The sequence below is a fragment of the Zonotrichia leucophrys genome, chromosome 22 (assembly GCF_028769735.1).
Source record: "Zonotrichia leucophrys gambelii isolate GWCS_2022_RI chromosome 22, RI_Zleu_2.0, whole genome shotgun sequence".
NCBI classification, from domain to species: domain Eukaryota; kingdom Metazoa; phylum Chordata; class Aves; order Passeriformes; family Passerellidae; genus Zonotrichia; species Zonotrichia leucophrys.
This window is the reverse complement of record NC_088191.1, coordinates 14,322-547,116: the sequence shown is the minus strand read 5'-3', so window position 1 is coordinate 547,116 and position 532,795 is coordinate 14,322. Positions and strand designations below refer to the sequence as shown.

Genomic DNA, 532,795 nt, shown 5'->3' with positions numbered 1-532,795 from the left:
GACCAAACAAGAGGATCACCTTTGTCACCAATGGATTGGTCAGCAACCTCAACTCCTATGGAATAGACATCACGGCTATGTGCAGCGGAGTCACCACCTACATGGCTTACGAAGTTACCAGTGAGTGCAAGCATGGCAATTCTGAGTGTCACTCACCTGGCCCTATTTTCCCTTGGGGTGTGACTCAGGCACAGATGCTGCTCGTCCACCTCAAAACGCAAAGAACCCCTTGTGTAGAACGTCAGCCAAGGTTTTCAGCCAAGCATCAGCTCATGGGGCTTTGTCTTTTCTTTTCCAGCTTTCCAAGGCCCCCAGGTGACTCTGGGATCATGCATTACCCTGGATGTCCTGAGTGCTGTTGAGCTGAAGTACTGCAATAGCAATGGCAGTGTCAATTTCCCGGTGAGCAAACCTTAGCCCTTAGCTTTCTTGAACCAAATGGGGGAAACCTCATCAGCTGCCCAAAGCCAGACCTGATGCCCTTCTTGCCTGGCATCTCCTGATTGAGAGCTTCCTGCCTGAAGGCTCAGATGCCTTTAAAGGGCAGTGGGTGAGCAGGAGTTTCCAAGCAAGCCCTTGAGCGGGGATTTCCTCTGGCCAGTGCTCTAGCATGCATCAACCTCTAAAGGCAGCAGATGGCAGCTCTCAGATGCAGCAATGATTCACTGAACCCATGAACAGAATTCTTACGGTCTCTGCCCACTGCCACAGCCTTGATTCTGGGTCAGTTGGATAAACCTGAGTGCAGGGCTGGCACTCCCAAGGGAGGCACCACTTCTCCCATTCAAGCAGGGATTTTTCAGAAAATGTGGGTACATTACTGTCTTCCTTCAAAGGCAAAACCTCTGCTTCCTCTTGGCTTTTCAGACTCAGCAGATTCCCAGTGGCATCTTCAATCACACTCAGGTCATCATTGGTGGCCACTCCCAAATTGTGACCATCAACAGGCAATGGCGTGTGGCCGTCATCGAGCAAAGGAACATCAGCGGGTCCTGGAAAACCATCTGGAACTACAACACGGTGAGTGGCAGGGAGGGGGCTCCTTCAAAAGCATCTAAGGAGTCTGGCTGCTGGTGCAGCTGGCCCAGAGATGGCGATTGTCCCTTCCTTCTGAGTGTTAGGAGTCCACATTTTGGGACACTAACACTCAGAATTCATTATGATTTCCATGATGAATTTATCCCAACCTTAACAGTCAGAAAAACCAGAATTGTGGGTGCTGAATACTTTTCTTTTACAGGGTGTCATTGCAACCAAAGTCAGGCAACAGAACGCCTGCTTCATTTCCATCATGAACAGAAGCGAGATGCCCCGCTTTGATAACCTGGCCCGCCTGGCACAAGAGAGCAGGGTAAGGTTCAGGAGGAGTAGCAGGTTCCTGGCCCCAGAGATCACTCACCCATTTCTTCCTGTGCTTCTTCTTTCTCGAGAAGATCAAGTAGTGGCAGACTCTCCTTTCACTGAACAGTAATGCTGGTTAGGAATTTGTTGTAGGAATGGTTTGCCAAACGAAAGGGTTGGCATTATTCTCTCCCCCACTTACCTGGAGAATTATGAGCTGTGCAATTTGCTGGGGACACCGGTTCTCTGTAGAGGCCTTCAGTGCTTTTGCTGTGCTGCCCCTTCCCCTCAAGTTCCCTAGACCTTGACTCCTGTAGAACAAGCTGTGCCTTTGAAGCTATCTTCAAGGCTGCTAGTGGTCCCTCAGGCCCCCCAGGGGATTAAAAGCTGTCCCAGTTGGCAATCAAACAGTTGGGAATCAAACACAAGCCCAGAGTCCTCTTCCCAAGCTACGAATAGGCCTAGCAGGAACCAGGTCCCAGCAATGAGCTTGCTGACTGCTGTTTTTCGATGTATAGAAACTGATTGGCATTTTTGGAAGACACACCAAGAAGATCACCTTTGTCACCAATGGACTGGTCAACAACCTCTACTCCTATGGAACTGAGATTGCGGCTATGTGCAGCGGAGTCACCACCTACATGGCTACCGAAGTTCACAGTGAGTGCAAGCATGGCAATTCTGAGTGTTACTCACCTGGCCTTATTTTCCCTTGGGGTGTGACTCAGGCACAGATGCTGCTCTTCCACCTCAAAACCCAAAGAAACCGTCCTGCAGAATGTCAGCCAAGGTCTGAGGCATCAGCTGATGGGGTTTTGCCTCTTCTTTTCCAGCTTTCCAAGGCCCCCAGGTGAATCTGGGATCATGCATTACCCTGGATGTCCTGAGAGTTGTAGAGCTGCAGTACTGCAGTAGCAATGGCAACTGGAACAACCAGTGGAACAACCAGTGGAATGGCAACTGGAACAACAACTGGAACAACCAGTGGAACAACCAGTGGAACCACCATTGGAACAACCAGTGGAATGGCAACTGGAACAACCACTGGAACAACCAGTGGAACAACCAGTGGAATGGCAACTGGAACCACCATTGGAACAACAACACGAACAACCAGTGGAACGGCAACTGGACCAACCAGTGGAACAACCAGTGGAACAACAACTGGAACAACCAGTGGGACAACCAGTGGAATGGCAACTGGAACAACAACTGGAACAACAACTGGAATGGCAACTGGAACAACCAATGGAGCAACCAGTGGAACAACCAGTGGAACAACAACTGGAACAACCAGTGGAATGGCAATGGCCAGTGGAACGGCAATTGGAATGGCATTGGCAACAACAACTGGAACAACAATTGGAATGGCAATGGCAATTGGAATGGCAACTGGAATGGCAACTGGAACGGCAATTTCCCGGTGAGAAAACCTTAACCCTTAGATTTCTTGAAACAAATGGGGGGATCCTGAGCTTCTGCCCAAAGCCAAACATGATGCCCTTCTTGCCAGGTGCCTCCGCTTTTGAGTGGGTGCTGACGCTGAAAGAGAGCAGTGAGAGAGCAGAGCTTTCCATCTAGGCCCTTGAGCATTGATTTCCTCAGGCCACTGCTCTAGTAGGAATCAAAGTGTAAGGGCAGCAGATGACAGCTGCGGATGCAGCAATGATTCACTGAATCCATGAAAAGAATTCTTAATGGCCTCTGCCCACAGCCACTGCTTTGATTCTGGGTCCTTTATGAAAAGAGTGGGGGAACCAATGGGAATGACCTCAGGGCCAGCATTTCTTCCATTTTAGCAAGGATTTTTTGGAAGCTTCGGTGACATCACTGTCTTCCTTTAAAGACAAAATATCTTTTTTTCACTTTGGTTTTTAGTCTCAGCAGATTCCCAGTGGCATCTTCAATCACACTCAGGTCATCATTGGTGGCCACTCCCAAATTGTGACCATCAACAGGCAATGGCGTGTGGCTGTCATTGAGCAAAGGAGCTTCAGCGGGTCCTGGAAAACCATCTGGAACTACAACACGGTGAGTGGCACAGAGCAAAAAGCATCCATGGAGTCTGCCTGCTGGTACAGCTGGCCCAGAGATGGCAATTGTTCCTTTATTCTCAATGTTTGGAGTCCACATTTTGGGGCAGGGGAACTCAGCATTAATTATGGTTTCCACCCCGACATTAGGCCAACATGAATACTTGGAAGAAACTGAATTTTGAGTGCTGAATCCTTTCTTTACAGGGTGTCATTGCAACCAAAGTCATGCAACAGAACGCCTGCTACATTTCCATCATGAACAGAAATGAGATGCCCCGCTTTGATAACCTGGCCCACCTGGCACAAGAGAGCAGGGTAAGGTTCCAAAGGAGCAGCAGGTTCCTGGCCCTGGAAATCATTGTGCCATTTCTTCATGTGCTGCTTCTTTGTGGGCAGGATCAGGTTGTGTCTTGTGGCAGAGTTTCCTATGTCTCAAAAGTAATGCTGATTAGGAGTTTGTTGTAGGAATGCTTTTCCAAATGAAAGGGGCTGCATTATCCCCTCACCCACTTTCCCGGAGGATGTTGAGCTGTGCAGGTTGCTGGGCATACCTGTTCTTTGTGGAGCCCTTAAAGGCATTCTTTGCGCTGCCATTTCCCCTCAAGTTCCATTCACCTTGACGCCCTTAGAAATACCTCTGCCCTTGGAGCTGCCTTCAAGGCTTGCTGGTGGTCCCAGAGGCCCCCCAGGGTATTTAAAGGCCTCCTGAAATGCAGTTGGGAATCAAAGACCCAGCCCTGAGTCATCATTGCAGAGGAACAGGCCTAGCAGGAGCCACCTCTCTGCCCTGAGCTTGCTGAATGCTGGTTTTTGATGTTTAGAACCTGATTGGTGGTTTTGGAAGACCAAACAAGAGGATCACCTTTGTCACCAATGGATTGGTCAGCAACCTCAACTCCTATGGAATAGACATCACGGCTATGTGCAGCGGAGTCACCACCTACATGGCTTACGAAGTTACCAGTGAGTGCAAGCATGGCAATTCTGAGTGTCACTCACCTGGCCGTATTTTCCCTTGGGGTGTGACTCAGGCACAGATGCTGCTCGTCCACCTCAAAACGCAAAGAACCCCTTGTGTAGAACGTCAGCCAAGGTTTTCAGCCAAGCATCAGCTCATGGGGCTTTGTCTTTTCTTTTCCAGCTTTCCAAGGCCCCCAGGTGACTCTGGGATCATGCATTACCCTGGATGTCCTGAGTGCTGTTGAGCTGAAGTACTGCAATAGCAATGGCAGTGTCAATTTCCCGGTGAGCAAACCTTAGCCCTTAGCTTTCTTGAACCAAATGGGGGAAACCTCATCAGCTGCCCAAAGCCAGACCTGATGCCCTTCTTGCCTGGCATCTCCTGATTGAGAGCTTCCTGCCCGAAGGCTCAGATGCCTTTAAAGGGCAGTGGGTGAGCAGGAGTTTCCAAGCAAGCCCTTGAGCGGGATTTCCTCTGGCCAGTGCTCTAGCATGCATCAACCTCTAAAGGCAGCAGATGGCAGCTCTCAGATGCAGCAATGATTCACTGAACCCATGAACAGAATTCTTACGGTCTCTGCCCACTGCCACAGCCTTGATTCTGGGTCAGTTGGATAAACCTGAGTGCAGGGCTGGCACTTCCCAAGGGAGGCACCACTTCTCCCATTCTAGCAGGGATTTTTCAGAAAATGTGGGTACGTTACTGTCTTCCTTCAAAGGCAAAACCTCTGCTTCCTCTTGGCTTTTCAGACTCAGCAGATTCCCAGTGGCATCTTCAATCACACTCAGGTCATCATTGGTGGCCACTCCCAAATTGTGACCATCAACAGGCAATGGCGTGTGGCCGTCATCGAGCAAAGGAACATCAGCGGGTCCTGGAAAACCATCTGGAACTACAACACGGTGAGTGGCAGGGAGGGGGCTCCTTCAAAAGCATCTAAGGAGTCTGGCTGCTGGTACAGCTGGCCCAGGGATGGCGATTGTCCCTTCCTTCTGAGTGTTAGGAGTCCACATTTTGGGACACTAACACTCAGAATTCATTATGATTTCCATGATGAATTTATCCCAGCCTTAACAGTCAGAAAAACCAGAATTGTGGGTGCTGAATACTTTTCTTTTACAGGGTGTCATTGCAACCAAAGTCAGGCAACAGAACGCCTGCTTCATTTCCATCATGAACAGAAGCGAGATGCCCCGCTTTGATAACCTGGCCCGCCTGGCACAAGAGAGCAGGGTAAGGTTCAGGAGGAGTAGCAGGTTCCTGGCCCCAGAGATCACTCACCCATTTCTTCCTGTGCTTCTTCTTTCTGGAGAAGATCAAGTAGTGGCAGACTCTCCTTTCACTGAACAGTAATGCTGGTTAGGAATTTGTTGTAGGAATGGTTTGCCAAAAGAAAGGGTTGGCATTATTCTCTCCCCCACTTACCTGGAGAGCGATGAGCTCTGCAATTTGCTGGGGACACTGGTTCTCGGTAGAGCCCTTCAGTGCTTTTGCTGTGCTGCCCCTTCCCCTCAAGTTCCCTAGACCTTGACTCCTGTAGAACAAGCTGTGCCTTTGAAGCTATCTTCAAGGCTGCTAGTGGTCCCTCAGGCCCCCCAGGGGATTAAAAGCTGTCCCAGTTGGCAATCAAACAGTTGGGAATCAAACACAAGCCCAGAGTCCTCTTCCCAAGCTACGAATAGGCCTAGCAGGAACCAGGTCCCAGCAATGAGCTTGCTGACTGCTGTTTTTCGATGTATAGAAACTGATTGGCATTTTTGGAAGACACACCAAGAAGATCACCTTTGTCACCAATGGACTGGTCAACAACCTCTACTCCTATGGAACTGAGATTGCGGCTATGTGCAGCGGAGTCACCACCTACATGGCTACCGAAGTTCACAGTGAGTGCAAGCATGGCAATTCTGAGTGTTACTCACCTGGCCTTATTTTCCCTTGGGGTGTGACTCAGGCACAGATGCTGCTCTTCCACCTCAAAACCCAAAGAAATCCCCCTGCAGAATGTCAGCCAAGGCATGAGGCATCAGCTCATGGGGCTTTGTCTTTTCTTTTCCAGCTTTCCAAGGCCCCCAGGTGAATCTGGGATCATGCATTACCCTGGATGTCCTGAGAGTTGTAGAGCTGCAGTACTGCAGTAGCAATGGCAACTGGAACAACCAGTGGAATGGCAACTGGAACAACCAGTGGAACAACCAGTGGAACAACCAGTGGAATGGCAACTGGAACAACAACTGGAACAACAACTGGAACAACCAGTGGAATGGCAACTGGAACAACCAGTGGAACAACCAGTGGAACGGCAACTGGAACAACCAGTGGAACAACCAGTGGAATGGCAACTGGAACAACAACTGGAACAACAACTGGAACAACAACTGGAACAACAATTGGAATGGCAACTGGAACAACCAGTGGAACAACCAGTGGAATGGCAACTGGAACAACCAGTGGAATGGCAATTGGAACGGCAACTGGAACAACAACTGGAATGGCAATGGCATCTGGAATGACAGTTGGAATGGCATCGGCAACAACAACTGGAACAACATTTGGAATGGCAATGGCATCTGGAACAACAGTTGGAATGGCATCGGCAACAACAACTGGAACAACAATTGGAATGGCAATGGCATCTGGAACAACAGTTGGAATGGCATCGGCAACAACAACTGGAACAACCAGTGGAACAACCAGTGGAACGGCAATGGCAGCTGGAATGGCATTTGGAATGGCAACGGCAACTGGAACGGCAATTGGAACGGCAATTTCCCGGTGAGAAAACCTTAACCCTTAGATTTCTTGAACCAAATGGGGGAATCCTGAGCTTCTGCCCAAAGCCAAACATGATGCCCTTCTTGTCAGGCATCTCCTCTTTTGAGAGGGCGCAGATTCTGAAAGAGATCAGTGAGAGAGCAGAGCTTTCCATCCAAGCCCTTGAGTGTAAATTTCCTCTGGCCTGTGCTCTAGCATGCATTAAACTCTAAAGGCAGCAGATGACAGCTGTCAGATGTAGCAATGCTCCACTGAATCCATGAAACGAATTCTTTTGGCCTCTGCCAAATGCCACAGCCTTGGTTTTTGTTTTTTTTTTTTTTTTTAAATATCTCTTCCTCATATTAAAATACATCTCTACTGCCATCCCTCCCTATACCAGAGCGCTTATTCTTTTCTTGCACGGATTTTTTGTAAATATATGTTGTGAGACCTAGCTACTCGCACAGTCTTAAAATATTTTGTGTGGTTTTCTTATCTCCACAGTCAGATAACAACCAACAAATCATCACTGATGGAGGTTCCCACATCTCCATCTCTGGTGGGGGCTCCCATATCTCCATCTCTGGTGTCTCACAAAGCATAAGCATCAATAGCCAAACACAGAAGGCAATTATGGAGCAAAAGAGCAACCATTTGTCCTGGAAAACCATCTGGAACTACAACACGGTGAGTGGCACAGAGGGGGCTTGTTCAAAAAGTGGACAGTGAGACTGGCTGCTCATACAGCTGGCCCAGTGACTGGGACTGTCACCTTTATGCTACAGTTCTGAGTCCATGATATTGCGTAGAAACTCTCGGCATTTCCTATTGTTTCCATACAAACTTAATTCAAATGTTAAACAGTTGGAAAAAACTGAATTGCGAGTGCTGAACAATTTTATTTTACAGGGTATCATTGTAACAAAAGTGATGCCAGAGAGAACATGCTACATTTCCACCATGAACAGGAGTGAGATGCCTACCTTTGCTGCACTTGTCAGAGTGGCTGCAGAGAGGAGGGTAAGAATTTAATGGAGGAGTCACTTGGAATGTTGCTCAGTATTTGAAAGTGAACAGATGTGGAAGCCTACTATTTTTGAAGCCTTTTAAACCATTAGGTGTTTAGAAGTGATTTCTATCACACTGTAATTATGTAGTTTAATTTATTTTGAATTACATTTTATTTTAAAAGGTTCAACAATAAGAATAAGCTCTTTAAGGTGAAGATTTCTCATTTTTAATTAATGTTGTAGATATCCTGGGTAATTTTCACATAGTTTGCATTGAGTGTTTATACTGACCTCTTTTTAATACTCTCTTATGACCCAAGAATGTAGATGTGTGGTAAGTTACCCTTTATAATCTTCCACTCCTTGCATGGTAAAAAACTTAATTTCTTTGGTTTACGTGTAGTTGATTAAGAACAAATATCCCAATAAGCTGGAAAATTTAAATAATTTCTCAAAATGTTTGCAAATAACTACCATGTTAGCATGAGCTCCACCCACTAAATTAACAGGCATTTTAAAAATGGTATCAGCATTTAGCATACTCACCTTTGGTAGGCACTGGCTTCCACTGAAGATTCAGAACTGAGTCCTTAAAAAAATCAAGGCTTTAAAGAACAAGAACAATTAGGGTGCAGAAGAAAACCAGCAGAGTGTTATCAGTAAAGGCAAGCTAAAAGATTCAGCTTTAGCTATAGATCATGGCTTGTCTCAAGGCTTGACTCCCTTAGAACAAGCTCTGCTTTTGCAGCTGCCTTCAAGGCTTGCCAGTGGTCCCACAGGTCCCCAGGGGATTAAAAGGTGTTCCTAAAGGCAGCTTGGACTCAAACACCGAGCCCTGAGTCATCACTGCAGTGCTAGGCCTAGAAGGGACCCAGCTCCTGAGAGCTTGCTGAATGCTGGTGTTTGATGTTTAGAACATGATTGGCGGTTTTGGAAGACCTACCGAGGAGATCACCTTTGTCACCAATGGATTGGTCAGCAACCTCAGTTCTTACGGAGCAGACGTCTTTGCTATGTGCAGTGGACTCACCACCTACATGACTTATGAAGTTCACGGTGAGTGCAAACAAAGGAATTCTGTCTCTAAGTGACGTGGCATTTGTTTCCCTTGGGGAATGAACAATGCACAATTGCTGCTCTTCCACTTTGAGCTGCACAGAAACCAAGGGCTTCAGCACTTGTACAAAGGGTTTGATATCTCCAAAGCTCAGGACTGAAACAAGGGCAGAGTCTCAGCCTCCTTAAATGACCTGATCTATACCGCTACTACCCCTTTCTGTGAAGTTTAAGGTGGCTTCAGTTATTGTGTAGGATTTTACACACTGATATCCTCTGCAATGCCTACACTAAGAGAAAGGGTAGCTCTAAGCACCATTGTTCTCTCATTTCTGTATTACAGACCCAGTGTTGTTTCATGACTTCAAAGAGATTCTCTGTCTATTCAATGATTTCTTATACAGCAGCTATGGACAACCTAGTTCCCTTCAAGCCACAAAAATAAGCTCTTATTGATTACCTAAGAATATCTTCCCCCTGAACTAATTGTAATATTTTTTTTGTTTTTTTAAAGTACCCCAATACAATCAACCGTCATGCACGGCACTCAATGTCTTGAGACTTGTGGAGCTGAAGTACTGCCGTGGCAATGGACAGCTCGGAAAAGCTTACATTTCTTGAACCAAGATCCAGCCTTCAGAGCTGCTGCCCAAAGCCAACCCTGATACCGTTCTTCCCTGACATCTCTTCTTTCAAGAGTTTTGTTATTCATGGTTCAGAAGCTGAAACAGATAATTTGTTGACTAGAGCTTTCAATTAAAAACCTTTTGCATAGATGACCTCTGGCTTGTTTCTCATTACTCTACCCTTCAATCATCTTTGAAACTTCCATGGAAATATTTTTATTGTCTCCCTTCTGCCCCATTTGAGCCCTTCAAATGCTCTTTTCATTGCCAGTTCTCAACACAGGACACAGACAAAGAGCTGGGCAAGCCCCAGGGTGTGGATGGTACAAACAAGGCATTCACAGTTAGGACCTTCCTTCCCTGTTCAGAGAAAGATGCCTCCCATTAAGAATCTTGATTCAGGTGGCACAAAAGGCAGAAAGAAAGAAGGGCAAAACATTGAATTTGCCTTTTTTAGGGGAAAGGGAGTCTCTGTGGAACTTACCACGTTGTTCTTATAGAGCCCTCCATTTTCCAGTGCACAGCAAAGGCTGGCTCCAGGGCATTGCCTTGAACACTGACATGGATGAAAATGTGCTCCAAAGATTCATACACAGTATAAACACAACTGTTGATCCCTTGGGACAGTGTTAAGATTCCCACTCATCTCCTCCCAAATACCTTCAGTTCAGACATGGACATGCAAAAAAAAAAAAAAAAAAAAAAAAGAAAAAAGAAAAAAGTTTTCTTCCTTAATGCAGTAATGGTACCTTCAAAATGAAAGACTTCTTCCATTTTTGCTGCCAGGAACATGTCTCTTTCCTGATAGCAAATTCCAGATTCTCTATGAGATCCTCCCAGTGTTCAGTAGTATGAAGAGGACACAAATCAAGCTAGGAATAGAGTCATGTTTCTGCTGAGCTGACAAGAGCACTTGACAAAATGCCAATCCCCATCTACTTCTATATTATAAAGCTACAGAATTCCTCTTAACTTATAAAAATGTGAGAAAAACCCAACCCATTATTTGACAGTAAAAACCACTAGTCATCCACTAAAAAACAGGTAAACAGGAGAACCCTGAGCATCAAGTGAAAAGTAAAATTGCAGCATTTCAGTTCAAGTCTGATTAACAAACAGAAATTTAAACATGTAAAAGGACAATTCAATCAAGTTACACTGAGGTTATATGATCACAATGAACTCTCATGGGTGACACACGGGGCTTTTCTCCAGGTACTTTTCATAAATATTTACTTTATCAGGGAATCAGCAGGTAGTGGGAGAAAATGTAAAGAGTGAAGCAACACCTCTAAAAACCCACATAATTCTGCACGCTTCCATTTGCACTCAGGTGGGCAGGCCATGCTCTAGATAAAGGCAGCATGACATAGCCTAGAAAACTGTGGCTCAAGGACAGAATTAATCACTTTCCATAGTTAAAAGAAAACCCTCAAGCTCCAGCTTCAAGGATGAAACCAGAAATAATTTCATCAGTTTTAGTCTTGCTAGACAGCAAGGAGCAGACAAAACACATGAAAATGTGTGGACACAGAATGAAACTAGAATTTGAGGAAAGGGTGAAATCTGGAATTTTCTTACCCTTGGGAGGTTTCTGCACAGTGGGACAAGAATTTACCATAGAAACAGAATGCCTTGAGCAGAGCTTTGAAAAGGACACAGAGACAAACCTGTACTGAAAGAAAACAGGGGCTTTTATGCAAAGCCCCCTAGAGTACCTGCCCTTTTCCCTGGTACTGCTGTCACTAGTTACATAAGCTGTGCTTAACGGCAAGTGCCTGAGCTGTGCATTTGCTATACAAACTGCTCCAGCATTCAGAAGCTGATGGAAGATGTGGAGGGTCAGGGTTCCAAGGGTGATGCATTTCTGTAATGGCCAAATTGGCTTGGATTGGTGGAAGCTGGGGACAAAACTGCTTTCCAACTCATGGCTAATGACACTGGAGGGAGGAGGATTGTACAGCTCGGTTTGTCTTGCCTTTCTTGAGGAGGGTTCAATTTATGGAATTTCCAGAGGCTAAAAGAGCACTTTCTTACAAAACATACATAACAAAGGAAATAAGACTTTGATGTGTATTTGGTATATTGGAAGCTAAGGACATAACCTGTCTCCAGTCGGCATCCACAAATCAGTCTGATTAGAAGACCTATAAATCTTCCCCCTTGGTAGTTTATCACTTTCATTCACTGTGTTTGACACCTGGAGTGAAGTATGAGGTGGATGTGAAACATGAAAAGCCGAGCGCTCTGCTCACAGTGCTGGCAGACTGCTGCACCTCCTCGGCACTCACAGAGCTCCAGCCAGGCACTGGGCAGGAGCACAAGGACAGAGCATGGCCCAGAGCAGCACAAGTGACAGCTGGGCCTCCCCTTCCCAAACCAAGTAAGATCCCCTGGCTTTTCCAGGAACAGCTGCAATAATGATCCTTGGCAATGGATGGCAGAGGAGAAGAGTGTTCAGAGATATCAGATCAGAGAGATGTTGAGTCCCCGTCAGGCCAGTCTGGCACTGCAGAGGAAGCTTTAGTGTGCAAACCCACCTGAACTGCAGCCAAGGGCACAATCAGCACAGGGGAACTGGCAGAACTGCTGTCAAATATAAACAACTGGGGAGTTGGGAAGTGAGCTCTGCTGGGAGTGCTGCTTCCAGAACCTGGAACAGGCACAGCAAAAAAGCAAATCCAAATTACCACAGGCTCCTGGGCCATGGCTCTCTATATCAAATTCAGAAAAAAATTAAAATCTCCTTCCTCAATAACAGGGGATATAAAATGCCCCATGTCACTGCTCCTCCCTCGCACATGTTTTGCTACCTCTAGTTTCAGGTCCCTTTCTCAAATCAGCCCTTAGTCCATGATCAGGTGCTACTCTTCTGAAGAGGCTCTGTGAAGATTAAAGCCATGTCTGACAAGAAGAAATCAGATCCTGAATGAGCTCAGAAAGGAAGGGCAGCCAAACATTTCCTATGATTTAGAACCAACCCTGTGATCTCTAAGGAATCACGTAACATTTTTGACGCAGCAAGATCACCACCCCTTGGTTTGAATGGTGCTATTGGTCAGAGGCACAACTCCAGGCTGAGTCCTTTGCCACATTAGCACAAAGCATCACTGCAAGTTTACTGGGAATCTCTGCTCTGCTTCTGATGATCATTGTTGTTCCTTTACAAGTGGCTGCTCAATACACTGAGCTTACCATGAGCACTTTTCTCTCACCTCCCTGTATGCCATGAATTCAATCAGGCAGGTATCAAAGCCTCCTCTTATCAGAGCACTTCCCCAGGAAACTCGTCATGCTTCTGTGAACACAGGGCACCTGCCAATAAGGCAAACCCATTTTCAGATTTAACTTTGGGATATTATGTATAAAAAGCAAGAGTACACATCAATTAGCAGCAGAGCTGGCCGGGCCTGCCATCCAAATGAAGTTCCCTGTAAGTACACCTATCATTTCCCATAAAAGGGAAGAAAGTTGAGATGCTGGAGTGTGTCCAGAGAGCGGCAACAGGGCTGACAGAGGGGCTGGAACACAAGCCCTGTGTGGAGGGACCTGGGGGTGTTTAGCCTGGAAAAGAGGAGGCTCAGGGGAGATCTTACCACCCCCTACAACTCCCTGAAAGAATGCAGCCAGGTGGGGTTGATCTCTACTCCCAGGTAACTTGCAATAGGACAAGAGGCCTCAGCACCAGGGGAAATGTAGGCTGGACATTAGGAGGAATTTTCTCACAAAAAGCATGAGGGGCATAGGAATGGGTGCCCAGGTAGGTGGTGGAGTCAATGTCCCTGGAAGGGTTTAAGAAAAGACCAGATGTGGCACTCAGTGCCACGGTCTGGTTGACAAGGAGGTGTTAGGTCATTGGTTGGATTCGATGGCCTCAAAGGTCTTTTCCAACCTGGTTGATTCTTTGATTCTGTAAAACTTCAACAGATTTCAGAGGAGATGCTTTAAAACATGCTCCTTCAGCCTTGGGGTTGTTTCTGCTGGCCACTGTGTGCTGCATTAGCTTTTCAGCAACAAATTCCTTCACCTGCTCTCAGCAGCAGAACACATCATACACGTGGCATTACTGGAGGAGGCAATTTACCTTTTACCAAAGTCTCTTGTCGGCCTCCATGACACATTTGCCTAAACAATATAATTGAAAGGACCAATATTTTTCTTTCCCCATGACTATTTGCACTGTAGGAAGCCTTTCTTCTAACCAGTGCCTCTCTCTAGCAACGCACTTCTCTTTCCCCATATATTGTTTGCAACAAAAAGGGGTTTTTGTTTAACAGGGCTATGTTGCAACCAAGGTGTTTTCAAAGAACACTTGCATCATTGCTACAACCAGCAAGAGGCTTTGGCTTGGCAAACCCTTTCCTACACCACCTCCAGGAGACAAGGTAGGATGGTTGAAAGTGGGGCAAAAGATAGTCAGTGAAACACACTTGTTCCTACACACAGGAGCAGGAGAAAAGGCTCCAAGAACTGAAGAAACTTGCTCAGCAGGGCTGAGTTGCTCTAAAAGTTCCTTCAAAAGCTGCATTCCCAGGAATAACCCCTTCCCCCATAATAAAGAAGTGTGTACAGGTTCTGAATTCCTGTGCTGGTTTTCCAAAATGCTGTTTTCTGGCTTTGTTTCTTTGATGCTCAGGGACCTGGGCCTACCAATTGTCACCCAGAGAGAATCACTTCATTGTCTCCAGGAACAGACTCCAAAGCTTGAGCCCATGGAAAATGCAAGCCCAGCTCCTGGTGAGTCTGCTCCTGACAGCCCTGGAGTTCCAAAATAAACAAGTGCTCGCTGTATACGTTTAGAATGATGCAGTTCTGTTCTTAAGTGACTTTACCTAGTAAATTTCCAACATAAAGTTGGAAAAATTTCCACTACAATGTTCTCTTATTTTCTCAGTCTAATCAGCTTTTCCTTTTCTTTCAGGATCAAAGTTCTTATCAGGCTCAAACTTCTTAGAGCAAGATAATTCACACTTGAAAGTTAAGATAAATTAACTGCCTATTACTTTGCTATATCTTCTACATTAACCATTTAAAATCAGGTGAACTAAAGTCTGTTTTTATAGGGATCAGCATAACTAAGGTGTTTTTATTTTAACATCTTACCAACATAACAACAAATTGCAATAGCTTATTTTAGAAATAAGCATTGTCACGTCATTAAGTAGAGAATTTAAATTGATTCAGATTTTAACTGATCAAGAAAACAAGACTGAAAAAGAGTTTTCTAAATAAAGACATGAGAGCAAAGACTCCAATGAGGCTCAGGAGACATCAACACTGCAACTCAGAAAATGTCTATTTAACTACACAGGTCTAGAAACATTTGTAGCGTAGAAGATTGGAGTCGCTTACTCGAGCCAGAAAAGATCTCTCTCAACAAGGTGTGAGGCCTGAGCTTCATTTGAATTTAAATTGTGAGCACAACCCTTAAGCATTCCACTCAGTGTAACAAAGTGTCAGGATTTTATCCAATCTTAAGTCTATTTTTCTGCTCGTCCTACAGCAGACAGAATATAAAGCTAACACCTGAAAAACTGTGAACAAAAAATGCTCAAGAGTGACTTGAGTATAATTAAAATGCCACCACACAATCTAATAAATGTGTTTTAATTCCCTCATGTATTTTAAGACAAATTGGAGATTTTGAAAGAACCTGACTTCTGAGGGATTTTTTTAACACAAAATAGACATTCTGATTGGACACACCACCAGCAGGACTAATACCCATCTTGTGAGTAAAATTTACCTCAAGAATTGTAAAATAACCAAGCTGCAAGGACATAAACATGCCAGCAACGCTCTGCTGGGTCCGCTGAGGCGCTGTCGCCTCTGAGGGCCTTTCCCGCCTTTTTTCTTCCCACCCGTGCTCCTCTCCTCCCCGCCTAATTACCTCAAGAACAGTAAATTAACCAAGCTACAACAACATAAACGTGCCAGTGCCACTCTTGTGAGTAAAATTTATCCTAAGAATTGTAAAAGCTGCAAGGACATAAACGTGCCAGCGACACCCTGCCAGGTCCGCTGAGGCGTCGCTGCCTCTGAGAGGCTTTCCCGCCTTTTTTCCGCTCCCCTCACGGCCCGAGGCCGCCTCAGCCCCGCTCCCTCAGGCCGTCCCACACTGCAGCAAAAGCACGAAGGTTTGTTCCTTGAGCAAAGGGTGAATTCCGTGCGGGCAGCATAGGGGTTTTCTCAGTGTTTCTCATCAGGCAGCAGCGAGGGAGGGAAAGCATGGCCCACCCCACACAAACGCTCACTGGTGCTGCTGCTAGTAAAGCCGCCTGTTGAATGCAATGCCCATTTGGTGTAGCTGTACATGCAAAAATACCGCTTCAGGCTAGCTGATTCACAAAGTGAAACTGAGACAAGCATTCAAGTTCATACTGCATGTGCAACAGTGCTTAGACCTCATTTTTACGCATAAACCCCCACACCTAGCCATACTGCCTTTTAAAACAAGCTGCTGGGTTGCAGCTGAGTAGTTTCTGTGCCATAGAGCCAGGCTGCTCACAGAATGAAACTGAAAACTTGGTGTTGGGCTATGAGGATGGCTTCAAGGAAAAGCCATGGCAGGAACAACTGAGGGTATCTGGTGGAGGAGGCTGAGGGGAGATGGAGCTCTTTAGCATCTTCCAAGGAGCTATGGAGAAGGAGCTCTCCCATCTCTCCTGCCTATAATGAGTGACATGACCCAAGGGAATGGCTGGAGCTGGGTCAGGGGAGGTTTAGGTTGGATATTAGAAAAATGTTCTTTGCCCAGAGGGTGCTTGGGAGCTGGAACAGGCTCCCAGAAAAGCTGTCACAGGACCAAGCCAGATGGAGCTCAAGGAGTATTGTCATTGTATTGCAAAAGTCCCATACCTCCTCAGTGATTTCTCATGGACAGCTCCTCACAGCACTGACTCTTTCTTCTGCACAGCCAACAAACTACAGCTCTCTTCACAACACAAGCAACAATCCCAAACTCCCTCCTTACCCAGCTAACCCCCTCTTTTATAGCACTCATCCTCATTTTACACAGTGTGGCCTGTTAAGGGCAGGCCTGCTCCTAATCTCTGGTAATTAGTACAGCTGCAACTCCTCAGCAGTGAGATTACCTTCTGCACTATCTTTATTTTCTCACATTCTACCCCTCCACAAAGGAGTGTTTGAACAGTATTCCCAGGTGGGGCTCCTGGGGACTGTTCTTGTGCAGGCCCAGGAGCTGCACCTGATGATTCTTGTGGGTCCTCTGTGATTCTGGTAAAAACAGTTTTCAGTGGCCATGTTGTACTTGGGGCACGTGTTTTTGTGGGTTCTATGGTTACAAAGAACATAAAGTGCAATTTGGAAAGTGCAAAGGCTTTTATTTATTCAGACTAAGTGAAAGCGGGTTTTTTTGTTTGCTTAAAGCCAAGGCTATCTCTGATTGTAAGTTTGATGTAAAGTTTCAGAAGTAATTAGTACATGTCAGAAAGTTACTGCAAAGCATATTTAATATTTTACTAGAAATGGAGGTTTATCTGATAATTATCAGGTCGAAATTTGCAGAAGTATAATCCCCATGTTTATCAAGTAGTTACAGCAGGAAATCATTTTCAGTGAAATGCAGCAGGGATACAAATCACAAAATAATTTTATTGCAACATTCACTCCTTCCACACCTAATTCAGAAAACATATAAAAGGTGGAGGGTTCACATTGTTCTTCCTACTTGCAGCAGCATCAGCTCTGCAGTCAGGATGCATCTCTCTGTAAGTATGCATGCTTTTCTTCCTTATGAACTGAAACTTTGATTCAAACCCATTCCTTTATCTCTCAGAAGGGCTTATTGTGAATGCTTTTGCACCACTGGAGCACTGCACTAGGACATCAAGCCCTTCCCTGTAATGCCAGAGCAGAAGAAATGGAAAAGCTTTCTCCTCACTCTTGTGAAATACCTGTGTGTGCCTGCACAGCTCTGAGAAACAACTTGAGGTTCAGCTCTTGAAAGAGCAAGTGTTGAATGTGTCTACTTTGAGCAGCCTGGGGTAAAGCAAGGGTGCCTCCCTTTGGGGGCACTGATGCAATCCCAGGTTGAAAGCAAAAAAAGGATCCAAGGAGGACCCTTGAACATCAGATTAGGAAAAGGCAAGGAGGACTCCCATGACCAGATTTGTCAGGCAGAGCTGCAGTTACACTTTTGTATTTGTTTTTCATTTCAGATTTGGACTGCAGTCCTTCTAGGACTCGTCCTGACTCCAGCCCTTGCTGATTATGTGAGTACAAATGAACAATTCCACAATGCTGCTCTTTCTATGTTCCCTGCTTCATGAGATATCCTTTTTCTTTCACCACCCCTTTGGAGGAAACAAATTGAAATCTTCTCTGACAGATGAAACTGGCACTCTCTATGTGGTAGAACTTATTCTAGTCTAGCAAAGACTTTTGTTAAAATTTTAGGAGATCACTGACTATCTTGAAAATCTAAAAATGTCTCATTTTTTAATTGAGTCTCAGCAAATAATTGAAAATCATGAACTCATCCTTGGGGTAGAAACTGAGGTCCCCATCACTAGTGGCCAATCACAGATTGTGATGGCACTTAGCAGAGAGCAGTCCTTCCAATGTAGCAGGGATTTTTCTAACACTGTGGGGACATCACTGCCTCCCTTCAGACTAAACATCTTCTTCCCCTTGGCTTTTCAGTCTCAGCAGTCGGGCAACAACTGCCAGGTCTCTGTTGGTGGTGTTTTCCAAAATCTGACTCTCAGTAGTCTGACACGTGTGGTGGTTATTGAACAAAGGAGCGACCAGTTCTCATGGAAAACCGTCTGGAACTACAACACGGTGAGTGGCAGGGAGGAGGCTTGTTCACAAAGCATGTGAGGACACTGGCTCCTGGTAGAGCTGGCCCAGGAATGGGGATTGTTTCTTCATTCTGTACATCTGGAGCCCATGATCTGGGGCAGCAACCCTTGGCATTTGTTCCTGTTTTAACAAAGGGTTTTCTCCAGTCCCAAGACTTGAAAAACTGAATTGCAAGTGATTAATATTTTTTTCTTACAGGGCATCATTGCAACCAAATTGGTGCAACAGAACACCTGCTACATTTCTGTCATGAACAGAAATGAGATGCCCAGCTTTGAGAGTCTGGCCCACATGGCTTCACAGAATGGGGTAAGATTCAAACTGTCTTACTGTAGTTGATATTTATTTTTTTTGTCTAAGACTATTTTAAAAGTCCTCTTAACCAATGGGTAAATAATAAGGCATTTTATTGCTGAGACTTTTAGTAATATTATGCAGTTACATTATTCTGTATTATCTTGCTGAATGTTGGTATTTGTTGTTTAGAACCAGATGGGTCTTGGAAGACCTAGCAAGAAGATCACCTTTGTCACCAATGGACTGGTCAACAACGTCAGCTCCTATGGAATAGAAATCTCAGCTATGTGCAGTGGACTCACCACCTACATGGCTACTGAAGTTCACAGTGAGTGCAAGCATGGCAATTCTGAGTGTTACTGACCTGGCCTTTTTGTCTCCTGGGGCATGACAAAGGCACAGATGCTGCTCTTCCACTTTGGGCCAGACAGAAACCAAGGGCTTCAGCAGTTGTACAAAGGGTTTGGCACCTTGGCAGATCAAGACTGGAACACGGTGGGGTTACAACCCCCATAAATGATCCAAACTAAACCCTTACAGCTCCTCTCTAGCAAGCTTAATGGGGTATAAATTTGGGCCCGGTGTTTTGGCTCACTCTGCACTGCCCTGAAATACCCAGACGAGAAAAAGGGTTGTCCTAAGAACTACTGTCCTTCAGATCAAAACTTGCTGAGTTGATCCAGGCAGGCACCAAAGCCTTGTGCTAAACAAAGTGGTTTCCTCCCCTGTAAGTTTTCCCCTGGGGCAATGATCCCATTCCCCAGGGTTAATGAACAACACATGGTAGGATTCTTCCAGAATGTCACAGCCCATGTGACAGGGCCCATGGATTGGCAGCAGCCTCACCTTGTAATGCCCAGCCATTGGGATTCTCAGGACAAAGTGCAATAGAACCCCAATTTCTGCACAGGAAATCCCTAAGGGTGTTCAAGAGCAGGTCTTGGTGAGCATCCCTGGCTCAGCAACAGAGCCAGTGCTATTTAGGCACTCCAAGACAATCTGTCCCTCATGTAACTCAAGCATTCCCAGAACAGCAATTCTTCAGAACCTGGCTGGCTCTGAGCAACACCACCATCCTCCTGTAGAAGGTCAGTCTTAGGCATCAGCTCATGCGGTTTTTTCTTTTCTTTTCCAGATTTGCAAGGACCCCAGGTGAATCTGGGATCATGCATTACCCTGGATGTTCTGAGAATTGTGGAACTGGATTACTGTGGTGGCAATGGCAACTGGAATGGCAATATCCCGGTGAGAAAACCTTAGCCCTTTCCTTTTCATGTATTAAATGCTGGAGTTTCCAGAGCTGCTGCCCAAAGACAGCCCTGTTGTCCTTCTTGCCTGGAATCTCCTCTTTTGAGAGGTTCCTTTTTGAGGGTGCAGATGGTGAAAGAGAGAAATGGGCCAGCAGAGATTTTCATCCAAGACCTTTGAGAAAGGATTTCCTCTGGCCAGTGCTCTTGCACGCATCAACATTTAAAGCCGCCTGATGACAGCTGTCAGACGCAGCAATGAATCAATGAATCCATGAAAAGAATTTTTAGGGCCTCTGCCCACTGTCAAAGCTTGATTCTGGGTCCTTTGGAAAAAATTGAGGCTTCCTGCGGGTTGAACTTGTTCCATAGAAGCAGGGATTTTTCAGAAGCTTTGGGGCCATCAGTGTCTCTGTTCAAAGATGAAATGTCTTCTTTCCCTTGGCTTTTCAGTCTCAGCAGATTCCAGGTGGCATCTTCAACAACACACAGGGCAGCCAAACACATGTCGTCATCATTGGAGGCAACTCCCAAATTGTGACCATCAACAGGCAATGGCGTGTGGCAATCATTGAACAAACGAGCATCAGTGGGTCCTGGAAAACCATCTGGAACTACAACACGGTGAGTGGCATGGGTGCCTTGTTCACAACACACTGGCTGCAGGTAGAGCTGGCCCATGGCACAGGGCTTGTTTCCTTATTCGAACCACTTTGAGTGCAAAATTTTGGGTAGGAAATCCCAGCAATCATTCCTCTTTTAACAAAGGGGGGTTTTTCAATCCCAAGGCTTGAAAGAAGGAAATGAGAGTGCTCAATAATTTTATTTTACAGGGCGTCATCGCAACCAAAGTCACTCAGCAGAACGCCTGCTACATTTCCGTCATGAACAGAAATGAGATGCTCAGCTTCAATAATCTGGTGCACCTGGCAGAAGAGAGCAAGGTAAGGTTCCCAAGGAGTAGCAGAGTCCTGCCCCTGGAGTTCATTGATCCATTTCTTCATGTGCTTTTACCTTCTGGACAGGATGAGTTGCTCACAAGTGGCTGGATTTTCTTTCTCTGAAGACTAATGGTGCTTGGGATTTTTTCAGAGGAATGCTTTTCTGAAAGAGGAAAAGGGTTGCACATTACCTTACCGAGTTCTAAATTCCCTGAGAACATTGAGCTGTGGAGCTTGCTGAAAACACTTTCTCTGAGTAGCTCTATGAGGTCCTTAATTCTTTTGGCATGCCAGGATCTTAAAGTCCCTCACAGGCTTTTCAATACCAAACTGTACTGGTCAGCTGAGAACTTTGCATGGCTGCTGTTCTGGGCCAGACTCCCTTTCCATTTGGGATGCAAGAGAGCATCTCCCTATTGCTCAGCCTTTCCCCTGGGGAATGTGCCCAGCCACAGCCACATCCCAGCGCTAATATTGCTGAATGTTGTTTTTTGTTTAGAACCAGTTTGGTCTTGGAGGACCTACCAAGAAGATCACCTTTGTCACCAATGGATTGGTCAGCAACCTCAGGTCCTATGGATCAGATGTCTTCTCTATGTGCAGCGGACTCACCACCTACACGACTTATGAAGTTCACGGTGAGTGCAAGCCAAGGAATTGTAACAGACCTGGCATTTGTTTCCCTTAGGGAATGACCAATGGATAATTGGTGTTCTCCCACCTTGATTCAGGCAGAAACCAGGGGCTTCAGCAATTGTAGAAAAGGTTCAGCATCTTGGAAAATCAGGACTGGAACAGAGTGGAATCACAATTCCCATAAATGACCCAAAGCAAAACCTTTCAGCTCCTTCCCAGGAAGCTTAAGGAGGCTGAATTTTGGGGCATAGATTGTTTCAGGTGACACTGAGCTCCCCTGTAATACCCAGTCAATAAAAATGTCTCCCTAAGAACTGTTGTACTTCAGGTCAGAGCTGACTGATGATTTCAATGGCAGCCCAGGTCTCAGGCATCAGCTCATGGGGTTTTGTTTCTTCCTTTCTTGCTTCCCAAGGAGTCCAAGCCAATCTGGGATCCTGCATTACCCTCGATGTCCTGGGAGTTGTGGATCTCAAGTACTGCACAGGCAATGGCAATGGACAGGTGAGAAAACCTGAGCCTTACATTTCTTCAACCAAATGGGAGGGGGGTTTCAGATGCTCTGAGGACATCACTGCCTTTCTTCAAAGGCTAAATATCTGCTTTCCCTTGGCTCTTCAGTCTCAGCAGATTCCTGGTGGCATCTTCAACAACACACAGGGCAGCCAAACACATGTCGTCATCATTGGTGGCAACTCCCAAATCGTGACCATCAACAGGCAATGGCGTGTGGCAATCATTGAACAAACGAGCATCAGTGGGTCCTGGAAAACCATCTGGAACTACAACACGGTGAGTGGCATGGGTGCCTTGTTCAAAAAACAAATGAGGAGTCTGGCAGCAGGTAGAGCTGTCCCAGTGATGGGGCGTGTTTCCTTCTGACCTTGTTGAATGCATGATTTGAGGTAGGAACTCTTGGCGTGCTCTTCAGTTTTAACAAAGGGTTTTCTCCAATATCAGGACATGAAAAAATGAAATCCAAGTACTCAATGATTTCATTTCACAGGGCGTCATTGCAACCAAAGTCACTCAGCAGAACGCCTGCTACATTTCCATCATGAACAGAAATGAGATGCTCAGCTTCAATAATCTGGTGCACCTGGCAGAAGGGAGCAAGGTAAGGTTCCCAAGGAGGAGCAGTGCCTTGACTTGGGAGTCCATTGATAAATTCCTTCATGTGCTTTTACCTTCTGGACAGGATGAGTTGGTCAATCCAGTCACAAGTGGCTGGATTTTCTTTCTCTGAACAGTATGTGGGTTTGGGAATTTTCCATAGGAATGCTTTGCTGAAAGAAGAAAAGGGTTACACATTCCTTTTCTGATTTCGGATTTCTCTGAGAACATTGAGCTGTGGAGCTTGCTGAAAACACTTTCTCTGAGTAGCTCTATGAGGTCCTTAATTCTTTTGGCATGCCAGGATCTTAAAGTCCCTCACAGGCTTTTCAATACCAAACTGTACTGGTCAGCTGAGAACTTTGCATGGCTGCTGCTCTTGGCCAGACTCCCTTTCCATTTAGGATGCAAGAGAGCATCTCCCTATTCCTCAGGCTTTCCCTTGGGGAATGTGCCCAGCCACAACCACATCCCAGCACTGATCCTGCTGAATTCTGTTTTTTGTTTAGAACCAGTTTGGTCTTGAAAGAGCTACCAAGAAGATCACCTTTGTCACCAATGGATTGGTCAGCAACCTCAGGTCCTATGGATCAGATGTCTTCTCTATGTGCAGCGGACTCACCACCTACACGACTTATGAAGTTCACAGTGAGTGCAAGCCAAGGAATTGTAACAGACCTGGCATTTGTTTCCCTTAGGGAATGACCAATGGATAATTGGTGTTCTCCCACCTTGATTCAGGCAGAAACCAGGGGTCTTAGCAATTCTTCACAGGGTACAGGATCTTTGCAGATCAGGACTGGAACAGGGTGGAGTCAAAATGTCCATAAATGGCCCAAAGCAAACCCTTTCAGCTCCTTCCCAGGAAGCTTAAGGAGGCTGAATTTTGGGGTGTAGATTGTTTCAGGTGACACTGAGCTCCCCTGTAATGCCCAGTCAATAAATTGTCTCCCTAAGTGTCACAAGCTGTACTTCAGGTCAGAGCTGACTGATGATTTCAATGGCAGCCCAGGTCTCAGGCATCAGCTCATGGGGTTTTGTTTCTTCCTTTCTTGCTTCCCAAGGAGTCCAAGCCAATCTGGGATCATGTTTTACCCTCTATGTCCTGGGAGTTGTGGATCTCAAGTACTGCACTGGCAACGGCAATGGACAGGTAAGAAAACCTGAGCCTTACATTTCTTCAACCAAATGGGAGGGGGGTTTCAGATGCTTTGGGGACATCACTGCCTTTCTTCAAAGGCTAAATATCTGCTTTCTCTTGGCTTTTCAGTCTCAGCAGATTCCAGGTGGCATCTTCAACAACACACAGGGCAGCCAAACACATGTCGTCATCATTGGTGGCAACTCCCAAATCGTGACCATCAACAGGCAATGGCGTGTGGCAATCATTGAGCAAACGAGCATCAGTGGGTCCTGGAAAACCATCTGGAACTACAACACGGTGAGTGGCATGGGTGCCTTGTTCAAAAAACAAATGAGGAGACTGGCAGCAGGTAGAGCTGTCCCAGTGATGGGGCGTGTTTCCTTCTGACCTTGTTGAATGCATGATTTGAGGTAGGAACTCTTGGCGTGCTCTTCAGTTTTAACAAAGGGTTTTCTCCAATATCAGGACATGAAAAAATGAAATCCAAGTACTCAATGATTTCATTTCACAGGGCGTCATTGCAACCAAAGTCACTCAGCAGAACGCCTGCTACATTTCCATCATGAACAGAAATGAGATGCTCAGCTTCAATAATCTGGTGCACTGGCAGAAGGGAGCAAGGTAAGGTTCCCAAGGAGGAGCAGTGCCTTGACTTGGGAGTCCATTGATAAATTCCTTCATGTGCTTTTACCTTCTGGACAGGATGAGTTGGTCAATCCAGTCACAAGTGGCTGGATTTTCTTTCTCTGAACAGTATGTGGGTTTGGGAATTTTCCATAGGAATGCTTTGCTGAAAGAAGAAAAGGGTTACACATTCCTTTTCTGATTTCGGATTTCTCTGAGAACATTGAGCTGTGGAGCTTGCTGAAAACACTTTCTCTGAGTAGCTCTATGAGGTCCTTAATTCTTTTGGCATGCCAGGATCTTAAAGTCCCTCACAGGCTTTTCAATACCAAACTGTACTGGTCAGCTGAGAACTTTGCATGGCTGCTGCTCTTGGCCAGACTCCCTTTCCATTTAGGATGCAAGAGAGCATCTCCCTGTTCCTCAGGCTTTCCCTTGGGGAATGTGCCCAGCCACAACCACATCCCAGCACTGATCCTGCTGAATTCTGTTTTTTGTTTAGAACCAGTTTGGTGTTGAAAGAGCTACCAAGAAGATCACCTTTGTCACCAATGGATTGGTCAGCAACCTCAGGTCCTATGGATCAGATGTCTTCTCTATGTGCAGCGGACTCACCACCTACACGACTTATGAAGTTCACAGTGAGTGCAAGCCAAGGAATTGTAACAGACCTGGCATTTGTTTCCCTTAGGGAATGACCAATGGATAATTGGTGTTCTCCCACCTTGATTCAGGCAGAAACCAGGGGTCTTAGCAATTCTTCACAGGGTACAGGATCTTTGCAGATCAGGACTGGAACAGGGTGGAGTCAAAATGTCCATAAATGGCCCAAAGCAAACCCTTTCAGCTCCTTCCCAGGAAGCTTAAGGAGGCTGAATTTTGGGGTGTAGATTGTTTCAGGTGACACTGAGCTCCCCTGTAATGCCCAGTCAATAAAAATGTCTCCCTAAGTGTCACAAGCTGTACTTCAGGTCAGAGCTGACTGATGATTTCAATGGCAGCCCAGGTCTCAGGCATCAGCTCATGGGGTTTTGTTTCTTCCTTTCTTGCTTCCCAAGGAGTCCAAGCCAATCTGGGATCATGTTTTACCCTCTATGTCCTGGGAGCTGTGGATCTCAAGTACTGCACTGGCAATGGCAATGGACAGGTGAGAAAACCTGAGCCTTACATTTCTTCAACCAAATGGGAGGGGGGTTTCAGATGCTTTGGGGACATCACTGCCTTTCTTCAAAGGCTAAATATCTGCTTTCTCTTGGCTTTTCAGTCTCAGCAGATTCCAGGTGGCATCTTCAACAACACACAGGGCAGCCAAACACATGTCGTCATCATTGGTGGCAACTCCCAAATCGTGACCATCAACAGGCAATGGCGTGTGGCAATCATTGAGCAAACGAGCATCAGTGGGTCCTGGAAAACCATCTGGAACTACAACACGGTGAGTGGCATGGGTGCCTTGTTCAAAAAACAAATGAGGAGTCTGGCAGCAGGTAGAGCTGTCCCAGTGATGGGGCTTGATTCCTTCTCACCGTGTTGAATGTGTGATTTGAGGTAGGAACTCTTGGCGTGCTCTTCAGTTTTAACAAAGGGTTTTCTCCAATATCAGGACATGAAAAAATGAAATCCAAGTACTCAATGATTTCATTTCACAGGGCGTCATTGCAACCAAAGTCACTCAGCAGAACGCCTGCTACATTTCCGTCATGAACAGAAATGAGATGCTCAGCTTCAATAATCTGGTGCACCTGGCAGAAGGGAGCAAGGTAAGGTTCCCAAGGAGGAGCAGTGCCTTGACTTGGGAGTCCATTGATAAATTTCTTCATGTGCTTTTACCTTCTGGACAGGATGAGTTGCTCACAAGTGGCTGGATTTTCTTTCTCTGAACAGTATGTGGGTTTGGGAATTTTCCATAGGAATGCTTTGCTGAAAGAAGAAAAGGGTTACACATTCCTTTTCTGATTTTGGATTTCTCTGAGAACATTGAGCTGTGGAGCTTGCTGAAAACACTTTCTCTGAGCAGTTCTCTGAGGTCTTTAATTCTTTTGGCATGTCAGGACCTTAAAGACCTTTGCAGGCCTTTCAATACAAAATGTATTGGTCAGCTGAGAACTTTGCATGGCTGCTGTTCTGGGCCAGACTCCCTTTCCATTTAGGATGCAAGAGAGCATCTCCCTATTGCTCAGCCTTTCCCCTGGGGAATGTGCCCAGCCACAACCACATCCCAGCACTGATCCTGCTGAATTCTGTTTTTTGTTTAGAACCAGTTTGGTCTTGAAAGAGCTACCAAGAAGATCACCTTTGTCACCAATGGATTGGTCAGCAACCTCAGGTCCTATGGATCAGATGTCTTCTCTATGTGCAGCGGACTCACCACCTACACGACTTATGAAGTTCACAGTGAGTGCAAGCCAAGGAATTGTAACAGACCTGGCATTTGTTTCCCTTAGGGAATGACCAATGGATAATTGGTGTTCTCCCACCTTGATTCAGACAGAAACCAGGGGTTTCAGCTGTTGTAGAAATGGTTCAGGATCTTTGCGGATCTGGACTGGAACAGGGTGGGGTGACAGGCCCCATATATGGTTCTCAGAGCTCCTTTCCAGGAAGCTTTAGGAGATTTAATTTTGGGCCCAGAGCATTTCAGCTGACACTGAGCTCCCCTGTAATTCCCAGTCAGTAAAAGTGTCACTCTAAGTGTCTCCAGCTGTCCTTCAGGTCAGAGCTGACTGATGATTTCAATGGCAGCCCCGGTCTCAGGCATTCGCTCATGGGGTTTTGTTTCTTCCTTTCTTGCTTTGTAAGGACACCAAGTCAATCTCGGATCATGCATTACCCTCGATGTCCTTGGAGTCGTGGATCTGAAATACTGCACAGGCAATGGCAATGGACAGGTGAGAAAACCTGACCCTTACATTTCTTGAACCAAATGGGAGGAGGAACCTGAGCTGCTGCCCAAAACCAATCCTGATGCCCTTCTTGCCTGGCATCTCCTCTTTTGAGATGTTCCTGCTCAAGGGTGCAGATGCTGAAACAAAAAAGTCAGTCAGGACAGGATTCCATCTGCGAGTTTGAGCATGGATGAACTGTGGCCCGTCCTCCTTAGACCCTCTGCCCAACACCACAGCCTTGATTCTGGGTCCTTTAGAAAAGACTGAGTGCAGGGAGGGCCCTTCCCAGGGGGCAGCACTTCTTCTATTGTAGCAGGGATTTTTCAGAAGCTTTGGGGATATCAGTGTCTCCGTTCAAAGGCAGAACATCTTCTCTCCCTTGGCTTTTTAGTCTCAGCAGATTCCCGGTGGCAAGGGCAACTCACACCTCGTCATCATTGGTGGCCAGTCCCAGATTGTGACCATCAACAGGCAATGGCGTGTGGCCATCATTGAGAAAAAGGCTGGCATTGGGTCCTGGAAAACCATCTGGAACTACAACACGGTGAGTGGCACGGAGGGGACTTGTTCACAAAGCATATGAGGAGACTGGCTCCTGACAGAGCTGGCAGAGGCATGGGGATTGTTTCCTTTTTCTGGCTGAGTTGAGTGCACATTTTGGGGTAGGAACGCTTGGAGATTGTTTCTGTTTTAACAGAGGGTTTTCCAGTTCCAATGAGTGAAAGACTGAAGTGTGATTTCTTAATATTTTCATTTCCCAGGGCACCATTGTAACCAAAGTCACTCAGCAGAACGCCTGCTACATTTCCACCATGAACAGAAATGAGATGCCCCTCTTTGATAACCTGGCTCGACTGGCACAAGAGAGTAAGGTAAGGTTCCCAAGGGGTAACAAAGTCCTGACACTGGATTTAACTGGGAAATATCTCCATGTGATGGTATCTGCAGGAGAGGACAAGATTTTCAGATGTGGCAGTATTTTCTTCCTCTCAACAGTAGTAGGGCTTGGGAATTTTTCATAAGAATGTTTTGCTGAAAAAATAAAGGGGCTGCAATATTCCGTCCCCAAGTTCATCTTTGTCTGAGAATCTTGAGCTCTGCAGCTTCCTGGGCAAAGCCTTTCACTGAGAAGCCCTTCAAGGGCCTTCCTTCCATTTTCATGCCAAGATCTCAAAGTTCTTCACAGACATTTCAGTACCAAACTGCATTGGTCAGCTCAGAACTTGCTGTTGCAGCTGCTCTTGGCCATACTCCCTTTCCTCTGGGGTGCAAGAGAGCACCTCTGTATTTCACAGCTTTCCCCTAGGGAATATGCCCTAGCAGGAATCAGATCCCAGCTCTGACGTTGCTGAATGCTGGTATTTGATGTTTAGAACCAGTTTGGTCTTGGAAGGCCTACCAAGAAGATCACCTTTGTCACCAATGGATTGGTCAGCAACCTCAGGTCCTATGGATCAGATGTCTTCTCTATGTGCAGTGGACTCACCACCTACATGACTTACGAAGTTCACGGTGAGTGCAAACAAAGGAATTCTGTCTCTAAGTGACATGGCATTTGTTACCCTTGGGGAATGACCAATGGATAGTTGCTGCTCTTTCACCTCAAGACCCACAGAAACCAGGGGCTTCAGCAGCTGCACAAAGGGTTCAACAACTTTGCAGATCAGGATTGGAACAGGATGGGGCGACAGCCCCTGATTAATGAACCCAACCATAGCCTTACAGCTCCTTTCCAGGAATTGTAACAAGGCTTAAATTTGGGCCCAGAGTATTTCAGGTGACACTGAGCTCCCCTGTAATGCCCAGTCATGGAAAAGCATTGCCCTAAGAACTGCTATCCTTCAGGTCAGAGCTGACTGATGATTTCAATGGCAGCCCAGGTCTCAGGCATCAGCTCATGGGGTTTTGTTTCTTCCTTTCTTGCTTTCCAAGGAGTCCAAGTCAATCTGGGATCATGTTTTACCCTCGATGTCCTGGGAGTCGTGGATCTCAAGTACTGCACTGGCAATGGCAATGGACAGGTAAGAAAACCTGAGCCTTACATTTCTTAAACCAAATGGGAGGGGGGTTTCAGATGCTTTGGGGACATCACTGCCTTTCTTCAAAGGCTAAATATCTGCTTTCTCTTGGCTTTTCAGTCTCAGCAGATTCCAGGTGGCATCTTCAACAACACACAGGGCAGCCAAACACATGTCGTCATCATTGGTGGCAACTCCCAAATCGTGACCATCAACAGGCAATGGCGTGTGGCAATCATTGAGCAAACGAGCATCAGTGGGTCCTGGAAAACCATCTGGAACTACAACACGGTGAGTGGCAGGGAGGGGGCTCCTTCAGAAGCATCCAAGGAGTCTGGCTGCTGGTACAGCTGGCCCAGGGATGGCCATTGTTCCCTTATTTTGACCATTTTGAGTGCGCAATTTCAAGTAGAAACTTCCTGAACACGTTCCAGTTTTAAGAAATGTTTTTTACAATCCTAAGGCTTGAAAGACTAAATTGCGTGTTCTCAATAACCTTATTTCACAGGGTGTCATTGTAACCAAAGCCACTCAACAGAACGCCTGTTACATTTCCACCATGAACAGAAATGAGATGCCCAGCTTCAATAATCTGGTGCACCTGGCAGAAGAGAGCAAGGTAAGGTTCCCAAGGTGTAGCAGATGCCTGACCCTGGTGTTCACTGCCCCATTTTTCATTTGCTTTTTCCTTCTGGACAGGAAAATGTTGTCACAAGTGGCAGGATTTTCTTTCTCTCAACACTAGTGGGATTTTTTCAGAGGAATGCTTTGCTGAAACTTGAAAGTTTCTGCACCATTCCCTTCCTCATCTCCACTTTTTCTGAGGATGAGGTTGAGCTCTGCAGCTTGCTGGGCCAAGGCTATCCATGAGGAGCCCTTCAAGGGCCTTAATTCCCTTTGCATTCCAATATCTCAAAGTCCTTCAAAGACATTTCAGTACCAAACTGCATTGGTCAGCTCAGAGCTTGGTGTTGCAGCTGCTCTTGGCCAGACTCCCTTTTCCTTTGGGGTGTGAGAGAGCATCTCCCTATTCCACAGCCTTTCCCCTGGGGAATATGCCTAGCAGGAAACAGCTCTGACACTTATCTGGCTAATTGCTGTAATTTCATGTTTAGAACCATATTGGTTTTGGAGGACCTACCAAGAAGATCACCTTTGTTGCCAGTGCATTGGTGAACAACCTGAGGTCTTATGGATCAGATGTCTTCTCTATGTGCAGTGGACTTACCACCTACATGGCTTATGAATTTCATGGTGAGTGCAAGCAAAGGAATTTTGTCTCTGAGTGACCTGGAATTTTCTCTCCTGAGGAATCACCAATTCACAATTGCTACATTTCCACCTCAAGTCAGACAGAAACCAGGGGCTTCAGCAGTTGCACAAAGGGTTCAACATCTTTGCAGATCAGGATTGGAACAGGGTGGTGTCACAGCCCCCATAAATTACCCAAACCAAACCCTACAGCTCCTTTCCAGTAGTCTTAATGAGTCTGGGCCCAGGAACTGGCAGCAGCCTCACCATGTAACACCCAGCCATTGGGACTCTCAGAACAAAGTGCAGTAGAGCCCCAATTTCTGCACAGGAAATCCCTAAGGGTGTTCAAGAGCAGGTCTTGGTGAGCATCCCTGGCTCAGCCACAGAGCCAGTGCTATTTAGGGACTCCAAGAGAATCTGTCCCTCATACAGATCAAACATTCTCAGAACAGCAATTCTTCAGAACCTGGCTGGCTCTGAGCAACACCACCATCCTCCTGTAGAAGGTCAGTCAATGTCTTTGGCACCACCTCACGGTGTTTTTTCTTTTCTTTTCCAGGTTTGCAAGGACCCCAGGTGAATCCAGGATCATGCATTACCCTGGATGTCCTGCAAGTTGTGGACCTGCAGTACTGCAGTGGTAATTTCCATGGCAATGGACAGGTGAGAAAACCTTAGCCCTTCCCTTTCTTGAACCAATTTGGTTCTCAATGCTGCTCAGAGCCAACCCTGATGCCCTTCTTGCCTGACATCTCCTCTTTGAGAAGTTCCTGCTGAGGGGCCGATGCTGAATCAGAGCAATGGGTCAGCAGTGGTTTCTGTTCAGGACCTTAAGTGTGGACACCCTCTGGCCAGTGCTCTGGCATGCATCAACCTCTAAAGGCAGCAGATGGCAGCTGTCAGATGCAGCAATGATTCACAGAATGCTTCAAAAGGAATGCTTGCACCCTTGGTTCTGGGTCCTTTGGAAAACACTGAGGGCAGTGCCAGCCCTTCCAGGGGGCAGCACTTCTTCCATTGCAGCAGGGATTTTCCAGGAGCTTTTGGGACATCACTGTCTCCCTTCAAAGGTGAAACATCTGCTTTCTCTTGGCTTTTCAGTCTCAGCAGAGTCCAGGTCACAACTGCCATTTCTCTGGTACCTGTGTTTTCCAAAACATGACCCTCAGCAGTCAAACCCATGAGGTGATTTTCCAGCAAAGGAGCGAGCAGTTCTCCTGGAAAACCATCTGGAACTACAACACGGTGAGTGGCAGGGAGGGGGCTCCTTCAAAAGCTCTGCTGGGAGCCTGGCTCTTGGCACAGCTGGCCCAGGGACAGGGCATGTTTCTGTATTGTCACCATCCTGAGTCCAGGATTAGGGCTAGAACCTCTCAGCATTTGTGACTCTTGTTAGTCAGAGTCTATCCCCTCTTTTTGGGTGGAAAACCAAACTGCAAGTGCTCAGTAAGTTTTATTTTTACAGGGCATCATTGCAACCAAACTGGTGCAAGAGAGAACGTGCTACATTTCCACCATGAACAGGAGTGAGATGCCCACCTTTGATGCTCTCGCCAGGTTTGCTGCAGACAACAAGGTAAGATTCAAAGTCAGCAGTTGCTTGGAATATTGTGCTGTATTTGAAATTCCTTCTTTTTGCCTGAAGCACTGCTGTTTTCAAAACCCTCTCAAGCAAATGGCAAATTAAAAGCCATTTCACTGGTTATTTTCAGTGATATTTTTCAGATACATCATTTGAAGGCTTTCAGAAATTACAATATTCTCATTTGGATGCCTTTAGTGCAGGTTAATTTTGAGTCCAAGTCTCAGATTAGTTAGGTTATTTTTACAATTATTTAAATCATTATTTCAATTGACATTTTATACTACCTTAGTAACCCAGACTTTAAATTCTTTGCTAAGTATGTTTCAGGAAGTTTCATTCTCAAAGACCAGAAAAATATTTTTTCTTCAGAAGATCTAATTGAGGAAGAAAACATATTTCAATTTAATAGAAAAAATATTTTAGTAAGCTTTCAAACTTTTTGAAGTGGACTATACACCATGTTTAAGTTCAGCCATTCGCATTAGCACAGACATTATACAAATTATCTCAGCATTCAGCAGATTCACCTTTGCTAAAAGCTGAAGCTTCCCTTGAAATCTGAGAACTGAGTATGTAAAATAACAAATCTCCAATAGCAGGAAGGCCTGTAGGGCAGAAGGGAATTAGGAGGAGACTTCTGCCAGCCAACCTGAGGGGCGAGGGCAGGGACTGAGCAAATGCCTTGGAAGGAGCTCTGGCTCCACAGAGTGGCCACACTCCTCCTCATGAGCGCTGTCCTTGTGCTGCCACTGCCCCTCAGGCTCCCTGCACCTTGGCTCCCTCAGAACCATCCACCTTTGGAGCTGCCAATGGTGCCACAGTCTCCCAGGGACTGAAAGGTGTCTCTAAAATCAGTTGGGACTGAAATACCCAGCCCTGAGTCATCCTCCCAGAGCGAGGAGCAGCCCTTGCAGGAACCACACCCTGGCACTGATCCTGCTGAATGCTGGTTTTTGTTTAGAACCAGGTTGGCCTGGGAAGACCTACCAGGAAGATCACCTTTGTCACCAATGGATTCGTCAGCAACCTCAACTCCTATGGAGCAGAGGTCTTTGCTATGTGCAGTGGATTCACCACCTACATGGCTTATGAAGTTCACGGTGAGTGCAAACAAAGGAATTCTAACAGACCTGGCATTTGTTTCCCTTGGGGAATGACCAATGCACAGTTGCTGCTTTTCCACCTTGACATTGACTCGAAGTAAGCAACGAACATGCATCCTTGCAGAAGAGCAGCTCTTGTTATGGAGATGTGCATGAATCTACTGAATCTGTGTCACTTTCTTAATCACAGAGGTTCTTCTACTGAGGTCAAAGCCAATATTCTTTTGAAATATATTCAAGTAATTCTTTTACTCGGAGCAGTTAATCCTCAGGCACCATCCAAGTATTCTGAGCCTCTCTCCAAGCTGATGGTCTCCAACCCTCCTTTGGAAAACACTCCACAGCTCAGGCTCCAGCTGCTGCATTCTGGCTTAGCAGTAGTTCCACGTCCTCAGTGCTTGCTTTGCTTTAAGGTTGCTTTGGCAGCTGAAAGGGCTCAGTGGGACTGAAAAGGCAAGTGCAATGTGCCAGGTTTAAGGGCTGTCAGTGAATGCACAGAGCACTTAAAATCATCTTAGCCAGAGCCTCTTTTTTTTAAATATTTTTGATGTTGTTTGTTTAGGACCTCAACTGAATCAAGGATCATGTATCTCTCTTGATGTCCTCAAACTTGTGGATCTGAATTATTGTGGTGGAAATATCAAGGCCTGAAAACCTTATCTTTCTTCAATCAAGAACAGAAGATCTGAGCTGCTGCCCAAGGCAAAGCCTGATGCAATTCTTCCCTCACATCTCCTTTTAGAGATGGCCTGGGGGATTTAGATGCTGACACACATCAAAGATGACTGCAACTTTCAAATAAAGTCCTTCATTATGTATTCACTCCAGCTTGTTTCTCATTACTCTACCCTTTTTCATCTAAGAACCCCTCCACAAACATATTTTTATTGTCTCCCTTCTGCCCCATTTGATGCTCTTTTCATTGCCAGTTCTCAACACAGGACACAGACAAAGAGCTGGGCAAGCCCCAGGGTGTGGATGGTACAAACAAGGCATTCACAGTTAGGACCTTCCTTCCCTGTTCAGAGAAAGATGCCTCCCATTAAGAATCTTGATTCAGGTGGCACAAAAGGCAGAAAGAAAGCAGGGCAAAGCATTGAATTTGCCTTTTTTAGGGGAAGGGGAGTCTCCTTTGTGGGATTTGCAGAGTGGTTCTACTCCTAGAATGAGGCAAGGTTGGGACTCCTGTTGCTCAAATCTTTACAATCACTATTTTTATTTACTTCCTTTTCTCTAACAAAATGGCAGGATGCCCCAGGTTATCCAGGCGAATACAAATCTGTCTTTAGTGGCAGCACCAGCCATGCCACATCCCTCAGGTTCTGGCAGACTCAGATCAGCCCTTAGTCCATAATCTGGTGCACACTGGCACAAAGCATCACTGCAAGTTTACTGAGAATCTCTGCTCTGCTTCTGACGATCGTTGTTGTTCCTTTACAAGTGGCTGCTCAATACACTGAGCTTACCATGAGCACTTTTCTCTCACCTCCCTGTATGCCATGAATTCAATCAGGCAGGTATCAAAGCCTCCTCTTATCAGAGCACTTCCCCAGGAAACTCGTCATGCTTCTGTGAACACAGGGCACCTGCCAATAAGGCAAACCCATTTTCAGATTTAACTTTGGGATATTATGTATAAAAAGCAAGAGTGCACATCAAGTAGCAGCAGGTTTCAACATCAGTTTGTGGAAGTTAACAGAATTCAATGGCAAGGGTTGTTCTATTGCTTACTGCATAGATGAGACCTGCAAAGGAAAATCAAATTAAAATCCCTTCAGAATGGCACACACAGAGCCCAGGGCTGCAAAGGGTGAGGGTGCAAAGGGTTTAAGAGCATTTAAACACTGACTCATTTACAAGGTGATTCAATGGTGTTTACTACAGTTATAACAAAGACTGAAATATAGATTCTAGATAGCAACATTCATACCCTAATCACTGCTCATGCACCCACACAGGCCCAGAGCTGTTTGCATCTCTATCTGTGTGTGCAAAGGGACCTGTTAAAAATTCCCCTGAGTTCACTGGAAGGGGTCAAATGCCTTTGCATGTCTCAGTGGGTGAGAGTTGAGTCTCCAGGAGTGGGGGACTCCAGCCCAGCCTTCAGGAAATCAGATTTTGAGTTCTGCACACCTGAGGCTTTGTGAGCTGCAGGACACATCCCAGTCCCCAGGAGAGGCTTGAGGAGCCCTCTGCAGTGCAGGGCAGCTCAAAGGGCCCCTTGGCTCTGCTGTTGATGGGGTCGGGAGGTGGCTGTCCCTCATTGCCAGGAGATTCCCGCCCTGGCCTGTCCCATTGGGTAACAATGGCCCCGTTGCGCCCAGGCTGTGATCCAGGTAGATCATGTTCCCAGGCTGTCAGGGCTGAGCGATTGTCCCTTGTTCCCTGCCTGGGTCAGGCAGCCAATACTCCTGACAGAAGCAGTGTCACTCCCACGTTGGCCTCTCAGAGCTCCCAGAGCAGTCGTGAAAACCAGGCTGGGGCAAAGCCTGGATGTGCAGCCTGGCACAAAAGCACTGACGGCTCTTTGGGGTTCCCAGATGGGTTTCCCAGCCCCCCCTCTGAGGCCACAAACCATCTCCCCTTTAATCTGATTTCCAAGGGCAATAATCCCCCAAAACCTGGCCGCTGCAGCCAGTGCTTTATTGAGAGAAACACTGCTGGGAATCCACAAAGCTAATCCTTACCTTCTTTAATCTATCCCAGAATTTGGAACATCAAGAAAAGCTCCCAGGAGCACCACAATGGAAGTTCACACCACTCTGGCACTGGGGTTATGCCTGAGCAGGAGAAACATCATACACGTGGCATTGCTGCAGGAGGCAATAAAACCAATTTATTCTTTTTTCCTACCAACAGATTCCTACCTCATAATCATCAGACTCCAACAGATCAAAATTTCTAACAGTACAATCCCTATATTGATCAAGTGGTTACACCAGGAAATAATTATCAAGGACATGCAGCAGGGAAACAAACGACAAAATAATTTTATTGCAGCATTCAGCCCTTCCACACCTAATTCTGAAAACAAATAAAAGGTGGGAGGCTCACATCACTTATTCTGCATTCAGCAGCATCAGCTCTGCAGTCAGGATGCATCTCTCTGTAAGTATGCATGCTTTTCTTCCTTATGAACTGAAACTTTGATTCAAACCCATTCCTTTCTCTCTCAGAAGGGCTCCTGCCTCTCTGGAGCACCGAGGCTTTCTCTGGGGGCATCGTGCTCCTCCACAAGGAGCAGCTCAGCCCCTGGGGTAAAGCAAGGGTGCTTCCCTTTGGGGCACTGATGCAATCCCAGGTTGAAAGCAAAAAAAGGATCCAAGGAGGACCCTTGAACATCAGATTAGGAAAAGGCAAGGAGGACTCCCATGACCAGATTTGTCAGGCAGAGCTGCAGTTACATTTTGTATTTGGTTTTCATTTCAGATTTGGACTGCAGTCCTTCTAGGACTCGTCCTGACTCCAGCCCTTGCTGATAATGTGAGTACAAATGAATGATTCCACAATGCTGCTCTTTCTCTGTTCCCTGCTTCAGAGATCTCCTTGAACCTTTCATTTTTCTAAAGCCTTGGGGAGATAATCACTTGAAAGCCTAAGTGCTCTTTCATTTGTTTTTCTAGCACCAACAGACTGAAATAAGCAAGAAAATCTCCATTAGTGGAGGCTACCAAATTATGACCATCAATAGGAAATGGCTGGTGGCAAGTATTGAGCAGAAGACCAACCATGAGTACTGGAAAACCATCTGGAACTATGACACAGTGAGTGCAGGGAGGGGCTTGTTCAGAGCAGCTCAAACACTCATTAAAAATTGGATTTTTACTTTTTTTAATAGGTATGAAATTCCATTATTGATGATTGAATTCCATGTGGTCAATAACTTTATTTTACAGGGTTTTATGGCCACCAAAGTGCTGCCAGAGAGAGCTTGCTACATTTCCATAATGAACAGAACAGAGATGCCCAGCTTTGATGGACTTCCCCAGCTGGCTGCAGACCTCAGGGTGAGATTGAAAGGGAACAGTTATTAGAAAGTTGTACTTAATGCAAAGTGAAACCTCGCTATTTTCAAAACCAACAGGTACTTTAATGACCAGGTTTGTTACACCATTAATTAGATAGTTTTATCAATTTCAATGAGATTTTACAACAATGTAACTTTCAGCTTTTGAAAATTGGAATATCCTTGCTCAGATGCTTCCAAGTGGAGGGTTTACATGTTTGGCCAATGTTGTAGCTCAGTTAGATTATTCTTATCGCATTGATTAGATTATATATTAAATAATATTATATTATATTATATTATATTATATTATATTATATTATATTATTATAATTTATATTATAATTACAACTAAAACTGGGAGTATGCCTGGAGTTAAGCAGAGCAGGGCACTGATCTTGCTGAGTGCTGGTGTTTGCTGTTTAGAACCAGAGGCACCCAAGACCCCCTAGCAAGGAGATCACCTTCACCCTCATCAGGAGAGCCATCCGTGACCTGCAATCTTATGGACCAGACATCTTCTCCACGTGCACAGGGCTCTCAACTTATGTGGCCTATGAAGTTCATGGTGAGTGCAAGCAGAGGAATTCTGCCTCTGAACATTTGTTCAATGCACAATTTTTGCTCTTCCACCTCAGAACCCACAGCACCCAGGGCCTTCAGCAGTTGTACAAAGGGTTTGACATCTCTGCAATCAGGACTGGGCCAGGGTGGGGTCACAGCCCCCAGAAATGACCCAGACCAAACCCTTACAGCTTAATGGGGCTTAATTTTGGGCTCAGAGTGTTTTGGCCCCCCTGAAATGCCCAGTCAATAAAAGGGTGGTTCTAAGCACCTCTGTCTGGGCTTCACACAGAGCCCCTAACAGCATCTTTTTCTCATGGTGATTGTTTTCTCTCCTTGTGTTTGAAGGACCCCAATTCAATCTTGGATCGTGCCTCAAGCTCGATGTCCTCCAGTATTTGGCCCTCACCTACTGCCACAACGATAACTTTGTGTAAATCCTGCCTTTCCTGAGCTGCCGCCCGAATCCAGCCCTGCTGGAATCATTCCCTGGCATCTCTTCTTCCAAGAGATTCCTTCCTGAGGACTGGGTGCTGGAACAGATCAGTTGGTGAGCAGAGCTAGCAATTAAATTCCTTCATCATGGAATAACTCCTGCCTGTTTGTCGTTACTCCACCCTTTTTTCATCTAAGAGCACCTCCACGAAAATATTTTGCCCCATTTTTTTTGCCCTTTCACTGCTCTTTTCAACCCAGCAGAGCCAGAGAGCAGGGTGTGTGTGGTACAAACAGGGAATTCACAGTTTGGACATTCCTTCCCTGCCTGGGGAAAGATGCTGCTCATTAAAAACCTAGGGGACACAAAAGGCAGATAGGAAGAAGTGAAAAACAACGAATTTATCATTTTTAGGGGAAGAGGAGTCTCCTTTGTGGGATTTACAGAGTTGCTCTGTCCCTGACACAAAGCAAGGCTGGGATTCCTGTTGCTCAAATCTCTGAACAATTACAGCAGCCCAGGGAAGAAAGAAATCCTCTTGGCCACTGAGTGTCAGCCTCGAGTTGCACAGCTGGAAATCCAGGCACAGAGCATTGCATCCCTGACAGCCCCTCTGAGCTCACCAGGTGCTGGCATTTAGGGGATTGGGGCTGTTGGTGTGCCCCGAGGGGAATTTGGGATCCCTGCAGCAATAAAAGCTCAGCTGGAGGCACCAGGGGCTCCATCAGCGGGGTTGGTGCTCCCTGTGAGCTGCCCTGCCTGCTCTGGAGCCCTGTTTGTGGAAGGAGAGGTGAGTGTAAATGGATTTATATTCTCCATGAGTTTCCCTGGAACAGGGGGAGGGCAGGCTTTGGAGTTTGGGGATTTGGGGCAGGCTTTGGTGAGCACAGGAGCTGCTGGGCACCGCTCAGCAGTGAGAAAAGGCAGGGCAGGAAGCCTGGCCTGGCTTCCTGAGAAGCTGCCCCAAGGTTTTAAAGGTCTTTAAATCCAGATTTTGCCTGTGTGGAGAGCAAAGATGTCCCTGCACAAATAAAGCTGTCCCTGCACATTTCTTCTCTCTGTACGGAATAAAGATGTCCCTGCACATCTCTTCTGCCTGTGTGGGGAACAAAGATTTCTCTGCACATCTCTTCTGTCTATGGAAATAAAAATGTCCCTGCATATCTCTTCAGTCTCTGTGGAAATAAAGGTGTCCCTGCACATCTCTTCTGCCTGTGTGGGGAGCAAAGATGTCCTTGTACATCTATTCTCTCTGTGTGGAAATAAAGATGTAGTGACAGGATGGGGAGAATGGCCTTGAGGGCAGGGTTAGGTGGAGTTTTGGGAAGGAATTCCTCCCTGTGAGGGTGGGATGGAATTCCCAGAGCAGCTGAAATCCCTGGCAGTGCCCAAGGCCAGGTTGGAGCCGCCTGGGACACGGGGAGGTGTGGGACCCATGGTGGGGCTGGATGGGCTTTGAGGTCTCCTCCAACCCAAACCATTCCAGGATTCCCTGGGATTTTGGGGAGAAATATTGGGAGAGGGGCTGGGATGGGATTCCCAGAGCAGCTGTGGCTGCCCTGGCAGTGCCAAGGCCAGGCTGGACGGGGTTTGGAGCATCCTGGGGCAGTGAAAATGTCCCTGACATGGCAGGGATGGGCTTTAGGGCTTTAGGTCCGTCCTAACCCAGCCCGGGCTGGGATCCCATTCCGTGCTGCAGTTTTTGTGGCCACGAGATGGCATTCTCCGAGCTTCTCTCACCAAGGAAAAGCAGAGCTTGCCGTTTTCAATAATAACAATAATAATTAAAGGGAAGGGGGGAAGCCACAAGCCCTCCCTGCGTTTGCTGAGGCCCGTGACAAAGCGAGAGGAAGAGGAGGAGGAGGAGGAGGCTGCTCCTGGCAAACAATGGTGCTGCTCCCGCAGAGCTGCCGGGGACGCTGAGGGTCGAGCCCCTTTAAAAAGAAAAAAAGTGGAATACAGTATTGTGCATCTTGAAATCCGAAACCGAGAAACAGCGGCGCGAGGGAAACAAGGGGGAAGGAAAGCCCCGCAATTCCTGCGGACAGCTGTTGCGAGCGGAGTTTTCAGGAATACAATTCACACCGAAACCTTCCGGGGGTCGCTGGATGGCTTTTGTGGAGAAACCTGGGAAATAAAGCAGCCTCGGAAGAAGAAGAGATTTTTCCTTTTTCTCCTCCTCTCTGGATATAATGGCCACTGCAAGGCAGAGCATCTGGAGGTTTGGTTTGCGGTGCGCCTTGCTCGCCGTTTGCACCCTCACCTGCGACGGGCACGGCGGGCGGAGAGAGCACGGAGGTCCTGCCTGCTATGGGGGCTTTGATCTGTATTTCATCCTGGACAAGTGAGTCCCGCCTGCTTTGTTCGTTCCGCCGGGCTCCGGGCTGGGATGAGGAGATTTCCTCTGGGTTTGGGGTTTGCGGGAGTCCCCGTGTCCCCAGGGCACCTCGCGGCTCCCGCTGCTCGCTGTGTTACCCTGTGGTGGCTCCGGTGCTAAATCCCTTTGTGCTCCGTGATGGCATCGTTATGGGCTTTGCAGGGCGGGAGCTCTGTGTGTGCTGAGCTTGAGTGTGTTGGTTAAAGCAGTGCCTAAAGAGTGCAGAATTGGCCCTGGAGAGACCAATTCCAGGCTGGGATGTGCAGGGAGTGCAGAATTGTTCCTGCAGGGAGTGCAGAATTGTTCCTTCAGACACCGATTCCAGGGCTGGGAACATGCAGGGAGTGCAGAATTGTTCCTTCAGACACAAATTCCAGGGCTGGGATATTGCAGGGAGTGCAGAATTGTTCCTTCAGACACCAATTCCAGGGCTGGGGTGTGAAGGGAGTGCAGAATTGTTCCTGCAAGGAGTGCAGAATTGTTCCTGCAGGCACAAATTCCAGGGCTGGGAACATCCAGGGAGTGCAGAATTGGCCCTGGAGAGACCAATTCCAGGGCTAGGAACATGCAGGGAATGCAGATTTGTTCCTGCAGGGAATTCAGAATTGTTCCTTCAGACACCAATTCCACGGCTGGGAACATGCAGGCAGTGCAGAATTGGCCCTGGAGAGACCAATTCCAGGGCTGGGATATCACAGGGAGTGCAGAATTGTTCCTGCAGGGAGTGCAGAATTGTTCCTGCAGCACCAATTCCAGTCTGGGACATCACAGGGAGTTCTGCCCTTGCCCACAGCTCCCAGAGAGGGGCTGCTCCCCTCAGAGAGGGCTGAATTCAGCTGCTGGGATGGAGAGCAGCTCGTTTAAAGAGCTTCATTTGCCCGAGCTGAGTCACACTTTCTTTGTTTCTTCTGTTAATCAAAGGCATATTTTGCCTGTTTAGCTGTTTGTGCTGCAGATAACTTCCTGCCTCGCTTTTTCATCACTAACTGTGGCAGTGTCACCTCCTTGGCGCCGCACCAGCGCTGCTTTTCGCAGATGGGGATGGAGCAATGTGGAATCGTTTTGTGCTGAGCTTTGGAAAGCTCCTTACTAAAGCAATACAGCAATTAACAAAAGAAAGGAAAAAAACCTTAAAAAAAAATCCTAGCTGAAATGGTTGTCCTGATTTTCTCCATCAAGAGCAGTTCTTTTGAAGCAAAGGCTTGGAAATGGTGGAGGTGCTGCCTGCCAGAGCCATGGCACTGACATTAATAACCATAAATTGCAGAGGCAGGAAAGTGTTTGCACGTTGCCAGAAGCGCTCCCAGACGAAGTTTCTGCCTGATCCTCTGGAGTGTTTTGCAGTAGCTCCCACATTCCATCAGCAGAAATGACTTGGAATTACATAACCCTTTATTACAAAATCCTGGGCAAAACCCAGCGCTGAGACACTGCCTGCTGCAGAGTGCCAGTGCTCCTGATGCTCCACCTTTTAATTGCAAGGACTATAAATCTCATAACAGTGATGTCCAGCTTCCCTTGGCTGAAACCATAAATCCTTGAGGTGATGTTCACCTTCCTTTCTCAAGCTGTTTTTCTCTGCTTTATTGAGGTGTGAGATAAGTGTGTTTCCTTTATATATATTCCAAAGCTATAGTTTCAAGGATACAAGCAATATTCTAAAATTATAATTAGAAAGGTTATTATTGCAGAACTCTTTAAGGATTAACTACAAGCAAAAAGCAACATCCTTAACACTTTAATTCCAATGCTCCTAAATCAACAAGGGTTAATTGCAAACAAAAGATAGGTTCATAGGCTTTTTCCATGGTTTATTTTCCTCAGTTATTGTTAGAATTGGCAGCTGTAGGTCCCACTGTAGGTCTCCACACATATCACAATCACAAATACACACATTGACACGAAACACAGCTTTGCATTTCTCAGATGAGCATTCCTGGTGGAAGGAATGGGCAGGAGCTCCCTGGCAGCTGGGACCCAGTGAGTGCCTGCAGCACTCTGTGCTTTATCTGCTGATTAATGGAAATTAAGGCACGGCTGCTTATCTGCTGATTAATGGAAATTCAGCCATGGCTGCTTGTTTGTCAGTTGTTTTCCTGCACAACCCCTGCCAGCCAGGAGGAGAGGAATGTCCTGAGGGGTTTGTCCTGCTCTGACCTGAGCCCCGTGGATGCGTGCTGGCAGCGAGCTGTGTGCTGTGGCACGAGATATCAGCATTTCCTCCAAGGATTGCATCACCCCTCAGAGCCTCCGTGCTCTGGAGGCCTTTCACAATTGCTCCTGCAGGGTTTGGGAGGGCAGAGGATGCTTTTGGGCTCGTTGGTGTTGGTTTTGAGGAGCTCAATAAAGGGATGCTGCACAACTTAGGTAAAAGGCATCTCTGAGACTTATAGCCCAAACCCAGCAAGTTTGAGGAGATTTTTGGCTCAACACCAGCCTCCATGCTCTGGAGGGCTTTCACAATTGCTCCTGAATGATTTGGGAAGGCAGAGGATAATTTGGGGCTCATTTATGTTGCTTTTGAGGGGCTCAGTAAAGAGATGCTGCACAGCTTCTTAGGTAAAATGGCATCTCTGAGACTTCTGGGAGTTAGCCCAAACCCAGGCAAGCTTAAGGAGATTTTTGGATCCACACCAGCCCCTGAACCAAGTGTCTCCATGTCCTCCTGCCAGCTGCAGAGCCCTTCACTCACATGAGACGTTGGTGTCAGAGTCTGGGCTGGATTCTGTGCAATCCCTCCTGGATTGTGACTGGATAAAGCCACAGGTGCAGAAATGGAAAAGTGGAGTCTAAAAAGTGCAAGAAGGACCAAGTCTAGGGAGGCTTGAGCAGCTTCAGGTGCAGCTTTGGGTGCTGGAGCACCCTGTCCCAGCGAGGAGGAGGAGGCACTGCTGAAGGAGCCACTGCAGGGTCTCTCTCCACACCTGACAGGTACAAAAGGCCAGAGCAGGTGGCCACAGAAGGTCTCACTCTCCTGTTAAAGAGAATGGTTTACGTGGGTTTTGTAGCCATGATTTTTTCTGAAAAATCCTTTCCTTGGGATTTTTCCTCCTGAGAAGCTGAGAGGCCTCAGGAACAAAATGTAAGCATTGGTTATCTGCTGCTGTGGAATGCAACAGGTGCATCTGTGATTGGTCTCATGTGGTTGTTTCTAATTAATGGCCAATCACTGTCTGGCTGTCTCAGACTCTCTGGTCAGTCTCAAGCCTTTACTATCATTCTTGTTTTTCTATTCTTAGCTAGCCTTCTGGTGAAATCCTTTCTTCTTTTAGTATAGTTTTAATATAATATATAGAATGAAATAATAAATCAAGCCTTCTGAAACACGGAGTCAGATCCTCATCTCTTCCCCATCCTCAGACCCCTGTGAACACGGTCACAGGGTTTAATTTCCATCTATTGGGCCCTCCTCCAGAAGAGCTTTTGGCATCCTCAGGACGAGCCTTTTCTTCAATTGCAAGTTCACAGCATCAGCCATTCAGCTGCAAATCCTTGGCTCGCTGCTCATCTCGGCTCTTTGGGGAATATGAGGAGAGAACTATTTGAAAATTGGCTTTTCTTATCTTACAGTTGGACTCTAGAAGCGCTCATCCTGCTCAGAGCTCTTGGCCTGGCTCCCTGTGCAAAGGGAGTGTCATTTACAGTGTGGCTGCTGAATGACACAGCTCAGGGAGGTGGGCACTGCGAGCTGATGCTGCTTTTGTGAGCTTTGCTCTGGCTGCAGAAATCCTGGCTGTGTTGGGTTGGTCCATTTTTATTGGTTGTGTTTGGTTGGTCCATCTTGTTGCTTTTATTTGGTTTGCCCATTTTTGTTGTTTTTATTGGGTTTGCCCATTTTTGTTGCTTGTCTTGGGTTTGTCCATTTTTGTTGGTTGTCTTGGGTTTGTCCATTTTTGACGGTTCTGTTGGGTTTGCCCATTTTTGTTGCTTGTCTTGGGTTTGTCCATTTTTGTTGGTTGTGTTGGGTTTGTCCATTTTACGCCGAGTGAAGAACATGAGAAGTCTCAAGTGCGATTCAGAAATTGCATTTGGGCAGGGGCTGCTGCTCCCAGCTCCTCGTGCCTGCCACCAGATGGGTCAGGAAATGTGGGAATCTCCCCTGAGGTGCTTTTGGGAGGGGAATTTTTGGTCTAAAGCAACTGAAACAAGCATTAATTGGTTTCTGATTAACCAACCTTGCCTCTCCAAGCCTTCTGGAGACTGATGTGACCCTTGCTATAAATTCAGGTGGTTTTTATGCCTCACCACCTAAAGACAATAAAAACTTCTTTTCCAGGCCAGTTGTAGGAAATGATCTGGGCCTGGAGTGCCTGTGGAATTCAAGCTCTCTGAGTTATCCCATCCATCCAGGGGGAATTTGCACCTGGGGCTGAGCCCTGTGTGTCTCTGTTCTATCAATTTGGGGGTTGAGTTTCCTGTCTGAGAGCAAGTCCTGATGTTGTCACCCCTCACCTCTTATGATTCCAATTTTCCCTCTGCCTGTGGTTTAATTGGTTTATCGAGAGCTTGGCTATTGGTGTTCCTTTGTTCCTTTTTAATAAACATTTGTGTGGGGAAGGAGCCCTTGTGCCATGTCCTGAGGAAAGAAAGAAATGAAGAATTCATTACTAAAAGCATTTGCTGAGGGTCCTGCCTGCTCTGCCTCTCCCCTAGCATGAAATAAATAATAATAAATAGCAATAAACCACAGCTTTACATCCTGTGGTTTATTCCTGAGCAGCCAGGCTGGGGACCTGCTCTGCTTCTCCCCTGGCATTAAATAAATAATAATAAACAGCAGTAAACCATAGCTTTACGTCCTGTGGTTTATTCTCTGAGCAGCCAGGGTGGGGACAGCTCTGCCTCTCCCCCAGCATGAAATAAATAATAATAAATAGCAATAAACCACAGCTTTACATCCTATGGTTTATTCCCTGAGCAGCCTGGGGACCTGCTCTGCCTGTCCCCTGGCATTAAATAAATAATAATAAATAGCAATAAACCATGGCTTTACATTCTGGGTTTATTTCTGAACAGCCTGAGGACCTGCTCTCCCTTTCCCCTGGCACTCCCAGGGCTGAGCCAGGACAGCTCCTTTGCCTTTTCTTCCTGGGAAGTGAAAAACCATCTCAAACCTTCACCTTTAAGCTGCAGACCAATGAATTTCTGTTGGAGCTGGAATGGTTATTTCCCCTGTAAATATTTCTAATTGTACTCAAGGAATTGAATAAGTGATGACACATTTATTTTCCAACTCCAGGAAAGAAATTTTTTTCCCCAATATTAATATTCCAGTGTTCACAGAAGTGTTTATGCCAGAAGGGGCATTTTGTGCTGAAAGATTCTGATTAACCTAATTTTTTCCTCGTTCTTACAACATAAAGAAGAATAATCCAACCCCATTACATCCTGTGGTTTATTCTCCTGAGGAGCAGAATGAGTTTGTTTTGTCTTTAGCTGAGGTGTGGAAGGATTAACCAGAGCAGCTGAGATGTGGACTGAGGTGTTTTACTCCTCATGGGCTCTGGCACAGTGGAAACTCTGGAGGAGTTCAACAATCTGTTCCTCCAAGTGCATGTAATTCTCAGAACACACTTGAGCTGCAAGCTCTGTGTAATGGTTTGGAGGTGAGTGGGTGGAATTAATCTGCAACATTGCGCAGAGGCAGCTCCTCTCTCTCACGGGGTTTATTTGTGTGGTTCAGGCTGTGTTAAAGCCCAGCCTAAGGGCCAAGGGCAGCCCCAAACCCTCGATGGAGTGTGCAGCCTTGATGTTTTCTGAAAAATCCTTTCCTTGGAGTTTTTCTCCTGAGAAGCTGAGAAGCCTCAGGAACAAAATGCAAACAATGGTTATCTGCTGCTGTGGAATGCAACAGGTGCATCTGTGATTGGCCCATTTTGGTTGTTTTTAATTAACGGCCAATCACAGCCCAGCTGGCTCAGGCTCTCTGTCCGAGCCACAAACCTTTGTTATCATTCTTTTTCTATTCTTTGCCTTCTGATGAAATCTTTTCTTCTATTCTTTTAGTATAGTTTTAATATATATTATATATTAATTAAATACTAAATAAATTATATAACATATATTTATAAACAATAATTATAATATGTATAATAATTATATATTAAAATAAATTACATATTATTATAAAATATTAACAATATTCTATAAAATTTTATTAATAGCATAATGCCATAATAGTATAAAATTCTTATACTTTATAATTGTTTGTAATATTTATAAAATATTATAAATATTATAATATTATAGAATTATAAAATTATAATAAATTATTAATAATAATTATAGGTTAAGATAATACATCAAGTCTTCTGAAACATTGAATCAACATTCTCATCTCTTCCCTCATCCTGGGACCCCTGTGAGCACCGCCACAGGAGTGGGAATTATTTTGCTTTTTAGTTGAGCAGGAAATGTCAGTCCCAGTTTGATGTCTCTGGATGAAGAGCAGCGAGTGCTGAGCAGAGGAGGGGCCTCCCTGAGCAGTGACCCTGACGTGTCTGTCTGTCTGTCTGTCACCCCTGTGTCCCCAGGTCAGGCAGTGTCCTGCACCACTGGAACGAGATCTATCACTTTGTGGAGCACCTGGCCAGGAAGTTCATCAGGTAAGGAAAGTTCTGCAGCCCCTAGGGAAATCTGGGGGTGCCAGCCCAGCCCCTCCTGTGCTGCTCCGTGGGGAAATGTGGTGCACAAAGGGCTCACCCTCCATTCACTGCTGCTCCCCACGCTCCTGTTCTGTGGGCCAGGAGGAGATAAAATAATTCCATTTATTCCTGCCTGCCTTCCCTGGCTCAGATCTGTGGGAGATAAAATAATTCCCTTTATCCCTGGATCAGATCCGTGGGGCAGGAATCCTCCTGTCCCTGAGGTGCACAAGTTTGGGGCTGCAGGGAGATAAAATTAATTCCAGGTATTCCTGCCTGCCTTCCCTGGATCAGATCTGTGGGAGATCAATAATTCCATGTATTCCTGCATGCCTTCCCGGGCTCCAAGCCTCCAGCCTGTGGCTCTCAGGCCCTGGGTGAGGAATCCAACGTGACCCACGTTGAGCCCTCCCTTGTCCCAGGGTGCATTTAAGCCTTTCTGGCTTTAGCAATCCCAGGTTTGTGACACAAATGTTCTCTACATCCTTCACAAGGATTCCCCGAGGTTTCCCTGGACTAGCAAAGCCCAGGGCTGAACACATTTCCATCCTGCAGGGCTGGGTGTGATTGAGTCACATTAATTCCCTTTTTTCTCTCCCCCAGCCCTCAGCTGAGGATGTCCTTCATTGTCTTTTCAACCAGAGGGACGATTCTGATGAGGTTAACAGAAGACAGGTAAGGAGAGGTTTAAAATCAACAGCAGCTTCTGTGTCCTTCTGTCAGAGGGGCAGAGGCTCAGTGCCCGTGGAACATCCTCAGGGATGAAAATGCCTTCCCACAAAAGCAGCTTGGAAGGCAGAGGTGCCACCCACACCCCTGGCTGGGGAAAAATGAGATTTCCTCAGGGCCTGAAGGTGTGGCACAGCCAAAGAGAGTTTGGGGTGGGTTTTGTGGCAATACCAGATTGCCTTGCTTGTGAAGAGTGTCCCTGCCACCCCCTTAGAGAGCTGCGTGTTAATCCCAGAAAAATCTATGGGATGGATTATTTTATTTTATTTTTTCATTTATTTTATTTTTAGTTATTTTTCTTTTTAAATATTTTGTTTTATTTTTTAAATGTTTTTTTAAATTATTCTGCGTTTTATTTTTATTTTATTTTAATTATTCCGCCTTGCAAGGAGAGCTGGACAAGGTCCCTAAATCTCTCTCGCTTCCTCTGTTCACTCCATTGCCACGTGGAGCAGGAATATATGTTCCACATGTGTGGGGTGTGTAAGCCAGCATGTGTTTTACATCTCGGATGGCTGGATCACATTGCAGAGGGGAGGGAGCTGGCTGCCTTCCTGCAGAGCCGTGCACCCTCACTGCAGCCTGGAAATGTCCCTGGACCGGGCTGGGCATCTCCTGCAGGACAGGGCTGGGAGGATGGACAGCCTGGGGAGGCACTGGGTGACTCTGGTTCCAAATCTCTGTGCCCTGCATGCCAGGACAGCCTGGGGGCATCACCCACCTGTGCTGGGCGCCAGGACACCCTGGTGGCTTTCTCCTGGCCCTAACAATGCCAGCCAGGACATGCTGGTGGCTTTTATCAGCCCAGGACACTTTGGTGGCTTTGTTCCTGGGTGTCACAGTGCCACCAGGACACCTGGTCCTTTGCTCCTGGGTGTCACAGTGCCAAGGACACCCTGGTGGCATTCTGCTGGGTGTCACAGTGCCACCAGGACACCCTGCTCCTTTGCTTCTGGGTGTCACACAATGCCAGCCAGGACACCCTGGGTCCATCACGCATCCCTGTTGGGTGCCAGGACACGCTGTTCCTTTTCTGCTGGGTGTCACAGTGCCAAGGACACCCTGGTCCTTTCCCCCTGAGTGTCACAGTGCCACCAGGACACCTTGGTGGCATTCTGCTGGGTGTCACAGTGCCACCAGGACACCTTGGTGGCATTCTTGGTGGCATTCTGCTGGGTGTCTCTCACACCCTGCCTTCCTCGCAGGGAGCAGATCCGGCAGGGCCTGGAGGAGCTGCAGAAGGTGCTGCCAGGAGGGGACACGTACATGCACGAAGGATTTGAGAGGGTAACGGGGCCAGGGGCTGTCTCTGCTCCCCAGGGGCTGCACAGCCCTTGGGAATTCCTGCTGGGGGAGAGGGACCCTGTCCCTCTGCAGGGCTGGGGCTGCAAACTCTGCTCATTCCTTTATTTCTGCCTGGGGAAGGCAGTGGCATTGAGTCTCTGTGCCCAGCAGGGTGGGAAGGGCTCAGTCCCACCTGGGCTGGGTGGGCTGCGGCCACAGCTCACACCTGGGGTGCCCAAAGAACTGCAGACCTTATTGCCTTCTCCTCCTGGGCATGGTTCTGACATATTTACATATTTTTACAGGCTCAGGAGTTTCTCTAAAGCTGAGCTCCTGCACTGCCTCCCACGTGGGGATTTGGGAAGGGTTTGAATTGTTCAAGTGCTGCCCCATCCCTGAAATGGGAGCGCACAGACTGAGCTGTTGGTTTATTCGCAGCTGGAATAGCTGATCTGGGGCTGCTGAGGAATATTTAGCATTGATGTTTAGGGATATTTATTTAGGGATATTTAGGAATATTTGTTTATGAATATTTAGGAATATTAGCCTGGGATGTTTCTCAGTGGTGAAAGGGGATGGGGTTTTCAGAGAGGAGAGCAGTGGGACACAGCTCTGGGGCTGCTTTGGCTGATGGATGAACAAACCAATTATTGATTTATTACTGACAATCTTCCGATCTGATTTCAGGCCAGTGAGCAGATTTACCATGAGAATGTTCACGGTGAGAGCCCCTTCTTGATCCATTGAATGGGTTTTTTTCTTTTTGATTGATAACTTTAACAGATCTAAAAAAAATAAAATGCAGCTTTGCTGTGGGAAGGGTGGGGGTGGCTCCTGTTCTTGCAGGGACTGGTGCAGACAACTGGGAAAATGTCCTTTCCTTCCCTGTAATGGATGTAAAAACTTTCTGGTTTGGAAGGGAAGGCTGCAAAGGTTTTATGATGTTCCTGAAATGTTGCTCAGGAATCTTGAAGATTTTAGGCCCTTTCCCCACCATATTTGTTTAAATCCCAATCGAGCTTTTTGTCACCAGCTGGAAAAGCCCCTCTGGGTTTCTGGAACTGAAAGCAGGAATAAATGAGGAGCAAATGGGGATTTTGGTGGCTGCAGCCTCATTCCCTGGCCTGGAATGCCATCAGGATGTTCTTGGGATGGTTTAGCAAACCAAAGAATATTTTCTGGGGTGGTTTAGCAAACCAAAAGGTGCTTTCTGAGATGGTTTAGCAAACCCAAGGATGCTTCCTGAGGTGGTTTAGTAAAGCCAGCACTAAGGAGGTTTGTGTGTTCAGGTTACAGGACTGCCAGTGTCATCATTGCACTGACAGATGGGGAGCTCCACGAGGATCTGTTTTTCTACTCTGAGAGGGAGGTAAGTGACTTTATTTCATGGCCAGGGAGGCAGGGGAGTGCCTGGGCTCGCTGCTGGGAATGCAGAGGATGAGGAAAAGCTTTTCCCCAGTGGGAAATCTCCACTTTGGAGCTCTGCAGACAGGAACCCAAAGGACAACCACTGACAGCAGCAGCCACCCCAGCTGAGACTGCTCAGGGGGAAGGAGAGGGGTTAAAACCTCCAGTTCAAAATAAACACAGGAGGAGCAATTGTTCACAGCTGAAAACTCTCAGTGTTTACTGGATTGCTCTGGGAAATGCTGAATATTCTCACTTTCACTTTGCTTTCCCCCCCTCACACAAAGTCAGGACTGCAGAGGGAGGGTGGTGGCTTCTGCCCCATCAGAAGCTACAGATCAGCCAGCCTGGCATTGCCACAAACATCCCTGGGGCTCAAGCACACATTCTCAGCATCCCCAATGTTCCTTTGGATATTCTCCCTGCAGAGATGAGCAATTGGCCTTTGCCGGTCAAACCAGGGTGATCTAAACTTGGCAGAGGGAATTTCTGCATGGCTTTGCTATGGACAGAGTTTTCCCTCTCAGTCTGCCCAAAGTGCAGCATTAAATCCAACAACAACGAGAAGAATTGGGTTTGTAGAGTAAAACCAACATTTGCCCTTACTTCCTACATCTCACAGAAGTTTTCTGCTGACCAATCTCACGGCTCCTGCTTAGCTCTAGCTGCAGTTCTGCTGTCTCTGAGGCCTGGCTTTGCAGCTTTTCTGTGATTTTAAGGGTTCCCCCCATGGGTGACCCTGCTGTGCCCCTGTCCCCTGCAGGCCAACCGCTCCAGGGACCTGGGGGCCACCGTGTACTGCGTGGGGGTGAAGGACTTCAACGAGACCCAGGTGAGAACCCAGCCTTGGAGCCCACAGGAGGCTCCTCCTCATCACCACAGAGGTTCCCAATGCTCCTCTGAGCCCCTCCAACCTCCCCAAAGCATCCCCTGGCGTCTGCCTGGCTCCTCTCTGAGCACAGGCCCAGCAGCAAATCCCTGTCCGGACAGGAGACCTGAATCAGGCCAATTTCAAAGAATTTTGGAAGAGTTAAGGTTGGAAAACGCCTCCATGATTATGGAGTCCAACCTGCTTTCGGTTTGCCCTAAAGATCATTAGCCCCTGGGTACCAGTGAAAACCACGTTCTGTCTCGTCTCCAAATCCTTTCTGATCCCTGATGTGAAAAATCCCTGATTTATAAACCAACCAGGCTAACAGGACAAACATTTTCCTGCCCAATAAACCACCTGTGGTTTATTCCCTGTGTTGCCTCACAGGGGCACCCCAGAGAGGGCAGCTGAGCATTGGAGGGTTTTGTTTTTAATCTGGGGAAGTGCTAATTACCTGCCTGCAGGCTAATTGATGTCCCCCTCTGCATTTCTGTTCCGTTTGTCCCCCTGTGGCAGCTGGCCCGGATTGCTGACAGCAGAGACCATGTGTTCCCTGTCAACGATGGCTTTGAGGCCCTGCAGGGCATCATCGACTCTGTGAGTATTGTCACCCCCTGGTTGCACTCCTGGGCTTGGGTTTGCCTGCTGGAAAATAATTCACTGGATCACTCAGGCCAAGGGCAGCAGCCTTGGTCTGCGCTCAAACGCTGATTTGGGGTGGAATTTGTCAATAGGGCCCAGTTTCCCCATTCCTGTGGTGCCCTGGGGAGGCTGGGCTTGAACAGAGTTACAGAATAAAGCAGGGATTGATTCAAAGATCTCCTCCATGGATCCACCTTGGGCAGCCCAAGATGGACCAAAATGGGCACAAAATGACCCCAAGATGAACCAAAATGGGCAACAGGTCACAAGGTCTGTCACTTTTACAAGTTCTGCTCTATTTACATATTGGAGTTAATTTCCTAATTACAGATTTAGGTTATGAAGTCTCATCCTGCTTGTTTTCTCTCTTCATTCCACATTGTTTGTGCTCTTGGGCCTGAGATTTGGGTGGTTGTCCTTGGTCCCCAGCTAGAGCAGGAATTGCTTTGTCTTCCTACCCTGTGAAGAGAGTTTCCCCCCCATATTTTCCCCCCCAATTTTTCCCTCAATTTCCCCCCCCAGTTTTCCCAGTGCTCTCACATGCACATGGACCCCAGCCCTGCTTTGTTGCTTTTCCTGGCACTGCCTGAGCTCTCTGGGACAATCAGGTGCTGCATTTCATTTATTTCATTTATTTCAGAGAGCAGCACAACAACACCACCACCAGAGCAATGCTTGGCTCCCCAGCCCTGCATTCCCTCCGCAGCTGTTTTTAATGAATCCCAGCTCTGCCTCCCCTTCCAGTTGTGATTTTTCAACCTCCAGGAGCTGCTCCAGCTGAGAGGGGAGGGAAAATTCCCATTTTGGGAAGGAGGGAAGGGCACAGGGATGGATCCCTGCAGCAGCCTGGGAGAAGGGAAGAGGGTTTGTGGGTGAAAGGAATGGCAAGGAGGGCACTGATCACCCAGAGAACAACAAACAATGTCTGCATTCCTGGAAAATCAGCTCCCTCTTCCCTTGCCAAAAGGAGCCCTGGGCTGCAATTGTAATTTTTGTCCTTTTGCACTAATTCTGCGCTTTGAGTCAGGGTGTGTGCTTGGAAACTTAATCTAAATCAAAATAAATATTGCAGTTGGCACCGTGGAAGCGTTCAGGGGCAGATTTTATGGTCATGTAAAGGGGTTAGACTGGACTGGGAGATCTGCATCATCCACCTGCAGTTTCCCCCTCTGAGCCAGCAGGAATGGTTGTAAATGGCTGGGCAGAGGTCGTTCGTCTCAGATTTAACCATGGGGGGCTTTACTTCATTTTGAAAAGTGCTGATTGTGTTTTACAGTCTCTGTGGTTTTCCTTATTCTATTTTAAATTCTCATATTTTAAAATTCTTCTATTTTAAATTCTTCTATTTTCAATTCTCATATTTTAAAATTCTTCTACTTTAAATTCTCCTGTTTTGGATCCTCCAGTTCTGTTCTCAGCTGCTGACTTTCTCTTTTTCCCCACTCGACAGTTCCTGTACAGCCTTGTTGCTGCCAATCTCCTCTCTCCTCGCCTGTCAGGCTGCACCAGCTCAGAGCATCCTCCAGCCCCTGGGTACTTTCAGCTCTGCTTTCTCAGTAAAACTTCTGTCTCAGTGTTTGAAACCTTCAAACTTCTGTCTGAATGTTTCTAGGAGCAGCTTTTGCAATTAGGTATAAACAAAACCCAAAAATTCTCTTTTCCTTGCAGGGTTTGTTGCATTGGTTGCTGTTCTTCCCTCGCAGATGTTTCAGTTTAAAGTTGGGAAAATAGTTTTCGTGCTGGGTTTGAGTCACCCAAGGATGCTTGGCTGGCGTTTGCTGGGCTCTGGGAGCTGAGCTTGGCTGAGCCCCCCAGCAATAATAATAATAATAATAATAATAATAATAATAATAATAATACATAATAATACATAATAATAATACATAATAATAATACATTATAATACGTTATAATACATTATAAATAAAACTCAATAAAAATAAACAATAAATAGTAAATATAAATAATAACATAGATAATAAATAATAATAATAGATAATAAAAATAAATAATAGAATAAATAAATAATAGAATAATAAAATAAATAACTAAAAACTAAATAATAAAAATAATAAATAATACAAATAATTAATAACATAGATAATAATAAATGAATAATAAATAAAAAGTAAATAATAACATGATAAAATAAAAATAACTAAAAGCTAAATAATAAAATAAATAATATAAATAAATAACATTGATGAGAAATAATAAATAAAACTTAAAAATGAATAATAAATGGTAAGTATAAATAATAACATAGAAAATAAATAATAGTTAATAATAATAGATCATAAAAATAAATAAATAATGAATAATAAATAAAAATGAATAAATAATGAATAATGCCTCTGCCCTGAGAGCCAAGCCTGAGCCAAGCGAATCACTGCAATAAAGTGCTTAAAGGCAGGGCCAGCCCTCCCAAGGACTCTCTGGCCGAACAGTTCAGCTTAAACTGGAGATGTTTGAGTCCAAACTCGAGTGATGCCCGCACAGCCCTGGGAGCTGCAGACAATCAGCAATAATTTCAGAGTTATTGCAGAAAATGGGGCACAAAGGGGCAGGGGAGAGCCTGGCACCCTCAGCCTGGCACCCTCAGCCTGGCACAGCCCAGGGGGCACTGGGGCCTGTTTGGGGGTTCAGGGTGGGGAGCCCAGGGCTGGGGTTGTGCCCCAGTGCAGATTGCTCTGCTGGGTTCAGGGGCTGTTTCCCCATCTCTGTCTCCATCTCTGTCTCCGTGGGAACCGGGCTGAGGAATTCACTTTTTGTCTCCCTCAGATTCTGAAGAAATCCTGCATAGAGATCCTGGCAGCAGAGCCCTCCAGCATCTGTGCAGGGGGTGAGTCTGAACCAGCCCACGTTCTCCTTGTTGCCCAAAATGCAATGTTCAGTCCATCTCTAACTGCTGGAGAGCGCCACATTCACCAATTACCAAATCTCACCTTTATTTGGGGTGGATTTCTCTTTCAGGGCAGTTTGCACTGCCCCACTTCTGCCAAGTGGTGTCAAATGGGATTTTCTTACAGAAAAGGCCTGAATTCCTGCCTGAGAGGAATGAGGGGTTTGTCTTTACAAACTGTGGTGGATAAAACCAGCATTGAGAAATGAAAGGAATAATGGGAAGGATTCCACTGATTGGTGAATGGAAAAGGATGTTTGCTTTTACAAATAAACTTTGGGTTTGCTGATAAATGAAATTGGACCTTAAAGATGGAAGGAGCAATGGGGAATAAAAACCCCTAAATTCTGTAAGAATTAAAAATTAAAAGGGAGGGTTGTACATTAGAGGGCAGTCTTTGGGATCAGGAAGTCTGAACCTCAAGTACCTCAGAAATGGGGAAAAACCCCTAAATTCTGTAAGAATTAAAAATTAAAAGGGAGGGTTATGCATTAGAGGGAAATCTTTGGGATCAGGAAGTCTGAACCTCTCAAGTACCCCAGAAATGGGGAAAAACCCCTAAATTCAGTAAGAATTAAAAATTAAAAGGGAGGGTTGTGCATTAGAGGGCAGTCTTTGGGATCAGGAAGTCTGAACCTCAAGTACCTCAGAAATGAGGAAAGAGAGAAGGGAAATGTGGCTGGAAATTGGGATAAAAAGAGCAGCTGCGTTCTCCAAAAATCGGAGATCCCAGGGCAATGCCCCATGGCCTCTCCCTTTATTGGAATAAATCAAAGAGCTCCTCTGTCTCCTTTTTGGACACAAACCCCTGGTGTTTGTGGGTTAATTTTCCTAACGAAAATTAAAAATTAAAAGAAGGGTTTCACAGTAGAGGGAAATCTTCAGTATCAGGCATATCAGAAGGTCTGAACCTCTCAAGTACATCAGAAATGGGGGAAGAGAGAAGGGAAGTTGGGATAAAAAGGGAGGCTGCATCCTCCAAAAATCGGAGACACCAGGGGATGCCCCATGGGCTCTCCCTTTATTGGAATAAATCAGAGGGCTCCTGTGTCTCCTTTTGGGACACAAACCCTGGTGTTTGTGGCTGGTTTTGCTGACGCTGGCTGTTTTGGCAGAGTCCTTCCAGGTGGTGGTCAGGGGGAACGGGTTCCGGCACGCCCGCAACGTGGACAGGGTGCTGTGCAGCTTCAGGATCAACGACACCCTCACCCTCAGTAAGGAGCTCTGAAATTCTCCTGATTGATTAAAAAAATATGGATATTGGCATGGATGTCTAGTGCTGATACCCAGCTGTGACGGGCAAGAACTCTCTGACAGCTTAAAGTTAGAAAGTGGATGTTTATTGTGGGCTAACTCCCAAATACACACCCAATTTACAGGTGATTACAGAGCCCTTTTATCTATACAAGTATTGAATACCCAAAATACAAATACATATTGATAACTTTGGTACATCCCATCCCCTGCTCCATATGGTAATTAGTTCAAAAGTCATTAAGCATGTGTGGTTTGTCCCTTGAAATGGGTCCCTTTCATGGGGAGGGGGTCCCAAAATGAGGAAGTAAATGAAGTCTTCCTCCTTCTGACCTTTCCACCTTTTCAATGCAAATATGACAAATGAACCCTTGGTAGAGCTCCCATTCCCCGTTTTCAGTTGGTTTCAGAACAGAGGAGGCCACAATTGTCTTATGTTCCTAAAAACAACTGTCTCACGTTCCTAAAAAACAATTGCCTTATGTTCCTAGAAGCCATTTATCAATTCCTATATTCTTCTATAAGAATATATTCTTATAATTCTGTATTATAAACCCAGCTAGCCAAACATTGTGTTGACAAGCAATCAATTATTAGTTAACTACTAACTCTTAACTTCATCAAGGCCTACCCATTTATTTTAATTAACTCCAATAAAGCTTATCTCTAGCTAAAACCTTAGCTCCTCTAAAATTCCTAAATTCCCTAAAGTTTATGTCTCACTTTGATAGAATTTTTAATAGGCTTATAATAATAATTTAATAGCTTTTTAAAATAGATGTATAATTTTTCCTTTCATTTAGCAGCTCCCTGGTGGGTGGGGCAGGGAATGAGGGAGGGGTTTTGGCTCATCTGAGGGGACACAACCCAAACCCTCTCCCTGAGAGAGCTGAACCAGGATTTTATGGAAACCTCCTGGAGGCTGGAAAGCTCAGCTGCCTTTGTTTGCCTCTGACTGCATCAGGGAGGGAGGTATTTATAAAGATAACACTAAGCCAACAGTTCCTGAAACCTTAAATTATCCCAGATGAGGCGCAGCGAGCAGGGCCGGGACGTGCGGAGGTTAAAGCATGAGCTAACGGGGTTTTATTGGGATTATTGGCAGGGAAAGGGGGCAGGTGAGGGAGCAGAGACTCAGAATGTGCAGGATAAAGTAAAAGGAACATCTGCAGAAAGCAAGAGGGGTATTTGGCTGAGCAGAGCAGTGATCAGAGCAATGTTCAGCAGCAGGGTGTCCCCTTTTTCCTTTTCCCCCCTTTTTCCTTTTCCCCCTTTTTCCTTTTCCCCCTTTTTCCCCTTTTTCCTTTTCCCCCTTTTTCCTTTTCCCCCTTTTTCTTTTCCCCTTCCCTTCCCTTCCCTTTCCTTTTCCCCCTTTCCTTTTCCCCCCTTTTTCCCCTTCCCTTTCCTTTCCTTTTCCCCCCTTTTTCCCCTTCCCTTCCCTTTCATTTTCCCCCTTTTTTACCCTTCCCTTTCCTTTCCCCCTTTCCCCCCCTTTTGCTTTGTTTTTGCTGTTGTTTTGGGGAGGTTTTTTTGAAGCTTGCTCTCTTATTTGAGGCTTGCTCCCAAAGCATCCTGCATACATCGAAGCTTTATTTTTTATGATGATGGTCAGGAAATATTGCAGGTCCTGCCTTGCCAGAAGGTCCCACCCCTGCTGACGGCACAAGGAATGATTTTCTCTTGCTGGGAGTGATGGGTTTTCCAGGCTGCCCTGAGCTGCTCAGGTGCAGGAGCACTGGGATAGGATTGCAGGGTCTGAGCAGGGCCAGGAGCCTGCTTGGAGGGGCACCCACAGAGCCCAGAATTGGCTTTTTTGGGGAGGTTTGACCCTCCTGCGCTCTGCTCAGAGCCAGTTTGGGTCGTTTTGGGGGGGTTTTACAGGCAGCCCCTCTCTGGGGTGCAGGAATCTGCCCTGCAGCCGAGCAGGGATGAGAGTCCTGCTTTGTTTGCTGTCCCTGGGTGAGCTTTCAGGCCGAGTTATGCAATCCAAATGGATGCTCCTTTGTTTGGAGCACAGCTCGTTTTTGCGGCCGAGCACAAAACAGCCTCCACACACACTGATCTGTGCCTGGAGCTCGATAAAGCTCCCAGAGGGGCTGATGGCAGCGGGCAGGGGCAGGAACAGAAACAGAAACCTGAGAGAGCCGAGTGCAAGGCCTGGCAGCACGGAGCAGCTTTTGCTGTGTGGGTGCTGGCACGGAGCAGGTTTGGCCTCGCCTCCTCAGCAAAGGGAAAACAAGACACTGATCTCCGTTTTCTTGGCTTGTGTGCCGAGACAACGTGATAAATTCATGATATGCTCATAAATCAGGGTGAGGAGAGCCCAGCTCGCCCAGAGGGCTGGGACAGGGGTGGGCAGCCCCAGTGTCCCCATTGTCCCCAGGGGCACAGAGCTCTGGCTCCAGGCTGCAGAGCAGGAGCATCACCCAGGGCTCCTCAGGCTCTGGGGACTTTCTCCCATCACTTTTACAGCAGTGAGATTCAGGCTGGAAGGTTTAGCTGAGGGTCAGAGGCTTCTGCCTTAAAATGCAGCATTTTCCATAATGTACAGATAGAGATGTACATACAGATAGAGATTTCCATAATTACAATATCCTAATACCCCTATATCCTAACTTCTGTAATGTACCTATATCCTAATATCCCTAATATCCTAATACCCCTATATCCTAACTTCTGTAATGTACAGATATCCTAATATATAGATATCCTAATGTACAGATATCCTAATTTCTGTAATGTACAGATATCCTAATGTACCTATATCCTAATGTATCTATATACTAATTTCTGTAATGTACAGATATCCTAATGTATCTATATCCTAATTTCTGTAATGTACAGATATCCTAATTTACCTATATGCTAATGTTCCTATATCCTAATTTCTGTAAGGTACAGATATTCTAATGTAGAGATATCCTAATTTGTGTAATGTACAGATATCCTAATGTACCTATATCTTGATTTCTGTAATGTACAGATATCCTGATTTACCTAATCCTGATTCACCTATTTCCTAATTTCTGTAATGTACAGACATCCCAATGTCCTCACCTCCCATCTCGTTTATGCACCAATGGCAAGGAAAGCCCTCATTTAATTTTCTCCTTGAGGCCTGTGTGGGTGATGTGGCACTAACCCCTGCTGTTCCCCTCTGCAGATGAGAAGCCTTTCGTGGTGGAGGACACCTACCTGCTGTGCCCAGCACCTGTGCTCAGGGAAGTTGGCATGTAGGTTTTGCTGCCCCAAAATTCACGTGGCCATGGGGAGATGGGGCTGGGTCTCATCCCTGAAATCTGTTTTTCTCTTATTTGACCCCAAGCTGCCATCCTGTGATGTTCTGTACCAGCTGAACACCCTGCCCATGGGAAGATGGGGCTGGGTCTCCTCTCTTAATTCTGTTTCTCTCTTATTTGACCCCAAGCTGCCATACCCTGGTGCTCAGTGCCAGCTGTGCCCTGCAGCAGTGGGAATTGCCTGTCCAAGAGGATTTCTGAGCACCCAGGGCACCAGACAGAGGGCTGGGCAGGAGCTGCCCTGACCTGTTTCTGCTTTTTCCAGGGAAGCAGCTCTGCAAGTGAGCATGAACGATGGGCTGAGCTTCATCTCCAGCTCCGTCATCATCTCCAGCACGCACTGTGTGAGTTGGGGTCCCTGAAATGCTCCTGGGGTTTAACTCAAAGGGGGCTTGGAACGTGTGGCATTGTGACATTTTGGGTGTCTTGTGTGCCACGAGGTGGCCAAGCCTTCAGGCTCCAGGTCTGGGCTGGGACAGGCTTGGGGAGGCTGGGCTAGAGCACAGTTTAGGAATAAAGCAGGAATTTATTAAAATTTATTATCTGTGGATCCACCTTGGGCAACACAACAGCCCAGCCAGGGCTGCACCCAAGATGACCCAAAATGGGCACAAAATGAACCCAAGATGAACCAAAATGGGCACAAAATGGACCCAAGATGGCACAAAATGGACCAAGACGGCACAAAATGGGCACAAAATGGACCCAAGATAGCACAAAATGAACCCAAGATAGCACAAAATGGACCCAAGATAGCACAAAATGGACCCAAGATGAACCAAAATGGGCACAAAATGGACCCAAGATGACCCAAAATGGTCCCACATTCCCAACAGGTCACATGGTCTGTCACTTTTATAATTCTGCTCCATTTACATCTTGGAGTTCATTGCCCAATTCCAGCTTTAGGTTATTATCAAGCCCCATCCTCGTTTTTCCCTCTTCATTCCACATTGTTTGTGCTCCTGGGCAAAGATGAGGTTGTCTTGGTCCAGGTTCTCCAGAAATTCCTTCTGCAGATGCCAGGCGTGTCACAGGTGTGTCAGGGGTGTCACAGGTGTCACAGGTATCAGGGTTTCACAGGTCACAGGTGTCTCAGGGGTGTCACAGGTGTGTCAGGGGTGTCTCAGGGGTGTCACAGGTGTGTCAGGGGTGTCGCAGATGTCACAGGTATCAGGGTTTCACAGGTCTCAGGTGTGTCAGGGGTGTCACAGGTGTGTCAGGGGTGTCGCAGATGTCACAGGTATCAGGGTTTCACAGGTCACAGGTGTCTCAGGTGTCTCAGGGGTGTCACAGGTGTCACACTCTGTGCTCTCTGTGCTCTCCCCAGTCTGATGGCACCATCCTGGCCATTGCCTTGCTGATCCTGTTCCTGCTGCTGGCCCTGGCTCTGCTCTGGTGGTTCTGGCCCCTCTGCTGCACCGTGGTAAGTGGCACCAATCACCAGCACCCCTTCAGCAAATGCAATCACGGGGAGGAGGCAGAGCTTTCTCTCCTTTCTTTCACCTCTCTGGTGGGGCATCCTGAGGATCAGCAGCCGGGGTGGCTCCCTGTGCTCTGCTGACCCCAAAATTCTGTAAAATCAGAGCTAAAGGGTGATGAGGATGGAACGGGGGGCAATCAGGGCTCTCAGGAGTGAGCTGAGGGCACGGGAGCTGCCTTGCACAACAGCCCAGAGCTGCAACCTCGAGTCACCAAACCACAGACATGGCCCTGGATCCCAGCCCGGGGACGGCTCCGGGATAATCGGGGATGTGTCAGGGGAAAAAAGGGAAAAAAACACACCAGCCTCTTCCTCGCCGAGGATAAATGTGTTTCTGAGCGACAAGCACATTTCTAAGGGCTGAAATTGCTCTTGGCACGCTCTGTGATTGGAGAGGAGTCATCGGTGTGCAGCAGTTCTCCAGGAAAGAGCCCGAGCCAGCTCCATCCCTGGAGTGGAGGGGCTGCATCAACAATATAATAAACCCTCACCCTGGGGTTTATCTGGAGCCCAGCATCCCCTGGCTCCTGGCCATGGAGGAATGCTCTTTCCAAATGCATCCAGCTTTATTGGCCTCACAGGGGCTCTGGGGTGAGGCTGGAATCCAGAACTGCAGTTTACAGTAGAGGCAATTGTTGCTTAGCAGGTCAGAACAACAACAGCTCTTGGCTGTGCCTGGTGCAGTGCACAGGCACAATTCCCCTGGATACCTGTGCAGGATGGTACAAAAATATGGGGAGGATTCCCCTGGATACCTGTGTAGGATGTTATAAAAATATGGGAGAATTCCCCTGAAACCTGTGCAGGATCTTACAGAAAATGGGAGAATTCCCCTGGATACCTGTGCAGGATGGTACAAAATACGGGAGAATTCCCCTGGATACCTGTGTAGGATCTTATAAAAATATGGGAGAATTCCCCTGAAACCTGTGCAGAATCTTACAGAAAATGGGAAAATTCCCCTGGATACCTGTGTAGGATGTTATAAAAATATGGGAGAATTCCCCTGAAACCTGTGCAGGATGTTATAAAAATATGGGAGAATTCCCCTGGATACCTGTGCAGGATGGTATAAAAATATGGGAGAATTCCCCTGAAACCTGTGCAGGATCTTACAGAAAATGGGAGAATTCCCCTGAAACCTGTGCAGGATGGTACAAAAATATGGGAGAATTCCCCTGAAACCTGTGCAGGGTGGTACAAAAATATGAGAGAATTCCCCTGAAACCTGTACAGAATCTTACAGAAAATGAGAAGATTCCCTGGATACCTGTGCAGGATGTTACAAAAATATGGGAGGATTCCCTGCATACCTGTGCAGGATATTGAAAAAGCATGGGAGGATTCCCCTGGGTACCTGTGCAGGATGTTACAAAAATATGGGAGGATTCCCCTGAAACCTGTGCAGGATGGTACAAAAATATGGGAGGATTCCCTGGATACCTGTGCAGGATGGTCTCTCCCTTTACTGGGATGGGAATTTCTCCAAAATTCCATTTCTCCAAATTTTCCTTCCTCTAAAATTTCATTTCTGTCTCTAAGGAGAAGATTGTGCTTTGTTGCAGCTGAAGAAATTGGGACAGGCTTGCTTTAGCTTTGAAGTGCGGAGCAGCAGATCTCCGAGGAGAAGGCACAGCAGATAGGACAGAAATAAAAAGGAAATGTTCCTTTCCCCAGCTCATACCTCAAATATGAAGCAGTCACAGGACTGAGAGGTCAAAACTATAAATATGCAAGGGGGAAAAAAATAAGGAAATTAGTCAGATGGATCATGGTTAATGCCATTAAAAATCCTTGTTTATTGAGACAGCAAGAATATATATTCGGTGTTTTCCAGAGGAGTGAAGGGAATTAAGGACAAAAATAATCTGCCCAGTTAACAGCACGCTTCCAAGCTCCAGTCCTAATTAGAGGCAAAGTCCTTTATTCCTTATTTTGTGCTGTTTGCTTGGATTTAAATGATGATCTGTCCCATCCTGGAGCCGACATCTCTGCTGACAAGAACCACATTGCCCCATTCATCATGTGAAACCCCAGGGACGCTCAGAGAGCACAGAAAACACCCCAGACACATTCCTGGGATCTGCAAATTCTGGGCTCAGCCTCTGCTTTCCTGAACGGCCGCAGAAATCCCAGGGCAGCAGGAAATTCATCATTCCCAGGGTTTGAAACCTGCCTGGAGCTGGGTGGTGGCATTGCTGTGCCCTGCCATGGGGTTATCCATCTCAGTGGGAGCCCAAAATGAGGGTCTCAATGTCCTAAAATTAGGGTCTGAATGCCCCAAAATGAGGGTCTTGGTATAGCTCCAAAATAAGGGTCTCAATGTCCTAAAATTGAGGGTTTCAGTGTCCCAAACTGAGGGTCTCAAGTTCCCCAAAATGAGGGGTTTCAATGTCCCAAAATTAGGATCTCAGTGCCCCAAAATGAGGGTCTCAATGTCCCAAAATGAGGGTTTCTGAGCCCCAAAACAAGGAGCTCAGTGCGAGCCCCGAAATGAGGGTGTCAGTGCCCCTAAATGAAGATTTCAGAGCCCCAAAATGAGGATCTTGGTACCCCAAAAATGAGAGTCTCAGTGCCCCAAAATGAAGATTTCAGTGCCCCAAAATGAAGATTTCAGAGCCCCAAAATGAAGATTTCAGTGCCCCAAAATGAAGATTTCATGCCCCTGGAGCTGGAGCTGTCAGAACCCAAGGGGGAGAAGGAAAAGCTTTGTGCTGTTTGAAGGCCTGGGCAGCGAGTCAGAAATGAGATTTTTCTTGGTAAGAGTTGAACTTCAGCGAGTCAGAAATGAGAATTTTTTTTTTGTAAAATTTGAACTTTGAAAGGTCACACAGCTCAAAGGCACAGAGACTGAACTCCCTTATCTCCAGCCTTGTCCAAATTCACCAACCCCTGCTGCCAACTCACTCTGAGAAGTGCAAAGCACCCAAAAATGGCAGGAATGTCCTTTTTTCCCCGCTTTTGGCCTGTGACAGAAAACACTTGATCTGTGTGCAGAAATCAGCCAGTTTGTGTGTACGTGTGTGCCCATGGGAGGAATGCAAATGTATGGAAATGAGCCACGGCCTCAATTCCAAGCGTGCAATCTGCACTGGTGCTGGCTCAGGAATTGTGCTTGGATGCTCTGCTGGACCAAAACTGGATGGGTTATTCTGATTTTTAACTCCGTATCATTCTGAGTAATTTTCAAAGTTTTGATTGGTTTGGGACATTTTCGTAGCTTTTGTCGTTTTTGGTCATTGTCATGGTCTTTGTCATTTTTGGTCATTGAGACGGTTTTGATCATTTTGGGTCATTTTCACAGGGTTTTTTGGTAGTTTCAATAGTTTTCATGATTGTCCCTGCCCTCCCCTTGGAAAGTCTCTGTTGCTCTTGGAGGCTCCATTGGCTGCAGCTGCTGCCAAGCCCTGCATGCGAAGTTTCTGCATGAAATAATGGGCTCACACCCTCAGCCCTGGGCTGGTTCCTATGGAGAAATCCTGGAGCCTCTCCCTGCTCCATTGGAAACCTCAGTCAGCCATAGATCCATGTCTGCATTTTTATTTTTATTTTTATTTTTATTTTTGTGTTTATTTTATTTTTATTTTTAATATTTATTCTTCTATTTATATATTTATACTATATTTATATTTTTATATTCATAAATATGTGAATATATGAATATATATTTATGAAAATAAAATATAAATATACATTTATACACATACATAAATATATATAAATATATAATATAACAATATTATATATTTATATATAATATAATGTAATAAAATACAATATAAATATAAATATTTATTCATCTGTTTATAAAAATATATCTTTATATATTTATATTCTATCTATCTGTTTTGGTTTATTTTATTTTATTATCCATATAAATATTTATATCTTTAATATTTTGTATTTCTATATTTATATTTATAGTTTTATGTTTTTTTAAATTTTATATTTATATAGATAAAGAAAGGATTTTTGTTTTAGAAAATATCATAGCTACAGGCTGTCACTGGGGATGTAAATAGATGTATATATGTAAATATATGTATAATGTATTAGGTAAATAGATATATATGTAAATTGATATATATGTAAATAGATATACATATATATATTTACATATATATAAAATATTTATATTTCTATTATATATTTATATATTTATATTATATCTCTATGGTTAGGTTTATTGTAATTTTTTATATTTATATAAATATATATTTAATATTTTGTATTTCTATATTTATAGTTTTAGGTTTATTTTAATTTTATATTTATATAACTAAAGAAAGGATTTTTCAGAAAAATGTCATAGCCACTGGGGATGTCCCCGTGGCTTTGGGACACCCCTGAGTGACAGAGGGCTGGAGCAGCGTTTGAGGGACAAAACTCCAATTTATGATTTTCTATTTCTCTTTAATTTTCCAGATCATCAAGGAGCCTCCCCCTCCTCCTGCAGAGGACAGCGAGGTGAGTGACCCTTAGGGGACCAGGTTTTGGTCAGTGTCCTCAGAAAAAAGTGATCAAATCACCCAGAAAAGTGACAAATAACCCTCAGAAAAGGTGAATAACATCAACCTCCAGAAAATGTGATTAAATCACCCCAGAAAAGGTGATTACATCACCCCAGAAAAGGTGATTACATCACCCCAGAAAAGGCGATTAAATCCAGGTAGCAAAGGAGAGCTCAGACCATCCTTCTCACCTGGCCGGAGCGCTCAGGTGTGATTCACACACGCAGCCCCTGAGCCTGTGTTTAACTCTGACTTTGCCAAAATCTTGGCTCAGGATTTTCTGTTTCGCTCCAAACAAATAGGAGATGGGGTTGATTTCCTACAATCCATTTTTCAGCTCGCAGACATCCCCCTTCCCCTGCAGCAGCAGGGTTACACTTGGATTACAGTTGGATTCTTTCCTTCTCACGAAATCCTTGGCCATAAAAGACGAAAAAAACCACACAAAAAAAGAAAATAAAACCAAAAAAGGAATTCTTGCATCAGCAGGTTTGGGAGCTGAAGGCCACAGGAGGAAGGAGAATGCATTGCACTCTGACAGGGAGGGGAGGCAGCTCTGCTCTCAGAGGTTTCACTGAACTCTGCTTCATGGCCAAATTTCAGTTTCACAGCCAAATTTCAGTTTCATAGCAAATTTCAGTTTCATGGCCAAATTTCAGTTTCACAGCAAATTTCAGTTTCACAGCCAAATGAATTTCAAATGAATTTCAGTGTCACGGCCAAATTTCAGTTTCACAGCCAAATTTCAGCTTCACAGCCAAATTTCAGTTTCATAACAAATTTTCAGTTTTATAACCAAATTTCAGCTTCATGGCCAAATTTCAGCTTCACAGCAAATTTCAGTTTCACAGCAAATTTCAGTTTCATGGCCAAATTTCAGTTTCACAGCCAATTTTCAGTGTCATGGCCAATTTTCTATTTCATAGCCAAATTTCAGCTTCAGAGCCAAATGAATTTGAAATGAATTTCAGTGTCTTGGCCAATTTTCAGTGTCCTGGCCAAATTTCAGCTTCACAGCCAAATTTCAGTTTCATAACCAAATTTCAGTTTCATGTTTGTGTCTCGAGGGTGAGCTCGGATGAAGCTGGAGGTGTCCAGGCCGCAGAGGAGAAGGTTCTGGGATCCTTCAAAGGCACCAAAGCCTTCCCCAGCTCCCTGGGCACGCCAGGGTGTCCCCAAAGTGTCCCCAAGGGGCGGCCATGGGGTTTGGGATGGCTCCAGGGGTGGCAGGAAGGAGTCCTGAACTAAAATCCCACACCGAAATTCAATGAGGAATCTCCCACACAGAGCGGCGATTGCCGTGCCGTGGCTCAGCCCTCGGTGCAAGCAGAGCTCTCCATAAATGCTGAATTCTGACAAAATTCAGGCGCTGCAGGGACAACTGGGAAAATAATTATAAGGGTGGGGAGAGGGGTAAGTTGTCCAATTTTTTTTTTTTTAATTTTTTTTTTAATATCTGGCCAAATTTGAGTTCTTACCCTGAGTGGTTCAGCTGTCCCTTTGGAGCCCGAATTATCCTCGTGTTACCCACAGACGAGGTTCCCTCAGGTCAGGGTCACAGCATCCAGAGCCTGGCCCCCGAGATAAACACACATCTTTGTTTTGTGCAACCCAGCGCTTCCCTGACTGTGCAACGCAGCTCTGAAAAGAAGCTCTGGCTCCATCTAAAGCAGATTGTGGCGCTGGGAGGGCGCCAGGCCCTGCTCAGCCCGTTCCCAGCATCCTCAAACGCCCCTGGGGCTGCTTGTGGGGCTGGGGCTCCTCAGGTGGAGCAGAGCGCGGCTGGGGCGGGCAGGGGGCGAGGGTCAGCCCAAATTGGGGGCTGGAGGTGAAATTGCGGTGTTTTCCTGCTCCTGCCTCTCGCAGCCGTTCCCCGCTCCCCCAGTGCGGTGGGCGCGGAGCCGGGGGGGGCCAGGCCGGGGCTCTGGGGGCGTTTTTGGGGCTGCAGACCCTGCCCTGCCCTGCCCTGGCAGAGATGCCAACGGCCCCGGCTGCACCAGCCCGGGCTCCTTTGTTTGTGGCTGCGCTCCGCGCCCCGGGCCCGCAGGGCCTGTGGGGAAAATCTCCTAAACCTTGGAATTTCCTGTTGTGAGCAGTCCAGACTGTGCTGGGCTGAAGGGAGAGAAAAGAGAATTGCTGAAGGAAAATATTTCCATGGCTTCGCTTCCACTTTTTCTCTCTCTTTTTTTTTTCTTTCTTTTTTTTTTTCCTTTTTTTCCTTTTTTCTTTTTTCCTTTTTCTTTTTTTTTTCCATTTTTTTTCTTTTCTCCTTTTTTCTTTTTTCTTTTTTCTTTTTTCTTTTTTCTTTTTTCTTTTTTCCTTTTTCCTTTTTCTTTTTCCTTTTTCTTTTTTCCTTTTTTCTTTTTTCCTTTTTTCTTTTTTTTTTTTTTCTTTTTTTCTTTTTTTCTTTTCTTCTTTTCTTTTTTCTTTTTTTTTCTTTTTTTCCTTTTTCTTTTTCCTTTTTTCTTTATTTTTTTCTTTATTTTCTTTTTCTTTCTTTTTTCCTTTTTTCTCTTTTTCTTTATTTTCTTCTTTTTCCTTTGTTTTTCCTTTGTTTTTCTTTTTTTCCTTTTTTTTTCTTTGTTTTTCTTTTTGTTTTCTTTTTTTCCTTTTTTTTCTTTTTTTTTTTTACTTTTTTCCTTTTCCCCCCCTTTTTTTCTTTTTTTTTCCTTTTCTTTTTCTTTTTTTTTTTCTTTAAACAAGAAAAATCCTCCTGGCAAGCTTCACGCAGCGATATCGAGTTTTTGGATTGCAGCAAAGAGCCTGAGCAGCCCTGAGGAGAAGAGCCTGGTGCTTGTGACCAGTTGTTCACCCTTGCCTTGGCTCAGGCCACGTTTTGCAGCCCGGTTTCTGTGTTTTGATAAACTGAAATGCTTTTGGTTGCCCTGAAAACCGGAGTTTTTCTTGGATTTTTTTTCTTCCCCCCCCCCTCCCACCACCACCCAGTTTTTCAGTTTTCCTGATGGGGAGTTTCAATTTCAAAGTATTTTTGGCTTTTCCAGTTTTGGAAAGCTCCTGAGTTTTGGAGTTTGGCCAAATCCCTGTGAAAAATTAAAGAAAGGAGAAGCAAAAAGAGAGAGGAACCATTTTTCTTTTCTCTCCACGTTTTTCACAGGAAATACTTCACGTTTTTGATGAACTCTGCTTTTCTGCTTTGCCAGTTCACAGCCTGAGCTGTAGGAATTAAAGGGAAAGGCACTGTAAGTGCACACTCTGACCTGGCAGGGAATTTAAAACACCTTGAATTTCACTGGGGCTTTGGCAGGCTCATTTCTAACAATTATAATAATCTATCATTAGGCAAGGACAAGGCAGCCTGGGACTGCTCATCCCTTCCATTCCTTCCCATCCCTGCTTGTTTCTTCCCATCCTTCCTCATCCATTCCCATCCCTGCTTGTTCCTCTCTATCCCTGTCCATTCCTTCCATTCCTGCTCATCCATTTCCATCCCTGTCCATTCCTTCCCATTCCTTTCTACCCCTGCTCATCCCATTCCCGTCCCTGCTCATTCCTTCCCATCCCAAAATCTCATTCCTTTCAAAGCCTGTTCATCCCTTCCCATCCCTTCCCATTCCTGTCCATCCCTTCCCATCCCTTTCTATCCCTTTCCACCCCTGCTCATCCATTCCCATCCCTGGTCATCCCTTTCCATCCCTGCTCATTCCTTCCCATCCCAAATCTCATTCCTTTCAAAGCCTGTTCATCCTTTCCCATCCTTTTCCATCCCTTCCCATCCCTGCTTGTTCCTTCCCATCCTTTTCCATCCCTCCCATCCCTCCCAGCCCTGCGCACTCCCCTGGCAGCTGCAGCCTGCTGTGTTTTGCAGGATGAGGATGATGATGGGCTGCCCAAGAAGAAGTGGCCGACAGTGGACGCCTCCTACTACGGAGGGCGAGGAGTGGGCGGCATCAAGCGGATGGAGGTGAGGAGACCCCAGGCAGGGCTCAGGGCCGGGCACAACCTTCCTGAGGTTTTCAGGAGTCCAGATCATTCTTGTGTGGGAATACTGGGGAGGAAAACACAGATTTATGGAGTTTAGTAACGTCCTGGTCCGTGCCTGGGACACTGCCACACAGATTACCAGGAGATGGTTTCAGTTCTCCTGAAAAGCTCCCCCGCTGCCACATTTCTCATAAACCACCACGAAGGACGGGCTGAAAGTTTGGGCTGCAGTCTGGAGCCAAACCTGCCGGGCTGTGCATTGCTGTTCATTCAGCTGGGGACACCCAGGGGCAGGGCTGTTCATGGAGCAGGGGTGGTACAGCCTGACCCTGAACCTGATCCTGGTTCCGACCCTGACCCTGACACTGATCTGACCATGATCTTGATCCTGACACTGATCTGACCATAATCCTGAACCTGATCCTGACTCTGACCCTGGTTCTAACCCTGATCCTGACTCTAACCCTCATCCCGATCCTGACCCTGACCTTGGTTCTGATCCTGACCCTGATCCTGACACTGAACTGACCCTGATCCTGATCCTGATCCTGGCCCTGACCCTGATCCTGCCCCTAATCCTAACCCTGACCCTAATCCTGACCTGATCTTGACCCTGAACCTGATCCTCATCCTGGTTCTGATCCTGACCCTGACCCTGATCCCAATTCCAATCCTGACCCTGATCCTGACCTTGATCCTGATCCCGACGCTGACCCTGCCCCTAATCCTAACCCTGATCCTGACCCTGGTTCTGGTTCTGACCCTGACCCTGATCCCAATCCCAATCCTTACCCTGACCCTGATCCTGCCCCTAATCCTGACCCTGCATCTGGTTCTGATCCTGACCCTGACCCCAATCCCAATCCTTACCCTGACCCTGATCCTGCCCCTAATCCTGATCCTGACCCTGACCCTGTCCCTGATCCTGTCCCACCCCATCCCTGCCCCGCTGGCCGTTCCAGGTGCGCTGGGGCGAGAAGGGCTCCACGGAGGAAGGCGCCAAGCTGGAGAAGGCCAAGAACGCGCGGGTGAAGATGCCGGAGCAGGAGTTCGAGTTCCCCGAGCCCCGGAGCCTGGGCAGCAGCACCCGCCGCGCCTCGGCCCCACACAGGTGGTACTCGCCCATCAAGGTGAGCCCGGGGCGCCAGGTGCTTCTGCCGTGGGGTGTGCTCACTGCCAGGTGTTGTGCTCTGTGCTCACATCCAGGGTGGCACCAGCAGCAGCAGAAAATCCTTCTGCCGTGGGTGTGCTCACTGCAGGTGTTGTGCTCTGTGCTCACTGCCAGGTGTTGTGCTCTGTGCTCACATCCAGGGTGGCACCAGCAGATCCTTTTGTTGGAATGACATTTAAAATGTCATTTCCCAGCCACCCCAGCACTGTCAGGTGGATCCCAGGTGGATCCCAGCACTATCAGGTGTATCCCAGGTGGATCCCAGCACTGCCAGGGAAAGCTCAGGTAGATTCCAGGTGGATCCCAGGTGGTTCCCAGCATTGCCAGGTAGATCCCAGGTTATTGGACAACACCAGGTGGATCCCAGGTGGATCCCAGCACTGCCAGGGAAAGCTCAGGTAGATCCCAGGTGGATCCCAGCCACCCCAGCACTGCCAGGTGGATCCCAGGTGGATCCCAGGTGGATCCCAGGTGGATCCCAGCCCCTCAGCACTGCCTGGCCGTGTGTCCCTGTCCCTTCTCCAGCCCTTGTCCCCCCTGTCTCAGCTCCCAAAGCTGCCGTGGCCACCTGGGCTCGCAGACAGCTCCAAGGTGCCTGTGCCTGACCCCAGCAGGGCCCAGGAGCACTGGGGTAACTCAGGGTCAGTGCAGGGCTGAGTTCACCACGAATCCAGAGGAAATTCCAGGGCTGGAGCCGTGCACTCCTTCATTTGTCATCTGCCCCGAGTGTTTCTTCTCTCTGGGCTCCAGATCCAGCAGGACTCGAGGCTTTGTTTGCCTTCAGACCTTGCATATTTTTATTTTTTATTCCTCCAAGTGACCTCGTGCTGGAGCTGTGGAGGAGCCCCAGCCCATGCACGGAGAGCACAGGAGGCTTTCTGCTGCCAGGAGCGAGCTTTGCCATCCCCCGTCTCCAGCCATCATCCTTTCCATGATGCACGCTCCCTCCCTTCCACCCAGATGTCTCACAGGCTCCCAGAGATGGAGCTCTTGGCTTTCCCCAAAAACCATGGCAGAAACTGGGACTGCAGAGTAAAAAAGGAATTTTTTTTTTTTTTTTTTTAAATGTGTTCCATGGAAAGTCGTCGCTTTGCCTCTGGTTTCCTGAAGGAGAAATGGAAGGGGAAGGTGCTCATTTCTGCTCATTTCTGGAGCTGTCAGGGTGGACAGGAGATCAAGGGCTCGCAGCAGCTCTGCTGCACAGGGGAGAGGGCTTGGAGCTGAAGGGTTGGAGCAGAAGGGGTTGGAGGAGAAGGATTTGGAGCAGAAGGGGTTGGAGGAGAAGGATTTGGAGCAGAAGGGGTTGGACGAGAAGGATTTGGAGCACAAGGGGTGGTTTCCCTCAGCTCTGGGCAGCTCTGGGCCCAAACACAGGAGAATCTGACACAGAGGTTTCTTGCCTCTCCCTCTGAGCATCCCAGACTTTCCTGGCTCTCGCCTCGGGAAGTTTTCCCCCCACATCCTTTGAAACGAGTTCCATGCAGTCATTTCTCGTGTCTGCTCCACCCCTGCAGCACCAGGGAGACCCCAGAGGGGATTTGGGATCCCTGGAACGGGAACAGAAGGGCTCTGCCCCATGAAAGGGAGTCAGGGTCCCACCCCAGGGGCCTGGGGTCCCCCCCAATCCCCCAAACGTGAGCTGTGCCCGTCCCAGGCCTGGGGCAGAGTCAGCTCAGGGTGGGGACACTGAGCCCTTCCCCAGCTCACACTGCCACCCTCAGCCCTGTGCCAGGCACTCACACAGGCTTTGCTGCCCTCGATGGGGTTTGTCATCCCCATTGCCAGGGAGGAGTGCTGTTACCTGCCACACCTGGCAGATCTAACACACCTGAGTGCTGTTACCTGACAGATCTAACACACCTGAGTGCTGTTATCTCACACCTGAGTGCTGTTACCTGTCACACACTGCAATCTGACACACCCGATCTGTCATCACACCTGGCAGATCTAGTCTCACCTGACGATCTACACTGAGTGCTGTTATCTCACACCTGAGTGCTCTGTACACACCTGCAGTGTGTCTCACACCTGAGTGCTGACATGCTGCACCCACCTGACAGATGTGTCTCACACCTGAGTTCTGGGCAGGACAAACCCCCCGTTTGTGTCCCCCCAGGGCAAGCTGGACGCGCTCTGGGTGCTGCTGAGGAAAGGCTACGACCGCGTGTCCGTGATGCGCCCGCAGCCCGGGGACAAGGTATGGACCTGCAGAGCCTGGCAGCAATGGCTGTCACCCCTGTCACCTCCTCTGTCACCCCTGTCACCTCCTCTGCCACCTCTGATCACCTCTGCCAATTATATATTATATATTATATATTATATATTATATATTATATATTATATATTATATATTATATATTATGTATTATGTACTATATATTATACATTATTGTATATTATGTGTTATATGTTATATATTATTCCTGACCAAAAGCTGTAGGAATTATTCCTCACGAAACCTTGCAGGAATTATTCCTGACCAAACACTGTGGGAATCATTCTGATTTTGGGCTATTCAAGGCTCTGAAATCTCTGATTTTGGGCTGTTAAAGGCTCTGGGAAATCTCTGATTTTGGGCTGTTCAAGGCACTGTGAAATCTCTGATTTTGGGCTTTTTGGAGCCCTTTCCCCTCCCAGGCAGATGTTTCCCCCATGCACAGCTGGCACAGCTGTCTGGGGCTCTCTGTGTCCCCTCCACAGCAGCTCCTCTGAACCCTTCATCCTCCTCATCCTCCTCCCTGTGCCCAGCCTGGGCACTGCAGGGAGGGCATTCAAAACCTGCAGAAATACCCCAAAAATCTGCTCCATTTGGGCTTTTTTTATTCCACCAGGAAAAACATTTTCTTTGGGAGAGGAAAGAGTAAAACAGAAAATGCTCAGCAGGCCAAAAGCAAAGAAAGGCTCCAGAAATGCTCTGGTGCCTTTTGGGATGATTTCATATCCAAAGGAATGAGCCCACGATACAGTAATGCTGATCCTGACATCCGAGCATTTACAGTGGGATCTCTTGCAGGTGGAACTCGTGAGGGAAAAAAGGAGAAAATGACAGCTCAGAGGGCAAAGGTTTTGTTTAGAGCCGTACAACAAACTGTAGCTTAGCACCGAGGAGCAGGAGAAGGAGTTTGTTGGCTCCCGAGGAGCGCTGGGGTTTGGGGACACCCCGATGGGGAGGGGACGCATTTCAGGAACTGCTCTGAGCAGGAAAATGGCCCAGCTGAGCTGAAGCTCCCTCTGGGCTGGTGAAGGAGAGGGGTGGGAGGGTCTGAGAGCTCCATCCATGCCAGGGTGCTGGGACAGGGTAGGACAGGAGGGTCTGAGAGGTGCCAGCTGTGCCTTGGGGGTACCAGGGGTAGGACAGGGGGGTCTGCGGGGGTCCATCCCATGCCATGGTGGTGGGACAGGGTGGTCTGTGAGCTCCATGGTGGTACCAGGGGTGGCATGGGAAGGTCTATGGGGTCCCAGCCATACCAGGGTGGTGGGACAGGGTGGTCTGTGAGCTCCATGGTGATGGTCAGGGCTGGAACAGGGTGGTCTCTGAGCTCCATCCCATGCCAGCGTGGTGGGACAGAGGGGTCTGTGGGGTCCCAGCCATGCCATGATGGTACCAAGAATGGGACAGGGTGGTCTGTGAGCTCCATGGGGGTGGGACAGGGTGGTCTGTTGGGTCCATCCCACGCCATGGTGGTACCAGGGCTGGGATGAGAAGGTCTGAGAGGTCCATCCCATGCCAGGATGATGGCCAGGGGTGGGACAGGTGGTCTGTGATCTCCATGGTGGTGGTCAGGGCTGGGACAGGGTGGTCTCTGATCTCCATGGTGGTGGTCGGGGGTGGTCTCTGAGCTCCCTGGCGATGTCAGCTCCCCCCAGAGTGACTCCCCGCTCTCCCCTCCGTTCCAGGGCCGCTGCATCACCTTCACGCGGGTGAAGAACGCGGGGGCGCCCCCCAAGTACCCCCTGAACAACGCCTACCCCTGCGCCCCGCCCCCCGCGCCCGTGTACACGCCCCCCGGCCCCGCCCCCACCTACACCGCCACGCCCCCCCACGCCCCCTCCCCCTCCTCCACGCTGCCCCCGCTGCCCCCCCCGCCCCAGGCCCCGCCCCCCGCCCGGGCCCCGCCCCCGTCCCGGCCCCCGCCCCGCCCCACGGCCTGAGGGGGCCTGGGGGGTCCCCCCGCCCCCCCCGGGGCTCTCTCCGTACTGTACCCCCCCCCCCGGGACAGCACAGCAGCCACGCCCCCTTCTGGAACCTTCTGGAACCTTCTCCCCTCTGCACCCCCCCCCCCCAGCCCTGCAATGGGGGCAGCACAGCAGCCACGCCCCCCTGCCCCCTTCTGGAACCTTCTCCCTCTGGGTCCCCTGTGCCACCGCGAGACCCTCTGCAGGAAGGCACACCTGGGGACACCTGGGCACACCTGGGTGCATCTGGACACACCTGGCTCACCTGCTTACCTGGGCACACCTGGGCACACCTGGCAGACCTGGCTCACCTGCTCACCTGGACATCTCGCACACCTGGCACACCTGGAAACCTGGGACACCTGGGCACCTGGACACACCTGCCATATCTGGGCTCACCTGTGCTCACCTGAGCATACCTGGACACTTGGGTTTTTGGGTATTTTTGCTTTATTTTCCTTTCCTGTACAAGTAGCAGCTGCGTGCCCAGCTCTGGGTGAGGAGGAGCCGCGTGTCCCTCACCCTGCTCGGCCCTCATCATCCTCACTCCCACCTGAGAGTGGCCCTGGCCCAGCCCAGGTGGGAGCCAGGCTGCCAAGAAATGCACTGGCTGCATTTCTGCTGCATTTCTGCTGCCCCTGCTCTGCCCAGACCATCCCCTGTGTCCTGCAGCCCCCTGAGCCCCTCCAAACCCACAAAACTCCCTCTGGAAATCTCCCAGGACAGAAATCACCTCTGTAGCCGCAGTTCTGTCAATAGCAAAGGTTCTCATCTCGTTGGTTTTTTACCAGAAATGCTTTGCTAAGCGCTGCTGTTGGAAATACCAGTTCCAGCTTTTCTAGCAAAACAAGGAGGGGGAAAAAGGAAAAAAAACCTCTCAAGGAGGAAAGGGAATGGAGGAAAGGGACTCAGTGGGGACCCGGCCTGGCCCTTTGGGCAAGGAGGGCAGGGAACCCCTGGCAGAGGCTCTGGTGCCTCCGTCCCTCTGCCCGGTGAGGTGGGACAGACCTGGGAGTGCTGAGGAGCTGGGGCTGCAGCCGCCAAGGCTGGGCTCCCTTTGGGCCCTGTTCTGTCTGTCCTCCCCTGATCCCCCGTTCTGTCTGTGCCCCCCGAGCCCCTGCTCTGTGTGCAGGCAGCACGGAGCAGCCCCCAGCCCCCTGTGCTGCTCGCCCACCCCTCTGTCCCAGTTCCTGCCCCCCCAGGGCACTGCCAGGGGCAGGGGAAGCTCGGAGCCCCCGCTGCAGCTGGGGTGGGACCCCTCGGATGGACAGGATTGGGTCAGGCAAAGAGCTCCTGGATGGCTTGGCTTGGTTTGGTTTGGTTGGTTTGGGTTTGGTTTGGTATGGTTGGTTTGGTTTAGATTGGTTTTGTTTGGTTGGGTTTTGTTGGATTGGATATGGTTTGGTTGGATTTTGTTTGGATTGGATTGGTTGGTTTGGTATGGTATGGTCTGGTTTGGTTGGTTGGGTTTAGTTTGGCTGGTTGGGTTTGGTTGGCTTGGTTGGATTTGGTTTGGATTGGATTGGATTGGTTTGGTTGGGTTTGGTTTAGATTGGATTGTTTTGGATTGGATTGGATTGGTTAGGTTGGTTTGGATTGGATTGGATTGGATGTGATTGGTGTGGTTGGTCTGGTCTGGTTTGGTTGGTTTGTTTTCGTTGTTTTGCTTTGGTTTGGTCTGGTTTGGTTTGGTTTGGATCGGTCTGGTTTGGTCTGGTTTGCTGTGATTTGCTCTGGTTTGTTCTGGTTTGTTCTGGCTTCCTCTGGTTTGTTCTGGATTGTTCTGGTTTGTTCTGGTTTGGTCTGGTTTGGTCTGGTTTGCTCTGGATTGGTCTGGTTTGTCTGGTTTGGTCTGGATTGCTCTGGTTTGGTCTGGTTTGTCTGGTTTGTTCTGGTTTGCTCTGGTTTGCTCTGGTTTGCTCTGGATTGCTCTGGTTTGTTCTGGTTTGTTCTGGATTGCTCTGGATTGCTCTGGTTTGCTGTGATTTGTTCTGGTTTGCTCTGGTTTGTTCTGGATTGTTCTGGTTTGGTCTGATTTGCTCTGGTTTGTTCTGGTTTGTTCTGGCTTCCTCTGGTTTGTTCTGGATTGTTCTGGTTTGTTCTGGTTTGGTCTGGATTGGTCTGGTTTGCTCTGGATTGGTCTGGATTGGTCTGGATTGGTCTGGTTTGATCTGGTTTGCTGTGATTTGGTCTGGTTTGCTCTGGTTTGTTCTGGATTGTTCTGGTTTGTTCTGGTTTGTTCTGGTTTGTTCTGGTTTGCTCTGGTTTGCTCTGGTTTGTCTGGTTTGCTGTGATTTGCTCTGGTTTGCTCTGGTTTGTCTGGTTTGCTCTGGTTTGCTGTGGTTTGCTCTGGTTTGCTCTGGTTTGTTCTGGTTTGCTCTGGATTGGTCTGGTTTGTCTGGTTTGCTCTGGTTTGCTCTGGTTTGCTGTGATTTGTCCCCACCACGGACGGTGAGAACTCTGGGACAGAGAACACAGATCCCTGTCCCCCACAGATCCTCAGCATTTCACAAATGTCTGGGGAGGAAATTGATTTCCCACAAGACAGCGTCGAGAATTTTATTTTTATAGTGCTGGTTAGCCAATGAGGTGGTTAATTAATTGGTTAATTAACCAATAAACCTCCTGCTGGGGGAAAATGTAAAAGCTGTGTATTCTCCATGGCATTTTGCAGATGTACATAGAAATTCTCATTCTCCCCAAACTAAGGAAAAAAAAACCCAACCCTGCAGATTTAAAGAAGCAAAATAAAGCCTAGATCAGGCTAGGAAAAAAAAAAATCAGAATTTTCAAATGCTCCCTTTGTAATCACCCATTTAAAAGAATAAAAAACAAGCTCCAAATTTTTGTTGTACATATTGTTGCTGCATGCTTACCATATGTTAGATGGAAGCATTTCCTATCCCTTGTGGATAAAAGAACATTTTTCAAGTTGTAGTAAATTATTATAAAGCCAATGACATTTCATGGCATGTTATCGTATCAAGCTGTGCTTGTTGTATTTTTTTTTTCTTTATGGTTGTATTGCTTTTTTATATATATATATATAAATGTACAAATATTTCCTGTAGTGACGAGCACCTGTTTTACATGGCATTAACTGGGGCAGCTCCAGGCTGCACACCCCATTTCTGCACCAAATCTGGGTGGAAAAAACCTAAAATTCTGCAGAGGATGGGCTTTGGTGACCCACAAAAATCAGAGCCCATTTCTGCACCAAATCTGGGTGGAAAAAAACCCCAAAATTCTGCAGAGGATGGGCTGCTAATGAATGCAAATTAATGCCAATTAATGCCCATTTATGCCAATTAATGCCATGTAGATGAGGTCGAAGAGCTGGGGCACCCCCGTGGTGCCCTCTGTACCCTGGGTGACTTTTCCCTGCCCAGCCTTTGAATAAGGCTCAGCCTCTGCTTTATTGTGGTTTATTCTGGTTTATTTTGGTTTATTTTGGTTTATTTTATTTCATTTTCCTTGCCCACATGAGCTCTGTGGGTGCTCCCTCTGCTCCCCTGGTTTTGGAGAGGGGCTCTGACAGGTTTGAGGTGACTTTTGGGACAGTTTTGGGTGATTTTTGAGAAGCTTTTTGGTGATTTTTGGGACAGGTTTTGGGTGATTTTTGGGACGGTTTTGGGGTGATTTTTAAGAAGCTTTTTGGTGATTTTTGGGATGGTTTTGGGGTGATTTTTAAGAAGCTTTTTGGTGATTTTTGGGACAGGTTTTGGGTGATTTTTGGGACAGTTTTGGGGTGATTTTTAAGAAGCTTTTTGGTGATTTTTGGGACAGGTTTTGGGTGATTTTTGGGACGGTTTTGGGTGGTTTTGGGGTGCAGATAGGGGCTGGTTTGTGTTGGTTGGTGTCAGCCCAGGGCTGTGCAGGGATGTTTCACCCCTCTGTGTGCTGCATGTTCAACGTGTCCTTTGTTAAACCCCGTCATTACTCTTGATTGCTGGCCTTGATGTTATTATAATTATTATTAAAGAATACACAAACCACCCGTGGGCTCTGAGCCATTCCTTGCGATTTTCTGAAAATCTCTGGGAAAAAAAAAAGGAAATTTTCCCTGATTTTCACAGACCGGTTTTTCATTGTGCTGGGAACTCACACTTGGAGGTTTTCCTCCCAAAACACAGAGCTTTTTGGGTAAAACACTCCCCTTTTTGGGCAAAACACGCCCCTTTGGGCAAAACACTCCCCTTTTTGGATAAACCACTCCCCTTTTTGGGTTAAACACTCCCCTTTTTGGGTTAAACACTCCCTTTTTTGGGTAAACCACTCCCTTTTTGGGTAAAACACTCCCCTTTTTGGGTAAACCACTCCCCTTTTTGGATAAACCACTCCCCTTTTTGGGTAAACCACTCCCTTTTTTTGTTAAACCACTCCCCTTTTTTTTTGTTAAACCACTCCCCTTTTTGGGCAAAACACTCCCCTTTTTGGATAAACCACTCCCCTTTTTTGGGTAAACCACTCCCCTTTTTGGGTAAACCACTCCCTTTTTGGGTAAACCACTCCCCTTTTTGGGTAAAACACTCCCTTTTTGGGTAAAACACTCCCTTTTTGGGTAAACCACTCCCCTTTTTGGGTAAAACACTCCCTTTTTGGGTAAAACACTCCCCTTTTTGGGTAAACCACTCCCCTTTTTGGGTAAAACACTCCCCTTTTTGGGTAAACCACTCCCTTTTTGGGTAAAACACTCCCCTTTTTGGGTAAACCACTCCCTTTTTGGGTAAAACACTCCCCTTTTTGGGCAAAACACTCCCCTTTTTGGGTAAAACACTCCCCTTTTTGGGTAAAACACTCCCTTTTTGGGAAAACACTCCCCTTTTTGGGCAAAACACTCCCTTTTTGGGTAAACCACTCCCTTTTTGGGTTAAACCACTCCCCTTTTTGGGTTAAACACTCCCTTTTTGGGTAAAACACTCCCTTTTTGGGTAAACCACTCCCCTTTTTGGGTGAAACACTCCCCTTTTTGGGTAAACACTCCCCTTTTGGGTAAACACTCCCTTTTTGGGCAAAATCTCCCCTTTTTGGTAAACACTCCCCTTTTGGGCAAAACACTCCCCTTTTTGGGTAACCACTCCCTTTGGCAAACATCCTTTTTGGGTAAACCACTCCCCTTTTTGGGTAAACCACTCCCCTTTTTGGGTAAAACACTCCCCTTTGGGCTCTGCAAACCAAGGGAATCCCTGCAGGCTTTTATTGCTTAAGAACTACAGACAGGAGGAGAACTCCAGTGCAAACACAGCAGCGAGCAGTGACCTCTGGGGGTGCCACCTCCCCATTTGTGTCACCTCCCCATTTGTGCCACCTCCCCAGGGTGGCTCTGGGCTTTGTTCAGTGCTCAGCTCTCACATTTAGGGGGCTGGGGGGGCCTGGGCTGGTGTCACCCTTGGGGTTGTGCCACCATTTGGGGTGGCATCGCCTCGGTGGCAATGTCACCATTGGGATGGTGTCACCTTTGGGATAGTGCCACCATTTGGGGTGGCATCGCCTTGGTGCCAATGTCACCATTGGGATGGTGTCACTACAGGGCTGGTGTCACTCTGGGGATGATGTCACCCTTGGGATGGCATCAGTGCCAATGTCACCCCAGGACTGGTGTCACCCCAGGGCCAGTGTCACCCTGGGGATGGTGCCACCCTTGGGATGGTATCACCTCAGTGCCGGTGCCACGAAGGCAGGTGTCACATCAGGGCAGATGTCACCCTGGGGATGGCGTCACTCTGGCAATGGTGCCACCCCAGGGCTGGTGCCACCCCAGGGACGGTGCCACCCCCAGCCAGTGTCACATCAGAGCAGAGCCCGCTCACCCCCGGCTCTGCTCTCTCTCCTCAGCAGCTCCGGGCTCAGTCTCGGGAGGCAGCGATGCGATCCACCTGCAAAAGGGACCGTGAAACACCAACTGCACCCACAAAGGGACCTTGAAACACGAAATCCACCCGCTAAAGGGACCGTGAAACACCAGATCCACCTGCAAAAGGGACAGGCAGCCCTAAAAACAACAGCTCCACCTGCAAAAGGGACCCTGAAACACCAACTGCACCCACAAAGGGACCTTAAAAACTGCACCTGCAAAAGGGACCATGAAACAACAGCTCCACCTTCCAGAGCTGGAATTCCAGGGGTGGAAATCCAGGGCTGGAATTCCAGAGATGAAATTCCAAGGGTGGAAATCCAGGGCTGGAATTCCACGGTTCTGTCACCCATGAGGAAATGAACCCATGAGGAAAGGGGATGGAATTCCAAGGGTGGAAATCCAGAGATGGAAATCCAGAGGTGGAAATCCAGGGCTGGAGCTCCTCGGCTCTGTCACCCTGGCGTTCCCTGGCCAAGGCACCCGGGTGTGTTTCAGCCCTGAGCCCCTGCCCAGCCTCACCCAGCCATGGGATGTGGGATGGGGGTGACCCTCACTGGGCACAGCCAGGGACGGGCTCTGCTGTCCCAGGGATCATTAAATAATAACTCAGTGAGAATTCCGGTACAGGAGCTGCCCCAGGGGGATCTCACGGGCTCTCCTGTAGGTGAAACTCCAGAAATGAAATGCTGACCCTGAGCCAGAACAGCCCCACTGTTCAGCCCTGAGCTTTCCTGCTCTGTCCCCCCAGCCCTGAACCCCCCCAGGGTCACCTCAGTGCACTCAAGACCAGCAGCTCCATTTGGTTAATGTAGGGCACTTGATTTTATTCAAAGGGTGAGATACAAAAACAGTAAGCAAAGAGACAAAACCCAAATGATAATAAACACTACAGACAGAATCAAAGACATCTCCTAGAGCACACGACAAACACAGTCTGGTCCCACAGCCCCAGCCAGCTGGATATGTACAGCACAGAATCTACAAGGGACAAACGTGGGTTTGCCACTCAAATCTCTATTTACAGAAACTGAATTGAAGGCAAATAAAGTTTTCTTTCCTTTGTTTTTTTTCCTTTTTTTTTTTTTTTTTTTTTTTGCCAACCCAAATACTTCTGTTTCTTCTTCTTCCTGTCCTGGTGAAGAGGAGGGACTCCATGCTTTGAGGCAATTTGGTACATTCAGGCAGGATCTAAAATCAGCCACAGCCAAACACTGACCTGCAACTTGAGCTATTTAATTTCATCTTCTCCCTCCATCCACCCAACTGTGGATCCCTGGCAGTGCCAGCAGTGTAATGAGCAGAGCAGAGCTCCCAAATCAGTTTTAGTGATTTTTACTTCACTAAAACTCCCTGCCCTTTGTCTTGTTGCTTAAATAAAATTATAATCTTCACTTGCACGAGACCTTGGTGGCTTGGAAACTGAATGTTTGGAATCCAAAAGCAGGATCAAACTGGCTGTTCAAGTGCAGAGAAACTGGATTTTTATTCCCTTCCTAGAGAGGCAGGAGTGACTGCAGAGGGCAGATTTCATTTAAAAGGGAGGCTGGGGAGAAGCCTTCCTCCCCAGAGTCTGCATTTCTGTCATTGCTCTGCTGTTCTGGCTCTCTCAGCAGCTCTGGGGGCAGCAGGAGATGCCCTGCCCAGCCCCAGGCACTGATGGGCTCTGCACAGAAAATCTGGGGAAGAAAAACCTGCCCAGAGCCCTTCTGCATCACAGCCAGGGGGGAAAAACCCAAAAACCCTTCTGGCTGCAGCAAATTCCATGTGCAGCTTAATTGGAGTGTGGAATCGGGGTGAGAACTGCTGGGCAGAAAGGTGGGCTGAGCTCTGGGGAATCTGCTGAGCTCTGGGGAATCTGCTGAGCTCTGGGGAATTAAAACCTCCTCACACCAGAATAATCTGCGACAGCAAAGGGCTCTGGAGGTTTGTGTTTACCTGTGGCTCAATTTTAGAGACAGGACTACTGAATGTTTCAAGCCCTCAGCGAGGAAGGAGAGGATTTCACTGGCTCAGTAAGCAAAACATTCATTTGGGAGAGCAGAAGGCTGACTGGCTGTCAATAAATACCACGAGACATCCTACAAGTCTTTTCCTAAGGGGAAGAGGAGCATCATCCCTTCAGAGATGCAACGGGGGGGCAGAATGAGGTAAGGAAAGGCAGAGAGAGTCCTGTGTGCATTCCCACTGCCCCAGCACCAACAGCAACAGGGAAATCCCTCAGAGAGCTCAGCACAACCACGCTGGGCACTCCTAACTCGATCTTTGGTCCCCTTGGCTCTCCCCAAGGTGCCACAGCCTGCGCTGAAACTCCTGCGCTGAAACTCCTGCGCTCAAACTCCTGCGCTCAAACTCCTGCGCTCAAACTCCTGCGCTCAAACTCCTGCGCTCAAACTCCTGCACTCAAACTCCTGCACTCAAACTCCTGCGCTCAAACTCCTGCGCTCAAACTCCTGCGCTCAAACTCCTGCGCTCAAACTCCTGCGCTCAAACTCCTGCGCTCAAACTCCTGCGCTCAAACTCCTGCCCTCAAACTCCTGCACTCAAACTCCTGCGCTCAAACTCCTGCCCTCAAACTCCTGCGCTCAAACTCCCAGGGCTGGCTGCCCATGCTCTGTGCCAGGAGGACACAAAAGGGCCCCCCATCATCCCCTCGTGGGGGTTTTAATGAGTGTTTATTAATTAATATTAACATGTAATTAATATTAATTAACAGGCGCTGTTCTGAGAGCAAAGGATGGGGCACTGCACATCCCTGGGCCGGGGGGAACCCAGCCTGGACCCAGCCCTGCAGGGCTTTGGGAGGAGGAAGAGGAGGAGGAAGAGGAGGAGGAAGAGGAGGAAGAGGAGGAAGAGGAGGAAGAGGAGGAAGAGGAGGAAGAGGAGGAAGAGGAGGAAGAGGAGGAAGAGGAGGAGGAGAGGAGGGAAGAGGAGGAAGAGGAGGAAGAGGAGGAGGAAGAGGAGGAGGAAGAGGAGGAGGAAGAGGAGGAGGAAGAGGAGGAGAGGAGGAGGAGGAGGAAGAGGAGGAGGAAGAGGGGGAAGAGGAGGAGGAAGAGAAGGAGGAAGAGGAGGAAGAGGAGGAAGAGGGGGAGCTCTCTGCCACTGTGAGCACTGGCCAATCTGTTTTCCCTGCGCTGAAGGGCACGGCTGTGGCAGGGCCTCACACGCGGAGCCTTCACTGACCCAAAACGCAGCAATTTCCACTCTTTGCTCTCGAGCAGACGCTGGCGGCACCGTGTGCTCACAAACCAACAGTGGGACAGGTCAATAAACACAGGCTCTGCCTCTGAGGGGCTTCTCCAGGCACTCAGCATTTCATTTCATCAATTTAAATGCATCTGGGCACTGAACTGAGCTGAAGAGTTTATAAAACACAGAATTCCAGAGAATCTTTGGGAACATCCCCTGTGCCAGGGGAACTGGGCACTGCCCATTTGCTAAAGCCATTTCTCAGGGCAGTAAATCACCTGGAACATCCCCCAGCACTGTTCTACACCTTGTGGCACGGTCTGTGGAGAGCCAATTCAAATCCCAGCAAAGGGGGAGGAAATTCACCTTTGCACATGAGGAAACACACAATAACTGCCCTTTGGTGACTCTGGAAAGTCAGGTTTTCAGTCCTGAAGGGGTATTTGCTGTGCCATTTTGAGTATTATTTTCTGTGCCATTTTGGCTATTATTTTCTGTGTCATTTTGAGTATTTTCTGTGTCATTTTGGGTATTTTTTTCTGTGGCATTTTGGGTATTATTTTCTGTGGCATTGTTGATTCCCTTCAAGCTTGTCACAGGTATATTACCAAGGTAATTTCTTTAGGTAATTCCTTAATTACCAAGGCAATTTTCAAAGGTTATTTCTGTTGGGTTTATGGAGCCTTTTTATGCCCTTCAGGTGTGTTGAAGTCGCAGAGCTGGGTCACTCAGGTGTGTCACATCCAGATGTGTTATATCCAGGTGTGTCACACAGCTGGGACACTCAGATCTGTCACATCCAGGTGTGTCACACTCAGGTGTGTCACATCCAGGTGTGTCACATCCAGGTGTGTCACATCCAGGTGTGTCACACAGCTGGGACACTCAGATCTGTCACACTCAGGTGTGTCACACTCAGGTCTGTCACCCCAGGTGTGTCACATCCAGGTGTGTCACACTCAGATCTGTCACCCCAGGTGTGTCACACTCAGGTGTGTCACATCCAGGTGTGTCACATCCAGGTGTGTCACACAGCTGGGTCACACAGATCTGTCACATCCAGGTGTCACATCCAGGGGGAACCCTCAGCACAGCACAGGCTCCCTTGCTGTAACAGCCCCAAGCAGCAGCAGCAGCAGCAGCAGCAGCTCAGAGCCAGCCCTGCCAGCCCTGTGCCCCAGCCCTGGCCCTGCTGGCTCCCCCTGGCCACAGGATTGTCCCCTGCCCTGGCTCTGGCACGGATTAAACCCCTCTGGAGCAGCAGGGCCCTGCCCAGGCTGAGCTGAATCCCCTCCTGCTCCTGGGGCACAGCTCAGCCCAAGGTCTGCCTGCAGTTCCCTCCACTGGCGCAATTGCTGTTCCAGCTGTGTGTCCTGCTGTCCTGCTGTCCTGCTGTCCCCACAGGGCTCTGAGGATCCCTGCAGAGCTCTCCCAGCAGCGCCTGGGCTGAGCCAGAGCAACCCCTCACCTACAGCACTCAGCAATCTTTAGGAAAACCATTGAACACCTTTCATGGAAGCCTATTGATCAAAATAAAAAAACAACCCCAGAGCTATTGATGGAGCACGTGGAATCAACTGGACAATCACTAATGCAATGGAATTGTGGTGATCTTGTACACAAACAGCGATTTACCAAAATAAGATTTACCTAGGGGGCTTTAAAATCGAGTTATTTTGGTACCAAAAAAAGTCTTTTCATTTAATTCCCCTTTGCCCCTATGAGTCAGATGATCTTTCACTCTACAGTTACGGACTTGGCCAGATTTCTTGGAAAATCAACCTGCAGAGAGGGAGGAGAAAGAACAGGCTGGTGAGAATTTACACACTTGCTTGGTTTGTTTGTGCAGAGCTCTGTAACCTGTGGAACGCTCTGCCTTCCAACTGAAAGCAATCCAACACATTTTCACCTTCATTTCCTACCAATCAGCGCAGGGAATAAAACTCCACAGCCCTGACTTTTGCAGCCCCTGGGCCAGAACTGAACATGGTCACACCCAGCCCTGCAGCAGCCCCAGCTGTCACAGACATTTTATGGAAAATCCTTTCCTTAGGATTTTTCCTCCTGAGAAGCTGAGAGGCCTCAGGAACAAAATGTAAACAATGTTATCTGCTGCTGTGGAATGCAACAAGTGCATCTGTGATTGGTCTCATGTGGTTGTTTCTAATTAATGGCCAATCACAGCCCAGCTGGCTTGGACAGAGTCTGAGCCACAAACCTTTGTTATCATTCTTTCTTTCTTTTTCTATTCTTAGCTAGCCTTGTGATGAAATCCTTTGTTTTATTCTTTTAGTATAATTTTAATATAATATATATCATAAAATATATATTATATAATAAAATATATATTATATATATTATAATAAATGTATCATAAAATACATAATAAAATATAATATATTATTAATAGAATATAATATATAGTAATATATAATATATATTATTAATATAATATATTATATAATATATATTATAATAAAATATATACTATTTTGTGATATATATTATATATCATAATTATGATATATATTGTATTATTATACATACTATTTATATTTTAATGATAATATATATCACTTCTGAAACATGGAGTCAACATTCTCATCCTGGGACTCCTGTGAACGTGGTCACACCCAGCCCTGCAGCAGCCGTGCAGCATCAGCAGCCTTGCAGCACCCCCAGCCCTGCAGCATCCCCAGCCCCGCAGCAGCCTTGCAGCCCCCCTGCAGCCCCTGCAGCCCCGGGAGGGCGCAGCACTCACGTCGTAGCCGCGCAGCACGGCCAGGTGGAAGGCCAGCAGCTGCAGGGGGATGACGCTCAGGATGCCCTGCAGGCAATCCACCGAGTGGGGCACTTTGATCGTCCTCTTGTTGTTCTTGATGGTCTCGATGTCCTCCTTGTCGCAGATCACCACGGGCCGGCCCTGCAACACAGGGCAGGGGCTGAGGGGGAGCACATCTGGGGGGTTCTACCCCAAAGGGAAGCACATCTGGGGGGTTCCACCCCGAAGGGAAGCACATCTGGAGGGTTCCACCCCGAAGGGAAGCACATCTGGGGGGTTCTACCCCGAAGGGAAGCACATCTGGGGGGTTCCACCCCGAAGGGAAGCACATCTGGAGGGTTCTTCCCTGCCAGTGGCAAAATCTGCTGCTTAATTGAGAACCAAACAGCTTCACATTGAACCAAATTTAGAACCAATCTGACTTAATTTAGAACCAAACAGCTCCACGTGCCCTGGGGGGTATCAAAGGGTTAAACAGACCATGCCAGGCTTCTGCAATTGCTGCAAGGGCTGCTGTGAGATGCCCAGAGTATTCCCTGAGCTCACAGGTGGGCAGGGACACCCAGGTGAGCAGTTTCTGTTAAAAGCAGCCCCTCTGAGCCCTGCAGACCCCTCCCAGCCCTCACCTGCCGTGCAATGACCTGCTGCAGGGCGTTCTGGCACTTGGCATAGGTGTGGTCTCTCATGATGATCATGATCACAGGCATCAGCTTGTCCACCAGGGCCAGGGGCCCGTGCTTCAGCTCCCCAGCCAGGATCCCCTCCGAGTGGGGGCATGGGGTGAATTCTTACACTTGGCAGGGACATGGGTTTTACACTTGTGGATTCTGTTTATAAACCTACAGCTCCTGTGTGAGTTCTTTCTCCACCAGAACCTTACCAAGGCTCCCTCCAGACACGTGGCATAGTGGTAGCCCCGTCCCATGATGAGCACAGACTTCTGGTGGTACAGCTCCGTGGCCAGCTTCTGGATCTCATCATCCATGCTCAGCACCTCCTTGATCAGGTCTGCAGGGGAGGGAAAGCCCAGCCTGAGTGTGCTCACACCCCAGGGACCCCCAGAGCCAGCAGGGACTGTAAAACCCCGGGCTCAGAGCTTGGCTGGACAGCTGGGGACACCTGAGAGGAGGCGGCCACGAGGAATTGTGACAGCTCTGCCACCCTCCCTGTCCAGATCCAGCCTTGCTGGGCTCCCCCTGCCCAAACCCAGCCCAGTTGGGCTCCCCCTGCCCAAACCCAGCCCAGAATGGGCTCCCCCTGCCCCAGACCCAGCCCAGTTGGGCTCCCCCTGCCCAGACCCAGCCCAGTTGGGCTCCCCTGCCCCAGACCCAGCCCAGTTGGGCTCCCCCTGCCCAGACCCAGCCCAGAATGGGCTCCCCCTGCCCAAACCCAGCCCAGTTGGGCTCCCCCTGCCCAAACCCAGCCCAGAATGGGCTCCCCCTGCCCAAACCCAGCCCAGTTGGGCTCCCCCTGCCCCAAACCCAGCCTTGCTGGGCTCCCCCTGCCCAAACCCAGCCCAGTTGGGCTCCCCCTGCCCCAGACCCAGCCCAGTTGGGTTCCCCCTGCCCAGACCCAGCCCAGTTGGGCTCTCCCTGCCCAGACCCAGCCCAGTTGGGCTCCCCCTGCCCAGACCCAGCCCAGTTGGGTTCCCCTGCCCCAGACCCAGCCCAGTTGGGCTCCCCCTGCCACAGACCCAGCCCAGTTGGGTTCCCCCTGCGCCAGACCCAGCCAGTTGGCTCCCCCCTGCCCGACCCAGCCAGTGGGTTACCCCTGCCCAGACCCAGCCAGTTGGGGCTTCACCTGCCAGACCCAGCCACAGTTGGGCTCCCCCTCCCTGCCCAGCCCCAGTTGGGTTCCCCTGCCCAGACCCAGCCCCAGTTGGGCTCCCCCTGCCCAAACCCAGCCCAGTTGGGCTCCCCCTGCCCAAACCCAGCCCAGTTGGGTCCCCCTGCCCCAGGCCCTACCTGGCAGCCCCTTGAGCCCCCTCATGATCTCCTTGCGCCGCTCCTGCATGGAGATCCTGTCGTCACACATCATCAGGGCAAACATCACCAGGGACACGAACTGGCTGGTGTAGGCCTGCAGGGGACACGGGAGGTCACTGCTGCCCCACACACGGCAGATCTCAGCCCAGATTCTGCTCTCCAAGGGGCACCTTTGGCTCCCAGAAACGGACCTGGGCTCACCAGGCAGGGCTCACCAGTGATCCCCTCACACCCCAGGGGATTCGGACACAACAAACAAGGTTTTCTATTCCATATCCCCTGATTTTATACTCCACGTCCCCTGATTTTATATCCCACATCCCCCGCTGACTGCCAAGCCCTGCTTTGTGACCAGCTCCGGAGGCTGGGATGGCTCTGGTGGAACCCAGAGAAGCTCTGGAGGCTCTGAAGGAGCCCAGAAAATCTGCATTTGTTCTGCCTGCTGGGGACTGGAGCTCTCTGCTGGCACAGCACCCAGCGTGCCTGGGCTGCCCAGAATATTCTCCAAGGGAAGTTCTGGGCCCCCTCAGGGCAGAAACTTCTCAGGTTGTGATTTCCTCTGTGCACAGCTCTGGTGCCTCCCCACATGGCCAGAGCAAAAATGAAAAATGCCATTTCTGTCCAAGCTGAAAACAACAGGACAAACAGCTCCTTCAAGAGTTTCTTGTAAGAGACTCATGAATTTTCCATTATCAAATTCCCCCATGAACTGTTAAACTCAAATGTGGTTTTTGGCTGAATTTATGTAACAGATTGACATCATCTCGCCTCTAAATTTAACTGAGCCAAAGCAGATTTCAGCATGCAGAAGCACTTCACCCAAATGAAAGGCAGCAAAGTGAGTTCTCTCATGCTGCCTCTCCCCCAGCCAGAACAGTCCTGTTAGCTGGACACAAACACTGGGGTTCTGTAAAAAACATTTCCCCATTTGTTAAAGGGATAGTTTTAATATCCCATTTTCTTTGGAAAAGCACAGCCAGTGAGGGAGTTACATGCTGACAAAGTTTCCTTTATCTTATCTAAGAAAATAAAAATAAATAAAAATTTTAAAAAAAGGAAAATGAAATAAATTAAAATAAAATAAAATATTTTAAAAATTAAAAGTAAAACAAAAACAAAGAAAAATAAAATAAAACAACCAAAAATAAAAAATTAAAAATAAAATCATTTTAAAAAATAAAAAATATTAAAACAAAATAAAAATAAAAATTAAATTAAAAATTAAATTAAAAATAGAATGAAATAAAACTAATTAAAATAAAATCAAATAAAAATATAAATAAAACAAAAATAAAATATAAAATAAAATATTAAAATAAAAAATAAAAATAGAATTAAATAAAACAAATTAAAATCAAATCAAATAAAAATAAAAATAAGAGCAAAAAAAACTAAAATAAAATCAAATAAAAATAAAAATAATAAAATAAATTTTAAATAAAATATTCAGATAAAACAAAATTAACATTAAAATAAAATAAAAATAGAATTTCAAAAATTACAAATAAATAAAATATTAAAATAAAATACGATAAAAATAGAAAATAAAATACAATAAAAATAGAAAATAAAATACAATAAAAAATAAAATAAAATAAAATAAAATAAAATAAAATAAAATAAAATAAAATAAAATAAAATAAAATAAAATAAAATAAAATAAAATAAAATAAAATAAAATAAACAAGCCAAGCGCAGCCCAGGCCGCGGGCTCCCCACCTTGGTGCTGGCCACGCCGATCTCGGGGCCCGCGTTGATGTGCACCCCGCAGTCGGTCTCGCGGGAGATGGAGCTGCCCACGGTGTTGGTGATGCCCACGGTCAGGGCTCCCCTCTCCTTGCAGTACCTCAGGCACATCAGCGTGTCCGCAGTCTCCCCTGGGACACGGGGACACAGGGGGGACATGGATGCCTTTCAGTAAATCCCTCCTTTGCTCCGGAACTCAGCTCTGGGTCCCCTTGCCAAGGCACCAAGAGCACCCGCCCAGTGCCCAGGGAGGCACCAAAGGGTGCCCGGTGCCTCGCCCCAGCCCGGGCAGGGCAGGGCAGGGCAGGGGTACCTGACTGGCTGAGGAAGAAGCAGACGTCGTCCCTGAACACGGGCGTGTTCCTGTCCAGGAAGTCGCTGGCCAGCTCCACCATGACGGGCAGCTCCGTCAGCTCCTCCAGCACCTGCCGGGTCTGCTCGGGAGGGGCAGAAGGCAGGGGTCATTACATCATGGTTATAAAAGCACTAAAAAGCCTTCTAGCTGCCACACACGCTGGAAAATATTACTGGTAAACTCCATGTGACAATTAGTGCTGGTCTAGACTTTAATTACTCATATTGCCCACACTGCAGTCACCACCTTGCCTTGGCACCACCACCAGCTTTATATTTAATAAAACTTCACCTGGGCAGGGAGGTATGGGGGGAAAACACATTGGCCTGTGGGTCCAACTCCTCCCTCAAATGGAGATTTCTCTAAGTCAGTCTCACTGGTTACACAACCCTGAACATAAATTATGCAATGCTGGGTGTCCTGAGCGTGTCCCAGCCTGAAGAACCCAAACCCCACCTACAGCCAGGCCCTGCTGGACCCCACCTGGCCCCTGCAGCCCCGCACTCACTGCCACTCCTGCGTGGTAGCTGGTGCCACAGGCGATGAGGATCAGGCGCCGACACCTCTGGATCTCCTTGATGTGATCCTTGAGCCCGCCCAGGTTCACTGTGGGCAAGAGCAGAGAGCCCAGTCAGGGTGAGCAGGGAGGGGAGGCTCCCAAAACCACTGGTGCTAACAGAGTGTCACCATCTCCACCACCAAATGGGCAAAAACCATCAGAAATGGGATCCTGCCAGCAGCACATGCAATTCTGGAGGGCCTGTGCCACACATTTCATTCCACATGGGATTCTGGAGGCACTGTGCCACAGATTTCAATTCACATGGGATTCTGGAGGCACTGGACACAGATTTCATTTCACATGGAATTCTGCAGGCACTGGACACAGATTTCATTTCACATGGAATTCTGGAGGCACTGTGACACACATTTCATTTCACATGGAATTCTGGAGGCACTGTGACACACATTTCAATTCACATGGAATTCTGCAGGCACTGTGACACAGATTTCAATTCACATGGAATTCTGGAGGCACTGGACACAGATTTCAATTCACATGGGATTCTGGAGGCACTGGACACAGATTTCATTTCACATGGAATTCTGGAGGCACTATGACACAGATTCCTTTCACATGGAATTCTGGAGGCACTGTGACACAGATTTCAATTCACATGGAATTCTGGAGGCACTGGACACAGATTTCAATTCACATGGAATTCTGGAGGCACTGGACACAGATTTCATTTCACATGGAATTCTGGAGGCACTGTGACACAGATTTCAATTCACATGGAATTCTGGAGGCACTGGACACAGATTTCAATTCACATGGGATTCTGGAGGCACTGGACACAGATTTCATCCCACCCCAGCAAGGTTTCCACCCCTCCCTCCCCTGCACCCACCGTGCACACTCGGTGAGGGAGGCTCCAGCTCAATTACCTGTGTAGTCATCAAAGTTGACCCTTCCTCTCATGGTATTAACAACAGATTCTGGCTGCTCAAATATTTCTTTCTGCATGAACGAGCTGAAGTTACCTATGAAGAAAGATAGAAAACAAATTAGAACACTTTACCTCCTGGTAACTCGAATTTTAAATTACTTCCTGCTAGTTGCCATTTTTCCTGTGTATGTAGAGAAAAGCTTGGACTAGCCAAAGATTATTAAACTGATTTTCTGCCAAAACACCAGCTCATGGTGAGAGCTCGATTCAAGCTTCTGGGAGGTGTCAGTGAAGGGTAGATCCAAACTGGCAACTTGGTGAGGGATCAGTCTGGGTTAAAAACCAGAAGGCTCCAAGCAGGAAGCAAAACCCTCATTCCCACAGCTCTAGACTAGGGGGGAAGTCCCATGACATGTGAGGATTTTTTCCCCAGCACCAGACCAGGCTGTGGCACCTCAGTCCTTGGAGGTGCTCCAGGATTCTGTCCCCGCTCGGGGCAGGGGTGGCACAGCGTGACTGCAGCCCCAAGCTGAGGGTTTTGCCTCCATAAAGGTCTGCAGCCCCAAGCTGAGGATTTTTAGAGGGGAAATCCCATAACATGTGAGGACTTTTTTCCCCATGAGGATGCTCCAGGCACCACACCAGGCTGTGGCACCTCCAGAGATGCTGCAGGCTCCCGTCCCCACTCGGGGCAGGGGTGGCACAGGGTGACTGCAGCCCCAAGCTGAGGATTTTACCTTCAAGCTGGAGGCAAAACCCTCATCCCCACAGCTCTAGACTAGAGGGGAAGTCCCATGACAAGTGAGGATTTTTTCCCCAGCACCACACCAGGCTGTGGCACCTCCAGAGATGCCCCAGAGCGGAGCAGAGCCTGTCCCCGCTCGGGGCAGGGGTGGCACAGGGTGACAGCAGCCCCAATCAGGCAGGCAGGCAGGGAGCAGCGCTCACCCTTCATGATCTGCTGCAGCTCCATCTGCAGGGTCTGCACGGCCCGGCCCGGGTGGTCGCCGGCCGTGCGCTTGACGCGGTGGATGGACAGACGGCCGTCCACCACGGCCGCCACGTCGTCGTCCTCCAGGAAGATGACGCGGTTGGTGTGCTCGATGACAGCGCTGTGGGGACACGGGGACGCCACAGCCGGGCTCAGCACATCCCTCTGGGGCTGCCCAAACCCCGCCAGCGGCTCAGAGAGCCTGGCACACAGCCCAGGACACCTCTGGCTTTGATTTTAACCCATGGTAAAAATTACCACCCTTACGTGAAGAATTACAACCATGACAGCTTAAGTAGAATGACAGTGAATTTATCACAGGGTGAAAAACAGAATTTGGGGGGTTTTTAGAATGGGGGTTCAGGGGGCAAGATGGAGGAATCTGGGCATGTCCAGCCTTTCTCCTTCTTGTTCTTGGCCTCCATCTCCTGCTGTGATGTTGGTACTTTTAGATTGGTTTGGAGTAGAAGCTCACTGTCTGACACAGGTGATGGGTATTGGCAAGTAATTGTAAATATTGTACATGTAGTTTTTAGTATAAAAAGATAACACTGCCCCAGGGGCAGGCAGAGTGCCTCTGTTTGTCCTGCTGAATGGACCTTGGCTGGACAGGAGAAGGAATTTTATAGATAAATTATACTATACTATTCAGATATATATCTATATATATACTAATATATATATATATTAGTACTATACTATACTAATATATAATATACTATATTATATAGTATACAATATATACTCTATTATATTATACTATTAAGATATTATACTATATTACATAGTATATATAATATGCTATATTATGCTATACTATTAAGATACCTATTATACTATATTGTATATATACTCTATTGTACTATACTATTAAGATATCTACTATACTCTATTATATAGTATATAATATATACTCTATTATACTATACTATTAAGATATATTTTATACTATATTATAATAGTATATTGATGATGGTGCAGAGATCCCTGGAGAATCAACGCAATTCTCCTCATAATTAGCACCTGGCCTGCTAATTTAGGTCAGGACTCCCTCAGGTTTCCTATCACTGGGAAATCTTAATCACAAATGAGCCTCAAGAATGGTAACACTCTATTCCAAGGCCAGCGCTCATTATTTTAACAGCAGCTCTGTTTTGGTTAGTATTTGTAAAGTAATTTGTAAAGTAATTCACACAGAAAACCCCATCCCTTGCTCCTTTAAACAGGACATTCCCACCCACGCCAGGGGTGCAGGAAAACCCTACCTGGCATCAGAAGCAAAGTAATACTCCACAGCTTTCTCCTCCACGGGGAAGAGGCAGGTGGTGCTGTCCACTCGGGACAGGTTGCAGCTCCCCTTCTTGTCCTTCCCTAGGAGACAGCAGGCTCAGGGGCTGCCCAGGTGACAGCCCCGGGCACAGGTGGCACCAGCAGAGCCCCCGAAGCACGGTACCAACATGAAGCACCATTTTCATGCCTGCACAGCAAAAGGGGCCGCAGCACTTGTGCCCATCCTCAGCTGGCTTGCAAGAGTTTGATTGCTTTTTAATAAGTCTGCAAGTGTGTTACTAGTGTGTCTGAAATGTAGAGGAAAGTATCAGGAGAAAATCCAAATTAATGTTTTGTGTGGCTCCGCGGGCAGAGAATTCAAGGTGCTTTATGAGCAGCCACATTTCCCCATTAAACCTGCCCTGTTATCATTTTAAGTTTCCTCCCTGGAATGGAGCAGCACTGCTCCTTCTCTCTCTGTTACCCTCAGCACTGGGGGAACTCTTTGTGTGCCCACCCTGAGCACCACAGGTGGAACCCAAACCTATTTCTGCCTGCCTGAGCTCAGTGTCAGACCCAGCTCAGGAAATGCAGGATGAGGAGCTCGGCCTTGCTCGTGCACCAGCAAACACAGGCACCTCAGCTGCTCAGGAAAGCAGCCCTGTGCTCCTCAGGGCACACAGGACTGAGAGCCACCGTGTGTGTGCTCAAAGTTCAGCCTTTCACCAGGGATCCTTCCTGGAGAACTCTGGAAATTCCCAACGCTGTCTCCTCCTCCTCCTCCTCACTGCTGCTCGGTGCTGAAGCTCATCAGGGATGCAGATGAGGCACCCAACACCTACTGCTCAGCACCAGCCTCCAGCAGAATTATTTGCCAGTCATCGTGCAGGGTATGGGAGGGAGGGGGTGGATTAATCAGCTTATCTCCCAAAATGGGACCATTGCTGAGAGCAGCACCACTGGAGTTCCTCCATTCTATATTTATTGCACAACCCTGGTGCTGTTTCACCTACCAGACACTGATCTGATTCAGTGACGCAAGCAGAGCTCGTGGTGCTCTGGTTTCCACTTCTGCAGGTGAAAATGTGAGGGGAAAATACTGCTTTCATGTTGCTACTCAGTGAGGAAGAACCATTCAGAGCCTCCCAGCTCAGTTATCAAGTCAGTAAACGAGGAGAAGAGCGCCTTTGCTGCTGAGCTGAGGCAGGACAGGCTGATTTGGTGCTGAGAAGGGACAGAGCAGAGCTGCCAGTGGCCACTCCCCACCAGAAACACCCAGAGCTGATCAGAACATGCAAATTTGGGTTCTCAAAATAGAGCATTTCCTGCATTGCCTTCCTTATGTGGCACTGCTTTCCTGCATGAGGGATTCTGCAGGTGCAGGCACAGAAAAGGCTCTCCTGCCTCAGATGTGAGCTGGGCTGGCCCTAAAGCCCCTCAGGACAGTGACACATGGTTCCCCTGATGGATAAATGCACAGGGGAAGGCAGGCCCAGCTCAGACTCTCCCCATGCCCAGGGGCAGGACAGGGCTCTGACCACCCAAACCCCACCAGGAATTTTGGGCAGTGCTTGCAGCAGCCTCCTGCTCCAGTGGGGTTTGCTTTTAAGGTAATTCACTGTTTCCTTCTGCAGCCAGAGCTGCAGGAACACTCAGGACAAGCTGCCCTGTCGTCAGTTTTTGCACATATGCTGAGCATTATGTCCCAGTGCTGGAAGTGGGATGGGTGGATTTTCCTGCGTGCTGCTCGCGGTGTTTCTGATCAAGAAGGAATTTTGATTTTCCCACATGTTTCACTGCATGGAAAGCAACAGCCACATATTAAAAAGACAATGCATATTTATGATTCCTTTCCTAAGGAGCTGGAGGATTTGTCTGAAATTTCAAGTGTAAGCTTTTTTTATCTGGTGGGCACCTTCCTCCATTTTTATGGATATTCCATCAAAAGAATGATCCATAGATTGTACAGCTGGAAGTGCAATTGGAAAAAAGAAAAAACAACAAACAAACCAAATTTGAGCTATTCAATAAAAAAACCACAGTGTTACACAAATACATGAATGTTACTGCTAATCAGCCAAAAGGCAGAGCTGCTGGCACTGGCTCTTGCAGCAGGACAGGAGCAGGTCCTGGGGATGTGCTCTGTGGATTGGGGTTAGGGTTGGGGTTCAGGGTTAGGGTTGGGGTTTAGGGTTAGGGTTGGGGTTTAGGGTTCAGCTTTCCCTGCTCACCTGAACTGTACAGGATGGGATGTGCTCTGTGGATTGGGGATAGGGTTGGGGTTTAGGGTCAGGTTTGGGGCTGTCCCCACTCACCTGTCCTGTAGAGGATGGGGATGTGGTCTGTGGACAGCTTGTGCTCGCTGCGCACGCCGATGAGCAGGGGGCTGCCTCTCCTGCAGGGACACAGGGACAGCTCAGCCCTGGGTGCCCCCTCAGCTGCAGGGGGGCACAGCCAGAGCCCCCAGAGCAGCTGCTGCAAACACTGAACCCATCCCGGGATGAAGAACACGAGGATGGGAGGAACCGGGATCAGGGATGGAGAAACTCCCCAGAGTCAGTGCAGCCCTGAGCAGGGACTGCCCTCACTGCACCCCCAAACAGGGACTGCCCTCACTGCACCCCTGAGCAGGGACTGCCCTCACTGCACCCCTAAACAGGGACCACCCCTCACTGCACCCTGAGTAGGGACTGCCCTCACTGCACCCCTGAGCAGGGACTGCCCTCACTGCACCCTGAGCAGGGACTGCCCTCACTGCACCCCTAAACAGGGACTGCCCTCACTGCACCCCCAAACAGGGACTGCCCTCACTGCACCCCTGAGCAGGGACTGCCCTCACTGCACCCCTAAACTGAGCAGGGACTGCCCTCACTGCACCCCTAAACAGGGACCACCCCTCACTGCACCCCAAAACAGGGACTGCCCTCACTGCACCCCTGAGCAGGGACTGCCCTCACTGCACCCCTAAACAGGGACCACCCCTCACTGCACCCCTAAACAGGGACCACCCCTCACTGCACCCCTAAACAGGGACTGCCCTCACTGCACCCCTAAACAGGGACTGCCCTCACTGCACCCCCAAACAGGGACCGCCCCTCACTGCACCCCCAAACAGGGACCGCCCTCACTGCACCCCCAAGCAGGGACTGCCCTCACTGCACCCCTAAACAGGGACTGCCCTCACTGCACACACCACACACAGCTTTTGGCACTGCTGTTGACAAGTGGGACAGAACCCCTGGCCCACGTTCCAGGCCAAGAGGAGGAATTGTCCAAGTGCTGCCACAGGGGCAAGCACGAAGGAAAAGGTAAAACCATCTCCTTTCAGATCATCCCCAGAGGATACCTGCTCCAGAGCAGGTGTGCTACAGCTGGTCACTAAGACATTTCCAAAACATTTCTGGGAGCTTTCTGTTATGACAGATGGAAAACAAGAGAAAGGAAATGAAAAACAACAACCACCCTCTCCCAGCACATACAGTGTGATGAGAATGATCTCCACTCTAACTTGGGGGCACAGAAACAAGCACCAGGCAGGGGGCAAGCATGCTCCTTCCCATGGCACACTCACCTGGTACCAACTGCCTGCCCAGGGTAATGAACACTCTTGAACACAAGGGCAAAAGCCCCTTCCTGCAACAAGAAAAACAAATTTCAGCTGAGGTTTCAGTGTTCCCAGCACAGAAACTGCTCCTGTGTCTCTGTGGACACAGCCAAGAGGTTTCAGAGATGTTTCCAGCACTGCCTGCAGCTCCAGCCCTCCCATCCTGGAAGGATTTCCCTCCCCGGAGCCTGGCAGTGCATCCTCAGCCACTGAAGGAGCCTCAGACTGCCCTGGCTGCCCCAGGGGCTCCTGCTCTAGCTCAGGGTGCAGTCAGGGGACCTGCAGAGGCAAAGATCTGCCAGAAGCAGCACCAGAACTGAGGTGCCACAGCCCCCCAGCAACAGCAGTTCCTGGCAGGTAACCCAGGGGGTTAAATGTGCTGGGTCCTGCTCCTGCACACAGGCAGGGAGGGAGGCAGGGCAGCTCCCAGCAGGGGTCAGCAGCAACCCTGGGCTGATGGAGCTTGGGAAGGACTGGGAGCAGCTCTGGGAAGGACTGGGAGCAGCACAGACTGTCCCAGGTTGGGGTTTTGGGAAGGACTGGGAGCAGCACAGACTCTCCCAGGATTTCTGGAGCTCTGGGAAGGACGGGGAGCAGCTCTGGGAAGGAGCAGCACAGACTGTCCCAGGTTGGGGTTTTGGGAAGGACTGGGAGCAGCACAGACTCTCCCAGGATTTCTGGAGCTCTGGGAAGGACTGGGAGCAGCACAGACTGTCCCAGGATTTCTGGAGCTCTGGGAAGGACGGGGAGCAGCACAGACTCTCCCTCCCCAGTCCCACCAGCCCAGCCGTGCTGCAGCAGCAGTGCCCGGGGTGCAGGGGGTGTTTCTGGGCTGTTTCTGGGCTGTGTGCCCCCCCGGGTGCCCCCAGTGTGAGTTACCAGCTGCTGGATGACCCTCTCCACCAGCGTGGAGAAGCTGATGTCGTCGCTGTCGCGGTTGTCGTACATGTACTTGACCAGCTTGACGATGCTCTCCGTGTCCGTCTCCGACTCGAACTCGTAGCCCTTGCTCTCCTGCAGGGACAGCTCCTGTGGCTCTGCAGCCCCTGCCTCCCTCCCCTCCTTCCCTTGCTTTGCTCTTACTATTCCCTGCCCTTCACCTTGCCTTCAACTTCTTCTTCCTTTTTTCTCATGCTTTTCCATTTCTCTGCTCCTGCCTTCCTCCCTCACCTTTCCTTTTCCTTTCCTTCTCCCTTTCCTTTCCTTCCTTTCTCCCTTCCCTTCTCCCTTCCCTTTCCTTCCCTTCCCTTCCCTTTCCCCAGGGGTCACTCACCAGGAACTTCTGCAGGTCCTTGTAGTTGGTGATGATGCCGTTGTGGATGACAATGAACTCTGGGGACACAGGAAAGGCCCTGCTCAGCCCCAGCCTGCCAGCAGCTCTGCTGGGACACCCAGGGCCAGCAGCGACCCCAGGAGGAGCTGCAGAGGATCCCAGGACCCCAGAACCCCCAGGAGCCCCCCAGAACAGCCCCCCAGGAGCCCCCCAGACCGTTGTTCCTGTCGGAGCGCTGCGGGTGGCTGTTCACCGGTTTGGGCTCCCCGTGCGTGGCCCAGCGCGTGTGGGCGATGCCCAGGTGCACGTCAAACTCGATGTCCAGGTCCATGTCCTGCTGCTCTGCACAACAAAGGTTCATCCTGAGGGGCTGTCCGTGCCCTGGGAGCCTCAGCAGGGCCCGGGGGGTGCAGGACAGCAACGCTGGCAGGGCCAGCAAAGCCCACAGGACACAAATCAGGATGGAAAAGGCCTTTGGGATCATCAAACACCAGCCAAAACCTCAGGGGGTTTGAGGGACACACACAGAAAATCAGGGCTGGAAAAGGCCTTTGGGATCATCAACCAAAACCTTGAGGGGTTTGAGGGACACACACAGAAAATCAGGGCTGGAAAAGGCCTTTGGGATCATCAACCAAAACCTTGAGGGGTTTGAGGGACACACACAGAAAACATTCCTTGCACTCCTCGCTGTGCCAGAACAAAAAGCAGCCCCAAAGGGAGAAGCCCAGCCTGGGCTGCTCCTTGCCCTCCTGTCACCTGCACACCCCCATGGTGATTCAGGCATCCCTGAATGACCCCTGTCTCTCCAAAGCTACCATGAGCATCAATGTTTCTTTGGGAAAAATTATTTCTTGGGGAAAAGTACTCCTCTTACTCCACGAGTGTTTCCACAATCTCTTTTAAACTGTGTATCCTGATGTTTTCTTTCATGCTTTCTTTTCAAACCTCCCTGCAGGAATGCTCTGTCCATCCCCTGTTTCTGTACCACACACCAAAACATTTGGGCTTTCTGGCTCCTGGCTTACACTGAGATTACACTGATTTTACACTGAGATTACACCGATTTTACACTGACCCACCTCCCCCTGGGACACTCAGCACTCTGTGCTCCAGGTAAGCACAGGAATGGGTTAAAAAGACTCCAATTTCACCAACACAGCAGCTTCTGAATGTGAAGCTGAGAAGAAAAGATCTCCCCACCCTCAGACAGCCTCTATTCCCCTCCCAACACCTTCGTGCATCTTTGCACTGAGCTCAGATTTAATGAATTAAGGTTTAAATAAAGGGCAGAAAGAGATTCCTACAGGGAACAGGGGGAGGTTGCTACAGGTTTCTCCTTCTGCCCAAGCTCTAGGTGTGGATAATTATGTCCTGCTAATTCCTCTATCCCCAGCTCAAGGAGCTTTGTGGTTGTTTTGGAGTTTTTCCTGTTTCCCACCATGTATTTCAGGTCTGTTTTACTTTAGTAGGCTGCAAATCATTTGCTTTGGAAAAACCAGGATTTCTCTGTGACTTCACACCAACAGCCAGAGGATCACCAGGCTCTTCACAGCTCAGCCCTGAGCACTGACACCTCAAACACCTCTGGAAATTCGTGTTTGTGGCTAAAACAGGGGATATTCAAACCAGAAACAAGGGAAAGGAGGAAAGGGAGACACTTACTGTGAACCTCTTCATCCAGAGCCTTCACCTTCCCCGTCTGCTTGATAATGTGGATTTTGCCAGCATTGGCCTCCCAGTCTTTGTCATTTCCTCCATCCAGTCCCACACCTGGACCCCGTGGGACATGGAGAAAGAGTTAGCACGGTATTAATAACACTGTCATATGATTACTGTAATAATATTACAATATTAATAACACTGTAATCACTTCTGCACACGGAGAAAGAGTGCAGAGGTTTTTGTATTTTCAGGTTTTTCAGTATTTTCTGTCAAAAAAAATCTGCCCTTTTTGATTCTTCCTGAGCCCTTCTTTCAAGAGCTGGCCTGCCACATAAAGGCAAGAACTAGAACTTAGATTAGAACTAAGATTAGATTAGAACTAAGCTTTCGCTTTGCATCGTGTCAGTATTTTTAAAACCCTTGGGAAACAAAAGAAAAAAAAACAACCCAAAAAAACCCCAAACAGACAAAAAAAACCCAACCAAACAAACATCAAGAATGCTTATAGAAATCTGTATATTGAGGTTAATCCAAACCTCTGACCACGGGCACATCCAGTTTGTGTCCCAGCTTTCCTCAGCAGCAGAGGGTGGCAGGAAGCACCCCCAGCACCCCAGGAAGAGCCCCCATAGCCCCCCAGAGCCCGGGGTACCTGCAGAGTCGTAGCCCCGGTACTCGAGGCGCTGCAGCCCCTTGATGAGCGTCTCCAGGATCTCCCTCCTGGTCCGGGGCACATGGTAGTTCAGGTAAGCAAAGATGCCTGGGCGGGAGAGGAGGGTCAGTGCCACCAGAACCAGCTCAGGCGGGCACCAGTGCCACCCCATGGGCTCTGTGTGGGCACCAGTGCCACCCCATGGGCACCAGTCCCACCCCATGGGCACCAGTGCCACCCCAGCAGCTCAGGTGGGCACCAGTCCCATCCCTGGGACACCTCTGGAATAGGGAAAGGAGCACTGGGACAGCTCTGGAACTGGGAAAGGAGCAGTGGGACAGCTCTGGAACACCTTTGGAATAGGGAAAGGAGCACTGGGACAGCTCTGGAATAGGGAAAGGAGCACTGGGACAGCTCTGGAATAGGGAAAGGAGCACTAGGACACCTCTGGAATAGGGAAAGGGGCACTGGGACAGCTCTGGAATAGGGAAAGGGGCACTGGGACAGCTCTGGAGCTGGGCATGGAGCACACAGGACTTTGCATGTGTGGACTGGCAAGAGCAGCTCAAAGCTTATCAGCTCATCAGGCAGCTCCTGAATCACACTGAGATGCACAGAAATAAGTTCTCTCCAGCGAAATCCCTTGAACAATATAATTTAGTATATAAAGCATTTCCTTCCTTGCGGGTTTGCCTTAAACACCTCACCTGGGGAACCACCAGAACAGGCATTCAGCTCTTCTGACACTCAGCTCTCTCACTGATTTTTAACACTCAGGTACAAATCCTATGTAAAGAATTCCCTATAAAGAGTAGGTCATTTTAACAGAATAACATTCCCAACAAATGGGCATTATTGATTTCTATAGCTGACAGCCACAATACTTCTGCTGAGAACTTTATTTTCCTCATGAACTTTTTTGGAGCTCAGTTTCCTTAATTTCACATTCCCAGGCAAACGAAATGCCTTTACCCCTTGCAGGTAAATGACTGAGATACTCGAAGGAATTGCTTCTTGCAATCCTTTCCCTACAAAAGCAGAAAAGCCCTCAGGCTGGCTTTACTCCCAAATTCCTTTTCCTATTACTGTTCGCTCATTTCCATAGACCTTGTTATCAGTACATCCACCAGGCAATTCCAAGGGATCCTTCATCCCAAAACTGCTGCTCAGCCCTGCTGGAGGAGCTCCTGGAGTCCCAGAACACCCCTTTTTCTGCCCTTTTTCTGCCACTCCTGACCCGAATTCTGCTGTCCCAGACCCAGACCTGAACTCTGCCATCCCCTTTTGCTCGTTAAATCCAGCCGTGGCAGATGACAGGTTTACTGATTTACAGAACAGCCCTGGAAAAACCAGTTTCCTGAAGTGTCTCAGAGATGCCATTGAACTCTCAGAGCAAAGCACACCCAGCTCACACCTGGCCAGGTGCTCACACTGCAGGTGTGTGACACACAGCCAAGGACAAAGCCTGGTTTTCCCTGTTAGAAACAAACCCCAGCACACCCAAACAGTGCTCACAGCAGGCACCAGGGCACTTGGAGGCTCCTTTCCTTCCCCTGTCCAGCAGCACCAGCCCATCGGGTTTTTAAGGTCACAAACCTGAACGTGAGGCTGAAAACGCTGTGTTGATAATTCCAGTCTGGAGGCTGGAATCCCTTCAGTGTCACAGACTGAGAAATCTGAGAACTCGGGTAACAACAGCACCATTGTCCCATTTATCTCTTTTAAAACCCATCTTAACCTTTCTGCGTGAATGGGATAAAACTCTGAAGGCAGGATAAAGCCAGGTTTGTCCATTCCCAGCCACAATTCCATGACAGAAATGTTGTGTTTGAGCCCTGCAGCTGCCTGGGAAATCAGGATCCAGGATACAACCCAGAGCAACCCTCAGAGACAATAACCCCCGGTGCTTTTCTCACTCTTCCCATAAAATGGGTCAATATCCAGGAACAACTTCACTTGTATCCGAAAGTGGGGAAACGCCCCAAATCCTGAGGAACTGCCCGGCGTTTCACGGCAGAAAAGACAAAGAGCAGAATGTAAATATTGCACATTTCAAAGGCCAAACCCCAAATACAGCAAGCACGAGGCACCAAAACCACCTCTATTCTTGCAGCAGACTATTTATAATAATAATTATCCTTTCTATTCTTAGCTTTGCTCCGCTTTGTACTTTCAAACACGAATTAACACGGTGTTAAATGTGAGCTGAGGTATGAGCCTCTGACTGATTCTCCTCAGCTTGACAGCTTGAAGGCAACGCCGGTTCCATCCCACAAAAACAATGAGAGAAATGGCAACTTGCACATTAAGTGTAAAACGCACAGTCCCGCTGAGAGCGTAATTTTGCACACAAAAATACAGGGAAGGGAAAAAAGAAAAAAGAAGGTAGAGTGGAAAGAAAATAGGGAAAATCCAAGGGATTGCTGTTGCATAAATTTCCATGGAAAACCAGGAAGAGATAGGAGAAGGATAAATGACATTCCTGTGCGTGAAGGATGGGCAGGGTGGCTGCACTGCCATGGGGAGCGGAGTGGAAGGAGAGGAGAACCAGGACCAGGACCAGGACCAGGACCAGACCGGCCCCGGCTCGGGCCGAGCTCGGGCACGGTCCGGCACAGCCGGGCCAGGCCGGACCCCTCCGTGCCACACCGGCCCGGCCCGGCCCGGCCTGCGGAGCACAAATTACCGGAGCAGCAACGCCTAAAACCACCCCCGGCACCGGGTGGGAGCGGCGCCCCCGAGAGCAGCGGAGCCGCGGCTGGAGCGGCCCCGGAGCGCCCCTTCCCCCGGCCCTGCCCTGCCTGCCGGGATCCCCCCGGTGTCCCCGGGCACAGCGGCCCTTTGTCCCCACGCTCCGCCGGCAATCGGCCCTTTAAACCCCCGGCACGGAGCGAGCCGCCCGCCGCACTCGGGATAACGGGGCCGGGCCGCCCTCCCCTCAGCCGGGCCGGCCGTGCCCGCGTCCCCGCCCGGCCGCGGCCTCACCGCGCCCGCCCCGGCGGCTCCTCCCGCCGCGCCGGGGCCGGGCCGGGCCCCGCGGCGCCCCCGGGCCGGTGCTCACCGCACATGGTGCGTCCCGGTCCGCAGCCGCGCTGTCTGTGCCGCCGGGGCCGCGCCCCTCGCGCCAGGCCCGGCGCAGGCCCCGGCCCGCCCCGCCCCGGCCGCGCCCGCCATTGGCCGCGCCGCCCGCCCGCCCCGGGACGTGGCAGCCGCTGCCGGGGCCGCGTCCGCCGCGGGGGCCGGGCGGGCCCGGGGGTGGAAACAGCGCCGGCACACGGGGTGGGCCCGCGCCCCGAGAGACACGGTGACCCCCAGCCCCCTGGCCGGGGGGAGAGCGCTCCCGGAGCCTTCCCGGTGATTCCCAGCCCCACACCGGGGATGCCCGTTCCCAATTCATTCCCGGTAATTTCCAGCCCCACACCGGGGATGCTCGTTCCCTGACCCCTATCCGAAATTCCCAGCCCCACACCGGGGATGCTCGTTCCCAGACCCTTCCCGGTGATTCCTAGCCCCACACCAGGGATGCCCGTTCCCAATTCATTCCCGGTGATTCCCAGCCCCACACCGGGGATGCTCGTTCCCTGACCCCTATCCGAAATTCCCAGCCCCACACCGGGGATGCCCGTTCCCAATTCATTCCCGGTAATTCCCAGCCCCACACCGGGGATGCTCGTTCCCGGATCCTTCCCGGTAATTTCCAGCCCCACACCGGGGATGCTCGTTCCCAGATCCTTCCCTGGAATTTCCAGCCCCCAGACCAGGGTATTCCCGTTCCCAGACCCTTCCCGCTAATTCCCAGCCCCAGACCAGTATGTCCCCGTTCCCAGACCCTTCCCGGTGTTTCCCAGCCCCCCAGACCGGGGTACCCCATTTTCCCAGACCCTTCCCGGTAATTGGCAGCCGTTCCCCCGGTTACTCCCACTGGCGCCGGGCAGGAGCGGCACCCACGGGTGACCCCGGGCGCTCCCGCTGCACTCGGTGTCTGGATCACGGGATGCAGCCGAGGCTGGGCAGGGAAGGAGCGGCCCCGCAGGCGCCCCGAGCCCGTCACACGGGCGGCATCCATCCATCCTTCCTTCCATCCTTCCTTCGCCAGCCCTGCTCCACAACAGCTCCCATTCACAGGCCACAGAAAGAAACCATTAAGACGAATCTGCAAAGCCAACTGGGACAGGCGTAGCTGACCAAGGCGTGACATCCGTGCAGATGGAGAGATCGGTCTGTCTGTCTGTCTGTCTGCAGCCACCCCCACCAAACCCTGCCTGGAAACTTATTAAAAGCCTGAGGTTACAAAAGAGAGCAATGCCTTAAGAGAAATGCCATTCATTCTGCTTTATATTACACTAGAATTTCAATAAAGAACTATTTCCTTCAAAAGCACAGAAAACAACCCACACCATCAGGACACAGAAAATAACTGTATTTTGAGCTTGCTGCCAGAACCTGGCTGGGCACAGAGCAGAGGAGAAGGTCTCAGGAACACGAGAAGCCTGGAGCTTCAAAGCAGGACACCTTCCCTGCCCTGCAGCAGGGAATTCTGTCACCAACACCCCGAGCAGCTCACCAGAGACTCAAAGACAACATGGTCATTTCACACCGATTGCCAGAGTCAAACAACTGTGGGTGATTACTGAAAGCTGAGGAAATATTTGGCTTATTTAGCTAAAATATTTATTTTCAAATCTCTCCCAAGTAATAGGCAGTTTACAGTTACCACATGCTGATGTGGTGCTCTAGAGGAGATTCTCCAGCAGCTGAACTGATCCTGTTTAGGGATTTATCAGTGGAATAATTACCCTGGGAAGGGAGGAAAGAGGGGAACACACCAGAGGCTCTCAAGGCAATCCTAAACCAAACGAGGAGCACAACCTCAGCTGAGGTGGCAGCACAAGGAGGACCAGAATTCCTGGTCATTCAGCACAACCTCAGCTGAGGTGGCAGCACAAGGAGGACCAGAATTCCTGGTCATTCAGCACAACCTCAGCTGAGGTGGCAGCACAGAGGAGGACCAGAATTCCTGTCACAGAGCCAGGCACCAGGAACAAACCATTCCCCCACACACAGAGCAAACAGAGCTCCTTGCAGAGCCCCATTGATGCGTTCCAGCGTCAGAGCAGCAAACACTGCCCTGCCATGTGTGCAGGGCAAACAGGATGTGGCAGCAGCAGCACAAACACGGGCCCTCCTTCCCCGTGCTGGGCAATCAGCTGCTGCACGCCGGCTGAACGGTTTTACTGCTAAATGAGCCCATTAGTCTTCCTGCTGAAGCTGATAAGGATCATTCTTCTCTAACATTTGCTTTAGAAGGTATGATTTTTATAACAAACCTGTTTTGTTTCTGTTGCTATGGTTTGCACAGTGGTAACTTCACAAAGCCATGGCAGTGTTACAGCCCCCAAAATGAACAGCTGATATTATAGGTTATCTTTCACACAAAAAAAATTTGATAGGAATCAGCAGCTTTTTAACAAGACTTGATAAAATTAACATTCCTGAAGCTCCCATTTACAGAGTAAGGGCAGCCAGTCCTGTCAGTCCCACATTTAAAATTGCTATTGCACACAAAAGCCAAGGAACTTCTGCCTTCTCTTTCTTTCAGTACTGAACTTTCTGTGTGAAAAAACAAACAAGAAACACATCACTGTTTTCTGAGCCCACCATTTCTTTCTAGAGACATAGCAGAAGAATCTTTTTGTAATCCAGGGCATTTAATAAATTAGTGGGTGAACTGCTTGAACTGATGGTGCACGCTCACAGTAGCTACAACTGTTTTTCTGACAAGGCAGATCTGGTTGTTCCTCAGCACAAAGATGCTTTACGTACAGCAGGAGGTAAATGTTTATTTGGCCACAGGTGACGAAGCTCAAGTAGAATTTGCTTCTTTCTCCACGTCATCATCGTCGTCAACAACCTGAAATCAAACCCAGAAGTGGTTTAGATAAACAGGTTAAGCTCTCAGTCCTGCAGGATTTATTACATTAAATCCCTGCTGGGCCCAAGGAGAACAGCAGTTATTCCACACCACTGAACATCAGGCTCAGGAGGAAGGTAAGAAAAACTGGCAATCCAAAATGCCAGGAGGAAATGAGCTTTAATTACAGGAGCTGGTCAAGCTACCACAAAGGCCACGAAACAATGGCTCCAGAGATCAGATATTTCATGAGAAACCCAAAAATGTGAATTTCAGGGGACAAAGCTCCTTGCTTTTTATCGCATCAAGTCACCAAAGCACAAAGGTATCAGCAAGTGTGTCCAGCTCTGGGCTCTCCAGCTGGCTTGGAAAACCTGCATCCCCACACCCCTGGTTTGCCCTAAAAGGAGCTCTTTGCCCCTGCTGGAAAGGGACAAGGAGCTCATTTTTCACTGAAAATAAAACCTCAGAGATGTCTCCCAACCCACCTGCTCAACGCCTTCCACCTCAGGGATGTAGAACTGCAGCATGTTCTGTATCCCGCTCTTGAGGGTGATGATGGAGCTGGGGCAGCTGGTGCAGGAGCCCTGCAGCTTCAGCTGCACAATGCCGTCCTCAAAGCCCTTGTAAATGACATCCCCACCATCCTCCTGCACCGTGGGCCTGAGGGAACACAGCACTGCCCTTAACCTCAGAGCTGCAACAGGGATCCTGCCAGAACCCCTCGGGAAAGCAATATTTAATATTCACAGTAACTGCGGAGACAGAGGGGTTTAGTCACTATTTCTCTACAACCACCTGGTTCACAATTCCAACAACTCCTGCTGTGCTGGACTATCTAACACAGAAACCTTTTCTGTAGGCACTGGGATTTTAGGGTGGAGGAACAGCCTGGGGCAGAGCTCAGCCTTGCCTGGAGATTTTAGGGTAAAGGAACACCCTGGGGCAGAGCTCAGCCTTGCCTGGAGATTTTAGGGTAAAGGAACACCCTGGGGCAGAGCTCAGCCTGGAGATTTTAGGGTAAAGGAACAGCCTGGGGCAAAGCTCAGCCTTGCCTGGAGATTTTAGGGTAGAACACCCTGGGGCAGAGCTCAGCCTTGCCTGGAGATTTTAGGGTAAAAAAACACCCTGGGGCAGAGCTCAGCCTTGCCTGGAGATTTTAGGGTAAAGGAACACCCTGGGGCAGAGCTCAGCCTTGCCTGGAGATTTTAGGGTAGAACAGCTTGGGGCAGAGCTCAGCCTGCCCTGCCTGGAGATTTTAGGGTAAAAAAACACCCTGGGGCAGAGCTCAGCCTTGCCTGGAGCTTTTAGGGTAAAGGAACAGCCTGGGGCAGAGCTCAGCCTTGCCTGGAGATTTTAGGGTAAAGGAACACCCTGGGGCAGAGCTCAGCCCTGCCTGGAGATTCTAGGGTAGAACAACCTGGGGCAGAGCTCAGCCTGCCCTGCCTGGAGATTTTAGGGTGGAGGAACAGCCTGGGGCAGAGCTCAGCCTTGCCTGGAGATTTTAGGGTAAAACAGCCTGGGGCAGAGCTCAGCCTGCCCTGCCTGGAGATTTTAGGGTAGAACAGCCTGGGGCAGAGCTCAGCCTGGAGATTTTAGGGTAAAGAACAGCCTGAGGCAGAGCTCAGCCTGCCCTGCCTGGAGATTTTAGGGTAGAACAGCCTGGGGCAGAGCTCAGCCTTGCCTGGAGATTCTAGGGTAAAGGAACACCCTGGGGCAGAGCTCAGCCCTGCCTGGAGATTCTAGGGTAGAACAACCTGGGGCAGAGCTCAGCCTGCCCTGCCTGGAGATTTTAGGGTGGAGGAACACCTGGAGGCAATGGCTGCCCCAGGTGCTGCCAGTAAACACCTCAGGGCGTGTCCCCCCGGGGTGCAGCACAGCTGTCACCTGCGATAAGAAGCCCTGCTTCCATAAGTAAACACGCAGTTCTCCACAATTTCTGCAGGACAGAAAACAGCCCCAGCTCTAAAAGGTTAATCCTGCCCAGGGTGAAGGAAGCAGCTCCTGATAAGCTCACCCCAGAGCCACGAGCATTTCTGCAGCCCTGCTCGCCCTCTGCCAGCCACAAATGCCCAGCATTGTAGCTCTGTCCCCATGGCAACACTTCTCCAGACCAAGTTAAAACCATCAAGTTACTCTAACAGAAGCTCTTTATACTGATTTCCAAAATAACTCTCTGAGAGCTACAGTCCTCACAGAAAAATCTGTGAACCTGACACATTTATAAACTCACCACAGCAAATTGTCTCCATTCCAGAAAGCCAAAGATCATGATGTAAAATTCCATTTTTCTTACTTGAATTAACTTTTTGACACACTACAGGACCTTTCAGATGTACATTCCCCCCATCCTGCACCTTCTGACAGCTCCTCTGCATTTAGTTTTGATCTGCTGGACAATAAATGCTCTATGTGTAGCCTGGTTGATGGATAATTTCTGAGAATATCCTGCTAGAAAGCTTCTGGTTTCAACACTTAGTGCAAATGTTTGGGAAAGATGTTCCAGCTTATTTCTACTTTTCTTGCTTTGTCAGGAATATTTACCAGCACCGTGTGTCTGCTCTGAGATAAACAATTTTTTTAAATTCTGTGATATCAGTTTATGCAGCTGCTAAAAAAAAAAAATTGAAAATAAATAAAAAAAAAAAAAAAGTAAAGTTTCTGGTTGCTGCAGTTTGTGAGCCAGGGAAGATGTCACCATCAGATATCACAGACACATAGACATCTTCCCCTGCACCTCAAATGTCAAGTTGCTTTTGCTTTCAGTTTGCTGTGGAAGGCAATTAATGAGCACCAAATTACTCCTCAGGTAAACAACAGGATCCACAGCCACTCTTGAGACTTCATTAGCCAGCACCAGCTTCTAAATTCAAGCTGTGTTAAAGCACCAATGAAATCACAGCAGAGTGCAAGGCCAAAATGCATTGGGGGCCAGGATTTTCCAGGAAATCTTCGTTTGGAGTACAAACTACCTGATTCTTGTATCCAGCAGCTCCTTAATCATCAGCACAACTTCATCATCTTCTTCTGAAGCAGCTTGGGAAAAGAAAAATGTGCAAGTCAGAACACTGAGAGGATTCCAGGCTGCAAATTCCTGCCTGCAGTCACTTTAACAGGTTTTAAATTTAAATTCTCCTGCTTGCTTTCCTCAGGGAGAAGTGGAGGCTCTCCTGGATGTCACAACAGCTGAACCCAAAGGCAGACTCGGCCTCCCCTGAAGATTTGATTTACCTGTGTCTGTCCTGGGTGCCTCATCAGTAACTACAGGCAGGCCAGAGGCAAAGAAATCCATTATGGTTGCATAAATATCTGGTTTCAGTAAGTTCCAATCCAGGTCTTCACTCTCCTGTGAGAACCAGAAAAAGAATGAAGAAGAGAACGTGCCTGCTGCTGCATTCCCAGAGATTCTCACACTAAAAATGCCACCATGGACTCTCCCAGCTGATGCACACACTGGGTTTATGTTCTCTCATAACCCAGCTTTGCCACAGACGTTCAGTCAGACTCAGACTGTGACAGCCACAGAAGGCTCTCCTTGTTTGCAAGCCAAGCAAGTGCTTTTAAAGTATTAGCCAAAAAGGTGTGAAAGTCTCCAAAATGTGTTATTATTTGACAGATATTTTTATCAACTCTTTCAGAGACTCAAGATTGTCAATTTACCAATTTATCATTCCCTGAACTTATTTTGGTTTATATTAAAGGCACTCATGGACACTTCTCTGGAGCTCCACTGAGCCTGTCTGGATCTGCTCTGTGGCCACTCCACACAGCTCATCTCAGCTGAACCCCTGCTCTGCTCACCTTGGTGATTGTGATGAAGTCTGGCCCAAAGAAAACACTTTTCACTCCTTCAATCCGGAATAACTGTCTGTTAAGGACACAAGGGGGAAAAATGGGCAAAAATGCACTCAATCTGACTAATTAAGTTTTAATATTAACAGTATGGTTAACCCAACAATTTCACCTACAGAAAAAAAAAATTCTGGTGAACTTGGAGTAGATACAGTGTAAGGCTAGAAAAGTGGTTTTTGTAATTATAGGGGAAGAAAACATATTCTCTTGGAAGACTGGAAAACATCAAAAATGCAGTGAATGAAAGAATCAGAAATCCTACCCCAAAAGTATGTGTAATGGAAAATGAGAAAAGTGATTTCACAATACCCACTCGAAAGAATTTCTACACGTGGAACAGGTGTACGTGCACTGAGCATTGGCATCACTAAATCAAGTGGATTTTGACAAAACTTAAACCATGGAATGACGTAAGTGCACCAAACCATCTGAAATAATTAAATATTTCTCTTCCCTCCCTCTCCTCCAGGGAGCTTCTGTTTATTCTTTGGAAATTTTTATTCCGAACCCTATTTAAAAGGGAATAATAATACCTTGCTAAAGGTGAGCAATAAGCTGCAGCTGGTGTGGAAAACTCCATAGTCCTCGACCCCAGCACTTCCCTTCCTGGAATAAACTTCAAGCTGTTTGGATTTGGTGTGTCCTGGGTTTGAATAAACATGCCTCTCACTGCAAAGACAAAAACAAATAAGAAAAGTAACATAATGAAACCTAAGGAGCTTAAATAGAAGTCAAGTCCTGATTACTCAGCAAGCCCAGGGTGATCCCAGCCCACGGGAACATCATCTCACAGGAGACAGCAGGAATAAAGGAACCTTGGCTCAGCTTCTTTTGCTAACGTTTATTTACTAAAAAGCAAACTTTCAGCATTACCACGGGACATAAAACCACACAATGTGCTCATCTGTTCATATTTAACTGGTATTTACCTGCACGATGCCATGCTGCAGATGGAAGAGATGGTTTCTTCTGCAGGAGTTGGTGGAAAGGCTGGCGAGTTGTCAGATTATGACCTTTTAACAGCATGTGACAGAACCTAGAGAAAAATAACTTTAGTAACAATTTCCAAATTCTACATTTCCACTGTCCCAAAGAAGCTCTGTCTCATGAAATGAACATCCCTACTGTGAGTGCAGGACACAGGAATAGAGAAAAGGTCTAAATTGCGTTATTTGCTTACTTTTGTGGGCTTGGGAGCAGGTAGAAACCACAACAGGATGTGCAAGGAAGGTGTCCTTTAGCTAATGATGATTATATCCCATTTTACAGTGCCCAGCACTACAGGGTCCTCTAACTCCTCCTTCATTGCCTAATCTTGAGCCAGCTGTGGGGGAGAAACTTTCTCTTATTCCACAACCCTGAACATGCAGGAGTGGGAAGGGTGTAACAGCTCCTCATTGCCTGATCCTGTGCACACGTGGGGTGCAGAATCACTGCTCATTGCAGCATCCTGAGCACTTGTGAGGGGAATTACAGCCGGCTGCAGCGTCCTGGGTGTGAGGGGAATTACCCCACGGTGCAGGATCCTGGGTGTGAGGGGATTTACCCCTCGGAGCAGGATCCTGGGTGTGAGGGGAATTACCCCACGGCACAGGGTGTGAGGGGATTTACCCCTCGGAGCAGGATGTGAGTGTGGAATTACCCCTCAGAGCAGGATCCTGAGCCGGTGCGAGGGGAATTTCCCCTCACGGCTCTCCCCAGGTGTACAGGCTGAGCACCCAGGAGCTACAGAACTACCAGCTCGCGGCTGGGAAAAGCTGAGAACGAAAAACAGCCTCTCGCTGCCTGCCAGGAAGAAGCGTCACTCCCGTCCGCGGTGGAGAAAGGAAGGGGAAGAGCAAGGAGCACCCGGGGCGGCCCTGGAGGTCGCAGTGCGACTAAACGCGACGCGGCCCCTTTTCAGTCGCGTGGGGAAGGGGCGAGAGGGGTCCCCTCCGGGAATAAACCGAGCTCCCTCCGGGAAAGAGCCGCGCCGGGGCAGCGGCAGCCGCGGGCCCCGCGGTCACCTACCGCCCGCCCAGCCCCGCCGCCGCGCAGAGCCGCCGCGCCGCCGCCATCTTGGCCCTCCCCGCGGCCGCGCGGGCACCGCGGCGCCCCCTGGCGGCTGCGCCTGAGGGGGACAGCGGCCATGGCGGCGGCGAGCGTGAGGGAACGGGCTCCGACCGGGGCTGCCGGGGCCACCGGGACCACCGAGCGCCGCTCCGGCACGGCCGGGGCTGCCACGGACGCTGTGCCCGAATGCCACACAAACATAGGGCTCTTAAAGCCCCCCAGGTGGGGCATGGCGACTGCTGCACTGCGCGGGGCAGCCTGTGCCAGGGTGGGCAGTCCTTTCCAGGAAGGAATTTTCCTGATTTCCAGGAAGGAATTTTGCCAGTTTCCAGAAAGGAAAATTTTAACACCAATTTTCCCGATTTCCAGGAAGGAATTTTCCCAGTTTCCAGCCTGAGCCTCTCTGGCCCAGCCTGAGCCCGTTCCCTCTCCTGTCCCCTCCTGCCAGGAGCTGTGCAGAGCCAGAACACAGCACAAAATCTCTCTCGATGGACATTCACATCAAGAGAGAAATTAAATTAACGAGTGCAGCAAAGCCCAATTAATATTTTGCACTTAAGAGAGTCTTGGCAGCTGAATGATACCGAAAAACGCGTTTAACCAGCACACTGTGAGGGCTCAGGGCTCTGTCCTGCCCCGCATAGGAAGCGTTCTCTCTGGAATATAAACTGAAATATCCTCTGCTTTAAGCAGCAGGATCAGCTTGACTTCACAGCTGCCAGATTAAACATCCAAACCCAGTTCAGCACTTAGGTAGGAAGAACTCATTAAAACCCAGATTCCCTGTGTCCAGCAGAAATATTTTCCACGGGGAGGGGAGAAGGAAGGCACAATGGAGACAGTGCTTGTCATCAGATATAGTTTTAATGAAATGTACATAAGTTTACAAGTGGAACATTTCTTCATGATTACCAGGAACAGACGATCCCAACCGGAGTGCAAAATTTGAGCCCGGGGATCTGCCAGGCATGGGGGGAACAGAGGGGACTGGGGACACGAGTGTCTCATTGTGGGTCACCGGGGACCACGGACACCCCCAGCTCCTCCTGGACGCAAAGGAGTTTTCCCAAAGCCAGACTCGGTGTTTGGGATGCTCCACCAGCTGCATCCCACACCAGAGCGAGCCCCCTGCCCTCCCAGCCCGTCCCTTTGGAGGCGAGGGATCAGGGACGCTGATCAGCCTTATCCCTCTGACTGCCAGGGGGATCTCTGGGTGTGTGTGAGGGTATTCACCCACCCACAGCAGAAACCACAGCCTGGGGTTATTTCTAGGAACGCTAATGCAGCTGATCAGGTTTCAGGAATGTGTTTCAGAACTGGAGCAGGGTTTCAGTGTCATGGTACTACTGTAAAAGTGCTTTGGGGTCTGTCAGTGTGCTCCAAGGCATTGATTTAACACTGTGAGGAAAGAAACAAAAACCCACAAAAATTCAACTCCCCAACACAAGAGTCTTTGGTGGAAGCTGAGTTAAAGTAACCGATTAGCACTTTGGAGTGATTGAGTTCAGCAATCAAGGAGATCTCACCCGGTTTTGCTGCAGTGTGCTGTGTCACACGGGGTGACAGCAGGAGAGGGGACACAGGGACAGCCCCCACAGTCCTGCAGCAGTCAGGGCAGTGAGCACAGAGCCAGCTGCTCGCTTTACTCACACAGAAACAATGATTATTCACTTTGAACAGAGACTTTAGTGCATTCGGTGGGTGAGAACCAGGAGCCAGTCCCTCTCCCAGCAGGAATGCGGGATTGTCACAGGGGTGTGATAACCAGAGGACCCAGGGCAGTGAACACCTTTTACTACAGTGTTACATACAGAAACCAGTGGTTCTTTTCATAAAACTGATTCAAAACACCCCATTGAGTCTGTATAAGTCTCACTTCATTAAGATCACTGATTGTGTGGCAAATAATTAGCATGATTCTTCCACATTCATTAAAACAGTGAGCTTCAGATGCTATGGAAATTAAATTTCCACTTACAACTCATCACGCTGAGGCTGCAGCAGTGGTAGTGCAGGATTAGGAGGAACACAGGCTGGAAATGAGAACGGTATTAGAGTAAGAGGCATTGAAACTGAGTTTTCTGGCCATAACCAGAAGCCCCATTACCTTATGAGTCACATGCAGAGATACAAACGAGCTGCCTGCACCCCCAGAAGAGATTTCAAACCGTTTAAGCCCTGGATGTGTCTGGCAGGATGGTGAGCTCCGGGGCACAGCCACAGCCTGCTCTTCGTGTAAAGTGCCTGCAGGAGCGAGGAGCTGCCAAAATGCCAGCTGGAAACGGAGCCTGCCCTGGCCCAGCCAGCCCGGTGCACCTTCCCTTTCCCAGCATGAAGGGACAGGCTGAGGCTCCCCAGCATCAGCTCGTGGCGCTGGCAGAAGCTGCACTGAATTATTCAGAGGCAATTTTTCAAGTAAAAATGAAGAGAAGGAAGGAGAAGCTCCAGCGAGCAGAGGGAACACCCTGAACCCCCGTGGCTCCCACAGCACCAAGGCCTGGCCCCCCTTCAGCAGCTCCTGAGCACAGCCCAGAGCCCAAGGGCAGCCCCTGGCTCAGTGTGCCCGTGACCCTCACACGCACTGCCCTTGAATTCACAGTTTGCTGTCACAGTCGTTCTCTGTCTCTCACTGACTCCAGCAACAACCGGCCTGGGGGAACACGTAATTAAAACTAAAACCACCTTTCGGGTGTATATTTAAACAGAAAACTAAACAACAAAACAGAGTAAAAGTGTCAGCTTTGCTGAAGAAACATGTCAAGGGAAACCCAGAAAGTTCTCTACAGTACTTCTGTTTTCAGGAGGTGGGGATGGAGGGCAGAGAGCCCCCAACCACCACTATGCACCAACACCACGACAGCCATCCAGTCCTTTGACAGCTGATTTGGTCTGACAGAAGTGGCAATGTGTGTCACAGTGAGAGTTACCATCTAAGGAAATACTGTATCTCGTGGAAGGGTATAAAAAGAGTTTGCCTTTCCCAACAAACGCCTCAGTTTCTGTGCCAGGCTGAGTCCATGCCTCAGTCACCACAGCCCTGCTCTTGGGAACGGGATAGAAAACAACCCTTAACAACCCTTCAGAAGGAGAGCAAATGGATTCTGTTGAGGTTCATCCTTAACCAACAGGAAGCAATAGGCAGAAGTGACTTTGAGCAGAGCTCTCTGCCAGTATAAACCAGTCTGAGGGGGCTGTGGCCTCTGCTGAGTCACACCACATGAGGTACATCAGGACAGTTATGGAGCTGTTTACATCACAAATGTCCCGTAAGGTCTACTTTTAATACTGTAAATACACATTTCTCCTTCACCATAAGCAGATTTCCAGGTCCTACACTTTGGTATACACCAGACAGGAAATACAAGTGTAAAAGTGAAAGCTCTGCCTGACTGTTTGCACGACCCTTTGATTTTCCAGCAACAGTAAGAGCCTGATTGCTTCACTGGCTTCAGGACACCTTCCCTGCCCGGTGTTCCCATGGTGGGGGAGCGAAGCTGTGCCCTGCCCTGGCTCTGCCCCATCTGCACTGCCACACTGGCACCAGACACCCCAGCACGGCTCTGGCTCTGCGGGCACAGCGCCCACCTGCACACCCAGAGCTGGGCACCAGGAATGTCTCTGAGAGCAAAAGTCACAAAAACCCTTTCACCTGTGAAATCATGTCCTTTCCAGAGCATTAGCAAGTCCTGCTTGACTCGCTCTGTCATTAATAAACCTTTTAATTCATCTTGTAGTGCATTTCTCCACCCAGGACCAGAAAATACGGAATACTGGTAGTTTGAGAAAAGCATCTAAAAAAAAGAAATAAATGGAGGGAAGACAGTGAGAGGAGGAAGGTGAGAAGCAACTGGAAAGGATACGAGGATCCTGAGAGCCAGGCATTCTGACAAACATAACTTAAATGCTTCAACTATATATCACTGCAAATAGAGTTCTGACCAAAAATAATAATTACTTTATATATATATATGTATATATTGCTATGCCATTCAGTCCAGCTAAGAGGTGGGAGGCCCTCGCGAGGCGCTCCTGAGGCAGCACAGCCCCCAGCACGTCAAGGCTTCTGCTTGGCTGCTCTGGAAGGGAAGGGCGCCGAGGCGAAGGGATCGGCGCCGGGCAGCTCCGTAGTCCTGGCAGACAGAGGGAGCAGGGGCACAGAGCCCGCGATGGCCTGCCTGTTGGTCTGGGACACCACCTTGTAGGCAGCTATGGGCTGCGCCTCCAGCCCCGGCCCGTCCTCGGGGCCGTAGTGCCGCGAGTACTTGGCCAGGGACTGCGGACGGAAGGGCTTGCTGGCCACGGGGCCCAGGGCATCGCCCTGCTCCGGCAGCGCTGCCTTGGCCGGGCTGCCCTCCTGGGCCTCGCCGGCTCTGCCGGGGCAGGGCTGCGCGCTGCCGGGCTGAGCGAAGGCAGCAGGAGCCTGGGCAGCTCTCGGCGAGCCCGCGGGGCCGTGCGCTGCCGGCTCCAGGCCTGGGAACGCGGGCTGGGCTCGGCCGTCGCCCCCGGGGCTCAGGAACAGGGGCGCTGAGAACGGCTCCTTGTGGGCAGCCAGCTCTTCCACGCTCTTCTTCTTGGTGAAAGGGGCCCGCAGAAACACGTCTGCCTCCTCCGGGTGCCGCGGAGCTGCGCTGCCCTTACAGACAAAAGGAGCTTTGGTAAAGACATCCACCTCATCGGGGACCTTCCTGGAGCTGCGGAAGGGAGCCGTGGCAAACACGTCGGGTTCGTTGAAAACCTCCCCGCTGAGCGACTGGAAGGCCGGGAACAGCGGCTCCCCTGCCCTGGCCTGGGGCTGGGCATCCTCTTTGGAGGCCTCGTGCCTGGGCACGGGCTGCAGGAACCCTGGGCACGGCTTGCCCGTCTCCTCCTCCTCCTCCGAGTCCATCAGCAAAGGCCTGGAGCCGCTGCAGTCCAGGATGTCTCCCTCGTGGTCTGTCCCCTCTCCCTCGCTGCTGTAGAAGGAGCTGTTGCTTGAAGGACCATCTCTGGCCAGGTACTCTGACTCTGAGTTGTGCTGTTTCACCTGCAGCATCTCGGGCTGGCCCTTGTACAAGGTGAGTCCGTCAGTGCCAGGATCTCCTTTGCAGAGCTGTGGGAACCGGCCCGGATCCCTCTGCACACCTACAAACACAAGAGAAGGGAGTTACTGAGCCAGCTCAGCCGTCACAGCAAGGCACACTGCACAGGAATGTCACGCTGCTCAGATGGAAACCACCACCATGCATGGAGAATGGGCAGGAGAGGGAGGGCAAATCAATGAAAACACAATGCCAGGGAAGCGTTGGCAACACGGGTACCACTGCTGAGAGGATGGGAGATGTCTGACACACGCATGGGCACACACAGCACCATCCCACCAGGTTCCTCTCCCTCCCACCCCGACAACACCACCAGCACAGAGAGTTTCCCTTCCCAACGCTGCTGCCCGAGGGAAGCTCCAGCAGACAGACAGGTTCTGTCCTTCCATCCTGCACTGCTGCTCTCCAAGCACATCTACTGCTTGGCCTGGCCTCTCTTCCTGTGGGGCAGCCCACAGATATGTGGAATTGCTTGTGGGGATGCCCCAAAACCTGCTAAATAACAGGCCCATTTCAGAGACTGAAGGTCAGCTTACAGCTTTCAGTGAATCCTAAGTAGCAGCTGTTTTGGTAGCAGCTATTCCTTTTAACCACTGCCAGACAACTGGTTTTTAACCACTCCATAGCCTGCCTTCAGCTCAAGGCTCAGAGCTCCAAAGACCTGGCTGGTTTCTGCATTGGCACAACCAGGCAGTGCAGGGAGAGGCTGTCCTGCCCTTCTCCAGCTCCAGGAGCCACCAGCAGGCCGGGTTTGCCTTAGGACTCACACAGACAAAACAGAAGATCTCTTACCTTCACAGAACTACGGGCAGCTTAGAAGTGTCATTGGACTCGTTAGCAAGAGCATAGGAGAAAATCACAAGAAAACCAAAACAGCAGGAATTGCAGGAAGAACAAGGAGGGTGAGGAGGCTGGGTGGTACCCAGGGTCAGCAAGGCACCAACCAACACACCCTGCAGTGCCAGAACCTCACCCAGGGAAAACTGCCCGGTTAACTGTTCATGTTTACACACCCATGACAGCCCTGGGGCACCAGAGACACAGAACACCCCCTCCTCCATCACTGCTCACAAGGAAAGACACAGACCCATTCGTGAGGCATCAGAACCAGCATTTATTGGTACAGCACACGGCTAACAAAGCAGGTATGAGCACACTGGAGCAGCCACTCCCCAAAATCCCCTCTGTCTGTCCTGCAGCCCTGCTCTCCACACTGGTTTTCCCTCAGGGGCCACTCAGATGCCAGGAGCAGCACAGGTGCCAGGAGGCTGTGCCACCCTGGCCAGGGGACACTGGGACACTCTGAGCCACAGCTGAGCCACAGCAGGACCAGCTGCCCCTGGCCCGGGGGAAAAGGCATTCAGCATGGAGAGCAGGGGCACCAAGGGCCCGCCCTGCACCACAACAGCACAGCTGCCTGCAATCTTCTGCCCAACTCGTGCCCAACAAGCCGTTTGGGACAGGGTAAGAGAGGGAGGACAGCATCTGAACCCATCTGCTGAGCAGCACACAGCCCTCAATGTGGGGACACTGCACAAGAAGCAGAATGCCCTGTTCTGGGAAAAACTCCTTTTTCTGATCTCTCTGCCCATTCATGTGAAAAGGGCACCAAATGCTCAGCAGCAGTTTTCTGCTGCACAACACCAGTGTGTGTAATATTTGATTCCAGGGTCAGCTATACACACTAGGGAAGATTCCAAACTACACCCAGGCTCTTTTTCAAGAGGGAGAACCTTTAAACGCCTCTGATCACTCAGCACCCCAGGAACACACTCTGCAGGTATTCAGAGCTTTGCCCCAGGTGACAGCCCTGGCACCTGCAGTTTCCCCAGCTTCCAAGGAAAACAGTGCCCTGAAGTGGCAGAGCACTGGAATGACCAAGAGGAAGACTAGAAAAGATTTACTCCCTGTTAGCAAGAGGCAGAGCAGTCACCACAATGGTGAGGATCTCAAAAGAAAGGTCAGGGGAGACAGAGAAACTCCTGGAGCCTAAAGCTCCCCTTCCACCAGGAAACTCTCCTGATTTCATCAAGCCAGGGTCAGGCAGGACTCAACACCCAGGAACAGGCAGCTAAACACCAGCACAGTGAGCAGCATTACTAGTTTGGAACTGTAAAGGGGTCAAAGACTTATCACTCCTTCATTCCTGCACTGTGCAGGTTTTCCTTGAACTCCAATTCCTCTGTTCCAGTTTCTAGAAGCAATTCCATGATTGCTTCTGAACAAGAGTCCAGAACTACCCCCACCCAGCCCTGCCAGCAAGGAGGAACAGCACGGCCCCAGAGTCAGGGACACCTGTGGCACTGCACAGCCTGCAGGATTAAGTGTTTGCTCAAAGCCATCACAGTGGGACACCTGGAGGCACATCCAGAGCCTTCAGCTCCAGAGGATGAGGAATTCAATGCTGCAGTTCTGGCACACCAACCCACACAGCACATCCCAGCAGGGATGAACTCCTGAGCCCTGCACGCCAGGAGCAGCCTCATTCTGGAAGATGTCCCCAGAGCAGGGCTGTCCCCAGAGCAGGGCTGTCCCCAGAGCAGGGCTGTCCCCAAAGCAGGGATGTCCCCAGCACAGGGCTGTCCCCAGAACAAGCCCAGCCCCAGAGCAGGGCTGTCCCCACAGCAGGGCTGTCCCCAGCACAGGGATGTCCCCAGAACAGGGCTGTCCCCAGAGCAGGGATGTCCCCAAAGCAGGGCTGTCCCCAAAGCAGGATGTCCCCAGAGCAGGGCTGTCCCCAAAGCAGGGCTGTCCCCAGAGCAGGGCTGTCCCCAGAACAGGGCTGTCCCCAGAGCAGGGATGTCCCCAAAGCAGGGCTGTCCCCAGCACAGGGATGTCCCCAGCACAGGGCTGTCCCCAGAACAAGCCCAGCCCCAGAGCAGGGCTGTCCCCAGGGCAGGGCTGTCCCCAGAGCAGGGATGTCCCCAGAGCAGGGCTGTCCCCAGAGCAGGGCTGTCCCCAGAGCAGGGATGTCCCCAGAGCAGGGCTGTCCCCAGCACAAGCCCATCCAGCAGCCCCTCCTGGCTCCCCAGGGCCAGCACAGCGAGTGGATTTTTAAACGAGGTGCTTTTGCACAGCTTTTAGGCCAAAGAACACCATTATGGCTCCTTTACAAGAAGCTCCCTCTAGAAATGACTTTGCTCCACACAGCCTGGCTCAAGCTGCCCTGGGCTGTGAGGAGGAGGCTGGAGGAGGAGGAAGATCTCTCACAAAGCCAGGGTTCTCCCCCCACTGTCCCAGCAGGCTGCACAGCACCTGAAGCCCTGGCCAAGGAGGTCCCAGAGGGTCCTGAGAGGACCTGGACAGTCCAGAGCCAGGGAGGGGCAGCTCCTGTTCTGGGACAGATGCTCCCGACACAGTGGCTGTGTCAGAAATGGGGAGGCTGACTGAGCTCATCTGGTTAAGGATGAACAGCAGGGTTCCAAGGGCCCCTCAGAGTAACCAACACCAAATTCCAACCATTCCCTGGAACCTCTGCCACCCAGAGCCAGAGCAGAGCCGGGGGTGAAGGGGAATTGCTCCAGGTGCCGTGGCTGTGCCTGGCCCTGACAGGAGATCCCCAGAACCGTCACCCCAGCGCCAGCCCCGAGGGCAGAGCAGAACAGCCCTGCTGAGCCCAGAGCCCTCCAGAGGGGCCAGCACAGCCCCCCTGGCTCCGGCCCAGCCCCAGCACTGACCCTGCCCCCAGGGACACCAAACGTGGCCCACGGGACACAGGGTGGGTGAGGCTCTCACACGAACCCCTCGGCTCTGAGCAGCACCAGCCCAGCCCAGAGCCGTGGCACACTCGCAGCTTCTGGAGTTTAAAATGAATCCCCAATCTCCACTCATCTCTCAATCCCATTCGCTCTGCAAGCACATGGTGAGTATTTTCTGATGAAGGAGGTCTAAGAACAGTCTCCAGAATATCACATTTCCACCCACACCCAGGAACAGCTACTTGAAAAAGCAATAAAATAAACATTCACATCTGCTTATTTAATAGCATTATTAACAACCCAGTGCATTTGTCATTTTTTCCAGAACCCTTGAACAAGCGCCATTAGATTTAAAATCTTAAACATTCTTTAAAAGTACTTTAATTCACAGAAATCTTTGTTTCTAATATACAGTAGATGGTTACTTTTTAAAATCCATTCTCTTTTCATATAATCTCAGTATCTGACTATACAATAACTTTCTATCTATAGCATCTTCGTGTTTTCCAGTCCAGCTCGCCTGTGCTTTAGGAATATAAAACAAAAAAATAATAAAGTTCTATCCACAATTTTACTAAGGTCATTTCCATAGTTCTCATGTAAAGCTTCTCTTGGAAAGTGCAGTATACACATGTAATGATACAACACACGTAAGCAATACTTTTATTAGTAAGTGTAGGTTTTAAAAGAAGAGTAATGTAGAGACACAACCGATGGGAGCTCTATGTACAGAATTTGTTAAACTAAGTGTGGGGCTGGGAGGAGATGGAGAGAGGAGAGGGGAGGAGAGGAGAGGAGGAGTCACAAACGTGGGGTTCTTCCCTTCCCAGCGAGGTCAGCACAGACACATTCAGTCGCTCGCACTTTCGCACGGGGGAACTGCACCGCCACTAATACAGCTACAAACACAAACACGGGGAGCAGGAAGCTGGGGGGTTCCACTACAGAGGAAGAGTCCTTCTGCTCAGAGAGGGCTTTCAAACACGAGAGAGAGATTCCAGACTCGGTGGGAAGCCAAGGAGAACGAGCTGAGCGGATCCAGCTACGGACAAACCAAGCGAGGGGCGAGGAAAAGGGAGAACCCATCGAGTTGTAGCAGCACTGATTTCAAACCACCTGAACCCAGGGCATGCGTGGTCACAGAGACTGGGGTGGAGAGAGGCCCACAGGAATCTTTGTCTACTGAAACAATGGCTCCATACTGAACTGGGGTGCACTATAGCAGTTACAAGAGAAAATGGAGAACCCAGAACAGATACCAGATGCTCGACTAAAACCAGGATTAAAAATAGACAAACAGCCGGAGGACAATTTGTTTCATACACCATTTACAGTAGGTTGAGGGGAGTTTCTTTTTTTCCAGTCAAACACAGAAAAGAAGTCACAGAAAATACATCTGCTGCTGCCACAGCGCCCTTTTCACCCCAAAAAAGGTCAGTGAAACACTGGTCACAGCCATACTCACATGGATTTGGTTCAAAACCTTGTCACGCTTCACTTAGGGTCATTTCTGCAGCTTTAACAATCTGGTTTTTTTCCTTTTTCCTTTTCTCTGTTTTCCCTCCCCCAGGAAGAGCAGTTAGTTCCCAGCAGGATTGTCAAACAGCAAACCAAGAGCTGGGGGCAGCTGGAAAACTCTTCATGTGCACCAAGCCCAGGGTATGGCCGGGAGGAACCCGGGGCTGCCCCTGCTCTGCAGCAATTCAGAGCCCCAGCTCTGCTGCCCCTGTCCTGCACTCAGGGGTGTCCCTGCCGCTGTCCCCCGGCCCTGCCCAGCGTGGGGAACAGAGACAGAGCCCAAAGCACAAAGCCCAGCTGGGGCTGCACTGCTCACGCCCTGCTGGGCACAGCAGGCTGGGGCAGGGTCCCAGAGCAGCCCCAGCCCCCTGAGCAGGGCCAGGGAACCCAGCCTGACACACACCAGGCTACTGCAGAGCTGAGCCAAACCCTCCCCAGGCCACGGGGGACAGCCAGAGAGCTGGGGGACTGTCTCCTGTTGGCAGGTTTTTCTCTTAATTAAAGGAGAAAAAAGAAAAGAAAAAAACAAAAAAAAGCCCCAAAGAAGCACAAGGAAGGAAACTCTTCTGGCAAGGAAACCGGAGGTGTGGGTAGGTACACAAACTGCTACTGTGTCACTGCTACAGGTCTATGAGCTGATCCACCAGCAGCAGAGACCTGGCTATGTTGGGAAGACTGGACTCAGAGCTTCCACTGTTGTTTCTAGAATGCCCACCTGAAAGTGTGAGAGATAGGAATTCAGTATTGAGCAGGACACACGCACACACGACAGTTTCAGAAGTTCAAGATCAAGAAAGAAAGAAAAAAGTCAAAGCAAAACAGAGAATTTGCTCAAGCTCTTCTCGTTATTTGCATCAGCACAGCAATGAATCCCCTGCCTGCTGTTCACCCTCTGCCCCCAAACCAAACCAGCACAGCAAATCCCTACAAACCCATTCCTTCCACAAAGCTTATCCAGAACCCTGTCCTTGCTAAGGGATCTCTAACACAAATTCAACACTCCCAGAGCCCACAGAAAGGACAGGCCAGAATTTTAAATATTGAAATCTATTTTAGGAGCACCTTTGGGTGCTTTGAGCTGCGTCCAGGAGAACTGGGCTATCGTGGGACTGGGGCTTGGGTACTAAAGGAGAGAGCCAGGGAATGGTTTGGGTTGGAAGGGACCTCAGAGTCCATCTGCTTCCAACCCTGTCTTGGCCCAGCCTTGGGAGAAATCCCTCACTTCCAGAGGAGTGTGTAATGTCTGAACTGTTCCTAACCAGTGTCAGCCTCTGAAAGCCAAGACTGGTGCAGAGCAAGGTTCAGCACATTCCTGCTGAGACCAAGAATGGGAGTTAGGGAAGCCAAAAGGTTTTGTGACCTAACTGAAAAAAAAAAAAAAAAGGCAAAAAAAGCCTTTAAAAACCCCCCAAAACACACAAAAAAGTTCTGGATTTGTCTTTACACCTCCCCAGGTAATCACAAAACCCTTGCAGAGGGGAGCCTGCATGGAGGGGACCCAGCTCAGTGAACTCAGCACAGCTCTCTGGTACCCAGCAGGGCTCTCCAGGGCACCGGGGCCAGCACGCTGCAATCAGCAGCTGCCACAGGCTCTGCTGCCCAGAGCCCCTCAGGGAGCTGGGACAGGGACCACACTCCCATCTCACACACTGGAACCCCGTGCTGCAGCACCACTGCCCCAAAACTCATTTACAGATCCACTGCTTGCCTTTCTTCCTTCCCTTTTTCGCTCCCACATCCTGGCTTACCTTGTGAATTTTTGGATATCAACACTGGAATTGGGTCAAACTCATCTTCTGTCACTTTTTCAGAGCCCTCAGGAGCATCAAAGCCTGATATCAGGTTAGTATCTTCTGCAGCATAGAGAGAAATAAGGGCAAAGAAGCAAAGACAGCAGAGAGGCTGGTTAGAATTGCAGGAGTGTTAGAACAGGTTTCTGTTTAATGTTTTCAGAGACAGGGTTTAGAAGCAGGAGTTCAATTTAAAAGGTGAAATGAAGTTGGTAAGTGTGGGCAGGAAAGAAGAGAGGCAATGAAACACAGGAGTGGAGGGGATCAAACCAAAGCAAGCAGGACCCAGAACAGAGCCTGAGCACTCCGAGGGCTCGGCTGCAAGGTGAGCAGAGCCCGGGGGAGCTCCTGGTGCGAGGGCTCAGGCTGGCTCTCATGCACAGGGACAGGAAAAGGGCTGGGGAACAAAACAAACCACAGAGGAGACTCCAGTCATCCACCTGAGACAAACCCCGAGCAATGAAACCGCATGAAGGCAGATGTGCAAGGAGTTCACCTGCCTGGAGAGTGCCCAGATGCTGTGAGAGGCTCTCCAGAGGCCCCCAGGGCAGCTCTGGGAGATAATTCCATCACTTCAAAGCACATCAGCTGCAGCTCAACACGTGGGAGAGGCACTGCCAACCATCTCCAGAGAGGAGATAACTGATCCACCTCATCAGGCAATTCTGTGTTTTCAGAGCCTCTCACACTCCCTGGGCATCACTCCTTGTTCCTTCAGACACCTCAAATACCCTCCCAAACCTCCTGCATGAAATGTTCCCGAAAGCCCAGCAAGGACACATCAACCCAACAGTTTCCATGAACACAACATTCCTGTCTGACTCCTGCTGGGAATAAAAGATTTCCACCCAAAGCTGACCAAGACTGCACAGGTTTGGGGAGAGGTGAGGCAAGAAAGCAGCTGTGGAGCTGCTCTGTGCTCGGGGGGATCAGACCCAGGCAAAACAACCCTGAGGAACCCCCTGGCCTTGCCCCTGGCTCCCATTCAGTTTGCTGTGACACCACAGCTGGGCTCAGGAACTTCTCCTGATAAGGACAACATTCCCCAGGGCTGCAAGAGCTCATCTGCCTGGGATGCTACTCCAAAAACCACAAAAAATTCCTTTTGTTCCAAAGCCTTATGGCAGATGATTATCAGGCTCCCTTCTGGAACGAATAATGCAGAAAAACCCACCAGTCTCAAATGCCACGTGCAAAAAGCAAACCCAGAGTGCATTCAGTGAGGAAGGGCTGCACACAGAGCCCACCCCCATGGAAAACAACTCCACTTTGCACAAACTCTGTCCTTACAGTCAAGCTGAATAATTGACTTTCCCCCTCCCTCAGTACATCAGGGCACATTCCAAGTCTGAGCAGCTTGGGAAGAAAACAGAGCAGTGGCTTGGGGGCAGTGAAGCTCCAGAAGAGGCCAGAGCAGCTGTGCCTGTGAAGCACGAGGGCCAGTTTACCTTTGTGAGGCTGAGCTGAGAAAGCTACAGGAGCAAACTCATCCAGGAGGTCAGCAGCAGGGTTAGAGAGCAGAGAACAGTCAAGCAGAGAGTCTTCCCCAGTGAGAGAGTCTGGATCCAGGTGAGCATCCCGGGGTGGCATTGCACAGGACACAAACAGCGTTAACCTCCCCTTGTGGCCACATCCCCTCGCCCACAGGCAGGGAGGGAGCCCAGCTTTGCTGCAGAGCCAGCACAGAACCCGCCCTGCTGCCCACAGTGAGGGACAGAGCCCCAGCACCCCAGCAGGGCTCTGTCCCTTGGGGCTGAGCAGGGGCACCAAACAGGGCCAGGTAAGGGCAGAGAGAGGAGCTGCAGCCCAGGGAGAAGGGCAGAGAGAGGAGCTGCGAGGGTGGCTCAGGGAACTCCAGCACACAATCTCCTCAGTGGGAAGGGACCCACAGGGACCAGAGCCCAGCCCTGGCCCTGCACAGACACCCCAAATCCCCACCCTGGGCACCCCCGGGAGCTCGGGCAGCCCCTGGGCCACTCGCTGGGAGCCTGGGCAGGGCCAGCACCCGCGGGGGAAGAAACTTCTCCATTCCCACAAGGAGAGGGGGAAGCGCAGAGCAGTTCCTGGGCAGCCCCCGTGGCAGAGCAGCCCCTGAGGGAGCACCCCCAGCCCCTGAGGGGCACCCCCAGCCCCAGGCCTGACCAACCTGTCCTGTTGGAGGCCACGGAGTCGCTGTGGGACACGAGGCGCTGGGCCAGGGGCGCCTCCAGCCCCGGGATCAGGCTCTCCACAGCCACGGCAGCTTGGCCTTCCCACGGGCACAGCACACACAGGTTTAGTTTGCAAGGAAAAGCACAAGGAGGAAACTGAGGCAGGAGTTGTCTGAATCCTTCACTGACCTGCACTGTCAGCTCGAGGGTTTGGTTGGCTTTGAAGCCTGGTTTCAGCTTTTGTTTGATTTGTACAAGCCCAATTTGAAATACCCAGAGGGTGCAACAGCAGGTTGCTAACACCTGCCCTGCAGCTGAACAGGAAGGAAATATCCACAAGATCCTTGTCCAGCAAAAGGAAAGCAGTGACCACTGGAGTCCCCTTGCATTCAGATCATTACAATTCAGACAACTGCCAGAAACTGCCAAAGCAGAAGAAGTTTTACTGTCACAGGAGTCCTGTCCTTCCTTCCTGCCAGAGCCACAGGTCACAGCCAGCCACAGCAGCAGCTGATGGCACAGCCTGCACTCCCTGTCTGCATAACCTGGCAAGCAAACCCCAATTCTGCAGCCCCCAGAGCCCTGACCTGCCTGCCCCCCTTCATCCCCAGCACTCCCAGCCCAGGAACCCTCCCCTCCTCCTCCTCCTGCTGGGAACCATGGGCACGCTCAGACACCAACTGCTGACACAAATAAAGGCATTTCTGCCACCCTCAACCAGCAGCTGAGGGAACTCCCAAGAGAACCCCCAAGGATCAGCAGAGCAGCCACGAGTGCCCCTGCTCAGTGCCCACCCCGGAGGGAGAGGGCAGCTCAGGCTCAGCAGCACCCAGGGCTGCTCTGGGAGCTGGGGGAGCATGCAGGGGGCACAGAGGGGGGCACAGAGGGGGGCACAGAGAGGGGCACAGGGGGGCAGTTACCATTGGCAGGCTCTGCCGTGCTGCCGAAGGGGTCAGCCAGGGGCAGCAGCTCGGGCAGCAGCAGCGCAGGCTCGGGAGATTTGAGGCCCTCAATCAGTTTTTCTGGGGTAAGCAGGAAAAAGGAGGAAAGGAGGCAACAGTGAGAAAAGCAGAAGAAAGAAGAAGACACCGTTAATGAGGGCTGGCTGTGCTGTGTGTGAGCCCCAGAGCAGCACCTGCACCACGGGTGGGAAATGGCTGCAGAATCAGCTCTGAGTGCCCTGGGCTGCAGAATCAGAGCTCTGAGTGCCCTGGGCTGCAGAATCAGCTCTGAGTGCCCTGGGCTGCAGAATCAGCTCTGAACAGAGCCCTGGGCTGCAGAATCAGCTCTGAGTGCCCTGGGCTGCAGAATCAGCTCTGAACAGAGCCCTGGGCTGCAGAATCAGAGCTGAACAGAGCCCTGGGCTGCAGAGGAGCTGTGAGAGCTCTGAACAGAGCCCTGGGCTGCAGAATCAGCTCTGAACAGAGCCCTGGGCTGCACAGTCAGAGCTCTCAGAGCTCAGCCACCCCTGCCCTGGCAGGGACACCTCCCTCGAGCCACAAGCCCAGCCTGGCCTTGGGCACTGCCAGGGATCAGGGGCAGCCCCAGCTCTCTGTGCCAGGCCCTCAGCTGGTTCGCTGCAAAGCTCTCTTTATCCCAAACCCCACCTCCTTCAGCTCAGCTTTTCCCTCAGCACCCTGCACACACCTGATGGGTTTACAGTCAGTTTGCTCACACTTGGCACCTGCAGCCTCCACTGCCATGCTGCTTTCACTGCTGCCCACACAGCCCTCCAGCCACAAACACTCAGAAAGCAGTTTAGGGAACACCAGAGTTAGGAGAAAACACCAATCAAGGTAATATCAATAATGTCAATATCAAAAATACCAACCAAGAGGCGAGAGAGGCAAAGGGGCTTGGGGTTAGAGCAGGCTATTAGAAAGAGCTCCTGAAACGCTGCGAGTTAAAAGGGAGCGGAGGGCAGAGCTGTGTGCCAGGGCGAGGACACGGTGCCCGGCAGGCACAGGGGCACACACAGGGCTGGTACTCACTGCAGGGCTGGCACCCACTGCAGGGCTGCCCTGGGCAGCACACCCAGCTCAGCAGAGCACACAGCAGAGTCCTTTCCTCTGGGGGGCAGCTGGGGGAGAGAACACGGCCGTGAAAACCCTGCCAGGGCAGGGGCGGGCACTGCCCGGGGCTCTGCCAGGGCCGGTGGAGCCTGAGCAGGCACAGCAGCCCTGCCGGCTGCCCAGCCCCTGCGCCAGCCCAGGGAAATGCCCTGCACCCCTCTGCCTGGGCAAACGGGGCTGGCTCTCACACAGCACGGCAGGGAGAGGAGGGGAACGCAGGGAAAGGGAACTGGGGCTCTGCAAACACCACAATAAAGGGAAAGGGAACTGGGGCTCTGCAAACACCACAGAGCCAACAGGACAGCACCCAGCAGCTCTGCATGTGGGACCCTGCTCAGAGAGAGAAAGCTGAAAAAGCTCTCCCACAACGGGCCTGGGAGACTTCAGGGGGCTGGAGGTAAACTATGATAGCCAGTTATAATAAACAGCCTGCAAGTGTTGTTTTCCTGATATCTGTTTTCTTGTTATTCTCCAAGATTGTTTACAAATGGGCATCTTGTTAATTCTTCAATCAGGTGAAATGCATTGAGTAAATGACCAATCATATTGATAATTATTCTTTCAGGTGCAATGCATTGAGTAAATGAACAATCATATTGATAATTATTCTTTCAGGTGCAATGCACTGAGTAAATGAACAATCATATTGATAATTATTCTTTCAGGTGCAATGCATTGAGTAAATGACCACTCAGGCCCACCTGCATCAGGCCAGTGTACAAAAGGAGCAGCTCAGTGCACACTGAGGCCCTTGGGCCACTCAGCCTCTCATAACTCTGTGTCATTTCTTTTTAAACAGTGACAAACAGTGGCTCCTTAAGAGAGCAAAACCAAGCAATTTCAGGCTCACGTTCAAGACCTCAAATATTTGTAAAGCAGTAAGCTCAAACTGAAAGCCCAGGAGGAGAACACTGGATGCTCTTTACACTCATCTAGCTGGATTCTCGTGGTCTGCTGGCTTTGCTGCTTTAAATCATCACACCCCCACCTTGTCCTCCCAGTAAATACAGCCATAAATCCATCAGTTCCCACATGAGCAGTTGCCCTTTTGCATCTCCCCAACTCAAGATGCAAGCTCAGATCATTAGTGCACACCCACAGCTGCTGTGCATGCCTAATTGAGCATGTGCAATTACTTTATCTCAATGTGTCATCTTGGTGCAAATAAATCCTCAGCAGCAATACAGTTGTTTATTGCAGCTGTTCTCAACACCCAGGCAGAGCTGGGCACCCAGTTACCTCCTCAGAATTTATGGGCTGGAGTAGAGTTATGGTGATTAAAAACATCTCATCCAGTGTTCTGCTCCCAGAAAAATGAAATACCCTCCGTGCATCAGCCAGTGACCCACAGAGAGCTGCCCTGACCAACAGCCCAGATCAGGCAGTGCTGAAGCCTGAAATAAGCTCATTAAGAACAACTTGGCTCATTTTCCTGCCCATACACAAGGAAATATGTTTTCAGCATGAATATTTAATTCTCCCTTGTTTTAACAGATGTTTTGCCATATTTTTACATCCCTCTTGCCAGCTCCTCTTCCTCATTACAATTCCATTAAGAACTGCAGCCATTACACAGGGAGGAAGAGGAGGGACACAGCGACAGCAGCCCTGCAAGGTGTGGCGGGCACTCAGGTGATGCCACCTGCACCTCCAGGTGCCAAGGGGAGGTGGTTTGGCCTGAGCTGAGCTTTAGCCAGGTGAGAACCTGAGCTCCAATCCAGGAGTTTGATCCTTTCTGCTGAATTTACACACAGACCCTCTCAGCTTCCAAGCCAAGGAAACTCTGCAGCCCCAGGCCTTGGAAATATTCAAGAACAAACACATGAAATTGTCTTTTTTGGGTGCTCCAAAGCAGCAGCGGCCCAGAGCTGGGCTGAGGATGAGGATGGGAGCTGCAGTTGTGCTCTGGGGCTCACACTGGGACCTGCTCACACCTTCACAGAGAGAGGCTGCAGGATAAAAACATCCCCACATTCCAAATCCCACCGATTTGCAAATGAGCTCCTAAGCCCTTACATAATCTGTGCTAAAAAGTGTTGGCTGCTGCAGTCAGAAATGTGCACAGAAAAGGCTCAGAAGCAGCACTGCAAAGTAAATGAAATAGCACCAACTGCACTGCAAAACCTTGCCAAATCAGAAAAGGTCACATGGAACTTGTGCTTCTCAAGATGCTCACATTTGCAACAGACTTTGGAAGCCAAAGAAACACTGACTCTTAGAGGAAAGAAAGATTAACAGTAATAAAACCTACAATTTCATGGTTGGGAGCCATTTGAAAACAGCTTAAGCCAGAAGCAGGTAATTAATCACCTGGGGATTATTTCTCACAGGATCCTGGAATGGTTTGTGTTGGGAGGGACCTCAAAGCCATCCCACCATCACTGCATCCCACCCTGCCTTGGCAGGGACACCTCCCACTGTCCCAGCTGCTCCAGCCCCCGCGCCCAGCCTGGCCTTGGGCACTGCTGGGATCCAGGGTGGGCACCCTCAGGGCACAATTCCCAATTCCCAACATCCCATCCATCCCTGCCCTCTGCACTGGGAGCCGTTCCCTGGGTCCTGCCCCTCCATCCCTTGTCCCCAGCTCTCCTGGAGCCCTTTTGGGCTCTGGAATGTGCTGGAAGCTCCCCTGGAGCGTTCCTTTCTCCCTTGGGCACTGCTGGGATCCAGGGTGGGCACCCTCAGGGCACAGTTCCCAATTCCCAATCTCCCACCCATCCCTGCCCTCTGCACTGGGAGCCGTTCCCTGGGTCCTGCCCCTCCATCCCTTGTCCCCAGCTCTCCTGGACCCTTTTGGGCTCTGAGGGGTCCCTGGAGCCCCCCCTGCTCCAGACTGAACAACTCCAGCTCCCAGCTTTCCTCCAGGACATTGCTCCAGCCCTGCCATCCCTTTGGGGATGCTGAGCCCTAAGGACACCCAGCCCTGCCATGGAAACCACCCCCAGTGCAGAGAGCCTGGCAGAGCCTGGCAGAGCCAGCAGTGCCAGCAGAGCCAGCAGTGCCCGGCAGAGCCAGCAGAGCCTGGCAGAGCCTGGCAGTGCCCAGCAGTGCCCAGCAGAGCCCGGCAGTGCCAGCAGAGCCTGGCAGAGCCCAGCAGTGCCTGGCAGAGCCAGCAGTGCCAGCAGAGCCTGGCAGAGCCAGCAGAGCCCGGCAGTGCCAGCAGAGCCCGGCAGTGCCCAGCAGAGCCCGGCAGAGCCTGGCAGTGCCAGCAGTGCCTGGCAGTGCCAGCAGTGCCCAGCAGAGCCCGGCAGTGCCAGCAGTGCCCAGCAGTGCCCAGCAGTGCCAGCAGTGCCCAGCAGAGCCTGGCAGTGCCAGCAGTGCCCGGCATTTCAGGCGTGCCTGCACAGAGGCAGGAGATCCAGAGGCCAGAACAAAGGGCAGGAGTGTCCCCTCCTCCCCCAGCTCGGGTTACCTGGGGTGTCAGATAACGGGAGAGGAGTGAAAGGATCAGGCACAGTCAGCAGAGCAGGGCTAGAGTCCAAGCTCAGAATGTCTTTCGTTTTTTCAGCTGGTAGAGAAGAGGAAAGGAAAGGAAAAGAAAAGAAAAGGCAGAGTGAACAGAGAAAAGGAGAAAGCACAGAACAAACCCCAGCACAGGCACAGCCACACTCTGACCAAGTGTGCCACTGAAAACAATAAAAACCCAAACAAAACCACTGTTGCCATGCAGCTCTCCAACACAGTTTGACCCACAGATCTCAGAACGTTTCCTGGCGGGGAAGAACTGTTATCTGCCTCCACAGCAGCACAAAAGGTGAAAGGTTTCACAAAGGACGCACAGTGTGCAATAAAATCTGTCCCAGCAGCCAGGCTGGGACAGGCTCCTGTCTCTGGGCAAAGACAGAAGGGCTCAAGTGCCCAGCCCAGATTCCCAAGGCTCCTTCCCATGCCAAGCCCAGCACTGGGAAGCCAAGGGGCACATTTTGAACACAGACACTGCAGAACTGACCGTGGTACAGCACCACAGAGCACACAGATGCTCCTCAGGCTTTGCAGAAGGTATTTCACAGCCCAATGTGGAGCTGCTGCTGCTCAGCATCACCCACACAGGCTGATGGAACAGCAGAAACTGCTCACAGAGAAAGCAACTCCCCAGGAGCACTCCTGTGTCAGGGACTCCAACTCCTTAACTCTCTGGTAAGAACCAACACACCAGGCTCAGTTATAAGCTCCCCTAAATCTCCTTTTATAAATAGAAATAAGCACAAATGGATTTGTCCCTCCTTGCCCCACAAAGGATTCTTCATCCCAGACTCCTCTCACCAAGGGCTGCTCTGTTCCAGAAGGAGCATTGTCACCAGGGCAGGATCCCTGGCCCCTGGAGCTCTGGAAGCAGCTTCCCACCTGTGCCTGGGGGTCTGAGCTGCCCCCAGGGAGAGCGGATGCTCCAGGAGTGGGAATGAGCAGCAGCGCTCACCAGGGCTGTCTGGCATAGCAGGGCTGCTCACAGCAAACCCTGGGACACAAGGGCCAAAGGAGAGCCAGACAAGGCCCACAGGCACAGAAACTCCTCAGAGCAGCCAAGGTGGAGCCACACAGCCCAGGCAGGGCAGAAATCACTGCCTCCATCGCTGCCCATGTCAGTTATGGGGCTGTGCTCTCCTCACCCTGCAGCAGAGGAGTGACCCTTGTGTCTCTGCTCCTCCACACAGAGCAGCAGCTCCCAGCCAGCTCCCTCACTGCACAGGGCAGGCTCTGCTCCTTGTTAGGAGCCCCATGGAACCTCCACACACTAAGGAGCTTCCTTGGCAACTCAGGGCTCAGTTTCTTCCCTCACCACAAGCCCCACCTCTGCCTCCACACAGTCTCTGCCACCCAGCTGTGGCATTCCCCCCTCTCCTCGAGTGCCAGCCCCGTTCCCTGCAGCTCTCAGTGCCCCTACACTCTGTTTGCAGCATTTTCCTTCCCCTTCAAGGAGGTTCTGGCCAGGAGCTGCCCTCCCAGGCTGCCCATGCTCCCAGACTCACCTGGCCCAGCAGGGAAGGAGGAGCCACCGAAGGCGTCCGTGGGGGCTGCGGGCTGGAACCCTGGCAGCAGGTTCTCTGTGGAGCTGCCTGCCTTTTCTGGAGCCTTCCCTGCAAAGCACACCCAGAGTTAGGGGGAAACCTCGATTCTGAAACTCCTGTTCTATTCTGACAGCAGGCTGCTCATCTGTATTTCCAGGACACTGTTCCACTCAAGGCCCTTGCTGCAAATCCCAACTTGCAGATGAAGCAGAGTTTAAACTGCAGCTTCCAAGGCACCTGAGTACCAGTCAAAGCAGCTGGTACCTCTGCCTTGGAGGCACCACAGAGCTGCAAACACAAAGCACCTGGAAGGATTTAGCCAGAGGGTTGTAACAATATGGGGCACCCGAGCAGTGCCTGCCCAAAACCATCCCCAATCCCTGAGCATTCCCTGCCCAAACCATCCCCAATCCCTGAGCATTCCCTGCCCAAACCATCCCCAATCCCTGAGCATTCCCTGCCCAAAACCATCCCCAATCCCTGAGCATTCCCTGCCCAAATCATCCCCAATCCCTGAGCATTCCCTGCCCAAAACCATCCCCAATCCCTGAGCATTCCCTGCCCAAAACCATCCCCAATCCCTGAGCATTCCCTGCCCAAACCATCCCCAATCCCTGAGCATTCCCTGCCCAAAACCATCCCCAATCCCTGAGCATTCCCTGCCCAAATCATCCCCAATCCCTGAGCATTCCCTGCCCAAATCATCCCCAATCCCTGAGCATTCCCTGCCCAAATCATCCCCAATCCCTGAGCATTCCCTGCCCAAAACCATCTCCAATCCCCTGCCCAAACCATCCCCAATCCCTGAGCATTCCCTGACCAAAACCATCCCCAATCCCTGAGCATTCCCTGCCCAAACCATCCCCAGTCCCTGAGCATTCCCTGCCCAAAGCATCCCCACCCCATGGCACCCTCCCTTCCAGAGCAGGCAGGTGTCACAGCACCCCGGGCACCCACCATCCCCCAGCTTGGCAAAGTCCTTGTTCAGCAGCTCCTCAGCTGTCAGCTTGGAGAAGTTGTCATCATCAAAGGGGTTCCACGTGGACACGTCAGGGGGGTTGTAGACGTTCTGCTGCGAGGTCCTTGGCGAGCCCGAGGGCGTGGTGGAAGCAGATCTGGATGGGGTCACCCCAAACAAGAGCCATTAACCCATCTGCAACCAAGAGCTGAGCCCCAAAAGCCCTGGCACCTACTCAGAGCTGCTGAGGCTGAGCCCCAAAAGCCCTGGCACCTACTCAGAGCTGCTGAGGCTGCCCCCCCGGCCCTGGCACGTACTTGGACTTGTTGAGGCTGGCCTCAGCGGCCGCGGCCTGCAGCAGCTGGGTGGATTTGCTGGCGGGCACGCCGAACACGGCGCTGTGGGTGACGTCGCTGAGGATGCGGCGGTGCCCCGCGCGCTGCGCCTTGGGCGACGAGGGCGGCGTCAGGGAGCCCAGCTTCTGCCCCTGCCCCTGGGCCTGGGCCTGCTGCTGCTGCTGCTGCTGCCTCTGAGCCTGCACCTGCGCCTGCCGCGGGAGGAAAGCACAGCGACCGCGCTCAGAACGGCAGCCAGGGGAGAAAACAGCTCCTGGGGGAGCACACGGTGTGCCAGGCAGGGACTGGGGAGAAACAGCACCCAGCGTCCCAATCATGGACTGGGGAGAAAACAGCACCCAGTGTCCAGGTCATGGACTGGGGAGAAAACAGCACCCAGCCATGGACTGGGGAGAAAACAGCACCCAGCATCCCAGCCATGGACTGGGGAGAAAACAGCACCCAGCATCCCAGTCATGGACTGGGGAGAAACAGCACCCAGCGTCCAGGTCATGGACTGGGGAGAAAACAGCACCCAGCTCCTAGCCATGGACTGGGGAGAAAACAGCACCCAGTGTCCCAATCATGGACTGGGGAGAAAACAGCACCCAGCATGCCAGCCATGGACTGGGGATGGTCTGGAGAGCAAAAACCAGACAAACAAAGGGATTTGCTGCTCTGCAGTGTTGCAGGATTACTGCACAGGCAGAGTCTCTCCCCTTCCTGTGGTGCAGCTCTGGAGGTAAAACCTCCATTAGGGCTTGGCAAAGGCTGGCTGGGCTCAAACCTGCTCAGGGTAGAGAGGCTGAGACCCAGAGCAGAGGTGGAAAGGCTCAGAGCAGCCCTCAGGAGCTGGCAGGGGAGCAGCTGCACCCAAGTCCCAGGGCCCCAAGGTCTCACCCCCTGCTCCTGTGGCTGTGCTGGGGGTGCTGAGCCAGGCTGGGCCTGGGGCTGCTGCTTCTGCTGAGCTGCTGCTGCTGCTGCTGCTGTGCTCTTCTGCTGCATAGCTGCCTGCTGGGCCAGCAGCTGCTGCTGCTGCTGCTGCTGGTAGTAGTTCTGCATCAGCTGCTGCTGCTGCGCGGGCGCTCCTTGCTGCATCACTGGGAACTGGGAAACAATTGCTGCTTGAGAGGCTGCAGGTGTGAAGGACCTAGAGCAAATCCTGCCAGAGGACTGGGGAAATGCCCAAAGGCTGCACCCAGTCCCCCCAAAGGAGCAGGAAACACAGAGCTACAGCCCTGCAGACACAGATGTGACAAACCTGCTGCACCACCCACCTGCTGAGCCTGCATCATCTGCGGCTGCTGCTGCTGCTGCTGGAAGAAGGCAGCCTGCTGCTGCTGCTGCTGCTGCTGCAGGAGCTGCTGCTTCAGGAAAAGCTGCTGCTGCTGATGCTGAGGGGTGGCCTGGGGCTGTGTGGAGGGCACCTGGGGCTGTGCCTGGGGCGCTGCTGCTGCTGCTGGCTTGGCCTGGGGCTGGGCCGGAGGCTGCTGGGGCGCTGCTTTAGCCTGGGGCGTGCTGGAGGGCTGGGCAGTGCCCAGGGCAGCCGGGCCTGCAGCTGGCACAAGCACCAAAGGCAGGGTTAGGGCAGTGCCCGAGGCACGCGGGGCAGGGAGCACACAGACACAGCGCTCACCCTGGGGCTGAAGGGCTGCCTGGGCTGTGGCTCTCTTCCTGGGCGTCAGGGCTGGCTGGATGGGCAGAATGCCAGCGTTGGGCTGGGTCTGTCCTGCTTTAGGTCTCTGCCGGGGCGCTATGGACGTTTCTGTCGTGGGGATGGGGTCTGTGAGCCTGCACAGGGAGGAGCAGAGGGAAGGGCAGTGAGCACAGAGACACAGAACACACAGCAGGGGCGAACACGCACCCACACCTCAGCTGGGTGGGAGTGACAAAGGTGAAACACTCGCGGGCACCCAGGCACAGCGAAAGCTCCTGCCTGCATTCACCACAATTAATCCAACACTGTCCTTCTGACTTCTCTGCCACTCGTGGCATCCTCTGCTGGTGGACAGCTGGGACTTGTCAAAACCACTCAGCTTATATCCAACTATTTCCTACAACATACTGCTTGAAACCACCCAGACTTCTGAATGAGCACACGAAGGACACAGATCAGCTCATGAGCAGTGGTACCTTTGGGCAGAGCTGTCTGAACTGCCATCTTTGGCTGCACTTTAACTTTGGTGCATCCAGCCCAGAACCACTGAACTCTCCTGATCTCTGCTCAGGGTTCACTGAGCTCCAAAAATGCACAGCAAGAGAGAGGAGCAGCCATGCCCCCAGCCCTCTGTGGTCTGGAAATACCAAATTGATAACCAATGAACCTGATATCAGATTGTTTCTGAGTCAGGGAGAGTAACGGGGCAACTGAAGTCCCCAAGGAAGCTGAATCCACCTTTGCTAATAAACAGCAGAGACAACAGGCAACAAAAGAGGGAGTAAAGAGCAGGTGGGGTTACCTGGCCTTTGGTTGACTCTTCTTTGCAGCAGCTTCACTTGCTTTAACTGGGTCTGGGAGTTTAGCAGGGATTGGAGAGTTCTGCAGAACCCAAAAATGCCCAATTTGGTATTTTGAGGGCAGAAAACAGAGTCAGAAATAATGTGCAAAAACATCACAATAAAACAGAGAGAACTGGGGATTCCCAAAGCAATTACTCCTCATGTGGACACACAACAAACAACACCACAAAGGGTTCATGTCATGGGGAGACAGGAGTTTGGGGGAGTCTTTGCAAGGGAACAAAAGAGGGCTCAGCTTTTTGACCACTGAACATGGAATATGAACATAAAGCTCCACAGCACAAATTTTTAAAAGACATGTCATTTTTAAGACATTTCTAAAAGACTGTCAGACAACAGCAGTGACAAAATTTATTAATGATGCTATAAAACCACAGGCATAATAGAACCCAAACTACCTCTTATTCATAAAGACCATAAATAAGCACCTGAGCATAGGGGGAAAACCCTAATTTCTATTCATGAAAAAACAACAAAATAAAATGTCTGTCACAGTGTCCATAACAGTGTAAGAAAATAATTATCCACTCCACTTTCCAGCTGAAGCCTCTGAAGACACACCAAGAAGGGCAATGGAGTTCCAATGCCAAGTCCCAGAACTGCTGCTCAAACCCAAGTGCAGGCCAAATTACACAGGCTATGATGAGAGTGCCTGGAAATCAAATTGCTTTCCCAAGCATGGCCTAATTTTCCATGTTCACATGCACAAGATCTCTTGGTTGGCCTCACACTGGTGACTGGGTGAGGAGGTAAATCAGGGACAAACAGAATGAGAAACCCTGATTTCTGACCCAAAGAATCCAACCCAAACCGTGCTGTTACAAACAGGACCCTCCTGATGACAGCACAGAGGCAAATGCTCAGTGTCCTCCCCCTGCCCACCTGGACATTCTGCACTGGGCACTCCTTCTTGGCCAGCTTGAATGCAAAGTAGGAGACCTGATAAATGTCAGGTCTCTTGTCAGGGTCTGGCTCGAGCATGTACCCTGGAGGAGATGGAGAAGCAGAGATCAGAGCAGCAGCACACACACAGGAACTGATACACCACAGGAATCTTCTGTGCTCAGGGTGGGCAGCCCTGGCAGAGGTGCCCAGAGCAGCCCTGGCAGTGCCCAAGGCCAGGCTGGAATAACCTGGGACAGACAGGTGTCCCTGCCATGACACTGGGTGGGCTTTGAGCTCCCTCCAACCCACCCAACTCCACGTTTGGTACAACCAGGAGCTAACAGAGTCCTGCCTCCTTCAGAACAGGGCAGCACACCCAGCACGGGCCAGGACACATCTCCCCCCAGAGCTGGGACCCCCAAAGCTCTGGGGCAGGGAGGGGAAATGCTGCCTGCCCAGGGAACAGGAGCAGCTCTGGGTGGGACTGGGCACTTCCAGGTGAAGCACAGGAAAAGGGATGAGCCTGGAGTGCCAGCAGGGCAGGGAGACAGGGCAGCCACTGCAGGCAGCCCACAGCAGCAGGGAAAATGCCAGCCTGCTCTGCAAACACATCCAGCTCTGTGTGAGTCAAGGCTGTGGCTAGGGAAAGGGAAAAAATCAAAAGCTGTGCTGCAAACAAGAGAGCTGCCCCAGCTTTGCCAAGAGTAGTGCATTGTACACTTAATTACACATTCACTCCAGTCAGTGGGATATTTATAAATCATTTCAGTTCTGTTTCCCAGTTCACAGGAGATGAATTCTTATCACTAGCCTAAGCCACTGTGGTCTTTTCAGTTCCTTATCCAAACAGATTTATTACAGCAGCAATTCGTTTCTGCATAAATGGGCTGATTGTGCAGGGCTCACAGCAAACAGCTGTGTGTGCTCCTGCCCTTCCAGTGGCTCCCTCCAGCCTGGCCAGACTGAAATCTATGTCATGACCAGTCCAAGAGTGATCTCCTAAACCAGCCCAAGGTCCCTTTGACCCCGCAGTGTGCAGGGCAGCCCTGCCAGGGACAGAGCTCCTGGCTGGGCAGAGCCCTGGGGCACTCACGGATGAGGCAGTGCATGTCCTGCGAGTGCCTCGAGTTGTCTGGGATGGTGAAGGTGCCGTCACAAATGGCCACCTGGCTCTCCCCAAAGGGCAGGGTGAAGTAGCACAGCTTGTACAGCAAGCAGCCCAGGGCCTGCAGAGAGAGAACAGGGCAGGGATCACACGTCATGTTCATCACCACACGGCCCTGAGTGCCACCCAACAGGCAAAGCCTTTCTGCCACACTCTGGGAGGAAAGAGCAAAGCCAACAGCACAAATAAATGGCAACCATCATCATTAATGCACCCATTGTGACAAAGAGAAACCCAAACTGCTTCCAAGATTAAGTCCAAACAACCTTTCAGCTGCTATAAATAAATGCCAGGGAAGTACAGCTCATTCTGCAGGCTGCCAGGTTCTGCCACCCTTCCCTCCACTGCCACGCTGCTTTTGGCACCAAGAGCCACCACCCATTGCAAAAGCAACCCGTTTTTGCACAAAGGGCTAATTATGAAACACTCCCCCACCTCAGAGCGGGGAGCAGGAAACATTTCCTAATCCTGAGAAACTCCTCATCAGCTCATCTCTCTTGTCACAGGATTTCACAATGAAATTGCAGCTGGCTTAAACAACCTGGACAGGATTTCAGGGGAAGGGAGGCTCCCAGCAGGACAAGCACTGGAACAGGCCTGGAAGCTGAGGCCCCACCACCAAACACTGCTCTGGACATGCTCCAAGTGCCACTGGAACCCAGCTCCTGCCATGCCAGGAACAGCAGAGCCTTTGGATCTCCCCTTTCCACCCTGCCCCAGGAGGGAGTGCAGATCCTGTCCCTTCCCCTGGCACAGCTGTGACCCTGCCCAGGGCTCTCACACACCCCTGGCTCCAGCTGCTCACTGAGGGGAATTCAGCAATTCTCCCTCTTGTAGATGCAGAACTACTGAACACAGATCAAAACTCTGTTTTTCTGCTTCTACCATGTTACCTCCTAGCTCAGGGCTCCAAAAAATACAAAAATGCGAATAGTTGGTACTTTAAACACCTTTAAACACGTGCTGAACTGCCACTGCAAACAGCACAGACTGTGTCCCACCAAAGGAGAGCAGGTGAGCCAGGAATGGATCCCACCACAGCTGGATCCTGTTCCCACCATGAAGAAGGAGCATGGCAGGACTGCCCTGATCACCAGCAGTGCAGAGCTTGGCCTTTGGCCAGCCCTGAGTTACACAGATCAGCAACTGCTGCTGCTGGGGCAGGGCCATTTTCTCAGGTTCCCACTCAATTCTGAGCAGAACTTTGATTCCACACACCAACAACCTGGTGCCACAACACCCTGAGTTGTCTGATTTATGATACAAAATCAGGTTTGCCCCATTGAGCCCTGGAGTTTGATCCATCTCTCAACTCAAAGCACACAGGAGGAGCACACACATCTGCTGCATGCAGCAGGAGCTCATCACACATCACCAGAGGAATTCTGCATTCAGGAACTGCCCAGAAAAGCAGGCCAGCCCTGTTTCCCTGCCCTGGCAGTGCAAGGATGCCCAGGGCTTCCATACTCACCCAAATGTCTGCTTTTGTAGTGATGAGTTTGCCACTGTACAGGTTCACCATCTCTGGGGCTCTGTAGGACAACGTCGTGTACCTGCAGGGGAAGGTGGGTCGGGGGGTCAAAGGGGATAGCAGGTTTGTCACATTCCCAAGCAACCCAAAATTCACTTTTCCCCTATTCATTACAAAGAAAGGGATGCTAAAGATTATCTATTGGAAAAATGTTCTAAGAGCATCACCTGCTACACACCTCAAACAGTGAAACACCCCTCACAGTGCCCTGGGCAGCCAGAACAGTAACCACAGTCCTCTCTAAAGCACAGAATTAAATAACAACCACAGTCCTCTCTAAAGCACAGAATTCACCACAAAATGTGCAGTCATTTCAAGAACAGAACCATTCAAGGATTCAAAGCATTAACAAGGCCAGTAACCAAATGTCCTCTGCAATGCCCTCACTGCAGGGCTGTGCCCAGCTGTATCACAGAGATTGTCACTGGATATGTGGCTCCCAAAAATGAGATTTCCAACCAGGAGTCCTGCTCAGAGCCGCTGTGGAAGGGATGGGTCACTGTGCCTCAAACCACAGTGAGAGTCTGCCTCATCTTAAGAGATCACAGCAAACAGAGAAGCTGCAAACTGCTCCAGAGATGATGAGGCTCCTCTCTCTGATGAGATTTCCTGCCAGCAGGTCTGTCATTGCTCCTGCTGCTCACCTGAGCACAGGAAAGCATTGCCAAAGGCAAAGGTTTTGTAGGCTTAGGTGTACAAGTAGGGCACTCCAGGGGACTGCAATGCTGGATTAGGAGCACTCTCAGAACTCCACTCAAACAAACCCAGGAGATCCAGGAGGTGTAGCTGAATCCCAGCAAAGAAGAGACATCTGTACCCATTTTTAACTGCATCAGCAGCAGGGATGTCAGAACTGCAGCAGGGCCAAGGAGCTGCAGTGTGCTCACCCCTGGCCAGGGCTCCTGAGCTGCAGGTGAGCCCCTTTCACAAAGGGGCACCAGAGATGCTGCCAGGCCAGCTGGCAGGGCTGGGGCAGGAGGAGGAGCTGGGCTGAGCCCCTGCAGGAGCTGGCACTGCCCAGATGAGCCCAGATCCGTGGGGAGGGCAGCTGAGGCAGGAGGGACTGTGCCAGCCCAGCCTGGGGCTCAGGGAAGCCAAGGAGATGAAGGACAGACAGCCTGGCCCTGCCCAGGACAGAGCAGGCTGCTGCTCTGCATTAATCTCAGCTCCAAAGCAATCACATTTATTGTTTCACCTTCCCCCCGGCACTCACTCACCTGCAGCACACACTGCCATGCAGCACAGCCAATCTGCTGCACCAGGCTGAGCAAAACCAGCCCAGCACGAGGGAAATCACCCTGAAAACACAAATACTGGGCTGGACAGGCACAGCACACTTACTTCTTGATCTCCTCCTCCACTGCGTTCACCCCCTCTGTCTGAGGGTTCTGGAATTTGTTGGTAGCACTCCCAAAGTCACACAGGACGTAGTGGCCACGGTCATGCAGCAGGATGTTTTCAACCTGGAGCATCACAGACAGACACAGAATCACTCAGACAAAAGAATATTCAGGGTTTGGCTTTTTTTTTCAGATGAGTCAAGGTTTTAAGTGCCTGAAGACATATCAGACATCTCTGACACTGAAGTCTAAAAGTGACAGCAAAGAAAACAGGCATCAAAACTGTCACATCTCCTAAAATAGACATCAAATCATGGAGGCACAGCTGTAACACTGCCTTCCATGCTGCCACCCCTCCCTTCTCCTCCTGCAAACCCATCTCCCTGCCTCTGTAAGGCTTCAGTGTCCCAGTGCCTTTGGAGCTGAAGGTTCCTGAGCTACTGTGGCCCTGGTCTGGCACCTGAACTGGGGACAGGAAATCCAAACTGCCCCAGATTTACAAAGGCTCTAACTCCTCACAGTCCATGGGGCAGGCAAACAACACACACTTCCATATTCATGAAATTAAAACACATCTCCAGGTCTTTGCCTGCACCTCACCTGTCCCTGAGGGTCCCATTCAAAACAAACCTCAGCTCATGCTCACATTTATTTGCTTGTTCTCGGAGTCTGCTGGGTGCCCACAGCCCCTGAACAGGGGCTGAGACCCCTTTCTTTCAAACATTATTTGGTACCTTCAATCAGGCAACAGAGACCAATAAAATCAGCAGAAACCTCCTGTGCATTAACAAAACTCTACCTTGCACCCACCTAAGGAAACTGCCTGTTCCAACACTGACTGTAAATGTGTGAAACCCTGTGCTCAGATCTTGGCTTTGGCAGAGCATCCCTGTGTTCCAGCTCCTCATCTGTGCAGCAGCACTAACAGCATGCTCTCTGGAGGAAACACACCATTTTTCATGTCTTTATCTTCAATCAGTGTCAAATGCTCAGATACAACAACGAGATAAAACATGCTGCTCATAGAGCTCAAAATAAATAAAAAATCACCACATAAGCGTTTGCTAACAAAACCCTTTGGAAGCAGAGCTCCCCATCAAGGATGGTCTTTACAAGAAGGAAAGAAAAAGAAGGAGTCAGCGTTTCAAGCATCAGAAAATGCAGCCAAATTAGAGCAGCTGGGGGGGAGAAGGCTGGCTTGAACCCAAGGGTTAAACACGCCCCTTCCCCCTGTGCCATCCATCTGCTCTGAATGAAGCCTGCACACAGATGTTCTCCCCAGCACAGCAACACTGGCCCTGTTATTCCCTGTTATTCCCTGCAAGCACTCCTCCAACACTCCCCCTGTATCTGCCTGAGCAGGCTGATTCCTCACTCAGGTTTGTCACACATCAGCACGGGACCATCCAGCAACCAGGTGTGATCAAACGCCAGGAGAAGGAAAAAAAAAATAAACAGAGCAAAAGGAATCACTGCTGCCACTGCCAGGCCAGAGAAAAGTGGCTTTGAAAGGAGTATGAAGGTGTCTTGTTCTGCTGAAACACTCAGGAAGCTGCAGCCCTGAGCGCACCCAGGGGTGACACAGCATCCTCACTCCCAGTGCCATGTCCCCTCTGCCCACAGAAATGCTGGGTGAAGGTTGCTGTCCCCAGCTGTTGGTCACCTCCACCAGCTGGGGACGGTGCCAACAGGAGGCTGCTCTGCTCTGGGTTAATTCACAATCAGAGCCAGGGGCAGTGAAACTGCTCCAGCTGCACTTGTGTGAATGGCTGGGAGCTCATTCACAGCCTCCCTGCTGCTGGCAGCAACCTCCAGCTCCAGGGCAGCATCAAAGAGCTGGAAGGCAAAGAAGGGCTCCAGGGCCCAGCTGCCTGCAACCAACATCTGCCCCTCTTCAGCAGGGTGACACTCACCCCAAGAAAACATCTACGTGTCCCTCCTTACACCCAGAACTTCTCTGGCCCTTCATCTCTCCTGGCTTTGCAACTGCCCCTTGACAGTGTTCCATTTTAACACAAATAAAGTCAAAATATATATAAATATTAATTCTGTGTTAGTGCTTAGATCCCCAGAGGTCACCATGACACAAACAATACACTGCTCAAGCAGAAACACGTCTCCAAGCAGAGAAGAGCCAGCCCTGACTCTGGGCACAGCTTACCCAGATCAGGCCTTGCAAAACCTGGTGGGCTGGACAGCAAGAGCCCATTGCAGCTGCAGCTCAGGCAAAAGTACCACAGATCAACTCCCTAATGCAGCACAGATGTCCCAGATTTACTCCCGTATATCACACTGAGTTTGTTCTCCATTAACCCCCAGGGGCTCACCAGAAAGGTACGGGCAGGGTTAATGTCAGCTGGGGAGGCTCCTGGTCCTCACCCTGCTTTCCTGACCTACACAAACTTTACAGCCTTAAATCCAGGACTGATGGCAAGAAATCACCCCTGGGAACAGACACAGAGCTGCTCCTGTACCCAAAGTGACTCAGAGTGGCATCACTGTCATTTCAGACATGCCACAGACACCAAACCCCGGGGATGTTTTCCCCTGCTCTACCTGGCTCTCCTTGCTACACGTGGCATGAAAAACAATGGCCAGTGGCACAAACAAACATCTGTGAGGGCTCTGAAAATAGAACCTGCCCCCCAGAGCACATCTGAATTTCAAATGCACGCAGCAGCCTCCTTCCTGGCTGAGTGTTTCATCCCAGCTCCCTGAGAGCAAAGGGAACATCCTTCTGTTTGTGGGTTACAGGTGGGGGATTTTCCCCAAGCTGGCCCAGCTCTGCTCCCAGCTAAGCACACAGAGCTTTACAACACACTTTCATGGTCAGAGCTCCAGAGGCCACTTTCAAAAGCTCCTAAGGATTCCTGCCCCAAGGCCAACATTTCTGAAGGCTCCTTTTAATCTGGAAACAATTCTGTGAGCTACCTTAAATAAAGCAGCGTTTCAGGCCACCGTGAATAATTCATCAGGTACATCCTGGCACGTGTGCAAGCCACAATTATTCACAACCATTTGTGTTTAAGCAGATCTATAGAAGGCAAACATATGGTAGGCAGCAGCGAGAGGCTCATTTCTGTTTTTATCTCCCAGCAGAGAGGTGTGCTTGTGCCCACTTCCCCTCATTACCAGCAGCACAAGCACGGCGTGGGCAGCTGGCAGACAGGCAGGAGGGTGCCAGCAGCTCCGTGCTGCAGCCCTGGGGCAGAGCTCACCTTCAGGTCCCTGTGGATGATGGGGGTCTTGCACTGGTGCAGCCTGGCCACGGCCTCGCAGGTGTCGCAGAAGATCTGCAGCACCTCGCTCTCGGTGAAGCCGCTCTGCAGGCGCTGGTTCATCAGGTTCACCACCTGCCCCCCTGCGGGACACACGGGCAGGGTGGGGCGGGGTGAGAAACCACAGAGGGACAGTGAGGTGTGGGGTCCCAAACCACAGCAGGGACACAGCTCTGACCATCCCCAACCACAGCAGGGACACAGCTCTGATCATCCCAAACCACAGCAGGGACAGTGAGATGTGGGGTCCCCAGTCAAAACAGCAGGGACAGTGAGCTCTGATCACCCCAAACTACAGGAGGGACACAGCTCTGATCATCCCCAATGACAGCAGGGACAGTGAGCTCTGACCATCCCAAACCACAGAGGGACAGTGAGGTGTGGGGTCCCAAACCACAGCAGGGACAGTGAGCTCTGACCATCCCCAACCACAGCAGGGCACAGTGTGACATCCCCAACCACAGAGGGACAGTGAGCTCTGACCATCCCCAACCACAGAGGGACAGTGAGGTCCGGGCACACACCCCAACCACAGAGGGACAGTGAGTATGGGGTCCCCAATCACAGCAGGGACACGTGAATCATCCGCGGGACCACTCTGATCATCCCACAGCAGGGACAGTGAGATTGGGGTCCCAATGACAGCAGGGACACAGCTCTGACCATCCCAAACCACAGAGGGACAGTGAGGTGTGGGGTCCCAAATCACAGCAGGGACAGTGAGCTCTGACCATCCCCAACCACAGCAGGGACACAGCTCTGATCACCCCAAACCACAGCAGGGACACAGCTCTGACCATCCCCAACCACAGCAGGGACACAGCTCTGATCATCCCAAACCACAGCAGGGACAGTGAGATGTGGGGTCCCCAGTCACAGCAGGGACACTGAGCTCTGATCACCCCAAACCAGCAGGGACAGAGCTATGGGGCCCCAATACAGCAGGGACAGTGAGTTGGGGTCCCCAACCACAGCAGGGACAGTGAGCTCTGACCATCCCAAACCACAGCAGGGACACAGCTCTGACCATCCCCAACCACAGCAGGGACACAGCTCTGACCATCCCCAATCACAGCAGGGACACAGCTCTGACCATCCCCAACCACAGCAGGGACACAGCTCTGATCATCCCAAACCACAGCAGGGACAGTGAACTCTGGGGTCCCCAACCACAGCAGCAACACCAAGCTCGGGACTCATTTTCTTATTTTTCTTCCAAATAGGACTTCTTTTGTCTGACTAGAGGAACAAAAGGCTGGATTTGGGGCACCCACAGTCCACGGATTAGTCTGCCTCACGTAAGCAAGAGGAGGGAGCAAGGGAGACACTCAGAAAACACACACGTTAAGTGGCTTGGCTGAAGCTGTTGACTGCAAAGAATTAAAAATCCATCTGTAACAAGGGAAACTGAACAAACAAAAGCAAGTTTTCAGGAACGAGTCCTGGATTTGTCTCAGCTTTGGGGTTTTGTTGCTGTCAAGGCCTTTCCAAAACAATCCTGAGGGTTTTTTCTCCTCTAAACGCCCTAGACAGACAGAAAAAATCTCCTTTCTGAGGCTCTGGTGAAGCAGGACTGCATCATTCCACATCACAAGGCTGGAAAACTTTCGTGGTAGGAAAGAAAAGCTCAGTTTAATGAATACTACAGCTGTGAACATTTTACACCCAAAATGAATGCAGTTCTGCACACAAAGGCACTGATTTGGTTTGGAAACTGCCGGCCACAAAAGGAAAGTAACAAGGGAAAATCAGAGAGTAACAAGCATTGCAGGGGGAGGGCTGCAGGCAGAGCATCTGGCAAGGGCCACGTGAGGAAAACCATCTCCCTGCAGAGGGGAGGAAACTCCTCACAAAGATGGGTTTAATTCATCAGCCCAAAACGTGGGTGCTGCACTGGGGGGTCTGTGGAGAGCTCAGGTTTGGAGCTCCCTCTCAGTGGGCTCTGCACATGGGGCTGAGCAGGGATGTGCCAGCACTGCCAGGCCTGTGCTAACAACAGCCTGAAGCTTAAAGGGATATTGTGGGTGATTCCTTCCGCAAAACTGCCCCAAAAGTTCCTCCTCTCACCAGCAAACAAAGCAGCAAAGAGGACGTGGCAGAACAGCAGCCTGCACTGGGCCTGCTCACACACACCTACATGTGTGACAATGCTACCATGCTCTTGAGTTCAAAGCCAGACAGGCCCAAAAATGCCCATTTCCATCAGCTGCCACCATCCAAACCAGGCACAGGCTCCTGAAGTCACCTGGCCAAAACATTATTTTTGTTGAACGCTCTTCTGTGAGAAGACAGAATTTGAGCCCAGCACATGCATCATGTCCAAACACCACATCCAGCCACAAAGATCAAAGCTTTGGGACAGATGGAACAGCCTGTCTGGCTACAGACAGCCAAGCAAAAAGGTCAGAGGTAACAGGAATGCTTTTTGGCTTCCCATTATCCATGTCCTGCTTCTTCCAGAACAATCCTAAGCCAGGCTGATGAGGAACAAAGCTTGCAATGAGATTAAAGTGAAGAAAAATTACATTCCTGGCTGCTTTAAGAGGAGCCACTTCTTGTGTGGAGCATCCTAAAGACAACAGCAAGATGCATTTGAGGGCTCTCCTTCACAACAGAGGGGCACAGGAGCACCCTGGGCAGCAGCAAAGATGGCACCAATCCACTGGCAGAGCCAACACAGCCCTGGCCCTGGTTTGCTCAGCTCAGAACAGCTCAGGGACAGCTCTGCTCCAAAGGAAGATGTGCAAGGTCCCTGCAGACGGACAGGGGGCAAACCCCACCCGTGCCCAGCCCCACTCACCCCGGCAGAAGTCCATGAGGATCAGCACCTCCCACACGTCCCCACTGCTGACTGAGCTGATGCTGGAGTCGATGTAGCCCACAATGTTCTTGTGGCCAGACAGATCCCGCTGCAAGACAGACAAATCCACAAATCTACACAGGGAACAGCCAAATTCACACGTGGAACAGCCACACTCACACGTGGAACAGCCACACTCACACGTGGAACAGCCACACTCACACGTGGAACAGCCACACTCACACATGGAACAGCCACACTCACACATGGAACAGCCACACTCACACGTGGAACAGCCACACTCACACGTGGAACAGCCAAAATCACACGTGGAACAGCCAAAATCACACGTGGAACAGCCACATTCACACGTGGAACAGCCACACTCACACGTGGAACAGCCACACTCACACGTGGAACAGCCACACTCACACGTGGAACAGCCACACTCACACGTGGAACAGCCAAATTCACACGTGGAACAGCCAAATTCACACGTGGAACAGCCAAAATCACACGTGGAACAGCCAAAATCACACGTGGAACAGCCAAAATCACACGTGGAACAGCCACACTCACACGTGGAACAGCCACACTCACACGTGGAACAGCCACACTCACACGTGGAACAGCCACATTCAGGACCAGCCCCATCCACACCATGGACTAACCAAAACCCCACTATGGACCAGCCACAATCAGGACCAGCCCCATCCACACCACGGTCCCTCCTCATCCTCACTTTCCACCAGCCACCATTCCAAAGGCACCAAAGAGAAAGCAGCAGCAATGAAACCCCAGTAAACAAGCTTTGATGTGAGATCTAATCTCACATTTCTCCACACAGCCCAAAGCTTCCCTGCACTATCACAAACTACAGCAGCTCACTTAAAAGGTATTAACCTCATTTAAAGCTACTGCAGGAATCACACACAGAATTGCTACAGGTAGGAGTTTCTGACATCCACCCCAAACCTGTGCCTCGTGTGGTGAATTCACAAAATGAGGATTTTATATTTCCTTCCCCACCTGGCAGCTGCTCTAAATGCTCATCAGAACTTTGAATACAACTTCAAAAGTGGCACTTCCACGTTTACCACGCTGCAAACAAGATTAGGCAAATCTATTTGGATCATCTCCATTTTGTCTTTGTTTAGGGAAGCCAAGTTTGAAACAGCTATTAAAAATAGCTATCCCATCATCTAAATCCTTGTGTCCAATAATCTGGAGAAACATCCCAGAGCTTATTACAAATACTTTACATTTCAAAAGCCCTGGCAGCAGCTACCCCACAAATACAGTTTTAATCTACCAACCTCAGTGATGCAGAGATAACCTTCATCCCAAGCCAGGATTAGAAGATGCTGTGATACAGATTTATCTCAGGATGGAGGTCTGCCATTCATGCACTGATTGCAGTTCAGAGATATCAGAATCATCAGCCTTTTCTCATCAGGTTTAAAAGGCTGAAGTCTTGAGATCCCAACAAGATTGTGAGACCAAATTCCAACATCCCCAGCCATGCTCACATCTTCTGCCCTTCCTTTTCCCATTAAGCCATGCAGTTCTCCCCTCCTTTTCCTGGAATTCCCTGGTTTTTTTCAGGTGTTTCTTGTCCCCTGAGCAGGAACTTTAGAAATAGTTCAGTACCAGATTTCCACACACTCCAGAGGCCAGGATTTCCACACAAAAGCCATTTTTGCTAGGAAAAGGCAGGGTTTGTGGCCTGATGGCACAGAGCTCACGAGCAGCAGGTGCCCAGGCCAGAGCAGGCACTCACCATGATCTGGATCTCCCTCTTGCAGACCTGCAGGTCGTACTCATTATTGACATACATCCTCTTCAGGGCACACTTCACCCCATTGCTCGTCCTCACCAGGAACACGATTGCAAAGCCACCTGTGGAGGACACAAAACCACCTGCTCATTAACCAAAAGCCGCTTTGTTCCCAGCCCTGTCCCTGCCAGGGGACAGGGACAGGGACACTGAGCAGCCCCTGCTGGGGAAATGCTCCTTCCCTGCCCCTCTCCCAGCTCTGCCTGCATATTTTCTCCAGGAACTCACAGGGATCCAAGGGGGCAATCTTCAATTAATGGCCACCAAGTTAACACCTAACATCTCCATAAAAACAAGCAATTACACCGGTTCCTGGTCCTGCCAGACAGCCCTTCATTGCTCCATTAATTCCCATTACGAAGAAGAAAGCAGAAGGACAGCAATGCTGCCTTGGACAGAAATCAGAGCTACAGATCACCCGCTGAACCACCAAAGGCCTAAACTTAAAAGGCTCTGCAACTTTGAAGCATCTAAGTTACATTACAAAGCTGATTTGTGCAAGAAGCAAAAGAAACATCTCCCACATGCAGTTTGATGCTAATGCTTTTACATCAGGACAGAAGAACAAGGGAAAAACCCACAATTCATTCTGTGGTCACTGCTATTAGTGAAGTCAGGATTCCCAGGATAAATGGACTTGTTTCAGATGAAGGCCCTTCACACAGTTCCACGGATGTGCTTGTGCTCGTGGTTATTCAGCACTTCCATGGGCTGCCCCATCCCACCATGCCACACTTGGGTGAAATTTACTGACCAGGAAAGAATGAGAATGAGCAAATAACCAGACAACACTGCTGTGTGTAATGTACAACCCTCCCTGGTTGTTTTCAATGGTTTCTATGACATTACACCTTGTCATAAAAGGTGTTGCACACACAGGTAGCTCACTGCCAGCACGGGGCTCAGCAGCAATCTCCCCTGGCAGCCCAAGCCCAGTTTTACACAGCACAGCCACAGCACCAGGGCAGGCTTTCCCAGGAAACCCCACTGACCTCCAGCAGCAGCCCCAGAAAGACGGGACACAAAGAAGAAACAAAACAAAAAGCACTTCTCCTCCCTTCCCTCCCACAAAAAAAAATATAAGCATCATCAAGACTTCAATTAAATGTCTGAAAACTGCAGCCAGGCTGCAAAATGGGCACTCCAAGTGAGAGAAGCGGGCCATGGCCCTGGGATGCAGCAGCCACAGCTGCTCCAGCCCCCTCCAGCTCCGGAGGGGCCTCTGTGCACAGCGCTCGATTCAGACCCAAAAATAACCCTGACTCTCCCTGAAGCTGCTGCAAGTTGAGGATCTCAAATTACAACTCATTTTTAAGGGCTCCTGAACCCACAGCAGCAGCCCCATTGTTCTCCCCAGCCACGTTTGTCTCGTTTCTGGAGAGCAAACCTGCACATCCCGCTGTGAATCTTCAGCCCAAAGGGTGCCTGTGGAAAAGAGGAACACAGCACTGCACTGACTTTTCTTCCCCCCATTATACCCCACAATGGAGCCAGGAAGAAATAAAGGACCATAACCAACACCATTTCCCCAAACCCTACTTTGCTAACAGCCTGTATTTTTCAGAATCATTGGAGAGATCAGGTTTGGAATCCTTTTTTTAAAATTTCTGTACAGTATCTCCATGGATCTCAGAAAAATACTAGAGGGAAAAAAAAAAAAAACCAAAAAATCCCCCAAAAATACCACAAAAACCCAAAGAATTGTTTTTTCAAAGTTCATTACAGTTCCAATTTTGGTTTTGGTAATAACAACACCTTTGGGTTTCCCTACCCCCAAAGTGAGCAGCTCCACCCCAGGGCTCAGTTCCCTTTTCCCAGCTCTGGCCAGCAGGACAGGGCATCTCCATTTACAGTGCTGTGCTCAGCAGAAAGAAACACGAGCTGAGCAGCAAAAATACATCAAAAATACATTTACCTTATCTTTTAACTGCTGACAGCTGCCTAACCCTTCCTCCTCGCCCACTGCACATGTACAGCACCACCAGCACCTCCTCAGCCTCCAGAGCTCCAGACCACAACCAATTTCTCCCTCATTATCCCAGTCCAACCCCCAACTTGGCTAAATCCTGGTTAAGTTGAAAGGAAACGGATCAAAGACAAATTTACAAGCAATTATGATGGAGCCCTGCCAGATGCACATTACAGGACCATTTTCTCCTCTTCTCAGAGAGCAGCAAGACAGCGGCGGGCACACAGAGACGATGATCCTGGGATGGGAGAGCCAAGGTCGGCTCGGGAGCCTGTGCCACCCTCAGGCACAGCTCAGAGTGCTCGGGCACCAGGAACATGCCCATCTCTCTGCTGGCAAAGCCTCCTTCCCAGGGCACGTGGGGAAAGCAAAGGCACGGGACCAGCGCGGGCTTCGGCTGCAACAGAGGAAATAAATCCAGGAGCAAGAGCTGAGCCTGAGCGTCACCCCAGAGGACAGCTCTCCCCTGCACATGTGCCTCTGATTTAAGGTTCTGAGGGAAATTCAACTCTCTTCCCCCAGCAGCCAGCAAAAGCTAAAATACCCATTCTAAAATGTGAGAAGTCATTTCTGTGTTCATATGAATACTGTTGAGCAGGCAGCACACAGGCAGCACTGGGATCACCATCAGCTCAGAGCCACCACCAGCTACAGGGCTCTCTCTGGGGGAATATTTTTTGTGTCTCTTTGGTGCTTTAGGCCTGCCTGAACTGCATGGGAACATGGTTATCAAGCCACACACTGCTGCCTGACTGCTGTTCTTGCTAAAGGGTTTCAGGATAAGCTGAAAAAATACTGGGAAGTTCCAATTATCTCCAGTCAATACAGATGCCAGAGCAATTTTCCATGCAGGTTTGTGTCAGGGCACTGGCCAGCTGCCAGCTCTGCTGGTTGTGTTTTCAGCCCTTCTGTAATTTCAGCAGGATGCACGGCTCCTCACAGCCAGGCAAGCACTGCTGAGCCAGGTGAGAGCAGCTGCAGGTGAGGAGAGAGCTGTGCTGAGCTCCAGGTGAGGAGAGAGCTGTGCTGAGCTCCAGGTGAGGAGAGAGCTGTGCTGAGCTCCAGGTGAGGAGAGAGCTGTGCTGAGCTCCAGGTGAGGAGAGAGCTGTGCTGAGCTCCAGGTGAGGAGAGAGCTGTGCTGAGCTCCAGGGATTCGTGGTGGGTTGGAGATGGAATGTTCCTGCAGCCAGCAATGCCAGGCAGGCACAGCACTGCTGCTGCAGGGCACCAGTGCAGCCCCTGATCCCCTCTCAATGCTCTGCATGCACACAGCCCAGCACTGCTGCTGCAGGGCACCAGTGCAGCCCCTGATCCCCCCCAATGCTCTGCATGCACACAGCCCAGCACTGCTGCTGCAGGGCACCAGTGCAGCCCCTGATCCCCTCTCAGTGCTCTGCATGCACACAGCCCAGCACTGCTGCTGCAGGGCACCAGTGCAGCCCCTGATCCCCTTTCAATGCTCTGCATGCACACAGCCCAGCACTGCTGCTGCAGGGCACCAGTGCAGCCCCTGATCCCCCCCAATGCTCTGCATGCACACAGCCCAGCACTGCTGCTGCAGGGCACCAGTGCAGCCCCTGCACTGCTCAGATCTCCCCAGCCCTGCCCCAGGAACACTCAGCCTCCAGGGACAGCCAGCCAGGCATTTTAAGCTCCAGCTGTACCAGCAGGCACTTAATTTTAAGTGCTCTGCTGAACCAGGCACAAAGCCACTCCATTTGCACAATTCCAATACTCGCTGATCCTTATCCATCAAGAATTATGTCATAGTTTGCCTTATCTCACCAGCCACAAGAACTTCCTCAGCTCTTACCTTCCTAAGCACAAGGGCAGGCTCACTCAGGGTTTGTTTTCCCCCAGTCAGGATGCTGTGATCCAGCTGCAGGAAAACCACAGTGACTGCCCTGCACGGGGTGTTTCCAGCTCACCATTCCCAAAGCCTTACTAAAACACTCAGTAATGTGGTTTTGCCCAGCCACAGCCCCAAGCAGCTGTCACACAGACACTGCACATCACCCATCACTGGACAGCAGCACCTGCTCTCTCTGCTCTCTCTGCTTTTCTCTCTGCTGCTGTGCTGGGAAGCCATCCTGCACCTCTGGCTGCTCTAACTGGAGCAACATACAGTCATTCAAAAAAAAGAAAAGAAAAAAGTTTTCCCCCAAGTTTTGTACATACAATAGTCACTCCTTTCAACCCAACCCATTCTGTGATGTGATTCTTGATCCTAAAGCACCAATGGTTTTGGGCACCTTTTCTAGAGGCCCAGGTGCCCTGGGATCCTCGGAGCAGCTGAGCTGCCAGAGACCCCAAAAACCCTCCCGTGACTGCTGGAAGTGGCACTGGGACCCCAGCAGCCCCCAAAGCATCACCACAGCCCCAGCAAGGCAGCAGGGCCAGGGAGCAGAGCCAAGGGAAACAGCCCCACTGCTCCTGCCTCGTGCCACGCTCTGCTCTGACCCTACAACAAGTAAATATTTGCTGCTGTATTTTAATATGGGCTTTTTATTTCAATAATAGCTCCCCATGATTTGCATTAGGATTACAGTGCTATTTTTGTGGCTATTAATCTGCACCAATGTATTCTTTCTGCTGCCTTTATTCCACCCTTCCATTGCCCAGCAGGAGGGTATTGCTGCACATACCTGCTGCAAACACACCATTTCAAATCCCATTTTCCCCGTTTTTGTGCCACTTCTGAGCTCTTTGTTTCCAGGACAGGATATTTCACTCCAAATTAAGCTTTCTGTTCCAGCATTATTCGTTGTTATTACTAGATGTGCCCACAAACCAGAGGCAGCACTGTGAAGTGTGATACATAACGAGGGGCTGGAATGAACAGGATCACTGCACATTGCTTTTTCTGCTTTGTGAAGCATCTGCAACACCCTCAAAGTCACAGTGTGTCAGCACTAACATCTTTACAGACAAATACAACTGCCTCATTTTGTTTTGAAAGTCATTTGAGGCACAGTTCAGAAGGCACAGTAAGGAGGCAGACTTTGCATTAGGGCTGTAATATCCAAGATCATGAAAATACCAAATACCATGAAAATCTCCTCTGGATTCCAACCCCAAGCTCCTCCCCTACATCCCAGTGCAGCTGTAACCCATCTTTCCTCCTGGAAGGATGCTCTCCAGTCCTTCCCAGATGATCCAGCACCACAAGGCTGGAGGCACTCACAGCAGTGTGGTTGTACTGATGCTCTCCTTTGTGTCTGCATTTTGTTGTTTTAGTACTACATGTTGGAGAGACACGACACTTGGGGTTTGGGATTTAATTAGTGCCTGTGACTCACTCTCCCACCCAACTCCATAATCCTCTGCCTACAGTGGGGTATTTCCATGCCATTTTATAGCCATGTAAGTGAGGATTATTCACCCTCAAGCTGCAGGCACACAAACCACACGGTCTGTCCCAAGGCACAGGCTTGCATCACCTCTCAGGAGCATACACAGATAAAATAAAGATAAAATACAGATAAAACCAGTGTTTGTTCCCCATAACCCAGGCTAAAAACCAGATTTTCTGCACCTGGGGTCAACAGGCACTGACAGGGTGTGTCAGCCACAGGGGTCAGGTACATGCACAAGTGTCTGGAGGCGGCAGTGGGGACAGAGGGGACACTCAGGACACACCACACACACAAATAACAGCAGCAGGCCCTGCTCCAGGAGGGCCTGGATGGGGATCTCTTACTACACCCAAATGTCTGTAAACAGTGCATGTGTTTGTGTACATGTGTTACAAACCAGGGTCCAGTTCTGAACGAGAACAAAACAAACCCTCGTGTCCTGCCCAGCTGAGAAGAGCAGATAATAACTCTAAATTAAACACTAAATTAAACAGGGCCTCCCTCAGCCCAGACTTTTACCTCAAAGGAAATAACAAGCTTTACTTAGCAGGTTTTTGTTGTATTAAGTCCCTTGACTTATCTAAGCATAGCAGTGCCAAGGTGAAGGGGCTGCTCCAGGGCTGTCCCAGCATCTCCCAGGGCAGATTTTCAGGGGGCTCTCAGTGCCTGACCCCCCACACTCACCTGAGCAGGGAGTTAAACACACCAAAACCAAACAAAAACCTGGGTTCTTCACTGAGCTTTCAGCTGTGGCTCCATCTGCTCCTCTGGGCTGCTTCCATGCCCCTAAACAGCACTTTAAAAGGTTTCACCCTGGAGTGGAGATAGAACTGCTCTGGGAAACTTATCACATCACATCTTGAAACATCAACCGCCAATTAAATAGTCTGAACATTTAAGTTTTATCTTGAGGGCAAAAAAGAAAGGGCACACCACTAACTCCAGCTGAAAGGAGCAATGGTCACAGTAACTCAAATTTCAGCCCTGTTCTGACCATTTTAATTGGCTGTAGGAGGCAATCAGAGCCCCAGAACTGCCGGGAAAGTAGATGGCACCCAGATAAAGCAGAGAGGACATCTAGTATTTCATGACAGGAAACCTGAAACGTGCACAGTATCAGGAGAATCAGCTGAATCCTGCATCTCCCCAGATGGAAAATTAGAGCTAAAAAGGTATTTTTGCAACAAGATCAGGAATTTAATGGTGAACATACTCTAAAGAAGACTGCAACAGTTACAACTGCAAAAAGTCAGGAGAGCTCAGAGCTAGTGAACAGACAGGACATGCAGCTATTTTCTGAGTGTTTCTAGTGATACTTTAGTGGAAGAAACACAAGGGACAGATACAGGTTGTGTGTCAAGCCAGCCAAGGGCAGAATCCTCCTGGCACAGGACAAACTCTTGAAGAATATTCAAGCTTTGCTGGGCAAATCCCCAGCTCCCCTTCCCTGCCTGCAGAGCAATGTGCTCAGCTTGTTTCCTCCTAGCAAATGCTGGGGCTTCCCAGCCTTCATCCTGCTGCCAGAGCACAGGAAACTGAGAAACTGGGAAACTGAGGTGGATTCTGTGCTCACCCAGCCCATACCCACAAGAGCAGCAGCTCTGACAGGGCAGGTTACAACTCCCTGCTTCAGAGTGCATGGAGAGAATACCTGTCAGCCCCACAGCTCCCAGAGCTGGGCACTGTCCCGCCAATAATCACCACTGCAGGCAGCCAGAGATTCCCCACACAGCTCCCACTCGAGCTGGGGAGCATCTGACCTGCACAGAGCAGCAAGCAGAGGAGGCTCAGGCTGGCCGGCAGAAACCCCCGAGCCAGCCGCAGGCTGCGTGAGCTCCCCAGGCACGGAAAGCCCAGCACCTGCCCACACAAAATGCAACTGGGACTCAGGGGGAGGCGGGAAGAAAAAGGGAAAAAACCAAAGAACCAGCTTCAAAGATACCTCCAGAGTCCATCAGACAGCACTCATCTCCAGGGCAAAGGTCTGATGCCACGAGAGCAGAACAGCCCAGGCAAAGCCTGCTGATTGCAAACCCTGCAGCTCTTCCAGCTCCAGCACTGCTTGGGCTTTGGGCTTGAAATACCACCAGGAAAACCTGAACAGAACACCCAGCACCTCAGAGCAAAGGACTTGTCCCCAGGTAAAACAAAGGCCTCAGCTCACACAGAGCTCATGGCTCAGACTCTCAGCCAGGGGAAAGCAGGGCCACACTCAGCCCTACACAGCTTTACCATAGCTGAGAACCCTAATGTGATTATCCAATATTACCAACACAATTACAGGGCCCTTGCTTAATGTCACTGCTGCAATATCTAGGCCATGACAGGCCAGATTTAGATTTACAAGCTCCACCCTCTCCTGTTAAACAGGCAGGACGTCACCATGGCTAACGCTGGTGTGGCAGCCCCAGCCAGGAGTGCCTGAACTGTGCAGAATGATGCAGCCAGGAACCCCACACAGCACCAGCACAGCCTCTGCCTCTCCTGATTTCACAGAGCAAGACTGGCTGTCTAGGGATGGTGGCAGTTTTGGGAGTGAGCACTCAGTCTATCAGCTGTGATGCTCACAACAACACACAGACACAAAATAATTATACAGTCAGAGGCATTCTCACTGCATGGACAGCATGGGGAAAGCACCACTGCCTCTTAGTTATGCCTCCTACTTCTCTGGGGCTGCTTTAAAGCCATCCAGCTTCATTTCTTTGCATGTTTCAGGACCCCAACTCATGACAGACCTCACTCCCCACACAATCCTCCTGCAGCTCCCAGGCAGGCCCATGGACAAGGACAAACAGGAAGCTGTACATCACAACACAGCAGAGAAAGGAGGGGAAGGAAATTAATCTCTGCCATGCAGCAGCATTTCAGAAGCCCAAAATAATCACTGGGCCAGGTCCAGGCTGTGCATTAAAGGCACTCCCTTGTCAGAAGCTGCAGCCCAAGGGCAGCAGGAGCCGGGAGCAGCCCAGGCACCCCAAGCCAGGGGCACTAGAGCCTCGCAGCATTTGCAGCATTTGTGACAGCAATTTCATAACCAACAGAGCTCACTGGAGGCTCTGGCTGCCACAGCAGGAAGCACGCTGAGGTGTTCACGTGGGGGGATTTGCTGGGCATGTGCTCTGCTGCACAGCCCTGTGCATCCACTCCATTTCTCCCTGACAGGCACACTTGCAGAACCAAAGCTGATGGAACGGTGTTTTATTGCTGTGCAGCAAGACACGCTGCCTCCAAACACATTACTTGGCAAGGCAGGCTCAGTCCCTCTCTATTGTAACAATTTTAGTCCCTGAACTTCCACTGTAAGCCCGAAAAAAAAATAAAAATTAATGGGTCATGAATAACTCAGGGCTTAAAAAAAAAAATTAAAAGAATCATTTGTTTAGTTATCAGTCAGCCCTTTAAAAAGCACATTTCAGCTGCTATTATTCCCAGCAGCTGCTAATAGCATCTGAGCCCTTGTTCATCTCCAAGTGAAATTAGCACTGGCATCAACATGCTGTGGAGCATGACGGGCTGAGTGAACACGGCTGGAAATGCAAAGCCAGCAAGAAGCTGCAGCAACTGCAGGCAGCTCCAGAGCTTCCCTGGAAAGGCCAGGAAGCCGTGAATCACACCAGAAAAAAGCAGAACCAGTCGAGCAGAGAGCAGGCTGTGGCTGGAGGTGAAGAGGAGGGAGAAGGCAGGATGAAGGCCAGGCTGGGACTAGCGGGGCTGGCTTGCAAGGGCCAGGCAGAGCAGGCTGTGGAGAAATGTCATGGAAACAGCACACTCCTTTGGGGAAGCAATCATGCAAGGATCCTAGGACAGCTCACAGCTACAGACAAGTCAGGCATGCAGGAATTCTGGTTCCAGCATCTGGGAATTCTGGTTCCAGCATTCGGGAACTCTCATTCCAGCATTCAGGAATTCTCATTCCAGTATTTGGGAATTCTGGTTCCAGCATCTGGGAATTCTGGTTCCTAGGGCAGCACCCAGACATGCTCCTGAGCACGGCAGCAGAAGCAGAACTCCACATGTTCCATTCAGCATTTAACAGGAAAACATACCAGCTCTACATGAAACAGGGCTTTGAGCTTTCCACACATGCACAGGTGAAGAGGGAGAGGTATGAACTATTTGTCTTTTCATTTGTCAGATGTCTAGGAACAGGAAAAGTTGCAGGGGTCCAGAACCTGCAGTCTTGTGGCTGTTACTCACCAAGCCTGCAACCACTGGGGATTGAATTCATCAGTTCAAATGAACTTAAGCAATTGCTTTACTTATTTATATCCCAACTTAAATAATAAATATATCACTAAATGCATCAGTTGCAGAAAAACTTTCAAAGGTCTTCTTATGTTAAGTTTAAAACAAAAGCAAAAGGTAGGAAACAACCACCTGTCCCCCTTCAAAACTAGCATCATTTTAATTTTTTAAAAGTCCAGTAAATTTACTCCTGTCACATGTGAGACAGCTGTGAGAGCTGGGTGAGCAAGGCTGAGTCTGTGTGTTCCTGTGGTCTCTGAGGAACAGCAGATCCTGTGTGTCAGCTCTCACACATGGTGAGCTGTACCACCATCACTGCCTGTTCCTCACAGCCTCTCACAACAGGCAGAGAGGCAGCAGCACACCAGCGTGCTCTGGCACCAAGGGAAGGGCCAGCAATCCCCAAGGAGCAGGGCCAGGCTTTGTTCTGTGGTTGCATTGTGTGACACAGGGCCCTGGTCCATGATAAAAGTTCCTGGGTGCTATGGTGACATGAATATTAATGACTCTGTGATTAAAACACCAGGCAAGGAGTCATATTTGCATTTAATACAAGACTGCCCCTGCTCTGCTGCACAGCCCTTATCAAACGGCTTCATCTTCGTGGGCTTCAGCTTCTTGTTTGTGAAATAATTTGATAAACCTTCCCTGGCACCATCTCTGTGTGTCTGCTCTGCAGAGAGGGGACGGGCACAGGTTGGGGCACTGAGGCACAGGCTGTGTGGGGCACAGAGGCACAGGCTGGGGCACAGGTTGGGGCACAGAGGCACAGGTTGGGGCACAGAGGCACAGGCTGGTGGCACGAGAAGCTGTGCACTAGGCAGCAGGCTGTGTGCACTGAGATGCAGCAGGCTGTGTCACTGAGGCACAGGCTGTGTGTGGCACAGAGGCACAGGTTGGGGCACACCTCACACCCAGAGCCTTTGTGTTCTGCACAACAGCTCAGCCCTTCAAACTGCAGCTGGAAATGCAGCACACGAACAGCAGGGTAACTCATGTTCACATATCCAAGTACATCTGCTGACTCAGAAGCAACAGGTAGAGGCTGAAAGAAAGGCTCTGACATTCAGCAGGTTTGTTCTCGCCAGAAATGTCCCCAAGGATGGCAGGACAGTGTGACCTGCCCGTCCTGCCCTCTCTCCCACACTGTCCCTCCTGCAGCCCTTGCCACCCCACACATCAGGGCTCTGTGATGCATTTCTTCATTTCCTTACAAGCACAACCATAGGAACCAGCAGGATCTCACCACTGGGTGAAAAGGCAAGTGTGCAGCACCCGAGTCCCTGCACACACACAGGTGCTGTCACACATCCTTCCAACCCCAGAGGGTTTTCTTCCACAATCTCAGGGTATTGCTCATGCCACAGCCATCTGCACGCCCCTGGTGTTACACACCCCTTGCCAAAGGTCCTGAAGAGCCATTAGAGCAGAGCCCTGGGCCAGCAGCAGCCACAAATAACCCTCCTGTGGCCATCAGGGAGCATTTCCCATCGATCCAGCTCCCTCTCACAAGCAGCAGCTCAGTGCCAGAGAGGTCTTTATGGCCCAGGTCAGAAGCCATTAATCCTTCAGAGGGTCACAACAGGTAACTCAGCTAACACTGAATTAGCAGGGAGGTCATGCAGAGAAGGCACAGAAGGCAAAAGGTTTCCATTTCTGTGCTTCTCACATCAGCACTGATTTCTTGTGTCCCTTTTCAGAATTTCAAACCACTGTGAAAGTCCATATCACTCTCATGAACCCCTATAGAACCTGGGCTAGGGAAGTCACAAAAACATGTAGAGCACACCAAACGTGGTGCCTTGGAGAGAGCCTGATGCTCAGCGACAGCACAGGAACCAGGCACATCATGTCCTCATGGAGCACTCTGCACATCTTTGAGACAAGCCTGGGTTTATTCCACTGCTGCCATTTGTGCAGCAAAAGCACACATCAGCCCTGCAAGCATCACTCTGCTAAGATGATATCTGAGCAACAGCTGTGCAATTAGGCAGCCTCAGATCCTGCATTTTGCTCTCACACCCTGGAGAACAGCTTGTCAGATTGCTCTAAGCTCACACAGGCACATTTTGGGGCCCCCTACCACAGGCCTTTGGGAAGGGAAACTGCTGTGTGCCTGACAGTGAATGGAGATCAGCTCTACCTGCCCTCAGCACAGCACAGGCAGCTTCCAGCTCAGCTGTGAGGGGATGCACACGCAAATCCCTGCTCAGGGAACTCAGCTGCTGATGGCTTTTTTTATTTTTAATCTATGAGATCACCCGTCACTGGTACGTAATTTCTTTCTGCAAAATCATGAAGCAAAGCAGATGCTATGAGCATCTTGTTCCAAAAATGTCTTTAATGCAATCCTGCAACACATGGCCCAGGGTCCTGGTGTCAGCAGGGCTTCTGCCACAGGGCAAGTGTGAATTTACACCCAAAGCACACGAGTGCCAAGAGCCTCACTGAAATCACAGCGAGGCAGCACTCGAGAGGAAACACAGACTGCAATTAGAGCACCCAGTCTGGAAGGGCAGAGATCAATTCCTGACTTGGCCACACGTGCTCTGCATTGCTTCACCTCCTATCCGAGTTCCCAGCAGCCCTAAAAGGGGTGGAAGGGCACATCCACAGGCTGTGCCAGGGCTCAGGTACTCTGGGGAGTGAGAGCTGCTGGCATCAGAGGAGCTGCAGCAGCTCCCCTCTGCTTCACTCTGCTGCATCACCCTGAGGCCAGCTAACAATAACCTTCATTTCATTTAGTGGCAATTCCTGGACCTCCTACAAAAGGAGAAAGTTTCCATAATGACAAAAAGCCACAAATGAGAATTACCTTGCAGTGCCTCACTTAAGCCTTTCCAAATCTTCTCCTTGTGCTTGTAAATCACTGTCAGTATTGTTCCTGCTCTCCAGAAGCACAGCAGCCAGTAACTGATCCAAGGAGGTTTGTTTCCAGCATGACACCACCACAAGGACATCCTGTGCTGTCCCCATCCAAGGAAGGCAGCACCCCTTCCTGGGAAACTTACTCAGTTACCTCTTGTTATCAAAGATAACTCCTCCATAAACCAATTCTGCTTGTGGCATGTTCTCCTCAGAGACTCCCTGTCTCCTTCCACATGCAGAACACAAGTAAACACTTAGCACAAGAGCAGGCAAATTGGTTGTGACTTTCCAGAGAAGCAGCACCAGCCCTGCAGCTGGCACGCTGCCTTCCCCACGGGCACAGCCTCAGCCTGCCCAGAACATCCACCCTGCATAAAGTCACCTTCAAGGGAAGCACTCCCAGCCCCTGCCCAAGTGTGCAGCACCCAGCCAGGGCTGACCCCTCATTAGCCATGATTAATGCAGGTGGGTCAGCCTGGAAGGCAAGAAGTGCTAAATCCAGAGTGGATTCCAGCTTGTCTTCAGCACATTTGTAACTTCCCACCTGCTCTCCTCGAGCTGCTGACAAGCACAAAGGGGAGAAGGCCCGTGCCACAATAAAAACACTATGCATATGCAACCAGAGGTTAGCAGCCTTTAAAACTACCAGAACACTTCTGCAAGGCTCCAGGTGGAGTTAAACCATGTACCACCCCCCGGCAGAATCCCAAAACTAGGCTTTCTTACACTGACAGCTTCATAGCAGGAGTGCTGGAACAGAAACTCTGCTGGTTTCACAGGGAAGCTCCTTCCCGGGACGGTGACTGGCTGGGGTAGCACTGCCTTGGGATGGTGACTGGCTGGGGTAGCACTGCCTTTAAAGCAGCTTTAGCTGCCACAGCTGCTCCATAAGGAACCAGCCCCACAGGCACAACCCAGACCCCTTCTGTGACAGCCTGCACAAAGCTCATGGGCCGGGCCAGGCCAGTCTGACACACTTAAATCCACTAACACCTGCTTTTCCTCCCTGATTACATCTCAGGACACGGCACACATTGTCCCAGCAAAAGCTGTGCTGCTAAAAGCACCAAAACACTTGGGATACCTCAGCATTTAGCAAAGAACTCCCCTGGGATCCTTCACAAGTTCCCCTGGTTCTACTCTTAGAAAAACAGACTGCTGGAACACAGAATCAAACATCCTACCTGGCAGAGCAGAGTGCAGAGTACATGTTCTGCCCCACAAGAAACAGGGAAAAAATTAAAAATAAGAATCACGTGTCCCATTCCGAGAGGAGAAACAGTTTAATTCCTAATCCAAATGTCCCTGGTCAGCTGATTAGCAGCTGGCCCTTGGCTGAAGCTGGAAAGCAGTAACTCACAAAATACACTTCAAAGCAATGTCCCGAACCCAGCCACACTGGAACTGGGTTGAGGATCACATAAATCTGCAAAACGTTCCTCAGACGGGGTTTGCTTTAAAGTGAAATCATTTCAGAGGAAGCTCACGTGTGTCTTCAGTGGCTCCAGGTTATGGTGCTGCAGGGAAGGAGGTGCCAAGGGAGGGCAGGGGCCAGCAGAAAGGGCACAGGCTGGGCACTCACGGCTCTGCCAGCTGCTGCCCACCTGCACTGCCCTGCAGCTCTGAGCAAAGGCAGGATGGATCCACAACATCCCTCTTTTCAAAACACAGGAAAAACACAGCTGGCAAACGCAGGATGGTTCTGTGACTCTGGACTGGTTTGTAATACCAACCATTAAATGCTTTCAGATCAACACTAGCTACAGCACACAGGCACCTACCTGAAAAACTCCAGTGAGATATCCAACAATTATTAAACCCAAATCACTTACTTAGACTTCAACTTACTTGAAGGGGAAAAGACCTTCAAAAAAGTACAATTTTAAAAGCAACTTTTCACAGAGCTGCAGAAACTCAGCCTGCACTTTTTGCTAGAAGCAGAGCAAGACAAACAAAACCCTGCTCAAACACGTGCCCCATGGATGTTTACACACCTCGGGTCAGCTCAGCACTCTCACAACACTGAGCAGAGTCACACAAACCACAGAGGCCCCCAAAAATGGGACACTGGGGCAATCCCCGACCTGGTTTAGCTCACCCGTGCCTCGTGGGACTTTGCCACACACACAGCTCTCCCAAACTCCTCATTTATGGCAACATCCTTCTCAGTGTTCCTGCTGCTTGGATCCCCATCAGCGGGACACCAACCTCCCCAGAGCTCCAGCATGGGGCTCTGTTGTTTGGGGTTTTCCCCTACACACAGGCAGAAACAAAGAGCAGTATCTGATTTGGTCCAACGCTGTTTTGGTTTATTTTCAGAAAGAAAACAGCAAGACAGCAGCCTGACTCAGCCCCACACTGCAAGAGCCCCTGGGTGTTCGTTTCAGCTCTGTGAAACACCACTCACCCCAAAACCAGTCACAACAGCCCTGAGCCCATACTGGGGCACTGTGTAACTAAACCTGGCCCTGCAGACCCCCAGCACTGCCCTCCCACCACAGATAATCCCTGTGCAAACTCTGGGGGCAATTGTCCAAGAGCTTATTTGTGCTTTTATGTGGATTAGAGCAGGAGAGTTACAAGGACCCAACCAGGAACCGCCTATTGCAACACCCTGTTTGTAAAACCCCACTGATTCACCGTGTCCCAACACCACAACCAACCCCTCAAATTCCTTCTGCATTATTCCCATCTCCTTCCTCCCAAAAGGAGGGGATGCTCCTCCCTGCCAGGCAGGCAAGTATCCAGACAGAACTCTTTTTCAGGGGAGTTAAACCATGCAGGTTTAGCAGCAGCAGGTATTTTGGGGATCTACACAAGAGCCCGGAGGCACGTGGAGCCATTTGGCACCTGGCACAGGCAGTGCTGCAGCCAGGGCACGCTCCCCACCAGCAGGGTTGCTCAGCAGAATTCAGGGTGACCAGGCACAGCTCTGACAGGCACAGCCAAATCCCAGCACTTCCATTCCAAAACTTCTGCTTCAACACCATTCATCACTTCATTGCTTCTCTCTTTTAAGGCACTTTTACATCTCGTTTTTTTCATGTTTCACAGGCTGCACCTAAACTCAGCCCTCCCCACTCCCTCCTAAAGCCATTGGGATGAGAGGTCCTTCCTCCCCAGACAGGATACTCCTCCTACAGAGTGCTTCCCAGGGGACTTTTCCTTTCAGCACAAACAGCCGGGAGCTGCCTCCTCAGCACTGCTGAAGCACCACTGCAGCTACAGAGAGGTTTTCCAGCCCAGTTCCAGGCGTCAGGAGTGCAGGGACTGGGCTGCCCACGAGCTCCCCAGGTCCCCAGCTGAGTCAGGGAGAAAAGGCTGCTCACCAGCACACCCAGAGCTGCAGCACTCCCCAGCACAAAAACCAGCAGGACAACCTGCAAACCAGCACACGGCCTTGCTCGTGCCCCTTGGAGGCTCTGCTCTGCACACACAAGGATTTCACACCGTCCCACCGGGAGGGAGGCACCTGGGCAGCACCTTCCAGCAGAGCTCCCTCTGCCTCACTGTGCCACAGTGCTCAGCCCGCACGCACGAACCCAGGGCTGCATCCCACAGACAGGAACCAGGAGATGCAGGGACAGCCCCCCGAAGCAGCAGCTCCCCCAGGACAGGGAGGCAGGGAAGGGAGGCTCTTCCCCCCCAGGCAATCTGTGCTCCCACCTCCACCTCTGCAGCAGCAGCAGGAGAGCCCGGTGACACACGGCTCCTCTTCCCGGGGCAGAACCTGCCAGCACATTACTCATCAGCAAAAAAAGCCTCTGCCTTCCCGTGCTACCAGGATGAGGCCATCCTGCATTAAAGGGAGACTGACAGCTTCTCAAGTTGAGCTCATGTAGGTCCTCAGCTCCCAGGGCCAAAAGGGCCTTGGAAATACCAGCCCAGGCAAACCTACAGTGCAAATTTCAAAGGAAAAAAAAAAATCACTATAGTTGCTAGGTAAAAGCCTGGCTTCAGTGCTCCTCTCAGCAGAACACATCAGAACCCAAGTCTGAAAAACAGCCACAGACCTATTTTCTTGCACACCGCGGTGAATTCTTACAAATCTGAACACAGGCAGCGTACACAGAGTCCCTTTTCCATTTTAGGGCTCTTTCTGTAAAAGCCAACACAGGTCCTCCCACTCAGCTCTCTCCCAGCAGCTCTGCTCTCCCTCGCCATCAAAACAAAACACTGCTTGGACTAAATCTGCCCAGGATGCTGCGCAGGAGGCACCAGGAGCAGGTCTAAAGAGGCCAACACCTCCCTGAAGGTCGAGGCTAAGGTTACCAGGCAGAGCCGTTCAGGAGGCTCCCTGCAGCCCCAACAAATGAAATGTAAAATGATAGTTGGAGCAGCAGAGCTGGTTACAATTAAACAAATGCCACCAGCAGCTTGCTGCACTGCAAGGCCTGCACACGTCATGAGTTCTGTAACCCCCAGGATTCATTTTTAGGTCTCTAACTGTTTTATTTGGGGGGGAAAAAAAAAAGAAAAAAGGCAATTGGGATCACCGCTTCGCCTTGCAGACATCCCACACACAGAGAAATCCCTCATCCCAGGTCACAGCCAGTCCTGCTCAGCCTACCTATGTGCATAACAAGGAATTTACTCCAGTGTTTTAATCCTCTCTGCTTGAGGTGGGAAACGAGGTAACAGCTGAAGAAAGTTTAAGAGCGAAGGACACTGCTTTCTTTATTTACAGCACCTTGTTCTGCACCAAAATATAGGACAAATTTGGTTTGGGTGTTTCTTTTGGTTTTTTTAACTCCCACTATAGAAGTAAGAAACAATTAACTTCTGAATATCCCCAAATTCCTAAAGCATTAAAAAAAAAAAACCTAACTCTGCCAAATCCACACTGGATTTACAGATGGGAACACCAGACACATCAGCCTGCAGACACCACAGGACTGCAATTCTGCCAAGGACAATGAAATATTCAGCAATCTGGGGGTCAAGGAGCAGGCTGGGTGCCCGGGACAGCCCAAGGCCTCCCTTCCAGCCTGGGGAGGGAAAAGCCGCATCCACGGAGCGCTCGGAACGGCACCGGGACCTCACCTTCCGCCAGCACCTCGTCCACGGTGACCTGGTGCCGGCCGATGCTGAAGACCCGGCCGATGTAGCCGCTGCCGGGGCCGCTGCTGCCGCCGCCGCCGCCGCTGCTGCCCGCCCCGGGCCCGGAGCCGCCCTGCTCGCGGCGAGAGTCGAAGAACTTCTTCATGTCTCAGGAGGCGGCGGTGGGGCCGCGGGGCGATGCCGGTGTCGGTGCCGAGCCCTGCGGCTCCTGCCGCGGCCGAGGGGGGCCGGCCTGGCGGGGCCGAGCCGCGCTGTCCCCCGGGGATCACACCTGCAAAAGCAGCGGGGATAACGGGCCTGCGGCGTTACCCCCGCGGGCCCCGCCGCGAGCCCGGCCCGCAGCGACCCTGCCCGGTACCTCGCAGAGGGCGGCGGGAGCCTCCATGCGCCCCGCGGGGCCGGCCTGCGCAGCCCCGGCGGGTCACGGCGGGGGCCGCCTGCCGGCAGGGCCCGGGGCCCGCATCGCTGCCTGGCGGCGTCACCGGCGACCACCGAGCGCGTCAGGGACACGGACAGGGACCGACCCCGCCGCCGCCGCCCCCCGCCGGCCCCATCCGACCAGGAAATGGGCCGTCACAGGAAGTCCCGGCTGCCGTCGGGAGCGCCGCCCCCGCGCCTCCGCCAGCGGCAGGGCCCGGCCCCGCCGCCCCGGGCTGTCCCGTCCGGTCCCGTCCCGCAGTGCCCTGTCCCGGGATGTCGCGTCCCGGGATGTCCCGTCCCGCAGCCCCCGGAGCGCCCCACGGTGCGGCACAAGGGGGAGCGGGGGCTCGGCCGATGGCGGCGCCGCGCGCGGCACGCTGGGGGCGGTAGTTCCCCGTGGCCGGCGGAAGGGGGGCCATGCGGCGGTGGGGACTACAAGTCCCGGCATGCCGCGCGGCTCCGGCCGGCAGGGGGCGCTGTGCCGCGGGGCCCGGGCCGGGGTCGCCCCTCGGACCGGCCGGGACCGGAGGCTGCCCCGGGACAGCGGACGGGGCCCGGGGGCTCCGTGTCCTCCTCGCCCTGAGGGATGAGTGCAGAAATCCTGTCCGTGGGGAACCACGGCCCACATTAGGGTGTGCATGGTGACGGGTATTTATGTTTATCTTTGAAGTAATGCGCTAAAGTCGATGTTTTTGTGATATAACAATAAAAGGCCACTGCTGTGATATCTTGGGATTAACCTGAAGCACCAGGCTTATCTTCACACAAGCTCTGCTAGCGCCTGCATTCAGAGCTCAGAAAAAATCCTTAAAGCAGAGATATCCCAAGCCCTTAAAACATCTTTAGTGTTTTACACCTGGTAGCTGGTTTTGTACAACCTGTGCCTTGGATTTGCTGTGGAATTACAGCTTCCTCCTCCTTCCTGCCTGGCACGATGCTCCTCAGGGGCACTGCAGCTCCTCCAGAGCCCAAAGCCATGGGGTCAGGCTTTGGAAAGGTTTAGTTGAGCTCAGATCTTGGGAAGCTCAGTTTAAATGCACTTTGGGTTCTTCTCAGCACTTTTTCCTTAGAAATCAGGAGATTCTCCCTGCCTTTGGCATCCAGAGCAGCCAACTCCTCACGCACTATTGAAGGCTGGATTTCAGACAGCAGAGGGAAATGTTAAAATGGCAAAATTTGGTTTTTCCAGAATGAAGAAGCACCAGAATACAAAACCCAAGCAGCACTTGGCTGCCAAATGAATACCTCCATGACAGCACCACTCTTCTTCCTCCCCTCTGACTGGGATGGAAGAGGAAACCAAAGCATGGTCCCATTTCCCCAATGACCATTATTTCCTGTATTATGGTAATAACTACAGCCATCCTTCTCCAGCCCCTGTCCCCAGGGTAGGCCAGGCCTGGCTGCTTTGGGGTGACAAAAATAAACATTATCCTTCACACAGCCCTTGGCCTGGCTTTGGTCATGGGCTTCCAGCAATGCCAGCGAGATTGGATCAGCCTGTTGTAAATGGCTCTAATTGGGTTTTTCCTCTCAGTGTTTGAAGGCTTTTAAGATGCATATGACTCTGAGAACAGGCAGGTAAAATTGCTGGTGGCAACATTTAGCAATACACAGATGCACAGATCTGACAGCACGTCACTACAGTTGTTTTTCTGCTGAGCCACTGTGCCTCTTCACTGTGGATAATGCTGCGTATCTTCCACCATCCTCATCCTCAGCAGGTCTTAAAGGTATGGGCCCAAAAGTCCTCTTCTGACCACCTTCAGCCACCCATAATTTGTAGGGTGGCTGCTGGCTGCCCCTCATTTCCAAGTACAGCCCCAGTGCACGCAGCTGGAGCTGCAGTGATTGCAGCCAGCACACGTGTGCAAACAGCCCTTTTTCATTTGCAGCCTTCAATCTGCATGAAACATGCTTGGCTGTGCTTTGGGGCTCTGTGATGAATTAACTGCCAGAGCTCAGTACAGAAGGTTCACGTGCCCTTTGGAATAAATACGAGCTGAGTAAAGTCTCAGTTGCTTCTGTCCATTATTTTAAATTATTTTTTAAATTTCTCTAACCTGTGAAAATCCCCAGGCATCTCTCAAGCCAGGTAAAACACCCAGGGCAAAAACTGGGCCCCGTCACTGGGGATTTCTGGGGACTCTGCAGAACTGAACCATTTCCAAGGAAATTGGGCATCTCCGTAGAGTACAGGGAAATGAGTCATTTCCAAGTAAAGAAGATAAAAGCCACTGCATGCAGAGAGCTGCAGATGCACTGCTGAGCCTCCTCCCTGGCTCTGAGGGCTTTTTTTAAGCGTACCTGCAGTGCAGTGCAGGCAGTGTCAGACCCACGCGGGCCGGGGGCTCTGATGCTCAGCCCACGCACACAAACCCCACCATGGCCATTCTGGGGAGCAAAAGCACAAAAAGCAGGAGCCGTGCCCGGCTGCAGACGCTGAGCATAAATAAATATTCCTTATTCCAGGCTGCTGCAATCCCAGTGACCTTCACAGGGATCAGGGGAACTGAGCCCCAAAGGGAAAAAGGGGACACAGCACACGCAGGGCCTGGTGCCTCTCCCGTGCCACAGCCGCTCCAGGCCTGCCGTGCTGCAGAGAGGAGCCTCTGACTAATGCACTCAATCCCAAACGCTGCATTTTAAGCTGCTGAAATCCCATGACGCGAGGTTTAAAATATCCCAGCGCGGTCGGCGGAGCTGCTTCCCTGCGCCTTGCCTGCCCCATCCCCGCTCCTCCTGCGCCGCTCAGAAAATGCACTCAAATCCCCAGGAAGAAGCACATTCCTACAGCTGCATCCCTCTCCATCAAACTTTCCGGACAGCTCAGCGTTTTCTAAATAAGAGCGCAGGCCTGGGCAGGGATCCTGCGGCCCCAAAGGCGAGGCCGCACTGGCCCCTTCTGGAGAGCTCGGGAGCGGCAGCGATGGAGAGCGGAGCTGGCACGGCTTCTCCTGAATCCACCGTAATAACGAGGTTTAATCAGGCCCCAGTGCTTGTCTTGATAAGGATGCTGCGAGAGCCCTTTTTACGCAGTGATGGGGGTTACTGTTTCAAAGTACGGGAGGGGATATTCAGGTTAGATATAAGAAAGGGATTGTGCCCTGTGAGGGGGATGAGGGCCTGGCACAGGGTGCCCAGAGCAGCTGGGGCTGCCCCTGGATCCCTGGAAATGCCCAAACCCAGGCTGGACAGGGCTTGGAGCAGCCTGGGACAGTGGAAGTTGTTCCTGCCCATGGAGATTTGAACTTTAAGGTCCTTCCCGACCCAATGCATTCCACAGTCCTATGTCTCTTTAAATATACATTCACTGCAAAAAATTCTGTTAAGCTTCTCACCAGCAAGGAATAGAGCCACTGTTCTATCCTCTCTCTGCCTGTGATTTTCTGGATTTCAAGGATTTCTTCCCAAGGGCGCAGTAGTGGCCCCCAAACACCATTAGTATGACCAGAAAAACCATCACTGGTCTCCATCACCCCCAGGAAAAGGTCAGTTCTCAAGCACACTATCATGGAGCTGGGCTTTACTGGGTAAAGCCCAAAACTCAGACCTATATTTCACATGTTAGGAACTGGAAGCTTCCAGTTCCTTGGTGCTCCTGTTTGCCCCTGCAGGACAGACATCCTCAGTGGCTCCGGCAATGGCTCTGCTCCCTGTGGCTGGAATCCTCCATCCCCAGCAGTGGCACTCCCACAGATAATGGGGCCGGTTGAGCTCTGCAGGCTGCCACCCGTGGGATGCAGCGGCCTGGACTGACCCTGTGTGCACTGGTGGGACACAGCCCTGTGCCCCTCCAGGAGCAGGATTTGCACCCCAGCTCCGCTCTGTCCCTTAAGGCAGCTGCTGCCACACGGAGGGAGGTTTGCGGGCTGGGTTCTCCCTGAGAAGGGATTTATTAATGGTGTTTCCAGTGTCAGGATCCTGTTGGGACTGACCCTGTGTGCACTGGTGGGACACAGCCCTGTGCCCCTCCAGGAGCAGGATTTGCACCCCAGCTCCGCTCTGTCCCTTAAGGCAGCTGCTGCCACACGGAGGGAGGTTTGCGGGCTGGGTTCTCCCTGAGAAGGGATTTATCCGCTGTGTTAGGGTCCTGTTGGGGCTCCTCCTGCCCCGAGGTTCCTCACCCGGCTCTGCCCACACCCTTCGCTCACTTCTGTTTAAATGCAGGGTCAGGAAAAGTCATCCTGAGCTGGGCAGTCATGGCTCTGCTTCCATCCCCTAGAGCTGGGTCATGGCCAAATTACAGAGCAGCTAAGTGAGATTAAACTACGTGGAGGCAGATATTAATTAAGAAGAAAAAGTGAAAGCTACTCATTTCCCCTTCAGAACGATATGTATGCTAATTAAAGCAAACATTCGTTAAGCCCCCTCCCTCTCTGGAGGGTTTTGCTGACTCCTGCTCCCCTTTGGGCCGCAGGGAGCCAGCGAAGGCCTCAGAGCGCCGATGGCCTGCACTGCTTGCATTCCCTGCTGTTTATAGCTTCGGTGGTGAAAAGCAAACAGCAGCCTGGGCCCGTGGCCAAGCGCAGCCTCCAGTTTCTCCGTGGGAGAAAGGCAGAGTGGGTGGGCACCTCCGAGGCAGTGTCAGCACAGCATATGCTGGGGGACAGCACTGTGCAGAGCCCCCGGCACTGAGATGCTGCTGGAGCTGTCAGTGAGAGCTGGGAGAGAGCTGGGATCCCCTGGTGTGCCTGCAGAACAGAGCATCCCCACCCTGAGAACCTGCTGATGGAAGCACGCTTGAGAGGGAATTGGACTCCTGGCTGTCTCATCCCTGTATCGCTGTCTCCCCTTACAGCTCATTGTCTCAGCCTTGTCCAAGTGGTCTCTTGTTTTAAAGGCATCTTGGCTTACAGTTCTCTCAAATCAGTTCTGCCCCCCAGCTCCTTCTTGGCCGTGTGTGACATTTATGTTTATGTAATCCACCCAGAGAGCCTTTGCCTCGCATAGCAGTGCTGGTATGCTATGCTCAGAGTTCTAAATCCTGCCTGGATTGCTAAAAGGGAGAGGGCTGCGCATTCCCCTGATAATGCTGAGTGCACAAGCCGCGTTTCTAGTGGTTATGGAGAGTTAAGAACACTCCAGTTTCTTGTGTGGGTTGGAATAGTTCAGTTTTCCCACTCAAATAAGCACTGCTCACCTAGGCCTGGGAGAGTTTCATCTTCCTTCCTCTCTTTGTGTTAAAAGGGCTCTGCTGCAATCATGGATCAACAGCTCCAGGCTGCCTCTTCCTGAGGCCTTCCCCAAAACACCTCTTCCCAAAACACCTCAGGTTTGTGGCTGCTTCACCTTCCATGAGTGGGTAAGGACACCCTTAAGGCTCTAAGGGTCAGAAGTGCCCCTGGATGTCTGTAGTTCCCTTTGGGACTATTGTGATATTAACACATGGGATGGGAATTCACCCTCTTACAAGCACACAGGACTCGGTGCTTTGGAAAAGCAAGGGCTGGTTTTCAGCCTCCACCCTGCCTTCGGGCACTGCTGCTATGGAGACAGCACTCGCTGAGCCACAGCATCCAACACACTCCCACAGCGCTTGTGCAACCCTTCCACAACCCCGTTTTCAGGGGCTGCTTGCACGCTGCCAGTGCTCAGGTATGAAAATGAGCATTTCCCTTGCGAACCTCCCAAAAACACCAGTTTATTCCCAAAGGGCCAAGTTCTGACCCTCCCTTGGTGAATGACTTCATTGGTGTCAGAATTTGGAGCTCAGTGAGTGAGGTGAGGCTGCTCCTCTAGAGCCAGTGCAGGTACCTGCTGATGAAAGGGCACACTGAAATCTCTCCTCCTAGCACAAGGCTCCTTTGCTCTCTGAGATGCAAATTTAAAAGGTCAGGTCCTTCAGGCAAAAACAAACGCTGCCATTTTCTGGAGGTTCAGCTCTGTTCTCATTGTGGGACTGAGGAAATACCCCTACCTAAAGGGCTGCTGCTTGAGCCCAAGTTATTTACTTCATGCACACTGCCCTCCCTGCTTTTCTGTGACCTTTAATTTTCATTATTAGGTCTTTTGTAGATGGAAGAACAGCAGGATGGAATGGGAATGGAAAGCATGTGTGTAACTGAGTAAAGTCTGGGGGGTCGAGAGCTTTAAACCAAGGCTGGTTAAAATAATTGGCAGGACAAATGAAGCATCTGTGAGCAGAAGAGCAACGTGCTCTGTCACTGCACTGAGGGGGACTGCGGGCTTGTCCCCTGCTGCCCCTCTTTTGATGCAAGCACAGCCAGTGATATCCTTCAGCTGGAGGTACTGGAGAATAACCATAGCCTTTCCACCCTTTCAGAGATAAGACAAAGCTGAAAGCTGAGCAGACCCTGCACAAAGGACCCCTGGAGAGACAAAGCTTTGTCACCTGAACCTGGTCTAGGAAAATACAGCAACAGCCCTTCGCCTTCCTGGAGGGAGCAGCTCCTGGAGCAAGGTACAACAGGGTTCCTTAAACCCCCTGTGTGTTCCATCCACCCTCCAGAGAAGCTCAGACACTCTCAGCGTGCTCAGAAGCTTCTGTGCCTCTTTGTTTTCCTTTCTGGTCCAAATATTCGTGACTGAATCAGGTGGCTCAGGAGCCAGCACCCATAACCAGCCATGATTCCGGGGAACTCGGCTGTGTGATGTGTCAGGATCTGGCTGCTGAATGGAATTCGCTTACACGACTAACTCCAGGTGGCCAAAAACGTCCACACAAACACTTTGTACCTTCAAATATTCCTCCTACTTGGCGCCTCTCCCAGGGGGAAAGAAAAGGTTAAACTGTGAAAATAATGAATGGGAGGATTGCTGCAATATTTAGCTAATTTGTAAAGAAAATTAATAACTCGTGGTATTGAATAATTACTATTGCATAGACCAGTGATTGCAGTGACAGAGCCTCCCAGTCCTGGGGGCTGAAGAGACTGGGAAGCAAACAGAAGGATGAAAATACACAGGCTAAAAAAATCCCTGGCAATGCAAGATGGAGAAACGCAGCAATTCTGCTGGGGGATTAAAACGGGCCCAAAGCAGGGACTGCTGACGTGAGAGAAAGGGCTGAGAATGGAAACTTTCACAGATGTAGGAAAGAGAAAAGTTTCTCCTTAGCAACAGTTTATGTGTGCTGGTCCACGCTGGATCCCGGTCAGGGTCAGGCGCCAGGTTCTGCAAGGAAAGAGGCTCTGCAGTGCAAAAGGAGAGGCCTTGAGGCTTGAGCCTGGCTTTTCTGCTCCCCTGGTCCATCCCCGTGCATCAGCAGTAGGTGCTGGGCTCCCTGGAGCTGTTTTGGGAGCAGGAGCTGCAATAAATAACCCACACAGACATGCTCACTGAGGCACAGCCTGCCCACATCCAGGCTGCTAAATTTAGGTTCCTTCCAGCAGAGGAGCATGGGCAGAGAGGCACAGGGATGAGACAGGGCTGTCCTGTGAGCTGGAAAAAACCCGTGATAATAACAGCCCGTTGGGCATCACAGGGGACCAAAGGTGCTGAGGATAAACACTTGAAAACAAATGTCTTCTATTGCAAGGCTGATTTCCCTGTGCCAGCCCTGTGATCGTGTCCATGGCTGACCCTGGAAGGTAAAACTGAAGTCCCTTTGCCTGCGGGGTTTTGGCTTGAGGGCACTGCCATTTGTGGGGCAAAATGAACAATCGCTATGCAAAGAACCATCCTAACTGAAATCGCGGCTGTTTGCAGTGCAGAGTTCCTAGACAAGGGGTGAGGATGCTGAAGAGCCAGAGAGGTGCTGTGTGAGCACGATACAGATCAGGAATCCCCGCAAACAACACCGGGGGAGGAACAGGACTTGTTGATGGAGGGTTTTGCTGCCCGTGTGCCCCATGCTGGAGCTCCCTCCGTGTAACCCCTAAATGCAGTTTGGGGTTACATCCCAAATGTGTAATGTGAATGAGGCTTCCCGGGAGCTTCTCCCTGCTCTGGATCACAGCCCGGCGCTCAGGGATGGGCAGGGCAGGGCTGGAACTCCCTCCGTGTAACCCCAAAAGTGCATTTTGGGGGTTTACATCCCAAATGTGTAATGTGAATGAGGCTCCCCGGGAGCTTCTCCCTGCTCTGGATCACAACCACAGCTCAGGGATGGCAGGGAGGGCTGGAGCTCCCTCCGTGTAACCCCAAAAGTGCATTTTGGGGGTTTACATCCCAAATGTGTAATGTGAATGAGGCTCCCCGGGAGCTTCTCCCTGCTCTGGATCACAGCCCAGCGCTCAGGGATGGGCAGTTTGGGGTTACATCCCAAAGGCGCAGTGTGAATGAGGCTCCCCGGGAGTTTCTCCGTGCCCTGGATCACAGCCCAGCGCTCAGGGATGGGCAGGGCAGGGCTGGAGCTCCCTCGCGTCACCGCCGCGTGTCGCCAGGGCGGGGACTCCGCCACCCGGGACAGCCACCAGAGCTCTGCCCGTGTGTGCCAGGGAGCCGCAGGGACAGCAGGTGAGTGCCAGGCGTCCCCCTTGGCACGGCGGTGCCCGGGAAGGTGCCAATGCCCCTTCGCAGCGGGCACTGACGGCGCTGCGATGCCAGCGGTGCCAGCGGGGCTGGGGCAGCCCGGGCGGGGCTGGGCAAGGACAGGGGGCAGTTCGGGATGGAGGAAGGTGCCAATGCCCCTTCGCAGCGGGCACTGACGGCATCGCACCGGGCAGGGCGATGCCAGCGGGGCCAGGGCAGCCCGGACCGGGCTGGGCAAGGGCAGTTTGGGATGGAGGAGGCGCTGACCTTCCCCGGGCACAGCGGGTGCGGGTTTGGTTCCTGTTTGGTGCCAGGGCTGGCCCGTCCTGGCCGCTGCAGTGCCGAGGGCATGGCAGGGGCGCACAGGCTGAATGGGGCTCACCAAGCTGTAAGAATCGTGCTTTATTCCTCCTGAGGGCCGTGGCCAGATAAAGGTCACTGTGTGGGAGGCTCTGGGGTGCCTCAGCTGTCTCGGGTTCGGGGCAGATCCTTTCCTGGGGTCAGAGCCTGCGGCGAGCCCAGCCCAGCCCGGGCACAGCCTGGGCACAGCCCGGGCACAGCCGGGAGCGCAGCCCGTGCCCATCCCGCACGCAGTCCCAGCACGCAGCCGTGCCCATCCCGCACACCGAACAGCACGCAGCTTTCCCGAGCTCTGGAAACGCTGACCCGGCCCTGGGTGTGGGTTGTGCTCGGGTAAACGTGCACCCAATACAGGAACTCGTCTGGCAGGTCCGGGGTTTGCCCGGCAAGGAGAAGGGTCGCAGAGCGGTGGGTTTCCATGCAGAGCCGAGGTGGAGGATTGGCAATGCTGAGAGCTCAGACTGGGAGGGGAAAAGCTCTGTGTTTATATCCTGTTAAGCTGTTGGAACTTTCCTTGGTGGTTCCTGCGTGTGTGCTCCAAACATAGCCAGGAAAACCTGACTGTGTGCAAGCCTAAACTTGAACTGGCCAGCACATGTAATAGTGTCGGCACTTACCTGATAAATCAGGTTTATTCAGCTTTTAGAGGATGTTTGATATGGACCTAAAACTGGCTGTTTAGCTGATAAAGCCTGCCAGGAAAAGACCATCCATGGAAAAAAACAAATCGGGTAATGGGAGGGATGCCTCCTACGCTTGCACTCTGTCACCTGGGCACAGTGTTTGGAGCTTGTTCTCTGCCAGCTTTATTGAACCAGGCCTTTATTCTGGGGTGAAGCAAATAACATCAGGACCACAGCACAGGCTGGCTGGCGCTTGCATGCACAGTTTAATTCTCCAAAGCACAGAGTGAATATTGTTCCTGTCCTGGAGCTGTTTTTCCCCGACTGAGCTGCACACCAGGAATTGTGTTAAGCTGCTGAGAAAATCTGCTGAGCAATTCCCTCTCTCTGCTTGCCAAAGGGTGGCTTAGGGGAGTTTCATTCATCTAAAGCCCCAGCATGAGGGGTTACAGCCTGGCTGGGCTCTCGCACCTGTAACCTCAGTGCTCATCTCGCACAGAAATGCACCAGGAGCAAACCAGCGCTCTCAGACTGAGCACTGCTTTGCTCTGCTGCCTTCCCAGTGCCTGCTCTTTCAATTCCCGGGATGAAGAAATCAGGCTTGCAGTCAATATTCAGTGTGGTGTTTCTGCTGCTAATGGATGTTGTGAGGGGATTCTCCCTGAGTGCAGTGCATGCAGCCTCTCCTCATGGTTTGGTTTCCTTCTGCCAGCTCAGAATTTCCCTGCTTTTCCCTTTCCCTTCCCACTGACCTTTATTTTGCCCTCTAATTGTCTTCCTCAACCAGCCTGCCTGATATTCCTGCTTCTGTGTGCAGACCAGCTCCATCACAAAAACAGCAGTGAAATTTGGAGCCTATCTGACAAATTGGCTTTTTACTTCTGTAGAAAGATTAGAGAAGAGCAAAGATGACTTTTCTGAGGTCTAGGTCATACCGTGATGACTGGGATTTATGATCAGATGAAAGGAGGCAAACTCAGCACTAATAATTGCTTGTATGTGGGTATCTCTTTGAGTCTGCCTTTCCCAACTCCTCTGCTGGGATGCTGGGATGAGCTTGGCTTGTGGGGAAGTGAACCTTGGGCATGACCTGTGGGGAAGTGAACCTTGTCCTGGTACGTGGCACCCTGTCAGGGGATCAGGGACTCAGGAAAATTTGGGTGTGTTCATGCAAAGGCTCTCTGACTGCCAACAGAATTGTGAACTAATAACCCTGGGCAGATGGCAAGGAAGCTTTGGGGGTTTTGGAGGGTTTTGTCAGTTAAAACTACAGCCTTTGCCCAGCCCAAAGCAGGGCTGGACACTCAGGGAAGCTGCCCTGGGTGTTCACTTGTGCTGCTCAATCCTGCTTTATTCCTCAAAGAATTGGATGGTTATTTAACCAGCCCCATTAACCTTCGAGGGAAGGTGTACTCTATTAATAATTTGCTAGAAAACTAACACTCCCTGTGTTTTATTATTGCAGCTGTCAGTGCCCTGGACACAGACAACAACAGATTGAGCAGATCTGGGCAGGATGGTGAGTGAGAGTGTTTGCTGTGCCAGGCTGTGCCAAGCCTTTGCCCTGGCCTGATAAACGTGGGGAGTGGAGCTCAGATAAGGACACAGCAGGAAGAACCTGTCACTGTCTGTCCCTTCATGGGGCTGGATTTATCACTTCTTTCTGCTTCCTCATTGCAGAGGAGAATGGCCCACACATACAGGCTTTTTGCCTTTGGGGAGTTAATGGGAAACCAGATCAGATATTCAAATAATTCAAAGAACATTAATTTCTCCAGATAAAGTTCCTAGGCCAAGCCCCATGCAGACAGACCTGGAACACTTCCAGGGACAGGGAAACACTTTTCTGCCCATTGAATGTTAAATGGTACTTTTACCACTGATGATTTTCTTGGGAACATAAAGAGCTTAGCAAGAAAAGTGTATTTCCCCAGAAATTGCAATAGACCAGGGGCAGGAGAAACCTGTTTGTGAAGCACCATTTGGGGTGAAACACTGCACTTCCTGGTGTGTTGTTTAACAGAATGATGGCCCTTGACTGCTCTTAGAGAAGTCAGGAATGGGGCTTTGCTGGGAACAGCTTCTTCTGTGATTTACATGGAAAACTGCTGGGAAGAAGCTGGACTGAACAGAGATGTCTGCAGTGTGCCCTTATTTAGCTGGAAAACAGATACTGCATGGGCAGCACATTAAGACATTTTCTCCTTTCAGCTGGGTCCCTGTAGCTTATTTCTTATGTGCCTGGGAATCCTTCTGGAACAAACCATTTCATTTTTGGAATGGATGGAACCTGGTATAAAATCACTTATGTTTGGAGGGCAGACTTTACTTGCTGTCACTTTCCAAAAGAGATGATTGCATCTTTTGAATTGTCTTTTTTTTTAAATTCAGCTCTATTCTGTGAATGTCTCCCTTTGTGACCGCTTTTCATAACTCCTCTCCTTTGGCTTTAGGCAACAGTCAAGGGTGTCTCATCTTTCAGTGCTGAGCAAGAAGCACAGGCTCTAAGGAAGGCCATGAAGGGCCTTGGTAAGTTGTCTCCCTCCACTGTTAAACCTTCTTTTTTAGCTCTGCTGGTTGAGAAGATTTTTACTGGTGTTAAACCTTCTTTTTTACTTCTGCTGGTTGGGAAGGTTTTTACTGGTGTTAAACCTTTTTTAGCTCTGCTGGTTGGGAAGGTTTTTACTGGTGGTTTTTTGGAGGGGAAGTTCAGCCATTTGCATCACCTCACTGCCTTGTGAGGGAATTGGGCAGCTTGAACCCCACTGGAAATCCAAACCTTGGCCATAAAACATCTTTGGTCAAGGTTTTGTTTTCTGTGTCTGGTGTGGCGCTGCTGGGCTGAGATCACACACTCGCGCACACATCAGAGCCAGGTTGTGCAGGGTTGTGTGTAAGGTTGTGTGCCCATTGCACACCCAGTGGCACACACAGGCCTCTGGTCCTGCTGCGAGCAGCCTGACTGGTTTGCTGTGGTTCCTTCCAGGCACGGATGAAGATGCCATCATTGAGACCTTGACCAAGCTGAACGTTTCCCAGCGCCAGCAAGTTCTGATCACCTATAAAAGCACTATTGGCAGGGTAGGTGCTCTTCAGAGAGCAGTGCTGTGCCTCTCACTGGGAGATGGGGACTTCTTGGGTTGTACCACCTGGGTGAAATGTGAAGAACATCCCAGTCTCCACAAAAGTATGATTGGCACTGAGCACAAGCTTTCCTTGGCCAAGATTTTTTTGTTCTTGTTCACTTCAGAGTAACTGTTCATCCCAAAAAAAGTATTGAACGAGTTCTTCCTCTTCTCAAAGGCTGCGTCTTTTTCTCCTTTCTTCTCTTTCTGATTTCTAGGATTTGATTGATGACTTGAAGTCTGAGCTGAGTGGGAATTTTGAAAGGGTGATCATTGGTTTGATGACTCCTACCACCATGTATGACGTGCATGAACTGAGGAGGGCTCTAAAGGTTTGGAAATCCCTTTTTGTGTTGCATGACTTATGGTCAATTCAGTATGCAATGGCATAATTGTATATTAATTATTAATTTCTTATTAAACAAGAGTCCTGGCTGTGACAGTGTTGTCTCTGTGATTCCCTAGGGAGCAGGGACAGATGAAGGCTGCCTGATTGAAATCCTGGCGTCTCGCACCAACGCCGAGATCCGGCACATCAATGAGAACTACAAAATCCGTACGTAGCCCGCTCTGCAATTCCTCACTGGCTCCAAAGCCACCCCTGTGTGTGCAGGGGGGTGGGGAGAGGCAGGAGAAGGGTCTGTCAGCACCAGGGACTACAATGACACCCAGAAATTGAGTTGGTGTAATGGGGTGGGGTGGTTATGTCTGTCAGATGGAGGTCTATCCATGGTGGATCTTTTACCAATTTTATCCTGGCTGTGCTTCTGAATTTTGCCCTGCACCACTCCATGTGATTGATGCCTGGATTGCTGTGATGAAAGCCAGGAAGGGCCAGGGCATCCTGGCTTGTCCTAGTCACAGTGTGGCCAGCAGGACATGCCTGTCCCCCTCCCAGTGCTGCACTGCTGAGGCAATTCAAATCCTGGGACGGTTTAGGATATTAGAAAATGTTAGGATATTTGAAAAGGTTAGGATAGTTGGGATATCAGAGAAAGGTTCTACACCCAGAGGGTGGCTGGGCACTGGAACAGGCTCCCTGGAACAGTGGTCACAGCAGCAATCCTGATGGAGCTCAGGGGGTGTTTGGACAATGTTCTTGGGCGCGTGGTGGATGGTTCTGTGCAGGCCCAGGAGCTGGACCTGGTGATGCTGGTGGGTGCCTTCCCAGGCAGCGAATCCTGCATTCTGTGTATTCTGTGGGCTGTCAGTGACAGCTGTGCCCTGTGTGTGTGCTCTGCAGAGTATGGGTCCACCCTGGAGGACGACATCGTCTCTGACACCTCGTCCCTGTTCCGCAGGGTGCTCGTGTCCCTGGCCACGGTGAGTCCAGGCAGGGCAGCAGCGGGGTGAGCACCTGCTGCACATCCCTCACTCGTTTCTTATCTCAAAGTTTGCATACTCACAAAGCCTTTTATCAGGCTTTGAGAATTTTCTGTAAATCCATTTCCCGCAGAGGTGCTTCAGCTGGCTGCTTTTCACTTCCCTTGCATTTCACCTTGCCAGCTTCTGCAGGGAGAGCGGCCTCGCTCTGCCATGCCTTAATGTGGAGAAATGGCTGCATGACAGAGGTCACGTAGACATTCGCTTGTCAGTTGATTAGGAGCTGAGAAAGTATTGAATATAGTTAGTTTGAGTTTTTGCACTTGTAAGATAGTGTGTCTTTGAGTTTAGTTGAGTTTGATAACAAGTAGACAGAGAGACGTGAGAAATAAAGAATGTAAGCTTAAAAGAATGAAGAAGAGTTGATAGTGTAGTTTAACCAATAGATCGCTTAGTTTACAGAATATTCATGTTTATTACTTGCTGTATGTGTCTGATGCTCTCTTCAATAAACAGAACTTGCTTATCACTCATATTGAGTGTCCGAGTCTCCCCTCACCGACAAATGGCTCATCCCCGACAAAGGCCTCATTCTGCAACACCTTAATGCCATTTGCTCTTTTTAATAAAGTGGATGGCTGCTAGTTTCAAAAGAAAGAACAAGCACATCTGAATCATGTTTTGCTGTATTTGTGACCCATTACTCAATGTTAAGAATCCCATTATGCATCTCCAATAACTGGGTTTGAACGGACAATTTGCAGGACTTACTTCCATTAGCTGCTCTGTTGAAATGAGTTTTTCATCCTTGTATTACTGCAGGGTAACAGAGATGAGGGAACATTCGTGGATGAGGCCCTTGCTCAACAAGATGCTCAGGTGTGTAGCAATTTGCTTCCTGGCAAGAGCTGTCTGGGTTTGTGTGTGTGATGTGTGGTGAGTCCCTGCTGTTTGCAGACCTCTTTTTCTCAAGGCCGATGAGTAAACCTGGAGTTGTGCTGGTCAGCAGTGCCCCAGGTGAAGGCTTGATTGGGAATTAGGAAATGTTTTTCCCCCATAGGAGTTGTCCAGCTCTGGCACAGGCTGTCCAGGCAGGGGTGGTGTCCCCATCCCTGAGGGGACTCAACAGCCACGTGAATGTGGCACTTGGGGACATGAGTCAGTGTGAACTCAATGACCTCAGAGGGCTTTTCCAGCCCAAATGGTTCTGTGAAGCAAAAATCTCGTTATACACACCTGGTGTTCTCAGTTATCCCCACTTGGTTCCTGTCTTGCAGGTGCTGTATGAAGCTGGGGAGAAGAAATGGGGAACAGATGAGGTGAAGTTCTTGTCCATCCTCTGCACAAGGAACAGGTGCCACCTGCTCAGAGGTAGGGCCTCTCTGGTGTCCTGGGCTTTTTCCCTGCTTTGAGGACAGTACTTTTATAGGAGAATCCAGCTTCTTCATTAACTGGTTGTGATCCCTTCCTGACACAAGAGATATTCTCAGGGCCGGTTGATTCAAAATGGGAGTTCAGTAAAACACCCATCCAACTTCCTCCAGCCTGTGAATTGGAGATAATGAAGTGTGACTCCCATGGGACAGAGCTAAACATGGAAAATGTCTGCATTAAAAAGCAGTTCTGGAAAATCCTTGCAGCAGTGGTAGGCTAATTATCAAGACAGCTGATAATTAAAATGAATTGTTTCTGGGGGGCAGCCCTGATTTAGCACAGTGTCGTGGTAATGGTGCAGTGTTTGTACAGGCTGTGAGGAGCTTGATCTTGCAAAGTGATCCTCGGGGGGCACACACTGCAGCGGCTCACTGGGCTCTGTTATCCAACTCTTCCTCCAGTTTTTGATGTGTACAGAGTGATTGCTAATAAGGACATCACAGACAGCATTAAATCCGAGATGTCAGGAGACCTTGAGGATGCTTTGTTAGCTGTGGGTGAGTTCCCTGCTTCTGATCTTTGTCTACAAACTAATTAAATAATTAACGACACTGTCTCTTGCCCTGGCTGTTTGCACAGCTTCAGGAGGCACGTTCTTTCTCACTGTTTTACGAGGCACAGTGTTTTAATCTTTGCAGATGCAAAGACCTGGTTAGAAGGCTCTGTGCTTTATATTTCTCTGCCAAGGGATGCTTTGGCAGATGGCATTTGCTGTGTGGAAGCCTTAAAGCCTTAAAAATATTTTATTGCTGTGCACTGGGCATGGAGACATCAATTGACAGCAGGTCACTGACTCTGGATGTCTGCACTGTGCTTGTTGAGTTGCACTTTTACAGAATAATGTCTGCACTGAGAAAGTGCTGGAAGGGAAGAATTTATCCTTCAGTGTTTATTGGTTTTAATTATCTTGTTCTTGTCTCCCTTACAGTAAAGTGCATGAGGAACAAACCTGCTTATTTTGCTGAAAGATTGTACAAATCCATGAAGGTAAAGAGATTTTGCTGTTTTCCCCCCCTGCCTCTCCATGCTTAAGCCAATAGCATGACAGCAATTAGAGAAAAAGAAACTGCGTTAATTGAGGGGGGAAAAGGAAAGAAATCTGAGGTTTTCTGTGGAGTTATTTCCTTCAGGAAGCTCATAGGCTTTTAGTGGAGCTCTTTTCCTTCAGGAAGCTCCGAGGTTTTCTGTGGAGCTCTTTTCCTTCAGGAAGCTCAGAGGTTTTTAGTGGAGCTCTTTTCCTTCAGGATGCTCAGAGGTTTTTAGCGGAGCTCTTTTCCTTCAGGAAGCTCATAGGCTTTTAGTGAAGCTCTTTTCCTTCAGGAAGCTCTGAGGTTTTTAGCAGAGCTCTTTTCCCTAAGGAAACTCAGAGATTTTCTGTGGAGCTCTTTTCCTTCAGGAAGCTCAGAGATTTTCTGTGGAGCTCTTTTCCTTCAGGAAGCTCCGAGGTTTTTAGCGGAGCTCTTTTCCTTCAGGATGCTCAGAGGTTTTTAGTGGAGCTCTTTTCCTTCAGGATGCTCAGAGGTTTTTAGTGGAGCTCTTTTCCTTCAGGATGCTCAGAGGTTTTCTATGGAGCTCTTTTCCTTCAGGATGCTCAGAGGTTTTCTGTGGAGCTCTTTTCCTTCAGGAAGCTCAGAGGTTTTTAGCGGAGCTCTTTTCCCTAAGGAAACTCAGAGATTTTCTGTGGAGCTCTTTTCCTTCAGGAAGCTCCGAGGTTTTTAGCGGAGCTCTTTTCCTTCAGGATGCTCAGAGGTTTTCTATGGAGCTCTTTTCCTTCAGGATGGTCAGAGGTTTTCTGTGGAGCTCTTTTCCTTCAGGATGCTCAGAGGTTTTTAGTGGAGCTCTTTTCCTTCAGGAGGCTCAGAGGTTTTTAGCAGAGCTCTTTTCCTTCAGGATGCTCAGAGGTTTTCTGTGGAGCTCTTTTCCTTCAGGAGGCTCAGAGGTTTTTAGTGGAGCTCTTTTCCCTTGGGAAGCTCCGAGCTGGTGATGGATGCCTGCATTAATGTCAGGAGGGGATTGCAGGGAAGGCCAAGGCTCAGTGCCTGTCCCTGTGTGTCCCTGCGTGTCCCCAGCTGCTGCTGTGTCCCCGCAGGGCCTGGGCACTGATGACAGCACGCTGATCCGGGTGATGGTGTCCCGTGCTGAGATAGACATGCTCTACATCAGGAGGGAGTTCCTGGCCATGTATGGAAAATCACTCCACTCCTTCATCAAGGTGAGCTCGGAGGCTTGCACGCACCTGGGTTTGCTGAGCAGCACCAAGGAGACCCTCAAAACAGCATTTGGATATTTTAGAGGAGGTGGAATTGAGGAGACTTTACATTAATGTACTGAAAACCTCCCTGAATGTTCTTGGTTGCTGTCAAAGAGGACACAAACACGGCAATAAGCCATTGATGCTGAAGGGAATCCTGCCTTCCACGGAGCTGCAAAACTAACGGTGTTCCTTTTTCTGCTCTCTCTAGGGAGACTGCTCAGGGGACTACAGGAAGGTCCTGCTCAGGCTGTGTGGTGGGGAGGACTAAGGCGGCCTGGGGAACCTGCTGGGTCATGGCAAGCAGCTGATCATAGAATGGTTTAGGTTCTTAAAAGACCTTTAAGATCATCGAGCCCAATCATGATAAAGATTTCTTTCTTTTTTTTTTTTTTTCCTTTTTTCTCCCAAATGCCTTATTAATTACTGTGATTATTGACTTAGGTTAGTTCATGTTGTGGTTAGGTAGTGGCCATTCTGGCTGACCCTTTTGATACACTTTTATGCTTGGAACACCCATTTGCCTCCTAACTGGGCTGGCGAAGCCCAGCTTACACAGAATGCTGTAACCAAAGGTATAAAAGCTGTGTCCTGAGCAGCTGCCCCTCTGCTGTTGTGCTCACCAGCAAAATGCACCAACTAAAGCAAACCTGAGAGTGAGAGGCTGCACAGGGAAAAGCCAGCCTCAATGGAGACTGCAGAACATGGGTCTGCTCCAGTTGTTCAGTAGAATTAAAACACAAAGAAACCAAATATCTAAAATACAAACGCGTTTACATATTAACCTGCCTCTGTTAGTGTGGAGCATTAACAGCCTGGCTGTGCTGTGTGTATATGTTGCCTGTAAGTGGGGAATTGTCACTGGTGACATGAGGAAAACCTTGTTCTGCCCTGGAGAGAGCAGTCCTGTGTTTTTTGGTCTGTCTGCTGGATCATGGGAGTATAAATAATTATACTGCAGAGGTGCTGCCTGGGGTGGGTTTCAGTGCCTTGGGTCTGGCTGGGTTTCAGAGCATTGGAAAATGAATAAAGAATTTGTTTCTGTATTTCCCATTGCGATGGTGTGTTCTGGGGGGGGACACAGCAAGAACTCGTTTTGTCCAGAGATCCTGGATGGGGAGTGGCTGCAGCGCTGCTTTTTGTGCTAATTCATCCACATTCTCTTAGTCTTTGTATCCTTTTCCTCCTGTAAGGACTATACAACACATAAACTCAATCTTTGTCTCTTCTTTATCTTCTGGTTTCTGGAAATTGTCCTTTCATTCATGCATTCTACACTCCAGATGTCCAACCTCAACAATTAAGTTTCTTTCCCAGGCTTTGCTCATTGAACTACATCAGTAAGTTTCAGTAAGTTTCCCAAGCTTTCTACTAAAGCAGCTTATGGGAACTTTGCTAAACTTTGCTGGCTGGGAGTAATTTAAGAATAAAGCTAGATATAGATATAGATATAGATATAGATATAGATATAGATATAGATATAGATATAGATGTAGATATAGAAATAGATATAGATATATATAATGTAGTGCTTTATTCTCAAATATATAGATACTACATATACTATAAAATATATAATATAATAAATTCTATATATATTGCATATTATATATTATATATTATATATTATATATTATATATTATATATTATATATTATATATTATATATTATATATTATATATTATATATTATAGAAATAAACCCATATAAGAAATAGATATATTTCCTAATATATTTCTTAAATATATATATATTTATATTTCTTAATCATTACCTATATATCGATAGATATATATTTAGGTTATGTTTATAAAAATTAAATAAATAAATAAATAAATTTTTAAGAATAACAAATAAATAAATAAAATTAAAAATAAATGAGTAAGTAAGTAAATAAACAAATCCCTAGGGGCGGTCTCGCTCGCACGGCAGGCGGCGCAGGAACAGCGCCCGCCCGCGCAGGCGCGGAGCTGCGGGCCCGCGGAGCTGCGGGGCCGCGGCCGCCGCTCCGGCCGGGGCTGCTGAGGCGCCGCCGCCGCCGCTCCGGCCCCGCTGCGCCGCGGCCCCATGAGGCGGCGGAGCGGCCATGGGCTCGCTGGGCAGCCGCGTGCTGCGGCGGAAGGCCGGGCTGCCGCGGGGCGAGGCGGCGGCCGCGGGCAAGGGCGGCAAGAGGAAGCGCGGCGGCGCCGAGGGAACCGGCGACAGCGACAGCGACGGCGAGGCCGAGCGGGAGGAGCGGCTGCTGCACCTCCGGGGCCGCAGGTCTGAGGGACGGCGCCGGGCTGAGGGGCTCCGGGGGGGATGCGGGGCCGGGCTGAGCGGCTGGGGGCACCCAGGCCGGGGCCGGGCTGAGGGCATGCAGGGCCGGGCCGGGAGGATGCAGGGCCGGGCCAGGAGGATGCAGGGCCGGGCCAGGAGGATGCAGGGCCGGGCCGAGGGGATGCGGGGTCGGCCCGGAGGATGCAGGGCCGGCCCAGGAGGATGCAGGGCCGGCCCAGGAGGATGCAGGGCCGGCCCGGGGGTGCCGCTCTCGGGGAACACCGCAGGCACCGGCTCGGCCTCCCCTCAGAGCCCGCCGGGGAGAGGTACCGGGGTGGGTGAGGCCTCAAGGGGCTCCCCGGGTCGGGGAAGGCCCCGGCGGGCTCGGGGAACGCGGCAGCCGCGCCGGGCCGGGCAGCGCCAGCCCCGGAGCGCGTGGGAGCGGCTGTTGCCGCTGTAACGGGACAGTCTCGAGGGCTGTGTCTCACTGTCCGCGGTCTGCTGTTTTGTTTTTGCTAGGAAAAAGTTGAAAAGCACGTCGAAGTATATATATCAGACTCTGTTTTTGAATGGGGAGAACAGTGATATCAAAATTTGTGCTCTGGGAGAGGAGTGGAACTTGCACAAGATTTATTTGTGTCAGGTAAGTGGCTCCTTTCTAGCTCCCAGTAGGAACTGTGTTTTTAATAAAAGGGTGTCTGAGAACTCTGAGGTATGACTGATGATCCTGCTTTTTTTTATCCACTTTACATTTAGGAGTTTAGCTCTTTTTGTAGATGTTAACAGTTAACCAGCTCCTGTTAGCAACAGGAGTTCCTTTTGGGAGGCAGAGCTGTAGGTTCATATTTCAAAAAATTTTTGCTTCTCATACCGCTTAATTATGTTGTTTAATTTTTTTTATTCCTAATCTTGGTGCGTTGTCCCTGGTGCATGGCCCAGAAAGGACGCTGCTTCCACACACATTTCCTGTTGGGCTGGTGTTGAGGTGGAGTCCTTTGTGTCTGTGTTGTGGGAGCTCAGAGGTGCTGGTGGCTTCGCTGTCTGTGCTGTGCCCTCAAACACCAAATTCCCTTGTGCCCGTGTCTTTCAGGGGTTGGTGTGAAGCCCTCAGGTGCTGGACCTGGACAGGAGCTGCAGTGGCAGCCAGAGCAGGGCTGGGACACTGTGGCACAGGGAGGTGCTCCACACCTGGCTGCACTTTCTCTGCTGCCACAAGTGACAGGAAAAGCCAATTCTGAGGTTTTTTTGGTGGCTGTTGCTGTGTCAGTGCCCGACTTCTAGAGCAGCTTCAGCAAATGCTTGTGTGGTCCCAGCAAGGGGATTGGATTGGTCAGGGAATGCGGTGCTGTACAAATAGACTTTATTTTTTTGATCTCTCAGGTAAACTTCATTGATAGCATCTCATAATGGGCACATCTGCTGCTGGGAAGGAAAATCAGGAACCCTAGTAGAGCATTATCTTTCCCTTCCTTTGGATGGAAACCTCAAATTCTAGTTTTATGTGCTTTTCACTTAATAATAAAAGGTATATTGCCGTAAATGGTGTGTGTGTCTGTGTCCTTGGTATGAGGCTGCAGCCTTGTACAGTAATTTGTATGTCTTGCATGCCTTTTTTTTTTTCCACCCCTAACTGGCATTCCCTAATGCCTGCAGGATTTGTTGTTTGCCAGTAACCTTAAGGACTTCGTTTTTGGACTAATTCTGTCCCCACTGGTGATGTGATTTGTGGGAAAAAGAGCTTGTGTAGCTTTTCTGGCCTTTTCAAACTCCCTCCTTACTCTGGTTGCACACACGTAGCCCAAACTTTCCTGTAGGCATTTTGAGTGTCAGAAACAGCAGCTACAGTCAGCCCCTCGAGTCTGTCACAATGTTTTAGCTTGTGAAAGCTCCCTTCATCTATTTTGTTCTGCATAAAGGGAAATATTAACCGTGTTGGTGCTGCTTTTGGCAGTTTGGATGAAATCTCTTAGTTGAGTTCTTTTTCTCTCTTCCTTCATACAGTCAGGCTACTTTTCCAGTATGTTCAGTGGCTCTTGGAAAGAATCCAGCATGAATGTCATAGAGCTGGAGATTCCTGATCAAAATATTGATGTAGAAGGTAAGTGGGAGCCTTTTATTTTAACAGAACCCTGAAGGGAGAGCTTAAGTTAACCCTGGTGATGTTCAGAGAAGGCTCTTGAGGTTCAGCTTCTCTTTGTGCAGTTTTTCAGCTCTCAGGGGTGCTGGAGAGTTTGTTTAAATCCTGGGAGCTCAGTAATGTGATGGTGTTCACAGGGGTCTGAGGAGAGGGAGGAGATGAGGATCTGACTCTGTGTTTCAGAAGGCTGATTTATTATTTCATGATATATATTACATTAAAACTATACTAAAAGAATAGAAGGAAGGGTTTCATCAGAAGGCTGGCTAAGAATAGAATAGGAAAGAATGATAACAAAGGTTTGTGGCTGGGCTCTCTGTCCGAGCCAGCTGACTGTGATTGGCCATTAATTATAAACAACTCTGTGAGACCAATCACAGATGCACCTGTTGCATTCCACAGCAGCAGATAACCATTGTTCACATTTTGAGGCCTCTCAGCTTCTCAGGAGGAACAATCCTAAGGAAAGGATTTTCCATAAAAGATGTGTGTGCCAGTTACCCCGTGTTGTGTTTTCAGTCTGGTCAGCTGCTCTAGATAAAGAACCAGCGCTGAGACACAGAGAAGGTGTGCAGCAAGGGGTTTGGTTGTGTTGAGGGACTTTAGGGTCGTGTTTAGGTTGTGTTCAGTGCAGCGAGGGGTTTGGTTGTTTGAGGGACTTTGGGGTCGTGTTTAGGTTGTGTTGAGGGACTTTGGGGTCGTGTTTCGGTTGTGTTCAGTGCAGTGAGGGGTTTGGTGGTGTTGAGGGACTTCAGGGTCGTGTTTTGGTCATGTTTAGTGCAGTGAGGGGTTTGGTTGTGTTGAGGGACTTTAGGGTCGTGTTTAGCTTGTGTTCAGTTCAGCGAGGGGTTTGGTTGTGTTTAGGTTGTGTTCAGTGCAGCGAGGGGTTTGGTGGTGTTGAGGGACTTTGGGGTTGTGTTTAGGTTGTGTTCAGTGCAGCGAGGGGTTTGGTGGTGTTGAGGGACTTTGGGGTTGTGTTTAGGTTGTGTTCAGTGCAGCGAGGGGTTTGGTTGTGTTGAGGGACTTTAGGGTCGTGTTTAGGTTGTGTTCAGTGCAGCGAGGGGTTTGGTGGTGTTGAGGGACTTTGGGGTTGTGTTTAGGTTGTGTTTAGTTCAGCGAAGGGTTTGGTTGTGTTGGGGACTTCAGGGTCGTGTTTAGGTCGTGTTTAGTGCAGTGAGGGGTTTGGTGGTGTTGAGGGACTTCAGGGTCGCATTTAGATTGTGTTTAGGGACTTTAGGGTCGTGTTTCGGTTGTGTTCAGTGAAGCGAGGGGTTTGGTGGTTTGAGGGACTTTGGGGTCGTGTTTAGGTCGTGTTCAGTGCAGTGAGGGGTTTGGTTGTGTTGAGGGACTTTGGGGTTGTGTTTAGGTTGTGTTTAGTGCAGCGAGGGGTTTGGTGGTGTTGAGGGACTTTGGTGTTGTGTTTAGGTTGTGTTTAGTGCAGTGGGAGGTTTGGTGGTGTTTAGGGACTTTAGGGTCGTGTTTAGGTTGTGTTCAGTGCGGCGAGGGGTTTGGTTGTGTTGAGGGACTTCAGGGTCATGTTTAGGTTGTGTTTAGTGCAGTGAGGGGTTTGATGTTGTTGAGGGACTTTAGGGTTGTGTTTAGTTCAGCGAGGGGTTTGGTTGTGTTTAGGGACTTTGGGGTCGCGTTTAGGTTGTGTTCAGTGCAGTGAGGGGTTTGGTGGTGTTGAGGGACTTCAGGGTCGTGTTTAGGTTGTGTTTAGTGCAGTGAGGGGTTTGGTTGTGTTTAGGGACTTTAGGGTCGTGTTTAGGTTGTGTTCAGTGCCTCCCTGTGACTGTGTTCCCTCTGCAGCCCTGCAGGTGGCCTTTGGCTCGCTCTACAGGGACGATGTGCTGATCAACCCCAGCCGCGTGGTGGCGCTGCTGGCCGCAGCCTGCATGCTGCAGCTGGTGAGTCAGAAATAATGCCATTCCTTCTGTCCTTACCCGAAAGGAACGCAGCAGTTCAGGGCATCCTCGCCCACGTGGCCGTTTGCACCCAGAGGAATGAATCAGCTTTTCAGGCTAACTGGGGAAAAAGCCAAACACAAAGCAGTGGGTTTATTGGAAAATGCTGTGACTAAGGTTGAGGTGTGAGATTAAGTGATTTGTGAGTGATATCTACAAGTAGATTAAATAGGTTTTGGAGCTCGCTTGCTCTACCCTGAGGGCACTCAGTACCCTTTTCTTTCAAGGGAAATGTTCTTTAGGAACGTCTGTGTTTCTGAGGAATGATGTTTAAATGGTTTGAGCAGCATAGCACCAGTCACTGTGGGACTTGGGGGATGGCTCAGGCATGAAAATCTGTGTGAACAGCACAGAGCCTGACATTTCCTGTTGGGAAGTGAACACTCAGAATGTCTGTGTGCTTTTTCCTCCCTGCAGGATGGCTTAATCCAGCAATGTGGTGAAACAATGAAGGAAACCATCACTGCCCAAACTGTGTGTGGTTATTACAATTCTGCAGGGACATATGGACTGGACTCCGTGAAGAAAAAGTAAGAATTGCTGTCTCCAAACTGCTTTGGACATTGCTACTTAACACTGAATTTACACACAGTAGCATAATGACCAGGTTAATTGTTTCAATATTTTTTTGGAATAGAATCTTAGAACATCAAAGTTGGAAGAGATCCATGAGATCATCCAGTCCAACCACCCACCCAGCACTTCCACTGAAACCACTAAACCACATAATCCAGAGCCAGACTCACACCTCCAGGGTGGAGGTGGGACTCTATTCCAATGCCTGACCACCCAAACAGGGAAAAAACATCAAGTGCCCAATCTGAATCGATTGAATCTGTCCAGCTCCTTCTGCAGAACCCTTGTGCCCTCCTGCAGACCCACAATCCCACCCAGCTCAGTGTTGTCGGCAAATTTGCTGAGGGAGCAGCTGCTGCAGCAGTGTTGACACAGAGAAGGAACAAGCAGAGGTCCTAACTCCTTGCTTTCCTTGCAGGTGCCTTGAGTGGCTCTTGAACAATCTGATGACTCACCAGAGTGTTGGACTCTTCAAGGAGCTCAGGTACTGGGGCTGCACTTCCCTTAGTGGGGCTGCAGGGATGGAGGACAGTCCCTGCCCAAGGCTGCAGCCCGCTGCAGATCGCTTTCTGGCCATTGCTCGTTGCTTGTTCCCTGCCTCCCCTTCTCCTTTTTCTGTTTTGTGTCTCACTGACCTGTTACAATTGATTTTTTCCAGCATAAACCTCATGAAGCAGCTGATCAGCTCCTCCAACCTGTTTGTGCTGCAGGTGGAGATGGATGTGTACACTGCTCTCAAAAAGGTGCTTGCCTGGGGCTCAGTGCAGTGAACCTTTGTGGGGTTGACTGGAAGTATTTAATGGAATAGCAGAACTTTTGTAGAAATGAGTGCACTGTGGAAATGTCTCTTATTAGCATGCAGATTTCTTACTGAAACGTCAGCCGACTCACTAGAATTTCTTTGTTTTGCCCAGTGGATGTTCCTTCAGCTCGTGCCTTCTTGGAATGGCTCTTTCAAGCAGGTGCTGACTGAAGCTGATGCCTGGTTTGCTGAGCGCAGGAGAGGTAGGAGCTGCCAGCCCTTGGCTCGGGCTTTGAACACCAATAATTCTCCATTTTAATGCCAGAGGCCACTCAATAACCCTAATAAAATCAAAGCCGTTAAACGCCAATAATAACTTTTTCTAACCCATAAGTAAAACCTGCAGTATAAACAGGTGTGGGAAGGATTTGGGGGCCAAACCACGGTGTGGGTGCTGTGTTGCAGAGTTTGGGGGCGACGTTGCCTTCCTGGAGTCGGCGCAGGGCAGCGCCTTCGTGCCCGTGTTCGCTCACCTGAGGCTGCAGTACATCATCAGTGACCTGGCCTCGGCCAGGATCGTGGAGAGGGACGCCCTGCTGCCCTCAGGTGAGGCGGGGAGGGAGGGCTGGCACGGCTGGGCCTCCCTCCACTCCTGCCTTGGGTTCCTTCAGCCCAGGGCAGACACGGAGGGGCTGGGCCTGTGCCAGCAGGGACAGAGCTGGGGAGGGGGCTGGAGCTGGTGGGTGGCACTGTGGGGACAGGGAGAGGGGACACAGGGTGGTACTGCAGTGACAGGGAGAGGGGACACAGGGTGGTACTGCAGTGACAGGGAGAGGGGACACAGGGTGGCACTGTGGTGACAGGCAGAGGGGACACAGGGTGGTACTGCAGTGACAGGGAGAGGGGACACAGGGTGACACTGTGGTGACAGGGAAAAGGGACACAGGCAGCTGGGTGGCACTGTGGTGACAGGGAGAGGGGACACAGGGTGGCACTGTGGTGACAGGGAAAAGGGACACAGGCAGCTGGGTGGCACTGTGGTGACAGAGAGAGGGCATACAGGGTGGCACTGTGGTGACAGAGAAGGGACACAGGCAGCTGGGTGGCACTGTGGTGCAGGAAAGGGGACACAGGGCTGTGATGTAAGGAAAGGGGACACAGGGTGGCACTGTGGTGACACAGAGAGGGGGCACAGGGTCTGTGATGTAAGGAAAGGGGGCACAGGGCACGTGCTGCCTGCAGGAGGATCTCTGTGCTGGGAAGTGCTGTCTCAGTTTGGTGCTTGCCTGCCCCTGTAATCTGTCCATGCCAGGGTGCAGCTGTGTTGAGATCAGAACTTTGGCTCTCCTTTAAGAGGAGGCTGAGATAACTCCTGGGCTGCACTTTGGAGCAGGCTGGTGCCTGCCAGCATTCACTGTGTGAGGGGATGCTTTGTACCTGAGAGGCTGCAGGCAGGGCCTGTGCTGGGTAGTTTGTGCTCTGCTGGAAGGTTATTCCACATGAAATTGTTCTCAAGGAGGTAGAGAAGCAAATGACACTGAGTAGTTGAAAGTAGTACTGTGATTGTTTATTTATTTTTATACTCTGGTGTGTAGGTCCTGGAGGGGAGAACTGAAATTCTGTGTTAGGAGTTCACAGCAGTGTGATGTTTGTGCAGAAAAGGTGCAAGAGACAGGAATACATAATGTGTCTGTGTGAGCAGTGTTTGTTGTTCTGTTTTATTGGTGGCTTGTGAACATTTCCTCAGCTGTGCTTTCCCTCTTCATAAATCAGCAGATGAAATGCGAGGTAGGAAATAGATACCTGCAATGCACAAACACAGAAGATGCTCTCCCTCCTGATATTTCTTCCTTCCCTTGTAGCACATCCATTCTCTGCTCCTTGCCTGTGTAGGTTTCCTTAATTCATTTTTTATTTGCAGTTGTACTTTGGTTGATGCCCAGTTTGCTCCTATCACGGTCTGTACTTTCACTCTAGAGTCAGTGGGACAAAGGCTGGTTTGAAGTTTCCATCCATGATCTGGCCTCTCCTCCCTTCTGTCCCATTCAGCAGCTTCCTGGGTTGGTTGGGTCACGTTGGCTCTCCCTGTTCTCTCACCCAGCCCATTTCCCAGAGGTGGCTCTCATTTCTGACCTTGCCCCTTGCCCCATTTGTTATCTTGACTAAGAACTTCTTACACCCTGTGATGCTGGGATCCCTTTTGTGTAACCGCCTGGCAAACCACTGAGTTTTGTTCTGTTTTATCTCTTGGTTGCAACATTAAATTAACACAGCCAGTAAAATCTTTGTGTGTTCTCCAAGGAAGACATGATTTATGTTTATTCTTAGCAGGGTACAACTTGTGTTTGTTTTACCATATTTGTGTTAAGTCACTGTTTTCTTTTATCCCTTGATTGTGTTTTCTTCTTCTTTAGCTTGCGTAGAGTTCCCCTGGGGGTTCAGAGCACAGCACCTTCTCCCCAGAGCTTGCTGACAAGCTCCTTGGCTGAGCAGGGCGGTGTGTGCTGAGAAAAGGTGGAGTTGCATCACTTGTGGCAGCAGTGGGTGTTGGAGGGATGAGCACAGTGTGGAGTGGCTGCTGCTGGCTGTGCATGTTTATCCTTTCCCTGTGCTGGGGCTGGAGAGCACAGGGAGTTACAGGGGGTGGGGTGCACACACTTGTCCAGTTCATAAGTGTAACTTCATTATTTCTATCTAATTGTATTTCTCTATTTCTAATGTACATGACCATCCCCATTCCCAGCTCCAAAGACAACACCAAGCCTTTTTCTTTCTTTTTTTTTTTAATTTTAGAATGGCTGTCCTCTGTTTACAAACAGCAGTGGTTTGCCATGCTCAGAGCAGAACAAGACAATGATATTGGGTAGGTATATTACAGGCTTTATTTCTCTCTTAAATTAGAAACCTTCCTCTCATAGAAATTCTGACATGAATTATTTGGAGTTTACATTAAAAGGAGGGGGAAGCATTCTTCAGTGCTTTTGAACTGTTGATCTCTGTGGAGCTCTCAGTTCCCCTGGGCTGGCTGGTCCCTCAACCAGCAGAACTCTGCAACACTGATCTGATGGGACCAGAGGGAAATGCTGGGTGGGGGACACGAGTTCTGTGCTTTCCTTCTTGTGGGTTAATGCTTCTCACTGGCACTTCACCTGGGAATCTGTGCTGAGGCTGTGAGAGGGGATGTCTGAGCCTTCCATTTTAAGGGTGTTTTGGCCATTAGACTGTTCCTCTTCCTTCTGCTTGCTCTTGGCCGTGCTGCAGTGAGCCAGGTCCTGGATTTAACACCAAAACTATGGCAAAATGTAGCTGGGGGAGTTGGTGCTGCCTTTGTCTGCTCTGCTGGCTCCTAGAGTGCTTTGAGGAGAAAAAATGCCAAGTCAGGGAGCTGCAGAATGCCTGTTACCTCCCCAGACCCAGCAGGCTGACTTGCTCCTTTGTCCTGTCACCCAGCAGGTGACACTGTGGGCAGGGACGTGTTGGGCTGTAACAGGAGCTTCAAAAAGCCCCAAAGTCTGGTCTGAACAACAGCCAGGATCTTTAGAAAGCTGTTCTCTGAGGCAGCAGTGCTTAGGGAGGTGGTGGAGGCAAGGTGCAGCATTGTGGCTCTCACATCCAGGTGCTGCAGGTGAATTTTGGGTGGCTGTGCCCTGGTTCTGGTGCTGCTCTGGTGGGAAGGGTTTGCAGTGCTGCTGTGGCTGTGTCTGAGCAGTGTCCCCTCGTGGCTCGTGGGGAAGCAGGGTTCACAGGGAAGTGAGTCAGCAGATGCAGTGTTTGCTAATTTTGATGTGTTTTGGTAGTTGAGTGCAGTGGGAGCATTGGAATTGCCAGCCACTGGATGGATGCACATGCTTCTGGGAAAGGGAGTTCCCACAGAGTGAGGATGATGGGGGTCATCCAGCTTGGAAAACAGCAGTTTCAAAATTCAGCTACAGCTGAGGATTTCAATGGCTTTTGGAATGGGCAGAGTACTTCTCCACATTTTTCTAGCTTGTTTAGTCTTCTCTTTTGTAGTATGGGTTGCTTATTTCTTTTAAGGCAGTGAAAAGCAAAGGTCTCAGCCTCAGAAGGGCAGACATGCAGCTGTTCCTTTGTGTTAGTGCAAATGTTTTGGCCATTTGACCAACGTGTAGCTGCAGGAAAAGAATTCAGGTTTTATAAGCCCATGGTTTATCCAGCTCTGCTGCTCTTCCTCTCACACCTCCTGCCCGTGTCAGCATCAAACACACGTTTTCCCTCAGGGGTAAGGAGGCAGACTTAGGAATCAGAGCAGGACGTGACTCTGACTCCTCTGAGCTGAAGTAAGGCTCTATTTCCATATCCCACCTGGTGCAGGCCATAATTGCACCTGCTTCTTGCAGCATGGAAATGGCCCTGCCTGGAAACTGTGATGTGGCTTTAGGGAGAGGAGAAGAAAGTGTTTCCTTTCTGCTTTGAGTTTGCATTTAAAAGGATTAAACATCTTATTCACTCTTCAGAATTGGAGAATTTTTTAGTGTTAGCAGTTAGTTTGTGGCTTTGAACTGTAGCTGCTCAGGGTTTACTTGTGTTAAAGTGGATCGCTTTTTTTTTAAATCAAACATGTGTTTTGTGGCAGAAGCCAGACAGATCTTTCAAGTCTGGGGCTGGAATCAGTTCTGCTGTTAGCAGTGTCTTTGGCAGCGTGTGAGAGGGAGGCAGAATGGCTCCACTGTTCCTGTGTGGCAGCTGGTGGAAGTGGTTCAAGCTGGAGTTCTGCATTGTCTGAGGCTGCTCGAGGGATGGAGAGGGGAATGTTAATGTCAGTCTGAGCATTACGGACTAATGTTTGTGAAATTTGTCACTAATTAAACAGAAATAAATCCTTTATCACCATTACTGCATTTAGGTCAGCCACAGAACCAGTTCAGCTGGAAGATGTGGAAAAGCACACGGGAGGTTCCTGGGTGAATTTGTTGAAGTGTGATGAGTTGTATGCATAACCTGTTCTTTGAGCACTTCACCTCCCAGGACTGGGTTTTACAGACACGAGAAGAGAGCTTACGAAAGATTTATCTGTGAGTTGCTGTGGAGTGAGAGCAGCAGGAGGAGAGCAGAGGCTGCATCTCCTCTGCCTTGAAGGGCACTGCTGGGTCCTGTGGGTTTGCACTTGGGCTGTGGGGATTGATGTCACTGGGATTAGTAAAGTTCACTGCCAGCCCTCAGCCTGCTGTGACTTGGACACTTCCTGGCAGTGGGTGTTGGGTTAACGCTGTCATGGTGAGAGAAGCAGAGTGAGTAACACCACTGTGGAAAATCAGGGCTGATCTCACTCGCGCTGGCTCTGCAAGGCTGTTCTGCGTGCTGGACATGGGCAGTGTTGGGTGAGAGGAGCTGATCCTGGTGTGGGATGACACAGCCCAGGGCTCTGCATCTCAGGAGCTCTCATTTCTTGACACTGAGGGGAAGTGGGGGTTTTTTATGAGCACTGAGGGGAAGTGTTTTTTTTTAGTCAAGTTGCATAACCAGCCCCTTGAGAAACCTCTCCCAGTGTCTCGTGGCTGCTGCTTCATAGCACTGCTGTGGTGCAGAGCCCTGCAGCTGTGCCCCAGCACTTGTCTCTGGTTGTGTCTGAGAAGTCAGCCTGCTGTGTTTAAAAAACACTTGGGTTTTTACAAGGCTGGGAGAATGCATTGCATTGCAAGGGCTATTGTTTTATCTGGAAAAGTTCTTTTGTAGAAGTCCTGCCCTAACTGAGGTGTCACAGCCTGGTTTATATTGCAGTTTTGTAGTTTATGGGACAGTTTGGGATGGAAGAGGCTCTGGGAGCTCATCCAGTCATGCCTCTGCTCAGAGGGTCAGTTGTGAGTCCCTTCCAGCTCAGGGTATTCCATCATTGTGTGGTCAGACAAGCTTACCCCAGTCTGTTCATCTTCCCCACATTAAGGTATCACACAAAGCTGTTGAAGTGTCCTTAAAGATGCTGGTTTGGGTTTTTTTCAGGCCTCAAGAAATCAATAAGGAGGAACTGGAGGGAAACAGCATGAGGTGTGGCCGCAAGCTGGCCAAGGATGGTGATGTAAGTGTGGCACGTGGCAAGCTGCAGGGCTGGCATGGCTGAGACAAGTCAGGCATTTCCAAATCATCTGAGTCCTCGTTGGCAAACTGTATCAAAAGGTGTCATGGAGAAAGACACCATTCTTTTCTCCCCAGAGAGATGGAAGCCCTGTCTCTGCAAGGAGCAAGGAACTGGAGTTTCATTGTGCTCTTGTGCTGCAAGGCTGGGAAAGCTGTTAGTGCAGGCAGTTAAACAGAGTTCTGATCACTTATCAGCTGGAGAAGGAAGTTCTGTAGATAAAATGTGTAACATTCAGAGCCAGGGCCCCTCGGTGTCTTTAGGTAACAGGTCTTGTGAAATGAGCTGAGAACATTCATTTTTCCCATTGAGGTCACATAACCCAAGGGTGCTCCGGGCATGGCTGGGGCTCACAGATCAGCCCCATTACCCAGTGCTGGTATGCGATACCCACTGCTGTGACGTGTGTCCTGCCTCTCTGCGAGGCAGCTGACCCTCAGCTGCTGTCACACAGTCCCCTGCAGTGTCCAGTTGTCCCCACCGGGTTGTGTGTCCCAGGCAGGTGCTGGCAGGGATCCCTGAGCCCCCCAGAGTGACCGCTGGGAGCTGGGGTGGCCCTGCTGCTGCTGCGTCACAGCGCATCCTCAGGCTGTGTGTGTGTCCCCCCTGTGTGTGTCCCCCCTGTGTGTCCTCTTGTGCCCCCTCGTGTGTGCCCCTGTGTGGTGTCCCCTGTGTGTCCCCTGTGTGTCCCCTGTGTGTCCCCCTGTGTGTGTGTGTCCCCCTGTGTGTCGTCCCTGTGTGTCCCCCTGTGTGTCCCCTTGTGTGTGTCCCCTGTGTCCCCTGTGTGTCCCCTGTGTGTGTGTGTGTCCCCTCTGTGTGTCCCCTCTGTGTGTGTGTTGTCCCCTCTGTCTGTGTCCCTGTGTGTCCCCTGTGTGTGTCCCCTGTGTGTGTGTGTGTGTGTGTGTGTGTCCCCTGTGTGTGTGTGTGTGTCCCCTGTGTGTCCCCTGTGTGTGTGTGTGTGTCCCTGTGTGTCCCCTGTGTGTGTGTCCCCCCTGTGTGTGTGTCCCCTCTGTGTGTGTCCCCTCTGTGTGTCCCCTGTGTGTGTGTGTCCCCTGTGTGTGTCCCCTGTGTGTCCCCTGTGTGTGTGTGTGTCCCCTGTGTGTGTGTGCCCCCTGTGTGTCCCCCCTGTGTGTCCCCTCTGTCCTGCAGTACTGCTGGCGCTGGACTGGCTTTAACTTCGGCCTGGACCTGCTGGTGACCTACACCAACCGCTACATCATCTTCAAGCGCAACACGCTGAACCAGCCGTGCAGCGGCTCCGTCAGCCTGCAGCCGCGCCGCAGCATCGCCTTCAGGTGCAGCCCTGCCTGCAGCCAGCCCTGCTGGCTCTGTCACAGCCCGCTCCCCACCCTGCCTCCTCCTCAGGAGTGCCCCAAATGGGGGAGGCTGAGGCGGTGTCCCCCCTGTGCTGCCCCCAGGTTGCGCCTGGCCTCGTTCGACTGCAGCGGGAAGATGATCTGCAGCAGGACCACGGGCTATCAGATCCTCACCCTGGAGAAGGACCAGGTGTGTCTGTGGGCCGGGGTGCTGCAGCTCAAGGCATGAAAAAAATGCTCACAAGTCACCGGTGCTTTTGAAGGGGAGTTGCTGCTCCTGTTGGCGTGGCTGATGTGGAATCTCAGGCATTCCTGTTAGAGGCACTGGGTAATTAAGCTAATTTGTGAAGTGGATCTAGAGTAGGGTAGTGTGAGTGTGGATAATATGAAATTAGTTCCCATATTAGTGAAATGAGTGCCTGTGGTGCTGCTGTCTGCTGCTCTTCAGCACTGCTGGCATCACCCTCTGCATAATCTGGCCATCAGACTGCTCATTTAGAGGCAAATCCAGAATGTGAAGACTCTCATAAACTGAGGAGTTAAAAGAATGTCTGCATGTTGTTTAAGGGTTGGATTTATTACTCTGTTAAATGAATTGAAGAAAGCCCCAGAGAGGAGTGGAGTTTTCTTAGAGCAAGTGCCCTTTTCCACCCATTGCTGACAGCAGGATTTAGTGGGGCCTGTGTGGGACTTGCTAATCAAGTTTCTCAAATCTCAGCCAGCAGTGATACAAAGGTGGTGAGAACACAGAAAACCTTTCCTTGTCAGTGCCATCCTCACTGGAGGGTGAAGTTTCAGTTTTGAAGTTTCAGTTGTTTTGCATCCTCACAAGGTTGAAGTTTTGATTTTGCTTCCCCAAAACCAGTTCCTAGAGTGGAACCAAAAGAATTCCTACCCACAAACTGAAGTTTGCTTTCTGTTGTGGAATGCCTGGCTGGTGAAATCTCCCAAGTCTGAGAACTGTCCCTTCCTCCCCAGCATGTTGGAGGGGAAATGTGCTCCCGCATTTCCTGTGGCTGTTCCCTGTGCTGCACAGGGTGGGAGCTGTGGGCAGGCTGAGAATGTGCCAGTGTTATAAACCCGAGGTGAAGGGGAGCTGTCTTTGCTTTGCTCATATTCTGCTTTCAGTCTGTAGCCATTGGGTGTGCAGAGCGGGTGCTGTGTCAGTGTTGTGCTCTCTGGTCCCCTCACCACACAAACACCCCGTGTGTGCTGCAGGAGCAGATCGTGATGAATTTGGACAGCAGGCTCCTGACCTTCCCCCTGTACATCTGCTGCAACTTCCTGTACACGTCCCCGGAGAAGAGGGCGGGCAGCGAGGCGCAGCTGGATCACCTGGAGTGCTGAGCCCTGCCTGGATGGGCCTTACACTGTGGCACAGCCCTGGCCTTAGTGCTCTCCTATGCAGCTCTGACTTTAGGTAGGCCAAAACCAGTCATCTTTTTAATTTTTTATAATTTTATTTCTGTTCTGCATCGTCAGGCAGGAGCCATTCCGTGTTTGAGAAGTGTTGTCACACTCGGGCTTTTCTGGGTGAAAACTGAGCCAAATTGGAAATAGGGAATTTGTGTGGATTCACAACTTAGGAAATGACCTGTTGGACTCTGAGCACACATTGTAGGTTGTGTGGGTTTTGTTAGTGTGGGGTTTGGTTGTATTATTTGTTGGGTTTTTAAATAACTGATCTGTAAATACCAGATCCATCGTTTGCTTTTTTTCCTGGTCCTTTTCTCTTAGGGCCAAATAATCTCTGTAAATGTGGCATCTCAACTTTGGTTATTTAACTGCACAGCCTTTCCCACCTGGTGGGTTTAAACCTTTTTTGCAGCTCACACAAACACACATTTCATTCTTGGTCTTGCTCTAACACTGCAGCCAATAATTCTCCGTCTTTTAGCAGGTTAATTTACGAATAAGGATGTTCATAAATGAATTATTTTTTCCATGTACAGCGAGTTCTCCAATGTCCTCACCATTACTTGAGTCCTGTCAGCAGCAGCTCTCAGCTGGAGTTGTGCTGAGTGCTGACTCTACTCACACAAACCAAATACCAGTTTTTAAACATTTCCTGTGGCTTGTTTTAGCTGTTACCTTGGGAATACATCCCATGTTAGCTCAGGAACTTGTGACTTTCCAGTGCCTTTTGAGTTGTATGTGTAACACCAACTTCACATCAGTTCAGCAAGGTCACAGGATCCAAAGGCAGAGCTGGGAACAAGAGATTCCTCTCCACTTGGTGTGATGGATGAGTCGTGTCATGGTACACTCTGTTCAGTCTTTGTTGGGTTTTATGTTTGTCTCTTACAATTTTCAATTCTTACAGCAGGATTTTTTGATTCAAACTGGGAATTTTTGCCTCGTTAATGCCTATTTTTTTAATGTCAGAAAAATATAAAACCATTTGTACTTTATAACAAGGGTAAAAATATGCTGAGCAAGATAGAAAAACATGGCAACGTGTCAGTAAATGATTTCAAGTGGAATATTTGTCCATGTGTGTCCTTTCCTGCTGGGAATAGCTTTTTGTGCTGGGTTCAGCACCTCAGTGTGATCTTGTGTTGTGTCACAGCTTTGGCAGCAGAGAGCAGAAGCATTTTCAGCTGTTCAGCTGCTGCAGCATCGGATTTATTTATAGAATTAACTGTATTTAGATCCTTAACCCTGCTTTTAATTAGAAGTACCCACTCCTTAAGGTTGATTCCATGGAAAGCAACAGGGGCAGCTGGTTAAGGGCAGAGGGAGCAGCTCCCTCAAAGCCAGGCGGGTTTTTCTGCAGCACATCAAAGCCTGAGCTGTGCAGGGTTTGCAGCCCTGCCAGGGCCTGGTCCTGCTGTGCCCTCTGGACCCAGTGGGACCCACCCAGTGCCCCCAGGATGTGGGAACCCATCTGGTGGGATGAGGAGCAGGGAATGTGGGATGTGGAGCAGGGAACCCATCTGGTATTGATTTGCCAGGCACCAACCCCTTCCCTTGGCCCCTGGGTGTCCCTGTGCCCTCCTGGCCATGGGCACTGCCAGTGCCAGGGGCAGCCCAGGGCCCCACACACACGACACTGAGCCCAGCAGTGGCTGGTGGTTGTTTTTCTCTGGTTTATTGTCTCTGAGGAGCAGCAGTGGTGGCCGAGGGGAGCTGAGCAGTACAACACCACACTCAGGTATGAAAAGTACAAAAATAAGGAAGCCTATATATAATATCGTTGCAGTCAATTGCTAAAATAAATATTGTAAACACAATAGAGAGAACAACATCAGGTGAATCTACAGCACTCGTTTCTGCCAGCAGCCACACAGTCTTTGGCTTTAGGACTCCCCTGCCCACATCCAGGTGCATTTTCTTTGCTTCAGGCCAGAAAGATGTTGGGCTGGTCAGGGATGTCAAAGGCAAAGAATTTCCTCTCTCCAATTCACTTTGAGAACCAGAATTGCCTCTTTTTGCCTTCAGTGCCCATTTTGGTGCCAGAGCAGGGACTGCTGTGCCCAAAGCAGGCACTTTCCTTGTCTGGAGGGGAATGGGGTGAGGGCTCCCCACGTTCCAGGTTATTCTGTTGTCACCTTGCTCCTCGCAGCCCCTGCACGGTGCACTTGGCGCCGTTCTGCACCTCTCCCCTCTGTGCACTTGGACCTTTCACCCCCTTATCTCTGTGGCAGCCCGATGGGTTTGGATTGCCTGATAAGGGAGGAGAGGAGGCAGCGAGTTATCTCGGGTCAAACTGCACCTGAGCTGCTGCCAGGCCAGGGATCTGTGCCCCACTGATAGCACCGAGCTTTCCCTGCCAGCCCTGGGCGCCAGCTGCAAATTGTGCTTGCAGCTCTCAGCCATTTGCTGACTGTGTTTATAGAGATGTACATTTATGTTAAAAGCCCAATAAAATCCTGTCCAAAGTACCAAGGAGGGGAGAGTTGCCAGGCAGGGCAGGGCAGAGACTCTGCTCCCTGCTGCCTGCGTGGCCAGAGAACATTCCAGCACCCCAGGAAAGCAGAGAAAATGCACCCAGATGGGAACAGCCAAGCACAACAAAACCATCCTAAACCCACAAAGCAGCACTTGTTGCTGCAGGGAAGACAAACCAGGCTGAGCAGTCTGTCCGTCTGTCCCCACAGATAATCATTTGATCTTCCCTTCATATCAATAACTAGGATTTAATCTTCCCTTCTTCATTTTGAACACATTCACAGAACATCCCATGGCGACGTTTTTGGCGTGAGGTTCTGGGCTGGACATCCAACACCTGCAGGGCTGGGGATCGCAGGGATCCTAAACCCCTCCAGGGATCCCAAACCCCTCCAGGGGCTCCCCAAACCCCTCCAGGGGCTCCCCAAACCCCTCCTGCAGCCCCAGGGAGCGTGGGCTGCACCCACAGCTGTTCTGTAATGATTTGAACTGGGAACATTGCAGACCCTGCTTATTCTGAGCCCAAGCAAAAGCTTCCCAGCATTAGGGGAGCCTTGGAGAGCCAGGGGATGTCCCTGTGACCAAGCCCAGCCAAAAATCCACCACCAGCACCCCACAAGGGTGATGTCCTCACCCCTGAGAGCTGCAGCAGGTGAGGGGGTTGTGGTGACCCTGCTCCCCAATTTCCCCCTGCTCAGATCCCCATCCTTCCCACTCTGCCCCCAAAACTACACAATTTCACTCACTAACAGATGAAAACACTATGGAGCTCAGCAGGGGCACAGCTGGCTAAGAGTAAAAACAGCCACTAATGCAACTCTGCACAGTGCAGCAGCTAAAATGATTTCTGTTTTGATTTTTCAGTAGGCAAAATGCTGGTTTTCTGAGGAAAAAAAAAAAATCACACAAAACTGCTTGGTACCAGATTAGAGGATATCTGTATCATCCTTCAAAGATTTATTTGACAGCTTCTAAAACTTCCACTAAACTTGGTTTCTTACATCATTTCTATACACAGGTTTTATTTGTTATAATTGTCTTGAGGCTTATAAAAAAATAAGCATTTAAAATGCCCAAAAGAGTAATTTTCCTTTAAAATTGTGCTACTGAACTTGACCCCCAACACAGAAGAGAGACTTTTGGTAATGAGGTTACCCCAAGCAGTATAAAAATATACATAAAAATAGACAAAACTCTATCCTCCAATCTGAAGGGCTGTTTGTGGGGTTTATTAGTTATATATTTTTTTTTTTTGTACATCACTGAAATTTCATTAACTTCTGCTAAATATTTACAGAAAACCCCCCACCCTCTGCCTGCCTCCTCTCGCCGAGGCAGAACCTGCAGCTTTCAGCTCACCCAGAGTTTTCTGCTGGCAATCACGGATCCCTGCCCTGGGCCAGGGCACACGGGTGCTGCTGCTGCTGCAGGGCCCTGCGGGTGTCACCTCCCCAGGGACGTGACATAAAAATTCCAGGGCACAAAACAAAACCTCTGCTAAGGTTAAAGCCAGCCTGAAGCCCACAGCATCCTGCACGCCCCGGCTTTCTGCTTTCCCTTTTGTCCTGCTGGTAAAGTCAGAATGCCCAAACCTCTTCTTGTACAACAGTTCCTCAGGTATTTGGGTCTCTTTCTCCAGTCTACCCCAAGAAAATTTTAAATTAAAAAAAAAAATAAAATTACATGACAGGATCAAAAAAAAAAAAAAAGAAAATAATTACTCTGTACTCTTCTTCGACAACATGAAAAGGTGACGTTAAAACTAAGTGATACAACCCCCCCCAAGACTATGTACATAAAAAGACATCAGATCTCTTAAAACATAAATATACAGTGTATAAATCAGGTGCCACCTAAAGGCTGCGGCCGCAGAACTATTTCACAGACACAAAGCAAACCAGACTCTCCACGCCGAGGGCAGACACGGGCTCGGGGCCGGCCAGGGGAGACCCTGACCCGCGGCTCCTGGGGCCCACCGTGCACGGGAGGGGCTGGGGGAACACGACCTACACACGCCACGTTCTGCACTACTCAGGGCTGGGGAGAGGGCAGCAAACGGGATCAGACCCTGAGTCCCCCATTATTTCCAGGCACGTGCTCTGCTGGGGTGGCTGAGGGGCCTGCTGGCCCCAGAACCTCTCTGGGATTGCTCAGCAAGGCTGAGGGACCCCAGAACCTCTCTGGGACTGCTCACCAAGGCTGAGGGACCCCAGAACCTCTCTGGGACTGCTCACCAAGGCTGAGGAGCCCAGAACCTCTCTGGGACTGCTCACCAAGGCCGAGGGACCCCAGAACCTCTCTGGGACTGCTCACCAAGGCTGAGGAGCCCAGAACCTCTCTGGGATCGCTCACCAAGGCCGAGGGACCCCAGAACCTCTCTGGGATCGCTCACCAAGGCTGAGGGACCCCAGAACCTCTCTGGGATCGCTCACCAAGGCTGAGGGACCCCAGAACCTCTCTGGGATCGCTCACCAAGGCTGAGGGACCCCAGAACCTCTCTGGGACTGCTCACCAAGGCTGAGCAGCCCCAGAACCTCTCTGGGATCGCTCACCAAGGCTGAGGGACCCCAGAACCTCTCTGGGACTGCTCACCAAGGCTGAGGGACCCCAGAACCTCTCTGGGATCGCTCACCAAGGCTGAGGGACCCCAGAACCTCTCTGGGATCGCTCACCAAGGCCGAGGGACCTCCAGCCTGGCCCCAGAACTTTCTGGGGTCGCTCACCAAGGGAGGTACGCGGTACCTCCAGTGCAGCCACAGCCACGCCCGTGGAACTCTGCACCCTGTGCTTTAAGAGTTACCATGACTTTCATGGAAATAATACAGCCTTGATCAGGGTAAAAGACTAGTGGAGGTCTTTAGCCCAATCTTAGAGGTTTGCTTCTACAGCACGGACAGCTACGGCTCCGACACACATAAATAGGTTCTGTTAAAGTGACAATGCAGTGTCTGAATCATCCGAGTGTTATCCCTACTGCTGCTAGGGGAGGGCCGGTGGTGGGAGGAGAGCTGGGGTGTGACGGAGGTGGGACAGCTCCAGCTCCACCTGGAAATGCAGGGAGAAGCCAAAAGGCGCTGTGAGCTTTACTCGACAGCAGGTTTTATGGCATGCAAGGAAACTCCTACGACAACACTTGGTACGGAGCCCACGGCGTCTCCATCGCGCCGCGGTGCCCCGAGAACGAGTAAAGCTACGAGTCTGCTTGGAGGGGAGGGGGTGTGCGAGTGTGTGCAGGGGGACGAGGGAGGGGCCGGGAGAGGAAACGCGTCCTGTTCTGCTGAAACCAAGCTCTGGGGCAAACCTGCTTCCCTCTACCGCTGGCCGGCCTCGCGGATGCGGCAGGCCACGGCCGTGATCAGCGCGGCGCCCTTGCCGCTGCCGTCCTCCGACTGCAGGAAGGTCACTTCACACTTGGGGGACAGCTCCTTCACTGTCTCCTGCAGCACCGTGGAGAAGCTGCGGGGCAAGGAGAGGGAGAGGCTCTGAGCTGAGCGGCCATGGGGTGAAGGTGTCAGTCCCAGCCCCTAATGCGGCCTCACAGGGCCTCGAGGAGAAACACAGACCCCAGGGGGAGGGATGGGTGGGTGGGTGATGGATGGAGGGATGGATGGATGGATGGATGGTCATGGATGAAGCTTAGAAAGCCCAAGTCTCCACACTTCAGCCCGAGCCCATGGTTACAACATGACCATGCTGTGCCTTCACTCAGGCCTAAACCCAGCCCCTTCTCGAGGCCCACCAAGCCCTGGGAGCTCTGCTGAGCCTCAATAGCCCTGACCAGCCCCATGTGGGGGGAGTTTTCAGTGCCTCCCTTTGCCCATGGGCTCCTGAGCCCTATTTAAGCTCAGCTCAGTGCCTTAGATCCTGTCTGAGCTCCAGTGCCCAGCAGCACCAGCCAGCCAGCTCTGGCATGGGCAATTTGTGTGGCCATGAACCTCCATGACCCATCCCCATGACTTGGAGCCCTGGCTGAAGCTGGTCACCACATCTGGGTCAGGCCCAGTGGCACTGGAGGAGCCCCTGTCCTTGAGGGAGCAGCTGACTCCTGTTAGGCCTCAAGTTTGGGTCAGCGAGCTCCTGTTAGGCCTCAAGGCCCCAAAACACCTCCAATCCTCCCCCGTTCCCCCCCGAGCCCCCAGCTCCCCAGGCAGCACATCCAGGGGCACTCACTGCGGGTGCAGCTTGTAGAGCGTCCCGTCCACGCCCACGGTGACCTTGAGGAAGTCCAGGCCGCGGTTCTCGCGGATCTTGTCCACCACGGCGGCCATGCCGGCGCCGCAGAGCTGGGCCGCGCGCCGCGCCACCACCGTGCACACCTCCTTGACGATGATGCTGTCGTCGCACGTGGACTCCAGGCCCAGGTGCTGCAGGATGGAGCGCACCTGCAGCAGGGCCAGGCAGTCGCTGCGGGGACACGGCGGGGGCAGAGTCAGGGATGGGCAGCCTCCCCTTGCTCCTCCTCATCCTCACCCTGCACTCGGGCTCGTGGCAGGGCCTGGGGTGGTCCTGCAGCCCCCCAAACCTCAGCTTTCAGGCCTGGATGTGGCCTGGTGCCACATCCTGATCAGGGAGGCTGTTTCAGGACAAGGCCAGCGGAGTGTGACGCCCCTGCCACCCTGCCCAGGGCAGAGCATGAAGAGCCATCTGTGCCGCCAGCCCCAGGCAGCCTCTCCTTGTCCCTGCACACAACCAACCAACCATGTGGGCTCTGCAGATTCACCCGTGGGGCACCATCCTGCACCGCCCTGGCTCCACACCAGAGCTTCTCCCACCAGAACTCCCCCACATTCCATCCCTGCTCTGGAGCTGGTGGAGCTCACCTCTCTATCTGGGACAGGAACTTGGTCTCAAAGATCCCTCTGGTCTTCAGCCTCTCCGAGATACGTCCCCGGAAGAGCAGCCCTTTCTTGGTGAAGTCCATCAGGATGTTGCGGACTATTTCCCCCAGGTACATCCCACTGATCATCTTCTCATACCTGGGCAGGAGAGGATGAGGCTGGACGTCAGCACAGGAAGGGACACTGGGGCTGGCTGGGGATTCCAGCTCTGCCAGGTGCCCTCTGGACATTCCCCTCAGCAGCATGGGCAGGGGACAAGGGACATGTCAGCGTCCTGCCCATCATCCCCTGGACCCACCAAGGGGCTGCTGGGGCAGCCTCCCAAAGTCCCTTCCAGCCCCCCAGAGCTGCCCCCCAAAGCCACCACCCACCTCTGCTTGCCAGGGTTGAGGGAATGCTCATCCACGGCCACGTCGAACTCCGTCCGGATGTCATCCAGGCAGCCGCTGTCCCCAAAGGCGCCCCACTCCATGTTCACACACATCCTGCCCTCGTCCCCTTCCACCAGCTCCACGTTCCTCATCTCCTCCATGTAGCAGGCGTTGCTGCCCGTGCCTGTGGGGAGGGGCAGGGTCAGAGGGACGCCAGGACACCCCCTGTGCCCCCAGGGCAGGGGTGGCAGCACGGGGCAGGAGCTGCACAAGGAACGTTCAGTGCTCACCGACAATCAGCCCAACTTCACAGTAGGGATCCTCGTAGCCACAGGTCATCATGGTGCCCACAGTGTCATTGACCACTGCCACCACGTCCAGGTCGAATTCCTGCAGAGGGATGGATTGCAGGAGTTATTGCTGGAGGGCCTGGAATTCCTGCTGAGTCTGCTCACACCTGGCCTTCCCCAGCCCCAGCTGCCTGCAGGCAGAGCTCAGACAGCTCCAGCTGGGGCAGCCCTGCCAGGAGCAGCCCCTGGCAGGGGCTGGGGTGGTCTGTGCTGAGGAAACGAGCCGCTCTCTCCTGAGCTCAGGGCCAGACAAGTCTGCTCCAGCCCTGGCCAGGAGCCAGCCCGTAGCCCCAGGGTCTGAAAATCCAACCTCAAGTGATGAGTAAGGGCGGCTGCGAGAATTCCGACACTCATTACGCTGAGCTCAGCCCAGTAATTTGTTTTACAGGCCAATTAATGATGCCAAAGAGAGCCAGGATGTGGGAGCAGCCCAGCTTCTCCCAGCCCTGTGGCTGCTCACCTCCCTCCTGTGAATGGCCTCCTTCAGCAGCCCCACCACGTCCTCTCCCTCGCAGCCCGTCGCCTTGAAGCCTTTTGTCCACTTCAGGAGGATTCCCTGTTGTGGGAAAAGCGCCCAGTGAGTGCCCCTGGAGGGCCAGGCACAGGCAGGGATGCTGCCAGGAGGGCTGGGGTTACCTCTTACCTCGTCCAGGTTGTTCTGCTGGCAAGGGAAGGAGAAGGTGAAGCCCAGCGGCAGCGACACGCCCTTCATCCCCATGTACTCCAGGAAGTCAGAGATGCAGTGCACAATGTGGTCAAAGAGCTGCATGAGCAAAGGAGGGAGAACAGCTACCACCACAGCCAGGGCCCAGCTGGAAGCCTGATTTCTGGGGGTTCTGACCCATTCCCAGGCCTGCTGGAGTGTTCAGATCACTCCCAGGACTTTGAACGGAGCAGGACGTGGCTCAGGTGCACTGTGGGAGGTGAGCAGCCCCAACAAGCTCAGCTCACCCTCTTCCCCCTCCAGTGTGGCCAAATCCCTGCATTATCTCCACCCACAGGTCCCTGGAGGGCTGGGGGCCAGCAGGGACCCAGTTCCTCTGCAAGGCATCCCCTCCAGCCCAGTCCCCAAGCACTGCCTGGAGCACCTTGTAAACCCTTTCCAAACGTGTCTCACTGCTTGTCTTGTGGTTTCCCTATCTGGGAAACGGGGATGATGCTAATCTGCCCTCGTGGGGTGTGTGGGATTCAGGGAGGCTCACTCACGGCTGGGAATAACACCATTTCCAACCCAAAAACCAGACCCCAGCTTCCCAAACCCCAGAGCCCTGGGCACAGCTGGCTGCTCCAAAGCCAGGAGAGCACCAGCGCTCCCCACTCGTGGTTTCACCCTCTGGAAAGGCAAAACCAGCAAAGGGGCCCCTTCCCCTGTGTGCCTGCCCACACTGACCTCCTCTCCCGTGCCCTGCATGATCTCCACGGGGATGGAGTAGATCTTGTTGTGCATCTCCACCCCGCGCCGCATCCCGTTCCTGACGCGCACCAGCAGCACGCGGAAGTTGGTTCCTCCCAGGTCCAGGGCCAGGAAATCTCCCTTTTCTGCAAGGCAAGAGAGGATCTTCAGAGAGATCCCAGCACGGGGCATCCAGGATGGGGCACAGAGCAGACAGGACCTGCTCTCCTCCCAGGAGAGGGATGGAAATGGAAATATGGCTGAGGATAGGTGGGAACAGGGGCTGCAGGTAGGAGGAGGATGGAGAGGTTTGCTCCACACTCAGGGTGATGGTGAGGCTTCAAATCATAAACCTGAGCTGGAAGGGACCCACAGGGATCACTGAAGTCCAGCTCCTGGCCCTCAGGACCTGCACAAGCTTCAAGCCAAGGTCAGGCACTCGCCCAAACCAGGAGCAGAACCCAGGATGAGGGTGGAGGGAATCCTGTGGCAGGATTTGTGGCCAGGCTTTGTGTTAAATCAGGTGCAGAACGTCCCAGAGGCTCAGGGCTCTGCCCAGTACCAAACTGGAGCTTAGTGCCACTCCCACCACAAAGAGGAACCGGCCACAGCAAAGGATCCAGCCCCTCCCGAGGATGCAGGACGCGCAGGGCTCACACCCAGGGGTTTCACACAGGACACATCACCTGTTCCATCAGGAGTGGAGCACACGTAGGTGGGCAGCATCTTCACCGTCGCCTCCTCGTGCGTCTCCTTGCCCAGCCCTTTCTCCATCTCTATCCTCATCCTCTCCTTCACCTCCAGCAGCTGCTCGTGGCTCAGCTTGAGGGGCTCCAGGATCTTCTGGCGGGCCTGGTGCTGAGCAGCCAGCCTGTAGGCCACGGCCGTCACCATGGCCGCGCCTTTGCCGCTGCCGTCCTCGGAGCGGATGAAGCGGATCTCGCAGTCGGGCAGCAGCTTCCGCACGGTCTTGTGCAGGCGGCGGGCAAAGCTGGCCGGGAGGAGCAGAGGGGACCTCAGTGGGACCCTCTGGGCACCCCCTGGCATCCAAACGAGGGGCCCGAGGGGGTCTTTGGAGGCGCTTCTCTGGTGCCGAGCTGTGCGCACTGCTGGCAGCAGCAGATCGTCTCTGTCCCTGTCCCCAGCACCCCAGAATCCATGTCCCTGTCCCCAAATCCCTGTCCCTACCCCTAGCACACCCAGATCCCTGTCCTCAGACCCCTGTCCCACACTCACTGAGGGTGTTTCTTGTACACGGAGCCATCCACGCCCACGGTGGAGCGCAGCCTGTCCTGTCCCAGACCTCAGACCCATCCCAGCCTGTCCCACACTCACTGAGGGTGTTTCTTGTACACGGAGCCATCCACGCCCACGGTGGAGCGCAGCCTGTCCCTGTCCCTGTTCCCAGACCCCTGTCCCTGTCCCCATCCCACACTCACTGAGGGTGTTTCTTGTACACAGAGCCATCCACACCCACGGTGGAGCGCAGCCTGTCCTGTCCCATCCCTGTCCCCTGTCCCTGTCCCCATCCACACCACTGAGGGTGTTTCTTGTACACGGAGCCATCCACGCCCACGGTGGAGCGCAGCCTGTCCCTGTCCCCAGACCCCTGCTGTCACTGTCCCTGTCCCCATCCCACACTCACTGAGGGTGTTTCTTGTACACGGAGCCATCCACGCCCACGGTGGAGCGCAGCCTGTCCCTGTCCCTGTCCCCAGGACCCCCAGACCCCATTCCCAGCCTGTCCCACACTCACTGAGGGTGTTTCTTGTACACGGAGCCGTCCACGCCCACGGTGGAGCGCAGCCGGTCGCCGCCCTTGTTGTCGCGGATGCGGCGCAGCACGGCGGCCAGCGTGGCCCCGCAGAGCGCGGCCGAGCGCGTGGACACGATCTGGCAGATGCGCAGCGTGGCCACGCAGTCCTCGTGCGACGGCTCCAGCCCCAGCTTGCTCAGGATCTCGTGGGCTTTCTGCAGCCCCTCCTTCTCCCTGGAACCACAAAATGGGGTTCGTGCCCGGCAGCGCAGCTTCTGCTCGGCGCTGCTCCATCCACGGGCTGGGTGGGACACAGGAAAGCCCCGGATCCTACTTACTTCTCAATGGCAGACACGAATCTGGTCTCAAAGTGGCCCGTGGTGAGCAGGTCTGGCGTGAGCCTTCCCCCGAAGAGCAGCCCGTCCTTGGCCATCTTCACCAGGATGAGCCTGACCAGCTCGCCCATGTACATCCCGCTGATCATCTTCTCAAACCTGCCCGTGGGGGTGCAATCAGGGAATGGTTTGAAAGGCTGGAAAAGCCCTCCAAGGTGAGCAAGTCCAGCCATTCCCCAGCTCTGCCGAGCCCACCACTATCCCCAAGTGCCACAGAGCTGTTAAATCCCTCTGAGACGGTGGCACCACCACTGCCCTGGGCAGCCTGTGCCACACCTGACGCCCTTTCAGAGCAGAAATCTTCCCAAATATCCAACCTAAACCTCTCCTCTCTCTCCGTTATCTCCCCCTGAGCCCCCTTTTCTCCAGGCCAAACAATGCGTGTGTTTGGCTGTGTGTGCCACGAGGTGGCCACAGGCTGACCTGAAAACCCCTTGGCAGCCTCCCATCCCAAACAGAATCTGGGTAATCTCTTCCCAGAGCAGTTTATCCCATCACTGAGCATATCAGGCCCTGTGGACACAACCACCACCTTGCAAAGAGACCTCGTGGCCACCTGAAGGGGCTCAGTCAGTTTGCAGGGACCCCCAGGTCACCCCCAGGCCACAGCAGCCCTGTGGGGAATGGGAGATGTGCAGGATTGGGATGTGGATGTTCTGCCTGGGCTGGTGGGGACTTTGCTGGGCAGGAAGGGAACAGGAATCATTCACATGAGGGGGTCACGAGGGCAGCAGGTGGGGCAGAGAGCCCTGCTTTGGGACAGAGCCCTGCTTTGGGACACAGCCCCTCTCCTCTCTGCACCAGTGACAGAGGACACGCTGACCCAGTTAGCTGGGCTGACCTCCCCAGCCCCAGTGACTGTGGGAGGATGGACAATGCTGAGCAAACCACGAGCCCGAGCCAAGAATGTGCTCACAATTGTTTGCCAGGGTTGAGCGAGCCCATGTCGATCTCGCGGTCGAACTCGGTGCGGATGTCGTTGAGCACCCCGTCGTCACCGAAGGCTCCCCACTCCATGTTGATGCACATCCTGCCCTCGTCCCCCTCCACCAGGTCGATGTGCCTCATCTCCTCCATGTAGCAGGCGTTGGTTCCAGTTCCTGGGCCAAGCAGGGGCACGGGGTGAGTGGGGACACTGCCTTTCCTCATCCCCATTGTTCCTTATTCACGTTATTCCTTATTCACATTATCCTCCATTCCCATTATTCCTCATCCCCCTTATCCCCCATTCCCATTATTGCTCATTCCCCTTATCCCTCATTCCCATTGCCCCCCAATCCCATTATTCCCCATTTGCCTTTGGCCACAGCCCAACGCACCAAAGAAAGCCAAGAACCAAGCACACAAACTCTGCACAATGCTGGTTTTCCAGCACTGGTATCCCCCTCTCTTTTTTCCCCCAGAGACCCCCAGGCCTGCAAGAAGCAGGATCTCGCTCTGGCCCTGCTGGAGCCCAGGAGACACCCTCAGAACATCTTTCTTCTCCCTGCAGCTCACCAACAATGAGGCCAACTTCACAGTTCTGGTCATCGTAGCCACAGGTCATCATGGTGCCCACGGTGTCGTTCACCACGGCCACGATGTCGATGTCAAAGTCCTGGCGTGGTGGAAAGGGGAGAGGCTGACCCAACAGAGGCAAAACTGACCACAGCACCTGCCCGGAGCCCAGGCGTGCTGGCCAGGAGCCGCGTGCCCCCAGCCCAGCCCCTTACCCCTCTTTTCTTGATGGACTTGCGCAGCAGGGACACCACGTCCCTGCCCTCCACGCTGCTGCACTTGAACCCCTTGGTCCACGTCACGAGGATGCTCTGCAGGGGAACAGCAAGAGGAGGCTTGGGGGTGACCCCTGGCTCCCCGTTATCAGCTCACCTGCTGCGCCATCAGCCGCAGCTTCCGTGGCAGATAAAGTTTATGGCCGCCAAACAACACGTGAGCTGCCCGTTGCTGCCCCGGCAGCAGGAGCGTGCTTCCCATGACCAGCTTTGATTGAGCCCTGCAGCAAAACTTGCTCATGAGCCCAAGGAATGCTCCTTGACCCATCCCTGAGGGGTGGATGGCTGGCTGTGCCTATGGAATGCTCCTTGACCCAGCCCTGCGGGGTGAGGGGCTCATTGTGCCTTTGGAATGATCCCTGTGGGGCAGGGGGCTCACTGTACCTATGGGATGATCCCTGTGGGGCAGGGGGCTCACTGTGCCTATGGAAAGATGAGATCCCTGTGGGGCAGGGGGCTCACTGTACCTATGGAATGATCCCTGTGGGGCAGGGGGCTCACTGTACCTATGGGATGATCCCTGTGGGGCAGGGGGCTCACTGTGCCTATGGAACAATCCCTGTGGGGCAGGGGGCTCACTGTGCCTATGGGATGATCCCTGTGGGGCAGGGGGCTCACTCTGCCTATGGGATGATCCCTGTGGGGCAGGGGGCTCACTGTACCTATGGGATGATCCCTGTGGGGCAGGGGGCTCACTGTGCCTATGGGATGATCCCTGTGGGGCAGGGGGCTCACTGTACCTATGGGATGATCCCTGTGGGGCAGGGGGCTCACTGTGCCTATGGGATGGTCCCTGACCCATCCCTGTGGGGTGGGGGGCTCACAGTCCCCTGCAACCAGGGGCACCTGGCAAGAGGCTGAGCTGAGCCCTGGGTGGAAGAAAAGAACTCAATTCCAAATTTCAAGATTTGAAATCTCCAGCCCTATGGCCACAGCCCCTTAGGGAGGCAGACACCCGCCCTGCCTTAGAGCTGGGGAAACTGAGGCACTGAGGGACCTGCCCTGGGCGAGCTGAAATTGGTGTGGGACCCACAGGGAGGGCTCAGCCCCTCACCCACCTCGTCCAGCTTGGTCTGGTGACACGGGAAGGAGAAGGTGAAGCCCAGGGGCAGCTTCTTGTCCTTGATCTGCAGCTTGTCCAGGAAGTTGGCCAAACACTCAGCGATGTGGTCAAAAAGCTGGAAAAAAGGGAAAGAGTGACAAAAAGCCCCACTGCGAGGGGATGGCGCATCCCCTGTGCCCAGCGCTGCATTGCCAGCAGGATCCCCTGGGCTGGAGCCCCCCGGGAGCCCACCTGGACCCCGCTGCCCCTCATCAGCTCCTCGGGGATGGCGTAGATCTGGTTCTCCATCTCCACCTTGCGCAGCCCGTTGTCCGACACCTTCACGCGCAGCACGCGGAAATTGGTGCCGCCCAGGTCCAGGGCCAGGAAATCGCCGTCCTCTGTGGGTCAGCACAAGCACAGCCCCTTCATTCCCCTGTGCACGGAGCCCCGAGCTCACCACCCCCTCCCAGGCACCAGGAAAAGCCCAGATTTTTGTTATTTTTCATCATTTTGTCCGCTATTCTATTTTTCGGTATTTTATTGGAGCAGTCACTGCATTCCCTGCCCCTCCTCTGCCCCCACAGAGGATCAATATTTTGACCGTCACGGATGGTTTGGGGCATGAATCCCACCCAGAAAAGCCCAGACCAGCAGGGATCTGAGCTGCAGCCTCAGGCTCCATCAGGAAGGAGGCAGCAGAGCCATTCCTGACCCCACTGATGCTCCTGGAGGCTCCCAAACCTCCATCCCAAAGGGTTAAACCCTGATGGCAGCTGTGGGAACTCCTCAGCCTGGTTTGTGCTGCACTCAAACCCCCCAGCCCAGCCCAGGAATGCCACACGCTCCTGGAACGTGGCTGCAGGAAACCAGGGAGGGAGAAAATCCCAAAGTTTTGGGGCCCTCACTGCTGCCTCTCCAGGGAGAGCTGCTGTGGAATCTCTGCTGCTTTTTATTTGCCATTATTAAACGTGCAGGACAGAATTTCTTGCTGGGACTCAGATGTTTATTGGCTCTTATCTCTGTTGTACTCTCACAAACCCTGAGCTCTGCAGCACTCCAACAAACTAAAACTGGAGCCCTGCCTCTCTCTCTCTCTCCAAGGCCTTTTAAGGATAAACTGTCCCATTAAGAAATGGCACTGAAATTATCTTTACTTTTAACCCAATAACCAACCACCCATGGGCGGCAATGGGGACTTTTTATCCAATTACACAAAACCACCCAAACCCAGGGAGGAGAAGGGGAAGGGGAAGGGGAAGGGAGAAGGAGAAGGACCAGCCTCCACCCTAAAACCTCCCTCTTGCTCTATAAGTTTTCCTATACTCTAAAACCTTAAACTCAAAGGTTTCTTTCTGTGGTATCACACTCTTCTATCCAAACTCCACACCCACAATCCCAGCGCTATCACTCAATTTTGGAAGTTTTCTCCACAGCCTGAGCTCAACGCAGAGCTCTCCTGCACTCAGCACAGAAAATCTGAAATTCCCAGCACGCAGGGCTCCAGCAAGGCTCCTCCAAGGGCAGCCCCAGGGCTGTTTGGGGCAGGGAAAAGTGCCCAGCTGGCTGTTTGGGGCAGGGGAAAGCCTCTCTCAGCACTCAGAGCCCCGAATGTGCTGTGCTGGCTGCTGGGGCTGCTTTGTGAGGCACAAAGGGAACAAAACCCGCGGGCCATCGGGGCCATTGGCGTGCACAGAGCAGCAGCACCTGCAGGGAGTGAGGCTGGAAACAGCCCCAGCCCCAGCCCAGCTCCAGAATGGGCATCCCCAGTGGTTCCAGCTGGAAACAGCCCCAGAATGGGCATCTCCAGTGGTTCCAGCTGGAAACAGCCCCAGAATGGGCATCCCCAGTGGTTCCAGCTGGAAACAGCCCCAGAATGGGCATCTCCAGTGGTTGATCAATACCTGCAGGGCACAGAGAACACCTCAGGAGGGTGATCAATACCAGCAGGGCACACAGAGGCTGATAAATCCACCAGGGACAAGAGGAGCCAAGAGGGACAGAGGTTGCTCAGCTCCTTGGGGGTAACCCAGGAGGATCCCAAAAAAAAGAGCAGTTTGGGGGAAATTCCTGTGAATTCCTGGGTGGATTTCTGGGAATTCCTGTGAATTCCTGGGTGGATTTCTGGGAATTCCTGTGAATTCCTGGGTGGATCAGCTTTGCAGGAGGAGCAGGGCAGGGAAGGCTCCCTTGGAACATTCCCAGCCATGCCTGGAGCACGTGGCGGGTGCCAGGTGTGGGCACTGCCCCCAGTTTGGGCTCCCGGGTCTGTGATAAGGTATCAGCCCCTGGTGCTGAGCCCATAAAGCCAAACAGGCAGGGCAAACACAGGCAAGGGAAAGGTGCTGCCAAGAGCCACCCTTTGGATACCCCACAAATCCTGCAGCACCTTTTTAGAGAAGAGCTCCTGCTTTCAAAGCACAATTCCCCCCTCTTATCACCCCACAGAGGGATGGCAAAGCCCCTGAGAGCCAGGGCTGGGCTTTGGCTTAACCTGCAGGTGTGACCTTGCATTTCCATAAGCCCCTCTCATCCCCCTGGAGCTGGGCATTAAACGGGGTCTAATCCCACCCAGGGACACGGGGCAGGGCAGGGACATCCCACAGAGCCCTGTGGCACCACAGAGGGGACAGGGACATCCCTCAGAGCTCTGTGGCACCAGAGGGAGGACAGGGACATCCCTCAGAGCCCTGTGGCACCAGAGGGGGGACAGGGACATCCCACAGAGCCCTGTGGCACCACAGGGAGGACAGGGACATCCCTCAGAGCCCTGTGGCACCAGCCCCAGCTCAGAGCAGGGCTGCAGCACAGCAATAATCCAGCCTTGGCCTGGGAGCAGCTGCTGGCACCTGGCACGGGGGCCCAGCCCAGGTCAGACTTTGCCCAGGAGCTTTAAAAAGAGGGAAGGAGGAAGGACACGGCCCTGGGCACTGAGATCCTCCCCAGGGATCAGGCCCCAAGCCCCCAGCCCTGGTTTTCCCCCTCCCCAAAACCCAAGGGGTGCCGCCCAGAGGCCGGGTGCAGCTCCAGCTGGACAGGGAATCCCAGCTCTCATTTCCCTGGGATTTGCTCTAAACCCCCTCATTTTCCAGCGCCCTGGGCAGCTGCAGGGCCGTGCCTGCCCCAGCATCCCTCTCGTGTGACATTTTCCATGCTGGTGCTCCTCTCTCCCCCTGCCCCGGGTGAGAAATGCCAGCTGGGGCACTGGAGAGGCTGGAAACAGGGCAGGGAGCCAAGGATCCGTCCTGTGAGGGCAGGGGAGAGGCTGCAAGTGCTGACACACGCTCCACCTGCACCCAGCACCTTGGGCTGCACCGGTTCCCGTGCCCAGGGGCGGCTCCTGGCCCTGCCTGTAATTAAAAATATCCTCCAACATTTAAATAGATGGGAATCTCAGTGCCAGGGCAGGCAGCCAGGCCCAGCTGTGGGTGTAGGTGCAGCTGGGGGGCTCTGAGGGTTCCAGGGGCTCAGGGGGAAGGGGAGACACTTTCAGCAGGGCTGCAGTGACAGACAGGGCAATGGTTTCACACTGCAAGTTTGAATGACAAACAGCATTTAAATTGTTGGGGAAATTCCTTCATGGAAAGGGCAGCCCAGGCCTGGCACAGCCGGGTGGCCGAGGGTGCAGCCATGATTTTTCTGAAAAATCCATTCCTTGGGATTTTTCCCCCTGAGAAGCTGAGAGGCCTCAGGAACAAAATGCAAACATTGATTATCTGCTGCTGTGGAATGCAACAGGTGCACCTGTGATTGGCCTCATGTGGTTGTTTCTAATTAATGGCCATTCACAGCCCAGCTGTCCAGATTGTCTCAGTCAGTCACAAGCCTTTGTTATCATTCTTCTATTCTATTCTTAGCTTAGCTAGCCTTCTGATGAAATCCTTTCTTCTATTCTTTTAGTATAGCTTCAATATATATTATATATAAATTTCATATTAAAATGATAAATTATATATTATATATAATTATATATTAGAATAAAATACATATTGTAAAATATTAATATTTTATAAAACATTATTAATATCATATAATTATTTCTTTTATAACTTATACTTATTTAGAATAATATTTAAGACATTATTATCATTTATAATTATTATGTTATTATATAATTTATAATATATATTATTATATATTTTATATCATTCTATATTTTATATTATGTTATATTATTTATATTATATATTATTATAGAATATATAATATATATTATATTTTTATCTATAAATATATAAAATAAATATTATATAAAAATATATACAAATAAATATTATATATAAATATTTTAGATAATTTTATATATTAATATATTATTATGTATATTACATTATATTACATTATATTACATTATATTACATTATATTATATAATTTATAATTGTTTATAGTAATATTTATGGAATATTATTGCAATTATAATATTATAAAATTATATATTAAAATAATAAATCGGCCTTCTGAAACATGGAGCCAACATTCTCATCTCAGAGCCCTGTGAGCCCCATCCCAGGAGGGAGCTGAGAGGAGGATGTGCCCGGCTGGAGCGGGGCCTGGGCAGCTCGGGGAGAGGCAGAAAGGCCACATTGTGAGGGCCCTGCAGTGCCCGGGGCCCTGTGGCACTCAGACAGCGCTGGCACTGCTGCCCGTGAAATCTGATGAGCCGGACCCGTGACTGTCTCTGTCCTGCCAGCAAGGGCACGCGAGGGCGGCTTCCCTCCCTCCTCCTCCTCCTCTCTGCTCCCCCTGCCAGCAGGAACTGGGATCCCCTCCAGCCCCAGCACGGAGCAGGGAGCCAGGCCTGTGCCCACGCTCAGCACGGAGCAGGGAAGGTGGCTCTGGTGGCAGTGCCACCCCTGCTGCTATGGCAGTGCCACCACCCCTGCTATGGCAGTGCCACCCCCCCTGCTATGGCAGTGCCACCACCCCTGCTGTGGCAGTGCCACCATCCCTGCTGTGGCAGTGCCATCCCTGCTATGGCAGTGCCCCCAGCCCTCCCTCAGCCCCACAGTACCTGTCCCGTCCGGGGTGGACCTCACGAAGGTGGGCAGCATCTTCACGGAGGCCGTGGGGTTGGTGTCTGCCCCCAGCCCCTTCTCCATCTCCTTCTCAAAGCGCTGGGACACCTCCAGCAGGGTCTCGTCCGAGAGCCGCATGTGGTACAGGTACTTGTCCACCTGCAGGGGACACAGGGACATGGGGTCAGACACAGAACAGGGGCACAGGACAGCTCAGGACAGTGCCCAGCCCCTCCTGAGCGCACACAGGCAGCTGGAGCAGGCTCTGGGCCATCCCAAAGTGCAGGGCACAGCAGCTTGGCTGGGATTGCTCATGGCAGGCATCACCCAGCCCTGCTCTGCCCCTTCCCAAGGCCACCCTGGTCCCTGTGCCAGCTGGGAGTGCTGAGCCACAGGCTGCCGAGCCAGCCAGACACCCAAACAGGGGCACCCAAACAGGAACCCCGCTCGGGGCTGACTCAGGAGGCTCTCCAGGTGCAAAGCCCTTCCCAGCACACCTTGACCTTGACCCCCAGGGCCTCTCCTGGGCAGGAATGCAGTGCCCTGTCATTCCTGCACCGCTGAGGTCACGCCAGGAGCCCAGAGCCCGGAGCAATGCCCGCTGCAGTGACACAGGTGGCAGCTGCAGTGACACAGGCCAGGCTGGGGTGACACCAGCGCGTGGCCGGAGAGGGAAGGAACCCATCCCACCTTCCCATTCCTGCAAACTGCTGCACCCTCCAGCTGCTGGTGCAGGGAATGCTCCCAAAAACGGCATCAAAGCCTGCTGTCCTGCTGGGCAAGGTGTGGAAATGCTCCTCCCCAGGCACAGCGGCCTGGCCGGAGCAGGGAGCAGGACAGACGGACACTGCCCGCTCCCAAACCGTGCCCTGCTCCAATTAGCTCCACTCAGCGCTAATTAAAGGGCAGCTGCAAGCCCTGAGAATCGAGGAGGAAAGCTCCACCCCGTGTGCTCACCTGTGTGCAGGCACGTAAGGCCGGGTCACCGGGACCAGGCCCTGGCTGTGCTTTATGGGGCTGAGCTGCAGGAAATGGGCATTTTGTGGGCAAATAATTGCACCAGGGCCAGGGTGACCTGGCTCCATCCCACCCTGGCATTCCAGGAGTGATGCTGCATCCCCTGAGGAGCAGCAAAACCTCCTGCCCCTTCTCCTGGTGCTTCCAGCTCCTTCCCAGAACCGGGAGCTGAACAGGAGGGAAAGGCCAAGGAGAAGGAAACCTGGAGATTTCCTGGCGCCAGGTGTTTGCCAGCCTCTCCTTATCCAGCAGGAAGTCAAACACTCTCCTCCCTGCCCTCCTGTTTGCTTTCACCTGCTGGAAATCCCCTCCCGTGTGCCCAGGCTCTGCTCACTGGCACCAGCAAGCTCCAGTTACTGGTCAGGAGGTGGCTCTGGGGCTGGAGCTCAGCCCCAGGGTGGGAAAGCTCCCCTGGAGCTGTGCCCAGGGTTATCAGCCCATGCCATCAGCCCAGAGCATCTGCTCATCCCAGAGGAGCTGGCTTGAACAGCAGTGAAGCCCCCCTACCCAAAAATCCCAGCGCAGGGAAACCCGGGGCAGGCCCTGCCCAGCACGTCCCCCATGTCCTCCACACCAGAATAACCCAGCCTGAGCAGCAGGGTGACCTCCCCTAATCCCCAAAGCCCTTAAAACCTGGATCATCTTCTGCCAAGGTGGATCTCACCCCACTTGGCAGCTAAAGCAGGTCAGGGCCTACAGCAGGACATCTCCTTCCCCGCTGAATCCATCTTTCCCCACCAAGGAAGAGCCACTGGACTCCCCAAAACTCCTCCAAAAGCCCCAAAACTCCCTGTGGCATGGTTGGTTACCCCAAGCACCCCTAAAATTGTAACAAAGATGGGGTAAAATGAGGAATTCAGCCTGCAGTGCCAGAGCCTGAGCATCTCTCAGCACAAAACACCTTCCCAGCTGCTTGAGGCTTCTGAAGAGCACGGAATGGTTTGGGCCAGGTCGCCAATTCCAAACAAACAAAGGATGCTGAAGGGGGCAATTGAGTTCCTGGAAAGCTTCCAGCCTAAACAGCGGCATTTCCTCGAGGAAATCCAAACAAACTGAGGGAGGGGAGGGAAAGGAAAAGGAGGCTGGGGAGCGCCGGGCATGCCCCAGCCCAGGGCAGCGCGTTAGAGCTGCGGATCACGGAGCAGCTGTGGGTGTAATGAGCTCAGTGCCACGTTTTTGAAGCAAACCCCAGCAAATCCCCATCCCCTGGCCCAAGGCTGTCTCCAAGGTTCACTCGCTGCCACGCCGGATGCTGGAGCAGAGCCCAGGGTCGCCTGTGCCGGCGGCACCGCTGGGAAACCTCAGCCTGCCCAAACGCTGCTGCTGGGGGGGCCAAGCTTAAAGCCCAGTCTAAAGCACCCCAAAAAACAGCTTCGGTTCCCAGCCTCACCTGCTGGGCACTTGGGGCTGCTGAGGGGCACAGCCCTTCTGGCGCCGCAGCAGGAACGGGAAGGGAAGGGAAGGGAAGGAAGGAAGGGAAGGGAAGGGGAAGGGAAGGGAAGGGAAGGGAAGGGAAGGGAAGGGAGCTTTGTTCCTGCGGGTCCCAGAACATCTTTCCCATTAATGACCCTGCTTATGGGAAGAGGAAGCTGTGTGCCTTTTGTTTTCATTTTGATCTGAACCCTGTCCCAGAGCCACGTGGCTGCCAGGAAGCAGGGCAGGAGCACGTGCTCCCCATCCTCAGCACCTCATTTTCAGCTGGGTATGACTGATTCCCACAGATTTGGGAGCAAATCTGAGCACTGGGAGAGGTGGAGTGACTGATTCCTGCAGATTTGGGGGCAAATCTGAGCACTGGCAGAGGGTGGCTGCTTCCTGGGACAGATTCTTCACCTTTTTGGCAACCAAGCCAAACACGTGCTGACTGCAAGGTGACGGAGCAGCGTTCAAATCTGGGGAAAGTTGCAACACCCCAAACCCACAGCATGCGCTGTCACCCCTCTCTCCAGGGACATTTGTGCTGGGAATTATATTTTCTTCAAACTACCTCCCTCCCCATGCCAGTTTTTAACAGTTTTTAACTTGGAGCATGCTGTTCTGTGGGAATCCCTGCAGTTTGAGGGGATGCTGGCTCCCTGGGAGGGGGAACTGTGCCAGCACCACCCACCCAAATCCCTGGTGGGACAATTGGGGATGATTTGGGATGATGAATTTGGGGAAAGCCAAGCAGGGGGAGGCCTGGGGGATGCATTCCCTGCCCCACATGCCCAGTCCCTGCTGCGCTGCCCATTCCTGCCCCCATTTCCCACCCCAGTGACTCAGGGCACGGAACCGGCTCGTCCCCTTGCCCCGGTGACACAGGGGTGATGCTGGGCTGCCCCCACCCTGCTGCTGGCACCCACGTCCTTGTCCTTCCACCCTTCCAGGACAGCTCCGGGCCCACGTGGGTGCCTTCCTCCCTCCCTCCCTCGCTGCTGCCCGGGGTGACACACGCCCGGAGTCATCCTCACTGGGTGAGTCACACTGGGGTTCCTGCTCGGCCGGTTCCTCCTCATCCTCAGCCCCGGGCCAGCAGCTGGATCCACGCCGGAGGAGGAGCTGATGGTGAGGAAGTGACAGCGGGGAGCAGCCAGCAGCCCATCCTCGGGTGACCCCGCTGCCCCAGAGCCCCAGAAAAACCCAGTTCAGCCAGGAAAGGCTCTGCCCTCTGTTCTGTCACTGAGACATCCAGCTACCCCAGTAAAACCCAATTCAGCCAGGAAAGGCTCTGCCCTCTGTTCTGCAGCTGGAGACATCCGACTGCCCCAGTAAAACATCCAACTGCCCCAGTAAAACCCAGTTCAGTCAGGAAAGGCTCTGCCCTCTGTTCTGCAGCTAGAACTACCCCAGTAAAACCCAGCTGAGCTGGGAAATGGCTCTGCCCTCTGTTCTGCAGCTGGAGACATCCGACTGCCCCAGTAAAACATCCAACTACCCCAGTAAAACCCTGTTGAGCTGGGAAAAGGCTCTGCCCTCTGTTCTGCAGCTGGAGACATCCGACTGCCCCAGTAAAACATCCAACTGCCCCAGTAAAACCCAGTTCAGCCAGAAAACGCTCTGCCCTCTGTTCTGCAGCTGGAAACATCCAGCTGCTGCTGTCTGTTTGTCCTTGTCAAACCCACAGGGGCTCGGGGATGCCTCTGTGCCCCCAGGACCCCCCTGGGATGGCAGGAGCATCCCCTGTGCAGGGGAAACTGAGGCAGGGTGGGGAAGGAGGCCCAGGAAGGAGACCCAGGGTGGCTCCCCAAGGTGGGACGAGCTGTGCTGGCCCTGACCCGGGGCAGCCTCAGGGGAAGATGTGAGCTTGGTTTTCCAGGGATTTGCCAAAGCCGCCCCTGCCACACCTGCAGAGGCAGCCAGCAGGGAGGAATCAGCTGGGTGAAGCTAATCCCTGGGCAGAGGAAAAATAAATTAAAAAAAAAAAAAAACAACCTAAAAAAAAAACCCTAAAAAAAACCCTAAAAGACTAAAAAAAACCCTAAAAAACTAAAAAAAAAACCCCTAAAAACTAAAAAAAAAAACCCTAAAAAACTAACTAAAAGCCTGCCCCTGCTTTCCAAACGCAGGAGAATCAATCCCACCCCCATTTTTCCCCCTTTTGAAGGAGGGATGGGGCAGAGGAGAGGCTCAGCCCCCCCTCCCAGTGACGAGGATGAGGATGAGGAAGGCCGGGGTGAGCTGGCACATCCCAGGGCAGCGGCACACTTTCAAGCCGGGATCTCCAAGGACGCCGCCGAGGTTAATTAAAGTTTGCACAATCCCTTGGGGGTTAGATAAGTGTGGACAACCCACTCTGCAGGCAGGAGCAGGGCAGGGGCTGGGCAGGGAGGGAATGTGCCCCCAGACAGGTGGCAGAGCAGGTAAAGCTGCTCCATGGCAAGAATGGACGGAAAAATCCCATTTTTGAGGCTATTTTCAAAGCCTTGAGGCGGACACAAACCACAGCTATTGGAAAAAGCACTTTTTAACCCAAACTGAGCTCCTTTTCTCCTTGACCCAAAGGGAAAACACATCCCAGGCTACCACCTACAATCTTTTCTCCCAAACACAGGGGTTGATAAGAAGACCCAACCAAACAAATCGCAGCTTTCCAAGAATTCCACCCCGTATGCTGGCCTCTCCCTTTGCCTGGGGAGCTCCATAAGGCAGCAATGACTTTTCCAGCCCCGGTGGGAGCAGCCAGAGCACACAGCTGGCATCTCCCCCCTCTCCCCTCACGGGAGGATTCACGGGAATTTGTTTAAAAATATCCCAGAAAATCCAGTTGTGGAGGCGGCCGGGAGGGCAGCGCCGCGTCCCGCAGCATCCCCAGCTCACGGATATTTATCTTCCTTTTTTCAATTTGCGTTTGGGAGGCTGGAGCCGGTTCCTGAGGCTCCTCACAGGGGACAGGGAAGGAGAATGGCCCCTGCCAGCTTTGCCCCTGCATCATTCCCAGCCATCCCCGATAAGGAAGGCGTGAGCTGTGCCGCTGGCCTATTTCTGCCGGGGTTACACAACGCGGCCCCGTCCCTACCCTGGATGTGGCTGTTGCACAACCCCGGGGCCAGCGGCGAGGAGCCGAGCCCGTGTTTCCTTGCGGATCGCTTGGCCTCGGCAACTCGGCAACTTTTCCCTGCACTTTGTTTAGGCTGGGGTTTTTTTTTTCTTTTTTTGGTTTTTTTTTTTTTTGTTTTTGTTTTTTTTTTTTTTTTTTTTTTTTTTTGTTATTGTTTTTATTTTTATTTTGGGGTTTTTTTGGTGGTTTTTTTTTGTGTGTGTTTTTTTTTTTTTTTGTGTGTGTGTTTTTTTAATTCTTTTTTTTTTTTTTGCTTTTTGGGTTTTTTTTTTGGTTTGTGGGGTTTTTTACCTTTTTTTTTTTTTTTTTTTTTCTTTTTAAATGTCCTGCCCCGGTTTCCTTCCTATCTCACCCCGCTGAAAGGCCAACGTGGCAAGTTTCACTTCCCCGCGAGCATCTCCAGGGTTATCCCGGGTCTCTCCAAGCACTTCCATTTCCCTCAGGTTTTTTTGTTATTCCCGGGTCTCTCCATGCATTTCCCTCAGTTTTTTTTTTAATTCCCGGGTCTCTCCAAGCATTTCTCTCATTTTTTTTAATGGCGATTTTTGCAAATCCCGGCCGCCCAGGATTTCCAAAAATCAGACCAGCAAATCCCGGAGTGGGGAATCACAGACAATTCCTCTCCGCCTTATTCCCAGATGCCAGCAGAGCAGTGCAGGAGCAGCCTGAGCCTCCCACCCGGCATTTCTCCTCCAGGAATAATTTATTGAGCCCAGCCTAAGCGCTGTCCTGGCCAGACAAAGGCCGGAGCCACGGGCAGCAGGAACACCCGAGCTTTTCCTGAGCTCCGGGACAGGGGGGTGACCGATATCCCAAAGGGGCTGCCACGCTGGGAAAGGCTCGGGGAGCTGCGGACCCCAAATCCAGGGTCAGAACCCCAAATCCAGGATTCATAACCCCCAAATCCAGGATTCAGAACCCCCAAATCCAGGATCCAGAACCCCAAATCCAGGATCCAGGACCCCAAAACTAAACGAACGGGTCACGCAAAGACGTTTTCCACCCCTGTCAGTGCGGGGACCGGGGGCACACGTGCGCCTTGGGGACACCGCGTGGGGAAGGGGACGCGAGGGACAAGCGCCACCTCCCTCCGGTGGCACTTGTGCGGGGCTCGGTGCCCCAGCTGGGTGTCCCGGCTCGGTGCCCCGGCTCGGTGCCCCGGCCCGGTGCCCCGGTTGGGTGTCCCGGCTCTGCCCGGCTCGGGCCCCGGCCGGTGCCCCGTGGTGTCCGCTCGGTGCCCCGGCTCGGTGTCCCGGCTCGGTGCCCCGGTTGGGTGTCCCGGCTCGGTGCCCCGGCTCGGTGCGTGCCCCGGCTCGGTGCGTGCCCCGGCTCCCGGAGCAGCCGCAGCCGGGGATGGATGCTCGGCGCCGGCGGGAAGGGCGGCGGACACGTGGAGCGCGGGGTCCCGGCTGCGGCGGGCAGACACAGGCGCGGAGATCCCTCCGATCCCCCCCTTCCTCCCCTTCCTCCTCCTCCTCCTCCCCCTCGCCGCCCGGCCACGCGGGGTCCCGCGGCACGTACCGCACGCGGCCGCGGCCGGGCAGCGCCGGGGCCTCCGCCCGCCCGGCCCCGCTTCCCCTCCGCTGCCCGCTCGGCTCGCCTGCTCTTCCCTCTTAAAAAGTTTTTTGGGTTTTCTTCTCCTTTATTTTGTTTTTGGGTTTTGGGGATTTTTTGGTCCATTTCCCCTTCCTTTTTTTTTACGCTTTCCCCCTTTCTTTTTGCTCTTTTTACTCCTTCCCTCTCCTTCATTCCTCTCCTGTTTTTTTTCTTTTTTCCTCCTTCCTTTTACTTTATTTTTTCAACTTTTTTTCGTCATCCTTCTTCCTTCCCCACTTATTCCCCTTTTCACTTTCTTTCTCTCTTCTTTCTCCCTCTTCACTCTCCCCTTCTTTTCCCTCCTTTTCTTTTTGTTTTTACTTTTACCCTTCCTTTTTTTTTTTGTTTTTGCTTTTACCCCTCCTTTCTTTTTCTTCCCTTTTCCTCTCCCCCCATTTTCTCTTCTTCCCCGCCGCTTTTTTTTTCCCCCCCTTTTCCTCTTCACTTTCCCCTTTTCACCTCTCTCCCCTCTCCACTCTTCCGCTCCCCGCGGGACCCCCCTCACCTTCTGCGCCTGGTCATGATTGAGCTCGGTGAAGAAGTAAGCGAGGAGGTGCGATGCGATCATGGCGGGAGCGGCTCGGCTCGGCTCGGCTCGGCTCGGCTCGGCTCGAAGCGGTCGGAGCGGAGCGGCCCCGGCAGCGCCGCGCGCTCCCCGCGCCAATCGCGCTCATTGAGGAGCTTCCCCCGCGCCCGTGACGTGGCCGCGCCGCCGCGCCCCCATTGGCCCAAAGGCGAGGGTGTGTGCCCGGCGCGCGCGGGGGGGCGGGGCCTGGCACCGGCAGCGGGGGTGAGGGGGCACCGGGGGGACAACGGCGGGACAATGGGGGGTCAGTGAAGAGATAATGGGGGGACACGGGGGGACATTGGGGTGATGCTGGAGGGGGCACCGGGGGGGTGTTTTGGGGTGATATTGGGGGGACACTGGGGGGGACATTGGGGTCATACTGGGAGGAGACACCGGGGCAACAATGGGGGTGCATTGGAGTGATACTGGGGGTGCATTGGGAGTGCATTGGGTGGGCACCAGGGGCACACGGGGAGGGCATTGGGGGGGACACTGGAGGGGACACTGGTGTAATACTGGGGGGGACATTGGGGTGATGCTGGGGGGACACTGGGGGTGCTCTGGAGGGGTTCATTGGGGTGGGTACAGAAGGGGCAGGGAATGCACTGGGAATGCACTGGGAATGCACTGGGAAGGGAAATGGAGTGCACTGGAGACGGATGCACTGGGATGCACTGGGCGTGCACTGGGAATAATGGAAGGCTGGAATGGATGGATGCACTGGAATGGACTGGAAATGCACTGGGCGTGCACTGGGCGGTGCATTGGGCGGTGCATTGGGGTGCGGGTGCAGTGGAAGGGTGAACTGGGGGGGCACTGGGGGGCACTGGTTTGTACTGGGGAGCTGCACGGGGCGGGGGGGGCGGTGCCCTGGGGGTTACACTGGGGGATGCTGGAGGTTGGGGCTGTGCTGGGGAGGATGGGGGAGCACTGGGGGAGTGCAGGGAGCGTGTCCCGTGGGGGGCTGGATTTGGGGTCTGTCACGCGTGTGCCACAGCCCGTGTGTGTGTCTGTGTGTCCGTGTGTCTGTCCATCCCTGCAGCCCGTGCGTGTCCATGGCTGTGTCCATGTGTCCCTGTCTGTGTCTGTGTGTCCGTGACTGTGTCCGTGTGTCCCTGTCTGTGTCCGTGTGTCCATGTCTGTCCCCGCAGTCTGTGCCCGCAGTCTGTGTGTGTGTCCGTGGCTGTGTCCGTGGGTCCCTGTCCGTCCCCACAGCCCGTGTGTGTGTCTGTGGCTGTGTCTATGTGTCCATGGCTCTGTCCGTGTGTCCCTGTCCGTGTCCGTGTGTCCGTGTCTGTCCCTGCAGTCCATGTGCGTGTCCGTGTGTCCCTGTCCGTGTCCGTGTGTCCGTGTGTCCATGCCGGTGTCCCCGCAGCCCGTGCCCTCCCCGCCCGGTGTGCCCGGCGCTGTCGCTGTCCCTGTCACATGCGTGTGAACGTGCTGGGCCCTGTGCACCCGTCAGGTCGCATCCATCAGCCCGCGGCCCGTGGCGCTGCCGCTCCGCCCGCGTGTCCCGCTCCCCGTGCGCGGCCACGGACGGCGGGGGTGCCCCTGCACCCCAAAACCTCGGGAAACACCGCTCGGGAGGGTCCCCGCGGCTGGGCTCTGCCTGCTCCATCCCGCCTTCCTCCTCGCCTGCATCCCGGCTCCATCCCTGCTCAGTCCTGGCCTCTTCCTTTGCCTCCTTCTCTGCTCCATCCCTGCCCCATCTCTGCTCCATCCCTGCCCCATCCCTGCCCCATCTCTGCTCAATCCCGGCCCCATCCCTGCTCCATCTCTGCTCCATGTCTGCTTGTTCTCTGTTCCATCTCTGCTCCATCCCTGCTCAATCCCGGCCTCTTCCTTTGCCTCCTTCTCTGCTCCATCCCTGCTCCATCCCTGCTCCATCCCTGCTCCATCCATGCTCCATCCCAGCTCCATCCCTGCTCCATCCCTGCCCATCCCTGCTCCATCCCTGCTCCATCCCTGCTCCATCTCTGCTTCATCTCTGCTCGTTCTCTGCTCCATCCCTGCTCCATCCCAGCCCTATCCCGCCTTTCTCCTCACCTCCACCCGAGCTCCATCCCTGTTCTGTCCCTGCTCCATCCCTGGCTCTGTCCCCGCTCGATCCCGGCCCCATCCCGGATTCCCCGGCCCGCCGGTGGCCCCGAGCCGTACGAGGGCCGCGGCACGTCCTGGCCCTCCGGAGCGGCTCCGCTGGCCGCTGCCGGCAGAGCCGGTCGCAGCAGCCCCGGGGCAGCGTTACCCAACCCGTCTGCCCGCTCCCGCCGCTTTCCCAACCCGGCCCGAGCAGCTCCGGCGCTTCCCCCTCTCCGCAGCCCTCTCCGCTGCCATTTACATCGTTTTGGTGTTTCTGCTCAGGGAATTGCTGCTCCTTTTTTCAAAGGAAACAGGGGGAGAGGCAGCCCGAGCCAGAGGCGAGGCAATGCTGCTGCCAGACACCTTTTCCTGCAGGATCCGGTCCTGCCAGAGCCACCACGCATCCGTCAGTCCAACCCCCAGACCGCGACCTGGTGCGTTTCAGCATTTGCACTCAATGATCCTTGTGGATCTCTTCCAACCCAGGATATTTCATTAATCTCTGTCGCTGGCCCTACATTTCAATTCACCCTCTGAGCCAGCTTTTTTTTTTTTTTTTTTTACCCCTGAAAAGGCAAATTCTCCGTGGTCATGTTGAAATTAAAGCAGCGTTTGAGCCTAAAAATAGCTGGACACATCTGTCCGCCTTCCCCATCTGCTGCCAGCCTGGCTGGATGAAGGGAGGGACTGTCTGTGCAAAATGAGGGACCTGTCTCATCCTTCTGTCCCGTAAAATCAGTTTATTCAGGGAAAATAATCCCCAACACCCCGTTGATTCCCCAGATAACGCCCTAGTCATGGAAAGACAGGAGGTGCTGGGCTCTGCTCAACCAGCTCCTCTAAATAAAGTATTTTTTTTTTTTAATTTGAGGTTGGTTTTGGAGTTCTTTTCTTGGAATAAAGCTCCCAATGGGAACCCTTTCGAGGCACCCCAGCTCCACGTGGGCCTGTAATAATCCATCGGCATTTAACGCCGCGTTCCTGGGGTAAAGGAAGCGGCTGATTGCAGGGATTGGAGCTAGAACCGGCTCTAATTTCTCAAATGTGATTCCTCAAGGACGAGTGGCGCAGTAATGACAGCGTGGAGCGGGAGGAAGAGCCGTGCCCAGCGGCCAGAGCAGGGCCAGAGCAGCCTGGAGCCCTGGCACCAGCCAAGCCCCCGTCCCACGGCGTGCTGCCGCTCCTGGGGACCCCCGGGACACCCCCAGGAACCCGTAACCCACTCCCATGCCGGGGAAACTGAGGCACGGGTGGCTCCAGGGGAACGGGGAACCATCACGGGGCGGCTGGGCTGGGCCTGGAGCTGCTCCAGGAGAGGCGTGAGCTCATCGGGCATCACCTGCCTCGTGATTCACCGGGGCTGCAGCGCTGCTCCACATACCTGCCAACGAGGTTCCATTGGCTGCAGGGGCGCCCACGGCCCCACAAACCCGCTGTGACACCGGTGACCAGCCCGTGACTTGGCCCCCGTCACCCAACGCACCGGAAACCTCACCGGGAGCCGGGCTGGCCCCAGCCCCGCACGGGGCCGGCAGCGCAAAACCAAAACCGGTCGGAGAACTTTCCTGCCTTCCTCGGGCGGCCGCAGGACGGGCGGGCGAGCGCGTGACCCCGGGCTGAGCCGGGCGGAACAGCCTCTCCCGGCCTCTCCCGGCCTCTCCCGGCCTCTCCCAGCCTTTCCCCAGCCCCAGCTGCCCGTGAAGGGACAGGGAGGGGAGGGTTGTGCCCTGCCTGCCCTGGAGTTGATGGGATCCATCCTTCCATCCATCCCTCTGCAGATCCCATGGTGCTGCTGGTGTTTCCAGCCCATCTCCAACCCCTGTCACCCACACAGCCTCTCCCAGCCTCTCCCAGCCTTTCCAAGCCTTTCCAAGCCTTTCCAAGCCTTTCCCCAGCCCCAACTGCCCCGTGAAGGGACAGGGAGGGGAGGGTTGTGCTGGGGATCCATCCTTTGGTCCATCCCTCTGCAGATCTCATGGTGCTGGTGCCATTCCCAGCCCATCCCTAACCCCTGTCCGCTGCCCATGAAGGGACAGGGAGGGGAGGGTTGTGCCCTTCCCGCCCTGGAGGTGCTGGGGATCCATCCTTCCATCCATCCCTCTGCAGATCCCATGGTGCTGGTGCCATTTCAGCCCATCCCAGTCCCCATCACCCACACGGACACCTCACCCCAAAAGAGCCTGGGGGATCCCCGGGGGTCAGGCTGGGCTGCCCCCCGGCCCGGCTGCCCCCCAGCCCGGCTGCCCCCCGGCCCGGCCTGGGCTAATCCCCAGCAGCGGGCGGAAAAGGGGAGATTAAATTAGATTAGCTGGAGCCGCCTAATTTTAGCGTCCTCACGTGTCGCTGACACACTGCTCCAGCTCTTCCCCTGCTCCCCCAGCCCTGCGTGACCCCCAAAGCCACCGGGGCCACCAGTCAGGACAGGAGGCACCAAAGGGGCTTTGGCTGGGCGGTGGCACCCAGGGTGGGTGGGCATGGGGGTCTCTAGACCTGCGCCAGGAGGGGCTGGGGGTGATGGTCACCTTCTGTGGCCATGGCCACCCTCCATTAGTGACAGTCACTGTCTATCAGTGACAGCCATCTGCCTCCAGGGATGGTCACCATTCCTGGCTTGTGGTCACCTTCCCCTTGTGGTGGCCGCTGCCCACTGGTGATGCTGACCCCCAGCCTTGGGGACCCTCCGCTCTGGCCCGTCCCCTTTCCCCCCTCCACTCCCAGCTCCTGCCCTGCACGTCCTGCTCGCCACACTGTGAGGGTGACCTTGGCCTGACCAGACCTCCCTCGGGGCAGCGCCAGCTCACCCAGCTGCGCAGGAGCCCTCCAGCCCCATCCAGCATCTCCTGATCCATCGGGCGCTCCACGGGATCGGCCTCGTGACACCGCAGCGGGAGCAGACGGCTGGCCCCGTCCATTGCCGGGAGCCACACTGTCCCCAGCACCCCAGGACGGCCCCAAAAATCCCTGAAAGATCCCAAAATTCCCAGCAAGGTCCCAAAATTCCCAGCAAGGTCCCAAAAATCCCATCGTCCCAAAAGTCCCAGTCCAGCAGCCCAAGCCTGGACGCTGGAGCTGGCAGGAGCGGTGGCAGGAGAAAAGGCGTCCCCAAAAGCCACCAGGGCCAAAGGCAGGGAGGGCTGAGGAGCATCCTGCACCCCCTCCAGGTGCCACCAGCCCTGGCACAGCTCCGAGGTCAAAAGTGCCGGTCAGGACACGGGACCCTGAGTCACCCTGCCCTGGCATGAGCAACTCCCGGAGCGTGCGGCACTTTCCCAATCCCAGCGGAAAGGGGAGGTTTCTCCTGCCTCCCTGGGGCCCTTTCCGTGGGCACTGCCACGTCCCTGGTGCCACCAAACTGGGGCAGGGACACGGGCAGGGTGCCAGGGGCCTCTCCCCACCCCTGCCCAGGGCAGCCTCATCCTTTCTCCCAGCGCTGTGGGTGTGAGCAAGCTGCATCCCGGGGGTCTCATGGGGTGCCACAGCCACCCTGATGGTCCCGTGCCACAGCCACCTCTGAGTCCATGAAATCCTTCTCAGCCCATGGCAGGAAATCACCCAAAACTCAGATTTGGGGAAGGTACAGCCGTGACAGAATCCCACCCTCACCCTGTGCCAGGCTGGCAGTGCCCAGTGCCTGGGCTCTCCCAGGACCCCTGCCCATCACAGGCAGCACCAGCAGACTCCTGGAGGGTTGTCTGGGATGGGAAAGGCAGGAAATGCTGGCAGGGAGGAGGAGGATGGAGCTGCAGCCCCAGGTTTGCCCATCACAGAAAGACATGGGCTGGAGAGAAGGGCTAAATCCCAAATTCAGGAGCAGCAGCTCCAGCTGGATTTAGGAACTGCCTGGATGGGCTAAAGGCTAAGATCAGACCTAAAGGATGGAAACCCCACAGTGCCCCATGTCCAGAACGGTTCCTGAGCCCAGCCCAGAGCTCTCCTGGGCTCTCCTGGGCTCTCCTGGGCTCTCCTGGGCTCTCCTGGGCTCCCTGCCCATCGCAGGCTCATCCCTCGCTCCCTGGCAGGATGATCACGGCTCAGAGACCCCAGCCACGTGCATTTCCACCAATTCGCTCTGCCAGGCACAAACCCACCCCAAATATTCCATCCCACCTCGCGCCAGCATCACCTCGCCCGATCAAGGCCGGGGATTTGAGGGGCTCCCTCCACCCTGCCATCAGTCACTCCCCTGCTCCCCTGCCACCCCTTTGCGCTTCACCCACCAGGCACAGAGGGCACGAGTTCCCCCCAGTCCCAGCCCAGGTGCAATCCCTTACCTGGGCGAAGCCCTCCTGGTCCGCGCCGCTCTCGGGGAGCGCCATCCCGGTGCTTGGCTGAGGCAGAGCCGCGCCGAGCGGGGTCTGCGAGGGCTTTATCACCTCCGATCCCCGCGGAGGGAGGAAGGCCCTGCGTGCCAGCGCCGAGGTCATTGGCTGGGCACGGCGCGGATGGAGACGGGATTTGAGCAGCAGCGCTGTAATCCCGCAGCCCTGGGATGGCACTGGCGGCGCTGGGATGCTCTGCACAGGGGCTGGGCTGCTGCCGCCCCACCCTGGCAGCCCCACGGGGCTCCCCTCAGCTTGGCACCCCTCTGCTTGGCACCCCTGTGCTCCAGAGCCCTCTGCTTGGCACCCCTGGGCACGGCCAGGAGCAGCAGCCAGATCATGGGCTGGGCATCGCTCTGCCCTGCAGCGTGACCTCGGCTGCCCCCAGCCCCAATTCCAGCGCAGAGCTGGACTGGGGAGCCCTATCTCAAATGAGGAACCCTCTCTGACTGAGGAACCCTCTCTGCTCCCTCGCAGAGAGCGGCAATAAATGCAGGAGCCCCCACGAACAGGGGTGGGATGGACGTGGAGGGGCCGGGAGCCCCGGGGCGGAACGAGGCCGCGGCCGAGCCGCGCTGCAGCCTCCTCATGCGTGTGCAAATGTGTGCTGCGTGTGAGGGCACACGTGGGACGGGCACACGTGGCCTCCCCCGAGGCTCTGAGCCGGCAAAGGGCTTAATTGGGATCCGCAGCATCTGCCACGGCGGCTCCGGCGCTCAGGGGGAGATTGAGAGTCTCGAGAATCCCAAAAACCCGGATGGGGGAAAACAGAGGGGGAAAGAGGGGGAAAGAGGGGGAAAGAGGGGAAAGAGCTGCCTGGCTCCTCCTCCAGCGCTGGCTCCGTGGGTCCATCCCTACGTGACAGTGGGCACGCAGAGCCCCCGTCACTGCTGCTGGAGAGGAGCTGCAGGGGAAAGCAGGGTTAAGGCCGAGTCGTTTATTCATTCTGACGGAGATTATCCAGCCCAGAGGGCCCAGCAGCACCAGCAGACTCCTGGAGGGCTGTCTGGGATGGGAGAGGCAGGAACTGCTGGCAGGGAGGAGGAGGAGGATGGAGCTGCAGCCCCTGGTTTGCCCATCACAGAGAGGGACGGGGTAAAGCTCGGATTTGGGAGCAGCGGGATCCAGCTGGATTTAGGAACGGCCTGGATGGGCTAAAGGTTAAGATCAGACCTAAATCCATGTCCAGGTGCTGAGATGAGCCCCAGGCCTTGGTTGGGTGCCGTGTGAGCTGGTGAGGCAGGGCAGAGCTGAGCTCCAGCCTTGGTCCCATCCCTCTCTCATCCCTGCCCCAGCCCCAATTCCACGTCCATCCTCATCTCTGCCCTGTCCCCATCTCCATCTTCACTTCCACCTCATTTCAAACCTGCTCCCTCCTCATTCCTGCCCCAGTCCCTGTCCTAGCCCCATGCCCATCCTCATCCCTGCCATCCCATCTCTGTCTTGGTTCCTGTTCACACTTGGACCCATCCTGATCCCTGTCCCATCCCCTCCCATCCCATGCAACCCTCCTCCTATTGACCCATCCCATCCTATCCTATTGATCCCTTCCATTCCATTGATCCCATCCCATCCCTCCATCCATCCTATGATCCTATCCCATCCCCTCCCATCCCATCCTATTGATCCCATCCCATCCCATCCCATCCTATTGATCCCATCCCATCCCATCCCATCCTATCCTATTGATCCCATCCCATGCCATCCCATTGATCCCATCCCATTCCATTGATCCCATCCCATTGATCCCATCCCATCCCATGGATCCCATCCCATGCCCACCGGTGGCAGCCCAGGCTCCCCCAGACCCCGGCACAGGGACCCCCACCCCGAGCTGTCCCCCCACCCACCTGCCTCGCTCCGCGGCTCTGGCAGCGCCTCCATCCCACGGAAACTCCTTTTATCTCCCCAAATTCCCCTCCTGGTCGGGGAGCTGGGGCTGCTCGGGGCCGGGATCCTCCCCGCGCCGCCCCGGCTCGCACAAAGGCTCCTTCACCCGCTCGGACAGAGGCACCTTTGTTCCCCCGCATCCCCTTCCCTCGGGAGCTGCAATAGTGAGAAACCAGCGATCCGCGCTGGAGAGGAGCGCCGGGCATCGCTGCTCGCCCGGATTCACCCAAACCCGGCGGGATTTTAGCGATTATTTGGATTTACCCAAGCCTGGGCTGTTTGATATCCCCTGGGATGAGCGGTGGGGTGGAGGGGACCAAGCGATGCCCGAACCCTCGGTGCCGATAAATCGCTTTATTGTTCTGAGGGATAACCGGGGCATGGCAGAAAGGGGGGGATCAATAATCCCTGCACAAGGGGGGGATCAATAATCCCTGTACAAGGGGAGATCAATAATCCCTGTACAAGGGGAGGATCAATAATCCCTGCCCAAAAGGGCTGGAGGAGCCAGAGCCTGGGATGCAGCAGGGTGGTGATGTCCCCCAGGATGTCCCCAAGGTGTCCCTTGGACCCCCGATGTGGCCCCTGAAATGTCCCCCAGGATGTCCCCAGGGTGTCCCCAAGGTGTTGCCACATGTCCATAAACCCCCTTTGGAATATTTCACTCCCCATAAAATATTTTATCATTTCATCCGGGCACCACGAGGCTGGCAGGGACAAAACTCTCCGAACATTTGGGACCCTTGGAATATTTTATTCTCCATAAAATATCTTATTATTTTATCTGGGCACCACGATGCTGGCACCAAATCCTCCAGAGACATTTGTGACCCTTGGAATATTTTATTACCCACTAAATATTTTATTATTTTATCTGGGCACCACGAGGCTGGCACCAAACCCTCCCAGGACATTTGGAACCCTTGGAATATTCTATTCTCCATGAAATATTTTATTACTTTATCTGGTCACCACGAGGCTGGCACCAAACCCTCCCAGGACGTTTGTGACCCTTGGAATGTTCTACTCCCCATTAAATATTTTATTATTTTATCTGGGCACCACGAGGCCGGCAGCCCTGGCAGGCACCGAACCCTTTCCAGGACATTTGCGACCCTTGGAATATTCTACTCCCCATAAAATATTTTTATTATTTTATCTGGGCACCACGAGGCTGGCACGAGGCTGGCAGCCCTGGCAGGCACCGAACTCTCCTGGGACGTTTGGGACCGAGCCAGGAAAATTGGGTTTAATGCCGTGCCAACAGCTGCCCCGGGCCCAGATTAGCCCTGGCACCTTCCCTGGCACCTTCCCTGCCCTTCCCAGCATGGAACTGGAAACCCTTCCCAGTCCCGGTGCCCGATGCCAGAGGGGTCCCTGGGGTGGGGGGCTGAGACCCCCGGATTTGGGGAGCACCCAGGGGTGGAGGGGGGGAGCTGCTCCCCAATATCCAATATCCAGGACCCCAAATATCCCAAAATATCCCAAATATCCCCAAATATCACCATCACAAATACTCCTCAGTGAGCTTTTGGGGGTCTTTTTTGGGCTCAGGGCTTTGTGGGTACCAGGTTGGGATGGGGAGAGGGGAAACTGAGGCACAGGCAGGGATCAGGATTTGGGGGTACCCAACCTCAGGGAGGGAAAATTGATAAATGGGAGGGAAATTGGGTTTGGAGGGGTGGGAGCAGCATTCCCAAAACAGCGCCCGGGTTCTGGGCTGGTGTTTCACTGGGGTTCAGCCTTTCCCCAGCTCCTTTCCCTAACCGGGACCCCTCATCACCGTGTCCCCTCGAGATTGTCACCCTAAAACACAGAACCCCTGAAAATGAGTGTGTTATTATCCCTGATAACAGCGACCCCGAAAAATAGTGACCCACATAAAATGTGGGCCCTAACAACTGTGACCCCTTAAAACCACGATCCCTAATAACCCCAAATGCTAATTATTGTAACCCCTAAAACTGTAACCCCAATTGTAATCCCTCTTGTAACCCCTAAAACTGTAACCTCTGTTGGAACCCTTATTGTAACCCCTAAAACCCCTAATAATCCCCAACCCTATTGAGAGTGACCCCTAATAAATGTGTCCCCAAATAACCCCAAATCCCAATAACTGTAACCCCTTAAAACCATGACCCCAAATAGCCCCAAATTCTGATTATTCTAACCCCAAAACGGCGATCCCTGCAAACCCCATTTCCACCCCCATTCCTCATTTTCCCTCAATATTTAATCCCCCTCTGTTGAACCTGGAGCTTTTCCCCAACCCCAGAAGCTCCCAGGGGTGATCCAGGTGGGCTCGGGCCCATTTTTGGGGTGACTTTTGGGCCTCCCTGCCCTCAGATTAATTTGTCAGCACCAGAATGGTGCCCAGATCGGGGCAGGAATAATGGGATTATCCCGAGCCTGCTGCGGGACGGGGAAGCTCATTAAGGGGCATTAAAGAGAAGGAAATTGGGTTTTTCTGAGTTCTTAGGGAAAACCTCCATGAACTTCCATGTGCCTCTCATTTTAGGGCCATTTTGGGTTTTTCTTTTTTGGAATTTTCTCTGCGCTGTCACTCTCCTTATGGGCACAGAAGGAAGCTCAGGGTCCCGGAGCAGGATCCGGGGGTTCCAGGTGTGGGGAAACTGAGGCACGGCAGCCCCAGAGCCCCCAAATCCCCCGGGAGCAGCGGGATGAGCCCCCGGAGGGCTCAGGGATGGGATGAGGATGAGGATCCCCCCACGGCCGATAACAAGAAGCGACTTGAGGTTTTTTGAAGGAAAAAGGGCGATTTTCCCATTTTTATTTTACTTTTTACCATTTTTATTCCAGCCTCCCCGAGTTTTGCGGCATGCCAGGGACTGACACTGCCACCTACCGAGCTGTCACTAAACCTCTTTTTTCTGCTTTCCCACCCAAAAGTGGCTTCAGGAGCACAGCAAATCTCTCAAACCCACCCATCCAGGTGGCCCTCAGTGCCAGGACCCCAAATATCCCAAAATATCCCAAATATCCCCAAATATCACCATCCCAAATACTCCTCAGCGCGCTTTTGGGGGTCATTTTTGGGCTCAGGGCTTTGTGAGTACCAGGTTGGGATGGGGAGAGGGGAAACTGAGGAACAGGCAGGGATCAGGATTTGGGGGTACCAGAGATCAGGATTTTGGGGGTACAGGCCGGGACAGTGTGTGAGGGAACCCAGGCACGGCCCGCGCTCGTCAGGCCCAGATGGGTCCCACCTGTGCCTCGTTAGCCCCGGCTATTTAAGGGCCCTGTTTTTCCCCAAATTTCACCCTTTTTGAGAGTCAGCTCAGGGGGTCCTGCTTTGGTCCTTTTGTGGGATGGGGGAGCCCGGCAGAGCTGGGGGGTGGCCGGGGGTCCTGGAACCCTCAGGGGGTCTGGAGCCCTCGGGGGTCCCGGGGCCCTCAAGGGACTTGGAGCCCTCAGGGGTCTTGAAGCCCTTGGAACCCTCGGGGGTCCCAAAGCCATTGGAGCCCCTGGGCGTCTCAGAGCCCTCAGGGGTCCCGGGGCCCTCAAGGGACCCAGATCCTCCAGGGGTCTCAGAGCCCTCGGGGGTCTCAAAGTGCTTGGAACCATTGGGGGTCCCAAAGCCACCACAGCCCTCGGGGGCCTCGAAGCCCTTGGAACCATCGGGGGTCCCGGACCCCTCAGGGGTCCCGCAGCCCCTGGAGCCCTCGGGGGTCTCGGAGCCCCCGGGGGTCCCGGAGCCCCTGGAGCCCCCGGGGGTCCCGGAGCCCCCGGAGCCCACGCCGCCCGCCGAGCTGCTGGAGCAGGTCCTGCAGCAGCGCTTGGGGCCCCTGCCCCGGCCCGCGCCCATCGTCCGCCTGCGCCGCGGCCCCGACGGCGCCTACGAACCCACCGGGGACCCGGCCGAGGTGCTGGAGCGGCGGCAGGCGGCCAACGCCAAGGAGAGGGAGAGGGTGAGCCACCCCAACAAACCCCAAACCCTGCTGAACCCCCAAAGCACAGCCCAGACCAGGGGGACACCGGTGGTGCCAAGGGGGAACTTTGATTTGAGGGGTGGGTTTAATCCTGGGGGGCCCAGGTGAGTTTCAGGAGGGCCTGGTTTGATTCTTGTGTGGGTTGGTTTAATTCTGAGGTCTCAGTTTAATTATGGGGGAATCATGTTTAGCCCTGGTGAGCCCAGTTTAATCCCGGTTTAAAGGTCCCAGTTTGATTCTGTGAGGGACCTGCTTTAATCCTTTGGGGCAGTTCAGTCCTGGGGTGGGATTTAATTGGAGGGGACCCCAGTTTTGGTTATGGGCGGGTCTGGTTTGATCCTGGGGGTGGTCCCAGTTTAATCTTGAGAGAGCCCAGCTTGGGCCTGGGGGGGATCCTGGTGTAACTTGGGGCTCTCTGGGTCCCTTTTGGGGTGTCTAATGGGGGTCTCTGGGGTTCCTTTGGGGTCTGTAACAGGAGCCTTTGGGGTCTCTGACTGGGGTTCCTTTGGAGCCCTTTTGGGGTCTCTAACAGGGTCTCTAGGGTCTCTGACTGGGGTCCCTTTGGAGCCCTTTTGGGGTCTCTAACAGGGTCTCTTTGGGGTCTCTGATTTGGTTCCCTTTGGCATCTCTAATGGGGGTCTCTGGGGTCCCTTTTGGGGTCTCTAGTGGGGGTCTCTGACCGGGTCCCTTTGCAGCCCTTTTGGGGTCTCAGGGGGTCCCCCCGGCTCTCTGACCGGTCCCTTTGTGCCCCGCAGATCCGGAACCTCAACAGAGGCTTCTCGCAGCTGCGCTCGCTGGTGCCGCTGGTGCCGCGGGACCGCCGGCCCAGCAAGGCGGACACGCTGCGGGCGGCGGCGGAGTACATCCGGCTGCTCCGGGGGGTGCTGCAGGTGAGACCCCAAACTGACCCTAAACCCCCAAAACATCGGGGTGCTGCAGGTGAGACCCCAAAACTGCCCCTAAACTGACCCTAAACCCCCCAAAACATCCGGCTGCTCCGGGGGGTGCTGCAGGTGAGACCCCAAACTGACCCTAAACTGACCCTAAACCCCCCAAAACATCCGGCTGCTCCGGGGGGTGCTGCAGGTGAGACCCCAAAACTGACCCTAAACCCCCCAAAACATCGGGGTGCTGCAGGTGAGACCCCAAAACTGACCCTAAACCCCCCAAAACATCCGGCTGCTCAGGGGGGTGCTGCAGGTGAGACCCCAAACTGACCCCAAACTCCCCAAAACATCGGGGTGCTGCAGGTGAGACCCCGAAACTGCCCCTAAACTGACCCTAAACCCCCCAAAACATCCGGCTGCTCCGGGGGGTGCTGCAGGTGAGACCCCAAAACTGCCCCTAAACCCCCCAAAACATCCGGCTGCTCAGGGGGGTGCTGCAGGTGAGACCCCAAACTGACCCCAAACTCCCCAAAACATCGGGGTGCTGCAGGTCAGACCCCAAAACTGACCCTAAACCCCTCTATAATTGGGGAGCCTGGTGGGGACTTCCCTGCATGAGTTATTTGAGGTTGGGATAAATTTAATAATTGAATTTATTTCTTTTGGGGGAGTTATTATTAATGGGGGGCACCCCCCCGTTTCTGATATATTATTTTTTAATTCTCGATTTCCCAGGATCTCGGTGCTGAGCAGGAGTTGGGGGGCACAGCCGGGGGGGCCCCCGAGCCTGGCCTGGCCGAGCCCCCCCGTGCCCCTGGGGACCCCCCAGACCTGGGGCACGGTGAGTGGGGGGGACAGAACCTTGGGGGGTTTGGGGACACCTGGGGAGGGGGCACAGAAACCTGGGGGGGTCACAATGGGCTCCGGGTTTGGGGGAGCATCTGGGTAAATAAGCGAGGTTCGAAATTACCTTTCCCCCAAAATATTCCAAATATTCTAAAATATTCAATATTCCTTTTATTTCCTCTTTTTTTTTATTTATTTCCTCCTTTTTTTTTATTTATTTCCTCCTTTTTTTTTATTTATTTCCTCCTTTTTTTTATTTCCTCCTTTTTTTTATTTCCTCCTTTTTTTATTTCCTCCTTTTTTTATTTCCTCCTTTTTTTTATTTCCTTTTTTTGTTTCCTCCTTATTTTATTTCCTCCTTTTTTAAATTTCCTTTATTTCCTCCTCTTTTTATTTCCTCCTCTTTTTATTTCCTCCTTTTTTTATTTCCTCCTTTTTTTATTTCCTCCTTTTTTTTTTTCCTCCTTTTTTTTATTTCCTCCTTTTTTTTATTTCCTTCTTTTTTTGTTTATTTCCTCTTTTTTTTATTTCCTCCTTTTTTTTATTTCCTCCTTTTTTTATTTATTTCCTCCTTTTTTTATTTCCTCCTTTTTTTTATTTCCTCCTTTTTTTTATTTCCTCGTTTTTTTTATTTCCTCGTTTTTTTTATTTCCTCGTTTTTTTTATTTCCTCCTTTTTTTTTTTTCCTCTTTTTTTTTATTTCCTCCTTTTTTTTTATTTCCTCCTTTTTTTTTATTTCCTCCTTTTTTTTTATTTCCTCCTTTTTTTTTATTTCCTCCTTTTTTTTATTTCCTCCTTTTTTTTTATTTCCTCCTTTTTTTTTATTTCCTCCTTTTTTTTTATTTCCTCCTTTTTTTTTATTTCCTCCTTTTTTTTTTTTTTTTTCTCTTTTTTTTTTTTTTCCTCTTTTTTTTCCAGGTGTTTCCTGACGCTCCTAAAAGGGTCTCCCCTGAAGGCCAAACTCAAAGCTCCAGCCCCCATTTCCCATTTTTGGGGTCTTGCTCCTTTCCTGGCGCCCTGCACCCCATAAAACCCACACCCCAAAATAAGGGGGGACAGGGGATCTGTCCCCCTTAAAACGCAGAGCTTGGGGGAGGGGGATGCAGAACTGTGATTAATTTCTCTATGAAATTGTCATTAGCAATTAGCTCCTCCCCCCCAGGTAATGGCTCATTATTGATCGTTGATATGACCCCAATTAATAAAGGTGGATTGCGGGAGCGGCAGCGAAGGGTTCGGGGGTCCCCCCGTTGTTCATGGCGGGGTTCGGGGGTCCCCCCGCTGTTCATTGGCGGGGTTGGGGCGGGGCGGGGCGGGGGGAGGCGCGGGACACGCGTGGTGCGGGGGGGGGCGGCCCTTTGTCAGGATGCTCTGAGGAGGAGGAGGAGGAGGAAGGTGGGTGATGGCAGCAGCCCCGGCCGCGGCGCCCTCGGGGCGGGGGGGACTGGGGGGAGCCTGGGTGACCCCCCCCCTTCTCTCAGCCCCCTCCCCAAATTGGCCGCATGCAGGTGTGGGGGGGGGGCGGCTGCATCCCTCCCCTCCCCCCGTGCTGGGCCTTCATCCCCGGGTGGTGCCGAGCTCATCCTCACCCTCCCCCCCCTCCCCGGGGCGTGGGCGATGCTGCGGCCCCCCCGCTCCATCCCGGTTCTATCCCGGGTTTATCCCGGTTCCATCCCGGTTCTCGCTCCCCCCCCGCCCTGCGGCTGCCGCAGCGGCGCTGGGCGCGGCGCGGGCGGAGGCGGCGATGGATGGATGGGAGGGGGAACCCGGGGTGGGGAGGGGGGGGGGTCCTGGCCCAGCCCCCCTGTACCCCCGGATTTACCGCGGCCCCCCCCGGATTTACCCCGGCCCGGTGAGACAGGTGCGCTCCGAGCCGCGAGATCGGGGGGTGCCCCCCTGTTCTGAGCATGGGGGGGACTGGGGGGCACCCCCGGGGACTGGGGGGGAGCGGCCCCGCCCTATTTTGGGGGGGGCCTTGGGGGCAGCATCCCCGCAGTGATCTGGGATGGTGACCTGGAGGGGAGGGTCCTTGGGGTCTTATTGGGGCCGGTTTGGGGTCGGTGGGCCAGAAACCACTGCCCGTGTGACAGCAGAGTGGGGCCGAGCCCCCCATAGTCGGTGACCCCAATTTGGGGGAGCATCCTTAGATGCACCGAGCTGTGCCCGTTCTCAGCCCCATCCCCGCCCGTTCGCAGCCCTCTCCGCGCTGTCCCCTCCCGGTGTCCCCACGCTGTCCCCTCGCCCCGGGCAGGGCGGTTCCCCTCCGCCCTTATCAGCGGGCCGCAGCCGCTCCGTGTTTTCGGTGCTTTCTGCCCAATCTGTACCGGGGCTGTGACGCCGCGCGTGTCCCCAGGATGAGCACGGCCGCCAGCCCCGAGCCCCTGCCCGAGCCCCCCGCCCCGGGGCCGCGCTGTGCCCCCCAGGAGGACCCCGAGTTCCTGCGGGCGCGGGGCGGGGCCGGGGACCTGCGCCAGGACTTCAACCTGATGGAGCAGAAGAAGCGGGTGACGATGATCCTGCAGAGCCCGGTGAGCCCCGGCCCCGTGCCGTGTGTCCCCAACCCCATCCGTGTGTCCCCAACCCCATCCGTGTGTCCCCAGCCCCGTGCCGTGTGTCCCCAACCCCATCCGTGTGTCCCCAGCCCATCCCTGTTCCTCTTTTCCTCAGTCCCATTCCGCCTGTCCCCAAACCCCATCCCGCCTGTCCCCAGCCCCATTCCTTCTGTCCCAACCCCATCCACCAGTCCCCAACCCTGTCCCACTTTTCTCCAACCTCTTCCTTTACATCTCCCAACCCTTATCTCCTGTCCCCAGACCCCTTCTTCGTGTCCCCAACCTCTTCTCTTCTGTTCCCCACCCAGCCCAAATCCCATCCCTCCTGTGGCCAACCCCGTCCTCTGTTGTCCCCAAGCTCATGGATGTCACCACACGGTGTCCCCACCTGGCAGTGCCACTGAGCTGCCAGTGCCACCGTGCCAGCAAGGCAGTGGTGACACCGACGCCAGGATGGCGATGCCACCGTCACAGTGCCACCAATCCGGTGGTGCCACCATCACCTCTGTGGCACACAGCTGGCAGTGTTGCTGCCACCAAGCTGGTGATGCTGGCACCACCGGTGAGCCACCAAGTCAGCGGTGCCACCCTCACCGTGTCACCAATCTGGTGGTGTCATCATCCCCATGTCACCAAGCTGGCAGTGCCACCAGGGCAATGGTGTCCCTGACACCAAACTGCCAGTGCCACCAATGTGATGGTGCCAGTTGTTGTCACCCTGTCCCTGTGCCACAGTCCTTCCGGGAGGAGCTGGAGAGCCTGATCCAGGAGCAGATGAAGAAGGGGAACAACTCGTCACACGTGTGGGCGCTGCGGCAGATCGCAGACTTCATGGCCACCACGTCCCCTGCCACCCTGCCCACCTCGCCCATGGGTGCGTGGGGCCCTCTGGGGACGAGGGCGGGCTGGGAAAAACCCCAAAACCTGCGGGGACACCAAATCTGGGCAACCTTGGAGCTCCAAATCTCACCAAAACCCTTGGGACCTTCAGGAGCTTTGGGATCACCAAGCTTTTGTGACCTTGTGGACGCCAAAAATATTTAGGGTCATCAAACCTTTGAGACCACCAAAATTTGGGGAACCCTAAACTTTTGAGATCCTGGGGACTCCCAAACCTTTATAATCATCGACTCTTTGGGATCTTGGGGTGCCACCAAACCCCAGGATCCTCCAAAACCATGGAGGCCCACCAAACCTGGGGGACCACCAAGCCTTTAATGCCTCAGGGACCCCAAAATCTTCTGTGGCCACCAAACCTTGATGTCCAGCAAACCTTTGGGTCCGCCAAACCCTGCCAGCCACCAAACCCATCCCACAACTCTCCCATTGAACCCCCGGTGATTTGGGGGTCCTATGGCTGATTGGGGGGTCCCCAATCCCCAGGGCTGGCGTCGGTCACCCCCATCAATGACCTGCACGGGACAGAGGGGCCGGCCCTGGCCAAGGGCGAGCGGCTGATGCGCTGCAAGGTGGGCAGCATCCACCGGCTGCTGGACCTGTACGGCTGGGCACAGCTGGGACACGCTGCTGTCACCGTGAGCACCCAAAAAAAACAAAAAATAGGGGGATTTGGGGTTGTTTTGGGGGGATTTGGGGTTGCCTTGAGGGTTTGTGGGTTGTTATTTTTGGGGTCCAAGAGGTTCTGGAAATTTCAAGTGGGTTGGGATTTTGAGGGTTTGTGGGTTGTTATTTTGGGGGGTCTAAGGGGTTCTGGATATTTGAGGTGGGTTGGGACTCTGAGGGTTGATGGATCGTTATTTTGGGGGGTTTTGGGGTTGTTATTGGGTTCCTTCGGGGTGTTGATTTTGGGGGGAGTTTCGGAGCCTTTCTCACGGTTTAGGGGCCATCAGAGCGGTGTGGGGCTTTCGGGGAATGCCCATTTTGGGAATTTTCCGAGCTGATTCTCACCCCACCCCGTCCCCCGTGGCAGCTGCGGGTCAGCAAGGAGCAGGAGCACTTCTTGGTGGCCCCGCAGGGGCTGGCGTGCAGCGAGGTGACGGCGGCCAGCCTGGTGAGCCCCCCAAAATTAAAAACACCCCACAAACGCGGGGCTGCCGGGTGTGAGCAGCCCCCTGAGCCCCCCGCGCCCCCCAGGTGAAGGTGAACGTGCTGGGGGCCGTGGTGGAGCAGGGCAGCACCGGCTTCGCCCCCGACGCCCGCAGCTTCAGCCTCCACGCCGCCATCTACGCGGCGCGCCCCGACATCCGCTGCATCGTGCGGCTGCACACCCCGGCCGCGGCCGCCGTACGAGGGGAACGGGGCGGGAGAGGGGGACTGGGGGCTTGGGAGGCAGGGGAGCTTGGGGGAGATGGGTTTGGGGGGATTCAGAGGCTTGGGAGAGAGGGGAATGTGGGGGCATTTGGGGGAGGCTGGGTTTGGGGGGATTTGGGGGGCTATGGTGTTATGGAAATATGGGGGGATTTGGGGGAGGTTGGGTTTGGGGGAGATTTGAGAGGGTGGAAAGCTGCTTTGGAGGGGTTGGGGTATTTGGGATCTGGAGGGCTGGGGGAGTTCAGGGAAGTTGGGTTTGGGGGGATTTGAGGGCTTGGAATGTAAGGGGACATGGGATTTGGAAGGGTGCAAGTGTGTTTTGAAAGGGTTGTTGTTGGATTTTGGGGCTGGGGGTATTTTTGGGGGCTGTTTGGTGTTCCTCGGCCCCCTGCCCTGTCCCTCCCCGTGCCCAGGTCTCGGCCATGAGGGCTGTTGGTGGATTTTTGGGGCTGTGGATGGGGGTTTTTTGGGTTGGTGGTGGTTTTTTGGGTTGGTGGTGGTTTTGGGGGGCTGTGGGTGTTTTTTGGGGGGGGCTGTTTGGTGCTCCTCGGCCCCCTGCCCTGTCCCTCCCCGTGCCCAGGTCTCGGCCATGCGCTGCGGGCTCCTGCCCATCTCCCGCGCCGCCCTTCTCCTGGGGGACGTCGCCTACTTCGATTTCCGCGGGGAGGTGGAGGACGAGGCGGATCGCGTGGAGCTCCAGAAGTGCCTCGGGCCCACCTGCAAGGTGAGCGCGCACCTGGGGGGGCGCGGGGGCGGCCCCGCCCTGCCCCGCCCCGGCCGCCCCGCTGACATCCCGCGGCAGATCCTGGTGCTGCGGAACCACGGCGTGCTGGCGCTGGGGGACACGGCCGAGGAGGCTTTCTACAGCATCTTCCACCTGCAGGCGGCCTGCGAGGTGCAGGTGAGCGCGGGGCCGGGCTGGGCTGGGCAGGGCACGGAGGGGAACGCACAGGGAGCTGGGGCAGGCTCGGGTCAGCCAGAGTGCCCAGGAGCATGGCATGAGCTGTGCCAGGTGTCTGCCCCTCATTGCCATCCCCATGCCCCAGCCTGTGCTCTCTGCCCCTCATTGCCATCCCTATTCCCTGAGCTGTGCCAGGTGTCTGCCCCCCATTTCCATCCTTATACACTGAGCTGGGCCAGGTCTGAGTCCCCTCATTTCCCCCTCCATGCCCCGATCTGTGCCATCTCCCAGCCCCATTTCCCCCCCCATGTCCCCTCTCCCAGCCCCATTTCCACCCCCATGTCCCCATTCTCCCAGCCCCATGTCCCCTCTCCCAGCCCCATTTCCACCCCCATGTCCCCTCCCAGCCCCATTTCCACCCCCATGTCCCTCTCCAGCCCCATTTCCCCCCATGTCCCCTCTCCCAGCCCCATTCCCCCCCATGTCCCCTCTCCCAGCCCCATTTCCACCCCCATGTCCCCTCTCCCAGCCCCATTCCCCTCATGTCCCCTCTCCCAGCCCCATGTCCCCCCATGTCCCCTCTCTCAGCCCCATTTCCCCCCATGTCCCCTCTCTCAGCCCCATTCCCCCCATGTCCCCTCTCCCAGCCCCATTCCACCCCCATGTCCCCTCTCCAGCCCCATTCCACCCCCATGTCCCCTCTCTCAGCCCCATTTCCCCCCATGTCCCCTCTCCCAGCCCCATTTCCACCACCCATCTCCCCTCTCCACCCCCATGTCCCCTCTCCCAGCCCCATTCCCCCCATGTCCCATCTCCCAGCCCCATTTCCACCCCCATGTCCCATCTCCCACCCCCATGTCCCCTCTCCCAGCCCCATTTCCACCCCCATGTCCCCTCTCCAGCCCCATTTCACCCCCATGTCCCCTCTCCCAGCCCCATTTTCCACCCCCATGTCCCCTCTCCCAGCCCCATTTGCCCCCCATGTCCCCTCTCCCAGCCCCATTTCCACCCCATGTCCCCTCTCCCAGCCCCCCCATTTCCCCCCATGTCCCCTCTCCCAGCCCCATTTCCACCCCATGTCCCCTCTCCCAGCCCCATTTCCCCCCATGTGCCACCCCCGGGGGTGCCCGCGGCCCCCGCCCAGCCGTGCCCGGTGCCCGCAGGTGTCGGCGCTGGCGAGCGCGGGCGGCGCGCAGAACCTGATCGTGCTGGAGCGGGCGCAGCAGCAGCAGCGCGGCCCGCAGGGGCTGAGCGCCGTGCGCCGCGCCGGGGCCACCTTCGGGCCGCTGCACAAGAGCCGCCTGGGCGAGCACGAGTTCGAGGCGCTCATGAGGATGCTGGACAACCTGGTGAGCGCCGAAACGGGCAGGGATAAAGCGGAGTTTATCAGGGGCTCGGTTTCTTCGTGCAGGAAAGGCGCCTGCTCTATTCAGAGTATATACATATTTTTATATATTTATATATAAACATATTAAAGATCTCTTTATATTTATATATTTATATATAATTTTTATGTTTTATATATTTATATATTTGTTTTTGTATATTATATATTTAAGTACAATAGATAATTTTATTTATAAATATATAAATAAATATTTTATATATTACATTTTTATATATTATATTTATTTCTAGAAATATATTAAATGTATATTTGTATTTGCATAGAAATATATTTTTAAATTTATATATAAATATATAAATTATTTCTTTGTATTTATATATTTTATATATTTATTTATAAATATATATATATTTTTATATTTGCATAGAAATATATATATTATTTATTTATATCTTATATTTATTTATATAAGTATATTAAAGATAGATATATTTGTACTTTTATAATTATATATAACTGTATATTAATATATTTATCTATTTATATTTATATGAAATATATTTATAATTATATAAAAATATATGTTTGTATATAAATATCAGAGTGCCCTGGGTTAAACCTAAGTGGTCAGCAGTGCAGTGAAACCCAGTTCAGTGCTTGGTAAGGGCTAGCAAATATAATAATATTTTCTCTTTTTAGACATGTTTACATATCTTGTCCACTGACCTATAGTTCATGCAGGTGCAAAAGGTTCTTTCACTAAAATAGGTTACTGTGCTGTTTCCTCATTCCTCTAACTCTTTTCTATGGGAACTAACAAATCATTTTCTCTATAACATCTCTACCTGTCTGTGACAAACACGAGCTCAGGCACTCAGTTCATCCCTCTGTGTCTGTGCCTCCCCAGGGCTACCGCACGGGCTACACGTACCGCTACCCGTTCGTGCAGGAGAAGAGCAAGCCCAAGAGCGACGTGCTGATCCCCGCCACCGTCACGGCCTTCGTGTTCGAGGAGGAGCCGGCCGGGACCCCCGCCCTGCGCCAGCACGCCCACAAGCAGCAGAAGGAGAAGACGCGGTGGCTCAACACGCCCAACACCTACACGCGGGTCAGCCTGGCCGAGGAGCAGGGCAGCGCCGGCGCCCAGAGGACAAAGACCACGGTGAGGGGCACAGGGGGCCTGGGGATGGACGGACGGCGAGGTGGAGGGGGTCCTGGGATGGACCCCGCGAAAATCTGGGGTGTAGGGAGGCCTGGGCACCACCTGCGTCCTGTAATAATGATTAGTTTGAAATATCGCCGCCCCATTCTTGTGGGGCCGAGTGCTATTGGCTTTATCAGGGTCTTCCCTCTGTGCAAGATGCATTTATTGTGGTCTCCTCATTTACTGAGGCCTTCCTTCTATGCAAGATGCATTTATTGGGGTCTCCCTCTATTATTGGGGAACTTGTTTTGGAGTCTTCCTCCTTCTATGCATGATGCATGTAGTCAGGTCTTCCTTCTGTGCTGTTTATTGGGGTCTCCCTGCATTTATGGTGCTTCCCCTCTACATTTGGGGTCTCCCCTCTATACCAGTTGCATTTGTTGGGGTGTCCCTTCCATCCTGAGGGTCTCCTTGCCCCCAAACCTGTCCCTGGGTTTGCAGTGGCTGCGGGCAGACGAGGTGGAGAAGGGCAGCAGCGGGACCCCGATCCGCATCGAGAACCCCAACCAGTTCGTGCCGCTCTACACGGACCCGCAGGAGGTGCTGGAGATGCGCAACAAGGTGGGCAGGGCAGGGGGACAGCGGGGTCTCGGGGGGCTCAGCCCTGTCCTCAGAGGGGATTCAGCTCTGTCCCTCCCCACAGATCCGCGAGCAAAACCGCCAGGACGTGAAATCAGCCGGGCCCCAGTCGCAGCTGCTGGCCAGCGTCATCGCCGAGACCAGCCGCAGCCCCGTATGGCACCTGTGTCACCTTTTGCCACCTGTGTCACCCTGTGCCCCTGGCCCTATGTCATCCTGTGTCACCCGTGTCCCCAGTCGCAGCTGCTGGCCAGCGTCATCGCCGAGACCAGCCGCAGCCCCGTATGGCACCTGTGTCACCCCCTGTCCCTGTGTCCTCAGCCTTGTGTCACCCCATGTCCCCAGTCACAGCTGCTGGCCAGTGTCATCACCAAGACCAGCCACAGCCCAGCATGGCATCTGTGTCACCTGGTGTCCCCAGCCCCATGACACCCCATGTCCCCAGCCCCTGTCACCCTGTGTCACCCCATGTCCCCATCTCTCCGGGGGGAGGTGACACTGCCCCAGGGAGGTGACCCCGCTCTGTGGCTCTGTTTCAGTCCACCGAGAGCCACCTGGGGGACGCAGAGGCCAAGGAGGGTGGGCAGGAGGCTCCCCCCGAGCCAGAGCCCCCCAACCCCTTCAGCCAGCTGACGGACCAGGAGCTGGAGGAGTACAAGCAGGAGGTGGAGAGGAAGAAGCGCCTGCAGGGTAGGAGGGACCCCCAGAGCCCCCCAGGGCCGCCCGCGGGTGGCACCGAGGGGACCGAGGCCAGCGTGTGTCTCTGTGACAGGCGAGAAGGACGCGGCCGCAGAGGACAGCGGGGCTCCCCCGCCAGAGCCACCCCCGCCGGAGCCCCCGGCGCCCACGGAGGGTGAGTGGGGTGACGAGCACCCCAAAACGAGGAAAATGCGGGCTGGGGTCCCAGTGAGCAGCAGGAGCGGGGGCACAAGGGCGGCTGTGGCTGAGATGCAGCTGGCTGTCACCTCGTGTCACCCCGTGCTGTCACCCCGCTCCGGAGGGGCCGAGGGGAGCGTGGCAGGAGGACGGGAGTGGTGGCTTTGCGGTGGCTCTGAGGGGCGCAGGGGACAGCCCCGTCCCCACCGTTCCCACCCACAGCGGGTGCCGGGGCGCGGCTCGGGGCTGCTGGCTCTGCCATGGTGTCTCGTGGTGTCCGTCTGTCTGTCTGTGTGTCTCCACAACGTCTCCTTTCTCTTTCCTCCCCGTGTGCCTGTCACCCAAGGAGTTACCCCTGAATCCCTGGCGCCGTAGTAAGTACGGAGAGGCCACCCTGGATGGACGGATGAGGGACAGGGGCTCGGGGGGCTCTTTGGTCCATGGAAATCCCTTAGGAACCCCTGGGGAACCCTCCCTCCCTCCCTGGTGTCGCTTCCTGCTTCTCCTGCTGCCTCGTCCCGGCTCTCCATCCCACATCGCTTGTCCCGCAGGGAGGGGGCGGCTCGGGGGGCTCGGGGAGCGGTGCCTGCGGCAGGACAGGATCAAATCCCAACCTTCTCCTCTCGGGGAGCCCAAATCCTGCTCCTGCCCAGGCCCCACGGCACATCTGGGGGGACAAACCCCCCAGAACAGCGGTGCTGCCGCCCCAATGCGCTGTTCCCTCTCCCCAAGGTGAAAAGAAGGTTGATGGTGGCCAAGCCCCCCCTGATTCCACTGCCAAGAAGGAGCCACCGGCGGTGGTGAACGGGAAGGACGAGGAGCAAAGCACCGAGGAAAACCTTGGCAAAGGGGGCACAGACCGGACAACCACCAACGCCGACCAGGACGCCCCCAAGGAGAAGGAGACAGTGACCAGCAACCCCGTGTCCCCCGACGGTTCACCCTCCAAATCACCCTCCAAAAAGAAGAAGAAATTCCGGACCCCGTCCTTCCTGAAAAAAGGCAAAAAGAAGGAAAAGATCGAATCCTGAGTGTCCCTGGGGACCGCCGAGACCCCGGAACCCGGCTGCCTCCCGGGCACGAGGCACTCGTCCCCCTTGTCACCCCCTCTGGGGGCTGCCACCGAGCTCAGAGAGACCGTGCTCCCGCTGCACCCCCCTGCCCCTGCCCCGCCTGGGCTCCGGCCCTTCCCACCACCGAGGGCTGCATTGTCTCACCAGGGCCCAGAGCTGCTTGGTTTGAGGAAGAAAAGGGTGTTTCGTGGTTATTTTCTTCACCTTCTGTTTCACCTCTGCTGGAATGGCGCTGGCTTCATCCCCAGGGAAAACTGTCCATCGCTTCGCCAGGAGAACGGGATTGCTCTTCCTGAAGGAGGAGCGGAGGTTTTTCCTCCCTGGATTGTAAACCTTCCTCTCCGTGGGCTCGTGAACCACTTCCATCCCCTTCTCCTGGTACCCCCAGCCCGTGTTTTGCCCACCCAAGGAAGAGCAGCAGGATTTCCCACCGATGGAAAAGCCCCCACCTCACTGCACGACCCGCACCTGGGAAAATAGGGAAAAAGCACCCACACCCCTCCGGGAATTGTCTGTGTTATTTAAAAACTGAGCAAAGCTCACTCACTAAGTGCTACTTCGGGATGAACACACGCTGCCAGCTCACAGCGACCCCGGCCACGCCGGCCCCCTGCTTTTCCCAGCTCTGGAATTCCCAGCACAAAGTTCCGTCCTTCCTGGCGTTCCCTTCCCTCCCAGCGTTACAGCCTCCCGCCCGTGCTCCCCACAGCCCTTCCAGCGCTGGGATTTGGGGATAAACCACCGCGATCAGCCCCAAATCCTCCCCCTGGCCTGGGGCGCTCGCCCTGAGCCTTGCTGCGTCCATGGAGGTTTGGAACAGCCCTGAACCCCCCGTTTGGGGCTCCCCCAGCCCAGCAGGGTTTCCCCATGTGCCATCACTGTGGTTTCAAACCCTTTCTCTGCTGTGAGACAGCTCCTGGGGGTTGGGTCCCCTCTGGAAGGGCAGGAACCCCATGGAATAGGGGGTGGAAGCAGCAGGGAGAACCCAGGCAGGGATATTGGGTTCCTGGATTTTGGGAAGAGCCTTTGCCCTGCCCAGTGTCCCCCCAGAAGACCCCACCCCACCCCTGCAGGATGGGGGGCACTGGGGGGACACTCTGAGCCCCCAAACCCTGTCACTGGGGGGGCTGCTCCTCACTGCCACTCATTCTGAGGCTCTTTGAGGCCGTTTTTGTCACCTGGGTGACCCAGGGCAGCAGAGCCTGCAGGGACAGCCGTGTCACCTCCCTGGGGTAGCACTGTCACACTGGGGGCAATTCCTGAATGACAGCACTGCCACACCCCCAGCCCAACCCGGGGGCTCCCCCAGGGGTTTTGTCCCCGCTTTGTCCCTGAAGGTGTGTCCCCACGGCCTTGGTCACCCCTTTTCTCCCCAGGGTTCTCTCCCCAGGCCTTGGTCACCCCTTTTCTCCCCAGGGTTCTCTCCCCAGGCCTTGGTCACCCCTTTTCTCCCCAAGGCTCTGTCCCCGGGGCCTTCGTCACCCCTTTTCCCAAGGGCCACTGGCTTTGCAGGGGGACTCCAGGGTTGACCTCCCCACCCATGAAATTCCAGGTAGAAAGGGACGAAGGCTCCAGTGCCACCACCATCACCATGATGGAGGTAAACAGAGCTAATATCACATCCCAGGACCACCCCTCAGCCCACCTCCCTCCCCTCGCTCCAGCAAGGCTCAGGGCAAAGCAAATCCCCGATCCGGGCTCTCCACACCCGCACCTCCGCTGGAAAACAGAGGCTGATCCCACCGAGGCAGCGGGGACGGGCGAGTCCCTCTGGGCTCAGCACCTCGCTGCCCACCGGGGCACAAGGGCGGCTGCTGGAGCCCCGGCACGGCACCGGGAGGGGGCCGGGGGGGTGGCACGTCCATGTCCCTGTCCCCCCGCGTGTGACAATCGCGGCCGGGAGCGCGTGGAACGCCGGTGTAAATAAATAAATAAATAAACCCCGTGTTTGGCACCCGGCAGCGCTCCGAGCCCCAGGGGTGGAAGTGGGAATGGGATGAGGCTGGGGATGGAGGTGGGAATGGGAATGAAACGGGGATTGGGACTGGGATGGGACAAAGGTGATGGAGATGGGAGAGGGTGGAGGTGGGAATGGGTGTGCTGACACCGCGAAGGTTCCAGCAGCTTCTGACAGAAGCCCCTCGTGAACTCCCCACCACCGAAGCCGGCACGCTCGGGACAGGCACCGGGAAGGGCCGGGGCGAGCAGCGGCCTGCGGAGGGCGACGGTAACGGCCCCGCCTTCCTCCCCTCCCCTTCCTGCCCTCTCCTCCTTCCAGCCCTCCTCTTCCTCCCGGCTGTCCCCTCTCGTTCCGGCCTGGGCGGGCTCTCGGGGCGAGCGGCGGGACCGGCCCGGTGCGGCCCGATGCGGTGCTGACCGGCCCCGCCGGCCGGCTCCCCTCAGGGCCGGGCCCCTCAGGCTCGGTCCCTTCAGCCGGGTCCCCTCAGCCCGGGCCCCTCAGGCTCGGTCCCCTCACCGGCTCCCCTCAGGCCGGGTCCCTCGGGCCGGCGGCGCCGTGGGAGCAGCAGCGCGGGCCTGAGGGGCGGCCATGGGCCGCAGCCGCTCCCGGTCACCGCCGCGGCGGGGTGAGCAGGCACCGGGGCACCGGGAGGAGCCGGGGAGGGACGGGAATGGCCGGGGAGGTCAGGGGGAACCCGGGGCGTGGGGAGATCGGGGTGGAAGGGCCGGGGGTAGGGGGGACTGAGACCCTCAGGGCGGGGAGGCCCCGGTTCCTCGCTCTGGGGGAGAGCAGAGACTGCCTCCCTCATCCTCCTCTTCCTTCTCATCCTTCTCTATTCCTTCTCTTCTCCTCCTCTTTCTCTTCCTCTTCTTTACCCCTTCTCCCCCTCCCCATCCTTCTCTATTCCTCTTCTTCTTCTTCTCTGCTTCCTTCTCCTCCTCTTCTCCTCTTCCTCCTCTGTTTTTCCTCCTTCTCCCCCTCCCCATCTTTATCTCCTCCTCCTCTCCTTCTCTTCCGTTCCTCACACCCCTCTCCACCTGGCTCAGATTTTGGGGACCATCACTCCCTCTCCGCCTTGCTCAGGTATTTGGGGACCATCCTCCCCTCCTGGCTGATCCCCCCGGGGGATCATTCCCCCCCTCCATCTGGAGATTTGTCCTGCTGCTCCCTCCCTCCTGGGGTGCCCAAGGGGTCCGTGAGCGGGGTGGGAAGGGCAGTCCCGGGTCGGTGCCGGGGTTTCTGTGGGATTCCCTTTGGGAAGCAGGCAGGGAGCAGCAGCTGAGCCTTCCTTCCCCGGGCAGAGCGGCGGCGCTCGCGCTCCACGTCCCGGGACAGGGACCGGCGGCGGCGGGAGCGATCGCGGTCCCGGGACAGGGACAGGAGGAGGAGCCGCTCCCGCTCCCCGCACCGGAGGCGATCCAGGTGAGGGTGGGGACATCCAGGGGATGGCAGGGACCATCCAAGTGATGGCAGGGACATCCAGGTGATATCAGGGATGATCCAGGTGAGGGGCAGGGGCATCCAGGTGATGTCAGGGATGATCCAGGTGAGGGCAGGGGCACCAGCGTGGGGTGGGCACAGCTAGGTGAAGGCACTCTGGGTGGCCTGGGGACAGCAGGAGCTCCAGGTGGGGATTGCAGCCCCAGCTCTGTGCCCCAGCAGGTCCCCGCGCCGGCACCGCTCCAGCTCCTCGTCACCAGCACGGCCCAAGGAGCGCCGGGACGAGGAGAAGAAGGAGCTCAAGGACTCCAAGAAGGAGCGGCAGATCACAGGTGAGGGGGGATCTCCCTCTTGGAGCACCCCTGGGTGTCCCCCTGGGCCAGGACCAGCCCAGGGACACCTGGATTTTTGGGCATCCCAACATCCGTGTTTGCTCAATCCCCGATTTTCTCCCCACAGAGGAGGACTTGCAGGGCAAGACAGAGGAGGAGATCGAGATGATGAAGATGATGGGGTTTGCCTCCTTTGATACCACCAAGGTGAGCGCCACTCCAGGGGCTCTGCGGTGTCAGCTGCCCTTTTTGGGGGTAATCCATGGGATTTTGGGGCGTTTCTCCTTAGGGCAAGAAGGTGGATGGTGCTGCCAATGCCTACGCCATCAACGTGTCCCAGAAGAGGAAGTACAGGTGTGTGTCCTGCTTTGGGATGGAGAGAGGAGTTTGTTTGGTGAGGTAGCTGTGGCCACAGTCTCGCCCTGATCCAGCTTCCAGGGAAAATGGAAATTTGGTGAGGTTTAGACTCAGAAACAGAGGTGAGAGCTCTCCAGATCCCCCTGGGAATGGGGAAATCAGGAGAATAAGGAGTGAGGAGCACGTTAGGAACCGTTGGGATGTTCCCAGCAAGGATCAGAGCAGAGGGAAGTGACACTGCTCGCCTGCTTTGTCCCCAAAAACCACCCAGATTGTCAATTCTGCTCCCTTTCTGCTGGAACCTGGGCTCCTCTGCAGCAGCTCCTCGCTGGGAGCCTTCCTGCCCTGCTTTTGCTCAAATCCCTGGGGAATTGGGTTCCCATGTGGGTTCCTCTGGGTGTTTTTGTCCCGATTTCCCCAGATTTGGGGCTGACTCTGGCTCCATCCTCGCCCAGGCAATACATGAACAGGAAAGGAGGATTCAACAGGCCCCTGGATTTCATCGCCTGACGCTGGCACAGGCTCCCACCATGGAAGGATTTCTCTTCCCTGCACTCTCCTGGGTGGCTCCCGTGCTGGATTCCAGAGGAATTTGGGTTATTCCCAACAAATCCTACGCCCAGACCCGCCACGAGTTCCCAGATATTTGTTTGTTGTTTTTTTTTTTACAACAAAGGTCAGTTTCTGGCTGGGATTTTTGCTGTGTTCTCCCCGGTTTTGGTTTGTTTCCCTGTTAATAAAACCCCGGATGTATTTTTTCCTTCAATTTTTATCATTCAGAGATAAAGCAGGGCCTGCATTCCCCCCTTCCCACAAATCCTTGGGGTTGACACGGATTTTGGGGAGCCCACATGGGGGCAGTGGGATTGGGGTGCTCTGGGTTTTGGGAGGGAATTTGGGTGCTCTGAGCCCTGCCTGGGGTTGGGGGTGGTTCTTGATTTGGGGGTCACTACACAGGGGGACCCTGCCCAGGGGGTGTCTGTCCCCATGCCGGGGTCCCTGTCCCTGGGTTCTCTGTCCCTGTCCCCATTCCGAGGGTCCGTATCCGGTGTTCCCTGTCCCCATCCCGGGGGTCTCTGTCCCTGTCCCCGTCCGTGCTTACGTTGCCCGACGTACCCGAGGCCCCGCCCCCTCCCCGTCCGGCCTCGCCATTGGCTGAGCGGCAGGAAGTGAGTCAGGGCAGAGCGTGCGGCCAGCGGGGCGGGGCCGGTCGTGTGGGCGGGGCGCCGCCGGGGAGGGTCGGGCCAATGGCAGGAGGGCGTGGCGCTCTCGTCCAATAGCAGCGAGCGGGGGGCGTGTCCTCAGGCGCGGCCACGCTCCCTCTCCGCCGCTCGTGGAGGCGCGGGGCGGGGCCTTCCCCTCATCCTCCAATCAGCGGCGGGGCCGGGCGGGGCCTGTCCCAGCCTCCGCCAATGAGCGGCGCTGGGGGCGTGGCGCGCGCGGGGTCTGGCGGAGCGGCGCTCGGGGCGGGCAGAGGCCGCCGCTCCCCCCCCGCCGCCGGTCGCGGCCCGTCCCGGCCCCGCCATGGCCGCCCCCCCCCGCCTCGGCATCCAGATGCTGCTGGAGGCCGCCGAGTTCCTGGAGCGGCGGGAGCGAGGTACCCCCCGCGCCGCCCCCGCGGTGCCCCCGGCGGCGCCCCCGGCCGGGCCCCGCCGTGACCCGCGCCCGCCGTTGTGTCTCCGCAGAAGCCGAGCACGGTTACGCCTCGCTGTGGCCCGGCGGGAAGGACGGCGAGGCCCCGCGGCGCCGCGCCAAGGCCCGGAGGAGCGGCGGCGGCGGCAGGTGACGGCGGCACCGGGCGGGGCGGGGGGACCGGCCCGGAGGGGCCCGGCCGTTGTGGGGCCCGGCCGGGGCAGCTCCGGCCCCGCGCGGCCCCGCCCGGCCCGGGGTGTCCCCGCTGGCACCGGGCGAGGGACAGGCCCGCGGGGCTCCGTGTCCGGTCAGGCCGCTGCTCCCGGGCCGGCCCGCGGTCACTACCCCGCTGCCGCTGTCACCGGGGGGGCGGCAGGCCCGGGGCACCCTCCTGGCACGGTGTCTGCCGGTCCCCCTGTGCCCAGGTGTGCCCCGGGCCCGGGGCTCCTGTCCCCGCTGTCCCGGCTCGGGGAGGCCCCGCTGGCACCGGGCCGGGCCGGTTCCCCGGTAACCCGGCCCTGGTGGGGCCGTCCCGGAGGTGTCACCGTGCCGGGGGCACCCTCCTGTCCCCGGTGTGTGTGACAGACCCCGCTGCCATGGGCTGACCCGGCTCGGGCAGGTCCTGTTGTCGCTGGGTGTGTGACAGCGCTGGGTGCGGCTCTGCTGTCACCAAAGTCCACCTGTCAGCGGGTGTGACACCGTGGGTGGCACCTTCCTGTCCCGGGGTGACCGGCCCGGAGAGCTGCTGCTGTCACCGGGCCGGGCAGGGCTGGCGGGGACCCTCCTGTCACCTCCTGAGTCACCCCAGACCCTCCCCTGCTCCCTCTGTGCTTGCTCCCCGCTGGTTTAAATCCTTTTCTCCAAGCTGCAGAACCCACACTGAATTCAGGAGCAAACCCCACACCCGGAGCCTTCATTGCCCCCCTGCAATCCCCGACCCTGAGCTGCTCGTGGCTCCGGGCCGTGTCCCCAGGTGCCAGGGAGGAGCGGTGTTGGTGGCAGCGCACCTGTCACCTTTTCCTGCTCGGGAGCGCTCCCGCCTGCGCGGCGCCGCCGCCCCGACCTTTGGCAGCTCGCGGTTCCCCGGTGCCCCGGGGCCGGGCCGGGCTCGGGAGCCCCTCGGGGGGCGGAATCCCACGGGCTCGGGGGTTTGTCCCGCCTGGATTCACTGCGGGTTTCCTTTGGGTCAGCCTGGTGGGGTTTTCGGCAATAAAACAACACATTCCGAAGGGAAAGCTGGTGATCAGCTGAGGTTCAGAGTGCTGGGAACCCAAACCAGTGGCTCTGTGGGGAGAGGATGTGGGAGCTCCACCTGCCCCGGGGTGAGGCTGCCGGCTCCTCTGTCCCTGTTTGTTCTGTCCAGAGTTTAAATCCATCAGTCCGTTCATTTTTTCCCCCTCTAAATATTGGTGATGGTGAATGCAAGTCCTGAAGAGAAAGGAGCCATTCCAGGAAGGATTCGGGCAGAAAAGAGGATGGATTTGTAATTAGTGGTTGTGGAGGGGATGGGAGCTTCACCCCTGTCTGTACCTGTGCTCGGGAAGTGTTTGGATAATTTAGAATGAAGGAAAAAACTCATAAAGCTGCAGCCCATGGCAGCCCCTTGGTAAAGGGCTGGGTGTGAAACATTTATCCAGGGAGAGATGGAAAGGAGGCCCTGCCCAGGAGCTGAGCCCTTCCAGCGTGCCAGGAGAATCCCCCTGGGGTGGGAAATGTCTCTGCTGGCATGGGACAATTCTGGGGACGTGGGAGATGGGCCCAAAAGCCACTGGAGCAGGGGGATCCAGCAGGAAAAGCTGGAGAAGGGAAGGAGACCTTGGAGAGCATCTCCCACTGCTGTGGTGGTGACATCCCTGGTTTTCCCTTGGGTGACAGCCTTCATTTCCTTTGGTGACATCCCTGGCTTCCCTTTGGTGACATCCCTCATTTTCCTTTTGGTGACATCCTTAATTTCCCTTTGGTGATATCCCTGCTTTTACCTTGGGTGACATCTCTGCTTTCCCTTTGGTGACATCCCTGCCTTTCCCTTGCTGACATCCCTCATTTCCTTTGGTGACATCCCTGCCTTTCCCTTTGGGACATCCATTATTTCCCTTTGGTGACATTCTTGATTTTCTCTTTGGTGCCATCCCTGGTTTTCCCTTTGGTGACATCCTTGATTTCCCTTTGGTGACATCCCTGCCTTTCCCTTTGGTGACATCCCTCATTTTCCCTTTGGTGACATCCTTTATTTCCCTTTGGTGACATCCCTGCCTTTCTTTTGGTGACATCCCCTTGCCTTTCCCTTTGGTGACATCCTTGTTTTTCCAGCACTCCCAGACCCCCCCAAGCCATCCCAGTAGAAATCCCCATCCCAACAGCCCCTGGGTTATTCCCAATTTATATTTTCAGGCACATCACAACATTTTCCCCAAACTGGAGTGGAGTTTCTGGAGGTGTTGGGAAGTCAGGGCAGGGAAGCAGCTCCTCCCTGGGATTGTGGCTTCCTCCTGGATTTCAGTGGAGAAAAAGCCAGCCTGGATTGTTTTCCACCTTTTCCCAGCTCTGTGGAATTTGGGAGCTTCAGGGGGGTTTGTTGTGGGTTTCCTGTGTTTGGAAAGCAGCTCCAGAGCTGCTCTGTGCTTTTTTTGAGGGAAGGCTTTTCCCAATTTATATTCCTGGTTTGAGGGGCAGGGATGAGCTGTTGATCCCAACCCCAGCTCTCAAACTCAGGAGTCGCAGGTTTAAAATCCCATTTCATGGTTTTCCTGACCCTTTTGCTGGCACTCACCACGCTTGGGTGTGGAGCTCTGGGAGCCCCCTGGGTGTGCAGCTTTTGCAGGGAGCCTTTGCTAATTCCCACACGTTAATCCCAAGTGCTAATCCCCAATCAGCCAGAGGAGTTAATAACTCCTTCCTTCTCTTCCAGGTCGACACACAATGAGATGGAGAAGAACAGGTGAGTGCCAGGGGGTGTCAGGAGCTGGGCTGGGGGCAATTATTGCATTTCCAGGGCTGTTCCACCAGCCTGAGATGGCTTGGGAGGGAAGGAAGGGGATAAAGGACACCAAGGATGAAAGCATTCCCGTCCTTGGTTGTTGGGAACCACCTCCATCTCCACAGCCCTGCTTATCCAGGAAAATTATCTTGTCACAGGCTCATCTTTGAGCCAGCTGCAGTTTGGGATTTACCCCGAGTAAATCCCACTTTTTTGGGCTGTGTTTCCATCCCGAGGCCCTTTGGGTGAGGAAATCCCTGTTCCCTCCCAGCATATCCCAAACAAGACCAGCAGGTCCTTGCAAAATCCCTTTGGAGCTGCCCGGGATCAGGCGGTTCAGGGATGGGTGTTACACCCCCTTGCCAAGGACCTGACCTACATCCCGGGGTTGGGAATGGGCACAGGGAGGCTGGGGCCTGCTGGGAGCACAGGGAAACTGGGAAAATAGGAAATCCCTTTTTTCCAGCAGAAAAAGGGATTTCCTCCAGGAGCTGGAGCTTCCCTCCTGCCCTAACCTGGTAAAGCAGAGAAAACCCAGATGTTGCAGGAAGAGGGAGGATTCCTGGAGAACAGCCAGTGCTCCTGCAGGGATCTGGGGCTTTTGTGTCCAAAACCACCCTGTTCCTGCTAAAAATAGGGAAAGGAAGCACTCCCAAGGGATGTGCAGCTGGGTGTTAGCCTGGGCAGCCTCAGCTCTCACACAGCCCTCCTGAGATGGAGGAGAATGACCAAAAGTGGGCATTCTCACCCAGAATCACGAGGCCGTTGGCGTTTTGCTGCCTGGGATCGCCCCCAGCAGCCAGCAGGGTTTATCCAGGAGCTTTTCCTTTTGCCTGGCTGCGTTCTCTCCCAGTTTGTGGCACCCGCGGGCGCTGGGGAGGCTCCTGGTGGGGTTCAGCCCCCGTTTGCCGCCAGCAGTGGGGTGGGAACGGCCCCTGGGGATGCCGAGGCAGCCCAAGTGTGCTCCATTGCAGGCGTGCCCAGCTCCGGCTGTGCCTGGAGAGGCTGAAGGGGCTGGTGCCCCTGGGGGCGGCGGCCGGGCGGCACACCACGCTCAGCCTGCTCACCAGGGCCAGGCTCCACATCCAGGTGAGCCCGAAATGGGACCCCAGCAGCACCGGGGGTGGGCTGGGAGCAGCATTCCAGGAGGGGCGTGGGCTGGGAGAGGGCTGGGGTGGGCTGGGAGGGCACTGGGATGGGGCTGGGGTGATGGGGGAACTCTGGAGTGGGGCTGGGATAACTGGGAGAGCACTGGGATCATGATGGGGGGACTGCTGGGATGGGGCTGGGGTTACTGGGAGAGCACTGGGATGGGGCTGGGGGTAACTGGGGGAGTTCTGAATTGAGCTGGGATGACGGGGAGAGAGCCACCATTGGGCTGGGATAACTGGGAGAGCACTGGGATGGGGCTGGGGTGATGTGGGGAGCACTGGGATAGTGATGGGATGATGGGGGCAGCACTGGGATGGGGCTGGGGGTGACTGGGGGAGTTCTGAATTGAGCTGGGATGACGGGGAGAGCCCTGACACCAGGTGGGAATAACTGTGAGAGAGCCAGCATTGGGCTGGGATAACTGGGAGGGTTGGAATCCTTACGGCTCCATCCACATCCCAAGCGTGCTGAAGATGGGAGCCCCTTGGGAGCCGGGGTGAATTGGGCCAGGAATGCCGGGTGGTTCTGAGGGAATCCCGGGCTCAGGGTGCCCTGTCCCGAGGGAATCCCGGGCTCAGGGTGCCCTGTCCCCAGTGGCTCTAAGGGAATCCCGGGCTCAGGGTGCCCTGTCCCGAGGGAATCCCGGCTCAGGGTGCCCTGTCCCCAGTGGCTCTAAGGGAATCCCGGCTCAGGGTGCCGTGTTCCCCGCAGAAGCTGGAGGACCAGGAGCGCCGAGCCCTGCACCAGATCGAGCAGCTGCAGCGGGAGCAGCGGCACCTGCAGCGGCAGCTGGAGAAGCTGGGCATGGAGCGGGTGCGCATCGACAGCATCGGCTCCAGCCTCTCCTCCGAGCGCTCCGACTCGGAGCAAGGTGAGAGCCCGGCGCGGGGCGCGGCCGCGGGGAGCCCTGGCCCCGCCGGAGCCCCAACGCCGCCCGTGTCCCCGGCAGAAGAGATGGACGTGGACGTGGAGAGCACGGACGACCTCCCGGCCGAGCTGGACTGGAGCAGCAGCAGCCCCAGCGACTCGGACGAGCGCGGCAGCCTGCAGAGCCTGGGCAGCGACGAGGGCTACGCCAGCTCCGGCGGGGCGCGGGCCAGGCTGGCGGGCGGCAGGAAGCTTCCCGCGGGCGTGTAGGGAGCGCTTCCCTCGGCCTGGCATCGGCCAGCACAGCCACAGCGACAGCGACAGCGACAGCGACCCCGCCAGCATTCCCTGCACGGAAACCCCCGCCGGCCCGCCCGCTCCCGGGGCTCCGTTTGCTCCCGGGGCTCCGTTTGCTCCCGGGGCTCCGTTTGCACCGCCTGCTCTGCTCCCGGATCTCCGTTTGCTCCCGGGGCTCCTCTCTGCCCACCCCGGAGCCCCCGGGACTGTCCCGGCAATAGCAGCGGCCTCAGGATCCTGCGCTGGATCCTCCCCAGGCCGTCACTGCCCGGTGTTCCCCGGTTCCCTCCATGCTCAGGACAAGCTGAGGGTTTTCGGGAGCAGAGCCAGGGCGCAGCCGGTGCTTTGTGATTCCCGTCCCGGAACCGGGAGCGGCGTTTGGGATCAGCCTCAGTCGGGGCCGCCTTGCCCGACTCTAAACCTTCAGGGACCCCTCGCCAGCCCTGGAGCGCTGTGGCCGGGGCAGGCTCGGAGCCCTGGGCTCCTGTGCCACTCGCGGAGCGTGGCACGGCCTCGCAGACCCTGGGATCCCCTCCCCATCCTCTCGGGGACAGCTTCTCTACCTCGGAGGGAGCCGGGGCCTCTCTCCACCCCTTCAGCACAAAGATGATGCCTCTGCTCAGCAATAACCCCCGGCATCGGTCCGGGCTCCTGGAAGGTTCCAGAAGCCGCCGGGGGAGGGCAGTTCCCGGCCGCGGTGTGGGTTCGTGTCCCAGCGCACCGCAGGGAGCTTGCCCGCCCCTTCTGGCTCGTGGAGATGCGGGGAGCTCTGCCCGCAGCACCTTCCCCTTGCCCCGGGGCCGGGCTGGGGTCCGGGAGCCCCGCAGGGCCGGGATGGAGCGCTGGGCCTGTGCCGGTGCCTCTCAGGAAACGCCGGGGCTGCGGGGCCCGGGATGGCCGAGGAGTGCTGGGGATGGACGGGCAGCAGAGCCCCAGTGCTTCTCCTTTCCCGGCTCCTTTCCCCTTTTGTTCCTTTTCCTTTCCTCCTTATCCCTTTCCTCTTTTCTTGTTTCCTTTTTATCCTACTCTTCCTCCTTTTCCTTCCCCTTTTCTCCTTTTCTGTTTCCTTTGTCCTTTCCCCTTTCACTTCCTTTTCCCCCCTTTTTTTCCTTTTGTCCTTATCCCTTTCCTCTTTTCCTTTTCTTGTTTCCCTTTTCTCCTTCTCCTTATTTCTCTTCCCTTCCCTTCCCTTCCCTTCCCTTCCCTTCCCTTCCCTTCCCTTCCCTTCCCTTCCCTTCCCTTCCCTTCCCTTCCCTTCCCTTCCCTTTCCCTTTCCCTTTCCCTTTCCCTTTCCCTTTCCCTTTCCCTTTCCCTTTCCCTTTCCCTTTCCCTTTCCCTTTCCCTTTCCCTTTCCCTTCCCTTCCCCAATCCCATTCCTGTCTCACATGGGAACCCACAGGCCTCACAAGTTGCCCAAATCCCCCAGGTTTTGCCTCTTTTTTTCCATGTGCTGGCTCATAAGAGAGAAAAAAAAAAAAAAAACCAAACCACAAGGAATTTTCCTTCAAAGCTGCTGGAATTTTCCACCCTCTGGCATTGTCACAGACCCTGGGCACCTGAGCTCAACCCCTGCACCGCCAAAAAGAGGGGGAAAAAGGCAAAAAGGTGGAAAAGACAGAGAAAAAGAGGAACAGCAGCTGCTGGGGTGGCTTTGCCTTCAGCTGGGGAATCCCAGCTCTGGGCAGGCCCTTCCAGAGGTACCAAACGTTGATTTTTGGTCGGTTTTGGGCATTCTGAAGGTTCGGCCTCGGCACAGATGAGGGCGTTTGGCAGCTTTGTGCCTTCCTGGGTTCCCAATGCCTTTTTTGCCCCTTTTTCCCCTCGTAGCCCTTTGCACTGTGGGGCTGAGCTCCAGGACCCCCAGAACTCTGCACTAACCCGGAGTCCCCCCGGTGCCCGTGGTGGTGCCAGCCTTCTCTGGAATTCACTGATCCACCAGCATTCCTATCAAATAAGCTGCAGGAAGGACTTTTTTATAGGTTGTGACAAAAAAAATTAAAAATAATCCAGGGAGTGGGGGGAGTCGGATCGGGGCACGGACGGGTGGGAACCAAACCCCCCCATTTTTGGGGCTGGTTTTCCTTTATTTTTCCTCTTGGAATGCAGATCCCAAACCACCAGCTCCCAGGAAGCACCAAAATGTCCTTTTCTTTTCATCCTTGATTTGTCCAGCGGAGCCACCGCCCGTCTCCACTCGAGCTTTGTTATTCTTTGGGACACTTCTGATTATTTGTGCTTTTCCCCTCCTTTTTTCTGTTCTTTCTGCTCTCCCCAAGCAGTGGCTCCAGCCCAGCTGGGACGGGCTCAGCTCCCGTTTCCTGCTGTAAATGTAAATATCCCAATATTGTCCCACTGCAGGGCTGAACCCCCGTGGCAAGCCAATAGAATGGTGCTTTTTTCCCTTTTTTTTTTTTTTCCTCCTTTTTCTTTTTTTTTTCCGTTTTTTTGTTTTTTTTTTTTTTTTTTTTTTTGTTTTTTTGTTGGTTTTTTTTGTTGGGTTTTTTTTTTGGGTTTTTTTTGGTTTTGTTTTTTGTTTTTTTTTTTTTTTCTTAGGAATTCCGTGTTTTAGGAGATCTTTTTGCCGTGTCCATGGATATTTCTGTCTTGTTTGATTGTTAGGAAATAAATTATTTGGTTACGAAGGAGCCGGGATTGCTGCAGGAGGGGAGGGGAGGGGACAGCAAGGGTGGCACAAGGACAGGGTGGCACAAGGACCGGGGGTGGCACAGGGGGACAGAGGGACACGGGGGGGACAGAGGGCACCTGGAGCCACCCCAGAGCCTCACCTGGGCCAGGTGCCCCACCCCTGGGGCCACACCTGCCCTGAGGGCTCTCGAGGGACAAGTGGGGTCAAGGGGGGACCGGGGAGGGACCTGCCGGGAAGGGACAGGGAGGGGCCGGGGGCACAGGGAGGGGGTGGCACAGGGGGGGACATGGGGGTGTGGGCACAGGGGGAGCCCAATGTGCGCCCCAACAGGAGCTCGGGGACAGCCCTGGGGACGCACTGGGGACATGGGGACATTACAGGGGGTCCCTGCCGGGGACACGGGGCCCTTGAGAGGGGCCCCGGGCTCGGGGCCAGCGCAGAGCGGCCGGGCGGGGGCGGCGGCCCCGCCGTGTCCCCGTGGGTGGGTGACACACCTGTCCCCGTGAGCTGGCGCCGTCCCAGCGCCACATCCCGCCCGCCCCGCGGGGCTTTAAGAGGCCGCGGGCCCGGCCCTGCCAGCGCTGTCCCCGCGCTGTCCCCAGCCATGGCCCTGGCACTGCCGCTGCTCCTCGCCCTGCTCGGGACCACCCCAGGTAGGGCCCGTGCCCCCCAGCCTGGGGCGCCCCCAGAGCCGGGCACCGCTCTCAAGGACGGGGGCACAGACCCTGGCAAGGGGGCAGGGGGCCCTTGGGTGCGGGTCTGGAGCCCTCTCGGGGTGTGGGATGGGTATGGGGGTGTCACTGGGGGGTCCCTTCCACCCGGCTCCCCCAGGAGGGCAGGGGTGGGTCTGGGGGTGCTCTGTGGTCAGAGGTGGGCTCGCGGTGCCAGGGCCCCCCGGGATGGGGAGGGTTCACTGAGGGGTCCCCCACACCCGGGTCCCCCCATAAGCGCTGGGGTGGGCTGGGGTGGCTTTGGGGGGTGTCCGGGGGGGCCCTGGGCTGCCAGGACCCCTGGCCGGGCGCTGACCGTGGCCGCAGGTTTGGGGGCGCCGGGGGGGGGCTGCGGGGTGCCCCCCTCTGCCTGGTGCCAGGACTGGGTGACGGCGCTGCGCTGCGGGGCCCTGGGGCGCTGCCCCCGCCTGGGCCAGGGACCCCCCGAGGCGCTGGGAGACCCCCTCGAGGCGCTGGGAGACCCCCTCGAGCCGCTGAGAGACTCCCCCGATCTGGTGAGAGACCCCCGAGTCCCTCCAGCCTTCCCTCCGTCCCTGCGCCCCCTCCCCGTGTGTCCCCAGAGGGGTCCCAGTCCTCCCACCGTGCTCCCACAGCCACCCCCCCACGTCCCCACGTCCCCGTGTCCCCACGCCCACCCCCCCACGTCCCCACGTCCCCGTGTCCCACCTCCCAACACCCCTGTGCCACCGCACCTCCATGTCCTCATGTTCCCCATGTCCCTGTCCTCCTCTGTGGCCGTTCCCCAATGTCCCAGACCCCCGTGTCCCCGTGTCTCTGTGTCTCTGTGTCCCAATGTCCCCCTGTCCTCTCCTGCAGGACGCCTGTGCCGTGTGCCAGCAGCTCTTGGACTCACTGCGCCAAATCTCCAGCGTATCGGCCGTGGAGGTGCCACTGGGGTGGGGACAAGTGCCACTGGGGGTGTCCCCATGGGGGCCACAGGCACAGGTGCCACCGGGTGTCACAGTGGGTGCCAGCAAGTGCCACTGGGCACAGGGAGGTGCCACTGTGGCCGATGAGGTGGTGGCTGCCACCGAGAGTGCCACGGTCCCAGATGCCGCCATGCGTGTCCCTGTGGGTGCTGGGATTGTGGGTGAAGCGGTGGCAGGTGTCACTGGGTGCCACGGAGCTGAGGTGACAGGGTTGGTGCCATCGTGTGTGCCATGGCCACAGGTGGCACCCATGGGCAGCAGCGGTGACGGGTGTGGCTGGGGTGTCGGGTCAGATGGAGTGGTGGTGGTGGTAAGCACGGCAATGGTGGCTGTCACTGTGGGTGTCACTGTGGCTGTCACTGTGGGTGTCACTGTGGGTGTCACTGTGGGTGTCACTGTAGCTTTCACTGTGCCTGTCCCTGTCGGTGCCCTGGTGCAGGCGGTGCTGGATCACTTGGTGGGGTTGGCGTGCCCCCATATGCCTCTGGTGGAGAGCCTGTGCAGGGAGGTGGTTAATGAGCTTGTCCATCACTTCCTCCAGAACATGCAGCACATCGTGAGTGCCACCGGGGCACACGGGAGGGGCTCTGGGGACGCTGTGGCCCCCAAGGACACGCGGGGGCAGCGGGCACAGCGTGGCACTCAGGGCCACCCGGGGGATTGGGGACAGCCGTGTCACACTGTGTGCCCCGCAGGACTCCCGGAAGATCTGTGCCAAGCTGACCCTGTGTCGGGGAGAGCCCGGGGTTGTGCCCGTCCTTGAGGGGCCTGGCAGCCGCCTGCAGGTACGGGGACACGGGGACAGCGGGGCCGAGTGCCAGGGGGGCACAGACAGAGTGCCCACAGTGGGTGCAGTGCCCCTCTCCCCTGCAGTGTCCCCTGCAGTGTCCCCTCAGTGTCCCCTGTCCCCGGCAGTGTCCCCTCAGTGTCCCCTGTCCCGCAGGGCCCGGCGCTGTCCCCGCTGTCGCTGCCGCTGCCGCGCTGCTGGCTGTGCCGCTCGCTGGTGGCGCGGGCCGAGGCGGCGGTGCCGGTGCGCTCGGTGGCGGCGGCCGTGGCCGGGCTGTGCCGGGCGCTGCCGCTGCCCGTGGCCGGGGCGTGCCAGTGCCTGGCCGAGCGCTACGCGGCGCTGGCCCTCGAGGGGCTGCTGGGCCGCCTGGGGCCGCGCCTGCTCTGCCGCCTCTTCCTGGCCTGCAGCGGCGCCGGCGACGGCGGGGACGGCGAGCGCGAGGGGCCGCTGCCACCGCCCCGGGCGCTGGAGGCCATCGTGGTGCGGCTGGCAGACTGTGTCGGGGAGCAGGTGAGGGGGGACACGGGGGGCGGTCCCCAGGAGGGGACAGGGCAGCCCGGGGTGGCACAGCACTGAGGGGACACGTCCGGGAGTGTCACAGCCCTTGGGGACACAGCCTGGCTTGTCCTGTCCCCCCTGGGGACACAGCGAGCTCCGCAGGCAGTGCCAGAGCGCACAGGGCACAGCCTGGGGAGGGCTCCTGGGGGTGCCCCCACCCTCGGGCAGCCCCTCATGGCTGTGTCCCCCACAGGACCCCAGAAACGCCACTGTCCCCGCGCTGTCCCTGTCCCTGGGCCCCTGTGCCCTGGGCCCCATCTTCTGGTGCTCGGGCCCGGAGGCGGCGCGGCGCTGCCAGGTGAGTGGGGACAGGGGGGGACACGGGGGGACACGGGGGGCTGCCACCCCCTGCACCCCCCACTGACCCCCGGGCCCCCCGCAGGCCGTGCAGCACTGCAAGGACCACGTCTGGCTCTAGGGGGGCACCGGGACCCCCCAGCTTTCCCCAATAAAGCTTGGATGCAGCTCTGCCTCAGTGTTCGGGGGTTTTGGGGGCTCATGGGGTGCTGGGGAAGAAGCAGAAACCACAAACCCCCCCAAACCCAAAGAAGAGAAGAGGTGAAAATGAGTTACAAAAATAATGGGTGGCATTTACTGGATGCACACACCTGCAGGGACACTGGGGGTGTCCCCAGGGGGGTGTTGGGGTCCCTACGAGTCTCTGGGTGTCTATGGGGGAGCTTGGGGGGCTCCTAAAGGGGTCTCAGGGAACCCCTGGGGGGCTGGGGATGGCCCTGAGGGGGAGCTGGGGGTGTCCCCAGGGGTTTTGGGTGTCCCCAAAGGGTTTTGGGTGTCCCCAAAGGGTTTCTGGGTGTCCTCAATGGGGTTTTTGGGTGTCCCCAACGGGTTTTGGGTGTCCCAATGGGGTTTTGGGTGTCCCAAAGGGGGTCTGGGTGTCCCCAAGGGGGTCTGGGTGTCCCCAAGGCTCTCAGGCTCCTTGTTGTTGGTTCGTCTCGTCCTCCTCGCGTCGCTTCCAGATCTGCAGAGAGCAGGAGGGGGTTGGCGGGTTCAGGAGATGTTTGGGGGTGTCACAGGACATTCTGGGGGTACCCCGGGTCCCCCTCACCTGGATGTAGGCCTCGGACAGGGTGATCATCTGGGGCAGGATGTCGGTCACCTGCAGGTCCTGCAGCTCGTACCACTTCCCTGTGCCCTGCCAGGACCCGGGAGGGGTCGGGGTGACTCGGGGGGTCCCCACGGCCCCCCCAGCCCCCCGGGGAGGGGACACTCACGTGGTGCAGGACGTGGATGCGGTAGGAGCCCTCCGAGGGCTTCCCATCGTGCACGATGTTGGCGATGAGGTCGTAGGTGGTGTGCGAGTGGGCGGCCTGCACCTCCTCGGACAGGTACTCGCGCAGGTCCACGTTCCTGGGCACCCACAGCGCCCTCAGCACCCGCGGGTGTGCGGTCCCTGCTGGGCTGCTGCAGCCCCCAGATCCCCCCCAGATCCCCACCACAGCCCTCAACATCCACATCCCCCTCCCAAACTGCCCGACACCCCCAGGTGTGCAGAAACGCCCCCAGGTGCCTTCAAACCCTTTCTGATGCCTAAAAACCACTGGAAGCCCACAAAGCCCCCCCAGATGCCCCCATACCACCCTGGACACCTCCAAATCCCTGCACACTTCTGCTCCCCTGGCCCAGGTGCTCCCAAAGCCCCTCCAGATGTTTCCAGCACCTCACAGGCATTTAAAACCCCCTCCAGACACCTTCAACCCCGCCAGATACCCCCAGTCTCCTGTTGGACCCTTTTAACCCTCCCCAGCAGCCCCCTGCCCCGGGCTCACGTGATGGGGAAGTTGACGATGGTGGGGTTCTTCTCCACGAAGAAGTTGTTCTTGGTGAAGCGCTTGATGCAGAAGATGAGGTAGGGCGGCAGGCGCGTCAGCTGGAAGCGCTTCAGGAAGTTCTCCTTGTAGGTCTTGTACTCCTTCTCGGTGCTGCCGTTGAACTTGGCCAGGATGCTGAACAGGGGCACCTGGGGGATGATCAGCTGCTCCTTCTCGTCCTTGTAGAGCGGCGCCGTGGGCAGGTCCAGGGTCAGGTACAGGAACGTGGACTCCACCATGCGCTCCTGGTACTCGCTGTTCTGCAGCAGCTGCGCCTTCTCCTCGGCGGGCTGGGGGCACAGGGCAGCCCAGAGGGGCACATCAGCCCCATGGACCCCACATCCCCGCTGGACCCATCAGCCCTGCTGGATCCAGCACACCCCAACCGGATCCATCACCCCTCACTGGACCCAAAACCGCCCCTGGATCCATCAGCCCCACTTGGAGCCATCACCCCACTGGACTTTCCCACCACTCATTTGTATTTTCGACCCCCACTGGACCCTAAAACCCCTCTGTTGTACCCAAAGACCCCCACCATACCCCAACACGCCCCTGCCCCATCCCTCATTTAACCCCATCACACTCCTCATTTGACCCAGACCCGTGTTAGAACCCCACCACTCCCACACTGCCCCCATCACCCCCCATCTGACCCTGACACCCCATCTTCTGACCCTGACACCCCATTTTCTGACCCTGCCATTCCCACTGCACCCCCAGACCCCCCATTCCCCCCAGGTCCCACCAGGTCAGGGTGCGGCAGCTTCTTGGTGAAGATGCGCATGGAGCCCTGGAACACGTCGGTGACGATGGCTGTGGGGACAAGGGGGGCTCAGAGGGGGCTCAGAGGGGGCACAGCAGCCCCCAGGGCCCCCCTGAACTCCCCCCACTCACTCTTCTTCTTCCTCTTGGTGCCGCCCAGCGCAGCGTGCAGCGCGTTCAGGAACCAGGACAGGAACTCCACCCCATCCCCTGCAACAGCACGGCCGGAGCTGGGCCTGGAGCCTGCTGGGTCTGCCCTGAGCCCAGAGCCCCCAGAGCCAGCCCTGCACCCTGAACCGAGACCCCAGACCCAGCCCTGTACCCTGAACCGAGACCCCAGAGCCAGCCCTGCACCCCCAACCCAGCCCTGAACCCTGAGCCCAGAGCCCCCAGACCCAAATCAGACCCAGCCTTGCACCGCCAAGACCAGAGCCCCTACACCCAGCCTGTACCCCCAAATCCACAGCCTTCAGGCCCAGCCCTGCACCCCAAATACAAAGCCCCCAAACCCAGCCCTGCAACCCTAAATCCAGAACCCCCCAGGCCCAGCTCTTCCCCTCAAACCCAGCACTGCACTCCCAAATCCAGAGGCCCAGACCCAGCCTGCACCCCAAATTCAAAGGCCCCAAGATCCAGCTCCTCCCCTCAGACCCAGCACTGCCCCCCAGCCCTGCACACCCCCAGGAGCCCACCCTCACCCTGCTTGGTGATCTGGAAGTTCTTCTTGCTGCAGAGCACCACGGCCTGCAGCATCTCGTGGGGGGACACGTGGGCCTTGAAGTTGCGCGGGTTCCAGAGCTTCCTCATGAGCTCCCCGAAGCGCTGCACCAGCAGGAACATGATGTCCCCGGGCGGGCGCTGGATGCGCCGGTAGTTCTCCTCCTCCAGGAAGTAATTCCTCAGGGGAGGCACGTTGGACAGGGCCTGGGGGCGGAGCAGGGGGGCTTCAGCCCTGGGACCCCCATGGGAGGGGAGCTGGGGGGGTTTGGGGCAGACCCTGAGCTGCTGTGAGCGGGGAATCTCAAATACTCTGGCGATGGAAAGGAGCCAGCCCCACAGAGGGGTTTGGGGAGCCTGTCTGTAACCCTGCTGGCCGTCACCTGGAGCACGGCGTTGGCGTAGTCGTTGGCCTTGATGTTGTTGAGCCCCACGATGCCAGGCAGGTACGTGGTGCCATCGTAGGCCCGCGACAGCTTGGCCTGCTTGTCCAGGTGGGCGATGTGCTGGGCTGTGAACGTGGGCTTCAGCACGTACTGTGGGGGGACAGAGCCCTCAGAAATGGGAACCCCAACCCAAAGCCCCCACCTCGGGGTGCCCCCCGTGCCCGCACCGTGATGTCCTCGAGGGAGGAGTCGATGATCTCGTAGTTGTCGGGCAGGCAGTAGAACTTGAGCGTGTGCAGGTTGAGGAACACGTGGTGGCTCAGCTGCACGCTGTGGATGTAGGCGTGCGACTTCAGCCCGCGGCCTGCGGGGACACGGGCACTGCCATGGCACCGGGCACCAGGGAGGGCACCGGGGTGTCCCCAGTGGTGTCCCCACTGTCCCTGCTGTCCCCAGGCTGTCCCCAGCAGCCCCAGAGGGGACTCTCACCCTGGAAGTACTTCCCGCAGACGAGGCAGGCGTAGACGTTGATGTGGGACAGGGAGATGGAGCAGAGCTTCTCAAAGTCGAAGTCCAGCACGCTCCTGGGGGGACAGCGCTGTCAGGGGGCTGGGGGGCTGCTGGGGACACCCCAAAGCAGCCCCGGCACCCACTTGTTGATGGTGTCCAGGTAGGGGCAGTGCCGGCTGCGCTGGTCCTCGGGGTCGAAGCGCCCGTAACGCACTGGGGAGGGCGGGAGGGCGTGAAAAGGGGGGCACAGGACCCCGAAAACACGAGGATGATCCCCCCAAACACCCTCTGTGACACCTCCCTGGGGCTGAGCTCCAGTTTCCCCCGGTGCCCTCAAACCGTGCCCAGAGCTGAGCTCGGGACCAGTGACCCTGGTGAGCCCCGGTACCAGACACCGCAGTGTCCCCCTGAGACACCCCAGACCCCCCCTCACACCCCGTGTCCCCTCAGCCCTCCGGTCCCACCCGTTCCCCCCGGCGCTCACCGGCGGGCTCGGGCTCAGGGTCGGAGTCTCCATCCGGCTCCCGCTCCCTCTTCACCCGCACGGGCGCGGCGGGCCCGGCAGTAGCGGAGCCCCCCCAGACGCTGCTCCCGGTGCCGGTGCCCGGTTCTCGCTTGACGCGCGCGAGATCCACCGGCAGCGCCTCCGCCGCCTCCCGCCGCGCGCGCTCCCGCTCCGAGTCCCGCCGGCCCCGCGGGCGCTCTCCGTCGGCGTCGCGGCGGCTGCGGGAGGAGGCGCGGGCGGTGCTGGCCCCGCGTTGCTCCCGGGGCTCCCGGGACTCCCGGTCCCGCCGCCCGCGGCTCGACATGGCGGCGACGCTGTACGCTGTACGCATGCGCGGCGCGGGGTAAAAACGTCACTGTGCGCCGAGCATGCGCGGCGGCCTCTCCGGGAAGAGGCGGTACCGCGCCTGCGCGCTGCGGCGCCCCCTGGCGGCTGCGGCCGGGCCCGCGGGGCTCTTAAAGGCGCCGCGCCCCGGTACCGAGCCCGCCGCCGGTACCGTGATGGAGGCGGCGCCCGCCACAGCGGCGGCCCCGGGCTGGCGCTGCCGGCCGGGGGGACGGCTGGATATGAGCCACGGCTTCGTGCGGCACATCCGCCGCAACCAGCTCGCCAGGTACCGGCAGCGGCGCGGCCCTCCCGGGACCCCCATCCCCGGTGCTCCCGGTTCCCCTCACCCGCTAACCCCGTTGTCCCGCCGGTGCCAGGGACGCGTACGACCGTGCGGTGCGGCAGGCGCGGGGCCGAGCGCGGACGAGGCTGACACCGGGCCCGGCGCGGCCCCGGCGGCCCGACCAGCAGGTGTACCGGCCGCACCGGGGCGGTGAGCGGGGAACGGGGATACCGGGCGGAACGGGGGGCGATGGGTGTCCGACCAGCAGGTGTACCGGCCGCACCGGGGCGGTGAGCGGGGATACCGGGAACCGGGGGGACCGAGGGTGGGGATGGGGGCACCGGGGGATTGGGGGGTTCCCGGGGTTTGGAGCCCCCGGTGGTGCCGGTGTCCCCGCTGAGGCGGTGCCGGTACCGCAGGCGGGCCCGGGGGCGATGCCAGCGCGGGTTCCCCCGCCGAGGGCAGCGGGGCCGCCCCGGAACCGGCGCGGGGGCCGCGGCTCTTCTGCCTCGAGTACGAGGGGGACGACGGGCGGGTGACGGCCGTGATCGTGCACCAGGTGCGGCAGCGGCAGCGGCAACGGGAACGGGAACGGGAACGGGAACGGGGGGTGCCCGGGATGGGGGGTGCCGCAGGTACCAACTGCCGTGGGGGGCTGCTGGGGGGATCCCATGGGACAGGGGAGGTGACCTGGGGGGGTCCCTGGGGACAGTGAGGGTACCCCGGGGACAGTGGGGGTACCCCATGGGGGTCCCTGGGGGCAGTGGGGTCACCCTGGGGGTCCATGGGGACAGTGGGGGTGACCTGGGGGGTCTGTGGGGCAGTGGGAGTACCCCGGGGGCAATGAGGGTGCCCTGGGGGTTCCCCGGGGACAGTGGGGTCACCCCATGAGCTCCCCCGGGTGTGGGGCCACGGCAGGCTCCTTCACCGGGTGACACGGGTGACACGGGTGACACGGGTGACGCGGTGCCGCCCGCAGGGGGACAGCGCGGAGGAGGTGACGCGGCGCGTGTGTGCCCACAGCCCCCTGGAGCCCCCCCTGCGCAGGGCCCTGTGCCAGCGCGTGCAGGACGAGCTCAGCAAGCGCCGGGGCACGGGGTGACGCTGCTGGCACAGCCCCGGGCGCTGCCACCCTCCCCGGGCACTGCCACCCTGCCCCCGGGACCGCTGCTGTCCCCCCGGTGTCTATTAATAAAGGTGCTGCGAGGCTCCGTGTCCTTCACTGCTCGGGGAAACTGAGGCACGGGGTTGGGGGGGGTGTGACGCGGCCCCTGGGTCCCCAAGTGTCACCTTGCCACCTGTCCCCCGCAGCAGCGCAGGTGGGGTGGCCCCTGCAGTGACACCGGCTGCCAGGCCCCTCCCAGGTGCCACCATGTCCCATCCTCAGGTGCCATCGTGTCCCCAGGGCCCCCTCTGCGTCCCCTCCTGTCCCCAGCCCAGGTTGGTGGCACTGGGGCCATGCCAGGTGTGCCCAGGGTGTGCCCAGGGTGGGTCCTGTGGGTTGTGGGGTGTCCCCAGGGTGCGTTGTGGGGTTTATTTGTTATTTCAGGGCCTTTTGTTGTTGTGGGGTCAGCCTGGGGATCCTCCCACTGCTCTGTTCTTGAGGGGTCTTCCCAAAGAGCTCTTGGTGTTTATTTGTTGTAGGATCTCCTCAAAACAGATCCTGGTGTTTGTTTATTGTAGGGTTTCCTCAAGATTCCATCCTCCTGGTTTGTTATTGTGGGGTATCTCTGTATCACATTCTGGATTCTTGACTTTTGTAGGGTCATCCCAAAAGGATCCTGGTATTTATTTATTGCAGGGCCATCCCAAAGCAGATCCTGGTGTTTATTTATTGCAGGGTGATCTCAAACCAGACCCTGGTTTTTATTTATTGAAGGGCCATCCCAAAGCAGATCCTGGAGTTTATTCATTGTAGGATGGTCCCAAAGCAGATGCTGGTGTTTATTCATTGCAGGGCCATCCCAAACCAGATCCTGGTGTTTATTCATTGCAGCGCCATCCCAAAGCAGACCCCGGTGTTTATTTGTTGCAGGGCCATCCCAAAGCAGACCCCGGTGTTTATTTGTTGCAGGGTCTCCCCGAGGTCCACGCTGCAGGTTTGGGATCTCAGGTGTCCCCACAGAGCTCCTGTGCTCGCTGTGCTGTTTCCCTCGCCTGGGGCTGGCTGGGTTTTCCGTGTGGGGTCTCTTCAGAGCAGATTTTGCAGTTCGTTGGCTGTGGGGTGCCCTGGAGGATGTCCCGCTGGTTTGTTAGTGTCCTTGCAGGGTGACAGTGTTGTCACTGCAGGTGTCCCCAGAGCCCGGGTGTTTCTCTGCCATTTGTTCATTGTCCCCTGCGGTCCCTCTGTGCTCAGAGGGTGCCCGCGGTGCTGGGGGGGTGCTGGGTGCCGCCCTGCGGGGTGGGGACAGTGCTGGTGCCAGCCCCGGGCGATGCCCGCGCCAGGGCCAGCGCCAGGGCCAGCGCCAGGATGAAGAGGAGGAGGAGGCCGAGGCCGAGGGCCACCAGGTGCCACCGGCGGTGTCTCCTGCGCTGGCGCCGCGTCACCGTGCGCGTGGTGCGGGTGAAGGCCTCGCTCTGGGGGGACAGGGACAGTGCCAGGGGCTGCTCTGGGGACAGAGGCACACATGGGGACAAACAGACTGCTCCCAGCCCCCAGAGTCTCTCCTCCCCAGGCTGGGTGTCCCCACAGTGTCCCCAAGCTTTGTGTGTCCCCACAGTGTCCCCAGCCCTGTGCACCCACAGTGTCCCCAAGCCCTGGGTGTCCCCAGCCCTGTGTGTCCCCTCCCCGTGTCCCACCGCCTGTCGCAGGTGCTGTGCCCGCCTCTGCCCAGCTCCAGGTGTCCCCGCAGTGCCACCCCCCTGTCCCCGGCTGTCCCCACAGTGTCCCACCGCCTGTCGCAGGTCCTGGGCCCGGCTCTGCAGCTGCTCCAGGTGTCCCTCCCGCTCCAGCGCCTTGGCCACGTTCTGTCGCATCAGCTCCGCCACCTCCTCGGCCTCGCGCTGGCACCGCTCCAGCCCCGCCTGGGGACACGGGGACACCGTGGGGACACGGGGGGACACGGGGAGAGCACCGGGGACGTGGGCGCCAAGGGGACACGGGGACAGCAGGGACAATGGCACCGCGAGGGGGACACGCACGGAGCTCGGGGACAGGAAACCGTGGGGACGGGGACACCGGAGCACGGGGACTGCGGAGGGACACGGGGACACCGGGACCGCGGGGGACACGGAATGTCCCGCGCGGGCCGCCTCCCACCGCCCCGGGGACCGCGTCCCTCCCTTCGGCAGGGGGAGCCCGGGACAGGCACCGGCACCGGCACCGGCACCGGGGGATCCCGAGCCCGGCGGCTCCCGGGCCCCGAGCCCGCCCTGCCCCGAGCAAAGCGAAAGCGAAAGCGGCGGCCGGGACTCACCATGGTCCCGGTTCCGCGGGCCGGGCTCGGTGCCGGTACCGGTGCGCCCGTTCCTGTACCCGTCCGGCCTCGGGCCACAGCGGCCGCCCCCGCCGGGAGGGACCGGGACCGCCCCCCCGGCACCCTCGAGTGGCCGCGGAGCGGGACAGCGGGGCCACAACACGGGGACAGACCGGCCACAACACGGGGACAGCGCGGCCACAACACGGGGACAGCCCGGCCACAACACGGGACAGCGGGGCCACAGTGCGGGACAGACCGGCCACAGTGCGGGACAGACCGGCTGCGCCACGGACGGAGATCCTCGGGACCCCCACTCCCCCCTACCCATGTCCCCAATGTCCCCCCTGTCCCTGCAGCCCCCCTGTCCCCATGTCCCCCCTGTCCCCAGGACCCCCCAACACCTGTCCTTGGCACTGCCCTGTCCCCAGGAAAGGGACCCCACCCGCGTCAGTGTCCCCAGTCCCTGCACATGTGGGGCCACACCAGGACCCTGTATCCGAGCCCCTGGGGACCCCCCCGTGTCCCTGTCCCCGTCCCTCCCCTCCTCCCTCTCTCCGCAGCCTCCGAGGGTGGCAGTGCCACCACAGTGTCCTTTGTCCCTCGGTGCCTGGCACGGCCCCCGGCGCCCTGGCACGGCACAACCCCCCCCACACACACATCCCTTCATGCCAGTGTCCCCACACGTGTCCCCTCCCTCGTGACCCCACGGCAGTGTCCCCCCATCCCTGGGGCCTGTGTCCCCCCATGTCCTCATGCCTGTGTCCCCCCATGTCCTCATGCCCATCTCACCATGTCCCCATGTGTCCCTGCATGTCCCCATGTGTCCCCCCCATGTACTCCATGTCCCCCTGTGTCCCCCCATGTCCCTCCGTGTCCCCAACCCCACACACACACACACAAGTCCCTCTGGCTCTCCCCCATCTGTATTTGTGCCCTGTGGCGGCCGTGTCCCCGTGGGGACGGTGGCTCTAGGTGGGGATGGTGCCGGTGGCCAGGAGGATGATGAGGATGAGGACGATGACGCCCACGAGGCCGAGGATGATGAGCAGCTTCACGTTCTTCCACCAGTAGCGCCGGGCCATCTTCTGCGACGTGGTGCGGAAATGCTCCGACTGCGGGGACAGGGCTCAGGGGCCTGGGGACAGCCCTGGGGACACCCCGGGGACAGCCCTGACACCCCGGGGACAGCTCTGATGCCCCGGGGACACCTCTGAGACCGTGGAGAACCCAAATGGCATGCAAGGGACAGCCCTTAGCCCCTGGGGACACCTCTGTCACCTGGGCACCCCAATTGCCACCCCAGGGACATGGGCTGAGGTCCTGAGGACAATCCTGCCCACCCTGGTGGCCCCGTGCCCCCCTCACGCCCCCCGTGCCCCCTCACCGTGGCCTCCAGGTCCTGGCTCTTGCTGTGCAGCTGCTCCAGGTTCTCGCCGCGGGCCAGGATCCTCTCCAGGTTCTGGCTCATGATGGTGGTGACCCCCTGCACCTCCTGCTGCAGCGCCCGCACGCGCCCCGAGCCCCCCGCGCCGTCTGCCAGGGGGGCATCCCCCGGGACCCCCGCCTGCGGAACGGGACAGGGCTCAGGGGGCACCCGGGACCCCCGGGACCCCCGGCAGTGACATGGGGCAGGGCTCAGGGACACCCCCCGGGACCCCCGACTGCAGCACGGAGCAGGGCTCAGGGACACCCCGGGACCCCCGGGACCCCCGGCAGTGACATGGGGCAGGGCTCAGGGACACCCACCGGGACCCCCGCCTGCGGAACGGGGCAGCGCTCAGGGACACCGCGGGACCCCCAGGACCCCCGGCAGTGACATGGGGCAGGGCTCAGGGACACCCACCGGGACCCCCGGGACCCCCGACTGCAGCACGGAGCAGGGCTCAGGGACATCCTCGGGACCCCCCACGACACCCCATGAACACCCCACAGACAACCGGGATCACCCCGGCTGCTCCGCCACGCACACCCCAGAGCCCCCACACATCCCGGTGCCCCGCGTACCCCCCGAGGGTGCCCCCCGGTGCCCCGGTAGCCACTCCCCGGTGCCCCCCCGGTGCCCCGTCCCCACCATGGTCCGTCCGGCCCCGCTCGGCTCCGGTCCCGCGGCGGCCCCGGACCCGCCCCGCCCGCCCGGGGCTTCCGGGAGCGGCGGTGGCGCCGGGGGCGGGCGCGGGGCGGGCCGGGGGCGCGGCGGGGTCAGGGCGGGGTCAGGGCGGGCCGGGGGTCGCGGAGAGTCCGGGGGGGTTCGGGGGGTTTGGGGTGGCCCCGGGGTCCCGGTTACAGTCCCGGTTCGGGGGCACCGGGGGTGGCGGGGGTGGGGCTTAACGGGGGACAAGGGGCGGAGTTTATCAGGGTGTGGTTCTGATGCCACGCCCACCTCGCCGCTGATTGGCTGTCGCGGCCGTCACGTGTGGCGGGGCGGGGCCGTGGCGATGGCGGCGGCGGCGGCGGGTGCGGAGCGGGGCGGGGGGCGCGGGACCCCCGGGGACCCCCGTGATCACCGGGACCCCCGTGACCCCCGACCCCTGACCTGTGACCCCCCCCCGGCAGGCCCGGCGCGGCGGCGGCGGCCAGAGCGGGGGGAGGCGGCGGCGGAGCCCCCCCCGAGCCCCACCGGGACCCCCAAATCCCCCGGCACTGGCACCGGGCCCGGGCTGGCGCGGCGGCTGCTGGGGTTCGAGCTGCGGGAACTGACGCGCTGGCACCGCTTCGTGCGGCTGCTGCACCGGCCGCAGGACCCCGCCGCGCTCGGCGCTTTCCGCGCCGCCTTCGGTCAGCGGGGACCGGCACCGGGAGGGAACCGGGGCTGGGATGGACCGGGAGGGCCGGAGGTGCTTCGGGGGCACGGGGGAGACCGGGGGATGGAGGGACCGAGGGACTCTGAGGGGCACCGGGACAGGGGGACCGCGCACGGGGGGACACCGGGGGGCACCGGGGGGACGGAGCGAGCAGGGGCTCGGGGAGACCGGGAGGGCTCGGGGGATGGGGCTCGGGGCCGGGATCCGGGGGTCCCCCATCCCCGGGCCGGCGGAGTCCGGCCGTGACACGTCAGCACCGGAGCAAAGGTCCGGCGATGTCCGGGCGGGAGGAGCGGTCAGTGACCGAGTGCCCGCTGCCCGAGCGCCCACTGACCGCCGTTCCCGTGCCCGCCGTGCCCGCCGTGCCCAGGGCTGCTGATGGCGCTGGACGTGCCGCAGGAGCGCGGGCTGGGCCACCTGGACCAGCGGTACCTGGACGGGCTGGAGGTGTGCCGCTTCCCCCTGCTGCCCTTCCTGGCGCCGCTGCCGCTGGACTGGATGTACCTGCTCTACACCGTCATGTTCCTCGGTACGGGAACGGGGGGAAACGGGGCAGGAATGGGGGGGAATGGGGATGGAGTGGGGATGGCACTGGGGCAGGAATGGGCACTGGGACTGGCAGGGGAGCAGAGGGAGGCTGGGGACAGGCAGCAGGAGGGACAGGGGACACACCAGGTGCCCTGTGCCCGCAGGAGCCCTGGGCATCATGCTGGGCTGCTGCTACCGGCTGAGCTGCGTGGCGTTCCTGTGCCCATACTGGTACCTGCTGCTGCTGGACAAAACCTCCTGGAACAACCACTCCTACCTCTACGGGCTGCTGGGCTTCCAGCTGGCACTGCTGGGCGCTGACCGCTACGGGTGGGCACCGGGGGGCACGGGGGACACGGGCACTGACCGGTACGGGTGGGCACCGGGGGGCTGCAGGGGCACAGGGGATTTCAAGGGGCAGCAGGGTGGTGACAGGGGGCTGGGGTGGTGGGGTCCCTTGTGCCACCAGGGTCCCAGTGGGGCGGCCCAGACCCCAAGGTCCCCATGGCACTGGGGGTGGCACAGGTCCTGGGGTCACCTATGGCATTGGAGTGGCACAGGCCGTGGTGTCCCCATGGTGCTGTGTCCCCAGGGGACGTCACTGTGCACCCAGCTGGTGGGACAGGTCCTGCTGCCAGGCCTGGCTCTGTGTCCCCAGCGTGTCCCCAGGGCTGTGGCAGTGGTGGCACGCTGGGGACAGTGACAGTGTCCCCCCTGTGTCCCCCCGTGTCCCCCCAGCTCCGTGGACGGGCTGTTCCGGCCCCAGAAGCGCAATGCCCACGTGCCGCTGTGGAACTATGCCCTGCTGCGTGCCCAGGTGGGTGTCCCTGCCCCGGGACCCCCCCCAGGACCCCCTGGGAGCCCCCCGGGACCCCCTGACCGTGCCCCCCCAGGTGTTCATCGTGTACTTCATCGCGGGGCTCAAGAAGCTGGACGCTGACTGGGTCGGGGGCTTCTCCATGGGGACCCTGGCCCGCCACTGGCTCTTTGCACCCTTCAGGTCAGGCCAGGGCAGGGCAGGGGCCAGGGGGGCACGGGGTGAGGATGAGGAGGGTGAAGGGGGTCAGTGAGGGTGTGGCAGAATTGAGGGGTCCAGGGTGAGGATGGGGAGAGGATGAGGATGAAGGTGGGGCTGGGATGGGATGGGATGGGATCAGTGGGATAGGATCGATGGGATGGGATCAATGGGATGGGAATGGGATGGGATCAATGGGATAGGTTTTGGAGGGTTATGGGGCTGGAGGATGAGGTTAAGGAGGTTTGATGATGATGATGATGATGGGGAAGGGAGGGGGTCTGCAGGCCTGTGTTAGTTAGGATGGGATGAGTACAGGGGGATGGGTTTGGGTTGAGGATGAGGAATGACGCGCAGCAGGAGGAAGGTGAGGGCGGTGATGGGATGGGGCTGAGGAGGAGGAGGGTGAGGCTGGGGGCGGGGCCGATGCCGAGGAAGGCTCCGTGGCCAGGCTGGTGCTGTCGGAGGAGCTGACCAGCCGGCTCGTGGTGCACGGCGGCGGGCTGGCGCTCGACCTCTCCGCCGGGTTCCTGCTCTTCTTCGACGCCACGCGGCCCCTGGCCCTCGTCTTCGTCACCTACTTCCACTGCATGAACTCGCAGCTCTTCAGCATCGGTGAGGGGGGAAAGGCACCCCCAGACCCCCCCTGTGTGCCCAGGGCACCCCCAGACCCACCCAGTGTGCCCAGGGAACGTCCAGAGCAGCCCCAAGCTGGACATGGCACCCCTGGGCACCCCCAGACCCGCTCTGTGTGCCCAGGACACCCCCAGAGCAGCCCCAAGCTGGACATGGCACCCCTGGGCACCCCCAGCCAGGCTGATCTCCCCCCTCCACAGCCCCCAAATCCTCTCAGTGCTAAACAGGGGTGCCCAGAGACCCCAAAACACCCTGACCCTGTACAAGGGACCCCCCCAGTGCCAGCCAGGGGCATCCCCCGCCCCAGGTCCCTAATTGTCCCCCCAGGGATGTTCTCGTACACCATGCTGGCCACCAACGGGCTCTTCTGCCGGCCCGAGTGGCCCCGGGGGCTCGTGGCCCGCTGCCCCCCCCGGCTGCAGGCCTGGCTGCCCAGCACGGAGCCCCCCCAGCCCAGCCCCGACTGCCACTACGGGGGGAGGAGAGCCCGCGGGGGCCTTCGGCCTCGCCAGCACCTGGCCGCGGCCTTCACCATCCTCTACGTGCTGGAGCAGCTCTTCCTGCCCTACTCGCACTTCATCACCCAGGTGGGCACCGGGGAGGATGAGGAGGAGTTTGGGAGGCACAGGAGGGACTGGGGGATGTGGAGGACATTAGGGGGGCAGTTTGGGTTGTAAAGGGGGGCTGGTGGTGGGTTTGGTGTCCCTGTCCCCTCCTTGTGCCCCCCAGGGTGGGGACAGCCCTGTGCTCTGTGACCCCCCCAGGGCTACAACAACTGGACCAACGGGCTCTACGGTTACTCGTGGGACATGATGGTGCACTCCCGCTTCCACCAGCACGTCAAGATCACCTACAGGGACGGGCTCACCGGGGAGGTGGGCTACCTCAAACCAGGGGTGAGTGACCCCCCCAAGAGCTCCCAAACGCGGGGGCTTCCCCCCTGGGCCTCAGTTTCCTTCATCCCTCGTTTCCCCCCTGTGCCTCTGTTTCCCCATCACTCATGGAACAACCCCTGAGCCTCGTTTTTTCCTGTTCCTCATTTCCCCCATCCCTCATTCCCCTATGCCTCAGTTTCTCCATGGCACTGCCCCATGCCTCAGTGTCCCCGTGCCTCAGTTTCTCCATGGCACTGCCCCATGCCTCAGTGTCCCCGTGCCTCAGTTTCCCCTCCATTTCCCCAGGCGTTCACGCAGAGCCGGCGCTGGCGGGACCACGCCGACATGCTGAAGCAGTACTCGGCCTGCCTGAGCCGGCTGCTGCCGCGCTACAACGTCAGCCAGCCCCAGATCTACTTCGACGTCTGGGTGTCCATCAACGAGCGCTTCCAGCAGAGGTGCCACACGGGGGGACAGGGACACAGGGGACAGGGGGGACAGGACCCGTGGGTGCTGCTGCTGCTCCTTTCAGCTGAGGTCAGGGTGGACGCAGGGTTTGGGGGAACACAGGGACACGTGGCGGTGCCACAAGGGGGTGGCTTGTCCCCACAGCTGTTGTGAGCCCCATGTGCTGTTATGGTGCCCTGTGCCACGAGCACTGTCACTGCCAGCAGTGGTTTGGGGGCACACCAGGAATTTGGGGGTGCTGCAGGGTTTTGAGCCCTCATCCCCCCAGGCTCGTGGACCCCCGAGTGGACCTGGTGCGCGCCCCCTGGTCCCCCTGGACCCCCACGCCGTGGCTGCTGCCCCTGCTCGTGGATCTGTCGCCGTGGCGCCAGCGGCTGCAGGAGCTGGAGGCGCAGCTGGACGGACACACGGACACCGTGTTCATCGCTGACTTCCCCGGTGCGGCCCGGGGGGGTACAGGGGGCATGGGGGGCACAGGGGGGTCCAGGATTGGGGTGGGGGGTACAGAGCCAGCTGTGTCACAGGCCTGCACCTGGAGAACTTCGTGAGCGAGGACCTGGGCAACACGAGCCTGCGGGTGCTCAAGGGGCAGGTGCTGGTGGAGCTGGTGGAGCAGCAGCAGAACCACTCCCTGCAGGAGGGGCAGGGCATGCAGGTGAGGGGCAGGGCATGCAGGTGAGGCTGGGGGCTCCCCGGGTGGGTTTTGGGGTGCCCGGGGGTGCTGATGCCCCGTTCCAGCTGCCAGCGGGGCAGTACCACAAGGTGCACACGGTGTCCCCCGAGCCCTCGTGCTACATGTACCTGTACGTGAACACCACGGCCATGGAGCTGGAGCAGAACCTGACGCGGCTGCGGGAGCTGCGGGAGCGCGTGCGCAACGGCACCGGTGAGACCCCCAAACACCCAGCCCTGGGCACCCTCACACCTGGGAACCTCAAAATCCTCGTCACCTCATGCCCTGGGTAGCACTGGGGGACCCCCAAAGCTCCATCAACTCAGCCCCTGGTGAGCAGTGGGCTGGGGGGATCTTGGAAGACCCCAGACACTGTGACTGGGGTGGGGGGGACAGCAGGGTCCCCAAATTGCAGTCCCCTCATTCTCTGGTGAGCCATAGCGTGGGAGGATGACAGGGACAGCCAGGCCCTGCCACTGGGCTGGGGAGATCACAGCAACACGCTCAGTTCTCATCACCAGACTGGGGGGGATCATGGGGGGACCCCCAGAATCCTGGGCACTGAGCTGGGGATCAAGAACCATACTGGGGTCCCAGCTGAGGGATCACAGACCCCAACCCCACGCACTGACAACACCCTAGCACCCTGGCACTGACCTGGGGGGATCACAGACACCCCATAACCAGCACCCTGGCACTGACCGGGGGGGATCACAGACACCCCATAACCCACACCCTGGCACTGACCTGGGGGGATCACAGACACCCCATAACCCACACCCTGGCACTGACCTGGGGGATCACAGACACCCCAGCACTGACCTGGGGATCACAGACACCCCCCAACCCGCACCGCTGTGCCCCCAGAGCAGGCCCCGCTGCCCCCCGAGCTGCGGCCGCTGCTGGGGGAGCCGCTGCCCGCGGGGGCGCCGCTGGACCCGCTCGTGTCGCTGTTCCTGCGGCGGGAGCAGCGCCAGCAGCGCCGCGAGCGCGAGTCCAGCCTGGCCCAGCGCCTGCGCCGCTTCCTCCGCAGGAAGTTCTTCCTCTTCCGCCGCAGGTCAGCCCCAGAGCCCCCCCCGTCCCCGTGGTGTCCCCGCGGTGTCCCCTGGTGTCCCCAGTGCCCACCGTGCCCACCGTGTCCCCGCAGTGCCCTGATGACAATGATCGCCCTGCGGAACCTGGCGCTGGGCCGCCCGGCCCCGGAGCGCCTGGCACAGGAGGTGGCCTTCGCCAGCTGGCGCGGCGAGGAGGAGGAGGCTCGGCCCGAGGGCGACGGGGGCGCCCCGAGGGGCCCCGAGCTCTGAACACCCCAAATAAATGCAGTTTTTTAAGCCAGAAATCCTCCCGTGCCTCAGTTTCCCCCGGTGCCCCGGATTCTCCCTGTAACTGCTCTCCTGCCCTCTGGATTCCCACTGTGCCCCTTTCCCTCCATCCCTCAGCCACACTCCCTTCGTGGTTCCTGCATCCCATCTCGCCCATATCCCAATTCCCTCAAGCTCATTTCCCCAGATCCATTTCCCCATTCCCATTATCTCCCCAAATCCCAATTTCCCCCATACCCGTTGCCCCAATGCTCACTGCTGCCTTGTACTCCGCTTCCCCACCCCATTCCCCCAATCCAGCACCTGTTCCCCTCACACGCTTTTTCCCCATCTCCTCCCCCTTGCACCCCAATTTCTCCATTTCTCTCAGTTCCCAAAATCCCTCAGCTGCCCCCGCGTCCCCCACACACTCGCGGTGGCTCCGTCTAACCCATCGCTTTTATTGAGATTCTTTTTCTTTTTGAGTTCATTTTTGGATTCAGTGGATCAAAACATTCGGACGAAACCTCCCGAAAATAGTAAAACCAAGGAGAAAAAAAAAAAAAAAGAAAACCAAACCAAAAATCTCCTCCAGGGCAGGGAAAGCCGCCGCTGCCCCCCCCAAGGCACTCTGGGGGCCGGAGCCCGGGCGGGCAGTAAACAAGCCGGCTTCTCTGTACCACACCGGCCACGGCGCCGCGCCCGGGCACCCCCGGCGCTCCAACAAACCCAATCCCGCCCCGTTTCACCCCAAAGCGCTGGGGCAGGGCGGGGGCAGGGCAGGGGAGGGGAAGGGGGGGCTTTCCTGGGGGATCAGGAGCTGCCGGCTGAGCGCGGGGGCTTCTCTGTACTCACGCCCCCGCCTCGGCGCACAATAAATACACCAAACCTTCAAGTATCAAGCGCCAAATGCCCCCCCTTGCCCCCCAAAATCCGGACACAGCTGGGGGGTGGAGGGGTTGTGCAGTTGGGGAGTTGCTTCAGCTTTTGGATTAAAACCCCAAAAAACAAACAAAAAAAAAAAAAAAAAGAAAAAGAATGTAAAATGTTTTCCTCTGGTACCGAACCCTCAGGGGGGGTTTGGGGGTCGGTTTTAGCGTGTCCCCCCCCCCGAAATGTGCATTTTTGGAACAAAAAGAGGTTAAAAATGAGGGTTAAGAACCAAACCCAGCACCAGCGAGGTCCCAGGGGCGTGGGGAGGTGGAATGGGAAGTGTCTTCCCCACCAGCGGGACTGGGGGAGCCAAAATGAGAATCCTCCCAGTGGAATGGGGACTGTGGGGGGACACCCAGGGAGCCAGAACGGGGGGCTGTGTGTCCCCCCCTGCAGCAGGATGGGGGGGACGGCGGGAGCCAAAATGGGGGGTCCCCCTGATGTAGTGGAATTTGGGGAAACACAGGAGTGATAAAATGGAGCATCCTCCCACAGCAGGACTGCTGGGACCCAAATCGGGGTGGCCCTTGCCACAGTGGGGGCACGGGGAGGGTGAGAGAGGGCACTTGGGCCTTTTTCCCCATCTCACAGCTCGGAGTGAAGAGAGATTTGTTAAAAACCATCCAGAGGGAATTGGGGGGACACGAGGGGGGCTCCAGGAGAGGCACGTGGTCCCCACACAACCAAAACGATGGTGAGAGACAATGGGGGGGCCGGGGAGCCTGGGGGGGGGCCGGGAGCTCTTCCCCCAGAGCCCACGGGCTTCTCTGTAACCTACGCCCGCGGGAGTGGGGGGAAAAGCCCTAACAATGCTCTTTTCTCAGTATTTTAGTTTCTTGGGCACTTCCCAAGGGAAACTGTCCCTACCAAAGTGGCCATAGGCTGCGGTCCTCTGATAGAGGGGCTTCTTCAGATCCAGATCCCTGGAATACACAATTCCCGACTCAGTGAGGCTGCCCCGGGCTCCTGCCTTCGCCCCTTCCTTCCCTGCCTGGCCGGGGGTTCCGCAGCGGCGCCTCCGCCCCCTCCCCGCCCCGCGGGGCGGTTGGAGCTTCCCGGGCCGCGCCCCCGGGGCTCCGGAGCCGGGGAAGCTCCAAGCGCTCGGCTCCGGCGGATACTTACCCCGTCCGCGCCCCGAGCGCGCCTTCTCCGTCCGGCCGAGCGGCTCCGCGCCGGGTCCAGGCGCCAGGCGGTCCCCGGGCTGCTCCGGGAGGGACCCCCGCCCGCCCCGCCCCCCGGCACAGCCCCCCGCGCCCGTTACCTGACGATGACCCCGGGGCGCAGGTCGAAGTTCTTCTTGACGATCTCCAGCAGCTCGCGCTCGCTCTTCTGCGAGGTGCCGTAGTGGAAGATGGAGATGGACAAGGGGTGCGAGACCCCGATGGCGTAGGACACCTGTGGGGGGGATATGGGGCTGTGGGTGAGGCCGGACCCCAGACCCTGAGAGGGCGGATTGGCACCCACGCAGACCCGGAGCAGCACCCACCTGGACCAGCACCCTGCGGCACAGCCCGGCCTTCACCAGGGACTTGGCCACCCAGCGCGCGGCGTAGGCGGCCGAGCGATCCACCTTGGTGTAGTCCTTGCCCGAGAAGGCGCCGCCGCCGTGCGCGCCCCAGCCCCCGTACGTGTCCACGATGATCTTGCGGCCGGTGAGCCCCGCGTCACCCTGGGGGACAGCGACCGCAGCGTCACAACCCTGGCGTGGCACCGGTGTCATCATCACCGAGCTGTGATCGCTGTCGTGTTACACCACCTCTGTGCCATTCTCACCACCACTGAAACTGCCACCACTGCGCCACCATAAGCGTCACCATCACCACATCAGCACTGCCACCATGCTGTCACCAGCCCTCAGCACCGCACCATCACCATGCCATCACAACTGCCACCACCACCAGCACAGTGTCACTGCTGCCCCGGGCTGCACCTGGGGCCCGCCGATGACGAAGCGGCCGCTGGGCTGCAGGTGGTAGATGGTGTCATCGTCCAGGTACTTGGGGGGCACCACGGCCTTGATGACCTTCTCCTTGAGGGCGTCGCGCATCTCGTCCAGGCACACGTCCTCGTCGTGCTGCACCGAGATGACGATGGTGTGCACCCGGATGGGGATGACGGCCCCGCGGTCCTGCATGTACTGCACCGTCACCTGCGGGGACACCACACCAGTCAGAGGCCAGGCGGGGACACGGGGCTGCCCAGGGCTCTGTGGAGCCACCGGCTCCTCACCTGTGTCTTGGAGTCGGGGCGCAGCCAGGGCAGGGCTCCGCTGCGGCGCAGCTCGGCCAGCTTGGCGTTGAGCTTGTGTGCCAGGACGATGGTCAGGGGCATGCACTCCTCCGTCTCGTCCGTGGCGTAGCCAAACATCAGCCCCTGCGGCACAGGGACAAGGGGGTCACGCCACGCCCAGCCCCGGGCACTGCACAGGGAGCCCACGGCCCCGGGCTCACCTGGTCACCAGCACCGATGTCCTCCTCGCTGCGGTCCAGGTGCACGCCCTGGGCGATGTCCGGGGACTGCTGCTCCAGGGCCACCAGCACGTTGCACGTCTTGTAGTCAAACCCTGAGGGGACAAAAGGAGCTCGGGTGAGGCCGGCGCCCGCCTGTGCTGTCGCTGAGGCCGCGGCAGCCCGGGACACACCTTTGGAGGAGTCATCGTAGCCGATGTGCCGGATGGTGTCCCGGACCACCTTCTGGTAGTCCACGTTGGCCCGCGAGGTGATCTCCCCCGCCAGCAGGATCATCCCGGTTTTGGCCACCGTCTCTGCAGGGACAAGGGTGACGTCAGCGTGTTGTCACCTCCACGTCACCCACTGGCTGTGCCCTGGTGCCCTTACTCACCACAGGCCACCTTGGCATCAGGATCCTGCTTGAGGTGGGCATCCAGGACAGCATCGCTGATCTGGTCGCAGATTTTATCTGGGAACACGGAGAGCAGGAGGCGTCACGGCGGCGTGGGACAGCCCAACACAGCACAGCCCTTCCTTCCGGAGCCTCCAGCACGGGGATCAGAGCCCCATGAGCCCCCCAGGGTGCACACAGCCCTCGCCTTGTCCCCAGTCTGGAATTCCAGGCATGTCCCAGTTAAGCTCCAGCTCCAACTAAGGCTGAGCCCTGTGGCACCGCTGAGGGGATCAGACCTGTGTGCCAGCTTCCCAAATCCGCAGCACGCCAGCTCCCAGCAGCTCTGCCTCCAGCCAGAGCTGCTCCAGCCATACCCCACCAGACACCAGCTCCTGCCTGCTCCCGGGGGGTTTCGTGTGGGTGCGGGGTGTCCCAAGGGCCACCCGTGTCCCCGGGACTGCGGGTGTCCTTGGCAGCGACCTTCGGGCAGGATCTGGGCGAGGACAAGGCAGCGCCCAGCTGGGCGAGGGGAGGAGGATGCCCCGGATGCTTTTTGGTGGGAAAGAGGGAGGAATCGGATCTCAGAGCCTCCTCCCTCAGGCAGCGTGGGGAGAGCCCCAGAGCAGGCACAGGTTGTGCCATGGGGTTGGGGGTGCTGGAGCCAGAGGGAGCAGAGCTGTGGGGCGCTGTGGGGCCCGAGTGGGATCCGGAGCTGATGGGAACTCGGGGACTGCTCAGCGGGCTCTGGGTGCCCGAGTGCCCGGAGCTGAGAGAGTTTAGGGGTTCTGGGTGTGCCCAGGCAGCGGGCACTGGGCGTTGGCAGCCGCCTCCGCAGATTAACGGTCATGTGCCCCGAAACGGCGAGGACAAAGACCGGGAGAGACCGGCACCGGCTGGTACCCAGCTTGGGGGGCTCCAACCACCGCCTCGCTGAGGCGGGAGGGCACATCCGGGGAGACCCACGGCACTTCACCACCGTCCGGGCGGCACCGTCGGGGGGCGCGGGGTGGGCTGAGGGCGGCCCTTCGTGGGGTGTGTGTGTGGGGGGGGCTCACCGGGCCTGTGTTACCGCCGCCATCCGCGCGGGGACGGAGCCCACGGGGGGGTCCCGCGGGGTGCGGGGGCACCGGGAGCTGCTTAGTCACGGCTGAGTCACGGCGGCACCGGCTCCCCCCCGCCCCCCGTGTCCCGCCCCACGCGGGCCGCACGTGCGCGCCGGGCCCGCAATGCGGCGAGCGCGCGCCCGCCTCACAGTGCGCGCGCGCCCGCCCGCGTCACCGCCCGCCCGCCCGCCCGGCCCACCCTCATTCCCCTCCATCCTCATCCTCACTTCCTTCACCTTCATCTTCATCCTCACCATCCTCATCCTCCTCCTCTCCCCCTCCCGCCCCCGGGCGCGCCTGCGCGATCGCCGCCCCGCCCAGCCCCGCTCGGCCCGCACCTGGGTGCCCCTCGCCCACGGATTCGGAGGTGAAGAGGAAGGTGCCCTCCTCGATGAACACCTCGTGGAAACCGTTCAGTTGCCCGTTCATGGCGGCGCGATAGGCGGCGACAGACGAAAGGGGAGAACACAGGAGCAGCAGAACCCGAGCGCGGCAGCAATGGACTGAACGCGGCCCCTACCGCGCCGCCTCTAGTTATAGCCTCCTCGCCCCGCCCCGCTGCTGCTCCAGCCAATGGCGAGCGTCATACGGGCCACGGGGGCGGGGAGCCTGAACCACTGCAGTCGGGCAGGGGGAGCACGTTACGTAACGCGGAGCTTGAAATCAATCTCCGGGGCAGCCCCTAGTGCCCCACTGCCAGCGGGCACTTACCGGAGTTAAACCACCGATAAGGCCATCTCCTCTGCTCCGCATGGCGAAATGGTGCGGTCGGACACCGAGGCCCCCGCCGTACTCCCCCGTGCTATCCGCATGGTGCCTCCCGCGCTGCCCGACAGCTCGAGGCGCGCGGCGGCGCACGCATGCGCCCGGTGATGGCACGGAGCGCGCATGCGCACTGCTCGGCCCGCGGGCAGCGAGGACGGCCCCGCCCCCGGCCGCCGCCATCTTGCGCAGACCGGCGTCGCCATTGTGCGACCTCGGGTCCCCCGGCACCGACCCCGGCCCAGCCCGGCCCCGCCTGACCCCTGCCCCCGTCACAGCCGGTCCCGCGGCTACCCCAGGCGCTGCGGTGCGGCGGGGCGCGCCTGAGCCCGGGCACGGCCCTGATGGTGCCCTCGGCCGTCAGGGCCACTTGACGCCTGATGCAACCGGCGCCCGGTGTTGCCAGTGCAGGAGCCCGCCCGGCTGCGGCTGCCCTCGCCACCGCCTCCAGGCCCGGCTCGGAGCACCCCCATATGCAGCTGCTACATCCGGGGCTCTGTGCGAGCTTGGGCAGGACCCACGTGGGCAAGACAGAGGGACAGCCAGGAGTGAGAGAGCCTGGCAGTCACAGACAGACGGCCCGGAGGGATGGAGATGTGGCCCCCACACAGCCAGACCTGTCTGACAAACACGCACACTCGCATTCGCTGCCTGCTGGCACCCCCGGCCCAGGAAAAGACGGACACACAGACACCGTTCAGATGGGCGGGACGGACACACAAACGTTCCTGTGTTAGGCCAGGACAGACAGACACCTCCATGGCTGGACAGACGGACAGAGCCGGCCATGTGCTCCCGGGAGGCGGGGCCTTGGGACACGCCCCACCCACCTGACATTTGCATAGTGGGCGGTGCTTGTCCCTCTCTGGTACCGGGGAGGTCACGAAGCCCCCTCCGAAACCCCCCCTCCCCTCCCACCACTGGAGACAGTCTGGATTTTTGTAAAAAATGGTTTATGGGTTCCATTTTTGTATAAAACGCGGGGGCAGCCGAGCCACTCGCCCACCCCCAGCTGCCGCCCCACAGCCCACGGTGTGTCCTACTCAGAATCTAAACCCATCCCAATGCTTCCTCTACAGTCAATCCTCTATGCTCTTCCCTTCAACTATTCCTTAAAAAAATTCCTCGTGTCCCCGAGATGTTCCTGTGCCCAGGTACAGTACAATGACGGGGGATCCGGTGCCGCGCTCCCTCTACGCCGTTTTCTGCTGTCCCTTCTTTCCAATCAGAGACTTGTGGATGTGAGGAATGACACCTGCAGAGAGAGCGGAGGAGAAATCCTGTGAAGCCACCTGCAGAATTCCCAACAAACTCCAAAAAACCCTCAACTCCCCATTTTGTGAACGTCAAGCAGATCCCCCTCAGTGTGAATCAAGGGAAGCAGCGAGCCCAGGTGCTTATGCCAAATTCCTGTCAAATAAATCCCTCATCCCTCCTTTGTCCGACAATCCTGTCTGGTTTCCCTCGTTCCCTCCCCCAATGCGGTCCCACAGCTCCCAGTGTCTGGTTTCCCACATCCCCTCCTTGCCACAATCCCTGTCTGGTTTCCCTCGTTCCCTCCCTGCCCCAGTCCCTGTCTGGTTTCCCCCATGTCCCCTTCCTTGCCCCAGTCCCTGTCTGGTTTCCCTCGTTCCCTCCCTGCCCCAATCCCTGTCTGGTTTCCCCTGTTCCCTCCTTGCCCCAGTCCCTGTCTGGTTTCCCCTGTTCCCTCCTTGCCCCAGTCCCTGTCTGGTTTCCCCTGTTCCCTCCTTGCCCCAATCCCTGTCTGGTTTCCCTGTCCCTCCTGCCCATCCTGCTGTTCCTCGTTCCCTCCCTGCCCCAGTCCCTGTCTGGTTTCCCCTGTTCCCTCCCTGCCCCAGTCCCTGTCTGGTTTCCCCTGTTCCCTCCTTGCCCCTTTTCCCCCACCAGCAGGAACGCAGCCCCACCTCCTCCGGCGATGGTGGCTTTGATCAGCGAGTCGAGCTCCTCATCGCCGCGGATGGCCAGCTGCAGGTGCCGGGGCGTGATCCGCTTCACTTTGAGATCCTTGGACGCGTTCCCGGCCAGCTCCAGCACCTGCGGGAGGGCGGCAGTGGGTGGGGATGCCGGGCAGGGGGCTGCAGGGGCTGCACGGGGAGGGGGCCCTACCTCAGCCGTCAGGTACTCCAGGATGGCCGCGCTGTACACGGCTGCCGTGGCGCCCACGCGCCCGTGGCTGGTGGTCCGGGTCTTCAGGTGCCTGTGGATGCGGCCCACTGGGAACTGGGGGCAATTAGCAACCTCGTTAACAGCCACGGCCCCCACAGTGTGCACATTTACACCCTGCACGGCTGATCTGGGCTGCAACTCTCCAAACAGATCATAATCCAATTTATTTATTACTAGATAGTAGCTACTATTAACATATGTTATAATAACACATGATATTGTTATGATATATATTGGCATATTTTTATTATATATATTTATGATATATATCTCATAAAATATAATTTACTAAAATGTATGTAAGTGTATATATTGTATATATATACACAATATATACCTTGTATAGCATAAAATAATTGTATTTTAATCATAATAATTATTAATTTAAAATATAATGAAATATATAATAAAAATAAAGTATATATTATATAATAGTATAATATATAATATTATACCACATAATATAATATAAAATATTGTAATATGTAACATTATAATATAAATAGTATAATGAATATAATAATATAACACTTCTCCCAATTAATCCTCCCAGTCTGTGTCCCACCTGACAGCAAAACCCCCATGGCTCCAAGCCCCTCCAAGTGCCAAACCCCCCTGTTTTTACCCCAAATCAGAGGTGTGGGTGCCCAGCACCCTGAGCATACCTGCAGCCCAGCCCTCTGGGAGCGCGACACGGCCTTGGCCTTGGCCTTGCCGCTGTCCTTGCCCGCCTTGCCGCCAGCCTGCGGGAGAAAGGGGCCCGTTAATTAATCTAATCAGCCCCGAATCCAAACAATCTCGTTAATTCTAAGCCAGAGGGACCCGCTGCAGGATAAGCTGGCAGCTCCCTGGCAACTCAGGGCCGCTCGAACCACGCGGATTCAAGGGGATAAACAAGGGAGGGTTTCAGGGTGCAGCAGCTGCTCCCTCACCCAGCCTCTCATCCTGCTGCCACTACTCCCAGTATGTTCCAGAAAATGCCAAATGGGGGGGAAAACAGCCCAAAATCCCATTGTTCAGTTTTCTTCCAGTTGTGAGTCCAGTTTGTTTTCAGATTCGATTTCTCCCCACGCTGACACTGGGCAGGACACTGTTCCTGCACATGGGAACGTGAATCCTGTGGGATTTGGGGCTAATTCCCATCCTACTCCAGAGTGGGAAACCACCAGGAGCCCCAGAAATGGTGGATTTAATGAAAACCACGTTGGGAGGGGTGGAAATGCCAAAGCCCAGAGTTTGGGAGTTGCTGAGTAACAAGGAAGAGAGAACGGGCTCTCCCATCCGCTGCCAGGAAATCCACGGATTCCAGGGATATGGGAAGCCCCTATGACATCATTAATCACTAATGAGAGCTGTTCCTAATGAAGGTGAGAGCTCTGGGTGACGCAGGAAAGCAGAGGGAGCTGCACCCTCCCTGTGGGAAAGACGTCAGCAACCCAAAATCTGCTCCAGTTAAAAAAAAACAGGGATAAGAATCCCCAAAACAAGTTTTCCAGCCCACAGAAAGACAAGGGAGCCTGTAAACACCCTGGATATCCACAATCCCTGTTTTTCTAGAATATATTGATCCCACAATCCCCATCCCCTCTAAAAAGGAGGAATTTTGGCTCATGGTGAGGGAGCTGAAAGGATTCAGACATGCCAGGAAAGCAAGTGCAGCACGTTAATCCTTAAAAGAAGATGCTGGTTAACCTGGGAATGTCCAGGATCTGGACAGGTGGGAGTTAACACAAGGTTTAGTTCAAACATCGGAAAATAAATTAGTCACGAGGGGGCATTAATTAATCCCGAGGTGATTAAAGCAAGCAGAGGGGCGAGGCCATGGGGGACCCAGCTAATCCCCTCCGTAGGAGTTACTTTCATCAGGAGAAAACATTGCTGCATCAAGCTGCTGAACTCAAGGGGGGCGTTTTGGGGGTGGATTCGAGGGGTGGGAAGGGAGATTGATGGGAAAGGAAGGGGGAGGCAAGGGAGATTTGTGGATATTTCCTTGCTCCAGGAATAACAAGCAGCGTTGGGAAAAGCACTGCCTGTTCCCTCTGCGGGCTTTTATCAGGCAGCTGTGAATTTCCCACTGCCCCAGCAAGTTTTCCAGCTCGGAGCTGCCTGCCTGAGACATTTCCACAGGGGGGTTGACTACCAAGAGCAAGAACCCCGAGGTTTGTCCCGACGGGAAGTGCCCCCAGCCCAGGTGGCTCCTGCTCCCTATGGGAGATCACCCCACTCGTGCTGGGAGTGCGGGTTCCGGGACTCCTCCTTCCTGAGGGGACAATCCCCAGCAATTCCCTCCTCACCCTCCGCCTTGGGACAATCCCTGCGGCGTCTCCATCCCTGCTCTCCACCACAGCCCCTCGCTGGGAGCACATTCCCGAGCGAAATCCTCCCTGGCTCTGACCCGCTGGCTTCTTCACGGCAGGCAAACTTTCCTTTTTTTTTTTCTTTTCTTATTGCTTCAAACAGGATAAAACCCCTGCAAGCAGCAACTTCTTATCTCGTGCCGCACATTCCCAGACATCCCCGAGCACAAGTTCTTGGCGGCAGCCGGAGTTGCATAACCCAACGGTGTTTCCATTACCGCGGAGGGACCGGGGCTCTCACCGCCGGCTCCGGAGCCCCCCGGGAACCCCCCGAGCCCACCTGTGGATCCGGAGAACCCCCCGAGCCCCCTGCGGACCCACAGAGCCTCTCCCGTGGATCTCCGGAGAACGGCAGAACCCCCGCGGCTGCACAGAACCGCCGGAACCCGCTGCGAACCCACGGAACCCGCCCTTGGAACCACAGAGCGCTCCCGCTGACCCGCGGAACCCCCTCAGCGACCCTGCCGACCCACGGAACCCGTAACCCGCATCCCCCTGCCCGCCCTGGCTGACAGCTCCACACCCGGCTGCCCCCGTTCCCCCTGCGGGCCCACAGGACCGGGGCACCGGGCAGAACGAACCCCCGTTTCTCCCCCCGGGACCGGGCCGTTTCCCCGGGAAGCAGGCTGAGATGTGTCCGTGTAACCCCGGAGGAGGCGCCGGGCGGCTGACAGAGTCAGTTCGGGCCCCTCGACCGACGTTTCCCTCACGACAGCCTCTTCCTACCATCCAACCGCTCCACAACCGGCACAAACAGCGGCCGAGGGGACCCCGGCCGCCACCGCGCCGCTCTGACAGCGCGGGAGGGCACCGGCGGGGCCGGGCTTGGAGGGCAGCACAAACCCCCTGCCCGGGAACCAGGCGGCAGCGGGCACGGGGCACCGGGGCAGCGCCGGGCCGGACCCAAGGTCACGGACCGGGGCCCGGCCCCCTCCCCCCGCCCGGCCTGCGCTGACAGCGGCGCCCATTGGCGGCCCCGCGGGGCCCGGCTCTGCCCGGCCATGCTGTCCTGGCCGGCCCCCCGAGTCCCGAGCCGCACCGTTGCCCCTGCCCTCACCATGGTACCGCCGCCGTCGTCCGAACCCCAAAGCCACCGCCGCGCCCGACCCGCCTCAGGAGCCGCCAGACAATGACCCGCCCGGGCGGGGGCGGCGGGCCGCGCCGCGTCTCCACCAATCACCGCCTCCCATACTAGTTTGAACATCCCGCGGTGCCCAATGGGCGAGCCGCTTCTTTTCTCGTCCATCGCTGGCTCCGCCCAGCGGCTCGTTTAACGGCTGTGTTGCCTTTGCACACGGCACGCAGCGGGGTGAGGGCGGGGCGCGCTCGCGTCGGTGACGTCACTGCATGGCGAATAGCGATAACGAACGCCACCATGAGAGGCGGGGTTATAATGATGGACAGCTCACCAAACCAATCGAAACAGGGTGCTGTTTCCCGCCCATTCCATCGCTCCGCCCCCGGTCGTGTTTGTGTGAGGGAGCCGGGAAGGGGGGGCGGATCGTGAGGGGAGCGCGGGGGTTTGGCGGCTCCGGGGGCTTTGCTCCTCCGGCGCTGCTCGGGGCTGAGAGGGGACACCCGGGCCCGCCGGTGTCTCTGGAACAGTACACAAATAACCCCGCGCTGCCCTGTAGGATGTGTGAGGAGGGCAGCGGTCGTGAGGTAACACGGACCCCGCCGCCCCGGGCCGGACTGGGGGCTGGGGCGAACCCTGAGAGGCCGGAGGGTCTGTCAGTGTTGACGGCGGTGTGGCCAAAAAGCCCAAAAACTCACGGCCCTGTTTGGGGGGAAGAGGGGCCCCTTTTCCGAGCAAACATGTCACAGCGAATAAAACCTCAGTTCCTCATGACGGGCCCCGTTCAGTGCCGAATGGAACCTCACTGTGGGGCGAGCTGAGCTCGTAAACGGAACCGGGGATTCGCCAGCGAGGGTCGGTGCCAGGGCAGCGGCCAGGACCTGGTGGACCCCACACAGGGGAGCCCCGCACAGCACAGCCCTGCCCGGCTGGAGCCGGGGCCCGGGCCCCTCAGCCCGTGCGGCCGCTGCCCCACGGCCATGGGGTGTCCTGCCGGCCGGGCCTCAGCTTCCCTCCATAGCGGGCGGGGTGGAGAGCCGCGCACCGTGCCCGCTCCTCCTCTCACCGCCGGGGGGCTACGGTCCCCTCACCCCGCTCCGCCCGGGGGAGGCGGCACCTGTTCCTGCTCCCCCGGCTGTCCCGGTGCCAGTTTCCCTGCACTGGGCAGGGCCGAGGCGGCCCGCGCCCCTCGCTGCAGCTGCCGGGGGCTCAGGGTGCGCCCACCCCTCATGCCGCAGCTGCCTCTGCCCCCCGGGAGTGCCGCACCTGCCCCGGGGTGCAGCAACTGCCGCGGGCTGCGCCCCCCCGGGCTCCATCCAGGGCCCCCCGGCTGTCCCCGGGGCCCCTCCAGCTGTCCCCAGCTCCCCCGATGCCCGGGGGGGCCGCAGCAGCTGCGGGGTGCGGTGGGGCCGGGGATGGGGCCGGAGGAGCCGCTCCCCGGGCCGCGGGGGTATGCGGGCCGCGGGCTCGGCACGGGGAGGAGCCGCGGGGGGGGCGGGGGTCGCGGCGGGCCCCGGTGGCGGTGACAGCGATGGCGGTGACGGCGGCTCATGCGCAGGCGGTCCCCGCGTGTCCTCAGATGAGCCCGAGCCCGCAGGGAGCCGCAGCGCGGGGGGCGGGGGCTGCGGCAGCGCCGGCCGGTGGGGACACGGCACGGGCACGGCGGGGACACGGCACGGCGCCCCGGGCACCGCTCCGTGATGGCACGGCCGTGGGACGGCACACGCACCTGACACACGGCACGCAGGCGTGTGCGTGGCACGCAACGCTTTCGCATCTGTGCACACACACCTGCCTGAGCCATGGCACACTCACCGCACACGGGCCGCGCCAAACCCTGCCAGCCTTACACCCGCACACAGCAGGCAGCCATGTGATGGCACAAATGCCTTACACACACTTTACACACACCCTCCCACAGCAGGCAGCCATGTGATGGCACAATGCCGTATACTCACTTTACACACACCTTACACACGGAGCCGTGTGCTGGCACGCACACCTCACACACACCCACACACACGTTATGCTGTGCACACACCATGAGCTGTGACACACCATGCCTGTGCCACGCCAAGCCTCCTCCCTCCCCACCGTGCTGGTCCCCAGCTCCCCTGAGTGAGGCGATCCCCTCTGGACACCCCAGGTTCCGTTTGTGGGGGACATCCTGCGTGTCCCTGCAATGCCACAGGGTGACCACCCCACCCCTCACCACCAGCTCCACCCTGCAGGGCCCCCCACGGCACCCCCAAGGAGCAAGTCGGGCCCGGGCTGGTTTTCATTCACTTTTCCGCATACTTTATTTGTTACAAACATACAATTCTTTAAATATAGACTGTAAAACTCCATTTGCAAAAATCTGCTACGTCAGGAGTGCTCGGAGCAGGAGGAGTTCGTCGCGTCGGCCTCGTCTGCGCTAGTGGTAACACCCAGGACCTGCCTCCGGCCCCTGGAGCCGCCCCGCCGGCCGCAGGGAAGGGACACGGGGGCCCCGGCCCCCCCGGCCGCCTAAAGTGCAGGTTTGCTTTAGTTTTTGTTTTTCTTTCATTAAAAAAATAACAGGAATAAAACTTTCTTTTTTTTTCTCTTTTCGGCAAAGGGACGTCATGGCGAGCGCTCGGGGAGGGAGTTGGCGCTCCCGGGATCTGCTGCTCCGAGGAGGATCCGCTGCTCGGAGGAGGATCCAACATTCACGGGATCCAGTTCTCAGGGGATCCAACTCTCCGAGGAGGATCTGCCGCTTGGAGAAGACCCCAGCTCGAAGAGGAGGGTCTAGTGTTTGGAGGATCCAACTCTCAGAGGATCCAGCTCTTGGAGGATCCAGTTCTTGAAGGATCCAGCTCTCGAAGGAGGATCGGGCACTCAGAGGATCCAGCTTTCGGAGGATGCCATTCTTGGAGGACCCAGCTGTCAGCGAATCCAGCTCTTGGAGGAGGATGCAGCGCTCTCCCCACCGATGCTGTCCCAGCCCGTGGCTGGGCTGCCCCGTGTCTGGAGCCGCTCTCGCCGCTGCTCTGAGGCCAGAGCCCCGGGGTGGGATGGGGCTGCAGGCCGTGCCGTGCCGTGCCGTGCTCCTCCCCGGCCGTCCCGCCCGCATCGGGCTGCTCCCGCCAACGCCCAACCCCGGCAACGCTGGCTCTACCGGCTCCGCGAGGATGAGGAGGGCGAGGAGGGCGAGGGCCTCGCCCTGCAAGAACAGCTGGGAGCATCCACGGAGCCCACACTGGGAATACCTGCTGAGCTCCCTGGTGCACCACCCTGCCTACCCCCAGTGCTCCCTCAGCTGCTCTTTTAAAATCTTTTCCAGTTTTTTGCGATTTTTTTTCCCACATTTTGCTTTTTTTATGAGAGGCCAGTGAGGGTCTGGGTTGGTTTTGTCACCAACATGAGGAGCAATGGCGTGGCCCCCCAAACCAGCCCCCACTGCCCCCAAATCGCCTGGAAACACGGCAGGAGAATCCAAATTTTCTTTTGTATTTTTTAGGGCAAAAAGAACTGAAGCTGTTTGAACTTGCCCTGGAAGCACCACCCGCTCCAGACCCAGCCATTTGGGGCATTTTCCAGTGGGTTTTGGGGCGCTGTACAAGACTTCCAATATTCTGTCTGTACAGCCATCATCGCGTTCTCCATCAGCCCCTCTGGGGCAGCAAAGCTGGAAGTACCAGGAATTCGGGATATTTTCCCCCCTATTTGTGGTTTAAAAATAAAAATTAAAAAAAGAGAAAAAAGCAATTTGCCCATTTTCTACAGAATTCAACCCAAAACCCAACCGAATCTGAGCTATGTACACACAGCCATGTCTATACACACGGAGATGGGAAGGGGGTCGGGGGAGATGCCGGCGTTGTCCCGCTTTCCTGGGACACTCCCAACGCCTCCTGGGGGGCTCCAAGAGAAAAAATAACCCAAAACTGCCCCCCAAGATCCCCGCCCCCATGGCCGCTCCCCTCGCTCCAGCTGGCACCTCAAATCCCCTTTTTCCCCTATTTTATCTCATTTTGGCTGTTTTTCTCCGCTGTCTTCCCCCGACGTGCTCTGCTCTTCCCACCCAAATGGGGCTGTGGGAGGTTGTGTCCATGGATCCAGCGCTTCTCTGGCCAGGAAAGGCTCCCTGGGCCAACGCCGGGAGCTCTTTTTTGGGTTTATTACTGGATTTAGGTGGTTTTGCCTTGCTTTTTTTTTCCTCTTCCACGTATTTCTAGCCAGCTCCCCAGAGCTGGGCCGGGCCGGCAGCAATTCCGCCGCTCTCCCAGAGTAGAAATAAGGCTAAATCACCGCAATTCAGCCAAAAGAAAGAAACCCAAAGGAATATATATATATTTTTATATATATATATATATATATATCTCATCCTCTTCAAAAATAAAAGGAGAGGTCCCGCGGCTGGACGCCGGTGAGTCCCGCGGAGCTGGGAGCGTTCTTCCCCCCAAACCCGTCGTCGCCGTCGTGGTTTATGGATTTTTCTCCGTGGCAAAGAACACAGGACCAGGAGGATGGGTGGATACAGCAGGAATTCACCGGAAAGAGCTGCCTGAGGGTACAAAATACAGTACAGGACACATCGGCCATCGAGGAAGGACTATTGCTCCCGAGTGAGTGAGTGAGGGATCCGGGTCCTTTGCGACGGAGAAGGCTTAAAAACGGGATAAACGGAAGAAATTCGCTTTAAAAATCCCTTTAAAAAGAGCGACGGCAGCGGGAGCGGCGGGAGCAGCGGGACGGGGCCGGGGGCCGGACGGACGGACGGATGGACAGCGGCGTGGGGGCTCCCCCAGGGCTCTGCGGCCGTTCCTCACTTCCCAATAAATATGGAGAGAGGGAGATGCCGGATCCGTGGTAATAAATTAAGGAGGCAGCTGATTGGGCTCCCAAAAATGGATTAAAAGGAGAAAAAAAAAAAGAAAAGTCCTACAAGTGGTGAAACCGTTGGAGAAGAAGAGGCAAAACTTTGGAATGAGAGCGATGGAGTTCAGAGTTATGGGAAAACGGGGTGAAAAACCGGAATTCTGTACAGGGCAGGACTGAGCCGAGGGAGTGAAAAAGAATTAAAAAAAAAAGACTATTTGAGAGTGGAAAAATGTGTTTAATAGGAGGTGGCTGGAGGGACCAGGCGGCGCCAGGGCCGGGCCCAGGGGGGCAAAAAAAGACAAAAGGAGGCAAAAAATAACAATAAACCTCCAAAATCCACCCCCAAGGTGCCGGGGCCGGGCGTGGCCACGGATTTGGGGCCGGAAAATCCAATTTGGGTGAAGCCAAGGGGCGGATTCCGGCGGGTCCTGGTGAAACGGGGCCGGAGGCGCCTTATTTGGAGAGAAGGGGAAGATGGTTCGCCCCGTCGAGTTTTTCCTTGTGCTTTGTGCCGGCGCCTCCCCCTTCCCGGCGGGAAACGGGGAGGGGGGGAAAAACGGTCAAAAATCGGCAAAACCGAGGAAATCTTCCCTAAATGCCAGGGAGCCGCCAGCTCGGGGCGGGTTCCAGTTCGGGCGCCTGGAGTTTGCATCCCGAAAAAAAAAAAACCAAAAAACCAAAAAGAACCTCCCCCCACCCAAAAAAAAAAAAAAAGTGGAAAGAGGAGGAAAGGAAAAAAAAAAAAAAAAAAGGAAAATGAAGGGAAAATCACAAGCCGAGGGAACGGCCGTTGGTCCAAGGTGCCTCCGCTGCCCCCCCCGCCCCCGGCGCTGCCGCCGCCGCTCGGCTCCGGGGCCCTCGCGTGCTGGTTTAGATGGGGGGGCACCGGGAGAGGAGGGGGCTGCGGGTGACCCCCTGCCCCCCCCAAAGCAGCGAGTCCTGGGGTCCGGGGGTCCCTGGTGGGAGCCGGGGAGGGGCCGGGGGGCCACGGCACGGTCGGGCCGGTTTCTCTCTCGCCGGTGGCGGCAGGAGGGGGGGCTCGGGGGCTCGGGGACCCCCGCGCCCCACCGCTGCTGGGGGGGGGGCTCGGGGACCCCTTCGTCCCTTTGCTGGGAGCGGGGACCCGGGGGGTTTGGGGACCCCTTCACCCCGTCGCTGGGAGGGGGAAGGGGGGCTCCGGGACCCCTCTGCCCCGTCGCTGGGAGGGGGGATCGGGGACCCGCTCGCCCCGGGGCTCGGGGGGGGTGGTGGGGGGCCGGCGTCGGGGTCGAGGGCTGGGGGGATCGGCTCAGTCGTCGTCCACGTCGTCGCCGTCGGAGTCGTCACCGGCGCCGCTGCCGCTGCCGGGTCCCGGCGGGCCGGCGCGCCGGTCGTAGAGCTTGTCCCGCTGGCGCTCCTGGATGTCGCGCATCTCCTCGGCGTAGCGGCAGAAGGCGCCGCCGAACTTGGCCCAGGCCTTGTAGGGGACGGTGATGGCGTTGCGGTAGGACGGCTTCACCTCGCTGACCCGCAGGAACACCCCGTACTTGTTGCAGCCCACGTCGAAGAAGAAGCGCTTGGAGTCCACGGTGATGGACGTGCCCTCGGGCAGCTCCCCGTAGAGGCCCCCGCCGCCCGGGCCGCCGCCGCCGGGGCCGCCCAGCTCGTCCTCCTCGCCGCCGTAGTCGTCGATGAGCTTGGCCAGGGCGTCGCGGAACTCGATGAGGCCCTGGGCGGGCAGCGCGATGGTCTGGCCGCTCTGCAGCCCGGGGGGGCCTCCCGCGAACCCCCCCGGGCCGCCGGGGCCGCGGTTCACGGTCTGGCGGATGCGCAGGAAGCGCCCGCGCTGGTTCTCCTTCAGGTCCAGGTAGTACTTGCGGTTCTCCCGCACCAGGAACTCGCTCTTGAGGGCGCGGCGGGGCCCGGCGCCGTCCTCGCCCGGCGGCCCCGCGGCCTGGGCCAGCTGCTCGGGGCTGGACGGGCCCAGCTGCGCGTAGTGCTCGATGAAGTCGCCCAGGTAGTCGCGGAACTCGGCGGCCACGGCCATGGAGAGCGTGAGGCGGCTCTTGGAGCCGCCCGCGCCCACCTCGGCGATCTTGAGGAAGCGGCCCTTGGCGTTCTGCTTCACGTCCAGGTAGAAGCGCTTGTTCTGGATGTCCAGCCGCTTGGACGCCAGCTCCTGCGTCTCCTGCTCGGGGCCGGCCGCGCCGCCGCCGCCGGGCCCCGCGGCCGGGCCGGCCCCCCCCGCCCCGCCGCGGGCGGTCCCGAACCCGCCGCCGCCGCCGCGCTCGCTGCCGCTGTCCCCGTCCGCCATCTTGTCCGCCCGCCCCGCGCGCCGCCCGCTTCCGGCCCCGCTGCGACACCGCTGACGTCACCGCCGCACCGCCGCCGTCACGTGCGCCGGAGGCCCCGCCCGCCGCGTCCCCGCGCGCCCCCGGCGAAGCTCCGCCCCCTCTCTAGGCCCCGCCCCGAAGCCCCCTCCCCACCAATTCCGTCGCTCCGAGTCCCGCCCCCAGCTGTCAGTCACCGCGGCCACGCCTCCCATTGGTCGCGGGGCCCGGGCCCCGCCCCGTCGCCCCCTCCCCTCCATTGAGCGCAGCGTTCTGCTGCCCGGCTGTCAATCACGGCCACCGCTCGCTCCTATTGGTCAACGCAGCCCAGGGCCCCGCCCCACCGGCTGTCAGTCATGGGCAGTGGCACATCTTATTGGTCCGTGAAGCCCCGCCCCAGCTCCTCCTTTCATTGAGTGCAGATTTCCACCCTCCCCTGCTGTCAATCACAGCCTCCTGCTGCCCCCATTGGCCCGTGGTGTCCAAAGCCCCACCCTCAGCTGTCTCTCACTGTTAGCTCAGCTCCCATTGGCCAGCAAGGCAGACAGCTCCGCCCCCTCCGGCCGGGGATGCATGATGTCATGGCCAGTCAGCGTGACATCATCGATGACATCATGGCTGGCCAGCGGCTCTGTGGCCACACTTTGGACGGGCAAACTCCAAAGTCTGCCCTGAGCTGGGCCTGGAGGGCAGAACCCACCAAAACCTGCCAGAACCCTCCAGAACCTCCTGGAGCCCCCCAGAACATTCTGGAACACCCCAGACCTAGCCCTGACCCCAGGCAGGGAGGAACTGCCCAAGGGGAGTCCTCGAGTCCCGGCCATGGTCACCCCTAAGTGACACCCTGGGACCACGCAGGGTCTCTGGGGATCACCTGGGAACCTTCAGGGACATCCTGAGGTCCTGTGGTCCTTCCCCAGGAGATGGAGCCACCGGCGCCCGCCTGGACGGGCACCCTGGGACCCTCTTGGGTGACACCCACGGGACAGGCCAGCGCACGCCCGAGGGGACAAACGGCCCTGGGGGGTCCCCTGTATGTGTGGGAGGGGGCGGTGATCTGTCCAGGAGACTGTGGGGCCCCCAGGAGGCTCTGGGACCCACCCAGCCCCCTCAGTGCTCAGGGGACAAAGGGGACAAAGCCACCACGGGATCCACTCAGTGTCCCACCCCACCCAGCCCCAGGGCAAGGGGACAATGAGATGGGGTCCCCCTCAGACCCCCTGGACCCCTCCCCACCCATGGTGATGCCCCCAGCACAGACACAGCCAGGCTCTCCACACAAACTCTTTATGGGGGGAATTGGGAGGTCCAACAGAGCCCCAGGAGGGGAGGCAGGGGGACCCCAGCCCCTCGGTGGGGCAGCTCAGTTTGGGGGGATTTGGGGGTCCCCCAGCCCTCAGTGGGGAAGCAGTGTGGGGGGATTTGGGGGCCCCTCAGTGGGGCAGCTCGTGGGGGATCAGTTTGTAGTGGGCGCCGCAGGAGGGGCAGCGCTGGGGCTCGCCCTTGTGCAGCCAGAACCAAACCACGTAGCTGCTGTCCTCCTCACCTGGGGGGACAGGAACAGCGTGGGACACACGGACAGGGACAGGGGGACGGGGACAGAGGGACAGGGACAAAGCACAAGGACAGAAGGGGATGGACAAATGGACAAGGGACAGGAATGGACACACAGACACCGTGGACAGGCATGGGTGGGAGGATGGACACACAGACAGGAAAGGGACAGACAGATGCAGGGATGGATGATCACATGGACAGTTAAAGGACAAACACATGGACGCGGGGACAGACGGACATGAGCACAGGACAGATGGACACAGGGACCGTGAGATGCACTGCCACAGGGATGGACGGACACACAGACAGGGCCAGGAGCACTCACAGACGCAGCCCACGATGCGCTTGCTGGACACAGAGGGCACGAGGTTGGGATCCTGCTTGGTGCCCGCGTAGCGCTTGGGCCGGAACATGCTGTACGGGTCCTGGAGGGCACCCCGGGCTCTGAGACCCCCTGAGCCACCCCAGAACCCCTCGAGGGCAGCCTGGCCCCGCGAACCCCAAACCTGGCATCCCCAACTCCACCCCGAGACCCCCTGTGCCTGAGAGTCCCCCACCTCTGAGCCCCCAGAACTCTCCAGCCCCAGACTCTGCAGCCCTCCAAGGGCACCAACACTGGAATACCACCCCCCAGATGAGCCCCCCACCACCCGAGCACCCCCTAAACCCCCGGGACCCCCAGATCTCCTCACCCCCGACCCCTCTGACCCCACCCCCGCCAAGGGCACGAGAACCCTGAAATAACCCAAGCCCGCGGCCACCCCCGAACCCCCGCAGAACACCGTGAGGCTCCCCCTGACACCCATCCGCCGATCTCTGCCCCTCCAAGGGCAGCCGAACCCCGAAACCGCCCCGGAGCCCCTCGGCATCCCTCGGGCCACCCCCGCCCTCCGGCTGACCCCGGCCCCAGCCCCACCGCGCTCCCCGGCACTCACCAGCCCCTTGTTCGTGGCCTCCATCACCTTCCGCTCCAAGCCGGTCGCCTGCTCCTCATCGCTGGCCAGGTTTCCTGCGGGGCTCCGTCACACCGGGGTTGCACACACGCACCCCATCCCGCCCCGCTCCCCCCGCCGTCCCCCCCGCCGTGCCCCCCGCTCCCCCGCCCCCGCTCACCGGGCACGCCGAGCTGGCGGGCGGGCGCGGCGCGGGCCGAGGCCGCGGGCAGGAGCCGCAGGGCCGCGCTCACCCGCAGTAACCTTGAGGCCATGGCGGCGAGACTGGCGGCACTTCCGGCGCGGGCGGAAGCGGAAGTGACGTTGGGCGGGACGGCGGGAACGCCAGATGTAGCGGCGCGGCAGCACCGGAGCCACGCCCACAAGCTCGGAGCCCCTCCCCTTGCGGGAGACCCCGCCTATACATCACGCCCATGTGATTGACTCCGCCCCTATGGTGGGCACGCCCTGTGTGCCACGCCCTTGTCCTGGCCACGCCCCGATACTGCCCCGCCCCTGTGTGTGGCCCCGCCCCCAGAGCGGGTCCGGGGGTCCCAGGGGGCGGGGCTGAGATTTGGGATGGGAGAGGGGACCCCCGAGGGGACAGGGACAGTGTGAGGGGACAGGGACACCCCGAGGGGACAGGGACACACCGGGGGACACAGGGACACTGTGGGGGGACACAGGGACAGTGTAAGGGGACAGGGACACCCCGAGGGGCACAGGGCCACCCCCGGGGACACAGAGACACCCCGAGGGGACACAGGGACCGGCCCGGGGGACACAGGGACACCCCGAGGGGACAGGCGCGATGTCCCCGGGGCTGCGAGACACCCAGCGCGGGGAGGGGACAGCCCCGCCGCCCGCCCTCCGTGCCTCAGTTTCCCTGCCGTCGCTGCTTACTCATGCCCATCGATCCCATCGATCCCCCGGCCCGGGGGGGCACTCAGGACTTTTTCCCCCCCAGTTTCGAGGCCGCTCCCGCGGGACCCTCCCGGCGGTGCCCCCGACCCCCGGGGGTGCTGCGGGAGCGGGGGGAGCGGCCCTGGACCCCCGCCCCACAAAAACCCCAAACTTGTGTGGGAAAGAGCCAAAAACCGCGGGGCGGGGGGCAGGGTGCCAGGGGAGGAGGAGGAGGAGGAAGAGGAGGAGGAGGGGAGGAGGGCAGGACGGGCAGGGCAGCACCCGCCCCGCGCTGCCGCAGGAGCCCCGCAGGGTTCGGGGGACCCCCGGAGCCCCCCGTGCCCCCGGGGCCATGGGCATCCAGGGCATGGAGCTGTGCGCCGTGGCCGTGGTCATCCTCCTCTTCATCGCCGTGCTCAAGCAGTTCGGCATCCTGGAGCCCATCTCTGCCGAAGGTACCCCCGCTCCCCGAGCCCCAATTAGCGCTGATTAATGAATTAATGACGGCTCGGCCCCACTGCCCGGTGACCTCCCGGAGCAGAGCCGGGTTTGGGTCTGGGGTCCCCTCGGGAGGGTCTGGGGGGAAGGAGGAGAATTTGGGGCTGCGGGGGAGCGGGCAGAGCCCCCAAAACCCCTGAAGGGCCCTGGCCTGGGGGGACCCCCAGAGCATCCCCAAAACAGCCGGGAATGGGGACCCCCACCCCAAATACCTGGGGGGAAATGGGACCCCCACCCCAGAGCTCTCCCTCGCCCCTTTAACCCCCAGGAACGGGCAATGGGGACCCCCGGTGACCCCCAAACCTTCCCAAGGAGGGCCGGGAGGGCTCCGAGCAGGCGCTGACCCCAACGAGCCCCCCGAGGTGGGGGTCACGACCCCACAGTGACCCCCAAAACCCCGAGATTGGACACTAGGGACCCCCAAAACCCCGAGATTGGACACTAGGGACCCCCAATGCCCCCCCAGGTCCCCCGAGACCCCTCAGCCCCCTCTGACAGCGCCTGGGAACGTTCGGGGCTCCCAAGCCCATCCCAAAATTGCTGAAGGGCCCCGCAGGGGCTTCCCGAGCGCGAATTATTAATGAAGCATCATTTATTAATTACCTCGCGCCGGGCCGGGTGGCCAAGAGGCGGCTCGGGAACGTTCGGAGCCCCGGGAGCGCGGGGAAAGCCCCGGGACCGACACCCGCGGGGCCTCGGGGAGCTCCGGGGCCGCGGGGAGAGTCTGGGGGGGAAAGGGGGTCCCATATGGACTCTGAGGGTTTTTGCCGGGTTGGGTGCAAGGGGTCCCCAAGGGTCCCAGGGGGTCTCTAAGGGTTTTTGCCCGGGTGGTTTTGGGGTTTGGGGCGTCATAAGGGGGTCTTTGCCCAGTGGGGGGTCCGCTAAGGGGACTTTGCCGCGGTTTGGGGGCGAAGGGGGGGTCCCTAAGGGGGTCCCTAAGGGGGTCTCCGCCCCGGTCTCCCCCGCAGACAGCGGCGATCCCGACGTGGAGCTGCCGACGGCCCGGCACCCGCCCGAGGGGCTGGAGCAGCTCCTGGCCCGCACCAAGTTCACCAAGACCGAGCTGCAGTCCCTCTACCGAGGCTTCAAGAACGTGAGTCGGGGGTCCCGAGCCCCGAGCCCCCCCAATCCCGCGGGGCCCCGGGGTCACCGGCGCCGCTGCCCCGGCAGGAGTGTCCCAGCGGGCTCGTGGATGAGGAGACCTTCACGCTCATCTACTCGCGCTTCTTTCCGCGCGGCGGTGAGTCGGGGGTCCCGGGGGCCGGGGCGGTACCGGGGCGGCACCGGGGGTCACGGTCCGGTCCCCGCAGACGCCAGCTCCTACGCGCACTTCTTGTTCGACGCCTTCGACGCGGACCGCAACGGGGCTCTGTGCTTCCAGGTGGGAATTCCGGGGGGAACGGCCGTGCCAGCGCCGTGATTCATCACATCCTGCCCCCTTCCTCCTCCTCCTCCTCCTCCCGGCTGTGGCCGGGTAAAAATAACGGGATCAATAGGGCTGCAATCCCCGGGGCGGCCGGCATCGATGGGGCGGCGGCGGGCCGGGGTCAGGGCGGGTCGGGGTGGGTGAGGGTCGGTCAGGGCGGGTCAGGGTGGGTCAGGGTCCCTCCCGCCGCCCCCCCGTGCGGGCAGGATTTCGCCGTGGGGCTCTCGGTGCTGCTGCGGGGCACGGAGCAGCAGAAGCTCAGGTGGACGTTCGACCTCTACGACGTGAACAAGGACGGCTGCATCAGCAAGGAGGTGACACTGGGGGACAGCGGGGGTGGCGGGGCGGGCACAGGCGGGCGGGGGCTGCCAGCGCCCTGTGTCGCCCCCAGGACATGCTGGAGATCATGAAGTCCATCTATGCCATGATGGGCCAGCCCGCCCCGGGGCACAGCGCGCCCGCCCAGCACGTGGAGCTCTTCTTCCAGGTGAGAATGTCCCCAAGGTGTCCCCAAGGTGTCCCCAGGGCCACTGAGCCCCACTGAGCCCCGGCCCTCCCTTGCAGAAGATGGACAGGAACGGGGACGGCGTGGTGACCTTCGAGGAGTTCCTGGCCACCTGCCAGGAGGTGAGGGGCTCCGGGGGGCACCATCCTCATCCTCATCCTCCTCATCCTCGTTCTATCCCGGAATGACGCGCTGGGGGCAGCAGGAGAGAGGGGACATGGTGGGAGTGGGACGGGAGAGGAGGGACAGGAGGGGAGGTGCGGGATTTGGGGCTGGGAGAAGGATTTGGGGAGGAAGGAGGGCTGGGATGGGAAGTGTGGGATGCTGGGGACAGGAGGGGACAGGAGGGAGATGGCAAAAGGGTGACAAGAGAAGGGGGACACGGGGTCTCTGCTCTCTCCTCGCCAGGACAAAGACATCATGAGTTCCATGCAGATTTTCCACAGCGTGCTCTAGACCCTGCTCCCCCCGGAGTTTTTCTGCTGTTTCAGACGAACCAGAGGCAGGAGAAGTCCAGCATGTGGCTCCCAGAGACGGGACAGGACAAGGACAAGGACGACGCTGCCACCAGAGCCCCCCGGGCACGGCGCCGCCACCCCAGACTGACCCATTTTGGGGGGCTGAGCTGAGCCCCCCTAGACACGGACCCTCCCCCCTTGGCGGTGCAGGGACAGCACAGACCCCACCCCAGGGACTTGGGGACCCTCGAGATGGGAGCCCGGGTGTGGGGGTGTCCACAGGGCAGCCGTGAGATGGAGCCCCCAGACAGCGACCCAAAGCACAGCCCCTGCTCCAGCAGCGTGGGGAGGGGGATTTTATAAATAAACCAAACGGTGACGATTTAGGGGTCAAATGGAGTCAAGGAGGACGGGAGGCACGCGCGGGGTCCCGGGGGTCCCTGTCCTGCTCTCGGGCCCTGCCCGTGGCCGGTCCCGTCTCCCATTCCCAGTCCCTGTCCCGTTCCCCGTACTTCTCCCATTCCCATTCCCGGTCCCGTTCCCATTCCTGATCCCGTTCCCGGTCTCGTGGCCCCGCCCCTCAGCGTTCTCCTCTCATTTGCTCTCATTGAAAATCTGGCCCCGCCCCCCGTGCGCTCCCATTGGGCGGCCCGAAGGGGGCGGGGTCTCGGCGCGCGACCTTGACGTGCCACGTGACGGGGCGGGGCCCGCAGCGCCCTCTGGCGGAGCGGGGGAGGAGTGGCGTGTGAGACCCCCGGGATTGGGGGGGATCCCTAAAAACGGGGGGGGAATCCCTGGGAACGGGGGTATCCATGGGAACGGGGGGATCTGGAAACGGGGAAATGCCCGGGAACGGGGAGGAGGATCCTCGGGATCGGGGCTCTGTGGGATAAATGTGGGAATCCCCAGGATCGGGGCTGTGCGGGACTCGGGGCTGGGCTGGGGGCAGTGTGGGGTCGGTGGAGAATCCCTTGGGGTCGGACTGAGTGGGTGCGAAACGGGGGGAATCCCCGGGGTCCGGGTTTGGGCAGAATCAGGGGGATCCCTGGGATGGAGGGAGCTGGGGGAACCGGGAGCGCAGCCCCGGGACTGCGGGGGATCCGTCCCGGGGCCGGGATTCACCGGGCCCGGTGCCGCAGGCGATGCGCGGGGCGCTGCGCCTGGTGCGGTTCCGGGGCGCCGCGGGCGGGGGGCCCCGGCTCGGGCTGGAGGAGGCGCCCGGGGGGGACCTGGTGGATCTGAGCGCGGCCGAGCCCGACCTGCCCCGGTCCATGCGGGAGTTCCTGGAGATCGGCCCCCGCGGGCTGGAGCTCGCCCAGAGGTGCGTGAGGCCAACGGGCACCCCCAGAGAAGGTGGGGGACCCCCAAAAGTGACCCCAAAGAAGGTGGGGGACCCCCAAGGTGGGCGATCCCTAAAGGTGGATGACACCCAGCAATGGAGGAGCCCCAAAACGGGGGTGAATCCTCATGGATCCCCCAGGAGGGGCCCCCCTAAATCTGCCTGCTGCTTTGGATGACCCCAAAGTGGGTCACCCCAAGAGCTGGCCCCCCAAAGGGTGGGAATCCCAAACCACGGGTGATTTCCCCCTCCCCCTGATGTGTGACCCCCAAGAGAGCCTGACCCCAACCTGAGGTCCGAAAGGAGAGTCCCTAAACCACAGCAGGCCCTCCTGGAGCCCCCCAAAGCGCGTCCCCCCATCGGGGGTGCCCCAAACGCCCCCGTGTCCCCGCAGGGCGCTGCAGTCGGGGCAGCACCGCGTGTCCCGGGGGGCTGCGCGGCTGCTGGCGCCCGTGGGGGACCCCCAGAAGGTGATCTGCGTGGGGCTCAACTACCACGACCACTGCCGCGAGCAGGCGGCCAAGGTGCCCCGGGAGCCCCTCATCTTCAGCAAGTTCCCCAGCGCCATCGCCGGGCCCTTCGATGACATCGTGCACCCCCAGGACACCAGCGTGGGTACCCGCTGTCCCCCCGGTGTCCCCCAACGGGGACAGCCCCCCGGGATGGCGCCCCCAGCCCCTCTGTCCCCGCAGGAGCTGGACTGGGAGGTGGAGCTGGCTGCGGTCATCGGGAAGAGGGGGCGGCACATCGAGGTACCCCCGACCCCTCGGTGCCTCGGGACCCCCCGGCCGTGTCCCCCTGACTGTCCCCACCTCGGGACCCCCCGGCCGTGTCCCCCGTGAGTGTCCCCGCCGTCCCCAGGAGTCGGCGGCCCTGGAGCACGTGCTGGGTTACACCGTGGCCAACGACGTGAGCGCCCGGGACTGGCAGATGCGGCGCAACGGGCGGCAGTGGCTGCTGGGCAAAACCTTCGACACCTTCTGTCCCCTGGGGCCGGCCATTGTCACCAGGGAGGGGGTGCCAGGTGCGCCAGGGACATGGGACCGTGCTCCCCGTGTTTGCCCCCACGGTGGGGGCACGGTGGCACTGTCCCCGTGTCCCCCGTGTCCCCTGCAGATGTGCACAACCTCTGGATCCGCTGCAGCGTCAACGGGCAGCGCATGCAGGACAGCAGCACCCAGCACCTCATCTTCGGGGTGCCCGCCCTCGTGGCCTGGGTGTCCCGGTAGGAACGGGGGCCTGGGGACCCCCAGAGCCCCGGGAGGCTCCAGCTGACCCCCCCTGTGCCCCCAGGTTTGTGACACTGGTCCCTGGGGACGTCCTGCTGACGGGGACCCCCGCGGGAGTGGGGGTCTTTCGCAAACCGCCCGTTTTCCTCAAGGTGAGGGGAAATGGGGGCTCGGGGGGGACACGGGGACCCCAGTGGGGACAGGTGCCACCGTGTCCCCCCCTTGCAGCCCGGTGACGAGGTGCAGTGTGAGATTGAGGAGCTGGGCACCATCTGCAACAGGGTGGTGTGACGGCGGAGACAAGCCCGGGACCCACCTCCCCCCCGTGGGGTCAATAAATCCACGAGCCTCTGCTCTCTGCGTTTATGGGTCTGGGGGGTCTGGGGGCTACAGCTGCGTGAACTGCTGGATGAAGGCTGCCAGCTTCTCCCGGCTGGACGCAGACTGGAAAGGCTGGGAGAGCTGCAGGGCGGGTCCCGTGGGGGTCTGCAGCTCCTCCAGCACCTGGGGGGCACAGGGAGGTCAGGAGGGGAGGGAGGGAGGGAGCAGCAATGCTGGGGGGCTGGGGGAGCTGTGCTTACCCCCATGTCCTTGAAACTCTGCAGGGAGCTCAGGGCCAGGCTCCTGTCGGGATACCCTGGGGGGAGAGAGATCCCAGGGAACCCCAATGCCACCTCTCAAGGGCCCTCAGCCTGGCTTGGGGGGCACTAAAGCCAAACCCACCCCTGGACTCACCATCCTCATCCTCGGCCAGGAATTCCAGCAGTGCCTCCACGTAGTCCTGCTCTGCAGTGGGGAGGGGGGGTCAGGTCCCGTGCCTCAGTGTCCCCAGCGAGTCCCGGGGGGTTCCCCAGGCCGGGGGGTCCTACCGGGCTGGGGCCAGGGGGGTCTCTGCAGGAACTGCACGGCGCGGCCGTAGGTCTGCAGCACAGGGCTCAGCAGGCGGCAGAGGAAGAGGAGGAAGCCGGGGAAGCCCTGGGGCCCGCGGAGCTGTGGGGGTGACAGGGCCACGTTTGGGGGACACCGCCCTCCCGCAGCCCCCCAACAGCGGGACCCCCCCAGTACCTTGTAGCACTGCTTGGGGACGCCGAGCTCGAGCTCGCTGTCGCTGTTGCTGTCATCCGTGAAGAAGCCCAGGGACTGTCCCCGCCCGGGGCGCCGCGGGGCCACATCGCAGCCCCAGCGCTCCTCCTCGGCCTGTGGGGACAGCGGTGCCACCCCCGTGTGCCCCTGTGCCCCGCGGGGGGACGGCAATGCCATCCCCCTGCCCCTGTGCCCCATGGAGGGACAGCAGTGTCACCTCCCCTGGTAGCCACCCTGCCCCTGTGCCCCGCGGGGGGACGGCAATGCCATCCCCCTGCCCCTGTGCCCCATGGAGGGACAGCAGTGTCACCTCCCCTGGCAGCCACCCTGCCCCTGTGCCCCATGACAGACCCCGGGGGTCACCCACCACCTCCTCCTCCAGCAGCCCCCCGAGGATGAGCTTGTCCAGGACGTCCAGGCTGTGGCAGTCAGGAGGCCGGCAGGGCTGGGGACACAGCACAGGGGTGACAGGCCACCCCCGTGTCCCCAGCAGGGCTGGGGGGGACAGCCCAGCCCCCTGTCCCCACCTGGAGCCCCAGCAGGGTGGGGGGCAGCAGCTGCAGCAGCTCCAGGATCTTGTGGAGCAGCTCGTCCCGGCTCAGCACGATCTTGGTGAGGCTGGAGGGCGGCCCCAGGACGGGCAGCATCTCCAGCACCAGGGCACGGATGGCACAGGCTGAGGGCACAGGGCTGGCACCAGATCCGGAGTCACCGAACACCCCAGTGCCCCTGAGCCCTGGCATCCCCAATGCCCCAATGCCCCCATCCCCACTGTTAATAATACCCTGCACGTCCCATTTCCCCACTGCCCCTTACCCTGGTGGCACTGAATCCCCAATGTCACCAACCTCCCTGGCATCACCGAACCCTGCTGTCCCAAATCCCAATGTCATTGGCCCCCACGACATAAACGACACCCCTGGTGCTCCTCAGACTGCACCGCCACCCCTGCCCGGTGTCACTGGTGTCCCCTGTCCCCAGTCCCCACTCACCGCCCACGGCCTCCCCGGCCAGCTGGTGCCGGACCCCCCCCGCCAGCTGTCCCAGCCGTGCCCGGGCCGAGGCCCGGGGGGGCTGCAGCAGGCGCAGGGGGGGCTGCAGGGGCTGCAGGGGCGGCAGCAGGCGCAGGCTGTGCAGCAGCAGCACCCGCAGCCGCCCCGAGCAGCTCACGGCCCGGCCCCGCAGCAGCAGCTGCTCCAGCAGCTTGGAGAAATCCCACAGGAGCTGGGGCAGCAGCACCACCTGGGGACACGGGGAGAGGGGATCCTCACTGCAAACGCTGGCTGCCCTCAGGGTGGTTCCCAGTGGGAATGCTGGCTGCTCTCAGGGAATGGGGGATTCCATGGAACCCCTCTCCCACCCACCTCCTGGTAGCGGTGCAGCAGCAGCGCTGCGGTGATTCCCACGGCCGTGACAGCAGAGCAGGCTCTGGAATCTGCAGTGGGGGAGAGGCCCTCGTTATCCAGGGGGGATTTATTAACCTGCCCCCATTCCTGAGCAGGGAATGCCATCCCAAGGGATGCAGGGACCCCCCAGCCCGCCCCTCACCGCTCAGTGCGTGCAGCCCCAGTGCTGTCACCAAAATCTCCTCTTCTGTCCCCAAAGTGGGGCCCGGATTCCCCACGCTCCCCACATCCAGCAGGCTGGGCAGTTGGGATGAGAGGGTGAGGAGAGAGCCGGGGGCAGAGATCCAGGGGAAAGGGGAACGCTGCCCCCAAGGGCTCAGCTCCTCACCCCCTGCCCAGGATGGTGGGAAGCAGCAGCTGCTCCGGGGGACTCCCTCTGAGCATGGGCCCCACCAGGTTGTTGTCCACAAACTCCTGGGGATGAGCACGAAGGAGCCTGTGGGTGCTCCCAGCCCGCAGCAGCAGGAGCTCACCCTGCATCCCCAGGGCTGGGAGCAGCACAGACATCCCCAGGATGGATTCCAGATCCCTCCATGCAGCCCAAAGCCCACCAACACCCCAGGAAGGGTCTCCCAGGGGGATATGGGTGCAGGGGATGGATCTGCAGCTGGCATAGCCATAAGGAGAAGGGCTGAGAGAAATCCACCTGGGCACAGCCACAGTGCGGGCAGCACAGGGCCTGGATGGATTCTTGGCTCCCCCAGGCAGCCCAAAGCCCACCAACACCCCAGGAAGGGTCTCCCAGAGGGGGATGGATGCAGGGCATGGGTGCAGGGGATGCCGTACCCGTAGGGAGAAGGGCTGAGAGAAATCCACGCGGGCAAAGCCATGGTGCCGGCAGCACAGGGCCTGGAACGCTGCCCGCAGACACGAGCCCAGCCCCAGGGGCTCCGGGGGCTGCCAGGACAGGGCACGAGGGGTCAGTGGCACATTCGGGGGGATGCCACCCCCAGGGATGCCCCCAGAGATCCGGGCCATGCCGCTCCCCAGGGATCTCCCCAGGGATGAGGGAGCAGCGTTTCCCGGGGCTTTGGGGAACGCTGATCCCAGGGCAGTGCCAGGGATGTGCGAGCCCTGCTCTCACCGCTGCACGCTGCCGCAGCCCGCCCGGAGCCAGGTCGTAGGCGATGCCCACGGGCACCAGCAGCGCGTCGGGCACGGCGCCGTCGCGCAGCGCCCGCAGCAGGCGCAGCAGCCAGCGCTGGGCGGGCTCCGCCAGCCGCACGAACGCCGACGGCTCCTCCAGGAACAGCACCAGGGGCTGGCGGCTCCGCAGCACCTCCTGCACGTACTGGGGAGACACCGGGGGTGCCGGGGGCTGCCAGCACCTCCCTGAGCGCTCCGGGGGCATTTACAGCACCTACCGCGTCCAGCACGGCCCCGGGGAGCCCCTCATCCCGCTCACTCCACGTCGGGGCCAAGCCTGAAGGCAGGAAAATCCCTCCCAGGCGCTGGAGCAGGGACCTGGCGAGGCAAGGACACCGTGGGCACCCCTGCGAGGCCCTGGATGCTCTGGGAGCGCCCCTGGTGCTGCCTCACCTCAGGCGAGGGCTGGTCCTGGTGCTCACGGCCACCCTGGGCAGCCCCACGCCCTGGGACAGCAGCAGGAAGGACAGCAGGGGCCCGTCCAGCGGGGACTGGTGGCTGCACAGGAACACCAGCGGCACCTCGGGCTGCAGGGAGGCATCCCGGGGTGAGTGCCCGGCGTTCCAGGGGCACGGAGGGCCCAGCCCGGGCTCCCTACCGTCCTGGCAGCTCGCAGCACCATCTCCAGCTGCGCCCGGTGCAGCTGCACGCTCAGGAACACTCGGGTCAGGAGCTTGGGGAGCAGCCAGTGGCACAGCCTGCAGGAAAAACGGCAATGAGGAACCCTGCCAGGGACAGGGCTGCCCCAAACCCCCGAAATCCCTGCTCAAAACTCCCACTTTTATCACATGTGAAAGGCAGTGTGTGTGGAAACATCCTCCTTTCCACTGGCAACCAGAGCTGCCCCTGGGAATCCTGCATTCCCTCCATCTTCCTGCCCCACTTTGGGACCCCCAAACGCTCTCATTCCATGGGGAATACCTGCCCTTTAATGCCTCAAAAGTACTCTTTATTCCCACTGGATCAGACAAGCAACGAAGCCCCGGATTCCCAGCAGTGATGGGATGGGAAAGGGAAAAGGAAAAGGAAAGTTTTCTCTGCTTCCCTCCCTCCTGAGGGGTTTGGATTTTCCCACTCCAGCTCCTCAGAAGGAACTGGGGGAATGGCTCCAGGAGCCAGAGAGGACCCCGAGGGCAGCCAGCCAAAGGATCCCAAAATATCTCCTGAAATATGCCAGCACATCACCCAGAAGGATCCCAGGAAACCACTCAATGAATCCACATGCATCCCCTCAAAATCCCAGAACACCCCAAACCCAATCCCAGGAACCCACCCAACAAATCCCCGTGCATCCCCCAGAGGGATCTCTCTCCATCCCCCTGAGAATTTCCCCTCAAGCCCCCTGACCTCAGCAGCAGGGGGGACAGTGGGGCCTGGATTTCCCCCAGGATCTGGCAGATCTCCTCCTTGCAGCTCTGCTGGGACCCCTCATCCCCTCGGGGGCCAGGCTCCGGGCTGGAGGCAGCATCCTGCACCCTGGGGACAGCAGGGCAGGGCGAGCCCCCAGCACCACGTGTTGGGGTGCAGGGAGCCCTGCTGGGCTCCTAAAGGACCCCCAGGACCGGGGGGTGCCCCCACCCACCTCCTGCTGCTGCAGATCCGCTGCAGGAGCTCCCCGGGGCTCTCTGCTGGAATTTCCCACTGCCAGGCTGCCAGGAAGCCACAGATCCTCCTGACCAGCCAGCCCCGGAACCTGGAGGGGACACACGGTGACATCCTGGGGATCAGAGCCACCCCGCCTGCCCCTCTGCCAGATTCAGGACATTTCTCCCCATTTCACAGCTGGAAATGTTGAGGCACCGGGGAATTGGTGCTTCAGGGTGCCCAGCAGGAAGGAAAACTGGGATTCAAACCCAAGATTCCCAAATTGCAGAAATTTCCCAATCTATCCCCAAATCTGCGCTGAGGGGAGGGTGGGAGGGAACTCTGGGACATCCCAGAGCATGCAGGAAGGGCTGGAGTGGGACAGGGGAACTGCATTCCCTGTGATCCCAATGGATTCCTCCAAGCACTCCAAAGCTGGGAACATTTGGAACTGAATGGAGGATAATGACCCGACTTGGGAAGGAGAAAAGCAAAAAATGGATAATCCAGGGATTACTCCCTAAAGGGGAGCGGATTTAAAGCAATCTGGCACCTCAAAAATGAAAATATCTGGAAATGGTTCCTGCCCAGAGGAAAAGGGGGGATAACCACAATTTTGCCTTTCCTGGTATTTTTCCTTCTAGGGGGAAGTGCCTGTTTTCCCTTTTCCCTGCGAGCCAGAGAGAAGAACAACCCTCCACCTCCCCGTCCTTCCCACCAAGACTCCAAATACAAGCATGACCCCAAATCCCCAATCCCACAACTGCAGCACAGCCCAAACCCTTGGACCCATCACTTCCAGCCTCCCAAAACCAATTAAGGAGCTCGGTTTTGGTGAAACACGGGGGGAAAAGTGTTTGTGCAGGACACAGAGCCCCTCGCTGCTCACCGCGTGTCCGCCTCCGTCAGGCGGCTGGCGTCGCGGAACCCCAGAGGGGCCAGCTCCTCGGGGTAGAATCCATCCTGGCAGGGAAAACGGGATCAACCCGCGCAGGAGCAGACCCCCAGCGCCCCGGGACCCCAGAGGGGCTCTCCTACCCAGCTCCTGGGCGTGCAGGTCTGGCAGGAGCGCCCCGAAACCGGCCGGTGGTACTTGCCCAGGAAGGGGATGCACATGTCCAGCTCGGGGCACGAGGGGATGAGCCACGGCTGGGTCTGAGCAGGGGAAGGAAAATGGGAAAGGGCGCCTGGGAACGCCAAATGTGGGGGGATACGCCCCAAAACACGCTTGTGATGAGGGGGGTTTGATGAGTAATGGAAATAATAAGGGAATTTTAGCTGGGACAAGCTGATGGCACTTTTTGGTGACTGTGTGGACCTGGATCAACCTGGATGCAGGGGAATTAACCTGGTTCTGGGGGATCAGCACCCTGGCACTGGGTTTTCCCTCCCTCACAGACACAGATCCAGTAGGATCAGCTGGGAAATGTGGGCCTGAGGGGGCTCAGTGGGATCTGGGGAGACCCCAGACCCCTCACCAGCCCTTTCCATCCCCACCTCCAGAGTCAGGGGGTACCCTGCAACACTGGGGTTCCAATTCCTTGGCTCCCAGATTGGCCCCCTTCCCTTTCTGAGGAGTGGGGCTAACAAATCCTATTTCCTAAAAAAAGAAGGGGAAAATGAGGAGACCCTGGTATGATTTGGAGGGGATTTATGAGGGGCAGGATGGCAGCACAGAGTTTGGTGTCACATACCCTGGGGGGTGTCATGGCTGCTCGAGGTCCTGGCTCTGATCGAGGGTCCTGGGAACAATCCTGCAGACACAAACAAATTCTTATGGAATTGGGGGTGTTTGAGGCGTTACTCACCCCACATCCCCAGCAGGATTTCAGGATTTGCCCCTGCCCACCCTCACGGCCCGCCAGGCCCAGGCGTGGGGGCAGCTCCCCCGCACAGCCCCGCAGCCCCTCGGGGTCCCCCGGCCCGGCCCGGCCCCGGCCCCGGCCCCGCTCTGCCCAGCCCGGGGTCTCGGCCCAGCCCGAGGGTCTCGGCCCAGCCCGAGGGTCTCTGCCCAGCCCGGGGGTCTCGGCCCAGCCCGGGGGTCTCGGCCCCACCGCCCCCGCGGCCTTTGGGTCACGGCCCCGGCCCCGCTCACCGCTCGCCCCGCGCTCCGGCCCGGCCCAGCCCCGCTCCGCCCCCGGGCGGCCCGGCCGGAACCGGGCCCGGCCCCGGCGGAACCGGCGCGGGTCAGCCCAGCACGGCCCCGGGGGGATCCCCGTCACCCCGGTTCCCGTCCCCAGCTGTGTCCGTCCCACGGCTCCAAACCCACGGGGTGCAGCGGCCTGGAGAGGCCAAAGAGGCCCCGGTTGACCTGCGGAGGGGCGGGGGCCTCGCACCTCCGGGACCACCCCGGGAAAAGGGGAAAAAAAAAAAAGAGAAAGGAGGAGGGAAAGAGGAAAAAGGCAAACAAACAAACTAGGAAAAGAGTGGTGGAGCCTCTTTCCCTTCTAACCTCTTTTTTCCTCATCTTTTTCTTCCTCCTTTTTTCCTTCTCCTATTTCTTTGTTTTCCCTCCTTTTTTCTTGTCTCTTTGGTTTTATTCTCCTTTTACCTTTTCTCTCATCTTTTCTATCCCCCCCTTATCCCAGATCTCAGATACCATTCCCAAATGTGTTCCCACAGGTGCAAGACTGCCCCGACCCCCCACCACATCTTTGTTCCCCCAAAACACCCGAAAAGGATTCCCGATCCAATTTCCCCAATAATTCAAGATCAGGACAGCAAACCCCAACTCCAGGTTGCTTTTTTCTCCATTTATTTTTTTTTTTTCCATCCAGGAGCATTCCTAGCCCCTTGGAATCATCGCCCTCTCAGCAGGGCTGGGGCCACAACGTTCCACTCTCCCCAGCTCCCACTTCTCCAAACCCCTCATTTCTCCCCAGATCTGGGCTTTGGGGGCTGCTTTTCCCCATGTTTAGGGGCCTGGGGACATTCCCAAGCACTGGCCCTGAGCTCCCAGAGGGAATAACCCTTCCCCTCCTCCTTGGAGCTCTCAACCCTCGTTTCTCTCCTCCAGAGCATCTTTTCCACCCCAAAGTGACTCTGGGCACCACAGTCCTCCTTTCCTTCCCCCAGACACAGAGTCCAGTGGCAAACCCAAAACTCTCTTTCCCACCAGATCCCTCATCTCCCCCTTTAATAACTTTTTTGGGTGCTGACAGCCCACAGTGGCCCTGGGGGTCTGACACAGCCCCCCAAAGTGGGGGTCACCCATTCCTGGCGCTGCTGGGGCTGGGATGGGACCCAGGGACCCAGCACCACCTTCCAGCTCCAGCTGGGCAGGGTGAGGACCCAGGTGGGACCCTGGATTTGGGGTGGGGACAGGGACTCTCCCAGCAGCAGGCTGGGTGGCTCACGGAATCCCCTGCTCTGCCACCTCCTCCTCCTTTGCTTCCAGAAAGTTCCACCTGGAGCAGGCAAAATCCCGGCTCTGAGACCTCTCCTGGCCCTTCCTGAGCCCCCAAACCAGGGGAACACCCGTGTGTGTCCCTCCAAGGGCTGATCCACCAGCACAATTCCCTGTGCAGGTCCCACTCCGTGCCAGAGCAGTCAGGCATCTCCCTCCAGCTCCACCCCAGGGTCACAAATGCTGCTGAAGTGGATCTGGGAGGAGGGAGGGGAGGGAGGCCGAAGGCCACGGCTCAGGTAGGCTTCCAGGGATTTCAGCAGCTGCCTCGGCTTCTTTTTGGTGGATAATTCCAGCTCTGGAAAGGGCAGAGGGGAAAAAGGTTGAGGGGAGCAGGCCTGGATGGTGCCAAGGGTCCAAACCATCCATGTCCTGACATTTTCCCTTGGGAAAGGGCATGCTGGTGCTTTCCTTGGGTGGAGGGAGCACAGTGCCAGCCTGAGCACCCTACAATTGGGGTGCAGGGGAGATAGGGTGAAGCTGGACCCTGATTTCTGGGGATGCACTGCTCCCACTGACAGCATTCCTCTCTGGAGTAAGTAATTCGTGGACAAGGGCTAAGCTATGGCTCCCAGCAGGGAATGTCCCCACGTGTCACCCACCTCGAGCATCCCCCTGGGGTGGCAAATGTGAGGAAAACCACCCCCAGGATAGGGAAAACTGGAAAAAGCTCAGCGTGAGGATTAAACTGGGAGTGTCCGTGGGCAGGGGAAGGAGCAGCCGTGCAGACAAACCCTTGAGGAAGAAGCCAGCGTTGGCCACGGTGCCGTGCTGCTGCTCCCAGAGGCGCGAGAGGCGCAGGAAGGCGGCGGCGTAGAGGTCGTTGAGCACCGCGATCACCTGCTGCCGCCGGTTGCACTCCCTGCAGGGGGAGCACAGACATTTCCGACAGTTCAAACTACTGGAAAAGTCTTTAAAAACCGGGTTCAGACCCTGCTGGTCTAGCTAAGATAGTAATAGGTTGGAAGTTCCCATGCAGAACAATGTTGGGAGTGAAGAGTCTGTTAACATGGACACCTACTCTTGGAGAGAAATAGAAATCTGCACTTCCATAAAAATTGATCTGTCCCATGAGAATCCACTAAGTGTAAACACTTGTAGATGGAGAGAGTCTTACACACACAGGCACTTTTTAACCAATTAATTGATTAGCAACAAAACTACCAGCCAGTTGGAGTTACACATGAGACATGTGAAAACTGTGTGAAATGAGTTATGTGAATAAAGAAATGGCTTTTCTGCATGAAGAAATGGAGTGCCCTCTGGTTATTATTACAGCCACCTCCTGGGCAGGGGAACACCTGAGATACAGCTTGAGAGCCCAAGCCAAGCCCGCTCACCGGGAGAGCCGCTCCTCCTGCAGCGCCTGGATCACGATCCGGGTGATGTTCACAGACATGATGCAGAAGGGAAAATTCTGGAAAACAGCCACAATCCCAGCATGAAGGAAGCTCAGCTGGAAAACCCTCCTCCTCTCTGGCCCTTTGACACTGCATCCATGCATCCGTGCTATCCATGCCCTGGGATAACAGTCCTACTGACCAAGGCTTGGATGGATGCTGAGGGCTGAGCCTATCTTGTACCCAGGCTTAAACTCGGACTAAAATGTCTCTACTCACTCCCATTTTCCTGTTGCCCAACTCTCCAGCCTCCAAGCCAGTATCAGATCCCTAAAATCCCATTCCCAACATAAATACAGCTCTGCTCCAGCCTGGATCAGGGCTCTTGGGCACCACTTTCTTCCCCTCATGAGGACAAGGTGGTTCACCATCCCAAAAAACCTCAGAAGAGAAGGTTTTGGTTCTTCCCCTTCCCAGAGCATTGGGAATTCCAAGGGAGACCCCCTGGCAGGGAGGGGGGAAGGTCATGCCTGGGTTTCATGGTGGGAGAGCTGGAAGATCTCCCGTGCCAGCGGCAGCGTCCGGGAATCCAGGACAAAGAACAGGATCTGCATCAGCCCCAGCATTCCTGTCCCACGCAGGTCAGTGCCAGGATCTGCACCTGGCAGGGTGAGGGACAGCCTGGAGTCACCCCCTGCCCCCTTCCCAGCTCCGTGGGGTGTTTATTCCCTGCACTCCCTGTCACTGCACCTCCAGAGCCCAACCATCCTGGGATTCCCTTCCCTGAGGGAAAGCTTTCAGGAAATTCCCTGATGGGGCCATCACCTGGGCATTAACAAGCCCCACCCCACCCCACTCCCACACCTCTCCAGGAATTACCAGCTTTTTTAGGAATGTGGTACTGGGGTGACCCTGCCAATCAGTCCAGATCTCGTACTGGGGCCAGTTTGATTTAATTCTTCTATGGACAAAGGGACTGAGAGTGCCCCTGGGAATTTTGTAGGGATATGGAGTGGGAGGATTGAGGTGATCAAAGCCTGGGGTCAGTTTTGGGGTCCAAGGAGGACATTGAGGTGCTGGAGATGCCCAAGGGAGGCCAGTGGGGCTGGCTCTGGAGCACAGGGAGTGCCTGAGGGAGCTGGGATGGAACGGGCAGGTTCCAGGGGAGGTCTGGATGGATTTTGGGGATGTCCCCAGGCAAGAGGGCTGCTCCCTGCCCTACCCTGGAAGCCCAGCTCCTCCCAGTGTGCCCCGTAGCGCGGGCAGCCCAGCCTGGAGCGCGTCAGCTGCCGGTAGATGGTCTGCAGGATCCGCATGTGCACCCGCTCCGAGTCATCCAGGGCACCTGCAGGGAGGGAGCCAGCGCCCGGCTGCTCACAGCACTCCTGGCGTCTGTGACCAATCCCTCAGCACCCCAACAACAGCCCTTGGACCCCAGAATCATTCATTGGCGTCTAGAAAACACCTCGCGTCCTCCAAAAACCCTCTCATTACCTAAAAACACCCCTTGGCACTGTAAAACCCTCAGCAGCCAAACCCATGCCCCATGGCACCCTAAAAATCCCCCTCATTTCTCAAAACCACCTCTCAGCACCCAAAAGATGCCTCTTGGCGCTCAAAAGCCCCCAAACTCACCCCTCAACACCCTAAAAAAACCCAGAAAGTGTCCCTCAGTGCCCAAAAACAAACCTACACCCTCACAGCACTTAAAAAGCACAGCTTGTCACTTTAAAAACCCCCTTGGTGCCCAGAAAAGGCCCCTCTCCCCCAAAACCCATAGACCCAGGGTTCCCATTGTGTGTGTGCCCCCTCATGCCAAGGGAGCGGGTGATTCCCACCCCGTTCCCCCCGCACTGAGGGGCAGAAGGGCCGTGGAGGCGGAGCTGCGCCCGTGGGGAGCGGGGATGGGGTCCAGCGGGGCCACTCACACTGTGCCATGGCCAGCGCCAGCTCCTGCTCGCCGCGGAGCTGCGGGCGCAGCCGGGGCGGCCCGCGCAGGCAGCGCAGCAGGGCAGCCAGGAAGCCGCGGCGCGCCGGGGCGCGGGCCGAGCCCTGCGGGAGAGAGAGGAGCCCGGAGCGCTCAGGGACGCGGCCCGAGGCGGGGCAGGGGCCGGCGCCCCTCTCGCGGCGAGGAGCGGGGCCGGAGCCCGGCCGTACCCGGCTGCAGGGCAGCTCCGCGCTCTGGAAGTGCTGCAGCGCCTCCGAGAAGGAAATCGGAGGGGGGGCCGCGCCCGAGGTGCCCCCCAACCCTGCAGGGAGGCAGGGAGAGGGTCAGACCCACGGAGCCCTGGTTTCAGCCCGAATTAACCCCGGTTCCAGGAGAAGGAAGCCGTGGGGAACAAGGGGAAAAAGGAACCGGCCGCCCCCTCCTTCCCCTCCCTCCCAAAGAACGCTCTCGCTTCGCCCCCACCCATCCGCAGCACCTTTCCCCCTTCCCAGTTAGTCCCAGTACCTGACTGGATCTCTTCCAGAGCCTCCCACTCCTCCTGGGCCTGGCGCTGCTCCTCGCTGATCCCTGCCCGAGGGAAGGGGTGCCGGAGTCACATCTGGGGGGCAGGCACGGAGTGGGGGGCTTCCCTCAGCCCCAGCCCCGCTCAGGACACCCTGGGGCTGAGTTTCCTCTTTTGCAAGGAAAATCCCAACCGGAGCCACCCCACAAGGTTTGTCTGGGGTGAGTTTGGGGAATGATCTGGGACCAGACTGATATTTGACCGAGACATCTCCCCTGCTTGATCCCTGGGGCTCGCAGGTGACTTTCCCACCAGGAAACGCCAGGACCGATCCAAGGGAGGCAGGAAAAGCTCACCAGGCGCTGGGGGCTGCCCGTCTGCGAGCACCAGCTCCTGCAGGACACCTCCCTGCCCCAGAGCTGGAATCTGAGGGGACAGAGGGAACAAACACAGCGTCACCCCCGCGGCAGACCCCAAACTCCCCACCCCAATCCCAAGCTTTCCCCCAGGGAACAGCTCCCGAGGGCTCAGGCCCCTTCAGGGAGGGTCTGCACCCTCAGGAGGATTTTATGTGGTTGTAAGGGCAAAAATTGAGCAATGGGAGGAAGAGGGGGGCTGGCACCCCTGAGGTGGGGGTCCCGCGGGGCTCGGCTGGGGGGGCTCCGGCCGGACACGCTCGGGACGGGACTTGCCGGGGGCACCACGCGCTGCTGCTCCTCCGGCCGCTCCTGTGGCCATTCCTCCGGCCGCTCCCAGCCCGCGGCGCAGCTCATGGCCTGCGGGAGAGAAGGGCTGGTGGCAACGGGGGCGTCCCGGCGACTGACACCCCCGCAGGAGCCCGTCCCAGCCCCGCTCAGCCCCTCAGGAGTCCGTTCCAGGCTCGTTCCACACCCGGTCCCGTTCCAGCCCCTCTGACCCCTCAGCTCCCGCAGCCCGAGGCCGCCGCACTGCGCAGGCGCAGCCTCGCTGCACGCTGGGAGCTGTAGTCCGCACCTCCGCCCGCCAGGGATGGCGCGCGGGACTACAATTCCCGGCGTGCACCGCGCGACGCGGAAACGGAGGCGCACGGGGCGGAGGCGTGGTCCGGTGGGCGGGGCGAAAGTGGGTGGGGCGGGGCGGGGCCCAAGCGGCGGAGCTGAAACGGGGCCGGTGCCCGGAATGGGACTCGGGGCTCCCGGAGCCTGCAGAGGGGCGACCGGACCTGGCGACACCAGTGCCACCGCCCAGTGCCAGTCCCAGCTCCCAGAATGCCAGTGCCAGCTCCCGGTGTCGCCTGCTCTCAGTGCCAGCTCCTGGCGTCCAGTGTCAGCTCTCACTTCCCAGTCCTAGCTCCCGGTGCCCAATGCCACTTCCCAGCTCCCGGTGCCCAGGGTCAGTTCCCGGTGCCCAGTCCCAGTTCCCAGTGCGCAGTCTCAATTCCCAGTCCCCAGGACCAGCTCCCAGTGCCCAGGACCAGCTCCCGGTGCCCAATGCCACTTCCCGGTCCCAGCTCCCGGTGCGCAGTCTCAATTCCCAGTGCCCAAGGTCAGTTCCCGGTGCCCAACGCCACTTCCCGGTCCCAGCTCCCAGTGCCCGCCCCCTCTCCTCCCCGCCGTCCCCCCGCCCCGTGCCGGAGCCACCCCCGTGCCCGCTGTTCCCGTTCGTGCCGCTGTTCCCGGCTCCCGGCACAGCGCGGCTCCCGCAGCACCATGTGGCTGCAGGCGCTGCTCTTCCTCGCCGCCCTTCTCCTCCTCCTCCTCGCCCTCCTCTCGCTGGTGCTCCTGCGGGGCTCGGGCAGCCGCAACCCCTTCGCCACCGACAGCCGCCGCCCGCCCGGCCCGCTCGTCACCGACAAGGCGGTGCGCAGGACCGTCGTCAAGACAGGTACGGGACCCCCGGGGCCACTGAGCCCCCCGGCGGGGTCAGACCCGGGGTGGCATCGCCAGCCCCGGGTGGATCATCCCCGGGACAGGACCACCCCGGGCTGCCATTAACTTCCCGGAGCCATTGACATTGACATCCCTCGGGGTGGCACTGTCGCCCCCAGGGTGTTATTGTCCCCCCAGTGTCACGTCCCTCCCCAGGGTGGCATTGTCCCCCCAGTGTCCCTCCCTCTCCCGGCGGTTCCGGGGTCCCCGGTGCCGCGGGGACGCCCCGGTGACGCCGCCGTGTCCCGCAGTGTTCTCGGCGGAGAAGGTGCCGCCGGAGCTCGATGCCATCGTGGTGGGCAGCGGCATCGGCGGGCTGGCGGCCGCGGCGCTGCTGGCCAAGGCGGGCTGGCGGGTGCTGGTGCTGGAGCAGCACGGCAAGCTGGGCGGCTGCTGCCACACCTTCACCGAGAAGGGCTTCGAGTTCGACACCGGTACCGTGTTCGGGGCCCCCGAATCCCCCCGGGGCCCAGGGAGGGGCAGGGGACACCCTGAGGGTGGGAGCTCCCCTGCACACATCTCCTGTTACACAAACCATTCTGCTGCTCTTCACCCCAAAACCCCCAAATACCAAACCCCCAAATTCCCCACAGCTGTGTGGGAGCTCCCGTCTTCGTGTTACACAACCCGTTCCCACCCTCTTCGTGTTACACAACCCATTCTCCAGCTTTTCACCCCAAAACCCTCTGGGTGCAGGACACCAAGGCCCCTGTGTGGTTGCCAGCATGGGGAATGTCACCTCAGGACATTTCTTGCTGGAAAACTTCTTGTGGTGAGACAAAGTCCAGCTCTGCGTGTCCCTGAATCTCCAGGATTGATTATTTACAGCAGAGATGGATAGCAAAGTGTAACAAAACTCAGAATTACCAGATAAAATCACTGTGGTCAGTGCCATTCACCCCAGCTTGGAGGCAGGTGTATCCCAGATTTTCCCTTTTCCTTCCACAGGGAGCTGGTGGGGTGGGGATGGATAAATGAGAGGTGGGTTTGGTGTGTCCTGGGGCAGGAAAATGAAAGAAAAAAGAGGTGAAAATAAAGGCAAACAAGAGGAAAATCAAGAAAAAAAAAAGGAGGAAAATAAAGGAAAAAATATCTGTTTTAGGGATCCACTATGTGGGGCAGATGCAGGAGGGCTCCCTGATGCGGTTCCTGGTGGACCAGCTGACAGATGGGCAGCTGGAGTGGGCCCCACTGCCGGCCACCTACGATGCCGTGGTTCTGGGGGACCCCCAGGGCTCTGGCAAGACCTTCCACATCCACTCTGGGAAGAGGGAATATTTCCAGAGGCTGAAGGAGCAGTTCCCCGGGGAGGCCGCGGCCATCGACGAGTTCCAGCGGTTGGTGAAGGTGGGGTGACACCAGGGGAGCCCGGGTCTGGGGGTCACACAACGAGGGGAGCATGATGGCATCACCCCAAAAGCGCTGGCAAACACACCAGTCTCAAAATCGGGCAAAATCGCCCCTTTCTGCCTCAAAAATGCAGCATCACGGATGTTTTGGGGGAGATTTCTTTAAAGAAGAAGTTCTTTAAGGAGTTGGGGCAGAGGTCTTTGAGGAAGCTTTTCTCAAGAACCATGTTTTTGGGGAAGTTTTTGGGGAGGAGCTCTCTGGAGGAGTTTCAATGGGGAAGCTTTTTGGCATAAGGTTCTCTTGAAGGAGGTTTTTGAGGGAGCCAGTACTCACTCCCCTTGCCCAGAGCTGCCCAGCAGTGAATTTAAGGGGAAAAACTGCTTTGCAGCAGTTAGCAGTGTGTCTGAGCCCCTGTTTCTCCCTGCAGAGCGCTGGCCGTGGGGTTGTGCTGCTGGGCATGCTGAAGATGCTCCCCAGGTTCCTGGCCAAGCTCCTCATCTGCTCCAGGCTGCTCCCACGGCTCTGCTCCTTCTCCCAGCTGGCCTCACGCAGCCTCAAGGAGGTGGTGGATGGTCTCACCCCCAACCCCGAGCTCCGGGCTGTCCTCAGCTACATCTTCCCCACCTATGGTAGGTGACCAGGAGGCCCTGGGGTGACGTTAAACCCTTTAGAAACAGGAAAAAGGTAAGAACCCCCTTTTTTGGAAGGTTTGCATGAATATTCTGGTGGATGCTTCGCCAGCATCCTCGTCCCCAAGTCACTGTCAGGTGACACATCCCCATTGCTCATCTCCATCTCTTTCCTTCTGCATTCCTCATCTCCCCCATGGGCTGACATCATTCCTGTAGATGGGGATGTACAAAGTGTTCCTCATCCTAAAACACTTAGGATAAGCTCCAAGCCCGTGATTTGCCCATTCCTTTTCCAGGCGTGCTCCCCTCCAAGGCCAGCTTCTCCATGCACAGCATCCTGGTGAACCATTTCCTGCACGGCGCCTGGTACCCCAAGGGCGGCGCGGGGGAAATCGCCTTCCACACCATCCCCGTGATCCGCAGCGCCGGAGGAAACGTCTTTGGGAAGGCGCCGGTGCAGAGGATCCTGCTGGACGCGCAGGGCAGAGCCTGCGGTGAGCACCGGGCTCGGGGCGCTCCCAAAGGGGGCTCCTTCCACCAGCGCCTCATTCTGCCCCCTCTGGATTCCCCCGCCAGGTGTGAGCGTCAGGAAAGGCCAGGACTCGGTGGAAATCTTTGCTCCCGTGGTCATTTCGGATGCCGGCATCTTCAACACCTACGAGCGGCTGCTGCCGGCGGAGGCGCGGGCTCTGCCGGGTGCGGCGTCAGCGCCGGCTCCGCCGGGGTTACGGCGCTAATGCCGCGCTGAGCCCCGGGGCAAAGCCGATTTACCAATTAACACTGCGAACCCCCCGGCGCTCCCGTGCCAAGCCCTGCAAACCCAGCCCCGGGCGCTCCTTTCTTCACGGGGGTTTCGTTCTGCTTAAATTAACCGGCCCGAATTGGCTGTGGTTTGGTGCGGGGATTCCATAAAATACACAGTGCAGGGCCCCGAAATTCGTGGGAGTTGGTGGAATGTCCTAGAAGATCTTCTGGAAGGGGCGGGGATGAGGGGAAGGGGACAGAGGTGCTTGGGAAGTGTCACAGCCAGGTGAAAGAGTCATAGGTGGAAAGGGCACAGTCAGATGGAAGGGTCACAGGTGGAAAGGGCACAGTCAGATGGAAGGGTCACAGGTGGAAAGGGCACAGTCAGGTGGAAGGGTGACAGCCAGGTGGAAGGGTGGCAGTCAGATGGAAGGGTCACAGGTGGGTGGAAGGGTCACAGGTGGAAGGGTGACAGCCAGGTGGAGGGGTCACAGACAGGTGGAAAGGGGATGGTTTGTGTGGGTAGGAAGGGTCAGGGTTTGGTGGGAAAGCACCAGGATTGGAGAAGCCACTTCTCTGTATCCAGGAATCCTAGAAAAGCCTGATTTCTCCCCTAATTGCCCTTCTCCCCCCACGCTGCAGAGATCCAGTCCCAGCTCCACATGCTGACCCCTGGCGAGGGCGGCTTCACCGTCTTCGTGGGCCTCAGCGGCTCCAGGGAGGAGCTCGGGCTGGAGGCCACCAACTACTTCATGTTCCCCGGGAACGACCTGGATGGAATGTAGGTTTGGCTTCGCCCTGGATGTGCTTGGCTGAGCGTGAGGAGATGGATTCCCGGGCAGTGACTCGGGGAGCTGTGCCCCAGCTCAGCCCTTCCCTCTCCTGCAGCATGCAGCGCTACCTGGCTTCATCCAGAGAGGAAGCTGCCAACAACATCCCCTTGCTCTTTGTCACCTCGCCGTCAGCCAAGGACCCCACCTGGGAAATGAGGCACCCAGGTGAGGCTGACACTGACCACAAACGCTTTTGAGGGGTTTCAAAACTCCTGTTGGGGTTTGGTGATCCCAAACAAGGAGCTTCCACTCAGCCATCCATGGGCAAAGCTGCTGAGTACGGGGCTCATGGAATGCATCTGGATGAAGGACACGGAACCCCAAAGATCTGGGGACATCCCCTGGGTTTGGGGCAGTGACAGGGTGGGATGAGGGTGGGCAAGGGACAAGCACCCCAGCCTTGTCCTCCTGCAGGTAAATCCACGCTGGCCATCGTCACCTTCGCCAGGTACGAGTGGTTCGAGGAGTGGAAGGACAAGCAGGTCCACAAGAGGGGGGATGACTACGAGGACCTGAAGAAGACTTTTGTGGATGCCATCATGCAGACTGTCTACAAGCTCTACCCTCGCATCGAGGGCCGGGTGAGGAAACATGAGCTTCAGGGGTCCCAAACTCAGATTCAGGAGTCCCAAACTTGGGGTTCAGGGGTCCTAAACACAGGGTTCCCCTCTACCTACCCAATGACTGTGGAGTCATGGAATGGTTTGGGTTGGAAAAGACCTTAAAGCTCATCCAGTTCCACCCCATCATGAGCAGGGACACCTTCCACCAGACCAGCTTGCTCCAGTCCCCATCCAACCTGGGCAGACCTGGGTGACCATCCCAGGATGACCACCCTGTCCCTGTCCCCCACAGATCGAGTACCTCTCGGGTGGCACTCCCCTCACCAACCAGCACTACATTGCCAGTCCCCACGGCGAGTTCTACGGCGCTGACCACGGCATCCCGCGGCTGCAGGCCGAGGCCATTGCCACCGTGCGGGCGGACACGGCCGTGCCCAACCTCTACCTGACAGGTGACAGGGCCACCGGCGTCCTCAGAGCAGGACAGCTCCGGGGGAGCGGGATGGGGCGAGGAAAACCTGCAATCCTGAAATGGAGCAGAGCAAAGAGCCGCTGTGGGGCAATGGGATAACGCCTGGAAAAGCAGAGCTCCAGGGGAGGAGGGAAGGCTGTGCTCCCCCAGCTCTGGGGCTGTCCCCTGCCCAGGGCACGGTGGGGATCTCCTGCTGGAGACAAGGGAAGGGGGCTGTGGTTCAGAGCCCAGGGATGGTGCGGGGCAGCTGGAGGGTGATGCCCAAACCCCCACTGGTGCTGGCTAGGACAGAGTGGGGACTGAGGGCTGCTCTCAGGGGACCTCATTGCTGCTCCCTCCTTGCAGGGCAGGATTTGTGCCTGGGGGGCTTCATGGGGGCCCTGCAGGGAGCCCTCATCTGCGCCAGCACCATCCTCAAGCGCAACCTGTACGCGGACGTGGCGCGGCTGAAGATGCGCCTGCAGGCCACCAGCAGCAAGAAGGGAGACTAAAGGCTGCCATCCCCCCAGCAGGGCCCTGCTCCCCAGCACAGCACCCCAGCTCACCCTCACCTGCCACACGCCTGTAGCAGACCCGTCTCTGTGCCCAGCTGAGGGATTTCATCCGGGGCGATGCCGTTCCCATGCCCAGACAGATTGTGTTGGACCTCACCCCCCTAAAAAATGCATCCCCTTCCAGCATCGTGTCAGTGCTGGTCCCTGGCCACGAAGGGAGTGCCCAGGAGCTGTTGTGGCCAGGAGAGAAGTCAAGATAACCCCAAAATGGGAGCACCAGCAGCTCCCGTGGCTGCTTGACCCCATTGTGATCACTGACCCCAGCCAAAGCCCCCAACCAAAGCCCACCTCCACCTGCAGCCCCAGCCAAAGCCCCCAGCCAAAGCCCACCTACACCTGCAGCCCCAGCCAAAGCCCCCAGCCAAAGCCCACCTACCCCTGCAGCCCCAGGGCTGTCTGAGAGCCTGCAGGCTGTCCATTGCTTCCAGAGTCATTCCCCAGCCCTCCAGAATTCCCAGTGTTCGGGTGCTGCTCTTTCCCCCCCTGCCCCAAGGCATCCGTGCTCCTTTAGCAGCAACAAAGTCCTTCTGTCTGCTGGTAAAAGCTTGGGAACAGGATGAAAGTCCTCTCCAGATGGGAAGGGAGGCACGTGAGACTGGAAGTAATAAAATAGTGATCACGAAACTGGGGTTTGTGCCTCATGATGGGTCAGTGGGGCTGGGGGTACTGAGGGAGAAGGGAAAGGAAAGAATGGAATGTGCTGATGGAGCATGGAAAAACATGGAAGCATGGAAAAACAGAGGCCAGAGGCAGCTGCTGAGCAGGAAGCAGTGTGACCGAGCAGGGAATAGTGTGACCGTGCTGGAAAGGAGCCCTGGAAAGAGGCTTGAAGGCTGATCTGGCAAAGAGGATTAGATCACTGAGCAGAGAGATAATTCAGTGATGGGATGGGATTTGCAGAGAAGGTGAGCTCTGCCAGGGGAGATCACCCAGAGCCAGCCCCTCGAGGAGCCCAGGGCACAGCAGGGAACTGGGGAGGCGGCTCTGGCACCTCCAGCCCAGCTGAGACCCCACCTGGGGGCACTGCAGAGCTTCCCCCAGCTCTACTCCAACACCAGAGGGATGTGGAGCTTCTGGAGCGAGTCCAGGAGGGGGAAAATGGGGGTGCTCACCTGGAGAAGGCTCCAGGGAGAGCTCAGAGCCCTTCCAGGGCCTGAAGGGGCTCCAGGAGAGCTGGAGAGGGACTGGGGACAGGGGATGGAGGGACAGCACACAGGGAGTGGCAGGGATGGATGGGAGATTGGCAACGAGGAACTGGACCCCTGGCAGAAGAGCCAGGTCCTCTTCCCAGGGAGCCTCTGGAGAGCAGAAACATCTGATTTAGGCCCAGAACAGTGCAGTGACACCCAACCTTCCCCCTGCAGCTCCAAGGAGATCCAAACCTGCCTCTCCTCCTGCTTTTCTCACCCCAAGGAGCTCCAACCCTGCAAATGCCATCTCAGTCATGCTGGTGGTGTTTTAACCCACACAAACAGTCCCAGGCCATGGAATCTGTCATGCAGAGGCAAAGCTGATGTGTTTGCTTGGCTGGTGCCCTGCCCATAAGGAAAATACCTGCGGTGAGATCAGCCCAGGTTCAGCTGTTTGCCCAGGAGGCCGTGCAGGACGCAAAGCCTTCAGGAGAGGAAGATGAGATCAAACAAAGCCGGGGAGGTTAATGGGGTTTGCAGGCTAGGGGGGCAGAGGGGAGCTCAGGGAGTGGCTGCAGCAGCATTTCACAGAACCCTGCAATGCTCTGGGCTGGAAAAGCCCTGACACCACCAAGTCCAGCTGCCAAGAGTGCCCCGTGTCCCCAGGTGCCACATCCACACAGCTGCTGAATCCCCCAGGGATGGGGTCCCCACCCCTGCTCAGGGCCTGGGGTGGAGGAATCTTCCCAAAATCCAGCCTGGCACAGCTTGAGGCTGTTTGCTCCCATCCTGTCCCCTGTTGGCAGAGCCCAGCCCCAGCTGGGGAGAGCTGCACTCTGCAGAGCAGCAGGAGGGTGGAAGGGCACAGCCCAGCCCTGTGCCCACTTTCACCCAGTTTCTCATGCATGAGAGCTCCTCCACCCTCGGGGCCTCTCTGCTGAGCTGCCTCTATCACAATGTCTCACTCCTGCCCCGATGATAAGAGGGCCCAGCCCAGCTGGCAAAGCGTTTCTGATTTTATTTGGCATTATTTCCACTCGTGGACTTTGGCTCGGGGGCAGCCACCCCCGCATGGCCCCACGGGCACTGCCCAGCCCCGGGGTGCCCCCAGTGCTTCCTGCACCACGACAGGACCCGTCCTGCCTGCCAAAGCCCTCTGGGGCCCTTCCAGCCCTCTGAGATGCGGGTGGGAGCAGCCAGGGGGTTCCTGAGTTTTTGGGGATTCACCCTAAGCACACAGAGCAGTGCTCTGAGCCCCTGGCAGCAGGGCTGGGAGCTGAGGGGTCTGAAAGGTCCCTCCCAACCCCACAGCCCCATGGGATTCTCCCTTTGATCCCCCATTTTCACCCGTATTTCCTGCTGCAAGCTGTGAGTAACCCATTCCCAGGAAAACCAGGGGCTCTCCCTGCTCGCAGCCGGGCCTGGAGGAGAGGGGAGGGCGGGATTCGCTCCTGGCAGGGAAAGGAGGGACTTTATCCCAAACCCGCCCCGGAGTGCCCTCAGCATGCCCTGGGCACCTTCTGCTCCTGCTCCACACCTCTCCAGCCGCTCCAAGCAGCTGGGACACGCTGGCATTGCCCTCTGGGGCTCTCTGCAGGACAAAGCAGAAATCCCAGGGCAGAGCTCAGGACTAAGCTGTGTCCAGAGCAGTTTAATCTCCTCTTGGGCCCTGACCTGAGAGCACCCAGTGGAGCTGGGCTGACACTGGGCCCTGGAAAGCAGACTGGAAACTTCAAATCCGCTCTGGCCCGGGCCTGTCTGGGCTCCTTCCGGCCGCACACGGGGCTCTGAGCACAGACAGCTCCACAAAAACAGGGCTTTTTGTAAAAAAAACTTATTTTGCATAAAGAGGAGCCACCCTGCACCTTTGGTGCCAGGTGTCAATGAAAACCACGCAAAGAACGTGAAAAAAAAACAAAACCAAGAGAGAAGTGAAAACTCAACCTTTTGTGTCTTTTTTAATCCATTTACTGATTTCACCACACAGAAAATTAAAAAAAAAAAAAAAACAGTACAAAGAGTTGTAAAAAATTCTGATCCTTCCAAGCAAGGTGCATTGCGCTGCAGCAGAAAACAAATGATGTGCTGGCTCAAGCCTAAACAGTAGGAATATTTGGCAAAAACCCCTCTGTACCATCAGACACATGTGTCCAAAGTGAAAAGGTCCTGTGCACCTTGATCCCTTTGGGACACGTGGCACAAACACCATAAACCTCAACAAACTGGAGCAGCCCCAGAGGTTTGGGGCAGCCCAGGCAGAACACAGCAGCCTTGGGAAGTGCTGGTGGGGAGATTTTGGGGGAAAAGTCCCCAGTTCAGCCTGCTGTGAGCCCTACCTGTCCCCAGACCCTGAGGTGTGTCCTCACCACCCCAAGGAATGCTTGGCTCAGCCTGGGATCGATGCTCCAGGTCCAGATGATCCCCTGCCCTGCTGGCAGCAGGGTGGGATTCCCACAGCCTGGAGCAAGAGAGGGTTTGAAACAGCTCCCAGCACAGAAAAGCAAGTAGACGGTGAAAAAATAGAAAGCCTTTCTAAATTATTATTCAATTAAAAAACCGACACAGCAGGACCAAGCCGGCGTAGAGCACTCACACTCCAAAAAGCACACACACACACTCCAAACCCCTGGCCAGAGCAGCACACGGAGCCCCACACGCTGCAGCAGGGTTTGTGTCCCTGCTGTGCCCAGGGGGCAGAAGTGTCCCCCTCCCCAAGGGGCTGATCCCAGCCTGGCTGGTCCCCCAGGGGCTCTGGGGCAGCAGGTTCCCACCCTTTTTCCCCAGAGCTGCATTCCCAGCCCTGTTTCCCTTTCCCTCCCTCCAAACAACTCCTGCAAGTCCTTTCAGCACCCTGGATGTCTCCTAGGGAAACCCTGAGAACTCTTCAAAGCCAAGAGGGACTCTGGGGCTTGCCAAGAGCCAGCAGAAAGAGAAAGGATGGTTTTAGGGTTTGGAGAAGGCCAGGCCCTCTCTCCCCTCTTGGAATGAACCATTAACAAATCAAAACTAGAGCTGCAGCTTTCACAGTGACCAGGAAACAGCTCTGCCCTTGTCCAGGGTGACCACAGGGCGAGGAGCTGATTGTTCCCAAGCCTGGCAAGGCCAGAAAAATTTAATTTAATTTTTTTAACAATTTAACGGGAATTTAACCATCCTGGGACTCTTCCATGCAGTCAGTGCAGGACTGGCACACGCCTGGCACCCGATGTGGCGCAGCTGGGTACCCACGTGAGGAGCTCTGGGCTCCTCAGATCCTTTTTCTTCTGGAAAAATCTAAACCAGGAGCTAAGCAGGTGCTTTGTGCCCTCTCCAGAAACATCCCAGCTTGGAGAAGCCTGTGGGGAGCAGAGCTGCAGGAATGAAAACCTCACAGGTGTAAGTGGGGCACCAACCCTTGGGCTGACCAGCACCAGTCCAGCACTGGAGGAACTGGGAGCCTCCCTCATCCCAAACCCCTCAGGGATTGACATTCCCTCCTTCCTACACCTGACAAGGGCAGGAAGCAATGTTCCCATCTGAATCCCTGAGCCAACAGGGCACGGATTGCCCGGCCTGCCCCCTCCTCCACCACACCACAACCAACACCCGCAGTGCACACAGCTGAACTGGGAGCACTGAGAGGGGAGAGACCTGCATGGAGCACGACGGGTTTGAGCTACAAAAACTGCTTCAGCATGGACAGAGGCCTGTGTGAGAAAGTGAAGCTGGGTGTGAGGCTGATCAGGGAGAGAAACCCCAAATCTGAGTCAGGGCTGGGTCAATGCCAAACAAGAGAACCCGGGTGCTCCCAACCTGAGCACCCAAACCCAGCAGGTGGAGAAGGAGGGGCAGGAGGAGACCGAGGCAGCTCCGTGCCCAGGAAGGGACAGTCCTGTGGCTCATTGTGCAGCAGATCCTCAATTCCCCCCAAAAGGAGGGGTCAGTCCAGCAGATGGCAAATCCCATTGCACTGGGACACAAATCCTGGGTCTGGCTTTTCCAGCAGCCAAACGCCCAGGGGGAAAACAAGGCAGCTGGGAAAGGAGCAATTCAGGGAAGTGAGAGGTTTTATCAAGGTGCAGGTGCAAAACAAAAAGCGTCTCCCCTCCTTCCTTCCCGTGGGCTGGAATCCAGCTGTGGCAGCACTGCATCCCCACCATCCTCTGAGCAGGAATCAGATCTGGAAAGGCAAAAGGAAAGGCTGGGACTGCCTGGAAGCTCACAGTTACTCTGCTGCTCTGTCCAGGCTTCAGAGGGCTGAGAAGCTCCCAAAGCAAGCATGAGCTCCTGCCTTTGCTTTCCTAACTTTCCTACAGTAGAAAATAGTTACAGGCACATCTGAAGGGCAAGAGGTGGAACAAGGTTTCAAGGGAGAGAAGAAAGGGATTTCTCCACAAATCCTACCCTTCTCCCTCTAAAATCCTCTCTGACAAGTCATTAGATCAGTGACAAAGTCATCCAGCACAGCCCAGCTCCCATCTGTGCCCTGGGGCAGCTCTGCCAGCACTCTTGAGTCTCACTTTCTCCATTTCCTGGCAAAACCCTGTTTCTGCATCAAACTGAGCTTCCCAAACTGCCTCAGCTGGGCCTTTGGGACCCTTTCTAATGCACAGGGACAATATTTTGTGTTTCCAACACGCACCAGGCACACCAACCCCCACTTTGGGCTGGCTCTCACCTTCTGATCCAGTCTCTGATAATCACCAGATTTGGGCCGCCGACCAGTTTTGGATCTTTTTCCTTCCAGAGCAAAAGCAATGATCTTTGGAGAGAGAAAAACGGAGACAGGGTGAGTGGAACAGCAGCTTCCAACACAGGCTCACCTTTGCTCCCACAACCCTTTTCCTGTGACCCAGAATTTGAAACATGAAAATGGCAGCACTCAACCATTCCTAAGATGGATAATGAGGTTTGCAAAACAATCACAAAACAGTAAGAATTTTTTTTTTTTGGTCCTCCCTCAAAACCAACTTTATGTGAGGAAAAACAACCCCAACCTTGTAATGCTACAGAAATCTGTCAGGAGGAAACTGTCAGAGATAAGATGGAGGGATCCACACCCCTTTGTGGTTTGCACCTCTCAGCTGAAACCAGCAGCAGAGCTGAGAACACCCAGCTCTGTGTCGCACCACATCCAGCCCCATTCCTGGCCACAGGAACCCAGACCAAACTGGGAGATACTGGTGAGGAACCAGTCTGGAGGAGGGGAAAGGGCTGGCAGGGTGCTCACCTTGCGTTTGTTGTGGTAGGCCACGTACAGGGCTGCCACAATGACAGCTGTGGTCACCAGGTAGGCAAAGAAGTGGCTGCTCTCCGAGCGGGGCCTGGGCAGGGAGGGGACACTCCTGTCCCTGTCCTGCTCCTGGGAGGGGTCACTGCCCTCCTCAGCCTTGGCCACCTCCTCCAGGGTGCTCTCTTCGTTCTCCAGGGAGCTGTCACCGTCCACAGCAGGGGCAGCAGAGTGTGACACGGCGCTCTGCTCCTCCTGGGAGGTCTGAGCACTGTCCTGGCCGTGGGGCTGCTCGCCAGCAGCACTGCCCGGGCTCTCAGCCTGGGCCTGCTGCCCTCCTTGGCTGCTGGCCCCGTTGGCAGCCTTGTTCTTGTCACTGTCATCCTGGGTGGTGCCACTCTGGGTGTTGCCCTTCTCCTGGTTGGTGCCATCCTGGTTGGTGTTGTCCTGGGTGTTGCTGTTCTGGTTGGTGATGCCATTTGTGTTTTTGCTGTCCTTGCCATCAGTGCTCTTGTTGTTGTCGCCCTCGTCCTTGTTGGTGCTGTCCTGGTTAGCGCTCTGCTTGGTGCTGCCATTTGTGTTTTCACTGCCCTTCTCACTGCCGTTCTTGTTCTTGTCATCCTCGCTGTCCTTCTCCTTGGTGCCCTCTGCCTGGTTGCCAGCCTGGCCGTTCTTGCTGACATTGTTCTGCTGATTGTTTTCACTCTGGCTGCTGCTTTCACCGTTAGTGCTGCTCGCTGTGTTGCCCTGGCCACCAGTGCCACCGCTGTGGCCGCCTGTGTTGGCAGTGTTGGACTCTTTACCGTTCTGGCCATCACTGCCCTGCCCATCACTGCTGGTCCCTGCATTGCCCTGGTCGCCAGTGCTGCTGCCTGCACTGCCCTGCCCCTCACTGCCTGTCTTGCCTGTGTTACCACTGTCCGTGTTACCGCTGTTGCTGCTCTGGCTTCCACCTCCTTGTCCCCCGCCTCCTTCATTGCTGGTTCCATCCCTGCCATTGGCACCTTGGCCCTCCTGAGCAGTCTCTGTGTCGCTGCCTCTCTGTGACTCCTTTTTCTTCTCCTTGTCGTCGTTGCTGCCATTTCCAGTCACACTGTTGTCCTGCTGTTTGTTTGCCGTGTTTTCACCCGTGTTGGTCCCACCGCTCGTGTCTGGTTGGGCATTGCCATTGTCGGAGTTACCGTTGTTTTGCTGCCCGTCTCCATTCCCTGGGGCTGTGTTCACTGTGTTGGTGTGTTCCCCGTTGTCACCTGCTCCGGCTCCCTGAGACACCGCGGGAGATCCGCCGCCGTCTGCAGTGGCAAACACGGGAAGCACGGTCAGAGGCACCGAGGGGAGACCCCGAGAGGGGCGGCGGGACCCGGGGGACACGGCACCGGAGCGGGGGAGCCCAGAGGGGAGCACGGGGACGGGAACCTCGGGGGAGCGGGTGTTACCGAGGGCGGAGGGGGAACCCCGGTGAACCTCGGGGGGAACGGAGATCAGGGGTTACCGAGGGTGGGGGGGGAACCCTCGGTGACCGAACGCGGCGGAACCCCAAGGGCAGAGGAAGCCCCCAAACCGAGCGCGGTGCCTGACCCCCCCCCGGCCCCAGGGTTTCGGTGCCCCCTCCCGCCCCCGCGGCAGTGTCCCGGCGCGGCGTACCGGCGGCGCAGAGCCCCAGGAGCAGCAGGAGCAGCACCGAGAGCACCGACAGTAGCGGCAGCGCCCGCGGGGCCTCCATGGCGGGCGGGCCCTCAGCACCGGCTCGACCGCTTCCGGGCGCGGCTCTCGCGAGAGCGGGGAGGGAGCGGAGACGGTATTAAATTTGCATATTTGGGCGGAGCATTTCTCTGTGGGGCGGGGCCTGTTAAGGGGCGGGGTTGTGGGCGTGTTCGAGAGTGGGCTGGCTTGTTCCGGTTGGGGGCGGGGCTTGGGGAGTCCCTTTGGGAGGCGGTTGGCGCCCTCTGGCGGTCATAGCCGAATTTTGGGGTAAAACCCAAGGGTTTGGGGTAAAAGCCAAGGGTTTAGGGTAAAACCCGCCGGTTCGGAATCTGTTTCCCGGCCCTGAGATCCCGGGGCCGGCAGTCAGTGAGAAAGGCAGTGACTGCAGCCCCAGACCAGCTGTGGAATGGGCGAGGCTGGGGACAGCCAGCAGGAAATCGAGGCTCTTTTCCTTTTCCCTTTCCTTTCCCTTTCCTCCAGACAGCTTTGGGGAACCTACTGGTTTTGGATAACACGCTATTTTTCGGGTATTATTTTATATTTTTTTTAATACCCTGTTGTTTTTCAGATATTTAAAAATTTTTTGATACCTGTTACTTTTCAGATGCTGCTTCGTTTTTTGGATAACCTGTTGTCTTTCTTTTTTGGCCCAAGCAGGCTTGTCTTGTTCCACAGCAGCGATTCCCAGTGGAGCAGGAAACTGTCAGCAGGCACCCAGGACTGTTCACTTCTTTCAGTTTATCTGGTTTAGACGGTTAAATCTCCTTTCTCTGGGCTGAATATCCAGGAATCTGTCTCCAGCAGGGATCACACTGTTCCATGGGTCCATGGCCCGCTGCAGTTTCTCCTAAAACAGAGGAAAAACATCACATGGAAACCAACACAGAGAACAATCCTCCTTGGAGTGTGGCGGGAGATGCGGCTGAATTTCTCCTCTCATGGTTTCCTTTTCCCGATCCCCGGGGAATCTCAGCTCCATTCAGCACATTCCAGCAGCCCCTGCTGTCCGTGCCAGCCTTCCCAGGGAGACCAGAGCAGCTGGCCCAGCGCTTTTCGGGGGATTTCAACAGAAAACCGAGGCTGTTTCTCATGCTCGGCCTCCACCCACCCCCTGGAAGGGCAGAGTGGCTGAGCTCAGGCCGAGTTTGTGCCCATGGGGTTGGGATTCTGCCCGTGGGCAGCGCAGGATCCAGCATTGCTGAGGACGAGGAGGAGCAGTGACCTCCCCTTGCCTCCTGTCCATGGATCCTGGGGTACCCCAGGCTGGGAGGGACCCCGGGGTGCAGCCGCAGGACCCCCCAACACCTGAGCCCGTTCTCACCTGGGCACAGCTCCATCCCACCTTCAGCTTTGGGGCGTCCTCTGCTCTCACCAATCCCCGCAAATTCACTTTTTGGGGACGGCTCTCTCCAGGAGCAGGCTGGACGCTCAGATCTGGCCCTAATTAGCGCTAATTGGGGTGTTTTCACCGCTGTCCCGAGGTCTGGTGTCAGGATAATAAAGTCCTCACCTCGCCCGACGTGTCCGCATCCCCCAGCCCGCCCCGTCCCCCCCGAGGGCTAATCTGCTCGGGATAAAGGATCAAAAGGGGGAACAATTAGCAAATGGAAGAATTTAATGACGCTAATTAAAATGTATTAAGTGTAGCCAGTGCCTCTGCAGCAGCTGCTCTGGCAGGAGCCCCGAGGACAGCACGGGAGCCGCAGCCTCACCCCGGACATCTGGCGCGCCCCCGAGAAGGAAAAAGGGGGTTTGGAGCAACCTCGGAGCCCGTGCTGCAGCCCCTAATTAGCTCCATCTCGGCAGGAGACCCCCGGGACCTCATTAGGCTTTTCAATTAGTGCCTGGCCAGCCTGCAGGGGGGCAGGGCTGCAATTAAACCAGCGGGAGGGGGTGGCAGGAGGAGCCCCGCGGCCAGAAAAGAGCCAGGAGAGCGCCCAAGGTGTCCTTCGAGCAGCCACGAGAGCTCCAGGTGTTCCCAAGGTGTTCAGAGAGAACCAGGAGAGCTCTGGGCTGGCCCCAGGTGCGCCCAAGGTGTCCTTAGAGCAGCCAGGAGAGCTCCAGGTGCTCCCAAGGTGTCCCAAAAGCTCTCCTGGATCCCCTTTGGGCACATCTAGAGAGCCAAACCCTGCTGGGGAGCATCCCAGGCCTCCCTCACCCTGTGCTGCCGGCTCCATTTCACCTCCCAGCTCTGAGGACGGGTTATATCATGAGGAACATCACCCAAAACCTGTCCAAAGCTGAGTGGAGCCACCAGACCTCCTGGTCACACCATCCCGAATGGAAATACACTGGATTTTTTCAGGTTTTTTTTCCTACAATAAAGATAGGAACCTCTTCTAGCACCAGGGAATGGTTTAGTTTGGAAGGGACCTTAAAGGACAGTTCCAGTCCCCTCCCGTGGGCAGACACACCTGTGGGAGCATTCCAGAGGACAATAAAATCAAAAAACCTCATTTTCCATGGACAGCCACTCTGAATCCTGCATTTTCACACCTATGGACAGACACAGCTCCTGTGGGAGCATTCCAGAGGACAATAAAATCCAAAAAGAACCCAATTTCTGTGCACAGCACTGCTCCCCTGTGTCACCTCGTGCCCAGAGCAGGGCTTGGGCTCACCCCAGCCTGCCCCAGCCCCAGAGCAGCACCAGGCAGTGGAACAGATGTTCCCTGTCCCTATGGGAAAGCTCTGAGTCAAACAAAGGAATATTCTCCTGCTGAAGCCCAACATCTGTCTGGGGCTGTCTGGCTCTGGCTGGGGTTTAATCCCTGTGACAGGGCTCTCTCCATGCCTCTAATGCCCCATGAAATCCAATCCCAGGGGCTGCTTGTGCACAGCCTGCTCCTGGTGCTGGGGAGAGCGGGGCCGAGCGTCCTCCTCACCAAAAATCACTTTTCTTGGAACGGTTTCTCTCAAAAAAGCTCAATTTTGGCTCTTTTCAGGCGATGGCCACGCACGTTGTGGGTGCACCCTAATCCCCTCGGCCCCAGCTGTGTGACACGTGGCTGCTCCTCCCCAGCTCCAGGCCAGAATTCACACAGGTTTTTCTCTCTGAAAGCCAGAAATTTAAATAATTTGGAAATTTAAATAATAGAAACTCCTCTCAGATCTTGGCTCTGGCAGCTCGGGGATGCTCCAAGCTGGCAATTCCAGCTGCCCACATGATGGTCCTGGGCTGGATGGAGCAGCCACGCTCCTGCTGGAGCTTGCACAGGGTTTTGGAGCTGTCCCCAGGTGTGTCCCTGAGGCTCAGGTCAGTGCCCATGGCTGGGGCCTGGTTCAGGTGTGAGTTTTTGGAGTTCTGCCCAGCCCTGGTATGAAAATCCACCAATCCAGGTGTTTTCTGCTGCAGATATGGATGCCAACACCTCTCACATCTGGAAAACACAGACAGATCCTCCTCACAAATTAACTCCAGGCAGGTGCAGCTCCAGGTCAGTCTGCAACAGAGACAAAATCGTGAGTTCTGGGGGGAAAACTGAGGGGTTTTTCCTGCTGAAATACAAGGAGAGGGAAAAGTCCTGATACACCCAGGTATGGAGCTGAGTGAGGACCCCAAATGGGTTGAAAATCCATCAGGTTGTTTTTCTGCTGGTGGTTTTCCATTCCTGGTTAGGACTAAGCAGCCCCAGAGCACCCAGCACACACCAGTAACTCCCAGTGCCCAGCTCCTCATGCACTGGTTCACTCAATTTCCCCTCTCCTGATGCCCTGTTGGTGGCACCCCAAAATCCCCCTGATCCCAAAGCCAGAGCTGTTCAGGGATGCAGGAGCTCGGGAGCAGGAATTCCATCCCGAGGTATTTCCCAGGAAAAGTGGCAGAGGAAAAGAGGCGAGCGCTCCCCACACAGACCACACTCACACCGCCGGCTGCAGCTGCAGTTTTTATTTCCTTTTGTGAAAAATAACAGGATTTTTTGAGGTGATAAAAACACAACCCCTCCCGGGGCTCAGCCCCAGGCCCTGCCCAGCGCAGCAGGAGCGTGGTGGGCAGGAGCAGCACCGACGGGGCAGCACCAGCCCCGTGCCAGGGCACAGAGCAGGATCTGGGAGCAGCTGGAGGCGTTCCTGCCCCTGGATCCGGGATGGAGAGCCAGTTCCAGCCCACGCCTGCCGTGTTGGGGGCTGGCACCACCGTGAGGGTCCATCCCCGTGCCCACGGCAGCGACGGGCATCAGTTCCTCCCTCAGAGATCCCCCTCGGCGGCACCTTCTGGAGGGTCTATTCCATCATTTTTTAATCTTTTTTTTTTGTTTTCTCCTTTTTTTAATAAAAACAGTCTTTAGGTTGACCGCTGGCAGCAGCTCTGAGCAGAAAGCCCCTTCCCTCCAGAGCCTGCTCCCCACAGAGTTCAGAAAGGGTCAAATATTGACCAATAATGGTTTTGGCTGCGTTCGAATCTTGATTGTGGCTTCTGCAATGTACAGCGGGGAGGGGACGGGGTGGGGAAGGACAGGAGGGGAGGTTTGTCCCTCAGTCAGCGGGTTTGGTGACCAGGGACAGCGGCTGCGTCTGCAGCGCGGCCAGGGCGGCCGGCATGGCGCCGGGAGGGGAGGCCAGCAGGGCCGAGGGGGCCCCCGAGGTGAAGGGGACGGGCCTGGAGAGCAGCGAGGAGGAGGAGGAGGAGGAGGAGGAAGAGGAGGATTTGCTGAGCTGGGCCCGGGCCTCGGGCTTGGTGGTGAGCGAGAGCGGCTGGGCCTGCTCCGAGTGCGTGGCGGCCGGCGCGGCCGGCGAGGCCAGGGCGGCTGACGGCGTGGCCGGGGAGTCCAGCATGGAGCCGTGCGACGAGGCCGGGCTGGGGCACGGCTTCTCGGGCAGGAAGGGCACCACGCAGGGCTTCTTGCTCCGGGCGGGCAGCGAGCCTGCGGGTACAGGGATGGCGTGAGGGGCGCAGGGCGTGTGAGGGGACATGGACGGCGTGAGGGGTGCAGGGGGCGTGAGGGGCATGAGGGGCCTGAGGGGACAGGGACAGCATGAAGGGATAGGGACGGCGTGAGGGGACAGGGATGGCATGAGGGGCGCGGGGTGCCTGAGGGGACAGGGACAGCGTGAGGGGACAGGGACGGCGTGAGGGGTCAGGGACGGCGTGAGGGGCACAGGGTGCCTGAGGGGACAGGGACGGCGTGAGGGGACAGGCACGGCGTGAGGGGACATGGACACCGTGAGGTGTAGCAGACCCCATGGAGCTGGCCTGAGCTCCATTGAGGGCTGATACTGAACAGTAGGAACTGCTGAGTCATGATGAGACAGCAAAATAAGCTCCTGCCTTCAGCTTCTTGATCCATAGCTTATCTCTGTAACCCATAGGCCACTTTTTCCCTGACCTTTACTATTGGACAAGTTTGGATCCCCCTGTACCCTATAAAAAGGGGCTGTTTTAGCCCATTCTGGTTAGAAGAGCCATCGCTGGAACCCTTCAAAGACCCCTCAATAAACCATTGCTGCGGAACCACAAGGGCCTCTCCTTCTCCTCTCTCGCCATCTGCTTCTACCCCTAGCCCTAGGGTAGGAGCTGAAATCCTAAGAGAGCTGATAACCACTAAAGAGCTGAAAATCACTGAGCTTGCCAAAAGTAGCTTCGAGCAGCGTGTGGGTATTGGGGCACTCTGTCTCCCAGAGAGACTGAGTTATCCAGATAAAGATTGCCTTGCTTGGGGTTAAGCTCAATCAGAAGACCTGGGGCCCTGTCAGTGAGGGACTTGAGGGGACACGGGCAGGGGGCACTCACCGTCGGCATCAGGGCCCTGCTGCTGCTGCTGTTGTTGCTGCTGGGCCAGCTTCTCGCGCTTCCGCTTCTTCTTCTTGCCCTAAGGGAGAGAATTTCAGCTCCTCCCGCAGCTCCTGGCCGCCACAGGGGTGCTGGGATGGGAAACGTGGCGGGGAGAGCACGTGGAGGGGCTCAGCACCCTAAATTCTGACCCCGGGCCCAGCCAGCCCCCTCCCAGCACAGCCAAACCCCAGGAAGGGGCTGGGGTCCCCATGGAGGGGGGTTCACACGTACGTAGTTGTCCCTTGCTGACCAGGTCGGGTAGAGCTGCGAGTGCAGCTGCCGCTCCTTCCGCGCCAGCTCGTAGTACTTGGCCTGCTCCTCCCGGGACAGCGAGTGCCACTGCGGGGACAGCACGATGGGGACACCAGAACTGCCCCAGGGACCCCCAGAGCCATGCTGGGGAACCCCAGAGCCACCCCGGGGACCCCAAAACCATGCTGGGAATCCCAGAGCTGCTTCAGGAACCCCCAGATCCACTCTGGGGACCCCAGAGGTGGCTGGAATCCCCAAATCCACACTGCTGACCCCGAGCACCTGCTGCCCACCCCATCCCAGGTCACCAGGAGCTCCCTGGGGCTCCTGGGCTGGCAGTGCCCAGGTGTGGGGGCTTCCCAAGCTGGCAGTACTCAGGTGTGGGCCCTGCAGGGTCCCTGTGCCCCCCATACCCTCCGTCCCAGGATCTGGTTGATGGCCGCACTCTCCTTCAGCGTGCACTCGGCCACCACCTTGGCCCTCATCTCCTTCATGTACAGCATGAAGGCGTTCAGAGGCTTCTTGATGTGCGGCTTCTTCTCCTCCTCCTTCTTCACGGCCACGGGGGATTTCCTGCCAGGAGGGTCAGGACTTATTTTATGAAAAATCGCGGACGCATTTTATGGAAAATCCTTTCCTTAGGATTTTTTTCTCCTGAGAAGCTGAGAGGTCTCAGAAACGAAATGTAAACAATGGTTATCTGCTGCTGCGGAATGCAACAGGTGCATCTGGGATTGGCCTCATGTGGTTGTTTCTAATTAATGGCCAATCACAGTCCAGCTGTGTCAGATTCTCTGGTCAGTCACAAGATTTTATCATTCCTTTCTATTCTTTTATTATCATTCCTTTCTATTTTTTACTAGCTTTCTGATGAAATCCTTTCTTCTACTCTTTTAGTATACTTTTAATATATAATTTTAATATATCAATATATAATTTATATGTCATTTTATTATATTAATATATTGCATTATAATATATCAATATATAATTTATATAATATATTGTAATACATTACTATACTATAGTATATATTATATATAATTAATGATACATAATACAATAATATATATAATATATAATATGGTATATATTATATTATATAATACATAATTTTAATATATTTAATTAAATTTTAATTTTTAAATTCAAATATAGATTTTAAAATGTAATTCTTAATATTTAAATTTTAATTGTTTAATTTTTAAATTAAATTAATTTTTAAAATTTTAAATTTAAAATTTTTAAATTTAAATTTTAATATGTAATATGTTATATCACTTTAATGTAATATACATCACAAAATAATAAACCAGCCTTCTGAAACACGGAGTCAAGATTCTCTTTCCTCATTGTGGGACCCCTGTGAGCACCAGCCCAGGTCAGGACCCCCAGGAGCAGCCCCTGTCCCCCCCCATCCCGTGTCCCCACTCACGAGGTGCCGGCGGGGCTGGAGCTGGGCTGGGGGGGCTCCTGCTTGACGATGGGGGAGACGATGGTGGGGTGGGGGATGCCCGAGGGGTGCAGCCCGTGCGCGGGGGGCGGCACCACGTGCGGGGAGAAGCGGCTGGACATCAAACTGCAGAGGGGGGGACAGACAGCAGGGGTGGGACAGACGGCCAGGGACCCCCCAGAACCGCCCGGGTTCAGAGAGCGCCTGCCCCAACCCAGCCAGGAACCCCGAGAACGTGACGGAATCCCAAATGCACACTGGAAACCCCAAATCCGTGCTGGAACCCCAAACCACCTTAGAGACCTCAAATCTACCCTAGAGACCCCAAATCCACCCCATAAACCCAGCCCCACCCTGACATGGAGGCTTTCGTGAGAGACCCCAGAGACCCCAAATCCACCCTAGAGGCCCCAAATCCACCCCAGAGACCCCAAATCCACCCCAAATCCACCTGGACATGGAGGCGTTCATGGCCAGGGCAGGGTAGGGGTGCCGGAAGCCCCCGGCAGGGATGGAGTACACGGGCTGTCCTTGCCTACAAAAACACGAATTTTTTTGGGGAAAAAAAATCCTTTTCCCAATTCATGGGCACCCTTGGGCTGCTCTGTCCATCTGCAGGATTCCCAAATTTTCCAGCAGCACGGAGTCCCTCCCTTCCCACCCCGACAGCACCCCAGATTCTGCCCCCCAGCACAGCCAGCCCCCTCCCAACACCCTCAATGACATCCAGCCCCCTCCCAGCAGAGTCAGCCCCCTCCCAGCCCCCCAAACCCCAAAGCCCCCCGTCCTTACTGTGGCACGAGCCAGCCCAGCGGGGGTGGCAGCTGCCCCACGGCCCCGGGGGACAGGGGGTAGTAGGGGGGCAGCTCGGGGGGGTGCGGCGGCCGTGGGATCCCTGTGAGGGCAGAGGGGGGTCAGAGCAGCCAAGGAGCCCCACGTGCCCCCCAGCACCTTCCCTTGAGCACCCCAGGTCCCCCAGAGCACCCTGTGCCCCCCAGCACACTTCCGTGAGCACCCCAGGTCCCCCCCAAGCAGCCCAGATCACCCCAGATCCCCTCCGAGCACCCCAGATCCCACCGAGCCCCCCGTGCCCCCCAGCAGCTTCCCTTGGGCACCTCAGATCCCCCCTTTGAGCACTGCAGATCCCTCTGAGCACCCCAGAGCCCCCCTCTAGATGTGTCCCCCAGCCCCGCACACCCCCAGGTGTCCCCCCAGCTCCGCTCACCCGTTTTGGGGTCGATGTCGGGGCTCAGGTGCCCGGGGGGTGAGCCGGGTGGGAAGGGCTCGCTGCTGTAGGTGATGAGCGGCGTCAGGGGGTGCATGTGATGGGCGTGCTGCACCACGGGCACCTTGTTGGACTGGGGGAGAGAGAGCAGGGCAGGGCTCAGACCATGGGAACGGCCCCAGGGAGGGTGTCCCTGCCCCACGGAGGGTGTCCCTGCCCCAATGGAGGTGTCCCTGCCCCAATGGAGGTGTCCCTGCCCCACGGAGGGTGTCCCTGCCCCACGGAGGGTGTCCCTGCCCCAATGGAGGTGTCCCTGTTCCCTTGGCTTTTTAAGGTCCCTCCCTAGCCCAAACCACCCCCGAATCCCCCCCATGGAATGGGAGAGGGCCATGGGGACGCTGTGAACCCCCCCTGGGTCTGGGGGCTGCCCCCTCTCTCTCACCAGGTGGGCGGGCGAGGGCGAGCTCCTGTCCTTGAGCGTGGCCCCGGCCGGCACGTCCAGCAGCGGCCACTTCATCTGCAGGTACTGTGGGAGGGATGGACACTGCCCTGCAGGGACCCCACGCAGCCCCTGGCCCCCAAAAACCCCCTGCCCCAAAAACCCATGCCCCAAAAAACCCCTGTCCCAAAAAACACCCTGCCCCAAAAACCCCTGCCCCAAAAAAACCCATGCCCCAAAAAAAAACCCTGCCCCAAAACCACCCCAGCCCTGACCCCAAACACCCTCTGACCCCAAAGCACCTCCTGATCCCAAAGCACCCCCAGCCCCAAAGCACCCCCAACCCTGAAATATCCCACTCAGCCCCAAAACGTTCCCACAGCCCTCCAAGAAAACCCCATCCCCAAAAGACTGCCCAGCCCCAAAACCTCCCCCAATCCCCAAATCCTCCCTAGCTCAGAAACAACCCTCTGACCCCAAAATATCCCCCAGCCTCGCCTGCACAGCCAGCCAAGGACTCCCCAGCCCATGGGCAGAGGGGTTTTGGGGCTTTTTCTCCCTTTCTGGGTTAAGATCTCACTGTGACTCTGGGGTGTCTCCCTGGCACCCCAAAAAGGGGCTCTGTGCGTGTTTGGGGGGCCAGAGGCACCAGAGGGAGGGTCCCTGGAGATGCCAGGGCTGCAGAATGTGGGAATGTGGGAACGTGGCTGCAGCAGCTGCTGCAGGAATTTCCCCAAACACAAACCTGCCTGAGCCCTGAGCCGGGGCAGCTGGAACCAAAACCCAGGCGGAGTTTGGGGCAGCGTTAACCCTTCCAGGACCCCCACCCAGGGCCCCCTGGCACGGCACAGCCCCAAAGCTGATGGGTCCCTGAGCCCCCCAGCCCCAGGCCAGCCCCCTCCCCACCCCGAGGGGCTTTCTGGGCTGCCCTGTGAGCAGAGGAGATGCCAAGGGACAGCACTGGGGGAAGCTTTGGGGATAAAACGCTGAATTCTCATTTTGGGAGCCTGGGGAAGGGAAAGGGAGGAAGAGGGGGGACTCTTTCAAAATGTACAAAGCAGGGGGAGCTGCTGAACGGTTCAGTGGTGATGTGCAAAAATGACAAAATGACCCCCACTCCCTCCCCTTCCCCTCCTCTTCCTCCCCATCCCCTGGCTCCAGCTGGGACACAGCCCCCACTGTCCCCCACTGTCCCACAATGGGGACCCGGGCTGGGAAACAGCAGCAAAATAAGAAAAAAAAAAAGAGGAAAATAGTTGAAAATCGGTCACATTCCAGAGAGATTAGAGCCAGCCCTGGGTGCTCGTTAGCAGCCAATTAAAAGCAGGGGTAACCCCTTCCCTGCTGGAGCCCAGCCCCCTGGAGCCCCCCGACCCAGGGGAAGGGGCTGGGGATGCCCTGAGGTGCAACTGGGGGCGTTCACCAGAGGATTCCCACTCCTCCTGTTCTGCCCAGGCTCCAGCCCAGCTGCGCTGCTGCCCTGGGGAGGGGGAGAGCCCCTGGTGGGTCCTGCTGTGGGTCCCACCCCATAACTGCAGGTCCTGGCAGCTCCATGTGCCCGTGTCCCAGAGGGGTTTGTCACCCTGTCCAGGGTTCCATCACCCAGCTGTGTGTCCCAGCCCCTCCTGTCCCTCTGTCCTGGTCCCTCTGTCCCTCTGCTCCCTTTTCCCCCAGAATTCATCCCAAAATCACACCCGGACAGGCCAAGCATTAGGGCAGAAAATGGGGGTTTGCAGGATTTTTAATGCAGGCCCCCCAAAATCTCTGTCCAGGCGTGGCCACTGCAGCCCCATGGCATCCCAAGGTGCAGCTTTGAGCAGTGTCACTGGATTGTTTGGGGAAAAAACACCCAAATTTGGCTCCGGGAGTGACAGGGAATGGGATTTTGGAGAGAAATGAGGATGCTGGGCTCAATGCATCACCCAGTTCCCCAAAACTTTGTGTTTGGGCATAAGAAGGTGGGAAAAAATCCAAATCTGCCCAGGCAGAAGGGTGTGGGGCTGCAGCCAGGGATGCTGCAACGGGGATGGCACCAAGGGGGAAAAAAGGATCCCCCAAGGGATTGGGGGAAGCCCCAAAATGGGGAAAAAGGGAATGGGAAAGGGGAAAGGAGAGGGTAAAGGGGGTCCTGGCCTCTCACCCTCCTGGGGTCCTTCACACCCCAACAAAGCCCCCCAATGCCAACAACCAGGGAGCAAAGCCAGCAGCATCCCAGCCCCACAGCTGCTGCATTCCCAGGGATAGCTGGGGAGGCAGAAATCCCAATTACAGCTGGATTTACAGCCCAGGCAAGCAGACATAAATCTCTCCCCCACCCCCGCCATCCATCCATCCGCTTCCCAGCCCAATAATCTCCTCCAGATGTTGCCCATGAGCACCAGCATGACAAATCCCAGCCAGGAGACTCCCGGGAGGGTCTCCTGCACCCCCACATCCCAGGAGAACCCCCAAAATCCCCCAAAATATGAGTTATTGTCCCACCAGGATTTAGGGTTTCTAAGGGTTTTAGGGTTGATGCAGGAGACATCTCCACGTTCCCTTTTGGGATTTTTTGGGTGACAGCAGCCAGGCAAAGGGTGTCCCAGCTGGGGACAGGGATTTTGGGGTGGGGATGAGGGTTTGTGACACCCTAACAGCAGATGTTTGTCCATTCCCATACCACAGGCACCAGATGGGAAATGCCAAAGGGGCTGGGAGATGAAAAATAAGTTAAAAAAACCCCAAAACACCTCAGTTTGGGATGAGCTTGGAGAGGTGGCACTGGTGCTACCTGATCTCCATGCACAGATCCCACATCCACACCCTGGGGACACCGGGGGCATCTGAGGGAGAGCTGGGGCCCAAAGGAAGGTGGGATGGGGTGGGATAATGGGATGGGATGGGATCAGTGGGATGGGACAGGATTGATGGGATGGGACGGGAATGGGATCCATGGGATGGGGATGGGATGGATGCTGTGGATGAGGCTGGAGCACTGCAGTGGGGACAGCCCAGGGTGGCCCTGGCCCACCCATGGGTGCCCCAAGCCTCTCCCACCCACAGAGCACCCCAACTCGCAGCCCCTGCTCCCCGTCCCCACAGCCGGTGGCCCCAGACCCCGCTGCTGGCCCAGGCTTTTGTCTGCAGCTCCCTCAATGGATCCATTCATGGCCCGCATCCTCTGGGGGATCCCAGCAGGAGCAGCAGGCTCAGCTTGCCCTGGCACCAACAGCCCCGTCCCAGAGCCTGCAGAGCATCCTGGAACCGACACCGGCACAGCCAGCTCCAGTCCTGCCCCTCCCCTGCCCTCTGCCAAGCCTTGAGCAGCATCCGCAAGATCCTCAGGGATCCCCAGTATTGCCAGGATCCCCAGTATTGCCAGGATCCCCAGGCTGAACACACAGGGTGAAATCCTTGCCAAAACACCAGCAGAAAAGAGGCAAACAGCGAAGGGGCACATCAGCCCTTCCCCTCCTCCTCCTCCATCCCCTTTCCCCAAAGTCCCAGAGAGGAAAACACAACACGACCGCTCCTGGTTCCAACCCCTTCTTCCCTCATCCCTCCTCTTCCTCCGTCCAGGATGCACCGGGCACTTCCCCCCGGGTTCCTCTTCCCCGCCCGCGACTCGAAGGAAGGAAAACTAATGAAAAGCAGCTGCTGGGAATTCCAGAAGGATGATGAATGCGCCTCAGTCCCGGAACAATCCCAGGGCTGAGCAGAGGCGCCCCGAGCGCTTACTTCATCGCTTTAATTTGGGAATCGTGTTAGAAAAGGAGGGAGGAGGGAGGTTCGGGGGGTGGGAACCTCCCGGAGGTCTGCAAGCCCCGCCCGCGGGGTAATTAGCCGAAGAGCATAATTAAGGAGCGGGATAAAGGGGCCATTGTGTGCGGCAGCTCTGCGGAGTCTGCGAGAGGGAAACTGAGGCACGGGGCGGGCTCGCGGCCGGATCAGCCCAGCAGCTGCACACAGCAGCGAGGACAAGCCAAAAAGTGGGGAAAAAACAGGGTTTTCCCTTAATATTTACCAGGTGGGGAAGGAAGGCGGCGCTGGTGGGGGGCAAATCCCAAATAAAGCAGAAAATCCCGAATTAGTGCAGCAGCAAGGAGGAGCTGCTGCGGTCCCAGGATGCTGAGCATCCAGCGGGCCTCCACGCCAGAAAAATCCCCCCATTCCAACACCTCCATCCGCATCCCAGCGCCAAAATCCCTCCAGGCTCTGCCAGAACCGCCAGTGAGACCCGCCCGGTTTTTGGAGCAGCCCTTCTCCCTGCCAAAAATCCGTATTTTAATCATTTTCCTTGGCAGCAACGCAGTTAAGGATCTATTTTCTTTAGGAGACAGATAGGGCTCTGTATCCTCGGGAATTCATCGCAGGAGTGGCGCAAAAAAAGCCGGAATGGGTCCAGGTTATGGATTTTTCCCTCATTTATTTTAGGATCGCAGCCTGCCTCGGCGCATTAATTACACCGAGGTGCATTAATTACACCGGGCACGGCGTCGGGAGAGCTGTTTGGATGGAATTCCACGCCTGAGGAAGGTTTGGATTTATTTAAATCCTCGCCTCCAGACTCGAATTCCTGGGGTTAAACTGGTTTTTTTGGGAATGTTGCCAATCCTGTGCATGGTCGCTGCTCCGTGCCTGGTTCCCATCCACTTCCCGAGCAGGAGGAAGAGGCTGGGATGAGGTTTTGCCCAGTATGGATCCATCCCATTCTGGGTTTGGGGTAAAACCATCACCATCCTGATTAAATGGATCCGGCGTCGTGGCAATGGGGATTTGCATCCATCCAGCTCAGGCACATCCAGAGTATTCCCTCTCCATCCACCTTGTATTGTTGGGAATGATCCCAAGGAGCCAAACGCAGCCTCACAGGTCCCCAGTTCCTGATTGGAATTGAGGAAAATTGGCAGAAAAGCTGCTCCAAACAATGCCGTTGTTAGATTCCAACAAATTCCTTCACCATCAGAGCAGAGCCCCCAGATTCTCCCTGGGCAGAAACTGACAGGAAAGTGATGCTTTCCTAGGGACCATGGAGACTTCCCAAATTCCAGGATCCCAGTTGGAAATAACCCAGGAGCAAAGTGAATTCACAGAGATTGGAGAGCAGGAGCATCCATCCATTGGTGCTTGGTGGGTTGGCACAGGGACGGGACTTCTCCTGGTCTGGAGTGTGGAAAGCACTGTGTAACCAGATTTCCATGGATATTCCAGATTTCTAAAGGTTTTGGAGTGGAGAAATGCAGAATTCCCAGTATTCCAAATAATCCCTCCAGCTGTTGGGCTGTCAGATCAGTGCTGGCACCTGCAGACTCATCCATCCCCAGGATCCATCCACCACCTTCCTGGCCACCTCCTCAGAGCATCTCCCAGCCATGGAGATTATCTGGGGTTTGGGATCCTTCTCCTAAAATCTTTCTTTTCCCTTCAATCCACAGCACCTGGGTGGGTGCCACGGCCACCGGGACGGCTGCATCCTGCAGATCAGCTTCTCCCCTCCAAAATGGGGCAGAAACAAGAAGGAAACAGGGCAAGGACGGTTCCCAGGGCAGGCTGTGCCTGCTGCTGCTACCCCGGAGCTCCGCGTGTCCGGGCTCATCCAGGGCATGAGGGTGGGAGGCAGCTTTGGGTTTGGGCTGGGAGCTCGGTGCCCTGGGGCCGTGCTGCGTGTGGGGATGTGGGGCTGGATCCAGGGGGACCGGACCGGGGGGCTGCTGCCAGCACAGGGCTGGGAAGTTGTGCATGGACGGATCCAGAGGGAATCAGGAATCCTGTGTCCAGCTGTGCCTGGCTGTATCCAGGTGCTGTGTCCAGCAGAGGGTTAGGAAGCTGTGCCTGGGTGTGCCCAGGTGCTGTGTCCAGCTCCATGGAGGATTCTCTGCCCAGAGGCTGAGGTGTTGAGTGAGGAGGCTGAGCCTGCGTGGATGCAGGGTCAGATCCAGGATGCTGTGCCCAGCTGGATCCAGACCTGGACCAAGGATGCTCTGTCCTGACTCTTCTTCTGTTTGATTGAGGATGCTGAGCCTTGCTGGGTCTGGTTCAGGGTCAGGATGTTGTGTCCAGATGGATTCAGTACGGGTTCAGGGATGCCTGGAGGGATCAGGAACAGGATCCAACAGGAGATCAAGCACGCTGAGCCAGCAGGATCTGGTGTGGGGTTGAGGATGCTGCACAGGATCACAGATGCTGTGCCAGGCTGGGATCAAGGATCCTCTGTCCTGACTCTCCTGTTTGACTGAGGATGCTGAGCCTTGCTGGCTCTGGTTCAGGGTCAGGGTGCTGTGCCCAGATGGGTCCAGTGTGGGATCAGGGACACTGTGCCCATCCCGGGATCTGGGGGATCCCTGTGCTGCCACACTCGCAGGAGGGGCTTGGTGCTGTGCACAGAGCTCAGCTGCTCTCCCGTGGGATCCAGAGCATCACAAAACTCCCCCGAGGCGCCCCCAGCATCCCCACACACCCCTCACTAACCGGAGGCCCCATTCCGTCGGAATTCAGCCCAAATCCACGCTTTCCCAACGCCAGCCATCCCCCTGAAACATCCGGGAGGCGACACCCGCCCCAGCGCCTGTTAATTAATCCCCTTTCTGGGATTCATTAAATCATCGTTAGTGGCCGCTTGTGACGGATCCCGAGCCCAATCCCTGCTCATTATCCCGGATTCCCTGCCAGTGTTTGGCATCGCGGTCAGCCCTGCCTCATCCCCAAAACCTCCTAATCCCAGGAGTGACAAATTGGGAATACAGCCTTTATCCAGCCGGGATAATTAGCTTATCTGCCCTCCCCATCCCGGGATCTGCACTTCACGGCCGCTCCAACCAGTTGCTTCCAGGAAAGCAAAAGTAGGAAAACCCTGAAAATGCGGAAACCCCTCCGGGGAAACCAGGGGGGTTCCGGGATTCCGAACCATCACAAACATTGTTATCCCGTGTACATTCCACACAGTTCCCTGTGGATCCGCAGAAATAACGTGGAAAAGCATCACCGGAGCGAGAAATACACCTGGATAATCGGGAGCGAGGGGGTTCCACTGTCAGCATCCCTCCCCGAGGGGTCGGGACCCCCGGAGGGCTCAGAATTCCCTCCTCCCTCGGGGGTCTCAGAATTGCCCCCAGGATGGCCCTGTAGGAACACCTTGTGTTCCCAAAGCACCTCCACATCCCTCACATCACTCTGCGATGCTGCCCGGGACGGTTTGGGGGTCGAGGGACCCTGCTGAGGGGAGGGGGTCGCTCCCCCTCGCCCACCACCCCCCCAGTTCTCGCTCAATTTGCTTAATCACTTCTCCCCCCGCAGCCAATGTTGGCCCATTAACGGCTTTAAAACCCGTTTAAATGAGAAAAGCAGCAGCTCAGGGTCAGGTTTCGGGGCGGGTCCCCCGGAGCGAAGCCCCCCAAACTCCCCACCCCCCTCAAAGCTCCCCCCCAAAAAGGGGCGAAGTGACCTAAAAATAAGATAAATAAACCAAATATCTTGGTTTTTTTCTTTAGCATCAGGTGGTCGCTGTCCTGCAGGACGGGCTTGGGGGGCTCTGAGCACCCGCGAGAGGTGAGGAGAGGGTCCGGGGGGCACTTACGGTGCGGGCTCCGCCGGGGGACAGCGCTCCATTGGCGAGGTAGGGGCTGCCCAGCTCCGGGAGCATCAGGAACGGGTACCCGGGGTACGGGGGGCCCTTAAAGAACGCCCCATCCTGCTGCCGTCTGACCACTGCGAGAGAAGGGAGGGGGCGTCAGCGGGCGGGGGGCGCGGGGGGACCCTCGGGGGTGCCCAAATCCCGTGGGGAGGGTCGCGGGTTCTTCCGGGGGTCTCCGACGGAATTTTGGAGGAGTCCTTGTCTCTCGCGGAGGGTGGGGGGGTCCCTCTGTGGGGCCCAAGTCGCTTGTGCGTGTTCCTTGGTTTTCTAGGGGGTCCCTGATTTTCTAGGGATTCCCACTTGGGAGGCAGCTGGTGCGCCCCTCTGGGGGTGCCCACGCTCCTCGGGGGAGTCTTCTGGGGGATCCCCGCTGGGGAGGGGCCCGGACAGGGACAGGTCCTTTGGGGTACCCCTGGTTCTTCTGGGGGTCTCGGCTGCGCGGGGCAGTCCCGGGGGCGGCGGCCGCTCCCGGTGCCGGTCACTGCCCCCCGAACGGAGCCGGCCCCGGGGGCGTCCCGAGGCACGGGGGCACCGATCCATGCCCGGGGCCGGTGACCGGGGCGGGGACACGGGGGAGGGGGTGAGGACACACACGGGGGGGACACACACGGCCCGGAGGGGACCCGGCCCCGGGGGGACACCGCGGGGAGGAGCGGAGGACACGGACACGGGGGGGGCACACAAGGGGTCCCGCCCGCGGCGGGGGCGGAAACAAAGAAGTTGGGAAGTGCCGGCGGCTCCCGGGGGATGCGGCGGGGGGCGGGAAGGGGGGGTCCGGTACCTTCTGCCAGCGAGTCCCGCGGCTTCTGGAAACTTTCCCGGGGCGGCGGGGGCCGCTCCGCCTGCGGGGAGAGGCGGTGAGCGGAGCGGGGCCGGGCGGGGGGCGCCTCCCCCCGGCTCCCCGCCGCCCCCCGCCTCACCTCGGGGCCGGGGCCGGCCGCGCCGCCGGGGCCCCCCCGGTTCTCGGTCTCGCTGACCAGCGAGGACTTGAGCTCGTCCAGGTCCCCGTGGGCCGAGCCGCGCCCCGCGCCCTTGTCCTGCTCCTCGCCCTCGTCCTGGAAGGCGATGAGCTCGTCGGGGGCCCCCAGGTCGTCCCCCCCCGTGGGTTCCAGCTGCGGCATCGTGGGGTCCCGCCCCGGCCCCGCCGGGCCCCGCCGCCGCCGCCGCCACCGCCCGGAGGGTCGGGAATGCGCGGGGCGGCGGGGCGGGGAGGAGCCGGGATGCAAACCGACACCGGGGGCCGGGCAGGGGCTCGCGCCGCCCCGCCGGGCCCGCTCCGCTCCGCGAGGGTCCCGCGCCGGCCCCGCACCGGCCCCGCTCGGTGCCGCCGCGAACGGGGCTCCCCGCACGGTCCGGGGCCCCCCCATCCCGTCCGGGCTCTCCCCGTCCCGTCCGTGCCGCCCCCATCCCGACCGGGGCCCCCCCGTCCCGTCCGTGCCGCCCCCATCCCATCCGGGGCTCCCCCACCCGGCCCAGGGTGCCCCAGTTGGAGTCTCCCCGTCCCACGCGGGGTGTCACCACCCCACGCGGGGTGACACTTCTGACACATCTGAGTGTTCTCAGCTTACCCGTGGTCCCCCCCATTCCGTCCGTGTTCCTCTCCCACCTTGCCCTGGTGTCCCCCTCATGCCCTGGGTCCCCCCATCCGTCCCAGGGTGTCCCCTCCCGTCTGGGTGCTGCCATCCCTGTGCCCCATCCTGTTCAGCTGCCTCCCCCCTCCCGGGCTGGCCCCATCCCACCCATGGTGCTCCCATCACACCCGGGCTGCCCCTGTCCCCCACCCCAGGAATGCTCCGGGGACATGCCCACCCCTCCCCGCACTGGGAGAGGATCCTGCCATGATGGGACAGACTCATCCAAAACCCCTTTTCCTCCTTTTTTTTGTACAGGGTGGGCTCGTTCCCGCACGGCCGGCGGGGTGGCACCCAGCGGGGCTCCATCCATCACCCCCGAGGCTGCATTGTCCCGGTGCCATCGCCCACAGCCCGGCCGTGAACCCCAGTCCCAGGCACCTCCAGCAGCCCCCAGACCCCCGGCCCGCAGCCCCCGCCGCCCCCCGGCCGCGCAGCCCCTCGCTCTGCGCCACAAAGCTCCTTCAGTTGCTGCGCCTGAAATACTCGATGAAAAGGCTTTTGTACGGTCGGGATCGCTGGTGACCCCGGTCCCCCCTGCCCAAGATTCCCAAGGAAAAGCAGGAGGCAGCTGCGGGGGGCCGTGCCGGCTGGCCCTTCCCTCTCCCGGCCCTCCAGATGTTTTATTGCCCTGCGTTTAATTAACATTTCCAGCCACGTGCTCAATGGGGAGCTCACATCTGCCCCTTCTTCCCGCTCCGCTCCTGCTCTGGGGGCTCATGGAGCAGGGGTGTGGATGTGTCCGGGGGTCTGGGACACAGAGTCCCGGGATGCTAAAAAATATAAATTATCGCCTTATGCATTATTTTTGCCCATATTTCCCGTAAATAACCCTCGAGGCGTGAGGAGATGACTGGTTCCCAGCAGGGCACATGTGGAGGTGCCACCCAGTGCTCTCCAGGTGCCCCAAAACTTCGCCCTCCTAAATCCTAAAAAAGGCAGCCCTGCAGTTTTGGGGTATTTCCCAACATTTTTGTGGGTCCTACAAACACGGGAGAGCCTCCTCGGTGGGTTTCATCCATGGGGATCCTGGTGTTCTGGGGGATCCATGGAGTGGGGGATCCTTGGTCCCCCTAGGAAATCTGGACATCCCAGAACCCTCGGAGACCCCAGGACCCTCCATCGCTCCATTCTCCATCTCCCACCCATCCCACCCCCCAGCAGCGGGGCAGGGCAGGGGGACAACGAGCCGCGAATGTCCCATCAGCGCGTCCTGGGGACAGCGCCCGTGCCTCGGGTCACCTCCCGGGACCCCCAAGATCACCCCTTCGGGAGGGTCTTTGCCACGGGGTGGGGGCGAGAGGCAGAATTCTGACGATTTTGGGCTAAAATTGAGCCGCATTTACACCCTAAAGAGCTGCAGGCTCCGAGACGCTCCCCGATGAGCCCCTCTCGGGCTGGGAAATGAGGGAAATACTCGGAAATGGCGAATTTCGGTCCCGGGGGCTGCGTCTGTCTGCTCGGAGTGGGGGGGGGGGGGTCTCCCTCTCGGGGGTCTGTTATTTTTGGGGGGGGTCTCCCTGTCGGGGAGGGTCCGTTATTGGGGCGCGCTCTCCGCTATTTGAGGGGCGCTCTGTATCAGGGGCGTGGTCTGTCCATGCAGGGGCGTGGTCTATCCATAGAGGGGCGTGGCCTATCCATCAAGGGGCGTGCTCTAGCGAGTGGTGGGCGCGGTGTAGCGTCTCATGGGCGTGGCTTAGTTGGGTGGGGCTGTCCGGGGCGGGGCCGGGCGCTTCCGGGGCGGGGCCGGGGACATGGGAGGGGCCGTGCCGGGGGCGGTGCCGGTAGCACCGGCGGGGCGGGGCCGGGGTGGTGCGGGGGGCGGGGCCCGTATTGCCGGCGGGGCGGGGCCGGGGGCGGTGCGGTAGCATGGGGGCGGTGCCGGTATTACCGATGGGGCGGGGCGGCACCGGGGGCGGAACCGGCAGCACCGGCGGGGCGGGGCCGGGGGCGGGGCCGGTATCACCGTTCCTTGGGGCGGTCCCGGCAGTACCGGGGGCGGGCCCCGCTGCCGGCGGGCGGAGCGGGCGCGGCCATGGCGCTGAACCTGGCCAAGAACGGGCGGGCGCTGCAGGAGGCCTACGGGAGCGTGGTGGCCGCGGGCAGCCGAACCGACTGGTGCGGGACCGGGGGCACCGGGGCGGTACCGGGATGGGGATGGAGGGGGATGGATGGGGAGGGGGCGAGGGGGTGCTGCGGTGGGGGATGGGATTGGGGGATGGGGAGGGCAGATGGGGTGATGGGGAGGGGATTTGGGGGGATACGGGGTGGGTGAGAGGGGTTGTGGGGGGCTCAGAGGGTCCCTGGGGATCTCAGGGGGTCCTTGGGGGTCTCAGGGCGTCCCCGTGGGTTTCTGCACCTCAGAATGTACCAGGGGTATGTGAGCACCCCAGATAAGCACTAAAGCTGGATGAAAATCCCATTTCTGCCTTGATTTTAGGGCTCTGTTCACCTACGAAGGCAACAGCAATGACCTGCGAGTGGCCGGCTCTGGAGGTGAGGATTTGGGGGACCATCCTCCTGTTTCCAGGGTTTGAGGGCTGGTTTTGGGGACCATCCCCTGTTTCAGGGATCTGGGGACTGATTTTGGGGACCATCCCCTGTTTCCAGGGTTTGAGGCTGATTTTGGGAGCCATCCCCCTATTTCCAGGTTTTTGGGGCTGATTTTGGGGTCGATCCCCTAATCCTGGCTGCTCCTTGTGTTTGAATCCCGGGTTTGGGCAGGGCCCCTCGCTCAGCCCTGACCAGGCCCTGACCCTGCCCAGCGCTGCCAAAGCCCCTCGTGCCCCGTTCCCTCCTTCCTGCCATTCTTTTCCCTTTGTTGTGTGTCTGATACACCCCTGCCTGGGGAGCCTCAGCCTCCAGGAAGCAGCAGCTCCATGTCCAGGCTGGGATTTGCATCCTCTCATCCCTCCCCAGCTTCTGCCTCAGTTTCCAGGAGCTTTTCCCAGCCTGTGGAGGCTCCTGGGTCTGGGGGAGCCCAGGGCTTTGGTGCTGGGGAGATTTGCTGAGGAAGAATCTTGCTGGGTCCCAAATGAAGATTTTTGGAGTATTTTTTGGGGAGTTTTTGGGGTATTTTTTGGGGAGCTTTTGGGGTATTTTTTGGGGAGTTTTGGGGGGCTGCAGAGGGCATGCCCCGAGCTCCCCCCATCATTCCCTCACCCACCAGCTCCAGAGTTCCAACCCCCAGCTTCCCTGCCGGGTTTGGAGCCAAATTTAGAGGCAGGCCATGAATGTTTAATGGCAGAGGGAAACGATCCGGGTGGTTCTGCAGAGCAGGGCAGGGCGAGCTGTGCGGGGCTCCCTGTTCCTGCCAGGCTGATAAGGAGCAGGGGCTGCTCTCCCACTCCCCAGGGCTCACACAGCCCAGCATGGAGGGAGGATGGTTTTGGGATGAAAGAGTGCATTTTTGGTGGCTTTCCTCCTTTCCTGTGGTTTGTTGGTGTGGAGGGAGCGATCTGTTCCCTTCCCATTGCCTCTGCCTGAGCCCTGGGTGGGATTCTCCCTTTGGGGTTCACTCCCAGCTCCCCAAAGCAGCTCTGGGACTCTCCAGGTGGGTGTGACAGGGACGGAAGCGTTGGGGCAGCAGTTTCCCCATGGTGCACTAACAGGACCTTGCCCCTTTTTGGTTCCTGCTCTACTTCCCATCTTGCAGAGCAGGAACAAGGCCCAGCCAGTTCCTCCCCAGCCCCATTCCCCCTCCCTGAGTGTTCCTGAGCGTGGCTTTGTGCAGGAACCCGTGGGCAGAGCTGGCGTTGAAGCTCCTGATGGGTCAGGGGGTGTCAGCAGCTCCTTCCCCCTCTCCCTCACCTGGGTGGGGTCCTGGATCTCAGAGCCAGGTGGGGTTTGGGGAGGCCTGAGGAAGAGGAGCGGGGTGATGAAGGCTGCTGGGGGTGGGTGGGCAATGCTCAGGTTTTGTGTTCTCAGAGCAAACCCGGGCTGGGGGCAGCCTCCAGCTCATGGAGAAGCCTGGGGGAAGCAGGGCTGGGAGGGCTCTGGGGGGCTCTGGGTGCCCCCCCAAGCTCAGGGCAGGCTGGGCTCACCCTGTGCTCCCTCCCGGGACAGAGGGGGGCTTGGAGGAGATGGTGGAGGAGCTCAACAGCGGGAAGGTGATGTACGGCTTCTGCCGCGTCCGGGACCCCAACTCGGGGCTGCCCAAATACGTCCTGGTCAACTGGGTGAGTGGGGACACCTGGGGACAGCAGGGACAGGCTTGGGGACAGCTCTAGGTGAATGGGGACAGGCCTGGGGACAGCTCTGGGAGAATGGGGACAGATGGGGACAGCTGGACAGACCTGAGGATAGCCCTGGGTGAGTGGGGAGACACCTGGGGACAGCCCTGGGATAGCCCTGAGTGGCTCAGGTGGGCTGGGGAGGGGCTCAGGTGGGCTGGGGAGGGGCTCATGCACCCCAAGGGGCTCAGGTGAGCTGCTGGTGTCCCCTGCAGACAGGTGAAGGTGTCAATGACGTGAGGAAAGGAGCCTGCGCCAACCACGTCAGCACTGTGGCCAACTTCCTCAAGGTGTGAGCCTGCTCTGCCCTCCCTTCAGTGAATGTTTTGGGTGGGGGGCCCTCAGACCACCCCCTCTGCCCCCTGCCACCCTCAGGGACACAGGGGCACATCCCAGGGCAAGTGGGATGCAAGGAAGGAAGCTGCATCCTTCCAGCAGAGCCCCTTGCCCAAATGATCCCCCTGGGCATCTCCTCCTGTTCCCTGCCCTGGGAGCTCTGGGGCAGCTGCTGGGTCTGGGGGCTCCCGAGGTCAGCCCTGAGCCCCTGCTGGGTCTGGGGGCTCCCAGGCTCACCCTGAGCCCCTGCTGGCTCCTGTGCTCAGGGCGCTCACGTCACCATCAACGCCCGGGCCGAGGAGGACGTGGAGCCCGAGCTGATCATGGAGAAGGTGGCCAAGGCCTCGGGGGCCAACTACAGCTTCCACAAGGAGAGCAGCAAGTTCCAGGACTCGGGGCCCCAGGCGCCCGTGGTGAGCTGGGGCAGGGGGGCTGCTGGGGCCTCTTTGACCCCGCGGTGGAAGGGGCGCCCTGGGCATCAACCCCTCTGTGGGATGCTCAGCCTGGGGAATTAAAGGGTCCAGGAGGAACTTGGGGACCTTGCCAGGGCCTGAGGGGGTTCTGGTCCATCCAGTGCCAGCCCTGCCATGGCAGGGACACCTCCCACCATCCAGCCTGGCCTGGGACACTCCAGGGATGGAGCAGCCTCCTGTGCCAGGGCCAGCAATTCCCCATTTTTGGCAAGGTGCACATCGCTGGCCTCACCCAGCCCAGCCCTCCTTTAAACTGTGGGGCAAAGCATCAGGTTATGGGAACTTCTCAACTTCTTCTCAGGGAGGTCCCAGACCGGGCTGGTTTGGGCTGATTTGTGACAAAAGGTGCCAGAAAGGTGTTTTATCTGTGTCTGCTCAGGGCTCTGTGTACCAGAAGACAAACGCCATGTCTGAGATCAAGAGGGTCAATAAGGACAATTTCTGGGCCAAAGCAGAGGTGGGTGAACGTGAGCACGGGGTGTCTGGGGATGGCTGGAGGTTGTTCTCCAGTGTTATTCCAAGTCCTGCTGCTGCCCTGGGTGCTCCCCGAGCTGCAGGTGCTGCTCCATCCCCTGTGTCTCACCTGGGCCTGGCTCGGGGAGGGAGGGCTGGGCTGGATCCAGCTCCCAGCAAACCCCAGCTGGGCGGGGAAATGGGTGTTTGACTCTGCAGGGCTGCTTCCTCTTCCCTTCCCTTGCACCTTGGGGTTTTATGGGGTTAAACAATAACCTGTGAACCTCCTGGCTGGGAAAGTGCCCTGGGATCCACCAGGGGTCCCAGGACCTGCTGGGTGTGCCCCCCCTGGGATGTGCCATGTCCTTGGGCTCCACCATGTCCCCCAGGATGTGCAGTGTCCTCGGGGTCCACCACGAGCCCCAGGGACGTGCTGTGTGTCCTTGGGATGTGCTGTGTGTGTCCTCCAGGATGTGCTGTGTGTTCCCCAGGGACGTGCTGTGTGTGCCCAAGGACGTGCCATGTCCTTGGGACCCACCGTGTCCCCAGGGACGTGCTGTGTGTCCCTGGGATGTGCTGTGTGTCTCCTGGACCCACCGTGTCCCCCCAGCCCTGCCCTGTGCCCCGGAGTGCAGAGGGACAGGGGTCTTGGAGCCCTGGCAGCGGGACCCCTGCCCCTGCGAGCCCCCAGCATCCCCCACCCCTGTGAGCCCCGTGCCCCATGTGCCCAGCACCCCCCAGCCCCGTGCCCCCAGCACCCCCCAGCCCCGTCCGTGCCCGGTGCCCGCAGAAGGACGAGCAGGAGCGGCGGGAGCAGGAGCGGCGGCGCGCGGAGCAGGAGCGGCAGCGCCTGGAGCAGGAGCGGCGCCAGCGGGAGCTGCGGGAGGCGGCGGGGCGGGAGCGGCTCTGCCAGGCCCGCGACAGCGAGATCGACGCGCACAAGTGAGCGGGCCTGGGGCTTCAGAGCCTGCCCTGCCCTCCGGGGTGGCCCTGGTGCCGCTGTCCCTGCCCCTGTCACAGCCTCTCTGAGCTGCCCCCACTCCTCAGGGTTTGTTCCTCAGGGAGGGGAGGGTTCCACACATTGCCCATGCTGGGATTCCTGTAGGGAATCTCCTCGAATAGAACAGAGGGATCCTGATCCAGCTGTGCAGGGAACATCTCCCTGGCTGCTCGTCCAGCTGAGCCTCCCTGCCCATGAATCCTGCCCCAGGGCTCTCCCAGTTCTGCTCCCCCAAACCCATGGCCCTGTTTTTGGGGTGTTGGAGCCCCAGGGAGCTCCAGCCCCACAGGGAAGCCTGCCCAGCTCCCATATGGGGTGCTCACGTCCCTGTCCCCAGGGAGGAGATTTCCCTGGAATGATCCCAGTGCTTGGAGCAGCTCCTGCTCCTCTCCTCGAGGGTGGCTGCAGCACCTCGTCCGGCCCTGCAGTCAGGGGTGGCCTTCACTTCACCAGGGGCTATTCCTGGAGCTGGGATAGTGGGGTGAGGTCTCAAACGCTCGTTTTTAACCCATTTGTCCCCACAGGAGACTGCAGCAGCAGCAGGAGGCTGAGAGCAGGGACAGGGAGCAGCAGCAGTGGGTGAGCTCTGTGCTGGCCCCAGGCGAGGGTGGGGGGCACAGGGCGAGTGGAAATGGCCCCCAGGTTACCCAGGGGAGGTTTAGGTTGGATATTGGGGAAATTCCTTCATGGCAAGGGCTGTGCAGCCCTGGCAGGGGTGGAGTCCCCATCCATGGGGGATGTCACAGCTCTGGGGATGCGGCACTTGGGGACATGGGGCGGTGGTGGCCGTGGCAGTGCTGGGGAGCAGCTGGACTCTGCTCTCAGGGGTTTTCCCACCCAAAATCGTCCCCTGACCCTGTGACACCAAGCCCAGAATTCCCTCATCTGCCTCCCAGACCCAGGGCTCCCTCCTCATCCTCCCTCCCTGGGGCCCGAGGGGGGCAGGAGGGCTGGAGAGGGGCAGGTGGCTCTGGCAGGGGTGACCCAGCCCTGTCCCCATCCCCTGGTGGCCCAGCCCTGTCCCTGTCCCCATCCCTGTCCCCTGGTGCAGAAGGAGCACGCCGAGGAGGATGAGGCTCGCCGGGGCGTCAGGAGGAGCCAGTCGGTGGAGAAAGCCCAGGTGGGGAATTCACCTGTCCCCGGGGCAGGGGGGGCTGCTGGGCCCTGTCCCCTGTGTCCCTGAGCCCTGACTGACCCCGTGCCCCCTCCCCGGGCAGGAGGCAGCCACGCTGATCGCGCAGAGAGCCGTCAACCCCCGAGACATCTTCAAACAGAAGGAGAGAGCGGGGCCAGGGGACACGGGGCTGCCAGCACAGCCAGGTATGGCTTGGGGACACTGCCAGGGGCTGCCAGCACAGCCAGGTATGGCTTGGGGACACAGCCAGGGGCTGGGGACACAGCCAGGGGGCTGGGGACACAGCCAGGCATGCTCTGGTGGTTCAATCTGTTAACCCCAGGAAAGCATCATTATCGCAGTCTGTCCCAAATGAATGAATTTCCCCCAGATTTTTGCGCTGCCCCAGCCAGGCAGAGCCCTGTGCTGTCAGCAGGGCCTGCTCTGATCTGATCTCTCAGGCAGAAATCAGGAAGTTTGCAGGGCAGAGCTGAGAGCAGCTGAGGAAGTGGCTGTGACCCGTGACACACCTGGGTGAGGCCTCTGCCTCCTCTTCCTCTTCCTCATCCTCACCCAGCCCCCTCCAAAGCACCTTGGATTGATCCCAATAATCGCTTTCACTTGGTGACAGGAGCAGGGTCCCTGTGCCTTGGGCAGGCACATCCTGGGTGGGAGAGGAGGGGATGCCAGGCTGGGAAAGTGTCTGTTTTGGTGGTTGAAAATGTCTTTTTTGGTGGTTGAAAATGTCTTTTTTGGTCACGAGGAGAGACTGACTTAGAGGTGTTTCCTGGAGGAAAGGCAGGTAAATGCCCTGGAGTTGATCAGAGATAAGGGCAGGCAGGAGTCCTGGTGCTGGCAGGGCTGGTGCGGGAATTCTGCTCAGCTTTTGTTTGGTTTGGAGGTGGAGATGAGGCGATAGCAGCCCAGGTGCCTCCTGCCACAGGAAACAGGACCCAGTTTGCATCATCCCCTCCCAGTCTGCCTGTGGCCTTCCCTCCCAGCGCCACCACGGAGGGAGAGCCAGGGGCTGCAGCTCTCCCTCCTCCACAGAAATACATTCATTTATTCATTCATTTCATTTTTAAATTTCCCCTTGGCTGCCGCCGCAACCGGTTGCCAAACTTGTTTTCCACAGCCAGGGCTGGAGCTGGAAAATCCTGCTTGGGAGGGTGAGGCGGCAGCGTGGGGGTGCCCTGGGGGCAGCCCCCTCCTCTCTCTTTGTGTGACTCAGTAATGTGGGGGTCCCCAGGCAGTTTGGGGGTCCCTCCGTGAGCAGCCCCCGCTCTCCCCCCAGGCAAGCTGCGCAGCCCATTCCTGCAGAAGGAGCTGGACCCCAGCCCAGCCTCCCCCAGCAGGGACGTCTGGGGGTCCCCCCCGGCCTCCCCAGGCCCTGCAGCAGGTTGGTGCTCGGCTCCCTGCTCTCCCCAGGGCTGTTCCCCTCCTCTTTCCACTGCGTTTCTCACAAATTTGGGCATCTGGAGATTCCGTTTGGGTTTTGGGCTCTGCCTGCAGCCAGGGCTGAGGGTGGTGCTGAGGATGAGGATGGTTCCTGCTCGTCCTCAGGTGCCAAGGCCAGGCTGGGCACTGGGGTTTGGAGCCCCTGGGACATGGTGAGGTGTCCCTGCCCAAAGCAGGAGGGATCTTTTGGGTCCCTTTCAGCCCAAATCATTCCAGGATTCCATGTGCTGATTCAGACTGGGTATCAGGGGTAAATTCGGACTGGATATTGGGGGTAAATTCAGACTGGATATTGGGGGTAAATTCAGCCTGGGTATCAGGGGTAGATTCAGACTGGATATCGGGGGTAGATTCAGACTGGATATCGGGGGTAAATTCAGACTGGATATTGGGGGTAAATTCAGCCTGGATGTGAGGGTGGTGAGCCCCTGGTGCAGGTGATACCATGGATGTCCCTGGCAGCGCCCAGGCCAGCCTGGGCAGGGTTTGGAGCACCTGGGGCACTGGGGCTGTCCCTGCCCTGCCATTTCCCAGTGCTCTGGGCAGGAATTGGTTCCAGGGCAGGGCTGGCTGTGCCCAGAGCTCTGCCCGTGTGCTGTGGGTGGCACTGAGGGCTGGCCCTGTCCCCAGATCACGGAGGCACAGCTGGGCTGGGCTGGGGTCTCAGAGAGCACCCGGCCCCAGCCCGGTGTCCCCAGGCCACTGTCACCACTAGATGCTGCTCTTGGCCAGGGCTGTGCTCCAGCTCCTCCCTCCATGGCAATCATCCATCCTGAGCCAGTTTGTGCTCATCCCTCCCCTGCCGGGGGCAGATCTGTGCTGTGCCCGTCCCTCTGCTCCCCAGACCCCTCCTCACCCATCCCTGCCTGGGCAGGGGTCCCCAGGATGAGCCTGGGGTGGCCCCAGCCTGGACCAGGGCAGGGTTCAGGGGCTGGCCGGGGTGACAGAGCCCTGGTTCCTCCTCAGGACGAGACTCTGGCTACAGCTCCGGTGTGCCGGGCTCCCACGGCGAGGAGAACCTGTACGAGGAGCCCCCCGAGCCCGCGGCCATCTACGAGGAGCCCCCCCAGGTGAGTCTGGGGCCTGGTTTGGGTGGGGGAGCGTGGCTTGTCCCGTCCCTGGGATGAGCTGGGACTGAAATCTGAGCTGAAATCACTGGAAATGGGGGAACCTCAGGGGTGCTCAGGATGTGCCACTGGAACTGAAATCTGTGCTGAAATCACTGGAAATGGTGAAAGCCCAGAGCTCAGGGGTGCTCAGGATGCCCCTGTGTGGCAGCGGGTGCTGCTGTGTCCCATGCTGATGGCCATTCCTGGGCGTTGTTCTCTCCCCTCCCACCGTTCCACTGCTGATTCTGCTCTCCTCTGCCTGCTCTCATCAGGAGCCAGCTGCCGATGCCAAGTACGACTACAGGGTGGAGTACCAGGAGTCCCCAGACCTGGCGGGGAAGGGGCTCTGTGCCCGGGCCCTGTATGACTACCAGGCTGGTGAGACCCCTGAGCTGCTGCTGCCCTTGTACCAGTCCCTCCCCAGCTCTCCCGGAGCCCTCCTGACCCTGCAAGGGTCTCCTGGAGCCTTCCTGCCCCAGGGAACATCCCCATCTCTCCCAATGTGTCCCCATGGCAGAGGGGCTCCAGCCCTTGGGGCAGCTCCACATCCCCGTTACCCTGTGACCCCGGGGCTGGGGTGGCTCAGGCGCTCTGTCCCCACTGTCCCCTGTGTCCCCTCGCAGCTGACGACACCGAGATCTCCTTCGACCCCGAGAACATCATCACCAACATCGAGATGATCGACGAGGGCTGGTGGCGCGGCTTCGGCCCCGACGGCCACTTTGGGATGTTCCCCGCCAACTACGTGGAGCTGATCGAGTAGGGGCTGCTGGGGGGCTCCAGACCCCCGGGGCTGCTCCGGACCCTGAGCCCACCCAGCTCCAGCCTGGCTCTTCCAGCGACACGTGGCTTTATTTCTTTATTTCTTTATTTCTCTCTTTCTCAGTGAAGTGCCATTCCCCAGTCCCTCGGCAGTGGAGCTGCCCCCCATCCCTCAGGGTGGGAAGGAAGGTCCCATCCCACCCTGAGCCCTCCTCCCTGGGCTCTGGGGTGTGACAAATCCCTCACGGGAATTTTCAGGGAACAAATTCAAGAATTACCTCCCCCCTGTGCTCCCTCCCTGTAACCTTGGGCCTGCCACAGCCACACTGGACGTTCCCGAGCTCATTTCATTGGGGAAGCTCATCAGAGCCATTCTGGGGTCCTGCAGGGTCTGACACGAGCAGGAGAGTGACTCCTGGCCCTGCAGCGCCCTGAGCTCACACGTGTGCTCACCCTGTGATCTCCTCCCTGCCCTCCCCCCTTCCCTCACCCCAAACCTGCTCTGGGGTTTGAACTGGGAGTGAAATCCTCCCCTGCAGCCTGGCCAGGCGCGTGGGACCCCTCCCCACCCCAAACTCACTGTGAACAAGGAAAAGCCCAGCCCTCCCTTAGGAGTTCCCTGCCCTGCTGTCACTTTAGGAACAAAAGGAGAGAAAGGCTTGGGGGGTCCCAGCTCAGCCCCCCCTCTGCAGGGCTGGGGGCCGTGGGGGCTTCTCTGAGTCCTGCCTGAGCTCATTCTCCTCCCTGTGCCCCGGGCCCTCCCCAGCATCAATAAAAGGGCTTTTCTTTGGTGATGGCTGCAGCAGGCTCCTGCCGGCGACTGGGGAGGAGTGAAGGGGTTTGGGGAGGTGTAGGGGAGCCCCCCAGCCCCGGGCAGCCCCCCCCAGCCCCGGGCAGCCCCCCCCAGCCCCGGCAGGCCCCAGCATTGCCAGGGAGTGACTCACGGCCGGGGGGGGGGGACACACACATGTAACGGGGCCGAGCTGCCACGTGGCCCTGCCACCAGCGGGGCCCGGGGAGCCTGCGGGGCCGGGACGGGGGGGACACACCCGGGTCACCCCCAGGGACCACCGGGGCGGGCTCAGCCCAGCCTGAGCCCCAACCCTGCGGCTGGGGGGGGTCACACGCGTGTAATGTGTGTGCAGAGAGTGTGCCCTGCATCCCCTGTGTGTGCAGAGAGTGTGCCCTGCATCCCCTGTGTGTGCAGAATGTGTGCCCTGCATCCCCGGCATCGTTCCTGTGTGTGCAGAGAGTGTGCCCTGCATCCCCTGTGTGTGCAGAATGTGTGCCCTGCATCCCCGGCATCGTTCCTGTGTGCACAGCATGTGCCCTGCATCCCCTGCGTGTGCAGGAGCCCCGGGCAGTGCCAGGCGTGTGCAGGGTCCCTGTGCCCTATGTGACCCATGATCCATGTGCAGAGTGTGTTCTCTGTGTGTGTGGCATCTCGTGTGCACAGTGTGTACAGGGGGTGCTGGGGTATGCGGTTATAGGGGTATGGGGCTGCAGGTGTTGCCAGGTTTGGGGGTACAGACGTACAGGCTCTGCCGTGTGCCCGCCCGTGCTGGGAGCGCGGTGCCGGGGCCGGGCTGGTGGCACCGGTGTCCTGCCGGTCCCCGCGAGTCGGGCCCCGCACGGCTCCGGTGTGGGCTCGGTACCGGTCCCGGGCGGTGCCGGTGCCGGTGCCAGTCCCAGTGCCGGGTCCCAGGCAGTCCCGGTGCTGATCCCGGTGCCAGTCTCGGTGCCGGTGCCAGTCCCGCGCGGTGTCAGCGCGGGTTCCGTGCGGGTTCCCAGCAATGCCGGTCCCGGCGCCAGTCCCGGTGCGGGTTCCGTACGGGTCCCAGGTAGTCCCGGAGCAGTCCCGGTGTCGGCGCCCGTCCCGCTCGGTGCCATCCCGGTCCCGCCCCCGGCCGAGCACCGCCCCCCGCCCGCCCTCGCGGGGCTCTCGGGGCTCTCCGGTACCGGGCCCGGTGCGCGGCGCGATGGTCCCGGCGGGGCCGCCCCGCTGCTGCCTGCTGCTGACGGCCGCGCTGCTGCCGCTGCTGCCGGTACCGGCACCGGGAGCGGCCCCGGCGCCCCCCGCGCTCACCGACGCCGAGATCGAGGAGTTCCTGCGGGGCTTCCTCGCTCCCGGCGACGGCGGGGACCGGGACGGGGACGGGGACGGCACCGAGCTGGGTTTTGGCTCCGAGCTCAGCACCGGCACCGGCACGGGTGAGTGATGGGCACCGGGATCACCGGGATCCGCACGGGCCGGGCCGGCCCCGCCGCGCTCACCCCGCCCGGCCGCCGCTCCCGCTCTGTCCCCGCAGGCGCTCCGGGGCCGCTGCCCGAGCCCGAGAAACCCAGGAAGGGCAAGAAGGAAAAGACCCCCAAGAAAGCCAAGGAGAGACCCCGGGGGCCCAAAAAGGACAAGGACAAGGACAAGGAGCGGGGCAAGAACAAACCCCCCAAGAAACCCAAGGAGAAGCCGCCAAAAGGCTCTGAAACCCCAGCAAAAGGCTCAGAAAAAAACCCAAAAGGGTCTGAAAAAAAACCAAAAGGCTCTGAAAAGCCCCCAAAAGGCTCCAAAAAGCCCAAGGAGAAGCCACCCAAGGCCACCAAAGCCTCTGGCAAGAAGCCACCAGTGGCACCGAGCCCCCCCAGTCTCCAGCAGCCCTGGCAGGGCAGGGAGGATGGAGAGGTACCCGAGCTCCTGGAGCCTTCACACAAGGAGGAGGAGGATGGAGGTGTCCGAGGTGAGTTTTGGGGATGCCCATCTTGCCCCTGGCGGGGTTGGGGTGGGGGTCTCAGCCCAGCAGAGCTTCACCCACACCCTGGCAGCACCCCACAGCTGTGTCCCCATGGGTTTCCCCTCTGTCCCTCCATTGTCCCCCACTTTCCTTCCCGCTGTGGGGCAGGACAGGGCCTGGGGCGGCCGTGCCAGCCCCTCACTCTGTCCCTGTCCCCAGCAGAGCTGGAGGAGCCCCCAGAGGAGCGCTGGGGGCCGGGCCGGGAGGACTGGAGCCCTGAGCCAGGTGAGGGCCCAGCCCCAGGGCCACCCCCTGTGTCCTGGGGACACTACTGGTGTTGGGACTCCCTCCCTGTCCCCAAATGCCACCTTCCTGCACCCCTGTGTCACCTTCCTTTGTCCCAGCACCATCTCTCTGCTCCCAAGTGTCACCCCCTGTATGCCCCAGGGTCACCTCCCTCCTGTTCTCAGGTGCCACCTCCCTGCTGTCCCCTGCCTCACCCCCCGTGTCCCCTCTCTGCAGAGGTCCCCGAGGAGCCGGAGCCCCCAACCCTGGACTACAACGAGCAGCTGGAGCGGGAGGACTACGAGGACTGTAGGGAGCTGGGCTGGCACGGGGGCACTGGGAGGGCAATGGGGGCATAGGGGACATTGAGGGGCACTGGGCACGTCCCCCTGCCCCCAGCACACACCAGTGCCACCCTCTGTGTCCCCAGTCGAGTTCATCCGGAGGCAGCAGAAGCCCCCCAAGCCCCCGGGCAGGAGGAGACCCGAGCGGGTGTGGCCCCAGCCCGAGGAGGAGACACGTACGTGGGAGGGGGGGACACGGGAATGGCACCCCTCGGGGTGACCCTGGGGACGGGCCCCAGCCTTGGGAACCCAGGGTGACATTGGGGACCCAGGGTGACACTGGGGACTGTCCTCAGCCTTGGGAACCCAGGGTGAGAGCCTGCAGGGGCATGGGGACCCTGCGGGGACATGGGGACCCTGTGGGCCCCTCGCTGCCTCCCCATCCCCAGCACAGCCCCTCTCCCGCCCCAGCAGAGCCCGAGGAGCCCCCCCCGCGCCCCCCCCCGCAGCCGCTCCCGCCGCCCCCCCTGCCCGGCCCCGTGACCGAGGGCGACTACGGCGAGGGCTTCGAGCCGCCGGACTACGACGACTGTGAGTGAGAACGGGGGGACGGGGAGCCCCAGCACCCCAAACACCCCAAACACCCCCATCCCTGCCCCCCGTCCCTGCCCCCCATCCCTGCCCCCCCATCTCCAGGCTGCCCAGCCCCTCCTGTGCCCCCCAGGGTCCTACGGGCTGCCCCCCCCCACCAAGCCCCGCGAGGAGCACCCGGACAAGGAGGACGGGATGGAGACGGACGAGGAGAAAATCAGAGCCTGTGAGAGGGGTGGAGGGGCTGGGGGGTGGGCAGGGGGGACACGTGTGCCCCAGGGTCGGTGGCAGAGCCACAGGGAGGGTGGCATGTCCCTGGGACTGGTGTCACATCCCTGGGACTGGTGTCACCTCACTAACAGCAAAGCCCAAGAAAGAGGAGGAGGAGGAGGAGGAGCGCTGGGCAGAGGAGAAGGGCCAGGACCGCAAAGGTGGGTGCCAGCCCCCACTCCTGTCCCCTCACACCTGTCCTCGTCCCTGCCCCCTCACTGTGCCTTCTCCTTTGCCAGGAAAACCCAAAAAGCCAGGAGGAAAGAAGTGGGATCCAGATGAGGAGGAATGGGCCCCTCCAGCAGAGAAGAAAAGTGAGTATCCCCATTGCTGGGATGACAGGGACACCCTGCTGGGGCTGGGGTGAGCCCCTCACCCCCTGCTGTCCCCAGGGTGTCCCCCAATCGGGCTGGAGTCCCACCGCATCGAGGACGACCAGATCCTGGCCTCGTCCATGCTGCGCCACGGGCTGGGTGCCCAGCGTGGCCGCCTCAACATGCAGGTGAGGAAGGGCACCCCCAGTGCCCGCCCCACGGTGACAGCCCTGCCCCAGGGGTCACAGCGACACCCCCCTGCCCACGCCCCTCGCTGTCCCCAGGCGGGCCCCAACGAGGAGGATTTCTTCGACGGCGCGTGGTGCGCTGAGGACGACAGCCGTGCACACTGGCTGGAGGTGGACACGCGCCGCATCACGCTCTTCACCGGGGTCATCACCCAGGGCCGCGACTCCCAGATCCAGTATGGCCATCCGGGGCTGCAGCCGGGGATGTGGGAGGGGGCAGCAGCGTGGGGACCCCCGCCCCAACCTGTCCCTGTCCTCCCACAGCGATGACTTTGTCACCAGCTTCTACGTGGGCTTCAGCAATGACAGCCAGCACTGGGTGATGTACAGCAATGGCTACGAAGAGATGGTGGGGACTGTTCTGGGTGGGTGGCAGGGCAAACACGGGGAGGGAGCCCCTGGGGTACATCCCTCCCTCCTGGCAGATGTTTTATGGCAACGTGGACAAGGACACGCCGGTGCTGAGCGAGTTCCCTGAGCCTATGGTGGCGCGCTACATCCGCATCTACCCCCAGCGCTGGAACGGGAGCCTCTGCCTGCGCCTCGAGGTCCTGGGCTGTCCCCTCTCGGGTAACAGTCACCCCAAAGCAGCCTGGGGGCCACTGGGATGGGACCTCTGCAGCCATCCCCCGCTGCTCTGTCCCTGTCCCCCCCACAGCTGTCAGCAGCTACTACAGCCAGCAGAACGAGGTGACCTCCACGGACAACCTGGACTTCCGACACCACTCCTACAAGGACATGAGGCAGGTGGGCAGGGCTGGGGGGCAGGATCCTGTGTAGGGGATGGGACACCCCCGTGGTGGTGGGATCCTTCATGGTGGTGGGACCCTCCATGAGGAGAGGGCACATCTTTGGGGCACGGCATTCTCTGTGCTTGTGGGCACTTCCATGGTGATGGGCATCTTCATAGGGTGGGACCCTCCATGGGCGTGGAATTCTCTGCAGCTCTGGGCTTGTCCCCCCAGCACTGCCCCACCTCTCCCCACCCTGCAGCTAATGAAGGTGGTGAATGAGGAGTGTCCCACCATCACCCGCATCTACAACATCGGCAAGAGCTCACGGGGGCTGAAGATCTACGCCATGGAGATCTCCGACAACCCGGGCGAGCACGAGACAGGTGAGGGAGGTGGAGGGGCCGGGGCCCCCAGCCAGAGTCCCGGGTGTTTGCTGACCCTGCTGGGCCCTCCAGGTGAGCCCGAGTTCCGCTACACGGCGGGGCTGCACGGCAACGAGGCGCTGGGCCGGGAGCTGCTGCTGCTGCTGATGCAGTTCCTGTGCAAGGAGTACCAGGACGGGAACCCCCGCGTGCGGGGCCTGGTCAGCGACACCCGCATCCACCTCGTGCCCTCCCTCAACCCCGACGGCTACGAGCTGGCCCACGAGGCGGTGAGGGGGCCACGGGGCAGTGCCATGGGGCAGTGGGGGAGGATGTGGGGTGCTGGGATGGGATGGGATGGGAAAAGAACAGGATGCAGCTCCCCCCCTCACAGCTCACCAGTGCCTTGGGCTCCAGGCTGGGTACCTGAGCTGTGTCAGGGAAGGGGATGGGACCAGGAGTAGAGAGATGGGATGTGGGTGGTGGGACACAGCCCCCTGCACTCACTGGTGTCCGTCCTGGGCTGCCCGCAGGGCTCTGAACTGGGCAACTGGGCACTGGGCCACTGGACAGAGGAAGGCTTCGACCTCTTTGAGAACTTCCCCGACCTGGCGTCGGCGCTGTGGGCAGCCGAGGAGAGGCGGCTGGTGCCCCACCAGTTCCCCAACCACCACATCCCCATCCCGGAGCACTACCTGTCCGAGGATGCGGCGGTGAGTGCGGCACAGGGCATGGGGTGGGGGCAAGGTGGCAGGGGGTAACACCTCATGCCCCATGCCCCACAGGTGGCAGTGGAGACAAGGGCTGTGATGGCATGGATGGACAAGAACCCCTTTGTGCTGGGAGCCAACCTGCAGGGCGGGGAGAAGCTGGTGTCCTTCCCCTTCGACACGGCCCGGCCCAGCCCCCCGACCCCAGCCGCTGCCCCCCGCCCGCCGGACTACGAGGATGAGCGGCCCGAGCTGCAGGAGACCCCCGACCACGCTGTGTTCCGCTGGCTCGCCATCTCCTACGCCTCGGCACACCTGAGCATGGCCGAGACCTTCCGCGGGGGCTGCCACGCGCAGGACGTCACCGACGCCATGGGCATCGTGCAGGGCGCCAAGTGGCGGCCCCGGGCTGGCAGTGAGTTGGGGACAGGGGCCTGGCTGCCCCCCCACCCCACCACTGGCAGGGGAGCGAGGGGCTGGGCGGGCGTGTCTGTGCTCTTGCAGGTATGAATGACTTCAGCTACCTGCACACCAACTGCCTGGAGCTCTCCGTTTACCTGGGCTGTGACAAGTTCCCCCACGAGAGCGAGCTGCAGCAGGAGTGGGAGAACAACAAGGAGTCTCTGCTCACCTTCATGGAGCAGGTGTGTAGTGGGACGTGACCACAGCTGCCCCAGCTGTCCCACACAGCTCCACTCATCCCTCTCCCTCACCCAGACCCACCGGGGAATCAAGGGTGTGGTGACAGACCAGCAGGGAGAGCCCATTGCCAACGCCACCATTGTGGTGGGGGGCATCAACCACAACGTCAGGACAGGTAGGTGCTGTGAGGAGCTGGCAGGGCGCTGGCAGCGCTGTGCCACCCCCAGCCCACCCACCCTGCTGCCCCCCAACTGCAGCCAGCGGCGGGGACTACTGGCGCATCCTGAACCCGGGCGAGTACCGCGTGTCGGCGCGGGCCGAGGGCTACAACCCCAGCGTCAAGACCTGCCATGTGCTCTACGACATCGGGGCCACCCAGTGCAACTTCGTGCTGTCGCGCTCCAACTGGAAGCGCATCCGGGAGATCATGGCCATGAACGGGAACCGGCCCATCCGCCGCGTGGTGCCAGGCCGGCCCATGACGCCGCGCGAGCGGCTGCGCCTGCGGCTGCGCCTGCGGCACCGCATGCGCCTGCGGGAGCAGCTGCGGCTGCGGCGCCTCAACGCCACCACCACGGGCAGCCCCACGAGCAGCCCCACGGGCACCGGCAGCACCGCCCTGCCCTTCCCCTTCAGCAGCACGGCCTACACGCCCTGGAGCCAGGAGCCGCCCACGGCTGGCACCTGGGAGATGGACACCGAGACAGAGGTGGTCACCGAGCTGGTGACAGAGACGGAGGGCTGGGAGCTGCACACGGGCACGGCGCAGCCCCTCACCACGGCCGAGACCTACACCATCAACTTCGGGGACTAGGGACACTACAGTGACCCCTCACTGCTTCAAGCCACGGTCGGACGCTTTGGCTTCCAACACCTTCCCTGAGCCCAGGCAGCTGCTCCAGGTGGGCTCCAGCCCCTCACCTTGCTGCTTCCAAGGACTGCAGGCATTGCTGCCAACAGTTGGCTGCTGTCAGGGACATGCTGCCCCATCCCTCGGAGCCAGGCAGTGCCAGCCCACTGCCCATGTCCCTGTGGGGTGGCAGGGGTGGTACTGCTCTCCTGGGCAGGGCCCATGGAGGCGGGCACGGCCTTTCTCCCCTCCATACAGTTTTTGTTACACAAATAAATCAAGTTATATTGGTATGAACATGTGGTCCCTCCAGTGCTTCCCCAGCTCTGTCGCTCTCCCAGACAACAGAGAACGACAGTGAGTGCCAGGACCCCTTGAGGGGTGGGGGCTTGTGCAGTCTGTGCCCTCCCTGTGGTCAGTGTCCAACTTCCATGTCCCCGTCCTCAGAGTCAGCCCCGAAGCTGGAGAAGGTGATGGGCTGGCAGCTGAGGTCGCGCAGGTTGACGAGGCAGGCGGTCTGCGTGGCACTGAAGTCTGGCACCGTCACCAGCAGCACCCGCTGCCCCTCCTTCCCTGCAAGCACAGGTGGGTGTCAGGCAGAGGAGCCCCCCACAGCCCCAGGAGGGTCTGGGGGTGCTCTGAGACCCACCTTGGAGCAGCTTGGACTGGAAGCGGGGCGCGTTGCCACAGAAGTAGACGTGAGGGCACTCGGTGAGGATAAATGGGTCGGATTTGTAGAATGGGTAACAGCCTGGGGAAGATGGGAATTATTGGGGGAGCCCCTGGCAAAGCCCCCTCACTCAACAACCCTCCAGTCCTCACTGTACCCAGGGTGTCTGGGGCCGTGGGGCTGATGTGTCCTGCCAGCAGTGTCCACTCCAGGATCTCCAGGTAGTCGTCCATGCTGCTGTACTTGAAGATATCACTGATGTTCTGTCCCGATGTCCCTAAAAACCTACATTGAGGAAAGAAAGGGAGGTTGAGATGCTGGGCGTGCTGGGACGTGTCCCTCGGCCCCACGGCACTGAGAGCCAGCAGAGCTGGCAGGTTTGCCTACCTGACCCCGTCCAGGCTGGCCTGGTAGGGGTTGGTGACGAGGCGCAGCGTGGCGTAGGCGCTGGCCAGGGGCAGCATGCAGCGGTGCAGGGGCTGCTGTGGCAGCGTGTAGTTGGTGGGGTCAAACTCGCCGGGCATCACGTCCACGGGCACGGAGCTCTGTGGGCAGAGTGGGATCAAAGCCCCCGCCAAGGGGCTCAGGGCAAAGACCTGGTGTCACTGCTGCTCCTTTTCCCCAGGACGCCCCGCTCGGCTCCACCGAGGATCCCAGGAAAAGGATTTGGAGCTGCCTCCCCATGTGGGGTGCTCAGAGGGAAGCTGGGTGCTGGGGAAGGGGGTTCTGCCACCCTGCACTGCTACCCTGCCTCAGGAACAAGACTCCCTCTCCCAGAGGAACCCGACTTCCTGGCCAGCCCTGAGCACTCACACAGAGCTGCAGCAGGATCTCATCCAGCATCTTCACAGCCTCCACACTTGCAGCCTGCGTCTTCTTGGTCAAGTACTTGGCCTGGGTAAGTAGGCAGACAGTGAGGGACAGCCCTGCACCCCCTCTGCCCCCTCCCCACACCCCAGGCAAGGCTGCAGCCCCCTCCTTGCCGTACCTTGTTGATGGTGTCTCGGCTCTGGGTGTTCTGGCTCAGCAGATTCCCAGCCAGGATGACTCGGGTGATGTGGGCAGCACAGCTCTGCTCACCCTCTGCACCCAGCTGCCCCGTCACCACGTCCACCAGCAGCTGAGTGCTCAGCAGGGTCTCCCCGCTCATGCTGCCCAGCCCCAGCCCCGAAGCCAGCAGCACGAACCTGCAGGGATGGAGAGGCTCAGTGTGCCACACTCCCAAACCGAGGGGCTCAGAGAGCTGGGGCAGGGGACCCTGGCCCCCTGGCAGCCCCCCTGGCACAAGGATGCAGCAGGGACAGTGCCAGCCCCAGTGCTGCTGCTGCCTCACCGGTCAGAGCTGGGCCCGCTCCAGGGCAGCGGCGGCGGCAGGTCGGCCAGGCAGTGATCCTCCACCAGGAACTTGCCATCCTCTTCCTCACGGCCATACACAGCCACGATGGTCCCTGCGGCACAGCAGGCAGGCACTCAGCCCCAGGCAGCCCTCTCAGGGCCACCGAAGCCACGCTGTCCCTCACCTGTCACCAGCCTCTGCACATCAATGGCTCCCTCCAGCTTGATCCTCTGCAGCTCGTCCTCCAGCATCAGCTCGTCACAGGGCTGGATGTACTTGGGCAGGGGGGGCTGAGGCACCAGGTTGTGCTGCGAGGGCACAGGGACAGCTCTGGGGGCCTCAGCAAGGACCAGCAGCCCCAAGGACCCTCCCCAACCCCAGCCCCTCACCACCAGCTGGGGGAGCTGGAACCCCCCAGATGGGCTGGTTTCACTCACTGGGATAGAGCGGTGGAAAGTGGGCAGGGGACAGATGGACAAGGGGTGGGTTTAGACTGGATATGGGGAAGGAATGTGAGGGTGGTGAGGCCCCGGCACAGGCTGCCCAAAGCAGCCCCTGAGTCCCTGGAAATGTTCAAGGCCAGGTTGGACAGGGCTTGGAGCAACCTGGGCAAGTGGAAGCTATCCACACATGCTGGCACCAAGGTGGCATCCAGGGCCAGGCCATCCTGCTCAAATCTCCGCCAGTTCCCTGGCTACAAGGAACACAGGGAAGCCACAGTGAGCTCTCAGGTGTGCTGGCACAGCCCCTGAGCTGTGTGGAGGGGGTGAGCCCATTACCTCCTCGCTGATCTCCTGCAGGATGGAGGGCTGCAGCTGCATGGCCTTGAAGAGCGTCCCCACCACGCAGCACTTCTCTCCCTCCTGCAGCTCCGAGAGCCTCCGCAGGGCAATGTCCTCCCCTGTGGAGACACGGGGGTCAGCTCAGTGGCCCCGGGGTGCAGGCAGGCAGGGGCAGGGCTGGCGGCAGCAGCTGCAGGGCCCCAGTGCTGGGGAATGTTGGGAGCCTCCTGCCTTTCCTCTCCTCTCCTCGAGGCATGGCGCCCAGCAGACATGTGTGGGCCAGATGGGGCCGAGGAGCATTCCAGAGCCTGCGAGCCTGCAGGCATTTCCTCTGTGCTGGGGGGAGAGCTGGGTCACCGTGCTGTGCTCAGCTCCCACCAACAGCTCAGGGCCCCAGGAAGATGCACCCTGGGCATGGGGGCTGCTGCTCCTGCTCTCCACCCTGGGGATGACCCAAACAGATCACTCAGTGCCCCCAAACCTGACCCCTGCCAGGGCCAGATCCTCTGGCCCAGATCCCCGCTGGAATTCAGGATCCCCATCACTGCCAGAGAAGGGCTGAGAGGGCCCTGGGCTTCAGGCAGGGATCCACAGGGGATGCAGGCTGGGAGAGGAGCAAAATCTCCCTCACCACAAGGTGAGCCCAAAACTGGGGACCCAGAGGTGCTCCAGCCCCATCCAGGGTGTGTCCTCCCATGCAGGATGTGGCTGTGGGACTGTCATTCCCATTTAACCCAGCCTGTGAAGTCCATCCTGAGCCTGAGGCCGTGGAGAAGAGCAAGGAACCCGCTCCTGGTCTCCCCTCCCAAAACAATGCTGCCTGCCCCAGCTCCTCGTCCTTTCTGGGTGACATTTCTCCTCCCCAGAACCCCACTTTGCTCATCATGCGCTGCTGAACGTGACTCCTGTCCCAGGGAGAGCACCCCGCTGCCATCCCTGGCACCCCGCACTGGAAACAAGGCTTCCCGAGCCCAGGAATGCAAACACTCTGAGTCAGAACAAAAACAATCCTGGTGAAGTTTCTTATTTTTGGCTCAAGCTCCCCAAATTGTGTGTTTGGGGGGAGGGGGCTGTGCTCTCCAAATTTCTGCCTGCAGGCGCTTCCTGCTGGGAAACAAAACCCCAAAATCTGGTCCCATCCCAGGGCTCGGGGAGGTGGAGCTTCACAAACCACCGGGTCCTGTCACACTTGGCAGAGCCCAGCCAAGGAGGGACATTCGCAGTGGGACCAGCACTGGCTCTGCCTCCACACAGCCCACGGGGCTGGGGAGAGCACAAGAGCTGTGCTGGCCCAAAAGCTCCCACTCAAGGGGTTTTTGCCCATAGAAGGGCAAAGCTGAAGGAAATTCGATCTCAGGCCGGGGAGGGGGGGCAGAGCCCCAGCAGTGTTGCTTCATCCCGCGGACGGAAACTCTGAGCGAGGGTCCCACCCGCAGAACCACAACCCCCCAGGACAGGAAACAGCCCCCCCAGCACAGCCAGCACCTCTCACCCCCCCCGCACCCCACTTCCTGGCCTGGGCCCCCAGCCCCACCCTGACAAACCTCAGGCTCAGCTCCTGCTCCCTAAAGCATATGGGGGGACGTGACAATCGTGGTCTCCCTGCCCTGGGGCAGTTTTCTTCCCTTCCCTAAGGCAGTGCTTTCCCTGAGCAGTGTTTCCCCAGGGCAGTGCCTTTCCCCGGGGCAGTATTTTCTCCTGGGCAACGTTTTCCCTGGGGCAATGTTTCTTCCAGGGCAGCGTTTTTCTCAGGGTTTCTCCTTTCCCCTAGCAATTTTTTCCCCTGGGGCAGTATTTCCCCAGGGCAGTGTTTCCCCAGTGCAGTGCCTTTCCGCTGGACAGTGTTTTCCCCAGGACAGCATTTTTTGCAGTGTTTCCCCTCTCCCCCGGGGCAGTGCCTTTCCCCAGGGCAGTGTGTTCCCCGGGGCAGCGCGTTCCCGTTCCCCGCTGCTCACCCCAGCGGCCGCGGGCGCGGCGCTCCAGGCAGGGCCGCATGCCGGCCAGGCGCACGGCGTACACGTGCGCGTACTGCCGGCAGAAGCTGCGCTCGCCCAGCCGGAACGGCTGCGACAGGTCCGAGTAGGCGGCCACGGGCACCCGCGGGAAGGTGGGGGGCTCGCCCGAGGGGGGGGCCAGCAGCCCCTGCGCCGTGGGGGCCGCCCGCTCCGAGAACATCCTCGGGGTGCGGCCACGGGTCTGCAGAACAAACCGGGGAACTGAGGGTGCGGGCACCACCCGGTCCGGGCCTGCAAAACAAACCGGGGAATTGAGGGTCTGGGTCGGGCCCGGCCACCACTGTCACCCCAGTGACACCCCCCGAAAATGATCCTTCCACCTCCAAAATACAAACCGCGCCCGGGTCTGACCCTCTGTGCACGCTGCAGCCCCGGCCCCCCTCTCCTCCCCACCCAGGGCATCCCCAGACCCATCCTGGTGACCGCACCATCCTCTCCCACGATCCCCCCCCGAGCAGGACGCCTGAAGCCCCCACAAAGTGCACTCGGCCTCCGGATCCCCGCAGCCCCCTCTCCCAAAGGGACCCAGGCCCTGCACAGCCCCCTGGCCGTGCCCAGCAAACACAGTCCCTGTGGCACGATCCCCCTCCCCGCGGCACCGCGAGCCCCCCAGACCCGCAGCCGCCCTCAGGCTGCGGCCCTCACAAGACCCCCCCAGCCGGGTCTCCCTCGCTCCCAATCGGGCACAGCCGCTCGGCCGCGGCCCGGGGCTCCCGCCGGTCAGGGGTCCGAGGCCGATCCGTACCGGAGGGGGGGTCAGATGCCGGTCCGTGCGGGGTCAGGGGTCAGAGGCCGGTCCGTGCCGGGTCAGGGGTCAGGGGCCGGTCCGTGGGGGGTTAGGGGTCGCAGGCCGAGGGTCGCCGCCGGTACCGGGGCCCGCCATGGGGGCGGGGCCGCGGCGGGAAAAGGCGCGAGGCCGCAAACACGGAAGTGGTGCGGCGCGCGGGGAAGTGACGTCAGAGCCGCCGAGGGAACGGCGGCGGGCCGGGGGCGGCGGGGGGGGGCGACATGGCGGGGACCGGGACAGCGAGAGACACCGGCACCGACCCGAACCCATGGGGTGGAGGGCACACCGGCACCGACCCCGAGGGGACACCGAGCCCTTGCGCTCCCCGGAGCCCGGAGGGGTCCCGGGAGGAGCCGGGACGGACCCCCGGTAGGGCCCCGGGGGTCCGGCCGGTCCCTCCCCGCCCTAGCTCTGGGGCAGCGGCCCTGAGGGGCGAGGCTGGGGGTGCCGAGCTTCCGGTGTCCCCCCCGGGTGAGGCTGGGGGTGCCGAGCTCCCCGTTTTCCCCCGAAGCCCTTCCCGCGGGGGTGGAGCTGTGAGGCAGGAAGGGCTCTGGGAGCAGCTGTGCACGGGTTTAAGGGGTTTTGGGGTTTGGGGTTTTGGGGTTTCGGTCCCCCACCCCCACAGCCCGTGGCCCCGCTATAAAAGGGGTCAGCACGCAGGCAGTCACCACGGCCAGGCAGTGTCACCTGCTGTCACCGGCTCGGCGGGCTCACCATGGCTGCCACCCTCGTCCTGCTGCTGCTGCTGGGAGGTACCGGGACCCTCCTGCCTCCCCGGGGGGACAGGCACCCCGAGAGGAGGGGACAGGACACATGGGGACAACGGGAATGGCAGCCTGTGTGACTGAGCTGGGGGGCTGGGGTCTGTGTGGGGAGCTGTGTGTGCCAGGGGTCTGTGCAGGGGCAGGCACTCAGGGGTGTGGGGAGGGTCTGTGTGTGATGGGGATGGGGTCTGTGCAGGGAGGGTCTGTGTGTGCCAGGGATGGGGTCTGTGCAGGCACAGGCACTCAGGGGTGTGGAGAGAAGGACAGGGGAACAGGCAGGAGGGATGATGGGGTCTGATGGGAACAAGCAGCTGGGGGTGGCAGGGATGGGGTCTGCCTGAGGACCCAGGGATGATGGGCATGGTGCCCATGCTGACACTGGCACTTGGGGACAGTGGGAACAGGCAGGCAGGATGGTGGGGATGGGGCTGAGTACCTGGGGCTGGTGGTTTAGGGGTCTGATGGGCACCCACCCTGCAGCCTCGCTCACCGTCCTGTCCCCCTGCAGCAGCTCAGGCCGCGGACCCCCTGCCCTGCCAGGGTGACCCCATCTCCTGGTGCAGGGACACGGCCACGGCCAAGCGCTGTGGCTGGGAGCAGCAGTGCCAGCACCTCTGGGACAGCCTGGTCCTGGTGAGACCCCAGCCCCAAGCACTGCCAGGGCCACCCGGGGGTGCAGGCAGCCCTGAGGGTCTGTGTGTCCCCACAGGGGGACGTGGCTGACGGAGACGGCGTGGCTGACGGGGACAGTGTGGCAGAGGGCAAGAAGATGAAGTGCAGCCTGTGCACCAAGGTCCTGAAGAAGATGCAGGATCTGGCAGGTGACGACCCCGACGAGGTGAGGGGTGATGAGGGGCTGGGGGGCCGGGCTGGGGGCCCTGTCCCTGTGTCCCCCTGACCTGTGGTGGCTTTGGCAGTCGGCGGTGCAGGCAGCGCTGCAGAAGGGCTGCCGGGCGCTGGGCCGGAGGCTGGGCAAGCAGTGCCAGCAGCTGGTGAGCAAGTACCAGGAGCAGATCAGCGAGGGGCTGCAGAACGGGGACATGCCCAAGGACATCTGCACTGCCATCGGCCTCTGCCGCTCCTGAGCACGGTCAGTGCCCACCTGCACCCCACGGGCATGGGTTGATCCTGCACCCCACATCCCCATCCTACATCCTGCACCGTGTACTGTTCCCTGCATGGCAATCCCACACCCCCTGTCGTGCACTGCGCCCTGCACCCTGTAACCTGGTCCTGAACCACATCCTGCACCCATATCCTGATCCTGCGCGCCATGTCCCAGTCCTGCACTGTGTTCTGAGCCCTGCATCCTGCACCCCACATCCTGATCCCATATCCCCCCTCTGCATCCCACACTTTGCATCCCGCATCCCTCACCCCACACCTGCTGGAAGGGTGGGAGTGTTTCAGAACCTTCCGTGCTGCACTCTGTAGGGTGGGGGTGAGCCAGGCCACCCCCAGTGCGCTGTGGAGCAGGGGGAGGGCTGGAGGAGCTGCTTCCACTGGCCCCTGACTCCCCCTGCTCTTTCCTTTCTCCACAGGCACGGCCCCGAGTGCCCCCAAACCCGACGCCCCTCCAGCCCCGATGGCCCCACAGCCCAGCCATCCCCCTCCCCACAATAAACTCCCTCCTCTGGCTCCAGGGTCTCGTTTGTCTGCCCTGGGGGGACATGGTGACAAGGGTGAATGGCACCAGGCACTGGCAGGGGACAGCCTGCCCTCAGCAGGGCCAAGGTGACACCGGAGGTGCCAGCAGTAGGGTGGGGTGTGTCCCCTGTGGCTTCACACACCCGTGTGGTGCTGGCTGTCACTGTCCCCTCCCTGCGCACCCCATGCCTGGCACTACATCTGTCCCTGCACTCGCCACTGTCATTTGTCACCCGCTTGTCACCGGCGCTGCCATGGGCTTGGGATCCTCCTCGCTGTGCCAGCTGAGCACGGGGCATCCCTGCTTCAGCCCCAGGCAATCAGAGCACAGGGAATCCCACACCCGGTTCTTTTTCTTTAATTCCAGCCAATTGGAGTGCAGGGAATCTCTTCTGTTTGACCTCCTCCATCTGGCCCATTGCTGGTGCACTCCGGTCACCCTCTGCACCCCAGGGATCACTGGTGGGGAGCTCCTCTAGCCTGACATCCCCCCCAAAGTACCCCCAGAGACCCCTCATCTCTAGGCCACCCCCCTGGCGGGGCTTTCTCCCAGAAAAGGGGCTGGGATGCGCTGGAGCCCTCCTTGCTGTGGCTGTGTGAGGATGGGGGAGGGAGGTGAGGGCACGGGAAGCTCCGTGGCCACCCCATAGATGTGGGGCAGCCCCATGGGGGTCTCTCTGCCAGCACGGAGAGAGAGCAGCACTGGCCAGAGCGGCCCCAGAGAAGTCCACACACACCCCGTTTATTGGGGGCCGGAGCCGCCTCCTCCCCGCGTCCGTGTGAGCTCCCAGAGGAGCGCCGGCCCTGCCGTCCCCCCGAGTCCAGCTCACTGCCCCATCATGCAGGCCATCTTGCAGGCCACGGCCGAGATGAGGGCGGCCCCGCGCCCGCTGCCTTCCTCAGACTGGATGAAGGTGATGTCGCAGCCGGGCGTCAGCTGCCGCACCGTGGCGTGGAAGTGGTCCTTGAAGCTGGGGAGGTGAATGCAGGGTCACTGGTGGGGTCAGGGCTTGGGGGATGAAGGGAGGGACGGGGGCGTCGCCAGGGTCCCCACCTGGGATGGAGCTTGTAGACGGAGCCGTCAACGCCGACGGTGATCTTGAGGGTGTCCTGGCTGCGGCTCTCACGCATGCGGTTGATGACGCCGGCCAGCCCGGCCGAGCACATCTGGGCAGCGCGCGTGGACACGCTCTCGCACACGCGCCGCACGATCTCGCAGTCCGTCCGCGACGGCAGCAGCTCAAAGGCTGACAGGATGTTGTAGATCTGCTTGCGGTCGTCGGAGTCGCTGGGGTAGGGGAGGAAAGGGGGTGGGCAATGGCTGAAGGGTGGGGAGCCTGGGGAGGCAGCTGCAGAGCGATGGGGCAGTGAGGGGATGGGGGAGCCTCACACGGGACAGTGTATGGGGTCCCAGGATGGGGAACCCCAACTGGGCCAGTCAGAGCAGGTCGGTGTGGGGTGATGGCATGGGGCACCCCAACGTGGGGCTGCTGTGGGGTGATGGGACAGAGGGACCTGGAAGTGGGCCCCCCTTATGTGGGGTGATGGGACATGGGGACCCCAATATGGGACAAAGTGGGCAGATATGGAACCATGGAATCATGATGGGCTCATGACAGGGGACACTGTGGTTTGGGTGGCAGAACACGGGGACTGGACAGTCAGAGTAGGCTGGTGTGGGGTAACAGGAGCCCAAAATGAGGCAGTGAAAGGGGATGGGATGATGGAACAGGGTGGGACCCATGCCCAGCGCAGAACAAGAGCACAGACTCCTCAGTGTGCCTGGAGCAGTGCAGAGTCAGGGCACAGGCCTCCCAGTGCTGTGCAGCCTGGCAGGCAGTTTGGGGGTGACCCCCAGCCCTGTACCTCTCAATCTGGGACATGAAGCGGGTCTCAAAGGTCCCACGAGTCTTGAGCTTCTCAGAGGCCTCCCCGTTGAAGAGCAGGTTCTCATCCACCAGCTTCAGCAGCACCAGCCGCACGATCTCCCCCATGTACTTCCCCCCGATGATCTTCTCGTACCTGGGGGGGGCACAGGCCAGGGGGCGGCATCAGAGCTGGGATTTGAGGGCTCACCTCCCAGAGCAGCCCCTCTTTCCTCCCCCCTCCCTGCTGGATGTGTTCATGGCCCAGGGCGGAGGGTGCCCTGCCGGGGCTGAGCCCAGCGCGGCACAGGGACGGGAGGGACGCCCAGAGGAACTGGATCTCTCCTATTCCTTACAGTTGCTGACCGGGGTTAAGGGAGGTCTCGTCCACCACGCGGTCGTACTCCAGCAGGAACTCGTCCAGCTCCCCGGAGGCTCCAAAGGCCCCCCACTCCGTGTTCACACACATGCGCCCCTCGTCGCCCTCCACCAGCTCCACGTTGTGCATCTCCTCCATGTAGCAGGCGTTGCAGCCCGTCCCTGCCAGGAACTGGGCATGGGTCTGGGCAGGGGGGCAGCACTGGCACGCCCCACCACAGCCCCCCATCCCAGCTGGGATAGAACTGGGACAGTGCTGTGCAGCAGTGGGGAAGAACTGAGGGGGTCCAGACGTGCCAGGGCAGGGGTTGGGATCCATATGGAGCCTGAGGGATGTTCCTCAGCCTGGTGACTGGCACCATGGTATACCACTGCTTCAAGGGGGGCTCCAGGACATGAGAAAGAGGTTTCAGACTAAAAGAGGGGAGAATTAGATTGGATACCAGGAAGAAATCCTTCCCTGTGAGGGTGGTAGGGACTGACACAGGCCAGAGTCTGGGGCCAGGGCAGCTCCTTGGGGACCAGCCCTGTCATGATGACCACCCCCTTTCTCCTCCCAAAGTCAGCAGAGTGCCACTGCCACCCCCCTGTGGTTGGTGTGTCCCCCTAGAAGCACAGGACAGCAGCAGGGCAGCAGGCCCGTGGACAGCTCCCTGTGCCCAGCCACGTGTCCCTGTAGAAGGGGCATCTTACCCACAATCATCCCAACCTCGCACCGGTGATCTTCGTAGTAGCAGGAGATCATCGTGGCCACCGTGTCGTTCACCATCGCCACCACGTCCATCTCGAAGTCCTGGGGACAGGGACCAGTGTGGGCTCCTGGGGGGCCAGGCTGTCCCCAGACAGGTGGGTTTGGGGTGCATGGTCCCCAGGGGTGAGGGCCTGGGCACGTGTCATGCACATGTGTGTGCACACACATGGAACAGCCCTGCCTAGAGACACAGGTGGCTCCAGCAGCCCCATTTGGGGACAGCTGAGCTCCTGTGGTTCCTTCCTGGGGACACAGCAGGTTGCAGTGGCCCTGTGGCAGGCAGAGGCAGGCTGCAGTGAGCCTGGCAGGGACAGCAGGGGTGGTGCCAGCACAGGGGGATCCTCTCACCCCTCGCCGTTTGATGGCGTCCCTCAGCAGCCCCACCACGTTGTTCCCTTCCGCGCCCGAGGCTTTGAAGCCCTTGGTCCAGTTCAGGAGGATGCCCTGCAATGGGGATCAGACCGAAATGGGGCTGTGCTTTAGGTGAGCCTTGGGGACCTCCAAGCCCTGGTGCTGCCTGGACACCCCCTCACCTTGTCGATGTCCTCGTGCCGCACAGGGAAGGAGAAGGTGAAGCCCAGGGGCAGCTTTTTGTGCTTCATCTGGTGCTTGTCCAGGAAATCAGAGATGCACTCGGAGATGTAGTCGAAGAGCTGGAAGACAGGGGATCCAGCCTTTCCCGAGGGATGTCCCCACCTCCCACTGCCCTTGGACAGATGCTGTCCCCCACCACGGGTTCCCCAGGCTGCAGGGACGGGTGTGTCCCCTCAGGTGTTCCCACTGAAACACACACAACGAAAGGGACTGGGACGGGATGGGACACCCCGTGTGCTCCACTGACCATCTCAGCCGTCCCAGTCATGGCATCCTCTGGGATGGAGTACATCTGGTGCTTCGTCTTCACCTTCCACTGCCCCTCCTCCCCCTCGCCCACCTTCACCAGCATCACACGGAAGTTGGTGCCGCCCAGGTCCAGAGACAGGAAATCTCCCACCTCTGCAAAGCCAGGGAGAGGGGACAAGGTGACGGGCTCTTGGTAGGCTCAGCCTTGCACGCAGAGCTGGAAGGGTGGCACAAAGGGGCTGGAGTGGCATCGTACCAGAGCCCTCGGGGGTGGAGCGCACGTAGGTGGGCAGCATTTTCACAGAGGCTTCCTCGTGCGTCTCCAGCTTGAGCCCTCGGTCCATCTCCTTCTGCATGCGGTACATCACCTTCTTCAGGTCCTCCTCCTTCAGACGGAACTCCGACAGGATCTGCTCCACCTGCACACAGCACAGCGTCAGACAGGGACCAGGGATCTGGGATGCAAGGTGCCTGAGCTGCAAGACTTTCAGGAAACTCCAAGTTTCCCTTCCCCCAGCCCTGTTTTCACATGGCCACCCTGAAATGACATATCCCATTGCTCTGCTATTCTCCCTGAGCAGGGAATCCATAGAACCATCATGAGGCACCAAGGCCCCTTCTGGTGCTGCCTGCAGGACACCACAGTCAGTGTCCGGGCTTGGCACTGGCCTCCTGCCATCCCTGTCACCCAGCTGAATTGTTTGGGTGGCTGTGCACCATTCCAGCAGTGACCTGGGACCTTCCATCCTGATGAATCCCAGAGTCACTCCCAGCAAGGAGCGCTCCTGGCCATGCCCTTGAGGAGCACAGCATCTCCCACCAAGGACGTGGGTTTATTTTATGATGAAGATGCTGGTGTGTCACCCTTGCTCCCCTGGGAGCATCCGTCTCCCTGTACCCCACCGGGAAACGTGGGGCTAAAATGGGGCAGAGGGCAGGCAGGCAGGAATGCTCCTGGGGATCGCTGCCTTGTCTCGCTGCCAGGGAGAGCCGCAGGGCCCACTCCAGGGAAGCACCTGGCAAGCAGGATCCGTGTTTATGCTGTCCGTAGCAACCCCGGGCTCGGCGCAGCCTCCATTAGGCGGCAGGGCTGGGGCCAGGTGCCCCGGCTGTCAGATGGAGCGGGGCCGGCGTTCCCTCCCGGCCAGCTGCAGCCGGCAGCATTAGGGCTCATTAGTCAGCGCCTCTTCCCGGCACACAGGTGTTTGCCTCGAGGCTGCTGCTGTTTCCCGACAGGTTTTGGGGTAGGGGGCTCAGGAAAGCGTTTGGAGCGTCCCAGCTCTGGGGGCGCCCCTTGCTGTGGCTCAATCCAGCTGCCCTGGCACATCACCCGGCCCCCAGTGCCGTGGCTGCCGCACGGAGCCCCCGGAATGGGGCTGGGCACCCACGGCGGGGAGGTTTGCCCTGGTCCTGAGGGTGATTGGCCAGAACGATTGGAAAAATCCTGCCAGGAAAGCTGGAGCTGGATCTGCTCAGCCCTCCTGGGCTGTTGGCTGCAGGTATTCAGTGCCAATCCATCCGGTGGCACCACTTGGCATGGGAATCCCCAATCTGCCATGGCTGGAGGGTCCCTGTCCAAAGGCGGGCACCTGGGAGTCCCAGTTTTATTTCTCCAGTGTTTTTCCCATCTCAGCACCACATTTCCCTGCTCATGTCTCCCTTCGCCTTCAAAACCATGGGTTTGGTCCTTCCCTGGCAGGATTTGGCTCTTCCCACATGACATTATCTGGCTCTCAGCTTCCCATGGAAATGGTGTGCTCCAACACATCCCACCAAAGGGACGGAGCTGGGAACCCTGTGGCTGCAGGCTGCAGTGGCCAGTGACACTCATCTCTGCTGGTCCAGCACGTGATGAGTCCCCTCAGTGTTCCCTTGGTGTCCCCTGAGCTCAATCCATCTGGGAGAGGATGCCCCACAAACAGCTGGTTCTTGGCTGGGATGAGCCCTGTGCCACCCTGCTGGGTGCCTCAGTGACAATGATGACAGACAGATGATGGAGGTGACAGGCCCCATCCCATCCTGGGGATGTTGGGAGGGTGGGAGAATCCCAGCCCAGCAGAACGTCCCACAAACGCTCCCAGCTCCATCAGGAGCCCTCTGTGCTGTAGGGCCTGTGCTGTTCTGGGGGTGACCTCAGGGATGGGGCTGCCCTGGTGTCCTCCCCAGCAGCCATCCTCCTCTGGGCTGGAGCCTTGGGAGCTGCTGGGAGCACCAGGGGAGGCTGGAGCCCGGCTGGGCTCCGCACTCCTCCCGTCACCGCCCGGGCCCCCGCAGCACCTCACCTTCTCCTTCCTGCTGCTCTCCATCCTGGCTCGGTGATCCAGCATGGGGGCAGGCGCGGGCTGGGGCGGGCTGCGGGCCGAGCCGTGCCCCCCTCGGCCGCTGTGTCCCCACCGTGGTGCCGGGCCCGGGGCAGCGCCCTGCCCTGGCCTGGAGCGCGTCCGCCGGGCCCCGCGCTGCTCCGTGCCGCGTCCCTCGCTCCGTCCCTCGCGGATGCTCCACTTTCGCTGCCTTATCTCATCCGAGGGCCCGAGCGGCCCCGGCGAGGCGGTCCCGGTCCCCTCAGGCAGCGAGGCGGTCCCGGCCCCGGTCCCGGCCCTCAGGCGGAGCGGCAGCGTGCGGGCCCCGGGGCCGTGGCGGGGTCAGCCCTGCGGCCCCACATGCTCTGCTCAGCTCCGCTCACGCTCTCCGGGGCTGCCGCGGTGACTCCGGCCTGCCTGGGCGTCCCAGCCCGGCGCGGGGGGCTCCGGCAGCCTTGGGGACCCCTGGTGCGCTGGCCGGGCTCGGCCGGGACCCTCCCCGCCGCACCCCGCCCCGGGTCAGCCGTGTCCCCGTTGCCGTGCCAACGGCTCGATGGTGGCGGCAGGCACTCCAGCGGCCGGCTTGGCAACCGCGCTCCCATGGAGACCGGGCACGGCCGGGGGCGAGGGCGGCGGGAGCGCTGCGGGCCCCGGCCCGGGACGGGACCGCACCCCCGAACCGGCACCGCGGGGATCCGGGATGGTGCCGGTGTGGGCACGGGGATGGGGCACCCCGGCACCCCCGCAGCACGTCATGCTCCCGGTGCGGCGGAAAGAGGGGAGGTCCGAGTGGGATGAGGGGCACCCCGGGGATGGGTGACCCCGAAAGCTCCGGCGCTGCTGTGGGACACCCCGGGAGGCCCGGACGGCGACAGCCCTGGGGGCTCTGGGGAAACACAGCGTTTTGGGTGTCAGGGCAGGGCCTGGGGGATGCAGGGTCACCCCACAGCACCCCCTGCCCCTCCGGGGTCACAGGAGGGCCCTGGCAGCCCTGCCCCTGTGTCACCAACCACGAGGGCTCCCCACACCTCTGAGGGGTCCCAAACCCGCGGGGGGCTCAGCTCCTACATCCCCACCATGGAGGGCACCCCACCCCGGGACAGAACCGCCCCGTGGAAGGGTCCCCACTCCCCACTTCCCTCCAGCACCCGGGGAAGGCCGTTCCCGCTTCCCAGAGACGGTCACCACACTGCGGGGACAGGGCGCCACATAGGGGACCCGCGCCCCACACCGGGACCCCCGCCCCACAGACGGGACCCCGCCCACGGAGAGACCCGGCCCCACTAAGCCGAACAGGCCCCGCCCCAGGGAGAGACCACGCCCCACAGAAAGACCCCGCCCCACTGAGCCGAACAGGCCCCGCCCCAGGGAGAGACCACGCCCCACAGAAAGACCCCGCCCTACGGAGCCGAGCAGGCCCCGCCTTGCGGCCCCGCCGGGCACAGCGCCCCCTGCTGTCCCCCTCGAGGAACGAGCGCCGATCCTCGGGAGGCGCTGATTGGTCGCCCGGCGGACGCCGGAAATGCGGGGCGGCTGGCGCTTATTGGCCAGAAGGTTGAGGGGGCGGAGCGATCTTGGCGCGTGCGCGGGGCGGGAGGCGTCCCGTGGCAGCGCCGGCACTTCCGGCCGCCGTGTTCCACTTCCGGGTCGCGCCCATCGCCGCCCGGCCGCCGCCCGCGCTGAGCCGCGACCGCCGCGTCAGTACCGGGGGAGAACGGGGGGGAATGGGGGGATCCCAGGGGCTACCGGGGGGGAACGGGGCCGCACGGGGCCGGCTGGGCTGCCCGGGAGCCGAGGGCTGCAGGGGTAGTGCTGGGAGTGGCCGCGGTACACTGGGTGGAGGGGCTGGGGTGTAGGGGGAGGTTATAGTGGGGTGAGTTGTACTGGGTTATACTGGGCTGTGCTGGGCTGGGTGCTGGGTTACACTGGGCTCGGCTGTACTGGGTTATTCTGGGTTATACTGGGGTCGGTTTTACTGGGCTGTACTGGGTTATTCTGGGCTGTACTGGGTCATACTAGGGTGGGATTTATTGGGGTATACTGGGTTATGCTGGGGTGGGTTTTACTGGGTTGTACCGGGCTGGGTGCTGGGCTATGCTGGGCTGGGCTATACTGGGTTATACTGGGTTATACTGGGGTGGGTTTTGCTGGGTTATACTGGGTTGTGTGCTGGGTTATACTAGGCCAGGTGAGAACTGGGCTGGGCTGGGCAGGGGTCAAGGCGAGGAGCCAGGGGGGGCTCCGGGGGTGGGGGGCTCAGCTGACTGGGCTGGCAGGAGGGTCTGGGGGAGCCCTGGCCCCCTCAGGACCCCAGCCCAGCCCCTGCTCTCCCCCCAGGCCCCCAAGCTGCCGCCATGAGGCTCTACAGCCTAAGTGTCCTTTACAAGGGTGACCCCAAAGTGCACTTGCTCAAAGCTGCCTATGACGTGTCCACCTTCAACTTCTTCCAGAGGTCCAGGTGGGCTGGGCAGCTCGGCCTGGGGGGCTGCTGCTGCCGGGGGCTACCTCGGGAGCACCTCGGGCAGGGGGGCAGCAGCTCTGGGGGTTTCTGCCCCACTGAGGCTGCAGTGGCAGCAGGGAGAGGGTTTTCCTGGGGAAAATGCCCCAGAACTCTGACCCCCCAGATCCCCAGGGCAGCCCGGGATGAAGTCGGGGCTCAAGGAGTGCCCTGGGAGGGGGCTCATGGGGGTCAGGGGGCTGCAGCAGCCCCTGAGCACCCCCTGGAGCTGTGGGACAGAGCAGGAACATGCTGTAGAACACACAGAGCAGTTGGGAAATCCCTCAGGGACCCAAAGTCTCCATGCCAGGGTTTTGTGGAGCCCCAGGCACACTGGGTTCTGTGACTGCCGGGGAAAAGGGGAAAGGTGAAGCAGGACTGTATGAAAAAGCTCTTCCTTAGCCAGATGTGCTGCAGTGCCAGCTCAGTCCCAACACAACTGCAGCTCTTCTTTCCCAAATCCCCAGAAATTCCATGTGGGGTCTCCCCAGCAGGCTGTGTCTGTGCCCAGGGAACCTCTGGGGTTTTGGGGAGGGGGTCTGTGCCTGCCAGCTGCTCCCAGGGTTTGGTGCTTGGCCCAGGTGTGATGGCTCAGGTGTGTTTATCTGGGCTTTGGAGAGCTGGATGTGGGGTGAGCAGGGCTGTGGAACCTGCTGGGCAGGAGCTCCTGCCAAGGAGCTGGGCAGGGTCAGAGGGAGGCACAGATTGCCCACTTCCTTCTGGAGCACTGGGAATAAACCCAGGATTCCCAGTGGAAATCAGCCCTGGGCATCCAGCTAGCTCCTGGCTGCACTCGGTGCTCCTGGAGGGTTTCTCCATGGTGTGTGTGAAACCCTGGGGTCACGGGGGCTGGGGCTGGCAGCAGGACCCTCCTCGTGGGGAGAGGAGTCTGTGCTCCCCCTCGGATGGAGCAGGGATGTTCAGGGATCCCTGGGCTGGATCAGGATGCTCAGGATGTTCAGGAATCCTCGGGCTGGCCTTTCCCTGCACTGCAGGGTCTCTGTGGAGCTGGTGTCCAGGCTGGGAGCAGTGCAGACCCCTCAGGGATGCAGACTGAGCAGTGCAGACCCCTCAGGGATGCAAACTGGGAGGCCATTTCCCCTCTGGAGCTGCTCCCAGCAGTGGGGGGGTGTCAGAGAACCAGTCAGCCCCACCAGTCTGTGCCCAGTAACATTTCCCTGGCACCTCCAAGCAGGAGCTGTCCCACTCCTGGTGAGCTCTGTGCCCCATCCCTGGTAATAGTCCCTTCCTGGGGTTTCCCAGCTGGACTGGGCACTGTGCTGGCTCACCCTGGCTCATCCCAGCCTGCCAGGACAGGCTGTCCTGCAAACAGCTTCATTTGGCTCCTGCTCATTAATTCTGGCCTCCTTTCCTTGCTGTGGGCTGCTGAGGGCTCACTGAGGGGCCTGCTGGACAGGCCTGGGCCTGGGCTCAGGAATGTGCTCCAAATTAGAGCAAGCCTGGCTTGGGGCTGTTCCTGAGCTTTGACTCACAGCGTGCCTGGGGGCTCAAACCCAAATAATTCCATCCAACCCAAATAATTCCAACCAACCCAAATAATCCACCCCCTCCAACCCAAATCATTCCACAATGCAGCTGCTCAGCAGGTGCTGGCCAGGCAGGGCCAGGTTCAGTGGTGGCTTTGCTCTCTAAATCCCCCAGAAACAGGTTCAGCCCAGGACAGAGGCTGTCCCTGAGCCTGGGGGTGCCCTTGGGGGTTGGCACTGCTCAGGGGGCAGGGGCAGGGTTTGATACCCAGCACAGCAAGGGGCTGTGGCACGGCTGTGTCCCCAGGGTGTCCCCAGCCTGTCCCCAGCCCTGCCTGTCCCCACAGCGTGCAGGAGTTCATGACCTTCACGAGCCAGCTGATCGCGGAGCGCTCGGCGCTGGGCAGCAGGGCCTCTGTCAAGGAGCAAGGTGAGAGCAGCCCCTGGCCCACCCCGGGGAAATGCACCCCAAAACAGAGCCTGGGGAGGGGGCAGCACTGGTGGGAGCTGCACCAGAGCCGGGGGGCGCTGCTCCCTCCCTGACAGGAGTTTCCTTGGCAGAGTACCTGTGCCACGTGTACGTGAGGAGCGACGGGCTGGCTGGAGTGGTGATTGCAGACAATGAGTATCCCCAGAGGGTTTGCTTCACCTTGCTGGACAAGGTGAGGGCTCCTCCAGCCCCCCTGCCCTGGCACACCTTTTGGGCAACCGGGGCTGGCCACCTCAGCCTGGGCATCATTGGCCAAGACTGTTCACATCTCCTTCCCCAGCTCTGTCCCTGTCTCTGGACACACTCCAGCCCCATCTCTGAAGTGTTCAAGGCCAGTTGGGGCAGGGCTTGGAGCAGCCTGGTCTGGTGGGAGGTGTTCCTGCCATGGCAGGGCCATGGATGACTGTGAGGTCCCTTCCCAAAAATCTCCAGTTCTCCTATTTTGATCAACAAAACCCTTCCAGCCACTGTGGCCCTGGAGCTGTGGCTCCTCACTGCTGCTTCTTCACCTGGCAGGTGCTGGAGGAGTTCTCCAGGGAGGTCAGCAAGATGGACTGGCCCTCAGGGTCACCTGCCACCATCAGCTACTCTGCCTTGGATGGATACCTCAGCAAATACCAGGTACAGAGGGCTCCCTGGAAATGGCAGGGCAGGTGTGTGGGCAGCTCTGGCACCTGCTGGGACCGCCCTGGAGTCCCTGTGGTGGTGCCAGCCCCAGCACCAGCACCCTCACGCTGCTGTTTGTCCACAGAACCCCCGTGATGCTGACCCCATGACCCGAGTGCAGGCTGAGCTGGACGAGACCAAAATCATCCTGGTGAGGCTGCAGGGCTGGGGCTGCTGCCTGCACGGGCCTGGGGCACCTTTGGGGCACGGTGGTGTCCCCCAGCCATCCCCACACACCTCCCTGGGGCAGGAGCTCCCTTTGCTCTTTTCCTTTTGCCTTCCCCCCTTTTCCTCCTGGGGCTTTTCCCCGCTGGCAGGACACAGACTGCCCCCTGCTCCTCATGCCCATCTCACCTCCTCTCTGTCCCATCTCCCCTGGGGCTGCAGGGCCGGGGGTCTCTGGGAGGATGGGTGGGGGTGCTGTGACCCCCCCCTGGTGCTGCAGGGGGGTCTGGGGCTCAGCACTCCTTTCCCTGGCAGCACAACACCATGGAGTCCCTGCTGGAGCGTGGTGAGAAGCTGGACGACCTGGTCTCCAAGTCGGAGGTGCTGGGGGCACAGTCCAAAGCCTTCTACAAAACGGTGGGTGTGGAGGGAGACCCCTCCCCAAGGGGGCTGGGAGGGTGGGGGTCATCCTTGGGGGACACAGCTCGGGGGGCAAGACAGGGATTCATTCCCCCCTGGTGCTGCAGGCTCTGGGCCTGGGGGGAGCCTGGGTGCCCCAGCCCCAGAGCCCCCAGCCCCAATTGCAGCTGCAGAGCCCCCAGCCCCAGGGCCCCCAGCCCCTCCCAGGGGTGTCCTGCACCCTGCCCAGCTCCTGGCACCAGCTCTGGCCATGTGCCCCTGTGCTCTGTCCTGCCCTGGCAGGAGGGGCTGTGTGGGACTCCCAGAGCCCCGGGGGGGTTCACAGATGCTTTTCCTTCTCTTGCCAGGCCCGAAAGCAGAATTCCTGCTGTGAAATCATGTGACGTGCAGCCCGGGGTCTCCAGCTCCGGACCAGCAGCCCTGCACCCCCCTCCAGAGCCCCCCCAGGGCTGTTCCTGGGGCTGGGCCGGGGGTCCCCAGCCCCCTGGGCTGATGTGACTGTTGTCCACCTTGAGGGGACACCAAGGCTGGCACCGGGCCGGCACCCGGGGGGTCACACCAAGGCCCCCACCCTCGCTGTCCTGGGGCAGCTGGGACCGGGGGCACCCGGCCACGCACTGCCCTGCCTCCACAGCCCCCCGGGCCTACAGGAGCCCCCCAGTGCTGGCCGGGGGGCTGGGGGGGCAGGCAGAGCCGTGCTGCCAGCCCAGGCAGCTTTTATGTATTTGTGTCCTGAGGGTGAGCTGGGGGTGGGATGGGGGGCAAGGGAGGAGGATTTTGGGTGGGGGGCAGCTCCTGCCTACGCTCTGAGCCCAGAGCTGTGTCCTGGTGCTGGGGAGGGGGGAATTCACCGCCCTGCACCTCAGAGCCCCTGCCCTGCTCCCACAGCCGGGCCCCGGCAGCCCTCGCTGCCTCCTCTTCCTCCCGGCGGGAAGGGGAAGGTGAAGGTGGGGCTTGGGCTGTACCTGGGGTTGTGTCTGTGCGCCGGCTGCAGGCCGGGGGATAAAGTGTCTTTGGCAGTTGTTGCTGTTCCTCTCTGCGGCGTCCTGGGCACCCCGGCAGGGGTGGATGCACCTGGCCTTCCCTCTCCACCCCTCACTTCAATGATCATCGGTTTTTCCTCATAATTTATTTGCAGTTTTCCCGAGACAAAAACGAAATCAGAGTCATCTTTTACACTTACAAGGCTCAGAAAGAAAAGACAAAGGGGATTTTTTTGGGGGGAGGGGCATAGGGGGGATATGCTGGGGAGGGGGAGACAGAAAAAGAATGAGAGAAAAGGGGAAGAAGGAGAAAAATTTGGCAACGATCCACCAGCATTCATGGGACAGGAACAGCTCAGCTCCTCAACATACAGCGTTAGCGCCCGAGGGTTGCTCCCGCGCAAAGGGCATGCAGAGAAATCATCAGAATAATTAAAAAATAATGAATATCCCCCGCCCGCCCCGTCCCCTGCCCGCAGCCAAACCAGCCCTCAGCGTGGTGGGGATGCCCTGGGGGATGTGGGGAGCGCCCGGCGTGGACGGCCGGGGGGCTGCGGGGCCAGGTTCCCCCGGGCGCGGGCCGTGGGAGGGGGTGCAGGGTGCGCCCCCGTGCTGGGCGCCCGGCGGAGCAGCCTGTGCCCCCTAAGAGACCCATTCTCTTAGTCTAAAGTGCTTTCGATGCTGCGTCAGTGCTGGCTGGATCGTCCTGAGCCCCCCGCCCCACCCCGCACCCCGGCTGCCCTCTGCCCCGCGAGCGGCGCCCCCAGCCCCTGCCCGCGCCCCGGGCTGGCACCTGCGGCGGGACTGCTGGGGCGGGAGCAGCGGGCCGGGGGCACGGGGGGGCCCTGCAGGAGTTCCCCGCGCAGCAGCAGCAGCAGCAGCAGCAGCGCCCAGGGTCAGCTAGGGCCCACGGGCAGCGCTCCGGGGCGGGCACCGCGCCGGGCTGGAGGGGAGAGAGTCTCTGCGCGTCCCCCCCACCTCACTCACCCCCAGGCGGCCCCCCGGTGCTGGGGACCCCCGTGGGAATTCAAAAATAAATAGCTCTCTCTATGTACAGGGGCTGGGGCAGGACAGAGCAAAGCGGAGCCCAAAGAACAACATCCACCACCAGCGACAGCAACACGCCACGAGCACAGCCGGGAGGGGGCCCGGGACCCCCCGTCCCCCCCAGCAGAGACGGGCCAAGGGGGGGGGCCGAGCCCCCCAGCGCCCTCGCCTGTGGCCGAGCGGCTGGGTCGGGTTTGGGGGTGTGGGTGGGGTTGGGGATTGGGGGTGGGTTTTCCCCCTTTTTTTTTTTTTCCTTTTTTTTTTTTTTTGTGTGTGGTCTTCATCATTTTGGCTTTTTTTTTTTTTTTTTTTGTCTTTTTGTTTTCTGCAAACACAGGCACCGGAGGGGGGAGCGGGGCCGGGGTAGGGGGGACAGGCATGCGGACGCGTGCTCGGGGGGCCGCAGCTCCGGCTGCCATCGGCTCCCATCGCCGTCTCCATCGGGCTGGAACCAGGACAGCCACCGCCAGCTCTGCGGGGACAGCGCGGTGGGTGAGCCACGGCCGCGGCTCCCCGCGCCCCGGCCCCGAGCCCGGCTCACCTTCACTGCAGCGGGGCCACCGGGGCCCCCGAGCCGTGGAAGTGCACGTTCTGCCACTTGCCGTCGCGGCGGTGCCACACGCGCGTCTCCTCGGACTGGCTGGTGCGGGGCCGGCCCTGCCCGTCGATGTACTGCGTCAGGCGGATGTAGGCGATGCACGCCGCGTCCTCCCCGATAACGTGAACGTGCGGGTTCAGGATGGTCGTGTGGATCGGCTTGTTGTTCTTGGAGAGCACTGCGGGGCGGCCGGGACAGCGCGGCTGGCACCGGCACCGGCAGGGAACAGGGAACGGGCAGGGAAGGGGACAGGGATGGGGGCAGTGCAAGCGGACAGATGGCCCAGCAAAGGAAGGCTGGGGACAGGCAAACAAGGTGACCAGGATGGGCAGGCAGTGGGCAGGAGACAGGGGACAGTGAAGGAGGCAGGAGGGATCGGGCTGGGCTGGACAGGGCCTGGAGGGGCAGGGCAGGTGAGACAGGCAGGTGTCACGGGCAGCTCGGGTACTCACAGTTCTCGAAATAGAAGCGGTGGAAGTCCATCCCCTCCACCAGGTTGCCCAGTGCCTCGGGCTCAAAGGAGGTGAGCCCCGGGTCGCAGATCTTCCTGCGGGCGGCAGGTGAGAGTGGCCCCGCCCGGCTCCACCCAGCCGGCCCCGCCCCGCCCGGCCCCGCCCCGGCCCCGCCCCACTCACGCGTAGGCCTCGAAGTCGCCGTTGTTGACGGCCTCGATGAGCTGCTCCGTGATCTTGATGATCTCCTGCTTGCGGGCTGGGGGCACGCCATTGTCACCGCCACGCCCCAGCCCCGGGGACACCGTCCGGGGGGGGGGTGGACATGGGACATGAGGGGAGGCTTGGGGACAGACACAGGGACGGACAGACAGACCTTGGGGGCAGAAAAACCTTGGGGACAGACAGACAGACAGACCATGGGGATGGACCATGGGGACAAACACAGGGACCTCGGGGACAGACAGACGGACCATGAGGGCAGACAAGACAGGCCACAGGGACACACACAGGGACCTCGAGGACAGACACAGAAACTGAGGGGACAGACAGACACCCCTTGGGGACAGATAGGGACCACTGTGCTCCCAGGACCCCCCACAGCTCTGCCACACCAGTATTCACAAGTCTCACTGCCAGCCCTGCAGGTCCCAGTGCCATCCCAGTGCCCTCCCAGCCTGCTCAAGCATCCCAGTGCCTGCTCAGCCTGTCCCAGTAGTTCCAAGGGTCTTCCAGCACTGCTCCTTCAAGTCCCAGTACATCCCAGTGCCATTCTGGCACATTCCAGAACAGCCAGTTCCATACTGGTGTTTCCCAGTGCCATCCCAGTGTGTCTCAGTGCCATTCCAGTGCATCCCAGTACCCTCCCAGTTCCATACAAGTGCATCCTGATACATCCTAGTGCATCCCAGAGCTGCTCGTGTGCTCTGATGCTTCCCAGTGCATCCCAGTGCCAGCCCAGTGCATTCCAATACACCCCAGTTCAATCCTACTGCATTCCAGTGACAGCCCAGTACACTCCAGTGCATTCCAGTATCCCCCAGTCCCATCCCACTGTCACTCCAGTGCATCTCAATTAATCTTGGTACCATTCCACTGTATCCCAGTTCTCCCCAAACCATTCTTTTGTCCCTGTAATGTGCCCCAACCACCTCAGTGCCACTCCACTACATCCCAGTGCATCTCAGTGTCACTCCTGTGCCCTCCTAGTGTATCCCAGTGCCACCTGTCCATTCCAACACCGCCCATTTCCATCCCAGTATGTCCCAGTACACTCCAGTTTCTGTCAGCTACTTCTCACCACATCTCAGTGCCAATGTTCTGCTATTCCAGGGCATCCCAGTTCAGCCCAGTTCTACCCAGAGCACCTCCTGGTACCATCCCAGTATGTCCCAGTATCATTGCAGTGCATCCCGGTGCCATCCCAGTGCCTTTTCAACTAAACCCAGCTGCCATTCCAGGGCCATTCCAGCGTGTCCCAGTCTATCCCATTTCCACCCAGCGCACCCCAACGCCTCCCAGTACCCTCCCAGTGCAGCCCAGCATGCTCCCAGTGTATCCTGGTGCCACCTCAGTGAATCCTGGTGTCAGCCCAGATCAATTCCAGTGAGTTTGAACACTCCCAGTGCATCCCAGAAACGTCCCAGTGCCATCCCAATGGATCCTGTTGCCATCCCAAACCCCACCCAGTGCATTCCAGTGCTGCCCCAGCACATCACAGTGCACCAACTGCATCTTGGTGCCATGCCAGTCCACTCCAGTTCATCCCAGTGCAATTCCAGTGCAATCCAAGGCATCCTGGTGCCAATGCATCCCAGCTCTATTCAATGCATTCCATCCAGCGCGCTCCCAGTGCATCCTGGTGCCGTCCCAGTGCATTCCAGTGCCATCCCAGTGCATCCCATCACCGTCCCAGTGTATCCCAGTGCCATTCCAGTGCACCCTAGTGCCATCCCAGCTCCATCCCGATGATTTCAGTGCTGCTCCAGTGCATTCCATTGAACCAAGTGCACCCTGGTGCTATGCCAGTGCCATCCCAGTGCCATTCCAGTGCACCCAGTGCATCTTAGTGCCATCCCAGCACATCCCAGCTCCACCCCAGTGCATTCTAGCACATTCCCAGTGCATCCCAATGCATCCTAGTGCCATCCTAGTGCATTCCACAGCTGTCCAGCACAGTGCCATCCCACAGTGCATCCTACAGGTCATCCCAGTACCATTGCAGTGCACCCCAATGCATACTGATGCCATCCTAGCACCACCCCAGTGCATTCCAAGACCCTCCCAGTGCATCCCAGTGCCATTCCAGTGCAACCCAGTGCATCCTAGCACCACCCCGGCTCGCTCCCAGTGCGTCCCAGTGCAGCCCAGCCGCCCCCACGCCCATCACCTTTGGTGTCCTCATCCTCGATGGTGGTGTTGGTGCTGTCGGAGGACTCCTGCTCGCGGGGCAGCGGCGGTGAGGGGGAGACACAAACAGGGGGTCAGAGCTGGCCCTGGGGGGCACGGGGAGGGGGGACGAGCCCGGGGGGGCTCGGCAGGACCCCGGCGGGGCCGGACGGCGCGGGGGGACCCCGCTGCCCCCGCGCTCCTGGCACCCCCCCGGCCATGGCTGATGCGGGGGATGGAGGCGAGGGCGGGCAGCGGTACCTTGGCGCCGTCCCCAGGGTTATGGATTACGGTACTTTGAGGCTCCTACAGGAGAAGGGAGAGAGACAGGCGGGGTGGGGGAAGCAAGAGCCCGGAGGGGACAACGAGGGGGGACGACGGATTGAGCAGCACGTGGACAGGGGCGAGGAGAGAGACCCAGACCGGGTTTGGGAAGGGGATAGAGAGGGGGGAGAGAAGCAGAGAGTCATTAGTCCAGCAAAGCCAAATGGTTTAATTCACAGACATGGAGGGGGAAGAGAGGGGGGAAAGAGGTGGGCAGAGCTGGGGAAGAGACGCAGTGAGGCCAAAAGGATGGGCTGGGCTGGGGGGCAGCTCCGTGCCCCTGTCCTGCATCCCGGTGCCCAGGGGCTCCACTCACCATGCATCTGAGCATCCTGGGCATCCCCGTGCCTGAACCCCAACCATCCTGCTGCCTGCATCCCGAGTACTGCCCATGTCCTTGTGCATTCCTCAGAAGGCACCCAGACCACTGCTGTGCCTGCATCCCAACTATCCCACTGCCCGCATCCCAACCGTCCCTGTGTCTGCATCCTGAGCATCTCAGTGCCCACATCCTGAGCACCCCCATCCACAGTTTCCTGCTGCCCATCCCACCCTCAGTGTGTTGGGTGGGCACCCCTTTCTCCATATCCTGCACTCACTGACCAGCCAGGCACCCCTTCCCCAGGGCACAGCACTCTGTGCCAGCTGGGCATCACTCCGCCTGTGTCCTGCCCTCATGGTTCCATGCCCTTGTGCTGCACCCCTTGTGCCATAAAGGTCACAACGGGCACACCTGTCCCCCCATCCTGCACCTACCTTGCTGTTGGCACTGCCACAGCACCCCCAAATGCAGCACGTGCTGCTCTAGACAGCCATGCCTTTACCCTACTGTGCCCGCTGGGCAGTCCCATGTCTGGATCCTGCACTTACCTCACCTGCGAGGTCACAGTCAGCAGCCCCATCCTTGTGAGCTGCACCTGCCTTGCCACTGGCACTGCAGGGCGTCCCCACCCCCTGCCCTCCACCCACCTGTCCATCTGTGTCACCAGGCTGTGCCTTGTCCCCATTATGGGGCATCTGTGCCCATACCCTGCACCCACCTTGCTCCCATCCTCATGTCCTGCACCCACCTTGCTGTGCCCACATCACAGGACACCCTCACGCCCTCGTCCTGCACCCACCTTGCTGTGCCCACGGCAGGAACATCTGTGTGTCCGTTCCTGGACCTACCTTGTCCCTGCACGGGACACCTGCATAAGCGTGTCCTCAGCCATGCTGGTGTCCCCAGGGCTGAGGGGGACACGGGGCTGTCCCTTCACCCACCTGCTCTGTGCGGCGGGGTCCCCCTGTGCCCCCGTCCTGCACTTCCCTCTCCATCCTCGGGACCCCCCTCCCCAGGAGCGGCCGATGGGATGGGCTGTGGGATGGATCCCATGGGACGGGGGATTTGGGGTGCAGGGCAGGGGGCACCTACCAGAGCGGTGGGCGGGAGGGTCCCCTTGGGGCTGGTGACGCCGGCACTGCCTTTGGTGCTGTTGGTCTGGGGCTGCAGGGGACAGACGGGGGGCTCAGACCCATGGGGGAAGGAGCCCCCCCGGGCCGCCCCAGCCCCCCGGGTCCCTCACCTTGACGCCGTCCGCCTTCTTGTTCAGTAAGCTCTTAGCTGCTGCGGGGTGAGACAGGGTCAGTGTCCCCCTGCACGAGGGGCACCGCAGGTCCCCCGTGCCCAGAGCCCTCCCGGCCACCCCGCCTGATCCCACCCCGAGTGCTGGCAGCACCAACCCCCGTGCCACAGAGGGGAACACGCCAGCACGGTGCTGTCCCCAGCCTGGGGGAGGTCCCCATTTTAGAGGGGTGGTCCCCATGCAGGGAGGGGTGTCCCCATTCTAAGGGGGCTCCGCTTTGAGGGGTGTCCCCATGCTGGGGGTGTTCCCTTACAGGGGAGAGTCCCCATGCTGGGTGGGGTGTCCCCATCCTAGGGAATCCCCGTTTTGGGGGGTTCTCCATGCTGGGAGGGGTGTCCCCCACCTGGAGGAGTCCCCAGCCTCAGGAAGGTCCCCACCCAGGGAGGGGCTCCCCAACCTTGTGGGACCATTCTCATCCTGGGGGGTGTCCCCCTCCTAGTGGGAGGTTCCCAAACTCAGGGGGGTCCCCGAACTTGGGGGGCTGTCCCCACCCTGGGAGGGATGTCCTCAACCTGTGGGGATCCTCATCCAGGCAGGGTGTCCCCATCCTGGAGGGAAGGGTCCCCAAACTCAGGGGGTCCTCACACTGGGGGGAGGAGGTGCCCCCAACCTGAGGGGGGTCCCCATCCTGGTGGCCCCCGCGTGGGGGGGCAGGGCTGGCTTACCTTGGAGAAATGCAGAGAGGAAAGCGAGAGAGAGGAGTGGGGAGGGGGACAAGAGAGAAATGGGGAGGGGGGAAAGGAGGAAAAGGGGAAAAACATAAAAAAAGAACATAAAAAAGATGAGTTGAGTACAGGGGGCGGGGACAGCCGCCTGTGCCCCCCTGTCTCCCTGGAGGGGGACAAGGACGGGCACGGGTACGAGCATCTGTCACTGCTACCACGACCTCTGGCCAGAGGGGAACAGGGGTGATGGGGACGTGGTGGGGCACAAGTGCTTGTGGGGGTGTGTGGAGGGCAGGGGGCGTCACCTCGAGCATCCTTGTCATCCCTCCACACTGAGGGACCCCTCCCCTGGCTGGCAGCACACGCTGGGGGGAGATGTGTGGTGACAAGCCCAGTGACGGCAGGGCGGCGCCCATCAGCACCAGAGGAGGGGGACATGACCCACACATCCCTCCCCTGGCCCTGTGTCCCCCAGGGGCCCTAGCAGGGTGTCCCCAAGGGTCCCGGTCCCTCCTCTGAAAGCAGGCGGGCGCTGAGAGGTGGGGGTTTAAACCAGAGCCGAATTGGGGGGCGGGAGGGGGGACCCCTGGCAGGGGGGCCAGGGGCAGCCCTGGGTGAGGGGGTGGTTTAAGACCCGCCGAGTGTTTCACAGCACCACAAACACTGGCTGCAGCTCTCAGAAGCCGTGGGGAGGCACATGCAGGGGGGGACATGCAGGGGGAGACACATGCAAGGGGACACATGCGGGGTGGGGACACAGCGGGGGCACAGGGGGACACAGGACATGCAGCCTGTTTGCCCCCCCCTTCATGCACCGTGTGCCCCCCCTGTGTGCATGGGGGGGGTGGGAGCAGTGGGGAGGCTCAAAATCATCCCAAAATCATCCCCAAAATCATTCCCCCACCCCAGCTCCCTGTGTTGACCCAGTGTGGACTGAGGATGGCACCAGGTGCACCTGGGGATGGCACCACCTGGGGATGGCACCCGTGGGTACCTGGGGATGGCACCTGTGTGCACCCGGGGATGCAACCTGTGCGCATCTGGAGATGGCACCAGTGCGCACCTGGGGACGGCACCAGCGTGTCCCCTCCGGGTTGAGGTAGTCACAGCCCCGCCTTGGAGGTGGGGGCCGTTCAGGGACCCCTCCCCGGGGCCGGGTGCGGGGGCAGCAGGGGGACAGCGGCGTCTCTCGGTGCCAGCAGGGAGGGAGCGGTTGCGGGGGCAGTGCCGGGGGGCCATGCATGCGCTCCGATTTCCGAGGAGGGCACCCGAAACCCGTTGGGGAGGTGGGAGGCAGGGAAGAGGACGGGCGGGAGAAGAGGGGGGCGACGTGGGGATGGAGGGTCCGGGGACACACGGAGACCAAGCGGGGCCGGGGGGCCGGGGGGCCCTTTGCGGACGCGTCTACCTTGTTCCACCAGCCCCAGCGGGGCCCCGGCAGCGGCCGCCGACATGGTGGGAGGAGCGGTGGTCTGTCTGCCCACTGCCGGAGGGCCGGAGAGAGAGAGAGGGAGCGGAGCTCCTGTTAGGGGGCGGCGGGGCCGGCCGGGACCCCCGCCCTCCCCCCCCCCCAGAGAGAGCTCTCGGCGCGCCCCTCACCCGGCCCCAGGCCTGGGGGGGCTGCGGTGTCCGTGCCCCTGCCCGGGGGGACACGCGGGGACCACCGCGCTCTACCTGCTGCCGTGTGTGCGTGGGGCGGGGGGCGCCGCCGGCCCCACCGCGGCTACCACATGCCCCGTCCTCACCGATGGGGAAAAAATGGGTGGGGGGGGTTAAGGAAGGGAGGGGAGAAAGAGAGAAAGACAGCGAGATAGAGAGAGGGGGGCACCGGCCCGGGGGGGGGCGTGGAGGGGGGACTGCGGCCCCCGGCCCCCCCGGCCAGGGCGAGCCCCCCCTTACCTGAGAAGTTCCTGGTGGCCAGCATGGTGGTGAGGATGGCACCCTGCGGGGGGGGACAGCGTGAGCCGGAGAGTGGCTTGGGTGTGCTGGGGTGGGCGAGGGGCAGGGGGCAAACGGGCGATGGGACGGGTGGTGCAGGGTGGGGCCCACAGGACTGGGACTGCAACACGTGATGGGAAGGGACTGTGCCCCATGGAAGGGCACAGGAAGGCCCTGAAGGGTGCTGGGTTAGGAAGATGCCGGGTTCTGCCACCGTACCAGGGGCTGCCACAGCGGGCAGGGCAGGGAAATGTCCCACATCGGGCAGGGAGCGTCCCAAAGCGGGCAGGGCAGGGGTCCCACAGCAGGCAGGGCAGGGAGGGTCCCACAGGAGAGCCCCATGGAGATGAGAAGCAGGGTGGTGTCCCCAGCACTGCCCCCAGCCCACAGCTCCCCAGCAGCCCCCTCACCTTGAGCTTCCTCCGGGCATTGAACTTTTTCAAGCACTCCACTGTCTCCTGCCTGTGCATCATGGAGGCCACGGTGGAGCGTTGCTGCAGGGACAGGGGGGTCAGCACCGGGTGCCAGGGGCACTGCCAGGGGGTGCCAGGCCCGGGGGACCCCTGCACTTACGCAGACCCACGGGTGCTTGAGGGCCTCGTGGGCTGTGATGCGCTTGGCGGGGTTGATGGTCAGCATCTGGTTGATGAGGTTTTTGGCTTCGGGGGTGACCGTGTCCCACTCAGGCGAAGGGAACTGGGGGAGCATGGGGACACGGGGGGGAACAGCTGAGGAGGGGCGGCCCCATGGCCCCCACAGCCCCACACATCCCCAGCCAGCACCAAAGACAAGCCCACAGCCACCCCAGGCTCTGCAGCTCCCAGAAGGTTCTGGAAATTAACGGGCCCTGGCACCGGGCACTTACATCGTAGGCGCCAGCCTTGATCTGTTGGTAGAGTTTGTGCTGGTCCTCGTCCCAGAAGGGCGGGTAGCCCACCAGCAGGATGTACAGGATGACCCCTGGGCCGGGGAGAGTGGGGTTAGGGGATGCAGGGACCCCAGACCACCCTGGCTCCCTCAAAGGTGTCCCCGTGACAAAGCAAGCATTCCACACATGGGCTGTCCCTGTGCTGCCAGGATGGCACAGACAGTGTGGCACTGCCAGGCACATGACACGACCAGGATGGGGTCGGAGCTGGAACAGGAACTGGGACCAGCACAGAAATGGGATGGGGAAAAGGGTGATACTAGGATGGGCATGGGATAAGACTGGAATGGAGCCTGGAAAGTACCAAATGGGAGTGGGATGGGATCAGAAAGGGACTGGGCAGTGATGGGGCAGGGATAGGATGGGATTGGGCAGGGACAGGCAGGGACTGGCTCTTACCACACGCCCAGATGTCCACGGGTTTGCCATAGGCCTCTTTGCGCAGCACCTCGGGGGACAGGTAGCCAGGTGTGCCTGCAAATCCTGGGACAGGGACAGAGAGAGTGTGAGGAGAGACAGGTGAGCCACAAAGGGAGAGGACAAGGACAGGACACGGCACAGGGATGTGGGGCAGGGGTGTGCTGGGCAGGGGTAGGCACGGGGCAGGATGCTGAGGGCACAGGGCAGGGACAGGGTGGGCTTGGGATGGGGCTGGGGTGGGCTCGGGGCAGGGACAGGGTGGGTTTGGGATGGGGCTGGGGTGGGCTCAGGGCAGGGACAGCAGGAACAGAGCAGGGACTCAGGGGATGTGCAGGGACCCAGCAGACACAGCACAGGTGCCCAGAGTGGTGGGCAGGGGCTGTGGGGGACAGGGGGACACCAGCACTCACCAAACCAGGCCTGCTGATCCCCCTGCACCTCGATGGCGAGGCCGAAGTCTGCTAGCTTCACTGCTGCCCCTTTGCACTTGCTGGCCAGGAGCAGGTTCTCGGGCTGCACAGGGAGCACCAGCACGGGGCACAGCCGGGGGGGACAGAGAGCAGGGATGCAGCAACCATAGAGGGACTTTATTGCTGCCCTTGCCCAGGTCCTGCCCTCAGCTGGCTCTATGCTGTGAGGCTGTGGCCGTGGGTACCCTCTGCCAATGGCACCGCATGGCACAGCCCCATGGCCAGCTCAGGGTCCGCCTGTGTCTCACTGGCCTCAGCCCAGCATCCCCCCATGCCAGCATCCCTGTGTGTCCCTCTGTCCCCCTGTGTCCCACCATCCCCCTGTGTCCCACCATTCCTCTGTGTCCCTCTGTCCCCCTGTGTCCCACCATCACCCTCCCGTGTCCTGCCCTGTCCCCCAGCCAAGCTCCAGCTGCTCCCCCTCCCATGCCCCCATCCATTTCTATCCCCACAGCTCACACTCTCCCTGGGGCAATGGCAGCTGGGGGCTGCAGTGAGACCCCCCAGCAGTGCAGAACTGTGACACAGCTGGGGGACACGTGTGCACCCCCAGGAAAGGTGAATGAGGATCCCCAAAGCTGAGGGGATCCCCAAAGCCCAGCAAGATCCCAGTGAGCCCCCAGAACCCACCAGGCCAGGGCACCCCCGGGTTGTGGGGACCCCAGGAACTGGGCAGGGGGATGGATGGGGGTGGGGGACACACTTACCTTGAGGTCCCTGTGGACCACCCCCATCTGGTGACAGTGCAGGACAGCCTCCAGGATCTGCTGGATGCAGTGGCTGCGTGCAAATGGGAGGGGGTCAGAGGCACGCTGCCCCCCACCTGCTTCACACCCTGCGCACCACCTGCACCCCCAAAGCAGCCCCTGTCCCTCTGCACCCGGGGGAACTGACAAAAACCAGTGGTGACCTTGGATTTGTGTGCATGAGAACCTCTCTGTACCCCTGCCAGGGGCTCAGCCCGGGGGCATCACCCCTGGGGGGTCACACAGAGGGGTTACCCTGGGGACAGCCCCACCTGGGGTGGCTCGGTGCCTAGGGGACACCTGTGGGGACGTCACAGCCTGAGGAGGGGTCGTCCCTGAGCGTGTCACTCCTTCCCGGGGGCACATCCCTGTCGGGAAGTCATCCCTTGGGGTCACCCCTGGGGTGTCATCCCAGGGATGTCACTCCAAGGGTGTCACTGAGTGGGGTCACACCTGTGGGATCATCCCCTGGGGGTCACTGCCTGGGGTCACCCCTCAGTGCCCATCAGGTGAGCTCCACCCTGGGCACAGAGCCACGGGGGCCACCCCAGTGGTGTTTCTGTGTCCCCCCGTCCCCCACGGGAGCCCCCCGTCCCTGCTGCCGCCCAGACACGGGGGTCCCCCAGACAGGACTGACGGGGAGGGGGGAACGGGATAGGGCGGCGGATGGAGACGAGACAAGAAAGAAAGAGGGAAGGAGCGAGGGGATGAGAGCCTGAAATGGGGGTGAAGAGGGGCCCCGCTGGCTGTGGGAGCGGGGGCATTGGGGGGGCACCTCCCTGTGAGGGGGGGGCAAAAAAGGGGGCTCAGGGAGAAAAAAGAGTGAGGAGAAAGGCCCAGAGCAGAGCGGGGTCCTGAGGAGCGGAGGGGGCCGGGAAGCGGGGGCAGCGCGGGCGGGGGCAGCGAGGGGGAAATGGCCCCCCCGGCCCCCCCCAGATACTGACCTGCGGCTCCCTCTGCTCAGGGGCAAAGTGATGGGTGGGAGGAACGCGGGCAAAGAGCTCATGGACACAGTGACTGCAAAACAGAACGGGGGGGCGGGCGGGGCGGGAGGGGGGTTAGGGGCCGGAGGGGGCACGGGAAGGGCAGGAGAGGGCAAAGGGGGTGGGAGGGGGCGGGATGGGGTGAGGGGGTGCAGGATGGAGGGGCACGGGTGGGAGACGGGGGCGGGATGGGGTCAGGATGAGGTAAAGGGGGTGGGAATGGGGGGCACGTTGGCGGGGGGGGGGAGGTAAAGGGGTGGGGGGCAAGAAGTGGGGGGCCGGGGTGTGGGGACAGGTTGGGGGCAGAGGGGTGGGAGAAAGAGGCAGGAGAGGGGCATGGGAGGATAGGAGGCATTTTGGGGGCAAGGACGGGTGTGGGAGGCAAAACAGAGGGCAAGGGCCAGGGGGGCAGCGAGCGGAGGGCAGCGGCGGGACGGACGGACACACAGATGGACACACGGACACGCACAGAGCCCGAGCAACGAGTGATGGGAGACGAGAGGGACAGAGGGATGGGGGGAATGGATGGAAGAGGTGAGGGGCACGAGGGGCACGGGGACGGGGGGGGGCGGAGATGGGGGAAACGAGAGAGGGGGAGAAACAAATGTTGTCAAAGCCCAGAGACCACGGGGGGGGGCACACGGCGGCACACAGGGCACGGGGAGCTGGCACGGCACCGAGGGGCCCGGGGCCCGCACCTGCCACCAGCCTCCCCAGCACCGGGCACGGCAGTGCCAGGACTCGGCGGCAGAGGGGGGAGCACGGGGGGGTGTGCAATATGGGGGTGCCCCAGCCGGGGGCCCCACCCCACCCAGCACAGGATGGAGGGGCTGCAATAACAGAGGGGCCGCGGGGCTGCCCCCCCTGCCTGCCTGGCTGAGCTGCCCCATGCCTGCAGGGGCACAGGGCACAGGGCATAGGGCAGGCTGCCTGGGGCTGCGCGGGGGCGAGGGCTCACCTGGCATCGGCCTCACTGTAGTACTCCCGTGCCACGATGTCCTCAAAGAGCTCGCCGCCCGTCACCCTGGAACACAGCCGGGCCCCACATGAGCCCGAGGGCCCCCGGCATCCCCCGAGCCCTCCCGGAGCTCTGGGAGCCTCCTGCCGCACTCACAGGTCAAAGACGAGGTAATGGAAGCCCTCCTCGGAGATGCTGTCGTGGAGCCGCACTGTGGGGACCAGATGGGGACAGGCTCAGCCTCAGGCGCCACCGAGCCCGGGTCCCCTCTCTCAGCCACTGCCGGCGTCCCTCGGGGTGTCCCCAGGGGTGCTACCCCCTGTCCCCGGTCACTCACCGATGTTGGAGTGCTTGAGCAGCCGGCAGATCCGCGCCTCGCGCTCCAGCTTCTGGTGATCTGGGGGGACACAGGTCAGGAGGGCACGTCCCCGGCCCTGCACCCCTCCCCTGCCCTGCATCCCCTCTCCTGCCCTGCATCCCCTTCACCTGCCCTGCATCCCCCTCACCTCACCTGTCCCCAGCCCAACCCCAGTGAGAGCAGCCCAAGATGCACCTGAGGGAGCCACGTGGCTCTGTGGGTGTGCAGGGGGCGGGGCTGGGGGCGGCACCTGTGGGCTTGTGCACGCGTGCCTGGGTGTGCACGTGTGCAGGCGTGTACAGGTATGGGTGGGGTATGCACGTGTGCAGGCGTGTACAGGTATGGGTGGAGTGTGCATGTGGATACAGGCATGCACACGCTGCAGGTGTGCACAGGTGTGCACATTCACGTGTGGGCCCCTGTGCATGCCGTTACACAGGTACAGATGGGAGGGCACATGTATGCAAGCACCTGTGGCTGTACCTGTGTGTGCCTGTACCTGTGTGTGGGTGTGCAGGTGTGGTGGGTATCCCTACCCTGCAATTGTGCACACACGTGAGTGTGCCTGTGTGTGGCTGTACCTCTGTGCACCTCTGTGTGCCACCAGCCAGCTCCGTGGCTGTACCTGTGTGCACAGGTATACATGTGTGTGTGTGTGGCTGCACCGTGTGCATCACTGTACCTGTGTTTGTACGGGATGTGGAGTGTGCAGCTGGTGGTTCCTGCATGTGCAGGTGTGTGCAGGTGTGTGCACATCTGTGCAGCTGTGTGTGTGTGCAACTCTCCATGTGTGTGCCTGCAACAGCCACTGTATGTGTGCACATGTGTACCTGTGTGTGCAGCTGCACTTCTGGGTGTGTCTGCATTCAAGGGCACACAGACATGCGCACAGATGTGCACACAGCTCACACACGTGTGTGTGTGCACTGCTCACACCTGAGCACACAGCTCCAGCCAGACACACACATGTGCACACACAGAACACTCACGCCCCCTGTGCCACTCTGTGCTGCCTCTTATCCAAGTGCACACCCTAAACCTCCACACCCCCACACGCTGTCACACATCCCACACCTGCACACACCTGCACACACCTGCACACCCCCACTGCCGAGCTGTGAGCACACCCCACCCCACAGGCACCCACTCTGCTCACAGCTGTGCACACACAGCTGTGCCCACCCTCGTGTGCAAGCACACACTTACACACTGTTGACATGTGCACACCCGCCTGCACACCAAGCACACACACTCAGGTACCCCCCCTGCTCATTATGCACACCCACCATCACACACGCCCCCATGCAGACACACCTGTGCACACACACTTTGGTACCTCCCACTGCCCATGTGTGCACACCCACCCCAAGCACACACACCTGTGCACACACACTCAGGTACCCCCACTGCTCATTGTGCACACCCACCATCACAGACACAGCTCACACCTGCACACACACAGGGCTCACACCTGTGCGTGCACACCCTCCTCCCCATCCACTTACACCTGTGTACCTGCAGGGCACCCATACCTTAAGGACAGGTGAGGTTCTGAGGGGCCTCGGGGGAGGCAGCAGGGGGATAACGGGGATGGACAGGGCCAGACCCCACCCCAGAGCATTCACCCCTCCCTCCCACCAGCACCACTGGGGTCACAGCTATCACACCTGCCATGGGCACCACAGGCAGCCCGGCTGTCCTGGCACCAGGGGTATCAGAGGTGTCACAGGTGCCATGGGGCTGTCCCAGGCACCTGGCCTGTCTGGGAGTCCCCCCGAGGTGGCAGAGGGGTCACAGGTGCCATGGCACCAGAGGTGTCAGAGGTGTCACAGGTGCCATGGGGCTATCCCAGCCACCAGGGGTATCAGGGGTGTCACAGGTGCCATGGCCACCAGGGGTATCAGAGGTGTCAGAGGTGTCACAGGTGCCATGGGGCTATCCCAGGCCCCAGGGGTATCAAAGATGTTACAGGTGCCATGGGCACCAGGGGTATCAGAGGTCCCATGGCCACCAGGGGTACCAGGGGTGTCACAGGTGTCACAGGTGCCGTGGGGCTGTCTCAGGCACCTGGCCTGTCTGGGAGTCTCCCGGGGGGGCAGAGGGGTGCTGGCAGTGCCAGCCTCCTGGGGTCCTACCTCTGGCAGAGAGCTTTTTGGTGTTGATGATCTTGGCAGCGTACTCATGGCCAGTGCAGAGCTTGACGCAGCGCCGGACGACCGAGAAGGCTCCCCTGGGGAGGGCCAGGCTCAGCGCGGCCCCGAGCGCCGGGGGGCGTGGGGGCGGCCCCGCCGTGACTCAGCACGCGGGTCGGGGGGCTGCGCCCGCCGTGACTCAGCACGGGGGGTGAACCCCGGCCCGGGGGTGGCAGGGAGGGCCCTGGCACACGGGGCCCTGCCGGGGGGGGCGCCGGGGGTGGCTTTGGGAAGGGGGGGGGGCTGGGTGCCACGGAGCATCGCGGGAGGGGGGGTCGCAGGAAGGATCCAGCACCGGCAGCTCGTTGCCATGGGAACAGTGGGTGGCCCGGATGGCAGCAGTGGCCGTGGTGGCGGTGATGGTGAGGATGGCAGTGGCGGTGACAGCGGTGGTGCTGGCAGGGGGCACAGCACCCAGGTCTGAGTATGGGGAGCTGGCAGCCACCAGCTGTCCCCCACAGGGACAGGGACAGAGATGGGAAAAGCAGGGTCGTGCCCGTGCCAGGCAGAAGCACCGGCAGCCCTTTCAGGTGCCGTCAGCTCCTGTCCCCCTTCCAGGACCCGTGTCCCTGCACGTCCCCTGCCTGTCCCTTGCTGGGGGGGCCAAGGCAGCCCCAGGGCACGCAGAGGAGATTCCCGGGAAGGATGAGGACATGGCTGGGGCCAGCACCACCCCAGGCCTGCCACAGAGAGGGAGCCGTGTGGGACGTGTGCCCTGGGAGGGGAGCAGGGCCTGGCTGTCCCCTGGCACCGCCCCATGTGCCCAGGCACCACGGGCCCCATGCTGGCCAAAACAGGGGGGATGCTCTCACCGCCAGGGGAAAAGTGGGGGCTCCCAGGGCCCTGACCCCTCCCTTCCCCACGTGGCCCCCAGGACAGGGGACACGGTGGGTGCCAGTCCCTGAGGGAGGGCATGCTGTCCTGGCCCAAGCCGTGGCTCAGTTTCCCCCCGGTGAGAGCAATACCCCCCCCCCACCCCGGTGATGGGGGGACACATGCGCGATGGCTGGCAGGCTACACCGAGAGATGGGAAGGGGGAAACAGGACCACGTTGCCATGGCAACCAGGATGGGCTGGATTTTGGGCAGACCGAGAGAACAGCCCCCGATTGGCACCATGTTCCCCCTGCTGGCACCCCCAAAGGGACTACAGCCACCCCTGCAAAACGTTCCCCCCATCTAGGGAGGGGGTGCAACCCATCAAAAAGAGTCTGACCCCCTCCCCGCTCCCCTCGTTTTACCCCCAGCCGATCCCTGCCCGTGGATGGGGGGGAAAACTGCATCCCCATGGCCCTGGGGGCAAATGAACCCCCCAAAAGAGCTCCTCTCCAGCTCCCCACAACACCCACCCGAGGGGGGCACAGCCGAGGGGCCTGGAGGGATTCAGGGCAGCAGAGGGGCCCTGGGAGTCTTTGAGGCCCGGGGGGCCCAGGAGGGCTGGAGTCTGTAAGGACCCGAAGGGGGAGTGGATTTGGGGAGTTATATAAGGCCCAAAAGGGTCTAATAGGGGATGGGGGGAATAGGGTCTAGAAGGACCAGGGGGAGAGGGATGGGGGGGCAGGGGGGGTCTACGGAGATGGGGGAGGGCCTGTGGAAATGGAGGGGATGGAGGGATGGGGAAATCCATCAAGATGAGGGGCAAAGGGGTCCTGGAAAGGGAGGAGATCTAAAAGGAGCAGGTGCCTATAAATACTCAAGGATGGAAAATTGGGGGGGGGGCGCAAATGGGGGCTGTAAGGACTCGGGAGGGGGGATTGGGGAGGGTGGAGGATTTGGTAGGGACCGGGGGGAGCTATAAGACTGGAGGGGGTGGGGGTTTGTAGGAGCTTTGGGGGGGATCTGGAGGGATGGGGATCTATAAGGACCAGGGAGGGGGGATCTGAAGGATGGAGGGGCTCAGTGAGAATGGAGGCAAAGGGGCTTTAAGGACGGAGGGGTCTGCAGGAGGCAGGGGCAGGATTAGCAGTGCTGGGGGAATTTGTGAAAATAGAGGGGGGGTGGTTGAGGAGGAATTGGGGGTCTGTGAGGATGGAGGGTCCATGGGGTCAAGGGCAGCTGTAAGGACTGAGTGGGGGTCTCCAGGGACAGGACACTGGGGACTGCAGGGGATCGGGAGGGATGGAGGAGGGCTCTGGGGTGACCGGGGCCGGGGGATGAGGACAGACGGGGAGCCTAAAGGTGAGGGTCCATAAGGATGGGCAGCAAGGGGGCTGAAGGGACCGGGGGGGCTACGGGGAGGGGAGCCCAGAGGAGCTGAGGGGTCCGGGCAGCGGGGAGGGCTGAAGGCCCCAGGAGGGGGGCGGTATAAGGGGTGGGGGCCGTTGGGGGGGGCAGGGCCAATACCGGGGGGAGGGCAGTACCGGGGGGGGGGGGGCTGGGCAGGGCCGGTCCGGGGGTGGGCTGGGGGGGGCCGGTCCCGGGGGGTGGGCTGGGGGGGGCCGGTCCCGGGGGGGGCGGGGGGGGGCCAGTCCCGGGTGTCCCATCCCGGGGGGGGAGGGGGGGGGGGGGATGCGTCACGTCTGCACCGAGCGGCTCCCGGAGCCCCGGGCAGCGCCCCCCGCCCCCGCCGCGCCCCGGGGCCGGGGCCGGGGCCGGAGCCGGGGCCGGGGCCGGGGCCGCCGCCCTTACTTGCCGATCTCCTCGTAGAGCTGGTACTCGTCGGTGAAGCGGGTGCAGGGCACGGTGGTGGCCATGCTGCCGCCGCGGCGCGCCGCAATGAGCCGCCCCGGCACCGGCTCCGCTCGGCTCCGGCTCCGCCCGGCGCGGGGGGGCGGGGGGAGGCGCCGGCCGGGGGAGGCTCCAGCCCGGGACAGCCCCCGCCGCCCCCCGCCCCGCCCGGGATCCCCCAGCCCCCTCCTGGGCACCCCCGCCGCGGAGCTGCCCCCGCACGCCGGGGGGATCCCCCCGCTCTCCGCGAGGGCCCCGCAACCGGACCCCCGAGCCGGGACCCCCTTATCCCAAACTGCCCCCGGCAGAGGGAGACCAAGCCCCCACCCCTAAAGGCCCCGTACCCAGACGGCCCTTCCCGGGAGCCCCCCCATAAATAACCCTGTGTCCAGGCTCCCTCCGACGGATCCCCCCAAGGACCCCAAATCCACACTCACATCCACACTCCCCGCAACAGGACGCAGACCCAGACCCCTCTCAAGAACCTCACAATCCCCCCCAAAGGAATCCCAACCCGCAGCCCCTCCGGATCCCACATTCTCCCCCTAAACAGCCCCAGTATCCAGATAACCCGCTCAAAGACCCCCCCATCCACGCCCTGCCTTCTCCCCCCGCGGGGAATCCCCCCTGCTCCCCCCAATACCGAGCTCCCTCCTCCCGCACCACTGTCACCCCAAACAACCCTGCCAGGCTCCAACGCCTCCCCGAGCACAGCACCCGGCAGGGGTCGGAGCGGGACAGAATCGCCCCGTGCCTCCCCCAAGGGCACCTTGGAGCCCCCGGTGTCGCAGCACAGTGCGGGGGATACACAGGGGCCGCCCCGGAGGGCAGAGCAGCCGCAGGGCCGGGGGCAGCGGCGTCCCCCCGCCCCGGTGGGTGCCTGGGTGGGTGGGGGGGCGCGGGCGGGCGGCGGGCGGCTGGCGCTGCCGTTGCCATGGGGACCGCGGGTGGGCGGTGGGGGGCCGGGGGGGCCCGGTGAGCGCATCGGCACCGGGAGATGCCGGCACTGGGGTGGGTGACACCTCGGGCGGGGGCGGCATCCCCAAAGCACCCACCGTGTGAAACCCAGCCAGCCGTGGGGATCCCAGAGCCACCCCCCTGCCCCACGGACACGAAAATCCAGCGCCTCTCCCCAGGGATCTCACACCACACCCCGAGGAGTCCGAAATCTAGCCCCTCTCCCCCGGGATCCCACATTCCAACATCCCCACACCCAAGTAACCCCATAAATCCGGCCCTCCTTCGGGTATCCTACGCCCAGCCCCTCCCAGGGATGTCAGAATTCACTCCCTCCACCCCCACGAGTCCTATATCCACACCCCGAAGGACCCCCAAATTCCACTCTCCCCCAGGAATCCCATATCCACCACAACACCCACCCCAGTGTCTGGAGCCCGTGCTGGCAGACTGGCAGACAGACAGACATACACCCTGGGCTCGGTGTCCCCGTCCTTGTCCCCTAAGCAAGGTGATGCTGGAGAATCAGGCACACTCATCTCCCCTGGTGGCACCGAGTCACTCACAGGCCCCACGGTGACATGTGTTTATTGCAGGCTGGGGGTGAGGGGTGGGCAACGGGCCGGGGACCCCCAGCCCACACACCCCTGGGGGAGGGCTGGTGGAAGCTGTGAGAGCCAGGCTGGGCTTGCTGGGGCCTCCTCTCCCAGGCAGACCCCACTCTCAGACCCCAAAGCACCATGCCAGGGAAACCTGTATGTTTCAGGGGCTCCTGCCCAGCTGCTGGCCATGAGGGGTGGGCCTGCAGCCCCCCCAAACGCCAGTGCTGTGGGGATCACCCCTGCTGCTCCCTGACACAGGGGGAGCAAACCCTAGCGGATGGCTGTGGCCTCTGCCCACTCCCGGGTGTCCTGACCCCATCCAGTGAGGAGGTGAAGGAGGGGGAAGCCAGGAGAAAACCTCCCCCAGGGCAGCACAGCCCCCTTGGGACACCCTGGAGTGGGGTTGGCAAGAGGATTTGGGGGTGCCAGGTGGGCAGGGTGCTGGCAGAGGCAGCCAGGGGCAGGCTTCTCCATCCCCACTGCCCATACCCAGCACTCATCTCCACCTGTGAGGGGCAAAGCTGCCCCGTGCCATGGCAGGGAGGGCTCTGCATCCCCAGAAACCCCAAAAGCAGTATCCTCCTCCACCAAAAACAATAACTATGCCACCCAACGCGACCCAACACGCTCCCTCTATTCCAGAAAAACATGGAGCAGCTCGAGGTGAGGGGAGGGGAGAGGAGGGGAGGAGAGGGGTCCTGGTGCCCAGGTTGCCGTGGTGACAGGATGTAAATCTGCCCACTTCCTCAGGCTTCCCCTCACAGCACGGACAGGCTGGCAGCGTGGATCAGTGAGTCCCGGGCACTGGAGCTGGCTGGGAGGATCCTGGTGGGCATCCAGGGGCGGGCACGTCGCCTCTCCCTGCTTTATTTCTCAGTTGTTTTTGCCACTGTCAAAACTGGACGGCGCCGGGGGAGATGTTGAACATGGAGGGGTCGAATTTCTGGCCACGGAACGGCGAGCCCTCGGTGTCCCAGCCCTTCTTTAACATCTCATGCACCTTCTGCAAAGAGGCGTCCGTCAGCCCGAGGTGACGCCACGCTGCTCGCCGCATCCCCTGCTCTCTGCAGCTCATCCCACGGGCCCTGGGGCTGTGTGGCCACCTGACCCATGGGAAGGGGTGTGGGCAGCAGTGCCCCTTCCTGCCTGGCTGGCAGTGGTCCTTGCCAGGGGCACACACCATTTCTGTGCCCACACAGCGCCCAGGGCAGCACCAGGCAGCTCCTGGGTCGGGCTGAGCCCAGACCCATGTGGGTGCAGCCCTGAGTAGGGCCAGCTGGGGAAAGAGGCTCAGGGATGTGGGGCCCACCCCTGGTACGAGGGGTCTTGGTTTACGGGCACTTGCCAGGGTGCCAGCAAGGGGAAGGCAGGAGTGCATGGCAAAAGATTGATCAGCAGAACCTGACGCTCCCCAAATGTTAGTGTGGGGGGACACATGAAGAGCTCTGAGATGGAGCAGAGCCATGGGGTCCCTTTTCCTGCGGATGGGACCCTTGAAAGCCCGGTGGCACAAAGTAGCCAGCACCTACCAGCTCATGGCTCTGGGGCTTGCCCTGCAGCTTCTGGTGGTAGTCAAAGGTGAGGCGATCCAGCACAGCGTGCTCCTCCTCGTCCACCGTGGCCATGGAGCGCTCCTTGTTGATCTTGTCGATATCGATCTGCTCCTCGCCCTCCAGGATGGCATTCCACCAGTACTCATCCCCCTTGTTCAGGCTGATCTGGGGACAAGCTGTGGGTCAGCGAATGGGGAAAGCAGCCCCTGTCCTGCCCAGGATGTGGCTGGTACCCCTGCCCACCTCACAGCTCCATGGCAGGGATGCAGAGCTCGGCTGACAGCAGCATGGCGCTTGCCCACCAGTGGAAGTCAAGCTCACACTAATCCAGCCCCACAGCTAGCAGAGGGGTGGCATGCTTGTGCCTCCCTCCCCCAGCAGCCAAAGGCTTTGCACAACCCTGCTGTGGGTCCCCACAGCCCCAGCGCACGCCCCAAGGATGAAATCTCGGCCCACGCTACAGCTCAAAGTTGGGACCAGTGTCCCCCAGCACTGGCTGGGGGTGACACTGGCCTGGGGCCACACGGCCGACACAGCAGCAGTGGCAGAGCCCAGCACTGTGGGATGAGGAGGCTGTGTCTGGCGGAGTGTGGGGTCAGGGACCCTGGTGCGGCAGTGCAGCCATCTTGCCTTTCCCTAACCTAGAAGGAACCTTGGCCTCAGCTCCCCTGGCTCTGGCTGGTGGGTGGCAGCACGGGGGGCAGAGGAGGCAAGGACATCACCTGCTGCTCTGTGCCACCCCTGCTGACTGCCAGCACCTGCTTCCCGTGGCACCACAGCTCAGCAGCAGCCCCAGAGGGATGGACAAGGACAGGGGATATCTCCCTGCTCCAGCCAACACCCTCAGGGGGAAAAGCCATCCTGATGGCAGTGCCTTGAACAGAGCTGGCTGGCCAGCAGGGCTGTGCCGAGGCCAGCACGGGGCATCCTGCAACGGCAACTCCAACTTGCTTTCAGCTTTTCCAGGAAGAGTGGGCTGCTTCCTCCCATTTTATTTTAGCACTAATCCCAGCAGCAGGGCAGATTTATGGCATTCGTCGGCCTCTGCAAAATCATCAATAAAGGCAGACAATACAATTTGCTCAAACCTCCCAGGAAGCTCAATAGCTCCGGAGGGGAGAACATGGACAGCCATTCCTGTTACGGAGCCAAGCTTCTCCGTGGTGTGAAGAAAAGGAACCAATTAATACAGGAGGGGGTGGCTGGGGTTTAATTCTTCTGGGAGAGCAGAGCCGGTAAAATATTCCAGCTTGGGGAAGGCGTTAGTTTTTCCAGCTAGACAGGCATGCTTGTTCTCTTTTTAATTGCACAGTTCCACTTTGGAGGGGAGGGAGAGCCACCGAGGGTTTGCTCCTGGGCTTCCCAACCCTGGGTGGGCAGGTGGGGGAGCCCCCAGAGCATCATCCTGAGACAGAAAGCAAAGCGAGGGGCAGCAGCCCTGACTGTCCGCACTTGCAGCAGGAGCACCCTTCGGGCTCCTCAGGTTTGGAACAGGAGGGATGACCCCATGATGCTGCTGGCAAGCTGTGAACTTCCCCAGTGAGGGCTCCCAGCAGTATGGGGAGGGCAGGGCTGAGCACCATGAACTGTATCCCCTCAGCCTCATGGCTCACAGGATGGCAAGCCAAGACTGCAACAAACGTTCAAGGCAGGACTTGCTGACAAAAGCCCAAGCGTGGAAAACAAAGGCTGAGAGGAAGAGAAAAAGAGAAGGAATGGGAGAAAAATCCTCCACAACGAAAATAATACCAAAAGGAGTTGTGCACAACACCCTGTGGGGATTGCTAAAAACAGCGAGGTTATTTTAATCTCACTTTCAACAAGCAAGCGAGGGTGACAGAGAAGGGAGAGCACAGGGATGACACCCAGGACCAGGGTACCCATGCAGCATGCCACAGGCAGGGGCACAATCCTGGGACAAAATCCTGACCAGGAGCAATGGACAGGCCCCCCCGCCATGTCACCAGAGCACTGAGGAACAATGCCAGCTGGATGCTGCTGCCGTGCACACGGGTGTGCCAAAGGATGAGATGAGAATCATGTTGGTGTCAGGCTGGGCTCCAGCTGGGAGAGCTCCATGGAGCAGGAGGCGGAAGGCAGAGTGGTCTCTGAATGCTGGTGAGGGGAGTTCTGGGGCTGCTGGAGTGTGAGTGACATAATGAAGATGATATATGAATAAGAACACCAGGCAGGATGGGGGAAGCAGAACTAGGATGGGTTGTAAGGCAAAAAAATCTCCCCATGATAAGAGCTGGAGGAAAAGGGAGTCTGCTGGTGGCACGGCTGTGAATGGCATCCCAGAAGGGAGCTGGGAGGAGGCCAGGGAGGCTGAGGACAGTGAGAAAGCTGGTACTGCAGCCACCTGAAGAATCTGGGGATCTTGATGATCCCTGACACGCCCTGCAAGAGGACACAGGACTCAACAGCCTCTCTGCACAGAACTGAGACCTTTTCAGACAGACAGGATCAAGCAAGAGATTCCACCTCCTTGGCACCAAGACCAAGTTCTGCTGCAGGGATCACCTCAATTCACAGACCACGAACATGCAGCATGGACAGGGCCACCAAGGTGCCCCAAGCAGTGCCCAAAGAAGGCAGGATCTCCTTGGACTACCCCAGTGCTGGCACTGGGTGAGTTCAGTTTTGGCTACATCCACACCCTGCCAGAGAATGCCACCCCTGGGTCCCACAGGGAAGCCAGGCAGCACCTTGCAGCTTCTCGCAGGAAGGAGACAGCCCAACTGCTGCATTTGGAGCTCACAGGGAGCAATGGGGCACAGAAAGGGTCCATATGCCCCATAAGCCCCAAATAAACCCCAATGGCCCCATTCGGGTGCTGAATGAAGCAATGCCTTCCCACAAGGGTGGGTGTCCCCTGATGAATGAATCGGGAGGAGGCGCAAACCACTCCTGGCTACTCAGCGCATGGAAAAGGAGCTGCTCTTGGGCGAGGATTACTCACTCTGCTCCAGTTACCTTACAATTCTTCAAGCGAGATCTCATCCCACCATCAATATGTTGGCAGCCAGCTGGAGATCCTCACAAGCCTGGGCTTGTGCTGTTCGAGGCAAGAGCCAGCTCTGGGGCTGGGGGTGACAGCCCCCTCTGCTCCCCGCAGCCGCTCCGGGAGGCACCGAGCCGTGCCCAGACTCTGACGGGCACTCAGGAGACACTGCCTCCCTTGCTGATGCTGGCAACACCCACCAGGGACTTCCAGGCTTCCGTCCACACTGTGGAGCAGACACCCATTGGGCCACCTCCTCTTCAACGGGTTCATGCCTTTCCAGGATTATTGCTTTGTCCCAGATCAGCTAATTTTCAAGATGTTTAAGAATATTTACAAAATGCAGGCTAAGGATGCCACTACCACATCCCTTCAGTGGCCTAGCAGCATCAGAGAAGCTCCTCTCCCTTTGCAGGGACCTCACTCAACCTTTTGGCACCAGCCTGTCACTCGAGGTACATCCCTGTGGATCAGCAGTGGTCGGGTGGCACTGTGCAGCCTCCCCAGACACCATTCATGGGATTCCTGACTCTGGCAGCACATTTCCACTCCATTTTCCACTGTGAGGGCTTGGATTTGGGTGCTCATCTGCTGCCACCCTTGTGCTACAGGGAGAAAGGCTTAGAGCCAGCTCGTTCCCTTCCAGGAGACAGCACGTGTCCTCTCCTGGGTCTCACAACAGCTTTGGTACTCCTGAAACTCTCCTGGAAAAGCCTCTGGGTGGAAAAGGATAGGGCAAAGATGGTCACAGGTAGCAAAATCCTGCTCCTAGCACAATCCTGGCCCCCAAACTGGCATATAAACTTTGGAAACTGTTTGACACTCAAGATCCCAGGGTGAAGGGCAGAACTCCTGCAGCAGCTCCAGCTGTGAGCACAGCTGAACTCACACCCTCAGCCTGAACATCTAGAGCACTTCAGAAATGAGGCTTGGGGCTGGGAACCCACCAATAACACATAGCTGGGCATCAGCTGCCCTGAGACCTCCTTGACAGGGATGATTTGGGACAACAGACCCACAGCAAACCACAGGCCCGCTTGGAGGCAGAGGAGCCACAGTGCCCACCTCAAACAGGGCAAGGACAGAAAGAAATGGTGAGGAACAGGCACCTGCCAAGATGCTGGGGCTGGAGTGGGGCCAGGAGAGTTGGAGGGCAGGGTCAGCACAGCCAGGTGTGCAGGACCAGCAGTGCCGGGCAGGGCCCCATGCTGGGATTGAGGACAGAGACCACCCTCAAGTGATGGCTGTGCTGCCTGCCCTCAGCTGGAGCTGGGGACCCCTTTGCCCAGCCCACACCCTGATAGGCAAGTCAGGAGTAGGAGGCAAGGCACAGCACACAGGCAAGGGCAGCATGAGCCAGAAGTTGGACAGGCAAAGCCAGACACATCTAGAGCTGGCTCCAACTTCCAGCTGCTCCAGTTTCCTGGGTTAAGCGTGGCAGAGCTGCGAGCCAAGCAGACACAGCTGGTGTAGACCACCCTTACCAAAATACACTTCCCAGGCTCCAGGCTCCACAGGGAACTCTCTGTGTTGATCTTGTGGGTGAGCTTCCCTTCCATGAGGACGTGTTGGCTGCTTCCCTCCAGCACTGCTACACGAATGGCACCACTGCTGATATCCACAGACACCTGGAAACAAAGACAGACACAATAATCCAGAAGGCTCCTGCTTCCCTTCTCACTGTGCAAGCTGGGGTTTGGGGTCAAGTGCACTTGCAAGGGGATAAGAAAGAGAAGAGCTTCCAGTCCTGTCTGTAGCAGCAGGGTGAGAATCCCACTGTTCTCTCACAGCAAAGAACAACAGTTTGGGGGAGAGAGGGAACCTCCTCAGGGAAGGAAAAGCAGTACAAACCAGCAATCGGGGAGACCCCTGAAGAACTCAAGGCAGCTGGTTTTACCCGGTGCCTCAGTTTCCCCTCAAAGAAGACCAGTAATGCTACAGGCCTCCGAACAGCATTCAAAGGTTGGACATCTACTCGCTGTGAGAGAGCTCTTTAGGGTTTGCCTCTCTGCCACTATGCCAAGCTGGGTATGAGTGTGTGTGATCCTGATAGCTGAGCAGGGGCTGATAGTGTCAGGGTTCCTACACTAGGGCTGCAGTCGGTCATCCCCTATTTGCTGCACCATGCTGAAAGCTTGCTCCTTGGCTCTGCTTCTGCTGCTGGAGGCAGCCCTGGGCTGAGCCCAGGCCTCCCGTCGGGTGTGTGAGGAGGGGCTGTGTGCAGGAGGAATGCTGCAACACGCTTTCCTGGCTCCCTGCTACAGGGGCAGCTCCATCCCCAGGAACGGGGCCAGTGCCCGCCCACAGCAGCCATATGGGGAACCCTGCTCCAACCTGCCACGCAGGTGACATGGCTGTCCCCCGGGGAGACAGAGGCAGGCTGTGAGAGGCACGCAGTTCCCTTGGTCTCTGTGGAGACCATATGTTCTCTCCTGTCCCCTCCAGCCCTGAGGTGCCACCAGCAGAGCCCGCGCCAAGCCAGGGGATGTGGGGAGGACCTGGCTGGGAAGGGGCAGGATTGTGGCCTCCTGCGCTGGCCCGAGAGGAGGAGACTGCAGTGAGATTTGCCTGCATTCTCTCCCAGAGTTCCCCCAGATCTTCCTCCTGCTCTGCAGATCTCATTTGAAATGTTATTACATTATCCATTACCTAGGAGACTTCCAGCAGCTCACTAGCTCCACGCAGGCAGAAGACAGGCAGAGCTGCTCCAGCCAGCGAGGGAAGGCGGCTGTGTGTGACTGATGTCACCAGGGTACAGCCCCCAAACCTGCTGTGTGCTCCGGCAGGGGCACAGGAGGCCCAGCACACACAGCACAGGCACTCAGCTCCAGTGGCAGCTGGCAGCAGGACCGTGCTCACAGGGGACTGGGGATGGGACAGGAGGATGGCAGAGGACAGCAGGCTGTCACCTGGCTGGGATGAAAACACCTACAGAGGAGGTGCTCCCTCCATGGAGCAGCTCCCTCAGCCCAATGCTGACACCTTACTGCAGAGAGGCAGGGGGATGAGGCTCTGCCCTCCACCACCTCCATCTGCTCAGGCTCCTGGGTGCAGGGACAGAGCTACTGGTGCTGGCCCACAGCACAGGACAGGGCCTGCCCAGAAAGGACCAAGGAGAAAAAGGCAAGGTGACTCCTAAGCTGGAGACATGGCAGGCACAGGTCTGTGGCAGGCATTGTGTCTGTGGGTTCTACATGGACAAAAACAACCAAATGTGAGAGGGTTTTATTCACAGGTGGCTGCACAAGGTATCTGGTGGGACCAAGGGACACCTTTTAGGTAGCTCTGGGACCAGCAATGAGTTGAGAGAGGGAGAAGAGAAACCCAAATGGAAGAAGTCTGGGAAGACTTCACCTGGCCACTTTGCTGTGCAAGTAGACAACATGAGAAGCCATTCCAACACTGCTTCTACCTGCACCTAGCAAGAAGGCCCCACCCAGCACAGCAGCCCCCCAGGACTAGGGACAGGGGCAGCACATGCCCTGCTGGAGAGCCCCTCCATGCAAGGAGGGACATGTTTGAGAGGACTCAGGTGTGCACAAGGTGGTACCTGTGGACAGCCCTCACCTGGGGAAGGCCAAGAGCAACCCACAGTACTCAGGCAGCTCTGAAGCTTCCTGTGCCTCCCCATGCGCTCCCTGCGAGCACCTCTGCTTCCCAGAACACCTGGCTGCCCCCAAGGAAAGCCAGCTCTCGTGGTGTGCTGTGGCCTTTTCACCACAGTGATTTCTGTGCACACGGCATGCCCACGCCCGCCCACGCAACTCAAACAAGCACATACAAACTGAGAGAGGAATCAAGCTTGTCTCCTTTTGAGTTCAGCAAAGAGAGAGGCCTGGAGTCATCATCTCTGTTTGAGTGCTCAGATCCATGGGCCTCTGCTGCGCCCCCAAGTAGATCAGAGCGGGGGGACCATGGGGGAAGATGCTCTCACCTACCCAATCACCCATTCCAGCTCCAAGGACACCTGAGCTCCAAACAAGGAAACCTTAAGCTCACCAGAGCAAAATGTGCCATAGCAACAGCCTGAAACCCAAAAAGTGTCATAAGGAAGACTGTGAGCAACATTAGAGTTGGGTGCACTCTGAACTCAGGGACCAAATGCGGAAATTTTTTATCTTGCCTTGGCAGGCAGAAGCCAAAAATTTTTTTAAAATATGAAGCTGTCTGAATGCAAGAGAATGTTGCTCTTGTGCAAGTACCCATGAACATGTCCAAAGTACATGTAGCTTTTAAATTGCTCTGAGTCCTCCTGCTCTGGCCAAAGCCCCAGCCCCAGCCTGTCTGTTCTCATTCCCTCAAGGCTGGGAATACACAGAATCATTTGGAAATGGAAACTCAGCTGCCAAGAGGAGCCCCAAGAAGGATGGATGAACAAAACACCAGGAAAGAGAGTGCGAGGAGAAGGGAAGTCCAGCATCTGAACAACCAATTGCTTCGAGAGGGCAGTGTGGGCAAGTACTGGAGCAAGGGTGGGCAGAGCCATGCCACGGGCACAGGGGAAAGGGGTGCCTTAAAGCCCCTCTACCCCTTCTGAGGCGCAGGGACTCTTCCACAGCCATGGCACAGTCTTGAACCAAGGAAAGGTGAGGAAACCATATCCTGTCTCCACTCTTGTGAGCTCCTGCAGGCTCCTGAACCTCTCCCTGGCCAAGGATGGAGCAGACAGAGCCCTGTGTGGGGTTTTTGGAAAGAACACAACTTCCCTGGCATGGAGGAAACTTCCCTAGTCAGGGAGAGGAATCGTGACCAAAGTTTGATGAAGAGGGATGAAATATCCATCTGGACACCCCAGAATCCTTTCAAGAAACACTCTGGGTTTGTTTTAGAGACCCACTGGGAGAGATGCATTTTCCTGGTGCCCTGCTGTGCTTGTGACAGCCGTGTGCCCCCTCACCCCTCTGGCCTGGGCTGCTGCTGCTGCTGCCAGTGACATTCCTTGGCATGCTGAGGAGCTGTGTAGGCTGAAGCGAGTGACAAACTCCAGCGTGCTCCTTTCAGCCACCCTGGAAGCAGAGAAGAGCAGGAGGTGGGGGAGCACAGGCTTCCCAAATGGAAAAATACAGAGGGAAGGGCAGCATTTGGGAAAGAGTTCTAGCTCCAGCTAAGGCCAGCCATGGGCACACTCCCTCTGGGTCCCTGACTATTAGAATATGTATCCCAATATAACCAGTTAGATGGTGCCTAGGCCAGTTCTGACCCTCGCTGCTTGGCCAGAGGCAGCACTGTGGTGTTTTACCCCAGAGATACCTTGGCTGGCGGCAGAGTGCAGCGGGGCACAAGACAGGACTCCGTTCTCCTCAGGAGAGAGAGCTTCTGGCGATAGTGGAGATAAAGGGAGCGGATTCTGCTAGAAGGTTGCCAGATGTTTATTCCGTGGGTACAGAGATGTCTGCACCGAGCCACTGCTGCTAACAGAATGGAGGCCGCATGGTCTCATTAACATTTTAAACTCAGGGCAGGGGAAGGGGAGGGGACAGGTGGGCCACCAACCAGGTGAAGGGGCAGGGTCTCAAGGGACTAGGGACACCTATCACACGACGCCTTGCTGGTATGTTAGCCTGATTGACAGGGCACACTCAGCGAGGGGCGAGGGGGAAGGGAGAAGGTAAAACAGGATATTGCAACACACCACAACACCTGACCAGGAGGGAACAGAAGGGGTGCAGGAAGAACAGCATGAGCACAAGCAGAACAGGGGAGTTCCTGCCTGAGCCAAAGACAGGAGAGACCTCTCTGTGCATGAAGCCAGCCAGGAGGAGGGGCTGGCCCGCAGCCTCCTCCCCAGGCCGGCTCCCTTCCATCTAGAGCAGGTCAAGCCACACAGGGGCTGTGCCTGATCCAGCTCCCCAGTGCCAGAGGAGCCGTTCCAGCAGCTCCTGCTTCCAAACAGAAGGCAGAAGACACTCAGAGCCAGAGGAACAACTGAGGAAGGGCATCCATCCCCAGCCAGGCTCCAAAACACACGTGTGAGTATGCAGGTAGTGGAAGCAGAAAGAAAAAGCACAGAAGGGGTGAGGCAGTGCCAGGGAGCCTAGCTGAGATGGAGCAGAGGACACTGCAGCACAACAGGAACACGGACAGGCTGTGATCTCAGTCCTCACCAGACTCACACTGTGGAACATGGCACAGCCACATCTTGGTGCTTCAATACAAAACACGGTCTCCCAGGAAAGCTGTGCACCCAAATGCTACAGAGACACCACTCACATCACTTTACCTGCTTGCCTTTGACAATGTGCTTGGGCACAGGCACTTTAATTTCCAGGTCACTGTAATCTTGGGACCAGGTGTAATTCTCTCGCACAGCTCCGTTGTAGCTGTCGGGGTTTGTCTGGAACTGCTCCTGTCTGCTGTGTGGGGAGAAAGGGGACAGGTTAAATGTCAGAAAGATCTGAGCCTGGAGAGAGCAGGAAGCCTGAGAACAGCATGCAAGAAACCAAAAGGGAGGGCATAGCTTCCGCTCGGTCCTCCTAGAGCATCTCTCCCTCACTGCTGGCTCTATGGAAGGCAGCAGGTCCAAGGAAGCAGCCCCAGGACAGAGGGACAACAGCCACCCTGCCCACTGTGGGTGATTCACAGTCCCATCTCCCCAGTCTGCTGCAGGGACAACAACCTTGCTGAAAGGACAAGTGCTGAGACACACGATGGTTTGGCTGCCCAAAAGGTGCAGAGTTGGCCCCCAGTATGTCCAGAGCACCTTCCTGGCCACCTCTGCTCCAGGGCAGAGCTCCTTGTTCCCTCCTCTTCCCATCACAGCTGGAGCAGGGACACTGGCACGTGCTGGGTGTGAGCTGTCCCCCAAGACACTGTCATGGCTGCAGAGGTGGTGGCCTATGGTTGTGACCTGAAAACACAGCATTGGTTCTCCTCACCCTGATTTTAATGTTTGGGAAAACCACCAGCTGTTATGAGCAGGGCAATTGCTCACAGAGAGGGGATGGAGCTGGGGACCAGGATGCCTCAAGAGCCATCCCAGGGTGCCTGGACAAGTGAATGAGTAACACTCTGAGCACAACACTGCCTCTTTCAGCTGCGGAAATGCCAGAAAAGCTGAGGAGATGGCTGTAGGGGTAAGATGGAGTTTATCATATCAATAAGCAATAACCAATACTGTGTTTCCAGACAAGAAAGGAGATCATCACACCTATATCCCTTTAAACTGCTGGGCTGGGGATATATTCCACTGAACCCTCACAGAGAGGGCTTTCAAATAAAATCAAATCTCTTCTAAAGATAGCTGTGGTGCTAACAAAAGGCAGAGTTATTTTAAAATGTTTTGATACCCACCTAGGCTTCAATGTAGAGCTGGATAAACATGGGGGTCAGGGACTTACATAAAGGGGGGGCTGGTGAGGAGCAGCCCCCGGGCACAGACAGCTTTGGGGAGCCTATCTTCCTGTGCCCCTCTCCCCTCCTGGCACCTGCACTCTGGGGGGGCCCTCACCCGCACGGAGTGGGGCTGGCTGCAGCAGCACAGTGCCCTGAGGGTTATGTAAGAGCCATCTATTTCAATTAAATTAGGCTGTAAGACAGCCGGAGGGGGCTGTCGACGTGGCAGCACCTCCCCAATTTTTTTCTCTATGGTTTCACGGGGTGCACCAAGGGTTTCAGCTGCCCTGCTCCACGGTGCACCGGGGTGGTTCTGATCCGCTCCCAGACCCTGAAGGCGCTGCTGGCACTGGCAGCTCCCAGGCTCCCAGCCTCTGCTGGCCATTTCAGGGGGCATCGCTTCATTTTCGGGCATCTTGGCCTTGGCTGGCAGTCGCCCATTGGGTGCCCATTGCCATGGAAACAGGGTTGGCATGGCAGCAGGCTGCTGCGTTGGCTCCAGCTGTCGCTTCCCAGCCGCCCCCGGACTGGAGGAGTCAAACAGGCTGGAGGGCGAGGAGCCCAGCGCTGCCGGCGGCCAGGGGCTGGGCTGGCAGGGTCTGCAGGGCTCGCCCCCGCGGGAAGGGAACCTGCTGAAACGCACAGGCATCGCCCCACGCATTGGCTCATGCGTCCCCTGGTCTCCATCTAGGAACAGCCCAGTGCTGGAACGCAGCCTGGCTCTCAAGGCACAACTGTCTCGGAGACCACTCTGCATCAGCCTCTGGCAGGGAGGAGGGTCTGTGCAGCCCGGGGCAGCCTGGCTGGTTGAATGCCCTCACAAGATGTTTACCCATGCTGTGGCATCTGCCGAGGCACGGCACAGCTTCATGGGACTCCTGCCCTCCATCCAGGCTGGCCACAAGGCCACACGGTGAACCAGAGGACAAATCTGACCCAATTTCACACCCAGCTGGGCCTTTTTCCTCCTAAGAGAGTGTTTCCTTCTAAGCAGTGTTGGCCACTTTCTGTTCTTCTGTGACCTTCAGGGGCAGCAGCATGGAGGGGGTTCGACACCCCACACTCCCACCTGCCCCACCCTTCAGTTCTCTGCAGCCTCCCTCCATGACAAGCCCAATTTTCTGGCTCAGTGGCCACGCTGACCGAGGCACAGCCCAACCTGGCTCCTCCCAAACCTGCAAGCAAGCCACCTGCAGGAAGCTGGGAATTGCCACCCCAAGTGTCAGTGGCTCCTTGCAATCACAAAAGAACCAGACAAGAACCATCAAACAGCTGTTTCCCCTGGCCTGTTTCCTTCAGCCCTCTCCTGGGAAAAATTCAAAAGGGAGCAGGAGGAGGCAGTGGGCATATGCCCAGCCAAGGCTCGTGAGACCAGATGCAGATCATCAAAGGTGGGAGAAATGCACTGATACAAAGGCACAAACAGTGAGATGCCAGCTGCAAATGCCACACAGCCTCAGCATGGATAAAACCAGCAATCACTCACTGTCACAAAGCCACCAGGTCTGCTCTGGATGTGCCTTCTCCTCAGAAGAGAGAGCAGATCCCAGCCAGGCAGTTCTGGATAGCTCCTCTGGGAGATTACCAAACGCAATCGCACTGCCTACGAGGGCACAGGTGGACTCACCAGCCCCACAGCCATTGTTAACTGTGCAACAGGGAAACTGAGGCAGGACTTGCTCTGTCCAACGTCTCTCTGCACAGCATAGGGACTGTGCAGGGGACAGCAGCCTTACTCCCAGGCCAACTGTCCCTGTGGGACAGCTCTGTCCTTCCCAGAGCTGCTAGAGTGCCAGAACTGGAGCACGGCCGGTTGAAGGAGGGACATGTCACCACCACCTCTGCCATCACGTGCAGCTCACTGGACAAGCTCAGCCTCACTGCCTCGGCCCTGCAGCCCCTCACCCAGCTTCAGGGGGAGAAGTTCTCCCTGAAGAGTGCCTAAACCTCCCTCCAGCCATGGCTGCTTGTCCTGGGGATGCGAGATCCCGTGCCATCACTTCTCCACTCCTCTCCTCCCCAACTCCCAGTCCAAATCCCTCCAGGTGTTTACCCAAGACACCACCAACCTCTGCTTCAGCTCTGTTTCCAATGTTAAAAATTCATGCATGGGCTTTGTACCCCTGAACAGGATCACAGGGGGACTTGCGAAGCCTGGATAATTTCACTGCCAGTGTAACTGCCAGCTCTGGAGCCATGGAGGATGCAGGGTGGTGAAGTCAGGCCGCAGCCTTGTTAGGCACTGCTGACAAACGGCTGACAGCTCTACCACCTCCTGGAGCAACTCTTCCTTTCCTGGACACTTTCCAAACAGATCTCTGCCTGGTCCAACTGTGCTTAGCACACACCAGTGGCACTCCAGAATTGGACCCTGCTCCTTGGCTGGGAGGCAGCTTCCCTCACTGTTCACAGGAGACGGCTCTGGCTCACAGCAGGCTGGGCCAAGCCATGCCACCACGCCAGAGGTGGCTCTTCTGGCCAAAAGCATCTGTCACGTTGTCTCAAGAGCACCACTGTGCAGGGTGTGAGAGAACCTCCTGCACCAACACCACGGTTCCTGCTCCCATCCCAGAGCCAGCAGCTGAACAGAGAGGTCAGATCCAGCCCACAGTGTGGGCTGGGTGGTGATTGTCCAGCAGTACAGCCACTCTTGGTGTGATGGTCACTCACCAGACTGCCTGAATGCCTGCTGGGCTGGGGCAGGTGGTGGCAGGACTGAGGGGAGGGAGGGTGACAAAGCACCAGCTTTTAAACCCAAGGGTTTGGCACTGCATGCACTTGGCTGCCGGGTGGTGGGGATGGTGGGGGTGGGTCTATGTGTTCTGTCTTGTTCTATTTTTGCTCGCAATGTGTCATTTTGGGGGAGGTGAAACCTTTAACAATGCACCGTCGAGAAGCAGCCGATCTGTTCCCCACTCCTCAGAGCCACATGGCGCAGCCGCTGCGTGTCCCTGGCACTGCAGCCACTCCCTCCCTACACCCTGGGCAGCCACACAAGGGGACGGCACTCCCTGAGAGGTGGCAGTGCTGTCCCTGGTGGACGTGCTGGATGTCAAGCCCCATACACAGATTCCTGGGCATTTCTTGCTCCGGGATTCCCAGCTCCGTGGGTTGGTGACGCACGATGAGCTGAGCAATGTGGAAATGGCAACAGCAATCCTGGCTCTGTGGACAGTCAGCTGAACACGTTTCTGTCCTTGGAGCTCCACAGCTGCAGCACCAACTCTGTGAACACAGTGCTGGACACAAACAAAGAGCAGGAACCAAACACACCCAAGGATCTGGTTGGTTGAGCTGAGAAGAAGCATGTCAGCTCACTGAGTTCCTCTTCACTGAGGAGTTTTGGTGCAAGCATGCAGAAGTTGAGAAAAAGTATGAGGAGCAGAGCTGGGAAAGTGTCATGGGAAGGAACTGATATCTCATAATGCAAATGGACCCCTTTTTTCCCCCATAAGAAGGAAAAAATTCCAAGGATTTTGAGAACAACTCAACGAAGGTGATCCTCTCAGCCTGGAGCAGTTCAACTGCAGGTAGCACAGGGCTGCTGGGAACCAGCACCATGTCAGCAATAGCCATCCTCCTGCTGTGGCAGCACTCAGGTCACCCTCCTAGGGTGGCCCATCAGAGCCCTGGCAGCCTCCAGGCATTCACTCTACCACAAATCCCTGCTCCCTCCTGGGGAAGCTCCTTGCACCACACCTGCATCCTGCCCTCCCAGCACTAGCGGGGCTGCAGGCAGCCCAGCAGGGCAGAAACCACAGAGCAGTGCCACCTAGGCAGGCAGGCAGGCGGATGGCAGAGCCCCTTCTGCAACGCTGCAGAAAAGCCACGCTCACCCAAAAACACCAGCACACACAATACAATACAGATTTACTGGAATACAGATTTCCAGAACTTCTGCCTACTAGCCTTTCAGATGAGAACCAAAAGTGCTCAAGATACAGGAAGGTCTGTGCACCCCAAAAAGCTCCTACCAAGCTTCAGCTAAAGCCAAAAAAAAAAAACCAGCTTCTAAGATTTTGAAGAGGGTAAAGTGTGTCCTCTGCTCCTCAGGGTTCCAGTGTGGGCTCTGTAGCAACAGGTAGGGAATCCAGAGGTTTAACCTCATCAGAAAGCTGCATTCCCAAAGCTGCAGGGACTGTGGGCACAGAAAATCCCAGCTTTGCACTCCTTCTGCAAGCAAGCTGCAAAGGAGTCTCACTCCCACCTCCAGATTTAACATCTTTTGGCATCAAAACATCGGGACAGTTGCACTTTCTGTCTCTGGGTTCTGCCTGGGAAGTGCCAGGGTAGGAAAATGTAGACTGCAGCTCCCGGACCTTCGTTGGGGTCCAGGAGGCACCCAGGGCTCCTCAAAGGCTTCTCTGTACCACCACTTCAACTAATGAGGGCTCTGGCACAGTATTAAGCAAGCTGAATGCCAAATCCCTTCCTTTACAGTTCAAGTCACACTGCAGTCAATAAGCTTCAGGATCCCCTCTGATCCCCTGTGATCCATCCCCTCCTCTGTGACACTCCTTGTCCAGCAGCAAGCTCCAGTCCTGAGCAGCAGTGGTCCAGGGCCCTCCCAATCCTCAGGGTTTCTTCCAACTCAGGTGTATTTGGTTTGCTGGAGAACCACCCAAATCCAGTTTTGGAAAGTCTTCTTCACCCCCAAAGTGGGCAGAGGTCTGTCAACAGTTCCCCATAGCCCATTATCCCTGGGGTCCTCAGCACACATCCCCAGGACTGCACTGTGCAGCTTGATGATCCTGCTCTCAAAAACACAAAGTGAAAAATACAAGCCGGCGCCTTCCCCCTCCCTCTGAAACCTGAGGCACAGCCTAGCCAGGAAGTGCAGCCCAGGCTCAAGCCTGCAGTGCCCACCACCAGCCTTACAAGGACCACGGAATCATGGAATTATTTCGGTTGGGAAAACCCTCTGAGACCAAGTCCAATTGTGTCCCCAGCACCGTCAAGGCCACCACTAACTCGCGTACCCAAGTGGCAAATCTGCATGTTTGTCAAACTCCCCAGGGATAAGTACTCTATCATCATGGCCCTGGGCAGCCTGTGCCAGGGCTGGGCAGTCCTTTCCATGAAGAAATCTTCTCAATATCCAAACCAAACTCCCCTGGCACAACTTAAGGCTGCTTCCTTTTCTCCAGTCCCTTGTTCTCTAGGAGCAGAGCCAGATCCTCTCCTGTCAGACAGTTGTCAAGAGTAAGAAAATTCCTCCTGAGCCTCCTTTTCTCCAGGATAAGCCCCTCCAGCTCTCTCAGCTGCTCCCCATGTGACTTGTACTTCAAAGGTCACCTCACCTTCAGGAAGCCTCAGAGCTTCAACTTACCACCAGGCTGGGACCAACAACCAAAAATCAAGCCCATCAGGACACATCCCCCTAGATTCCATTGTGTCACCAAGCCCAGGTGACACAGTGGGAAGGGGTCAAGGCTCCTCCTGGGTACCAGGTGCCCACATGATGCCTTTGCTGCTCTACCCAGCAGCCAACCAACAAATGCACCTGCCTCCTCTGCATCTGGAGCCCCCACCAGCCCCACCGAGCTGCTCTGCCCCCCTCCCTGCCGGGGGAGAGCCCTGCTCTTTTCCAAGCTGGCTCACTTCAGGAGAGCTCTGAGCCTTCCCTTTTGCATCCCGAGTTATTTACAGAGCTGTTCCACAGCGCCAGCTTACTGACATTAGGCAAGTGGAAATGCCACCACTGGCTTGCAGGAGAATGCTGGAGTGCTGGCACCAGGGGGCTAAATTTCACTACTGCTGGGATATTTAGGTCAAGGACAGCAGGACGTGCCACCGTCTGGAAAAGACCCCTGGGATCTTTATTGTTTGCAGAGCTCATACAACCTTGGGCTTCAGAGATCTCCTGAGGGAGAGACCTGCACGCAGCCAGCCAGGCTGCCCTGGCAAAGGGGGATAAGGCCAAAAGAACCTAGTGGGATTGAGCTGTGGGAATAGAGGACAAGGTGGCCTCTCAGACCCCTGCACCATCAACAGAACCTGGCCCAGTCCAGATAGTTTTCCATGTTAGGCCCCTTTTGGTGAACACTGCAATATTAAACCAAGCAAACAGTGATTGCTTTTTTACCTAAGAATTGGGCACATGCTGTCCCTTGGTTTCCAGCCCTGGGATTTTCTGCTTGTTGAGAGAAAAATTTATAGGTATTAATTTAGTTATTTTTGGTCCCAGGACCTAATTTTGGAGCTCAGTACCTTGGTAGGGCAACCAAAAGCCTTAGCAGTTCAGTGCAGCACAGGGAAGCTGGCACTCTGCTGCTGATCTCAGCTACCCAACTGGAGGGGCCTGGTTCTCCATGAGAACACTGGAAAATTGGACGCTGACTGCTCCTCATCATCTAATAATAACCCCTCCACAGGGCTGAAGGACCAAGTGTTTATAAAGGCACTGAGCCACTCTGTATCCGGATAGGGTGAAAGCACAGAGAAAGTATCACTGCACCGCTCATTCTGTTCTTCTGCTCTTCCCCCAGCATCTGCTGCTGATGGAGACAGGATATGGGGCCAGATGGAGCTCGGCTGTATCAGGTCAGGCCGTTCTCTGAGCTCTGTCTGACTCCTGCTCATGACAGGCCTTGGCCGTGCTGGAGGAATTCCCTGTGCACAGCCCCACGTGCATAAGAGGAATCGGAACCAGGACAGATTCTCCTTAAATATGGATCAAGATCAGCTCCTTTCTAGGTCAGGCTGGAAAAACAGCATGGACTCTGAGGTGAGCTCATCAGGAAAGCCCATGGGGGCAGCGGGGAAGGAAACCAGTTTAACTGGCTTCTGGTCTGGACAGTCCCAGACAAAACTGCTGAGCACCTAAGGGTTCCCCTCCCTTCGAGAAAGCTTGGGACAACGCAGTCTCTGAGTCCAACAAAACCAGCCTTGAAGTTAGCAGCATGCAGGAACAGCTCCTCTTCATAGCCCTGCTCCCCCAGAGAGGGTGACCAGGAGTGAAATTCCTGTCCCCGGCACCTCAACGAGGATGCAGCCATGCCAGGAAGCCCATCCTGCAGGCACCTCACAACAAAATGCCATCTGGGCTTCCAGCAAAGCCAAGCCGTTGCTAAGTTGAGTTAGACTCACACAGGCGCCTCATGGAAATTTCCCAGAGCACTGCTGTGTCATCCGAGGGATGCTCCCAGTGTGGCCACAAAGGGTTAACTCCAGGTGGCCAGGGGTCTGGGAATGGGAGTGGTGGGTCTCAGGAGAGAGCTGGAATGTCAGGAGTTAGCTCACCAGATTAATGCATTTTGGTTCAATCTAGCCAGGGAGTACTGCAGGAGTTTTTGTAGGTCACTGCTGAGCCCCAACTCCCCTCCCAGGGACAGCAGAGCAATGCCAGGTAGAGCAGCCCGGTGGGGGGCTCACCTGGACCAGGTGAGTGGGGCACCCAGCATGGCCAGAGCTCTGCTTCTCAGCAGCAGCCTGTCTGCCCTCCTCCTTGGCATTGGCACTGTGTGCACAGAGTGAGCAGAGCCCCTTCCCCAGTCACACGCTCCAGAACACCTGAAGGGTCTCCTCCAAGGAGCCATGAAGAGCCCCCTCCTCACCTCAGCCCACTCCTCTTGCTGCCCCTTTTCTCTCCACACCACAGAAGGTGAATGGCTGAGGCCATAGACACCCCAGGGTTTCTGCCCTGCACATTGCAGTGCCCAGCAGCAGCCAAAGGGTTCCTCAGGAATGAGGCACTTGCACATCCTCCTGGCCCCACCTGGCATGGTGTTCTGTGCCCCAGAGGCCCTGCTTCCTGGGTCCACACCCAAAGATCCTCCTCTCAGAGACCTCACCTACCCAGATCATCTCTAAGGCACAGACCAGAGCTGCCCCATTCTGAGCACACCTGGCTGGAGCACCTGGGAGAGACACAAGAGCTGGAGGGAGAAACACATGAAGGTGAGACATTCACCATCGTGCACAGGCTTCCAGGACTGCCCTTCCCAGCCTCCTGCACCACCTCCTACCCACACTTGGAGTAAGAGAAGGGACTCACAGGACAGGGGCATGAGAGCTTCCCCCCAGTTCACACTGGGAGAAAGCAAGGAGCAGAGGGAAGCCAGGAACCAAAGTCATAAAGCACAAGCACAGGCCGGGCTGCGCAGTGCCACACGTGGGCTGCCAGGCTCTATTTTAAATGCTGTGTGGCAAATATATGCAGGATGGAATCCAAGCTGGGGGAAGGGGAGGGTGCTGGGCAGCAGAGGTGTTCAAAATTAGGAGCTGAGCTCAGGCAAGGATGGCTTCTGGGAGCAGATGGGGGAAGAGCCAGAGCTGGGACTGTGCAGCTGCAAGGCGAGGAAGAGCAGCCCCGTGGTGAGGTGCGAGGAGGGCAGTGTCCTGCTGCCCTCCTGGCAAGGCAGGGACAGCAAGAGAGCTGCCACAACTGGGGCAGCTGCAAGAGGAGCCTGGCTTCTTCTGTGGCATAGAGACCTCTGTCCCTTTGGCACAAGTGTCACCCCAAAGACACCTCAGTCCTCGGTGTATTTACACCAGCTGCTGCTGGGTGATCTGGCACTGCAACGTGCAGCAAAAAGGAATTGATTCACCTGCCTTTCACAAGTGAGGGAGTTGGGGAGACCTGGTGGAGCCCCAGGCTGAGCCCTGAAAACCTCCACACCTGCAAAACTGGCTTGATTCATCTGGATCAACGCTGAAAAAGCTGCTACCACCTCGCTGTGCTTCATAAGATGTTCCCAACCAAAAGCCCAGCACCCGGCGCAGTGCGAGGCTCTGATGGGAGCTGGCAGATCTGGGATGGTACCTGCCCTACATTTCCAGAGCCATCAGGTTGACAGAATGAGCAAGTTTTTATATAGCTTCTAGTGGCAGCGGTTTTCTTCACCAGCGGCTGGAGGGGCGGGGGGAAGGAAGGGAGATGGAAAATATTTTTGTTTAAGCTCTTTTCTGCATTCCTGCTGCCAGAGTTGTGCATTACTCATGCGCCCCTCGTAGCCAGGCTGGTAGCTCTGGGTTTTGCTCAGAAGGAAGGGGCTGTGGAGAATTAAGCAGTTGGTTAAATTATTAATAGTCTGTCGGGGGGTGCCCGCCCGGCCCCCATTGCCTTTCCGGGGGCTCCAGTGCCCCCCAGAGGCATCGAAACCAACTACAGCGGGACAAACCGCAGGCTCCCCTGCCCTCCTTCAGCCCGCACCACAGGAGCCCCCTGCTCCTGGCCTGGAAACCACGAGACTCCTGCGACTGGGACAGGGTCACCTGCACTGGGTCTCACCCACCACGGGTTTAAAGTGGGCGGGCACCAAGTGGGCTGCAGGTGTTCCACCCCACCAGCAAGTTTGGGGTGGTGGGAGCAGTAGGAGAAGAGGGAGAAGAGCCCACTGGGGAGGGCAGAAGTTGCAGTGGCAGCAGCAGGGCACCTCCCATTCGTGGCAACACCCAGGGGAGAGCTGCCACGCAGGGCTCGGTGCTCAATGCCACAGCTGCAGGCTGCAGAACAGCTTCTGAGCGTGAGGTCTGACAGGGGCCAAGCTGCAGCAGTGCCAGGACACACGCAGAGGGTGGCGCTGGCAAGGGTTGAGTTTTAACCAGGCTCTCAGCAGACACAGCGGAAACCATCCCTCTTGGCTCCACCACACTCGCTGCCAGACCAATCCTGCTCTCACACGAGCCCCCACCTTCCTTCCAGATCCCTCCAGTTTCCTTCCTGCAGCCCTGACCTTTGTTTCAGGCAGCTGAACTCTCCTCACACCAGCTGCTGCCCCACAGCCAAAGCCCTGAGGTGAAACTTCTCGGGGCAAACCACAACAAACATGGCCTGAACAGGGACAGGAGCAACTGGCACTCAGCCCAGCCCAGCTCCCTCTGCTCACAGCTTCACTGGGCCTCCAACCTCTCCCTCTCTTCTCCTCTGGGAGAAAGCTGGGCTGGACACACCCAGGTCTCTGCTGTGCACTCTGGCAGGGCTTTCTCTGACTTGCTAATTTTGCCCAGGGATTGGTGTCAGACTTGCAGCCCCAGAGAAAATCCACCTTTACCAAGAGAGCTCCAGCACAGGCATTGCAGATGATTTCATTTTTGGCTTTTGGCTTATTTTTACCCCGTGGGATGCACATCAGTTACACACAAGCTCTTTCTCCTCCTCCACTGGGCCATGTGACTCAGCAGCCACATTGCCTGTCCCCTTTCCCCCTCCCTGTGGTGGCCACTCCAAGGCTCTTCCCCAGCACAGCTCCAGCCAAGGCTGCAGAACCTGACTCCGCACTGTCCTAGAATAATGCAATCATGGAATACCCTGAGCTGGAAGGCACCCACGAGGATCATTGAGTCCAACTCCTTGCAGAGGACAACCTCAACAATGCCACCATTTGCCCAAGAGCGTTGTCCAAATGCTCCTTGAGCTCTGGCAGCCTTGAACACAGAGCCTGTTCAAGCGCCCAGCCATCTCCTGGGGGAAGAACCAAACCTCTTCACTCCTGCCACATATCATCCCACTCTTCCCAACATTTTGGTCCTCAGACTGTCCCTTCCATATGCCAAGGCATATGGAATATGCCCCAAAGTCTGAGCTCTGAATTCTCTATCCCCCTTACAGGATTTGGGGGTCCTCCAGTGGTCCACTCCTTTCAACAGCTTGCTCCAAAACTGGCTGGGAGAAGGGACCTCCAGCCCAAGCTTCCCTCCTCACCAAGCACCAGGGGACAGCAGGGACGAGGCACAGCAGAGCCCCACACAAGGTCAGGACCATTGCGGGAATCAGAGAGGGTTGGCACAGCCACCACACGGGTCTGGCCACAGAACACACCAGGCAGGGGAGGAGGAGATGGAGTCTGCCCAGCCAGCTCACAGCATCACCCCCGACCCGGTCAGCAAAGAAACACAGCAGTGTGAGCATGAGCGAGGCATGAGGGCCCTGAGGAAGGGCTGGGCAGCTCTGACCTGGCTCAGGGTCAGGGTGATGCCAGGGAAGGAGGAGTGGAACCTGTACAGGACCTGCATTCAGGTTTAGAGGGGCCATGCTGGCCCTCCACAGCCCACAGCTTGCTGCTCAGCAGAGCCAGACTGGGAGTGTCCCAGAACCTGTGGAAAGACTGTGACACAAAGACATTTCTGCACAAATGGAGGCTGCTTGGCACTGCTGGAAAGCTACCAAGCTAAAGAGAAAACTCTGCAGCACTTGCTTGATCCTCAAAGCTGGCCCTGCTCTGAGCCAAGGGCTGGGCCAGAGACCTCCAGAGGCCTCTAAAGCCCTTTGGTGCTGCAGCTGCCAGGCCTGCCAGCAGGTAACTCCCAGGTACTGCAGGTGTCTGTGCACACTCACGGGTACTGCAGGTGCCTGTGCCCACGCCCAGCATCAACCTGCAGGTATTGCAGGTATCCATGCACACTCACAGGTATTGCAGGTGTCTGTGCACACTCCCATGTGGCTTCTGGGATGTCTCCCAACATGCCAGGGAGTCCAGCACTCACAAAAATGCTGCAGGACTTCCTCATGAGCCTTAGCAGGTGCCAGAAAAGGGACAGTGCACACCAGAACCAGTTTGTGGAGGAGCTGCATGGCCCAGCCCAGCTTTGTGGGGCCATGTACAGGATATGCCACCTCTCCTGCTCAGAGCAGAGTGGGAACCACCACAGGACAACAACTGCTGCCCTGCTGTGGGGAGTTACACAATGCCTCCAGCCTTGGAAGCCTGCAAGGGAAATCCTCACAGCCTCCCAAAGGGCTGAGTACGTGTACAGCAAAGCCAAAACCCAAAGAGGCTGTGCAGGGAACAGTGGATGCCCTGCCCAGGGTTCTGCCTCCCCCCACCAGGAGCATGAAGAGAGTGAGAGAGCCTTACGTGGGCAGCTCTGCTGGGGCAGCAGCCCCTGGGGGCTCCACTGGCAGCAGGCTGGGGGCCGCAGCACCCTGGGCTGCAGCTGGCTCCTGCGTGCCTGCAGCTTCCCCAGCATCTGCTGCTGGGATGTGCTCCGTTGTCTCCACCTCGATCTCCTGAGCTGCAGGACACAGCTTCACCCTCTCAGCGGCTGCGGCTGCCTCCTCTTCCTCCTCCTTCTTCCTCAGCTTGGCCTCGAGCTCGCGGCGCCTCTTCTCATCGTCCTGCCTGGCCATGCGCTCGAACACGCGGAACGCCTGGGGGGAACAGCAAGCGCAGGCAGCAGCACAGTGAGCAGCACTGCCCAGACAGGGACAGGAGCAGTATCACACGCCTGGGCACCTGCTCCTTCCTGCCCCGCCTCTCTCTGCACCACACACCCACCCCGAGCTGCTGCAGTCACCACAAAAACAGCTCAAAAGCCCTGGGGGCATTTTGGAATTGTTTCTAGGGTTGTGTTCTCAGAGCCAGCCTCTCCCTGGCCTGGGAAGAGGGCTGGTTACTCCAGGGAAAAGCAGAGCAGTGAGATTCAGCTCTTGGCTGGGAGGGGGCTCCAAGGAAGCCTCCCGTTACCCCATATTCCAGGCTCACCCGGGGACCACTGGCAAGCCTGCACTCAGACAAAGTCTCCAACAGGCAGGCAGGATAAGCTGGCCCGGGAAAAGCGGCAGGACAGCTGAGCTAGCACTGCCTGTGCCCAGGCAGACAGGTGCAGGAGAAGATGTGATCCCAGCAGAGGCAATCCTAGCCCTCAGCTGGCCTCCAGCCCAGCCTGCCCAGTGCAGCTGGAGGTCAGACGTGACCCACAACTGCCCGGACCTAACCCCGCGGCCGGCCCGATACCAACACCGCCCAGCCGGGGAGACACGGCCCGTGCGGCTCGGCTCCGCGGCAATGAGAGCCCCGGCCGCCGGCAAGGCCAGGCCGCGCCATCCCCCGGGCCCCGCCGGTACCTGCAGGGCCATGGCCTGCGCCGCGCCGGGCGGGAAGCCCAGGCGGTCCCCGGGCCGCAGAAGGAGCCGGTAGAAGTCGGTCTTGCGGTAGAGGAAGCCGAAGAGGATGCGCAGGAATTCCTCCACGTTGCCCACATGCTGCAGGATGCCCAGCAGCGCCTGGTCGTACATGTCAGTGAGCGCGGCCTCCATGGCGGCCCCGGGCCCGCTGTCACGGCAACGGGTTCGGCCGCACTTCCGGTCCGCCCGGAACCCGCCCCGCGCACATCTATTCCGGCCGCCGGGAGGCCCCTCCCGCCCCCTGAGGGTTCCCGGGCATTCCCGGTCCCCGGTGGCACCGCTGACACCTCCTGGCGCCTTCCAGCAGCGGCAGCGGACGCTCAGACCCCGCGCCCTGTGCCCCGGTGTCCCGCTGCCCGTGCCCTCCGTGTACCCCGTGCTCCCGGCCGCCCCCTCCCCTCGCCATTCCGGGCTCTGCCCGCGGCGGGGCGGGGCTGCAGCTCCCGCTCTGCGCCTGCAGGTGGCGCCGAACCACGCCGCCGCCGCTCGGGGGCGGGGCCAGGCCGGGAGCGGCACCGGGAGCGGCGCGGGAGCGGGAGCGGTTCCCGCGGCAGCGGCTGCGTTCGGGGCGGGGGGAGCTCCCGAGCCGTTCCCTCGCTCCGGTCCCGCTCTCTGGCCCGGTGACCCCCGCCACTGTGACCCCCTCCCCCCACTCTGGCCCGTGGGTTCATGCAGCCGTACAAAGTCCACAAAGGTCCTGGGACGCACCGGATCAAAGCTACCGAAACCAAAACCGGTTCCGTCAGCTGCTCCCCTTGATCAGCACTGCGACCATCCAATAATCTTTATTATTATAATAAATAATTATTGTTTATTATATAAATAAATATACTTATTTAATTATTTTAATAAATAGAGAGACGGTGCGCTCCGTGCTGCTAGGATCCAAGGTCAGCCAGTTTCCTCCCAGTTTCAATCTCAGCCCCCAAGTTCTGTTTCCTTTGCTTTCCTGAGCGTGCTCCTTACTCCCTGAGGGGCCGAGTGAGCAGCTCCCTGTGCCAGCTGACAGCTGCCACTCCTTTTTGGTGACTGATGTGGGGCACCGAGGGTTTGGGATCACTCCCAGGTGTTATCAGCTCCTGACTCCTCCAGGGGAACTCCAGGAAGGGTTTGGTCCCTGCTCAGGGCAGGTGCACACCCGACACCCTCAGGCACTCCCAGGAGCACTGGGACTTGCTCTGCACACAGGTAAGGCCCCAGGTGGCCTCTGCAGAGTTTTCTAGAGCAGCTCCAGAGAAGCCTGAGTGTGCTGGGGCAGGGCTGAGTCTGGTGGCTCTGCCTGAGCTGTCTCCAGCAGCTGGGGAACATTTGGGTGGAGATGGCAGTGGAGATGGGGAACAGGAGACACTGCCGTGGAGATGGCAGAACGCTGCTGGTGGAACGCCCTGAGGTCACAAAGGGCCCTGTGGAGCCCAAAGCCAGGCCCTGCAGGTGTGCAGGGCAGGTGAGTGTCACGGCTGCTGCACCAGCAGCAGCTGCAGCATGGCACGGGCACGCTGGGCCCTGGCTCTCAGCCTGCTCCTGCTGGCCCTGCCAGCCCGGGCAGCTCCGTGGCAAGCAGAGCCCGTGGGTAGGTGGCAGCCAGGCCAGGGGTGCCCTGCAGAGCCCCACGGGCTGCAGGGGCTCGGGCTTGCCCTGACTCTATCTCTGTGTCTCTGCAGCGCAGGAGGAGGAGGAGGCGCCTGGAGAAGGCCTGGCAGGCCCCGGGGAGAGCGCCGTGCACACGGCAGGTGTGTGGGGGTGGCTGTGCTTTGTGCAGCCCCACTGTGAGACCCCCGAGGCCCCAGCACAACCCAGGGGTTCCCCCCTCACAGCTGGGGCCCAAAGAGGTGCACTCTCCTTGGCACAGGAATGGGTTTTGTCCACTCCAAGGGTCGATTGGTCAGGCAGCTGTGCTCCCCCTGTCCTCTCTGCACTCCCCCATCCTCTCTGTCCAGCCCCCTGAGTCCCGACCATGGGGACAGCTGCATCCTTCAGCAAAGATGGGCAAGTGCAAGAGGAAATGTGAAGGATGCCCAGGATCAGGGGGCACAGCCTGGGTGTGCTGTTCCATGATCCTCTTCCCTGTTCTGCTGTTCCATCAGGACAGATGGTGCTATGGGGGGAGCTCCTGGGAGAGTCTGGATGCAGCTGTGGGCACAGGCAGGGCATTCCCAAATTCTCAGCTGGACCCGGCACTGGAGCTGCCCTGGCACTGCAGGAGTCACTCATCAGTGCTGACCGACTGCACGGCCTGAGGGCTGCTCACAGGGTTTGCTGGGGGCAAAATGCAGCTTTATTCTCTGCATCAAGGTCCAGAGTATCAAGATGGAAGGGGACAATCTTCCGTGGAGACAACCAAAGTGCTGCATGACATCCTGAGGGAGCTGAAGACGATAGTAGGAGGTGGGCACAGTTGGGCAGCCGAGGTCTTGGGTGCATGGAGGGGCACACCAAAGACCTCCCAGCCACACTCAGACCCTCACTGAGGGACCCTGTGGGCACTGGCGAGCTGCAAGGGTGGCCCAGAGTCTGTACTGCCAGCTGTGTCTCCAGCTGAGTCTGTGGGCTGTGAGCTGGGACTGTGTTTGCCTCAGTCAGATCATCCCTGGCCAGAGCACAGGAGAAATTGTGGGAAGAGTCCCCAGGATCAGGGAGCAAAGGCAGACACTGGAAGAACTGGGTCAGGGGGGTTATTAGCAATGCTCTGAAGAGAGGGAGGGTGCAGAGAGTGGGGACCTGCAGGGCCTTTGGGAGTTCCCTTGGTTTTGCTGAGGAAACGTTGCCACCACAGGATATTCCCTTGCTCAGAGCTGTGACCGCGTTCACAGGGGTCTGAGGGTGAGGGAAGAGACGAGGATCCAGCTCCATGTTTCAGAAGGCTGATTTATTATTTCATTATATATATTATATTAAAACTATACTAAAAGAATAGAAGAAATTATTTCATCACAAGGCTAGCTAAGAATAGAAAGATAAAGAAAGAATGATAACAAAGGCTTGTGACTGACCAGAGAGTCTGAGCCAGCTGACTGTGATTGGCCATTAATTAAAAACAACTCTATGAGACCAATCACAGATGCACCTGTTGCATTCCACAGCAGCAGATAGCCATTGTTTACATTTTGAGGCCTCTCGGCTTCTCAGGAGGAAAAATCCTAAGGAAAGGATTTTTCTTAAAAGATGTGTGTGACCCAGAGCTGCCAGCGAGGTGGCAAAGAACATTTGGTGGCAGTGGCAGCGCTCTGGTGAGAGGGCCAGAGGCGTGCAGCACACACTGACGCGCAGCGTTGGCCCTGTAGGAGTGAAGAGCCTGGGGCTGAGCGGCGCCATCAGCCGGAGATCGGCCGGGGACGGCGGCGCCGAGCCGGGCGCCGGGGACGGCGAGGCAGAGCCCGACACCCCCGTGCTGGGCAGGGCAGACGCCGACGCCGTGGATTCCAACTCCTTCCAGACCTACTGCATCGAGGGCATCGTGGCCATCCTCGGCTCCATGCTGCTGGGGATGGTGCTGTGCTGCGTGATCCACGTGTGGAGGAAGAGGAGGAAGTGAGCTGTGGGGCGGAGGCGAGCTGCCGGGGCAGCACGGGGTGGCACGAGGCGTTTGGAGCTCCAGCGAGCGGAGATTGGTGCTGCGGGCTGGCGCAGAGCCCTCCGTGTGCCCTGCGCAGGGGTGCCCGCGGCCCAGGGCGCCCAGGCTGCTCCGCACCCTCACAGCCACCCTGTGCCCAGCAGCTTCCTCTCTCCGCAGGCCCCTCGCAGCTGCCTGAGCCAGCTCAGAGGGCCCAGGCAGCCCGACAGGAGCCAGCAGAGTGTTTGGAGAATATTTGTATTTATAAATAAAGAGCAGCAGCACAATCAGTTGTGTTGTGCTGGCAGCAAACTCACACGGGTGCCACTGCGGGTCTCCTGGATACCGAGGGGTGAGGGGAGCCCCACAATGCCACTGATTCTAATTGATTCTAATTTGATTTTCACTATGTGTATTATCCATGCTGTAAGCAATACAGTGACCCTGGACATGACCCTTTGTAGTGTTTTTTGCAAATTCATATTAGTTCCACCTGAATGTGAGGAAGAACTCTGTGCAGGTGGCCATGCACTGGGACAGATTGCCCAGGTTGTGGAGTCTCACCCACTTGTGATATTCCAAGACTATCTGACCACAATTCTGTGCAATGTGCTCTGGATGACCTTGCTTGAGGAGGGAGGTGGGACCAGATGATCCCACTCTCGTCTCTTTCAGCCTTACCCACAATGTGATTTCTGTTCACTAATGCCTTTAGAGATCATTCAACATTTAAGTCATGAGCAAAATGCTTGACTCGGGAAAATGAATTTTAATTTATTACCAATTAACAACTGAGTAAGACAACGTGAAGTAAGAGGATCAGTCAGGAGTGGAGCCCGGGTAGGCAGGGACACCAACAGCTGCAGTGCTGGGGGTTTCTGGAGACTGCTGGTGACACCTAAGAGGTCCAGAGTGTGCCAATGAGTGCTGGGATGCCCAGTGATGCTGTTGAGCACCCGGGCATGTCCAGGGACCTGCAGGTCCAAGCCAGCACCGGGACTGGGAGTGGTGATGCCAAGCAGGTGGATTTCAGGGCACGCTCAGCATCCATCAAAGGCTCGCAGTGCAGGAGTTACAGACTAGTGTTACTGGGGCGGGGGATGCAGCCTCTGGCTCTGTAGGTGAGATGGCCACAGGCTGGAATGTTTTCCAGGGCGTTTCCCAGCAGCTCCCAGAGTGCTGCCTTAATTGCCTTAATTGCCTCCAGTGTCACAGTGCCACTGCTCAGGGTGGGGTTCACTGCAGGGGTGAGGCTGACAAAGGTCTGAGGGTCCCCTCCCAGCGCTGGGAACCTGCAGTGCACTGTCCTGGGGCCGCCCAGGTGCTCCTCCCCAGCACATCCTTGACCCTGAGTCCATCTCTTCAGTTCTGTGATCTGTGCAAGGTTTGTACCCCTCTGTGCCCTCTGCAAGGCCCTTCCACGCCTGGCCCCACACCTGCACACTTTGTGCTGTGCCCCATTGTGTCGCTTTGATTTTTTAAGATTTTCTAAGCCTTCTGATGTTGACATTCTTGTAGCGAACTTTCTCACACACTTTCTCTAAATAACTCGTTGTTTTGCATTCCTTTACGAAGAAGTTGATAGACTGTGGTTTGTCCAGTGTCACCCTCCAGTCCACTATCACTCTTAGAAAACTGTAAATGTTAGAGTCAGAAAACAAACTTCCCTTTTTTCTTCACCTTGAGAGCAGTGGTGTGCGCTTGTATTCTTTCGTGTCCTATAGTGACATCCCATGTCACCCTATGTACCTGTGGCTGCACCTGCATGCCCAGTGCTGCTCCCCAGACGTGCCCCTACCCCTGCAGGGGTGCAGACACACCTGGATCCCTTCCCAGCTTTGGGGGTACAGGGTTATGGCATCTGGGGGCCCACAACATGGATCCTACCAGCTTCATCCAGGGACTCCTGTCAGTTTCCTCCCCAGGTCACGCACCTAGGGCAGGAATGTGGAGTGGGGACAGGGAAGGGTGTGGGCTCACGCCTGCTAATGCTTTGGGGAGCTGAGAGTGCAGGGGTCCCCAGGCTGAGGTACACATCCCTCCTTCCCCCAGGCCCAGCTGTGGCTCTGTGCAGGCAGTGCTGCACGTGGCCCTGGGGACACAGGGCCCGCAGGGACACGGGCTGGACTCTGCTCGGGTGACGCAGGAGCAGTCATGCAGCAGGGCTGGGGCAGCCTGGCCGCTTCCCCGGGCACCAGGGGCCACCTGCAGCACTGTGTCCCCATGACGTGGTGGTGTGCCAGCCCCAGCTGCTGACCCGTGCAGTGGCACAGCCCCTGGCCACACACCCCAGCTTCCTGTGCCGGCTGACCCCTGCCCCGGGGCTGCCCCTGGGCACTGAGCCGTGCTTCCTGCTGGGCAACGATCACCACAGATGGGAAGGGGAGAGGGGCTCCCCCAGCTCAGGACACACGTGTGCCCCCAGTGTGGGCCTGGGCATGTGGGGCTGGCTGTGCACACACATCCACAGCTGCTGCACGCCGAGGGTCTCACCACTGCCATGCCACCCAGGCTGGGGGGACCCTGCACGACCTCCTGGGAACCTCCTGGGACCTTGCAGGATCCCCTGAGCTGCCACACTCAGCTGTGGATCTGGTGCAGTGGTTGATCCTGGGGGGAAATGGTTTCAGTCCCCACCTGTGGTCCTTGCCAGGCCGGTGGGGACTCCTGGGCTGGTGCTGGTCTCAACCAGTGCAAGCACAAGGCCTGTGTGTGATGCCAGTTCAGAGATGGAGTGGGACTGAGCACACTGGAGAGGGACTGAGCCACACTGGAGAGGGACTGAGCACACTGGAGAGGGACTGAACCACACTGGAGTGGGACTGAGCCACATTGGAGTGCCAGCCCCGTGGCCAGTAGCTCCTTGCCCACCTGGGCTGGCACAGGCTGGTCATGCTGGAGCTGAGCAGAGCAGTTCCACACCTGGGCCAGCCCCACATCTGTGCCAAAGCAAGTCGAGCTGTGCTGCAGCCCAGTCTTGGCCCTCACACCTGCTGGCCTGTGCCCGTGCCACACTGGAGCAGAGTCCACATCGGTGGCAAGCCGTGCCAGATGTGCCCGGCCAGGCCATGCTGTGCCAGCACCGGTGCCGGACCATACTGTGCTGGTGCCGGGCCATGCCATGCCATGCCATGCCATGCCATGCCATGCCATGCCATGCCATGCCATGCCATGCCATGCCATGCCATGCCGTACCGGTTCCGATGCCATGCCGTGCAGGTTACGGTGCCGGGCCATGCTATGCCATGCTATGCCAGGCAGTGCTGGTTCCGGTGCCGGTTCCGGGGCTAGTTCCGGTGCCGTCCCTCCCGAGGCACACCGGGTGCGCACGTGGTTCTCCGGCGCGCTGCCCGCGCGGGGGGGCGGGGCCGGGCTCCGTCTCCGTGCTCGGCGCTGCCCAATGGCGGCGCGGCCCCGCCCCCTCCCCGGAGAGCGGGCCAATGGGCAGAGAGGGCGGGGCGGGGTCGGACGGGGCGGGGCCGCGGTCACGCGGGGGCGGGGGGCGGTGTTAAAGGCGCCGCGCGCTGTGGCCGCCTTGGACCGGGCGGCGGCACCGAGGGAGGGCACCGCATCCGAGCGGCACCGCATCCGAGCGGCACCGCACGCGGCTGGGCATTTCCGGTTAGCGCGGCACGGCCCGGCCCGGCGCAGCGGTGAGCGGCGGTGACGGGCAGGGGCGGGCCCACGCACGCATGGCGGCGGGAGGGGGCGGTGGCGCGCGCGGGAGCGGCCGTTGCCGGCGGCGGGAAGGGCCGGTTCCGGTGCTCGCCTCGCTCAGCTCTGTCCTTCCCGCAGGATGAGGAGCGACCCGGACCATGGCGCGGCAGCCGGCCCCCAGCCCCTGCGACCCACGGGCCCCTAGGACGTCGCGGTGTCCCCGAGCCCTATAGCGATCCCTCTATTTAATTTTGCACCTAATTTATTACCCCATCGCCATGGAGTCGACCCCCGCGGTGCCCGCCGCCCCGATGGCCGACTTCCTCTGGATGCTGGTCCTGGGCTTCATCATCGCCTTCGTGCTGGCCTTCTCTGTCGGTGCGAACGACGTGGCCAACTCGTTCGGCACGGCCGTGGGCTCGGGGGTGGTGACCCTGCGGCAGGCCTGCATCTTGGCCAGCATCTTCGAGACGGTGGGCTCCGTGCTGCTGGGGGCCAAGGTCAGCGAGACCATCCGCAAGGGTCTGATCGATGTCAAGATGTACAACAACACACAGGAGCTGCTGATGGCAGGCTCGATCAGCGCCATGTCCGGTAAGGAACGGGGAGGTCACGGTGGAGGAGCACTGTGTCCCGGGATGCCCTGGTGATGGCTTTCTTAGCAGGCTGCTTCTTCTCCAGGATCTGCTGTGTGGCAGCTGATGGCTTCATTCTTGAAGCTCCCCATTTCTGGAACCCACTGCATCGTTGGAGCCACCATTGGCTTCTCACTGGTGGCCCAAGGGCAGGAAGGTGTCAAGTGGTCTGAGTTGCTGAAGATTGGTAAGTGCAGCAGCAGGATCACCCCAGACACGGACCCCGTGTGTCCCTGGGCTTCCTTTTCCAGCAGCAGGATGCTGATTGTGCCTCCCACTTTCTAGTGTTGTCCTGGTTCATCTCACCCCTTCTTTCGGGCATCATGTCTGCTATCCTGTTCTTCCTCGTCCAGAGGTTCATCCTCTGTAAGGTAAGGGCTGTCTGTCCTGTTTTCTGATGTTTTGGGGTTCTGGGCTGCTCTTAGTGGGCTTGTTGGTTGGCTTATGGCCACCAGTGTTTCTCCTGGCACATCCTGGAATGTCTGTGCTGGCATCAGGGGAGCCCTTTGGGAGCTGAAGACTGAGAAAATGGGGCCTGTGGCCACTCCACAGAGTGGACTTGGAGGGTTTGGGGCATCACCTTCCCTCTGAAACGTGGGAGTTGTCTTGCCTGGCTTCAGCAGGAACAGCCCTGTTTCCCAGTAATGAAGTAGCTCAGAATTGATAAGACCAGAGCTGTCAGCTGGGCTTTTCCAAAATCCTGGTGTAAGGGGCTTTTTTTCCATGGGGTAGGCTGCAGGTAAAGGTATTTATCCACAGCCATGGCATTCCTCAGCTAGGAGGGACAGAATTGTTCCCAAGGCTGGGGAAACCACATTCCTGAGACCCTAACTATGCAGAGAAACTCCAGTATTTTTTTCTGCATATCTCAGGTTAAATTCCTTTAAGTTTTACCTCTAACAATTGAAGAGATGTTAAGATCTTATCAGTGGCAGCCCTTTAGAACAGCTCAGCGTCACCACTGTCACAGTAACCTTGTGTAACCAGCCTCCCAAAGCGTGGCTGGCCCTGTCACGCTCTGTCCTGGTGCTCGGGCTGCTTGGCATTCAGGGAGGCTTGGTGTGCTTGTCCTGATGCCAAATCCCAATTGCTGGGCAGCAGTGGGGATTAAACACTCCTTCTGCTGGGGTAAGGGCCTTGCTGCCAGGTATGTGGTCAAATAAGCTCCTTTGTGACTAATGGACTTTTTATTTTGTTCAAGTCAGCTGAAAAGGGGCAAAAGCTTTGGAAGTTATTGGAGAGTTGAAGGAAAAATGTAAGTGGAGGTGGCACTTTGGGGAGCCAGGGAAAGGATTCAGAAGCCAGGTAGCGATGAGTTGTTCCAGGCCTGGGAGTGCTGGAAGCCTTGGCTGGGCCTGCCCTAGCTCTGTGGGGAGCCTTGTGGGATCCAGGTGTTGTGGGACCTCCTGCCCTCCATCTGACTGGGGGCTGTTCCCTAAAGGCTGTTGGGAGCTGTTGTCTGTAGGTGACTGAGGGCACAAACCCCTTCTGGAGAGGATCTGTTGCTGAGCTGCTCCTGGGCTGCTGCACAGCCCCCGGTGTGCCTCTCTGCAGCACTGCTCTGTGTTTTCCAGGCAGATCCTGTTCCCAATGGCCTGCGAGCTTTGCCCGTCTTCTACGCTTGCACTGTGGGAATCAACCTCTTCTCCATCATGTACACTGGGGCGCCCTGTAAGTGCACAGCAAATGCTTCAACCTGAATTTTGAAATTCTTTCCAAAGCCTCCATTAAATGCACGATTTACCCCTTTTTTGCTTTACAGGGCTGAGATCTCCTAGAAGGCGGCTGGCCTGTGCCGGTTACGGAAGGCGGCAGGCTAGCCTGCACTGTCTGGGCTAGGTAGTTGCCCAGCCAAAGAGACCTGCTCAAACTAAACTCCTCCAGACCTTTCTCCTTAGACTTCCCAGGACTGGCCAATAACATGGCTTCCCCTTCCCTTCTCTTACCTGTGCTAAAACTCAGGTATCTGCTGGCTGCCAGCAGTGGGGCTAGGAGCAGGGATGGGGCTGCGCCTCCTGCTTCATCCTGTCCCTAAAAACAAGCTAATTACTCTTGTCCAGAAGAGCTGGCCTGTGTGCTGCAAAGTCTGAGCTTCAGGTGGAAAAGCCAAGCTAGGATGCTGTGTGGCAGGGGACAGGTCAGGAGCAGGACTGAGGGAGGGCTCAGCAGGGATAGGTGGATTTGCCTGCAGAGCCAGAGGCTCCGTCACCTCCGTTGTTTGCTGGGATGACTCGGCCTGAGCTGTTTTCTGGTGTCAGCGTGGGTTTCCTGTTGTGCAGGAGCCTCTGGAGGTGGGATGTGGGCAGGCAGTGCTGGCTCTGGCAGGGTTTGCTCTGTAAACAGTGGCTGGAAAATTTTTTTGAGGGATGTCAGCTTCCCCTTCCCTGGGCTCTGCAACGTGGGGGAGAGGAGGACAGGCCTGCAGTGGTGCTGCTGGGGGCACTGGGGCTGCTCCCAAATCACTTGATCAGTTGGCATGTCCAAAATGGATCTGTGTTGATCCTGAGCCCTGAACTGCTGAGTGAGCTCTAGGTTGCTTGAGCACAGGGTTTGCAGGCAGACCTGTGCCTGCTGGAGGTGTCTGGACTGCTTCAGGAGCAATAAGGCGCTGCCTGCAGCAGCAAATGCAGGATTTGGATAGTCACAGGCACCCGATGCCCTGCCTGGGCTTGTGTGATGCTAGTCCTCTGCTCAAAGTCAGGCTGCCTGTGAGAATGCTCTTAAGTGGGTCATGTATCACCTCAGATGCCATGAAGCCTAAATTGCCATTGACTCCTGGAGCAAAAGAGCTGCCCTCCCCAGCAGCTGCAAGGGCTGAAGAACTCCAGGGTGGGACCAGCCCAGCGTCTGTGTCCTCTCCAGAGCAGGGAAGCAGCACTGGCACTGCAGCAGCCACACTGGGAGGTGTTTTTTCCTTTGACATTGCAGCAAATGAGGAGACAAGAGCTGTGTGGAGCCCGGGGCACGCACCACTCTGTACAGGGCTTGGCTGGGGGAAGGGGCTGTGAAGGGTCAGCTGCTGATGGGAATGTGACCTATGGGGCTGAGAGCATAGGTCAGTCATGCCTTCCCAGCAGTGCTTCTCCCTGGCAGGTGGATTAGCTCAGGGCTGTTGCAGGTGATGGTGAGCCTGTGCCTGGGAAAACCAAAGTCATATATCGAGGAGGGTTTTGCCCAGAGGTTTTCAAAGATCCGTTGTTTTATTTCCTAGTGCTGGGCTTTGACAAACTTCCTCTGTGGGGTATCCTCCTAATTTCGGCGGGGAGTGCTGTTGTCTGTGCTCTCGTCGTCTGGTTCTTTGTATGTCCGAGAATGAAGAAGAAAATCGACCGTAAGTACCATGTCCCTCTGCAGTCCTCGGGAAGGGCACGCTCTGCCTGACCCACTTCTCTTCCCAGTGGGAGATCCCATTAGCTGTGGGGCTGTTATTAACAGAATCCTCCTGTTCACTCGGGGATTAACCTGCTCTGAGTCACTGGGGCACTCAGCGGGCTGGGCTCTGCGTGCTCCTAACCCAGGCACCCAGACCCCCCCAGGAGCAGCTGTTGTGCTGCTGAGCAGTGTCTGGGGCTGATTGATCTGCAGGGTGGTTTCTCCTGGAGCTGTGGGCAGTGTCAGACAGCTTGTCCCGCTCTAATAGAGGAGAGAGAAGGCAAGAGACAACGAGCCTGTTGTAACCTTTAATCTTCTCATACCTGCTGAGCAATCCTTGGCCTGGCTGATGCAGATCACAAGTTTAAAGCTGATGAAATCCTTTGCCTGTAGCAAAAAAACCCAAAACACTCTATTGAAAGGCATCCAAAGGACCAGCCTGGAGCTCTGCCTCCAGAGCAGTACTTGGAACTGCATGTGGTCCTGAATATCAATGATGTGTGCAGGCTGGGGCCTTGGGAGCTGGTGATGAGGGGATGTCCCTGTTGTGCTGGTGTAATTGGGGTGTGACTAACAGCTTTATGGCTGCTCTTGACAATCCTCCAGCTGTTTAACTCCTGCCTGTGAGGTGAGGTGGGCTCTTCTTCTGCCTGTCAGGCATGCTATGCTCCCTGCCTGCCCACAGCATCCCTGGGAGGAGGTGGGCATGCAGGGAGAGACAGCTCTGCTAGGACTTGATGCCAGGATGGAGAGTTGATGCCACAACTCAGCCCTTGAGGCAAACAAAGTGACAGGGAAATGGTCATGTTTATGACAAGAAAGTGGTTTTGGTTGTTGTCTGAAGGAGCTGACCTCATGTTTTCACCTGGAGAAAACATGCTGTTACTGTTAGAGGCAGAGGAACAGCCTCAGGTTCCACAGCTTGGTGCTGCTGGTTTGGCTGCCCAGGGTGGACAGGAAACCAGGCTGCCTTTTGGGGGTGGAGACCAGCTCCTGTTTGGGTTTGTCATCTAGTGGAAGCTGGAGAGGAGCCCAGGCTGGAGCTGCTGGGCTGGTAGAGGAGCTGGGCTCTTCTGGGCGCCTCTCTGTCAGCTTCAGGGGTCATAGCCGCTCCAGAAGTGGGTCCAGAGCATCCCACTGCCCACAGGGATGGGACAAACATGGCCCAAAGAGGAACCTCTGCACTAGACGTTACCGACATAAAAGCCCCATAATGGTGTTCACCACACCTCGTGTGGGTGGAGGTGTCTAAAAATAGGGGATGAGCTGGCTTAGATGATTTGGCTGTTGTGCCTGGGACAAGGTGTGACTGTCCAGCAGTTTCCAAAGTTCAGGATGTGGAGGAGCTGTAAATTTTATTTGGCTGCCATAAATCTGAGTGGCAAGGGGTGTGGGCTTGCTGCTGGCATTCGGTGCAGTGGTGGAAAGGGGTTTGATGGTGGCTGCCCCTCTTTGCAGGAGAGATAAAATCAAGTCCTTCTGAAAGCCCTTTGATGGAGAAGAATGTTTGCCCAAAGGAGGAGCAAGAGGAGGTCAAGATGTCCTTGGAAGATGCCAAGGGCCCTGCTGCTGATGCAGGGTCAGCCGTCCCGCCCCGGGCAGCGGGGGAGGAGAGGATGGTCTCCTTCAACCTGGGGGAGCTGGAGGAGGCCCCAGAGCAGGAGAGGCTTCCCAGCCTTGACCTGAAGGAAACAAGCATTGACAGTGGTGAGTAGCAGGGGGTGATTGGGGTGCTGAGAGTCCCCCAGCCCAGGCACCCCGTGGTGCTAACCCTGCTGTCCCCCCTGGCAGGAGCTGTGCGGCTGCCCAACGGCAACCTGGTCCACCTGAGCCAGGCAGTGGGCCACCAGCTGGGCTCAGGGGGGCAGTACCAGTACCACACTGTGCACAAGGACTCCGGCCTCTACAAGGAGCTGCTGCACAAGCTGCACCTGGCCAAGATGGGGGACTGCATGGGGGACTCTGGGGACAAGCCCCTGCGGCGCAATAACAGCTATACCTCCTACACCATGGCCATCTGTGGCATGCCCCTGGACTCTCTGCGGGCCAGGGACGTCGAGGAGGGGGAGAAGCTCAGCTGGTCTGTGGTGGACACAAAGAAGAGGGTCCGCATGGACAGCTACACCAGCTACTGCAACGCAGTGGCGGACGCACACCCGGCTGCAGATGTGGACCTGAACACAGCCCAGGCAGAGCTGGGGGCCACTGACCGCAAAGGCAGCACCGGCTCCCTGGAAGAGTGGCACGAGCAGGACAAGCCTGAGGTGTCTCTGCTCTTCCAGTTCTTGCAGATCCTCACAGCCTGTTTTGGCTCCTTTGCTCACGGTGGCAATGATGTCAGGTCAGTGGAGTTGTGGGAGCCAGGGATGCTGCTAGCTGGGGCTAGTGCTCACAGAATCATGGAATTACAAAATAGTTTGGGGTGGAAGGGACCTTTAAATACCTTGTTCCAACCCCCTGCCATGGACGTGTTCCTCTTGACCCGGTTGTTCCACGTGCCATCCAACCTGGCCTTGAACACTTCCAGGGATATTCTATCTTTCCAAGAGCCTCTGGCCCTCTAGACCAGTTCCTCTTTCTCTTCCAGCAACGCCATTGGGCCCCTGGTTGCACTCTTCCTGGTCTATCAGACGGGCGATGTGGCTACCAAGGTGGCAACTCCCATCTGGCTGCTTCTCTATGGGGGTGCAGGGATTTGCATTGGCTTGTGGGTCTGGGGAAGGAGAGTCATCCAGACGATGGGGAAGGACCTGACTCCCATCACACCATCCAGGTAAGGGCTACTATGGAGCAGAGGGGAGGCTCTGTGCAGCCTAAGAGCTGCGTTCTGCTCCAGGAGCCCCTCTCCATTCTCTCCTGGGGGTTTCAGTGGTGGAGCTGGGGTGTGTGGGGCTCCAACACCTTTCTGCATCCTGGGGGGTTCATCTGGGGGCTGCAGAGCCAAGCAGTGCTGCCTTGAGCTGAGCCCACGGTGTTTTGGGGTATCCAGTGCCCCTATTCTGATCTGCTCTCTGTTCCTGCAGCGGCTTCAGCATCGAACTGGCCTCAGCACTGACGGTGGTCATTGCCTCCAACGTCGGCCTTCCAATCAGCACAACTCACTGCAAGGTAGGAGGGCTACCAGGGGCATGGCTTTGGCTTGGTGTGAGCGCAGAGTTCCCAGCTCTTGGTGCTCACAGGGCTGAGCTGTGTGGGAGGCCCCACTCTGGGCCACTGGCCACTGTCAGCTCCCAGCTCTGCCGCTTGAATCTCAATGTGAGGTGACAGCGGCTGCCCAGCCTCGGGTGGGCCCCTGGGGCACTTGGGAGGTGATGGCAGAACAAAACCCCTTTCATGGTCCCCTAGGCTCTTGCCAAGAGGCCATGGGAACCCTAGTGTTGCGGGATCCTGGTCCTGTCACCCCTCTGTGTTACAGAGCTTGTAAGGGTTTTCAGGGTGAAGAGAGAGGCGAGAATGTTGACCTCATGTTCAGAAGGCTTGATTTAATATTTTATGGTATATATTACATTATTACTGTGCTAAAAAGAATAGAAGGAAAGTTCTCAGAAGCTACTAAGCTAAGAATAAAAAAGGAATGAATAACAAAAGAGCTCGGTCTTTGATTGGCCCTTAATTGTACACATCCAACATGGGCCAATCACAGGTGCACCTGTTGCATTCCACAGCAGCAGATAACCATTGTTTACATCCCTTTTCTCGGGCCTCAGCTTCCCAGAAGGAAAAATCCTAAAGAAAGGATTTTTATGAAAATATGTCGGTGACACCTCTGGGCTGGCAGCTCCTTGCCCTGCACTCCCTGCCTGCGCTCTGTGCGGTGCCCACAGGCCGGGGCAGGACCCAGGGCTCTGCCCGAGGGGTGGAGGAGTGCGTGTTTGGGGGGTGCAGAGGGCTGCCCTGGTGCTGAACATGCCCCGGCTCCTCGTGCAGGTGGGCTCAGTCGTCTCGGTGGGCTGGCTGCGCTCCAGGAAGGCGGTGGACTGGCGCCTCTTCCGAAACATCTTCATGGCCTGGTTCGTCACCGTCCCCATCTCCGGCCTCATCAGCGCTGCCATCATGGCTGTCTTCAAGTTCGCTGTCCTGAGGGTGTGAGGGCACCAGGGTCCCACTGCTCCTGCTTCCCACTGCTGTCCTCCCTCGAGGAGCCACCGAGGCTGCCTGCTGTGGGGTGGCAGCTGCGCCCATCTGCGCATAGTGCTGTCACTGAAGTATCTTTTTTTTTTTTTTTAATATAACTGTCTTGGCGCTAACATTGTGGGGGTGCACTGCCAGGGCTGTATGTGCCCCCAGGTGACCTCCCTGATCTGCTGTAGCTGTAGATAAGCAGTTACTGGGGGCCACTTTCTCACTTCTACCGATCCCCTGGCGGTGATTTTTGGGGGAAGGACAGAGGTTGGTCCTTGCCTGCCCTGGAACAAAGGGCCGGGGAGTCGTGGGGTGCCCCTCTTGCAGGCTGTGCAGTGTTCAGCTTTGCCTCCATTGCGTAGTGCTGTGGACACCATCCTGCTCGGGGGCCCGGGGGTGCTGCCCTCTGGCCCCCTGTCACTGCTGCTACCTCGGACTTAATAAAAGATTTCCTTGGGATGCCAGTGCTGCCTGTGGTTCTGGGGATTTTGGACACGGCGGGGGCCCCAAATGCTGCCCCACAGCCCTCGCTGCCTTGGCCCTGAGCCCCAGGAGAGAGCTGGGGACAGAGATAAGAGCTCCACGTGCCGCCTGTATCACGGGAGGGGCGGTAAACAGCCCTGCGCTGGGGTTATCGGCGCCCTGCACCTGGGGGCGGCTCCGGCCCGCTGAGGGGAGATGTGTGGTGGTGTGTCCGGCCTTATCCGTGCCTCACAGCCCTAGCGCAGCAGCTGCCCCGCAGCCCCTCCATGTGCCGTGGGCTGCTCCCTCCCGCCTGGGTCAAGGCCGGGCCGGGCCCCGCGTCAGCGGCTTCGGGGTGTCGCAAGAGCCCCGGGAGAGGGCCCGGGGCCTTGGGCACACGGAGGGTTCGGGAGGCGCTGAGTGGGGCCGTGAGGGAGCCCCGGGCAGGGGCAGCACACGGAAGGTTCGGGAGGTGCCGTGTGGGGCCGTGAGGCAGCCCCGGCCGGGGGTCGCTGTGTCCCCCGGGTGTCCCCCGGGCCGGGCGTGCCCCATCCTCCCGATCCCCCCGAGTAAGGCCGGGGCGGCTCCGCGGGGCGGCTCTGGGGCGGCGGCGAGGCCGGGCCCTGACCCCGGTTAATGATTCGCCGTTGGGCAAACAGGGCCCGGGGCTGCGGGCCCAGCCGGGGGGCACGGGGGCAGCGAGCCCCGGTGAGGGGGGCGCGGTGAGCGCTCCCCGTGTGAGGGGCACAGACAGGAAAGGGTGTCCGTAGCCCGGGGGGAGCACGGGGGAACGGCTGCCCCGGCCGGGGGTCACGGCCCCGGGGTGCCTCGGCCCCGTGCCGGCCGTGCCGCACGAGGCGGGGCCGGGAGGGCGTTGCCGCAGGGCCCCCCGTTAAAGCGGCGGCGGCTCGAGGCGGCGGCGGAGGCGGTGGCGATGGGCAGCGAGGGTCAGCGGGGCCTGGCGGCGGCCCGGGGTCCCGGGCAGGGTGACCCCCGGGCCCTGCGGAGGGACTGCCAGCACCGGTGCGCAGGGGACCGCGGGGGCACTGCGAGCACCCGGGGGCAGCAGCAGCGGGGCTGCGGGGCGACGGCTGCGGGAGGACAGGTGGGGAGGGGAGCGGGACCCCGATCAAGGGCCCCGGGCCTCAGGTAGGGGACCCTTGCCGCAGCGGGAGGGGGCAGAGGCCCTGGTTGCCATGTCGACATGCTGGGGTGGGAGCAGCTCCGAACAGGGGCTTACTGTTCCCCCTCCCTCCTCCAGCTCCATTTCCAGCTCCACAGCCCGTTTTTCTGCTCCAGTAACTTGCTGTGGGGCCCCTGGGCCGGGATGAGCGCACAGCCGTCCCAGAGAGCACTGACCAGGCACTGGGATAGGGAAACACGACCCCATCTCTTCCTCTGTGCCACCCCCAGCCCTAAACCTCTCCTCACCCCATAACTCTCCCCTTGGTCTCCCCCAGGATCTTCGTCAACCGGAGCCTGGCGCTGGAGAAGATCAAGTGCTTTGGCTTTGACATGGACTACACCTTGGCCAGTGCGTTTTGTGCGGGCCCTAAGGCAGGGTGGGGCAGTGGTGGGATTCCCCCAGCCCCAGCCCACATCCCCCTTCCACCATGCAGTGTACAAGTCCCCTGACTATGAGGAGCTGGCTTTCGCTCTGCTGCTGGAGCACCTTGTTGCCATCGGGTACCCTCCTGAGATCCTGGCCTACAAGTATGACCCCACCTTCCCCACCCGGTCAGTTTGTGGAGGGGGTCCCAGGGATGGCAGGGGAGGGCAAGGCAGCCCCCCAGCACTGACAGCTGTGTGGTGCAGGGGGCTGGTATTCGATGCCCTGTACGGGAACCTGCTGAAGGTGGATTCCCATGGGAACCTGCTGGTCTGTGCCCATGGCTTCCGTTTCCTCAAGGGGTGAGTCTGGGAATTCACCACCCCTGGGGCAGGAGGACATTGGAGGTCCCCCAGGGTGGAGTGCAGCTCCCTGCTCCCTCCCCAGAGCCGAAATCCTGCACTATTACCCCAACAAGTTCATCCAGCGGGATGACATGAAGCGCTTCCACATCCTCAACACCCTCTTCAACCTCACAGGTGAGTGAGAGCCCCCATTGTCCTGGCCCTCCCACCACCCTGGGGTGCTGTCCCACCCTGCATCCCTTCTCACGGCCCCCTTCCTCACAGAGGCCCACCTCTATGCCTGTCTCGTGGACTTCTTCACCAACTGCTCCAGATATGTCAAGTAAGAGGGAGGTGGTGGCTGGGGGCTTGGTGTTGGATCAGACAGGTGTCGATCTTGGGGAGAGCTTCCCTTAGCAGGGCAGCCCTTTCACATTCCCTTCCTGCCTGTTGCAGCTGTGACACTGGCTACAAGCACGGGAACCTCTTCATGTCCTTCCGCAGCATGTTCCAGGATGTGCGCGAGGCCATGGACCACGTCCACCTCTCGGTGGGTGCAGGGGGCAGGGGGCTTGGGCTGGTGGGTGCTGGCAGTGCTGGGGTTTTCCCACCACGCACCCCCTGGGAGCTTTTAGTGTTGGTGGCCAGCCCCACCCCATTCCTCCTGCAGGGCTGCCTCAAGGAGAAGACGCTGGAGAACCTGGAGAAATATGTGGTGAAGGATGTGAGTTGTACAGACCCTAGGGACCCCTCTTCACTCTGCGCCCCTCAGTCACCTCCACGCTCCCCCTCACTGACTTGCCCCTCACTAGCCCCGTGTGCCGCTGCTGCTGAGTCGCATGAAGGAGGTGGGGAAGGTCTTCCTGGCCACCAACAGTGACTACACCTACACTGACGTGAGTAGGGGTGTCCCTGTCCCCCACCTGCATGGATAACTGCCCTGCACGGTCCCCCCTGCCCTGCATGGGGGAGGCAGAGGGGCTGTGCTGAAGCACAGGCAGGGTCTGCCTTGCCTGGGGGCAGCAGTGATGATGCCAGATGTCCTTGCAGGCCATCATGTCCTACCTGTTTGACTTCAGCAATGAGGACAAGGTGAGTCTGTCCCCATTGTGGGCTGCCTGGGTATTGTAGCAGCAGGCCCCTGAACAGGGTAATAATTAGCATTGACTCCATGATTCCAGAAGGCTGATCAATCACTTTCTTATACTATACTGTATTATACTGTGAGAAAACCCATCACCCTTCAGACAGTCCAGACAGTCCGATACGGCTTTTTCCAGATTGAATCCAAACACCATCACCGCAGGCCAGTTAAGAAATCACCCCTTGTTAAACAAATCTCCACAGCACATTCCACATGTTCACAACAGCAGGTGCAGCAAGTGAGGATAAGAACTGTTGATCACTCTTTTCTCTGATCTTCTCACAGCCTCCCCCAGCACAGTGCCTGGGAAAGCTGTGCCTGCTGCTCTCCGTGGAGAGAGCCCCAGCCACAGGTGGGGGGGCACAGGGTGCCATCAGCACCCTCCTGCTGACCCCCTCCCCATCCACAGGCTGATGTCCCACGGCGGCCCTGGAGGTCCTACTTCGACCTGATTGTGGTGGACACCCGCAAGCCCCTTTTCTTTGCTGAGGGCACCGTCCTGCGCCAAGTGGACACGGTGGGCACCTCTCCCCTGCTGCAGGAGGGGTGGGCACTGACTGGGCCCTGAGGGGGCTCCTGTGGGCACAGCAAGGTGGGTTCATGGCCGGTTGGCCACCAAGCAGGCAGAGGTGACCGTGTCCCCATCCTGGGGTGCTCTTGTCCTGTAGGACACGGGGAAGCTGCGCATTGGGACGTACACGGGCCCCCTGCAGCACTGTGCTGTGTACTCTGGTGGTAAGCACCCAGCTGGGCTCTCTAGGCTCTGCGGGCAGCAAGGGGGATGTGCCCACCCCCCACCCTGACCCCTGGCTGTCACAGGCTCGTCAGATGTGGTGTGTGACCTCCTGGGTGTGAAGGGCAAGGACATCCTCTACATGGGGGACCACATCTTTGGGGACATCCTGAAATCCAAGAAGCGGCAGGGCTGGCGCACCTTCCTGGTGGTGCCCGAGCTGGCCCGAGAGCTGCAGGTCTGGACAGAGAAGAGTGGTGAGCAGTGCTGGGCTGGGGACACTGACTTTACCATGCAAGGGGAGGTGTCTGGAGCCTCCTACACCCCTGGATGGCAAAGCTGCCTCAGTGGGCCATGCCCGGACGCTCTGTTGGTCATGCTGGGCAGTGGGTGATGCCCCTGCACTGAGCTGGCCCTGTTGCCCTTGCAGAGCTGTTTGAGGAGCTGCGGAGCCTGGATCTCTTCCTGGCCGAGCTGTACCAGTGAGTTGGTTGGGGTGGGAGACAGGCAGGGGTGGGAGCACACCCTCCAGGTGAGCCCTCAGCTGGGTCTGTTCCGTTGCAGGCACTTGGACAGTGGCAGCAGTGAGCGCCCAGACATCAGCTCCATCAAGCGCCGGATCCAGGTGACAGCCAGGGCACTGTGCCTCCTGGCACACAGCTTAGCTCACCCCCCTGCCACAAATTCCTCTGTGGAGGGCCCCCCAGGAGCTGCTAGCTGCCCTGACCGTCCTGCTGCACCCACAGAAAGTCACACATGAGATGGACATGTGCTATGGGAAGATGGGCAGCCTGTTCCGCTGTGGCTCGCGTCAGACACTCTTTGCCAACCAGCTGATGCGCTACGCAGACCTCTACGCTGCCTCCTTCATCAACTTCCTCTATTACCCCTTCAGCTACCTCTTCCGGGCTCCCCCTGTCCTGGTAGGCAGCCCTCAGGCCCTGCTGGTCACCCACTGTGCCTCAGTTTCCCTCCCTGCCTGAGCGGGCATGGGGCTGGTGCCAGCCTCTCTCTGTGAGCCTTGTCCCCCCCCACAGATGGCTCATGAGTCAACAGTGGAGCACTCTCACCGGGACTCAGGGGATGCCGGAACTGCCCTTCCTCCCTGGCTGGCCCAGCATGGTGACCCTCACCAGCAGGTGGGTGGCAGGAGCACAGGGGCAGAAGGACACGGGCATCCTGCCATGCTGACGCCCTTGGGGTCCTGTGCCCACTGAGCCCCTTCTGCACTGCCTCAGGTCCCCCAGGACTCCAGTGGGGAGGAAGAAGATGATGGAGAAGCCTGAGCACCCCCCAACTGCCATGCTGCCCACGGGAGGACATTCAGTGGCCCTGGACCACTTGCGCTCATGGCCAGCTGCCACCTCTGGTGGCCACACAGGATGGCTGGTGGCCCTGACTCCTGGTCCCTGTCACATCTGTCCCCTGTCCCTGGGCAGTTGGGACCTTCTCCTGACTCTGCCCAGAGCCAGGAGAGGCTCCCCCTCCCCCCCCCCTCCAAGGCTGCTAGCTCCTGCCCGTTTAATTCATATCTGCCTGGTGCCCCTTGAACTCATTCCTCTCCCACCAGCTTATTGCCAGCCTGGGGGCATCCAGCACCAGGGTGAACGGGCAGTGCCACTGCTGCAGCATCCCTGGCAGCCCCACTGCAATAGTTGGGCTCCCAGCACCGAAAGCCCCCTGCCCCTTTAGCCTCTGGGCCTGGCCATGAGCACCGCAGTGCTGGGTGGATGGGGTGGGGCTCTGCAGGTGACACCTGCTCCAGGGGAACCCCGTGCACCTGCTGTTCCTCTTTTCTTCTTTCTACCCGTTTCTATTTATAAAACACCCTCAAAACTCCTGGCACTGCCGAGACATAAAGTTGGTTTTAAAGGAAAACTGTTTTGTCCCTGCACCTGAGAGCTGGGGGCAAAGGGCAGTCCCCCAGTCCTTGTCCAGCAGCTGGGGCAAGCACAAGCCCCTAGGGAGAAGGTGGCAGCCCTGAGCTATCCCCAGCTCTGCAGAGGGGCCAGGCCAGGAGCACTGCACAGAGCAGAGCCACCCCGTGCCATAACTGCTCTGAGACTTCTGCCAGCATCCCTGGCTCAATGGAGATGCTGAGCCAAGGCTGAGGTTGGGAGAGAGCAGGAGAAGAGCGTGACAGGGCCAGGAGCACTGCCTGCTGGGACTGGGTGGGTGACAGCAGGGCTCCCCCACCTTCCACAGCTGCAGGGTGGTCACCGTTCACAGCAGAGAGCACCTGCCAGTGTGGGAAGATGGACTGGAGAATAGAGACAGTGCTGAAGGCAATCACGCCCCTGACAAGTTGCAGCTGTACTAATTACCAAAGAGTAGGAGCAGACCTGCCCTTAATTGGCCACAGCTGTTTCCAATACAGGGTGACTGTTAAAAAAGAGTAGGTTAGCTAGTTGGGAGGAGAGTTGGAGTTTGTTAGCTGTGCTGAGGGATGGGAAGGAGTCAGCTGGCCGTGCAGAAGGAAGAGAAAAGGAGTCACCGTTGTGAGGAGCTGCCCGTGGGAGCTCCCAGAGAGAAGGCAGGAAAGCTTTACAGTAAGATAACAAAGTGGCAATGACAGTCAGTTTCCATGCACCGTGGTTGGTGCCAAGCACCAACACCAACAAGGGTGGCCGGGACGGGGATGGGTCCCAACATGCCAATCCCCTTGCCAGTCTCTTGCTCCTGCCTACTCCGAGTGCAGGGACTGCACCAGTGGAGGCCTGAGTGCACTTACAGGGCTCATCAGTCCCCAGAATCCCAACCATGTCTGGGAGGTGGGGCCTGGCCTGCTGCACCCCAAGGTCCTCCTCAACCCTTGGTGCTGCTGCCCTGCTGCCAGTCTCTGCACAGAAGCTGCTGGGGCACTGCAGGGCCCGCAGCGCCTCAGGCAGAGCCATTGCCACCACCTGTGCCTCAGACACCTGGGCTGCAGATATCCCTCTCAGGAGGGGCCATACAGGTGTGTCCAGGTAGGGCACAGGGCACCTTGTTGCCATCGGGTACCCTCCTGAGATCCTGGCCTACAAGTATGACCCCACCTTCCCCACCCGGTCAGTTTGTGGAGGGGGTCCCAGGGATGGCAGGGGAGGGCAAGGCAGCCCCCCAGCACTGACAGCTGTGTGGTGCAGGGGGCTGGTATTCGATGCCCTGTACGGGAACCTGCTGAAGGTGGATTCCCATGGGAACCTGCTGGTCTGTGCCCATGGCTTCCGTTTCCTCAAGGGGTGAGTCTGGGAATTCACCACCCCTGGGGCAGGAGGACATTGGAGGTCCCCCAGGGTGGAGTGCAGCTCCCTGCTCCCTCCCCAGAGCCGAAATCCTGCACTATTACCCCAACAAGTTCATCCAGCGGGATGACATGAAGCGCTTCCACATCCTCAACACCCTCTTCAACCTCACAGGTGAGTGAGAGCCCCCATTGTCCTGGCCCTCCCACCACCCTGGGGTGCTGTCCCACCCTGCATCCCTTCTCACGGCCCCCTTCCTCACAGAGGCCCACCTCTATGCCTGTCTCGTGGACTTCTTCACCAACTGCTCCAGATATGTCAAGTAAGAGGGAGGTGGTGGCTGGGGGCTTGGTGTTGGATCAGACAGGTGTCGATCTTGGGGAGAGCTTCCCTTAGCAGGGCAGCCCTTTCACATTCCCTTCCTGCCTGTTGCAGCTGTGACACTGGCTACAAGCACGGGAACCTCTTCATGTCCTTCCGCAGCATGTTCCAGGATGTGCGCGAGGCCATGGACCACGTCCACCTCTCGGTGGGTGCAGGGGGCAGGGGGCTTGGGCTGGTGGGTGCTGGCAGTGCTGGGGTTTTCCCACCACGCACCCCCTGGGAGCTTTTAGTGGTGGTGGCCAGCCCCACCCCATTCCTCCTGCAGGGCTGCCTCAAGGAGAAGACGCTGGAGAACCTGGAGAAATATGTGGTGAAGGATGTGAGTTGTACAGACCCTAGGGACCCCTCTTCACTCTGCGCCCCTCAGTCACCTCCACGCTCCCCCTCACTGACTTGCCCCTCACTAGCCCCGTGTGCCGCTGCTGCTGAGTCGCATGAAGGAGGTGGGGAAGGTCTTCCTGGCCACCAACAGTGACTACACCTACACTGACGTGAGTAGGGGTGTCCCTGTCCCCCACCTGCATGGATAACTGCCCTGCACGGTCCCCCCTGCCCTGCATGGGGGAGGCAGAGGGGCTGTGCTGAAGCACAGGCAGGGTCTGCCTTGCCTGGGGGCAGCAGTGATGATGCCAGATGTCCTTGCAGGCCATCATGTCCTACCTGTTTGACTTCAGCAATGAGGACAAGGTGAGTCTGTCCCCATTGTGGGCTGCCTGGGTATTGTAGCAGCAGGCCCCTGAACAGGGTAATAATTAGCATTGACTCCATGATTCCAGAAGGCTGATCAATCACTTTCTTATACTATACTGTATTATACTGTGAGAAAACCCATCACCCTTCAGACAGTCCAGACAGTCCGATACGGCTTTTTCCAGATTGAATCCAAACACCATCACCGCAGGCCAGTTAAGAAATCACCCCTTGTTAAACAAATCTCCACAGCACATTCCACATGTTCACAACAGCAGGTGCAGCAAGTGAGGATAAGAACTGTTGATCACTCTTTTCTCTGATCTTCTCACAGCCTCCCCCAGCACAGTGCCTGGGAAAGCTGTGCCTGCTGCTCTCCGTGGAGAGAGCCCCAGCCACAGGTGCGGGGGCACCCATCACATCTAATCTTAACAGGCATTATAACTCCCCAGGATTTTCCTGGGAAGCTGTGAGAAAACCTAGATAAAATATTTAAAATAATTATTATCTCTCTTTCCACACATGTTGTTTACAGATACGATTTTCCGGAGTTTGCTATTCCTAATTCATCAATAGAGTGAGAGGTTTTTACTCCAGAACCAATCCAGCCTTGGTTTAGCGAGTCGGGTTATAAAAGCTGCACCGTTTCCTCCGTCCAGCGCCTCGGATGATGATTCTCCACCTCTGCCGAGCGGAGTCTCTGCTCCGTCCCTGACTCAACGGCGAGCCCTGCAGAGCCCGCGTGGAAGCGCAGCCCTTCGGCACCGGACGCCTCTCGAGGTAAGGCTGACTGCGCCGCGCGCCGTTTGTCCCCTTGGGATCGCGGGCATCGGCCCCGGGAGGCCGCGAACTGAGTAAGGGACGGGTTTTCCCAACGCAGCAGACTGTCCGTCTCTTGGAGTGGGAGCCTGCTGAGGAGTGGGTTTTCCTTAAAAACGGGGAAGCAACATTGCACAGATGAACAGGTGACTGTTTCTGGGTGGAGGAATCTGATAGCTCTCACGAGACTCCCTGTCTCTGATCAAGCACTTTGCGATCTTTTTATTTTGGGCCAAAATCACGGATCCATGGCTCAATGGAGATGCTGAGCCAAGGCTGGGGTTGGGAGAGAGCAGGAGAAGAGTGTGATGAGGCCAGGAGCACTGCCTGCTGGGACTGGGTGGGTGACAGCAGGGCTCCCCCACCTTCCACAGCTGCAGGGTGGTCACTGTTCACAGCACCTGCCAATCCCCTTGCCAATCTCTTGCCTGGTACCGTGTGCTGCTACCTGCTCCAAGTGTAGGCACACAGTTCTCCTCTGCAAAGTTTAATTAATTAATTTTATTTAAAAATAAATTAAATTTATTTAATTTAAAATAAAAATAAAATAAATTTATTTAATTTATTTCAAAAATAAATATGCATTTGTTATGTAAAACATTTTAAAACAAAATTTAAAACATTTATTATTTTAACACATTTATAAAACAAAATGTATATAGTTATTATATTTTTAAAACAAAATTTGTATGGTTATTTCATGCCCAACCCTCGGGGGCTCATGGGTGGATATGAACTCAAGCCCTCCAACTCTGTCACTTCTGGCAAAGCCTTGTTTTTCCGGAAGAAGAAGAGAGTCTCCTCCTCAGCAGCCAGGATTTCACTGAGAGATGACACCACAGGGTCATGGTCGTGTAGCATCTCTGGATAGCGACTCCGAGCCCACTCAATCCTCAGGGAACGCCGCACAGGGGTTAGGAATTTAAATTCTGGGTGTTCCCGGAATTCCCTTCCTCTGTGGAGAGAAGAGCCTCGGGTAAATCTTGCAGAGGACCACTGGCATGCAAGGGTGTATGCTGCCCGGAGCAGGAGGCTCAGCCTTACCTGGATGCTGACGTCACCTGTAGTTTGACTGAGGGGGGGAGGGAGGTCATGTGCCTCCCCACCAGGCCTGGAGTTGACGCTATAGGATGCCTCTCAGCGGGACAAGGTGTTGTAGGCTCCCGAGGAGTGGCTTCTTCTTCCTTTGCTCCTAGCACAAATGGAAAAGTGTTGTTGTTATATTTCTAGAGTCCCATACCTTCTTTCGGTGTTTTCTTATGGCTGTAGATCTTCACAGCACAGACTCCTTCTTCTGCATGTTGTTCTTTCTTAGTCACGGCTCCTTCCAGGCTCTCCCTGACTGGCCAACCCACCCCCTTTTATCCCAGCTACCTTCACTAGCCACAGCTGCAGCCCAATGAAGGACATTGCAGCTGCAGCCCATGAAAATCAACTGGGACCTACCGGGGCAAGGCCTATATGCAGATATTGAAGTACAACACAGATATTTTTCTGGGACTCAAAGGCCACCTCTACTATAGAAAAAGGCAGCACAGTTACAGCACTGGCTAGGGGTTACACCTCGGCACTCTGAACAGGGGCAGGGTGCCTGCCTGCAAAGGCTTGCAGGGCCAGGACCCTCCCTAGCCCAGGCAGGAGAGCAGTGTCCCATTTTTCAGATCAGGATTCCAGAGTTTCACCACACTCCTTAGGAGGGACACGAGGTGCTGGGACAGACTGTAAACCATGTTGCCTCCAGGTTGGCAACACCTGGGAGCGCCCATGCTCATCAACCCCACAATGCTCAGGTTACCTTCCAGTTTCGGTCCTGCATCCTTCAAAATATTGAGAGCCACTTCTCCGAGATCTTTAGCTGGCTGCAGGAAAAGCAGAACATGGGTCAGGGCAGGTCTGGCATGGGAATGGAGACCAGAGTTAGAGAAGAATGGGCGGAAAGGCTTTTGCTGCTCAGCCTGTGCTGAGGATAGGAAGAGGCTGCAGTATTCCCCTTTGCCCAGTGGGATCCATCAGCACCCAGCACAGCTGGCCAGGTGCCCACCCTGCATGGGCACATCCTGCAGCATGGAATGGGACTGGCAGCTCTAAAAGACTGTTTCACCAGTGACTAATGCTGCTAAACTCATTCCAAAACCCGGCCCCTGGATCTTGTGGAAGCCTTCCAGAGCAGAGGCAGGGAACACTCACCTCAGCCCCAGCGCTGACTGCTTCTCTGTACAGCTGCAACACATCAAAGGGGCCACTCCGGGCCAGCAGCTTTGCACTCTCACAGCTCACAGCACTCTCCAGGAGGAGGCCCTCAAACGTCTGGCTTTGCAAATCTCCTGCATAACTGTGGGTGATAAAAACTGCCCTGCCTCTATCTTGCCCTTGGATAATTTGGTCTAGTATTCCAGAGGGGTGTCAAAGGATAGAATGCAGTGCTGGCATAACTGGGGCCAGTAAACCCTGGAGCAGGGCTAGTGGTCTGTGTTGGTCTGGTCTCTCCCTTCTCCCAGTCAGCCCACTATTGTATTCATATTGCTGTTATTATATTTCTCGAGTGCTATACCTTATGAGCAGTTCTTCTCAGCAGTGTTGTTCCTGCTGCCTCACCAGGGCTCCTCCAAGGCTCTCCCTGACCAGAAAGTCCAGCCCCTTTTATCCCAGTTATCTTCATTAGCTACAGCTGCAGCCCAATTAAGTACATCACAGCTGGAGCTCATTTAGAACAACTAGGATTGGGGCACAGCCACTTACACAATACATATATTTTACAAGGACTCCTACTACAGCTCACTGCCTGCCTTTGGCCTACCCATAACTTTATGAGCACTTGTATTTTCCTGTGTTTCCCACTCTTGCCACTGAACACTTGTTCCCAACCCCTCTTAGCTACTGGAGGGAAATGGCCCTTGTCCCCTGACATGCTCCAGGAGAGAAGAAGCTCATTCAAGCAGCTCCTTCCCTATTCTCACCTCCTCAATGAGCTTCAGGCACTCGGTTGGCTTGACCTTTCTGCAGGATGGTATGACCGCCTGCTTCATAAGCAACCTCATCGGCGGCCGCTTGTATATCCTGCCTTTGGCTGCCAACCACTCCTCCAGCTGTTTCCTGTCCAAGGACAGAGAAATCACAGTTACCACAGCAGGCAGCAGCTTGGCAAGAGCTGGCTGTTTTTCCTCGGAGTCTTCCTTTAGCCAACTTCAGCTGCTTAAAAAGAATCAGTATATCTATCTCAGAAACACACCTGAGCTCTAGGACTGGGAGAGGAAATCACACTCAAACCGAAGCCTTGAGGCTGAAGCAGGAGAGTGGCCACACACTCTCTTTGCACTTACTGAAGTGGTGGGAGAGAAACCCAAGGTGCCACCCAACATTATCCCCAACCCCTTCTTTTTCAGGCCATCAACCCCCCCACAAGCTTTTGCTCATAAAAGACTTTGGACTCCATTTCCAGCAGGATGGTGCTGGCTCACTCAGAGCTGCCCCTTACCTGCGCTCATCGGTAGTTGCAGGACTCCTTGGAAAAGGCCAAGCATGCATGCCACTTGCCTTTGGCAGCTCTGGTTTAAGCTGCAAAGGCTGGTTACTTATATTTTGTGACATGCTCCTTGATTCTGGCAAGGCTTTCCTGTATTTTTCTTCTTTAGTCTGGTGGTTCTATAAAAGAAACACACAAAACTCAGGATGAAAACCTTCCAAACATTCCTCCTTCCCCCAACCAAGTTCCCAATGCATCAAAGTAAGACAAAACCTTGGACTCTCAATTCAGTTGCCACCCCTCAGATCACCAACTCTCAGTCCATCACTACCCTTCAGATAATCAATTCTCAGTTTATTAAGAGGAGAGGAGTCCTTCTTGTGCCGTAGGCTTCCCCTGGAAACCCAGTTGAAACTGTGTGTGTTACCATGTCACTCGTGGCACTGCCCTGAGAACATCTGCCATCCTGACATCTTCCGTCCATGTCCAGTGCTCTCACTGGGGTTTTCCTTTTAAGGGTGCTTTGTCCAGTTCCAAAAAGAGCACAGTCTCTCACCTTTGGGACACCTGTACCCCCCCCCAAATTTCACCCTCTGGGGCCAAGGGGTCTCAACACTGAACTCTCTTGGTTCTGAGCCATTGCCTCCCCCTGGATGCAGTCTCTGTGTCACAGGAAACATAATTCTGTCCATGGCTATACAAGAAAAGTCCAGCCAAAGGCCACTCAATCATCTCCTGCCACCTAGAATTCTTCTCAACTTCTCTTGGACATCTTTCACTTGCACAAACTTGCATCAACTTGCATCACACTTGCCCATTTGCTGCTATTCATCCCTATCTCTCTTCTCATTTAGGAGGAGGATCAGCATTTGTAACGTTTCAGTCATCCAAGAAAAGGGTTAAAAATCTCAAGCTCTGCCTGTCCAGAACTCCCACGCGGCCCTGCACCCTCCCCCTTCTCCTTCTCAGCCGACCTGCTATCAAATTCCAGGGTGGCACAGGCACAGGCACCGGCTCTCCCCCCCCCCCCCCGTCTCTCTCTCCTGGGTGGGGATGGCTGCCCGATGACTCTCCAGTGATCCTCCACCCTTCCATCCTGCAAGGGCCTCTTCACCTCCCCTCTCTGTCCAAGGCCCTACCTCACCCGGCCACATGGCTTCCCCTCCTGCGCCCAGCCCGCAGCTGGGCAGGGCAGCTCTGAACCTTTCCCTGACCAGAACCAAAGAGAGCTTTCCTGGGAGTCGTCTGCTTCTGACCTCTGTGTTCTCAGAGGCCTTTCCATGTCCTCAGTGGCCACTGGGAGAGTTATGCCTCTCTCTGTTCAGAGGATATGTGATTACCACATAGCAAAGCAGCTGTCAACAGAACAATAACACAACAGCCACCGGGACATGGGCACAGGAGCAGTCTCCCAAACTGAAACTCATAACTAAGCTAAACTCCTTTGAAAAACAGCTAGTTTGACTCATTGTCAGCTATTTAGCAATCTGTGGTATGTCCCCCATTTGGAGTCAGGATCTCATGACCCTGACTTGGGGATGTGGTTTTCAAAGTTTTCTGAATTGCAGCCAGGATGAAAAATTGTTATGACTAAAGTACGTTCTCTTGTGACCCTATAAGCAGTGATCCTGAGTGAGACCTTGTGAGCTGTGTGACCAGCATCTCCTGCTGAGTGAGGCTTCTCAGAGCCAGCAAACTCACATTTGCTGTACTCGGAGGAACATTTGTGTTCTGGTTTCAGATTGATTGATTTTAGATTTTAGCTTGCTTTTTGTCTATGTGCTTTAACCATCCAGTAAGTAAAGTGAAGCTTGACAATGAATTTTGTTGTACTTTCACTTTAATATTAAACCTGCTTTTGCCTTTGCCAGTGATTCTTTAAGCAACCACTCACTTAAAGCATGAAAGATTCAAAAGCTTCCTACTTACACGCTTGAGTTTAGATACCCGTCCTGAGGGTGGGTTTACAACCACAGATTCTTTAAAAACGATCTGTAAAAGTCCAACAAGTTATCAGGTTATTTAACAAATTATCAGGTTATTTATCAGCCACAAGAAAGGCAGAAGGAATTAAGTATCTAACCCACTGCTGGTTGTCTGAGACACAGGAGCTTAGGAGCAGCTTTTAGAAATCAAAAACCTGTCAAGGAATACTACTACATACCGACTGCTTCGGCTGTTCTTCTCTGTACAGTCTGATGTAGAGTGGCCTTGGAACTGCCCACGCTTCGAAGGACAAGTCGGGAGTCTTCAGATTTAACGTTCTTGATGTTGCTTATTTTTCCTTATCCTGAAAATTTTTTTTGACCCGACAGAGGTCTGTCCAGCAAGGCAGCCAAGGGCACTCTCACCTCCCACTGGGCGGTACTCTATTTTTATACTAAAAACTACGTACATATGTATACCTTTCTTTCCCAATATCTTTCACCCATAATGCCAAGTGCACATGCAAGACAAACCAATCCCAAAGTGCCAACATCACCACAGAAAATGGAGGACAAGAAGAAGGACAAGACACGCCCTGATCCCTCCATCTTGTCTCTCAACCCTCCTGTACCAAAATCCTAAAATCTATATTTCCACCCTGTAAATACTTAATTCTTACACCATTGAGGACAAGAGAGCCCAAGTGACTCTCTTGTCCTCAAACAACAGGTGGCACATTCCTTTCAGGGTAAAAATCCAACCACCAGGGGCTTCTGGCAACATTCCAGGATTTCTGAGGCCCCCCAAAGGGTTGTCTCGGTAACTCTGGACATCCGGAGTGATGTGCTGAGTTCCCACAACATACTATTAATTCTTTTTCTTTTGTGTGGCAACAGAAAAGCAAGCCTCCTCCTGGAGAGTGTTGTGAGCTGTGGTCAGGCATGGTCAGCTTCCTGCTGGTACACACACTCATCCATGTCATGAATGAAACAAACAGGGCAGGAGACTTCTTCTCCTTTTAATGCCTTCATTAAAAGTGATCAGCTCGGGATTGGGCAGCTCGGACAGGTCTGCAGTCTCCTGTCGTGTCTCCCAGGGCAAGGAGGAGGAGGAGGAGGGTATGCGCAGCTTTGTCCACGAGGGGCAGAGCCGGGGGTGCGGTCCTCGTGGGAGCCTTTAGGGTGTGGTGGCCGCTCAGATGTTGTTGTTCGCAGCTTTGCCCTGTCCGCTCCCGGCGTCGGGACGACTCCCGCGCTCAGGGTGAGAGGGACTACGAAGGTGTTCAGCATCTCTGCAGGCTCAGCACTCCGTTCCTGACGTCCATACATCACTCCAGTCTCTCAACTCTTAGTTGGCTCGTTGTTTTGGGGTCTTTTTTAACAAGCTAGAAGCAGTAGCTTCTCATGGCATGCTGGTCCTGGAGTTATTTTGCATATTCCCCCCCCAGGTCTCTTCTCCTCACTGTTTGGGGAGGTTCCCACCCTTCACTGTCTCGGAGAAGGCCCATTAACTCGGCCCCAGCTAGGCTTTTACTATTACAAAAACAACTATTAACGACAACGACCCGTAATTACCATAACACACAAGCAGCACCCCAGCAGCAACAGTGGTAACCTTCTTCTCACAAAAAAATTAGCAGAATTTTTGTTCATAACAATGAACAGCTTTCTTAAGACCCTTACCCTTCTCCTTGCAGGGTGTCCATGCTGAGGACATCTCAACAGTGCTGTCCCTCGTGCCCCAGGCAGAGAAATTTACCAAATTCTGCATCTGCCAAGAAAAGCTGCTGGCCCGGAGTGGCCCCTTTGATGTGCTGCAGCGGTACAGAGAAGGAGTCAGCGCTGGGGCTGAGGTGAGTGTTCCCTGCCTCTCCTCTGGAAGGCTTCCACCTGGAAGCAAGCGCAGGAGTTTGTTCTTGATTATTTACACATGCTAATTTTTTTATTTCATTTGAAATGTTTCTAGTAATTGCATTCTTTATTTTTAATACTCCCTGGAGCCTGATGACTTTGTTTAACATAGATATTGGGGTCTGAACTTGGCTTTTACAATTTTAAATTTTCTCAATTTCTATTTCACTTTGCTTGTTCTGTTTAGTTTTTCCCCAATCATTGTATATAGGAACTCATCAACTTGATCCAGTTCCTTTGGGTTGATGAGCGTGGGCACTCCCTGGTGTTGCCAGACTGGAGGCAACACTGTTTACAGTCTGTCCCAGCACCTCATGTCCCTCCTAAGGAGTGTGGTCAAAGTCAGGAATCCTGATCTGAAAAATGGGACACTGTTCTTCTGCCTGGGCTAGGGAGGGTCCTGGCCCTGCAAGCCTCTGCAGGCAGGCACCCTGCCCCTGTCCAGAGTGCCGAGGTGTAACCCCTAGCCAGTGCTCTAACTGTGCTGCCCTTTTCCTTTTGTGCCAGGACAAAGGAAGAAGACCCCAGACAAGACGACCTCAGACAAAACACCTTCTCTTGGTGTTTTCTTATGGCTGTAGATCTTCACAGCACAGACTCCTTCTTCTGCATGTTTCTTAGTCATGGCTCCTTCCAGTGGTCTTAGCAGTGGTCTTGGCACGCGGACTCTTCCAAGATGAACACCTCAACATTGTAACGGACTCTATATTCGTGGCAAGGCTCTGCCTAGCCATGGCAGGACCAGGTGTGTCAACAACTGCAGCAGCCCTAATGCTGGAAGAAGCACTCTCCTCGCGACAGGGCACCGTGTCAGTCATTCACATCAACAGCCACAACCCAGTCAAAGGTTACTTCCAGACTGGCAACGACAAAGCGGACGCCGCAGCAAAAGGCATATGGACGTTGCAGGAAGCTCGTCAGCTGCACGAGTCACTCCACATCAGAGCCAAAGCGAAGAGATGTGAAATCTCCACAGCGGACACAAAACATGTGGTAGCCACTTGCCCTCATTGCCAAAAGTCACCCCTATGGAGCTGTGGGGTCAACCCGAGAGGTCTCAAGCCTTCAGAGATCTGGCAGTCGGGCTTCACCTGGTGTCAACTGCTGAAGCCCCGAGCATGGCTTGCAGTGACAGTGGACACTTATAGCGGAATGATCATAGCCACACAGCACCACAAAACAAACTCCAAGGCCACAATTCAGCACTGGCTGACAGCCATGGCTTGGCTTGGTATCCCCAAGCAGATCAAAACTGACAACGGTTCCAATTTCACCTCCAAACCAGTGCAAGAATTCGCCTCAAAACGGGGCATCACATTAGTGCAAGGTATCCCGTATAACAGTACCAGGCAGGCCATAGTTGAGAGAGCAAATCAGACCCTGAAAACCAAGCTAGAAGTGTTGGCAAAGGCAGAGGGCTTTGCCAATTCCATTCCCCCAGGAGATCAGGCGCGTATACTGGCAACCGCTTTGCTAGCACTGAATCAGTTCCCTAGGGGAGATGAAACAAAAACACTGGGCCGCCCGAGCGCTAAAGGAGGGCCCACAGGTTGTAATTAGAAACGAGCTAGGCGAATGGGAACGGGGCTGGAGGCTGATGCTCAGGGGGCAAGGGTACGCAGCTGTCAAAACGGACGGCAAAATCAGGTGGTGTCCACTTAAGTCAATCAAGCCCAACCTTCACAAGGAGCAGAATAAGACTGACAAGAATTGCAAGTTTCTGTTTACAGGACAGGCCACCAGTTCTGTCCAGGCTGGCTAGTGGTGCACTTTACTGAGGGGTGGTATGGTACGGTGAGTACCATATTTCTTACAACTGCCCTTTTAACCCTTTGTACAATATAATAACCAAACTAACAGTACATGCTTAACAATCTATCAACTATTTACAACAGTTTACAACCTATTTTTGACAGCACCACGGCATGGTGTGTGATGCTATGCCACATCTGGCCATGCCATGCCATTCCATGCCATGCCAGCACACCATGCTGACAACCTTGGATGTTAATGGCTTGCTTTTCTGAGACCACACACTTACACTCGGCTGGACACCTTGCGGCAATTTCCCTCCCCCAGTCCTTCTCCTGGAATTTCAAGGTAACAAGCACAGGTTGCCTTCTCTCTCCCCATCTCCCGAGGGGGGCGGGTAGAACACCTCTCGTGCTCCTCCATTCCTTCAATTCCTCCACCCTTGGGCCCCTCAGGGTCAGGCCTACCTCCCCCAGGCCACGAGGCACTCCTCTCTCCTACCCAGCAGCAGACAGCCGGACAGGGGAGAGCTCTGACCTCTTTCAGAGCAGGAACCCAAGAGAGCTCCTAGGTGAGCAGCTCTGGTTCTTAACGCCTGTGTTTTCTCAGAGGCAGATCTTATTTTCAGTGGTCGTACCAAATGCCAATCTTAAAAACTGAGCATCCATTGGTGGTTTGGTGGTAGTGACCACAGCATCCCAAAAGTCTCATTTCTGGTCAGACAACCACAGATACATATTTATTGTGTGCCAAACCCTCCCCCCTACATCTGAGGGGCAGCAAGAGCAGTCAGGGGAATGTGTACAAGGCAGCCTGCTCCTGCTGGGAACCCTCAGGGGCTCTTGGGTGGATATGAACTCAAGCCCTCCAACTCTGTCACTTCTGGCAAAGCCTTGTTTTTCCGGAAGAAGAAGAGAGTCTCCTCCTCAGCAGCCAGGATTTCACTGAGAGATGACACCACAGGGTCATGGTCGTGTAGCATCTCTGGATAGCGACTCCGAGCCCTCTCAGTCCGCAGGGAACGCCGCACAGGGGTTATGAATTTAAATTCTGGGCGTTCCCGGAATTCCCTTCCTCTGTGGAGAGAAGAGCCTCGGGTAAATCTTGCAGAGGACCACTGGCATGCAAGGGTGTATGCTGCCCGGAGCAGGAGGCTCAGCCTTACCTGGATGCTGACGTCACCTGTAGTTTGACTGAGGGGGGGAGGGAGGTCATGTGCCTCCCCACCAGGCCTGGAGTTGACGCTATAGGATGCCTCTCAGCGGGACAAGGTGTTGTAGGCTCCCGAGGAGTGGCTTCTTCTTCCTTTGCTCCTAGCACAAATGGAAAAGTGTTGTTGTTATATTTCTAGAGTCCCATACCTTCTTTCGGTGTTTTCTTATGGCTGTAGATCTTCACAGCACAGACTCCTTCTTCTGCATGTTGTTCTTTCTTAGTCACGGCTCCTTCCAGGCTCTCCCTGACTGGCCAACCCACCCCCTTTTATCCCAGCTACCTTCACTAGCCACAGCTGCAGCCCAATGAAGGACATTGCAGCTGCAGCCCATGAAAATCAACTGGGACCTACCGGGGCAAGGCCTATATGCAGATATTGAAGTACAACACAGATATTTTTCTGGGACTCAAAGGCCACCTCTACTATAGCAAACGGCAGCACAGTTACAGCACTGGCTAGGGGTCACACCATAAGGCTAAACCTCCTGCTCCAGGCAGCACACACCCTTGCATACCAGTGGTCCTCTGCAGGGTTTACCCAAGGCTTTTCTCTCCACAGAGGAAGGGAATTGTTGGAAAACAGAGAATTTAAATTCCTAACACCTGTGCGGCGTTCCCTGCGGATTGAGAGCACTCGGAGTCACTACCCAGAGATGCTACAGGACCATGACCCTGTGGTGTCTCTATCAGTGAAATCCTAGGTGCTTTGGAGGAGACACGCTTCTTCTTCTGGAAAAACAAGGCTTTGCCAGAAGTGACAGTTGGAGGGCTTGAGTTCATATCCCCCCAAGAGCCCCTGAGGGTTCCCAGCAGGAGCAGGCTGCCTTGTACACATTCACCTGACTGCTCTTGCTGCCCCTCAGATGTAGGGGGGAGGGTTTGGCACACAATAAATATGTATCTGTGGTCCAGGTAAGGCTGAATCGCCTGCTCCGGGCAGCACAGTTACAGCACTGGCTAGGGGTTACACCTCGGCACTCTGAACAGGGGCAGGGTGCCTGCCTGCAGAGGCTTGCAGGGCCAGGACCCTCCCTAGCCCAGGCAGGAGAGCAGTGTCCCATTTTTCAGATCAGGATTCCAGAGTTTCACCACACTCCTTAGGAGGGACACGAGGTGCTGGGACAGACTGTAAACCGTGTTGCCTCCAGGTTGGCAACACCTGGGAGCGCCCATGCTCATCAACCCCACAATGCTCAGGTTACCTTCCAGTTTCTGGCCAGCATCCTTCAAAATATTGAGAGCAGTTTCTCTGAGATCTTCAACTGGCTGCAGGAAAAGCAGAACATGGGTCAAGCCAGTTCTGGCATGGGAATGGAGACCTGTTGTAATCTTCTCAGCAGTGTTGTTGTAACTTCTGTGCCGGGGCTCCTCTCCGACCCTCTCTGAATGTCACACCCCCTTTTATCCTAGCTACCTCCACAGGCTACAGCTGCTGCCCAATCAAGGACATCACATCTACAGCCTACTTAACTAGGATCAGGGCAATACAATACAGAGATCTCTGCCATACACATGTTTACAATACATATATTTAGTCAGACCCCCACAGAGACCAGAGTTAGAGAAGAATGGGCGGAAAGGCTTTTGCTGCTCAGCCTGTGCTGAGGATAGGAAGAGGCTGCAGTATTCCCCTTTGCCCAGTGGGATCCATCAGCACCCAGCACAGCTGGCCAGGTGCCCACCCTGCATGGGCACATCCTGCAGCATGGAATGGGACTGGCAGCTCTAAAAGACTGTTTCACCAGTGACTAATGCTGCTAAACTCATTCCAAAACCCGGCCCCTGGATCTTGTGGAAGCCTTCCAGAGCAGAGGCAGGGAACACTCACCTCAGCCCCAGCGCTGACTGCTTCTCTGTACAGCTGCAACACATCAAAGGGGCCACTCCGGGCCAGCAGCTTTGCTTGGCAGATCCAAAATTTGGCAAATTTCTCTGCCTGGGGCACAAGGGACAGCACTGTTGAGATGTCCTCAGCATGGACACCCTGCAAGGAGAAGGGAAAGGGTCTGAAGAAAGGTGTCTATGGCATGGATGAGTGTGTGCACCAGGAGGAAGCAGACCGTGCCTGACCACAGCTCACAGCACTCTCCAGGAGGAGGCTCTCAAAAGTCTGGCTTTGCAAATCTATCTCTCCCTTGGATAATTTGGTCTAGTATTCCAGAGGGGTGTCAAAGGATAGAATGCAGTGCTGGCATAACTGGGGCCAGTAAACCCTGGAGCAGGGCTAGTGGTCTGTGTTGGTCTGGTCTCTCCCTTCTCCCAGTCAGCCCACTATTGTATTCATATTGCTGTTATTATATTTCTCGAGTGCTATACCTTATGAGCAGTTCTTCTCAGCAGTGTTGTTCCTGCTGCCTCACCAGGACTCCTCCAAGGCTCTCCCTGACCAGAAAGTCCAGCCCCTTTTATCCCAGTTATCTTCATTAGCTACAGCTGCAGCCCAATTAAGTACATCACAGCTGGAGCTCATTTAGAACAACTAGGATTGGGGCACAGCCACTTACACAATACATATATTTTACAAGGACTCCTACTACAGCTCACTGCCTGCCTTTGGCCTACCCATAACTTTATGAGCACTTGTATTTTCCTGTGTTTCCCACTCTTGCCACTGAACACTTGTTCCCAACCCCTCTTAGCTACTGGAGGGAAATGGCCCTTGTCCCCTGACATGCTCCAGGAGAGAAGAAGCTCATTCAAGCAGCTCCTTCCCTATTCTCACCTCCTCAATGAGCTTCAGGCAATCAGCTAATACGTTGTTTGCCTTGGCTCGGAAGTGCTGCTCTGGATTGTCTTTTTTCTCGGTTGGCTTGACCTTTCTGCAGGATGGTATGACCGCCTGCTTCATAAGCAACCTCATCGGCGGCCGCTTGTATATCCTGCCTTTGGCTGCCAACCACTCCTCCAGCTGTTTCCTGTCCAAGGACAGAGAAATCACAGTTACCACAGCAGGCAGCAGCTTGGCAAGAGCTGGCTGTTTTTTCTCGGAGTCTTCCTTTAGCCAACTTCAGCTGCTTAAAAAGAATCAGTATATCTATCTCAGAAACACACCTGAGCTCTAGGACTGGGAGAGGAAATCACACTCAAACCGAAGCCTTGAGGCTGAAGCAGGAGAGTGGCCACACACTCTCTTTGCACTTACTGAAGTGGTGGGAGAGAAACCCAAGGTGCCACCCAACATTATCCCCAACCCCTTCTTTTTCAGGCCATCAACCCCCCCACAAGCTTTTGCTCATAAAAGACTTTGGACTCCATTTCCAGCAGGATGGTGCTGGCTCACTCAGAGCTGCCCCTTACCTGCGCTCATCGGTAGTTGCTGGACTCCTTGGAACAGGCCAAGCATGCATGCCACTTGCCTTTGGCAGCTCTGGTTTAAGCTGCAAAGGCTGGTTACTTATATTTTGTGACATGCTCCTTGATTCTGGCAAGGCTTTCCTGTATTTTTCTTCTTTAGTCTGGTGGTTCTATAAAAGAAACACACAAAACTCAGGATGAAAACCTTCCAAACATTCCTCCTTCCCCCAACCAAGTTCCCAATGCATCACAGTAAGACAAAACCTTGGACTCTCAATTCAGTTGCCACCCCTCAGATCACCAACTCTCAGTCCATCACTACCCTTCAGATAATCAATTCTCAGTTTATTAAGAGGAGAGGAGTCCTTCTTGTGCCATAGGCTTCCCCTGGAAACCCAGTTGAAACTTTGTGTGTTACCATGTCACTCGTGGCACTGCCCTGAGAACATCTGCCATCCTGACATCTTCCGTCCATGTCCAGTGCTCTCACTGGGGTTTTCCTTTTAAGGGTGCTTTGTCCAGGTCCAAAAAGAGCACAGTCTCTCACCTTTGGGACACCTGTACCCCCCCCCAAATTTCACCCTCTGGGGCCAAGGGGTCTCAACACTGAACTCTCTTGGTTCTGAGCCATTGCCTCCCCCTGGATGCAGTCTCTGTGTCACAGGAAACATAATTCTGTCCATGGCTATACAAGAAAAGTCCAGCCAAAGGCCACTCAATCATCTCCTGCCACCTAGAATTCTTCTCAACTTCTCTTGGACATCTTTCACTTGCACAAACTTGCATCAACTTGCATCACACTTGCCCATTTGCTGCTATTCATCCCTATCTCTCTTCTCATTTAGGAGGAGGATCAGCATTTGTAACGTTTCAGTCATCCAAGAAAAGGGTTAAAAATCTCAAGCTCTGCCTGTCCAGAACTCCCACGCGGCCCTGCACCCTCCCCTTCTCCTTCTCAGCCGACCTGCTATCAAATTCCAGGGTGGCACAGGCACAGGCACCGGCTCTCCCCCCCCCCCCCCGTCTCTCTCTCCTGGGTGGGGATGGCTGCCCGATGACTCTCCAGTGATCCTCCACCCTTCCATCCTGCAAGGGCCTCTTCACCTCCCCTCTCTGTCCAAGGCCCTACCTCACCCGGCCACATGGCTTCCCCTCCTGCGCCCAGCCCGCAGCTGGGCAGGGCAGCTCTGAACCTTTCCCTGACCAGAACCAAAGAGAGCTTTCCTGGGAAGCCATTAACATCCAAGGTCGTCACAAAACTTCTATGGACAACAAAACTAACCAAAATGACTCATTGTTGAAGACAGCCATGAAATATGTTTTCAATTATCATCTGTATGGCAGATAATCTTTGTCAAGTGGGCAGTTTGCTTTATCTCTCTCTTTGAGTGACCACATTCACACATCCCTGGGAGGGGACACCTGCCGCTAACAGACTATTGAAGGTCACTGCATGACTGTAAGAACTATAGCATCCCATTGTGAGATGTGAGCCCAGAGGGAGGAGCCAAGCATTGCTACCCCGATATGATCCAGACGTTTTTTGAGACACCAGCACAGCTTTCTCCACGGGATTCCCCAGAGGAACAGCAGCTGCCTCTTCTTCCACTGGATCTTCAGAGCAAGAATACAATCCTTTTCTACAGATCCCCCTGTTATGAACAAAAATTCAGTTAATATTTTTTGTGAGCCCCCTGTTATGAACAAAAATTCAGTTAACATTTTTGTGTGAGAAAGAGTTACAGGCACGCAGCCAGGTCTCTGTCTCTGCCAGGGTTCTTGCTGCTTTGTTATTGTAATCACGGGTCGTTGAGGCTTATCTCCTCTTTTGTATAAATAAAAGGCCTGGCTGGGTGGGGTGATGGCCCTTCCCCGAGGCTGTGCACTCTTCCAACATAGGGAAGACACCTGAGAGGGTGGGGGGGGGTTATGCAAAGTGACTCCAAAGACCAGCAGGCTTTGGGACCTCGACTCCAAAATGCAACGAGAAAACCCCAAAAACAACGAGCCAAATAAGAATTGAGAGACTAAAGTGGCGTCTGGACATGAGGAGCCAAGTGCTGAGCCTGCAGAGATGCGGAGCCCCTCTCGCCCTGAGCAGAGAGTCGTCCCAAAGCCGGGACCAGACAGCTGAGAAGCTGAAAGGATCAACATCTGACGGGGGACATCACGCCCTAAAGGCTCCCACGAGGACTGGATCCCCCGGCTCTGCCCCTAGCGGACAGAGCTGCGCATGTCCTCCTCCTCTGAGTCGCCCTGGGAGACGCGACGGGGACTGCAGCCCTGCTGAGCCGCCCAATCCTGAGCTGATCACTTTTAATAAAGGCATTAAAAAGGAGAAGAAGTCTCCTGGCCCTGTTTATTTCACCCCTTGCTCCAACAGAGCCACCCTTGACACTGCAGGAGGGCTGCAGCCACAATTCCAATGGGACTGCTACCAACACCCTGACCCACAGGGTGTCACGTTGGGTTCTGACTCTGTCAGTGTTGTTCTAGGGTACTGCACTGTTTATTTTATCCTTTTTTTCCCTATTAAAGAACTGTTATTTCCTGCTCCCATATTTTTGCCTGAGACCCCCTTAATTTAAACTTTATAGCAATTTAGAGGGGTGGGGAGGGTTTACATTCTCCATTTCAGGGGAGGCTTCTGCCTTTCTTAGCAGGCACCTGTCTTTCCAAACCAAGACATTCCTGCAGGCAGTGGTCTGGCAGGTAGTGGGTTTGGAGGCTCCCAGACTGCCAGAGCCAGGAGCTGAAATGAGAAAGTTTAAGAGTTTCATAAAATATGCAGAAGAGACACCATCAGCCCCTGGGAAACGCCAGCACTCAAACCATTCCTTTGCTCCTGCTGCCAGTAACGACAGACTGGTGCCAGGGTACTGTGGGGGCAGAGCCCAGACAGGAGCTGGTTCTTTGTACACAGGCCAGAGAAGGTAGACACTGGTCAGTGGGGAGAGCCAGCTATACCTCAGACCTTTACATATCATCTCATCCAAGCCCAACATCCTCCTAACTTACCTGGCACTTGTGCATTTCAGCCTTTCCTTAGCTACTTGGCAGCTCTGCAGCTGGCTCTCTGTTTGCTGCAAAGAGATGGCAGGAAATGCATTGTGCACAGGACAGTCTCAATACTCAAAGAACTCATGACACTGGATTTCTGTTACTCTCAAACAGTACATTGCACACCTCCCTGCCTGGGGAGCCTGGCAATGCTGTTCCCAGAAACTCCCTTGTACATGATATTGCCCAGAGGCTCGTTGCCACTTAAGCTTCGTGACCTTCACAGTGTGATGCCACTCAACCCCTCAGCTGGGCAGGGCTCAGTTTGCATAAGGAAAGGCTTCTACTGAGCCCAAGAGCAGCACGACCCTCCAGCACACTCCCACTCCTCCCAGACCGCGTCCCTGGGCCCGTTTCGCGGGCACCTGCCGCGGATTCACACATAGTTACTCACACCGGCCGCCCTCAGCAGCTTCCCACCGGCCCATCTGTGCCACTTCCAGTCGAGCGCTCCCACAGAACTCGGGCCTCCCCACAAGGTACCCGCCCCACGGGGTCCGCAGCTCCGCCGCACCGCAGGTCCGGCTAGCTCCGTTCTCCTCCGCCCCCACGGCCCCTGGGCCGCCTGCACCCCCAGCACCGGGACCCTTCAGACCCCGCTCCCAGGCTCCCGCTCCGAGAGTCCCTCACCCGAGGCTCACTCACCCGCCGCTCCCTCCCGCTCCATCCCGGGCACCGCCGCCGAACCGCCGCCGGCACTCCCAACAACCCTCGCGCTGCCGTTATTAGCCACCGCCTTCTTCAAAGCTACCAATGAGGAGAGCCAAGCGCCGGCCGTGGCTCTGTGATTGGCTGGGCGGGGCGTTGCCCGCGGTGACAGATGCCGCGTCGTGACAGGCCGTGTCGTGCCGTCCCGAGCCGGGCCACGCCGTGCTGTTAGAAACGGGACACGCGCCCGGGACTAAAGAGATTTCAGCATTTATTATCATTTAAAATAAGGCCTAAAGCATGATGGCCTGCAGGCCGAGCAGGAGCGTTCCCGTCGAGGGTGCTGCAGCGCCGGCGCTGGATTTGTTTTAGCAGCGATGTCCCCGATGTTCCAGGTGGAGCGGCACGGATTCACTGGGTCAGATGTCCCTTTTTATCCTGTTTTCTGTCCTTTTGTATTGGTTTCTGTTTGGATCCTTCATTTGCAGGAAGGTTTAAGGCACTTGATTGGCCATCACAGTTCTGTCCAGGCTGGCTCGTGGTGCACTTTACTGAGGTGTGGTAATGGTATGGTATGGTATGGTATGGTATGGTATGGTATGGTATGGTATGGTATGGTATGGTATGGTATGGTATGGTATGGTATGGTAAGTACCATATTTCTTACAACTACCCTTTTAACCCCTTGTACAATATAATAACCAAACTAACAGTACATGCTTAACAATCTATCAACTATTTACAACAGTTTACAACCTATTTTTGACAGCACCACGGCATGGTGTGTGATGCTATGCCACATCTGGCCATGCCATGCCATTCCATGCCATGCCAGCACACCATGCTATACTGCACCATGCTGTTCCACATGATAAGACATGGTGTTATGTGACATTGTATTATTTAGTGCTCCACATGGTACTATGTGATATCATGCCACACCTTGTAATGCCACGCTACTCGTTGTCCTGCTGCACTGTGGCCCACCATGCCATTTGCTGGCCATAGCTGGGGCAGAGGTGACAGTTTCAGGCAGCTGCCAGGGATCCACCATGGGATGCCCACCTCAGCCACCTCCCAGCTGTGGTGTGGGCACGGAGACAGAGTGGTGGAGGGTCCTGCATGGGTCAGGGTGGTCCCTGGGCTGTGAGGTGGTCCCCCATGCCCTGAATTTTCACCCAAAAAGCAGCCAAATCAGAAGGATTTTCCCATCTGTAACTCCATCCCCCATGAGTAATGAGCTGAGCCATGCTGTCCTAGAAAACTTTTTATTTCCACCTCCATCCACATACAAGTTAAAAGCAAAAATAAATAAGGGGCACAACAAGTAAGTACCAAAGCAATGGGAAGACACAATAAATAAATAAATAAATACATATATATATAGACTGGGATGGCTCGAGCCCATGGGGCCCAGAGCTGCTATTTCACATGAAATAGATGAGGAGGGAGGTTGTGTCCCAGGGGTTGTACTTAGTACATACAGCCTGAAAACCGGTGACTGCCGGTTGAGTTGGGTTGGTGCAGGGTCTTCAGCGCCCGCTCAGCTCGTAGGTAGCGATGTTCACCTGGTCTGGGGTGTTGGTGATGCCCACGGGCTGGCGGGGCTGCAGAGATGTGCAGACGAACCAGCCAGGGAAGGCGGCTGACTCGAAGCGTGTGGTCCCCTCAGCTGGGCTGTCCAGGCGGTAGAAGATGAAGCGGGTCAGCTCCACACTCTCAATATCCCTCCTGATGTCAGCTTCCTACAGCCAGAGGGGTGAAATGGTGGTCCATAGGTTGACTTTATGAGTTAAAAATTAAAAGTTCTTCCTAAAATTTGCCCTGAACCAAGACAAAGGTGGAATGAGCCCCCAGCCCCACAGAGGACAGACTGCTGGGACCCCTTGCTCACCTCCAGCTGCAGCACAGGCTTGGTGCCACTCATCACACATGACATGTAGAGCTGGTAGCCCTTGATGCCCAAGGCCACTGGCACCCTCCCAGAGCCTGGAGCGCCCTGCGATGACCGGGGACGGTACAGAGCAATGTTGAGCTTCACTGCAGAGAGAAGGGACAGGTAAAGGGGTGCTCCTGGGCTTGTGGGGTGGCTCCTGGGTGGTCCAGGGTTTGGGGACAGGGACATTGGGGTGGGACCATATGCTCTCACCTTTCTGTCCAGCAGAGGGTCCCTGCAGGTGCAGGGCCACCAGCTGGGTGGGTGACTCCAGTACGAAGCACTTGTGGTCAATGTCCAGGATGTCGAAGGACTGGGAACGAGTGTAGCGGAAAACGGGTGCCCTGGTATAACTGCCCTTGATGCACTGGAAGGAGACGGGCTCTATGGGGAGAGAGACAGTCAGGAGGATGCTGCTCCCAGCTCCAAGAATGTCCCCCAAGAATACCCTCTGGCTGGGGTGCCAGCACTGACATCACCCTCATACCGAAAATATCATCCAAGAAGCTGCCAAGGTCACTGTCTGCAAAGTCCTTGCGTGCTGGCTGCTTCAAGAGCTTGGTCACAGCCACCACCAGGATGGCAGCCTGGCGAAAGGTCCTGGAAAGGGGTCCTTTTGTCACTGTCACCTGGATGCCCACCCCAGGCGATGTCCCCTCCAAGTCCAGCCGGGGCTTCTGGGGAAGAAAGGGGATGTAGGGTGAGAGCCTGGCTTCCATACAACACGGACCCCACCACTCCCACCACCACAGCCTTACCTTCTGCGGGCACAGACAGCTGGGACCATACAACGTCTCCTCGTTCAGGCTGAAAGGCAAAGGGACGTGGTGAAGTCAGGGTCAGGAATGCAGCCTCACATCCCCAAAGTCCTCTCTGGCATGTCTGTTCTTACCTGCTGCTCTCCAGTGTGTCCAAGTCAGGGACGAATGCCATTGCCACCACTGACTGAAGAGTCCTGGGCTGAGACTTCACAGCACCTGCAAACTTCTGAGGCACTTATTTGCCTGCTCCTGCCTGTTCTGCCTGCAGTGCTGCTTGGCTGCTCTCTGAGCCCAGTGTCAGCGTGCCTGGTTTTCAAGAGCCTGTAGAAGGAAGTGCTGTCAGAGTGGGATTTCCAGGTTTCGCAACGCCTGGTTTTGCCCAATTACTCTGTTGAGACTGGAGGGCTGGGGGGGGGGCTGGTTGCCCCCAAGTAGTGCAGTGGGGAGGCAGAGCATGGAGCAGAGCGGGGGATACTCCAGGACCAGATATGGGTCAGAGCTGGGGATGAGCCAGAGCTGGGTTGTGGGGCACAGCAGAAGGATGCTCCAGGGCTGGTGTGTGGGGCAGAGAGTGGAGGGGTGTTTGGCGTTGATGTGTGGGGCCTCTGACCATGTGCCAGTCTGCCATTTGGTTGACACAGCAGGAGTTGGAATCACTCAGAGCCAGCTCCGACCCCAGTCCCAGCGCCAGCCCCAGCCCAGCTGTGACAACACTGTCACCGTTAGGGCCGGGGACTGTGGGTGTCCCGGACGTGGCCGGTGATGCAAGCGCTGCCTCTCCACCATTTCCCCACAGCTTCCTCCCGTACTGCCCAGACCCCTGGTGCCATGGCCAGCTGTGCCTCCTATGTCACCCCTCTTGTCCGCACTGCCCCAACACCAGTGGGTGCAGGACCCTGCTGAAATAAATAGGGAAGGAGATCTTTCTCCTTTTTAATGCCTTTATTAAAAATCAGCTCAGGTGGGGAGAACTGATGGGTCGCACTCACGCTGCCACTGCTCCCAGGAGCGGCACGGAGGAGGAAGAAGAGTGCAGCTGTGTCTGCTGGTCTGCAGTCAGAGCTGAGGCTTCCATCCTTACAAGAACACCAGAGGATCCCCAATTTTTGGGTTTGACATTCGAGGTCCTCTTTCTAGCCGACATCTTTCAGGTTAGGGTGAGGGGTAAAAAGGGTCTTAGCGGATACTGGATGCTGTTCCTCACGTCTAGGCATCACTTTGATCTCTTAATTCCATGGTGGCTCGGGTTTTTTAGGGGTTTTTCCTGCTAGATTTGTTGAGGGGTTTCCTCATTTGCATGCCAACCCCGATGTCCCCTCCTCTTCGTAGTCCCGGGTACCAAAGGGGGATAACTAACCATCAGGAACAGGTAATTAAAGGAAAACTATTAACAACAGAGGATTACAATATGAAATTATTAACAACAAATACTTAGAACTCGAATTTGGCAGCAATTCGCTTAACTTGTGAACTCTGTAACCTTTAATAACTGGACAACTTTTCTACTCATAACACTGCTGTCCGCTCAGTTTCTTCTGACCTGGGGACATGGCCTTCAGAGACATGGCCTTTAGGGGCCTTCCTCATCCTCACCTCCATCCGGTGTGCCGGAGATTGCACCATGCTGGGAGGGCCGGGGATGTGCGTGGCCAGGCTTGCGTGGACTCGGGCTGTTGGGGTGTTTTCCTGGCACCCGTTTCACTTCCTGAAAGTGCCATCCAGCCCTGCACACTCCCGTGCCCGAGACTGGCACCACCATGACTCACTGCCAGGAAATTGCCAGAAAAGCAGAGTTCCCAGAGCACCTCCTGTGCCCTGCTGGGCATCCCACATGGCTGGATATCCGCAAACGCCTGAGGTGCCCCGGAACAACGGGTTCTCCACGATACAGTGGTGGTCCCAGGTCATGGCAGAGGCCCCCAGGGCACGGTTGGGATCCTGAAGCCATGGTGAGAGTCACCAAGCCACGATGAGGGCTGAGACCATGAACCATGGTGGGTGTCCCCGGGCCATACAAGGTATCCTGGCCGTGGTGAGAGTTCCCCGGCCATGCCGGGGGTCTCCGGTCCGTACAGCGGCCGCCAGGCCCGACCCCCCCACCGCTGCACGCCGGCCGGCGCAGACGCATTGGGCCGGGGTCGGAGGGCGTGGCAAAAGAGCCGCAGTGACGCGACGTGCTGACGCACGGGAGAGGCGGGGCGAGGCGGGGCGGGAGCGGCGGTCGGTGCCGCTGTCAGAGCCGGGACCACGAGCGGGGCGTACGGACACGCCGGTGAGTTCCGCGGCAGGGCCGGACGGTGGGGCCGGACCTAGCCGGGCGGGAGGGCCGCAGCCGGGGCCGCAGCGGGCCGGGGGTCGCGCCGGCGGCCGCGCTGGGCCGGTAGCCCGCGGTCGCGCCCCGGTGTCCTTGGCGCCGCCCGGGCGCCTGGGAGGAGGGGAGCGAGGGGGGCGGGACTGCGGCGAGACGGGCTGCCCTGCGGCCAATGGGAAGGCTCGGCTGTTCTCTTCGGGCCTATAGACGGCGAGGAACGCGGAGCCCGAGCGGCGGCGGCGGGCGCTGATTGGGGGTCGCGGGCGGGGGCGGGCCTGGCGCTCCGTCGGGGGCGGGGGTCCCGCTGCCCCTTCCCGCGCGCCTCACGCTGCCTCACGGCGCCACGGGCCCTCCGCGGGGCCGCTCCGGTCCGTCCGCGCGCTCTGGGAATGCCGCCCGACCTCGCGGCGCCTCCCGACATCTCTGGAGGGCTCTGCTGTACACGGAGGGTCTGCCCCGGCCCCCGCCCGCTCTGAGGCCCTCGCCTGCCGCGGGCCCGAAGGTGCCCGGTGCTGGATCAGCTGTGTCTACAGCCGGTGGCGCTGGCCCCGCCGCTTCCTGGAAGGTGGAATTTGTGCTGTTTTTAACCTAGAAAGTATTCTTAAGTCGCAGTCCTTACGAAGCACCCGCCATCTGGGCCGCCGTCCCCATCCCGGCTGCGGGCGGGTCACATTTAGCACTTTCATCTGCTTATTGGCGCACTCCATCCGTCATCTGTTGTGGGCATTCCTGAGGTGTGACCTTTTGGTGAGGTTTGGGCTGTGGCTGGCTGCCTCTCCATATGCTCCTCAGGCGTCACTCCCAGTGTGACCTTTGCATTCCTGTGTGACCCTGATATCCCTTATCTCAGACTTGGTTTCCTACGTCCTTGCTTCTGGTTCTCTACTTTGATCCAACTTGCAATCATCCCAGCTCCAAGCTTGCCTGTCTCTGTCCAGGCTCCTAGCTAACCTTTCCTGCAAGAGACCTTCAAAGAGCAGCTAGTTCTGCTCGCTTTGGGTCAAACGCTGGCATTAACCTCGCTGTTTTCCAGAGGTCACGGGATGCTGCTGAGTGACAGCATCAAAACTGGATATGAAACTGGAGATGATGATGATGCTACTTCTGTCCTAAAGCTTTTTCCCTGCCATATGCATGCCTGTGCTCTGGCACTGGATTCAGTTGGCTCTCTAAAATATCATGGAATGTTTGAGTGGGAAAGGATCTTAAAGATCATCCAGTTCCACCCCCGCCAATAAGCAGGGACACCTTACACTACCCCAGGTTGTTCCAAACCCCATCCACTCTGGCCTTGGACACTTCCAGGAATCCAGGGCAATCTGTACCAGGGTCTCACCACCCTCACAGGAAATAATTTCCTCCCAGTATCCCATCTAACCCTGCTCTCTGGCAGTGGGAAGGTGTTCCCCCTTGTCCTGTCATTCCAGACTCTTGTCCCTCCTCAGCTCTCTTGGAGCCCCTTTAGAGACTGTGTGGGTCTCTAAGGACTCCCTGGAGCCTTCTTTATTCTAGGCTGAACATCCCTGACTTACTTAGCCTTTCAGAAAAATAACAGTGTGTGTTTTGCTGTGTAGATCTGATGAGGCTGAACTGGGAGAATCCCCAGTGCTGTGGCACTTGTAGTCCTGCACCTGCTGGCCTTTCTTGCCAGGTGTTATTGTGGGCAAGGTGGAAATGACAAGTGGTTCCCTTCATCCTATGGGTAAATCTGTCAAACACTTTGTCTGAATTCAGGTGACTCTGGGTCTTCCTCAGGCTCTTTGAACCAAAACCTTATAGTTTGCAATGGGGAGTCTAGCCCCTGCCATGCTGGGCAGTCAGAGCTACAGAATCACTGAATATGCTCAGTTGGAAGGGACCCACAAGGATCACCAAGTCCAACTCCTGGCCCTGCACAGTACCATCCCAAGAGCCACACTCTGTACCTGAGAGCACAGCCTAAATGCTTCTTGAATTCTCAGGCTTTGACCATTCCCCTTGGGGGGGCTGTTCCAGTGTCCAAACATCCTCTGAGTGAAGAGCCTTTTTCCAATATCTGACCTAAACCTCCCCTGATGCAGCCCTCGGGTCCTGTTGTTGGTCACTACAGGGGAGAGATCAGTGTCTGAACTAGATTCAGCTGGAAGGCTGGCTAGCAAACTGATAGCTGTGATGGTGTGTTGTTTTCTCTAGTCCCTTGTGAAATTTCATTTTAATCTGGTGAACCGTGGTAACTGCTTTGCCATTGGGCTGCTGCTCGTTGGACTGGTCTGTGCTATGGAAACCTGCCAGCTAGGTCACCTCTAGCCTTGGGTCCTGCCTCTTGCAGGAGGAGCTGGGTGGAAAGGGCAGCTCCAAGAAGAGTTGCTCCAAGTGCCTGCACTTCCTTCAGGATGATTTCCAGTGCTTTCCTTGGGCTACTGTGGTTGGTAGGATGTGTGTAAAAGCCCCTGGCTGACCCCAGGCCTCCCAGTACATGCCTTGTGGAAAGCTGCAAGGTGGGACCTCTCCAAGGTCCCACACCAGCTCCAGGTTACTTTTCTGGGTTCTCTGGGTCTTTCACCTGCACTGATGTTCTTGGGTCTGGGCTTTTGAGGAGCAGCAGTCTTTCTTGGAGCCCAGTTCTCAAGTGCTTTGCACTACTCTACCCCTACCTTGCAGGCAATTTTCCCTGTAGACAGTTTCTTACCAGCTTTACCCTGGTGCACATCACAGCAAACTAAGAAGAAAACCTCAGCCAAGCAGAGTGGTCATAGAAAGGAAGCCTAGACCAACCTGGGAAGGAGAGTGATGGAAGAAGCTGAAATCAAGAGATGTGGCTGGCTTTGCTGTGCAGTGGCTCATTCGAGGCCCGTGTTGGGTACCCACCAAGCAGATTTGCATTGCACTGTTGTGACAGGGGAGGTGATGGTACCATGCTGCCAGGGATAGGAGAGGCAGACCTGGCCGTGCTGAGTGTACTGAGCAAAAACTGCATTTCCAAGCCATCAGAGACCTCGCTGTGGGACAGGGTGGATGGATTAATGCAAATTAAAAACTGATCCTAAGCTTGATTCTCCGTGCTTGGGTGGGGGGTGGTCTCTGTTCAGTGCTCTCCTGCGGTAATTAATAACCCACTTTTCTGTTCTCCCTCGACAGGAGCTTGCGTGAGGCAACAATACAAAAATGCTTAACTTAAGGACTTGTGCAGCAAAACTGAGGCCATTGACAGCCTCACAGACTGTAAAGACAATTTCCCAACACAGACCGGCAGCGCCCAGGACGTTCCAACAGCTCAGGTGCTACAGTGCACCTGTGGCTGCCGAGCCATTTCTGAGTGGGACTAGTTCAAACTATGTGGAGGAAATGTATTATGCTTGGCTGGAAAATCCCAAAAGTGTACATAAGGTAAGGATCAACCTTGCCAGGACGTCACCTTCACTTCTCTGTGTGTCTGAACAGTGGGTGCAGGTAAGTGCCACCTCTTGAGGAGTAGTGAATTCGTCAGTAGGGGCTGGATGTTTGTGGATGGTCCTTCTGCCTCACTTTGCCCAAAAGAAACAGCAGTGATTCCTGGAACAAGAAGCAAGAGGAGCTTTTTCTGTTCAAGAGGAAACGCCGTGGGCTTGGGACATGGGCATCATCCTGGATCACAAGCAGATACAAGGAATGGCTTCTGGGAATCCACTTGCTGTATTTTTTCCATCTCTGGTGGCTCATCAAGAGGATTGATTCTGGAGTGGAGGATGGGAAAAAGGGGCATGGAGGGTATTCTCCACATCGTGACTTGTTTCCTTTTTGTCTCAGGCATGGGTGGTATTCTGTGTTGGGGCAGACATAGCTAAGCTTGGCTTTGAGCTTGTGTGTGTAAAACCAGATTGCTGATCGATATACTTGGCCCCATTCTGGCCTTGTCTCTTGTGTGGACTCCACCTTGTTCCAGTGACCTGTTTACCAAGATTCCTTCCCAGCTCCTCTCTGCACTCCTCTGTCCTCTCTGCACTTCTTCATGGGTCCCCTGATGCTGAGCTGCTGTGCTCAGGCTGGGCTTGCAGCTGTCTCTCATCATGTTGGCTTGCAGGCCATCAGCCTGTGTGCCCTGCCCAGGGGAGGAAAGTCCTAATTCTGTCCTTGATGAGCATTGGCCTCTGTCCTGCCAGGTGGAGAGTCAGATCCTAGGCTGGAGCACTTGGAAGGAGTCAGGCTGTCATGGGGCCTGGCTGAGGTTTTTCTATCCCTGTGTAGCACAGAGACCAGCTGCTCCTTGCTGTGCTGTGTCCCACCAGGAAGGAGGGACATGTTCAGCTGGGAAGAGCTGGAGTGTCTTTGCTGTTGTCACCAAAAACCTCTGAGGCTTCCTGCTGGTGCAATTGTCCCAGCTGAGCACACTGAATTCATTTCCTCCATGTACATACCAGGGGTTTAAACTGCAGAACAAGCTTTAGTTCTTGCTTAAAATAGGGAAGATAAAAAGTAGGTTATTTTAGGGCATTTTCTGCATGGAATCCTTTAGCTGAGCTCCAGTTTTCAAGCCCGATGAGCAGAGTTGGATAGTAATAACGGTAAAATAATAAAAATTAGAGAAGAGTGGGAGAAAGAGGAGGTGAAGACATGGTGGATGGGTGCCAGTGGGCTGCCACAGGGTCAGTCAGTGCTGCTTGCTCCTGGGACTGCTTCCCCTTAAAAGTGGGGACACCATCCTCCTGCCTCTATTTGACCAGCTTGGGTGCTTGGTACAGCCCACACTGTCTTCCCATCCCCTAAGCAACATGATGGGTGCTTCAGGGAAGGTGGCCAAACAGCTGTGGCTGCAGGTGAGTGCTACTTGCATACATCTCAGGTAGGTTCAGCCTCCCTAAGCAGCAGCCTTGGAGTTTGGGTTGAACTGGGTGACAGGGACACAGCTCTCCCTATGGATCTGTACATTAAACAGCCCTTAACACAGACCCTTTAACTTGCCAATGTTTGAGATTTTAAATAGAAAGAGGTTTGATGACCCCATCACCCTCAAAAAACTGAAGGTGCTTGTCTGGGTTGATAAAGGACACAGCAATGTGCATAGCATGAACCCATTGCTTGCTACTTGACTGCCTGCTCTCAGCAAAGATTAAATTTGCCTTACATTTGGTTCAGGCTACTCCTCCTCGTCCTGCAGCCTTAAGCTCTGACGTTCATCATCTTCTCCCTGCTGGAGCAGGAGGTGCTGCCAGACCTGCAGACCATACCAAGCAGGGTTGATGCTTCTGGAGCCTGAGCTGCAGGTGGAAGCAATGTCCCTTGGTGCCTGCAGTGGATGGGAAATGTCACCCCTCTTCCCTCACTCTGCATGCCTGACCTCCAAGCTGAGAGACTGGGACATGACAGTATGAGCCCACACCCTTCTTCAGAAGCTGCATTTGGTAGAAGGTGCTGGTTTAGCTTGGTGAGCTGGTTTGGAATTGTTCTTAATAGAGGAGCCTGCCCTGAGCTCCACTCACAGAACTGAGCTCAAGATCCCTCTAAAGCCTGAACTGTCCTGGTGTGTGGCAGGCAGCTGGTTCACCAATTCCACTTTGCCAGTGCATGGAGGAGCACTGGGAAAGCCAGCCCAGGCTAATGCTTTGTGTTGCAGCTGTGGGACTGTCTAAAAATGCCCTGAATCTGGCTCTCTTGTACCCAAAATGTATATCTATGTATCTTATATCCTGTATGCATCTATACAGGGTATAAAAGTGAGTAGAGCACTCACAGAGCTGCCCCTCTGGGCCCAGAAAAGCTGCCACTTTTCTGGGCCATGGGCACAGAAAAGTCAAAGGACAATAACCCCATGAATTTATTATTAGTGTTACCTTTGGCAAGTGCTGGATTACGTTCAAAGTTCTCCTTCCCATGATAAAGCAGGATAACTCTGATGGGGCAGCCTCTCCCATGGGAGGTGGGAGCTCCAGAGGCACCTCTGTGCTCCTCAGAAACCCATGGGATAGCCCTTGGACTCTCTTGAATTCACAACCACATCAGCAGGTTGAAAGCTGATGTCTTTATGGCCCTTATCACAGCCTAGCCTGCCCTGTGCCATCCAGACATCATTCTGTGGAGCAATAAAGCACTCAGTGAAAGTGCCACACCTTGTTTGCAGAGTTTAAAGTGAACTTTTTCTTCCAGAACAGAAGCTAATTGCAACTCCAAGAGAAATGAGTGGCAGAAGGGAGAAGGTTATAAAGGCAACACCCCTGGCTCCGTCCCTGTTCCCCTCACCCCCCTCTGATATCAGGTGCTCCTTTTCTCTTGCCTGTCTTTATTTGCTAGTACATGAACCAACCTTTAACTGTGGAGCAAAGTCTCCAGCCAGGTTCCTCTCCATCCAAGGGTACAGAGCCCATCCCTGGGTGCTTGTCCCTCCTTTTGCAGGAGCTGATGGCTTTGGGGGCACCCAGGAGCTCTGTGAGCCTGTGGAAGGAACAAAAAGCAAGTCTTCCTCTTTTCTTGCTGAAATTTGCTTTAGCAGTCAGAACAGGGTTGAGTGTTTTCTGTCTTCCTTTTTTTTTCCCCTTGGGGGAGTGATTGTTTATCAGTAACAGTGTCAAAATGTTCCAGATCTTATTTATGTTCCTTTAGCATGACCTGTTTCTAAATTTATTCACCTTGTGCAGTCATGTGATGAGACAATGGGGTGTTTGGGTAAATTGGGACTGGAAATACCTTCCTGGGGCATGTGATGGGTGCTGCAACTGGAGGAGCTCTGGGGGGAGCAGCAGTGCTGGGGTGACTCCAGCAAAGGGCAGATTTTCAGTCCTTTCCACCCTGCTTCCAGGGGACAAAAACTGTTTTCTGCCCCAAACAACCCCTGCTTTGAGGGCACTTTTCTGCTTGATTTAAACTCTCTGGGAGTGGCTGGGCTTTGTGCATCTCTGATTGCCAAGGCTGTATTTGGTGCCCTCCAAGGTGCAGAATGCCAAGCTCCCAGTTGTTGGAGAGACCCTTGGGCTGAAGCCAGCATGCAAATCCCATAGGATTTGTTTGCTGTAGTAGCTTCCTGGGTCTGTGCTGGCACACAGCTGCTGTTCTGCTGTGCCCTCATCCTTTGCCATCATTTGGTGGCACATGAGATGAGGCACACACCTGATGGGAGGATGTGCGTTGGATTTAGTTTGGCCAGGCTCTCTCCTTCCCCAAATCTGTTGGTGCTTCTACAAGGAGACTGGTTAACTTGAGTTTGGCCTGGGATACTTCCAGACTTTTCAGACAGCGCTGGAAAAGTATGGCAGTACACCAGGTCTGTCCAGGGCTTTTTTCCCAGTGTTCTGAGTTGTTTTCTTAACACCGAGAAATGCCCATCTGCAAAGGGAACAGGAGCAGAGGAGGCAACTGCCTTGTTCTGGGCATGGGAGAGCTGGTATGGGAGTACCTCTGTAGTGCTGTCATTGGTGTCACCAAAAGGATGGGGGAAAATTGAAGAAGAGATAGAAAAATAAAAACATTGCTGGTTGGGGGCTGAACAAGACAGCTTATGCTGGGATTTAGGTCTCTGGCCATTCAGATCATGAAAAGAGGAAGAGGTGTACTTGATTACAAGGCAGAAATAATTTTCAGAAAATATTGGGGTATTTAGAGAGCAGTGGCCTCCCCTGAGGAGAAGGAAATGGGCTGGGAGTCCGGGCTGGGGCTTGCTGCTCAGAGCAATGGTTCCAAGAGCAGAGCCAAGGGATGGGGTGTCACTCTGTCCTGTCCTGGTGCTACTGCCAGGGGAGGGGTGGCTCTGGTGTTGGCCTCATGCCTAAAGAAATAATCCAGATAAATGGGAAGTGGGATAGTGATGCAGCTGGAATAGTCGGAGAGCTTGCTCTTTTGTTCAAGGCAGATGGGTGCTTTCAGCAGCAGCTGCATGGAGATGAGGTACAGAGGAGAGGCAGTTCTGTCCCCTGCTTTGGCAGTGAAGTGGAGACCTCTGTAACCTTGGCTGGAGGAGGTGTTTGGACTGCAAGTGAAGACCCTGGTCATCTCTCTTCTTTCCTTTTTCCTAGTCATGGGACATCTTTTTTCGCAACGCCAATGCTGGAGCTGCTCCAGGCACTGCTTACCAAAGCCCCCCTCCGCTGACCAGCCTCTCCACTCTGTCCCAAGCCCAGTCCCTGGTTCAGGCACAGCCTAACGTGGATAAACTGGTGGAGGACCATCTTGCAGTGCAATCTCTCATCAGGGCATATCAGGTAAGGGGACTTTGTGCTGAGGAGGGTCATGTCCTTTGCAGAGGGGCTTGCAGGGGCTGAGGTGGGCTGGAGTTAGTGCGAATGATGCACATGTTTGCATGGAGAGCACGTAGGATAGGAGCTGGGCTGCCTCATAGGAGCAGCTGATCTGTTGGAGCAGTAGCTCAGCTGATGCTTTACTGGACAATAGGAAGATTAAAGCTATTGTAATCCAAACAGGGTGGCAGGGAGGGGGAGCTTGTCTCCACACTGGGTGGTTTGCTGCTGTCTGGAATGTTGCCCCAGTGCCATGGGCTCCTGCCATGCTTAGCAGTGGCGTGGAGCACCCATCCTGCTTCCCTCTGTTGCTGACAGAACTTCCGAGGAAAGGAATGTCTCTTCAGTTAACTTGTTTTAATGACTAATCTGTGTTGTTGCTTCCAGGTCAGGGGTCACCACATTGCAAAGCTTGATCCTCTCGGCATTAGTTGTGTAAATTTTGATGATGCGCCAGTAACTGTTTCTCCAAACGTCGGTGAGAATTACTCTGCAAATTAATTCTAATGTAATTTAACTTTTTTACCCCTCCCTTCTTTTGTTTTTCTCTCCCTCTTGGTTCCTGTTCTCCTTTCCATTCCTGGTGCATTTCATAGATTCGAGGGCATCATGTAGCACAACTCGATCCACTGGGCATCTTGGATGCAGATCTGGACTCCTCCCTTCCAGCCGATATTATCACATCCACAGACAAACTGGGTGAGGGCTTTGAGAGCAGTTGGTGCTGCATTGCTTGAGCTCCCCTCTCTTTCACAGCTTCGTAGGTAGATTGCTTCACAGGCCAGGGGTCTGAAGTTTCCTTAGTAATGATCACTCTAAAATTGTGGTTGCCGGTAGCAGCAGCAGTGCAGTCTTGCCACCCTCCGGCTGTCACTCCAGCACTCAGCTTATGTTTCTTCAACCAGTACCACCAATCAGTGTTATCACTGATCTTGCTCACCCAGAAGCAAAAACCCAGAAGGGCTGGAAGCAATTGCATCTTCTAGAAATGCAAAGCAGAGAGGTTTTTTGTTGGTGAGAGCTGGAGGTCTGTTCTCTCAGCTCCTCTTGCTGCCCTTGGGGACCCTCAGAGCTGGGGGTGAATATTCTGGGTTCATCTCTGCAGGGCTGAGGCTGCCCTCCTGAACTTCTAGCTTGCCCCAGCATCTGTAAATCCTTTAACTGCCCTTCATCCAAGACGGAGCTATGAGTCCCTACTGGTGATCATAACAAGGAAGCTTTGGGATGCATTCCTGTCCAAGTAGAGAGGTGAAAATTCCAATGTGTTTGAGTGAGAGCTGCATGAGTGTTGTACAGAAGTGTGTGTGGTTCCCAGGACTTGAAATCCTGATCTGAAAGTGCTTAAACCCAGCAGCTCTCCATGTGCTTTAGAGCCGATTTCTGTAGTTTGCTACCATTCTCCTAGCCAGGATGAGGTTGCTGAACTCTGTCACCTCGCTGGTGCTTCCCAGGGTGGTTCCCTGGCACTCCAAGTGCTCCAGAGGCATGCTCATGCTCCTAACGTAGAGTAGAGCAGCAGTGATGATTACTAACCTTGCCAATGGACACAGCCAATCAGAATGCACGGTGCATGTAAACCTTCTTGATTCCTTATTCATCTGCCAGCACAGGGACACCAGCCCTGGACCTGCTGGACCTTCGGACAGGATTACATGTACCAGGAGCGGTAGGGAAGGGAGTAGGTTTTGGTTGGACCAGTTCCCTGGATGATGAGGAAGCTGCTTCATCCCATAGTTTGGACTCTGACATGCTTCTCTGGAAGACCAACCCTTGGATGAACCTCAGGAGCCATCCAGCTCCAGCTGGGAGTGTGTCCTGTGCCTCTTGCCATTTTGATGGCAAGAGGTGGGGAGATGATTGCTGTGGGAGAAGACACATGTGCTCATAGTTAGCATTGTGAGGAAAGCAGGAAGACTTTTTAGGTGAACTTAAAGTCACTCACCATGGCCGTGTAACTCCGTTGTTACAGTGTACAGCTGTAACAACATCTGAGGGAAGCAGTCCAGGCTCCATTTTTCCTGCTTCTCCAGGGTGAGTTGCCACAAGCCAAGCAGTATGTCCCAGTGTGGCGCACTGTAGTGTCAAGCATTCAGGTGTAGATAGTCCATAGGCATTGGCTGGAAGGAACCTCTGCATGGGATCTCTTGTGTATGAGCAAGCCCTTAAGCTTTAATCTCTGTTCCTTTGTGGCTTTCATATTAAAATGAAAGCCACAAAGGAACAGTGGGTAGCGGTGTTGATTTGCTTCCCAGGAATCCATGAATTCATAGAAATAATGAGTCCTGGGAACAAGATATAATGGTGGCAGCTGCCAGCTCATGCTGGGGTTGTGTCTCATGGTAGAACCCCATACTCATGTGGCTAGATCTCAGCAAAAGACTTTGTTTAACTTGCTATAAGTATTATTTATGCTGAGTAGATTTTCCCTTGATATTCTTGGAAAACCTCATCTAGTCAATCCTAGCTGTAACTGAATGAACTTAGCTTGCAAATAGTGTTCAGGAAGTGGGGAAGGAGCTGTGGTGGTGCAGAAGACAGAACTCTAGCTGGGCCTAAGGTTGGGTGTTGCCTGCTTGTGGCAGAAAAAGACAATTTCTAAGCAGATCCTGCTGTCTTTTGGCTTTGAAGGAATGTGTAGCACTTGACAGGGTGGTTAATAACAGGACTGGTTTGGTTTTGAAACTTGGAAACAATCTTGTTTCTTCTTTCAGAACAGCAAAGTCCTTTAAAGGTCAGCTTTTGTGGTGTGATCACAGTTGCCAACAGTTTAAGTGGCAGTGCTGTGATTCAAATGAGTTGGATGGTTAATCTCAGAAATTGATCCTTCTTCTCAACTGCCTTTTGTTTAGCAACTGGTTTGGCTCTGGTTTGGAAGCTCTCTTTGGATTAAGCAGTGTGATATCTGGGGAAAATGTCAGAGGGAGAAAACCTGCCCAGGGCTACTCAGTCTGAGGAGTGGTGGGGCTGGAGCCACCCAATTCCCCTTTCTCTTGTCTTTTCTATTTAAAAAAAACCAAGTAATCTCATCCTGGTCTTTCACTGCAGCTGGTCTGGCATGGTAAGTGTGTAAAACAAGGACAGGATGACTACAGGAACTCAGTATGACCCTGAAAATAGAAAGAAAGAAGCACACTGAAATCTGGGTGGTGTATGGAAGGCTGTGTGTGTCTAAGTGTCTGTCTGTCTGTCTTCTCCCCATGGAAGGCAGCTGCCTCTGCCTCATGCCAAGGGAATTGATGGAAATCCTCCTCCAGCTCAGGAAGAGATAGGCGAGCCCCTGCACTAACCTGGGCTTGAGGTCCTCCCACCTTCCTTTTCCCCATTTTGGGAAAGTGTCTGATTTTCCCTGCTGACCCAAATGACAAGTGTTTCCAAGGCCTTTTTGTAACCTAGGTGAGATTGAGGCCCTTGGATCACCTAACCTAGATGGGCAGGCAGCTCTGGTGCTGCATGTTTGCCCACCTTTGCAGCGTGCTGGCACTCCTGCCTGCACCAAGCATGCTCCAGAGAGGTGGCTGTGCATGCCTGCTGTGTCGCTGTCTTCCTTAAGAACTGCCTGCTTGTCAACACCCCAGTCTCCTCCTCTGTGCAAAGGCAGCATCCTTAACTCCATGGGTCAACCTTGAAATCCTCCCAGTAGCATGAGCAGAGCAAACCCTCTGGAGCAGGTGTTGGTGGGAGGCAGCTCCCAGCTTCTGCAGAGGGTCCCATTCCCTGTGATGCAGCTTGGCAGGATGCTTTCGGTTGTGGCAAATGAAGATGCCAGGCCACCCTCTCTTCCATCAAGGTGCAAGAGGAGAGATCTCAAACTATGCAGCTCAACTACTCCCCAGTGTCTGATACCCCCTTCCCCTCCCGCTCCTCTGTCCTCTCACCACACTTCCCACCAAGATTCCTTTTCTGCCTAGTGTATAGTCATCCTCCATCCCTGCCCTTTTGCCTCTGACGGATTTTGCCTGTATTTTAAATACTGTATTTTTTTGACTTGTGCTTTCCATGACTAGTTTTCACAGTTCCAGATTTTTTACTAACTTTGACTGCATCTCTCTGTCTTCTCCCTTTCTGCATTCCCCCTCCCTGCCCTCCCCAGACCTTGCAGTGTTCAAGGAGCGGCTGAGAGTGTTAACAGTAGGAGGTATGCAATTAATGAGCCCTTAACCCTCTGGAGTGCAGGACTCTCTTTGAATAGGTTATTCTGGTGGTAAAGTGGTAAATAGGTTATTCTGAGCTGGTAAAGTGGACCCCTCCCGTCTCCCACCACTCCTGAATTTTGTGGCGTGTTTAATTTTTAATTTCTACTCAAAGTCTTGATGTAGGTGTGTGGTTAGTGACACTTTGTCTAGTATAAATCCTCAGTTTGAGCCTTACTGGCCTTTTCTATACTGTGTTTGCATGCCTGGCTTGCTAGAGTATGTTTTGTTATGAATAATAATTTTACAAGGCCTCAATCTCCCTCATTGGTTCAAGACTCCTAAAAATCCAAGCTGTCTTCTGCTGGTTTTGTCGCAGGGAAAATTTGGCAGCTCGTCTCTTGTCTTCCTCCATCTGATGGTGTTGCTGCCTATAAATACCGAGTGTTGTCAGAGCTGTCAGGCTGCAGCAAAGAAGAAGCAAAGATGCTTAGATGTCCTAAAACTCCTTGTAAAATCTGATACTCCCCAAAGTGTGCCAGAGTGTCTTCAAAGCATCACAGCAGAACAAGCCAAAGCCCTATGGTGCACATCTGCAAGCTTCAGCAAATTACTGAGGATTCCCTGGAACCCTTCAACAGGCAGTTTATGTGGGATGCTCCTTGCCGCCTCTCTCTGGGATTTCTGTTTGAATGGGAACCAAAGAGAAACCCCAGAGACATGGGGCCAAAGTCTCGACTCCTGTCTCGTTCAGTGTTCCTAGGCATATCTCCGGAGCAGAGCTGCTGGGGCCTGGCTTCATTCCCTCTCCTGGGACTCCAGTGTCCCAGGAGCAGAGGGGATGAACAGCAGTGGCAGCCAGGAATGTGTTCCACGTTTCTGGACTTGCCCCTCAAGGCTTCACAGGAATGAGCCATGACCAGCTCTGTCATCATGGAATCACAGACTGGCTTAGGCTGGAAAGGGCCTTTCATACTGCCCAGTCCCCTAGACCAGGTTGCTCTCCAAGCCTGGCATTGAACACTTCCAGGGATTGGCTGTCTGCAGCTCACTGTCCATTCCTGACCAGACAGCAAGGGATAGACTTTTAACATGAAGTTCAAGGAAGGGGCCAGCTCAGGAGGGGCCAGTTTTTGCCTCCCATTCCCCTGAGGAAGGTGGGTTACACTGCTCTGCCATGCTTGGATGGTGTTCCCCATCCCCACTCTAAAGGAACAGGTCCTCTAAAAGCTCCCTCTCTAAAATCTGGGGTCCTGTGCTGGTTTGGAGGAAGCTGGGAGGAGTGGTATGTGTGTCTACTGCAGCTCCTGCCCTGGGGTTAGGAAACACCTTGGGACCAGGCCCGGTTGGGAGTGCAGGAGGGATGAGAAGGAGCCTGAAAAAGGGCTGTAGACTGACTCCTTCATCCACACTCCTGCTTCAGAAGGGTCACGGGACTCTCCAGTTTCTGGACCTGCTTCTGCCTTTCTGCATTGGTTTAGCAAGGCCAGCACTGTCCCTCCTCCTCTGTGCCTCAGTTTCCCCAGAGACAACCATGAGCTTCAGTGGGTAGAGAGGCACCTCTGATGGCTTTGGGGTACAGCGGGACTCACCTGCAGCCCTAAATCCCAACCTCCAGTTCTTGAGACCTGCTTGGCCCCTCTCCAGGCCCAGCTCATCTCCCCACAGCCCCATACCATGAGTAGGAGCTGCCTCCAAATCGTCATTTGCCAGCACCAGAGGGTGGAGGTTTGCTGAGCAGAGCTGGGCAAAAGCTCTAATTAAAAAGCTGTTGGTGGGGTGAAAGGGTACCTGCGCAGCCGAACCCCTGAGTGGCTGCTGGCCACCCTGCTCCTGGGTTGAGCTATTCAGGAGAGTCCATCAGAGCTCTGTTGCCTGTTCTCTTTCTTGCTTCTCGGTCTCTCCCTCCTTGGGGTTTTGTCTGTTTGGTTGTGTCTGTTTTAACTGTTTCCTTCTCTGCGTTGACTCTCCCTTTTTAATTCCTGCCACGTGCCGAGACCTCTGGTGTGCTCGGTGACTCCTCAATTCCTGTTTTCTCTCACCTTTGTTATAATTTGTTGCGTGTTTTTTGTGTTCTTGGGGCTCCAAGCTCCGTGACTCACCCTGGATTTTAATTGCCCATTTCCATGCATATACATTGCTTTGTGGTTCGTTTCCTGCGGTGCCTTCTGTAATAACTCATTGTTTGGTGCTCAATGTCTTTTTGTTTAATTAATGGCTTGGTTTTTTATCCATATAAACCTCCTTCATGTTTATTATTTTTTTATGCTGCTTTTTTTTGTCCCTTCCCCACTTCTCCCAAATTTACCTGGTCCCTGTGTGATGGTATCCACGTCCCTCTTCCTTCCTTCTTTCTCTTGCTTCTCCCACCCGTGACAAATCCTGCAGGCTTTTATGGTCTGGATGAATCTGACCTCGACAAAGTTTTCCACTTGCCCACAACCACTTTCATCGGGGGAAATGAATCGGCTCTTCCACTCCGGGAAATCATCCGTCGGCTGGAGGTGAGAAGGGTAGGGGTCTCACCAGGTCTGTGTGCAGCCAGGGGCTGGGGCAGAGCAGTTGTCTTTGGAAAATCCTGGGTCAGCCTGCACATTTTAAGATTTTCAGTTTGGGAACTGCTTCTCAGCACTCGCCCCACTCACTAGAGTCACCTCGAGTAACCTGCTTAGCTGTGATTGTGTCCAGCTTTCTGCTGCATTGCAGCAACGCACTTGGTTTGCCTAAGGTGGAACAGGCCCCAGGCAACTGGATACTGCCTTTTTTGAAACCTCTCCAGCTATGCTTTCCAGTTTGAAGCAGCAGCTGGTGCTTGCAGAGCACAGGAGTGGGCTGGAGGCCAGTGATCCCCTCTTCAGGCACTGCAGCAGTGTTGCTGTCCTGCATGGGCGTCCTTCAGAGGGTCTTGGTGCAGGTTTGAGACCCCTGGAGCTGGGACTTCCAGCTCATACAGCCAGTTCCCCTTTTCTGCCAAATTTCATCCCCTCCTGTGCTTGGACTGATCTCAAGCAGCTCTCAGGCACGCTGCAGGCTGCTCAGATGGTCTCTGCTGAGACTAGTTGACCTTAGAAGAAGCAAAACTTTGCCAACATCTTAGCCCATCTGCAGGAATGGGCTCCTCATTGTGGGAGAACCTTCTGATTCTCCCCTGCCCTGTGATATGGGATTTTGGACTGCTCACAGGTGATGCTATGGAGAGGGAAAATCTCTCCTCTGAGGTGGATATAAAGGATTTGAGGGACTGATTGTGGGCCCCTCCAGGAAGGGGAATTAAACAGCTTGATGCTGTGTCATGTGCTGGCCTGCAGCATCCTGGAACATGTCCTGCTACATCCCTTTTCCTGGGAATACAACTCAAACAAGGCTCCTGAAGTGGGGCTGTTGCAGGGTTGGCAGCTGGGTTCCCCCAGGACTCCCTCCAGCTGCCAGGCGTGAGGGTCGATGTCTCTGCTGGCACAGAAAGGCTCTTTGGCTGAAAGGGTGAAGGGGGAAATGAAGAGCACCTGGCCCTGTGATCCAGTGGGGCTGCAAGTGCCAGTCCTTTGGGGGTTTGAGGTGCTGAAGCCCTGGCTGTTGCCTGATGGCCCCTCCTTTCCCTCCCTGTTGGAGCAGATGGCATACTGCCAGCACATTGGCGTGGAGTTCATGTTCATCAATGACCTGGAGCAGTGCCAGTGGATCCGGCAGAAGTTTGAGACTCCAGGCATCATGCAGTTCACCAATGAAGAGAAGCGCACGCTGCTGGCCAGGCTGGTCCGCTCCACCAGGTACCCTGGGAGGGCTTCACCTTCTCCATGTCTTCCCCAGGAGGTTTGCTCCCAGCCAGAGTGATGCAGTCACCAGCTGAGTCATATCTTGACATCATCTGTCGCCTTCGTGAGCAGGTTGACGCCACTGAGCTGCCAGTCTGGCAGGCTCAGGTGCTGGCAAACAGCCTGAAAATGTGGATGATCCTGAAAGAAAAGGTCTAAAAATAAGGATTAAGTACAGCATGGTGTTGGAGTGGGGGGAAATGGCCAGCTGAACTCTGTGAGAAGACACTGAAGTGACTGTTGTGCGCTGCATGGTACCAGCTTGAGCATCAGCCAGTGCTGTGGCTCCCTTGGTGCAGTCCCTGTCCGTTCCCTGGTTTCTGCCCTCACTGATCCCTCCCTCCCTTTGCCTCCTAGGTTTGAGGAGTTCCTCCATCGGAAATGGTCTTCAGAGAAGCGTTTTGGTCTGGAGGGATGCGAAGTGCTGATCCCAGCCTTAAAGACCATTATTGATAAGTCAAGTGAGAAGGGAGTGGATTATGTGATCATGGGAATGCCCCACAGGTAACCTTGCTTCTAGCCATGGTGCTGCCTGGTGCGGGTAGAAGGTGGGGGGGATGTTGCTGGGGTTTGGTACTGGAGGGCACACTGGTTTCTACCATCACCAAATTGATCTTGGTTAGTGATGAACCTCAGCTGGAGAGGTGAGGCCTTGGCTGCTCTCTGCTCATCAGGATCTTTCCAGCTTAGTAAATTCATTTGGAGAGTGGTGGTGGCTTGAGGTCAGACCTGGAATCATGCTGGAATTCCAGCACCTACGTACTCTGGGGCATCTCAACAAGTATGTAGGATGTGGTGTTGGCCAAACCATCCCTGTGCTGAGAGATCTTCAGACTCCTCCTGGTTTGTCCCTGTATCTGGGTGACCCCACAGCCATCACAGGAGGTGTAGCCTGTGGCAGTGGGGGTTGTAGATCACCATCAGCACTTAATGGCTGTCAGCTGTGGCCTTGCTTTTGCAGGGGACGCCTGAATGTTCTTGCCAACGTGATCAGGAAAGAGCTGGAGCAGATCTTCTGCCAGTTCGACTCCAAGCTGGAGGCTGCTGATGAGGTGAGCTTCTCTCCTGCCTGCAGCAGGCTGCTGCTGCCTGCCCCTGAGCACTCCCCAGGGGCTGTGGCTGGATTGTGCCATTGCTTCTGGTGTCACTCAGTGGCACCGGTGTTGCATGGATTTCCACGTTGCAAGCACACCTGGGTCATGGGAGCCTTTGTAGAGCTGCCAGTGCTGGTCTGTCCTTGCCTGTCCTAGGGGTGACATGTGCCATTGTCTCCAGCACAAACTTGGCTCTTGGCAGCTCTCCAGGGCATGAAGCAGCCTTGGGGTGTTTGCTTCGGGTGGCCAGGAGCAGAAATTTATTTGTGCCCCTGGTCCCCATCTGGGATTCTAAAGCAGCTCCAAAAGCAGCTCTGTCACTGCAATAAACTCATGCTCCAAAGCTTCTGCATCATAAGCTGGGATGATTTGGCTTTTGGGAAGCTGGGCTGGGCTGGATGGATCCTGCCATGACCTTCAGTGGGATTTCAAGGTGAGAAAGCAGCAGCCTGGGGCCTCGAGGTGCCCTGATGGGCTGCCTGGCTGCACATTGGGAATGGTGCCATGGATGGCCATGCTGCTGCAGTGTGGGTAGAGCTCAGGCAAGTGTTACCTGTTATTCAGGGTCTTTGCCCAACCTACCACACTTGCTTCATCCCTCACACCTTCAGCTGTCTTTAGATGGGCTGGGTGCATGTCTGAAGTTGGCAGTGGTTTGGCACCTGGCACAGGCTTTCCTTGGTGCCAGTTCAGCTCCTGCAGTGAGTGCCTGCTGCACTGTGGCAGTACCTGCAAAAAAAGCCTCCCTCTTCCAGCCTTGAGGTCAGCACTCCTCTGTCTCCTTCCATGCCCCAAAAGCCACTCATGCCCTGGGGTGACTCTCTTGTCCCCTCCACCAGGGGTCTGGTGATGTGAAGTACCACCTGGGAATGTACCACCGGCGGATTAACCGCGTCACTGACAGGAACATCACCCTTTCCTTGGTGGCAAATCCTTCTCATTTGGAAGCAGCTGATCCTGTTGTTCAAGGCAAGACTAAGGCAGAGCAGTTTTACTGTGGGGACACGGAGGGGAAGAAGGTGAGTGCTGCTCAGATGTGTGTAATGACGTGGCCTAGGCTGGATGGATTTTGGTGGAGACAGGCTGGTGGGAAAGTGAAGTAACTTGTCTGCTTTCTGTTTGATGTGCCACTTCCCCTGCTGTCACTCTGACTTTGCTCCCCATCCTTCCCTTCTGTTTTTGGAGATAACTTTGGGAGGGGCTTGCCCACCCTAGGTTCCCATTGCTGCTTTCTTCATCTCTGAACTGAGCTGGGCTGTGGGCACAGCAAATGCACAACCCCTGACGGGGAGACAGGGACATGAGGGGAACCCCAAGGCAATGCAGGCACCACACCTTGGAGGGCTTGGCAGCAGGATCTCAGTGTGACTAGAGATAACCATTCCTGAGACTGGGAAAGTTGGAACTGGCAACAGAAGGCAGTTCTCCACACCCCGGTGGGAAGAGGCTGTGGGGAGCTGTTTGCTGTGTGATTCATTGCAGACCTGTCTCCAATCCTAAGAAGTGGAAGAGTGAGATCCAAAGTGCTTCCCTCCCTTCTGCACCCCAGGCGCTGGATATAAATAGACTGATCCTGTCCTTGCCTGGCAGGCGGTGTCCTTAGCCAGCCCCTGGGATGGTGACAAAATAACATCAGTGGCCCTGGGGCTTCTGGGCTGAAAGTGTGAGAGAACAGGGCTTCTTTTCTTCTTCCCCCAGTGAGAAAAAGGCTTTGCTTTGGGGTGTATGTATTTGGGAATGAGATTGCTGCCCAGCTGGGGCATACTGGGTACTGTTTTGCTGTCTGCTCAGGGTGCCCCAAATGTGTTGCCCTTGCTGGGGTGTGAGGAGCTGGGAGCTGGTGGCCACAGTCTTTGCCTAGTGGTGTGTCAGCTATGGCTGACTCCCCTCCCATCCCCTGGGAAAGCACTGGATGTGTTGATGAGCAGCTCTATGTCCTTTCTGGGACATAAAGGTGAAAATTCATGGGGAGGAGAGCTGGGCCCTTTCCTGGTGGTGTCCTGCTCTCTGTCCCTGATGACCACCATGGCTTCCCCTCTCCCAGGTGATGTCCATCCTCCTGCATGGAGATGCTGCATTTGCAGGGCAGGGCATTGTGTACGAGACATTTCACCTGAGCGACCTTCCCTCCTACACCACCCACGGCACTGTCCATGTTGTGGTCAACAACCAGGTGAGGAGCAAACACCCTGTGCCTGTGGGTCCCTGGCAGAGCTGTCGTTGCAGGCTCTGGGGCAGGGAGTAGCTAGAACCAGCAGCAGCTGTTTTCCTGCCAGTGTTTGTGGTAGGAGCCCTAACCTGGGGTCAGCAGGGGGTACTTCTTACCCAGCTGCTCAACAGCAGCAGCTTTTGAGCTCAGTCTGGTGCAGAGGTGATACAACCTGATGCTCAGTGCGTGAGTCTGACGGGGCTGATCCTGTCTACTGCGACGGAAACCAGAGGTGTTTCATTGGGGCCAGCATGTCCCCACAGCTGCAGCAGGTACCCGGATGTGCCACTGTGTCCAGACACAGCGGACAGGCAGCTTGTGCATCTGCAGCCCAGCTGCAGCAGCTGAGCTGCCCTTGGAGCTGTGTGACAAGTTTCCTGGGACACCAAAGCAGCTGTCTCATGCTGAGCCAGCTATGATACCAGTGTTCAAAGAAGGAGCTCATATGAAAGCTGTATCCTAAATGCAGTTGGTAACACTGTGGTTATCCGTCTGCCCTCACTTGCTACAGATTGGCTTCACGACAGACCCACGGATGGCGCGCTCCTCGCCGTACCCCACGGACGTGGCGCGCGTGGTGAACGCGCCCATCTTCCACGTAAACGCCGACGACCCCGAGGCCGTGGTCTACGTGTGCAACGTGGCAGCAGAATGGCGAAGCACCTTCCACAAGGACGTGGTGGTGGATTTGGTAAGGAATGTGGCACAAGTGCCTGAAGCTGGGACTCAGCCAGGGGTGTGCTTGGGTGCCTCCTGGGCTATTTGGGACCCTCCCTCACGTGGCCTAGGTAGCTCCCAAGTGCTTTTGGAGCGGTAGATCACAGGCAGGCATCTTTCCTTTCCTGGCAGGTTTGTTACAGGCGCAACGGGCACAATGAGATGGATGAACCTATGTTCACGCAGCCCCTGATGTACAAACAGATCCGGAAACAGAAGCCAGTGTTGCAGAAATATGCAGAGCTGCTGATTTCCCAGGGGGTGGTAAATCAGCCGGAGTATGAGGTACCATCTGCGGGCCCTGAAAGGGGAAAACTGCTAGTGGCATCTCCAGGGAAAACTACTTACGTGGTTCAGACCTGGGTGTGAAGGCCCACGTGGGCCTACAAGAACCACGTTCTTGTGCTTGTAACCTAAAGGTGGCAGAGCTGTGCTGGGGTTGGGTGTGCGCTGCAGACCTGGCAGCAATGGAGTTCAGAGCCAAGGCTCATCTTTGAACTGTGCCAGCTCTGAAAAGTGCAGTAACATCTCGTTCAAGGTTCACCCTGTGATCAGTGTGGAACAGGTGATGCAGCTCTGGGCACTGCAGCACAGGCAGGTCCCAGTGCTCAGGATTGCTGTGGCCACGGGTATCTGGGGCAGATCCTGTCCTGGTTCTGCTGCTTGGGCAGCTCACGACGCAGAGGTTCCACCAGCCCTGCTTGCCCTGGCGCCATCTTTCAGCATCAGTAGGATTGGACAGCTCTGAGCATAGCAGAGCTATGCCTTGGTGTACAGGGCTGTGGCTGTGCTCTCTGAGGCTGACTGCACAGCTTTGGGACTTCTATGGCAGGGACCACCTCTGCCCTCCAGCACCCTTGCAAGCTTACCAAGGTCCTCAGGCTCAACACCCTCATTTGGAGATCCCCCGTTAATGTTTTTCTGCCTCTTGTTTCTGCCTTTCAGGAGGAAATTGCCAAGTACGATAAGATTTGTGAGGAGGCCCATGCCAGATCCAAGGATGAGAAGATCTTGCACATCAAGCACTGGCTGGACTCACCTTGGCCAGGTAAGGCAGTAGCGGTGATTGGGAGGCCAGAGCAAGGCACCCGGCCTCTCTAGATCCATGGCAGAGATTTTCTAGTAAGCCACCCCACAGGGGAGGTTAGAGGTGCTCTTCCCGTTCCTGGTGTCCCTACTTCTGCTTGAGGGTGTCCGTGTCCTGGGGTCTTCCCACAGATCTGGCACACCTGATGGTGTTTCTCCTTCTCTGACAGGTTTCTTCACTTTGGATGGGCAGCCCCGGAGCATGACCTGCCCTTCCACTGGCCTCAATGAAGAGGACCTGACACACATTGGCCAAGTGGCCAGCTCGGTGCCAGTGGAGGATTTCACTATCCATGGAGGTAGGAGCTTGTGAAAGCTGTGCCAGACTGGGCATTTGTTCCAGAGAGCTGTGAGATAGGGCTGAGATGTGGCCTGGAAGGTAGGGACATACTGGACTGCTTCAATATGGGTGGGCAGCAGGTCAAGGGTGGGGATCCTCCCCCTGGGTGCTGCATTCTTGAGACACTGCCTGGAGCTTTGGGGGCCCCAGAACAAAACCTGGACCTGTTAGAGCAGGTCCAGAGGAGGCCTTGAAAATTATACCAGTGCTGAAGCCCCTGTGCAGGAGCTCCTAGAGAGCTGAGTATGTCTAGCCTGAAGGAAAGAAGGCTCCAGGGAGACCTAAGAGACCCTTCCAGTGCTTAAAGGAGCTTGCAGAGAGATGCAGAGGCACTTTGCACCAGGACTGTGGAGTGACATGACAAGTGGGAATGGTTTCCCACTGCCAGAGGGCAGTGTTAGATGGGATATTGGGAAGGAATTCTTCCCTGTGAGTGTGGTGAGGCCCTGGCACAAGTTTCCCAGGGAAGTTGTGGCTGCCCTGGAAGTGTTCAAGGCCTGGCTGGACAGGGCTTGGAGCAACTTGGTCTACTGGAAGATGTCCCTTGTAGTGCAAGAAATCCCTATGGCAGGGGTTGGGCTGGATGATCTTTAAGGTTCCCTCTCACCCAGACTCTTACGAGAACTTGTTTATGAGGGAGCTGTGGGTAAGGGAAGTGAACCAAGGAACAGCTCTTCTTTGGAGCTGATCCTTCCCTGCAGCTCTGCTTTCTTCATCCATGATTCATACCTCCAGAAGAGGAATCCATTCCTCTGCCCATGGCACTGTCAGTCTGTCAGTCTGTGGGCTGGTTGTGGAGCAGAGCTGGTGTCACTGGAGCTCTGTCCTGTGCTGGCTGTGAACCAGCTCTTGTCCTGGCAGGTCTGAGCCGTATTCTGAAAACCCGTGGGGAGATGGTGAAGAACCGGACCGTGGACTGGGCCCTGGCAGAGTATATGGCATTTGGCTCCCTGCTCAAAGAGGGCATCCACATCCGCCTGAGTGGCCAGGATGTTGAGAGGGGGACATTTAGGTAAAGCCCTGCTTTTGGAGGCTGTAAAGGCAATTCCACCGCTTCTGGGAGGGATCCAAAGGCTGATGATGAAGTTATTCTTCTCCCTTTTCCAGCCATCGCCACCATGTCCTGCATGATCAGAATGTGGACAAGAGGACCTGTATCCCCATGAACCACCTCTGGCCCAACCAGGCTCCCTACACTGTCTGCAACAGCTCCCTGTCAGAGTACGGTGTCTTGGGTGAGTGAGTAGGTCTGTGCTCACTGCCCAGGGTGAGGCCGCTCTGGAAGGGTAACCTGACCCTCTCACTGCTCTTCCATTCCTCAGGATTTGAGCTGGGCTTTGCCATGGCCAGTCCCAATGCCCTGGTGCTTTGGGAAGCCCAGTTTGGGGATTTCCACAACACTGCTCAATGCATCATCGACCAGTTCATCTGTCCCGGGCAGGCCAAGTGGGTCAGGCAGAATGGCATTGTCCTGCTGCTCCCCCACGGCATGGAGGGCATGGTAAGGACTCCTCTGGCTCACCCTGAGGTGGAACCCTGCACAGCAGTGGCACTGGTCATGATGTGGCAGTGCCTTACTTGGAGTTCTCATGCTTGCCTTGGCCTGCAATGACCATCCCCCTTCTTGGTCCCCGTAGGGTCCCGAGCACTCCTCAGCCCGCCCAGAGCGATTCCTGCAGATGTGCAACGATGATCCCGATGTGTTCCCTGTGAGTGGTGGCCCCCATGGTGGCGTGGTGCTCAGCCTCCTGTGCCCTGGACTGGGCTCGGTAGAGGGCAGCAACACTCGTGTGGGCTTAGCACAGTGGGAGCCAATGGCAGGAGGCTTACGATGCCTTGGTCTCGTGCTGGCCCGAGGGTTTGGGGAAAGGGTCTGAACCTGGTGCCCAGGCTGCACCTCCACGGAACCTGGCATAGTCCAGGGGAGAGGTGGCCCTGAAAGTGGAATGAGAGGGGGTTGCTGGCCACCCCTATGGCCAGACTAAGGTGGAGGGCACAGCCCTGGAGCCTCTCCCAGATCTCTGTGGGTCTCTGTGCTCGGGACAGTGAGGGAAGGGAGGGAGGGAGGGAGGGAGGGAGGGAGATAGGGAGATAGGGAGGGAGGGCTGGGGCCTACTCTTCTGCCTGCTGCTGGAGCCACGAGGCCAAGAGGTACCTTGTGTTTCCTGAAATCCCCTCACCCGTGCTGGCCAAGGCAGAAGCTGGATGACTTTGATGTGCGTCAGCTCTATGAGTGCAATTGGATTGTCGTGAACTGCTCCACTCCAGCCAACTTCTTCCACGTCCTGCGGCGCCAGATCCTCCTGCCCTTCCGCAAACCGGTCAGTGCCAGCAGCTCCGTGCCCAGCTTGGTGCCCAGGCAGGGCACTGTGTTCCTGCTGGGTGTTTCCCTGGACTGGGACTGGGCTGGGGGCAGCTTCTTCCTGTACCTCGGACATGGGCAGCTGGCTGCTGCCTGGCCAAGGACCTCATGGTGCTCAGGACTGGCTTGGCATTTGATGTGCAGCTGCTGTCTCGTGTGGGCTGCAAGGGCTGTGTCCCCTTCCCAAACTCCACGGGGAGGTCAAGGCTGTTGGAGCCAACAGACACTGCTACATACCTACCTCAGCCAGTTCCAGTCAGCTCCAGCCATGGGACAGGCAGGTCCCTGGTAGCCCCTCTGCCTCTTCCCCATGGGACATCTCGACTGGGATGGTTGGTGCTGTCGGGAATGGATGCCCAATCTGGCAGAGCACTGCAGCTGAGTGAGAAGCAAACCTCTGGCAGCTGCTCCCTTGCTCAGGCAGGATGGCCAGGGGAGGGCAGACAGGGGAGGTGTTTCTGGCAGGGTTGACCGCCTTGCTCTGCCTCTTCTTCTCCACTCCAGCTGATAATCTTCACTCCAAAGTCGCTGCTGCGCCACCCCGAAGCCCGCTCCAGCTTTGATGACATGCTGCCAGGTACAAGAAGCACAGAGCTGCCTGTGTGCCCCCCATGCTGCTCCGCAGGGTGAAGGGCAGGAGTCTGTGGCCTTGGGTAAAGCCTGCCTGACTGCAGCCGCCCCATGCTGGAGGCTGGCTGAGTGAGGCCATGGCCTTCTCCTTGGCACATCAGAGCCTCATTAGAACTGAGCCTGCCACCCTTGGGAGACTTGGCTCCATGGGGCTTCCTCCATGGGAAGGGATTTGACAGCCCCAAGTGGCACGTGATGGTTTGTGGTGGGAGTTGTTCCTGTTCCTGGGTGAACTGACTCTTCCTCTCAGGGTCCTGGCAGGGGCTGGCATGGGATTTGGCTGCTGGCACAGTGCTGTGGCTCAGGGTGCTGTTCTCTTTCTTGGCAGGCACCCACTTCCTCCGTGTCATCCCCGACAGTGGCCCTGCAGCCCAGAACCCCGAGCAGGTGAAGCGGGTGCTGTTCTGCACCGGCAAGGTGTACTATGACCTGACCCGTGAGCGCAAGGCCCGGCAGATGGAGGCCGATGTGGCCATCACCAGGGTGGAGCAGGTGAGCAGCGTCCTGCCAGCACCGTGCCTGCGGGCTGGGGGTTCTGCAGCCCCTGAGATGCTGCCCCACATCTCCTGTGACGCCACTCTCTGCCCCCCGCAGCTCTCCCCATTCCCCTTTGACCTCCTCCAGCGGGAAGCCCAGAAATACCCAGCTGCCGAGCTGGTGTGGTGCCAGGAGGAGCACAAGAACCAGGGTTACTATGACTATGTCAAACCCCGCCTTCGCACCACCATCAACCGTGCAAAGCCTGTCTGGTAAGGATGCAGTGGCTGGCTCAGAGGCTGGGAGGGAGCTGGTCGGTACAGACCCTTCTCACGGCCCACCTTCTCCCTGGCAGGTATGCAGGGCGGGAGCCAGCAGCTGCCCCTGCCACTGGCAATAAGAAAACTCACCTGACAGAGCTGCAGCGGCTCCTCGACACGGCCTTCAACCTCGATGCCTTCAAGGACCTGGCCTGAGCGCCGGCGCGGCGCAGCATGCTCCTCTGTCTGTCTGTCCGTCTCTCTGTCCTTCGCTCGCCTCCCGCCCTCAACTACAGATCTTGTCAACCCCATACTGGTGCCTCGAGTCCTTGTCTGCCTCATGCCAGGGTGGCTCCGGTGCAGCCACCCTGGGGAGCATGAGGGTCTGGGGGCTGCCTGCTGCCATGGTGGGTAAGACCCATGGCCCCCCAGAGCCCTGGAATGTCTGCTCCCTGGGACTCTTCTCTGGGGGCGTCCTGTACCTCACAAGAGGGGCTGGTCTCCACAGCTCTTCTACTGTCCAGTGCAGTGAGTCAGGTTCTTCCCAGTTCCTCTCAGTCTTCGACTTGTCCATGTGCAGCCTCTTGAAGGAAGGACATGGGGCATGTCCTGGGGGCCCAGGCAGGTGTGAGTGTGCTGTGCCCATGTCTCAGCTTTGCCTGTCCTCGGGGAGCATGTTCTTCCCCTCTCATCCCCCAGCTCTGAGCCCCCACAGGGACAGACAGGGCTGGTGCTGGGTGCCGTGTCCTCTCATTGGAGATCCTGAGTGGAGTCGAGGGAGGTGACGTCCGGAACGAGGCTCATTGTTGGCACCTCCCGAGCCCACCGCATCCTCCCGCAGGAGCCCTTGGGGGATGGGGGCGATAGGGCAGCCCCAGCTGGGACTCGCTGTCGGTGTCCCCAGAACCCACCGCCGCTTTTCGGCTCTGCAGGTCTTTCAGTGCAGGGGTGAGGTCGGGGGTACACGTGCCACGCCCCGCCGCATCCCCCTGGCTGCGCAGTCACACACCGAGTCGCACACGGTGTCCCCGCGCGCACACCGGTGCCAGGTGCCACGTGCCCGCGCGTCTGGCGGTGCCGCCGCTGCGGTCGCGCTCCTCACGCACACGGGGCCGCGCGCTTCCCCACTGCCCTCATCCCGCTCGCCGCCGCGGCCCGCACCCTTCGGCGCTCGGCTACCCGCGCCTGGCCGGGCGGGGGCGGGGCCTGCATACTGATGAGCGCGCGGCCCCATTGTGCGCGGCGACGCCCGGGCCCCGCCTCCCGGCCCCGCCCCCCGCGGAGCTGCGGCCGCGCGCGGCTGAAGATCCCGCGCAGCCTCCGCGCAGCCGCGCGCGCCCCGCGCCGCCAGGGCCATCTTGGGCCGCCGCCGCGGTGAGAGCGGGAGCGCCGGGCGGGGGGACGGGGCGGAAGGCGGGCGGGGCTGGCGGTGCCCCCGCGGGCCCCCTCCGCCGTGCCGGGGGTGGTGGGGGTGGTTGCCATGGCAATGGGGGGACCCGGCCCCGGGGCCTGTCCCTGCGGTGCCGCCGGGGAAGGAGCGGAGGGGGCTGTCACCTCCGGCGAGGGGCGCCGGGGGCCGGTGCTTCCGCGGTGGCGGCTCCCGGGAGCCGGGGCAGGCCCGCCGCGGGTGTTCCCCTCTCCTTGTCTTTCCTCGCGGCGACCCCGTCTCCGCCGCCCTCCCGCGGCGCCGGGAGGAACCGAAAGCGCCGGTGACCCCCGCGGCCCCCCGCTGGCGGGCCCGGCTGGAAATACCCCGGGCAGCGGGGCGCAGTGCCGGGCCGGGGGCCGCGTCCCTTCCCCGGGAAGTCCCCGTGGTTTCCCCCGCCCACAGGCGCGGGGGAAGCCCCCGACGCCCGCCGCCCCGGGGAGCTTTGACGCCGCGGTGGCCGGCGCGGAGCGGGGGGGCGGCCCGGAGCGGGGGCGGCGCGTGCCGGCCGGTGCCCCGTGCCAGCCACGGGCCGGACGCCGAGCCCCGGCCGCGGAGGCTGGGGGGTCGCGAAGCCTACGGGCTGCCCCCCCGCCCCGGCCTCTCCGGGGGCGGCCGCCCCTCACCCGCCGCTCCACTGCTTCCCGCAGCCCCAGTGACAGACGGTGCCGCCGTCCCGCAGTGCCCGCCGCGGCCTCGGAAGACCCAGCCCACACCCGCTGATGAGCTCCATGAATCCCATGAAACCCTCGCTGCCGCCTGCGCCCCACGGGTGGGCGCCGGGGCAGCGTTCCTCCATCCATCCATCCATCCATCCATCCATCCATCCATCCATCCATCCATCCATCCATTCCTCAATCCCTCCATCCCTCCCTCCATCCTTCCATCCATGCATCTATCCATCCCCTTGTCTGTCCCTCCATCCCTTCCATTCTTCATCTCTCCATTTCTTCAATTCCTCCATCCCTCCGTCCGTCCATCCCTCTGTCCTTCATCTTCATTAATTTGTTTTTCTTTCTAGTGATGGTTCATTTGCATACGAGGCTGTTCCTTGGCAACCAAGCACCAATCAGCCGCCGGGATCCCTCTCCGTGGTAACCACTGTCTGGGGTGTCAGCAACCCCTCCCAGAGCCAGGTACCAGCAGCACCCCCACCCCAGGCATCCCCCACACCTGGATGCTACTGCCCCTGCCTGACCCACTGCCTCCCATTGCGCCCTCCAGGTTTTTGGCAGCCCCATGGGCCCTGGGGGAAGCAGCTCCAGCACCCCACTGCTGCCTGGCATGGCAGGCACCAGCTCGGGCATGAGCTCCCCACCATTCCTGCCACAGCAGCCCTTTGCTGAAGGGGCCCCAGGGAAGGGCTATGTGCAGCCCAGTGTCTATGGGCGCAACACCTACTCCAATGGGCCAGGCTTCGCTGCCAGGTAAGGCCAGCCCTGTTCTTTGTGGCCTGGCATGTGCCCTGCTGCAGGGAGAGCCACTGCATTCCCCTTACTGCTTCTCTGTTCTTCAGCTACAATGGTGGCCCGAGTGGCCCTGGAGGGATGGGGCTCGCCTCGCATGCCAGCCGGGCCACTGCTGATTTCACCCAGGCAGCAGCAGCTGCTGCTGTGGCTGCTGCCGCTGCCACAGCCACAGCCACAGCCACGGCGACGGTGGCGGCACTGCAGGAGAAACAGAGCCAGGAGCTGAGCCAGTATGGTGCGGTAAGAACCTGGATGTGGCAGAACTGGGGAGCTGACAGCCCCCCTGGCCTGCTCTGACCCTTCTCTCTTTGTTGCTGCAGATGGGCACAGGGCAGTCTTTCAGCAACCAGTTCCTGCCCCATGCTGGACCCCGTGGCCCCAACAGCATGAGCCCAGCTGGCATGGCAGGTGTTGTGGCCCCTTCTGGTGTCTCTCCTGTGAGCATGAGCCCAGTGCGGGCGCCCGGGACTGGCCCCCTCTATGGTGGGCAGCGAGTGCCTCAGCACACCTACCCTGGACCTCCCCAGAGCCAGCAGCTGCCCCGCCAGGGCCTCAAGCGGGGGTACTCCAATGAGGTGAGTGCCGCGTTGGTGAGGGCTATGGCATGTGGTTGGGCCCCTTTCCCACTGGTGCTGACTCCCTGGCCCCACAGGGGTACCCACCGCAGCAGTACCTCCAGGGCGGGCAGTACGCTGCAGCTGGTGCCCAGTATGCCCCCAGCGCCCCCCAGTCCTCCGCTCCGTCCCCCTCATACCCTGGCCACAGGCTGCAGCAGAGTGTGGGCCAGTACCTCTCCACTTCAGTCAGTGCTGGACCCTATTACAAGGTACCACAGGGGAACGTGGGCAAGGGGTGGAGGTCTGGGTGTCCACCATGCCTTGGTGCCAGCCCCTGGAGACCCTTCTCCTCCCATAGCCACCTGACCAGTTCAATGGGCAGAGCGCCAGCTTCAGCACCTACAGCCAAGCAGCCGTCAATGGGGTGAGTGTGGCAGCGGGCGGCGCGGGGGCTCTGCTGGCCTGGCTGGACGCTGAGGGCACGTGCTGCCTCTACAGCCGGGCCGGTCACTGCCGGGCTACCCCAGCTCGCCGCTGGCCGGGAACCCCACGCCGCCCATGACACCAGGCAGTGGCATCCCCACCTATGCGTCCCCTGGGCAGGATGTCAAGTCACCCTTCCTGGCAGACATGAAGCCCAGCGTTGCCCCCCTGCACCCATCCCCTTCAGGTGGGTGTCCCTGCTGCGGGTGATCTCTGCGGGGACTTTTGCAGAGATCACCCCCCGTGTGTACCGTGCAGACCTCGCTCCTGACAGCTCCCTGGCCTTTTCCCCTTAAATGGAAGGTGGGAGGGAATTCAGAGAAGAGGCGTGGCCACTGCCGGGGTTTGGGGGCTGATTGAGGCAGGAGTGGGCTGCCTGTGATTAGTGGGAGGGGCTTGCTAAAAGGGTGTGGCCTCAGGGGGCGGGGCTTTATAGGAGTGCTGATTTGGTGGGGGCTTCTGCTTTTAGGGTGGATCGGGAGGGGCTTGGCTATGGTGCGATTTCCTGGAGCGAGCGGGAGGAATGTGCGGTGGGGTGGGCTTCCTCCAGAGGGGTGGGAGAGGGGTGGTCCCCAGGGGTGGGGCCGCTTTCGGTGGGAGGGGCTTCCTGTATTGCCCGGGGCGCGGTGTCCAGGGTGGGCAGGGTCGCGTAGGTTGGGCTCCCTGCAAGGTGGGTCCTTGTTCGGTGGGCGGAGCGCGGCTGGGGCGTGGCCAGGGTGTGGCTGACGCCCGGGGAAGGTGTCCTTTCCCTGATGGCGGCGTCCCGCAGGGCCGGCCCCCGGCGAAGAGTTGCGGCTGACCTTCCCGGTGCGGGACGGCGTGGTTTTGGAGCCCTTCCGCCTGCAGCACAACCTGGCTGTCAGCAACCACGTCTTCCAGCTCCGTGACTCTGTCTACAAAACCCTCATGATGAGGTGGGGATGCTGGGGGGCATCTTCTGGAGTGTCACACAGTGCTGCTCGGGGCTGCTCTATGGCACCGTGTGCTGTGGAGTGGGGCTATGCTTGCAGCACATCTGGGCACTGCGTGTGCCATGTGGCACGGGGATGTGTGGTCTGGTATGGCTGGGCACAGCACTGTCCCTGCATCACGGTGTGAAGTGTGGCTTGGCACAGCCGTACTGCCGTGGTTCAGCGTGGTGTCATGGTGTTTGGCACGTTGTGGCACAGCCTGGTGCTTTGGGGCATGGCTTGGCATGGCACAGCATGGTGGGATGTGGTGTGGCCTGGCACAGTGCTGTGCTGCTGTTGGGGTTTGTCACAGTGCCATATGACTCAGTGTAACATGGAATGGCTTAGCACTGCATGGTTTTGCATGGCTCAGAGCAGGGAGCAGCACGGTGTGGTGACACATGTGGACACACCCCCTGCCCACAACCTGCCTGTCCCCAGGCCTGACCTGGAGCTGCAGTTCAAGTGCTACCACCACGAGGACCGGCAGATGAACACCAACTGGCCGGCCTCCGTGCAGGTGAGCGTCAATGCCACGCCGCTCACCATCGAGCGTGGTGACAACAAGACCTCCCACAAGCCACTCTACCTGAAGCACGTTTGCCAGCCTGGCAGAAACACTATCCAGATCACTGTCACCGCCTGCTGCTGTGTGAGTCACCAGGAGGGTACCAGGAGAGGGAGGGTGCTGGCTGGGGCCGCAGCTCAGCCTCCTGTCTCTCCACAGTCCCACCTGTTCGTCCTGCAGCTGGTGCACCGGCCCTCGGTGCGCTCGGTGCTGCAGGGGCTTATCAAGAAGCGCCTGCTCCCTGCTGAGCACTGCATCACCAAAAGTGAGCACCTGGGGCTTAGCAGGATGCACTGTGGCAGGGAGGCCACAGCAGGATGGGGGTAATGCTGCAGTGTTGCCCAGGTGCCACCATGGTGCCACCCCCGTCCCAGGGTCCTGGTTCTGACCCTTGGTGCCCCTCGCCCTCACTTTCCCAGTCAAGCGCAACTTCAGCAGTGGGACCATCCCAGGGACACCAGGGCCCAATGGTGAGGATGGTGTGGAGCAGACAGCCATCAAGGTGTCCCTCAAATGCCCTATCACCTTCCGGAGGATCCAGCTTCCAGCCAGGGGTCATGACTGCCGGCACATACAGGTAGGGCGTGGTGATGACAGGGTGCTGTATCCAGTATCCTGCCTCTTCCATCTCAACTGCTGCTCTCCCCACAGTGCTTTGACCTGGAGTCATACCTGCAGCTCAACTGTGAGAGGGGAACATGGCGGTGTCCTGTCTGCAAGTGAGTGGGGTCTGCAATGGGGCCATGCCCTGTTGTCCCTGCCTGCAGGGCATGGGTGTGTGTTTCACTACCTGTGGGGAATCTATTTCCTGCCCTGGGAGAGGAACAGTTCTTGCCTTAGGGGGAGGTTCCTGTCTGGTGGGGGTTCCCATACCTCAATCTGTTCTCTCTCTGCCTGCAGTAAGACGGCCCTGCTGGAGGGGCTGGAGGTTGACCAGTACATGCTGGGCATCCTGATCTACATTCAGAAGTAAGTGCCTTCCCGTTGGCTGTCTGTCCCTCCATGCCTAGTCCTGTGCCACCCCAGGGGTGGCTGTGCAGCCAGTGCCCCCAGCCTCACCTCCCCTGTGGTCCTGCTGTCCCCAGTTCAGAGCATGAGGAGATCACCATCGACCCGACCTGCAGCTGGAAACCCGTCCCTATGAAACCTGACGTCCACATCAAGGAGGAGCCGGAGGGGCCAGCGCTGAAGCGGTGCCGGACACTCAGTCCTGCACACATGGTGCTGCCCAACATCATGGAGATGATTGCGGCCCTGGGGCCTGGCTCTGTGCCCTTCCCAGCATTGTCACAACCTCCAGTGGGGGCTACCACCGACTACGGCACCCCGGGTACGGGGGGCACCCATGGGGGACAGGACTGAACCCCATCCCTGTGTGTGTGTCCCCCAATTGCCCCATTTCCTCTCACAGGTTCCAGCTTTCTGGGTCCTGGGGGCTTCCAAGAGCCTTTTGCTGCCCCTGGTGTCCCTGGCCCCTCAACGCTGAGTGACTTCACACCAGGCCCCTCCTCCATCTCCTACCAGCCCAACATCCCAGGCAGCCTTCTGGCCCCTGAGAAGCCTCCTGTGCCCACTCTGCCTGCACAGGTCAGCTGGGCTATAGGTGGAGGGACTCCCCACAAACCCTCATGTCTCACTCTGTGTGGGCTGGGGGGTCCCGGGGGAGGGAGGGTCTCATGACTATGCTCTTTCCGCACACTCCCCAGCTTCCCCCAGCGGGACGAATGGAGCCATCCCACCCCGTGGTGCAGACGGGGCTGCACAGTGCTCCCTCGGGCAGCCAGCCCAGCTCCACGCTGCACTCTCGGGGCGCAGGGGTACGGCCGCCCCTGGGAGCCCCGGCCCACACCGCCGACCTCGTCTTCCCCCCCGCACCCAGCATGGCCGCGGCGGGCGATGGCTCCGAGGCTGCCCTCGACGTGAGTACTCAGGGGGGTGGACAAGGGTCCGGCCGCTGGCTCGGGACCCCAGCTGCTGCAGGGGGGTGGGCAGAAGCTGCGGGGAGCCGATCATCACACACTGCCACCCCCAGCTCCTGCCTGAGCTGACGAATCCTGACGAGCTGCTCTCCTACCTGGGGCCCCCTGACCTCCCCAGCAGCAGCAACGATGACCTCCTCTCTCTCTTCGAGAATAACTGAGCCATCCTCGCCCCCCTCCCGGGGCTGGGGGGCAGCACTGTGTGCCCCTGCCCGCTGCAGAGCTGGGACCCCCCACCGTGGGGGCTTTCTCAAAGGGCTGCGATGGGACAGAGGGGCTGAGCCCCCCCAGAAGCACAAGGCTGTACATAGTGTAGAAACACTACTGCTCCCCCGAGACTCCCCATATTTAAAGGCAAGTGCGGGGCTGCCCGTGCCCCCCTATCAATGTGCAAATGCTGCTGCCCCTTTTAACCGCACGGGTCTGGCATGGGGTGTGGAGCTCAGCTCCCCCTGCCCCGCGACGAGCTGCCCTGTATGTCCCCGATGGCTATTAAAGGATCCTTCTGCAGGGTCACGCGTGTCCCCCATCTTTTGTCATCCCGCTGTGGGGCTGGCCCCGCCACCACTCTGAGCGCGCAGGGGAGGCCCTCGGGTGGCGGGAGGATCCAGGCCTCTGTACGGGCAGAGGGGGGAGGTGTGTCTCGAGTAGCGAGGGAATCCTGCCCTATCGCCGAGCAGCGGCGGCCGGGCTGGGCGGTGAACCGGACCTGTGGCGTCAATCATTAACCGGGGCCGGCTGGGCGGTGCTGCAGTCCGACGGCGGAGGAGGACAATCGGGTGTCTCCGCACGTTAGAGGGTGGGCGGCTACGGCTGGGCCGCAGCTCCAAGCCCCAGAGGCCCTGGTGCCGCCGCATCCCCCGAGACTCCCCTCACGGCTGCCCAGCGCCGCGCCCGCCTCCCCTGCGCCATCCCGCCACTCCTCGCTCTCCGCACGGCGCATGCGCGCCGCGCCCTGCCCAGCGCCGGACTGCGGCCCCCACCCCGCCCGCGCTTTTTTCCCCCTTCCCCCCCCTTTCAAAGGCGGTACCGCCGATTGGTTGCCTGCCCCGCCACTCCGCCACTCTGCCAGCGGCCGTTGGTCGGCTCTGCGAGGGAGGCGGGCCCTCATCAACCCTATATAAGGGGCGGCGGGGGACTGCGCTCCTTCTGCTGCGCTGCGCCCGCCGTACGGACGAGTGTCTGCTGCCCTGCTCGTGTGTCGCCATGGCCAACCCCGTCGTCTTCTTCGATATCGCCGCTAATAACGAGCCCCTGGGTCGCGTCACCTTCGAGGTGGGCGCGGGAGGCGGCCGGGGAGGGGCGGTGGGCGCCGCTGCCGTTTCCTCGCCGGGCGCGCCGGGCCGGTGGGGGGTCAGCCGGCGCCGCGCGTGCGCGGCGGGGGCGCGTTGGTGGCTGCGGGGCTGGGGCGCCCCCGGCCCGGTGGGGCGAACAAAGGGCCCCGAGCGTCGCGCTCGGACGGCTCCAGGAGCGGCGGCGCGGTGCCAGCCCAGGGCGCGCCATCGCCCGAGGCAGTCCATGCGCACCTGGTCCGGTGCCGCTGGATCCCCGTTACCGCCGGCCTCGCTGCCGCCGCGTTCCCGCCGCGCCTCCGCTCCGCCCCGGGCCGGGGGGGGCGCGGCAGTTCCCCCCAACTGCGGGTTGCGGCCGTGGCGGCTCCGCCGCCATTTTATCGCAAGGCCCCCGGAGCATCGGGATAAGCCGCGTCGAGCTCCCGGGCGGTGCTGCTCGAGTCTGGGGATGTCGGCGGGGAGTGCCGGCAACCTGATCACTGCGGGATTGTCGCTGGAGGGCGAAGCATTTCTCACCCCGCCCGGGGCGCAGAGCATCCCTGGCACGGCCGGGCCTGCTCCGGGCGCCGCGGCTGCTGCGGATTCGGGGCCGCGCTCCCCCACGGGCGGCGCATCCAGCCCAAAATCCTCCCGAAGCGTTGGGAGGCGGCGCGCACGCCCCGCCCAGGAAGTCTTGGGCACATTAATGTTTAATTTAATCCAGGCCAGCAGAATGAACCCTTCTCTGCACCGCTGGTGAGATGAGCGCCGCTGCATCTGTTAGTTCAGAGCTTGCAGATAACGGTGTGAGACGGGGAGGAATCTAGAGCTGCTGGCACGGCCCAGAAGCCCCCACCCGGTGGGGGTCCCTGGGCTCCGAGCAGTGTCTGGACTGGCCTCTGAGAGTGGGGGGCAGTGGCCAGCCCGGATTTGACAAATGCCTTTCCTGTCTTTACAGCTCTTTGCAGACAAGGTGCCGAAGACAGCAGGTTGGTAAAACAACTTTGGCTCCACGGCGACTGTACTGAGCCCCAAACTCAACAAATCTGTTCATGGTGGGGTTTTATTTCCTTTGCAGAAAACTTCCGTGCTCTGAGCACTGGTGAGAAGGGATTTGGCTACAAGGGGTCCTGCTTCCACAGAATCATTCCTGGGTTCATGTGCCAGGTGCGTGGTGCTCCTGCTGTGGTGGGTGGGTAGGTGGGTACGTGAGGCAGTCTGGCACTCAGGTAGGTTTTGGAGATGGATTGGTTCTGCCATTTGCCTGCACCCAGTTCCAGAGTGTTCTGCACCCATGCCCTGAAATACTGCCTTTTCACAGGGTGGTGACTTCACACGCCACAATGGCACTGGAGGCAAATCCATCTATGGGGAGAAGTTCCCAGATGAGAACTTCATCCTGAAGCACACGGGTCCTGGTATCCTGTCGATGGCCAATGCTGGCCCCAACACGAACGGTTCCCAGTTCTTCATCTGCACTGCCAAGACCGAGTGGTGAGTCGTGGGCTGTGGGAGGAGGAGCTTGGGGGTCTGCATCTGGGAGATGTCCTGTGTTGGGGGATATGGGACCGGCTGTGACTGGTGGTTCTCCGCAGGCTGGATGGCAAGCATGTTGTCTTCGGCCGCGTCAAGGAGGGGATGAATGTGGTGGAGGCCATGGAGCGCTGCGGCTCCAAAGATGGCAAAACAAGCAAGAAGATCACCATCACCGACTGTGGGCAGCTCTCGTAAACCCTTCTCTCACCGACTGACGGCTCCTCAGGCAGCCTGGGCGCCACAGCCCGCTGCAGCTCACCCGCTCCCACCCCAGTCCTGATGTACTGCTGCGTTTCTACTGGGTCACGGTCCCACTGGGCCGCAGTTACCTTCGAATCTAAATAAAACGAGTTAAATTACACACACCATAGCCGTTCCCTTCTGTCGCTAGCTGGGGAGGGCAGGGTTTGGCACTGGTGGGGGAGGGAATAGAAGGTGCTGAGGGGCAGGAGGACCCCTGCTGGTGGGGTGGTTACACCAGGCACCCCAGGAGGATCCACAGGGAAGAGAGTAAGCTGGTCTGAGGACTGAACTGATCCATGGGGGGTCCTTAGTGTTTTAGCTGGGGAAGGGTTCTGTTCCTTCAACCACTGCCCTGCGCCTGTAAGTATGGGAGGGGCAGTGGCACTCAGCGACCAGCAGCAAACCCAGATGACTCTGCTCCTGGTCTGTGTTTATCATTCTGCCTTTATTATGAAACCACTGATTGCCCCCTGAAGCCATCCAGGAGTGGGTTCTGTTTCTGTGAGGGCTGAAGGGCTCTGGGCTGGTACTGCAGTGCGCATCTGGTTGAGTTGGGCAGCTGTGGGGCTCAGGTGGAGGCAAGTGTGTTGTGTGCCTACCTAGGTTGGGAGGGGCTGGTTCCCTGATGCTCTGGGAGATGAACTGGTTTTCCAGGCACTGGTGAGGACTGCTGGTTCCTGACCCAGCTCTTAAAGGTGCTGGGGCAAGCAGCCCAGCTGTTCAGGGGCAGGAGAGGGCTGCTGGTGTCTGAGTGGTTCACACCTTCTCCATCCTACCTTTAGGGAGAAAGGGTGCCTGCTGATAGCTGAGAGTCTGGTCCATATGGGTGGAGGCAGGACATTCTGCTGGGGTGCTGAACTGGTGAATTGCTGGAACTCCCAGGACAGTTTCTCTACAGCCAGTACAAGGGAGGAAGAGAGATTGTCTTTGTGCTCCTGAAACAGGTGAGGCACTTCATCAATGCCCCTCTGTCTCTGCAGACCAGCACTGCCAGTGAACTGGGAAATGACAAGGAAATGCTCCATGTAAGGTTCCTACACATGGATCATGTGCATTGAGCTTTGTCTGCATCTCTGGGTGACTGTGCCTCATGAGGCTGACCCCTTGACACGTGTCTGGGGTCTTTGTTCAGCCTGATGAAAATTTACAAAGAATTTGCCACCCCTGACTGGTGGGTTGTGACACCTGCCTTTCCTCCCACTCTGGAACCCCTCAATATCCCCCAGTGACTCCCAAATCCATTCTGGGAACCCTTCCAAACAGCCCCTGGGACCCTTCCAAATCCACCCCAGGACTCCCAATGTTCCCCAGGATGCCCTTGAATCTCCCCAATCCTCCAGGGATGCCTTGGTACCCTCCAACAGCCCCTCAGGAATCCCTCAAATCCATATTGGGACCCTCAACATCCATCAGGACCCCTCTCCAGCCCCTGTCGCCCTCCCTGGTCCCCCAAATCTAATCAGGGTCCCCCCAAGGCAACTCTGGAAACCACAAATCCCCATCATCCCCCAATATCTCATGGGACGCTGCAGCCCCCTAGACCCCCAAAATCCACCCTGCACCCCCCAAATCAACCCTGGGATCCTCACAAACAATCCCTGGGACACTCCTAATCTACTCAAGAACATCCTGACCCCTCAAATTCACCATGAGACACCCCCCCCACCCCTGCCCCAGACACCCTCTACTCCCTGGGACCCTCTAGCAGCCCCCAAATGTAACCTGAAAACCTCTCCCTCCCTCCCAGGAATCCCCCAAACACCAATTGGGACCCTCCAGACTGCCCTCCCGCCAGTCTGCCCTGGAACACCAAATTCCACCTTCAGAATCCCCACAAAGACTCTCTGGAACCCTCAAACCCTCTCCAGACCCCCTAAACCCACCCTCATACACCCCAGAGTGCCGGGGAACCCCACCCCCTCCCAGGACCCTCCAACCCCCATTAGATGCCCCCAAATCCACCCCAGGATCTCCCCTGGGGTCCCTCACCACCCTCTGGATCCCCCAAATCCACCCTGTGATGTGAAAACATCTGCTGAGAAGCCCCTGGCACCACCCAAATCCACCCTGGGGCCCCCCTAAAGACTCCCTGGAGGCCCCTGGGACCACCCCTACACAAAGCCTCCCCCTCCACACTGTTCCAGCCCCACCACGTCCTTGCCTTCCCCCCAGCACATGGCCTTGTCCTCCTGCAGTGTCCTTGTGTGCCTCCTGATGTCCTTGCGTCCACCCATCCCCCAGGGGATGCATGTTCCCTGTGCCCCTTCCCCTGTAGTGGCACTGGCTCCCTGTCCCATTAGGGGGTCCCTAGAGTGCTGTCTCCATGCCCCCAGGCTATCTTTGTGTCCCCTTTCCCCACAGTGGATGTCGCCAGGGGGGTGCCCTCCAAGCCCCCACGCTCAAGATCTCCCCAGGATGTCACCCCCTTGTCCCCCTTCCTGGGGTGTCCCCGAGGTCTCCCCAGGGTGATATGGCCCCAGATCAGGATGTCCCCATCCTGTCTTCCCATGTCCTGATGTCTCCCACAGCCCCCCCTCCATGTCCCCTACGGCCACCCACATCATTCTGACTCCTGTGCCTTCCATGACCCCGATGTCCCCATGTCCCCCATATCCCCCTACTGTCCCCATGTCCCCCATGTCCTCCTATGTCCCCCAACATTCCCCGTGTCCCCCTGTGTCAGCTGGTGCGGCAGGGGGACCAAAGGTGGT

The 532,795-nt window shown here is 56.5% G+C and overlaps 49 protein-coding genes and 1 long non-coding RNA gene across 96 annotated transcripts; 27 read left to right on the top strand and 23 right to left on the bottom strand.

Annotated features, from left to right (window-relative positions):
- Nucleotides 1-16,941: 16,941 nt before the first annotated feature.
- On the top strand, nt 16,942-38,921 carry GKN1 (gastrokine 1). The gene is made up of 7 exons (XM_064731038.1): nt 16,942-17,023; nt 17,481-17,514; nt 17,965-18,018; nt 37,081-37,221; nt 37,354-37,464; nt 37,890-38,031; nt 38,376-38,921. The coding sequence occupies exons 2-7, from the start codon at nt 17,503-17,505 to the stop codon at nt 38,462-38,464; spliced, it is 549 nt and encodes a 182-aa protein (XP_064587108.1). The 5' UTR covers nt 16,942-17,023; nt 17,481-17,502; the 3' UTR covers nt 38,465-38,921.
- Nucleotides 19,109-34,279, top strand: LOC135456877 (uncharacterized). The gene is made up of 26 exons (XM_064731037.1): nt 19,109-19,235; nt 20,043-20,152; nt 20,608-20,778; nt 20,988-21,098; nt 21,595-21,733; nt 22,147-22,235; nt 22,353-22,523; nt 22,738-22,848; nt 25,115-25,253; nt 25,671-25,759; nt 25,877-26,047; nt 26,262-26,372; nt 26,868-27,006; nt 27,412-27,500; nt 27,889-28,041; nt 28,259-28,369; nt 28,871-29,009; nt 29,430-29,518; nt 29,636-29,806; nt 30,024-30,134; nt 30,631-30,769; nt 31,329-31,432; nt 31,871-32,014; nt 32,235-32,345; nt 33,316-33,454; nt 34,020-34,279. Exons 1-26 carry the CDS (start codon nt 19,193-19,195, stop codon nt 34,106-34,108), a joined length of 3,183 nt encoding a protein of 1,060 aa, XP_064587107.1. The 5' UTR covers nt 19,109-19,192; the 3' UTR covers nt 34,109-34,279.
- Nucleotides 38,922-40,239: 1,318 nt separating the features above from the next.
- On the top strand, nt 40,240-75,131 carry ANTXR1 (ANTXR cell adhesion molecule 1). The gene is made up of 18 exons (XM_064731056.1): nt 40,240-40,807; nt 47,374-47,445; nt 48,088-48,159; nt 49,419-49,500; nt 50,185-50,218; nt 50,787-50,866; nt 51,668-51,736; nt 52,292-52,372; nt 55,199-55,259; nt 56,435-56,533; nt 59,737-59,806; nt 60,138-60,216; nt 61,203-61,298; nt 65,781-65,822; nt 69,693-69,788; nt 70,771-70,938; nt 73,096-73,176; nt 74,877-75,131. Exons 1-18 carry the CDS (start codon nt 40,656-40,658, stop codon nt 75,129-75,131), a joined length of 1,689 nt encoding a protein of 562 aa, XP_064587126.1. The 5' UTR covers nt 40,240-40,655.
- A 9,655-nt stretch (nt 75,132-84,786) lies between these two features.
- LOC135456822 (uncharacterized) lies at nt 84,787-85,257 on the top strand. Its single transcript, XR_010442616.1, has 3 exons — nt 84,787-84,930; nt 85,047-85,117; nt 85,191-85,257. It is a non-coding gene; the product is annotated as an uncharacterized LOC135456822 (long non-coding RNA).
- Nucleotides 85,258-85,828: 571 nt separating this feature from the next.
- LOC135456821 (glutamine--fructose-6-phosphate aminotransferase [isomerizing] 1-like) lies at nt 85,829-87,744 on the bottom strand. The gene is made up of 3 exons (XM_064730934.1): nt 87,607-87,744; nt 86,960-87,121; nt 85,829-85,980 (listed from the first exon to the last, which is right to left on the bottom strand). The coding sequence occupies exons 1-3, from the start codon at nt 87,685-87,687 to the stop codon at nt 85,936-85,938; spliced, it is 288 nt and encodes a 95-aa protein (XP_064587004.1). The 5' UTR covers nt 87,688-87,744; the 3' UTR covers nt 85,829-85,935.
- A 48-nt stretch (nt 87,745-87,792) lies between these two features.
- On the bottom strand, nt 87,793-105,119 carry GFPT1 (glutamine--fructose-6-phosphate transaminase 1). The gene is made up of 17 exons (XM_064730951.1): nt 105,033-105,119; nt 101,972-102,079; nt 101,320-101,427; nt 99,871-99,996; nt 99,655-99,713; nt 99,261-99,395; nt 98,349-98,410; nt 97,093-97,172; nt 94,774-94,879; nt 93,466-93,629; nt 92,516-92,611; nt 91,575-91,672; nt 91,025-91,145; nt 90,685-90,842; nt 88,945-89,059; nt 87,861-87,988; nt 87,793-87,807 (listed from the first exon to the last, which is right to left on the bottom strand). The coding sequence occupies exons 1-17, from the start codon at nt 105,037-105,039 to the stop codon at nt 87,793-87,795; spliced, it is 1,686 nt and encodes a 561-aa protein (XP_064587021.1). The 5' UTR covers nt 105,040-105,119.
- Nucleotides 105,120-106,288: 1,169 nt separating this feature from the next.
- On the bottom strand, nt 106,289-113,821 carry NFU1 (NFU1 iron-sulfur cluster scaffold). 3 transcript variants are annotated; one of them, XM_064731179.1, is made up of 8 exons: nt 113,745-113,821; nt 112,664-112,770; nt 112,268-112,403; nt 111,684-111,750; nt 111,114-111,228; nt 110,855-110,918; nt 108,371-108,545; nt 106,289-107,882 (listed from the first exon to the last, which is right to left on the bottom strand). In XM_064731179.1, exons 1-8 carry the CDS (start codon nt 113,789-113,791, stop codon nt 107,835-107,837), a joined length of 759 nt encoding a protein of 252 aa, XP_064587249.1. In that variant the 5' UTR covers nt 113,792-113,821; the 3' UTR covers nt 106,289-107,834. The 3 variants fall into 3 exon arrangements, with proteins under 3 accessions (XP_064587249.1, XP_064587251.1, XP_064587250.1); XM_064731181.1 differs by lacking the exon at nt 113,745-113,821 and adding an exon at nt 113,377-113,685; XM_064731180.1 differs by lacking the exon at nt 113,745-113,821 and adding an exon at nt 112,915-113,242.
- Nucleotides 113,822-117,048: 3,227 nt separating this feature from the next.
- On the bottom strand, nt 117,049-169,833 carry AAK1 (AP2 associated kinase 1). 2 transcript variants are annotated; one of them, XM_064731222.1, is made up of 22 exons: nt 169,608-169,819; nt 169,232-169,520; nt 151,691-151,809; nt 149,911-150,019; nt 147,051-147,193; nt 143,834-143,955; nt 142,433-142,514; nt 140,890-141,022; nt 139,794-139,897; nt 138,851-138,930; nt 138,028-138,182; nt 137,669-137,949; nt 137,292-137,498; nt 136,374-136,603; nt 136,056-136,213; nt 135,060-135,167; nt 133,505-133,600; nt 128,941-129,042; nt 128,017-128,118; nt 127,319-127,429; nt 125,829-125,933; nt 122,822-124,795 (listed from the first exon to the last, which is right to left on the bottom strand). In XM_064731222.1, exons 2-22 carry the CDS (start codon nt 169,392-169,394, stop codon nt 124,701-124,703), a joined length of 2,805 nt encoding a protein of 934 aa, XP_064587292.1. In that variant the 5' UTR covers nt 169,395-169,520; nt 169,608-169,819; the 3' UTR covers nt 122,822-124,700. The 2 variants fall into 2 exon arrangements, with proteins under 2 accessions (XP_064587291.1, XP_064587292.1); XM_064731221.1 differs by lacking the exons at nt 122,822-124,795; nt 125,829-125,933; nt 127,319-127,429; ... (1 more) ...; nt 128,941-129,042; nt 133,505-133,600 and adding an exon at nt 117,049-118,907 and having other exon boundaries at nt 169,608-169,833.
- Nucleotides 169,834-178,015: 8,182 nt separating this feature from the next.
- Nucleotides 178,016-188,457, top strand: ANXA4 (annexin A4). Its single transcript, XM_064731031.1, has 13 exons — nt 178,016-178,090; nt 180,554-180,607; nt 181,542-181,617; nt 182,075-182,169; nt 182,432-182,545; nt 182,679-182,769; nt 183,457-183,536; nt 184,359-184,415; nt 184,814-184,907; nt 185,372-185,467; nt 185,899-185,957; nt 187,060-187,182; nt 187,433-188,457. The coding sequence occupies exons 2-13, from the start codon at nt 180,605-180,607 to the stop codon at nt 187,490-187,492; spliced, it is 948 nt and encodes a 315-aa protein (XP_064587101.1). The 5' UTR covers nt 178,016-178,090; nt 180,554-180,604; the 3' UTR covers nt 187,493-188,457.
- Nucleotides 188,458-189,214: 757 nt separating this feature from the next.
- On the top strand, nt 189,215-204,790 carry GMCL1 (germ cell-less 1, spermatogenesis associated). The gene is made up of 14 exons (XM_064731060.1): nt 189,215-189,484; nt 190,001-190,124; nt 191,483-191,579; nt 193,428-193,525; nt 194,000-194,112; nt 194,577-194,642; nt 194,817-194,901; nt 195,073-195,163; nt 195,366-195,506; nt 197,694-197,763; nt 200,859-200,934; nt 202,141-202,286; nt 202,410-202,497; nt 203,526-204,790. Exons 1-14 carry the CDS (start codon nt 189,309-189,311, stop codon nt 203,652-203,654), a joined length of 1,500 nt encoding a protein of 499 aa, XP_064587130.1. The 5' UTR covers nt 189,215-189,308; the 3' UTR covers nt 203,655-204,790.
- A 582-nt stretch (nt 204,791-205,372) lies between these two features.
- On the bottom strand, nt 205,373-239,113 carry LOC135457022 (hexokinase-2). 4 transcript variants are annotated; one of them, XM_064731288.1, is made up of 19 exons: nt 239,099-239,113; nt 237,201-237,330; nt 223,129-223,291; nt 218,368-218,516; nt 218,132-218,251; nt 217,014-217,109; nt 216,799-216,898; nt 216,218-216,401; nt 215,245-215,400; nt 214,907-215,140; nt 213,837-214,141; nt 213,148-213,296; nt 212,401-212,520; nt 212,218-212,313; nt 211,698-211,797; nt 211,408-211,591; nt 211,019-211,174; nt 210,369-210,602; nt 205,373-209,654 (listed from the first exon to the last, which is right to left on the bottom strand). In XM_064731288.1, exons 2-19 carry the CDS (start codon nt 237,243-237,245, stop codon nt 209,510-209,512), a joined length of 2,736 nt encoding a protein of 911 aa, XP_064587358.1. In that variant the 5' UTR covers nt 237,246-237,330; nt 239,099-239,113; the 3' UTR covers nt 205,373-209,509. The 4 variants fall into 4 exon arrangements, with proteins under 4 accessions (XP_064587358.1, XP_064587356.1, XP_064587357.1 ...); XM_064731286.1 differs by lacking the exon at nt 239,099-239,113 and having other exon boundaries at nt 237,201-238,744; XM_064731287.1 differs by lacking the exons at nt 237,201-237,330; nt 239,099-239,113 and adding an exon at nt 230,788-230,934.
- Nucleotides 231,866-233,704, top strand: LOC135457027 (proline-rich protein 36-like). Its single transcript, XM_064731293.1, has 2 exons — nt 231,866-233,363; nt 233,504-233,704. The coding sequence occupies exons 1-2, from the start codon at nt 232,093-232,095 to the stop codon at nt 233,631-233,633; spliced, it is 1,401 nt and encodes a 466-aa protein (XP_064587363.1). The 5' UTR covers nt 231,866-232,092; the 3' UTR covers nt 233,634-233,704.
- A 3,334-nt stretch (nt 239,114-242,447) lies between the features above and the next one.
- LOC135456988 (collagen alpha-1(I) chain-like) lies at nt 242,448-246,041 on the top strand. Its single transcript, XM_064731220.1, has 4 exons — nt 242,448-243,067; nt 243,844-243,978; nt 244,711-244,816; nt 245,740-246,041. Exons 1-4 carry the CDS (start codon nt 242,468-242,470, stop codon nt 245,748-245,750), a joined length of 852 nt encoding a protein of 283 aa, XP_064587290.1. The 5' UTR covers nt 242,448-242,467; the 3' UTR covers nt 245,751-246,041.
- A 142-nt stretch (nt 246,042-246,183) lies between these two features.
- ADD2 (adducin 2) lies at nt 246,184-257,579 on the top strand. Of its 4 annotated transcripts, none has more exons than XM_064730989.1 (15): nt 246,184-246,216; nt 247,175-247,349; nt 248,109-248,247; nt 248,757-248,908; nt 249,304-249,384; nt 249,468-249,617; nt 250,225-250,368; nt 250,447-250,545; nt 251,709-251,894; nt 252,801-253,055; nt 253,539-253,658; nt 253,741-253,830; nt 254,216-254,366; nt 254,449-254,529; nt 255,285-257,579. In XM_064730989.1, the coding sequence occupies exons 2-15, from the start codon at nt 247,176-247,178 to the stop codon at nt 255,581-255,583; spliced, it is 2,121 nt and encodes a 706-aa protein (XP_064587059.1). In that variant the 5' UTR covers nt 246,184-246,216; nt 247,175; the 3' UTR covers nt 255,584-257,579. The 4 variants fall into 4 exon arrangements, with proteins under 4 accessions (XP_064587059.1, XP_064587060.1, XP_064587061.1 ...); XM_064730990.1 differs by lacking the exon at nt 246,184-246,216 and adding an exon at nt 246,654-246,682; XM_064730991.1 differs by lacking the exon at nt 246,184-246,216 and adding an exon at nt 254,899-254,926 and having other exon boundaries at nt 246,897-247,349; nt 255,285-255,414.
- A 340-nt stretch (nt 257,580-257,919) lies between these two features.
- On the top strand, nt 257,920-260,480 carry SNRNP27 (small nuclear ribonucleoprotein U4/U6.U5 subunit 27). The gene is made up of 6 exons (XM_064731164.1): nt 257,920-258,210; nt 258,887-259,007; nt 259,248-259,357; nt 259,485-259,564; nt 259,647-259,711; nt 260,170-260,480. The coding sequence occupies exons 1-6, from the start codon at nt 258,174-258,176 to the stop codon at nt 260,222-260,224; spliced, it is 468 nt and encodes a 155-aa protein (XP_064587234.1). The 5' UTR covers nt 257,920-258,173; the 3' UTR covers nt 260,225-260,480.
- A 735-nt stretch (nt 260,481-261,215) lies between these two features.
- On the top strand, nt 261,216-267,259 carry MXD1 (MAX dimerization protein 1). 4 transcript variants are annotated; one of them, XM_064731243.1, is made up of 6 exons: nt 261,216-261,311; nt 261,400-261,496; nt 264,255-264,284; nt 265,298-265,412; nt 266,190-266,346; nt 266,425-267,259. In XM_064731243.1, the coding sequence occupies exons 1-6, from the start codon at nt 261,239-261,241 to the stop codon at nt 266,610-266,612; spliced, it is 660 nt and encodes a 219-aa protein (XP_064587313.1). In that variant the 5' UTR covers nt 261,216-261,238; the 3' UTR covers nt 266,613-267,259. The 4 variants fall into 4 exon arrangements, with proteins under 4 accessions (XP_064587313.1, XP_064587312.1, XP_064587311.1 ...); XM_064731242.1 differs by having other exon boundaries at nt 266,187-266,346; nt 266,428-267,259; XM_064731241.1 differs by having other exon boundaries at nt 266,187-266,346.
- A 2,313-nt stretch (nt 267,260-269,572) lies between these two features.
- Nucleotides 269,573-272,761, top strand: SFTPB (surfactant protein B). Its single transcript, XM_064730950.1, has 7 exons — nt 269,573-269,939; nt 270,324-270,511; nt 270,834-270,902; nt 271,642-271,731; nt 271,890-272,243; nt 272,485-272,589; nt 272,674-272,761. Exons 1-7 carry the CDS (start codon nt 269,573-269,575, stop codon nt 272,707-272,709), a joined length of 1,209 nt encoding a protein of 402 aa, XP_064587020.1. The 3' UTR covers nt 272,710-272,761.
- A 95-nt stretch (nt 272,762-272,856) lies between these two features.
- USP39 (ubiquitin specific peptidase 39) lies at nt 272,857-277,335 on the bottom strand. 2 transcript variants are annotated; one of them, XR_010442620.1, is made up of 13 exons: nt 276,983-277,335; nt 276,642-276,711; nt 276,478-276,572; nt 276,216-276,352; nt 275,986-276,138; nt 275,584-275,809; nt 275,018-275,095; nt 274,869-274,936; nt 274,079-274,410; nt 273,524-273,659; nt 273,358-273,444; nt 273,163-273,270; nt 272,857-273,121 (listed from the first exon to the last, which is right to left on the bottom strand). XR_010442620.1 is itself a non-coding variant. In XM_064731042.1 (12 exons), the coding sequence occupies exons 1-12, from the start codon at nt 277,332-277,334 to the stop codon at nt 273,220-273,222; spliced, it is 1,785 nt and encodes a 594-aa protein (XP_064587112.1). In that variant the 5' UTR covers nt 277,335; the 3' UTR covers nt 272,857-273,219. The 2 variants fall into 2 exon arrangements, 1 of the variants encoding a protein (XP_064587112.1); XM_064731042.1 differs by having other exon boundaries at nt 272,857-273,270.
- C22H2orf68 (chromosome 22 C2orf68 homolog) lies at nt 277,329-278,835 on the top strand. Of its 2 annotated transcripts, none has more exons than XM_064731044.1 (4): nt 277,329-277,616; nt 277,708-277,903; nt 278,033-278,172; nt 278,593-278,835. In XM_064731044.1, exons 1-3 carry the CDS (start codon nt 277,372-277,374, stop codon nt 278,150-278,152), a joined length of 561 nt encoding a protein of 186 aa, XP_064587114.1. In that variant the 5' UTR covers nt 277,329-277,371; the 3' UTR covers nt 278,153-278,172; nt 278,593-278,835. The 2 variants fall into 2 exon arrangements, with proteins under 2 accessions (XP_064587114.1, XP_064587113.1); XM_064731043.1 differs by having other exon boundaries at nt 277,357-277,616; nt 277,708-277,823.
- Nucleotides 278,836-279,274: 439 nt separating this feature from the next.
- LOC135456882 (vesicle-associated membrane protein 5-like) lies at nt 279,275-281,294 on the bottom strand. The gene is made up of 3 exons (XM_064731045.1): nt 281,030-281,294; nt 280,506-280,637; nt 279,275-280,190 (listed from the first exon to the last, which is right to left on the bottom strand). Exons 1-3 carry the CDS (start codon nt 281,030-281,032, stop codon nt 279,966-279,968), a joined length of 360 nt encoding a protein of 119 aa, XP_064587115.1. The 5' UTR covers nt 281,033-281,294; the 3' UTR covers nt 279,275-279,965.
- A 643-nt stretch (nt 281,295-281,937) lies between these two features.
- VAMP8 (vesicle associated membrane protein 8) lies at nt 281,938-283,324 on the bottom strand. The gene is made up of 3 exons (XM_064731046.1): nt 283,104-283,324; nt 282,417-282,596; nt 281,938-282,144 (listed from the first exon to the last, which is right to left on the bottom strand). The coding sequence occupies exons 1-3, from the start codon at nt 283,104-283,106 to the stop codon at nt 282,001-282,003; spliced, it is 327 nt and encodes a 108-aa protein (XP_064587116.1). The 5' UTR covers nt 283,107-283,324; the 3' UTR covers nt 281,938-282,000.
- A 350-nt stretch (nt 283,325-283,674) lies between these two features.
- Nucleotides 283,675-289,902, top strand: GGCX (gamma-glutamyl carboxylase). Its single transcript, XM_064730992.1, has 14 exons — nt 283,675-283,807; nt 284,204-284,362; nt 284,526-284,691; nt 285,100-285,178; nt 285,255-285,361; nt 285,828-285,991; nt 286,340-286,599; nt 286,777-286,908; nt 287,194-287,345; nt 287,624-287,793; nt 287,880-288,010; nt 288,094-288,241; nt 288,896-289,085; nt 289,176-289,902. Exons 2-14 carry the CDS (start codon nt 284,212-284,214, stop codon nt 289,330-289,332), a joined length of 2,007 nt encoding a protein of 668 aa, XP_064587062.1. The 5' UTR covers nt 283,675-283,807; nt 284,204-284,211; the 3' UTR covers nt 289,333-289,902.
- A 513-nt stretch (nt 289,903-290,415) lies between these two features.
- MAT2A (methionine adenosyltransferase 2A) lies at nt 290,416-294,723 on the bottom strand. The gene is made up of 9 exons (XM_064730993.1): nt 294,548-294,723; nt 293,104-293,181; nt 292,904-293,026; nt 292,713-292,825; nt 292,492-292,635; nt 292,193-292,411; nt 291,749-291,931; nt 291,524-291,657; nt 290,416-291,185 (listed from the first exon to the last, which is right to left on the bottom strand). Exons 1-9 carry the CDS (start codon nt 294,636-294,638, stop codon nt 291,083-291,085), a joined length of 1,188 nt encoding a protein of 395 aa, XP_064587063.1. The 5' UTR covers nt 294,639-294,723; the 3' UTR covers nt 290,416-291,082.
- A 1,184-nt stretch (nt 294,724-295,907) lies between these two features.
- Nucleotides 295,908-300,788, bottom strand: LOC135456983 (histone H2A.V). Its single transcript, XM_064731214.1, has 5 exons — nt 300,573-300,788; nt 297,824-297,901; nt 297,099-297,212; nt 296,897-297,026; nt 295,908-296,226 (listed from the first exon to the last, which is right to left on the bottom strand). Exons 1-5 carry the CDS (start codon nt 300,759-300,761, stop codon nt 296,165-296,167), a joined length of 573 nt encoding a protein of 190 aa, XP_064587284.1. The 5' UTR covers nt 300,762-300,788; the 3' UTR covers nt 295,908-296,164.
- A 5,795-nt stretch (nt 300,789-306,583) lies between these two features.
- PURB (purine rich element binding protein B) lies at nt 306,584-307,769 on the bottom strand. The gene has a single exon (XM_064731206.1). It carries the CDS (start codon nt 307,729-307,731, stop codon nt 306,727-306,729), a length of 1,005 nt encoding a protein of 334 aa, XP_064587276.1. The 5' UTR covers nt 307,732-307,769; the 3' UTR covers nt 306,584-306,726.
- Nucleotides 307,770-309,018: 1,249 nt separating this feature from the next.
- On the bottom strand, nt 309,019-310,575 carry LOC135456869 (cytochrome c oxidase subunit 5B, mitochondrial). Its single transcript, XM_064731013.1, has 4 exons — nt 310,418-310,575; nt 310,240-310,313; nt 309,630-309,729; nt 309,019-309,293 (listed from the first exon to the last, which is right to left on the bottom strand). Exons 1-4 carry the CDS (start codon nt 310,509-310,511, stop codon nt 309,181-309,183), a joined length of 381 nt encoding a protein of 126 aa, XP_064587083.1. The 5' UTR covers nt 310,512-310,575; the 3' UTR covers nt 309,019-309,180.
- An 883-nt stretch (nt 310,576-311,458) lies between these two features.
- LOC135456868 (calsenilin-like) lies at nt 311,459-314,397 on the top strand. Its single transcript, XM_064731012.1, has 8 exons — nt 311,459-311,594; nt 312,606-312,730; nt 312,808-312,877; nt 312,948-313,018; nt 313,270-313,377; nt 313,455-313,550; nt 313,628-313,690; nt 313,977-314,397. The coding sequence occupies exons 1-8, from the start codon at nt 311,492-311,494 to the stop codon at nt 314,022-314,024; spliced, it is 684 nt and encodes a 227-aa protein (XP_064587082.1). The 5' UTR covers nt 311,459-311,491; the 3' UTR covers nt 314,025-314,397.
- A 335-nt stretch (nt 314,398-314,732) lies between these two features.
- LOC135456867 (fumarylacetoacetate hydrolase domain-containing protein 2-like) lies at nt 314,733-316,948 on the top strand. Of its 2 annotated transcripts, XM_064731010.1 has the most exons (8): nt 314,733-314,771; nt 315,166-315,347; nt 315,760-315,976; nt 316,058-316,117; nt 316,227-316,389; nt 316,482-316,590; nt 316,659-316,746; nt 316,823-316,948. In XM_064731010.1, the coding sequence occupies exons 2-8, from the start codon at nt 315,169-315,171 to the stop codon at nt 316,883-316,885; spliced, it is 879 nt and encodes a 292-aa protein (XP_064587080.1). In that variant the 5' UTR covers nt 314,733-314,771; nt 315,166-315,168; the 3' UTR covers nt 316,886-316,948. The 2 variants fall into 2 exon arrangements, with proteins under 2 accessions (XP_064587080.1, XP_064587081.1); XM_064731011.1 differs by lacking the exon at nt 314,733-314,771 and having other exon boundaries at nt 314,857-315,347; nt 316,230-316,389.
- On the bottom strand, nt 316,944-324,344 carry LOC135456866 (glycerol-3-phosphate acyltransferase 2, mitochondrial-like). Of its 4 annotated transcripts, none has more exons than XM_064731007.1 (22): nt 324,083-324,344; nt 323,508-323,567; nt 322,852-322,968; nt 322,703-322,776; nt 321,812-321,922; nt 321,577-321,705; nt 320,828-320,927; nt 320,623-320,756; nt 320,448-320,547; nt 320,168-320,374; nt 319,870-319,980; nt 319,412-319,497; nt 319,226-319,320; nt 319,042-319,112; nt 318,670-318,919; nt 318,205-318,353; nt 318,045-318,122; nt 317,660-317,791; nt 317,464-317,569; nt 317,330-317,380; nt 317,176-317,231; nt 316,944-317,098 (listed from the first exon to the last, which is right to left on the bottom strand). In XM_064731007.1, the coding sequence occupies exons 1-22, from the start codon at nt 324,278-324,280 to the stop codon at nt 316,982-316,984; spliced, it is 2,532 nt and encodes an 843-aa protein (XP_064587077.1). In that variant the 5' UTR covers nt 324,281-324,344; the 3' UTR covers nt 316,944-316,981. The 4 variants fall into 4 exon arrangements, with proteins under 4 accessions (XP_064587077.1, XP_064587079.1, XP_064587075.1 ...); XM_064731009.1 differs by having other exon boundaries at nt 317,464-317,584; nt 323,909-324,339; XM_064731005.1 differs by having other exon boundaries at nt 317,464-317,584; nt 324,083-324,339.
- Nucleotides 324,345-324,545: 201 nt separating this feature from the next.
- On the bottom strand, nt 324,546-330,267 carry ELMOD3 (ELMO domain containing 3). Its single transcript, XM_064731296.1, has 10 exons — nt 329,702-330,267; nt 329,366-329,435; nt 329,012-329,074; nt 328,717-328,808; nt 328,488-328,611; nt 327,782-327,904; nt 327,090-327,220; nt 326,560-326,636; nt 325,954-326,081; nt 324,546-325,517 (listed from the first exon to the last, which is right to left on the bottom strand). Exons 1-10 carry the CDS (start codon nt 329,780-329,782, stop codon nt 325,363-325,365), a joined length of 1,044 nt encoding a protein of 347 aa, XP_064587366.1. The 5' UTR covers nt 329,783-330,267; the 3' UTR covers nt 324,546-325,362.
- A 27-nt stretch (nt 330,268-330,294) lies between these two features.
- RETSAT (retinol saturase) lies at nt 330,295-336,688 on the top strand. Its single transcript, XM_064731290.1, has 11 exons — nt 330,295-330,872; nt 331,168-331,350; nt 332,019-332,263; nt 332,694-332,895; nt 333,195-333,392; nt 333,475-333,594; nt 334,285-334,423; nt 334,531-334,640; nt 334,890-335,056; nt 335,331-335,490; nt 335,856-336,688. The coding sequence occupies exons 1-11, from the start codon at nt 330,479-330,481 to the stop codon at nt 335,999-336,001; spliced, it is 2,064 nt and encodes a 687-aa protein (XP_064587360.1). The 5' UTR covers nt 330,295-330,478; the 3' UTR covers nt 336,002-336,688.
- Nucleotides 336,689-339,136: 2,448 nt separating this feature from the next.
- On the bottom strand, nt 339,137-344,199 carry TGOLN2 (trans-golgi network protein 2). The gene is made up of 4 exons (XM_064731291.1): nt 344,048-344,199; nt 342,404-343,695; nt 341,852-341,935; nt 339,137-341,353 (listed from the first exon to the last, which is right to left on the bottom strand). The coding sequence occupies exons 1-4, from the start codon at nt 344,124-344,126 to the stop codon at nt 341,348-341,350; spliced, it is 1,461 nt and encodes a 486-aa protein (XP_064587361.1). The 5' UTR covers nt 344,127-344,199; the 3' UTR covers nt 339,137-341,347.
- A 3,782-nt stretch (nt 344,200-347,981) lies between these two features.
- TCF7L1 (transcription factor 7 like 1) lies at nt 347,982-362,031 on the bottom strand. 2 transcript variants are annotated; one of them, XM_064731143.1, is made up of 12 exons: nt 361,779-362,030; nt 361,640-361,700; nt 360,802-360,932; nt 353,253-353,336; nt 352,811-352,943; nt 352,378-352,480; nt 352,037-352,120; nt 351,568-351,711; nt 350,546-350,705; nt 350,112-350,219; nt 349,839-349,917; nt 347,982-348,972 (listed from the first exon to the last, which is right to left on the bottom strand). In XM_064731143.1, the coding sequence occupies exons 1-12, from the start codon at nt 361,977-361,979 to the stop codon at nt 348,584-348,586; spliced, it is 1,677 nt and encodes a 558-aa protein (XP_064587213.1). In that variant the 5' UTR covers nt 361,980-362,030; the 3' UTR covers nt 347,982-348,583. The 2 variants fall into 2 exon arrangements, with proteins under 2 accessions (XP_064587213.1, XP_064587214.1); XM_064731144.1 differs by lacking the exon at nt 352,037-352,120 and having other exon boundaries at nt 361,779-362,031.
- Nucleotides 362,032-364,481: 2,450 nt separating this feature from the next.
- Nucleotides 364,482-374,220, top strand: DBNL (drebrin like). Of its 3 annotated transcripts, none has more exons than XM_064731177.1 (14): nt 364,482-364,607; nt 364,930-364,985; nt 366,555-366,667; nt 366,937-367,011; nt 367,324-367,470; nt 367,910-367,987; nt 368,774-368,925; nt 369,508-369,562; nt 370,035-370,103; nt 370,201-370,303; nt 371,392-371,496; nt 372,522-372,625; nt 372,937-373,042; nt 373,288-374,220. In XM_064731177.1, exons 1-14 carry the CDS (start codon nt 364,525-364,527, stop codon nt 373,425-373,427), a joined length of 1,386 nt encoding a protein of 461 aa, XP_064587247.1. In that variant the 5' UTR covers nt 364,482-364,524; the 3' UTR covers nt 373,428-374,220. The 3 variants fall into 3 exon arrangements, with proteins under 3 accessions (XP_064587247.1, XP_064587246.1, XP_064587248.1); XM_064731176.1 differs by having other exon boundaries at nt 369,999-370,103; XM_064731178.1 differs by lacking the exon at nt 371,392-371,496 and having other exon boundaries at nt 369,999-370,103.
- A 900-nt stretch (nt 374,221-375,120) lies between these two features.
- On the top strand, nt 375,121-381,742 carry AEBP1 (AE binding protein 1). Of its 4 annotated transcripts, none has more exons than XM_064731284.1 (21): nt 375,121-375,637; nt 375,736-376,161; nt 376,375-376,440; nt 376,678-376,749; nt 376,871-376,960; nt 377,199-377,315; nt 377,449-377,541; nt 377,678-377,746; nt 377,825-377,899; nt 377,978-378,087; nt 378,184-378,323; nt 378,412-378,496; nt 378,573-378,717; nt 378,806-378,894; nt 379,141-379,264; nt 379,337-379,533; nt 379,777-379,956; nt 380,029-380,368; nt 380,458-380,597; nt 380,671-380,770; nt 380,853-381,742. In XM_064731284.1, the coding sequence occupies exons 1-21, from the start codon at nt 375,220-375,222 to the stop codon at nt 381,407-381,409; spliced, it is 3,633 nt and encodes a 1,210-aa protein (XP_064587354.1). In that variant the 5' UTR covers nt 375,121-375,219; the 3' UTR covers nt 381,410-381,742. The 4 variants fall into 4 exon arrangements, with proteins under 4 accessions (XP_064587354.1, XP_064587352.1, XP_064587355.1 ...); XM_064731282.1 differs by having other exon boundaries at nt 377,196-377,315; XM_064731283.1 differs by having other exon boundaries at nt 375,122-375,637; nt 376,378-376,440; nt 377,196-377,315.
- POLD2 (DNA polymerase delta 2, accessory subunit) lies at nt 381,704-387,177 on the bottom strand. The gene is made up of 11 exons (XM_064731292.1): nt 386,994-387,177; nt 386,189-386,479; nt 384,231-384,352; nt 383,636-383,759; nt 383,449-383,563; nt 383,104-383,302; nt 382,929-383,009; nt 382,503-382,660; nt 382,273-382,400; nt 382,095-382,196; nt 381,704-382,018 (listed from the first exon to the last, which is right to left on the bottom strand). Exons 2-11 carry the CDS (start codon nt 386,406-386,408, stop codon nt 381,861-381,863), a joined length of 1,407 nt encoding a protein of 468 aa, XP_064587362.1. The 5' UTR covers nt 386,409-386,479; nt 386,994-387,177; the 3' UTR covers nt 381,704-381,860.
- A 73-nt stretch (nt 387,178-387,250) lies between these two features.
- Nucleotides 387,251-389,437, top strand: LOC135457031 (saposin-C-like). Of its 3 annotated transcripts, none has more exons than XM_064731297.1 (5): nt 387,251-387,404; nt 388,311-388,432; nt 388,509-388,637; nt 388,717-388,889; nt 389,341-389,437. In XM_064731297.1, exons 1-4 carry the CDS (start codon nt 387,257-387,259, stop codon nt 388,882-388,884), a joined length of 567 nt encoding a protein of 188 aa, XP_064587367.1. In that variant the 5' UTR covers nt 387,251-387,256; the 3' UTR covers nt 388,885-388,889; nt 389,341-389,437. The 3 variants fall into 3 exon arrangements, with proteins under 3 accessions (XP_064587367.1, XP_064587369.1, XP_064587368.1); XM_064731299.1 differs by having other exon boundaries at nt 387,274-387,787; XM_064731298.1 differs by having other exon boundaries at nt 387,274-387,787; nt 388,308-388,432.
- Nucleotides 389,438-390,168: 731 nt separating this feature from the next.
- GCK (glucokinase) lies at nt 390,169-396,122 on the bottom strand. 2 transcript variants are annotated; one of them, XM_064731294.1, is made up of 10 exons: nt 395,566-396,122; nt 393,540-393,702; nt 393,282-393,436; nt 392,974-393,093; nt 392,789-392,884; nt 392,383-392,482; nt 391,668-391,851; nt 391,313-391,468; nt 390,501-390,734; nt 390,169-390,417 (listed from the first exon to the last, which is right to left on the bottom strand). In XM_064731294.1, the coding sequence occupies exons 1-10, from the start codon at nt 395,608-395,610 to the stop codon at nt 390,273-390,275; spliced, it is 1,398 nt and encodes a 465-aa protein (XP_064587364.1). In that variant the 5' UTR covers nt 395,611-396,122; the 3' UTR covers nt 390,169-390,272. The 2 variants fall into 2 exon arrangements, with proteins under 2 accessions (XP_064587364.1, XP_064587365.1); XM_064731295.1 differs by lacking the exons at nt 392,383-392,482; nt 392,789-392,884; nt 392,974-393,093; ... (1 more) ...; nt 393,540-393,702; nt 395,566-396,122 and having other exon boundaries at nt 391,678-391,792.
- Nucleotides 396,123-397,167: 1,045 nt separating this feature from the next.
- YKT6 (YKT6 v-SNARE homolog) lies at nt 397,168-402,539 on the top strand. The gene is made up of 8 exons (XM_064731004.1): nt 397,168-397,280; nt 397,921-398,041; nt 399,915-399,997; nt 400,129-400,229; nt 400,574-400,678; nt 400,809-400,874; nt 401,204-401,305; nt 401,656-402,539. Exons 2-8 carry the CDS (start codon nt 397,938-397,940, stop codon nt 401,689-401,691), a joined length of 597 nt encoding a protein of 198 aa, XP_064587074.1. The 5' UTR covers nt 397,168-397,280; nt 397,921-397,937; the 3' UTR covers nt 401,692-402,539.
- Nucleotides 402,419-421,169, bottom strand: CAMK2B (calcium/calmodulin dependent protein kinase II beta). 9 transcript variants are annotated; one of them, XM_064730995.1, is made up of 21 exons: nt 421,011-421,169; nt 418,327-418,421; nt 416,171-416,230; nt 415,990-416,044; nt 415,834-415,899; nt 413,854-413,926; nt 413,087-413,189; nt 412,656-412,739; nt 412,194-412,288; nt 411,902-412,024; nt 411,739-411,822; nt 411,290-411,332; nt 410,799-410,873; nt 408,666-408,706; nt 408,515-408,586; nt 407,038-407,082; nt 406,778-406,826; nt 404,572-404,647; nt 404,389-404,483; nt 403,880-404,114; nt 402,419-403,810 (listed from the first exon to the last, which is right to left on the bottom strand). In XM_064730995.1, the coding sequence occupies exons 1-20, from the start codon at nt 421,073-421,075 to the stop codon at nt 403,882-403,884; spliced, it is 1,632 nt and encodes a 543-aa protein (XP_064587065.1). In that variant the 5' UTR covers nt 421,076-421,169; the 3' UTR covers nt 402,419-403,810; nt 403,880-403,881. The 9 variants fall into 9 exon arrangements, with proteins under 9 accessions (XP_064587065.1, XP_064587066.1, XP_064587069.1 ...); XM_064730996.1 differs by having other exon boundaries at nt 408,666-408,703; nt 421,011-421,166; XM_064730999.1 differs by lacking the exon at nt 410,799-410,873.
- Nucleotides 421,170-422,578: 1,409 nt separating this feature from the next.
- NUDCD3 (NudC domain containing 3) lies at nt 422,579-447,720 on the bottom strand. Of its 2 annotated transcripts, none has more exons than XM_064731062.1 (6): nt 447,285-447,720; nt 446,296-446,588; nt 433,386-433,518; nt 428,650-428,793; nt 424,138-424,326; nt 422,579-423,611 (listed from the first exon to the last, which is right to left on the bottom strand). In XM_064731062.1, the coding sequence occupies exons 1-6, from the start codon at nt 447,474-447,476 to the stop codon at nt 423,501-423,503; spliced, it is 1,062 nt and encodes a 353-aa protein (XP_064587132.1). In that variant the 5' UTR covers nt 447,477-447,720; the 3' UTR covers nt 422,579-423,500. The 2 variants fall into 2 exon arrangements, with proteins under 2 accessions (XP_064587132.1, XP_064587131.1); XM_064731061.1 differs by having other exon boundaries at nt 423,354-423,611; nt 433,386-433,515; nt 447,285-447,589.
- A 6,658-nt stretch (nt 447,721-454,378) lies between these two features.
- On the top strand, nt 454,379-463,139 carry SLC20A1 (solute carrier family 20 member 1). The gene is made up of 11 exons (XM_064731153.1): nt 454,379-454,547; nt 454,690-455,145; nt 455,233-455,373; nt 455,472-455,557; nt 456,761-456,857; nt 458,398-458,517; nt 460,017-460,265; nt 460,350-460,899; nt 461,146-461,331; nt 461,582-461,666; nt 462,486-463,139. Exons 2-11 carry the CDS (start codon nt 454,830-454,832, stop codon nt 462,645-462,647), a joined length of 1,992 nt encoding a protein of 663 aa, XP_064587223.1. The 5' UTR covers nt 454,379-454,547; nt 454,690-454,829; the 3' UTR covers nt 462,648-463,139.
- A 911-nt stretch (nt 463,140-464,050) lies between these two features.
- On the top strand, nt 464,051-469,222 carry LOC135456876 (cytosolic purine 5'-nucleotidase-like). Of its 5 annotated transcripts, none has more exons than XM_064731034.1 (18): nt 464,051-464,165; nt 464,603-464,676; nt 464,762-464,855; nt 464,958-465,053; nt 465,139-465,230; nt 465,321-465,378; nt 465,492-465,585; nt 465,706-465,759; nt 465,848-465,931; nt 466,086-466,127; nt 466,589-466,696; nt 466,848-466,914; nt 466,999-467,169; nt 467,343-467,394; nt 467,477-467,537; nt 467,659-467,835; nt 467,950-468,051; nt 468,151-469,222. In XM_064731034.1, the coding sequence occupies exons 1-18, from the start codon at nt 464,077-464,079 to the stop codon at nt 468,196-468,198; spliced, it is 1,563 nt and encodes a 520-aa protein (XP_064587104.1). In that variant the 5' UTR covers nt 464,051-464,076; the 3' UTR covers nt 468,199-469,222. The 5 variants fall into 5 exon arrangements, with proteins under 5 accessions (XP_064587104.1, XP_064587102.1, XP_064587103.1 ...); XM_064731032.1 differs by having other exon boundaries at nt 464,762-464,879; XM_064731035.1 differs by lacking the exon at nt 464,051-464,165 and adding an exon at nt 464,176-464,247 and having other exon boundaries at nt 464,762-464,879.
- A 674-nt stretch (nt 469,223-469,896) lies between these two features.
- Nucleotides 469,897-479,972, top strand: LOC135456856 (5'-nucleotidase domain-containing protein 4-like). The gene is made up of 11 exons (XM_064730984.1): nt 469,897-469,959; nt 470,038-470,133; nt 470,219-470,310; nt 470,401-470,458; nt 470,572-470,665; nt 470,786-470,839; nt 470,928-471,011; nt 471,166-471,611; nt 471,746-471,990; nt 479,115-479,270; nt 479,836-479,972. Exons 3-8 carry the CDS (start codon nt 470,268-470,270, stop codon nt 471,244-471,246), a joined length of 414 nt encoding a protein of 137 aa, XP_064587054.1. The 5' UTR covers nt 469,897-469,959; nt 470,038-470,133; nt 470,219-470,267; the 3' UTR covers nt 471,247-471,611; nt 471,746-471,990; nt 479,115-479,270; nt 479,836-479,972.
- On the bottom strand, nt 472,556-479,201 carry LOC135456855 (cytoskeleton-associated protein 2-like). 2 transcript variants are annotated; one of them, XM_064730983.1, is made up of 7 exons: nt 477,657-479,093; nt 477,422-477,484; nt 475,505-475,671; nt 474,987-475,122; nt 473,825-473,888; nt 473,074-473,221; nt 472,556-472,984 (listed from the first exon to the last, which is right to left on the bottom strand). In XM_064730983.1, exons 3-7 carry the CDS (start codon nt 475,615-475,617, stop codon nt 472,723-472,725), a joined length of 723 nt encoding a protein of 240 aa, XP_064587053.1. In that variant the 5' UTR covers nt 475,618-475,671; nt 477,422-477,484; nt 477,657-479,093; the 3' UTR covers nt 472,556-472,722. The 2 variants fall into 2 exon arrangements, with proteins under 2 accessions (XP_064587053.1, XP_064587052.1); XM_064730982.1 differs by lacking the exon at nt 477,657-479,093 and adding an exon at nt 479,101-479,201 and having other exon boundaries at nt 472,708-472,984.
- Nucleotides 479,281-489,385, bottom strand: CKAP2L (cytoskeleton associated protein 2 like). The gene is made up of 9 exons (XM_064730981.1): nt 489,295-489,385; nt 488,608-488,672; nt 487,111-487,241; nt 485,593-485,759; nt 485,018-485,210; nt 484,124-484,279; nt 483,498-483,561; nt 482,246-482,393; nt 479,281-482,156 (listed from the first exon to the last, which is right to left on the bottom strand). The coding sequence occupies exons 4-9, from the start codon at nt 485,703-485,705 to the stop codon at nt 481,913-481,915; spliced, it is 918 nt and encodes a 305-aa protein (XP_064587051.1). The 5' UTR covers nt 485,706-485,759; nt 487,111-487,241; nt 488,608-488,672; nt 489,295-489,385; the 3' UTR covers nt 479,281-481,912.
- A 1,287-nt stretch (nt 489,386-490,672) lies between these two features.
- Nucleotides 490,673-494,165, bottom strand: IL1B (interleukin 1 beta). Of its 2 annotated transcripts, XM_064730948.1 has the most exons (7): nt 493,588-494,165; nt 492,126-492,315; nt 491,992-492,040; nt 491,721-491,910; nt 491,447-491,617; nt 491,192-491,337; nt 490,673-491,042 (listed from the first exon to the last, which is right to left on the bottom strand). In XM_064730948.1, exons 2-7 carry the CDS (start codon nt 492,164-492,166, stop codon nt 490,830-490,832), a joined length of 810 nt encoding a protein of 269 aa, XP_064587018.1. In that variant the 5' UTR covers nt 492,167-492,315; nt 493,588-494,165; the 3' UTR covers nt 490,673-490,829. The 2 variants fall into 2 exon arrangements, with proteins under 2 accessions (XP_064587018.1, XP_064587017.1); XM_064730947.1 differs by having other exon boundaries at nt 491,721-492,040.
- Nucleotide 494,166: 1 nt separating this feature from the next.
- OGDH (oxoglutarate dehydrogenase) lies at nt 494,167-519,913 on the top strand. 3 transcript variants are annotated; one of them, XM_064730940.1, is made up of 24 exons: nt 494,167-494,266; nt 497,423-497,671; nt 502,264-502,449; nt 502,873-502,963; nt 506,576-506,620; nt 509,004-509,119; nt 510,228-510,382; nt 510,785-510,931; nt 511,389-511,479; nt 512,361-512,540; nt 513,566-513,694; nt 514,242-514,421; nt 514,580-514,732; nt 515,393-515,495; nt 515,704-515,832; nt 516,735-516,885; nt 516,981-517,108; nt 517,196-517,374; nt 517,511-517,582; nt 518,072-518,194; nt 518,740-518,812; nt 519,194-519,357; nt 519,460-519,614; nt 519,698-519,913. In XM_064730940.1, the coding sequence occupies exons 2-24, from the start codon at nt 497,450-497,452 to the stop codon at nt 519,816-519,818; spliced, it is 3,093 nt and encodes a 1,030-aa protein (XP_064587010.1). In that variant the 5' UTR covers nt 494,167-494,266; nt 497,423-497,449; the 3' UTR covers nt 519,819-519,913. The 3 variants fall into 3 exon arrangements, with proteins under 3 accessions (XP_064587010.1, XP_064587011.1, XP_064587012.1); XM_064730941.1 differs by lacking the exons at nt 502,873-502,963; nt 506,576-506,620 and adding an exon at nt 503,082-503,184; XM_064730942.1 differs by lacking the exon at nt 506,576-506,620 and having other exon boundaries at nt 494,168-494,266.
- Nucleotides 519,914-520,803: 890 nt separating this feature from the next.
- Nucleotides 520,804-527,550, top strand: ZMIZ2 (zinc finger MIZ-type containing 2). Of its 3 annotated transcripts, XM_064730946.1 has the most exons (19): nt 520,890-520,976; nt 521,679-521,800; nt 522,050-522,164; nt 522,253-522,455; nt 522,545-522,737; nt 522,818-523,072; nt 523,150-523,323; nt 523,413-523,478; nt 523,553-523,724; nt 524,307-524,451; nt 524,929-525,139; nt 525,215-525,320; nt 525,475-525,632; nt 525,707-525,774; nt 525,956-526,024; nt 526,141-526,385; nt 526,467-526,642; nt 526,762-526,974; nt 527,088-527,550. In XM_064730946.1, exons 2-19 carry the CDS (start codon nt 521,751-521,753, stop codon nt 527,193-527,195), a joined length of 2,727 nt encoding a protein of 908 aa, XP_064587016.1. In that variant the 5' UTR covers nt 520,890-520,976; nt 521,679-521,750; the 3' UTR covers nt 527,196-527,550. The 3 variants fall into 3 exon arrangements, with proteins under 3 accessions (XP_064587015.1, XP_064587013.1, XP_064587016.1); XM_064730945.1 differs by lacking the exon at nt 521,679-521,800 and having other exon boundaries at nt 520,804-520,976; nt 526,500-526,642; XM_064730943.1 differs by lacking the exon at nt 521,679-521,800 and having other exon boundaries at nt 520,804-520,976.
- Nucleotides 527,551-528,154: 604 nt separating this feature from the next.
- PPIA (peptidylprolyl isomerase A) lies at nt 528,155-530,202 on the top strand. The gene is made up of 5 exons (XM_064730949.1): nt 528,155-528,309; nt 529,264-529,294; nt 529,384-529,472; nt 529,627-529,799; nt 529,901-530,202. The coding sequence occupies exons 1-5, from the start codon at nt 528,241-528,243 to the stop codon at nt 530,034-530,036; spliced, it is 498 nt and encodes a 165-aa protein (XP_064587019.1). The 5' UTR covers nt 528,155-528,240; the 3' UTR covers nt 530,037-530,202.
- Nucleotides 530,203-532,795: the final 2,593 nt, after the last annotated feature.

Excerpts from the sequence above, each read along its gene's own strand:
- DBNL (XM_064731176.1), top strand. The coding sequence starts at position 364,525 with ATGGCGCTGAACCTGGCCAAGAACGGGCGGGCGCTGCAGGAGGCCTAC. Across the intron at positions 370,304-371,391 it reads GGGGCTGCCAGCACAGCCAG|GCAAGCTGCGCAGCCCATTC; the intron begins GTATGGCTTGGG and ends CTCTCCCCCCAG. Across the intron at positions 372,626-372,936 it reads TCTACGAGGAGCCCCCCCAG|GAGCCAGCTGCCGATGCCAA; the intron begins GTGAGTCTGGGG and ends TGCTCTCATCAG.
- POLD2 (XM_064731292.1), bottom strand. The coding sequence starts at position 386,408 with ATGTTCTCGGAGCGGGCGGCCCCCACGGCGCAGGGGCTGCTGGCCCCC. Across the intron at positions 384,353-386,188 it reads CCGCGCCCGCGGCCGCTGGG|GGGAGGACATTGCCCTGCGG; the intron begins GTGAGCAGCGGG and ends GTGTCTCCACAG. Across the intron at positions 383,010-383,103 it reads GCCGAGACACCATCAACAAG|GCCAAGTACTTGACCAAGAA; the intron begins GTACGGCAAGGA and ends CTACTTACCCAG.
- LOC135456876 (XM_064731032.1), top strand. The coding sequence starts at position 464,077 with ATGGGCAGCGAGGGTCAGCGGGGCCTGGCGGCGGCCCGGGGTCCCGGG. Across the intron at positions 465,231-465,320 it reads CACCCTCTTCAACCTCACAG|AGGCCCACCTCTATGCCTGT; the intron begins GTGAGTGAGAGC and ends CCTTCCTCACAG. Across the intron at positions 467,538-467,658 it reads CCATCAAGCGCCGGATCCAG|AAAGTCACACATGAGATGGA; the intron begins GTGACAGCCAGG and ends CTGCACCCACAG.
- LOC135456983 (XM_064731214.1), bottom strand. The coding sequence starts at position 300,761 with ATGGACGAGAAAAGAAGCGGCTCGCCCATTGGGCACCGCGGGATGTTC. Across the intron at positions 297,213-297,823 it reads CCCAGAGGGCTGGGCTGCAG|TTCCCAGTGGGCCGCATCCA; the intron begins GTATGCTCAGGG and ends AATTGCCCCCAG. Across the intron at positions 296,227-296,896 it reads AGCCACCATCGCCGGAGGAG|GTGTCATTCCTCACATCCAC; the intron begins GTGGGGCTGCGT and ends CTCTCTCTGCAG.
- MAT2A (XM_064730993.1), bottom strand. The coding sequence starts at position 294,638 with ATGAACGGGCAACTGAACGGTTTCCACGAGGTGTTCATCGAGGAGGGC. Across the intron at positions 293,027-293,103 it reads TGATGCCAAGGTGGCCTGTG|AGACGGTGGCCAAAACCGGG; the intron begins GTGAGTAAGGGC and ends TTGTCCCTGCAG. Across the intron at positions 291,186-291,523 it reads CGCCCCGGGGTCATCGTCAG|GGATCTGGATCTGAAGAAGC; the intron begins GTAACGGGCGCG and ends TGTGTATTCCAG.
- LOC135456988 (XM_064731220.1), top strand. The coding sequence starts at position 242,468 with ATGGGGGAGCCCGGCAGAGCTGGGGGGTGGCCGGGGGTCCTGGAACCC. Across the intron at positions 243,068-243,843 it reads ACGCCAAGGAGAGGGAGAGG|ATCCGGAACCTCAACAGAGG; the intron begins GTGAGCCACCCC and ends TGTGCCCCGCAG. Across the intron at positions 243,979-244,710 it reads TGCTCCGGGGGGTGCTGCAG|GATCTCGGTGCTGAGCAGGA; the intron begins GTGAGACCCCAA and ends TCGATTTCCCAG.
- ANTXR1 (XM_064731056.1), top strand. The coding sequence starts at position 40,656 with ATGGCCACTGCAAGGCAGAGCATCTGGAGGTTTGGTTTGCGGTGCGCC. Across the intron at positions 40,808-47,373 it reads CTGTATTTCATCCTGGACAA|GTCAGGCAGTGTCCTGCACC; the intron begins GTGAGTCCCGCC and ends CTGTGTCCCCAG. Across the intron at positions 49,501-50,184 it reads TGCACGAAGGATTTGAGAGG|GCCAGTGAGCAGATTTACCA; the intron begins GTAACGGGGCCA and ends ATCTGATTTCAG.
- ADD2 (XM_064730987.1), top strand. The coding sequence starts at position 246,969 with ATGCACCGAGCTGTGCCCGTTCTCAGCCCCATCCCCGCCCGTTCGCAG. Across the intron at positions 249,618-250,224 it reads ACACCCCGGCCGCGGCCGCC|GTCTCGGCCATGCGCTGCGG; the intron begins GTACGAGGGGAA and ends CCCCGTGCCCAG. Across the intron at positions 253,659-253,740 it reads TGCTGGAGATGCGCAACAAG|ATCCGCGAGCAAAACCGCCA; the intron begins GTGGGCAGGGCA and ends CCCTCCCCACAG.
- LOC135456868 (XM_064731012.1), top strand. The coding sequence starts at position 311,492 with ATGGGCATCCAGGGCATGGAGCTGTGCGCCGTGGCCGTGGTCATCCTC. Across the intron at positions 313,019-313,269 it reads ACGGGGCTCTGTGCTTCCAG|GATTTCGCCGTGGGGCTCTC; the intron begins GTGGGAATTCCG and ends CCGTGCGGGCAG. Across the intron at positions 313,551-313,627 it reads ACGTGGAGCTCTTCTTCCAG|AAGATGGACAGGAACGGGGA; the intron begins GTGAGAATGTCC and ends CCTCCCTTGCAG.
- GKN1 (XM_064731038.1), top strand. Across the intron at positions 37,222-37,353 it reads CCATCTGGAACTATGACACA|GGTTTTATGGCCACCAAAGT; the intron begins GTGAGTGCAGGG and ends TTTATTTTACAG. Across the intron at positions 37,465-37,889 it reads AGCTGGCTGCAGACCTCAGG|AACCAGAGGCACCCAAGACC; the intron begins GTGAGATTGAAA and ends TTTGCTGTTTAG.
- OGDH (XM_064730940.1), top strand. The coding sequence starts at position 497,450 with ATGCTTAACTTAAGGACTTGTGCAGCAAAACTGAGGCCATTGACAGCC. Across the intron at positions 510,383-510,784 it reads AGGCTGGTCCGCTCCACCAG|GTTTGAGGAGTTCCTCCATC; the intron begins GTACCCTGGGAG and ends TTTGCCTCCTAG. Across the intron at positions 518,813-519,193 it reads CTTTGATGACATGCTGCCAG|GCACCCACTTCCTCCGTGTC; the intron begins GTACAAGAAGCA and ends CTTTCTTGGCAG.
- PPIA (XM_064730949.1), top strand. The coding sequence starts at position 528,241 with ATGGCCAACCCCGTCGTCTTCTTCGATATCGCCGCTAATAACGAGCCC. Across the intron at positions 528,310-529,263 it reads TGGGTCGCGTCACCTTCGAG|CTCTTTGCAGACAAGGTGCC; the intron begins GTGGGCGCGGGA and ends CTGTCTTTACAG. Across the intron at positions 529,800-529,900 it reads TGCACTGCCAAGACCGAGTG|GCTGGATGGCAAGCATGTTG; the intron begins GTGAGTCGTGGG and ends GGTTCTCCGCAG.
- TCF7L1 (XM_064731143.1), bottom strand. The coding sequence starts at position 361,979 with ATGCCGCAGCTGGAACCCACGGGGGGGGACGACCTGGGGGCCCCCGAC. Across the intron at positions 360,933-361,639 it reads GCGGGACTCGCTGGCAGAAG|TGGTCAGACGGCAGCAGGAT; the intron begins GTACCGGACCCC and ends CTTCTCTCGCAG. Across the intron at positions 353,337-360,801 it reads CCCCCGGCGGAGCCCGCACC|TACCTGCAGATGAAGTGGCC; the intron begins GTAAGTGCCCCC and ends TCCCTCCCACAG.
- CAMK2B (XM_064730995.1), bottom strand. The coding sequence starts at position 421,075 with ATGGCCACCACCGTGCCCTGCACCCGCTTCACCGACGAGTACCAGCTC. Across the intron at positions 416,231-418,326 it reads CAAAAAGCTCTCTGCCAGAG|ATCACCAGAAGCTGGAGCGC; the intron begins GTAGGACCCCAG and ends GTGTCCCCCCAG. Across the intron at positions 406,827-407,037 it reads ACCCTGGGGACGGCGCCAAG|GAGTCCTCCGACAGCACCAA; the intron begins GTACCGCTGCCC and ends CCCCGCGAGCAG.
- LOC135456867 (XM_064731010.1), top strand. The coding sequence starts at position 315,169 with ATGCGCGGGGCGCTGCGCCTGGTGCGGTTCCGGGGCGCCGCGGGCGGG. Across the intron at positions 316,118-316,226 it reads AGAGGGGGCGGCACATCGAG|GAGTCGGCGGCCCTGGAGCA; the intron begins GTACCCCCGACC and ends CGCCGTCCCCAG. Across the intron at positions 316,747-316,822 it reads AACCGCCCGTTTTCCTCAAG|CCCGGTGACGAGGTGCAGTG; the intron begins GTGAGGGGAAAT and ends CCCCCCTTGCAG.
- ANXA4 (XM_064731031.1), top strand. Across the intron at positions 182,546-182,678 it reads AACTGAGGAGGGCTCTAAAG|GGAGCAGGGACAGATGAAGG; the intron begins GTTTGGAAATCC and ends GTGATTCCCTAG. Across the intron at positions 184,416-184,813 it reads TTGCTCAACAAGATGCTCAG|GTGCTGTATGAAGCTGGGGA; the intron begins GTGTGTAGCAAT and ends CCTGTCTTGCAG.
- CKAP2L (XM_064730981.1), bottom strand. The coding sequence starts at position 485,705 with ATGTCACAAAATATAAGTAACCAGCCTTTGCAGCTTAAACCAGAGCTG. Across the intron at positions 485,211-485,592 it reads GCAACTACCGATGAGCGCAG|GAAACAGCTGGAGGAGTGGT; the intron begins GTAAGGGGCAGC and ends GTCCTTGGACAG. Across the intron at positions 484,280-485,017 it reads GCCTGAAGCTCATTGAGGAG|GGTGTCCATGCTGAGGACAT; the intron begins GTGAGAATAGGG and ends TTCTCCTTGCAG.
- LOC135456866 (XM_064731005.1), bottom strand. The coding sequence starts at position 324,280 with ATGAGGAAAAAAGAGGTTAGAAGGGAAAGAGGCTCCACCACTCTTTTC. Across the intron at positions 323,568-324,082 it reads TCTCCAGGCCGCTGCACCCC|GATTGTTCCCAGGACCCTCG; the intron begins GTGGGTTTGGAG and ends TTGTGTCTGCAG. Across the intron at positions 322,969-323,507 it reads CAGCCATGACACCCCCCAGG|ACCCAGCCGTGGCTCATCCC; the intron begins GTATGTGACACC and ends TCCCCTGCTCAG.
- LOC135456821 (XM_064730934.1), bottom strand. The coding sequence starts at position 87,687 with ATGCCTGTGATCATGATCATCATGAGAGACCACACCTATGCCAAGTGC. Across the intron at positions 87,122-87,606 it reads AGCAGGTCATTGCACGGCAG|GGCCGGCCCGTGGTGATCTG; the intron begins GTGAGGGCTGGG and ends CCTGTGTTGCAG. Across the intron at positions 85,981-86,959 it reads CCGTGCTGCGCGGCTACGAC|GTTGATTTTCCAAGAAATCT; the intron begins GTGAGTGCTGCG and ends CCCTCTCTGCAG.
- LOC135457031 (XM_064731297.1), top strand. The coding sequence starts at position 387,257 with ATGGCGGGGACCGGGACAGCGAGAGACACCGGCACCGACCCGAACCCA. Across the intron at positions 387,405-388,310 it reads GGAGCCGGGACGGACCCCCG|CTCAGGCCGCGGACCCCCTG; the intron begins GTAGGGCCCCGG and ends CCCCTGCAGCAG. Across the intron at positions 388,638-388,716 it reads CAGGTGACGACCCCGACGAG|TCGGCGGTGCAGGCAGCGCT; the intron begins GTGAGGGGTGAT and ends TGGCTTTGGCAG.
- AAK1 (XM_064731221.1), bottom strand. The coding sequence starts at position 169,394 with ATGAAGAAGTTCTTCGACTCTCGCCGCGAGCAGGGCGGCTCCGGGCCC. Across the intron at positions 147,194-149,910 it reads CCTCATGGACTTCTGCCGGG|GGGGGCAGGTGGTGAACCTG; the intron begins GTGAGTGGGGCT and ends TGTGTCCCGCAG. Across the intron at positions 137,950-138,027 it reads GGCAGCCCTTCAGCCCCAGG|CTGCAGGCCCGGCTGCCCTG; the intron begins GTGAGCGCTGTG and ends TGCTTGTGCCAG.
- VAMP8 (XM_064731046.1), bottom strand. Across the intron at positions 282,145-282,416 it reads GCCAGGACCTGGAGGCCACG|TCGGAGCATTTCCGCACCAC; the intron begins GTGAGGGGGCAC and ends CTGTCCCCGCAG.
- GGCX (XM_064730992.1), top strand. The coding sequence starts at position 284,212 with ATGGCGCTGGACGTGCCGCAGGAGCGCGGGCTGGGCCACCTGGACCAG. Across the intron at positions 286,600-286,776 it reads ACTCGCACTTCATCACCCAG|GGCTACAACAACTGGACCAA; the intron begins GTGGGCACCGGG and ends TGACCCCCCCAG. Across the intron at positions 288,011-288,093 it reads AGGAGGGGCAGGGCATGCAG|CTGCCAGCGGGGCAGTACCA; the intron begins GTGAGGGGCAGG and ends GCCCCGTTCCAG.
- AEBP1 (XM_064731282.1), top strand. The coding sequence starts at position 375,220 with ATGCCGGTCCCGGCGCCAGTCCCGGTGCGGGTTCCGTACGGGTCCCAG. Across the intron at positions 376,441-376,677 it reads GGACTGGAGCCCTGAGCCAG|AGGTCCCCGAGGAGCCGGAG; the intron begins GTGAGGGCCCAG and ends CCCTCTCTGCAG. Across the intron at positions 378,497-378,572 it reads GCAATGGCTACGAAGAGATG|ATGTTTTATGGCAACGTGGA; the intron begins GTGGGGACTGTT and ends CCCTCCTGGCAG.
- GFPT1 (XM_064730951.1), bottom strand. Across the intron at positions 99,396-99,654 it reads AGGACCTGCAGAAGTTCCTG|GAGAGCAAGGGCTACGAGTT; the intron begins GTGAGTGACCCC and ends CTGTCCCTGCAG. Across the intron at positions 89,060-90,684 it reads TCGGCGTGGCCAGCACCAAG|GCCTACACCAGCCAGTTCGT; the intron begins GTGGGGAGCCCG and ends TGTCCCCTGCAG.
- MXD1 (XM_064731240.1), top strand. The coding sequence starts at position 261,239 with ATGGCCGCCCCCCCCCGCCTCGGCATCCAGATGCTGCTGGAGGCCGCC. Across the intron at positions 264,285-265,297 it reads AATGAGATGGAGAAGAACAG|GCGTGCCCAGCTCCGGCTGT; the intron begins GTGAGTGCCAGG and ends GCTCCATTGCAG. Across the intron at positions 265,413-266,186 it reads GGGCCAGGCTCCACATCCAG|AAGCTGGAGGACCAGGAGCG; the intron begins GTGAGCCCGAAA and ends TGTTCCCCGCAG.
- NUDCD3 (XM_064731062.1), bottom strand. The coding sequence starts at position 447,476 with ATGGAGGCCGCGCTCACTGACATGTACGACCAGGCGCTGCTGGGCATC. Across the intron at positions 424,327-428,649 it reads AGCCTGGGAAGTGTATTTTG|ATCAGCCTGAACAAGGGGGA; the intron begins GTAAGGGTGGTC and ends GCTTGTCCCCAG. Across the intron at positions 423,612-424,137 it reads AGCCCCAGAGCCATGAGCTG|AAGGTGCATGAGATGTTAAA; the intron begins GTAGGTGCTGGC and ends GCCTCTTTGCAG.
- PURB (XM_064731206.1), bottom strand. The coding sequence starts at position 307,731 with ATGGCGGACGGGGACAGCGGCAGCGAGCGCGGCGGCGGCGGCGGGTTC.
- LOC135456877 (XM_064731037.1), top strand. The coding sequence starts at position 19,193 with ATGTGCAGTGGACTCACCACCTACATGGCTACTGAAGTTCACA. Across the intron at positions 28,370-28,870 it reads GACTGGCACAAGAGAGTAAG|AACCAGTTTGGTCTTGGAAG; the intron begins GTAAGGTTCCCA and ends TTTGATGTTTAG. Across the intron at positions 32,015-32,234 it reads CCATCTGGAACTACAACACG|GGCATCATTGCAACCAAACT; the intron begins GTGAGTGGCAGG and ends TTATTTTTACAG.
- RETSAT (XM_064731290.1), top strand. The coding sequence starts at position 330,479 with ATGCCACTTCCCGGTCCCAGCTCCCGGTGCGCAGTCTCAATTCCCAGT. Across the intron at positions 330,873-331,167 it reads CAGGACCGTCGTCAAGACAG|TGTTCTCGGCGGAGAAGGTG; the intron begins GTACGGGACCCC and ends CGTGTCCCGCAG. Across the intron at positions 334,641-334,889 it reads CTGGGAAATGAGGCACCCAG|GTAAATCCACGCTGGCCATC; the intron begins GTGAGGCTGACA and ends GTCCTCCTGCAG.
- TGOLN2 (XM_064731291.1), bottom strand. The coding sequence starts at position 344,126 with ATGGAGGCCCCGCGGGCGCTGCCGCTACTGTCGGTGCTCTCGGTGCTG. Across the intron at positions 343,696-344,047 it reads CCTGGGGCTCTGCGCCGCCG|ACGGCGGCGGATCTCCCGCG; the intron begins GTACGCCGCGCC and ends TTGCCACTGCAG. Across the intron at positions 341,936-342,403 it reads CCTACCACAACAAACGCAAG|ATCATTGCTTTTGCTCTGGA; the intron begins GTGAGCACCCTG and ends CTCTCTCCAAAG.
- USP39 (XM_064731042.1), bottom strand. The coding sequence starts at position 277,334 with ATGCGTACAGCGTACAGCGTCGCCGCCATGTCGAGCCGCGGGCGGCGG. Across the intron at positions 276,353-276,477 it reads CTGCGGGAAGTACTTCCAGG|GCCGCGGGCTGAAGTCGCAC; the intron begins GTGAGAGTCCCC and ends GTGTCCCCGCAG. Across the intron at positions 276,139-276,215 it reads CCTCCCTCGAGGACATCACG|TACGTGCTGAAGCCCACGTT; the intron begins GTGCGGGCACGG and ends GTCCCCCCACAG.
- GMCL1 (XM_064731060.1), top strand. The coding sequence starts at position 189,309 with ATGGGCTCGCTGGGCAGCCGCGTGCTGCGGCGGAAGGCCGGGCTGCCG. Across the intron at positions 194,113-194,576 it reads CTGGACTCCGTGAAGAAAAA|GTGCCTTGAGTGGCTCTTGA; the intron begins GTAAGAATTGCT and ends CTTTCCTTGCAG. Across the intron at positions 195,507-197,693 it reads GGACGCCCTGCTGCCCTCAG|AATGGCTGTCCTCTGTTTAC; the intron begins GTGAGGCGGGGA and ends TTTTAATTTTAG.
- SFTPB (XM_064730950.1), top strand. The coding sequence starts at position 269,573 with ATGGGGGTGTGGGCACAGGGGGAGCCCAATGTGCGCCCCAACAGGAGC. Across the intron at positions 269,940-270,323 it reads CCTGCTCGGGACCACCCCAG|GTTTGGGGGCGCCGGGGGGG; the intron begins GTAGGGCCCGTG and ends CCGTGGCCGCAG. Across the intron at positions 271,732-271,889 it reads GGCCTGGCAGCCGCCTGCAG|GGCCCGGCGCTGTCCCCGCT; the intron begins GTACGGGGACAC and ends CCTGTCCCGCAG.
- LOC135456882 (XM_064731045.1), bottom strand. Across the intron at positions 280,191-280,505 it reads CCCAGGACCTGCGACAGGCG|AGCGAGGCCTTCACCCGCAC; the intron begins GTGGGACACTGT and ends CTGTCCCCCCAG.
- YKT6 (XM_064731004.1), top strand. The coding sequence starts at position 397,938 with ATGAGGCTCTACAGCCTAAGTGTCCTTTACAAGGGTGACCCCAAAGTG. Across the intron at positions 399,998-400,128 it reads GGCCTCTGTCAAGGAGCAAG|AGTACCTGTGCCACGTGTAC; the intron begins GTGAGAGCAGCC and ends TTTCCTTGGCAG. Across the intron at positions 400,875-401,203 it reads ACGAGACCAAAATCATCCTG|CACAACACCATGGAGTCCCT; the intron begins GTGAGGCTGCAG and ends TTTCCCTGGCAG.
- LOC135456856 (XM_064730984.1), top strand. The coding sequence starts at position 470,268 with ATGAAGCGCTTCCACATCCTCAACACCCTCTTCAACCTCACAG. Across the intron at positions 470,311-470,400 it reads CACCCTCTTCAACCTCACAG|AGGCCCACCTCTATGCCTGT; the intron begins GTGAGTGAGAGC and ends CCTTCCTCACAG. Across the intron at positions 470,666-470,785 it reads TGGACCACGTCCACCTCTCG|GGCTGCCTCAAGGAGAAGAC; the intron begins GTGGGTGCAGGG and ends TTCCTCCTGCAG.
- SNRNP27 (XM_064731164.1), top strand. The coding sequence starts at position 258,174 with ATGGGCCGCAGCCGCTCCCGGTCACCGCCGCGGCGGG. Across the intron at positions 259,358-259,484 it reads GAAGGAGCGGCAGATCACAG|AGGAGGACTTGCAGGGCAAG; the intron begins GTGAGGGGGGAT and ends TTCTCCCCACAG. Across the intron at positions 259,565-259,646 it reads CCTCCTTTGATACCACCAAG|GGCAAGAAGGTGGATGGTGC; the intron begins GTGAGCGCCACT and ends GTTTCTCCTTAG.
- C22H2orf68 (XM_064731043.1), top strand. The coding sequence starts at position 277,372 with ATGCGCGGCGGCCTCTCCGGGAAGAGGCGGTACCGCGCCTGCGCGCTG. Across the intron at positions 277,824-278,032 it reads GTACCGGCCGCACCGGGGCG|GCGGGCCCGGGGGCGATGCC; the intron begins GTGAGCGGGGAA and ends CCGGTACCGCAG. Across the intron at positions 278,173-278,592 it reads CGGCCGTGATCGTGCACCAG|GGGGACAGCGCGGAGGAGGT; the intron begins GTGCGGCAGCGG and ends TGCCGCCCGCAG.
- IL1B (XM_064730947.1), bottom strand. The coding sequence starts at position 492,166 with ATGGCATTCGTCCCTGACTTGGACACACTGGAGAGCAGCAG. Across the intron at positions 491,618-491,720 it reads CTTCTTGGATGATATTTTCG|AGCCCGTCTCCTTCCAGTGC; the intron begins GTATGAGGGTGA and ends CTCTCCCCATAG. Across the intron at positions 491,338-491,446 it reads ACCCTCTGCTGGACAGAAAG|TGAAGCTCAACATTGCTCTG; the intron begins GTGAGAGCATAT and ends TTCTCTCTGCAG.
- NFU1 (XM_064731179.1), bottom strand. The coding sequence starts at position 113,791 with ATGGCGGCGGCGCGGCGGCTCTGCGCGGCGGCGGGGCTGGGCGGGCG. Across the intron at positions 110,919-111,113 it reads GGCACCCAGGACAGACACAG|CTGCTTCAGAAGAAGATGAT; the intron begins GTAAATCAAATC and ends TCTTTTCCCAAG. Across the intron at positions 108,546-110,854 it reads CTGCTGGATACAAGAATCAG|GCCCACGGTGCAGGAGGATG; the intron begins GTAGTTTGTACT and ends GTGTTCCCTCAG.
- ELMOD3 (XM_064731296.1), bottom strand. The coding sequence starts at position 329,782 with ATGAGCTGCGCCGCGGGCTGGGAGCGGCCGGAGGAATGGCCACAGGAG. Across the intron at positions 329,436-329,701 it reads AGCAGCGCGTGGTGCCCCCG|ATTCCAGCTCTGGGGCAGGG; the intron begins GCAAGTCCCGTC and ends CTGTCCCCTCAG. Across the intron at positions 327,905-328,487 it reads GGCGCTGGCCATGGCACAGT|GTGCCCTGGATGACTCGGAG; the intron begins GTGAGTGGCCCC and ends CCCTCCCTGCAG.
- ZMIZ2 (XM_064730943.1), top strand. The coding sequence starts at position 520,819 with ATGAGCGCGCGGCCCCATTGTGCGCGGCGACGCCCGGGCCCCGCCTCC. Across the intron at positions 525,775-525,955 it reads TGGCGGTGTCCTGTCTGCAA|TAAGACGGCCCTGCTGGAGG; the intron begins GTGAGTGGGGTC and ends CTCTGCCTGCAG. Across the intron at positions 526,643-526,761 it reads TGCCCACTCTGCCTGCACAG|CTTCCCCCAGCGGGACGAAT; the intron begins GTCAGCTGGGCT and ends CACACTCCCCAG.
- SLC20A1 (XM_064731153.1), top strand. The coding sequence starts at position 454,830 with ATGGAGTCGACCCCCGCGGTGCCCGCCGCCCCGATGGCCGACTTCCTC. Across the intron at positions 455,558-456,760 it reads AGAGGTTCATCCTCTGTAAG|GCAGATCCTGTTCCCAATGG; the intron begins GTAAGGGCTGTC and ends TGTGTTTTCCAG. Across the intron at positions 458,518-460,016 it reads AATGAAGAAGAAAATCGACC|GAGAGATAAAATCAAGTCCT; the intron begins GTAAGTACCATG and ends CCCTCTTTGCAG.
- LOC135456855 (XM_064730982.1), bottom strand. The coding sequence starts at position 475,617 with ATGTCACAAAATATAAGTAACCAGCCTTTGCAGCTTAAACCAGAGCTG. Across the intron at positions 475,123-475,504 it reads GCAACTACCGATGAGCGCAG|GAAACAGCTGGAGGAGTGGT; the intron begins GTAAGGGGCAGC and ends GTCCTTGGACAG. Across the intron at positions 472,985-473,073 it reads CAGGTGACGTCAGCATCCAG|AGGAAGGGAATTCCGGGAAC; the intron begins GTAAGGCTGAGC and ends TTCTCTCCACAG.
- GCK (XM_064731294.1), bottom strand. The coding sequence starts at position 395,610 with ATGCTGGATCACCGAGCCAGGATGGAGAGCAGCAGGAAGGAGAAG. Across the intron at positions 390,735-391,312 it reads TTCATGTCCCAGATTGAGAG|CGACTCCGACGACCGCAAGC; the intron begins GTACAGGGCTGG and ends CCCCTACCCCAG. Across the intron at positions 390,418-390,500 it reads GTCTACAAGCTCCATCCCAG|CTTCAAGGACCACTTCCACG; the intron begins GTGGGGACCCTG and ends TCACCTCCCCAG.
- LOC135457022 (XM_064731286.1), bottom strand. The coding sequence starts at position 237,353 with ATGACCTCGGCGCTGGCACGCAGGGCCTTCCTCCCTCCGCGGGGATCG. Across the intron at positions 218,517-223,128 it reads GTCCACCCCGGACGGGACAG|AGGACGGCGATTTCCTGGCC; the intron begins GTACTGTGGGGC and ends GCTGACCCACAG. Across the intron at positions 216,899-217,013 it reads AGTCCATCAAGAAAAGAGGG|GACTTTGACATCGACATCGT; the intron begins GTAAGGGGCTGG and ends CCACCACGCCAG.
- LOC135456869 (XM_064731013.1), bottom strand. The coding sequence starts at position 310,511 with ATGGCCTCAAGGTTACTGCGGGTGAGCGCGGCCCTGCGGCTCCTGCCC. Across the intron at positions 309,730-310,239 it reads AGGCCACGAACAAGGGGCTG|GACCCGTACAGCATGTTCCG; the intron begins GTGAGTGCCGGG and ends GGTGCCCTCCAG. Across the intron at positions 309,294-309,629 it reads GCGCATCGTGGGCTGCGTCT|GTGAGGAGGACAGCAGCTAC; the intron begins GTGAGTGCTCCT and ends CTGTCCCCCCAG.
- LOC135457027 (XM_064731293.1), top strand. The coding sequence starts at position 232,093 with ATGTGTCCATGGCTCTGTCCGTGTGTCCCTGTCCGTGTCCGTGTGTCC. Across the intron at positions 233,364-233,503 it reads AACCCCCAGACCGCGACCTG|GCAAATTCTCCGTGGTCATG; the intron begins GTGCGTTTCAGC and ends ACCCCTGAAAAG.